This window comes from Marmota flaviventris, chromosome 8, assembly GCF_047511675.1.
Source record: "Marmota flaviventris isolate mMarFla1 chromosome 8, mMarFla1.hap1, whole genome shotgun sequence".
NCBI lineage: Eukaryota > Metazoa > Chordata > Mammalia > Rodentia > Sciuridae > Marmota > Marmota flaviventris.
The window spans coordinates 70,085,978-70,662,693 of NC_092505.1; the positions used below are offsets into that span (position 1 = coordinate 70,085,978).

Sequence of the window (576,716 nt, forward strand, 5' to 3'; positions counted from 1 at the left end):
TTCTGTGTCACCTGGGAGCTTGTTAGAAATACAGAATCTTAGGCCCCAGTTCAGACCCACTGGATCAGAATGTGCATTTTAGTAAGATGCCCTGGAGGTTTTTACACAATGTTGAAGAGGCACTGCCATCTAGTTGACACTTCCTGGCTCCCTGAGAGGGCCCGTCCACCAACTATGCTTAATTCAAACGGACAATGTCTGCTAGTGTTCTTGTGATGAACACTTTCCCTACAGCCCAAATCTAGGCACATGGCCAAATCAGATATGAATTCTCTTAATGGGAAAAATAAAGCAGAATATTTGACATTGAACTTTACTATCACTGTATTTAACTCCTATTTCATATCCATTTTTGCTTCCATGCATCTGAAAATGATGGAGAATTATTTTAAAACAGTCCACCTCTCCAACCCCTTTGCTTCAGTCCTGGGTAAGGCTATATGGTAGCTATTTATAAACTTCTCTGCCAAAATATTTCTTTTAAGAGCAAAACATTCCCTAGTAGACACTGTGGGAATCTGCCTCCTTCCCACCCTGCTTCTGAGATCAATCACTGCACCATTGGAGCTGGTCCATGCAGCAACCCGGCCTTACCCCCTCAGAGAATGCTACAGGCCCTGCCTTTCAATGCCCATTTCTTTCAGCTGCACATGCAGGACACCAGGCCAATTGCAACAGCAATTTCCGAACGTGACCTGCAATGCATACTTGCCAGAGAACAGCAACTTCATCAGGACTGACTTAATGAGAGGCAGAGACAGCTGCTGCTGCTAAAACCTCGGTTTCCTGATCCCAGACCTCTGGTTGCCGCATGTGATGCCATGGAGACCCTGTTTGGCAACAGCAATGCCCCCGAATTGTGAGCAGTACCTCTGGATGGTTTTGCAAAGAGAGATCAGTTCGTGTTCATTTTTGGTAATAATTTTCTATTTTTCCTATCTTCTATTCTAAAAAATTATATGTCTACTGTGTGAAACTTTCAGCAAGAATGACTATCATCAAGTACCCTTAATCAGGAGCTATACAGTTTCTGGGGTCCATGGAATAGCTCTGGAGACCACTGGGATTAAGGGAAGGGCCAGTAGTGGATGTGTTAACTGGGATTTGGTCATTTGCAAGTACTACAAAGCCAACTCAAATAGGCTCAAGTTAGCTTAGTCACTGGGGAAAAATGCTGGTGGCTCTCTGGTAAGAGAAAAAAGTTGCAGAACAGAACTTTAGGGACCATAATGGGGGTGTTAATGCTTCCAGAAACTTTCCTCCTTGTTTCTTATGTGTGTGTATCTATATTATACCATACTCACCCACACACCAGCGTGTTTATGTGTGCTAGATCACAATGAAATCTCACTATATGCTGATGTGCTGATGTCTTTTGTGCCACCAGAGAAGACACCTGCAAGTAGCTCTTTGCCTCATATTTCCTGTGCTATGACCTTAAGGGGTCAACAAGTATTGCCTAGGATCTGGTTTTAAGTTAGCAAGGTAAAAAAAAAAATCATTTTTAATTTTTATAGGATTGTGAAAGAGCATACAAGAACTGCTATAAGACAGGACCATTTGTAGCCTGCAGAGCATAAAATATTTACTTTCTGATCCTTTACAAGAAAATTATGTCTGAAAAATGTGTGACAGCCTTGCCCACCTCCTCCACCAATTCCAGCAGATATGTCCTGAGAAGGCGTGAGCATCCCAGAGACAGTGTGACAAGGGAGACTGAGCACTCTGGCCAGGCTTATGTCCTGTGACTCCTGGGTACTGGCTGCATGGGTGGATGACTTGCACAGGTTTATGTCCCTGAACTTAGAAGGTCCCTGTGCCTGGTCCCTCTGCTGTCGCCATCTTGGAATTCTTAGTAACACTTGAACAAGGGCCCTGCATTTGTCTTTTGCACTCAGCTCCAGATTTTCTGTAGCCAGTGCTGTGACTCTCTTCTTCAGATGGCTTGATCTCAACAAGTAAGGATCTTTATCTCTTCTGATGTTCAGTTTCCTCATCTGTGAAATAAAATTTCTCATGGTTGAAGAGTGAATGAGATTTTTATGTTAAGGGATGGCTCTGAGGGAGTGAGTTCTCTGCAGAGAAAGCTTCCCTCCTTCCGTAAACACCCAGGTGCTTCCTCTTTCCTGAGGAGATGGACTCGGGGTAACCACTGGGGAAAGAAGACTGTGAGCCAAAATTTGAAAAATTAAATGGCTAGGTAACCCAACTGGACAGTATTCTTATCCCATCACAGGTCATGAGCTGATCAGAAGAGAAGTTGAAGAGGAGGGAAGGGCTAGTTGGTTGTTTTGGCTTCTAGTGATTAAGAGTCTGTGGGAAAGGACCTTAAAAATCTCATTCTCTTGTTTGATTTGTGAGAATCCGGAGGCCCATAAATATCAAAAACCTTGCCCAAGGTCACAAAGCAGTGAGCCACGGAGCTCTCCTCCAACCCAGGACCTCTGGGGGTAAGTCCAGCAGGCTTTGGACTAATTGCATGCGTATTCACTCTCACCTTGAAAACTGCAAGTGGTCTGACTTAAGTATAAGGCTTGGGAATTAGTATCCATTTGTTGTGGAACAAATTGTCCTTCCTCCATTTGCTTTTGCTCCTCTCCTCTTCAAACTTCTTTCCTATACTTTCTTCAAACTTCTCCCTCACTCTTTCCTCTTCCGCACTTCCAATTCAAAGAAATCAGGTTTTTATTTTCTTAGGAGGCTATGCAAGCATCAAGGATGCTGTGAGCCCTAATGAATAATCTCTCTGTGCAGAAGCCCATGGATCTGCTAAGAGCCAGATGCCCTAAATACACCCCAGCACTTAATGGAACCTGGATGGAAATTTCATTTTCTCCACATAATGACAAGGCTCTAAAGTGTTCAATGTTCTTTGAGTCTTGTTAAAGTGAAATAATTCTCTTCTTATTGACTCAAAGATTTTCTGCCTACCTATATACCTAAAGGCTTTTTTTGTAATTCTCACCAGGATTTTTTTATTTTTTAGATGCAAGATTGTATTCTATCCCACAGCAAGCTTTAATTCTGTGAGGACAATCTGTTTCTCCTGGCAACATTGAGGCTACTAGAGGAACAGGGGTCAGCTGGGAAGTTTGAAGAGAAGCCTTGGTAATCTGTTAAACAAAGCTGGGAATTCTCTGAAGAGTGTTTAGCAAAGATACTACAGTTTGAAGTGAATAGGAATGGTTTTGTTCACAGGCTCTGCCTTGCTGTTGGATTCAAAGAGTATTCAGGCCCAGAAAAGAACATCAGTGCCTTTCTTGAAAATTAAACACACATACAAGTCTTTCTTTCTCCCCGCACTGCTCAACTGTGGAAAAGTTCATCATGTCTGAAAATATGTATCTTTGCCTTTGATCCAAAGCAAGTGCTATATAGGAATAAAGATGTCATATTGTCTGTCTTTGATAAAATGAATTGCCAAGGATTTCGCTTCAGCAAGACCAACAAAAGACCCAAATGATCCTGTAGAGTGAGGTTTCAGTTTGGGCTGTGGATCAGAAGGCAGGGGTCCTGCATCCCGTTGATTCTCAGCTTTATTACTAGCCCACGTTTGTGACCTCAGGCGAGGCACTTAAGCTCTTTGTACCTTTTATTCCTCCATTTGAGAATCTGGGATAATACTTGCCGCCTACTTAACTTTCCAGGGATATGTGAGGATTAGCCAGTTAAAGTTTGCCAAATGCTTGGGAGTTGATGGAGGAAAAATCTATATGAATATGAAGTATTGTCGTCACTCCCCATCTTCCACCTCTCCTTTCACCCCTCTTCCACACTTCCTTCTTTAAAGGCTTGTTGTCCTGGGAGAATTGGGGAGACTACTAGAGGTATTGCTTCTGGCTGCTATAGTGGATGATGGCCACCTCTTACTGTTAAATGCTGTATTCAAAACCATTAGAGGATAGCTCCAAACCAAGCATCCTAGACTGGCCATAAGGCATACTTGGCAAGTTTTCCTTTGGGTTTACCTCTAACATCCCATAGAAAGGAGAAAACACCTATTTTAACATAAAGTAGTAAATGTAATTTGGAATATTTGCCCATTAGGGATTCAAAGTTAGTGAAGTATAAAAATAAAGTCAATTTAGAGCCCTTTTACAATCCTTACAGAAATTACCCTCTTAACCAATACAGTAATAGTATTTATATTCCATAAACACTGTTCCTCTGGTTGTTATTGTCACTTTTAAATTAAGTGTAGCATGACCTCATCAGATTACACTTCTTTTACAGTTAGGAGAATTGAGATGCCGAGATAGTAAGTGATTTGCTCAACATAACTTAGCTAAAAAACAACAATAACAAAATCAAAGCCAGGGTTGGATCCAAGATTCTTTATCTTCTAGTTCTAAGGTTAGTGAGTTTTCCCATTTCACCTTGCTGCTATTATGATGGCAGATGGAATGATATTAAAAGTCCAGCCCTGTTGCTTTGGCATCTTTATCTTTACTTCATAGACCATCTAGATTTGTATAATGTAGCTAATCTGGTGTGAGAAGCTCTTAGAAAGCCTAGAACAGAACGCCTTCTCCAAGATCACTCCCCTTGTGCTGTGATAAAATGGTATAATGCCAAATGCTCAGAATTGCCTAATGAAAGCTGGAAAGTCAAGGACCCAGAATTATTAGAACAGCTTTTGCTTCTCAGTATTGCTGCTGTCTAATTCTACCCAAGCTGTTTCTCTGCTATAGCTAGAACTGGCTAAGCGGCCCATCTATCAGGAGTATTTAGTAGGCCCAAATGCAGAAATGGAAAACCGTTTTCATCTTGAGGGGTCTAGTGAATGGTGTAGGTTGCCAACCAGATCCCTCTTTCAGGATCAAAGAAAGCCCTTATTCACTCAAGTTCTGCAGAGTTCCAGTCTGATTCCCTTCCCACGAATTGGCAACAACCAGAGAATCGCCTCTGACAAGGTCATCCTCTCCCACTGCTAGCAGGATACTCGACTGGAAGGGAAATGGTTCACCTCTGACACCTCTGCCTCAAGGCAGGACATGTCTGAAAGACATTTTATCTCCAGAACTCCTCATAAGCTGGGTTGAGGTCTTTATTATAATTGCAGTACAGTTTACTTTCTTCCTAGGCCCAACCCTTTTCTTTCAGCTCTTATGGTTCTTGTTCCCAGGAGTGTACTCCTAATAAATGTACTGCACACAAATCCAAGAATATCAAGGTCTGTTCCTAGGAAACTTGACCTGCTACATATGGTACCAGAAGTGGCCCTAGAAAGCAGACTTCAGCCAATTGGAAATGCTGAATTCCATTGCTGCTGCAAGATGAAGCATCAGTAGCCCTTGGCATGTACTAGCAAAGCAATAGTTAATATTTTACTTGTGGTGAAAGAGCATGGGATACCAGTGGAAGGGAATGCACCAGCAAGTACATTATTTCTTGTATCACAGAGTTTTGTGGTTAATGCAATTATAAGGGCTTTGAAATTGGATGGTCATTGCCATTCATGCATTAGAAAAAGTTTAGGGACCATCTATGCATGAGAGAAAATCAAAGAAAAGCTGAAGCAACTACCACCAATGTAAGAAAAGTGTGAAAGCCAGAAGCTTCCTTGGAAGTGAAGGCTTTCATCTTCTGCAGCAGGAAGACTGAAAAATCTGCGAATCAGAACCACTGGTTAAGTATAAGAGTAGCAGAGCACCGTGGAGGATTAAACTTCAACTTGATAGACTGGCTATACCACCAAGTTCATGGCCTTGTTTGGGAAAAAGTAGGACTCTGAGGTTTAGGATTAGAAATCTAAATCCTCAGATTCCCCTGGGATCTCTAGATCTCATTCCCTCTTGCTAAAACTCAGACTTCTTCCTTATTTGAAGATGTAAGACAACATGCACCCCTCAAATCTACCCCTGTTAATCACCAGAATAACTAAGGGCCAAGCCACAACCAACTGGGAACATGCTTGGATTTCAAAGCAAGGAAAACTGATATACAGCAAAGAGCTGAATTACCTAACCAACATTAACTGGCCAAATCCAGTAGGATATAAATGAACTGGATTTTTGGAAGTGCTAGATTAAGGAGATAGAAGACAAAGTAGGATAAAGGATAGTTTAATATTGGAGCACTTGCCCTTGATACAGGATTTTAAGTCCTGGAAAGAACCTCAAGAAATATATCAACATTATTAGGACAAATGATGGAGGAAGAAATCAAAAAGTTCAGGATAATAAGCACACTGAAGTGGCTATATTATGCAACACCAGAAAGCCTTTTAGCTGATTATATTCTGTGAGAGAGTTCAGAGGACATTCTATTTACCAAAGCAAAATGGGATGTGCTGGGGACACCAGCATTAAAATCTCAGTGGTGACTGACCTCTAGACCAGGTCTGATTTTGGAAGATGCTGTTGTAGAACTGGCTCTCAGATAGCAAAGCATTGATGAACTCCCGAAAAAAATAAATAGAGAGCAGGTGGTAGCCCTTAACTATCAAAAGCAAGGTGAGATCAATTACAGTACAGAGTGCCAGGTTGTGGGAGGCTGGTATGATTCACATTGTGAGATAGTAGAAGGCAGCTTTTCCAGGGTCAAAATAAAATGAACAGGCAATAGGTTGCTTCTCAATCTATAAAAAAAAAAAATAATAATAAAAACAAAGGCTGAGTGAGGGCTGCTATTCCAATAAAATGTCACAATCCCTTGTGGATTTTCTAGATCTAATCCTTTTCTTAACCCACAGCCCATTCATTGAAGAAAGGGCTGGGTTTCATGAGAAGGAGACTCTGCAAAATCATGGCCAACATTTATTCTAATGATTCTCCCAATCCTTCTCCAAAAAGACCTACAGTTATCTATTTAGTGACTATATACCACGGAAAAGGGAACACTTTTAGCATTTTAAGAACTATGTGTTGACATTAATACTTGGGGACTTAAAATATTATAAGAATATACACTCACTCCTGATTAAAAGGAGATGATAAGGACTAGTCAATAAACAGAACCTAGCTAAAAATTGGCTCAGAGTATATCAATTGGGTATGTTGACCCAACCAGTGGTTATTCCCCAGTCCCTGAATGCCTAATTGGAATGAGGAGTTAACAGAACCTCTATATTGGTGTCTTGGCCTGTGGAGTAAAAACTACCATGATGAGAAAGACCAAATGAAAGCCTTCCCCTACCCTGAACGAGATTCTAAATAAAATACAACATCACATCCTGGAGAAAATAACAAAGATTAGAGCCAATTTGAAGATCTAAAGGATACAGGGTTGGTACCTACTACTCTGTAATTGACCTATCTGGTACCTACAAAATCCAGATGGACCCTATGGTTTGACAGTGGACTACCTGTCCTCAACCAAATAGTAGCCCCAGTTATTGCTGCTATCAACATGTGATAACTTTGTGAGAGCAGATTAGCATGGTGTCAAATACATGGCGGGAAATAATAAGAAATACACATATTGTTCTCTGTCTCTAGTCTCCATCACAGATCCTTTAAAAGTCTTGTAATTTCCTAAGAAATAATGCTGCTAGAGAAAATATTTTGTTTTAACATTTGGTCTTGACTATGGTTCTTGTCATGGAGCTCCCATACCTTGGGATTTTTTGGGTGATTGGAATATCTTTTGATCTAATGAGAAGACTCTTGGTGGGCTCCTGGATGATGTCAAGATGAAAGTTGGTTGCTAGGGGAACCAACCAAGATTAGAGGTCCCAGAGGGTGGTGTGCTGAGAGAGGACATGGAAACTCTGCCCCTCTTTTCCCATATCTTTCCCTGTGTATGTCTTTCATTTGCTTCTGGCTGTTCATCTGCATCCTTTGTAACATCCTTTATAGTAAAGTGGTAAGCATGTGTAAGTGTTTCCCTGAGTTCTGTGAACTGCTCTGGCAAATTAATCAAACCTAAAGAGGAGGACATGGGAGTCCCCATTTGTAACTGTGGAGTGGAGGGGAGGCATAGGCAAGACAAACTGGGGCTTGCACCTAACATCTAAAGTGAGAGGCTGTCTTCTGTGACTGAGTTCTCAACCTAAGGGTTCTGTGTTGACTGTTGAGAGAGAGCATAGGAAAATCATATTTATTTATTTATTTTCTATATATTGCCCATGGCCTGCAGCCATTGATCTGCACTGGGACGATCAACACCATGTACTTATTATCTTGCTTAAGAACTATGTTGATTTTCTCCCTGTATCATAATATAGTGACCAGACCATGTGAGCATTCTGGGAACTACTCATTTGTTCTCTTTAGGCAAGAAGTGACAAACATTTTGGATGCTTTAAGACCCGTGTAGTCCAGAAGATGGAAGATATATCTAATGAAGGGAGGGTCAGGAACCTACTATATCAAGGAAATTTGGGGGTCCAGTGGTTGTTTGGGAATGCTAAGACATTGTCTTTAAGGTAAAAGATAAAAAAATGTGTATTGCCTCTCCCACCACTGAGGAGGAAGCACGTGTGAGTCAGGCCTTGGTAAACAGTGTTCTGACCAAAAGTTTACTGCTATGTTCAAAACTGAAACAATAACCATTTTATTCATAGTTTCCATGGGGCAGGAATCCAGGAAAGTCTCATCTAGAAGACTCTGGTTTGGGTCTCTTGTGTCCCTACAGTCAGACAGTGGTTGGACTTGGTGGAAAGTGGAGGGGGACATCCAGGGGAAGGAAGGGAAGGAGCAACTAAGAGCTGTCCAGAAACCAATCACACCCCCCTCTCTCCTTATAGTCTCAGAATCTTTCCAGATACTCTCCCTGTAGACTAGGTTGGGCTTCTTCACAGCATGATGACCAGGTTCCAAAAGCAAACATTCCCCAGAAGGGCGGGTAGAAATTGCATATTCTTTTCTAGTTGAGTCTCTAAAATCACGTAGCATTTCTGTCACACTTCATTGGTTGGAGTTGTCACAACCTCAACTTAGATTCAAGGATAGGAGACCTAGAGGTCAGCTTTTAATGGAAGGAGCGTCAAAAAAATTGGTGACCATGTTTTAAAACTGCCTCAATGTGATAAATGGGAATCCACTCAATTCTAGAAAACTCTGGGCATGAGTCTTGGCTCTATCACTTTCCTGCTTGTCTGATTATGATCTGCAAACCCATTTTGCTTTAGTTTCCTCAAAAACAACACAAACGTGAAGGATAATGGTGCTTTTGTCAAGGAAGAGAATCAAAATGGAGTAGCATTTGTTCAGGGCACTTAAAATGGAGTCATGGTGTATTATTACAGGATGTATCTCTGCAGCTGTACCTTTGAACTGGGCTGCATTCATGACACCCCCCACCCCACATGCCCATCCCCCACCCTATCTAGAGCTGACATTTATACTAGATCAAACTACAGTTTCTCAAAACATTACTTGTCAATCTCTGCTGACCTTCTGAATGACAGACCCCTTCCCTCAAACTATCCCATCAACTAAGACTACAGCAGATCCCTTTCTTATAAGACCACTTAATTTTTGTCATCAACAATCACAATACCTGACTAATAAGTGATGCAATCTCTAACCCACTCCCCACACTTACACTTTAGAGCTATAAATACAGTCACCATTTTGTAAAACCTGGGAGCACATTTCCCATTCTGCTTAACCTTTGTATTCCCTAACTAATGTAATTGTCTTTGTTCTGGTCTAGATTGGTTTCATTCTCAGTCAATACTTTTTAGTCAAACCCCTTGGGATGAAAGGAATAAAGACTCACTCATGTGACCAAAGGTTGCTGGGGGAAAAAAACTAACTAAAAGCAGGAACTGCTGCGGCCAGCAACTAGAAGCAAATCCTCCGGACCACAGTGACAGGGGCCATGGACTCTCCAGCGCTGTGGAATCCACCCAACTTGGATATTCTCTCTCTTTCATTTTTCCCCTCCTATACCCCACCCAGCCTTCTACTATCTCTACATCTTATCCTTATCATCTCCACTGATTCATTGTTTTTACTTTAGCTATTATGGTGGGCACTCCAGCACTCCTCTACCTTAAGACATGTCAACATGAGCTTTACCTTGGTCTTTTTCTCTAGGAATTTCTTGGTTCAAATTCCCAGGAAAGGGATACTTGGCTTGCCTCAAAGTGGATTGTCTGCATTTAGGTCACATCTTTTTCTTGTTCACTTAGCAACTACTCTTGTGTGAAGAAAACTCAGCTTCTAGCAATTTGAGCTGGAAAGTAAAGGCAGGTAAGCCAGCATGGGCGTTTATCCATCAGTGTGGACGTTGACCTCTGAAGGATTGTGGTGTAGATCAATTAAAACAATAAAAGTAAAAAGTATTGCAAAACCCAAAGTGTCTTTAAAAGATGTGCTGTTGTATTTGAAACATACATTCAAACATATCCACAGATTCATTTTTTTTAAGAATCACTACATCAAGTTAATTATCTTTGGTAATTAATCTAGCAAACTGGTATTCATGTTTTATTTCCATAAATACTACTTACAATCTTATTCCTTTAGCATCCAACCACAGGCTAGCTATGTCAGGACTTTCAAGGCTCAAAACTGAATCGAGTTTAAAGCAATTAGGCATTCAAATGAACAGTAGACTGATATATAGAATTTAGCATTATATTTCCTTGGATTCTTTTCACGAGGGGGGGGACTCAGAAATTATTCTTTGTTCAATAATAAATGCTTGGAAATGCATCTGTTTCTAACTACATGTGGTATCTACTCAAATTTGTATTGGAAAATTACACTGTAAATGCTTTGTAGGTTTTTCCCCCACTCATTTTCAATCTCTCACCGTATCTCACTTCTTAATCAATTCATATTTTCTCAACACCAACTGCATTGCCACCAAGCTATCAAATAATATTTTTTTTTAGAACTCAAAATGAAAAGGGAAAACCTAGCCTACCAAACAAGTAAACAAGAATGAAGCTTCAGAACCTTTTGTATCTGTACCAGGAGGCTAAAGCATCTGTCTCTCTGCCACACTGGTGGCTGTATTCAGATAGGCACCCGACATATTGATGGAAATTTTTTAATTCAAGATTTTTAAGAATCTAAAATGAATTTCCTTTCCCGTGTCTTCAGGAAAGCCTGCAAATACCAAATCCAATTATGAGAGAGATTTAATTTCCCTTTGGGTCTATGGCACAGCACAACAATTATGCGTGGATGTTGTTTTTTGTTTTTTGGGTTTTTTTTTTTTTTTAAATCATAACATAGAATTCTCTCGGTTCATACCAGATAAAGTCCCCAGGAAAGGATGCCACGGTTGGCATCATCTGCTGACATTCATGCATGATTCAGCACCTCCAGACAACGATGTGGTAGAGACTGTTTTTCCATTACAAGCCAGACTCTTGTTTCTTGCTAGAAACGGAAAGGATCAGAATTCCCAGCTTTTACAGATGGCTGTCTCCTGTAACACCCAACACCCAGAAGCAATCCAGAGACCCTTGTGGGTATTTCTCTACATACTTTTCAGTATATAGATTGCAGAGATGGTAGGTCCAGGGGATTGACGAATTTTCACTTGTCCTCTGGCTGTTGACATAGCTTCTGTGTTTATAGGCATGATTAGGCTGAGAATTCCTGGGTCAACCACCCACAGATTGTATAAAAAATAATCAATCTTATTTGACTGTCTTAACATTTTGGCTATTTTGGTTGTTAAGGCAACCAGATCTGATGAAATGTTCACTCATCAATTTGATGTTCAGCAATTGTCTGTCATGATTCTGAAGTTGGAGGGGGAAAAAAATAAAAATCGACTGTCAAAACAGTCAATCCAAAACAGTCAACTCAAACTTGAATTTCTCCCTGACACCAGAGAGCAGGGCTTCTCCTCCTCCCACCCCCTATTTTCTCCTTCCTCCTCCTCTCCTTGGATCTGTCCCTCCCACATTTTCTTTCCTCCAGTGATGTTGATGAGCAGCAAAGAAAGGAGGTGTTTTAGGTTTGCAATGGCTTACATTTTCCTAAAAGGGCTCCCTTTCTATTGCTTTGATGTTGACAATTTTTTTGCTATTGAGCCATCCTCAATGGATGAATACACCGTACTGATAGAAAATGTTTATCTTAATGGAGAATTTAGGCAGAAACAACCTTTGCTTTCTCTTTCAATATACATTTCACTTTTCAGGGAGCACAGTTCCAAAGCCAGCGAGAGGCGGCTGGCTTGCACAATCCCTTCCTGTCCCTGAGCCTGCTCCAACCTGCTTGGAACAGAAGAGTTCCGAGCCTGGCCCTGGTGTGGGATGTGGCTGCCTTTCCAAGTTGGGAAATGTGTTAGTAATTACTTTTTACTGCTGTCAGCACTTGAGTTTCCAGACTATTCCTCCCAGCCTGTGATTCTCCACCCAGCTTCCTACCTCATCCTGACTGCTAATTTAACCCTGGCTCCCTTCCTCCAGAAACATTTGACCTTGCACAAGAACTTGGCATTGACTTCCCCCCCTCCCACTTCCCCAGAAGAGAAGCACTGGACTAGGATAATTAGCAGGAGCCAGCAGCACTGCCAGGCCGCCTGCCTGTGCACACGGGGCTCCAGCTGGTACAACAGTGGCCCCCTTTTCTGGGCAAAAGGGCAGTGGCCACCAGTTGCCAGGAGACCTTTTCCAATGTTTTGCTTCAAGATGGTGTTACCAGGGACATGGACTCAGCCAATTAACTATTTCAGTTAAAAAAAAAAAAAATGTATAGAAAGAAAAAAATGTAGAAGTGATGGAGTGTCCTTAATTCACATATTCCAGCTTTGGTTGGAAAGAGCTCTGTTGATTTCTTTCTTTCTTACTTTTTTTTTTTTTTTTTTTAATGAAGAAAGGGTATTCTGTGTTAATTGAGAATCTGGAAAGGGTTATAGGAAACTAGAAGTTATTTAACCTGCTTAAGAGAACAAAACTTTGCAATCACTTAATAAATGCCCATTTCTTCCTTCTGTTGATAAGCTGATTACATACCTCTTTCATCTTCTCATTAATTAAACTGCCAAGGACAAATACTAGATATAGCCTCATAATTGAAATACCATCATATTGATACTTGAAAATAACACTTCTTTAGTTCTTTAAAAAATAGTCCACAACGTTGTATTTTCACGAATGCAGTCTCCTCCCTTATTACTCTGAGTTGGGGGTCACAGTGAGTGTATGTTCTTGGAATTTATAGACTTTAACCATCTCTGTAAAATGCCCTTGGGTTATAAGGATTTGACGCATATCTTGAAATTAGTTGGGTAGAGATGGTAATAGGAACATTGACTCAAGTCATTTGTAGTACACATTCAATACTCCCCCATCTATGAAGGATATACATATTACAAAATTTTGGGTTCCATTCTATTCATCTATTTATTGGGCAAAAGAAAGAAAGAGACTTATAGGACTACTGTATGGGTCAAAATAATGAGGCCTCTATGTACTGGGAGATGCATCTCCAGAAATGGGATTTCCCCATATTTTTTCCATGTCTTAGACAAATGAAAACTGGGACTGTTTTTCTCCAAGTCCCATTTTGGATGGCTTGCTTCTTAATTAAACATTAATGTTCCATAATGAAGTACACTGCATGTGGCTGGGAAGAATGGAGGTAGGGCAGAACTTGGCTCTGGAGCTAAAGCCCTGGTTTGAATACTGGTTTTAGATTTATTAACTGTGGGACTGTCAAAGTAGAATTTTTTAATAAGTTAAAAACTTGACCATCACACAAATATACAAAGATTTTATATTAAAATTATGACCATAAAACTGGTTCCAGAATTGGACCAACTAGGTTTATATCTATAGATAGATTAGGTAGGTAGGTGAGTAGGTGGATAGATATGTCTTAAAAACTGTATTTTCTACTGGACAGAAACCATTTGCATTTTTATCAGACACAAATTTGCAAATTAAGCATAACCGCACAGAATTTGATCCTAATTAATGATAAACAATTAAGTCAAAGGTACATTCCCGTGGGGTTGGAGTTGTGGCTCAGTGCTGGCGCATTTGCCTTGCATGTATAAGGCCCTGGGTTTGATCCTCAGCACCACATTAAATAAATAAATAAATAAATAAACCAAAGATATTGTGTCCACCTACAACTAAAAAATAATTTTAAAAAAGGTACATTCTCCTAGAGAATCAATAATCCATAAGCTCTGATATGATATTGAAAGGACACATAGACATACTTTTCTCATTATCAAGTTTGGAGTAATTTTTTTTAACAGGATTTAGGGCCAATCACTTGTCTCTCTGAACTTCACTACTTGATCTGAAAAATGAGAATAACAATGCCCATTTAGAGATCACTTTAAGATTTATATGAAATTATATACCTTAAGCAATTCCCATAATATCTTACTAACTGTGATTTCCTTCTCTTCCCATAGACCCTTTATTCCATATTTCCTGACATGTTTTGCCAGTCAAATTTCTTTCAATCAGTGTTTCCACATATTACCAGACTAATGATAATTGATGGTTATGATGATGACCCTGAGCTTCTTCATAGCCTTCTGCATCATTATAAATAAAAAACAATGCCTTCAGCATAGCATTAATGTTAAGTGTTAATATATTTTACTTCTTAAAAATTCCATGGACATGCACTTAGTTAAAACAAAATATCCAATTAACCAAAACCATATTTTCCAGATTATTAAACATAAAAAAAATTCTAGCAAGTTTTTTTTTTTTTAACCTGGAACACCAACTTGAATTCAGAAAAGCCTGTGTTAAATGGTAGATTTGAAGAAATGCCCTCTAGGTCTTCTTTCTATTCTAAGATTTTATAATAAGTAGAAAAGGATACCTAAGAAAAAATAATATGCAAAAAGGAGAAATAGCATGTATTTTAATCCTTTGGAAAAACAAATTACAACTGTATATTAAAAATAATGACTATGGTGATATTATTTTATTTCTTTAAAATATGTAATTATAAACAATTTCAGATATATAGAAAATAAATAAATCATGCTCTAATTGTCTATTTGTTAATACCATACTGTCTTAATTATTATAGCTTTATAATACACCTACAGATATGGGGTAATTATAATTACTTATATATAGAAAACAATAAAACACTCAGGTATGCACCACCCAGATTTAACACATCTTAACACTTTGCCACATCTCCTTGAGATTTTTTGTTATTAAAGAAAGAATATAAGATAAAACCAAACCTCTCTTCCCCACCCTCCACTCCTTCCCCAACCCCATCCCAAGGGTAACCCTATTGTGAGTTTGATCATACCCTTATGGCAATCTTACATGCCTGTAACAATATTATAGCATGATTTGGTGAGATTTTCAGCTTTAATCAAGTGGTATCATATGGAATATATCTGATCCAACTTACATTTTTCAATTAGCATTCTGTTTTTCAACTTTGTATTTGTAGATATATCATCTACTTTACCTTATATTCCACAATGTAATTGTCCCACAATTTATTGAACCATTTCTTTATTATGTTATTATCACCAATGTTTTTTGTAACAACTCTGCAAAAACTATATATACACAAAGGATTTCATGGATTATAGGGACTATACATGGTGTTCTTTAGTAGAAATTGCCAAATTATTCTCCAAAGATACTATACTGATTTATAAACCTATTAGCATTCATATTTTCATGTGATTATAGCCCTGTGGTTTGCCTTTGCAATGAACTGACTGTTCCTAATCTGAGTCCATTTTCCTATTAAGTTGTTACTTTTTTACATATTGATTTGCAAATATACTGTAGATATATATTCTTTTGATGGTTATTTGCACTAAAATATTTTCTCCTAGTGTTAAGGCTGTAATTTTGCTTAGCTTATGTAATAGGTATTCTTTTAATCTGAATGCAGTTGATTTTCCTCTCTTTAAAGGTAGAAAACAGTGGCTCTAGAGCCAGAATACCTGGGTTCAGCACCTCTTCTACTTAACAGCAGGTTAGGGAACTTAGTAGACTCTCCAGGCTTCAGTCTTTTATGAAGACTATAATAATAACTGCCTTATAGTTTTCATGAGGATTTCATAAGCTAGTATGTGTAGTAGGTGTTATATACTCAGAATATCATAATATATACGATAACTCAAATACTGACTTATTATGTTACTTTATGACTAATACTTTTTTGTCTCATTAAATAAATATTTCTCTTCCCTGATATAAAATATTCTTTAAATTTTTCTGTTAAAAGTTTCAAATTCTTGGGGCTGGGGCTATAGCTCAGTGGTGAAGCACTTGCCTGGCATGTCTGAGACACTGGGTTCGATCCTCAGCACCTCATAAATATAAAGATATGGTGTGTCCCTCTACAACTAAAAAAAAAATTTTAAAGTTTCAAGTTCTTATTTCTGTATAGATCCAACTGTAGTTTATCTCTAAGTTTGGTATGTGTAGGAAGTCTATTTTTTTTCACATGGATGGCCACTTTTTAGCCATTTATTGATAGCTCATCTTTTTCTTATGATGTATCTTTATCATGAATTCAGTGGGTTCTTGATTCTGCTCCAATGGTCTACTAGTCAATACCATACTGCCTACATTACTAGATCTTTTAATACACCTACAGATATGGTAATTAAATACTTAAAATCTTTGATTCTGTATGGATCCATATGGGATTTATTTCTAAGTGTGGTGGGTGTAGGAAGTCTATTTTTTTCTCAGATGGATAGCCACTTTTTAGCAGTATTTATTGTCAGAGTATCTTTTCCTAACAATGTACCTCCATCAAGAATTCAGTGAGTTATCAATTCTTCTCCAATGGTTGACTTGTCTATACCATACTGCTTTAATCAAGACATATTTATAATACATATGCAGATAGGATAATATGAGTCTTACCTCTTTTACTCTTCTTCAAAATTGTTTGATCTTTCCCTGGCCTTTTGCTTTCACAAATGAATTTGAGGATCATGTGGTTAAGTTCTGTGAAAAAACTACACAAGTTCAGTTTGGATTTGGGGAAGTTTCAATTGTGTACTAGATATTAGGCAATATGCTAATGTGAAAAGAGCCCTGCACTAAGATTTGAAGACTTGAGTTATAATATTTAACTCTTTGTGTTCTCTTAGACAAGTCCATTCATGATTCTGGGCTTCAGCTTCCCTGTCAGTAGAAGAGGCTGGACCACGACTGTACAACAACATGCCTAAAACAGCACTACTCACAGAAAGATCCCTGGAAGAGCTGACTCAGCATCACCTGGAAGCTCATCAAAACTGAAAATTAGAATCTGAATCTCTGAGGATGGAACCCAGGAATCTGTTTAACAAGCTCCTCAGGAGAATCATATGCATACATTATTAAGGTTAATTTCCTGGCCACAGTACACTGATAGTTGGTCAAACATCATTCTAGATGTTTCTGTGAGGAAATTTTTTTTTTTGTTTTGCTGAGATTAACATTTGTATGGGTAGACTTTGACTAAAGCAGATTACCCTCCATAATGTGGTTAGACCTCATCCAGGCAGTTAAAGTCCTTAACATAATAAAGGATAACTTCCCTGGGGAAGAGTGAACGCTGGCAGCAGCCTGCCTATAGACTTAAACTGCAATCGTCCCTGGGTCTCCAGCCTACCCTGAAGATTTTGGACTTGCCAGTCTCCAAAATCACATAAGTCAATTTCAGTTCCTTAAAATCTCTCTCTCTCATTTGCTCACTCTTTCTTATTCTTTAGAGAGAAAGAGATACACATTCTATTATTTCAGGTTCTCTAAAGAACCCTGACTAATACACAGGGTAAACTTTGTGAAGCTCATCTTCCAATATGCCTGGCATAACATCCTCATGTATGACTTGCCAAAGTCACCCACTTTGTAGAATAGCCATGTCTAAAATCTAGGTCACAGGAGGCTCAGTTGGAAGAGTTTTCTTGCTTAGGAAAACACACTATAAAGAAAATGAACTGTTTATGTTGAGTGGTATGTGAAGGAGAGCAGAAATTTTATTTTCACAATGATTTAATTTAAGTATTCATTTTAAATAAGGAGTTCACCTGGTAATTCATTTATAAATTTCTATACACTTGACAGCAAAAGTGTCGGCAGGGGACTGAAATGTTAGAACTAAATACCCAGTTAAAATGGAATCATAAATGAAAATAAAGAATCACTGAAATAAAAATGTTAAGATAAAATAAGCTTCTTTTAGCAAAATATTTGATTTCCCTATATAATTTAAGTTTGTTTTGTTTTGTTTTGTCTTCAATGCTGGTAATGGAACCTAGGACCTCTCGCATATAAGGCAAGCATGCTACCACTGAGCTATACCTCCAGCCTAAGAAGCTATTTTTTTACAAAGTGGGCCATAGCTATATGTGTAGATATAAGTTCTGTGTTCCATTCACCTGGGCCCAAAAGTATTTTGTGGGAGAAATTAGGTCTTAGGAGTATAAGAGGTCTCACTGTACTAGTCAGAGTTCAAAGCCAATAGGATATATATAGAGAGAGAAAGATAAGAGGATATTATATATATACCATGGGAATTAGCTTATGCACCTTAGAGACTAAGGAGTCCCATGATATACCATCTGCAAGCTGGAGAACCAGGCAAGAAAGTGGTATAACTGAGTCTGAAGGCAAGAAGGAGGTGGGTGCTGGTATAAGTCCTGGAGTCTAAAGCTCAACCATCTGAGGGCAGAAGGTGAAAGAATGTTCCAGCTCAAGAAAGGGAAAGAATTTTCCCTTCCCCTGCCATTGTGTTCCATTCAGGCCCTCAAAAGATTGGATGATATCCACACTGGTGAGGGTGGTTCTTCTTTATTTAATGTACTAGTTTAGGTGCTAATTTCTTCAGGAAACACCCTCAAAGACACACCGAGAAATAATGCTTTATCAGTTATCTGGGCATCCAATAGTCTAATCAGGTAAAATTAACCACCATGCTCATATTCTAATAGGAAGGGAGAATGAGCGTTTGTAGCTCCAGGCTTCATGCACTCCCCAACCTTGTATCCAGATGTAAGGAAAATAGCATGTGAAATATAGGCTTAAGGCATAGAAAAATTTTCCATCATGTAAATATTTTGAGATAGTAGAATACACTGTATGTGATCTGAATCTAAATTCCCACTCAAACACCCAAGGACCTTCATGGCCCCTACTAGGTCTAACACTTTATGTTCCTAAGTAAAACTACTCCTATCAGAGGGATTGTGCTGGCTTCAACTCAATAATGGATGAGACCTCAGTGAGTAACTGGTGGATTTAGAAAAAGGAAAATAAAAAGGAGCATCTTTCTAATCGGCAGATCCATTTTCTCACTGTGTGAAGCACAAAACACACAAAACCATCGCTACTTGTAACAACTAGGAGAGTTTGCAGAGCGAAAGCTAATCCTCTCATGTGGAATATAAGCTTGGACACACAGACATCCATAACCTTTTATCTTGACTGAAAATTCTTCCGTGTTTTTAAATGGCTCTGGGTCGTCTGAGGCTGAACACAGGCCTTAGGAGAAATTTAGCAGCTCCTGTGGCACTGGCTCTCCTGCCAGGCTTGGGAGTCTGCACTCAGTCAATGGGGGAGGCACAGGGAACATGGCATGAATATTTATAAGTGAAAATACATTAGGAGAGCTTAAAGAACCTCTATCCCCAGCCCTCCATGAGACAAAAGAAATGTCCAAGGGAGACAGCTGTCTAGAATTTTTTAAGCTTCTGATATTTTTAAATCTATTATTTTTAAATGGCACCCCTTCTCCCAGCATCTGAACGGAGCATTTCAAATATACATTGCCCCATCCCTTGCCTTTATCAGTTGTCCTCTTAGGGACCCTGTTGAGAAACTTTCTTTGCGTTTATCAGACCTAACTCTCCAAAGGGAAGCTAATAAAACTGGCATGTTTCAGAAATGCATATGCTGTCATTAAAATAGCTGTCCGTTCTCCCAGAGCGCCTCCCATAAAAGCATTTTAATTCTCTAACCAAAATGTAGTTCAGCCTTTATTCCGTAAAGCCAATTTGTTTATGTTTCCAAGTTCAATCACAATCTATTTGTAAAACCTATTTAGAATCAGAGTCACATAGCCAGAAATGATCATGCTCTAATTTCCTTATTAAAGAGATTCTTGTTGCAGCTGGCAGCTTGATTTGACTGCTCCCAAGGTCTGGAGCGACATGTTCTTAACCTCATTTCCCGATTTTGTTCTTCATTTCTTTTGGATTTTTTTTTCCTGGCTCCCCAACCTACAAATATCAAACTAGAGAAGAGCAACTCCTGACATTGCTGCTAAGATGGGGGTGAAAGAAGAGACTGCCACCTTTTTACCTGTCAAGAACAGAACAAAACTGGGCTACTCATAATATGTGCAAGAAAAGAAAGAAATGTTCACAAAATACACCATGACAAGAGAGATGCTTTAGGATTTGTGTGAAAGGTTGATTATTTCAAAGGACTTGGAGGGATGATGTTTTCTGGATAATTGGATCAGAATTAAAGCAGAAAGCCAAGGCAACATTCAAGAAAACTTTCTTGTTTCATATCCTTTTCCTAGCAAATTTTTCTTTATAAAACAGGTTAGTCGATCTTTCTGACATAGCAAGATATGTCTTTTCAAGATAATTTAAAAGTTCTCTAACGATACAGGGCCTTGAAGTATTTCCGTGTCTGCATCAGTTGGTGGAATCTTACTCATCCTTTCAGTCTGGATCAAATGATATTTTATGAAGCTTTGCCCGGCGTCTCACCATTTTCCAGATATAACACAACCATTTGTTTTCTATAGTATTATAGATTTCACTACTCCAAGCAAAAGATGCTATGAAAACTGCAAAGATGTTCCTATTTTGCTTTAATGGTGGTGAAAGTAATGTTATAAGGGTCATTCCTCAAATAGATTTTCAATTGCCCCAGACCTTGGCTACTGTCTTCCTCAAATTAAACCACATTGAGAAATAACACAGTCTACTAACAAGTCAGGGTCAAATAAATACGTAACATTTGTCCCTCAGCAGTGAACTTGTTCTCTAAGAGTCTGGGGTACAGATGATTAGGGAAAATGACACATTTCAGATCTCAAAAATTGTGCTTTCATTTGAATTGGGCAATTCTACCCCTCCTTAAAGACATATATAATGGCTTCCGTGATCATCCAAACTAGTACAACCTCTTCACTCATCCCTCCAAATCTCTTTGGGATTCCTCATGTATCCTTTCCCTCACTTTTTATTCATCCCTCTATTCAAATGCCACCCACTCCACAAATACCTTCAAAATACATATTGCTAATTGCTCACCCAATATTTATTTCTTTGCCCCTTTTTTTCCTTACTAATTTATTCAAGGTATATGTGTCCAACTTAAAACAGCCTTCCGAACTTCCATCAATCACAAATGGTCATACAACCCGGTATTGGCCAAGAGATGAAAAAGGAATTTACTGGACAGAACTTAGCAGAAAAATTTTTTTCAGACACAATTCATTTGGCATGCTCTTTGAAACCTTAATCTTGCTCTTTGACTTTTCCCTTCTGGTCTAGGACCTAGACTTAGCATTTGGAAGGATAGCAAACATTTTACAATGTTATGGACTGCATGCTGAGGATGTTGGAACCTGGGTCCTTGGAAGCTTGACTGATTTGCCTCACCAGTCTTAGTCTGCCTAACTCTGATTTTCCATGGCATGAGAATAGTAAACTCCTTTTCTATTCAAGGCACCCTTTGACCCTTTGCTGAATTCTGTTTTGTTGGGTTTTATTGCTTTTGGCTGTAGATCAACCATTACTGATACACCCTTCTTAACCAAATAGAGAGGCTCATAGTAAATTTGCCTGGGCTCTTCCCTGACCAAACATAACTCCAACAACTCACCATCTATTATTAGGGTTCTCCAGAAAAATATATAATGTTTTAAAAGGAACTGGCTTATGCAATTATGGAGGCTGACAAGTCCCAAGATATGCTGTCAAAAACTGTAGACCTAGGAGAGTATGTATTTCCAGGCCAAGTCTGAAGGCCTGAGAACTATAAGAGCTGATGGAACAAGTTCCAGTCTAAAACAGGAAAATGATAGACATTCCAGCTCAAGCAATCTCTTGGTATTTGTTCTATGTGGGTCTTCAGTGGATTGGTTGAAGCCTGCCCCCATTAGGGAGGATGATCTGCAATGATCAATCTACTAGGTCAAGTGTTATCTCATCCAGAAACATCCTCAGAGACCTTCCCAGAATGATGATGTAGCATGTTGCTACAGTCCACGAAGACCTAAAATTAACCATCACAACCACCCTGCCACCTTCCCTTACATTAATCTTGACAGGCATTGTCAGAGAAACTGGCAATCTACATAAATGAAATTCCTAGAGATTATCAAAGCCCTCTTATTTTAAACTATTTTTAGGATTGCCAGATAAAATATTTTCATATGCTAAATCTACCAACCCTACCATTTTGTTTGGAAACTGTCTAAAATGTTTTACATGTGTTCCAGATATCTTGAACATTTTGTAATTTTAATATTTTCTGCATGTTCCTGTGATTACCACATTGTGTTTCTATACAGTGCTCTTTATTGATACTTACTGATGTGTTTTCCCTATATTAAATCATTCCAATCTGCTAAGTTTGGGGAGTGTATATATATAATATGTATGTACATATACCAGCTGGCACTGCTTGACTGTTAGAATGCCTGTCCACAGCATCCTGACCCGTCTATTCAATTTACTCACTCTAATCTGTTTTTAATGTGGCTGTGTTAGAATTTTGTCTAAAAAGTAAAGATAAATTATCCTAAATAATTATTTGACAGACTAATTCATCAGTTAAAATGATGGACATTGTGATATATATTTTGACTCCTAGGAAAAAAACATTTCTGGCTTCCTGGTTCTTGATTATATTTGGCTGTAATACCCATACATTCAAATGATCTCTCTTGGAGAGAGGTGCTGCTCCATGATGCTGTCTCTTTAAATATATAAAATATCCTGTTTGTGTGTTCGCATGTGTGCACATCTTCACACACACGTACGTGGACAAACACACATTCAATAGTTATTTGATAGATTTTATACCCTTAAATTTTTATCTATCCGAGTGTTGCCTGTACTAGTATTTAAGCTCCTGGATGACAGGGAAACATTTTACCGAATTCACTTGACACCTGAGCATTACCTATCAGTGGAGCTTAACCAGTTCTTTCTGTTAAATCCCTATGTGTTATTTTTCAAGCAAGGACCCAAGGTTTGGAAGTACAGGCATAGCCAGGGAAATAGTTAGTTAGAAATACAAATCAAAAAGCCCTCCTCAGACCTACTGTATCAAAATCTGCATTTTCATAAGATCCCCAAGTGATGTTCCTACACCCATGGACGTTTGGGAAACACAGGTTTACAGCAATGGTTTTCAAGCTTTATAGTGTCCCTCAGAATCATCTGGAAGGTTTGTTAAAACTCAGATTGCTGAGTCTACTCCCAGAATTTCTGATTCAGCAGATCTGTGGTGGAGTCTGGGAATTTGCCTTTCTAAGAGGTTCCCAGATGGTGCCAATACTGCTGGTCTTTGGACCACACTTTTGAGAACAGCTCTTAAAAAAAAAAAAAAAAAAAGAAAAAGAAAAAAAGGAAGATAGCAGAATTGGTAAAAAAAAAAATCAGTGCCTTGATAACCAGAGGTGTGGAAATTTAGTTTTACTCTTCAAACTGTGTGACCTTGAGAAGGTTTTTTTTGTTCCATCTTTTTTTTTTCTCTCTCTCATAGGTAAATAGACCATGTGAGATTTGAGCTGAGCACATCGCCAGTCTTCTCAGGATCTGTTTACATGTCTACTCTCCCTCTTGCACCATCAGCTCCTTGAAACGAAGAACCATATTTTAATTATCTTTTTATCCCTGATGAGACCATAGAAGTCTCTTGGTTGAATGGGTGAATAAAAGAGCAAATAAAGAAATGAGTCCAAGACATGAGGTAACAGTTGTGGAAGCATTTTTAAAATGAAAGCTATTTTTTATTATCATACATACTTCATACCTAGTTCTTTAAAGTTGCTGATAAACTATAGTACTTTTGTTTCAAGGACACTGAAAACAACATTAGCAAAAACTAACATGCATATGGTGATAATAATGGACTAGATGCAGCGAGTAATAATAGTTGATGAAGAAGACATTCATGGAAGCATTCATGGAAGTTGTGACATCAGGAGGCATGCCTTGGTGTACCTGGGTAAATTAGGGATGGAGCAACGAAACTAGACTCAAGTGCAATCATAAATTCTAGCAAACTGGCAGTCACCCTTCTGCTTAAGGGTGGTGCTGCTGTTTGATTCAGTCAGGGGACACTGGGACAGAGAATTTTGCAGTCTTAAGCTTAGCAATTTAAGCTGAGCAGTAACAGGAGGGACAGGGGAAGTACACATTTACCTGCATCCCTGCCCCCGTCTGCACTGGGCTCTTGGTTCCTTACATGAATTCAAGGTGCCATTCCAAGGTCAAAGCCAGACCCAAGCTCTCTCTTATTCCCCAGATCCTGCTACTTCCAGGGGACTCAATCCGCCCTAGAATCCTTTGTTCCCAGGGGACCAGGTGCACATGGCAGGACCCTAGGAAAGTTTCCAACTTCTTTGACATCTTGGAGAGCTTCCTTGTAGGCCAGAGACTTACCATGTCTAATGGAGATAAAAGCAAGCAGCAAACGTTGCTGCCCATACTGAGAGAACACAGCGTGCAGAGGCATGATTTGATCAACAGCTCTATAGGTACGAATATGAGCAGCTGAATGTGATCAGGAACTGGCAATATCATGTTATTAAGAGGGAGTAGATGCCCTTGGTACTTGTGAACTCAAATCTGTTTCCTTAAGAAGTTTTGATTTTCCCTGTCTTGTGCATCTGTCACCTACTTGCTTGCATTGATTCTTTTCTTTTAAAGAAAAAAAAATCAACCTAGACCTAGGCTACAATTTGGGGGAGAGGGGTTAATTAATGCTTGGAAAGTGGTTTGAGTTTCTGGGGCAAAAGGTGTTAGCTGCCACTGAGTCTTACAACACAATTTTCCTAGTGTTTGTTAAGATTCTAAAGTGAAATAAAATTCAATTGGATTTGAAACACTACTGATGGGTGTTTACTTAATAAATTAAAGAAAATAGCACATTAGAATCACTTAAGTACATGAATGTATTTGTATTATTAAACTATATCCTAACATATCTGCAGAAGTTGTTGAAAAGGTTATAAAGCCCAGTAAAGTGGCTATCAGCTTCCTACCAAAAGATAATTGTAATGCCGGTTATGAGTTCCTGAGAAGTATTCCAATTAAATTACCAGGAATCAGTACCTGGTGTTTTAGGTAATCTACGTGGGAAAGTTGAGTATAGACACTGTTTGAATTTGCATTTCAGATCAGCAAAACTAAGGAACAGAACATTTCAGCAGAGCCAAATGTGGGTGTAGCAGACATAAACATCTATGTACTTATGTATGCAAATGAGTATAAACATTTGATAGGCTTCAAATTATTTTGAATGGCTTTTCCTTCTCTCTGATGACACTGAAATGTCACAATCTCGAAGCCCAAAGCTTCTCTGAGAGATGCTTAAGCACTTCCTCGCTGCATACTTATTCTAACAGGCTCAGTTAGCTGATTTCTAAACCTACAGCACATTATAAGCAAGAAATTAGATAATGATGTGAGACTGCTGTGGACAGATGCCCCGATCCCATAGAGAGTGACGTAGAAATGTCTGCCAGGTATTGTGTTCGGCAGTTAATTCAGTCATAATGTTCACCCACAGACAATGCCTGTCCAGTTCAGGCAGTGGCTGGTGAGCCTCCTAGCCAACACTCATGAGGCACATCCTTGCCATCTGCCTGGGTTCTGTTTAAGATAACACCCTAGATTTGCAACCTGTTAGTAAACTTACTGTATAAGGACACACCCCGCCACATCATAGACTCAGTGGTACATGTTATGAATGCTCAAGAGCACTGACAAATTATTGAACAACCATTTTTCAAGTACCTGTTGGGTATGGCTCTGTGTCCTGCGGTTAGTGTTGATCTGATATGTGGGCTCTAGGTTCAAATCCTTGCTCCCCAGCCCACAGCTACTTAGATAACCCTCAACCAGTTCCTCATTCTTTCCAAGTCTCGGTTTCTCATCTGTAAAATGTGAATTATAATAGGCCCTAAGGGATTGCTAAAAGGATCACATGAGATAACATGAAAGTATTTAGCACATACATAAGGAGTGATCCAGCAAATGCTTAGAGGTAGAGGAAGCCTTGGCAGTCAACTAATCCTCGTACCTCTATTTATGTATTTATTTGGTACTGGAGATTGTACCCAGGAGTGCTTTACCACTGAGTTACATCCCCAGTGCTTTTTTTTTTTTTTTTTTGAGTCAGAGTCTCTTAAGCTGCTGAGGCTGACTTTGAACTTACGATCTTCCTGCCTCAATCTCCCCTAGAATTACAGGCATGTGCCACCATGCCATGCATCACACCTTATTTTAAAAATGAGGAAAATGAGTGCCAGAGTGGTTAAGTGTAAAAGCCAACTATTGGCAGAACAGGAAATTTGGTAAAAAGAAAAACAACAATGGCATACCTAGTCCATACCAGGAATATCACACCTACTATCATTTTTGATCCTCAAAAAGTTATGTGAGGTATTATTTTCTCTGTTTTATGGGAGAAGATAGCTCAGAAAGGTCCAGAAACTGTATTCAGCCACACAGAATATGCTAGAACTGGGATGCAAACCTGGGTCTGCTTGACTCCTAAATCTATGTCCATTCCTTTCTACCATTCTGTCTCCACGTGGGAGGGAGGACTTCTGTTTCTTATGTAACTTGCTTTATATTGGGTATAAAAAAGACTTAAGACAAATCAGAACATGCCAGCACTATATTATTACAGGAGAGATTTAATTGTACCATAGAAGTACCCATGGGCTATTCACATTTTAGTTGAAATCCCAATATTAAAATGATTCTTTCCAGCAAAGGCAGAGAAATATGGTTCTTTTCAAAACCATAATGTGGCAGAGAATGCTAATAGAGGAGAGAGACACAGACAGGGCATGAAGGGCAGAGCTATGAGCAGACAGAGTCAAAGTGTCATGTAAACAAACCCAGAGAGAGGCATTTCTTGGCAATTAGAAGCAGGTATTTTGCAGAAAGTATTAGGGGAGCCAATCTCCATAGAAATCAGCAGACAAAAGACTGTATTTAAAGAGAAATATGAGAAATTACATCAGCAGAGAGGGAGGATAATCTTCAGGTAGTGACAAAACCCTGTAAGCAGCCACCACCATTCCAGTGGAGGCTGCTGCTAACAAAAACAGTGTAAGATCCACAGCAAGCATCAGCAGAATCTGTTAGCAGAGAAGTCCTGCCCCGTTAGTCATAAAAGAACTAGAAGTTTTCACTGGCCCACATCTACCATGTTTTCTTTGGGCTTGTAGTTTATCACATGGGATTTGAATTCAGACCACTGGGTTGGAAACCCAGCTTCACCAATTGCCAATGGTATGACCTTAGGCAAGTTACCTAATCTATGTACTTCAATTTCTTCATTTGTAAAGTGGGTCAAAAAATTGTATTCACTCTATGGGATTATTGGAAGAATTAAATTAGTTCGTGCTGGATGTCAGTTGAAATAATTCCTGGCACCTGGAGAAAACTCAATAACTCTTAGTTATTATGACCTCATAGAATTGCTTAGACAATAAGATAGTATTCACCTGCAGCATATGGTAAAGACTCAGTAAATGGGTGACATTTATTTTATATTTGATATATTTATCCTGTGCAGTCTGATAGATGTTTATTCATCAAGTACTAGGTTAACCCATCCAAGCAAAGTTGCAGATACACACTTGACCTTGCAACTAAGATTCTAGTATACAGAATAGGCAACTGGGCAAGTGCCAACTCACCCCACCTATCTTAAAATATGCTGTTTTAAAAGGAGATTTCTATCACATGCCTCCAATACAATCCACTAATCTGAGATTATGGTGGTGTTTCTTTTTCTGATGATACTGATAATTGAAGAACACCAAAAACAACCCCAAATTCAGGCTTTTCTTCTGAGAAATCATATGACTTAAAGGCTATCACAGTACTCATATGATACCTGTGAGCATTTCCAAAATTCTCCCACTGAAATTAAGCACTGACCTACAGCTTCTTGGGAGAAAGGATCCTAAGAATATCAACAAAAGATACTTCATCCTACAGAATCATAATTGATCCTAAGGAGCAACCCCCCCCCACCCACCCAAAAAAGAAAGAAAATAAAAAGAAAGTTTAGTATGGTAAAAAATATCAGGAAAATAGACTGACCATCTCTGCACCAGTCAGGTTTAGAATGACTTTCTTCCACAGGCCACCCGTCTGACTGGTAATTTATAAGGTCTGCAACAAGTATGAAAGCAGCCACCAGGAAAAACTCATTAACCAAAATGTTATTCCCTCTGCTGCCTGACTAGAGATGGAGGATAGAGAAACAATGAGATCCCCTGAGAACGTAGAATAGGGGGTGCTCCTGGGAAAGTCCAGGAGAAGAGTCAAGGTAAAATGGCGCCACCTTAATGGTAGAAGTACTGAAATGATCAAGAGGCAAAAGAAGATTTGACACTCAGGTCCATGATAAACAAAGCCATATGCAACTGGTTGGGTGACAACCTGTAGAAAGTCCCACCATCTCTTCAAAACGACGGAATTGTCAATCCAGAAGCTAAGCATTTATGATACTAAATAATCCAGTCTTAAAATGTCCACTGTGAGTCTTGTTTGCTTATTTATTTTAAAGAAGCAGCTTTGTGTTTTCGGGCTTGTTTAAATACGTATGCAATTGCTCTGGCTATTTTGTGTGACACAGTCAATACAATTGAACCAAATTAAAGAGGAAGTGTCCTTGGTCAAACAACTTGTAGGATTTGAGTTGTGCACTTCTCTTAGAGTCTTTATCACAGAGGTAGGTAGAGATAGCAGTGTGGCCAGCCAGTCAGTCAGGCTAGCTCTTAAGTCCCTACAGAAGAGTCCGCAAAGTATAGTCTAGCTCCAGTGAAAACTTAATTTAAAGCGCTACCAGATGACCAGCCTAGAGCCATTCAACATGTCCCAAATACAGAGAACCTGGGGGCTGTGCGATTTTGGTTTGACTATCAGCCCCTTTGATTCTTCCAGGCAGGAAAAGTTAAAGTGAAATCTATGCATACCCTTCTTTTGACATAATGAAGTACTTCATAAACTGAAAATCTCAGGACCCAATTATAAAAGCCAAATTGCTATTTTACTCACTAAGATAAATAGCTATGGGTCTCATCGATCTTGCCCTTTGTAATTTACCTTATCTCATAGATTCCTCTCAATAGGAAAGTATTTGTTCAATTTAGGAATTTGTTGCTTGCAAGTATCAGAAGCTCAATTTAACCCAAGAAAATAGGGAGGAATGGGGGTTGAGGGAATTAATGTAAGGTCACAGCACAGTTGTACTGCAATCTAGGAGAAGCTCAACAATCAGGCTTCAGGACAAGCAAAATTGACTCTGGGACCTGTCAGTCTCTCCTTCCACTCCTACTACCCTGGTCTGAGCAGCCTCCATTTGAAGGCGGAACCAACTGATTAGAACAGAAATGCCCAGTTGTTAAGGCAAAGGGCAAATTGCTAGGTAAGCAAAGCATTACCCCCCCCCCCCCCAAAATTTGAGCACCATATTATTATGACTGTTTGTCACATAAGGAAACAGAGGCACAGAGAAGTTAGGAGGGTTTAGTCACATAGCTAGCAAGTGACTCTAAGGCATTAAGAGAGCACAGGTGTCAGATTCAGAAAGATTCAGACAGATTTTACTTTAAATCCTATAGCTCACTCACTGTTGGATCATGAGCGGAGTATTGATCTTTTTAGTTCAATTTCCTCACCATCAAAAAAGGGTCATGTCAAAGGTTTGTTTTTAGGATTAAATGAAATATGATAATTCATTTAACCTATTTAATTTAGTACCTGGAATATCATGGCACACACAAAATGTCTAAAGACGATGTCTTAACCTGCATTAAATTTAACCATTGAATGACACGTGGTCTTTTGTTTTTCTTTCTCCAAGTCTTTGGGCAGCCACTCCCAAAGACCATGAGCTCCTTGGGAACCATGTCTAGTTTCTCTTGCATCCTACCCTGGGCTGGCTGAGCACATTGGCATTCTTTTCAAATCCTTGTGGAGTTCAGCTGATTCAATCAATTCCCATGTCACTTCTCTTCCCAGCAAATTCCCTAGAAGCATGCACCATCTTTATGTCTCATTGTCTTTCTCAGGCTACCTCCTCTAGGGCACCAACCTGTGTTTTTTTCTTTTTTCCCTCCTCTCTTTCGTTCCCGCAGCACCACCTGGAGGCCAGTGGCTTCGGTTTCCCAGTGAAGATGAATTCATCACAGCAGAGAAGATACCCCTTTCAAGGAGAGCAGTTCAACTGCATATGACCCCAAATGAAGAGAAGGAATTCTGAATTCCACTTCTCGTGTATGTTATCCTGGGATTTCCTTGTTGGAGGTCAGAGATGGGAGGGTGGACAGAAAATCTTTATGCTAAATCAGAAAACTGGGTAGTTTAAAGCAGAAGACTAATTCCAAAGCAAGTATTAGAATTATGAGTAAAAGTCAAGTAGAGAGTAGATAATTACTTATCTACACATGTCCTAACATCTGTCATCTCACAGTCCTCCTTAAGTCATATTCTGTCAGGATATCTACAAAGTGCTCAAAAACCTCCTAGACAAGTTGCTAACTCTGAAGGGAGATCTACCATAGGATAATGATGGGAAAGGAAAGGGAAGGGAACACATATTTGACAAATACTATTATGTGCCTGCATTGAACTAGGCACTTTGCATAGAGTATTTCATTTCCCTCAGCAAGCTTGCAATCCCTCAGCAAATTGTAATATTATTCCAGTTTCATGATGAGAATCACCCAAATTAACTGCCTTAGATCACGCACTTAATAAGGTAAAAGGGGCTACTGGAACAGTGAACATACCAGGTCACTCTTGCTTCCAAAAATTGCTTCATGCTTCGGGCAGTGCAGTTTGGCTACCACTGACTAAGAGATAATAACAGTCACCAAGGTAAGTGGCTAAGGAAAAAGGAAAGGCGTTATTTAGAAACCAAACCACTAGGTTGACCATCACTGCAACAGAAACATTGCATCACTGCTTTGAAGCCATTGAAAGACCATTCTGACAATTGCAAAATAATTAGCACAAGGGCCTTCAGATTAGATGGAATTGGATTGTATAAGTACCTGGGCAAGGTACTTAACCATGGTAAGTCTCAGTTTCCTCAGTTTGTTAAAAATAATAATCTTAGTTCCTGCCTCATAGAACCACTGCAAAGATTAAATGCAATAACTTGCATAAAGTGCTCCTTGCTTAGGAGGGAGCCTGACTCACAGTAAGCTAACTGCAGAAATGTTAGCTTTCATCAATAGTGGATAATGTTAAAGAACTGGGAATTTTCTAAATCACTGGAATTGCTGTAAGGATGATAAATACACATACTTCCTTAATAAAGAGACGTGATTCATATACAAATAGCAGCACACATTTGCATGTAGACAATAATGTGATAATATCCTTAAATACAGTTTGTTCTTCTAATAGGAACATAAGAACACACTGCCTCCCGTTGATTCTAAACACCGCCCCTTACTTGTTTACATTGTTAAATTGCTTAGCAACCTCCCTCCTAGGCTTGAGTAGAGACATAAAATTTTCAATCAAGAACAGGACAAAATACCACAAACCTTAAATAAATATACTATCATATTAAAGATTAACACAAAATTTCATTTATTTTCAAATATCTTCTCATGATTTTGACTTCCTGCAAATTTAAATATTTTTCCCCTATCCCTCATGAGAGGTGAAGGTTGAGTACAGCTGGCTGTTTTGATGAAAGGCTGCAGGGATTCCAGGAAGGGATGGGTCTCTGGTCTTTTTCCAGAACTCATCTCATCACTAGTGTTAAACTTTCTCTTTCAATCCTTTCTCACACTGGACCAGCTCAACAACCATAGATGGGGTAAAGGTGAAAGTGATCATCAGTCCCTGTAAAAAAAGAATAGAAACATTTGTGTTTTATCTTTTCAAAGGACCTGGGCCCAGTCTTTGTCTCAGCTGCTCTGTCACATAGAGTCATTTATGAGCCTACAATAAGTAGTGCCTGAAATTCCATCAGCCATGAATATCCACCTGCCAAGAATAATAGTCTCAGATTTCTGGTAGATTTCCCTACCCTCCACATTATCATCCTATTTGCCTCATTTGTAACCTTCCCCAGATTCTGTCTTACCCCTGGCAATTCATTTTAAGTTCTATTTTCAAACAAGGTAGAAAAATATATAGAAAGCAAATGTTCGATTTAACGATTGACTTGAAAGACCTCAATCTTGGTTTCCATTGAATTTCTGAAGGCAGGTCACTTGGATGCCTATAGCAAAGACTCCAGAAGCGCTCTCCATCCTTTCCATAGTGCATTCTCTTTCTCTCCTTTTTGTTCTCCTCAAGAGTTGACTTGGAACAGGAGGCCCAAGCCTCAAGGTTTGCCTCATCTCCAAGTTTCTTGCCTTATTAGTTTTTGACCTTGAATATTTCACTACACCATTCTGAGCACATGTTTTTCTGTTGGCACAAGGAAGTAGATGCACTAGGTAAATGTCAAAGTCTGGTTCAGCTCCAAAATTTTCGATTCTGTATATTTCCAAGAGGGACTTTCACTTCTGGCTACAATGTAGAAAATCACCATAGGCTAATACCCAGATTAAGGCACAAAGAAAAAAGAGGTAAGTTACAAACATCAGCAAAGACAAGAGAATTAGATAATTACAAATTCTTAAGTAAGCATATAATCACCAGCTGTTTGCTTCCCAAGGGGCATTTGCCTACTGTAGGTACAAGCTAAAGATTAGTTTTGGGCCAAGCAGAATGACTCAAAAAGAAACCAGTAAAATTTTTGATTAATGTACAGGACTAATATACTGAATAAGAAATAGAAGAGTATAAAATGCAAGGCTTATTCTCACATGTTTTGGTGTAGTGAAGAAGGCTTAAAGGGGCTAAACCAGACAGATAAATAAAATACCCTATTGTCTATAATGCTCAAAAGACAGGTCCCTATAGAAATATGAATGTGTAATAAATGCACAACAGTTCCTCTCCTCAAAACATTTGCCAGATTTTGAAACTTTGTGGAGTGGACATCTGTGATGTAAGCTTAAAACTTCTAAAAAGCAGAACTTTCAGAGCTAAGGAAACAGGTTTCCCATCAAAAGCCCAAAAGTGACTTCTGCAAAGTATAGGGACAAAGCTGAGGTGAACTGAGATGCACTAAAACCTGCAATCCACACTCATACTTAGCACAGTATTTGCCTTTCTGGCCACCAGAGAAAAGGAGAAACCTTTGCTACAAAAGATTTCACTGGAGCATTTGGGGATTTTGTTGTTTATTTGTTTCTTTGGGGTTGGTTTTAAAACCCAATGTCTATAATACAACACAAAATTTACAAAAAGAATTGAAGACTTATATTGAACAGAAAAAAATCAAATCATAGAAGTAGGCTCATAGATATTTTAAACATGAAAAGTAGTAGAAAATGACTTTAAAATAATTAATTAAATAACTTATTTAAAATAATTATTTAATTTATTTAATTAATTCAAAATAATTAAAATAATTTGTCTACAGCAGAATGAATTTTGTACATTAAAGGAAAAGGGGGAACTAAATAGGTATTAAATATTAAGAGTTGTGAAAGAAAATTGAAATGGTTCAAAAGAATTAAATGGGCATTTTGTAATTGAAAAAATACAATATCTAAACTTAGGAACTCACTGGGTGAGTTTAACTCATAGATAAGATCAGCTTTGTAAAATGCCCCAACCAAAACACAATAGTGCAATAAAAAAGATGGAAAGAACAAAATGAAATACAACAGACAAGGTATGTATTCAAAAGACCTAATACATGTACAATTGACATCTCAGAAGGAGAGGAGGGGATGTGGGAAGAAGAATTGTTGAAGAGATAACAACTGAAATTTTTCTAAAACTGTTAAAGATGACAAGACACAAGAATAAATAACACCAGGAAGGAAAATGACAATGAAGAATACTTTTAGGCACATCAGATTCAAAGTGCTGACAATGAAAGACAAAGAAAAAAATATGAAAAGAACCACTGAGGGGAAAGGGAGGCATATTACATCTAAAGTAACAACAAGGCTAACAGTCGACTTGTCAACAGGAACTTTGAAGCCAGAAGATAATGGTATAACATCTTCGAAGAGCTAGAATAAAAATATTGAATCTTATACCACTTTCTCAAGCACAGGACAAGTCGATTACACTGCTACACAGAGCTATTGTCTTTGTAGAATCCACACTCTAGAGAGGTCTTCCCCCTGCAGTCACCCACACTACCTCTTAGATCAGCTTCTTTAGCTCAGGTATGTGATTTAATGAGGTGGTGCAGGTCTGCTCTGCATAAGACTGTACCTTACTACCCCACCCCATCCCACTTCCTTACCTACCTGTCTCCTTTGCAGAAATCTGTCTCTAACGTTCTTTTGTTATAATTATGTATGCATTCCTTGTACACCTTCCCCATTACAATGTAAGACCATAAGGACAGGGATTTTAGCCTTTGATCACTATTCTAACCCCAAGCATCTACCCAACTATTTTGCATATAGTAAGTTCTAAAAACATATTTATTAAATGAAAGAATTTAAAAGTTAGTCACCATTTTTATTTACTTATCTGATCATTTCTTTCACTTTCTCCTTTAGTAAGCATTAGAGATTTGAGCCATATCAAAACTCAAAACACTGCTCAATCTAGTCACCTCTTCCTCAAGGGATTCTCCCCTAAATTTTCTGATCTATGTCAATTCCTCCTATTTTGCCTTCTCTTAGCATTTATCTCTGCAGTGTGATTCTTTAAGTCTGTCTTTTCCACTAGATCCATTTCTGCAGAGACCTCATCTATTTTTGCTTTCCTCTATTCCCAAAAGTAATACAATCGTTGGCACCTAAAACACACTCCGCAAATAACGAATGAATGAATGAATGAATGGATGATCAGAATAGGCTCCCCATTTGTTTTGTCTAGAGAAGAACTAATTTTGTACGTTACTTGTCCCTTCTGGCTGTGCTGTTTACTGTTTGCTTATGATTGATAAGCTTTGGCATTGTGTATGCCATTTTCTCAGTGACACTGAGCTGTTTGACTTAAGCTAAGATAGGAGCTGGTTGGTATTCATAAGTGTTTCTCATTAGTTTGTGTTCAGAGAAAAGGTTAAAAGAGGAGTAGGTTGCCAATTAGCAAATACCCACTTAATATTGCTCAGATCTGTGAAAATTTCCAATTAATATTACATATTAAAATTTAACAATAAGGAGGATTCTGGAGATTGATCTAGCAAGAAAAAGAATAAAATGGAGATAGACTCATTCTTCATCAGAATGGGAAGATTATGGCAATTGTGATGAAGATGCCAGCACCCATTTATAGAACTTTGAATTATGATACCATTTGAACAAAACCAGAAGTATGGGTGAGGAGGGAGGATATTGGCAAATGTGGGAATATATGTGGGTGTGCTTTTATGTGTGCCTATTTGTGGTTAGTTGAAATTAGCAGGCCCAACCCCTGTCTCTGCTGCATATTAGTTGTGCAAGCTCGAGCAGGTCGATTAATGCCCCTGAGCTTCTGTTTCTACATACCAGCTGGTATGAAGATCAAATAAAATAACAGATATGAACATTCTACATTCTTTGGAAATACTGAGAACAAATGTGTGTGTATGTGTGTGTGTGTGTGTGTGTGTGTGTGTGTATGATGTTATAGGATCAATGTAACGATCTGTCTCTTTGGATATTGCAATTTTTTTTTTCATTTTCCCAGGTGAAAGGTTAGTCCTGAGGGAAAGTCATATTGTATCACCTCATTATCAATTCATTTATGGCAATTTGATCCAACAAATATATTAAACTCCCTGCAATGTGCCAGACTCCATAAGGCCATGGAAAATAAAATTATGAACTAAATATGATCTAGCCTCACAGAGTTCACACTTGAGAGGAGGAAGCATATGGGCATAAAAATAATTTAAAAATTCAAGGCAGAATATGCAGAGTGCTATTAGTGGAATTTATAAAACTACATACTAGGAAATCACACTCAATAATTTATTCAATAAATATTTATTGAATACCAACTATGAACAGGCACTATTCTAGAACCCACAGATAGTAGAAAGACAAGGACCTCTATTTGTGGGGCTGACACCCTGAAGTGTGAAAGTAGAGCCTACACTGATATTTTCCTCGATAAGCAAAGCAATTCTAGTTAATTGCTATGTTGCAATAAGATAAGGCAACAACAAGTTTTGGAGGGGCAGAAGGTCTTTCATATTTGAGCTGAGACAAGAATGATGAGAACGAGGCAGATTTAAGACTTTCTGAGAGAGGATGTTTAGCACAGAGCCAATAGCAAGAGCTCAGATTGGGAGGTGAGCAAGCTGGTGGGCTTGAGGATCACAAAGAAGGGGTTCTGTGAAAAATGTGCTATGAAAAAAAAAAGTGAGAAAATGATGCTGCAGGGAGAGAAGCAAGGGCAAGTTGGAGCCAGATGGTATGCTATGGTGAAGAATTGGGGATTTTAAGGGAGCTGCCGTGAGAAGCCATGGAAGGTTTTATGTAAGGAGAAGAGATAGGCTCTGACTTTTCATTTTAAAAGAACAGTCTGGTTTCTACATGGCAAGTGAGGACCGCAGTGGGGAGAAGGTGGAGCCAGAAAACGTGGACAAGATGGTATTTTCAGAATCCAGGTGAAGGATAATGAGTGGCGGCTGATAACTGTGTGAGAGGCAGTGGGACATTGAGAAAGGGACAGATGCAGGGTGTTTTGGAGGTAAGCCAGCAAAAATTGGAAGAGGAGGAGAAAGTTTGTTTCTAAATAAAGAATGCTTTCGTTTCTATCTTTAGTTCAAAAGCCTTTTATGTCAAATGATAGAGCAGTTAATAAATTAATTCTAAAAATATATCTAATGTACATTTAGGCTACATGTTCAAATTCTTTAGGTCTTTAACATTTTTTCTATTATAAAAATAGTAGATGTTTATTAAAGAAAGTTGTCAAATAAAGGAGAGCAACAATTTAAGAATGTAAGTCTATAATACAAAAGAAGCTATATGCATTTGTAAGAAGAGAATGCCCATTTATCCCAAAGAAATATGATTTGATCTTGTGTTGGGGGTGGTGCTGTATCAGGTTTTGCCTCTTTTTCCGTAGCATCTTTCAAAACCTGAAAACAATTTAACAATGTTAACACAAATGCTAGCTGTGGACGTTTTTCATATATCAGAGGTGATTTCCATCATTGGGGCAAACGGGCCTGGGAATGCCCAGATGTCCTAGTATGTCAGGAGCTGATAGAGGGCACATCCATCTCACCAAGACCTTAAGTATTATGCAGAGTCCCTGCTGCAAATTCATTTCCATCCGTGTTTCGACAGGGAAGGAGGGGGACTACAGCTATTTACAGCAACAATTGCCTGAGCAGGGACTGAGTAATGCAGTACCTTGAGGAAGCTAGGTTGGAAATCTTTGTCAAAAGGCAATCAAGTCTATAGTTGGAACCGGCCACTGTGAGCCCCTAATCTGCAGGGGAGCCCTCATGCTGTTTTTAATTCATTTGCCTTTTTTGCCCCCCTCTGCATAAAGACTGAAGATGTCATTGAGGTAAGATGGGCAGGAGTGAGTCCTTAGGGGGCACGCCCAGGGATAGAGCCCTGCAGAGAGCAGAGGGGCTGCACACTGCTGGTATGGATCCTCCCAATGCCCACCCCCGCGCCGATCCCTTCAGAGGCTGGTGAAGTCGGGGCGAGCTGGTAAGGCTGCAATGTGGCACGCACCAGCTCCTCGCAGCATCCTCTCCCCTGCCGCGCGCAGTAATGGATCTCTGCGTCCTAAAAGAGGAAGATAATGCCGGGTTTAGCTTATAAATAGATGGTTGTATGCTCTCCCTGCGAAGCATTGATTGAGACAGCCAAGCTGACTATTGATCTAATTTTAACTTACATTTTAGCCCGCATCCTCCCCGCCTTGCTGTCGCAGCTCGGCGGAGCGCAGGACACGCTGTCTCGTGCGACCGCCAGAGGGCGGACCACTTGTCTTTCTGGCTCCCTACCCGTCTGGCCTCTGTTTACACAGACTTACAATACTGGCCTTTATTGGGTTCGAAAAAATAGAAGTTTGATTTTCCTGAGCCCAGGATGACCTCATCACTCATGAAAGTCAGAGAAACGCGGAGAATTGGATGACAGGCAGCTGGGAAATAAAACTTGCATTTCACCTCCTCCCACTCCACCACCTACATGGAGCCTGGGGATGGGCTTCTTATCTAAAACCCACGCTGCCGGAGCCAGGAAGTGGGGGAGGGCGGTAGGAGTGGAATGTTAAGATCTTCTTGGTACCCTGGGTTTCTGTTTAGAAGATTAATATCACCTACTCTCTGCCTACGAAGGCTCTCTACTAAGCTGTCACCAAATGCCAGCACACCAAGTCTCCAGGAAAGAGTAGCATTGCTTTAAAATATTATTAGTTATTCCTAAACTCAATTTATCTTGTCAAAGTTTGTATAATGGTCATCAGCAATTTTATACTACTGGCTTGTAAATTTCAGATCTTCTTATAACATCAAATGAATAATTTCAGGTAATTGAATTCTGACACCTTTTTGCTTACTACCACGGAGCACAGGATAGCCTACCTGTCAAGAGGAGACAGAAGATACTGCCCCAGAAATTCCCCAACCCTAGAGCTCAGGATTTGAACTTCCTTCTGAGGTTGAATAAAACATACTAGTAGGAGCTCCTGTTTATCAAGAACCCCATTGTGTCAAGCATTGTATTGTTTTATATTTTTTACCTCATTGTGGATCCAGAAGACAATATATGAGATTCTATTATTATCTCCATTTTCCAGTTGGAGAAACTGAGGCCAAATTCTTTACCTAAAGATGAGAATTAGAAAGGGGCAGAGCCAAGACTCAAACCTCAGTAGTGAGTGACCCAAAGCCGTTGCTATAGACCACCCTGTCAAATGTCTTAAAGACAATCCTACCCCCGGCAAGATCTTCAACTCTCTCCACATCCAAATAAAGACGAGATGGCTATTTTCAAATGAGGCCTGCTTGGGCCTAAACCAAAAATCTCTTCATAGGGAGATCTAGTACAAAAGTGAAAAACTTAAAAAGAGCATATCATCTGCAATGTTGCTTCTGCTAATACCTTTTTAGTATGGAAATGAAATTATCAGATGGGAACTTTCAGTAAAGGGCTGTTACCTGACCACTCAGTCAACAAATTCTTGCTCACAGTGGCCTGGCCATTGTAGTGGGCACTGTAGCCCTGCAGCAAGAAAGGCAGGGAATCTTTGGAGGGGAAGAGGTTATAAATACGTGAACCACTAAACACATAATTCTTGATGATCATAAAGGGGGAGGAGTGAATCAAGAGAGGCTTGAGGAAATGACATTCAAACAGAGAGCCTCAGGGTGAGTAGGAGTGAGGCAGATCTAGATGGGAGCCCGATGTGGGGAGGCGTGGAGGAGGAAATGACCCTGGGAAAATAGTGAGTGGGAGAAGAGGCTGCAGAGTTCATGTGGGATTTTGTATACCAAAGCGAAGATGAACATATTCAGTGCAATAGGAGACCCCTTAGAGATTTGAGCATGAGACAAAGTGATCCAATTCATGTTTTAGAAAAATTGCTTTGTCTGCTGTGGGGAAATGGGATGGCAGGCAGAGCGAGGAGGGGGTGTGGAGAGACTGTCAGGAAGTTACTTCGGTAGCTCAGTAAATGATGATGGGGGCTGGACAAGGCTTGGCATGTTGGAGATAGGGAGAAGTGGACCGACTCTTCAGGGTTTGGTGATGGATTGGACAGGATGACTGACAGACAGATAGGGCTCAAGCTGTCTCCTGGGCTCTGGTTTGAGGCATTGGATTGAGTGAGACCACCATTTACTAATCAGAACATGAAAAGGAGAGAAAATTTGGCAACCTTCTCATTTGAAGAGTGAAGGCTGCTGACCACCCAGATAGAAAGGAGAATTGAACAGCAAGTGTTGAGTGATTTGTCATTTCTTCAATGCAGTTACTCTCTTGCAGCTGCTGTTGTCATTGTGTTTTTGTTGTTGTTGTTGTTGTCATTGCCTCCACAGTCAGAAAGGCTAGCATTAGTATTGCTGTGAGTACAAGAGAATAAGAGCGAGATGTGGTAGCGCATGCTTGAAATCCCAGCATCTCGGAAGGCTGAGACAGGAGGATTGAGAATTCAAAGCCAGTCTCAGCCAAAGTGAGATGCTAAGCAACTCCACAAGACCCTGCCTCTAAATAAAATACAAAAATAAAATAAAATAAATAGGGCTGGAGATGTGGCTCAGTGGTTGAGTGCCCCTGAGTTCAATTCCCAGTACCCCCAAAAAAATAAAAATTAAAAAAAGAGAATAAGAAAACAATGAATCAGTGGTATGTATATGTGCTTTTGTGATAAAACCTGGAGTCTGTGGGCTCCTAAGGAACCTGAAGAAACCAAGCAGCAGCAGACAGAAACCAATCAGCTTCTTCTATAGGACTCACAGGGCCAGGCAGCATCTCTGAGTTTACAGTGCCCCATACAAGGAGAATCAGAATGTTAGAGCTGGGAAAGGTCTCCTTACAAAAACTAAAGACCCAGAGGGATGAAGTAATTGGCCCAAGGTCACATAGCATTCTTGTAAGTGAACAGGGGGGAAAGCAATGTTTCTGTTCTTTCCTATGCTGCTTTGCCTCTCAAGGGCTGGGGCTTTCTCTCTTAGGCAGGAAAACTTCATGAGGAGAGGCTGCAGAGCTGCTACTCCGCCAGGAAAATGTACTGTCACCCAAACACTTTGAGAAATGCAAGTCTGTAGACATTACATTCACCCCTGCATGCTGCAGCTCTCCAGATTAGAACCCTGCCCCTTCCTGAGCATAGGTTGGCAATTGTCCAGGAGGCACGGAGTTCATCCAGCCCCTGGCAACAGATCATTCTTTCCCTAGGCAGAGAGGTGGACAGATTATTTCCTTCCCTCACCAGGATGCACGCTTTCCATTGTGGGAATTTCCCCGTTATAAAGAAAGAGTTGATCACACACTGTGCGCCCGCCTCCTTCCCTCCAGAACACTAAGTTTATAAAGCAATAAAGACTAGCTGATCCTTTCCTTCCTCCTCACTCTATTTCTTGCCTTCCTTTGTTTGAGCATGTTAGAATTGGACTGGAACTGCAGCTCAGCATCCGTCCTGATATATGTAGAAACATGAGATGCAAACAATTGTCCTGCCACTTTGCCATATGAAGAGTGTCATAAAACTAAATTTTGCCACTATCAAGGAAAGTGAGAAAGACAAGAATGGTTTGTCCATTTTATCTATCACATCCTTTTGAAATAAGGTTTCCTACAACTATGGCTGGTGAGGGTTATGGATCTTAGTCATTAGGTATAAACAATCCTGTTTGCTCGAATTCACTAATTTCTTTTGATCTCTTCAAGTGGTAAATGCTACTGTGCTTCTACATGGTTCTTCTTCTGAAGCATTTCTAGTTCTAGAATATCATCATCTCTTCCTTCCATTGTAAGGATGGTAGTAGTAACAGCAGTGGTTCTCTAAGGAAAGACATTCTATACTACAATTTACAGAAAAGCATCTGATGGCATTTCTCAGCGGAGACTGATATTTTTGCAACAGAGAATAGTCATGTGACCTTTTTAAAACAAGTAACTGGGTAAAAACAATGGCATAGGGAGATAGTTAGGAATCATTTCTGGAGTATAGAATTTATTCACTGAGGACTATCCACAATTTAATCAAATTACCTAAATGCTAAAAGCTACTTCAACATTCAGCCATATATGCTTTTAAAATTCTCACATTGACTAAAGGAGCTTTCATTTTTTTATCTACATTTTCTGTATTTTCAATGGTTTCTACAATGCAAATATATAAACTTGATCAAGAGGGGAAAAAAAGCAAAATCACTTTTTAAAAATTCCATCCCACATTGAAAAGACAAATCAAAATTCAGAGGATAACTGGGTAAAGGTTGAGAGTACTTCTTAATATTAATCCCTAACAAAAGTAATTTGGTACAAAATACCTGTAAAAGCAGTGCAGTCATTTAAAGAAAAAAATAGGAAGAGTTTAAAAAAGTTGCCTTGAAATTAAAAAAAAAAAATTATTATTTGATACCAGAGAGTAACAGGAATTTGTCATTCATGCACCAAGTGACACACTAAAATGGCACTGCTTTGAGGCATTTCTTCAGTGGAGAAAGGCATGGCTGCCCCTGAACATAAGCATTATGCTGGAGGGTGTCTCCCTGGGATCCGCATCCAGTTTGTAAATATGACATGCAATGAGTAACTAACCTAATTAGATTCATGGACTTAATGAGCAGACAGTGGCCCAAAGTGCTCACCAACAAGCAAGATGTAAAGATTAAGGAAGGAAAGGGACAACTTAGCACCGTAAAAGATGGCAGACCTTTCACAACCAGTCGACGGGCCAGAGATGGCAATTTCCTTCTGAAAATTGTAAGGAAATGAATTATTAAGAACAATTATCTGAATAAACAAACAGAAGCATGTTTCTGCTTTTCATGCTGCTTATCTAGCCTTAGCAAGCTGTTCATTCATAAGAAATATTTATTTAACAACAAAGATTTTATGAGGTCCTTTTCTTTTCCTGGCCATCTTGATAGAGTTTGACAGGCTGTGGCATGAACATGGTGCTTTCCATCTCTCTCTGGTGGACACAAATAGCTTGACTTTCGTGGTGGTTGTTATTTTGGGGGAGATCTGAACTTGGCTTCTTGATGCTAATGAGAGAAAGAAGACTGAGAATGAAAATGTCCATGTTATTTTTTTTCTCCAACTTCTGCTGTGAATATGAAATATTATTCTGTTATTGGAGCATACATACCCTTTTCCACTCTTTAGTCATTTAAATCATTTCCTCCCCTATTGTCCCTTCAGTTTGGAGCTGTGGTTTCCCTTACTTTTCCTGCAGAAACCCATGTGCACCCAATCCCCTGGTGCAGAGAGAGAAGATGGGCTGCAGATTGTTTGTTTTCCTCTACACCTTGCTGAGGCTTCACCAGCCTTTGTCCCACTTTGAAAGCACACTGGAATGTGGAGGAGTGAGGTGACCTGAGCACAAGGATAATCCTACGTTCATTTCCATTATTACCCCATTTGCAAACTTCAGAACTTTATCTGTTATAACAAATTGTTTGTGGCAAACTCCACAACTAACTGGGACAGTATGTCACAACACTGTGCTCGAGAATTAGACATGTAATGTACTTCCATTTCCAAGATGAAGTGAGGGACTTTGCCACAGAGGGCCCCTGGACTGACCAAGAATAATATTTCATATTCACAGCAGAAGTTGCTCCATGAGTAGCTGGTTAATCTGTAGGACGGAAAATAAACTCTTTAAGATTCAAGGCAAATTAAAAGAAATACAATATGCAGGAAGACTGAAACAACCCAGATTATGATGACACATATCAACACATAAATACTACATTGACCAAGGCATTGACCCTTTTGGTGACTCAGTTTCCTCTTTTTCAAAATAGAACAATTAATGATGTTCTCCTCATAGAATTGCTATCAGCACTACACTCTAACCAGCTGAGCTAACTGGCCACAGCCTAGGATGGCTAATACCTGTAAAATGCTGTGGATGCTGCCTGCCTGCCACCTAGAAAGCTCTGTAAGTGCTAACTCATTATTACTACTGTCATTATGTAGACACAGCCATCTCAATGTTAAACCCAGAATAAGCTCCACCACTGTTAGTGTTGCTAATTTTACTAGCTCTAAATTCACCCTAACTATAACGTAATAATGAAAGGGAGAGGGATTTGCAGCCTTTCTTTTAGTTAGTTCAATCCGTTGTTGAGGCAGAATGGAAGTATAGATAAATAGAAAATTAGCCTTTAAACATGGTTGATTTCTAGTGGAAGTGCAAATTGGCACACACCTTCTAAAGGCTGTTAACAACCTTAAAACACAAATACCCTATTCCCCAGCAATTCCTCAACTGTGAAATTTATCTTATGGGAACAATCAGGGATGTGTGAAAAGACATATGTGTTAGATTCTTCTTCAAACTTATTTCTAATACTGAAAAAATTGGAAGAGACTTAATGTTCAACAATAAGCTACAAGTTAAAATACACACATTTGTATGATGCCATGCATCACAAACATTAAGTAGAAGATTACAGATTGACGTGGACCGATGTTCACAATATATAGCCCAGGGAAAATAACAGGTTACAAAACCGTATATCATAAAAATACTATAAATGTAGCAGTCGGGTCAGGATATATCAATGCAAGCATTCCTTTTTAAATGAAGCTTGTAACATTCTGAAAACTTCTTTGAACCTTCCAATTTACCCATAGCATACATCTTATTTTTTGTCCTATTCTTAGTTAAACCATAGTCTAGTCCATTGATTTTTTTGTAATGCAATCTAGTTATTAAAGTCTTCTGCTCTTTCTGTTGAATAGTCTGTCAAAATGCAGTATTATTAGCTGTCACTGTTCGTAGTTCCAAGCTTTCCTCCTCTGATCTGACACTGTCTACTCCACCTTCACTAACTCCCACCACAGCAGGGAGGAGAGGGGAATCTCTTTTGTGCCGGAGAGCATGAGTAGAAGGGAGGTGACCAAGACCTGATCTGATGCCACTTTATTTCCATGGCTCCTACTGCTACAGCTCAGTGCAGCTGTCTGCACGGTTTCCCAAGGCCATATTTGGCTTCCCTCACAGAGCACTCCTTTCTCCTACCATGGAAGCTGTGTGTCTCTTTGACATCCACCCAGGCTGCTGTACACCCCCTACTTCTACCTTAATCTCTGCGCTCCCAGTAAATTTGTAGCCCGTATCTTTGGAATCAGGAAGAACTGAAGAAGGGATTCTACTTCCTCCTGTCTTCTAGGCAAACTGCAGGATCTCTTCAAGTTCCACTGACATAAAGTATTCCTTTGAGCCTTCTGAAATCACCTGTGGAGCAGGAACCCTCAATCTTAAAAAGACACAATCTCAAACAGCTGTCTTGCCCCCTGGGGTGGGGATGGGAGTGGTGGGGATAGGATGGGATGGTGAAAGAACCATGGAGTAGAGGAAGATACTTTGTCATCCTTGAGTTATTGTAGAGGGCCATCTCCAGAATCCCTGAGGACACCTTCCATTTAAAAAAAAAAAAAAAAAAAAAAAAAGCAAATCAACTTTAAGTGTATTTACATCAGATAAAATGCACCTGATAAACGTACAGTTGATGAGCATTAATAAATGCCTACAAGGATCTAATCACCACAAGACACAGAACACTTTCATCTGTCCAAAAAGCTCCTCTTGGCCCTCTGAAGTCACTAACTGCTCCCCTGACTAGGCACCACTGATCTGCTTTCTGTCCCTTGAGATACAGTGCACATTTGCTAGCATTTTGTTTAAGTGGCATAACAGCATTACCGTCTTGTGTCTGGCTAAGCATAATGTCTCTGAGAGATTCATCCCTGCTGTTGCTGTATCTTCTTTCCTTTCATTGTTACGTATTATGCCCCACACACACATATTGATACATCACAATTTGCTCATTCCATCATTGCTGATGGTTATTGGGGTTATCTTTTTTTTTTTTTTTTTTTTTTTTTAGGAAGAGCTAATTCTTATGAAGAAAGTTACTATAAAAGTCCATGTGCAAGTCTCTATGTGAATTATTCTCTAATGTCTCTTGGGTAATTACATAGGAATAGAATGCCTATGTCATATGGTAGTGTGCATCTAACTATAAAACTACCAAACTGTTTTCCAGAGTAATTGTGCCATTTTTTATCCCCACTGAAAGTGTACAAAAATTCTAGTTCCTCCATATTCTTGGCAACAGTGGTTTTCATCTATCCATAATTTTAGTCTCTTTAATGGGCTTATAGTATCCCACTGTGGTTTTAACTTGCATTCTCCGGATGGCTAATGAGGTTGAATATATTTTCATGAGCTTATAAGCTATTTATGTCTTTACTGCTAAGGTATCTGTTAGAATCTCTTGTTTATTTTTTCAAATTATTATTACCTTTTAGAATAGTTTTTATTTGCAGAAAAATTGCAAAGATTATGCAGGTTCCTATATACCACATACCCAGTTTCCCATTTGTCACAACTAATAAGCCAAGGTTGATACATTATTATTAAGCACAGTTCATACAAGTTCTGATTTTCTTTTTTTTTTAACTTATGTCATTTCCACATACCCTCCCATGATCCCATCCAGGATGTCACATCAAGTAGAGTCATTACATCTCCTTAGGCTTCTTCAGATCATGTCAGATTCGAAGACTTCTCCAGCTTTTGATGACCTTAACAGTTTTGAAGAGTACTGGTTGGGCCTTTTATAGAATGTACCTCAATTGGAGTTTGTTTGATACCTTTCCAATAACTACGGTTGTGGTTTTGTGGAGGAAGACCATGGAGGTAAATTGCCATTCTCATTACATCATGTCAAGGGTACATGCTATCAAAATGACTTATCACCGTTGATGCTGACTTGATTAAAGGGCTACGGTTCTTTGTAAGAGTGGTTCTTCTCCACTCTAAAATTTCTTTTCTTCTTTTCCATACTATATTCTTTGGAAGGAAATCATTATACACAGCCACACTTAAAGATATGAAATAATATCTCCTTAAGGCAGATTATCTGAACAAATGGTTTTAATGCTTCTGTACGGTGATTTGTCTATTTGCCCATTGATTTATTCATTCAATCATTTTTTGATATTGTTATGAACAGTATACACTCAGCATTTATTTTATACTTCACTATTGGTTATAAACCAATACTCATTATCTATTTTGTTGCTCAAATTATTCCTGCTTTGGCCATCAGAAGTTCTTTTTAGTTAGCTCCTATGTCCATATGGTATATCTTCACCATATGTTTTTTGAACACTTCCTTACATTCTGGAACTACAAGATGAACCAGGCTCATCTATAATATTCCTTGCATCCTCTCTAGAACCAGCTGTTTCTCTCAGGAATCCTGGTTTCTTTCACTGGAGAATGTTATGAGAAACCAAGATATAGGCTCTGAGTGTACATACTGACTCTAGAGTGTCTGCTGTCTATTTTTAAAATAAGGTGTCTGTTATGGTTCAATTATAAGAGGCATTTTGGGGTTTTAGTTTTTAATTCTCAATACAGGTTCTCTATCAGATACACAAATATAGAGAATTAGTTTTGGTTATTTGGGTGAGGCTAATCAGGAATCATAGAAGCCTTTTAAAACTGGTCTTTACATTGGCCTCCTGGTGCTCAGACTATTATTTTGGTGTGCAGTTTTGCCTTGATGTTCACTAATCTTAGAGAAGAGGAACGTGCATTTGCTGTTTCTCCACAGATGAGCAACAGTGTGGGAAGGATGGCTGTGAGGTGCTTAGAGAAACACTGAATTCAACAGTGAGTCCACAAAGGGCGCAAGCATGAAGCTCAGACTCCAATAAAATTTGAAACAAACAGAGCATGATTATTTTATATGACACTGAAAAAACCCAATGTCAAATATGACTTCTGTGTTTACACTGAAAGCAGGAAAGTGGCTCTTGTTTGGTGATAGGCGTATAGCCACCACCATCCAGAGCAGGAGGGATGTCGATATTAAAGCCCTGCAGTTTTAAGTCCCTTCTGATGATTGAAATGTTAGTGGCATTTTCTCAAAATATAGCAGTAAGCCAAAATATTCATGTTCACACCAGCTGAATATCTAATATCTGTAGGCAAAGAATTATGGAAGAAAAATGATGAAAATGTAATTCTCTTTTCTCTATGAACTTACTGTTTGTTTGGTACAATGATTTCTGAATTGTTAATTGTATACCCATATTAATGAATTTTTTGTGTTGACATATCCAATATATATACTGAATATTTATAAACCATGCAAACACGCTTTATATTTCACATAAACATACAGGAACATAAAAATTTTAATAGAATGAGATAAGGAAGAATATAAATAACTGTTCTAATATTTTCTCTCTACAATCCAGTGGATGATCCTGTTCACTGCTTGGGCTATTTGCACCCTTATAGGGGCTACTTCTCTATGGGAATAAAAGAAAAGGTGTGTGTGTGTGTGTGTGTGTGTGTGTGTGTGAGTGACAAAGAGACAGAATAAAAAGTGTTTTAAAATGGAGACTGGAAATAATGCATCTAAATAAAAATGAAGTCAGTTTATTTATTTTGTTGTGTTTTGTTTTTTAAGAGTCATCAACTTAAGACTCCAAATCTTAGGAAACTCCCAAGACCTGAATTCTTCCAAGGTCATTTATGTCATTCATGGGTATTGTGTATCTGCCACCTTATTTCAAGGTGAGTCAAGATCCTCCAAGTTCCCAAGTGTTCCTCATTGTACTGTCTCATTTTGAGAACCACTGATCTAATGTGCATTAGAGCATTGCTATGTCCTGGATTTTTGTGTTTCCCCCAAATTTAAACCTAATACCCAGTGAAATAGTATCAAGAAGGAGGTTTTGGGGGGTGATTGCATCATGAGATCTCTGTCTTCATGAATGGAATTAGTACCCTTCTAAGACAGCCTGAAGGAGCTTGATTACCCTTTCCACTCTGTGAGGACACAGTAGAAGGCAATATCTTTGAAGGAGAGAACAGGCCTTCACCAGATACCAAATCTGTTAGCAACTTGATCTTGGACTTCCCAGCCTCCAAAGCTGTGAGCAATAAATTTCTGCTGTTTGTAAATTACCCAGTCTAAGGTATTTGTTATAATACCCCCTAATGGACTAAGACAAACACCCTGGGAGATTCTGATGCAATTGACCTGGGGTGGGCTCTGGGCACTTGTGTTTATTTAAAAGCTCCCTAGGAAATTTAGGCCTGTAGCCAAAGTTGTGATAATTCTTCTAAATTTGCAGCTTTCCCTGTGAAGGTAACAGACCTCAGTCGATACTGGACTGGTTGTAGCTATAACCTCCCAAATTATCAAACTAATTGCAGAACTAGGTCCTTCTCTTCCCCGAATATAAATTCCACCTGTGCATTCATAAAGAACTTTGAAAGGATCCTATGGTCTAACATTCAGACAATAATGCACCAGAGAAGATGCCCTTGTCTCCATCTTTCAACTTCCGTGTCTCCTACAATTAGCCATCGATAACTACAACAACAACATGAAACAGGGCGTAACCTAATTGTAGAAAGTAAATTCAGTTATGATGAAAATCAGAATGAATTAGAATAAGTTAATTAGTAATATCAATTGACTATAATTATTCTGCAAGTTCACCTGTAAGAAAAATTATCAAGTGAGATGAAAACAAGTTGGTTTAGGAATTACCTTTTAAAAAACTGATCATGGTTGTCCATACACCTCCAACAAAAGTCCTTCATAGTATAAACAAGAATTACTATTTATACTATGCCTCTGTTCTAAGTCAATCTACTGTGTTATCAAAGAAAATGCCTTTTTCCCCACCATTTTCTCTTTTACTAAGGCAGGCAATCTTTTGGAACAGACATGTTTCAAATTCAGACTTTTCCAGATTTTAGAAAGTAATATAATGCATAAATAGTACATTACATAACCCCTAAGCAGAGTCTTGGGCAGATCCCACAGTCAAACTCATTAATATCTCTAAGTGAATATTTGAATATAGATGATATGCAGAAAAGTTATACATAACCTTATGTCAAGCCAGTTAGTTTTTGCCACCAAATAAGTGGCACAAAATAGGATTGTTAAAAAAGGAAGCTTGTTTTCCAGAGATTTGGGAAGTGTAAAATTGTAGGTAAGAACCGATCAAATGGAGTTATGCCTAGAATAATTTTCATTAAGATGATTAAAACTAAAGGGAGCTGAGTGTGGTGGCACACACCTGCAATCCCAGCAATGTGGGAGTCTGAGGCAGGAGGATTGCAATTTTGAAGCCAGCCTTAACCTCAGCAACTTAGTGAGGCCCTAAGCAACTCAGTGAGACTGTCTCAAAATAAAAAATAAAAAAAGAACTGGAGATGTGGCACATTGAGTTCAATCCCTAGTACCAAAAAAACAAACAACAAAAAGAAACTCTCAAGGGAGCTTTGGGTCACCTATAAATTAATCAAAATACCTTTATTTCCTTGAAAGATAGTGATTTGAGGCAGTTCCTTCATTAATATTTGTGGAAGCTTATGCAAAAATGGGAATGGAATTCTATTAGCATATGCTAACGAACTGTTCAATAACTGTGATCTCTCTGCCTACCTTTTAAAGTATACCTTATACTGCAAGAAATCTTAAATATGTCTGTATTTCATTATTTTTATATATGACTGGATATCTTTGATGAATGAGTAATAAAACAAAGGCCTATGTAATTCATCATTCCTAAACTTGGATAACCTTAAATATAGAAAAAATACAAATAATTTGTTATAATTAAGTTGACACATATTTGATAGTAAATGGCTAATGGGTTAAAATTTTGAATATATATTCATGAAAAAATAAAAAAGTTAATGTAAAATATTGACAGAGCAAAACTTTTTCATGGTTTTAAAAACTTATTTTCTTCTAACATGTTGAAAATTTTCTATTAAAATTATAAAGAATAATAAAACAAAATTTAAATAAAAATATATATGAAACAAAAATGTATTATTTGATTTCAAAAATGTAATTATCTGTTATTGAATGTATTAATAATAAAATATTCACAATTCTAACATCTGATGTCCATCTAGTTGCCAATGTAAAGAATCAGCATCATTATTCCTGCAAGTTATGTCTAGACCTACATTTATGCACATATACATTTTTATTGGTTATTAGAAGCATTTAACATTGCACAGTATTTATTAGCCACCATGTGCAAATGCCATGAATGCCACATGATTTACAAGCCTTTCTGGACCATAAATTAGAACACAGAATGAAGCAGGGAAGAGGACATTCAGTTCTAATGCAGAGAATTCTTTTCTGTACACAGATCTGTTGCATTTTTGTTATCTGGGAGAAAGGATTTGGTGAGTTAATTAATTTTCATTTTCTCCTACTGAAGTGCTTCTAAGGCTTAGATCTTTTCATTCTCCAAGGTCCTGTCCCTAGTATTCAGATACAGACTTTTGTTTATAAGACCTGGAGAGAATATTTCCCTGGGGCTTGAATAGTGCTCAAAGGAAAAGCAGTTTCAGTGACCAATAATCCGGTGACAAACTGAGTATAAGATCCTGACTATCAGAGGCACCAGCGCATCCTCTAAGAACCATGTAGGTTTTTGATATGCAGAGCATTCTAAAGCAAAGGTGTAACAATGGTAAAAGTGGAGATATTAATATATGTAGGCCAATCCAAGCAAATATCTGCTATTTTGTTTAAGAAAAAAAAATTCTAAGAAGGAAGCATCTGAGCCAACTATCTAATGTTCAAATAATTTTTTCCCCTGGATGTTTGCTATAGCATGGGTATTGTTTGAGCATGTCTCCCAAAGGCTCATGTGTTAGAAGCTTTGTGCCTACTATGATGACAATAAGAGATGCTGGGACTTTTAAGATGTGCAGCCTCCTGGGAAATCAGGGAGTGAGTAGTTCTCATAGACCCCAGTTAGTTCTCTGGAGAGGATTGTTATAAAATAGTGAGATTGGCCACTCTGCAATCTGTCTGATCTCATTTTGCCATGAGTTCTTTTCCTCTTCCATACCCATCTGCCATTGTGATACCATCCACTATGAGGTCCTCACCAAAGATGAGCTGATAGCACCATGCCCTTGAGCCCCCAAAACTGCTATATACACTTCTTTTCTTTATACATTACCCACCCTCAGGTATCTTGTTTTACCAATGGAGAACTGACTAATGCATTGCTTGATATTAATGGTTGGCAAACCATTGCTCATAGTCAATTCAGTTTACTGACTATTTTTGTACATAGTTTTTTTTTTATTTTATTTTATTTATTTATTTATTTTGGTGTAGATGGACACAACACAATGCCTTTATTTTTATGTGTGCTGAGGATGGAACCCGGATCCCCCACCCCCACCCCCCGTGCTAGGCAACTGCTCTATCGCTGAGCCACAATCCCAGCCTCTGTAAATAAAGTTTTATTGGAACATGGTCATTTATTAAATTTTGCATTGTCCATGCCTGCTTTCACACTAAAATGGCAGACCTGAGTAGCTGCAAAGGCTAAAATTTATTCTCTGGCCCTTTACTGAGAAAGTTGCCAATCCCTGCTCTATTTCATGACTGGCTGACATCTTACACAATAATGGAGGGTCATTTCTTCACTTCTAGCCTGAGGTGAGATAGAAAACCCTGTCAGTGCCATGTCTACAAGTGACTTCACTTGGAAAGGGTTTTTTTGTTTGTTTGTTTGGTTGGTTTGGTTTGGTTTTAATTAGAGCATTATATTTATACAGAACATCTGGATTCCTTTTGACTTAATTTTACATACAAGGAATTTGATTTCAATCCCCATTTTCCCTTCCCTTTCCTCTTCTCCTCCCTCCCCCTTTTCTCCCTCTTCTACTGATCTTCCTTCCACACCTTTATTTATTTATTTTTTATTGGTACTTTCTACATATAGATTCCCTTTGCTGCATTTGTGTATGTATATAGCATGATTCTGTGAGATTCATTCCAGATTTCTTTCCCTGCCCTTCCTCCCTCCCTCCCTCTCATTCTCTTTCTACTCCACTGATCTTCCCTCTGTCTTTATTATATCTGATCCCTTCCCCTACTGCCTTCCTTCCCTTATTTTGCTTTAGCTTCCACATAGGAGAGAAAACATTTGACCCTTGATTTCTCCGAGTCTGGATTATTTCACTTAGCATGATTTCATATGAGAAGTTTTAAATACCCACTCTTAAAGTTAAATAACTCTTTTTAGGTAATCCTCTTGATTTTAACCTTCTCTTTCTTATCTGAAACCAAAACTTAAATTTTCACACATGACTAATTGCTAAACAGGCTCACAACTTAGGAATACATATGCAAAAGCCTAAGATGTTGATCACATATTGTTCAGAAATGTAGAAGCAATTCAAACTTATTCCTTAACCAGAGGCCCTTAAACCATTTAGAGTAGTGAGATGCACCTATTTAACTCATGGGATTTGAACTATTTCCATTATTTAACCCCCACCACCACCCAAATTTCAAACTGTTGATCTTTGGAAATGCTTTGGGCATTCTATGACAAGGGCTTTCAAAATGAAATGCAAATTAAGTTTTAATGAAGTGCAACTGTTGAATAGCCATGAAGTAATCAGGACATTTTCTGTTCTTTATACTTGATGTAGGAGAGCTTTGTTTACTTTATTATCTTCCATGTACATGTTTCTCAACAAAAATGCAGAGACTGCAGAGAATGGTTATAAGAGCTATAAAGTAAATGCCTGCACCTCCAGGTAGCTATCCTAACTAAAGGACACTCTGATGACCAGAGAACTCTGTTGCCCAAAGCAAGTCAAAAGTGTGTTTGTCTTTGGGAAAACAGGTGGTGCTGTCTAGTGGAAAGATGGTCATGACTGGTCTTGATTGCTGGTTCAGCCACCCACAGTTTTGGAAATTGAGAAAATTCAGTACTCTTCCTGAGCCTAATCTACAAAGCAAAGATTGAGTGTGCCTTGCAGAGTTACTATGAGGATATCAAATAACAGACCTGCAATGTATGGCATTTGATAAATGATAATGTTCATGGCTTTATTTTCATTTCCAGGGCTCAGTGTGGCAACATATTCCAGGAGTAGGAGTGTCAGAGAGTGGAGTGAAATGAGACAGATCACAGGCATCCTGGAATAATCAATGAGGCCACCAACTCTGAATCACCCCATTTCCTCTTCTTCTCTGTATAGAAAGTCAAGGCTTCATGACAGATCACAGACACCCCTGGAGAAAATTCAGACCCCAAGGCAGTGAGGACCCAAACCACAGGGAATTTGCAGGCTTGCAGCACCCTGGCTGGGGCCTAGCTCTAGTAAAAAAAAAAAAAGTCCGTTTTCTCTAGCGCCACAGAAACAGACAATTTAAGATTAGAGCCAAAGCTTTATAGGGTTTGTCTTCTGCTTCCCCATGAGCTGATGGGCCTTTAGGCTACTCCTGAAGATAGGTCCACATCCTGTTGGTCTTTCTCTAGAAGATCAGTATGCAACTCAAGGCCACAGATGCCATGCTCCTCCAGAGGCCAGATCAGGGGATGAGGCACAGGAAGCACAGAAGACAACCCCAGTTCCCCAACAAGGCTAGCACTCAGTGGGAGGAGAAGAGGTGACTGCCTGCACCTTGTGACTTGTACAGAAGAGAAGTAGAAAGGGGACTTGAGGAGAGGATGTTGGTTTTCTAGGGCTGCGATAACAAAGTCACCAACTAGATGGCGTAAACAGCAGGGAGGCAAAACGTCCCATCCTAGAGGCTGGAAGTCCAAAATCAAGGTGTCAGCGGATCATGCTCATCTGAAACCTGTAGGGGCAAACCCTTCCTCGCCTCTTTGAGTGTCTGCCATTTGTACGCATCCCTCCCTTCTCTGCCTCTGACATCACACAGCTCGCTCCCTGGGTGTCTCCCATCAGCTTCCCTTAGTGTGTCAGCCTCTGTGTCACTTCTCTTCTAAGGACATGAGTCATACTGGACCGGGCACCCTCCACACTGGTCTGACCTCAACTTAATTTGATTACAATTATTTCCAAATACGGTCATATTCACAGGTTCTGGAGTTTAGGATTTCAACATGTATCTTGTTGGGACACAATTTAAATCCAAACAGGGAGTGAAAGATGGAGCGGCAGTGGGTCCTGAGAGGCCTTTTCTTCCAGGTCCCCCCAACCACGTACTCCTCCCTGCAGTAATTCCCTTCATACTTCACAGCTTCAACCTCCAGGCAGTTTTTCCCAATGTGACAACCTGCATTACAATCCCCTGTGAGATCCCAGTCACAGTGTAAGTTCCTGGGGGGTGGGGGAGATATCTGAAACTTCAGAGTCTGCTGGGTTTTTTGCTTTCTCTCTCTCTCTCTCTCTCTCTCTCTCTCTCTCTCTCTCTGTCAGTCTTGGAATCATGGCCCTCAGTAACAACCCCAGAGGTTTGTGCTATTCCCAGCCATTTTCACCATGCAGTGAGTAGATTCCAGATCCCTTTGGAGTTAAGGATGGAAAAAATTAAAGGAGTATGAAATATGATATATCAAGAGCTTTGTAATGTTTTGAACAACCAATAAAATAAAAATTAAAAAATTAAAGGAAAAAGAGCTTCATGGGACTTGATGTAGTAGAAAGAGAAAAAGGGTTAAAAGAAAGAGATGGAAATCTTAGGTGGGAAAAAAAACCTTCCCAGTGTTTTGCCAGCACTTGGCCCTGGTCACCAGTTTTTATAATTAGAAGTCAAGGGAAAGATCCTTTAACTGGGTAACTTCAAATTGGACTGCAGCATTGCATCCGTCCCATACCAACTACTAAGTCGGGGCCATTGGTCCAGTAGGCCAGTACCTGTGTTCTCCACGCCTCCAAATCTCAAGCTGGTCCCCACAGTTAGAAAGCCATTCCCTGAGTAGGCTTTATTTCTTGCTGATGTGAAATGTGAAAGTGGTTAGGAATGAGTAATGGGGCCCGCTCTGCTCTACCTTGTAATACACAGCGTAAACAACAGACACCCGGGGTATCTCACTAGGAATGGACCTTGTTTAGCCCCACTCCAGTGGAAGGGTTGCTGCTGCTTAGCTTCTTTACACACTCTGGGCTCTACAAATTTTATGGCAAAGAATGGGTGACAGGCAGCCATGGGATAAAGGGTGGTCTACCCAGCTGATACCACTCCCTTGTGACAGCTGGAACTCAATGAAAACAATAAACAGGAAAACAGGGAGTGATTGAATGGGTACAACGAAATGAATTAGCCATAATTCACTAAGTGCCCAACAAGTCATAATAATTCAGATTCAGATCCTTGATGTCTTTCCCATGCATCCTGCTAGAAAGACCTTGACCTTCCAAAGTCTTGAAGGAGATCCTGGGTCTCTCTTCTTCAATTTCTTTTCAATATCGCTTAAGATTTTAGCATCTTAGAAAGCAGATGGCTGTTTGGTAGAGAAGAAATATACAGGTATGTATTCAAGAAATGAGTTGTTGGTCTTGAGCAAAGTAGAAAAGAGAGGCTGTCCCAGGGAAGAAGTGAGGAAAGGAGGAGGTTCCGTGCTCCCAGGAAGAAGATTAATATTAAAATTCCAGGTATCATATTTCATACATTTGATTCAAGCAGATTATGAACTCCCATTTTTACCCCGTATACATATTGCAGATTCACATCAGTTCCACATCCATTGATTTACATACTGCCATACTAGTGTCTGTTGTATTCTGCTGCCCTTCCTATCCTCTACTATCCCCTCCCCTCCCATCTTCTCTCTCTACCCCATCTACTGTAATTCATTTCTCTCTCTTGTTTTTTTTCCCCTTTCCCCTCACTTCCGCTTATATGTAAGTTTGTATAACAATGAGGGTCTCCTTCCTTTACCATGCAATTTCCCTTCTCTCTCTCTTTCCCTCCCCCCTCTCGACCCTGTTTAATGGTGATCTTCTTCTCATGCTCTTCCTCCCTATTCTGTTCTTAGTTGCTCTCCTTATATCAAAGATGACATTTGGCATTTGTTTTTTAGGGATTGGCTAGCTTCACTTAGCATAATCTGCTCTAGTGCCATCCATTTCCCTGAAAATTCCATGATTTTGTCATTTTTTAGTGCGGAGTAATACTCCATTGTGTATAAATGCCACATTTTTTTTATCCATTCATCTATTGAAGGGCATCTAGGTTGGTTCCACGGTCTAGCTATTGTGAATTGTGCTGCTATGAACATCAATGTAGCAGTATCCCTATATGATATGTCAAGAGCTTTGTACTGTTTTGAACAACTAATAACAAAAAAAAGAAAAAGAAAAGTGATGACCTAGAAAATGCTAGATGCAAACTAAAATAGTCAGATTGCAACCAAACATTTAGAAATAAAAACTGAAATTATGCTTTATAACACTATAGTGTTATTGATTAATATGAGGGAAAGTCCTTCCAGGACTCTGATAAATAAAAACATAAAATTGACAGTGAGATTCTAACACTTATATAGATTCTTCCCTTACAAGACAGACTTTCTAAAATATTTCTGTTAATAATATTTTCCCTCCCCTGATTTTATCATAACACAATGTTTACACATATCAAGTAGCACATTGTACCCCAGGAATATGTACAATTGGTATGTGTCAACCATAAATAAGGTAAATTTTTAAAAAATTTAACACAATGCAGACTGATAACCTCTTTGGATTAGACAATTTTTTTTCCCTGTACAACTCAGAAGTATCATCATCAAGGGACAGTAAATTTTTGTTATTTTCCAAGGACTTATGGGAAATTTTAAAAGATGTCTTGAGTGAAAAATATATTTCAATGCATTATTTTATTTTTCATTTTAAGATTCTGTTAGGGAAAGATAAAAATAAAATTTCCAGGATTTAAGTAGGATTGTAAAAACCTGAGAATGTGCATGGTTGTAGCTCAGTTATCTGTTTCTCAAAGTGGTACTGCAATAAATATTTAAATAAACACTAAAAAAATAAAATAAAATTCCAGGTAAACAGACAAAGGAGCCCCACTGAGGAAATGGGAGGAGGAAAAACAATCCATGACCCCGTGTGTGTTCACAGAGTGTGTTTGAGTGAGGGTGAGTGCAGGAAGGTATGTATAGCTCCAAATATCAACTGTTTTAACTTTTCTCAAAACCTAAAATTTCCATGATTAAACAGGCTTCTCTGATTTAAGGTATTTTCTCTCAGAGACTCCTGCACAGATGCAAATATTTGCACAGTGAATTAACTAGGAAAGTTAACTAACTGGCACTATCCCCATGGTTTGTGAGATTCTCCTTTGATACAAAGAGGCAGCAAGGCTCTCGAGGGAAGCAATTTCTTCTATGAAGGAGGGAACATTTTTAAAAAAAATCTTTCTGCCTGGCAGGCTTCTGGATCCCTGGAAGGGGTCAGTAGAGGGGAGGACCACAGACACTGCTGCAGCTTTGTGGTCACAACAGTACTGGGCCATCCAGTGAGGCAGTTGTCCCAAACAGTAAAGAGGGACGCACCCAAGATAACTTTGACAAATTGGTAAAAGGCCTACATTCTGTTTAGTTTGAGGATTCATTTCTAAATAGCATACTTTATGTTTTAAGGACTTTGTGTTTTTTTTTTTTTTTGTTTTTTTTTTTACAACCTGGAACCTGTTTTCTTGAAAGAGCAATATGCCAAAGATGACATTCTTTGAGACATCAAGGTTGATGGGCAGACCTTGCCCGAAAAGAGTCATATCCCTTTGTTGGGCCCTTGATTTTAGAATCTCTGAGACAGGCACGGCCCTGGGGCTCAAGGGTTTCCTTTGTTTATGGAGTTTAATTCTTTTCTCCTTATTCTGTCTTCCCTATTGATGTTGCCTGGCCTTGGGACTCATGTACCTTCTGCACAGACTACCCTTAGATGACTGGCTCTCTGTATCCTTTCTAATAAGACTTTGTTTAACCCCAGATTTTATTACCATGCAGTTTGAATCCTCCTTTTATGAGAATGAAGCCAAGAACAAAAGAACTATTTTATAAGGCTAACATGAAATACACAGGATAATTAAATACAACACAATTGTATTTAATTTTGCAGATCTCTGCTTTAGGATAATTAGAGATTTTTTTCCCCCTTGTTTTCCTTTTGAAAGAAGGCAACAGGAAACAGTGGGAAAACCATGAACTTTGGACCCAGGCAGACATGGATTTCAACCAACCCCACTTCATGCTTGAAGTGCGGATGGACAAGTTGTGCATTTCCCTAAGCCACACCCTTGGCTTAGGTAGAAATCACTGTATGGAAGAGTTGATGTAAGAATTAAACATAATTCTTAAATCCTAAGTCTGCTTTTTGTACTAAATAAGTTCATGTATATCAGGTAATTAGCCAAATATCAGACGTTCAGCAAAAACTCTATAAATGCCATGCATTTCTATTAGTGTTTAGAATAAACGTTTTAAGTTATAAGGAAGAAAGTTAGAGATGCAAAAAGTTATTAAGCTAGTGAGGGAATAGAGAGCAAGCATTGAGCAGGGAGGAATAAAGTATTCTTTCTCACTTTGAGTTAATGTTCTGATTTTCATAACTCTGTGCACCAGTAAGGAAAGAAAGATGAGGGTCACTGGGAGCAGGAAAGATGCAGCAGGGAGGAAAATGACAATGGAGAGATTTTCAGGCAGCCACACTGTAGAAGTATTCGTAATAGCTTGAAAATGGGAGATGCCATTATCATAAAAGCATCTAAACAAGGAAATGGAGTTGTCATTGTCTTAAAGTCATTTAGTCAATGACATTTATATTTTTGTCTGATTACAAAAGTAATACATGCCCATACAGAAAACTTGGAATATACAAAAAAAAAGCCCACAAAGACTAAAATGAAAATAATGTGTACCACAGAGAGGATCATTTATTATCTAGGGTTCATCCTTGTGGCCTTATCTTATGTTTATAAATTTTTTCTGCAAATTTGGGCTTATTTTATAAAAAAAAAATAGCATACCTTCTTTGTCACTTAATTATGTATCACGAGCATTGTCCCATGTTATTAAATAATCTTCTAGTATTTTTTTTCAAAATGTGTTATTAAATACTTCAAACATATAAAAACAGAGAGGGACAAGAATAATGAACCTCATATGCCTATCCCCCAGGTCCAACAGTTTTCAACTCATGGCCAGTTTTCATCTATACACTGTCCACTGTTTCTGCACTGCTCCTTAGATTATCTTGAGGTGAATCCCAGATACCAAGGAATTTCATCTACAAATATTTCAGTATGCATGTGTGATTCTCTGAAAAGGCTCAGAAACGATGACTAACCTAGTAGCAAAGAATACCTTTCATGCCAAGATTATGGACTCTATGTCATTTTCCACTGTAAGAATATAGGGCTTCTTGAATAAATTTCCAACATGATCAAGATGAGCCTGGAACATCTTATGACAGAAAACAAAAGTATGAAAACACTAGGGTCACATCCAAAGAATTCAGGAAGTTGCCCATTGGGCAAAGATGTGGTCTAAAATACTGAAAAAGATAACTTCAGTGAGTTGGAAAGTATCAAATATGTATAAATCTGAATTCATAATGAGTCAAACTACTCATGTGTCACTTCAAAGGAACAAAATTATTATATTGATAACAAAGAAACACCAGGAAGTATTCATGTGAGCTTTCCTTTATAAATTGTATCTTAAAAATAAACAGTAACTAATATTAGAAACTTCCTCTTTATTTAATATGCCACCCTATAAAACTAGAAAAAAAAAATGGCAGGATTAGAACACATTTGCAGCCCTTGTGATTTGATGACTGTACATCACCAAAGAACAAATAAACAAGAACAAACAGAAGATAACAAACTCCCAGTATCTTTTTGCTCATAATTATTCATCTCCTCTCCTTTGCTGCGATTTCTGCATTGGAAATGCCAAGTTGGCTTTGAACTTGGTCATGAGACTACCTTTGATTAACAGAATATGAGCAAACCTGACATATGCTACTTCCAAAGAAAAGCTTTAAATGCACGTTGTAGTTGTAGTTTGGATGTGCTCTCCTTCAGCGTCTGTCCACAGCCATGAAAACTGCATGTAGGGGCTATTTCCTCACTTTTGAGTCTCATAATGAGAAGACAGAAAAGACCTGAACATATCCCATAGCCTGGAACAGAGCCAGAGCTCAGTGCCAACTTGTGAGCAAGAAATAGTATTGGTTGTGGTTGGCCACCAAGACTTGAAAAGCTCAGTAATGAGTAATCTTGCCAAAATATCAAACCTTATCTGGATAAGTCTCCATAAATACCAACTGTAGGAAATAGAAGGGACAGAGGAACGTGTTAAATGACACCACAAGGATTCACTCAGCAAAACCCAAAGGAACAGAAACTATGGGACAGACATCCCAGTTTCTTTGGAAAAAAAAAAAAATAACAAGAATAGAGAAAGAGATGAAGGAGAAAACTATAGATGAAGGGATCATAAACGACATTCAACCAGTCATATCATATATCACAATTTTAATTTATTCATGTTACTTTGATGAATACTTTAATTTATTCCAACATTAACAAGTAATGCTATAACCAATATCAAATTACTATATATATCATCGCACAGATCCATGGTTCTTCCCCTAGTAGAAATTCCTAGAAATTAAATTCCTTGATGTAAACTTTGCGTACTTTTAAAGCTTGGTACAATATAATCTTTTCCTTGATTCAATAAATATTTATCTATTATTATCTACCATGTGATTCTGTTAGATATTTTGGGATAAACAGAAAAGTGAGTCTCTCTCCATGGCAATTCAGTTAAGAGGTTTTCAAATGGTATCGTATTAGTAGATTGGAGTGCACTGGAATCGTTGGAAGGAAGAAGAAAGTTCTATGTGTTGAGGTGATCCAGAAAGGCTTCATGGAAAAGGTGGAGTCTGAGTCCATGCGTAAAGAAAGACCCTCAGAATTAGAGAGGAGGGTGTAGGCCACTCCAGATTGTAGGACATATACAGGCCAAATTGGAACCATAGGAGAGTGATTTGGATAGTTCAGGATTCTTCTTTTTTAATCTTAGTCCTCAATATTAATTGAGATACTTCACATGAAAAACCTGTGTTTCTAACTAATCTTACTAAAAGGAAAACTTGACATACCAATACAATCTTTCATGCCACCCAGTGACTAGAGTTGAAAATTACCTCTGCCATTTAAATGGGACATACCCTCTCCAGAGTGCTGAGGTCTCATTTTTTTTAATTTTTAAATTATTTTTTAATTATTTTATTATTATTATTATTATTATTATTATTATTATTATTATTATTTTGGTACTGGGAATTGAGCTCAGAGGTGCTTTGCTACTGAACTACATCATCCTTGGCGCTTTTCTTTTTTATTTTTATTTTTCATTTTGAGAAAGGGTCTCACCAAGTTGCTGGGGTTCTTGCTATAAGTTGCTAAGGCTGGTCTGGAACTTAGTCCTCCTGCCTGAGTCTCTGAGCCTCTGAGATCATAGGCGTACACCACTGGGATGGGCGTATCTTAGGCTTTATTTGCCTGGTCACTGTAAACTTGGGACTTGGTACACAGCTGGAGGAAAGTCACATTACAAGAAAATAAGGAAGTTCATGTCTCCAAGACTGAACTGGTGTTGGACGAAGCTGGTGTCTGGAAGTGATCACACATGGAAATAATATGTGGTGGTGCTGAGAAAGTAAAACTGGGATTAGAATATAAGCAGTCTTCCATATCAGATGCAGAATTTCCCTTAAATCCTTTCAAGAGAGACTGCCCCAGGACCTACTATGTCCCTTCTCCAGCCGCACCATCTAAAGGGTTATGTCCACCTGCCCTAGAACTCTGCTCACCTTATAGACCATACTTATACTCAGGACTTCAGAGTCTCCTCTTCTGAAAAATTAAAGCATTGCTCAAACATTTCCAGTTCTTCTTCTACTTGATAGTTCTATTAGCAAATCTCAGGAAGTCAGGGTTGTAAATGATGATGGTCACTAAATTCAAGAATCAGTTAATTTTTTTTTTTTATCTTGTACCTATGTATATGATTCAAAGAAGGGAAGTTGGGGCAGAAGTAAAGTGTTCATTTAGTTGAGAGAACACAGTGAGATGACCACAACAGGGAACATTTTAAGAACCAGGTGTACCAGAAGTTGGTAAGAGAATGCTAACTATGAAATATGGTGGTGGAACAAAGGGAATTTTCAGCCAGGAGATGGAAGGAAGATGGGGGGGTACTGTGAAATTAAAAGAGAAGGCAGAGTAGTTATTCGTAGCTATTCTTTTGTCATAACTCTGAAATATGTGTGCTTGAAGAATGAATAGAAAGCAATTGATTTGAAATAGAAAAAGCATTAAAGCTTGAAAATACAGAAACATGAGAAAGGATTATGAATTAAATGTTCAGAATGGTTTCTAGTGCTTTCTTTGGTTCCTATAAGTCACCTTAGCAAAATATTTTAATGAAACAGTTTGAAACAAAACGGTCACTGGACTTTTTGGAAGAAAGTAACTGTACTGATTCAAAGCAAACCATATAAGTAAAAATTACGAAATTTATTATAGGGCTCCTTGGGGCAGCTCTTGCCTCAGAGTGAGTGCTGATTTCATTCCTCAGAGGGTATCATGTTGTCAACCCCAGAGCACCCTACCTGTCTCAGGTCTGATGCAAAACTCTAGATGGGTCATGTGACCAAAGGACAGCCAGAAGTGGTCATTACCCAGCCCGGCTGGTGCTGGAGGATAGGTGCACCTGCAGGGTAGAGCTGTAAGATGGATCTGGGGAGCACTAAGAGAACCCACTATACTATCCAGTCATCTTCAACCTGGAGACACATACCACAAGGATGAAATAACATGCTTTTGTCAAAAATCAAAATCAAAAGACTCTGAGGAAGTTTAATGAAGAGAAAAGAATCCTGTGGATGGAGGTAGTATAGCTGGAGAAAGCTTTCTGTTCTACCAAGGTTATGAGAATTGGGGCACATCTCTCAGTCCCTCTAAGTTTGGTTCCTCATTCATAAAACGTGGAGAGTCATAGCAGAAAATAAGATATGCACATGTGATACACAAGTGAACCATGTGGTCATCTTTTTTTATATTAAAAGAAAAGGTCTGGGATGCCATCCACTGGGGTGAATGCTAAGTTGTCCCTTAGTGAGGGCAATGTGGACAGCAACAGCAGAGCAACAACATGGCGGAGAGCAGGTTTTGAAGGCAGATGTTTTGGGGCTCTAGGCAAGTCATCTAACTCACCTGCCTCAATTTCCTCATCCAAAAAATGGGAGTAGGTAGAAAACTAGCTTCTACTGGGCACGGTGGTGCATGCCTGTGTTCCCAGCAGCTTGTGAGGCTGAGGCAGGAGAATCGCAAGTTCAAAGCAGCCGCAGCAAAAGCGAGGCGCTAAGCAACTCAGTGAGACCCTGTCTCTAAATAAAATACAAAATAGGGCTGGGGATGTGGCTCAGTGGTCAAGTGCCCCTGAGTCCAATCCCCAGTACCCACCTCCCCCCCCCCAAAAAAAAAAGCTACCTTCTACGATTGTTTTAAAAATTAAATGAGCTAATATGTAAAAAAATAACTTATGACAGTGCCCAGCATGTAGCAGGAACAATGCAACTGTTAGATATTTATATTCTTTTATTTTGCTTATCCCTGATTTATAATTTCTCTACAATGATTATACATTAATTTTACAAAAAGACAAATATGTAAAACCAAAAAAAAGATGTCTCATAACATATGAACTGTTAATAAATGGCAGGCATTTTAATTAACTTCTATTCTAAGTGGAAATAAGCTAGTTAAAGTGGCTAAAGCAACATGTCAGAGAACAATGGCCAGAAGCTTTCTACTGCTGCATTCAGAAGCATAAAGGTTCTTAGGATTGAGGCTCATATATTTGCATGAGTTTTTGCTATTATTTTTCTCTCTCCACTTACATGGCAGTGGGAACCTGAAGTCCTGCCTTGCCTATTGTTTTGTTCACAGCCAAATCTGCAAATGCAACATTGATATTTCAGCCTTCAGTGGTGGGGGTAATATTGCAGAGTCATCCAATCTGTGCAGTGCTTTTCTTTTTCTTTCTTTTTTTTTAAGAGTATAAGAAGGTAGCAGCTGCTGCCCCAGTCACCAGACAAACGAATGCAAAATGGTCGAATCAGCAGCAGCTCCTGTCAGACTCTCAGCCCTGTGGACAATAAACCTTTCCTGAGAGCAGACACCTCTGTTACAGCTGTGTACTGTCATGGCCACCTGAACTCAGCACGTTCTCCACCCAGCAGGTGTCTCTTGCCTAGGGTGTGAGTTCAGAACGGCCAATTGCAGTTTTATCAAGAATATTCAGCTGGTTAAACAAGGCCAATATTGAAGAAATTTATTATTGGAACTGTTCGCTTCCCTGTGAAGTTTCCTCTTACTCCACAGGAGGAATGTGGAAATGGCCGCGCCCCCTCCCCATCTACACACACACACACACACACACACACACACACACACTGCTCTAAGTCAAATTGTCATCAAAGAGTCAGTAGGATATCTCTTAAAATGGGCTGCTGCAATCACACTTTCAATCCAGCCACTACACTTGGCAGGTAATTGCAAGCCGGGGGCAAGCCACAAATACCATTAAATACAGACATTATCGTTCCTGACGCCCACAAGCGCCATCGTAATAATGAACTACCAGTATGCTCAGATCCCCTGATCACAGTGACTACACATTTCACAAGAACTTTGAAAGTCCAGACTAATGGAGGAATTCTCCAGGCTATAAGATTTCTTTGGACACTAGATGAATTCTGAGAGATAAAGTTAATTGAGGTAAAACAAAAATGGTAATGGATTTGCTCTAAATTTAGAGAGCAGGAAGGTTTTTCTTTTTTAGTTCAGCTGTTTCCCTCCAAGATATCTTTCTGTCTTCTTCCAGGGAGTCTATTAGCATGGCTCTCTAGACCTAATTGGCAAATGGAAATAAATAAATCATGGGCACCCACCCAAGCATTCTGAAGGAATTTATAGCTAGCATTGTGTATATATTGATCAAAACAGGCATCCTGCCACAGTCTATGAGGTCCCTGGCAGACAGATCTTGGAAAACTGAGCAAAATTATAATACCATAAACCTTAGAGTCACTAAACATTTCAGCACATTTCACAAATAAAGCATTACGATTTCTATAAGAGGAAATTATTCCTGATAGAGCCACCAGACTGTTTGGAGGTGGTAGGCGTGAAAATATGAGGCTCCAGGAAACCCACTTTATTTCCATTTTTGAAAAACCTTCCACAAGATTTGGTCTCAAAGGTAATTTTAAATATTGTCAACCTGAGTAGGGGTGGGAACCCACTGGGGAAAATGGTCATAAAAATATGATGATTTTTAAGAAAGTCAAAATTTAGGGGCAAATAAGTGCTTTTCTAGATAAAGAACCATGAGTAGCAGAGTCTCCAGGAAAAAAAAAGCCACTTAACCTAGTTTATAAATGATAGGAAGAAGGAGTACAGAAGAAGGAATACCTTCAGGGTAGCAAAGACATTTGATGTCTCTAAGTATTTGAATGATATACCTCAGGAACAGTTGAGTCTGTATGGGACACATGACATTCGATCATCAGGATGGAAAAGACAGAGGAATACATTTAAGAAAAAAGGAAAATTGCTTACCAAATTGCAGACTCTGAAATGATTTGTCCAAATAATAAAATACATAGAGCCTTTTATATGCAAAGTACAGGTGTGAAAATTCTGGAAGGGACAAAATTTATAAGGAATCCTAAAGATGTGCAGCTGATGTGTTGCTGAAGTCAAAATGAAAAATAAGTTCTGGGTATCATTAGAATGACCAAAAAAAAAAAAATCTTCAACCTTTGCAGAAAATCATGCTGTGTGCACATCTGGAAAACTGCTTCATCCCTGGGCATGAGCACTGAACTGAATAGGGAGCATGGATGGGGAGGACAGAAGGCCCGATTCACACAGAAGGAGAGACATATCTTGAACATCAGGTTAAGAGGAAATCCAACACTTGCTCAATGAAATTTCACGCAGTGATGAAAGGACCCATATGGCCTTCATCTCTATCCTTCCCTTCTTGGGAAAACTTAAAAACATAAATATTTCACATTTCCAATGTATATTTTCTTACTTCCAGTTTATTCTTTCATCATTTAATCAAACATCTGCACTCATTGTTTTGAAATAACTCTTTCTGTGGGGGATGAATGAATTCCTAATTCCAGGTCCCATAGAAATTTTTTTTTCTTTTCATTTACCTGTTCTTTCTCCATCAGCTACTCCCTTCTTGAAATTCTCTCCTCCCATGGTTCTTTTGTTGCCACCTAACCCTGGGTTTCCTTCTGGCGTGGAATAGTTCTTGCGACTCCCCTGGTTGCTCTTCCTCTACCTGATCCCTTCAGTGAGGGTACTCTTGCCTCTTGTTCTCCATGCCCACCCATGATCCTAACCATGTTGATAACTTCCTACCCCACCCCATCCTCTGATCATTCCCACAGTCCTCCTCTCTCCCCACCATCCTTCCCGGGCTCTAGATCCATATTTTCTGTTGTAAGCTGGACAAGCCGGCTGACTGTTCCTCACAAGTGTAAAGATAACATACCTGAAATCAACCAAAAGTTTCTTCCTGCATCTCCCACTCACTCCCCTTTAGTCTCTGTCCCAATACCACATGCTGAGCCTTGGATAAATGAGAAAGGGGAACCAGAGTGGACAAGAGCTCTCAGGGAAGATGTTAGTCCTCACACCCCCTCTGCTGGGGGTCTTTGTGGAGTGCACAGACTGAGCAACTGTTTGTGGTAGGAGATTCTACGCCTCCTTATCCCTCAAGGCTGAAAACTCAGGGTTATCACTTTCAAACCTATTCAGGCTTCCTGTTATATTTTATCTCGGAAGAGTCTGCACTATGTTTCCTAATGGAAATATCAATAGAAAGACTGCTTTTGCCTGGCCTGCTGACCCTCAGTTCATAGAGTGTATAACAGCAAAGCTGCATTGCTTTATTGTACATTGTGGCTGGGGTAGGAGGCAGAGTGATGACCCTTTAGGCTAGATATCCTTATCCTACTTTGGAGACTACTAGTAATAAAGCCCAAACTTCACAGCACAACATACAAGACCTTTCATCACTGGCAACAAAGGCCTTTCCGCCCTGTGTTTCATCCCTCCTCCCTGACTCTATGGAGGGACAGTACCTGGTGTCCCTTACCTGGGTACACATGGCCCATGCCTTTGGACATTTGCATGTGCCATGGTTCTCTAGAATGTCCTTACCCCTTCCTTCTAGCGTTCTGTCTTTTCTCGGCTCAAAGATTAGTTATTCAGTCATGTTTCCTCCAATCTTTCCCCACCTCCTTCCCCCAGCTGCCACCCAGGAAAGAAATAATTGCTACCTTCTCCCATGAGTCCACAGCTCCTCCTGCAAAAAGCACAGCGCTCTCGTGGTGGTCGGCAGTCTTCTTTACCTGACTCCCCCCACCAAATTAGATTTTACTCCCTCTGAAACAGAAGTCACGTCTTCCTCATCTTTGTATACTAAAGACTTAGGGCTATTTGACATATTGTGGGTGCCTTGTGAAGGCTGAATGAGTGAATAGATATGAATAAATGGGCTTAATTAAAGGTCTCCTCAAATATGCTAGGCTGCTCCAGGAAGCCTATGTCCAAGAAGAGCTCTTGCTGGTGGAAAGAATTCAAAAACTGACTACGTGAGTAGTCTAGGCCTGCTGTAGCACACAGGAACAACCCATGCATGCCAACAAGACCCTTCCGACCTCAAAATGCATTTATCTCCTCCTCCCCCACCCTCCACCAGTAAGACACCTTCAGTATCAGAGGCCTATGTGGTGAAGAACTCAGGTGTCCTGCCAATGCCAGGTGAGTGACCCCCTTTGGAAGCAGGTCCTGCCGCCCTGTTCAAGGCTGAGATGACTTCAAGGTCTGGAATATCTTAACTGCAAATTGGTCAGAGAACCTGAGCCGAAACCATCCAACTAAGAACAGCTTGTGTTCTCGATCCTCAGAAACCCTGTGAGATAATGAATGTTAGTTCCTTTAAGACACTAAAGTTTGGAGTCATTTGTTAGACAGCAAAAAATAAATAAAAATAAAAATAACTAATACATGCATTGACTTTCTTTGATTTGAACCAACTCCCAGAATATTAGAAATAGGCCCTCCTTCCTTCTGCAAACCTCTGGAAAAGATAACTTAAATGCAAAAAGAACAAAAAAAGGAAATAATATTTTCTACAGCAGGAAGTAAATTTATGGAACTCATTAACCCACAAAGTGTGATAGATTGAACATATTTCTAGGCTTAAGAAAGACTTGGCTATATTTATGGATGATATTCATTTATGCACTCATTCATAAATCACTCTAAAGCACCTATTCTGTGTCAATCATTATGCCTGATGATGGTACACTACTTGGTCATTAAGGAAAATGGCTTATGCTTAAAGGAGGTATCAGGTGTCCTCTAAGGATGTAATGACAAGCATCATGCCCTTCTTCAAACCACACCAAAGTGGCCCCTCTGGGAGAAGAACCAGGCTGTGAAGTGAAGACTTCAAGAGTATTCATTATGTCCTCCAATTTAGGTTTTTGAGTTGATCACTGGCTGACTTCTAAATAATAAACCTATCACTTTTTATCTCTACGGCATCCAGTGAAGCTCTTTGAATAAGTGTGCCCGCTCCATTATGTGCTCCAGACACAGAGAAACGTGCAGATTGCAGAACATCACTAAAGCTGAAAACCTGCTGGAGTCTCACCATGCTTTTCCCATCCAGAAATTTTTAGATACTTTAACAGGAAACTTGGAGCACAGATGGAGAACGGATTTAATCTAAGTTAAGCACAGAAAAAGAGCGAGGGGGAGGGGACCTGGAAACCTTCAAAGATCAAAAAGCATATGAGACACTCTAAGGACTCAGACTGTATAAATCCTTGAAGCTACGAGTGTTTTCATATACCACTATTAGGGAACCTACAATTAAAGTGGTGGAGGGTTTTCTTAAACACACACACCCCCTCATAGGGAGATCAATCTCCTCTCATTAAAAAAAAAAAATGTGGTAGGTATACTGAGCCCTTTCTGAACCCTAGGAAGACACAGCATGACTCTTGGAAAAGCAGCCCCCCTCAAGTCAAGTCAGTCTAACCTGCAGAAAGATATAATTTGCCGCACCTCTGAGAGCTTGCAGACAACAACACCTCCCTAGGAGCCTGCCGCTTCTCCTACAAACCCCAAACAAAGATGTATAGGAAAGCCCTGCCAGAGAGCAGGGGAAATGTGTTTTCTTAGCTGAAGCCAAGGAGGGGATTTGTGTGACACTCCTGTCATCCCTTAACTAAGAACACAAGCACACCGCACACCTGCAGCCTCTCTGGAATCAAGCCTTCATAATGTCATTCAGCCAGCTTTCCTAACGGGAAGGGTACAAGTGGAAGCTTTACGTTTTAGCCCAGCCATTGCCATCGTCAACACTGTTCCCAGGACTAACTCACAATTAAAGTGATTGAATAATTAGGCTCACTGTCATCTAAAAAAATAGTCCGAACCAGGTAATATTTTAATAAAAGAGAGTGTGATATGGGTCAGACCAGATCATTTCCTTAACAAGGTAGTCCTCAAAGGGGACCACCGCATTGGCCTTATACAAGAAATAAAAATTCTCAGTTATATCTATGTATTTCAACACAGCATATTGTATATAATAAGTATATACCATTTATTTGTCAATTAAAGCTAACAAACAAATGAAACTTTTCAGGTATGGGGAGGCAGCCAGCGCCCCGTTAAGGGGTTCTTCTCCCTGCCAAGGAGGGTGTAAGCCACCTGAGAAATTAAAGTCTAGATTAGTGAAGATAATTAGTAAAGAACAAAATAAGATAATTTAGTTTTTTCACCACTGTGACCAAAAGACCCAACAAGAAACAATTTTAGAGGAGGAAAAGTTTATTTGGTGCTCATGATTTCAGAGGTCTGAGTCCTAGGTTGTGGGGCTGACCCTCAGAGCCCAAGGGCAGGACCTCAAGGTAGAAGGGTAGGACAGAGGAAAGCAGCACAGGACATGACTATCAGAAAGCAAAGAGGCGAGAGTTCCACTCACCATGGACACTTCTCTTCTGACCCACCTCCTCCCACCACACCCTGTCTACCTGTGGTTACCACTCAGTTAATCCCCATCACTGAATTAATGCACTGATTAGGTTAAGGCTCTTGTAACCCAATCGTTTCACCTCTAAACTTTCTTACATTGTTTCACTCATGAGCTTTTGGGGGACACCTCATATCAAAACCATATGTTCATGATCATTGGCAATATAAAATATACAGTCAAAAGATTATATTTGTTCATAGGTTCTTCTCCTCATTTTGAGCCTTTGAGGACAGAAATTGTGATTAGTGAAGACAATTAGTGAAGAACAAAAGGCAAAGTCAGAATGAGGTTTAAAGGAGTGCCTGATAGGTCCAGTCCACACAGGAGCTGGAGCTAGACAATTAGAAAATGGCTCCCGTGGTTTATTTAAGGGGGTACATCAAAGGCAGGGCTATGGTTTCAAGGGTGAAGTCTTGCTTCATGACATTTTGCAGTTCACAGTTTGATTGGCATCTTGTCAGGTCACACCCATCTCAGAGGGACTGTGTGGCTAGATGATTATAGCAGGTCACCCCATCTCCAGTGCTGTGTGGGACCAGGCAGAAGGGAATTGGGCTGACAGTATGTCTTCACAGTCAACCAGAGGAAATGCCCACTGGAAGTTCCCAGACACCAAATTATCCTATTCACTAGGTTGTGATGCACAATATAGTCCACACACAGCCCACGGACGGCTCTTAACACTAAGGCCCCCACTCCAGACCTCCTGAATCAGAAACTCTGGGTTGGACCTAGCCATCTGCATTTTAACAAGTCTTCCAGGTGATTCTGATGTATGCTGAACTTTGAGAACAATTGCCTTAGAGATTAGAGTCATGAATGGTCCTATTCCATTGGCTAGTTATAGAAAAACATGAATCATAGAGAACTTGGTTATTTTCAAAGGTTATAAAGTAATTATGATTCTACACTCTCAGATGAAAATGTATGGCTTTCAGATGAAAATGTATGGCTTACCTAACTTATTTCAGGAAACATGGTTAAAACCTCTGAGAGTATCTACCATTAAATATTAGAGTAAAGAGGTGACGTTTGTTCACCCTGTATCCACTAATCTCAAACACTCTAGGGGGGACTTTATAGCTGAGTCTAGTTTATCACATTTCATGTTAGATTGATGCTTTCCCAGAGGTGAGGGGCAGGAGGCAGTGCTGCTTGCATATTGATAATAGGTAACTGTGTTTGGGCTGTGAAAGTACTCCAAGGGCCAGGTAGCGGCAAGTGGTTATCCAGCAGCAAACTGGCACATACAGTTAGCACAGAAAACGCTAGATTCAGGACAAAGACATGTGGAGGACCATGATATTATGCCATCAACCCCTCCTGTCACTCAGTTTTTTGCTTGGGAAATGGAAGCTTCCTTCAGAGTGAAGAGGAGGAGGACCCATTGCCTCCACTTACACAAAATAGCCTCTCAGTTCAAGGCTTTCATAGCTATTAAGATAATTTTAGCACAGTGCTTCTGATTTACAAATGCGAAGAACTAAATAACTGTATGTTTAGTCTTATTATAAGCAATAGGAAGCAAAAATGTCAGAGCATGAAAAAACTGCAGATCAAATACCTCATTGTTCTCCTCAACATGCTTATTCCACTCCACCGTTGTCATTAATCTCAGGGAGCTGACCTATAATTTCTTTAATCATAACCACTCAATTATAGCCCTGAAGGTAAGATTTTTTATCTCTTAATGTTCAGTGAAAGACATTTCTACAATCACATTTCTCAATGGTGGTCCATGCTAGATTACAAATAAATAGTAGAAAATGAATTAAAAAATGTAGTTTTGTGATCTTTTGCCTTGCCACACAACTTACTACATAATTGTCATTGTGTTTTTCTCTGTGTTATTTTTTCTAAGAGAAGATTCCAGAATATTTCATAGGGGTAATTATTACAAATATACGGAGTTTTGTTTTGTTCTGTTTTTGTTTTTTGTTTGTTTGTTTGTTTGTTTTGAAGTTCTATAAGTTTGCAAAGGTGGGAGAGGACACCAGACTATTTAAGAAGCTTCTAGAGAAACTTTCAAGCCCTGGTTTTAAAAAAGATTCTCAACCATATCAAATTATTATCATCTCAATATTCTTGGAGCAGACCTGAAAAACAAAGCAGTTTTGAAAACTCTTGGCTTGTCTGCCTCAACAACATTATGATTTCTGTTAATGTTGGAGCAATAATGTGCAAAACTTAAATGAATCCTCTACTTTAGCTTCCATGTCTAGAGTGATAGACCAGAAGTCTGATAATTTCCAAAAGTCTCTCTTTCTGTCCCACTCTCAGTGGGGTAATATTCTGTTTTTTCACTAATGCAATAGCTATTCTAAGCCCCCATTTTCTTCACACCTGCCTTCTTCTATCTCAAGGACTAAAAACTTAAGATTGTTTGCTTTCTCAGTTCTCTTTCAGATAGGGATAGTCAAGTGACACATTCTAGCTAATGAGCTAAAAATGACTCCTGGAAAATATTTTTCTCTAGTGGCATAAAAGATATAAAAGCCTTTTTTGCTTCTTCCTATTACTTCTTGCTTAAAATTCTTGTGTTGGGACATTATGCCCATTGTGTGGCAACTGTGTGACCTATATCTGATACTCAAGGACAAAAAGTGATGGCATTGAGGATGATGAAGTGAAAGGATGGAAAGAATCTCTAGTCCTGTCACTGAGTCACTAGATCAAACTCAGCAATACCTACCTTCAACTCATCCTTATATAAAATAATCTAATGTCTTTATAGATTAAGATGTTACTGGATAGGTCTCTATTACATGCAGCCCAAGTCATTTATAATTTTAATAGATACCATAGGTCAGAAAGTATGTCTTAGCTTTTTGTTTAGAATATATCAGGGCTGGGAGAGTAGCTCCATGCTAGAGCACTTGCTTAAAATGCACAAGGTCCTGGGTTCAATTCCCAGTACACTAAAAAGGGGGGGGGGGGTAGGAGGAAGGGAGGAAGGAGAGAAGAAAGAAGAAAGGAAGAAAGGAAGGAATAGAGAGAATATTAATGTACCATGGTAATCCCTGAGTCATCAGTTTCCTTTAGAAGAGGTTCTCTAGCTGGCCCAGTGGCATATACCTATAATCCCAGTGACTTGGGAGACTGAGGCAAGAGGATCTCAAGTTTTGGGCCAGCCTCAGAAACTTAGCAAGACCTTCAATAATTTAGCAAGATTCTGTCTCATAATAAAAAAGGACTAGGGATGTAGCTAAGTGGTAAAGCACTCCTGCTTTCAGTTTCTAGTGTCTCCCTTTCAAAAAAAAGAACAGGCTTCCTACATGTTCCTTTTTTTTCCATTCTGGTTGTTTTCTTGTGTAATATGTGTATCAAAGTCTGTTTGGGCCTAAGAATCTTTTTATAAGGAAGTTTAGTATCGATTTTTATTTTAGAGACATTATAGACAATAAATTAGGAATCATAGGCTCAGAAGTATTAAATAAAAATGTCAAAAGTCTCTTTAATCAAGACCAGAGTCAGGAGGAGTCTTGTAATTTGTCTTAGGGCAGTGACTCCATTCCTTTCTCCCCACCCAAACCCTCCTCTCCCACATTCCTATAAAACTTAATTTCTTTTATTTATGAAACTCTTTATACATTGTCTTTCAATATAGATATTTGTATGTAAGAAAAGTATCTTCATAATCATTGGCAATATAATGAATATACAGTCAAAAGATTATATTCGTTCATAGGCTCTTCTCCTCATTTTGAGCCTCTGAGGACAGAAATTGTGGACCTGAGAAATTATTTCTGTACACTGAGGTATCAACACACCGAGTACCCAGTACTTGATGAGAGACTTCAGTTCCTCTTAAGAAAAGTGTATGTTTATAGCTGTCATGGTTTTAATATGGGGTGTCCCCCAAAAGCTCATGAGTGAAACAATGTAAGAAAGTTTAGAGGTGAAATGATTGGGTCACGAGAGCCTTAACCTAATCAGTACATTAACCCAGTGATAGGGATTAACTGAGTGGTAACCACAGGTGGGAGGAGAAGGTGGGTCAGAAGGGATGGGTCCATGATGAGTGGAGCCCTTGCCACTCTGCTTTCTGATAGTCATGTCCTGTGTTCCTTTCCTCTGCCACATCCTTCCACCGTGAGGTCCTGCCTCCCCTTGGGCCCAGAGCTGTGGGCCCCACTACCTAGGACTTAGACCTCTGAAGCCATGACCATCAAACAAACTTTTCCTCCTCTAAAATTGTTCTTGTTGGGTCTTTTGGTCACAGTGGTGAAAAAATTAATAAAACAATAGCCATTATTCTGTTAGAATTTTTAGGAAAAAAACTTTATTAAAATAAAGATTGATAAGACCTTTAATATTATAAGTATGAAATAAAACTTTAGTGGATGACAAAGGTAAAAAGTTGGGAATAAAATATTTTACAAAATTGAGTTATTTTCTCACCATTAAAAATGATAGATATAGAATAAGTTAAGACAAAAGCAGAGATTTTGTAGAATTCTTGGTACACTAAGGACGTCTTACAGATGTAAATTGTTATCAGTCATAAAAATACCAGTGATGAGAGCATCAGCATACTATTTAATCTAAATCCTAATTCAAAAAAAAAGAACTCAGAGCTGAGGTTGTGGCTCAGCGGTAAAGTGCTCTCCTAGCATGTGCAAGGTCCTAGGTTCAATCCTCAGCACCACATATAAATAAATAAAATAAAGGTATTGTGTCCAACTACAACTAAAAAATAAATATATTTTTAAAAAGGAACTAATATAAAAACTCTCTCTCTTTCTATCTCTTTCTCTCTCTCTCTCTCTCTCTCTCTCACACACACACACACACACACATACACACACACACACACACATACACTTATAAAAATAACTGGGTCTCAACAAGATAAAGTCTCAAAATATATCTTATCTCATTTTAAAAGAAACTACTGGTATCATTTTAGGTAGGTAAACATAAGAAAAGAGGAATAAAACAATACCTTCAACTTGAAGACTGGTACTTTTTTAAAAACCATCTAGCTCTTGTTCTAACTGTCTAAAATAAAAATGATTTAGGAGCAAGAAGGTTTGAAACAATCTTTAAGTCAAGTAGTATATAAAAGCAATTATAGGGGGGTAACACATTCTATACTGTATGGGGAAAAGTATATAAAAATGTCAAAATAGTAGCAATAAAAAGACTATAAACTTCATCTTCATGACCAGTCAGAAAATGAAAGATCATTGTACAGGCTGGGCTTTGAAAAAGTTAGAGTGCTCTATGAGTTAAAGACATTGTAAGTCATTACTACTTCCCAGAAAGGATAAGGGGGAAAAGTATACACAACATAAAAGTGGTTGTTTTAGAACCTTCTATTTCTTTCTACATGGGCTTCCATGGGGGGAAATAAAAGCAGATAGGGTTTGTTCTCACATTTCTCAGTGTGGGCAAGCTCAGCTCAGCGAGGTGTCTTCATACCTCCTCATCTTCCTTACCCTGTTCTCTGTACTTACCCTTGGTCCTGAACTCCCTGCCTCTGCCTGGTGCCAAAGCTCCTCGCTGTAGACCCACCTGTACCTGCCTCACAGAGCACACCTGCATGCCACCACCTTCTCTTTCCCTGTCTTTCCCTGCAGGCATTCACTTGCCCTGATTCCATTCTCTGAGTCTTGCTAGATAACGTGAAAACTGGACAAATTAGATATGCTTCTTGTTAATCTTAGCAAAATGTGTTTTCCAACCTAAAAGATATTTTGTTTTAATGCCTTATGCCAAAAAAGTGAATGGCATAGACGTTTCTACCAAGGCCAGTAGAGGAAACTATAGGCCTTCAGACTTTCAAACCCTGTTGCCCAGATTCCTAAAACCTCTCTAAATCAACCAAATCAGTCTCATCAGTAGTTCTTCCAGAAAACACTTGACCTTAGCGTCTGAGATCTCATGGCTTAAAGATGCTGTCATGCATAAAATCTTACTTAAAAGTTTGATGAGGTTGAGTCTGCAGGCTTAAGTAGAAAGTTTACTTATGTGATTGCCTTTGTTTTCTGTTGCTGCACAACAAATTGCCACAAACTTAACAAGTTAAAAGAATGTCCATCTTTTAGCTCACAACTCTATAGGTCAGAATTCTGGGTGGCCCAGCTGAATTGTCTGCTCGGGATCCCACGAGGCCAAAATCAAGTGTCAGTTGAACTAAGCTCTTATTTGGAGTCTCTGGGGAAGAATTGCTTCCAAACTCTTCAGATTGTTGGCAGAATTCAGTTCCTTGTGGTTACAAGACTGAACTCTCAATTTCTTTGGAGCTTGTCCCTGGGGGACCACCATCAAGAGGCCACTCCCAGGTCCTTTCCTGGTGGCTCCTCGCCTCTCAACCACAGAGAGCCTCCGTCACATTCACTGTCTCCCATGCTTTATCTTCACTGACTTCCTCTTCTGCTACCAACCACAGAAAATTCCCTGCATTTAAAGGGCAGAGTCCATCAGGATAACTTCCTGAGCTTAAGATCAACTGTCTAGTAACCTTGGTTACATCTGGAAAATCTCTTTTGCGGTTTAAGATAACATAACTTCATGAATAACATTAACACCAGGGCAAAGTTCATAGGGACATCTCAGAATTCTGCTTACCACAGTGACCTTACAGAAATTTCCTTCTAACACTCATGGTAGTCTCACTTTTTGCCTTTAATTATGGGTGATTTATGTACATGTCTTAGCTATGTCTAATAGAAGAATAACTCTCTAAGAGCAGAGAAGATGTTTTCTTTCTCAATAAATTTCTTTGGAATACAGCTGAGACAAATGAAAAAAGTAAAATATAAAGAAGGTGCTGAATTAATTATGTCAAATCAGGCAGCAAAGATATGACTTGCAATTTAGCTAGGGGGTTCAGAATTCTGACTACAGAAATATTACAGAGTTGAAGATTTGGTTAAGGACAAAACTTGAAAGGCACACGAGAGACACATGACCCATTGAGTTATGAAACTAAAGTTTTTTTTTTTTTTTTTCCCATCTGCAATCTACAAGCTAGGAGTCTACTGAGGATGAAGAACTAAAACCAGATTCTAAAAGGGAGCTTGGAGATTGATACCCTGGGACTCAGGTAGAAGGACAATCCTTTAAGTTGCACCTAGGTACTAGTCCCAAGCCACATTCCTTACCCTAACCTGAGCTAGCAACCTTCTCATGGCCTCAGTTGTTTTTGTTTTTGTTTTTTGTTTGTTTGTTTTTTGTGGTGCCAGGGATTGAACCCAGGGCCTTGTGCATGCAAGGCAAGCACTTACCAACTGAGCTATATCCCCAGCTCAATGGCCCCCCAGTTTTAACAAAATAACTGTGATGCATTCTTTTTTTTTAATGTTTCCTTAATTATTTTTTACAATGATGATGATAAGAATCATCATTGATTGAACAATATTTTTATTAGGTGTCTTGCATGTGTTTTTTAAAAATTTTTTTTTAATATTTATTTTTTAGGTGTAGATGAACACAACACAATACCTTTATTTTTATGTGGTGCTAAGGATCAAACTGGGGCCCTGCCCGTGGTAGGCGAGCGCTCCACCATTGAGCCACAATCCCAGCCCCTACACTGCATTCTTAATGGTAAGCAGCTCCCCTTAGTTGGATAACTTAGTGTGCAACTCCAGAAAAGTGCAAGTTTATAGAGTCCATCTTTTTTTGTAAGCTGTTTTCTAGTTATTGTGTTGCTTCATGTACGCTTTATCTATGCTAAAATGTTTAAAATAGATGAGAGAATCTGCTTTATCAAATGTATATGTCCGATTTGTTAAATTGATAAGAGTTTCATAATGATTGCAAATATCTCTCATGTTAGATTTATCCATTTAAAATATTAGGTGTTGGGTTTATTAAATTGGTAATTATGGCTTGGAAAGTCTAGTGAATAAAGTTTCTAAATAGTGTTAATGATTAAGGGATTTCGCCCATCAAGTTTATAAGCTAATTGAGCATTAATTAAATAACAAATGAAGTGTTTAAAATTGTAATACAAAATTATTAGATTTGCAAATATAGTAACAAGATTTGTGAGTTCAAAGCAAAGGCTTATAAAACTAGGTTATAAACTTTATATCTTTCATCAGTTGACATAAGGAACTATAAATATTATCTTCTGTGCAAAAAGAAACCACAGCACCTCTTGGACACTAAAAACTCAATTAACGTCATTAACCACAGAAGAGCAGCGCGACTGTAGCAGAACTCAATCCCAACAGCTGCCACTTGCATGTAGCTGCATGTCAGTTCTATGGTATGTGCTAAGTTTTTTTCATTCGTTCACTTGAAGATAAGAAATAATATAACTAACCTATCTTGCTCATTGAGTGTTGAACTGAACCTCCAATCTTTTCAAAATCTAAAGATATGATTTCACAAACGGGTCAGAATCCTTCTGTCCCAAGTAACAGAAAACTGACGTCAAACTGTTTTAATAATAATGGTAGCAATAAGAAATGGATTTAGTGACTCAAGTAAGTGAAGAAGTCCAGAGACAGAGGAGGCATATCACTTGGATTTTCCTTTAAAAAAGACCCAATTTGCCCTGCGGTGAGGAGTGCAGGCAGCTAACAGCCACCAGCCACTGGGCATTCTGGGTCCCCCCGCAGTGCTGAGTGGGAACACAGTGTTGAGCTTTCTGGACAGCTCTGGCCATAAAATGCAGGGGGGCTGTAGTGACCAGGCATTTCTGTCCCATGTGAGGCTCCTTCACCTAGCAATCAGTTCTGGAGCTCCTGTTGTGGTTGGCTGAGACTATAAAACCCACATGATGGCCTGAGCTCTCCCTGGCCAGTCCTGTTTCCTCCCACTTTTGGTTCTTGGATGACAGACCTCCATCAAGGTCTGAAGGCTTTCACTGATTGTGCGCTTCTGTGCATCCATCTCCTCATCTGTTCGCCAGGAGACCTGAATAGGCAGGTGGTCAGGGCTTGGTCCAGCAGTTTAAGGATGCCCAACACCCACTTTCCTTCTGTGTTTCCACTCAGACTTCCCCAGTGGCAGGAATGCCCTAAAGTTTTCAGTCTTTGTGACAGGAACATGGTCACAGGAATAATTGGGGCTATCGCTTCCTCATTCACAACCAATGGAAGAAGGCAGCATCGTTTTTATAGCATTCATGACAGAGGGAATAACTCATCTCTGGACACTCCCCATCAGTCCTCTTCTCTCTGTGGGATAAATCATAATGGCCATCCTGACCACCGCATCTGGGAACTGTCACTAGAGATGCAGTGGTGATGAATTCCAAACAATCTGCCTGTGTCCATCAAAAAGGGGACAAAGAGAATGAAACCTGGGGAACCAACCACTACATTCCCAGGAGAAGCCTACTTTAAAGTCATTTCTTTTAAGAATATGAAAAATTCATATTACTCAAGACAGTAAAATTTTGAAAATATCATTCTTATTGTAGTCACTTGTCTGTAAATCGGCCTAATGTGAGAACATGGAAGATGCTGCCTTGGGATTTGAATCAACTGAAAGAAAACAGAAAGAATTTGGTAATAGTGCCAAAGGATCATCCCACCATTAATTGTAAAATTAAGGACCTGCATAGGCGATGTTCATGTATAAAATAAGTATTGTATGATTCAAGTCCCAGTCATTAGTTATCCTTGTCTACCACTATTCTGTTTTCTTTTGTAGTAACCAATATGCCTCAGTTTATTCCTCAAGACTGTTTTATGTGATTTCACTATTTCCAACTATTTTATTAAAATGGGTCACTTATTAGTTAAGGTTCTTAGTTCCAGATTGAAAGGCTAAGCATTGCTGAGCAACTTCCAACTATACCATTAATGTAGTCCCATGAAGACACTTCTGCTACTAACAATGTGTACAGAGACTGGCATAAACTGCCAATAATGTAGGTGGCAGAGTCCAGAAGTCACTGTTGGAACTAAGCCACTCAATTGCTAGAAGCTGGATGCCCCATTGCCTCTGTCCCCAGACTTGCCAGATTCTGTAGATACCTTCTTGCAGTTACAGGTTCCAAACCCCAACAGGGGCCAGTACCTTTTTGAGGCAGAGCCTACACTCTGAGCTAATGACTGTCTTATCAGTTTCAGCTTCGGGAGTAGAAGGTGAGCTTAGCTTCACAAGGTAGAAGTTTCCAGATGCTGGAGGCTTTTTCTTTTTTTTTTTTTTTTTTTTTTTTTTTTTTGACCCTCTCCTCAAAAGGACCTTCTGAGAGTTTTTCTTAGTACCTAAATTCCTCTTTATGTGTGTGTGTGTGGCGGGGGGGCGGGGGGGCGTGCGCAAGTGCATGTGTGCTGGAGATTAAAACCAGGACCTTGTGCATGCTAAGCACACACTTCACCACTGAGCTACACCCCCAGCCCTTAGTACCTAACTTCCATAAGAAAAGAATACCCTGGTGCTCAAGGGCCAAGCATCAGTCACAACTGTCAAAGATCCCTCTCAGTTTGGATTTCTTTGAGGAAGTTGGTTCCCATATTAATAACAGCATTTATATTCCTTTTAGGTTCTGTTAGAAAGACAAAAATGTATTGCCTTTATTAATGCTAAGCCCATAGACTTTATACAAAATAGTTGCCACTATTATCTCACTATGCCTATAAACATTTATCTTAGAAAGATTAAATTCAACTCAGTAAATGTTTATTCAGTGTATAATAAATGCAAGGCCTTGTGCTGGGCACCAGGGGATGGCAAATTTGTCTTAAATTGTCACCAGGATGACTCCTTAGTTTTTATTTTAATTCCTACATCATAGAAGAATTGGGTATTAACTATTCATGATCTACTTTTATATTTCACTGTCAATTTTCCATTATTTCCAATTCTATAGAAGAGCTCCAAAGTCTTCACAATACATTTTTAGAGCTTAATCTTTGCTACAGTTTCTCTTTTGTTCATATTATGAATATAATTTAGGCATCCAAGGCAATATATATTTGAATAGAAAATGCGACTGTTAAAGATGTTAATTATTCATATACTAAAGTTATTACATTGTTATTGTGACAAAGCAGTGTTAAAAATTCACAAATGTATATATGTGTTTGAAAGGGTATGCTGTTTATTCTTGTTTTGGTGTGAACATGGTATTTAGTAGGCATCAACAGCAAAGGAGCCTTCTGAGAAAACACCTATCAGAGTTCAGCTTCAATGCTGGAGCTTGGCACACTCTATATACTATTTGAACTGGATTAAAAAGTAAAGGTCAGGGCTCATCTTTGAATTGAGTTTTGAATTGACTTACATCACCTTCTTTATGAACTATTCCAATGTTCCCAAACTGAGTCTATAAAGGTTTCCATGTGAAGCTCCAGTCTATTAATTTCTCCATCTAAAACCATGTCTTTATCATGCTTGATCACAGTTCTCACTTATATTCCAATAGGGGCACATAGCTGGGGATAAGTTAGTAGTAGCTATTAATTTAACTGAATCAAAACCTCAGTCTCTGCCTGGGCTTAAGCCCACTGCCTATATCATTTTGAGCAATAGTATTACCTTTATGTGTCTTAGTTTCTATCTCTAAAAGAAACTAATAGTAATACCTCTGATAAATGACTGCTTGTAAGGATGCTGACATATTTAAAAGTGCTTGCAAGGCACAACCTGCAAGGCCACTCTTATGTATTTATCTGAGAGAAATGAAGAAATATGCCACCCAGAACCTATGCCCAATTTTTATGAACTTTATCTATTATTGCCCCCAAACTAGAAATAATCCAAATGTCCATTAATTGTTGAGTTGACAAACAAAATGTGATAAGTTCACACTGTGAAATACTATACACCAATGCAAAGGAATAAGTCAGTGATACACAATAACATGAACAGACATGATGGAAACTGATACATACAGTTAAAGCCACCAGGTTCAAAAAATTACATGCTTTATGACTTCACTTATGTGCTATTCTGGAAAAAGCATCATTATGACAAAAACGAATTCTGTGGTTGCCAGAGCCTATGGGTGGGGGCAGAAAAGTGACCACAAAGGGACACAAGTGAACTTTATGGAATAATGAAAATGTTCTATATTTTGATTGAGTGCTGGTTACATGATTTATAATTTTATTGAAACTCATAGAACTGTGTTTTAAAAGGGTGAATTTTACTGTCTGCAAATTATACCTCAATAATCTGAATTTTTAAAAAAATCACCTGTGATCCAATTAAATATTGATTATTTTTTGAAATAATGTGCCTATCACTAAGTGAGCACTTAATGTCGCTTACTGTTGTTATTGTTACCATTGACTAACATTGGCAATAGCAAAGAAAAACTAAAAAATCAGGGACAGTTCCATTTCCATTAATGTTCCAAAAGTCAGAGTAAGTCCCATTTATTATAAAACATAAGTTAGGATTTAGTCTATTTAAGAGTCCAGAATTTTTGTTGCTTCTGTAGATTCAATATTTTAATTCAGTAAGGTAAAAGGTCTGATGTAGTGTTGCTAAACACCCGCGATCGTTACAATAGCAATCTTGTTGACCAGATGAGGGTTGGAGACTGGAAGAGTTATGTGAAAAGCCAACTCTGAGGGAGGTCACAGTGGCAAAGCCTTCCAGAAGTCATAAGGGTCCTTTCCCACTTGTCAGATTTGTGCATCTAGAACTCAACTTTTATCAGTGTACTCTGAGGTAATCAGGTTATAGGAGACTGATTTACATGAACTAATATCAGAGGGCACTGATGTATCAACCTCACTTACAGCGTCTCACCCAACCGAACCATAGGTGTCACTTGGATCAGCACAGTTCTGAGTGCTGGTCTGGTCAGCATGTTCTCTTTGTTGACAGATATAAGGGGGAAAGCTGAAACTAATCAGCTTTCTGGGTAGGCAGGAGCTCAAAACAGGGAAGAGCAGTTGGTCCTAAAAGATATATTATCCAGGTCATGGTAGAAACCCCATAAATCCTTGTTTCTGTAACTCACCAGATTCAGAGACTGTTGAAGGAACAGTGCAGGACAAAAACTGGTAGACTCTTATTGGCAGCAGGACCCCGTGTTCCCCACTGCTCAGGTCTGATACAGTACCATTGAGAGAATCACCTTTCTTTTTTACACTTTCATCTTTTCCACCCTCCCTGGGATTTTGCCTTGATTGAATTCATGTTCCCAAGTCACCTCCATCACATTTACAAATAATCTCATTCTTCCGTGGGTTGTTTTTGCTGATTTAACAGTCAAAGGAAATTTTGGTTAACCATTGCCCCACAGCAAACCACACTAAAACTTAGTGGTGCAAAACAACAGTTATTTTATTATGGACTCTCACAATTTGGGAAATGTGATGAGGCTTGGATGGTTTTTCACTCAGAGAGCATCACAGCAGGTACAGTCAGATGATGACTGGTGCTTGGATGTTCTGAATGTTTGCTCCTCCCATGTTTGCCACATGGACTGGGGATATTCAAAAAGCTGGAGTTTGGAACTTCTGAGGACCCTTAGGCATGTTTGTTTGTCTCTGTGTGTGTTTGTCTCTCTCAGCACAGCAACATCAGGGTAGGTGGACATCGAACAGATGGCTCGGGGTTCCAAAGGCTCATGTCCTAATGAGAGCGAGTCAGGCAGACCCAGCTCTGAAGCACCAGAGTCACTGTCACCATACCCTGTTAGCCAAGACAAACGTAAAGGTCCACCTGGCTTCAAGGGGAGGGGACATAGGCTCTGCCTCTTGACAGGCAATAGCAAAGAAAAACTAAAAACTTCATTCTTTTCTATTTCCAAAATAGAAACCCTGTGGCAAGGTTTTGGAGAAGCATTGGGAGCTGGAATTATCATTGCAGACAGTTTTGAAAAATACATTCTGCCACATATTAGCCGAATGCCCATTTTTTCAGGAGTGTTGAATACCAAATGTATGACCCCTTTTCCACAGCTCCTCTCCCATGGGCCTGGAAGGTGCATTGTAAAGGCATAGAGGTTGCAACTAAATAGAGGAAAATATGAAGATGATAATATTGATGTTTCCCCCAAAACATGGAGATGTTTTGGGATCTCTGGCTCTGATGTGAATAGACAAATGTGTTTCAAATAATAGTGATTAAAAGAATGCCCTGTAAACATTCCTTTCAAACAATGACTTGAATCTGACTCCAGGGTTTACATGTATGTTACGAGGTGAATATTCTTGTTTTTGCATGATGAGAGCTTTCTAGGCAAATTTTACTGGGACAAGGTTAAAAGACCAGCCTTGGAAGTGAAATAATGATTGAATAGAAAGCAGATTTACTTACTCCCCGGAGGAGTGTGTTTAGCTTTCAAGTAAGGGATGAGACCCAAAGCTTTGGAGATCGTCAGTGTCCCACAGGTTGTAGATTCAGAAAGCTTGTCTTCTCTTTCCCCTGAGGACATTTATTCATATTTCAAAGAGTAACAACCCAGGATCCTTCTGCTTCTCTTCCCAAGGAAAATTTGCTTGCATTAGGAGATTAAATTTATTTCCAACCTCAGAAAAGCTCTCAGGTCCACGTACTCAGGGGTGCTAGACCACAGCAGAGACCCAATTACACATAGGATAGCACCCCAGCTCCCACCACATCCCCACCAGGAGAGGAAGCAGGACAGAAGGGAGTAGAGGAGATTGTTGCTGTGAGCAATAATTATCTCCTAGTCCAAGAAATCTCATGTCTACATGAATATAGAAATCAAAAGCTTATCAACATGAAAACAGTATAAAATAATCTTAAATGTCCTTATTTCAGCATATTATTTCTCAATTCTATTTTTCTTAGTAATAAACTCAGTATCACATTGGTTTCACTCACAGAAAAAGTTAGAAATCCTTGGCTTTTTTAAAAAAAAAAAGTGTACCACTCAGTGGTTTACAGTATATTCACATTTTTGCAGCTATCACCACAATCAATTTTCTTACATTTTCATTACCCCCCCCCAAAAAAAAAAAAAACTCAATACCCATTAGCAGTCACTCATCATTTCTCCCCACCCCAATCCCAGCTAGAGGCAACCACTAACCTACTTTGCTTCTCTATAGATTCTCCTGTGCCAGACCTGTCATATAAATCAAATCATTCAATATGTGATCTTTATCACTTCTTGGCCTTTTGGCTAAGATCAAACACAATATGTGATCTCTTGTGACTGGTTTCTTTTACTTAACATAATGTTTTCAAGGTGTGTTCAAGCTGTACTTCATTCTTTTCTATTTCCAAAAAAAAATCTATTCTAGGAAGGCACCACATTTTGTTGATCCATTCATCAACTCATGAACATTCGGATTGTTTCTGCCTTTTAGCTATCATGAATCATGCTGTTATAAACATTCCATGCAAAATTTTCTGTGGATGGATGTGTTTAGTTCTCTTACATATCCCTAGGAGTAGAATTTTGCTGGGTCATGTGGTATCTCTGTTTAACCTCTTCAGAAACTGCCAGATTATTTTCCAAAATGCTTTTAGCATTTGCATTTCCACTAGCAGTGTTTATAAGTGCTCTGATTTCTCTACATTCTCATCAGTACTTATGTCTCTTTGATGCTAGCCATCTTAATAGTGTGAGGTGGTAATTATTGTTTTTTTTAATTCAAACTGTTTATTTCTCACTTATTTGTATGCATTTTCCAACTTTTGTACAAAGTCCCTCACCTAAATTATCTTTTTTCATTAGCTTATGGATAAAAATATTTTCTGTAAAAGTCGAACGGTTGAACAAGTTACCCAAGCCAAGTAGCTAACAAATGACACATCCAGATCTTCGAATTCAAATTCCTATACAATTCCTACTCTACCCAAATAGTCTGATCACTTGGATGTCTCTTTCGGATTCTAGACGTGTGAAGAGGGATGGCCTAATGACTGGTCTCTAGGTCCATCTTCACATTTTACCATTTGAGAATCAGCTACACGATTTTACCATATTCTTCCTTTCTACCCACCTTCAGGCGAGCGTGATGCAGACCTGCCTGTCAGGTGCTTATCCTGCACGAAATGATTGTCAACCTTTTGTTTCCATCTTCACCTCCCACTGAAGGAAGAGTTGCCCTCAGTTTTTGAACACCCAGGAAAGGACCTGTTATGTCATTACATAGAGTTATAATCTGACCTAATTTCTAAGAATTCATCTGCTGGTATAAATCCAAGATTGGCTTTGCTTCATACAGTAACTGGCTTAAATCTTTGCCAGCTTTCTCAGAGCTTCAACTTTATTAGATTCCTCTCCTTTGCATGCTACGAAAATGGTTTCTTGTGAAAGACACCCTCCCCCCACTCCTCCCACTCCTGCCAGCCTCGATGCCCCCTGTGCCTGGGGATTGGGAACATTTTTCAGCCACTGTTCAGGCCACCTCCAGGCAGGGATGCTCCTGATGACTTGGTCTCTGGCACTTCCCTGCACCAGTCTACACTGCTCTGATCCTATCTTCTGCTGGGCTTCAAAGGACCTTCTCCTCTGCTCCCAGGATGGTGATCCCAAGATGTATGCTTTCACATGTTCCAAGTTATCCATTTTAGTGTCTCTAAAGAAAGACTTCAGGCAAGGTATTGTAGAGATTAACCTGGAAGCTGCTCACTACAGTTCTAAAGATGGCACCGATGACTTCCTTCCAAAGGGATCAGAATAAGCTCCCCCGAAATATGCTGCTGTGGCAAAAGCATTATTTTGAACTGAAGACAATCGAAAATCAACAGATGTTGGATGAGTTCTGTCTTCCCCTTGTCTACATAAAAGCAGCACATATATTCCCCCTTGAGAAAGTTGTCCCCCAACCCTAACCAAGAAAAGTCACTTTTATGGTAGAAAATGGTTGACACCAAGATGAAGTTGCATTAATGAATCTTACCAAAATAGCCCTATCTTCTGTCAGCTCCCCAAAAATTTCCTAGTCACTTTTCTGCTGTTTGTTGTCCCTTGAAGTCCAAACTCCTTCTTCTTTGGTCAAGAAGGCATTATAATTCCCAAGTCTGATGCTTCTTTGAGTTTTACTTCCTATGCATGTAAAATGTTAATAAAAATCATGTGTCTTTTCTCCTGTTAATTTATTTTGCTAAATTAATTTATAGGCCCCCAGTTTCTAATCCTAAGAAAGTAAAGGAAAAGGTTTTTTTTGGTTTTTTTTCTCCCTAAAACTCCACTGATGCCAACTTTGTGTCCAAAAGTGGAAAATAGCCTTTCAACTTACCCACTTCTGGGTACTCTCCCAAGAAACTAAACAAGGTCTTTGATACCTGTCGTTTATCTGGAAGTCTTAATCCAAGGGGGCATGACCGTGGGTCCTACAGTCCTCTTGGCTGGCCCTATTATGGGACAGAAAAGTAGAAATGCTTTACTTCCCCCAAGAAGATGGACACCCCCCATAGGGATCATGGGCTCCTATTTCATGTCAATATAGTAGAAGATTAAAATAAATGGAGGCAGAAATTTTGTATCTGTCTCTTCCATGGTGCCTTTTTAGTGTCAGTTGAATTGAATTCCATTAGTCTACAAAGATCTAATTTAAAGACAATGAGACTCTCTGGTCTGCTTAATTCAGTTTGCATCTCACCATTTACAGGAACTATTTGTATTAGAGCTCACAGTTCAGAAATGGAGTGTTTTATCGTACTGATGTCAACAGGCAAGTGTCCATCATTACTTCTCCCCCATGTGAGCCTGTACCTGAGATGCATGTGAAGCATGGAAGAAAATCCAAAGACTGAAAACTCTGCATGTACCCACTAAGTGTTCTCTAATCTTTACGACTAAGCCACTGAGCTTTTGTGAGCCGCACTTTGACCAGGTTTCCAGGGAAGGTGTAGATGGGAACTACAGAAAAGCGGTGATTTAAGGCAGGGATTTTCCTCATACCTATCAGTGGCAGATCAGTAGCAACAATCACCTGATAACCCCCAGTGTAGGGCCCAGGGCTGGCACAAGAGGCTGCTCAGACATCAAAGAGAAGACCCCATGAGTAAATGAAAATGTACTAAATTGGCAAGGTCCACTCTCTCTTGCTTCTATGCTAAAATGTTAGCTTCCCTCCAGCAAATTATCATCATACAGGGGGGAAGGCCAGTTAAGTACCAATCTAAGGGAACAGCGCTGGTTCCTGAATAAATGTCCTCTCCTCTTGGCAACACTTAGTCTTTTGCCTCTTGACTCCATTCTTCTCACCCGCTGAGACTGGAGGATACTCAAACCAGATAATGTAATATGACTGCCTAGATTACAGTCCCATCACAGAGGGGTGTTCATGCTGGTGAACCCATACAGCAAATATAAGTGCACTTTAATTGGTCTCCGTTGTTTAAATTCACAATTACTTTTGATTAGAGTATGTTTACAGCAAAAGAAGAGTCTAAGTGATCCCACAAAGGAAGACATTTATTATTCACACGTGTTTGAAAAATTAAATATACTCTCAGAATTATTCACAAACACACATTCTAGCAATGCTAGTTATTCCCAAAATGGTACTCAGCAGTTAAAATATAAAGACAAGAAAGGAAACATTGGCATCATAGCTTTATTTCAATGACTTGAGAATTTTCTCATAGGTAACATTTATGCATATTTCCAGTTAGAGTAGTTTAAGTCACTCATTAACAGCTATAAAAAGAAAATTAAAAAGAAGGAAGGAATAGAAGACTTCCCCCCACCCCCCCACCTAGGGTACCTTAGAGAGACTATATCACTCTTAAGAATCAAGCTTGGGAAGGAAACAGTTCTTATTCCTTTATTTATTTATTTACTTATTTGTTTATTTTTAAATATATATATATATATATATTTTTTAATTGGACACAATACCTTTATTTTATTTATTTTTATGTGTGCTGAGGATTGAACCCAGGGCCTCACATGTGCTAGGGGAGCGCTATACCACAGAGCGACAACCCAGCCCTTGTTCTTTTATTTGTTTATTAATTTATTCAAAACACATATTTGTTGAATTCTCGTGCATTATTGCTAGAAGTGAAAATTGGTATGACCACTTTGGAAAAGGTGTTTTTCCATGACTGCTGAAAATGTATGAAACTTATAATCCATCAATTTTTGTCTTAGACATGCAAATACATGTGCACAAAAAATACATTGTTAAAGAAATTAATTGGAATACCATTGGCTGGTTGACTTCCACATCTTGGGTTTGTATATTAGCAAATGGAAGCCCAACTTCATGAATACAGTGAAATAGAATTTAAGCAAAACCAATCAGAAACCACCAATCTAGCCTCTGAGAAGGGACTGTCCTCTTTAACCCATCACATGTATTTTCTTTTTCTTACTTTGGGAAGCACATTATCAGCATTATCCCTCCGCGCCTCCTCAGTGCAGTCTAGTACTACCTGATTCATGGATAGCAGTCTGCTCAAGTAAACTCTCTGAAATTTTAATGTATCCAATGTTATCTCTTAACAACATGTATAAGAAAGTTTATGGAAGCTCTGTTCACAGTAGCCCCAAATTAGAAACCTAAATGCCCCCAAACAATGGACTGGATAAATTATAGTATATTTATGTTATAGAATACTATCAAGCCAGAAAATAAACTGGCCACAGTGACATACTCCAAAATAATTGGATAAATATTACAAACAAAATGCTATTTAAATGAAACAAACACAAAATAATGAAATTGTATTATTTTATTTATATAAAGTCCCAAAACAGGCACAACTAACTCATGGTGTTAGAAGTCAGGAAGGGAGAGTGGATGCAATTGGAAAAAACACGAGGGCTTCTGGGGTTTTGTAAAATTTTGTTCTTTGATCTGGGTGCTGGTTATATAAGTTCATTCACTATCAGAAAATCGGTTTAACTGTACAAGTATGACCATATTTTTCTGTATTGCATAGTGCTCAATTTTAAAAATTGCATAAAAAACAATTTGTTGTATGCTGTACACTGAGCAATAGAAGAGAATATTGTTCTAAGAGTTTTTGCTCTGTAGGAACTCACAGCCTTGAGAGGGAGATAGACAGTTAAAAATATAATTTCAAAGAATATTGAGTGATGGGGAGATCGTGTGGAAGTTCCAAAGCAGAGGTGTTGAAGTAGGCAATAGGAGTAGGGAAGGAGCCAGGATAGATTCTAAGAGAGGTGAGGTCCATTTAATGCTGAAATGATAACTAGGAATTAGATCGTCTAACAAAGAGGAGGGCAGAGTAGCTATACAGGGGAAAGTGTCCAGGACCCCACTGAAAATAACATATACAGAGGAGCCTGTTAGGTCTCCGGGAGTTGAAATGTCTGACTGTGTCCCTCTTGATGATGAAATCTCAAAAGTTTCTGCCTAAGAATTGAGGTCACCTATGTCAATTCAACTTACCTGTTTATTCCAGGAAATTCTTTTGTCCAGGAAATCAGTCAGTTGCTGAGTCACAAAATATGGTCTCCTTCTAGACTGAAGTTCTTTGTTTCCAAGTCAATTTATTTTGAAAGAGACAATGAGGTGAGAGGCACAGACAAGGAGATTTTTGTTTGCAATAAGAGTGGGAACTTCCTATTTCAAAGGTTTTTAGAAATGCTAATCTCTCAAGAGCTCAGTCAATTTGAAAGGTCACATTGGAGACTACGTGGAAAATGGCACCATATTTGAACGTTCTTCTCTTTTCCTGCTAAGAGACTGCCTTTCTTCTTATCACTAAGCACTCCACCATGTTTACACAGAAATATGCACTTCAGAAATTGAGCTTTGTTGGGTTTCTTAACCCTGGTCTGCTTAAGCCTTTCTAAAGAAAAAGGGCTCTTCATTGTGGGCATCTCAGGAACTTGCAGTAATTTGTGTCACTCTGCAGTCTGATTTATAGTTGAATCAGCTGACCTCTTATACAGGTGACCTTAGCTTGCTCTCTACCCACAGGTTCAGTTTCAAAAGATTGTTTGATGAGCAGCTCCTTGTGTGGGACCAGTAACCACACTACCCACTTAAGGGAGTTTGACCAGGAACCTAGAAATTAAGGTTTTAATATTCTTAAGAAAAAGAAAATACTTAAAATATTAATTGGTTTTTTAAATAATCATATGCCGCAGTCTGGCTGGGCACAATCAGGAGCCACTTGTCAAAAGAAACTAACTTTATTTTTAGAACCACACACCAAACCACACAGCTCCTCAGGAAAAACCCTCAGAGCCCAACTGCCACCAGGCTTTCCACAAGCCTCTCTCTCCCACACAAGCTTCTCTCCACCTCCCACAATCCTCCTGCTCTTGAGGCCGATTGGCTGGGTCTCATGGGCGGAGCCAAAAAAGTCCCCCAATGAGCAGCTCCGTGGTCTGAAAGGGCAGGGAAACAGCCCAATGAGCATCACAGCAGAGGAGCCAATCAGCTAGATGTTGCTGGGGCTGCTGTGAGCCAATCATCAGCCGGCAGCTGGAAGTTTGCTCCGGCCCCTTGGCTGTGGCTCTCAACAATCATATATTAGACTTCTGTGCTCCAACACATAAGGTTTCTCTCTTGGGAGTTTGCAGAGAGTCATGCCCTTTCATTCCTTCTCTCAGTGACTAAATTCAATAAACTAGAATATTCGACAAAATCATTTGATTCTTCTTTACATGCATCTTCCTTCCTTAAAAACGTCTCGGGGTACTTAGGTAAATTAAGTCTCTGGGGTGACCACTTTGGTATCCCACAGTTCTTCAAAGTAATTGTACAGATTTGACTTCAATATGTCCTTGGGTCAATGCTCTATATTAAAAAAGAGCAAACTAGACACCAAGAAGGAGATATGTGAAATCACTTCTCTAGAGGAAAAGTCATAAACTGGAGTCTTAGGATAAGACAGAGGGAGCAAAAGCTTATTTTTGTCAGTGAAAATCTAGCCCAATATTGCTTAGGATGGCATTGACATGTGCAACAGACAGAGCTCAAAAGAAATACAGATCTGAGAGTTGTGGCACTCAAGAAGAGAAGCATTATCAGGATCACACCGGGGTAGTAGGTGTCCATGGAGCCCCAGCAAATCAGCTGGAAGCTCCATAGGATCCAGGCCTCGATTGGTGCTGAGAGGGTTCTCGCACTCAGACATAGCAATCGTGACAGAAAGCAAGACTCTGCTTCACGTGCACCAGTGGGATTTCAGGAGGCAGAGGTCCCACCAGCTCACCAAATCTGTGAATGAAACTGCATAGAACCAAAAACAAAAGAAACATCTTGAAAGAAGCCATAAAGAAATCTTACCAATAGAGGAACAAGGATTTAAAAAAGTACAAAAGCCTTCTGATCAGTCACTAGGAAAGTAGAAAAAGGGGAGTAAAAATTTTAGGATGTTGAAAGGAAAATGCTACCAACCTGGAATTGTTTATTCAGTAAAACTATCTTCAGAAGTGAAGGAGAAATGAAGACCTCAGACAAACAAAAACTGAGAGAATTCATTACCTGCTCTACAAGAAATGCTAAAAAAAAATTCTTCAGACAGAAAGAAACATACAGATCAGAAATTTGGCTCTTTAGAAAGAAAGAAAGAACATCAGAAGGAAAAGATGAAAGTAAAATAAAATCTTTTATCTTTCTTATTCTTAATTGATCTAAGAGATAGCTTATTAAAATAATAACAGTACCAATATCCAGGCAGCCCTCTGCATCTCTGGATTCAACCAGCCAGGGATGGAAAAATAGAAGGGCAAAATTTCTTCTGTACTAAACATGTACAGACTTTTTTGCCTTGTCATTATCCCCCCCAACACACACACACACAAAATACAATATAACACACATGCTTTTATCTTGTATCTGGTATAAGTATTCTAGAGATTATTTTAAGTATATGAGAGGATTGTACCGCTTATATGCAAATATGATGCCCTTTTGTATAAGGGGCTTGAGCATTTGCAGATTTTTATATTCACAGGGAGTACTAGAACCAATTCTCCATGGATATCAAGGGACAACTGTCTTAGGTGATTATAGCATAACAGTAAGTTAAATCAATGACAGTAATGTTATAAAGGGACAAAGGAAAGAAACTGATATTTTGTTGGAAGGTCCTTGTCCTACCCATGAAGTGATCTAGTGCTACTTGAGAATAGACACAGATTAATTGTAAATGTATATTGTAAACTCAAGAAACGACACGAACTGATAGTGTTATTGGTACACTGAGAGGATAAAAATGGAATAATATAAAATGTTCAATTAAAACCAAAGAAGAGGGCTGGGGTTGTAGCTCAATAGTAGAGTACTTGCTTAGCATGTGTGAGGCCCTGGGTTCAATCCCCAGCATCACATTAAAAAAAAAAAAAAAAAAAAAAAAAACCTAACTAAACAAAATAAAGGTTTTGTGTCCATCTACAACTAAAAATATTTTTTAAAAAGGAAGAAGAAGAGGAGGAGGAGGCGGAGGAGGAGGAGGAGATGTAGCTCATTGGTACAGCACTTGCCTAGCATCCACAAAGCCCTGGATTTGATCCCCAGTACTATCAAAACAAAAGAAAACAAACCAATAATCAAGAAGGGGGGAAAAAACAAAAAAAAAAAAAAAAAGGAAAGAAAAGAAAAGGCAGGGTGGGGGAAGGAAGAAAAATAAAGAATAAGGGCAACAGAAAACAGTTTCAAATATGGTAGATATTAATCCAATAATATCAATAAACTAATATCTAAATGTAATTATCTAAATGCAGCATATAAAAGATAGGGACTGTTAAATAATCTCTTTTTATTTTAAAGCTGCAAGAACATATTGTGGCAAAAATCCCACTTTAAATATTAAAAAAAGGATAAAGATAGATACACCATGCTAACACAAATTCAAAGAAAACTGGAGAGCTATATTAATCTCAAACAAAGCAAACTTTAGAACAAAATATATCAGTACTCATTTGTTATTATTTTACAAAGAAGAAAAATACCAGAGGAAATGGATAAAATAATTAGGAGTTGCTGCCTCAGAAATTGGATGACGAGACAGATACCATGTACTTTTCATTATCACACATTTGTGCAACTGAATTCACAATACTGTGTGAGTGTGTGTATAAGTTCCATATAATAATATATAAAGTAAGTTACATTCATATAATTTATCTTCAAAAGATTAAAATAGAAAATCATATGATTTTTCGCTAGGTGCAAAAAAAATGTACATGATAAAATTCAACATGTTTTCATGACAAAAACTCTTAGCAAAATAAGAAGAAAAATTTCTAAACCTGTAGCAGGAACTCAGCAAAGAGGAGGAGGGGAAACTGTAGCAGAAATAACATTCTTAAAAATAAAATGTTAGAAACATTTTTTTGTCATCAGAAAGATGCTAAGGGTTTCTATGACAGATTTTATTAAACATTATGCTGGAGGTCCTAAACAGTGCAGAAAGAAAAAAGAAAGGCACAAAATTTATAATGATCAGAAAGAAAATTGTCACTATGTACAGGCAATATGACTTTCTCCAAATGAAATCTAAGAGAATCTGCACAAAATATCCTAAAGCCAATAAGAAAATTCAACAAGATTGCAGGACATAAAAATCCATCTACTAAAATTGATTTCATTCTTATGGGCCAGCAACAAACAAGCATTGTGATTTAATGACACCATTTACACAAGTAGAAAAACTATAGATTTAGGAAGAAAGCTGACACAAGATGTTCAAGATCTTCATCAAGACATAAAAGAAATCACTTAAATGAATAGAGAATGAACCAAATTTATAAACAGAAAGTCATATGGTCAATATCTACCAGTAGGAAGGTGACCAAACAATGTGATTTATTTAAAAGTTGAATATATAACCGTTAAACAAAATATAGCTACATGCATCAACATGGATAAAACTCATAAAGGCAACATTGAATATAAAAGGCATGTAACAGAACACACATGGAAACATATATACAGTAAATCCAGGATTGAACTCGGGAGTGTGTCTGAGCCACATCCAGCCCTTTTAAATTTTTGAGACAGGGTCTTGCTAAGTTGCCCATCCTGGTTTTGAACTTAACTTGGGATCCTTCTATCAAGTAGCATGGGATTATAGACATGTGCCATGGGGTCTGGTCAATTGTATTTTTAAATATGCAAAACCATATTGTCTATTAATAAAAATATATATGCAGTAAAAACATAAACATCAAATATTGTATCGTTGTTACCTGTGGAATGGAAATAGCGCAGTATTTTCTAAACTTTGCACATCGTAATAATGACCTGGGGAGTTTAAAATGTACTAAAGGCTGCCTTCCCAGACTTTCTAATTGAAAGACAGCTAGGCAATAGGAGTTTTCAATTTCTCTAGGTGATTATAATATGCAGCAAAGCCTGGGATCCACTAGGTAGAGTATGAGTTCAAGACAGGGAGTAAAAGGTAGCTTCACTTCTATTGCGAGATTTCTATTTCTTAAAATAAGTACTGAATCAATTTTTTTTAATGTTAAGTTTTGATGATGCTAGTGAAGGTATATGGGTATTCGTATTATATTCTACATTTTCCAGCTTTCTTGAATTTTCCGAAAGGGAGGGAGGAAGGAAAAAATAAGGAGGTGAGCAGATTCTGTTCCCCCAGTCACCATACCAGTGCTCCCCAGCTGTTCAGAAGATCCAGTTAGGTTCCTTTTTCCTCCTCCTGCTTGTTTACCAACTTTGTAGCCACTTAACTGGAGTGTGAAAGTGGTAAGAAAAAGGCCCTTCAATGCCGACCTTGTTAACTGACCTTGGTGCTACAGTGATAGCAGACTCCCAGCTCAGTGAGTAAGCAGTAGCCACAAAGCGTTTACACATTTGTAACAGATTAGTAGAATTATATCTGGGTTCCTATCATGACTTTATTCATTGCAAACTAATGTGAGCAAGGTACTATAACACAGTTCAATATTGTCATACAAAATCACACATATAGAGCAAAATACACGCTAACACTTGTGTAGCTATCTCAACATTGATTCTTGGGCACTTAGACATTTACTAAAATAGACCATCTTAATTAAATGAAACAGCTCATCTTGACAACAGATAGAAATCAGTGGAATTAAAAGATGAAGCGAAACAGTTTGAGAGTCATAGCAGCTGTTTCTTGGTGAGTATCAAGGTGCAAGTGTTGATTTATGTAGGGATATGGAAAGAAAAAATAATCTCCATAAACACCAAGTCTCCTGGGTAGGAAAAACATGAGCTGTGCCCCGACTCATTTGCACTTAAAAGGAGACCAACACAGTTGGAATGAACAGTAGATCTCAACCCTGGCTACAAGTTAAGATCCTCTGGAAAGATTTTTTTTAATGTCAGGGTACCCCATAAATTCATTGCATCTGACTATGGGGGATATAAGCTCACAGATGGGACCAAGCACTACAGACATTAAACAAACAGGGCATTTAGAATTATCTAATTTAGTGATTTCCAAAATAATTACTTTTAAATTATTGGAGACTTTCCTTCAAACCTAATGAAAGCAAACCAATTGGGCTGTGCTGGCTTAACCACAGTAGAGAGGGGGGGAGCGAATCTGGTCTGGGCCTGCTCACACAGGGTATTCTCCTTTCCCTTCTCCAAGCCCACATGGCTTTGGAGTCTTTGGAGCCAGATTTGATAAATTTTCATCAAAAGTTTCAAATATGTCACTTGAAAAATTAGGAAGTAAAGACCCAGATGCTGCTCACTGATGCCCAAGAGTGGATTAATAGCCTTTTTTAGATATCTACAAAGAAAGGAAAAAAACACAGTGATGAGTGCAGGCCCAAGAAAGATTATCAAATGTCTTATCAAGAGCTGTGCGGTGGGGGGTCATCTGTCCACACTGGTGTGAATACAAAGGCAGTGGAAGGGACCAGAGAAATGACAGAACTCCATTGACACCTGACGCTCTGTCCATCCGGTGCTCTTTGAACCTATTTCCCCAGGAGAGGAACACTAAGGCTACTGGCTTATTTTGTTTTGTCTTTTAAAGATATTGACTTAAGCTGTTTATTTCTGTTGCTGTTTAATGATTCATTTATGATAATTAATGTATTAATTCTTTGTACTTGTACCCTCAAGCAATTCTATGAAGGGTATAATTTTAAAAATTCAACAAATATAAATAACAAGCCTTAACTGCCCAAGCAGTATTATTTAAGTGCTATTTCATGAATTATAATATTCCAATTCCATTAACATAAAAGGATTAACTTCTAAGGGATTGTTGTCTTCTGATCCTATTTCATGTTAATTACTCCTGCAATGCTAATAACATCAGTTTGCACAGCATCTTTCTTTCATTGAATTTTCATTCATAGTGAAATTGAGAGTGTAAAAAAGAGAGGTAGGAGTACTCAAGTTCAATTAAATCCAGCAACTATTTATGGAATGCCTCCTCTGTGCTCTACAGAGAGACAGGTGCAAAGATGTAGGAGTCTCAGTCAGTGGTCCAAGGCACAGTAATGGGCTTTATGAGATCATAGCTCCATTGAATGCCTATAATATACCAAGTTCATATGCACTGTCTTTATTTTTATGACAATGGTGCAAGGTGGGAATCAGGATCTCTATTTCATAGATGAGGAAAGATTAAAAAGAGTCAGAAGACTTGCCCACAGGCATCCAGCTATTATTTGGCAAACCCAGAATTTCACCCCAGGTGTGACTTGCTGGGGGATTCTGCCTTTTCTTAATGGAATATCTAAGCAGAAGACTCCAAATAAAATGGCAAAACACTTAATGCTCGTCTTTGGTCTCCCTGCCAGCAATACCTTAGGTGATCCTTTTTCTCTGCTAGAGCTCTTTCCCTCCCCTACCTTTTTCTGGTAACTTGCTGTTCTCTAATTCCAAGCAAAACATAGAAACAGTCCATGTAGCCATGCTCTCTCCATTAAGTCGCTGTATTCTAGACCAAAGCTGTGCCGTAGAACTTGTAGCAGGGAGAAAAGTGCTTGCTCTCTCTCTCTCTGCTCTGGGTGATATGGTAGCCACAGGTTCCTGGAGCTGTTGACACTCTTGAAGTGTGACTGGTGTGATAGAAAAATTAAGTTGTTTATCTTATTTTAATTAATTTTAGTTTAAATACACACATGGGGCCAGCGTCCTTTGTACCAGACATCATCGCTCTAAAACATTCTCAACTCTATTTAAACTTTCTTTCTCCATCTTTCATTTTTTCACAGACTGTTCTACCAGGACCCAGAATCACTTACTGCCTCTAATAGATTGATGACAATTAATTTGTATGTGAACCTCCTGGAAAAGATGGTTGTATTTGAACAGAGGCCTTCTGGACATGAAAATTTACATTTTCAGATGCCATGACAGGCCACTAAGGGAGATGTTTTTTGATGAAAAGGGCCTTTAAATCTCATTAATTTCATAACATGTGAACAGCCAGATGTTTGTCCTACATAATGTTTTTTGTCATATTCATCCTTTGTAGTAAGCAATTTGTATCACATACCTTCAAAAAAAAAATCCTGAAGGGTTTTAAAGTCACAAAACTGAAGGCTTTCAGAGTATGAAATTGAGGAGGAACAAAGTGTGTAGCTAAGACACAAAGGCAGACAATAAGAGCTGACCTCGCCCAATCAAAGGATTCTGAGATAAGAAAAAAGAAGATGCAAAGGACTAAAGGAAAGGTGCATCAGGGATCAAAACAGAAGCCAAAGTCTAGGCACCAAGTAAGACAAACTCCAAGTCATGCCCCAAGTGGAAGGGGACCAGCTTCAAAGGGTCTATAAAATGTGGCAAGGTCTCCAAGCTGATTTTTGAGCATCCACGGTGTGAGAATGCCTTTGCCATCTGGAAGGTCACCTGGCCTTGTCTAATCTTAAAGCAGCCTGATAGGAAGATCTAGGAGGATTTGATTTGTTCTTCATGTGCACAAATTTAGCACTGATCTCTGAATGTGCCATCTGCTGTTGGCCTTTAACTTCAGGAAACTGACATGGTAGGGGGAAGAAGCAGAAACCTACAGAAAATAACTGAGCAGAATCCTTAAACAAATGCCTCCAAATTATTACTTAAAAACCACTTGGGGAAAATAGTTCTGTAGATATCATCAGTGTTTATTCTCAGAAATGTTTTAATTCTTTTATTCAAGATCTGCAAACCTTCACTCTGGGTTCTTGTATAAAAGCACCCTGTGGCTCAACTCTTACTGAAATTAGAGGGTTGTCCTCAGAGAAAAGCACTTAAAAGTTTACATTTCTATTCATCAGATATGGTCTTCGGTACCTGGAGCCTCTCCCTTCAGGTACACAAAGCATTATAGCTTTAAATCAGCAGATGTGAAGGACCATGATTTTGTAATGAAAATAACAGTAATTTAGGTAAGTAAAATAAAACATCCTTTTAGGAGGATTCGCAACTATTAATTTTCCATCTTTCGAAGATTTCATTCTGCAGGGTTTTCGGCAACTGATGCATGCTCTGGATGTAAGATTGGAAATGAGAGGACTGGTGATCTCTCTGAGAGTCTGTTTTTCAAAGGACCCTTACAGTGCCACCAAAAGGGTGACTGCTGAGCAAACTGCTCAACTCTTCATGTTTCTCTCTGCATACATATTAAAAAGAGCTTATTCTCCCTAACAGAGCCTTTCTGATTTGACAGAACAGTGTAAGATATATTCACTCAAGTGAGAAAAAAGGAAATTAAGGTCTGTTTGTATTTCCTTTAGGCCATAAGCTTCTTAAGCAGAGACTGTCACATTTTTCCTTCTTAGTGAACTGTAACGATAGCATAATATTCTGCATCTAATTAGTCATTTCATTAATTTTATTAGAGCCACAATGGTGACCACTGGCCTAATTCAAAGGAATGGCCCCTGGCTTCTCGTCTTAGAGATAATCCCTTGTTGTAGGAGGCAGGAATGCACTTCACAGAAGACAGTGCTCTTGGGGCACCTGCACTGCCATCTCTGCTACACATTTCTCATTTCCTGCAGGGTCAATCCAGCTCAGCTCTCCATGGGGACCATCAGCAAAGCAGGTGCCCACTAAAGAAGCAGAGCATGGAGGGTAAAAGGTTCCACCCCATTGTGATTTGTGACTTCAGGATAATGAGTGTCCGATTGATCAGTGAATTGGTTTTTTAAATCCTAAAATAATATATAAAATATATTTACTATATACTTAAATATATTAAATATATTTTAAATATATAAAATAAATATATAAATATATAAAAATAAATGGTTTTTTAAATCCTGAATATACAAATGTATATGCATATGTCTGTATTCACATGTACATGTGTGTCTATACACACATACTCTTTTAATCAAAAGACATTACTCTCAAAAAAGATGATTGTTTAAGAAACTTTACTAAAAATAATCTCCTTAATGCTAAATATTTTAATTAACTCCCCACCCCAACAGTTTTTAGCTCATTTTTTAAGTTCCTCCAAGAATGTTCTTGATGAGCTGTGGCTAGCACCCAGGGGAGTGCCCCTGTTGTGTGTATGTCCACCACCATCCCAAAGCTGAGAGCAGAAGGATATTTCATTTTCACACCTCAGAGAGTTTATTTTGCTGTTTTCAGAAGCCAGTTCCTGCCCCCAGTTTTCTCATAACAATTCATTATAAGAAGGTGACTTAACAAGGAAAAAATGGCTAAGCAGAAAGATTTGGTTGTGCTCATGTTTGCATGGCTTTATATTCACTGTTTAATTTTTCCAGTGCAAAGTACAATTAACATTTGTGTCTGTCTGGCTGTGAAGAAATAGAGATTACGGTTATTACTGAAAATGAATCATTTTGGTGTCTCCTCACATCCTGGCAGCCTAATCCTTCCAAGTTCATCTAAGGTTTCCCCTCTCTGTGACAACCTCATCCACCATGAATTTCTTCCTGTCCTGGTGTTTTATTACATATAAGTAAGTACGGGCTCACCTGAGGCTTTATACATTTTTGTCAAAAGAAAAAAAAAAAAAAACTCACTGAGGATGGGAACTGAATTATATGCAGTATTTCTTTGGAAGATCATCCAGCATCTAAAATAGTGCAAGATAGGTAGGAGGCCCTCCATAAATATTTGCTGAGACTGGAATTAATATTAAATTGAAACTAGAAGTGAATGTTGAGCTCAAACCAATGAATAACAATGGTGGCCATTAATCATCTTATACGGCTTATATGAGGTGTCCCCAAAAGCTCACATATAAGACAATGCAAGAAAGTTTATAGGTGGAATGATTAGGTTATGACAGTTTTAACCTAATCAGTGCATTAAACCCCTAATGGGAATTAATTGGTTGGTAACTGCAGGTAGTAGGGGAATGACAGAAGGAGGTGGGTCACTGTGGATGTACATTTGAAGTTTATATTTTGTCCCTGGTGAGTGGAACTCTTTCACTTCCTGATTGCTGTGTCCTGAGCTGCTTTACTCTTCCACACCCTTCTACCATGATATTCTGCCTCACCTTGGGCCCATAGCTCTGGAGTTGGCCATCTAGGACTGAGACCTCTGAAATCATGAGCCAAGTAAACTTTTCCTCCTCTGCATTGTTCTTGTCAGGTCTTTTGGTCATAGAGATGAAAAAGCTGATGAAAGCAACTAAGAATTCAAATAATTTCACAAGTCTTGCCTTACACTGAGACTCCATTTATCTGACTTTGGCACTTTTTATTCAACCAATATTTTTCAAATAGGTATTTACCCAAACCCAAATGTCCGGACTTAGAAAGAAATTCTATCGTGTATTTCTAGATCACTTAAACAGTAGATATTTTGTTTTGTTTTTAATAAAAAAGACCAAATTTTTCCCACTTGGAAACAATGAGTTGCTTCTCCAGGTCACAAATCCATTTGTAAATGTAGAAAGTAAAATGATGACTGCCATTTCAGAAGAGGAACTCATCATTTGTCTGTGCTCTATTATTTTTTTGCACATCAAAATTCAATTTATTGCTTTTTTTTCTTTTTTCTTTCTTTATTTGTTCTAATTAGTTATACATAACAGTAGGATGCATTTTGACACAGACATAAATGGAGTGTAACTTCTCATTTGTCTGGTTGTACATGATGTAGAGTTACACAAGTCATGTAATCATATATGATCATAGGGTAATAATATCCAATTCATTCTACTATTCTGTGCTCTATTTTTAATGGCGATTCCTGGTTGTTGAGTCAGTAATAGTCTCCTGGTACCATCTTGTGCCTTCTGCACTGCAACCAAGAGAGACTCTCAAGTCACAATCTTCATTAGCCCCACATACACTGAGCTACGGGAGGACAAGAATGTATCCCTGCATTTCAGCTCAGCATTATTTCACACACTTTATCTTAGTTATCACAAAAATTTAAACCTTTGTAGAGATGAGATCTCTTTTGAATGAGAAATTTAGTCCATTGACTCAAAGAATTTAAAATAGGTGGTATCATGGAGCTGAACAACCGTCTTTCTGCTATCAATTCTCACTCTACCAGCACCCATACCACTTACCCTGTTTCTGTGTATCCTTTCAGAGATCATTTATGCCTAAAAAGCAAAAAGTGTCTAGATAGTCTTATCCCCATTTATTTAAAAAGAACAAAAAGGAGTCATTGTGCTACAATTTAGTTTGTGCCATTACAGAAGGAATATGAATCCAATTCTGTCAGATATCAGAGATCAAGGTTTCTCCATTCTTACAAAATTGCTTTCCTAAAGTAGGGAGCAGTCAGTAAAAGCATCTTAGATCTTGGCCCATGTTATTACCCAACAAGCCCATCTGGCCCAGTGATGCTGAGTCCTAAAGGGTGGAGGATTGATGATGAGTGAGGAGAGGTGAGAAGAAATCAGTTGAAACTTGCTGGTTTTGAGGTTTGTAATGGATGTGGTAAAGGTGGAAGAAGGAAAAGATCCAATACCCAACAGCTCACATTTCAATTTCCTGCCTTTTTTTTTTTTTTTTAAGCCAGATCAAAATCTGTTTCTTCCAGTCAGGCGTAGCTTGTGTTACAGGTGGAAGGTGTCTGGGGTGAGTACTGAGGGCCTGGCCCAGGTTGTTCCTAGGGAGTGGAGGGCAGGGGGGATAGAAGAAAAAGACTCAACTCTTTACCAGACACCTGTGGACAAGGTGCCCAAAAAGAACTGTTTAAAATGCACATGGATCCCAGTGGCTGAGGAGGCTGGAGGATCACAAGTTCAAAGCCAGCCTTATCAATTTAGCATAGTACTATCTCAAAATTTTAAAAAAATAAAATAATTTTTTTAAAAAACTGGGGATATGACTCATTGTTTAAGTGCCCCTGGATTCCATCTCTGGGACAAAAAAAAAAATGTAAATGGAACCATATCACTGTCTTAAAACCAGCGTAACTCCCCATAAAACTCCTCCCTAGAGCAGCACCCAAGGCCCTTCTGAGTCTAAACTTGATTTCTTTCCAGACTCTTGACTCCTGGCCTCTGACACAGCTAAATCTCCACTCATGAAATTAAAGTTGATTTCTTGCCTCGTAATGTTCTTTCATTCTCTTTCCCTGATTAACTCCCATTTATTCTTCAAGACACAGATCATGCCTAAGTTTGTCCAGAAAGCTTTTTCAGACACCCCTATTCTGGATGAGTGAGGTACCCTTCCTAGATGCACCTATGGCAACTTTGCCTACCTATGTATGCCACCTGTCACATTATATTGTCATTTTCCATTTTCTCCACCAGTCTTAGCATTTAGAATATGATTTTTTTAATAGTTTTTTTCCCTTAATCCATTTAGAGGGATATAACAAATTACCAAGAACTGAGTGGCTTATAAACAACAAAAATGTATACCTCACAGTTCTAGAGACTGGGAAGTCCAAGATCAAGATGCCAGCAGACTCTTCCTGACGGTGCCCATGCTCCATGTCCTCACATGGTGGGAGGGGCAAAGGGGCTCTCTGGGGCCTCTTTTATAAGGCTGTACTCCCATTCATGGGGGCTGCACCCTTATGACCTAAGCACCCCCAAAAGGCGCCACCTCCTAACCCTTCATGCTGGGGATTAGGTTTCCACCTATGAACTTTGGGGGACACAAATGTGCTATGTGTGGCAGTTTTATGGTGGTTAAGAGCATGAGCACTGAAATAAGATTTCCCGGGTTAGTATTTCATGCCTGCCATTCATGGGCTTTGAGACTTTGGATAAAGTTGTTTACCCTCTCTTTCTTTTGTTCTACTCACCTGTAACATTAAATGAAGGAGTACTCACACAAATTTTTTGGATAATTAAGTGACAGAGTACAATTTAATGCTGCGCATAGCTCAGAGAGTACTTAGCTTGCTCATTCATCCCTTTACTTTTTATCGTTTTTTCTTTGCTTTCTAGAATGTAAGCTCTAGGAGAACATGGACTGTTCCTTGTTCACTAGTGTACCTGCAGCACCAGGAACAACACCCATGATTCTCCAGGGGCCCAAATCATATTTATGCAATGTCTGCCGAATGGATGCATCAATGAAAACAGGGCGCGTTAGTCTGGTGTGTTCAAGCTACCACATATCAGACAGCTTTCTGCAGAAGCGGAAGAACCCCATCTTCCGAACATGGTCCTAAAGCAACAGGTATTGGGACCTTGTCCTTCCCATTGTCAGCCACAATCTCTTGCATGAGAATGAGACCCTTGGCAATATCCGCTCTGCAGTTTGGTGACAGTGATAAATATGAGTACAAATATCAGCAATTGCCATCTTTCTTTCAGAGGTGCGTACACACGGGCTTGCTGTGAACAAAGGCAGTCATAACAACTACTTCAAAACAAATCACGCAAAGCAACTTCTTAGTTATCACTCCTATCTCCACAGATATTGGAATCCAAATCTTTGTAGAGTTTATAACCTCAACCAGAAATCCATATTTTGTAGTCACTGACATCATCATATAACAAATAGGAACTTGACATTTTCAATATGAGAAATTTATTGTGACTACATTTTTTCTCTACAAGGAAAATTTTAAAGCATCTTAAGTAAGGAGAGCCAAAAAAAAAAAAAAAAGATTGTTTTAGCTCAAGGGCTATTTTTATAAATGGGGCTTAGGGGACATTGTTAAATTCATCCAAGTTTGAACTTATTTTTACTCAATCTAACTGACAGTCTAGAGGGTAGGAAAGAGCATTGGGCAGGAAATAGGGAGACCAGGTTGTAATACTATTCATCTTGTCCCTATTTGGCTGTGTGACCTTGAACAATGACTCCATTTCTCACTAAAGATAGAGGAGGGTTGTAGCAAAATGGTCCCCAAACTCTTCTGGTATTTGCAGCCTATGTTCCTATAACAACTCTGTAATGGATGAACCAACCAGGGGATGACTCCTTGACTTGACTTCATGCAAAATATAATAAGGAATGAATAAGAGGGAGCCTTTGCACTTGAAAAGCTTACTATCGCAGAAAGTTTTAAGAACATAGGGAGAAGTAGACCAGACTTTGAAAGCAAAGCAGTTTTTTTTGTTCCTTTGCTTTGATTTTTTAAAATTACATTAATTTATTTTAAAGAGTTGAAAAAAAAAACTACGCTAAAGAAAATATGAAATTTGTTTTTTCTGGGGAAGCGAACAGGAAGTAGCTGTTGGTGGTAAGATGGACTGGAAGCCGTTGAAAAGCACTGATCCAATGCCTATCAGCCATGAGACACTAAGTCAGTCCCTCAGTCTCTCTCAGCCTGTTCCTCAGCATCTTCATCTATGTTATGGAGCTGATAAACACTCTTCCTACCTACCTCCCCCACTTTTGGAGAAGATAGATTTTTTTTCCAGAGTTCATGGAAATGCTTCAGAATAGTAAAATCTGCAGCTGTGGATTTAATAATTCTACCATCCATATGATGTTTCACAGATAAATATTACTATAGGTGACATCAAGCCTAGAAACTCAGTCTTGCTCACTCTTGTGCTTCCTTCCTACAGAGTTCTGGTGATTCACAGAGAACCAGGGTGTGGGTCTGATAGGAGAGGTAGGGGCACTGCTCCATGTGGACATCTGCTGGACCTCTACTTTGTCTTCAGATGCAGACCCACACAGGTTGTCCATGACGTGTCACTTCTAACTGGCACCTGCTGGCCCCATGACTTTCCCCGCTGTGTCTGTGCCTCTTGGAGGCACAGGCATATTCTGTGAGGCAATTTAAGGTCCCTCTTCCTATATTCGCTATGAAGTCCCTCTCAGAGGTCAACCAGCTTTTCTCATCTGTCACTTGGTTCTCAGATCGTGTCCTGGGTCAGCTAGTTACTGACAGGAAGGGAACAACAGGAAGGAAACATCTGCCATCTGCTTTCTGGCCTCCTTACCCAGCCTGGGGAAATCCCTTCCAACCTCAGAGGACTTGGTTCCCTTATAATTCCCTCTCACATTTTTATTCCCGAGAATTTTATTTTTCCTCAAGGCTCTCATCACTCCCCCTGAGGCTGTAGGTTCAGCGTGCTCGTGATCTGGCTTCCCCGCCTCCACAGCAGCAGCCTCCCCAGAGATAACGAGCAGGAATTGCCTAGCTACCTGAAGGGATGCAGCAGAAGAGGGAAACACTGACAGAGGGAGGTAGAAAGCTCAGTTAATATTTTATAACAGTTAATATTTTAAAATCCTGCTATTTCCACTAACAATAAGAATGGATGTGTGAAAATAGATCTGGATTCGTTGAGTTTGAAACCGTCCACCAAGCAAAAAAGAAAAAAAGATTTCAGATAATGAGAAAAGAAAAAGGAAAATACATGGACTCTGTAACATAGTTGTTTTTGGATTCATAGCAAGCAACATAGTTTTGTCACCTGACTCTCCCGCCACTGGGAGGCTGAAGGGTGGGAAGCTCTTCAGGTATCCCCTGGGCCAGCATCCTGGGTGCCAGCATTCAGTGCATTGCTCCAGTGGCTGATGAGCAAGCAGCCACCCTCCTCCTCTCTACTCTCGCCTTCCGGGCCCTGCCGTTCCTGCTAACCTGTCAGGCTGCATTTTCAATTACTGTCTTTAAAAAATGTCCAGGTGGACCTATTAAATCAATGAATGCAATGAGCTGAACACAAGGCAATGGCAATTCTGTGGCCTCCCTTGGGATAATTGGGGAGACCATGGGGTGTTGAAAATCCAAGCCTGAAAATCATTGCTTTGAAGAAAGGGAGGACAACAGCCGAGCCATTTCTTCCATTAAAATGCATGAAATTTAAATAATGTCCCTGTTTTTCTCAGTGCCCATCAATCTTGATTTTTTTAATGCTCTGGAAAGTCTAAATATTTATTAACTTCAATTTACAGAATTTACTATAGCCATAGTCAGCCAAGGCACATATGCATTTTTAAAATATATGACACTTTTAAAATAAAAAGCACTTCAAAATAATTAGTAAATATTTGTGTTATTTTAAAGCCATAAGGTCCTATTTCACACAATAAAGTGACCCAAAAAAGTGGTTCTTGTGTTTAGGCTGATAATCAACAGGTTTACATTGGTTTGATTGGCTACATACAGCTGGCATTATTTCATGCAGAAAAACACAGTTGTTCATCTAGGGAATCGCCAGCTGGACCAATTTAACTAGCCAGTGTTGTTAGAAAGTCTGCATTAGCCTCACCCCAGGTTTCCTGGCCTGGCTGTGCTTCAAGGTCAGAAAGCCGTTTTTGTCCTATTTCAGAAGGAGGTAAAATCCCAGCTCAGGCTCCTGTCACTTGGGAGGGGTCACCTGGGTACCACCTTGTAGGGTGGCTAGAGGAGGCATCAGGAATTGGGCTGGGTGGGGTTGGCCATGATCTTAACAGAGCTCCCCCTTCACTTTTAATATACGGACAATGGAAGCTTCATCCTGTTTCTTCCCACAGATTCCTGGGTAGACCCTCTGGAACTGCCTCTTTCTTTGTGTTCATTAGTGGAAATTTCCCACAAAAACTGCAAGTGACTACACAGTTGTTCTATCTTTCATCCTGGCCTCCTCCATCATTGTGCTTTGTTGCTCAACTAACATAATTTTCAGAGATTGGCAAAAAGACCAACAAAGGAGCATAATTTGAAATTCTGCCATCCAGACAAAACCACTTTTCCTAGGGAATATAGGCCTCTGCTGATTTATGCAATCATCTGGTTTTCAAAGGTCTTGAGCAAATCATATGTCATATACATTGAAATGCTGTGGATTTGCTTCTGCTGCTTTGGATCACCATTCACCGTATCACCGTTCCCTTTTCATATGATTTAAGGGGGAAGAAAAGACAAGATCTTTAAAGCTATTCCACCACCCATGACGAGCACAACTTTGTAGAAGGAATGATGTATTTTTCCTCTTAACCCTTCAAACAGACAGCTAGCCTCTGTCCTTATCACTACTTTCCAGTCACAATTAGAACGAAGTAAAGGGGAATGACACAAACAACAAGGAATTAGCGTAGCTGACACTCAGGGATCACAGCAGGTAACAGGAGCAGGTGGAGACAGCCCTGGGGAGGCTGCTGTGGGGCCAACTTGCACTGCCACTGTTGACCCTTGCACTGGCTACTCTGTTCCACCTGGGATAGGAAGGTGTCTATAAAATTTAATGATAAATTAAATTTTATTTAATACCATAAAATTAAATTATGTGCCTGAGGTTGCAATTTGCATAAAACAACTTTGTATCTGTTGTGTATTCCCTAACCTTGGGAACAGCTGTATGATTAGAAAGCGTTTTTTAAAACAGACATAAACTCATAGTATGAATACTACTTTGTAAACTGGTTTGTTTTTGTTTTGGGCTCGTGCATCTTTATATCCATGAATGCGACATAATTGTTGAATTGTTGATGAGTACAGAATATCCCATTGCATAAATTATAGCCATTTAAAGGTTTCCAATTAGTGCATCTTTGGGATGTTGTCCCTTTGGGCTACAGTGAATGCCTTTGGCCCCCAAAGGCCTGTTCTTCAACCCACCTCTGGTTTGAGCCACAGCTACAAAGGATAATGTCATGAGCATCAGACTCGCCTGGTGTGGACAGCCCATCTCAATCCAGCATGGGGGCTTTTCCAATGCTAAAGGCTGAAAAGAGAGAGAGTCATCCCCCACCCCAGGCAACCTTTGACCATTGGAAAACAGAACTGAATGAATAAATGCTGCAGTCTTCCTGTTCTTCCAGAAGGAAACTCCAGGAGGCCTTGGAGTGATTCTCAGGAGGGAGAACCCCAGCAGCCCTTGACTGTTTGCCATCAGCATCAGCCTCTTATATCTGCTTTTCCTTCTTAACTATTTTCTCCCTCCCACTCCCTGGGATCATCTTGGAAATAAATTGCTTCTATCCAGGCAAGGCTGGCTCTTTCAGGCTCTGAGCCAAAATAGAGACTATGACAAATAAGGACACAGAGGCTATCCTTCAAAGCACATCTCTGCACATACCTAGTATTTCCTTAGGATAAATCCCTAGAAGGTACATGGCTGAGTCAAAAGGTGTGGACTTTTATGACAAGCCCCAACAAGTGCTCTGTTTGGCAGAGCTCCTAACTGTAGGGAGATCGATTTGACTTGATTTGCTTTTTCCTATTCAATCCCAGAGCTATCATGAGCCGTCTCCTCCATCAGGAAGCAAAGCTGCTTGGGTACTAACTGCCTGTAGTCTTTTAAGCCACCATTTCAAGAGGCCCCAGAAATCCCTGCTTTTTGCTATTCTAAAATCATGATGAATGGAATAATTGGAATGCATACCCACTATCTCCCAAGGAGACATCTTACTTTATTGCCTGGTAGTTATTAAGAAGGAGTAATAATTTTGCTGCTGAAAAAACTACTTATGGGGAAAGTAAGAAACAAGAAAAACATTCACTCGTGATTTAAACCGCTAGGAAATAAAACCAACCTCCAGATAAAATGTCTGTTTCTCAAACAGCTCAATCTTTATATCACTAGTAGCTCTGGAACTCTTAATTATAGGTAGTAAAGTCTCTAGGTTTTATTTTTTACTCAGCCTCGCTGGCAAGAAACATAAGTAACTACCCAGAGGAGTACCAAAAGAAGTCTATAATACACAGGTGATTTGGTGGGATGGCAGCCTGATCTCATTCCAGTGGGGACTGGCCAAATTTGAATTCGCCACAGCTTTTCCACAAGGGGGACTGGTGAGCATATGCTTGCACGTATGATTTATGTAAGCATGTATGTGATTATTTTTAAAAATATGCTAACTATTCATAAATCCTAACCATTTAAAAAGGCAGTGTGCCTTTCTGACATCTCCTTCCAGGAAGTCTATTTTTAAACGGTATAGAAAACCTTTCTCCTGGCAAACACTTGCAGTTTCTGCCCTCTTGGGTGGCTTCCCTTAAAAAGAAAGAAAAAAATAAAATAAAATAAGCCTTCCTTGGCTGTTTGCCATCAACATCAGTAACTGTAGCATAGGCATTCTGACTGCTGTTTATTCTGTCATAATTACTATCACCCAACTTGCATGATTACAGTGTTGATAATTTTGTTGATTATAAATAGCACTAATGCTGTAATACATTAGCAAAGACTGGCAGCATTATGAAACCATGGTCCATACACATATGGATAGTTGTACCTTTGAGGATTCCAATTTAAACATTCCCCAGATATTGTTATCCTCACATGGCCTCTTGTTCCACTCACTCCGACAGAGGCTTTGTTTAAACATTACCACCACCATCTCCCTTCTCACTGTCTCTGTGGCCCTCTCTGACGCCCTTCATGCCGTTTAGGCTGTGCTTTGTATTCAGAAGAGAATCCCTTGATGGTATATGGACCCAGTAATGTCCTACTTTCTTGAATTTGCTAAAAGCAAAGGCATTGGATTGTGAAAGCCCACTAGAGCCATTTCTATTTCTATTTTCACAGTGATATATCTTCCTTTTGGCAAGAGTCCTATTGAGTGAATTCTTGTAGTGTTGGATTCTTCTTTCAAAAAAAAATGTATTTTGTTTATGGAGGAACGAAGACAAAGGGTACAATGAGGCCTGCTTTCGAAACACTCCCATATCACAGAAGAAATCTACATTTACTGTGTAATTGTAGCTTTCAGAATTTATTGCAGGCACCTCAGTGGAGAGAATTCCCCTGCAGAACAATGCATTTCGGCCCTCCCCAAAATACACTCCCTCTCTGAGGAATGATGTTTCTACTTAAAATGATGTGTATTGAATAAAGCTGACATACTTCCTGTTTTTTAGCTGTCTGCCAGATTCTTGAGAACATTTTTTTTTTGGTTAGCATAAACCTTTGTTTATTGATCCAGAACTAGAAAAATATTTAATGCAGTAGTAACACTTAGTAACAAAGGAAAAATGTTATTGGCAGTTCTGTGGTTCATGACAAGAACATATGGGTCTGTAGATGTGTATAAAAATTTATTTGATTCATCTTATAGTGTTTGTTTAAAAAAAACTGAAAAATATGAATGAATATCCTGACCATGGAGATGGCAGGGTGATATTTATGGTGTCATTTTCGGTTCACATTTGTATACAGCAACCCACAGCCTGAAGTTTTCTAGGATAATCAAAATTCTTTATTGTTTGATCATTTTTTCTTGATTTGATGATATAAAACAAATGTCATCATAGGTAAGGATGAAAAGGATAATTGTAAAACATGATAAAAAGACACAATCTGAGACAGCCTGCTTCCAAATTTTATTTCAAAATATATATTTGTTATACTAGAAATATTTTTAGAGCAAATCAATTTCTTGGTTTTCCTCTAAATTTATTTCAAGTTAAATCTATGTTCTAATCTCAACGTTCTGAGGCTATATGTAGACACTAAATGCATGCAGATTATGAAGCATGTTCATTAAACTAGCTGTCTTGTATAGATCCAACTTGAAAGAAACAAAAGGGTGGGGATATAGCTCAGTGGTAGAGTTCCTGCCTAGCATGCATGAGACCCAGGATTTGAGACCTAGTACTGCAAAAAGGGGAAGAAGAAAAAAAGCTGACCTTTTGGTATTGTAATTTTATCTTAAAGGGTTAAAAAATATTAAGCCCCATTATGTGGCTTATTTGTAGCATGAATGAATCTTAGCAAATAAAGTCAATTCTCCCACTTTACTTAACCCTTGGGAATACAAACCCTCCTAGATTACTACTAAACATTTTTGAATAGCAACAAACTTTAGATTCTTGCACTAATTCTTACAAATGTCAAACAGAAATATTCTGATTTTATTTTCTTATAACTGTTTTAACTATGTAACAGCTTTTTATGAGGCCCAGGTATTGGAATGAAAAGTAAAGCATTTGCAATGATTCAAGCGGCTGTATTCAGAGTTCATGTGGAAGTATACCAGGCCACTGCAATGGGTTGAGTTTAATTCCATGTTTGTTCTGATTGAAAATCTCATAACTTGACATAGGGACAAATTACAGTCATCCATTGGTATGCATGGAGGATTGGTTCTGGGATCTCCCGTGGATACCCAACTCTGCAGATACTCAAATATTTTATGAAAAATGGTGTAGTATTTGCATATAACCTACACATATCCTCTAGTATATAAAGTATATAGTATACTTTACACCATCTGTAGATTACTTATAATACTTAATACAATGTAAATGCTTTATAAATACTTGTTATAGTCTATTGCTTAGGAAATAACAGTAAAATGATTTGTACAGGTTCAGCACAGCTGCAATTTTTAAAAAACATTTTTGATCCTCACTTGATTGAATCCTTGGATTCATAATCCAAAGCTATGGAGAACTGGGTTGTATGTTCAAATATTTCTAGAATACTCATATGTCCCCAGACAGAACGGGTCAAAAGTCTTCCATGAGAGTCACAGTGTTTACTTTTTTTTTTTTTAATCCAAGCTCTGAGTGGAGCTTGTCTTCCAATCTGTATGATCATGAAGAGATTTGATTATAAATTTAAACCTCTCGGAAGGCACAGCCAGACCTGAAAACAGACAGGTCAGGCTGGTTTACTGGTTGGATTCAGTCCTCTGGTGGCTCAGACATAACTTAAGCATGGTTAAACTTTAGAATGCGCTGCCAGGAGGACTGTGAAATATTCATGACTAAAGATCCCTAAAATGAGGAGCGACAACCACTTGGCTCATGTGGTTTATGAAGGCAAAGGTTTGGACCGCATTAGTGATTTCTAAATGACAGTTCACATCCCATGCCAGAATGCCTCCCACCATTCCCCAGCAAAATGAGAAGAACACAAGCAATAAGTATGTTTTTCCATACGTTAAATTTATTCCATTTTAATTATATATTTTATCTTTAATACAACTTCCTCTCTAACACCACATTCTTGCTAATAGCTGCAAATTAATTTTCACATGCCTTAGCCTGGAAAAGTTAAAAAAAAAGTTACCAGCCTTGTATCAATCCGAATTTCTTTTTTTTAAAGTTTTAATGGGCCTTGAAATCCAAAATTCTAGGAACCACTGGTCTAGATAATCTTCATTCAGCAAATGTCCATTCAGCTACCTGTTCTTAGGTCAATAAAGGAAAGATAACTTTTTCCAGCAAGATGATAAAAGTAATAAAATCAACTAAAATTCATTGTACATGACACCAATGCTGAGCACTTTACATACGCCTATCATTTTAATTTATTCTTGTAGCAATCCTAAGACAAAGACACCCAAGTAAAAGTCGGAAGAGTGGGATTAGCACCAGCTCTCTTCTGGCAGAGGATCCCATAACAATCCTGTTTTCTTCACTCTCCTAAGAAAATAAGCTTAATGGTGTTTCCAGGGAGGTGGCAAAGAACCAGAAAAACACTTTAATCTTCTAAATGCATTGTTTTCTCATGAAACCAAAGCTGGAGTAGGGGATGGCTGGTGCGAGGTGACAAAAACAAAGTGAATGTGAGAGGCACCAGTGGGATTTTTCTGATGTACAGAACACCTCCAATCAGTCAGTATTCAGAGTTAATCAGAAACCATTTGTCCAGAAGGCCCAGTCTTCCTAGCTCAACAATCCAATCATACCCCACTGCGTTTCACATGTATCTGTTTTCTGCTCCCTGATTTGTGCAAGCAATTCTGTATGTGCCAAATAATTAAATGGGGTGTGAATAGGAATTAGCATCTATCTAGTGGTGATGGCTAATTATAGAATGGAAAAAAATATTTTGCTTTTGATTGAGCCACTTTAACCTTAATTTTGAATTCAAAACCAAGGGTAAGTCTATGGCTATATACCAAGGCTATTTGGAATTATAGTCTTTAAGTCAATGAGGCCTGAACTAGGTAAGTGAAGTCATCATTTTAATGCTGTTTTTCACAGGCAGCATGAGATGCCTTTCTGGAGATTACAATCATTTTTGTTCTTTTTCTAAAAAAAAAATAATAGGGAGATCAGAAAGTCATTTTTGGCTTGGACACTATAAGGAGATAAAATAACCTTTAAATTATCAGAATTAATTCTTCCTCTCTAGGAGATGAATAGGGTATAGGGGACTGAATTGTGACTCCCTCGAAATTATCATGTTGAAGCACGAACCCCCAATGTGTATTTGGAGATGGGACTTTGGGAGACAATTAGATTTAAAAGAGGGTAGGATCCTCACATTGGGATAGTGTCCTATGGTGCTCTTATAAGAACAGGAAAAGACACCAGAGCACTCTCTTGCTCACATTCTCTCTCTCTCTCTCTCCCTCCCCCCTCCTCTCTCTCTCCAATGATCTTTACTCTAGGTTATATCAGGAAAGGTGTCCTCACCCTGAGCCCAACATTGCTATCACCCTTGCCTTGGGCTTTGCAGCTTCTAGAACTGTGAGAAAATAAATCTGTGTTGTGTACACCACCCTACCTATGGCAATTTGTTTTGGAGGCTCGAGATGACTAATATACCTGTCCTTTGACCTCTGAGCAGATAACTCAATTGCAACGGGACACAGTTACAACCAGCACTTTTTGTTTGGGGTTTGAAAAAGAAAAGTAACCAAATCCCAAGATACCTGAGCCTTTGGGGAGGGGAGGGGAGAAAGGTCTGCCTCTACACAGGAACAAGTACCTGGACAGATTCAGACCTAATGCATAGACAGCTGCAATTCCAGCAAGTCAAGCAAGCAGTGTCACCTCTGGCCATCCTTGACCCTGAGAAAGTACCTGGTCTGTCTCAAAAAGATGGAGTCCATGTCAGTGACTATTCAGTCTGGTGTGAACGGGTCAGCCTGAGAGTCAGCTTTCAACAGAGCTGGCAGGTTACTGCAAAAAGCAGTAGCAGTAGAGATAGTAGTGGGCTTCCAGGGACCTCTACAGTTAGATGTGGCTGACTCTTCTCCTGTCTTGTGTAGCCTGAAGCTTGGAACAATTCAGCAGTAGAGGAGAAAGCAGAAGGGAGATAAGAGATTTAATGTCCATTTACTATGGTGAGTCCTAAACTGGTTTGTGTTTTTTAATTTGAGAAATGTAGATACATACCCATATTTATACCTTAGTTTGTTGAGTTGTTATGATAGAAATAAAGAACTGTGGATTCTTTTTATATAAAAATTATCAACTCTAACCTCCGGAAGTTCCCATAGAGAGGCAATATTGTGTAGTACTTAAGAACACAGGCCTTTATTGTTACATTATGTGCATGTACTAACATGTTACAACAAATCCCACCATTATGTACAACTATAATGCACCAAGAAAAATATAGAGAAAAAAGAACACAGGCCTGGTAACTGCCACCTGGTTGGCCCTGCCAATTTACCGACAGTGTAACATTAAGCAAACTCCTCTATCTCCATATGCTTTTTCTGTCCATTGGATGTAAAGATAATTTGCCTTCCTTCAGGAGTAGTTGTTTATTAGGCATAAAATATTTAGAACTGTGCTGTGCACAAACTAGTTTTTTTAAAAAATTATTATCCATTCCAATCCTAGTTTGTTATAGAACAGGTTTCTAAGACTCAGAAGTAAATTCCTTAAGGTCACAAAATAACATAATATTATTACAAATAAGAAGCATGTTAGGGTCACCAACAGACCCAGTTTTCCTAGGACTATCCCTGCTTTAGCAATAACGTCCTACATGCAGAGAAAACTGGGATGGTTGGTCACCCTGCAGGGATAAGGATAAAGTCACATGAAGTAGAATCAACTGAATGAGATCATCACCATGGAATAGATGTTCTTTTTGCAAAACAGCAATGCTACTACTAAAGATAGGACTCCAAATGTAGGCACCAAGGGTGTGAGACTCTGTTGGGTTGGTGTAACTTCTTAAAGCAAAGATTCTCTAGTAACATATTGGTTTGACGGCCAGGAATTTTCCAGACATGCTTCCAGCCCTTTGGGGAAATTCCATCAGTGCAGATGTGGTCTGTGTGAACCCGGTCTCATAAGCTGAAGGTCTGTCCTGATATTTACAAAATGAAATTCTGAATAATTATCTAAGATTGCTTTTGTAGAGCATTTCTCTCAAAGGAGCCCAGTGTTCTTGGCAGTCATTATTTAATTAATCCTCACACTGCCTCTGTGTGACACGGAGCAGGCAGGTGTAATTATCTCTGTTTTGCAGATTCCCAGCCTTGGAGTTATGCCTGGTTATAAGGTGCCTTGGAAAGAGATGTTCCACTCTGATAATGGGTTGGATCTGATTCCAGTGAATTTTAAGCTTGGCATGACTCTAGGGACCCCTAAAAGAACATTATAAATGATGTACTCCATACCGACAGTCCATCTCTCTTTGTTGTCTCATGGTGTATTTGGTCACCACGTTGAATAGCTGGAGCCCAATAGACAGGAAACTCAGCCATCACACTGATCATTAGGTCAGGCCTCCGGAGGTGAAACCAATGCTCCTTCCATTCCTTTTACTAAAAATGTGTATGCTATGGCTTTTTGTAAGCTGCAAAGATCTTTACTGATTGATTAAATAATGGATTAATAAATGAGAAATGCCATAAAACTCAGCCCACATCCTGCCCTCAAGAGCTGTAAATCCAAGCAGGAAGGGGATAAATGAGAGAATAGAAATCGATTCTCCATCAGAAGATATGGGCTGACGGAGATGGTAATGACAAAACAAGAATAACCTAAAGGCATTGAATTTTTAGGGCACACCAAGCGCCCCATTCTAAGTACTTTATATGTATCAACTCATTGAATCATCTGTCACCAGTAAAGCAGGAATTCATTTTTCAGATAAGGAAATTGAGGAACACAGAAGTTAAATAATTTGCTACTGGTTACAGAAAAAGTATTGGTTATCCATATGATTTGAACCCAGGCACTCCAGCTTCAGAGAACTTGGACTTACCAACTATGCTGCAGGAAAGGCAGAAATAAAACACTAATGATCCAGCAAAAATCTTCACGTCTGTATTCCCAAAGGAAATGAAATCAGTATCTTTAAAAGACATCTGAACTCCCCATGTTCTTTGCAGCAGTATTCACAATAGCTAAGATATGGAAACGATGAATGGGTAAAGAGATTATGGTGTATGTATACAATGGAATATATTCAGCACATCCTCTCATTTGAGACAATATGGATGAACTGAGGCTAAGTGAAATAAGCAAGACACAAAAAGAAAAATACTACATGGTCTCGCTTCTATGTGGAATAAGAAAATCAAACTCACGGTGGCAAAGAGTAAGATGGTATTGTTCAGGTGCTGGTGAAAGGGTACAAAGTTTCAGTTAGGCAAAATGAGCAAGTGCTCGAGATCTAACATGACAATTATAGTAACACTGTACTGTTTGCTTGCAATGTGCTTAGAGTAGATCTGTAATGTTCTCATCTCACATGCGGGTACACACGCATGCACACACAACCCACACACACAGGCCACATCACAGGCAACTATGAATATGAAGCTATGAATATGTTCATTAGTTTGATTGTGGTAATCATTTCACAATGTGTACATTTATCAAAACATCATATTGTACAACTTAAATATATACAATTAGTATTTGCCAATTATATCTCAATAAGGTTGAAACAATGAAACACTTAAGAAAATAATTTCCTCTTTATTAAATGAAACTCATATCCTGCCTCAATGATAAACCCATCAGTCTCTTTCCCTTGTTGGATCTTCATCTGCACTGATTGGCAGCTATGGTGAAGCAAAAGTTTCTTCTATCTAAAGCCAAGAGGAGCAGTAAGATGGGGCACAGTAGCAGGTTTGGCAGGTTTGGAGAGCTTTCTGGGTTTAACTAGTGTTTCAGCATAACATTCAGGCTAATTGGAAATCAACATAATTTTTCTCCATCCAGTGCCTCCCAATCTATAATGGTTTGCTCACAGAGACATGGGCATATCATTTATTGAGACCATGGCTATGGTACTTTGGTTTGTCATGCATTTCAGGGGGAGGGTGGAGTAGGGGAAAATCCAGAGATGAGGAAAGACTGTGGAGGTACTCAGATCAAAAGAACTTTTCATTTTGGAACATTTTGCAAATAGTTTCAAAGGACTAGAGCTGTCATCATTGGGTCCAAGCCAACTCCAGGCTCATGTCACCCCTTCTAGCATATGTAGACATGGACACAGGGCTTCGTGGGTATAGTGCATTTACAGATAATGATTAGTACAATGACAAAAGCTAGTTTCATGGCAATCCTAAAATATTACAGGGTGGTCGCATTGGTGGGATCTTAAATCAAGCCCCATATGCAGTTCTAATCAGTGGATACTTTTGTGAAACCTCTGAAGTTGCTTCCACCCTGCCTGAATGAGAATAATTCAGCACATTTTTATTTCAGTTTTACCTCCAAAACACAAGCCAACTTAGAATGGCATCTCACTTGCCAAATTGGACATTACCCTTAGGCAATTAAAAAATTTTGAGCGTCATCAACCCCCAATCTTATTTAAGCTGCTTTCACCTGCCTCAGGTTCCTTAGTGACTCTCCCACCTGCAGCCTCCATCCTGTCTCCCAGTTGCCAGGAAGCTTGAAGAAGGATATACGCAAGCAGTAAAAATGCCAATCTTGCCCTCACTGCAAATCTCTCTTGAGACATAGGGCTCCTCCCTCCCTGACAAAGAACTCTTCTCTGGGCAGACTCCCAAACCTCATTCATAGAACCCAGTGCCTCCCAAGCTCTGCCCACATCCTCGCTGAGTCTAGGAATTCCTCTGGGATCTGAGGACCTTGTCTTTCCTGAGGCCTGGGGATAACCATTCTTTCAGCCCAAATTTACACACCTTAGGCACTGTTGGAGTGGCTGGACACAGTCCTTGCCTCTTATGAGCAGAAAGGACATGGGTGAAGTCTTATTTTGTTTTATGCCTTCTATAGTATACCACAGTCAAATTTTTAATTTATAAGAAACAGAAATTTATTTGGCTCATGGTTCTGGAAGCTGGGAAGTACAAGATAAAGAGATTAAAATTGGTGAAGGCCTTTGTGTCCTTGCAAAGGTACCACCTGGGTAGAAGAGAGGCAGATGGGGGATGGGGGCTGAGCTCTTTCTGTTACAACGAACCCACACCTGAGAAGGGTATTAATCCATCCATGAGATCAGAGTCCTCCTACCTCATCACCTCAGAAAGGTCTACCTCTCAACACCATTGGGTTGGGATTCAGACTCCAGCACATGAACTTTGGGGAACACATTCAAATGGCAATAAATGAGTAAACAATATTCAATGAAGACTACTGTGGAAAATATCAAGCAAGGCAAGAAGTTAGAGAGTGGTGGAGGTCCTGGAGTGGGAGAGAGGTTTGTCCCATTCCTAAGTTGCCAGCTGGGGTCCTATCTCCTGAGAAGAAAGATCACCCTCTCTTCCCTCCTGCAGAACCTGTTTTTCAGAACTAACCTACTAAAAAACGAAAATGCCAAGCTCCTTGTTAGAGGATTATTACGAATTTCAAGATATGGACACCAGAGCCTTAATCAGGTCAGCGGATTCCTCCTTTGAAGGACATGCCTTAGTGCCCACTGGTGGGCTCAGCCCATCCATCAAGATGTCCTACTGCTGCCGAGGACGGTGGCTCACGCCTGTAATCCCAGTGGCTTCAGAAGCTGAGACAGGAGGATCTAGAGTTCAAAGCCAGCCTCAGCAAAAGCAAGGTGCTAAGCAAATCAGTGAGACCCTAAGCAACTCAGTGAGACTCTGTCTCTTAATAAAAATACAAAATCTGGCTGGGGATGTGGCTTAGTGGTCAAATGCCCCTGAGTTCAATCCCTAGCACCCCTCCAAAAAAAAAAGATGTCCCACTGCTTTATTTACAACCCAAGCACCCCAAGACTATATGGCTAAGGCTTTCTTAGCCCCTTGAACTCTGTTTCTTTTCTTTCTTTTTTTTTTTTAGTTATACACAGACATAATATCTTTATTTTGTTTATTTATTTTTATGTGGTGCTGAGGATCGAATCCAGTGCCTCACATGTGCAAGGCAAGCGCTCTGCCACTGAGCCACAACCCCAGCCCTTGAACCCTGTTTCTGAGCCCCTCTTGCTGTCCTCCTCCCCACTCACAGCTTCCCAGACCTCTAGCAGCCAGGCCCACTCCCCATCACTCATCCCCCATAGGAGAAGGTCCATGGGTCTGGAGTCCGGAATTGCACCCCCCTCCCATCAGCTCTTCTCCATCTTGGACTATAAATCTACAGACAGAGGTTGAATCCTCTCTTTACCAAGTCCTGAGGTGAATAATCACATTCACCTCACTCCATCCTCACCTGTTGCTTCCCAGTCTTGTGCCCAGCAACAGGATTAGATCAAAGGACAAAAGTGGTGCTAGTGTTTGGTCTTGTGTTCAGAACCTGGGCATATTCTTCTAAGCACCACTGAAGGAGCATGCTCAGAGCATTGCCCACAGTGAGAATATGGCTGCAGGGAAATAGCCAGCCTGTGTTTTCAAGAAATACCACTAACTGGCTCACTAAAACGCAGCTGTCGCTGAGACTTGGTAGGAATACCTAGGGGGCTCTTTAAGCCACAAGCAAAGGCATTTCGGCACCCAGGTTTAAACGCTGCCTTCATCCCAGCTCCTCTCTTGCTGCTGCGTGAGACGGAGGGGAGGGAATAACTGAATATGTGTTTGTAGAATCAGCTTCTGTGACAAGAGAGATAACAAATGTGCCTCAGAAAGGAAGAGGGCTTGCAAATAGGAAGCAGCATCATAATTTTTTTCTGTGACTGGAGCAAGGAGCTGTGTCACATGGTGCAGGTCGGGCTTGGTAAGCTTCTTTAGCGCGTGGGAATGAGGACAGTTGATAAGGACTTGTGCCTGGGACTCATAATTGTATATCTAGGAAGAAGAGAATTGATACCCTTTCTAGTTTAGTAATGAAAGGGATTTAAAATGTGCTTTCAGAACTGTGTGGACTTTTAAAAACTTTTTTTTCTAAGGCAGTAGGAAAGGATACAGATTAACCTGGACCTGTCTTCCCATCACATAAAAAATATGGGAAAAAATGATTCTTAATTTTGAGAGTTGATGTGACTTAAACATGAAGATAATCTGAGATGATGGCCTATTATTAAAAGAGAAGGTTAAAGAATGCAACTTAAAATGAAGTTACCCAAGACATGATTTTACTAATAAGATCCATATGAGAGCCAGTGAGAAAGTTTAAGCTCCATACTGTAGTATCGATTCCTCCAAACCAAAGAAGATGCTGGGTGTGATGTCAGACATGTCCCAACAGGAGTGCAGGGAGTGGCTGCAGCACTCCTGGCCTGGGTTCCTATTGCTGGCTGCCCGAGACACCCTTGTATGTTCTTTCCTTCTCTGAATCCTCCTGTTCCTGTTCTATTCTGCTCTGTTCTGCTTTGCTTTTGTTTCCTGTATCTTGACTACTTCTGCCTATGCTGTCCTTGACCTTGAGTCTCTCTCAGTGTCCAGTGTCATCTATCTAGCTTTAGACTCCTTTTTGAATGATGACAATTTTCCAGGATTCTGCCCTGGTCTGTATTCACTTTGACAGGGTCATCGGCAGCCTCCAGATCCATCCCACTGTAGAGCCGAGCATACCAGGCAGCTTCGCCTCAGACTCCTACCCATGCCTTGATGGCAAACCACCCCATCCCTCAGCTCCTACTAGACCCTGCTTCTGGTGATTTAATTTAAAAAATAAAAAATTGAGGCATATCTGTAATCTAGAGACTGCAGAGGCTAAGGTAGGAGGATTACACCCTACCTTAGCCTCTCTGGGTAACTTGGCAAGACTGTCTCAAAAAAAAAAAAAAAAAAAAAAAAATATATATATATATATATATATATATATATATATATTTATATGGCTGTGTATGTTGTTCAGTGGTAAATCACCATTGAGTTCAATTCCAGTACCACAAAATAAATAAAATTAAATAAAAATTAAAAGATACCTCAGGGCTGGGCCTGTAGCTCAGTGGTAGAGTGCTTGCCTCGTATGTGTGAGGCATTGAGTTCAATCCTCAGCACCACATAAAAATAAATAAATAAAGATTGTGTCTCTCTACAACTAAAACAATAAAATAAAAATTTCCTCAAATCTTTGTGCTTATTCTGTTATTACTTATCCAGTGTGATACATGAAAATAACATATAATCAAATTCTGAATCAAAGTTTTATAGGCTCTTATAAGATACATTAATTTGAAATGAGCCTATTTTGTGTAAAATATTTTATATTACTTCCATGTTTTACTCAGTAACACATTTGTTTGTTTAGCTTCTTCATGTTTGTTCAACACTGTTTGCTTCTTATAAGTACCTTAGTGAGGTCTGAGTAGAACAAATTAAAAAATGCCAGCATGTGCAATTTAATGAACCTATTTTTTTATTTTTTAAGTACTCTGTAAAAATTATTTTAAGAAGATATCCATACAAGTACTACATGTGTTAACACCTAGAGCTATTGTTGCTGTAATAATTAAGTCAATAAGTACATTTAAAATTAGGTCATAGTCAACACTGAGCAGCAGGTGAAACGCTGTCTTCGTATCTGGCATAAGATTATCCACTTTACATTTCACCCTGATAGTAAAATTAAAAGATACATGTTTCTAAGAAAGAAGTCCATCAGATTTAACAGTCATTCTCAGCCCTAATTGTATGTTAGAATCACCTGGGGAACTTTAACAACTATGTGCCCAGATTTCATCTAAGACTAATAATAACCTTTTGTATCTGCAGGTTCTGTATCTCAGATTAAACCAACAGATGCAAACTTTTTTAATCGCATCTATATTGAACATGTATAAACCTTATTTCCTTGTCTTTATTCCCTAAACAATACAGCATAACAACACTTCACGTAACATTTACATTGTATTAGGTATTACGTGTAATCTAGATAGAGAAGATTTAAAGTACACAGTAGGATATGTTGAAGTTCTATGAAAATACTACGCATTTTATATAAGGGACATGAGTTTCCAAATATTGTGGTCTCCTGGGGAGAGGAGAAAAATTCTGGAATCAATCCTCTGTAGATAACAAGGAATGACTATAATTCATGTTCTCTAGGCCTGTTTCTCAAAGTGTGGTCCTTGGACCAGAAACATCAGCATCACCTCAGAACTTGTTAGAAATGAGAATTTTCATGCTCACCTCAGGCCTTCTGAACCATCACTGTGGGGCTGGGTTGGGGAAGAGGCCAGGCTGTCTGAGTTTACCAAGCTCTTCAGGTGATTCTGAGGCAAGGTCTGAGGACCACTGCTCTAAGTCCCTGCATTTGTATTTGTTAAGAACTTTGAAAGCTAAAATATGCATCCAGAATTGAGAGTCATGAAGATAGTACTGCTGTATGACTTCAAGGGCATAAAAACGGGGAAAAAATGCTGGGCAGAAAAACTCCCAGCTATGGCAGTTGTCTCCTATGTCCCAAATGTGCCTCTGTGAAGGAAACCATTCCACATAACTAGCTGAAGTCATGCCTAATGCCTGGGCTGGATGTGGCCATCTCCTCTGATTGCCCATGGTGATGAGAAAAACTAGTCAGAAGATTCAGGACTCACCTGTAGGATGGATATAGCAAGTTCCACCTATTGAGAGTATGTTAGATCAGATAGATGAATATGAGATTTCATGTAATATTTTATATGAACCTTTACCTATGAGATTTCGTTTGAATAAATATCCCAAGAGATTGTCCTGAAGAACACTCAGATGCTCAAATAATTACAACAAAGTACAAATGCTTCCACTTCATCAAGCATTCAGATTGAATACAATAAATCATTTTCGACAATTATTTCAAAACTCATTGCCTCAAGAATGAGTCTTTAAGAGGCTGATAAGAGGCATGTGGAAAAATACAGATTCGAGTCAATTTTATAAATCAAGTTGTCTACAATTAATTCCCCTTGCTACATTCTTGGTAATTAAATGTATTAAAAATAAAATACATATTTAATTTTCCCTATAGTTTAGTTGTTAAAGTAAGTGATAGCTCAGTTTGAGAGTTCTAAAAATAAATGAGGGAATGAACACATGTGTGTGTGTGCGTGTGTGTGTGTGTGTAAATCTATGTGTAGCTCCTTAGAAGTAAATAGAAATTTCTTTCAAAATTATACATTTTTTTAAGCTTACCCTATACATTAGGGATATATAACTTTTTACTCAAATCATTTCTTTCACATAGAGAGGAGACTCTATATTTATACCCAGTACAATACATTTCAAGAATTATTTAAAATAGAATTATTCCAGAAAAGAGTAAGAAGGAAAAAAAAAAGTACTTGGTGCAACGTCAGCTCACTGCAGTAAAAGCCTCCTAAATTGAAACTTTCTCGTTAGTTCTTATTGCATGTGGATGAGATTTTATTTAGTGCCATTTAAATTTCTTTGTGTGTCTGGAAAAGATATTATTTGATACTTGAATCCTCTCAACTGTTCCCCTCTTCAGTCCTCTCCAGCCGATGACTGATCACCTCCAATGACATGATACCGCCCCTCCTGACACTGAAGATGCATTCTATTTTTGTTCTGAGGGTTAGAAAATGACTTTTTCATATTGACCCTTTATCTGTCTTTTCACTGCCCGTATCTGTCTCACTCCTCACCCCTGGCCATGTGGACCATGTCTAATCCCTCTGCAAGCATACTAACCCTGCACATACTTGAGAATTGCTGCCAAGATGAAATCATTCTGAGACAAATGTGAAGTTTTCCATATGGGGCCTCAGAAACAAGCTACTTAAGTACAAGATTAGAGCAAGATGACTCAGCCCACATTATTTTAGCTCCAATTTATAGAAGAGGAAGTTGAGGCTGAAAAACATAAACTAGCTCAGAGTTTGACCATGCCAATCCTTGATGGGATTAAGGTTTGAGCCTCATCCCAAATCCTGTTCTCTTCCTACCCCTCCTGATGCCACCCTGTCATCTGATAAATTCTTTTAGAAGTCCACTTTACTATCCAGTGTTTTGTCCTTCTGTGCCAGTACTCTCTATATGGTGAATAGATTACCTATCTGTATTCTCTAGTATTCATTACTAAGATGTTTAATTCTGTCTAGAATTTTCTATAATTCTAACAAATGCCTCAAAATTCTGCATTTATCTGTTTCTTTAATTAAACATGTTTTTTTTCTAACCAGTTTCTCTGCTTCCAATTTTCCTTTCCTCCAAATCTGTTTATGAAATCCTTCTATTCCCCTTATGCTGCATATCGAAATGAGTCTCCTCACCCCTGAGTTGACTGCACAGGGCTCAGGGCTGCAGGACCTCACCCATCTGTCTCCCTCTGCCTGTCTAGCAGGGCCACGCACAGGCAGCCAGGCTGAGTGGCACACCCTTCTCCAAGCCCATGCCAAGTTCTGCTGCTCTGCACTAGCCACATACTTTCTGCTGTCCTGTAAAACTGCAGAACTTTAGCAGTTCCTTATGTGACAAGATTTAAAGAATAAAGCATGAGTCAACCAAGACAGCAATGGCCTGAAAGGCAAGTGTGTTGTATCAAGGACCATTATTTACATTTTTCCTTGAATTCATTCTTTTGAGTAGATTAGCTTTGTTTGCTTGCTTTTGAGTCTCTTCCAAACTTTTTTTTTTTTTCCAAAAGACAATCTTCAAACAATTGACTCATCTGGTTCTGCATATGAGTATAAACCCTGAGAGAAACACATTTTGATTTCTGGTTCATCCTCTTGGAGGGATAGCACCAGCAAAAGAGCCCTGACTTGTACTAATTTGTTCCAGGTTGAGCCTCATGGCTGCCACTGGGAGGAAAAAAACATCTCCTGACTGTGATTCTTATGAACTTTCTGTTCTATTTTTGAGCCAAATGGTGATGTTGAGGAGAATAATTGAGGGAAGTAATAATATCTATTGTTGACTAAGAGCTTACTGTATGCCAGGCCCCATTTTAAGGTCTGTATGTGTACCATCTGAGTCAATTCCCTCTACAATCCTATGAAATGGGTACAGTCTTCATGGAAAAACTGAGATTCAGGGAGGTTGAATTATCTGAGGTCACAGAGCTTGAAACCATGTAGTCTGAACTGCAATGAAATGTTGCCTCCCCAGACTCCAGGGCTTATGAACAGTGACTTAGGGTCCATCAGGTCACAAAATTTTCCATTAGTGTGAGATCTAACTTCAGAGCTGAAAGACTCTGCCTTCCACTTTTACGTGCACAGAAGCAAATTACCTGATAGTGCTCAGATGTTGCTGATTATTCTAGATTTGAGTGTACATTAGAACTAGCTGGTATGGTATTTCAGTTGCTTTTGCAAAACAGAGATGCCAAATTCCAGAGATTTTCATTAAATTGGTCTGCAGGGAGGTTCCCATACCAGTGTTTTTAAATGCTCTGGATCCCAATGAGCAATCACTGTGGGGTTCAGGTTGCCACTAATCAGTGGACTTACCCTCATTGAAGAGGAGCCCACAAATCTACTCCTGAGTGAGAGAGGCCACCAGGATGCTCTGCCCTCACACCAGACACATTTCACAAATAGGAATCACATGTGCAGTTTGGGGCGTCCAGAAGGAATAAAAAGAAGCCTGCAGGGGCAGCATACAACCTCCAGTGTCCGAGCCCCTGACTCCCTCAAGACCCTAGGAAGGGCCCAACAGGCAGGTGTAATCAGAATTTCCCAGGGGACATTCAGAGCAGATCCCTCAGCAAGCTCAGCTGCTAAATTTGTCCTCGAGAATGATTAATCTGTTTAAGCAAATTCCTAGAGCATAATTAAGATGCTCTAATCAAGGAAGAAGATTATTATGCATCAGCCTTAGGCACTGATTTGGTGGAAGGAGCTCGTGACCAAAAGGCCTCAATAACCTCATGGGAACAGTGAAGGTGACAGGATGGGCTTACCCAGGGAAGCAGGAGAAAGTGAGATGCGGGGGTCAGGAATCTTAGAGGAAGAGAAGACTGTGAAGGCAACAGATGATGCAGCTGGGGTGTCAGGAGCAGTGAGCCCTCAGGTCCCATCTCTAGCTTTGAAGGTCCCCATGACTAAAGGCACCAGAAACAAGTGCTTATGGAAGTGGATGTTCTTCCAGAAAAAAAAAAAAAAACAGATCAAGGGCAGCAAGACTTGGCTCCTTGGGACCCTAGAGGGTTCTGAGACTGGAAAGGAGGGTCAGCATCCCTTGTGGAGTAGAAAGGGAGGTTGTGGGTGCCAGAGCTGAACTCCAATGATAGGCTGGGATGTTTCTGTCTCTACTCTGGCCAAACACACCTCTTCTCTTGGGAGTAGACAAAGATGTCCAGATCACATCTCTGGGCTCTAGTGACAGGAATAAACCCTCTTTCAAATAACCCCCAAATCTGAGCATTGCAATGGCATTTGCCTCATTCCCATTTTGGCTGAGTGCTGCTGCATACTATTCTTGAAGGAACAGGCTGACCTCCCCCTGGCTGGTCCCCAGTCTCAAACTACACTGACAGGTGATCCTCCCTTGCTGCACTCCCTCCCCTGCAGGCGGAAGGGTAACCTACAGACCCCAGGTTCTGGCTTGGGTGGGAGAGCAGGAAGCCGAGGGGATGTGTGCAGTGTTGCACACCTCAACTGTCTCATGTGCCATCGGCCCTGCCACCCCATCTCTAGACCCTACTGCCATCATGATGTGTCACTCTGAACTTCTCAGCAACACTGATGTGATCTTGCTGGTTCCCCTCTTCAAACCAGATGCCCAGGTCAGGCCCCAGTCACTGACGAAAACGTACAGCTCTCGGTTGCCTCTCTAATTTCCTTCTTAACCCACATGAGGCCGATTAAATTAAGCACTCTTGAAGCTCTGACTCTCAAAACAGAAATGGCTTATAGGACTGCGTGGGTGGAACAGAAAAGATGGTGGAGAATTCATCCCTCCCTTCCTCTGTCCTGGCAATGGGAACCACTCACCCATAGGCCTCAGATGGCATGTAGGGTGCCCGAGGTTCAAATAAGGGTGAGTGAGATGGGGACATGATAGGTCCAGAGGCATGTGTGGGACACAGAGGTGGCACTGCTGTGGGCTATTGACTCCTCTTTCACCTGCTCAGCAGCTCAGCTCCTGATTGGTGATTGCCCCTCTCCTGTGACACATGGAAATGGTTTCTGGATTTAGGGGCCAGGTTAAGCAGAGGGAAGCGGAGTCAAGAGAGTGGGGATGATGTCGACAAGCTAGAGATGAATTTTCAGCTGGCATGGAGACACAGTACAGCACTCTGGAGAAGAACCAGATCTTTCTCTGGAGGCACAGCCCACATACTGTATGCCCTCCACGGCCGCAAAAGCCTCTCCCTAATATCCTAGCCTTTGTCCCTGCTGGAGTTAATCTCTGTTTTCCAATTCAAGGACCCTTTGAGTAGCTTACACAGTCATGACTCCCATTAAAGTGTTTTCTATGGTTTGTTGACTAATATCGAAGACAGATTCCAACTCCCTAAAGAGTACAGCTATGGAACAATGTCAACAGCATTAATGCTCCACAAACACAAGATATGTTTAACTCAAATATTTAAATACAAATGCTCTGTTTTGGTACAGAGTACACATGAAAATGCTTTGCTGCTTGTCACTGCTGAGAGCTGGTGAGAGATATCAACAGCATTAAATAACACAAACATTTTTCCCTGGGAAAAATCCCTTGGGGTCCTGTGTACTGACCCCGATTATTTTTTAAATGGGCTGTGTGTTGACTCTGGTCTCTCCCTCTCTCTTTCTTCCTCCAGCTTGTCTCCTAATATGAATATCTCCAATCCTGACAAGCTTGAAATGTGCTGTTGTCACTGGGCGGACACCAGATGGGCATGCTGGTGGCAGCGCCTATGTGTGGTGGGGTCAGGGGCATACAGCTCTGCCCTGTCCTTCAGGGTGGCAGCACAGCCCCTCTGTTTTGATGGGGCTCAGGACACACTATCCCAAAATACAGCAACTGTGAATGTGGCATCGAGAATATTTTAAGCTGAAGGAATGTGAGAAAATCTCAGAAGCAGGAAGGTCACTCTCACTTTCTCTGCCCTTCTTCCTGAAGACGAAAAACCTAGGAAGGATTTCCTGGCCTTTCCCTGAACCAGGTCCTAAGACCCTCATCTGAAACCAGTCCTCCCTGTGCCTGAGGAGGAGGAAGATTCTCACCTCTGAAGGTGAAGGGTCAGAGAGAAGAATCTGAACCTTCAGGCTTTGCCAAGTGCTCCCCACCCCGCCCTAGCATCTGCTATTAGATCATGGCATTTCTGTGACCTTTCATTTCTCCATGACAGTCTTCATCAAACCGAACATAAAAACACAGATTTATCCATTTATTCAGATCTTCATTAACTTATTCAGGCTCTCAGGTCATTTAGTAATCATACTAAACAAATCCATATGCTTTTCTCTTCATAATCTGTCATTTGTTTTTAGGGGCCTGAGCCTGGGACCTAGAAAAAGTACTATAAAAGATTCTTTTTTTTTCCTCCCCTACAATATAAAAAATGTAATTATTTCAAAAATGTTTCTTTTGATGCCCCAGCTTTATTGATGCTTTAAAAACAGGTTGAGCTGGGCGTGGTGGCGCGCACCTATTAATCCCAGAGGTTTGGAGGCTAACACAGGAGGATCACGAGTTCAAAGCCAGTTTCCTCAATAGCAAGGCACTAAGCAACTCAATGAGACCCTGTATCTAAGTAAAATACAAAATAAGGCTGGGGATGTGGCTCAGTGGTGCCTCAGGTGTGCCCCTGAGTTCAATCCCTGGTACCCAACCCACACCCCCCAAAAAAGAATGTTTTTTTCTGGTAATCTGGTGCCTCAAATAAGAGTCAAAAGGATACGTCTTAGATCTTCCAGACAAGAGCATCTTCCCCACATCATCAAACCAGGACAGATAGGCCCACACGGAGGTGTCTGTTGCAAACCCTTGCAGAAGCTAAGGAGGAAGGAGAGTATTAAATAGCAAAATAATCGGTGCTTTTCTTATAAAAATTCAGAGTAATTATAATTTCTAATTTAGTGTTACTGAAGATCATAGTTTTATAATAAAAATATAATTAAATAAAAATCATTTGGATTTCAGTACTGCCAGCTGAAATGTTGTACAAAAAGAGCTTAAATTGTTTAAGAAAATATAATTATCAAATTTCTTAACTTGCAAGCTTGTTTGGAAATTCATCCATGCTTTCTGCCCCCCCTACCATGTGTGTGTGTGTGTGTGTGTGTGTGTGTGTGTGTGTTTGTGTGTGAGAGACAGAGAGAGAGAGAGAGAGAGAGGAGAGAGAGAGAGAGAGAGAGAGTGATGGTTTTTCTGCTTCCTGCAGAAGAAAAACAGGGGTTGCCTTACCTCCGACAGTGAAAGAGGTGTTGGTTTGCAATATACCTTCTAATTCCATGGATCCAAAATAGTTTCAGATGGCTTGTCCTAATTACAGGCTAATTAGTGCCATCCTCCGGGAGGCCTTCCTGGCTCCCTCAGGCAAGGGGAGCAGCTCCCTCCACTGTATTCCCAAGGCATTGAAATCATTATCATTTTACATTGTAATGATCGGTTTTCTTGTCCTCCCAACCTCCTAACACACTGCGATTCTGTTGAAAGCAGAAATGAGGCCCTTTCACCTGGTATCTCCCATATATACCCCTGCCACCCAGATTCCACTAAGTTCTATTTGCTGAGTAAATGGATAAATGAATCAGAGTGAGTGTGAAAGTATATCCCCTCTCGTGATAGATCTGTGTTGCTCAGAATTTTTTTTCAGGCACTAATGAATGTCATATTGCTAGTGAACCTGATATGAAGTGGGTGTCACAACCGAGTCAACATCTCTAAGTCATTTTTTCCAAACCTTAAACACTGGCGTGGTGTAGGTAAACACACAAAGCCCAACCACCTCCTCCTTGAATAGCATCGGGGCTTTCTAGTGGTTATACTCTTCAAAATATTATTGTACATCTGGAGCAAAGCTAGAGCCCCTATATAACTGTGGTAGCTGTCCTCTCTGGAGGTGAACTTTTTTCTTTTTTTTTAAATTTATATATGACAGTGGAATGCACTGCAATTCTTATTACACATATAGAGCACAATTTTTCATATCTCTGGTTGTATACATAGTATATTCATACCAATTCAGGTCTTCATACCTGTATTTTGGATAATAATGATCATCATGTTCCACCATCATTAATAACCCCATGCCCCTCCCTTCCCCTCCAACCCCTCCACTCTATCTAGAGTTCATCCATTCCTCCCATGCTCCCTCTCCCTGAACTTTCTTCTTCATTTCAGGTAAGACAGTGTTTACCACTCTTATATGTATTTGGGTGAATTCAGGAAAAGGAAAAGTTTACCAACGATTTACTTTTCCCTTAAAAATAGAAAAATTAGCCTTGTTGAATCCCTACAGAGAAAAACTGTTTTTCTCCCTACTACGTTTACATGCTTTATTAAACAGAAAAATGTCAACGAGAAAATTAACCTCAGTTTTGAGCTACTATATGACTCCTCTTTGGTGATGTTTGAGAAGTAGACACTTGAAGGAGGTTTTCTAATCTTTTGTCTAATTAATACTTCACTTTTTAGAGGGTTTTAAGATTACAGAAAAAAATGTGCAAAGTACAAGGAATATCCACAGATCCCATTTCCCTTTTGACCTTCTCCACCCCTACAGTTCTCCCTGCCATCAGCACCCTGCCTGAGTGTGGTACGTTTGCTACAATCGATGACCCCAAATTTAAGCATTATTATTTACTAAACTTCATAATTTACATAACAGTTTACTTGTTGTGGTGCACATTTTATTAATAATGTCATACATCCACCATTACAGTATCATACAGAATAGTTTCATTGCCCTAAAAATCTGCTGTACTTCACCTATTTACTAACTCCACCTTTATGTATATCTATAAAGCACCAATTAAAAATACATAAATAAGTGAAAGGTATACCAGTAGAGGAGAAGAAAGGGGATGGGGGAAGGAGTAGGAGAGAGAAATGCAGGGTACTGTGGACTGAAATGGAGTAAATTAAATTCTATGCATGTATGATTGTGTCAGAATGAACCCACCTATGATGTACAACCATAATGCACCAATAAAAGCAAAAACAAAACATTTTAATGGAGTAGTGAATGATATCATAGAAATTTGGCAGCATCTGCTGAGGATAATCTGAGAGGAACAGTAAAGTCTTGACAACCCTTCTTTCAGAAAGCAAAATTGCCTGGTTCTGGTGATACCAGTTGTTATTGGCTTCTCTGCCTGCAAAAAATGTCACAGTAATTCCAACGGAGTTGTTTACACAAGTGGGAAAATCTGACTCCTTGATAACATGTTTCAATCGCAAATGACTCTAATGACACTCAAAGGCCTTCCAGTAAGAGAAATTTCCTCCAAACTCAGGGAGAAGTTATCTGGGAACAATGCCCTTCTTCAGTGAGGTTATTTATGTTCATTGGACTAATGGGTTTTTGTCCAGTAATACATTTAAATTGCTTTCCATTTTACAGTTATGCTTCAATATCACATTTCAGAATGTCGCTTCATTCCTCAGTATAGCCAGCAATTTCCTCAAGTATGCAATAAGAGCATTGTCCTTTCGAAGTCATTTGAAATAGACCTGGTCTCAGCCTTCTCAGGGGAATATTCTTTGGCAGATAATCATAGCCAAGTGGAATTTACAAATGAACTGAAGCCCTCTAGGACTTGCTTTCTCTTGCCAGTTCCCTGGGGACCTTCTTGCAGGGCGACAGAGCACCTGTTGATCTGGGAAGAAGCCAGATGTTCAGCCTCTGCTAGTGCATGAGAAATAGTCCTCCAAGTCTGGTTAAGAAGGGCAAGGAAGCTGAGAGGAGACACGGTGGTCTTCACAAGATTCATAAATGGAGTCACGCTTATCTTTTATGGATAACAGAGAGAAAGGAAGCTCTGTAGACATGAACACAACTAGGTTTATATAATGAATGAGCAACAATTGCTCAGTAAAATGGCAGCTCGTGGGGAACTGGGAAAAAATATTCTTTTAAAAATGGAAAGGTAAACCAGGCGCTGTGGTGCATGCCAGTAATCCCAGCAGTTTAGGAGGCTGAGGCAGGAGCATTGCGAGTTCAAAGCCAGCCTCTGCAAAACAAGTTGCTAAGCAACTCAGTGAGACACAGTCTCTAAATAAAATACAAAATAGAGCTGGGTGGTCAAGTGCCCCTGAGTTCAATCCCTGGTACACCCCTGTCCCCTCTTTGCCCCCCAAGAAAGGAGAAGGTGAATCAGGTTGCTGACTGAATTCAAAGCACAGATAATTCTATGTAAACGTTTTGGAAAAATCAGTGCAACACAAATACTTTAAAATATTAGCTTTATATTTTGTTAAAAAAAACAGGTAAGTTTATGTTAAGCAAAATAAGCCAAACTCAGAAGGTGGAGGATTGTATGTTTTCTCTCATAGGTGGAAGCTAGAGAGGAGAAAGGGAAAGAAAGGGGCTAAGGGGAATCTCATGAAAAATCAAAGGGGTTCAATGCGATAGAGGAAAAGGACCAGGAAGTGGGAGGAGGGGAGAGGGAGGGACGTGCTGTCCATTTGACAGTGGCCAAATTATAGTAATATTGGGTGCATGTATGGATATATAACAACAAATCCCACCATTATGTACTGCACCAATTAAGAAAAATGAAGGTTAAAAAACAAAACAGAGGTAAGGAGGGTGAGAAAAAAATGCATTTCTCAGCTTTTTTTTTTTTTCCCCTGGGTGGGGCGGCCTATGTTCTAAGCTATTGTACAGATGCCTGAAGCCACGAATAGTACTGAATCCTATGTGTACTACATTTTTTCTACACGTATGTACCTAAGATAGTTTGTTAGTTATTAACAATAATTAATAAAGTAGAACAATTATAACAATATTCTCTAATGAAGAATATTTGAAGATTGTTTATTTCTGGAATTTTCCAATTAATATTTTCAGATCTCAATTAACCTTGTATAACTGAAACCGCAAAAGCTGAAGCCACAGATAAGGGAAGACTACTACTGACTGGGGACGCCGCAGCAGGTTCATTGTTTACATGAAAATGAATTTCCTTTCTGCCCGATTTTCCACCTCAGAACTGTATATGTATATTGTAAGTTTAAGATGCAAAATGGTCCAAGGAAAGTTAATTTGAAGTTAAAAATTCAAACTTTTACCCTCAAAATAAAATTGACAGGGGAAAAAAATAAAAGGTTCTATGAAGCATGAATTGTGTAGCTCATTTGTAGCAGTTTAATCTTGGGAACCTCAGCTGTTCCACATCTTCTAAAGTGCTCCTCCGCAGGGCAAGGCAAGGCAAATGTCAGGGAAGGACATCCGATGTTCCGTGACTGGGTGGGTGTCTTGTAGGGCCCCACCTGCTGTGGAATCTTGCCACTTGATTGGTCCTGCCTTGCGTTTGAATGCAGCAAAGCCCTGCTGTTCCCCAGGACAGATTATTCATCAGCTAATTTATGACTTGGTTCATCTTGCTACCATCAATTAGTGATGCTGCTCTGCAGTAGGCCTAAATGCTGGCACAGCTGTCAGTGGTGGTGGCGGTGGGCTAGAATGTCACACAAAGGCAACTCAGAAAAGGAAAAGTGCACACCCAGACCAGAAAACCATTTGTTTTTTAAAAGAAGGCATATGGAATATTGGATGTGTGGGTAGGAGTGAAAGAGGAACCCAAAAAAAGGAATTCACATGGATAGATGCCCATATACAGAAGAAAAAAAAATCTTGATCCCAGTCCAATTTCAAAGTGTCCTATGGAGGAATGTAGCATACGTCAGAGTGAACTGCTATGCATTCTCATTAGAATCCCAATGACCAGATCAGGTGGGCTTGTGCAGTGTTTAAACAGTCATTTTACCTGTTGCTTCAATCTCAGCTCTCTGCATGTGTGAGACCCTCAGGAAATTGCTTTGCCAATTGTCACCCACTCATTTAAAGTCAGATCTTTGGGAAGAGGGGAAAGAAACTGAAATGAGACCTTAGGGCCACACAGATTCTATTGACTGAGTCTTTGGGGGGCCACGGACAGGTGCCTGATGAACTTCAAATCATATCCTTTAAATTTCTAAAACTTTTATGAATTCATGCATAAATTACAGTGCAGTTTGCATACCAAAGAGAGATGATCTTTCTTCTTAAAGCAGATGTTTCTCGAATTAAACACACACACACATACACAAAGAAAAACTTTAGTTATCAATCCCTGAAGAGATTTTGATTAAACCATAGTGAGGTGAAAGATTAAAAAGTAGATATTAAGTCTTAGCTCTCCTCAAGGGTAATTCCACAGAGTCCTGTACGAATAGGTATTTTTTTTTTTTTTGGAGTGAAGTCCTTTTCTAAAGGTGAGCATTAACAAGGAAGGCTTGCAAAGCCCACAGGCCCAATTTAGACCCCAAATGAAACGGGGCAGCTCATGTCAACAGGGAGACTTCACAGCAGTTCCTTTTAGCTTCAGGAATGCCTAGAAGGACAAAGGAACTCACCCAACCATAAAACCTTTCCAGTCTTCTCTGGAGAAAAAGGTGAAAAAGAAAAGCAAATCTAAAATAGTCTTATTGGGGGATGGGGGTGCTGTTGCTAAAAAGAAGTTTAATGATTGAAATAAATTTTAGCAACATGCGAGAGTTGGGAATACATGAAGGAAAAAGGGCAGTGCAAAGGGAGGGGGAAACAGAAGTCAGGGAATCAAACCATCTGCCCACAGAATTACCTCTTTGATTCCAAGGCCTAATGTTTAAGCTGTACTTTTTGACCTTATGTTTCAAATATTCCTAGGCCACACCAGGCTGCAGCTTGGGAACTAGTTAACCCCAGTGACTTCAGTCTGGAACCAACAGAACTGAGATGATTTATGTCCTGGGGTGCACATAAAGGAAACCACCTGTATCATGGATCTCCCCCCAAGAATCTTATCATGTATTTATCAGATTTGGATCTCTGTGGCCTTATCTTAGCAGCTCCTCCTTTCCTTGTGCCAAGATCTCTTCTGTGAGAGCTTTAAAAATAAAAGTAGAACAGCAACGCATACCCACTTTTTAAAGTCTTCAAAATGCAAATTATCGAATTTCTTATGAGCTCATATGTCACTTCTTCCAGAGGGCCTTTGATTCCCACCCCCAACCTCATCTGCATTGCATTTCAGTAGCCTCTAACCCCTTCTAAACACCCCCAGGAGTGAGTCTTGTGGTATTTACACAGAGTAGGCATCCAGTGCAGCTTTGCTGAAGGGAACTTGACTCATTCTCATTCTGGGAGCATGACACAGCGATCTGTCTCTCAGCTGTGGGCAACAGAGAACTCTTCTGCAGCCAGACCACATGGGCTCACATGATTCTCCAGGTGCTTCAAAACAGAGTAGTGGAACAAAGCACTGTTTTTAAGCAACTTTATTCTAACAATACAGTTTTCATTTTTGATTGACATACAATACAGGTCTTAATGCAGGTGAGGCTAGCATCAATGTGTGAAATACTTCATATTTTATTTATAAAAGGCTTTAGATATTCAAGGATTCGTGTGCAGAACATTGCTCTGAATATATTTTTGACACCCTGCTAAATACTCAATCCAAGATAAAGTATGGGAGATTTTATTTTATAAAACAATGACCAAATTTTTCCAGAATCTATTTCAAGGATTGTATAATATCTTGAATTAGAGGGAAAAATTCTATCAATATTTTCTTTTTAAAGTATATGGAAAATCACTACCTATTTTTGTATCTACCACTAGATTTCTATTGTATTTTTCAGTTCTTTCATATGCTTATTTCTGAAAGATGGTGATTATACTTATTTAATTGGTCATTCATAAGCACCACTAATATCAATAGAAAACATCAGGAAAAAATTATACTTGAGCATATTTCTTGGGCATATTTCATGCTGGCTTTAAAGCCATCTTGACTTGAACATAAAATGTCTAGACCTATTTATATAAACTTAGCTTTTCTGCCTTCATCCTCCCCCATCCTCCAAGACACTTTCAATCCTCACATTTTTCTGACTCTCCTATCTGGAATGCTGCAACAAAACACCTTTTGTACAATTCTTTAAGGGTAAATGATCTCCAAGTAGGGATAGTGTTCAACTGTCATTTTACTTCCATTTTATGCTTTCATTTCTGGCCTGTTGACATAGGATGTCCAATGAATTCTTCTGTCTTCCAGAACATCTAAAATTTTGTCTCTACCCCTTCTATAGATTTTCTCTTGCAAGTGTAGGGGACACAGAAAATATAGTAGGAAGAGGATTGGGGAGGGGGTTTGTATAGAGACATACTGTTAACATACAATTTAAGTTTTGATGTGGGCCTTAAGTTATTGTCTATAGAAAAAATATAGAAAATGAGACACACTTCATATCCCTGCAATGATACATCTTAAGAAATAGCTCCCTTTGATCAAGAAAGTTGTTCTTTAGGAAACTGTAGATCATGAAGGTGAATTCAGAGACACTCAAACTGAGCAGTGTACTCTTATTTCCAAGTGACCTTCACTTCAGCACTTCTCTTCTTGGGTTCATGAACAATATTTTTTGGATTTGTGAAGAGGCAATATATGAAAAATAAAAACTTGTGCATACTTAGAATCACTTTTGCAGGCTCTACTGAAATAAGCATAGATGAAATCTTTCTAGAATATGCATATCTCCTGGGGTTTCAGTAGAGCACGGAGAAAATGGGTATAATTCGGATAAAACAGGAATTGGGAAAATGCTGGTATTTCAAACTGGGTGATGGAAACTTGGATTTGATATACTAAAACTCTTTATTTTTACATATATTTGAAAATTTCTCTAATTCTAAAAAGATAAAAAGGTTAAAATTGATTAATAAGCTTGTCTTTTCTAGTATAAATTTTCAGTATCTATGGAATAGTTCTATTTTAGCTCACTTACTATTGGTACGAACTCTATTTTTCCTTTTTCCCTTCCAAGAGATTTCATGTTCTGTTCAAAGGGAAGGGTATAATCTTATAATACATGTAGAACCATATATAATCATGTATAGTCATTTCATAACAGAAATTACCCTTAATATGGACCCCCCACACAAATTTTATAGTAATGAAAAGGGTGCTTATTATGTAAAAGCATGAGCTGATGTGAATTTCAACTGTTGAGTTTCCACATCATAAGTCTCCTGAAAAATCTTACTCCTAAAGCACCAGGCCCATTCAAAATTATTTTGAAAAGGTGGTTGTACTCAGTATCTATTTTGAATATGCATAAGAAACATGCTAATCTTATAGTTGGAATAAAAATACAATTATAATCAGCATTTAATTACGAGCCCCAGGCCAACATTTTCCCTATATTCTCTCTTCAGATCAATAAAAGTAAAATGAAGTTACCATCATTTAGATTGAGTGTAGTCGTGGGAAGCTAAACACCAATGGTACATGAGTGGATCCAGAACTTGAAACGCAGCCTGTCCAAATGCAAAGCCCATTTGATAACACACTGTATGTTTGTGTGCATGTATAGTTTCCAAAGGATTAAAAAAATATCATCATCACAAAAAGACCCGAGAATACTGTATTCAGCAAATTTGAGGTCTGAGTTTACATAAATAGGTTATGGTCTTAATGACATCATATCCTTAGTTTAATTATACTTCATATGTCTCTTCCTAGAGAGGTGCCCCAAAGGCTCTTGTCCCAAGTGGAAGATTGAAGCCTTTTCTTCTTCTGCTGGACTCCACTATACACATTAGGGGAAAGACAACCAATGATGCTCACACAATGGTGAATTCTCAAGCAAATAGTGTAGGTAGGGGGAGACGATTATGAGATATCCTAAAGAGATAAAATAATCTCTCACTTTTATTATTGTTCCTAATGTTTTTAGTGGGTATGGTACATGGAAGGAATACACTCTATGGTCGGTAGTGTAAACATAAAAAGAAATGTATTTGAATATCTTTTAAAATATTTCAAATTTTTATTAAATATTTTTATTCAGTTTTAAGATCACAGTTAAAGTACTTTAGCATGTTATACACATGACTTACATGTGCAATTTTTAGAAATATCAAATTAGGTATAAGATTTTGAAGAAAGAAATTATATAAATGTGTATATTGACTTTTACTACACATACATCTAAGAAAGCAATAATTCTGTTGTACCATTAAGTGGAAATCATTTATTACATGGCATGTTTACACCAACTCTAAAGAGAACCAAGCCAATTTCTGAAAGCAAAAAAATGAGCGATTCAGTCATGCTGAAACTGTCAACAGACTTAAGACCTGGTGGTCAAATGAAAGTATGGTTAATTTATGACATGTAAGTAAGCAATTCAAACCTATGAGAAAAGTTCATAATCTGGTATGTGGAATCTCAGGCAGTTTTTATTCTTTTTGACAAATTCCTGAGAGGAAGAGATGTGGTTAGTACTAAAGAAATGCAGGGGTGGGGGTGGGGGGGGGAAGAAATATGCTGCTGAGCAAGTTACTGAGCTGTAGATGGCAAACCTTCCCTACCCTCAGTTCTGCCGCTTTTAGAGCCGAGGCACTAATGTGAGGTGTCAGGGGACATGAGCTCATTCCTCTAGTGGGTCAAAAAGAGTCAGTGATAATTCATGAAGCATGCTTGTCTCTGTTTTAGGTAAGAGCTTGTGAGGTAAGATTTGCATTGCGGGCAGAAGGGTTTGGAGGCATTCAATTAGATCCTTGCTACTCAGTAACCAGTTCTGGCCCAAGTTGTCAGGAAATCTTTGGAAGGAGTAATAATGTTCGAGATAAGTTCTGTGCATAAAAATCAGTTTGAGGGCATCATCATTTTTGACCACTGACTGCCAAAAAACCAAAAACAATCAAAACCAAAACCAAAAAGACATCCAAAACCCAGTGGCCAAAGAACTTTTAACTAAAAGGTTCTGTCTCTCAATGTATGTTGGTATAAATCATACCAACACAGATGAAATTTGGCCAGAAGAAACTTTTTTTTTTTACAAAAGGAAAATGTATACATATTTGAAGAAAATGGTAGCACAGGAAGATGGGAGATGTCTACAGAAATCAAATATGTCTGTTTTGTTATTCACTCTTCTGCTGCTTCTTTGTTCAGAAATGTAAGATAATGTCCTTAGCAAAAAGGACAAAAGTCATCTAATATGTGATATAATAAACTTAGCTATCACTATCAATTTTTTAAAGCAAAACAGCCCATCAAACCCTGAATACTTCACCAGACACATCTGGTAAGATGAACTGAATAACTGCTTCTTTTTTTAGTATATGTTATGCTGTTAGTCAATATAAATATGACAATTTTTTAAAAATCCTAAAACTCAAAAAAAAATGAACTACAAATCTAATTCTTTGGGAATGCCTGCATAAACAAAGCAACATCTAATTAGCAATTAGTATATTTTGCATAAGGTGCAAAACAAAGAGCTATGTGGGGAAAAGCTAAATTTTCACTTTCACCTAGCAGTCACTCTGAATACTTTATAGGTCAAATGTAATAGCATTTGCTTCTACTGCCCATTTTCAGCAATACATTGTTCTCTCTGGAGAAGGCGGTTTGTGAAGTCAAAACACTGCAGTGGAAAATAGTGGCACTGAAGGTAGAAGCAAAAAAAAAAAAGACAAACTTTTGAAACAGGACTTACTGAAATTAACTTTTAAAGCCGAGGTAGCCCATTAGGATTGGCCTTACATGAGGGCTCTGTGGAGTAGTGCAATCAGAGGTGAATCTCCTCAACAGCATCATATACACCCCAATATTCCCTTCACAAATGATGGCTTCAGGCCTCCAGATTTCCTTCCTTGTCCCCGATGCTGCGGTTGGTGCTTCTCTTTTGTCAAATGGATGCTGTCCTCCAGCTTCTAGCTGCTGGTCTTCAGAACACTTAGCTTCATACAGTAGTTTAGCAGGCAGCATGGTCCCACTGCTTCACATTAACGCCAAATGCCAAGCTTGGAACAGAGCTAGTAGGTACTCCTTACCCCACCCACCCTATAAACAAAACGTCACTCAGTTTTCAGCTAATTCCTGTTCCATAGCAATTCATAATTTGTTAAAGATTTGACATAGGTACAAACACTTCCATACATTGAGCCAAAGACAGCAGAGTGCAAACACATTTTTATGACTTAGAGTAGCATCTGACTTAATAAGAAAAGGACAGGGAGAAGACGTCGAATTCTAAACAACCAGACCAGTTCAGATGCGCCTTTTTTCCCCATAGTGTTCCAACTATTTTTCTCTCCACTAATTATAATGTCAGGAACCAGAATAACAATGATAGGATGGGAATTACTTCGGCATGGCATTGGGGCATCATCTTGATAGAATTAAATTATTTCTGGCATTTGTGGGAAATGGGCTGTCATAATTACAATAGTATAATTTTATCTTCAAAAAAGGATTTACTGAAGAGTTTTGATCTAAAATCTGGGAATTGACCTAATTTGGGGACAAGAACCTGTACTTCCAATGTGGCTGTGGGACATTTTCCTTTTCCTGATCTCGAATACAGTACCCAAACAAATAAAAACTTCAAGGATGTCTTACAGTATTTTTTTTCTTTCACTCAGCTTCTTAGGGCTGCAGTTTCAGTTACTATAATATACTCTACACACTTCAAAATTACATAGGAAATACCAGAATAACTAAATAAATAAAAAGCTAGAGAAAACTGGAACAGTACTACGTCTCCATCTGAGACGAAATATTCCACTTCCAGCATTGCAGAGAAGGGCTAGGACAATTTTTTTTTTCCAAAAGATTTATATACAGGTTTGAATCCAGAAATTAAGGTTAAAAGCATAAATATTGATAATTTCAACTAAATTCAGAATGGTTTCAGAAAGATATGATACAACGATTTAGAATAAAACAAAGCAGAAGAGCATCATATTTTGGTTTGCTTGAGATATACATAAGGTGCAACAACTTTTTTCTTGAGGATGCTGTGGGACAGATGTTAGTGTAGATGGTGTTTGCTGGCAGATTAAAGTACATACCATAGCAATATGATTTTCCAAAATAAAGAAGAATGAGAAAATGAAGTGAAAATGATAATGCGGGGGGCACTACATACTGGTCTGAAATACTTGTGCTGACAAATGTTACCTGAAAATACCAACACCCCTCTCCAACAGATTAAGGGCATGAGAAGCACTACCACTGGAATCAAAACCTCTCAGAAAAACAAGGCAAGTGCCTAAAGAACTATAAAGCTTTGCAGGATTTCTGCTACTCTCAGTGCCTAACCGCTTAAAAATTAAGCATTTCTACAAAAAGGTTTGTTTTAAAGTATCTGAAAACAGTCATATCCAGGAAGTTGTCTCCCCTCCCCCACCCCTGCCTAAGGGAAAAGCCACTGAGGTTTTAGGAAAAGCAGATCAAGTAAGATATTAATCACATAGAAAAAAGTAATCTTCTGTTTTGCTTCTTTTTAAAAAAAGGTCCCATGAATATACAGCAATCTCTTAAGGAACTCTAGTGAAATGTAATCGGAGGACTGAAGGAGGGTGCTCTGGCAAGACTAGATCTATTCTAATGTGTTCTACAGAGTGACAAGTTAGTACCATTGTCAAGATGCATGTTCTGCACCACACAACTTTTGTTGTTGGTTTCGTCATTTTATTTTTTGGATTTCAGCTAATTATAATTTTTAAATCACTGCTAGCAAGTGGTCCAAAACTCCAACAGCCACCAACATCAGGACCCAGCAATTTTCAAACATTCACTTTTTGTTTTGAAATTTAGAAAATATTAATAAAACTGTATCATAGTAAAAACAGTATGCTAAAATCTGGGATTATTCCCTTGATGTTTCTAGGTGAATGGGGGTAAGCTATAACCACGGATAAATCTTCTACTAATTCCTGCCTCCTCCATCTCCACAATGAAGATGCAATTTTGAGAACATCATTGCAATGCTCTGCTGCCCTCTTTCCTGCTTTGAAGAAAAAAAAAGAGAGAGAGTACAAACCCTCTTCAGTTTTTCCAATCCTGTTAGTTTATGTTGTACATATTTTCCAGCACCGAAACTGAAGTAATATCTACAACCATGAGAAGCTAAACCTAGTCAATATTAATAGAGTCATTTTTATATGGCTATTAGGTCAAATTACAATTAGAAAAAAAAGTCATCATTACAATTCAGTCAAGTATAAATAAGAAAGCTAGATAAAACCATGTAAACTGTCACCATTTAGAGATCTAACTCAAAAGCTTCAAATTCGAACTAGAACTATCAAAACTCCACCAGTTTGAAAACCTTTAAAAATTATTGCTGGAATCCAATAATCAAAATTTGGTAGTTTGTGCTGTGATGCAAAAGTGGGGAAATACTTTGTGCTATGGAACAAATACCCTGTAAAATCTGTAGCCTCAGACTAATTTTGATTTATCACTTTGCATCTGTTGCTAGGAAACAAGACACTGTGAACGTCAGGTGGTTAAGTCAATATGTTCAATGTTCTAAGCCAGTTAATCCACTTGGCACTGGCATATGTAATGGTTGGTTTTATGTTTAAAAGCAACAAAACACAAAAAGGAAACAGAACTTGCAGGTGGATCTATGACTGAGAGGCCCACCTCAGGTATACCTCCCCTATCATGTACTCAATACCTCTTGAACAGCAAGCTTGAAATGACTCTAAAAACCTGCAGTGCCAATTAGGTTGTGCATAGCAATTACAACATGTCCAGTCTGTCTGTGATAGATGTGAAAGGTCTGTAGCTCCAAGTCCACATGAAGTGAATGTCTTCAATGTGTTTAGAACAGTGAAGTAATACTAAGGTCACTTTTGAATAATATTTTTGTCTTTTTTTGTTTGTTTGTTTGTATGAACGATTCATTGGTCACTTAGACCCCTGTGTAAAAATAAAAGAATCCTCAAGGCATGAAAACATCAGTAATCTGTAATCTGCAGGACTCTTCCCCTGTCTGGGAAAATATTTGCCACAATTTGCCCCAAGCAAATTCTTCTTGGTCACTCAAGGTTAAGAAAAAAATTCAGATTGTAAGAATTGTAATTTTCTCTCTCTCTCTCTCACTCTCTCTCTCACTCTCTTTTTGCCAGCAAACTATCACTCTGGTGGCAAATATAAAAGTGCAGAATATATGGACCACGAGGCCGAGCATACACCGCTAACAATGGTACATCTGCCTGCCCATGCTGCTTGGGAGTCTCTGGAACAGGCTTTTTAATATTTATTCTACAATATAAATGTAGGTATAACCTATTATATAAACCATCTTAGAACTTAAATCTCCATGTACAAAAAAGACTAAGAATATCTAATAATAACTAGTGCAGTGCGTCAGTTTTTTTTTTTGTTTGTTTGTTTGTTTTTTGTTTTGTTTTGAAAGAATAACTAGGTAATATATGAAACTAGTTTCACACTCTCTGGTTGGTAAAAGAGATGCTGGATGAGCTACAGTAAAGGCAGTCTTTTACCAAGTCACCACCTATTACTGTCAAAAGCCTTCAATGGAAAGCAAAGCTCCAGGATCATTCTGTTTCTGTTCAGTATCAGATAACATCACCCTTAAAGATTCTGGGTTCCAAAAGAACAAACTGGCCCAGGATGCTAACTTCTGCTTCAAGTGAGTCTGGGCCGTGTAGGGCAACAAGCACTTGTTTGCAGTCTATATTTTCCACCACATGGACTCACTAGCATCCCTTGGTAAAGACAAGGCTAGGGTAGTAGGTAAAGCACAATGTTTTACAATTAAAGGGCGCTTCACTGGTCAGCGCAAGAAATAAGTACAGGAGCCTGTGGCATTTCTTTTGGCTGTCCATCATGGGTGAGCGGAGTCGACCTCTGACCTCTGTAAAACAAGAAGGAAAAAAATTACTTATTCAGGGTATATTATCTGTGAAAGGAGAGGATGATGAATAATAAAAACTTTCCAGTATCTCAATAGCTGCTATTCTTACTTATGTCATTTAATTAAAACCAATTTTGTCCTTAGAATTTTCTCTTCCTTTCTTTCCCTCTTTCTTTTCTCCTTATAGTCCTAAAATTTCTTATCTCAATTTCCCTTTGGCCCCAAATAACTAACTACTTCCATTTTGTAGAGATGACACTGAAACTCCCACAAATTTGAGGCAACTCACTAAGAGGCGGTAATTTTTCATTCAAGGACTGATGTTCTGGGATAACACTCTTTCTCTTGATCCATAGATAGTAAAAGTGACACATTCCTGTAGTAATCGGCAACCTCCAGGCTCATTTCTTAAGATCCATTGTAATACACTCAATTTAAAACTGAAGGCCAATAAAAGCAATGACTTTAGAAAAGGAAGAGAGATGGACTATGACTTTAAAAAAAAAAAAAGGAACAAAATAAATAATGAATGAAGAAAAAGGAGAAACCTCTTATATAAAAGAAGCCTCTCAAGTACATGGAGAGAGAGAAGTACAAGGGAAGGAAGCAAGTACTGATTCTGGATTTTGGCTGTAAGAAAATCCAGCCTACCTGGACCCAAATTGATATATGTAGGGAGAACTCCATACAAAACTAGAAAATTCATAGAAATTTTCATCATTTTGATTGGAACTGTGTAGAAAATAGCTGATTTTCATTCATCGTTCGTATAATTAGTAGTTAAAAAATACAAATTATTTCATGGTTATGAGAAAACTATTCAAAATTCCTGGCAATTTCTACAGGGCCTCTCATTTTACGATAGGATTAGGGCCTCCTGACATTTGCCCACAGGCCTATCAAGCCCAGACAATGCAAACTCCTGGCTCTGTCTCCTATACCAGTCTGTGGTACGTGACCCTGCATGGAAGATAGGTGGGGAAGCAGCAATGTTTTCACTGGTTTGACCTTTCAGTATAGTACTCTCCTTCAGAGTATGTAGAACAAAAGGGGCTATTTTAAGAATCAGGTAATATTTGCTCCATAACTGTATCCAGGTTTCACTTGATGTACAAAAAAGGAAAACAATTAGATAAATCACAACATTTGGGGCTTTCTGAATCCAACGATTTCTGAATAGTACAAGATATTTAGGATTTCAGAAAAACAAAACATGTGTTAGAATCAAACCTCTGGATTAATCTGTTCATTCAAGTATGGCTGCTGTAAGCACCAACTGTTCAATATGTTCAGCTTTTTCTGCAAGAAAGATGAAACTAAAATGCTATTGTTTACCTTTAAGATCATGTAATAACAAACATTTCAGAAGTGTTTTAGTAAGCACCGGAAAAGGAAAAAAGTGAAAGATGAAAAGTACAATGTAAAGAAAAAAGGGCAAGAAGGAGAGAGGTTGGGGTGAAGCTCAGCTCAATCAACGGAAAAAGGAAAGGAGTCAGGATTGGAGCAGCGCTGCAGCTAACGGATGGCATCTAGGACATGACTGAAGTCTGCTCACGCCACATGCTAGAGGAAATGGAGCACAGGATCTGGAGTTCAAGACCTCACTGCAAATCATGACTCAGCTGTGAATCAGCTCTGTGCTCTTGACAAGTTCATTAACCATCTGCACTAACATTAAAATTGGACTAATAAGATAGTCCTGGGAGGGCTGGTTTAAGAATGATATTTAATGAGCTTTCTTCCTTGAAAACACCTAATAAATAAATAATCTCTCAACAAAGGTTTGCCCAACCCCCTATTTCCTGTATTTTATAAAATTGGTCTAATGTGGGTTTCAAAACTTAACATTAGATTTTTCCTGGCAAGCGTACAGGTAATGTATTTCTACACCTAGTTCTGTGGGCTACCCACCCTGTGAATTAGGAATCCAGGTTAAGTAATAATTAAATAATTAAGTAATAATTAAATGGTGTGCAACTCAGCTACAATTACATTAAGCCTAGACAATAGAAGATTGGCTGGTTGGTCTGTTTTAGCAAAAAAAAGGGCCAAAGTTACAACTGGGATTTCCTAGGATGATCTTTCTAGATATTAAGAACTCTAACCATTTGTTAGGTTGATGGTAAATTTCTAGTAATCATTTTTATCCTTTTTAATGGGAAGTTAACAACAAAAATAACCTTTACCTCTGTTTTCATCATTATATCTATGCCTGCTACCTAACTTTGTCAGTTAGACTTCAAGAACTACCTCATTTGTTCATTCACCCATTGGTGTAAGAGAAGCTGTCTAAGCAAGCAGGAGCATGAAGAATAAAACCGATGCTTTCCATTCAAAATATACTGAAACGAGACAGAAGCATCAACAAATAATTGCAACCCAATGTGGCAGCTGTTCTCAGGCAGGAAGTACACAGAGTGAGCGGCAGCATGGAAGATGCAGCAGGAGCAGCAGGCAGGCTGAGAGAAGAGGACCAGGCGTGGGAGGTGGAAGGAGCAGCAGCCGTTCACCTGAGAGGAGGATGTACAAAGGCAAGAACTTGGCTAATCTGGAAAGGAGCAAGAGTGTGTGTTAATGCAGGGCAGGGTGTAGAGGCACTAGAGAGATGAGAATGGAAAGGCTTGTTTCTGCTTTCTACTTTTAAAAACTGGGAATCATGGAAGGCTGGTTAGCAGAGTGATGGTGTGATCACAGTCATGTTTGGAGAGAACTTAGGGAGCAATGAGGGTGACTGGGTGATGACATTTTCTGAGCCCTAAATTATGACACTCCTTTGAATTCTTATTCTACCTACCTACTTCCATAATTCACAGGGACACTTAGCAACATTCAGGCAGGCATTTAAAATTCTCTTTGCATGTCATGCGTTGTCTTCTATACTCAACTGTAAAATTCCACAAGTGGAGAAGTGCCTCTCTCAGAGACCCAAGCACAATGTCTGTCAGCAGTCTCTTGCTAATGGGAATTTGCAGTGTACACATGAAAGGATATCTGACGTCTTGGAATATCTAGAGCTACTTGTGAACAAGCACTAGACCTAGAACATGACAGGTAAAAGGCAAGAAGCAAACCAAGTTCACAGAGGGGCCTATGGGTTTACCTGAAAATGCGAAAGGAGCCTGAGGTCCTACAGGCAGCTACCCAGGGTGTGCTGGGTTTCAAGCACTTTTTACGAAAATAACTTCTGATTACCCACAGATAAAATTCAGTATGAAATACCAGAATTTACAAAAGCCTTTTTTTTTTTTTTTTGCCTTCCCAAAGGACCTATTAAGTAGCAGAATACTCAATTATACACTTAGAAGTTAGTACACTTCCTGTGGGCCTTCACTGAGTTCAAAGGGTTTTCACAACTATGATTTCCTCTGATCCTTAGAACTTTTGCAATTCTTTGGGGATATATCATTATGCTCAATGTAAAATAAAAAAACTGAAATGCAGAGAATAAATTACTTTGTAGTAGATCACAGAGAGTTGAAGAAAATTCCAGGTCTCCTGCCTGCCATGAGTCAGTTGCCAAAACACTCATTCCCCTAAACCGTACTGTTGTGATGGCTGGCCACCACTGCTGCGAGCACCTTCTTCCGTAGGGGTGTCCCCACATGAGCACTGTTGTCATTCCACACAGTATCTCAATGAAATGAGTGCTTCCCACCCTCATTTTATAAAAGAAAACATTGAGTGAAGACAGGTTAATGATCTTGCTCAAGATCTCTGTTTTCAGAGACTGAGGACTAAAGCTCTGTCTGTGATCTCACACTTAAAGGTTAGATGATACTGCTTCCCTGCTCTCAGGTTTTTATGGAAATCCAGATTAGCCACAGGACAATATATTCAAAATGAAATACTTAGCTGGCTATATTTTCTTACATTTTCCCCACACTGTAAACTAGCACATAAACTTTTGTAACACCTCACATAAACAATAATGCTCCTGAACTACTCTGAACTCCACTACATAATAAAAATTGCCACAAATCACTTGAGAAAGGTTGATCTGGTTTCCATATTTTTTCCTCCATCTAAGTCACACCACTGACCTGTGCACATTCTCCATGGCTGCCACTTCGGCCAGTGCAGCGAGGCTGAAGAAGGCAGACACAGCAGGCATCTCTGGAGTGCTGCTCCGTGTCTCCTCAGCCTCAGTGTTGTGTGAGCACTCATCACTGCAGTCTGTCTCAGTTGCTTTAGGGAGACTCCTCTGCAGTTGCTCCTTTGGTTTGTCATCTGTAACAAAAGCGAAATCCATCATAAGAGGATCATTCTGCTCTCCAGAGAAGGAACACTAAGGAAATGTGCCAGAGAATGAAAAGAGCTGGGTTTCTTTACTATTCACTTTGGCTATTCATTGCATATTATGAGTTTCACAGAATCTCTTCTTCCACAGTGACAAAGCACTTTTATTATAAAACTCAGTTGCACCCTGAAATTATGGACAGTGAAGCTGAGCTGAAGACAAGCTGTTTTATTCTAAGTCAAAGAATGGGTCAGTCTTAGAGGAAGGAGGAAAATGAACCTTGGCCAAAATAAAACCCAAGGGACTTCAGCCACTGGACCCTTAAAACCCAAGCTGACTAAACATTTCTCATGAATTTTCATGAAGCCGTAGGGTGACCTACCATGGCAACTTGGACATTTGATGTTCTGTGATATTAACACTTAGGATAGGCTAACCAGATAGGCTAACTATCAGATTAATGAATCCTAATGAGATCCCATGTTGTTGTTTTGTTCTGAAGACCTACTGGAGGGAACATAAGAGGTCCTCTAGTATTTATGAAGAGGTAGATGAAATACTATGCTAATACACCTGCTAGAAATGAGAATATTTTCTTTATTATGTAGACATTACAGAGGAAGAGGAATTTTCATCATGAGTTTTAAAAGATTTTAAATATAGAAAATAAGTAATAAAAGATGTGAATGTCATATATTAGGGTATAAAGCTGGTATGGTGTTTTGCTACCTAAAAGGGAGTGTTTTCTAGAATCCTTATTTCTTCCTACAAGTGAAAATTAACAACCTATAAAATGAAAGTCTCAGAACAGAACATAGATTGAAAAGGGGAGAAGAGAGGGATCAGCTGGACTAAACATCAAGACATCAAAATTTATATCCTCATCCCACTTCTACTCAGTTGAATGTTTTCAGCACAAAATTCCACCTCTTCAAAGAGTTGAATTCAATTCAGCGTCTCTAACATGCTTTATGGTTCTAACAGTCAATTTGTGCAAAATTAAAAAAAAAAAAAGGTACCCCAAAATTAACTTTGTCTTCCAATTCTAACTCAGCAAACAGTTTGTTTCTATGAACACCTAGATTGATCCAAATCAAGTAAAATGAAATTCTGGAGATGTCAAAAACCAAAAATCACTAATGTCCAAATGATACAGCATCCCCAAGAACTTTTGGGGAGATGCTATTATTCACTGTTCTATCCCTTTGCACTGGGTCCCTCAGGTAATTCTATTGCCATGGAGGCCACCAGGACCAATAAAGACAGACTCAAGTCCTGACTGAAAATGGGGCATTTTTACTATTTAGGTAGATAAGACAAGAAATTCGTGCATTCTCAGGCTTCCTTTCAGCTCTACAGAAAATAAGGATGTATTCCAAGGTACCTAATCCACTGGTTTGAATGCCTGATAATCTAGTTTGCAGTGACATGAATACCAGACCATGAAATAACACAGATTCATCTAGTACCTTTAAAAGTCTAGGCTATTCTGGAGTTTACTTCATCAAGACTGTTTTTGTGCATGCTTAAAAAAAAAAAAAAAAAGAGGAAGGAGCTAACAGTCCTAAATTTACCTTTCTTTTCTAGGAATTCAAATATGCTCTTGGAAAATAGGTATGATTTTTAAAGTGTGGAATAAGACATGTTTGAAAGTCTATATAAAGCTAGAGAACAGTCCATTTTTCAATGAGAAGCCACCATTGGCTTATAGTCATTTGCTGGCCAATGAGACTCTGGACATCTCTGCCTAGAGCTCCCTCTTCTTACCCAAAGTACCTCCTGCTGGTGATACCCGGCCGTCTGCTGTCCTGACAAGGTGTGTGATCTTGGTTTTCCTGGCTTTTCTCTTTTGGCTGCCCACCAAAGGTTCTTGCATTGTTGTTGGCTCTGGAGTGTTGGGAATGGATGAAACATTTTTAACCTTATAAGCAGGCTCTGTGGTGTTTTTGTCTTCTGAAAATATGGCTGAAACAAGACAAACCATATATAGTTACACACAAAACACAAGATATTGACATTATTCTTGGAAGGAAACATTTCTAAATTTCAGACCTATCTGAATAGGGAATTTATAGTCAGAGTTTTCAGACTATTGATGGAAAAATTTTAAAACAAACATTTCTATAATGTTTACTACTTATGTGTACTTCTTCTGATAAATAATGGGCAGAGTATGAAGATACCTTCTCTTTTAACATTTTCTAAGTCTTTGAATCTTGCAGGTTGGTAGGGAGGATAACGTATATAAATCTGTACCTCAATAGACCCCAAGTCCTAGCTATGATCAAGGTCCCATGCTTCATAATTTTACATTGATGGTTGGGACATTTGCTTCTAAGCACCAGGCTGGACTGAGAAAAGAATCTGTGAGAACTGACCTCCTTTTATACACATTGACTCTCATTAAGGACAGGACAAACACTTGTGAAGTGAGTACACATAAAACCCTCCCATTCACCGAGTTCTAGGACAAGGTGAGTGAGGTAATTTAATTAAGTCTCACATGCTGACAGAGAGACTAGTTGTAGGTACACTCACGGTAAAACTAATAAATAATTTAATAGTACACTCTTGTATCCTGAGTCACTATATCAAGAGTAAAGAACACACTTGCAATTAAAGCCTTTATCTCTGGCTTAAATTTGATGAGAATACTTGTGTTTTATATACTTGTTTCCTTTGGAGTTGATCATTCTCATCCCTTTAATTCAAAAGTAAAAAAGAATATGCAGATATGAGTTCAGTTCATTTATGAGTATATACATGTAGACAAGTGCTATGATTGAGATTTCTTTTTTTTTCCATTCCTGCGGCCAAAGCATTTTTAGGCAGGGAAAACAGGTCTGGCCCCCACCCCCCTACTTTGTAACCATCCAATCTCTTAAAACAGACATAGAAATTATTTTTTGAAAGAGGGGACTATGGATCATAAAATCAAGGTCTGACAAAACAAACTTAAAGCAAAGGAAACCTGATGAATAATCGAAGATATTTATGTCAGAAGGTGGATCTAAAGGTAGACATAGAATAAAGCAATGCATAAAACATAAAAACGAAGAACAGCTAAAATAACAGGAAAATGGAGCAAGATTAGCTTAGGGTGTGGAAAAACACACTTGTTGGTGTACAGGCCTCCTATAAGATTTTTAATTTAGCTCTCTAATGGGCTTAGGAGATGGGAAAACAGGCTATGAATTAATAAGTCCTTTGTCCCGGAAATCATGATGAAACCTTGTCTTTGAAAGATGCCTAAAAGGAACGAAGTTGATTCTAGGCTTCACATTCTAAAACAAATGGGAAGTAATTTCAACTTCATTAAAATAAAGTACAGACACAGAAATTACACCATGATTTGTGGCTTGGCATTATGTCAGTATCTCAGTATTGCTTAACAGATGCTGTGTGGGGATAGGCTTAAGATAACAATTATTTAAAAAAAGAAAAAAAAACTAAACCAAACAACAACTGAAAAACACCAATTATTTGGCAATGTTCCCAATCTCTTCGGATTACAGAAGAAGTCTTATTCACCTCTGTAGTGTGATCACTACATTATAGATGGCCATTCCAAAAGAATATTAATCTATTCCCTTTTTCTAATTCCTCTTCCTAGAGAAGTCAAACACTTGCAGAAAGAAGGGCGTGGCCAGGTTCCAAAGATGAAAGGTACAGTACATTGGAAGAACTGTTTATGGAAAGAAGGTACAAGGAGATAAAAGAAATAGTTACCAGAAAAAGGACAAACAAGCTGGAAGAGATGATCAGATTTCCACATCGACAGGGGTATTGGAAATAACTGTCAAACAGAGACATGGATTCCACTGTTGACTTTGTAATTCACTAACTCTGGGACCACAGGTCTCAGTTTCTTCATGTAAAAACAGAGGGTGGACTAGATTAGCTCTAATCTAGAGATTCAGACCTAAAATAATCCTTTTGCCACAGGGTCTACAGTTAGAGTTTTGGGTAGGAAAAAAACAAGCCCTCATTCAGTTCAGAGTCCCAAAGTTGAGGAACAATAGCACTCCCTTGCATAGCACTGTTTTCTTTTCTACTGGTGACTTCTTCAAATGATTTCAATTCTTTTAAATGGTTGTTCCTTTTCTAATTTGTTCTAGATAAATTGGTAAAATCACTGTAAGAAGCCAAGGGCATGGGGGCAAAAGGACTACAAATGGGGATCTACTGTTAGTTCAATGTTTAACAGTAAAAAAATCCCAAACATATGGCCGTGGGAAATTTCAAAATCCCAGCATCCACTCAGCAGAAAAGGAGCTAGAGGGTCCAAGACCAGCCAGCCAGCCAAAGGACATCAGCAACACTCAAGTTATAACACACAGGCATATTGGGAGACAGTAAAAGAGTGCATCTGGTTGCAGGGCAAGGGAAAAGGGCAAAAAATATTACACTGGAAGTTCTCATAAGTACCACCCCCAACGAAAGCAGGTAACGCTGCTTACCCAGAAGTCTCCTCCAAACTTACTAACAGACCTAGAAGGAATCATGACCCCTGTAGATCACTGAAAAAAGTACAGAATATGACCTTGCTAGAGTTATACCAAGGACCGCCCCTCAAGGTTAGCCCTCACAGAGAACCTTTTCCTAAGAGAAAACTGGGGAAGGAAAGTAAGGTTGAGTCTAAAAAGTACTCTTCTGGGACAGAAGATTTGACAGTGGCAGAGCAAACAAAAGGCTGGGTGGTGTGGGATGTGAAATGAAAAGGCTCAGAGGAACCTATGTCCTGCTCTCCCTCTCCCCTCAACACACCCCAGGAACTAATGGGAATGTGAGAAAAGAAAGGGCTTTGTCGTCTAAAAGCAAATTAGTCATTTCTCTTTTGGCTTTTAATTGAACATACAACACTACCCAAGCACTAAGAACAAGTCCACTGGGCTAGATTTTATATTCAAGAATAACCATAACACACTTTAAGTGCATCATCTGAGAGTGATAACATGAGCTTACTCCTGGAGCCACATTAGGAATGTGGCAATAAGAGGCTGTCTTGTTTTCCAAACTCTACTCCCCAAATGTTGAGAAAATGTTCGGGGAAAAGCAGTACTGCATGTGGATTGTACCCCAAGAGGCTACTGGAATCATGAATTCACTTTGCAACTGGAGGATTCAATTTGAATTATTATAGCCAGATCTGAAATCTCATTGCCTTTGGTTGGTCTCCCATGCACTAATACAGCAATCAGATTCTGAATAGAACAAAGGAAGAAGAATCAAATGAATGAGACTTATTTAAGGTTCTGGGAGACTTTGCTTAAGTTATATAGCAACTATTTCAAAGCTGAGAAAGGAGATCAAGTTAGAATGGAAACTGAGGATTGTGTTTGAAAATCTAACTATAAACCAGAGTCTCTCTCCTGCCTGTGATTACATTTACATACTGAAAATAAACTAATCTGATGGAGATTCCAAGTCTGAGGTTTCTGGGTGTTTTTTGGGGGGGGAGGAGGGATAATATACCTTTTATATTTACATCTGAACCAAACAAGGACTAAAAAGTCCATAGATATGTCTGAACAATTGAAACTGTAGTAGTCAAAGGGGCTTCAATGGCATGAATCCAAGTTTCTTCCCTTTTGCTTGTATTGGTCATGCTTCAATTCCCTGCCATGTGTTTAGGATTAATAAAACCTTCCTTAATTCAATGGGGCTGCTATGAAGATGAAATTTTAAAAACATACGTGAAAGTCCTTTGTAAACTATGAAGATGTATTAATTATATTATTATTGCAATTAGAAACATCATGGACATGTAACAGCGTGTTCTCACAGAAACAAATATGGCAGCAAGGTAGGTCTTCTTTATGAGAAAATTGTACCTTTAATTCTAGGTTATAGGCAATATATTTAGTTGTCATATAAAAGTTTTGAGAAGTGATTTAGCCATTTTTTAGTTTTAAAAGCATAGGAGGAAAAACACAATAAATTATAAGTTTAGCATTTAACCCTCAGATGTACAACTAAGGATCTAAAGATTTCAGATATTTTGGGAAAGAACAGTGTTGCAAAAGCAATTCTACACAGGATGTTGTAAAAAAAGTACAAGTGAACTTCAAGTCATCCACTTTAACAGAAGTCAGGGACAGCTGAATAGCTGGACAGCCTCAGGTGAATCAAGGCTTTTATTATAGACACTAGCTACAAACAACTCCTAACTTTTGTGCCAAATGGCTTATATATGTTAAAATTATCCTGGATTATGGCTTCATTTTCTGTCCCTAAGTATTTACGCCTTCCAAAGCAAAGCTGTAATAAGCAGAGATCTGGCCATAGGTGAGAGAGAGGATGAAGTAAAGGGCTTAGATAATTCAAAAGCACATAGTCACCACCTGAACCAGTAAAGGCTGGGAGTGGTATGAAAATAAATAACCAAGAAAGGTCACTTTAAATTACTAGTAATTTTCTGATGCTCAAATTGATTCCCTTTTTTCCTGGCCATTTGAAATGAACTTGTACTCTACAATAAATAAACAGCATGCATTTTTCAGTGCATCCTCTTCAAAGCTGTGTTCCATATACATTAATAATATCTATAATTAAATATCACCAATAATAATTCTATTTCTACTAACCTCTGAGGACTACCTGTAAGATTCAAAATTGATTTACTTTTCTATCTCTGAAAGGCAGAAAATTAGGGCTGCAGAATATGGTGCTTCTAGCATCACATTATCCACAAAAGATACCAAAGTAACAAAATCATCAAATGTTAAGGGGAAAATGAAATTTGTGATTTCTGAATTACTACATCCTATCATTCACCCAATCCCTCAACACATGAGAACCACATATGTACATAGGACAAATGTGGACAGTAAATCCTAAACAATCTGTCCTACTGAAAAATGCTGATTAGTGGCAGATCTGATAACCTACCTAATTCCCTATGTTAAGTGTTCTTTCTGCCATACTGCACTAGTTGTGGCAACTCAGCAGCATTTTTAATGTATAAAAAAAGCTAAGCAAAACAAAACAAAAAAGGAAGTATTTAAAATGGTATCATTTGAAGGGAAGAGTAATGTGGTCTTAAATGCCTTTAGCTTTCTCTGATGACCTACCAGTGTCTTATATTTATAAAAAATGTGTGTAATATATTTTTATAATACAAAAGAGCTAATAATTCAATTTGGGGATGTTAGGACTGAAGGCTGGGAACAGCACAATTCATATTTTGTTCTGCCTGCACTTAGGCAGAAATAATACTTCACAGAGGTTGTGAATGTGAAATAATGGGTCAGAAAACATTCATATTGATGTCATTTTCTGTAAAAGTAAAATGATGCAAAAGCAGACGTGGCATGTATGAATTATGTCCATTAAACCAAAAAAGTTTTTGATAAATGTAACTCAAACTAGAACTGGCACTGGGGGGTTGGTAACTGGGAATTTAACTTCCACTGAGTTATACCCTCCTTTCTTAAAAAAAAAATATTTTAAGACAAGCTCTCACTAGGTTGCTAAGGATGACCTTGAACTCAGAATCCTGCTTCAGCATCCCAAGTCCCAGGGATTACAGGCATGTGCCACCATACCTTGCTAAACATGAATATCTTTTACAAATACCTTAAAAATATGAGTATTTCTGAAAAGTGACTAGGGTCAAATGTACATATTGATTTTTTTCTCCTTTTCAGTAAAGGAAAAACTATATTTTGTAGACAGGTTCCTTTTCTGGACATAAGTAAATCAAAGAGGTCCAAACTGGATGATTGCTAAGATTCCTTCTAGTTTTCAAATGAAGTAAACACTACACAAAAGTATTCAGGTCTTTAAAATTACCTATGATGAGAAAAGGGGAATCAATGGAAGAAGGGCAGGATGGCTCCTTAACTCACATAAATTAACACTCACCAGAGTGAGTCATTAATGTCATAAACAAAACTCAAATCTCTGGTTAATGTCATTCAAAGGTGTCAAATTCTCCTTTCATAAATTAAACACCACAATATATTCTGTCTGACTCTTTGCAGGAGACCTCAAAATGTAATTATTAACACAAATTCTAATGCTATTGGTTGAACCTATATAAATGATGACTTTTTTAAGTCTATAAAAAATTATTCAATTTTCAACTTAGACTATCTGAAATTAAACACTGTGTTCATTCTTTTACCTTCTGTAGGGTGAATGGCATCCAAGTAGAGTTGCTTGTTTGACCATTTATCCCCACTTCCTAAAAACAATGATAGAAAAACAATGTGAAACTGTATTCCTAATATGGATATAAATACTATAAAAATAAGGTTATGTACAAAGTAACTTAAATATGAAACATCATAAAAATAAAATGGAATTTTATTTCAATTATTTTGTTCTCAAATTGTATTTGCCAACTAAACTAATGAAGCTATGGCTGGAGGCTACACAGGAAATGGATAAACAAAATTTGTCTTTTGTGAAATACACTGTTGGGTAATTTCTTTGACTTTAATACAGAAAATTTGAAGATCAGTAAAGGGTATGACAATTTTACCTGAAAAATAAAGTTTCTTCACTGGAAGCAAATGAAAAGAATATATACATAAATACACAAAACAAACAAACAAAAAAGAGGCTGAGTAGAGGTGAAAGCCCACATTTAGTAAGAGGATGTTACACACAGGCACACACAGGCGCATTCGCCTACACAGAAGACAGCTGCTAGTGAGAGCCTCACTCAGGAAGCACAGAGTGCTTCACATCTGGCCATGCAAGTAGGATGCGAGTGTGCATCAAATGAGTCGGTTTATGGTTTGACACTGACATGCAGGCAGACACTGAAGCCCGACTTGTGGCTATACTGAGCCAGATGGGAAGATTTATCTTTTATGTGAAGAAGGAGTCCTGAACTCCAAGAAAGAGATCTTGAGATGAGTCCTGAAGAGGTTCAAGGGCCCATCAAGATCATAACAATGAGATAGATGTTCAGAGGAGAGGAGGGGTGGGGTACATTAAGTCTCTAGGGCCCTCTGGAAATAACAGTTATGTGACTGTAGGAGTTGGGAGAAGAGTTCAGCCAACATTGAAGTACACAGAGGAGGAAAAGAGGCAAGTTAGAACTTAGGAGTGGAGAAAAATGTCCATGGCAATCCCCAACAGTGGGACTTTGACATGAATATGAAGATTTCAGGAAGCAGAAAAATGTGGTTATGGTGTGAAGGGCTGCCAGACATGGGGGGCGGGGAAGAGCCAAAGAAATAAATAGACACGAGGTCAAAAAGACTAAATTACAAAAGGTACCAAATGTAGATGAGAAGAATCAATTTTAAAATTCATATGGAACTCTGTACAAAAAGACAAATATGGATTTGAGTAGGAATCCAAGGGATGGAAGTTTATAATTAGCTGCAGAGTCTAGAAAGAAAAAAAAATGCCCAGTCAGGAGCTGATGACACTGAAGCAAGCACAGGGGAGAAAAAGGTAAAGGAGGTGCACGCGGAAGCTTTACTCAAGATGAGCTGGCAATGGAGGCGATCAAGAAACCTTAATGGAGGATGGAAGGCACCAATACCTTTTTCTGGAACATTAGGCTTCTCCTTTTTGTGCTTATATTTGCTGACAATTTTGTGGAATAAGTTCTTTTTCTGAGACTGGAAAGGACCTACAGACAATATCAATATGAATATATTTTAAATTTGCAATGCTTTACAAAACAATATTGTGTGTTTTAAAACAATTACACCCTCCTCCCTCCTGTGGAAAGAGTAAATCCAGTTGCAAGAAACATCATCTTGCATCTCCACTCATCTTGGGACTCTGCCCTTTTCTTTAGGCTTGTGTAAAACCCAGTGAGATTTTCCTTGGAAAGTATTGGGCAGAAGCCTCCATTAGGGCTGGAACTTTCTAGGCAGAAACTGCAGATTAAGTGGGTGGAAACGGATTGCAACCAGTACCAGAAGCATGGTGATGGTCTATTACAGAGCAAAGGTTCCAATTTAGATGCCAATGCCATGAAGGAAAGGATGGCATGTGGATTTCATCGCCTAAGAGAACTGACTTTCACAAGGACAGCACCTTCAGGATGACAGCTGACCTGAGAGCATTAGGTAGCTTTCTGGTCTTTTTGGAGGCTACTCTAGGAAGAAAAAAGTGATTTAAAAACAGAAAGATATTTGGAAAACCAACAAAACAAAACTTTTTTTTTTTTTTTTTCCTGGAATGGAAGGGGAGAAATCTCAGAATCCATCTTAGTTGTCTCAAATGAAAACGGAATCGAGGCTTTCCAATTAATTAGAAATACCAACGACAGCAATGATCTCCCCAAAGTAGGCACTTTCTATACTTTGAGGATACTCCTGTATGCATAAATTTACGTAACTCCTATTTCCTCATCTGTACATGGAAATCAACCGCAGTGCCTAACTCACATGGTTGGTGTGAGGATAAAGTGAGCAGTGTCACAAGCAGCTCCTGCTGCATCTCCCCACCTACCAGCCTCTGTGATGTGCTTTCCTTCTGGCAGGAGGTGAACTAACTATGTGCCTGCCTAGTCACTTCTACCCTCCCTCTCTAGTGGGTCATTCCATCAGTATACAAACATATGTTATTTGTCCCAAATTAAAAAAAAAAAAAAGTTCTCCCAAACTTCCCTCATGTCCACTGCAGGTTTCCACCTGCAGTGAAATTCCCCTCAGAGGACTGCCTTTGCTGTCTCTAAGTTCTCTCCTTCTGTTTTGTCTTAAACTCACTATAACCAGGCTTTCACCCAGCCACTCATGAAAACCTGCTGCATGAAGGCCAACAGCTGAGGCTCATGGTGCTCATGCATCTTCCAATCTAGCTATTCCCTCCAGGTCCACCTTCTGCCTTCAGTGCTTCCTTCACCTGGATTCCAGGACACAGCTGTTTTGCTTTCTCTCTTCCCTCATTCTTTCCCTCTTTGTCTCTTCTGCATCTTCCTTTCCCCAGATGTCTTAAGTTTGGAAAGCCCTGGACTCTAGAGTGGTCCTTGTCCTCTTCCCTATTGATTCTCCTTCCTTTGGTGATTACTTCTGGTCTCAGGGCTTTAAATACCAGCTCACAGATGCATCACCCCAGCATGTTGCTGTGTATTTGAAAAGCCAACCACCTTACAAATTTCCATTGTATCTGTAAGCTCACATCCTGCTTCACTTCTCTCTAGCACAGTGGCCTCCTTGGCTACTCCCTGCACATACAAAGTCTCTCTCCTGCTAGCAGGATCTTTATGTTGGCTGTCAGCTCTGCCTAGAAAATGTTCTTCCAACTTCTTCACCACCTTCAAGGTTTTGCTCAAGCATCTCCAGACCACCCATTGCAAAACTGCAACCCCACCCCATTCCCATCCCTTGTGATCTGCCTTTCCTTCACAAAATTATCATTAAGCTGATTAAAAACAAAAAAGTTCTACTGAAATATACTTCTCATATAAAACAGTTCACTCACTTAATGTATATAATTCAATGTTTTTGATATTCAGAGATACTTGCAAACATCCCCAAATTTTAGAATATTTCATCACCTCAAAAATAAACCACACATCTTTTAGTTATCACTTCTCCTGTACTTGCAATTCCCCTTTCCCTAAGCAATCACTAATATTCTCTGTTATAGAAACTTCATATAAACTGAACCACACAATAAAGTCCTTTTTGATTGGCTTTAGGATTTAGCAGAATGTTTTATGGGCTTATCCATGCTATATGTGGTCAGTATAAGAAGAATAGTATTTCATTGTATGGATATAATACATCTTGTTTATCCATGTAGCAGGTGATGGATATTTATATCAATTGTTTATTTTTGTGAATATTGCTGTTATAAACATTCATGTACAAGTTTTTGTGTAGATGTATGTGTTTGTTTCTCTTGGGCATACACCTAGAAGTAGAATTACAGGGTCAATGTTTAACCTTTTAAAGAACTGCCAAGAAGCAGCTGCATCATTTTATATTTCCACTTGCAGTATATAAATAAGGGTTTCAATTTTTCCACATTTACTATTATCTGTCTTTTTGAGTATGGTCATTCTAAGGTTGTGGAAATGATACCTTTCTCACTGTGCAGATTAGTTTGGGGGAATGTTTCTATCTAACATTAAGTCCTACAATCTATGAACATGGGATATTTTCCCATTTATATTATCTTTCTTTCTACAATGTTTTATAGTTTTCATTATATTGCACTTCTTTTGTTAAATTTATTCCTAAGTACTTTATTGTTTTTGGTGCTATTGTAAATGGAGTTGTTTTTCTTATTTCATTTTTGGGTTGTTCATTGGAAGTATATGAAAATATAATTTTGTATCCTGTAACCCTACTAAACTCATTTGGGTATTTTAGTGGATTTCTTAGGATTTTCTATATTCAAGTTCATGTCAGTAAGTTTTATTTCTTTCTTTTCAGTCTTGATGGTTTTTGTTTCTTCTTATCTAACTACTGCTTAGAACACAGTACCATGTTGATAGAAGTGGTGAGAGTGGACATACTTGTCCTGTTTCTGAATGTCAGGAACAAGGAAAGTGTCTGATTTTTTACCATTAAGTATAATGTTATCTGGGCTGGGGATGTGGCTCAAGCGGTAGTGTGCTCGCCTGGCATGCGTGCGGCCCGGGTTCCATCCTCAGCACCACATACAAACAAAGATGTTGTGTCCACTGAAAACTAAAAAATAAATATTAAAATTCTCTCTTTCTCTCTCTCTCTCAAAAAAAAGTATAATATTATCTATGTGTTGTTTGTAGATGCCCTATCAGGGTGAGGGAAATCCTTTCTGTTCCAAGTTTGCAGTCTTTATTATGAAAAAGTACTAAATTTTTCTCTGTTGAGATGATCATGTAATTTTGGCTTTCAGTCTGTTGATATAATAATGTTACATGATCTGATTTTGTTTTGTTAAACCAACCTTACAGTCCTTGGATAAAATCTCACATAACCACAGTGTGTAATTCTTTTGATATTTTGCTAGTTTGATTTCTTAGCATTTAGTTAAGGAATTTTTGTGCTCCTTATTACCCAGGATATTGGCCTGTAGTTTTCATTTCTTTGTCTAATTTGACATTGGAATGAGTCCCAAAGTAAACTGGGGAGTGTTCACTCTTCTTTTTTTTTTGGATTCATTTGTGAAGATCTGGTACTAATTCTTTCTTTAGAAGTTTGGTACAATCTGGTGGTAAAGCCATCTGAACCTGGACTTTTTTTTTTTTTTTTTGGGTACTCTTGAGGCATATTTCAAACCCCTTAAGCTAATTCAATCTCTTTAATAGTTATAGGTCTGTTCAGATTGTCTGTATCTTAAGTTGGTTTCAGTAGTTTGTGTCTTTCTTGGAATTGTTTGTTTTATCTAGGTTATCTAATTGACTGATATAAAATTGTTCATAGTCTTCTAATGCTTCTCCTTTCTGTAAAACTGATAGTAATGTCCTCTATTCCATTTCTAATTTGAATATTCTCCTTTTTTGCTGGTTACAATTGAGCTAAATGCTTCTTAACTTTGTTTTCTTTTTTTACAAAAAACTAATTTTTGGTCATTGATCTTCTATTTTTCTATTCTTTATTTATTCCATTTAACTTTGTTAATTTCCTCTCTAATCTTTATTATTCCCTTCCTTTTGCTTTTTTGTTTAAAAAAATATTTTTAGTTGTAGACGAACACAATAACTTTATTTATTTTTATGTGGTGCTGAGGATCAAACCCAGTGCCTCACACGTGCTAGGCAAGACCTCTACCCCTGAGCCACAACCCTAGTCCCTTCATTCTGCTTTCTTTGAGTTTAAGTTTGTTCTTGTTTTTCCAATGTCTTTATGTGAAAGGCAGGGTAGATTATTGATCTGACATCTTCTTTCTTAGCTTAGGCATTTAGAGCTCTCTAAACATTACTGTAGCTACATCCCCTCAAGTTTTGATATGTGTTTTTCATTTCTACTCACCTCAAAGTTCCTTATGATTTACCTTTTGAATTCTTCTTTGACATACTGGTAATCTAGGAGTGTGTTGTTTAGCTTTGATGCATTTATGAGTTTCCCAAGTTTTCTCTTACTATTGATTTTTAAATTTATTCCACTGTGGTCCAACAATATGTGTTGTATTATTTTAATCCTTTTAAATATATCAGTTTGCAAAGCATATTCTTGAAATTATTCCATGTTTACTTGAGAAATATGTTCACTCTGCTATTGTTGGATAGTGTTTCATATGTGTCTGTTAGTTCTGGATAGTTTATAGTCTGCTCAAGTCTTTTCTTCCCTTGTTGGTCTTTGGCCTAGCTGCTTTGTCAACCTATTCTTTTTTCCAAACCACTTCTCACCTCTACACTCATAATAACTTTGCTTACTTTGGGCTCATTTATGGTCTGAAAACCCCAATAAAATTTAACCTCCACAGCAGCAGTGTTCTTTGCTTTCATTCACAGATATAACCTAAGTGCCTAAAATAGTGCTTAGTGCATGACAGGTTCTCAGTAAATATTTGTTTCACAAGAAGTAAATAAAGTTCTGAGAGCAATGCTTGGCGCAAAGTGTGCAAGAAATGACATCTGTTGCTGTTATTACTGACACCATAAATCTGTGTAAGTGTTTTTTTGATGAACACACCAAGACATCCCTCTAAATAACCCATAGAAACACTTCTGAATTGTCTGTTGCTGGTTTGAAATGGAAATAGAAAAGGCACTCGTTTGCTTCTTTGAGAAAAAGTGAGCAATAAAAGAAAATAAATTGAAGGTAGTATGAAAAAAATGTCACATATACACGCTATATTATAGATGTTCTATATAATCTGTTTGCAATCATTGCCTCCTATATTTCATAAAACCCAGGAAACTGCAGGCTGGTGCACCTGACTGATATGTTGGCAAACACAGAAAACAAAAGCAGAAAGACAGTTCTGAAACTCCTCAGGATCACAAAGACCCTAGTAGATTTACCTGGAGGAAAATAATTAATAATGATAATATATTGGTACACAGCGAGGATGAGATCAGAAAAAGTGGTTCACAGAAGCAAACTGATGTATAGACAGGGTTAGGAAAGAAGAAAGGGGATATCTTTTCAGATCCAGCTATACTTAGAGAAATCTAAAAAGTGCACAAGTTAAGGACAAAGCTAAAAAAGAACTTAGCAATATTACCAAGGCGGGGGGCGGGGGGGAGACTATCCAGAGTGCTTTTTGTACATAAATGAGCTTATAGAGACTTACATTTTAAAATTCCTGCTCCAAGCCACCCACACAAACATAGCTATAAAATACTCTAAAGCAAATGACAATTTCTTCAAAGAAAGTGACAAACTTGAAAAGAAAGTAATATATAATATCTAATGATATTTACTGAAAAGCAGCAATTTTGAAGTCAAGAAGTGAACAATTTAATTTCTGCTCACCAGCATGGTATGTATGTTTGAAATGTTGTCTAAAGAAAATTAAGTAAAAAATTCATAACAAATAGCAAATACAAGGAAATTTACTACCATCTTTTAAAATGTAATATAAATTTAGATTAACACAGAAGTGTCCATGGAGGACAGGGAAAGGTGAAAGTGAAAAGGAGAGAAAAGAGTTTTTGAAAGAATCATTCAGAAAACAAAGAATTGCAAGCTTCCACTCCATCTCTTTCCCTACCAAAGTGCTTGAGAGAATATTTAGATCAACTTCAGTGTCCTCGTGATAAAATCACTCACTGCTGGTATGCAAACTGGCTTAGGTCTGTCTCTGAGTGCCTGGGCAGGATGGCCTATATTCTCCTTTGCCCTCCAACATAATAGCTGGGTAGAAAATAGGGCCTAAAACAAGCCAAGGGGGTGACAGGGTGCCATAGACATGTCAATAATAACCTTTCCAAGACATATTGTTCAAAGCTTGCTGAAAATGGACATTTTGGGGGGGGGTAAGACTGTATAGTGACATAGAAGCCTTTCCATTGTTAACCTGGTATGGTAATTTTTTAAGGTCAGCAGGAAAGGTAAATTAAGTGAACCCGCTTTTTAGAACTGTTGTCATAAACAAATGTCAGGCATAATTCTAATGGTGGTAGCTTTCCCCCAGATTTTATAGTTTCATGTTTTCAACCTACAAAAAGAGCAAGGGTTTTGTCGAAGATCAGGGTGCCATTTCTATCTTGAACACATAATGAGAAACTAATGAAATAATAAATTCCTTTGAAATCATTTATATTAAAGTGCATCCAGCTGCTAAGCATGTGGATCTGTTGACGTGCATAAGTTCTCAGAAGTGTATAAGCCACAATGAAGTTAAAATTCATTAAGGCAGAAAAGCTACCTTCTTGGGCTGGATGTGCACGCTTTGTTAAGTATCTCAAGATTACAAGAGTAAACATATTACAAATGTGTTGTCACCATGTTTCTGAAAAAGTGTGATGGCAATGAAGATTCTCAAAACAATTCTAGAACAAAATGAAGAACTGTTCCTAACCGAACAGCTATAACTTCCTAGTTGGAAAGGCTGGCTGAACTATTAGCCAATCTTAGTTCTCTCAGACGAAAAGCATCCCCTCATTGACTCAATCCCAAACAGGGAACATTCTGTTTTCAACTTTTGATTTGTGAAACTGCTTCTTTTATTACCACTGTGATTAAAAAAAAAAAAAATTCAATCTTAAAATAAGTGTGATTGAAGGGGCTTGAGTTGTGGCTCAGCGGTAGAGTGCTCACCTAGTTTGTGTGAGGCCCTGGGTTTGATCCTCAGCACCAAATAAAAACAAAATAAAGCTATTATTTCCGACTACAACTAAAACAAATTTTTTTTTTTTTTTTAAAAAACAAGTGTGACTGAAAAAAAAATAAAAAGAAACCATAGTATATTTGTTAAAGGTCAATGAACTACATAAGAATAGAAGGAATAAAAGAGGAAAAGTTAAGTCAAAGGTCAAGATGGGGCATTATCAAACACCCTAAATGGACCTCAATTTCCTTTTTCCTCCAAGACCCTACTTTGTTGAAAATTACAATTTTGCACAGAACTTTGACTTCTGATGCTTTTGGAAACAAGGCTTCATGCATCAGGAATATACATAAAGTAACGTGTCAAACAAATCTCTTATGAAGTTACAATTAAACTTAGGGTCATCATTTAAAATTTTCATTTTAAAACAAATAATTACAAGAGAACGATGTCAGATTGAAAACAATGTCAAACTGGGCTACTTTAACTGAACTGCAGTATGTTAGGTCAATAATAATTTACTGGATAATTTTGTTCTTAGAAGTGAAGGGAAATTCTAGTTCTCAACGTAACACAGCACAAACCCAGTTGGAGGAAGATGGCACTTTGTTATTTTCATCCCTTTCTTGGCAAAAGTTTTTACTTTTGCCAAGATCTATTATATAGACATAAGGGACAGGGCACAAACAATGCAAAGACAATGGTAATGGATAAGAAACTATTGAGAAAAACAAATATGAACAAGACCACCAATGGGAAGATAGAGGAATAAACCCACATAAGTATAATGATTCTGAGATACACAACTGCATAAATGCATAAATAATAATTTCTTCTAAAAATTAAATTTCAGAAAAATTCTGTACATTTGATAAGCCAAAGTTATCTAAAAATCTACTAAGTATAAACCATGAAAAAATATAATGAATGTTCAATGACAGTATATGAGAAAATAAAACTGGACCAATGGCAAATTTTTAGGGGAAAATGAGTTTCCTAAGCATACAAATCCTTCTAATGATTCCATACACAGTGCTTGATTTGGATGATTCATTATGCAAAGGTGTAAAGGGTCTAGAGTTGAAGAAAACAATCTCATCTATCCCCTAAAGATCAGGCAATTACGGCACAGCTGGTATGATAATTTCATTAATAACTTGTAGTGTAGTACATTGGTGTTGCTAATGCCAAATTACTATCAGTCACAAATACTATTTCTTTAGTTTGTTAAATAAAGAATATATTATTTAATTTCTGCTTTGTTTTAATTGCATTTTACTTCATGAAACAGAATGCAGAGCAAAATCTAAAGTCTTGGAAGACTTCCTATATGTTATTATTTATATACCGGATAAGAACCAGTGACTTTGTGGCTTGAGAGGCATACTGAGAGAGACAAGATGATACTGTATGAAGTAGCATTTTCTGAAATGCTATGTCACATCAAAAGAAATACTATTAATCTCAGCTGAGAGAAGAAAATCACATAATGGACAACTAAGACCCAAGAGAAGGTTTCATGAAAATAGATTCTAACTTCAGGGCTTTATAGCTTTACAAAAATAAATCTAATGTTACCTTCCCTGATAGATAATTTGGCCAACTTCAGAGCAATAAAATGAATGTCTTGAACTACAAGGAGGGGGATAAGGAAAGCATCCTGTACATCAATCAATTAGGCTCCGTTTTACTGGCTTGTCAAGTATTTATCAGCAACCTTAAATCCAAGAATTATGGGAGCTCAAGGTAGCTGGTATCTTTGGGCTAACAGACTACTTTGCCTATTCCTAAATCTCTCCAGAGCATAAAGACTGCGATTTCATTTGGTAGTCCATTTCAGTGCTCAGCTACTACCTGTCAATGTCTACTTTATTTCTTTTCCTATCCATTTTGGAAGACCTTGATACAATGCTATTTTATTTTCCCAGATGAGCAAACCAATTGATGCAACAATACTTCTTTTTCCAGTACTTTATTCACTAGTCTTACTTTTATTAACCATAGAGAAAAACAGCTAATCCTAAAAATGACTTTTGTGTATCTCCTTTCCTTTAATCCCAAAGGGGGAATTTTCACCAGTCATTCAATGATGTCCCGAAATACAGATCTCAAAGCAACCCTCTGTGTGGCAATTCGTAAGAATGATTAGGTCTTGAGAGAGAACAGTTTAGTTATTTTTAGAAGACATCATAATTTTCCCTCATCCATATATCTTAAAGATCCCCTCAAAAAATCCACAAAAGGAAGGAATTAATCTGATTTAACACAAAGCAGGAAACAGACAGCCACTTCTGCAAGACAATTACAAAAACTCTTCTATCAAATCTTGCTCAGAATTTGATCCTGAAAGCAGCTGTAGCTCAGCCACACCAATTCTTCCATTTATTTTCTGTCCCTAAAGGACAGCTCACTGGAGGCATACTTTCTCCACCAATCTTCAGACCTAAAGTCAAGGTGGAAGACAAGGTTCTCAATGACAGCAATATTATAATTTTGGATAGAGGACAATCTCCCTTGTGCTTGGAATGTCCTGAGCAGAGAAGGATGTTTGGCATCTCAGCATCATCCCACAAATGTCAATAGGAGTCTCAGGTATTGAGACCACTGAAAATGCCCCACATTCTTTAAAATCCTTTTTTGAATGGTCATGCTAAGATCTGCCAAGTCATGCTGATAATTGTAAGAGATTTACGGACACAGGGAGAAGCCGAGGGGTTGGGTTATGTAGCTCCATGATAAAACACTTGCTTAACATGTACCAGGCTCTGGGTTAAATTCCCAGCACCACACACACAAAAATAATAATAATAATAATAAAATACAGTAGCCAGATAGGGAGAAGCCAATTCTTGAAAATAAATATGTTAAACAAAGCATTTTTATAAATTTAACAAAACCAGTAAAATATATATCACTGCAGTATTGCAGGTACTTTTATTTTCATTTGGTCCATACTGCCAGTGAAGAATAGCTTCTGCTAATTAGGAAAATATAATGATTTTATAGTCCAGAGCCCAACCTGTTGTAGACTCAAGAAGACAAGAATTGGTTTGATTCAGCGGTTTCTGGAAAGTTTTACATTCCAAATTAGAGTTTTGGAGAGCAGAAAGTTGAAGACTGTATAAAACACATCTGGAAAAGCTGGATACACCTTTAAGGGCAATGTACAGACTAAGATGCCAAAGGACAGAGGTGAAGAAGAATGAGGGAGGGAAAAAAGGGAGGCAGGGACCAAGATAATCTTGAAAAGCAAGCAGAAATTGTGACTCCCGACTGCCTTAATTCTAAATACAATTATTGTACTTATCTAAAGGGAACTGCAGAAGCTTAGCCAAGGGGCTGGTTGAGAGTCTGACTACACTGCAGGGAGGTACAGGTGAAGGCTAACCTTTGCTGGTTTTAGACGGTTCTGAGGGCCCATTTCCAGTCTTCTTCTTTTTTCTTGGGACTGGTACACATTTCCGGTCAAATGTAATAGGACTATATTGAGGGAGACTGTTGAATTTCTTTTCAAATTCTTCATCCAGCTTTACTGAGCTATGAAAATTGGGGAGAGGAATCAATCAGCACATGACCAAATATTTAAACAGAAAATGATACAAGACAAAGTTTTAAGATATTGCATTTGAAAACAGGGTCCCTAGGAATTGAGGCATTTTAAATAAATTTTGTGCAAAGGAAAAAAAAATCCACATTTTCTGACATGCTTGAATTTACCAAGTTTTCTTTGTAAACTCATATGACAAGATGCATCCTTACCTTAGAAAAGTAGAAACATTATTTAAAATGTTAGAATATGTTTGAAGTGGGGAATTTGTCATACTCTCCATTGACATGAGAATTTCTCATAAAGTTCAGTACAAAGCATACCTTATTCAGTTTTTCATTCTAAAGATTCATATATATGCATATGTATTGACACACTTATTAGTTTTATATATATATAGTTTTATGCTTAAGACATGTATACACACACATACATACAAAGCACATGAAATTTGAATATCAGAAAAAAAATATGGAGATCATATTAAGATGAAAAAAACACAATGAGAAAAGTAAAGCCAGTTTTCAATGAAGTGGTGAGAGGCAACACCGCTTTAACTTATAGCACATATGACTAAAACGTCCACCGGCAAGGCTGGGGAATCCCTGGAATGGCTTTGACTGTCTCCAAGGTCCCCATGGAGCAATGGGCTGCCTATCTGTTGGATCCTAGGTTGGCTGGTGGATATCATTCATGAGACTTATTAACTAAGGCACTCTCGAGACAGATGGGGAAAGCTACAGAACTGCTATGCCTGGTAGATGGGAAATGAAAGGTGTATGGAAAGAGAGTAGCTTTGGTAATGTGTTTGGCTTCCAGCTATGAGATGCACTTGAGATATTCCCACCTAAAACTGTTCTCAGTTTTAGAGGAAGGTATGAGAGTTGTGAAGCAGAGGTAAGAAGGTCAGATGATCAACACAAATGTTAAAAGAAAATGGCCATTACTAAGTGGAGCAGTAGGAGGGTAATGGGTAGGACATACTCCTACCAATAAAATCATCTTTTCTCATCAATTAGGGAAAAAAAAAAAAGCTCATGCTGATAGAAAGTTTGCTATTAATCAGATATTATCAGAATGTTTTTTTCTTTAAGTCATGAGTTTGTCAGACATCTGAATATCCACAAAAGACAACTGTGAAAATGCAGGACATAACTTGCATGGTTTCTTGGGACTGTTTACATTTTTAAAGAGAACAATGATAATCATCTATGTTTTTTTCTGGGAGACCTTTATAAAATTAGAACTGTAAATATTAAACTGAATTTTTCTTGGCTGTAACTAACTAAACAAGTAGTACATTATCTGAGATTAAAAAGATAGTGTTCACCTACAAATCTCAAAGGAGACTGACAGGAACCATCATTTCTCATTGCTTAGGCACTATACTGGCATGTTACAAACAAGGTAATACCAAACAGTTGGATCCTGACAGGTGAAAAAGTAGTTAAGGAGGAAAGAGCACTAAATTGTAGGGTTGATTTAAACCACCAGAAAACCACTCTCAAATATATACAGGTGGCTTTCTCAGAAATGATGAAAATACTCATTTCTTTGGGGACAGATTTTTAAACACTGTTTCAAACTTATTCGGTTTCTCACCAGACTGGAGAACATCTCTTTCTCTCAAATTAGTTTCTAATAGAAGTATCAGAGTCAGTTCTACTGGGGAGCCTTGATGCTGGCTTTTTCACCTAGCACTTCTGTAACGAGACCTGCTTCCCTCTTGTTGTTTAGACTCAGAAGGCACTGGCAGCTATTCTAGAAGATACAAAACAGTGATCTAAAAGCTCAATGATCACTTTTTCGGAAATTCTGCATTGAAAGTATCATTTGATAATGACAAATGGGAGGAAATTCATGTCATTACTTAAGCATAATGTAAGCAAAACTAATTTGAAGTACTTTGGATTTTTAGAATATTAGAAATGAAATATATACAATTATAAATATATTATTTCAATATAAATAATCTTGAGGAGCCAGCACCATGAGAAATAATTTCCATCCTCCCACTTTATGATGACCTAGAGTCTTAGAATTAACCAGACTTTAAAGCACTGTAATTTCTGAGGAAAAATATTACATTATTCCACAAATAGAAATGCAAATATTATGAATAAAACAAATAAAATACACCAAATGCATAAAATTTGCATACTTTTAAGCACTTATGAAAAAACAGAGAATTATTTCCATTCAATGTATTCTTTTCAAATTGTGCTAATGAGAAATCTCAAAGGATTTTCAAAACAGTACAACCAAATATGCAGATACTTTCCTCACCAATACAAAGCACTGAATCTTACATATTATTAACAAAATGCTTTATAATAAGATTGTTATTGAAAGACTTTGGCATAAATTAAGTATGAAACAATTCTTCATGATTTTATCTTGATGTATACCACTGCTTGTTTACTACTACATTTCAATGCACAGTTAATGCCCTGAATGTCCTTTGTACCATGAGAATATTCAACCTAATTTTTTCCACTTTTGTGTGCTAGGAATGGAACACCAGGCCTCCTGCAAGCTAGGCAAGTGTTCTACCACTGAGCCACATCCCCAGCTTCTCAATCTAATATTTCGATCTTAGAGCAACAGAAGATGGTTTGAACTAATCAAGGTTAGAGGTACAGAAGCATAAGTTTATTTACCTCACATTTTCCAGCTATCATATTTTATACACATATATGCGTACATTTAGAAATATTAAGTGAATATAAATATAGTACTATAAATAGAGTACATAAAATGGGCAAAATGTAAATATATTAACAATATCCATCCAAAGTTTCAGATATGAGAAAGGGTCCTAATGATATTAAAGGATTTATAATACCACCACTGCTTATATGGTGGACCTTGATTTACACTCAGACTCAAGTGTAAAACCTACATAAGTTCTATTGTGCCTAAAAGTGAATGGGGGTATCACACACATGAATGTATTAACAGCAGGAATTGTGTAATACACTTGATTTTTGTTTTCTAGGGAGCTTACTAAGTCTAAGTGACAACTGATTCATTCGTCCAACTACACGGGGATCTGTGCAGTGCAGGTGGACTGAGCACTTACCCAAGGAGAGAGTCTTCCTTGGGCTTTGTCTTCTTGAACTTCTTGCTCCCACTAGTCCCACTCTGGTTAAAGGTCCAGCTTTCTTCACTCCAACACCCTTCATGATCAGAGGAGTTCCCTTTTCCTGAGCTTCGTTTACCTAAGGGTATTCAAGAAGAAAGCATGTGCTCAATACACTGGGATTGGGAGAAATCATCTTAGTTGTTTCACAGGTGAACTCTTGATTTCTTAGGTGTTATTTGTTTGATACTATCTGTAACTTACAGAGATGATTCACACTGGACTTTAATAATGAAACATGCAAAGAAGGTAACTAATGTAACTTCTAGAATACGTTGTCTTAACAGATTACCACAGGATTCAAGAGACAGACCTAAGTTTTCCATTTGATAACCAGCTTAAAGCAAGCAAGCCCTTTGCTGATACACACTTCTGATTTCCTCAAGATTCACTGAAAGGACATCCCAGGAGAACTATGTATTCCCAAGTAATCTTCATTCAAAGCTTACTGACCTAGTGGAATATAGTGTGGCAAGAGATAAGTACCCTAAGAAGATGCTATATTTTAAGATAGGTAAATTTACATGGAATAAAGGTATACACAACAATTAAGTTTCTGGGTGCTGTCATGTTTTAAAAAAAATTTCAATTACATTTTCAAGATCCTGATGAATATATCTGCTTCATTTAGAAAATTTCATCTGTTTTAACCAAATCAAAAGCTCCACTATACTGATTTATCAAAATAATGAGCCAGCCCATACCAGTAAAATGAAAGGGTTTAGGCATTTTGAATATTTACATATCAAGAACTATTTACAGGTATGTACTCTTCTGAATGGTGCTGGCAAACATTTAAGTAAAAAAATAATATGACCCACATACCACAGAGAACCCTCTGGATGTAAGAAGCTATCTGGATGTCATATTGTCCTTTATGGAGATGCTTTTCAATGGGTCTAAAACAGACCTTCCACTTGGTTTTCATGTTCCTTTTAGGTTTGTAGCAGTTACTTACCTCTGTCAACATTAGCTCTCAGAGAGGTGAGCATGCCCTCAGACACCAGGGTTTTATAAAGAGCACCTTTGCAAGACCTCTCAGATTTCCTGGAACCACAGGTCTCTATTTTTCTGTGACAGTCATTATCCTCAGGCTTAGCCTGGCCCGACAGGCTGGTTGGTAGTGCATCCTCTGTGGGAGTCAATGGTTCTGCTTTTATACCCTCTGGCACCTCACCAGAAATGTTCTTGCTGGCAGAAATACTAATGAAATCTGGAGGTCTTGACTCTTTGGTGATGTCTGAGGATTTCTCCTTTGACATTTTCTTCTCTCTTGATTTCACTTTTTTCTTTGGTGGCTTGGCATCCAAAATGCTTCCCTTGCCACTTGAGGATGTGCGAACCTTCTTTCGTGGGGTTTCTCCAAGTTTGTCAACACCCCAGTCTCCTTTTGCAACAGCTTCAATGGTATATATGACACTCTCAATGTCAGATTCTGAAGACTGCCTCTTTTTGCACGTCTTTTTGGGTGTGGATTTATCATTTCCATGTCGATCCATTTTGCTTTTCTTCTTTTTCTTTTTTAGCTTTTCTGGTTTGGTTAGAGCAGTAGGGTCCTCAATGATCATAATTCCATGAGGATGGCACATGTGATCCTTTCTGTTGGGAACATCACTTATTATTATCTTGCTACTGGCAGAGTATGAAAAATCAGGGAAGTGACTGTATTTTTGATCTTCCTCTAATTCTTCCTTTCTAATTTCTTTGGGGTCTTCCATTTTTATAGCCATTACATTATCCATTTGTAGCTCCTCAAAATTTCTAAATTCCTTAGAATCTCTTATATTCTCCTTGGATGATTTTTCAAATTCTCCTTCCTTTTGTAACCCAGCTTCATCTGTTTTCTCTATCTTTATTTCTCTTTCCTCTTTTCCCTTCTCCAATTCTTTAATTCTTCCACCATCTGATTCTTTTGCTTTTATTAGCTTTGTTTCATCCATTTTCACTCCTTCTGATGCCAGGCACATCTAAACAGTTAAAACAAAAATGGAGAACAACACAAAATATCCTCATTATTCCATAATCAAAATTAGCTGCTAACTTTTCACTTCTATCCCTCTTTAAAAAATAATCACTACAAACTTTATTAGTCAGTGCAGTTCTGCCAAAGTAACTTAAATGATTTAAATGAAAGTTCTGTAGGCAATGTGATACAATCATTAAACTCTAGACTAACATATATCTGAATCATCATTTCCAGCTTCATCAGAAGCTTTTTGTATGAAAATAACATTTGGTAGGAGGAGAATGGGACTTGGACTTAAAAGACTCAAGTTTGATTCTTAGTTTGGCTGCTCATTAACTTTGTGGCATGGGATGAGTCACTTCACTCCAAACTTCCCTGTAACCTTTGTAAAATGGAAATGATCCTATTCCAGAGGATCTTGTGAGGTCTATGTGAGACAAGTACTTTCAGGGTTTAATTATCCCAAAACTCCCTTCAGATGTTTGCCTTCCTAGCATCCTTAAAGGGAAAAGGAGAATGGCAGGAGCGTCTACCAATCCAGTTGAAATTAGAAATGGCACAATGATCACTGAACCACTGCAAAAAGTTCCAATAGAAGAATAAAACATTATAGGTCCCCAAATGCTGAAGAAAACTCACTTAAAACCACAAAAGCTCTGAAAACAAAGGGGATTTCTGTTCATGTGATTTGTTTTAAATTCATTTGGTAGAAATTTCAATCTGATCTGAACTTACTCGGCTATAAATTCTGCCCTAAACCAACATGAAAACGTTTAATGTCTTAAACAGTTTATCTCACTAATGACAATTCATATGTTTTGCTATCAGAATATTCATTCACTTCAATATGCACTGTGGAAATTACATAGAGTAAGATGTATCTACTGTATCATTTTCCTAGAATCTGAAAAATTCTGAATGCGAAACACATCTGGTCCCAAACTAGTTAAATTTTTAATTCTCCAACATAACTCACAACATTTCACACTTAAGACATTTAAGGGGAAAATTGCCAACTTCCTCTCCAGCTCATAGGTACCCTGAAACTTCAATTACAGTCTATTTTCTAGAGGAGTAAATGAAACTTATTGTAAAATTAACTTTCAATATCTGGATTTTCATTCCTAAATACCTAAGTGCAAGCTCCGAAATGCCATGGCCAAGTAGGATGCTTAAAAAATCAATCAGGTCAGGTTTCTGCCTTTGAGGAATTTATCAAGAGGCTGATAGTGCCGATTTGGTCAAGGGCAGCATAGGATGTCTTAGCCATAACTAATTTTATTTACTTTGCATTAGCAACTTAGAGGGGAAAGAGTATTGAGGTTTGCTGAGTCAGTACAAAATCAAGTACATGAGTAGGAAACCAATCCATTTAAAAAAACCCCAAATGGCAAGTTTTCATTTTCATTAAATTCATTTTTTAAATGGATAATACACTGAGTTAAATATCAGATGCTCTTTTGTCTCATTTTTTTTTCATTTTTGTACTTTCAATGCATCTCAAACCTTTCCGGGAGAATAATGTTATGATTAGTGAGACTTGGAAAATACTGGAGAATGGGGGAGAGGCAGATACTGCATTTAGGAAAAAAAAAAAAGAAACATCACAAGAGTGCAGATCACTCATAGGAAAGATCTGAAATATCAAGGAGCTATCTATTTCAGAAACTCATGTAAGGTAACTTTTAGTGACTACAAAGACTGAGAATTTTCATTTATTAAACCTAATCAGAAATAACACAAAAAGCAGAATGTTAATTCTGAAAAACCAACATATTTAATTTTCCCTGCATATTTTACTCTTATGAGAGAATTTGATTTTGAATAAATTTTAAAGTAATTTTAATTTTCCTTTTTTGCCTATCCTAGCCTATCATGAATAACTATTCCAGGTGGTCTAATAAGAATATACTAGTTTTAGAAAGAAGGCCAGAAAGGCACCCTTAAGGTAAATTTTATGATTTTTCAACCAGCCCCCCTGGTGGCCTTTAATAGATCATTTCAGGGCCCTTCTCTCATCTAGGTCCTAGTTTTTACAGTGGTATGCAGACAGTTTGCATTTGCACAGGTTCAACTTAGCAAACCTAATAATACGTTGCAAACTCTATTCTCTGCTTCAATATATTTCAAAATGATTCTCCTCATCATCCCTGATAGAATTCTACAGCTAAGAATGTAATGGAAAACATGCAGACATTCACTCTGGGGACATATTCGTGGAAATAGCATAATATTTCTTGGGTAGGTAATTATACCAAACACTAGTCATGCTTTACTTCCTCGTTTCAGGCTCTTGAAAATTTTTTCACAAATACAGTATGTTAATCCTAAACTATAAGAGAGAACAATTATAGTGCTGGAGACAGAAATACAAAAGAAAAACAAATACCTCTGAATTACAAACCACAAATCACAAATTTATATCACTATCTAAAAGCCAAATCAGACTCTAGAGTTGGGTGTCATTCCAGAGGCTGTCTAACATAACCTTCCCCAAGAAGGAATTCCCACTACTAAAAGACTTCCCAAGAGTTAGTGAACCAACTTCCGTACAAAGACATTAAGTCTATTACTCTATTAGAGAGCAGTTCTGTTTAAATTCTTTTTAAAATATGAGCAAAATTTTGACTATCCTATTAGTCTTAATTGCTGAAATGAGAGCAGCCTTTACTAAAAAGAATTGGGTTCCTGACCAACCACCATATTACCTAACTAAAGCCACCCAATAAGCTAAGGAATGGAGTTTGAACCCACAGGAGGAAATACCAGGTGAAAAATGTGATACTGGTGCGACTTTCATGGGGCTCCTGTGAGGTGAAAGTGAACAAATGTGGGAAAACCACAACCTGCACGTGTTACAAAGCTTTACCAGGGTTGAGGACAATGGACACTTCATTTTAGCAATGTCTTTCATAAATTATGTTCTAGTCTTGTCATAATATATCAGATGAGAAATAAAACCATTTGTTAGTTGGTAGGGACATTTTCAATGGGGTGCAGAGATGAATTCTTCTTTTAAAAACATATCACAGGACTGGGGATGTGGCTCAAGCGGTAATGTGCTCGCCTGGCATGCACGGGGTGCTGGGTTCAATCCTCAGCACCACATTAAAAAAAATAAAGATGTTGTGTCCACTGAAAACTGAAAAATAAATAGTAAAAAATTCTCTCTCTCTCTTTAAAAAAAATATCATACTTCTGGCCTGTATTGAACTTGTGGTCAGTTAAAATCCCAGATTTATTTACCCACATAATATGCTGGTTGGTTTCTCATGTATATTTTGTACCTAGAGGCAAGACATTTTTCTTTTTTTAACAGTACTGGGGATTGACCCAGATGTGCTCTAACCACTGAGATACATCCCCAGACTTTTATCAATTACTTTTCTTTTGACACAGGATCTTATTAAATTGCCCAGACTGACCTCAAACTTGCCATCCTCCTTCCTTAGCCTCCCAAGTAGCTGGGATTATAGGTTTGTATCTCTGCACCCAGATAGAACTGCATTTTTTTTTTTTTTTTAAATATCTGTGTCTTTGTCTAAATCTTGGGCAACAATGTTGAGTAGGGTATGGATCAGGACAGAGCCTTCTGGTACTTCTAGATCCCTTTCATTGGGTACTTCTTAAATATTAATAATCTTCAGAATCTAAGAATGCTTAATAATCCAGTCTAAATTTCTTCCATTTTGTTCACATGGACGTTGTATCTGTCAAGTCTTGCTGAAATCTAGATAGAGTATGCCAACAGCATTCTCTAAGTCTGCTTTATAACTATAACCATACCAAATAGAAAATAAGGTTGCCCTGTTTCTAGTCAGAGTCTAACTAGGCAAACAGAAACAACTTAAAAGCCTACCTAGCAGAGGGACTTTAATGTAGGGAACAGGTTGCTAGACAGGTCATGAATAACTAAAATGACTAAACAGCAAGCTTGAGGCAACCCAGGGATTAGCACCAGCAGGAAGCCAGAGTGAGACAAACAGGATAAAGGTGTTATTGAAGCCAAAGGCCAGGTGCCCAGTGGAAGGCAGAAGCACACTAACTCTGACATCTCTTCACCCCTTCCCTATACACCCTCATCTCTCCCATCCGGACCCCCTACCAGTGTTTCCCAGTGGATTCCAGGAAGAGTGGAAGCTGGGGACACAGGAACAGAAGAAAGGCAGTTTGTAGCCATTTGGGATATAAAGGTAGCAAGCAATACAAACAGCCTAAGGGACAGCACGTGTGACAATGGCCTTTGTAAGGGAAACTTTGATAATTCCCAGTTTTCATCTTCTTTTCTGTGAGTTCAAACATTATTCAAATAATTTCCAATATTTCTAGAAATTAATAGCCTACATTTGAGGAATTATTCTTACTTTTGTTGAAAATTAGAATGAAATTTATCTCTATTTGTTCTCATTAAGTTCTATTTCTACAACTTGTTGAAGGTTACCAAAAGTGAGATAAATTTCATTTGTGAGGTCTTGCAGTATCCTACAATCTTTTTTTTTCCTGCTGTAGGAAATCTGAATTAGCATGCCAAGATCATGTTATTCCAACTTTTTCTAACTAACTTAATACGCACTTGCCTTTTTTCACGTATATTTTCTCAATGAACATTTCTATCCCCTCCCCACACTGGTGGCAAAACACTTATTAATATATTGTTTTGCCTTTTTCTTCTTCTAATCTAGACACAGCCAATTTCCTTCTAAACTTTAGTTCTAAACAGTTAAAAACAGTCATAAGTTTGCTTTGTTTCTTTCTTAGTTTTTGCCATATACATTTCATGCAAGATTCACGACCTTTTTTTCCTACTAATTGATACTATTCTTTTGTATTCCTCCTTGGTTACTTATTAAACAAAGTTCGTATTCTTCTACAAATACATTCATTAGTATTTGTAGATTTAAAAAAATTTGAAAACCTCTTCCTCATTTTTTCTTTTGCTGAAAAAAAAAATATATATATATATACACATACATACACATACATACATACATACACCACAAGTGTGTGTGTGGCAGGGAATAACAAACAGACAAGAGACAGACTCTTAGGGATCTTGGGCCTTGTTTCATGGTAGAACCTATTTGTATGTGCAGTTCCTGAATTTTTTCTTAAGTCTAAAGAATATATTTGACTCTCTACGGCATTGTTTGTTCAAGCATCTTCTTATAAGCACTTTAGTTTCCTATCCATTACTTCAAAAATCACTAAAGATAAACTCCCCAATTTGTTTTTTATTCTTTTCCCCCCTCACCATAATAGGCATCTGCATATGACATAAACAGAACCTGGGAATATGGATGGATGTAATAACTCTAGCCTTTGCTCTTGCAGCTGGACAAATTCAGTGTTGAGAAGCAGTGTCAAAAGGCAGAGATTCTGAAGCCAGGTTGTCTAGGATACTTACTAGTGGGCTTTGCCACCGACAGCCTATGTTCATTGAAGGGGCCATTGCCAAGTAAGATTATTCATAGGATTTAACTAAGTTTTTCTGTGCCTCAGTTTTCTACTCTATAAAATGTGGATGTTAATATTTCTTGCCTTAGGAATACTGTGAAGTCCAATGAGTTGCACAGATATAGAACTTACAATAGTACCTAGTCTATACTTTCTCTATAGAAAGAAAAAAACAGTATTGTGATAATCAGCCCTCTGGGGCTTATGACATAGAATAAATGCTAGAAAAAAGTTAATACTATTATTAGTAGTAATAGTAATATTCACATTAACATCAATCAATAGCATGTGATTGCCTTTTGTAGATTAATTATATTGTTCTGATTTTTCATTCCAGGGTTGAATGATTCTGAAGTGGCTGAAAAGAAACATCAAATTAAATTAGGCTAGGAAGACCTCAAATCAGTATCTTTCACCAAGCAACTCTAAAACACAAGTGGGTTTCATTTCTACTTTTGAGTTTATCTACTTATGTTCACTTTGGGTGCATACATCCATACTTTAGCGAACATAAGAATATACATACATACTACATTACACACACATGCCTAGATGTGCACACAGTTACACAATGGACATATAAGAACACAAACTGATGTTTACTCAAGGTAACAAAAATGCATTATGGGGGGCTGGGGTTGTGGCTCAGTGGTAGAGCACTTGCCTAGCATGTATAAGACCACATATAAATAAAATAAAAATAAAGGTCCTTTGACAACTAAAAAATGTTTTTTTTTAAAAAAATGCATTATGGGAAACACACAACTAATGGCTATTATTAATTTAGTCTAGTAGAGGGTTGTTATTAATCCGGTCTTGAAATAGTACATGATATAGTAAATTACATTTATTGTTCTAGTATTATTTTAAATTAAACAATAATCTTCTTTAAAGTGAGAACAAAAAATCATCTAGACATCCTCCAGAGATGGAATCCCCATGACTACATTTAAAGAAGTTAAATGCTAATGCTTTAGATCAAAAGACGGGCATAAATATTTGATTCTTAGTGTATATTCCCTCAGGAACTACTCTGTTTTTTATAACAGAGGGCATAAAATGTATTCTGTTCACCTTTGTATTCTCCAAGAAGGCATTCCACAGATAATTGTGTTAAATTGAATGATTCATTAGTTCTTAGGTAACTGATGAATCTAAAATGCATTCTGATTCAAACCTGGAGAGGTTACTTTAAAAGTCTATGAAAAACAATGCTAATTATGACCATGCTACTGCTAGGCTTAGATAGGCAATCACAGTGTCCTTAGTTACACCTCCCAAGAGCACCAGTGAAAATTAATCACAAATATTTTAAATTTTACCTCTGCCAACAGAAACCACACTGAGATTCCTCCCTGTTTTGTATAGTCAGAAAGGCCTGATGGTGATATGCTGCAAGAAATGTGATTCATTCCCAAAAGAAAAATAAAAACTGATAATGTTGATACCAAGATCCCAAGGGTATATGCTGAACCCAGGATAAAAAAAGTTAATTCTCTTCAAAGTGATTATGAAGGAAAAACGCAATAGAAATGCTGAAAGGTGAGATAAAGCATGCTATGGAGGGATTCTGTTTTATGTTCCTGGATTCAGGGAGGCTGCCAGTTTTAGTTAAGGAAGACCACACTGTAGGTATGAGCTTTGTTATTGGGTACTAGCTTTAAAGGAATAATAAACCTCTGCTACCACCAAGCTTATCTCTTTAAATCAGGGACACTCTAAATGTATTCTTTTCTAAACATGTTAAGATATTGATTCATTTCTTCAGTGTGTCCTGCTTGAAAAGACTTTGTGAAATGATAATTCATGTATACTAGGATAAGAATACCACAGCAGAAGCCATGTAACTGGTATGAAGAGATGGTAACTAGTTCCAAAAGGTACCATATTATTTTACTCTTAATTATACTTTCTTTCGTTTTCTATTATGAAGGAGTCAGCTAAATTTAAAAAAAAGGCAGTGTGAAAACAGACCTGTGGACATTAATCAGGAAGTTTCTATTTCAAAACCTCTGCTTTTTAGTACAAAACAAATGTTTTACAGCCAAGGTATGTTTACAATCATTTTGTACTGACTTATTATCTGCCAAAACAGGTAGATATAACCCTAGGATGACATTTAGCAGTGTTTTCCAAGAAGTGTACTTTTCTTATAATTAAATAAAACCATAAAAATACATACTGGTTGACAGTTTCTAAGAAAAAACAATAGCACTGCTGCTAAGAAAATTAGATTCTCTTTATCATAAAAGATAACTGGTTACAGAACACTGGTCTAAGCTTCCCTTGACACTGGAGTCTGGGCATATTAAATAGTATTCTATTTGGTTTGCTAAAACAGTTCACCCAGGTGAGATTTCAGATGGGTTGGTGGTGGCTGTTGTTCACAAGGCCTTCTCTCTGCTAAAATCTCCCCTGAAGATGTTAAAGGTAGTCATTACACACATTTTGTATCTTAGTTCTTCCAAACTTAAGTTTGTCCAATTGGGAATGCAATGAAAAGTTCAAGGAGTTTTCTAAAAAAAAACTCACAACTTCGCATAAAATGATAAGAAACATCACATTCAAATAAAAGGCCTTCTTAAATGAAGTTTTAAGTATGAAATAATATCAGCAGGTTTATGTTCTGGGCTTGAGGTCTGTTAAGTGATAAAAACGTGGATAATATAAGAAAATTTGAATGGAGTCATATTTCAATCAAATACAACCAATAACTGGCAGTGATGAAATGAGACTGGGGGAATCACAGTCAAGTAAGATTATTGATGGGATATCATTCCTTGCCTTCTTTCATGGCTCCCTTCCTCCCTTTGGTACTGGGGATCTAACCGAGGGCCTCACAAATTCTAGATAAGTGCTCTGCTGTTGAGCTACATCCCCAGCACTTTTATTTTGAGACAGCATCTCATTTAGTTGCCCAGACTTGCCAAAACCTTTTGATCCTCCTTGCCCCAGACTCCATAGTAGCTGGAGGAATGTACACTATTGCACATCCAGCAACAGTGGCTTTTTAAAAATGAGTCATAATTTTCTATGATTAAAAATTATAATAGTAATAATATTATAACATTTTTACAGATGCTAGAAGTAGTTCCTCTTTACCTATCCATTTGATTTTAAGTGGCTTTAGTGAGAAGAGGTTGCCCTCTGAAAATGTCTTCATCCTTTTTCAATAACTTTTCCAGTTCCCTTGAACCCACCAGACCTATAATTTTTCTTTTTCACATATGATTATATCTGGAAGAATCCAGCATTCGCTTTCTTCAGCTTCACCTATACATGTAACTAGGGTAATAAACTGAGATAAAAGAGTATGACATAGACAGCAGGTACACAGACCTAACTTCATGACTGTCTTTTTTTAACCTGTCTTTCTTCTGTGCTCACAGGAACATGCGTATTTGCTTTCCAAACTCAACTACTTAGCTAGCAACTTCCTCTCTTCTCGACTCCTTGTGTATGAGAATTCCTCAACTGTCTCTTCCCCCTCAACATCTTTCATCTCTTCCTTTCTATCACAAAGCATCTTACCCTTTGTTTGCAAACATCTGGGCTTCCTGAAGTAGGGTTCCAAATCAGGGTCAAAATTCTTGAAGCTATCCTTTTATCACACACTCAGGGTCAAAGTTGGAGTCAATTCTTTTTTTCCTTTGCCTCTCACTTGTATTCAATCATGAAATCTATTTGAAAACCCTGAAACCTTCCTCTGACCTGTTTCTGCCTAACATTCCCAGTACCTGCTCCTACAAGATCTGATACCCACAGAGGTTTCCACTCCATTTCATGTACAGTTGCCAGGAGTATCTCTTCATGTCCTGCTTTTCTCACTCTCTACACCTGTCAAATCTTCAATGATTCCTTATTATTTTTCAAGAACAAAGTTCTTTGCTGTGCACTAAATATCCTCCCAATCTGACTGGAAGCTACACTCTACCTTCATCTTTCATAAATCTTCTAATGCAGACCTCTACTCTTGCCTATATGATTTACTTATTGCCATCTAACTATCTCCTTTGCTTGCTTTATATCTCTTTGCTTTTATCTCCCCCATCTCTATATTTAATTATGCATGAGTAACAATCTCCACTTTATATGGTCAGGTATAAAAGAGGGAATAGGCAAGTATTAAGTAAATGATGTCAATGATTGCTGGCCTCAAGAGTCAAAGCTCATCAGAAAAGGGAGAGGACAGTGTCATTTGAAGAGCAAATACCAAAGAGGGCAGCACTAATCAGCTCTGACCAATTATTCTCACAGAAGAAGGCTGACCCAGTGTCTGCAGATCCTCTAAATTTTTAGAAGCAGCCAGAAAGCTGCATTTATTTGAAATATAATTTTAAAATACTAGTCACTAATTGAAATGTGAAATATGATACAGGTCAACAAAATGTGTGCCAAATAAAGTATATCTGCCAAATGGAGGTGGCCCAAAGGTTGCTACTTTCAATTTCTGGTTGTTTCTAAATGACTCCTTTATCAAGAACCACCTTAATGCTCTTTTATGTTCTCTTCCTTGTGCTTGGTCCCTAGAACATTTCTGCCAATACTAATTTCTACCTTTTTTTAGTTTCACACATCATGTATCACTCTTAAGTAGTTTCATCATTTCACTACATGATTCGGTGTAAAATATAATTCATTCTTACTCTGTAACTTTTAAAATATTATCTCTCTGCACCTAGAGAGTAAGCTCCTCCAGGACAGGAGTTGTATACCAAACTTTCCTATAACGCTCAGCATCTTCCCAAAGCACACTCACGAATAAGCATTTATTTAAGGGTATAAGATATATCTTGGCAACTTCAAAAGTACAGACATTTTCCAAAAAGGAAATATAAGCTCCATTTCTTTGACAGCAGTCTTGAACATCTGTCATCTTTTTCAGCTATACACATATGTGTAGGAGTAAGCTGTCTTCCATGAGACTTCTATAATATGCACATGCCTATAAGAAGCAACATGCACAGTCTTCTTTAAATATTCATCAAAACAAGGCAACAGAACATCCCAGTGTGTCAGAGCATGGCAATGGAGACAGACTGTTTGGGTTCCTATCTGGACTCTTTAACACTGCCCATGTGACCTTAAACAAGTTACCTAACTTCTCTGTCATTTGGTTATGTCAAAAGAATGACAATATTACGCGCCTCAGAGGATAGTTCTGAGAATCAGTACATGTAAAGTTCTTAAAATAATGCCTAAACACAAGTAGATATTCAATGTCAGTTGTTATCATTTTAGGTTAGAAAATAAAATTCATTTGCTGAAAAAAATCCTACCAAAAAATTTAATCTAAAGTACATTTAAAATCATTCAGAAGTATTATGAGTAAAACTAGTAACAGTCTTTTCAGGTTTACACTCAGTCCCTACTCTATACTCCATACTCTGAACACCAGCACTATACTATGTCTGGAGATAAAGTGCTCCTATACCACTAATCTTATATGCTTTACAGATTTTGGCTCTTACTGTACTAAAATATGTGTTTACATACATTTGCAGGTAACTTCAGAGCCATACTGTTATTGGCATGGAATAGACTGTTATTGTCTGTTCGAATAAACTATCCCACTTATTAATTAGACAAGGGTGGTCTTTAAGAATATAATTTTCTTTACTGAAATGTATAGGTAAAGTTATCTCTGAATTTCTTCAGACTGTCTTCCAACTAAAGCAACTGTAATACAAAAAGACCACATTAGGGAAGAGGCTTTGCTGCTCTTTATATGATCTGTTCAAATTCATCTCCAAACAAATGGAAACCAATATATTATAGTATTTGCACAATTCAAGTTAACTGATTAACTGAACACCACAAACCTCCTGGGGGTTCAAACAAAAAGGACTGTATTTTTCCTAATTTGTTGACCTCAGCAGAAATCTCTTAAAAATAAATAAAATAAATTCTAGAATTTTCAGCTATTAAAAGTCTACCCATCAAAATGCCAATCATGTGCCCAAATCAGGTTCTTCCCTAGGGCATCATCTCTTGGCTGCAGTGCCATGGGAACATGGGGAGGGGTGAGTCCTTATAGCATCAGAACCAAGAGCACAGGCCTATCCAAGTCTCTTTGTGCCTTTTGCTGATTTCATCCAATTTTCTTTTTCCTGCTAGGTAGGTACAGATCACAGCACTAAGTACACATCTAAAACATTTTTTGCTGCTTGCCAAGGAGAAGACAGTTAACAACAACTCTGGCTTTAGAAGATCTGCTCACGAGAATGTGGTTGGGGAAGGGTGAGCATCAGCCGGCAGGTGAGTGCTTAGTTTTAAGCTGATTTCTGGCCTTTCACAAGGTCTGAAGCCTCTGGTTTAGTCATAGAAGACAGCAAGATAAAACTAACTGCCCATGGTTATGTCTTTCTTTTGTTGGTCCCTGCTAACTCTACAAAAGAGTCCATGACTTTCTCAGGGGAATGCCATAGGAAAGGGTGATATACAAACATATTTAACAGGGGGACATGCCAATTATCATAAGTAATGTGGCTGCAGGGCTGGAAGAACCCTTCCTGTGTCCTACAGTTGGTGGAAGAATCAGGGGAGCTTAGGGATGCTGGCCAAGTTGTGGCAAGAGTACTCAGGGGGTTGAGTCACAAGCTTTTTACCAGTAGTAGAAAAAACACCTGTCCGTCATCTCATTAAGCTCAACACAAACCAGCTGAATGCCACTCCTGCCACAGGGTGTGCATCAGAGTACCCCCAGCAAAGGCATCTCCATTATATTTTTCCCTCTTGTGGAAGACTGTTCCAGATCTGTTCTCTATGAATCCCACCCCATTGTGTTGAGAGCCACAGTTTCGGTATGACGCCTGGCATTTGCCAGGGGAATGTTTAAAAGGTGAAGTGAACCATTGACATGATGATTTCAGTTAAGCTATATATAATTGCTGTGATGCTGGATTGATTGAATTGTATATTTGACCTTTACTGTTGGGCAATGAGGCAGCTCTTGCCCGCTGCTTTGGAGTTCTCACGGGGATTCCTGGAGGGTTCGGGAAAGGTCCAGAGGAGGGATTTCCGGTTGGTGTGGTGTGTGCCTGGAGGAGCCGCGTGGGTGGCACTGGAGAGAGGTTCCCGGGGAGTGTGTGTGGAGTGTGCTGGTGGAGTTTGGAAATAAAGTTTGTTCCTGCTTGAGTGGCTCGTGATTTGTGCCCAGCCAGACTGTGGCACCATTGGCCTCCAGTGGCCTCTTGTCTGATCAAACCAATCTATTTTCTATGTACTCACTTGACCCTTGGGAAACACATCTTTACAATGCTAAAACTAAGAATGTAGCAGGCCATTCCAAGTTTCTCACTGCTGCCAACTTCCTTTGGTCTCTTTTTGCCTGGCGGATGCCATAGCAAATTTATGTCTAAAACATTTCTTGCTTTTTGTAAAGAACGAGAAGATACTTCTTGAATGTTCCTCCCTCAATCTTTAATAGTGGTTCTCCTGGATCCCCTACAGGTCCCTTGATGGGGCAGGGGTAAAGAACAGAAGTTACTTCTATGCTTTCCTCCCAAGGAAAGAAAAAAGCAAGATATGCTCCAGATGACCACAACACCCATGATGTCTCCTCACCTAGGATGACTTAGGGGTTGTAGTGGGGATGAGAGGCCTCTCAAAGTGTAAGGGATACTAACTGGATTATAAACCCCATGAGACAGGTCCTGTCCAAATCGGAAGGTATTTCTTGATGAATTTCCCCTTGGAATATATAAATTTCAAGCTGTCTCCTCAGATTCCAGGTAATAGCATGAGGTCTACTCAACAGGAAAAATCCACTTCAATATCTTATTATACTTACTTTTTTTGTTAAGAGGCACCAGAATAATTAAATATTCTATTTTGCTAAAAAAAAATGGGATAAAAATTAAGGATACATTTATCTACTAGTGATTATTTGACAATGCTGATTAATCCATTGTACATATATCTATGTTTAATCAGAAGGTGGAAAGGCTTTAGAATGTCATTCTAAAATGTACTTTTGGTATTGTGGCATCATATTCATGAGGTGCAAATAATAATGTGAAAAGAATTTCTTGGTAAATTATTTTTTAGCAACCCTGTTTCATCAAAAGCATATATTTTTACTCAAATATTATAAAAACCTAAGTCTGAGTATAAGCTGATTTGCTATAATTGGAATAGGCTTATTTCCGTCATTTTACCCCTTTAAAATATGATTCCAGCATTCAAACATCTGTTAAACCATAGCATCTGCTTCATATTTGGGACGCATCCCTACAAATTAGAAGAATGTTCTTTTTAATGAGCTCTGATTTAATAAGGAATCTTTTTTTTTAATGACTGGAAGAAAATGAGAAGACAAATTCATTTAGCACTGCTCACAGCTAAGTATCCCAAAGGATCACACATTTCTAACAACAACAAAAAAAACAGGTTTGTAAAAATAAATATTGCATGTTGAAAGATAGTTTTATAAATTAGTGTTAATACTTAAGTAAACATGTTATGTTTATATGTATGTGCATGCACACACATAGACAAATTACATAATCAGAAAAATCAGAGGACCCATACACACATTATCATTAAAGGAAAATAGTTACTTCCTTCAAATGTCTAGTCCTAACAAATTTTGCAGTTTAGAAAATTCATGACCTCTGTCTCTTCGTTTACTAAGATTTGTTTAGAAGTCCAACTCCATAGGATCTTTGTTGGATCTTCACTGTTTCAGTTGTGTGTGAGGCAGTAGTTTACAGTGACTCATGTAGTTCTTTTTAGAACAATTCCCTGCTGTCTCCCTAAGTTTTTCTCTGAGTTTTCCAGCCATTCGAAGCCCTCCATTTGAGTCTGAATTTGTCTTACACAAGCAGCACGTCAGCTCAGTGTCAGACAACAATGGGCTGGTTTGTTCCACTGTTTATATACACTACTATCTCAGGCCTTTGTATTTTTATATTTCTAATATGAATCTGGCTAGGCTTTAAAAACCTGATTTAAAGATATTTAAAACTTCCAAATGTTTATGATACAAACTACCATAAAATTTAGAAATTTTAGGAAATCTTATGTCATCTCATTAAGCTCAATACATTACAAAGAATATATAAAAGAACTGTATCACCAAAGAGCTCAGAGGAAACTCACTGGAAAAAAAAAGCGAGAGAGAATGGGTTTGGCAGAAAAGCTTTTTCATCATTCATTCACTCTGTACTTCGTAATTCATTGCAGGGAAAACTATGTCTATAGTGTCCTGGTGCTGAGAACATTCCTTTCACACGTTCCCTTGAGGCAAAGTGGTCACAGCCTGGCAGAGCAAGCTACTGTGCATGCCCAACAACAACTGCTTCTGGCACCTTCCCACCTGACCCATCACCTACCAAGGGAGGGCTCTGTCTCTTGCAGGCTTTATAAAAGCACATTTTTTTTTTTAAATACTTTCTCAGTGGAATGAGAACATTTTATATCCATGTCACATCAAAAAGTACAAGTGTTAGATGTTATAAAAATATAATGTTAGACTATGCCAGTGAATCCTTCACTTAAAAAAAATTAAAACATCAACCTGGTTTAAAAGTAATGCCTTCTAGAAATTTATAGATGGTTGAAGAGAATAGAGGAGAGAAAAGTAGTAATCCAGTATGTTAGTCAGCTTTTTCTCAAAGTGACTAAAATACTTGACAAGAACAATTTGGGGGAGGACAAATTTATTTTGGCTCACAGTTCTAGGGTTTAGTCCATGGTCAGCCACTGCTCTACGCCCAAGGTGAGGCAGAACAACATGCCTTCCACTGAAGGGCATGGTGGGGAAGCAGAGCTCCTCATGGTAGCCAAAAATTAGAGAGAAGGAAGCAGGTAAAGGACAAGGAAGATGAACCCTTCTAAGACACAACCCCCGTGACCCACCTGTTCCAATCATACCCCACCCGTCTATAATTACGACCCAGTAAGTCCATTCCACTAACAAGGCCCATTCCTCTTATAATCTAATAATTTCACCTCTGAGCATTCCTGCATTAACTCAGGAGCTTTTGCAGGACATCTCACATCCAAACCATAACACATGGGCTATTCTGTGCTCCACTGGACTTACTTAACTAAAGAGACAAAAAAAACCTTATTTTAAAATATTACCTTTGAAAATAGATTTTGTGATATCTCTGCATAACCTTTCTTAAGCTTAATGACTTCTAGTACTGAAATTCCTTTTTCATAAATTAAAGGTTAACTCTCATTGTTGAAAACTAGATATAACACATTTTATGGTCAAAGGTGAGATGTACAGTTTATGGAACAGTTATAATTATTTTGTGATTTCCACCTCTGCAGATCTTATCTCAATATATTCACAATAACTTGCCTCTGCCAGTTGAAAGAGTGCAGACTTCCCACAGCGTTTTACAGGCTCAGCACCACCCAACTGCGAAGTGTTTGAGGAGATCTATATCGAAAACAATTGACATAAAGAACATTAATTATGATACCAGAATCTTTGCCTTCCATCTATACACATATAAGAAATTTCCATCGTTTATGGGAATATTATTGCTCCCAAGTACCAAATAACTTTGAACACATCATGTTTGGGATGATCATTTTAAGAACTATTTTACTACTGTCATGTATAACTAATTAGAACAAATTGGGGGGAAAAGGAACTATTTTGGCAGCTCCAAAGTAAAAATAAATGGGGCTGGGGTTATAATTCAGTGGTAGAGCACCTGCCTAGCGTGTGTGAGGCACTGGGTTTGATTCTCAGCACCACATATAAATAAATAAAATAAAGGTCCATCAACAATTAAAAAATAAAAACAAACAAACAAAACAGGTGTCTCTATAGTGCCCATTTAATGACAAGAGTATTATCTTGCACATTCCAGGTTTGAACTCTAGAAACTTAAAAAAGATAAGCATTTCCATTTCTGTTTCTTTGATAAGTTTCCAAATTCATCAATAGGCCAAAAATAAAAGAGATTTAGAGTTATTTTGCATTTCAAGCAATTGGTTAATTTTTAAGAAAATATTTGGGATCTTTGTGGAAAGACAGCATCAAGTGAATCAACAGATTTTTTTGAGAATACATGCTAGGCAATAAATATGGTAGGCAATATGACAGGAGCTGAGGAAGCTAAAAGTTTTTTTTATAAACACTGACCCTGGCCATATTGCAAGTACACTCAAAGACTGATAATCAAGGACAGGAATCCAAGTTGTACAGACCTACGCTATGTTGTGGTACAGTGATATACATAACATTACATTGACTGCATATTTTTCTGGCAATTTGGTTAAATGGTGTCTGGGCACAGATAAAAAATGAATTAGCACTGCCTTATTTTCATATGAAAACTTCATTTTCAATTTCTAGTCTCAGTAAGAGCTGAGAAAGATATACACATTCTTCTCCTGGAGAAGTTCTATCATGGTTAGCTATGGTCTACACTTCCAGGTTCTTTGTGATTCTGAATTCTTTCCCAGTTCAGACAAAGTTGTTCCTCAATTGTTCAGGAAAAAATCCTGCCTGATGAATATATCCTTACAGGTGACACCCAGGACTCACAGGAGATTCTAGAAGTCCTAGAAGGACTAAGTGCTCACTGCTTGAGCAATTTCTCCCCAAGAAATCCTGCTGAGTAGAGCCTTTGTAGAAGATATATTTAAACACCTACAAAGCCCATCATAAAAGGTAAAGTTTAAGAAAGTCATGAGGACACTTTCTTCCACCAGGTGCAATAGGTTTTAACAGAGGCCTCCCATATTTACTTTGATCATTTGCTTTCCTTTAGAAGATGACTTATGGGGTTCAATCTTTCTGAAGTTTGGAATATTTTCCTCTAGCCAAATTTTTACTAATAAATGTCACTTCTACTTTTTTTTATATAAGCTACATTCAATTACTTATCATTAGACTGAGAGAAAACAAACTCATTAATTACCACTGACTCTTAGTGACTTTAGGAATGAGGTAGTGAACATAAACGACAGTTCTTTGAATTAAGTTTGTAGAAGTAAAGGGAGATGGCCTTCGTTACTTTCTGCTTTCTTTGAATTAAGGTTATAGAACTGAAGGGAGATGGCCTTCGTTACCTTCTGCTTTGTGGATTTAATTCAAATAATGAAAACTTTTAAGCCTCATTTACTTTACCTTCAATATGTAAACAACACCTGCCCTGTATTACATGAGACAATAAGATTTCATGTTAGTGAGCAGCACAGTGCTGAGGTCATAATTATGCTCTCAATATGAGATACAATTATTAGTACTAATGAGTTATTATGAACACTGGTAAACATAAACCCTTTTAGTACAATTCCAAAAGTTGGTTACAAACTGAAATCGAGCAGAGTTAAAAAACTGTAAAGCCTGAGGATACTACTTATATTAGATTTAGTCATTTGTAGAATAGTATACTTGCTGCTCAATTAAGAATTGCTGAAGGACAGGACAGAGCTGCACTACACAGCCCAAGCTGTTTTTCTAGTTCTTCCACTGGCTCCCTCTGCTGTCGCTTTTGTTGCATAGGTCTCTGCTCCAGGGCTGTGTTTGTTTACTATCACATATCTTGTGCCTAATGCAGAGCACAGCTCTGTGAAGAACTACAGACTACACAGATGCATTATCAGGTCTCCTTCCATTAAAGCACAGCTTCTTGACTTGAGTGGAGGACTGAAATGGATCTTTGCCTTCCAAAAGGAGCTCCCTATGTTAATGAGAACAGCTTTTCTCATTGCCTCTGGGAGAATTTTTACCTATTTATAGGTATAGGGCTGGGGTGAGATTTTATGCTTAAGGTTGCTAGAAACCTGATTTCCAAAATGGCATGTGGGGGAGGTCCAACACTTCCAGAATCTCCTAACAATAAAATTTTTGTGGAACGACTCAGTGGTATCACACAAAGATGTATTTCCTAAAAATGTCTTTTAACTTCTTAATTGGGGTGGTAGGTTAGTGGAAAACTGGACAGATATTAATTTTGATGGCTGAATCCTTATCTGAATTTCTCTGTAGCACCTGGGATTCTATTACTACAGTAGGGTCCTACTTCTCAGGTCACTCTCCTTTGCTAGCTCTTCCTTCTACAGTGTTCTTTAAATGTTGTTTTCCCCTCAGGGCTTTGTATCAGAGCTCTCTTTTTATGTCACACATGTCCTCTCAGGACTCTCATCTACACTAGTAGTTTTGATCTTAGGCACTGCTTGCACAGTGCTGATTTCTTGTATTGCCACTGTTCACCTCTGCTAATAATCTCCTACTTAAGAGACATGTATCCTTTCAGGTAAGAACAACATAGTTAATGTTAGTTTTTCAATGACTGTCCAGCAATGGAGGAAGTTCACATTTTATGGTAGATGGCATCACTAGAGGGTAATACTGCATAGTTTGTTCATGGCCATGCTTTTTACTTTCCTCAAATTGGATGGTGCTTGCCAGTCTATTAACTCCATTTTAGTCTCTATTTTGACTATTATGTGATAGTCAGATAAACAGTACTCATCCATAAAGGTTGGCAAAATGGTGGGTGAAAGAGTACATGAGGTAAGGCAAAGAGCTAAGAAAAATTACCACTCTAGACATTAAATTACTAATTTTATGTTTGCCTAAGGTAGACAAATGCACCAAGGAAACAGGTGGTAATGATCAGAATAAAAGTAGGTAATGGTGGAATTTTTTGCAAGCACAAGGGGTATCATAAACATTGTAGCCTTGGAGAAAAATGACTAATAATTGTTGAATGAATTAAAAAAATCAAAGAACAATTGTACAATATGAGGACAACTGGTCTTCCTTATCTTTAAAGGAGTATTAACAGTTCCAATAAAATACATAATATGTCCACTAATTAGTTGCAGTGTAAGTATATGATGTTTTTATGAAGTGTACTATTCCATAACATATTTGGAATTCATGGAAATAAAATGTTTTAAATTTGGACTTAATGTTTATATCCAATTGTGACAAAACCTTAAATTTTTTGAGATTATGCTTGTACTTTTATCGACAGTATCTTCTAAGGAAAGTTTTAATGTCCAGATCTAAATTAGCTCTAAACCATCTAAATAAGCTCTAAACCATCTAAATTAGCTCTCCGTGTCTTTAAAGTAAATATGTAATTTTTCAATGTAAATATCTACTATACCACAGAGAAGAGAAGAGAATGCGAATTGGTCATGGCTTTTAGACCTGGTAAATAATGGAAAACAATAGCTCCCTCTCTGGCATTGTGTTTGGTCATCAGTCTTCAGTAAACCAGATCTAAAAAGTGACTGATGTGTCATTCTACCTGTAAACAACAAAAGATGCAGACAGGGAACTCATTCTGACCAACTTAATGAATCAGAGCCTGGAAACACAGAGTAATAGCAAATTGGATGAGCTGAGATGAATCTGGATGAAATAAGGATGTCAATATGGAATGAGAGACGGGCAGAAATGGGATGGGATGCAAGTCTCTGCATTCTGTTATTTCTTTCTAGATCCAATAAAGTAGATATATTATTTTCTTCCCTTTAATGTAAACATTCATAAGGAATATATAAACAAAATGTGCTTTATTGAGTTTCCTGGTTCCATATAGGTTTACTCCGATAGGCTTTAAAACTATGGTTAAGGAAAAAAAAAATCCTTCTTTATGTGAAATAAAACACACACACACACACACACACACACACACACACACACACAAAACTATTTCAACCCAAAGAAGTGCCCAGGGCTTATTTGTTTTTTAAAAAGTAGGTTTCTTGGACAAATATATTACACAATAAATGACCCATTTCTAAGAGATCGTATAGAGAAATCTCTCCAAGAGTTTGTATATGAAATTAGCAGGAATGGTTTCAAAGGATTTTGGATGCTTGGTTTTAAAATAACATTAAAAAATAAGTACATTAAAAAGATCTAAATGAGGGGCTGGGGTTGTGGCTCAGCAGTAGAGCGCTGGCCTTGCACATGCGAAGTCTTGGGTTCGATCCTCAGTACCACATAAAATTTTTTTTTTTAAAGACCTAATTGATTCTTAAGCTATATGAACATTCATTTCTAACTAAGTAATAATCTACCAAATCCCTCTGAAAAGGGATGGGTATAAAATGGTCCACTGGACAATTTTCAATTACTTACCAATCCCTTCCTCTTTTCCATCCCTTCCCCAATGAGGCCATACAGATATAGTAGAGTGTCAAAACAATCATAATTTAGTAATTTGGGGATTAAAAAAAGATAACTAGAGATAAGTGTCTTAAATTGTGGTTTCCTAAAAGAAAACCTGATGGCATACTCTCAGGCCCACACTTCCACTGATAAATCAAAAATTCTGGGAGTGAGGTTCACCTATCCTTCTAGGTGACACTGATATACTTTAAAGTTTGTAAAGTTTTGCTACAAAATAATTAGAACAAGAATTTCATGAGATTTTTCTGTTTGTCAAAGGTGATGGTGTATCATGAGATATAAGAGCTTTAGGTATATCATCATAGTAATTATAGCCCATTTTGTTTCTACTGTAATATACATGCTCATGGCAGATTTTAGTAGATAATTTTATTAGTTCACCTAGCTTTTTTTTGGCGGGCGGATTACTGGGGATTGAACTTGAGCACTTGAGCACTGAGCCACACTCCCAGTCCTATTTTGTATTTTATTTAGAGACAGGGTCTCACTGAGTGCCTCTCCATTGCTGAGGTTGGCTTTGAGCTGAGATCCTCCTGTCTCAGCCTCCCAAGGCCCTGGGAATACAGGTGTGTGCCACCACGCCCAGCTAGTTAGTTCTTTTTAACTTTAAATAAACCAGCCCAGTATTGGGCTGACAGAAGGTCAGATCAAGATTGAAACTTAAGCTTAAGCTTCTCTTTGTCATAAGAGGAAAATGACTAGACATATATCCTTACAGTATCATGAACTTCTCTTACATGACACATATAACATTTAAAACTAACAGAAGATGCCATAATTTATTTAATTTGCTTAGAAATTGAAAGGGCTTATATCATCAACCTATGCAAAATATAACTAGGAAAAGTAATACCCTTAGAGTTGAGAATAGGGAATTGCATTGAATTCTAGAACATAATAGAAAACACTTTTTTACATTATCCATATAATTTTGGGTTTTCCATCATGCATGCCTTCCTATGTTACAAATCATTGAAACAGCTCCTAATAAGTTTTCAAATAAACAATATTATTAAGCTTCTTCAAATCCTACATACTCTTCTTGTCAAAAACCAAAAGCCCTCAGAGGCAAGTGCTCTTGAGCAGTGGGACAACTCTCCTGTCAAATAAGTTCTTTTCTTCCTTAGAAAATAAACTTAATAAAATTAAGAGTCAAGGAACGAATCCTCGAGTCTTCTGAAGAGTGTGCTAAGCAGCAAAGACGAATTACTTTAAGAGAGGTACAGGATCTCTTTCTGCACAATCACAGGATAGTGCCTGTATAATATCAAAGTAGGCCCTTGGAACTGCTGCAGGGCTTCAGGGGCTCCTAATGAATCTAATGATGGAATATCTTTTAAATAACATCTAATCATGCTGTGGACACCAACCAAGACAGCTCAGATATCTCACATTGACATTTTACATTAAGTTGAATACTCTTGGTAGTTAATGCATATGCAAATATCAGGTGTGTCAAAGTTGAGCCACTATACCTTTCTAATATTCATGCTGCAGAATAGAGAATTTAATCAAACAGAATACATGGCAAATTCTGTTTTCAAGAAAATGTTTCTGAAAAGTTGGATGGGAACAGCTCAGTTATCAATATTAAAAATAACCTTAGTCAACATGCCAAAATTCTTTCTTAACTCTTTAAAAACTTATTAGGAACAGACAAATGGGTATTGACAACCAGAGAAAAAGATGTGCTATTAAACAAAACCATTTTCCCATACACCGAAAACAGCAGCCTAATTATCAGAATGGAAAATTATAATAAAATCTTAATTTATTCAGATTCATCAAGCAAATTGTTCTTTATGAAATGATAACATTATGTATTTTTGTCACCAGTTGTAAACAATAGCCCTCAGCAACTAAAGTGAATACTGTGGCAAAGAAGGCTAACACATAAGCAGCCTACTGCTGACACAAAGTCACAGTGGTTAATACAAGCATCCCAAGAGGAAGTAGCATTTTGGCGGGAAAGAGGGTAGATGAAAGCTTAGAGTAATTTTTTTCTCTTTTTTCCAAAGGAAGATGCTAGATTTTCTCCTGCCAAAAGGATATCATTTTACATTTCATTTATGCAGTCCTCTTTATTCAAATGAATCACAGTAATTCAATACATTAATATTAAACAGAACAGTCCTGCTTCTCATTCTCTCAATCCTATTAAAAATTGCTTACTTTCTGATATGCATTTTTTGTTGGAATAAAAAGGCAAAAGGAGAAAGACCTAAAGCAGGCAGCATCTTATTTTCATAAACCATATGAGATTTATTATTTGTCACACAGTGCTCAACAGGATCGAGCATATGGTTGAGGCCAGGGTTCTGTGGCAAAATCAAGCATATCAGATCTGCTTCCTCAGAATATCAACAAGAAAGTACTCTCTAGCATGTGCTCTGTCTGGCTGACAAACTGAAGAAACCTGAGATCCTGTAAGAGCTAACCTGATCAAAGTCAGGGATTAAACACTAATAAAAACACTGGCTGCAGCTACATCACACCGAAAGCTAAGTACTGATGATTTAACAGGTCATATTCACCACTGCATCTGCTTTGAGAACGTTATTCATGAATTATAGCACCTAATTTCACTACTGGAAACATTTAACAAATTGGAATCTTCTGGCCTTCATGTTGACAGCAGTTTTTCTAAGCTTTTAAAATAAATTAAAAACAAGGTAAAATAAAATAAATGGATTACTGGTAAGTACCTATTCTGAATGAGCTTAATGAATGTTTATAAAATGGGTATAAAATATGGAACTGACTCAACTATGATTATACCAAAGGCAGCAAAGAGCCATAAATATTCTGTGTATTACATTAATAATGGCAACAGCCATGCTTAAAGTTGACTATACATTATTAAAATTCCATTTCAGTAGTTTCTGAGATAAATATATTTTCTGAGGGCAATAAACATTTTTTTTAAAAAAAGAAAGCTTTACCTCTGCAAACTGAAACAAGGCTGATGCTTGACACTGTTTTGTAGGAGCATCAGGGTGGGATGTACTTGAAGATATCTGAAAGGAAACAAGTTGTTTTTAATGTACAAGGACATTTTCCCATATCAGACTGTTAGATTTTGTCATATATTTCTACTGCAGACACTTATAAAGATTAAGACATGAATCATCACTTTCAATCCCTTTTAGAAGAACAGTATAAATGATAACAGAAGACAAAGGCCATGTTTCTAAAAACAAATGGTTGGAAAGAACCAAATGACAAAAGAGTTTGGCTTAGTTGCCATGTCCCTTGTAAAGGTATCAGGTATGTATCAAACAGCAGTTAAGGAGACCTACTAAAATGAATTTTTATATTTCTATGATTTTCAAAGAATATATTATTAAAAGCTGGAGACTGCAAGGAAAGCCAGTCACTTTCTCTCACCCCTACATTATTACCTGCAAGCTGCTTTCTGCAGAGAAGCAGCTGTAAACCTGTTGGAGCACATGGATGTGGGTCAGGGTATCTGGGATTGAATCTTAGCTGTTACTCACCAGCTACATGACCCAAGGCAGTTCAGCTAAACTTGTTTTTCCCAACTGTAAATTAATGATGGTGATAATTTCTTTTTTAATGACTACTGATTATGGTGAGAAAAATGTAAGCCATAAAATACACAGCCTGGCACCGCATCACAACTTAGAAGTTGCTCACTAAATATGAAAAGCATTTTCTTTCTTTCAGAACACCTGCATCCTTCCACGCAACACAAACAAAACATGCTTTTGTGTCTAACAATAGATAGAAGATTCTGTCACACAACACTTGATGTTTAATGGAAAACTTTTGTTTCCATTGGGTAATCGTGGAAGCCTCTCTCAAACTTTGCTGAAAGCCATGTAGAAATACTTTCAAGGATATTTTGAGAGCAAGACAGTTACTAATTTTTGTCCCAATGTGAATAAAGCTTCTCTTCTGCTACAAAACAGGTTGAAAGTGAGTCACAAGAGCAGAAACCTTGGATATTGTAACTTCAGCCCATTCCCAGTCCCGCTGAAGCTTGCTTTCTTTATTAGTAACCGTGTTCACCAATTCCATGGAAAGATCCTTACTAAGCAATGAATGCAGCTCAACCACAAAGTAACTTCTAGAAAACTTAGGAAAATGGGTAAAATATAGTACCACAGTGATATTTAGGGATGAGAAACGATTAAGAGAAAGATTGAAATTAGTGGTTTTATCAATTGTTGAAGACATTAGGAAAATTTCAATTCTACTGTATTTTTGAATCAAATAAGAATTTTTAGAATAAATCTCAATAAGAATGAAAAAACAAATAAACCAGATCCTCTTCAACACTCTAAATATAAACCAACCATCGTGAATGGATAAAATTAAATCAAATGTTTTGAAGACATCGAAGGGTAAAATTTTAGAACTTTTTCTTGTTCAAACATTACTGTGTTTGTTCAAACCACAAACACAGAAATCTCCAATGAATACCATGGGTAAGTGTGGTAGACTGCAAATATGAATCCACAGGATTTTCCTGAAGTCTTGGAAATTACAACCTCAGTAGGTCTTACTTCAGATATTACTTTCCATCTCTATTAACCCTCTACAAAACTTAGAAAAAAATAAACAGTTTATATAAAAGGAAAAGCCTAACCTACAATACATTTCTTCAAGAATTAAATCGGTCAGTGAAAAAAGAAACTGAATCAGTGCTATAATCCACCTTGTTTTCTGAAAAGCATTTCATGAGTTCCAAGCAAAAGGATATTTTTAAAAATTAATGTTGCAATAAGAAAAGATTTTAATTAATGACACAAATAGTAATGCCTAAAATGCCTGAAAAAATATTTGACCAGGGACCTTTCAAATAGAAGCAATACTATCAGAAATCTCACTGGAATCTTAAGTATGCTGGAGAGATGATAAAAATGTTCATACGTTAATGTGTCCAAAATTTCATGGGAATTTTTAGAGATTTCACAAGATCTTTAGGGTTCAGGGATCATTCGCTAAGAATCTCTGCTCTCAAAGTTGGGCCCAACTTCATCCAACACATCTACAACTACAATTGAAAGAGACTACATAAAAACTAGGTTATGTTAGCAATTGGGGTGGGGTAACCAGAGCTGAACTCAAGGGCACTCAACCACTGAACATATCCCTAGTCCTATTTTATATTTTATTTAGAGACAGGGTCTCACTGAGTTGCTTAGTGCCTCACCATTGCTGAGGTGAGGCACTGGCTTTAAACTTGAAATACTCCTATTTCAGCCTCCCTAGCCACTGGGATTACAGGCATGCACCACTGCACCTGTGTGTTACATTAACTCTTACGGAAACAATGTGCAAAACAATTGGAATTCATGGAAGAGCTCACAGAGGCAGAAAAGTGACAGATAAGGAGTCTTTGCAGCAAATATGTCTAACATTCTAGTGATACCAGGAAGGCATTCAGGAATACTCAGCCTGCTGTGACAGTGTCAAAAATACTTTTTTGAACTACAATATGTTCTCCATGTATAAAACTATGGCAGGATGGGCAAATGCCAGGAAGGATGAGATAGAGAATGTCTAAGGAACGACAATTCAAATGATCAAGGGAAGATCAGGTGGTTTAAAGTTTGGGGTAGGGGGATCAATTGGAACTGATATAGGGTTCTAGGCTAAATAAAGATATTTTAGGAAGCATTTTTAACCTATAAGCTTGCTATCAAGGATAATGTATTTTTTAACATCATCTCTTTGAACTAGTGTCAAAAGGCATTTTAAGAGAACAGGCCCAACTCATAAAATAACACGCTGAAAACTACCAACCTTGTGCTACAGTTTCAAGTAAGAGAAACTTAAGACTTAAGACAGCGTTGGGGGCAGGTTTGGGAGGGATTAGGCAAAAGCCATGAGTTGATTCAGCCTTCCAATTTATCAAATCAGCGACTTACGTTTAATTACTAATTATATTCATAAGTTTAAAATCCATGAATACAATTTAGTAATAAGGTTTAAGTGTAATAATACTTAGTTGTGACTTTAAAAAAGAAAACTTATATAAAACTCATAATTATTCCTTAACTAAGAGCTCTGGAGTTCCAAATATCTTTTAGCAGATTTGGTTCAATTTTCCCATTTATGGTTAACTGACTTCATTAATTCGATTCACTGTCATCTGTACAAGTTGAAACTTATTTACAATTTCCTTATTAATTAAGTATAAACTGCAGCATATTACCTCAGCAAACTGAAACAATGGTGACTTCTGACGCAATTCAGGGGATTCTGAAACATCAGGCCTGCAAGTACCAGAGGACATCTGAAACAAAGAAAGACAGCATGAAGTTTACAGGAATGATACGAGGAGGCAGATGCCACTTAAAATATTCCTATGCTGAGGAAAGAACAATTTTATTCCCCCAATTTAAGGTAACACTGTAATAAAAGTGCAGTTATTATGTACAGTTTTACACAAGTAGCCATTCCACTGCTAAATAAAACCAGAAATAGTAAGAGAGAGACAGCACTTCACCCAAGAAAATATTTAAAAAGATGTCCCTTTGATCACTTGGTTTTCTGCCACCAAACCCAAAGAATCTACTTCTTTCATGTTCTGTGTTTCCTCAGTATTTTCTATCACTTGACTACATGAAAACATAAATGAGATCTGACAATGTAACTCTTCTGGAAAAAAAAGCTAAAGTTAAATTCTTGTTTTCTCAGGGTTTCATGTATTTACAACACAAAACCTAATCTTAAGAAGATTAGAATTTAAATCAGAGAAAGTTCTCTTATGATATATATTTTCTTTCCTATAATTTACTATGTTAGGTAAACATCTAACACTTAGATATCTTTATTTCTTTTCTATGTTACTGATAAGTATTCAAAACACTACTCTAAACAATTCTATTAATCAAATATTCATCTCAGAATATACACTTCCTGCTGGGTATGGTGGCACATACCTGTAATCCTAGCTACTCAATAGGATCACAAGTTCTTAAGCCAGCCTCAGCAATTTAGTGAGACCCTGTATTAAAAAGTAAAGTAAAATAAAATAAAACAGGCTGGGATGTAGCTCAGTGGTTAAGTGCCCCTGGATTTAATCCTCAGTACCAAACAATAAAGATTTCCTTTCTCTCTCAAAGAATTAACTCATTTCTGAATTTGAGTCACACAATTGCTTAGGTAATCAGCTGCCATATGAATTACAAAATGTTAGGACAGAAAGGATTTAATTATTCCTCTGATCTAAGCCCCTCTTCTCATTTTAAAGATGAACTGAGAACCAAAAATGGAAGTGACACTGGTCTTCCCCAGCACTTAATAATCCCCCTTTAGCAGTTATCACAAGACATCAATATTTGTTTATTGTATATCTCCTCCCAGGAGTTCTGTCTACTGCATTTTCCCCAACACTATGCACAACATAGATATTCAACAAGTATTTAATGAATGAACTTATGAAAGTTGACAAGAGCTCTTCTAAATCCCAGATTGATGTGTTGTCTCCCTACTTTCCTGAACGATGAAGTCAGGTTGTGTAGGGAAAATAGTTACTTTTCATGTTAAAGGAAAAAATACAAAAAAGTTACTGTCCATTTGATCTCTTTGCTTTTTGCTACCAAAACCAAATAAAATCTACTTCTTTCACATATTTTTCATGGTTTGTTTTCTGACTACAAAATAATCCAAATTTATTGTAAAACTCTGAAAAAAGGAAAACAAAAAAGAAAAGATTCCTACCCAATGTTACTTTCCAAATATAAATACTGTTAAAATTCCATATATATTCTTCAAGTTGAGGATGTAGGTAATGTTTACATAAAATAGGATATTATACTACAGTTAGAATGTTCTTTTATAATCTTAATAATAATTTTCCTGAATTCTAAATCTTTTTCAGTTTAATTTTAATAGTTGCAATAGTGATCAATTAGATGCTTGAACTCTATGGAAATAGTTGCCAGCTAACTAGATTATGATCCTAAAAAAAAATGTTTCTTGCTGAATCTCATCATTAAACATTTGGGGAGATGTGTTTCTTTAACAGTATCATAGGCCATTAAGCAGGAGCAAACATTTGAAAATTTATTTGTCACTTTGGGATTTTTTAAAGAATAATGGTCACCTTCTCCCAAGCACCATGGAGAAGGTACAGAATCTTTATTTAATCTGCCACCCAAGGTTTGGCTATAAAGCCTGACCTGCTTATTGCCACTTGATTATTTGGCATGTTGTGCCAAATGTCCAACCAAAGAAACACAAACTCCACTAAAAAGAAAGCCAATAAATTCTGAAATTAGTATCCACAAAAGTTTGGGAATATTTGATCAAAATGTCTCTTCACAATTTAGGAATTAAAAAATATCAACACTTTCCTGGCTCAGTAAGAAATCATATGTGTTTGGATCCTGAATAATAATCAAAATGTGTTTTAAAACCAAGCTTGTAATTTAATGAAAAGCATAAAGTATCTTCATAAAACTTTACTAAACTAGGTTATGCATGTGACAGAAATCTAGAAAAGGTACTTGGAATGAAATGTCATTTACAGCAACTACACACATAAAGCCTATATAACATATTATACGCACGGGTTGCTTAACACCAGGGTTTTGTTCTGAGAACTGCATCATTCAGACTATGTCACTGTATACACATCACAACACAGAATAAGATGGCTTCACTATCATTAGGCAATAGAATTGTATGGGGTCACCATTTGTATATGCAATCCATCGCTGACTGCAATGTCATAACATCATTATACAGTGTGTGACTGCATTCTTGTTTCAAATTCTATGAAGCATGAGAAACAGTTACCATTTACGCAGAAATAAATTGTCCTATGGCTTACAGTTCATATTAACAGTAAGTAGAAAATTTAACTTTCTTTTAAGTGTCATTTATAGATTGCATTTGCTTATATAATAAATCAAGCCAAAGTTTAAAAGTTAAATGATATCCTTTGAAAATCTTCAGGATGGATGGTCTTAAATAAATAAAATTTCCTATTTGAATGGAAGATTTAAATGCAAGTAATTATCAAGGTATCTGTAACCCCACACATGAAAGAAGTCTATGCATGTTCATGCTCACCATGCATTAGATAGAGCAGATGCACAATGAGTATCTGGTTGCCCGACTTGATTTTTGGCGTGTGTGTGAATATGAAGAATCTCAGGGACTGAAACAGATAGTACAACAAAAGCTGTCCAATGGGTAACTGAGCAGGAATAGAATCACTAAAACTGTGCACTTTAATCTAGTAAATCATGCACTCTTAAAATCGAGCTATTTTTACCATAAAACATTGTGAATTTAACATGTATCTTCAATATAGTATAAAGGAAACGGAACAAAATTTAAACAGAACAAAATTTAGGAGTCAAGAGAATGGGATCCTCCTAAGCTATGTTACCTGACCTGTGTACCTGACCTGTGTACCTGACTTGTTTACTTGACTCTAGTCCATAGAAGAATAGAAGCAGCAAATCAGAAGGGACCAAGAGTAGAGACGAGAAAAAAGGAGAAGGTTGTAAAAGGAAGAAACAATGTCAGCAGCAGGAGGAGACAGAGAGATAAGACAGAGAAACTGAAGCACAGTAGTTTATCTAAAACAAATTATGGCAAATAGCCCTAAAATTTATGCTGAAGGCATCCATTCAATGCAGTAATTTATATGTTTAGCTATGATTCTAAAATTACAAAATATATCTTTATTGAAAAGGCAGAAATTTCTATCTAAAATCTCAAAATGTAAAAATGGTTTAATGGAAATTGCAATATGTAGGATTCATTCTTGAGCACTTCATAAATAAGGTGTACAATAAAGGTGTGTTTATCTGTGCATATAGTAATAATATGTGCTTGATAAACAATACGGAATCCTATGTATAAGAAAAGGATAGAATATTTCCACAAAGGGCTTCTATTTGGATAACAGCATTAGTCAAAGAGTACCAGACCTTATGAAATGTATAAAATATTGTGTTGTACTATGTTGCCTTGCTGTTTGCATTTAAAATACTTTAAACTATCCATTTTTGCTAAGTGGGGCACACTTTTTATGGAAAAAACACCAATTCTTCAACATCCATTCCTATGCTAGAAAAGGCTTACTTCCTAAATGTAACAGAATATACAGAGTTAAAGAAGAGGAAAGAAAATATACTAAATGAGCAGTGGTTTAATAAAATAAGTGTGTGGGGTGGGGGTGGGGAGGACAGAGAAGCTGTCTCTAGAAATAATCCCTGAAATAATCCATAGAACCACTAGGTGATGCTATATGCCCAAAAATAAAACAGCTAAAGGAATTTTTGTTAATCACATAACTTCCCTTAAATTCAATCCTTCCTTTGATTTAGCTATAATTCTCAATAACCAAGGAAGGAAAATGATTAGTATAATTAAGAATTATGAGGTAGCAGTATCTTTTCCACAAGAGCAATTTAGATAGTGAAAATTATAGGCAAAGAAAAGTGATCCAGCTTCCCAATATGAAAAAAAGATCAAGCCAGTTATACACTGTAAGTGGCTTGGGAAGTAAGAATTATCTAGGGCCCATTCCTACTTTGCAGGGCACAAGACCACAGTGTCACAATGCTTGGTACTGTGGCAAACACAAGTCAATTAAAAAGGCATGTACGTATTGTAGCTCAGCCATATAGTCCTCCTCTTGCCAACTCAAACGTTTATTTATTACTCACTCATTGAATAAATATACAAAGATGACTGCTTTTAAGAAGTTTAAATTCCACTTGATTCCAGCATATGCTGGGGAATAAAATAAGGACTATGGAACTGTGCTAAAGAGTTGTCCTTGAATTGTCAGGTGGAATCTTTTATACCTAAACTGTCTTTTCTCCTGAAAGACACTCCCTGTTCTTGCCCAAGCCGTCTCTCAAATTCCCTCCTGCAGCTTTAACTCACTTGATTCAAGTGCAAGGGTCAGCTGCATTATATAAATGCATAATGACGAAATATCACGGGGCTATGGGAAAACAAACAGCCTTTACAGTTGGAAGGAGTTAAGTAGTATCTCACATACATCTAGAAGGAAAGCCAGAATTTCTCTCACAAGAAGCATACATATAATGTAGTAATAGCTAGGAAAATATGGAAGTAAATATGCACTGTGTTTTGAAACAGTGATATCTCAGAGTGGTTAAAGAGTAAGATGCCATGGAAATATAGAGGGAAAGGAATCAGACTGACTGACAAAAACTGGAATTACTGTGTTGTGTTAAGAAGTATGAAAATTAGGCTAAATGAAATGGGAGACTTGCAAAACTTTAAGTGGGAGAACAGCATGAGGAGAGATGTGTAGGTAGGTAATTATGTCAGTGGTGTGCAGGATGACCTTGGCTGGGGAATGAGTAAAAATAAACTTTTCCTCTTTAAGTTATTCTTGTCAGTAAAGACTTACTTAGTCTACCATTTTGAGCCAGAAATCACTTTTCTTTATGTTTGTCTTGCTCAACATATCAATTTTTTAAATTAATAAATTATGTAAAAACATACGTTGTTTCTAAAAAATTATCTCTAATAGTTTATGCATTCCTTATACTACAGGTATAAAAAATATATAACAAATTATAGTAAATTATAAAGAAAATGTGTGAAAAATACAAGAAACTATAAATCAAAATTCACCACTTTTATTTATTAGACACAAAGTTACCACAGCTGAGACTATAAAAGCCACCTGAGCTTAGTAAAGAGGCACTAAAAAAATGTTGACCTAGTAAAACCACAAATTGATTATGAAAGATTAATATGAGGAAAAAGAGAAAATTCAAACATTACTATTATTTGCCTACTGATCTCTTAAGAAATTGAAATTTCTCTCTAAAAACTCTAAGAGCATTAAGATAGGTCAAGCCAAACAAACAAACAAAAAAAACCACAATCTTTTAATTTGGGACTTCATTGTTTCAGTTAAAGTAAAAGTAAATCTATTACCTATATTAATTTTATACTTTAAAAAGTCTGTTAAGAACTTTTCCTATGTGAGTAGGTCTCAGTTCAATGAACAAAAGAAAATTTCCACCCTTTAAGAATAATATTTTAGAATAGGATTTTACATGGTACTTAAAAAGCCATATGATTAAACCATTCCTGTGGCAGAATTTTTGTAAATGTCAAATTTCACAGTTATTTTTCTAAATGTCAAAAATAGGAAACTTTTGAATCTCTCATCTGGGGTAAGGTTCTATATTCCCGCTAAATTTCTTAGAAAATTTTAAGTATACATTTACTATGTTTAGCTAATGTTTATCTGGCTGCATATATAAGTCCCTAAAGTTCTATTATATAATCGAATTATATAATTAAGACTTTGCACAGAAATCGAAAGACTAAGGGAAGTCTACTGATATCTATGAAGTAAACTCTCAAACTAATGATATTTACAAAGATACCAGATTACATTTTTTTACTGCTTTATTGTTCTAATCTGTCAAGATTATTTTCACTAATAACCCACATATCTCTGAGGTGAGGGTAGGGAATATGAAGACAGAGCTGTGTTGTTTAAGATCTACTTTTCCCCTTAGTTTGATAAGTCATTTAACTTTGCTTCTTTTAGCTTGAGAATTCTCAAAATGTTTCCACATCAGAGATAAAAGATCTACCACTGCATTACTTAAAGTGCTTTTTTTGATATTCTATGCTTTAAAAGGGAATAGGAGAACTTCTCTCACTGAAAAGACCCCACGAGGCACAACTTTAAGCAAAGGGTTTGGGTGAAGTATCCCTTTCTTTGACTATCATCCAGAAATTCTACAAATGTTGATTTATACTTGCACTAAAAAGTAAGAAAGAATGTTAAAAGATGTTGGGAATAAAAACTACCATCCTCATATAATCTGTTAGGAGAGATGATGCTGACTTCCCAATGCAAAGCACTCTTGGAAATCACGAGTGCAGCTGTGTTGAAAGGTCAAGTGTGTGTTGTTATTCCAACACTCATCTCTAGAACATGCTTGGGATACACTATACCTAAATGAGAGTTTACCTGATTTGCCATTAGGTAATACCATGTGGAGGCAAGTGAAATGATGCCTGACAATGTCACTGTGTTAGGAAGTACAAACATGCTGAATAATGGGTTTGCAAAGGTACCAAGTAGCACAAATGTTTCCCCCCCCAGTTAAAGAATACAACAAATATATACATTTTTAATATACTAAATTGAACAGAATCAAAATAATTTAAACTGAACAGACAGTCAACAACTGTGGATCCCAAATATAAACTATAAATAACAATAGTCTCATATAAGCAGCCTATACAGTTGAATTGGCTTTCACTATAATCTACATAGCATTCTCAAAATTAAAAAAAAAATAAGTTAAAAGTATAGATCTGTGATAAAATTGAGGCGACTGGCTATTTTGCCCTATATAGATATTCTGGATGAGGACTGAAAATTTTTATCTCAAGAACCCAAGAGTTTTAAAATAACATGACCAGCAGGTTAATCTGACTGGCTTCTGTTAAGAGTGTCTGGAAAATAAAAGATTCTACAAATGCAAACTATGTGTGGTTAACTGTTACTATGTGCCCATCAAAATCACACCCATAAATGACTAGCAAGAGAAGTCCAATAACTAGACTGTGAAACCAAGCTCACAAGGGTCCGTCCTTTTCCTTCTTAAAAATGAAACAATTCTGGAAAGCCATGTTGTCAGATTTTTAAAATAGATAATTCAGGTACTAGAGAGAAGGATAAATTCATATTTTTAACAATCATTTTTCTACTAGGAAGTCCAAATGAGAACATCAAAACAGCAGAAAAGTTTTGAAGAGAGTAAATGAATTGTAAGACACAATGTACATACACATGACATAGTCACAGCAAAGGCCAACTAACTGTACATTGCATTTTTTACTTTTAGATTCACAGACCCACAAAATCTCCACTAGACTTGTGTTTGTGTCCTTTTGGTTTATTAACACCACTTCTGTTACTCTCAAATCACCAGATGCACAGACAGATCGTAGTGAAAACAATTATAAGTAAAGTTTGCTCATGAGCTGTAAGCAGTGAACTGCAGAAATAACAATGTGAACTGAATACAAATGTCTGTGTTCCTAAGCCCCAGCATGAGCAGGGTGGAAAGGAATGAGGGACTGGCTTACCTCTGGTGTGCCAAGAGCATGTTCTCCAGCTAACAGCAGCATGCTCAGGCCTCCCATTTGAGTAGGATCTAAATAAGTCAAAAACAAACAAACAATCACCTTCCAAGCAGGACCCGTATATAATACAGAAGGAATCAATGAGAATATTAATAAATACAGAAATGCAACAGAACCACATAACTTTTATAAATAACTTTCAAAACTCTTTAACAATAACCTGGCATATATTTTCTTAGTGCTCGCACTTTTGTGAGTCTTTTAAATACCACAACTGCCCCACCATTCCAGCATAGTTATTTTCTTCAGTAGCCCAGCTACTTAGAACATGAATTATCTGTGAACCCAAGGCTTCTTTCTGTGCATGAAAATTATTTTTTTTAAAAACAAAAGAGTACTTATTCTCATATCTCATTTGAATCTAATGTATGATATGTCAAGATCATTGTATTGTCATGAGCAACTAATAAAAAAGAAATAAACACATCCAACCATTTCCTCAAAAAAAAAAAAAAAAAAAAGAGTACTTATGCTTGTCTTCCAAGATTTTTATTCTCAAATTGTTATTTCTGCCAGATGAAAGCAGGACTAATAAAAAGAACCAGGCTATCAGAACTAGAGAACAGAGATATTTTCAAAATGGACCTTCAAAATCTAGTGAGCTTTTTTCAAATTATTTCTTTTTAAAACTTTCAAGATAAATTTAAAATAACTGATGTACAAATTCTTAGAAGTAGTTAGTCTCTTTCTCAAAATAACATCAAGATTAAAAATTAATCTTTTTATTGTTACCAGTGATTTTTGACCCAACAGATAGTAAGAAACATATATTTTTAAAGGTTCTCTTAAATGAATTAAGATTTGGTACTGCAACAAAAGAACACATGTAAAAATGCCTAGCTTACTTTCTCTCCTAGTACACACAGGTTCTCAATAAATGTATATTTTATTTTAGGAATCTCTCTCTACAATTAAAGATAAGGATCAGTCAAAATGTTGTCTGAAGACATTCAGTTGTTTCTTTATGGTTCAAGGTATGCCCTTTATTCACACCTGTTTTGAGAACTCATGGAGTAAGTCTGATCATATACACAATTTGTTTAAAATTGCAAGCAGGTTACAAGGTACGTATGAGGTCACCAAAGGATCAAGTGTTCAAGAAAATATGTCATTGTTGAAAGACAGCCTTATAGAAGACAGAGAAACAGAATACATAAGCAATCATGAGCTTTGCCTCAAGTGTAGTTTAAAGATTCCAATTTTAATCAAACACTAAGTTTACATACTATTGTGATTGCTAAGACAGACAATAAAGCTAATTAAAATTAAAAAAAAAAAGAAGGGTGAAATGAATTTTGCAGAAAGTAAAAGTTTAGTTGGTTACTTTGAGAGTGAAATACTTTTGCAGCTGTCATCCTGGAGACCAGTAGGATTGGATGATAGCTTTCTAAAGATAAAAATGTGTTAGTTCAAATTACAAAGTAAAATGGGAACATGATTACATGATAATTTATATACCAATGATAAGTTATAAGTTATATACCAATATGACTTCACAAGAAGTTAGCTATATGCATACTGAGACAGAGCAAGAAATTACCTTCATCCTTTATATCATTTACATTTATATAGTTCAGAACTATTAAAATGCATTTGCATAAATAGCACACTTTCCTTTTATCAAGAGGGTTTGTACTGCATTAATTTCTAAATAACTTCCCCTTCCTGGAAAACATATACATGTGACAAATAAACCGAAAAATGTCAAGTGAAAAGCCAGAGCAAACAAAACAAAATGAAAGAGATTCACTGCTAAGGAAAAGTTACACTAGCCTTTAAATTCCCTCAATATCCCCTAATTCAGATAGCCAAGAAGCATGTTTTAATTAAAGGCAATTTAATTCACTTCATCTTATTGGAAACATCAGACTAATGTTACCCATTAAATGGAAGCTGAATAGAACTCTTGCCATGGATTTTCAATATCCAACACACGCAATTAATTACATATACAACGAGATGAATGCCAGGAAGTGTCTTTCTGCTTTCTTGTACTTTGTCATAAAGAAAACTGCTTTATGCTGGGTTGTGCACACCTGTAATCCCAGTGGCTTGAGAGGCTGAGGCAGGAGAATCGCAAGTTCAAAGCCAATCTCAGCAAGTTAACGAGGCCCTGTCTCAGGCCCTGTCTCAAAATGAAAATAAAAAGGGCTAGGGATAAGGCTCAGTGGTTAAGTGCCCCTGGGTTCAATCCCTGGTACCAAAAACACTGTCGTAAAAAGCTAAGAAGTAAAAATCTTGGTTGAAGTTTATGTTCTACTTCCATTTTATAGGTAAAAGACTGGTAGATTAATAGTGTTAACAACACTAAAAAAGGTTTCTCATAGTTTTATATAATTTGAAATAATTATTTGATTGCAAAGAATAACTGAATGTTGTTAAAAAAAAAAAAGTCCAACATGCACTAACCTTGTTTTAGAAGTGAGAGAAAAAGCAATGTATGCTAAATGATAATCAAAGACATTTAAATTAGAAGCCAGTCATCTACATAAGACTTTTTCATCTTGATAAGAAAATGTTTTAGAAACGCTCCAAATGATATAATATGGGAAGTTCAGAAAATCACCAAGACTATCCACAAGACTATCCATTAACAAGTGAGTTGCAGTTAAAATTGTACAAAGTGAAAGCTAAAACAAGAGCAGATCTCTGTTTTGACTCTTTGGGACATAATATAGCTTAGCGGTTAAATTCATGCTTAGAATACCCCTGTTCCTGGGTTTAATCCCCATAAAAAGGGGGGTGGGGGAAATATGAAACCAACCATCATTTTGAGAGCTGACTTAAAAGTCATACTATAGACACATATAGAACAATCATCTGGAGACTGTTTCCCCAGAATTGCCATTGTGTTAAGCTTAATTTTTAGCATTTATATAAATTGCGTATTGAACTCTTAAATCTGGTAAGGTCTGTTGGCTATTTAAAAACAAAAATGTGTCATCCCAGTATTGCCCAACTTCCTTCCAACCTTTCCATATTGCAAATGGTTCAGTACACTGATTTTGAAGAGAATGTGTTTGATGAAATAGGAACTCTGTGCTCAACACCAACTTCACTGCTTCTACCCTGCCCAATCTCTGAACTTCATCTTGGCAAATTCTTCTTTTGACTACTGCATTGCAATGACCAGGGTAGATAGAGGCATTTAAATGCTTTATTTCATGGTAATAAATGCTTCAGGATTCCTTACCACCCCAGAAAGTATTAAAGGTTCCATAACAAATGGGACCACCTGGAATTTTAAATTTGCACGGCTCATAGAGGAACTGGGAAGTGGGGGATGGGGGTAGAGGTTTAGGATGGAAACTGTAAGACACAGCTTTTAGATACACCTCAGATATGTGATGGAGTTGTTCATATTTTTGCCCTCGATGTTTCAGATACAGAGATGATATACATAATTGTAGCTTTCTTACTGGGATACCTTTGTAGTGTGTATATGTATTGAAATATTTTAAATATTAAAAAATTCCCTAAGCTCCTAACTATCTCCACATCTTCATCTACTTTTCTATATAGTAATGACAGGAATTCACACATATGTATAACTTGGTCTCTCCATCTCCTTTCTTTAGTTATATATATATATATATATATATATATATATATATATATATATATATATATTCTTTGTATATCATCTTCTAGTGCTTTAAGATATGCCATTTATTTGTGATTGCTTCATATTGGTCATAAATTTTACTACCCCAAACTGTGTACTATTAGTTAAAAATATTAATGAAATGTATTGACCTATTACTAAAGAAGATGTAGAAACAACATCTAAACTCACCAGCCATTCCAAAGTTCAGCTGAGGCATTTCTTCAGTCTTTGCCTTCTTGGGGCTTGGCAAGTCTCTTGAAGAGTCAGATGGAAAGGCCCAAAGTTTCTTCCGTGGATTGACTGTGGGAGTTGGCGATTTCACAGGCTTGTTCGTAGCAGGACACCATTTGTAGCCAGGATTTGCTTTCATAAATGCATCTTTATACTATGAATAAAAATCAGCAAATTTTAATTTGACAAACAGATTGAAGAAAGTTCAAATAGCTTTCACCCTATTTCCCCCAGTTAGATAACGAATGAGGAAACCACTTTCAGTGACTTTAGCTTTCCTCATAGAGAAATAATAATCTTACCACAGGGCTCTACGGACAAAGTCCATTGTGGGATAAGAGCACAGAAGGTACATACTTTGTGTCTTTTAATCCCCATTTTCTTCAGCTACAAAAGCCTGTCTGATATTGGTGGGGACAGGAAGTTGTTTATAACTGAAAGAACCAACGTTCTGGAGACAAAAAATATAGGGTTCAAACTCTGATATTTCCACTTCAGGCTATGGTAACCAAGGAGAAAAAAAAAATGGCCTCTCTAGGTCTCAACCTTAGATTGCATCAACAGAGAATACCACCACCAATGCCTAGGGTTATTGTCAAAAATGGTCTATTTCAAAGCAACTTTGGGTACACATCACAGAGTGTGAGTTTACATCAGTGTCAGGAGTCAAGATTCTTCCCATAGCTTTATTTAACCTGCTAACTATGGTTAAAAAAAAAAATTACATTTGTGTTTTGATGTACTTCGTAAGATAAATGCAGGTAAACTCACAGCAAAATACTTCATTGTGGGATAAAGGAGCCAAGATCAAGAGCAGGAGAAGGGGAACAGAGTAGGACAACTGACATTAACTTTTCAGTTATTTGAAGACCAGGGGCCATAAGGAGGGAAAAGCACTAGATGCACGGTCTGATGGTCTGAATTCAAATCACCCTCTACTTCAGCCACCGTCATTAAGCAAGTTATGTAACCTTTCTCAATTTCAATTCCTCCATCAATAAAGTGTCAGTGTACCTGCCAACATTTTGTAATGCACACACATGACTGAATATATGAACGAGCTCTGAGAGCTCTGATGTGTGATGTTGCAATTAATCTATCATTAACTTTATATTTTACTTGAAAATTTCAACATCCACTAACATCTTTCTTTCTCCTTTGTATTTCTGTGGCTTGCTACTGTAACCCTTTCTCTCAACTCTGATATCTCGTTCTCCTTTCACTAAAATGAAATACCATATTGATATTCATTGTATGTTACCAAAAGTTATATTATCTGTTAAAAAAAAGATATTTTCCTTGTATTCTTCAACTGTTACATGTAAATACTATTGGATATTTTATTAAATTAATACAATTTTTTCAATCTCATAAGCTTACCTTTTAAAACGGTCACTCTGTGCATACGATTAACTAATTTAGTATGTTTCAAATAGTTTTTAATTTAACCCAAACTAAAAAAAATTTGCCACTTAACGCTGGTCTAAGAAAGAACATGTAGTCTAAATTAACTTTTCCCCACCATTTCATTTTAAATCATATAAATGAAAACTAAATCATGGATAATAATGCAATTTTAATACACAAGGGTCTAATATTATATCTCAAGGTTATCTTAACTCAAATTTTCTCAAAATTTTACCTATAAATTGTAAATTTACCTATCAATGGATATAAAAACTCACAAGATACTCACTTTTCTTATAAAAGTAATTAAAATAATACACAGGACTAGAATTTTTATTATATTCCAGAATGTAATTAGGGGTACCAAATGTGATATAGGAGATACACTACCACAGTCCATGCAAGTGGATGAGGGATTTGCATATTAAGCTAAGGCAGACAAATAGCCTTGGCTGCTGTCTATAGGCAGAAAGTGACAAATGATAGGGTGAAGTGAAAATGGAAGTAGCAGACACATGCATCATTACTGTGTCCTACTAGAAGGCACACGGGCTGTTTGTCAGATGAACAGTCATTTGAACAAAGGTCACTATTTTATAAACTGACAAAAGACTTTCAAATTTATTAACATATTTGTCATGAGAAATGAATTATCTCTTTTTGGGGGAGAAGTTCAAAATTTTTAAGAAAGTCACAATAGTAAGATGCTGGATGATGTCATCGGCATGCAAATTGCCTGTTTTTTAGGTAGGTGTCCTCTCTTCTTCTCTCCACGTTCATTTGTTGAATAAAGTCTTTTTCAGTAAGACATCACATCTTTTACTAAAATTATTTAATAATGTGCTTCAGTGAAAATCAATACTGTTGTCTTTTAAAATGAATTATTGACAGCATCAACTATTTTTAGAGCATAGTTGGTGATTCTAATGAAGGCCAGCTTAAACTAATTTACAATGGGGAGCTGATGCTCAAGATAACAGAAAGCAGTGAGAAGCATTACACCACAATCATGTCCCTTATCCTGTATACACTCTACCCACCCTCACTGCAAATACTTTGTGAGCTTTAATTAAGGGAGACTTATCAGACACCAATAGAAAAAGGTATGAATTGAGTTCTTGTCTTCATATTGCTTATATTTTTCAATTAATTACACAACAAATATTTCTTTTTACACATGGCCCATTAGCCTCACCCTGACTCAGGCACACAAAATGGTTTTGTAAAGGTTTGTAAAGGGGAAGCTACACATTAGTGGAAGAATTGACAAAGGTCAAGAGACTATGGAATATGAAGAGTTTTATAGAAAATGGGAACTGAGAATTTACTAAGTGGGCCAATACCTTGGAACTGTATCATAATGTTAATCTTACAGATTCTTAAATATAATATAGATGATCAATACCATGACAACATGTATTCAATTGTGCATGCACATATATGAGTGTATATATATGTGTTTTGGGTGCTAAGGAATGAACCTATGGCCTCATACAAGCTAAGCATACAATCTACCAGCCCCTTGATCCAGTATATATTGAGCAGAAGAGTTAAAAATGTGGGAGACAGGAAAAGAGTACCACAAAATTCTTGTTCTTAATTAGAAAGTTTAAAAATTGGATGGAGAAGCCATAAATTCATGTGAAAATAAAGTAGTATATGAGCATCAAGTGAGGGTAGAGGCAAAAAGAGCCTTAAGGTATAAGAATGTCCTTGGAACTAGGCACCTCATCAATCACTTGCTTCAGCTATAAGAAACAACAGAAATGCTTAATCATTTGTTGTGATAAGGTTATTTAGGAAGGGATTACAGAGAAGGCTGGATAAAGGAGAAATGGGAGGAGATTTTGTATACAGTTTGAAGCAAACAGCAAGTAAACTTATTACCATGCTTTTCAACCATGTGGGCAAAATCCATCATCAAAGGACTGAAAGGGTCAAAGAGATAGGCCTTGCTTATCCAGATATCCAGGGCCAAACTGTTCATGCTAGAGGTGAGAGAGAAATTCATTCATCCTCCAAGAACATCAATCACAGGCTAATTTGTTCTAAATATTTCAGTGAAAAATTCTTGTAGGTAACTAAATTCTCGCTATAACACTGACTTTCTAATTTCTACCAATTAAAATGAAAATTTACCTCAAAGGCTCCAGTTTCTTTATGCAAATTTCCAGACAATTAAATGATCTAAACGTACTTTACAAATATAGTTTCTGACTTATATAAGTTACTTGGTAATGCTAACTCCCTTCTCTTGTACCTCAACTACTACTGTATTTCATTAGCAATAATTACAAATTTGTATATCAGTTATTGATTCTTCTGTTATTCATTACTGGCATTAAAGACATATCTTTTGTCACAGCGTTTTCTGTCCTACATTTGAAAATGGCATTATTATATAACAATATTATATCCAGCTAGGCGCGGTGGCACATGCCTCTAATCCCAGCAGCTCAGGAGGCTGAGGCAGGAGGATAGCGCCAGCCTCATCAAAAGCAAGGCGCTAAGCAACTCAATGAGACCCTGTCTCTAAATAAAATACAAAATTTTATTTAGGGCTGGGGGTGTGAATCAGTAGTTGAGTGCCCCTGAGTTCAATCCCCAGTACCAAAAAAAAAAAAAAAAAAAAAAAGAATATTATGTCAATCTTTAAAAAATGTGGATTCAATATTATTTTTCCAGATCAAATACACAAATGTAAATTTGATCTATGAAGCAACCTAAAATGAAAGAAATATTCACCTATTGTTCTCCAGTTGTTTATTTTTAACTGGTGGAATTCTATTTAAATGTCCACTAATATTTCTAGTTGTTATTACAGTCTAGATCTTCTCAACAGAGTGAATGAGAAAATAACAACCCTGTAAGATTTAATAATAAGGGATGCTGAGAATGTCTGTATAATAAAGATGACAACTCTGGTGCAAATATGAAAAAAAAATCTACCAGAATTTTAAGAGATTACACAGGAAACTGATTTTTTAAAAAGTTATTATACATATTTTATTTCATACATACTCTACAGCAGGCTAACTGAACATCAGCATAGTAAGTTCTAAGACAGCTGTATCTCTTTCCATCAGCAGGCAGAAATCACATTATGCAAGGGGAAAAAGGAAAGAGTGATATTTGAGAAGTGTCACTAAGCAAGTGCAGACTTAGTCTGAGGATCTTTCCATCACAAAAAATTGAACATTATAATTAGGATAATATGACTCAATTCACTGTGTGATGTGAATTATCCTTGATAGCTGTTTCTAATAGGAAGAAAATTAATTAGACTTTCACATGACAGAACACTGAATTAAGTTTATGGTTTTGGCTGGATAAAAATATTTTAAGTTATACAGTAGCCTGAAAAACTTTAATGATAAAGCTATTCCCATAGAAATTATACACATAAAACAGTGGCTTCAATATCATGATCAGAGAATTGTTTGGTTGATCTATGGTGGAGAAGTCAAAGGAAAAACTGAAATCAAGGGCGTTATCTACAGGTGCTTGAATTGTGTAAGGGTGAGGATTAATGTTAAGACAGTGGTTTCTTTTTATATGTAAATTTTATTCACTAATTTGGATAATTAGGAGAAAAGTCAGTATATGCTAATTTTAAAAATCATAATTTAAGAAGTCTTCTACAATTTTAATTTTGTTACTTCTTAAAAAGTAGATAAGGATTTGGGTGAGAAAACATTAGCTAGAAAAGATACTTTAAAAGATTAGAAAGAAGTGTTAATTCATGTTGGATTGTCAAAATGCTTACATTTTCTTTAAAAATATGTTCACTTTGGTTTAATACTTTCCTTAAATACTTTAAAATTACTCCTTACGGAAAAATCTACATCAAGAATTTGCACATTTTTCAAATGGTACAAAAGTTAACTTTTACTCATATCCCTTTGAATGCTCACAAGTTCCAAAGTAATCAGGAATTACTGTAGTAACATCAGAAATCATATTTGAGCATTGGGTCTCACAATCAATCTTAACAATTAACAACCGGAACGAGATACCAAGAGGAGTATGAGAGACTCAGTATAAACTCTCAATATTCCTCACTAGTTCCAGGGTCTTTATAAAGTCCTAGCAATTAGATTTGATTTGAATATTTAAATATTATTATTCACTAGCAAACAGATGACCAACAGATGATTATCTTGTTAGAGGCTATTAATCACAATGGACCATTTCTGCCAAGTTGGACAAATGATTTATCTAGTTTTGTTGCTGCTTGTTGATTCTGCTTCAAAGTCTCAAATTTGCCTTTTAGTAGCCTTTCATTGTAACAATTCATAATTAAAACAGTGACTTATCAGTAGGGTGAAGAAATATCAAATAAAAACAAACATTAACTGCTCATTAGTTTTAACTCTTAAAACTAACATTTTTATAGAGTACTAAACTTTACATAATGTGTGCCTAAATGTTTCTTCACTTGTACCTTACATCCAACCCTATGAGGGCAGCAGGCATCTTACAGAAATTTTATAGATGTGGAAATCCAAAGAGATCTAAGTTAAAGAGAGTTAATTATTAGAATCCCAGCCTCACTACTACTAACTTTGCTTGCTTGGAAAAGTTAACTTTCCTTAGTGATCTCATCTTTATCTTCTGGAAAATAATAATCCATTTTTGGGATTGTTCTGAGGATTAGCAAAATGGACCTTGTCATGGACATGCTAAAGCAATATTTGAACGTTTTATAAATTTTACAAATTTATACCAAAGATATATCTACATATTATTATTATTTGCAATGCTGGGGATCAATCCAGGACCTCTTGCATAACTAGACAAGCACAGTACTACTGAGCTATGCCCCTAACCCCTGGATATATTTTTTTAAATTCAGCTAAGAAAAGTCCTGGTGTCTGGAATACAAGAATGCAAAAGTTTAAGAAAACAGGAGTGTTGCAAAATATGGAGCACAAACATGTTTTTTACCATCTACTTCCCCTCTAGAGTTGTGGGGTCCTGATTAAGCCACACTCAGAAAGCTCCACAATGAGTCATTGGATTAGAGGTGGTCAGAGAAAAAAGCTGACAAATGAGAGTGGATTCAAAAGAGAAAAACTCAAAGAAAAGTGAAGAGAAAATTCAAAAAAATCAAAAGAGTTGAGAATCATTTACTACATAAATAAAAATTTGAATGTAACTCAATTATTCACAAAGGCTCACCAATAATTCCCACTGGGAAATAAAGGATAGAAATTATTCAAAAAAATTCAAAAGATGTTCTGAAAAGGAAGCAAACCAAATTTTAACTAAAGTTTTCAGGGTAAATATACAAAATAAAAATGTAGTTTTTAAAAGAACACTAAAGTTTCATCTATCTGGAAATCACTTATGTGTAGCATTTGCTTCTCAAGGATGCTGGATGAATGAGGTGCCACTCTAACAGTACGTCAAGTGCTGCAGCACGCTGGCAAGAATACAAATTCTATCTGCTAAGCATGATGCATAACAGTTAAGAAAGGCCTCCACACTTTAATTCATGAGAAATATGGTGTAACAACTTTGAAGTGGATTTCATTTTTGATGAAGCCAAAACAAGGGAATGAATGGTCTGTATAAAATTATCCTAGTTGCAAAGAAATAACCAAAAATACTTTAATCTTGTCTTGAAGAAATATGGAGAAAGAAGTCATTGAAATCTCCATAGAGTTTTGCAGTGGTAATAATCTTTTATCCAGTACTGAAAACAGATACCAATATTTACAAAGGGCAAGTATGATTCACCTTCAAATTTCATTCTGTTGCATTTAATTCCATAGCTGTTTTATCTGCATACAACTGAACTTACAAACTTTTCAACTTGATCTCTTGTGATTCTCTTATTTACCTTTACATCATTATTTCCTATGACTATCATACACATAACCCAGGCTCTAGGTAAAATAAACTTCCTAGTTCCTGAAACTGATCTTAAGTTCCCACATCTACTCTGAGCCTTGTCTTTCTTTTTGAATCCTATCATCAAAACCAAGAATATAAAGCCTTTCCTGATATACTTCCACCTCTCTAGCATAGGCAGATTCTTCCCATAAGATGCAAAATATTTTATTGTTACCATTCTAGCCACACTTAAATCCATTTAGCTTTCAGGCATTTAAACTGGGTAGGATAAATATACCATTGTTCACCCAACATATGACTAGCCAAAATACTAACTCCTATGAGTGTTAGATTTCTTTTTCGAAGGAGAGAGATCATTTTACATGTTTGTGCTTGCTTAAAATTGTGAGCAAGGAATGAACAAATCAATCAATAAATGCATGCATTCTACTGCATACCCCTGGTCCTCTGGTCCTCTGGTCCTAAAAGGCAGGGAGCTCCATCAAGGTCATTTTAATTGTCTAAATTTTCCAGATTTGCCCCTCCTCTTTGTACTGAATTCTAGCTAAAGGTCAAGATTATGATCCTATAAATCCATTAAATATAATAATAAATTTAGGTGACAATCAGAAGGTTCCAGGAATATCCTAGGCAAAAATGCAGAGATTTGTATTCCTCTATATAAAGATGCTAAAAGGAAAGGTAAAATTGCTTCTGCACCTCCTAATATGCAGTTACACATTCAAAAATCAAAACCTGTTAACATGCACAACACTGCACCATCACTGCACACTATTGAATTCAAGAATGCAATACAGGTTATCTCTGTAGGACAGTACTTTTAAGATTTCTTACAATCAGTTATTGCTTAGATTAGATTCATCAGAGAATATAAAACCCTCATTCAACCAGATTTTTCTAACAATGCAAATTAGTACTGGGCAATAATTCAAGAAAATGACAACAAATTATGGAATGGGTGCTTCATCTAACCAAATGTACTAACATAAGGTTGATAATCAGGAGTAAGGGAAGAGTCAGATAAAATTTTCATGAACTAGCAGGTAAGAAAGGAATCACTCTAAATTTGTATTAATTATTATTCGCTCTTATTTTTAAAACATGCTTCTTTTAAAACTACAGAGAGAAAGGAATAAATTACATAACAATGTTTTGGGTAACTATACAACACATACACACAAAACAGTGATCCCATAAGATTATACTGCCTAGTGACATTGTAAATGTCTTAAGTACACTATAATGTTTGCACGATGACCAAATTGCCTAATGGCACATTTCTTAGAATGCATACCTGTCATTAAGTGATGCATGACTGTTTTTTTCACTCAACTAATAATGACAGGATAGCTATTGGTTAAGCTATCACAAACATACACTATGTTGAAAGAATATGTGTTGCACCTAATAAAGAATATTTTAAACTGGGGTATAAAATTAAAAGGTTACATATCTAAAATATAGCTTGAAAAGTGAGGGGGAGGTATTTGATGAACACAGAACATATTTATTATTGGCCTCTATAACTAGCAACCACCACCAAAACCTGGTACACAATAGCCACTTAAATAAGTATTTGTTGATTGAAATGGCATTCCAATTAAGGCTACAATATTAAAATAAAAAGCACCAGCACAATTACACATACTTTAATGTAACTGTGAAATCATTTAGTAAATAGGTAGAAACAAGTAAGAACCATGACTAGAGTCTAGTTGTGCCACAAATTTGAAAATAGCTAAATCATCTACACTTTGTGGGAGAAATGAGGCAAACTTTCATAAATGCAACTATAAACATGGCAAGTTGTAATGTTGGACATTATGGGCTCCATTTTTAGACTGTAGGGGGCCACCTTAAAAGATTCCATTATACAACCACAATGGCAAACACTGTCAGAATCTAATTAAGCAATTAGTAAGGGATTTCCTGTACAAAAATAATACCTCATTTTCTTAAAAGTGGCCACCTGTTGGGTTTGTAAATTAGCAGCATTTAAGAAAAGGCAAACAATATACTGGGGATATGCTGCATATTACCCAAAAACAGCAATCCAAAACAAACTCAAGTGTTTAATTATAGGAAGCTTTATGCAGCTCCCTGTGAGGCTTCAAATAATTGTTTATTTTACCATATAAGCATGACTATGAAAGAATGTAAGGCTATTTAATGAAAAAGTTTTACTGTTAATTACTGTTATGCTAGTACAAATCTAATGAAACATTTAAAATAATGTAGGTTCCTGCAATTAATTTTAAATTTTCCAGATGGCCAACGTACTTAAAATTCTATCTTTAACAATAGTCAATTCCGGACACCTTGTGTGATCATTAATTACACAGCAACTATGCTAATCCTTTACTCTGGATTAAAATTTTCCTAAACATTTCACAAGAAATCTTTACGTTGCATGTTTCCTTATTAAAAAACTCAATAAAACCAGAGTAAAACGAAGTATTATTTTTTCCCACATACTGATTGTCTAATAAAATATCTTGAAACTACATACTTTATCCCCTACTGGTTCATTTTTTCACAGACATAAACCAAATGTTTGGGCAACAGGGGTTTTCATGAATCAAGATTTTTCTCAAGTTGCAACTCTGAAGAAATACGGTTAAAATTATTCCTTTCAGGTTTAACCACAGGAATATGGTTTTGCTTATCTCTTACTTGGGACCAATCCCCTCATAATATATTTAAATGTGTAATTATCTTAAACTAATTTCAGATTAATGGAGAAACAGAATCTTAATATATAATTTGGAAGAAATTTACTAACTGCTATCATTTTGAAATTGATTAATGTTCCACCTCTCTGAATCACTTTCCTGAGTGGAAATGTTTCTCACCAAGGACTGCCTCCACAGTGTTTACACACACGAACACATCACAGTACATCCTGTTCTACTGCCATTCATGCCTATATTGGTTTTAAATATTCATGTGGTGCTACCTTTGTAGCAGAAACAAGTTAAAGCATAGCTCCTGAAAACTGTGTTTATTACAAAATCAAAAAAATGTTATAGCTGAAAGGCATACAACTCTGTCCAACTTCCTCACTCAAGTTAACATTAAGAAGAAGAAGAAACTGCTGCTGCTAAGACCCTGAGATTGACTTATATATATGATCACAAAGCATTTAGCATATGAAGACTCTTTCACATGATACAATTAGAATAAGCTAAGACTGTCATCTTTACCATGGACATTCTCCAAAAGCAGAAGCTGAGTTCCTAGAAAAAAATTAAAAGAAAATCACAAGACATAATTAATAAATCACCATTCATAATAAATCAATCCCTTATGTCAATCAATGGAGTATTGACCATGAGAAAAAACTTGGTAATAACTTGCTTTCAATACCTCCACCAGCATTTCCTAGATGGGCCTGGGACACAGGAACATAAGGAAAACAGTTCTTCTATTTTCCCTTAGCACCTGAGATTAAGGATTGATTTTTCTCATTGCTAGACCTTCTGTAGGTACTTGGTATTTCCTGAATGGGAATGGATGCTCAAAGCCATCATGACTCCTTGTCATTGTAACCTACCTCCTTGGCCATGTCTGTATATTTCTGCTTTTCCTTTGGATCAAGAACAGCCCACCAGTCAGCTAGTATCTTGGTAGCACCTCGGTTATCAAGCCTGGGGTGTTCCTGACGGACAAGGGGGCGATGGCGTTTGCAAAACAAAAGAAATGCATTCATTGGTCTACGGGCTCGCTGTTCTGGCGAATCATCATCTTCAGTCTCACCAACATCTTGCTCTAGGCCATCAGCCCCAAGAAGTTGAACCTATTACCAATCAAAACAAAAATTTAACATATCTCAATTACGATTTAACAATCCATTTCTGTTTGTAATTTTTTTTCTTACCTCTATTTTTTCTTCTTCTATTTAAATACAAAACAAATTGAAAGAAGTAATGATTTTTTAAAATCATCAATCACTACTGGTACTTGGAAACTAGCTTATGATGTATCCTGCTTAGTGTTTATAGCAATTGTGTATGTCCTTATTATAGTAATATATTACATTATTATAACTGCTTAGATTTTAATGTTATATCCATATGCAAATATGCCACAATCCCATATGTGTGTGTGTGTGTGTGTACACATAATACACAAATTCAAACAATAATAATGAAAGGGAGATTAGGATAGTGTAACAAGTGAATGGGAAAGGAGGAAAGGAAAGGAAAAGTACTAGAGAATGAGATTAATAAAAGTATGTTATGTGCATGTATGAATATGGCATAATAAATCCCACTATTATGCATAGTTATGATGCCCCCCCAACAAATTAAATTCAAAACTAATTACTTACACTTTTTCTGTTTCATTAAACAGAGGGATTTCAGAACAAAAATTTTCTTATTTACATTTATAATCATAGTGCCTAACTTCCTGTCTGGTATAACATTAATAATTAATTGCTAATGAATGAATAAATTTAGCTTTTGTTTTATTTGTCTCAAAAGTTAACAATGTACATAAAAATATATCAGTGTTAGCTCTTTCTCCTCTTTAGAAAGCACTTATCTTCAGTTAATAATATGAGAATGTTTAATATGAAAACATGTAATAAAAAGCTAATACAGTTCACTCAATGTTCTTGCAAACATCACAAGTGGGGCTTCCTAATGTAAAAATACCAAAATAAACATTTAACATGATTACTTGAAAGAAAAACTAATAGGTAAATCTTTAAGCCTATAAGTATCAAGCTATCTTGTCTAGTGAAATGTTATGATATGAATAAACTCCTTAACCATCAGATTCAAATCCTCCCTTTTCATAAGCATTCTGTTTAGTCACTGTTTAAGGTCTTCTGGGTCTGTAATCGCATTTCCACTGCCCTAGTACCACTTTGGTCTGTGGCCTAGTCTTGCTTTTAATCTCTATGACACTTCTTACATTTGGCTGCCAGATTAAAATTCTTAAACACATCTCTGATCACAGAAACTCAAAATATATAGAATTATAAAATACCTTCTAAGGGTAAAATATGATTCTACAATGTTTCTTGGAAAGAATGAAACCATGAACAGAAATCCAGAATTCTTACTAAGACCATTTTTTAAAATTTCTTGTTCTATAGTTAAAAGCAAGAAGGATAAAGGCAGCCATTAGACCACCTTATGCAGTAAGGCAATAGTTCTTAAACTTGAGTGTGATTTGGAATCCCTGAAGACTTTGTTAAAACAGATTGCTAGGTCCTATTCTCTTGAGTTTCTGGTGTTGTAGGTCTGGAGAGGGTCTTAACAATTTGTATTTTTAACAAGTTCCCAGGGGATGCTGCTGCTGCTGGTCTGAGGATCACACTTTGAGAACCACAACTACAACAGTGGGGTCCTATACAATGTTTACTGGGAAATTAGTATAGTCAGATACTGTAGAAAAATCACTTACTTAATCATTTGGTATTTTTTTAAAGTCTTAAGTATTACAAATGCAGTTAATTAACCATCGATTATCTTTAAACACAAAATAATACAGAAAAATCTAGCAGCCATAGCTATCTTACTATTGGGAATAAAGGATTCGGATTTATCTCCCTCATTATGTATACACTTATTAACAATGGTTTGCATTTTCAAGGACTATTTGGCATTGTAAAAGTTGATGAAATAATTGTGGCTTTCCCTTAGGAAAGAATAACTTTTGATTCAGTTACTAAATTGTAAAACTCAAGCTAAAAGCTGGAAAAAGGAACTCACCATTTTAGGAGGGGAGAAATTTAAGCACAATTAAAAAATGATGTGATGACTGCAACAAGGAGCCAGTAAGATAATCAGTGGATGACTAACAGCACAAGAAAGTCTCCTAGCAAAGGAGTTGTCTGAGCTACATTTTGAAAGATAATCAAAATGGGTCAGGTAATCAATGGGGGAAATACAGGGAATTAGAAGCAATGAAGGCTTGAAGGTTTATTTTTAACATCAATATGCAGTTCCATAGCCTTGGTATAAAAAAGATGAAAACAAGATTTGTGAAATAAGGCTATAGAAAATATGGGCCACTTCATAAAGAAAATGTTTTGCCATGTTAAGAAATGGGCATTTAATCCTGTGAACCAGTGGTTTCAGACTAAATAGATGAGTGAAAAAAAAAAATTGGGGGGTTTGTCATGAATCATCAACTTTTGATTTGTGCCAAGTACAGGCATCAAAAAAAATTTTTTAATTAACATCTAATGTTCAAATTATTTAACTGAATTAACTGAAAAGTGAGTGAATAAATAAAACATATGAATAAATGACAAAATACAGATAAAAAACTCTGTGGAATTTCTTTTACCAAGGGCCCATTAAAACCTTGTAAGACATTGACACCAGTACCTACAGTTGGATGCAATGGACAGCCAAGTGTGGTATTTTAAGTAGAGGAAAGACATTATTAGATTGTAATAATTAAAGAGTTAATTCCCATCAATGGCATACAGTATGCATGTGAAGAGTAAAACTTGAAGAAACCAAACTACAGATCCCCTAAAAGTTTATTTCAGTTGTCTAGGGAAAAAAACAAAGGTAAAAACCCATGCTGTAGTACCAGGAATGGACATGTAACACCAGAGAAATGAGATAGAGCCAAGAGCAGTTGGTATCTCATTGGATTTGAAAATTCAAAATCAAGTGTTTCTAGCTTGTGTGGCAAGTTTCTTGATATATAGAACACTTTTCTCAAGAGATCCTCAAGGGAGGAGAAAGAACAGGACTAGCAAGGCTACATTTTAAATGGCTACACAGTGTGCTATATGAAGACCCAAGACTATGAGATAACCATCTGGGGACCAATATAGAGAGGAAAGCAAGACTAAGGGTGTGGATGAGATCATTGAACACAGTGAAAAGAGAAAAAGATTTAATGCATCCAACACTATTTACTGAGAACCTGCTATGGTATGGTTCCAAGTAATGCAAACAGAGCAGTGAGCACACAAGCCCATGTCCTTATGAAGCAGAGAAGCAGCACAACAGCCTCAAGTTCAAAAAGGATCCTTTTGGCTGCTCTGTTGAGAACAGACTACAGAAGGGCAAGAGCCAAGGCAGAAAAAGAGGGAAGGGACAATAATCTCTGCTAGAAGTGGTGATGGCTTGCATTGATGTGGTTGTGGAGAATTGTAGACAATTTCCTGGAATAGGGATGCTCTATGTTTTGAACGTCCTCTTCCAAAACTCATGTTGAAATTAAAATGTCATTGTAACAGTATTAATAGGTAGGACCTATAAGATGTGAGTAGGTCATGAGGGCAGTTGAACAGATTGTCATGGAAGTGGATTACTACAGGAATTTTTCTGTTTCACATGTATGCTTCCTCTCCACAAGACCCTCTCCACACCGTGAGGCAGCTAGAAAGTTCTCACCAGATACAGCTCCTGGATCTGGGATTCCAAGTCTCCAGAACTTGTGAGCCAAATAAGCTTTTCTTTGTTTATAATTAACCCAGTCTGTGATGTTCTACTAAAGCAGCAGCAGATGGACTAAAACAAGGAAAACTAAAACCAGTTCTCTGAAACAGGAAAGGGGAAGGAAAAGAGTAAGTAATGAGATGTGTATATAGGGGCGCAGAGAAAGCTGAAGAAGTAAATTCTGGTGGCTTCTACCATCTCTGTGGAAAAGTCACAGTAAGAGAGACTATACAGGGTATCTCCAAAGTTGAAGCCTGAGAAACAGGAGAAATTTTTCTAATTCCTGCTGAGAGAGAGAATTGACCAAAGTCAAGGAAAAAAGGCTAAATGAATATCAAAGCCCTGAAAAATATTAAAAACATATATTTATAAAATTTGTAGTGACACAAAATATGTATTCATTTATTCTTCCATTTCAGTATACTTCTATGCATGCCAGGCAGCATGCTCAGTTCTAGGGAGGGAGGCAAGGCCTCTACTCTTATTGAGCTCCTCCTCTATTCTAAAGAGACACATGTAAACAAGTGCCCAGGTAAACACATGGAAAATAGTATTAAGTGCTATGAAGGAAATCCTTTGACTTGGAATGTGTTATATGGGAAGGATACTTGGAGATGATTAGGTATTATTTTTTTCAGGGAGGCAGTTTTTGTGTGAGACCTAAATAATGATGAAAAGCCATTTATGCCAAGACCTGAAAAGGGTGTGTGACTTTTGGTGGGGGTCGGGGGTGCCAGGGATTGAAGCCAGGGGTGCTTAACAACTGAAACTTTTAAATGTTATTTGGAGACAGGCCCTCTCTAGGTTGCTGAGGCTAGTTTTGAATTTCCAATTCTCCTACTTCAGCCTCCTGAGCCACTGGGAGAATGTGTGACTTTCTAAAATTACCTGCATGGCTGTGTGAATTTCTCCACAAGAGCCAACAGCTCAGGTATGAGGCCAGAGAAAGGGACTTGGAGGACTAGGTGAACAGAGGGGCTTAGTGGGACAAATAGAGTCAGATGCTATGAAGGTCAGAGCACCAAAGACCAAGAAAGCAGCTCCAAGAGCTCTATGGAGGCAGAACTGAGCTGGAAGCAAAAAGAAAGAAAAAAAAGAAGAAGAAGAAGAAGAAGAAGAAGAAGCCGTCAGAGGGAATTCACACTGTTGTGCCTCTGGTGAACACATCAAGTTTTAAGAACATTCCCCTCTCACTGCATTTCAATATTACTTAGAAATGAAATACTATTTAATAACTGAAAAAGATACATTTCCGTTAGGAGGAATAGATACTGTAAGGGCAATCAATAAAAATGTCAGTTGAATGAACACATGAGATTTAAATTATATAGATTCTTAGAAAAACATCTTCTTTATCACACAAGTGCACTCAAGTTTCTAGATTACTGTCAGTATTCAAACTTACTTGAAACTTCTGGAGTGAATGGAAGACTTACCTTGTCAATATCCTCCTCTTCGTCTTCCTCTTCTTCCTCTTCTGAAAAGTCAAGAAGTTTCTTTGCTAGCAATGGATGCCACTGAAGACACTTGCGTTTTGGTCGTTTTCCAGCTCCTTCTCCTTCTGCTGAATGATCTTTATTTCTATTACTGCCTTTCATTACTGTGACCTGTAGTGAGAAAAGAGAGACACAGAGAAAAATCAAAGTAAATTTGATTAAAATTAGTTTATTTTGCTCCCTTACTTTTATGGGCTCATAATTTTAATGACTAAACTATCTACCAGCTCAGGCATTTAGTGGATTCAGTGAGAATCTTAAGTACATAATCAAGTTTTCATTTTAGTGGGTTAAATTGAGCTAATAAAATTGGTCTTTTATGAAATCTACTTCCTTCCACTCCATAACTTCACTTAAAACCCAAATAAGCTTTAGGACAATTTGACCAGTTAGCTTCATCTGTTCATATTTACTCAGGGTAGTGTTTCTAAGTTTCCCATCAGAGGGATAACGAAAGGTGCCTCCTATGGAGCCAAGGGACCTGCAGACCTGACCTTCCAGTCATTCTCTCCTAAGAACAATTTACATAGCTTTTACATTCTATACTACGATAAATCTGTGCCTATGCTACTATGAAATAAAATGAATAATTTTTAAGAATCAAATGGTTTGGATCTGAAATCAAACTATTTTAAGATGACACATTTCTCAGAAAGGATCTATGGGCTTGCTGCCTTCAAGGACTCACATCATGAATGCACTAAATGGGAACTCAGCAGGAACACCCTCTGTGCCCATCTACAGCAAAACAAAGCAAAAGTTCCCTCACACCTTTCCTTATACATGTGTTGGCAACATGGGCAAAAAGTTTCACTCTTGGGGCTTTTGATTGTTTGTTTGTTTGTTTGTTTGTTTAAATGGATGATTGGCTCAAATAGCTAAAAAATAACCAGGCTATGAATATGACAAAGTCTTTTAGAAACCATAAATTCTAAATTACTTTTGAAAGACTTCTAATTACTCTTGATAATAAAAGTAAAACAGATTCATATTATGTGGATGATAATAGCATAAATGAGGTTTGCTCTCTCCATTACGCCCAGCCCTACAGTCCAGAGGTAACTACATTTTAGTTTCTTATGTTTTCTCTCAGCTTTTCTGTCTCATTCATTTATTCATTTGATGTAAAATAAATATAAAAATTATTGTTTACTTATATTCATGCAAAAATTCAAACAATACTAAAATGGTTCAAGACATATGCTGATAATTACAAACACAAAGGTAGTTGCTACTATTATTATGTGGTAGCCTTTTTGCTCAATGCACACATGTACTGGTCCAATGCCTACAAAGGAATATCAGTTATACTTTTAACACCATGCTAAAACTGAAACTGGGGTCCATGAACATACATATCAAGAGTCATCCAGTTCTCAATCCTTCTAAACAACACAGAATAGGCAAATTTATTAATGTTTCTTATTTTCCTGGATTTGGAGCCATGCTTAGGTCTTCCTCCCTTCAAAACCCAAAAATATACACTCAGTGATTTCTCCTAAAATTTGCATGACTTCATCTTAAATATGTGATCAATCTGGAAATTGTAAAGGAGTAAGAATCCAGCTTTCCCACCCACCTCCCAAATAGCTAAAACTGCACCAACACCTTTTTCCCACAGAATTTAGCTTTCTACCATTCCTTTGGACTGCTGCTTTTATCCTATATTAAATTACCATATGTATATGAATTTATTTGTGAATTCTTTTCTGTTAATAATTTATCTCCCTCTAACTACATGCCTAGCCTTCTACTAAATTTCATGTCCTTAGAAACTACATCATTCTATACCTTCTTAAAATGGACAAATAATAGCTAACATTATCATTAATAGCAAATTTTTAAAATTGTATCTATCATGCTCTTTTTATCTTTTAAGTCAATACAGGTTGATCATTTACAATTTTAATAACCAGGTAATATTCCAAAATAAGAATGTATCACAATAACTTCAATCAGTTCACACTGATGAACATTCAGATTATTTCTTTTCAGGACTGCAAAAAAATAGTTGTTCTAATAAAATCATTTTTAAAAACATTAATAAAAATTCTCATTAACTATTAAAAACTGTGGCAAGAAGGCACAGAAGGGGAATTAGTGAGAGGAAGAGAATAAAAGAGAAAGCTATGTTCCTCTGGCTTTCTTAGCAAAAAACTTACACTGAATATCTGAAGCAATTGTATGACTCTTGAGGCTGCCTTAAGTGTACAAGTTACTGAAAACTCTAAGTGGAACTAGTTAGTCTGGTCTGTTCTTAATAAATGAATAAAGATTTCTTATGAATTGATAGATTGTTTAACGATTCCTATTCTACCTACAAATAAAAACTTGGCAAAGGCAACCCAATTTCCAAAAATATCAATGCTTGCTATGTAGGGAGAAGAGGAAATGGTTATTTCTGTTGTTTATAATCACTTCAGGATAAGCCGTTGAGTGGTAATTAAACCCATATTGGGGGTCCAATATTTTATGATAACATATTTTTTAAATAAGTAAAAGAATCAATGGAAACTTAAGTCAGGCAATTAAATGGGTAAGTGATGGTCTGAGCCTAGAGAAAGATATATTTTTAGCCCAGAGATTTTGAATTAAATTATGTTTAATTAATTTTATATGCATTATGCTACTTAATTTACATACACACAAATATACATTTTCCCCCTGGTATAGTGGAGGATAATTTATTCCAGGATGCCTCTCAGATACCAAAATCTCAGGATGCCTAAGTCCTTTATAAAATGGTATGACATTTACACAAAACCTACTGTTTTGATTTGGATCTTAAATGTCCCCCAAAGTCTCACATGTTGAAAGTTTGGTTCTGGTTGATGGTGATGTTGGGGAGTTGGGGAAACTCTAGGAGGTGAGACCTAGTAGAAGGAAGATTGGTCATTGAGGGCATGTCCTCAAATTTTTATTTTGAGGCAAGGTCTTGCTAAGTTGCCCAGGCTGGTCTCAAACTTGTGATTCTCATGCCTCAGCCTCTTCTCTCCTGCCACCATCCCCGGCTTTCCATATATTTTAAGGTCATCTCTAAATTACTTATAATATCTAATGATATTTGGTAGGGTCTCATGACAAGGTGAAGAATTCTTTAGGTGATCAGTATAGAATGCAATATTTTTCTTCTGAGTATTTTTGATCCAAGCCTGTCTCAATATGACAATATAAAAAATCTTACAACACAAAGAGCACACTGTATGTGCATGCCTTTGTGATTCTGAAGAAACAAAATCTTGAGAATCAAATCAATAAGCAGTATATGTGGTTTTGAGTTCACATTCACTCCCATCTTGCAATCCCCTGCTTTCATTCTTCCCTTATGGTCCACATAACACTTTGGCTACAAGGTCTTTTCTGATACTCCAGAAATTAATCATTCCTTACTCAGGAATACAGAAGAAAGACTTTGTATTGCTACTGACCTTACCACATTTTCCCCTGAATTATAATCATTTGGGCATATCCTACCACTATTGCTAGGTCTTTTTCTTGTTGGTTCAAGACTTTAGCCTTCTATGTTCAGCAGCATCCTGGCTGAACATTAAAACCAGTTAGTTGTGAGGACAATCTCAAACAACCATACCAAACTCCAGTGCTAAACACTGACTATGAGTCACTAATATGTATACTAGGATGGCTTTAAAATTAACTACCATCTCTCTCATTTCCCTGAATTCAGATAGAGCTAAGTTGAAAAATAAAAAAGGATGAAAACCATATAAAATTCTGATAATGTGGATCAAGATGATATGTGTTGTATGAGAAATACCAGTCACCTGGACTTGGGTACCAATGAGGTTGGCAATCCCTAGCACAGTATCAGGAACAAGTAGGTCCATTTTTAACATGAACTTTCAATGAATAAATAAGTGTATTTGACATAGTACATCTCAGATGAAATGATAAAGAAAATGTAATCTACGAAATACTTTCAACTATAAACTAGACTTAAATAACATAGTGATCTATTCCAACTATTTTTAATTTTCTCCTGTAGAAAGAAAGTCAACAGACTGGGCGGGGGAGGGAGGGTAGTGATGTTCCTGATAATAATTCAAAAGTAGTGAGAAAGCAAGAGGAGAATGGAAGTTGAAAAAGTGGGAAACAAAAGGATAAAGAACACAATTTTGTGACAAGATTATCAGTCATCTTATTTCAACAATAAGGAGAAAAATTATTAATTTTACAAGTGACAGAGGAATGATCTTATAATTATTTTGTCACTTAAAACCCCATATATTTATTTTAAAGTACGTCTTCTCATTCTCAGACAAGAATAAATTAAGCTAACAATGTATATTCAATAAATGAAACAAATAATGGATTTCATTCAAAAGGAGTCATTCTTCCATTCTACCCTGCAGCTCCAGAAAAACTGGAATCAGGTTATTAAATATCAATGGACTCTGTACTTAAAAGACTCAATAATATAAAATTCTGCTGCTGAGACTATCAAATGATGATATGAAAGCCCCTGTCTAAAATACTGCCTATTAATTTATCTTACAGAACCAAAGCAACCAGTATGTGCCTCTTTTCTATGCCAGAATGAGTGTCCCTAATAGATATTCATTGTACTGAATTTAATATCAATCTGATAAATTGGGATAAACTTCACTTAACTATATTTACAAATGTAGTAAGCACATTCATTAAGACCTTTCTCATGGTCAAATTCGATAAGAAATTTAAAGAAAAAAAGATTGTAAGAAAAAAACAGTACGAAGCAAATACCACAGTTAATACAAGAAAGGAAAAAAAATAAAGAGGATATTAGAGCCAGAAAGGCCTCAGAATCTTCTCCCTACCACAGTCATATGATGCTGATCTTTCCTGATGTTAGAACTGAGTAGCAGTTATTTCTGTCAGAACAAACACGATGGCCAGCATAGGGCCTAAAAGGCTCTCTTACACAAATGTACCCCACTTTTAGAAGGAGCATAGTAGGGTCAACAGGCAGTATCGGCCTACTTACACACATGCCAAGATATGGGTAAGAAAGAGAGCATTGTCTCCCATTTATTTACTGAGAAAGAAAGACAGAGAGTTTCCTTTCTTTTGTCTGAGTGACAAACAAAGACAGTGCCTTGGCACAGTAATAAATTTTGTGAATAAGATCCTCTTAGTCTTTCTATCATCTTGTCTTACAATTAAAGACAAGATACACACCTGTCAATCAGTACACTTCAGACTCATCTGCAGTTTCACTTTCCACAGTTTTAGTTACCTGTGATGCACTACAGTCTGAAAATATTACATGAATAGTTCCAGAAACAAACAGTTATTAAGTTTTAAGTTGCAAGCCATTCTGGGTAACATGATGCAATCTCATGTCATTCCACTCCAGCCCACTCAGGATGTGAATCCTTTCTTTCTCCAGAATATCCACATAGTTCTACCTGCTCATTAGATACCTAGCAGCTACCTCAGTCACCAGATTGCTCAGTACTGCAGTGCCTGGACTCAAATAACCCTTACTTTATTTAATAATGGCCCCATAAAGTATAAAAGTAGTGATGCTGGCAATTCAAATATGTCAAGAATATGCCAAAGAGAGGCTATTAAGTGAAAAGATGAACATTCTCAACTTACAAAGAAAAGCGAGAAATTTTGTAAAGATAGCTAAAACCACAAATAACACCATCAAATTGTGAATAAGGAAAAAGAAATTCTAACATTTGCTGCTGCACTTCAAACTGAAAGTTAAAGCTTCAGTGTATGACAAATATTTAAGTTGGAAAAGGCAATCAATTTGTAGGTGGAAGGCATGAACAAAAAAACATGTTCCACCAAACATATCTGTAATCCCAGTGACTCAGGAAGCTGAGGCAAGAGGATTGGGAGTTCAAAGCCAGCAAGATGCTAAGCAACTCAGTGAGACCCTGTCTATAAATCAAATACAAAATAGGGCTGGGGATGTGGCTTAGTGGTCAAGTGCCCGAGTTCAATCCCCAGTACCCAGAAAGTATTAAGCTTAAGGGTGACTTCAGAAAGGGTTCCCCTGAATTATTCACTGAAGTCTTGTGACATATCTTCTCTAGGGATAGACAAGGAGGGATTACTGTACTTGACCTTGTCAGGTCAAACAGTATATTACCAATTACTCCAATAGGTGTGGCCTTCTAGAGAGGGCAAATGCCATGGTTTCCTTTTCTGTCCCAGTGCCTAATCCTGAGTCTGGCACATAGCAGTCCTTGAAAAGGGTACTAACACTTAACCACATATAACTTCCTAGAATGACATGCTCCTAATATTTTTTTTAGATATTAATACACAACTTATATTAAATATTCAAAATGCTACAATTAACTGCTACATACATGATATTCATTATGCCACTTAATCCTTACAAGAACTCCCTGAGACAGATACTACTATGAATCTCAGTTGAAGAAATTTCTAGGGTCACAGAGTTAGCAAGTTGAGGAGCTGGGCCTGGAACAGGAAGCCTACCTTGAGAACTCAAATGCTTATCTAGGAAAATAAGCTCTAACATAAGCTTTGCAAATTGTTAATTCTCTGAGCATTTCCTGTAGGAGAAATCGCTCATGGACCATGGAAATAACACGAAAGCACTCAGAGGCTAATAGGGGACATGTTCAGGAGTTCATGGCACAAAGGCAAGTACCTATCTCTAATAACTCCAAGCAACAATTAAATTAGATGAAAACTCTATGAAGACAAAATCCTGACAAGTGCTGATCATTGTTGTTTATTGTAATTCTAACGACAATCCTAAACTGTAGACAGATTAAGTAAAAAATTCTCATTCAGTACAGTAATATTTTCATTTTAAAAGCAATTCAGTCACTATTCAAGCAAACAGTGTCTTTAAATGTGCTCCTTACCTTATTAAAAGGCATTTGCTCTTCAGTTAAAACTTCAACTGTCAAGATGTTATCTACCTGCTTTTCATGACTACTAATAAGGCACCCACTATTCAAAGAAGGGCTTAGCTGTACTGGCAGTCCTGGTCCCTCTGCCCATATCTCATAAAGTAACATGCATTTTTAAGATCTCTTAATATGAGCACTCCATGATACTTAGCCTTGGGACAGCTTAACATGGTTCTCAAAATAAAAATGCTGCTCTAAGCTAAAGATAGACAACCACCTTAAAAGAGATAAAGGCACCACAAGAGGGGGCTTAGGGAAGAAAAGCGAGAATTCAGTAACAGGAATGCTCCCGTCCAAAAAGATTCTCAGATAATCTTTTAGAGGTGTTTACATTCTTAAATACCCATTCCTCATCAGGCCTAGCAAAAAGTGATTGCCTTTTATAGTTTATAAATTAACAAAGGTTTTTATTACATGCATTTATTTTACCTGGTTAGGACTAGAATTATCTCATTGACAAGAAGCTGAAGCACAAGAAAATAAGCTTACAGAAGTCAACTACTCCTTTATTACCACTGCATGCAACACTTGTATCTATCACCTGGTGGCAAAGCACAGTGGAATTGTGTCCAGCCTTAACTCCCTGTCACCTCACCTCCTACTTCTGCCCTCCCACCAGGCTGGTGTCTGTCCTGCTCCCCATACCTGCCCAGGTGCTTCCGCACTGTCCTTTCTCTGCTCTTCCAGGTCTGCACCCTGTACTCCACACACTCCTTCTCGCTTTCTATTCAAGGCCTCTAAATATCCATTCCTAACAGGCTAAATTGGTCCCAGTTCATGTTGCTGTCCTTCCTAAGAGCATTCTTCTGACCAACCACAACACCTAATGGCTGGGCTATATTGACACCTAATTGTATGACAATTATCATTTCCCTGTACAATGCATGTATTATAATGTCATGTGAATTCTTTTTATTTTTTTTTTTTTTTTTTTTTTTTTTAATTTTTTATTGTTGGCTGTTCAAAACATTACATAGTTCTTGATATATCATATTTCACAATTTGATTCAAGTGGGTTATGAGCTCCCATTTTTACCCCATATACAGATTGCAGAATCCCGTCAGTTACACATCCATTGATTTACATATTGCCATACTAGTGTCTGTTGTATTCTGCTGTCTTTCCTATCCTCTACTATCCCCCCTCCCCTCCCCTCCCCTCCCCTCCCCTCTTCTCTCTCTGCCCCCTTTACTGACATTCGTTTGTCCCCCTTGTATTATTTTTCCCCTTCCCCTCACTTCCTCTTGTATGTACTTTTGTATACCTCTGAGGGTCTCCTTCCATTTCCATGCATTTTCCCTTCTCTCTCCCTTTCCCTCCCACCTCTCATCCCTGTTTAATGTTAATCTTCTTCTCATGCTCTTCGACCCTACTCTGTTCTTAGCTACTCTCCTTATATCAAAGAAGACATTTGACATTTGTTTTTTAGGGATTGGCTAGCTTCACTTAGCATAATCTGCTCTAATGCCATCCATTTCCCTGTAAATTCTATGATTTTGTCATTTTTTAATGCAGAGTAATACTCCATTGTGTATAAATGCCACATTTTTTTTATCCATTCATCCATTGAAGGGCATCTAGGTTGGTTCCACAGTCTAGCTATTGTGAATTGTGCTGCTATGAACATCGATGTAGCAGTGTCCCTGTAGCATGCTCTTTTTAGGTCTTTAGGGAATAGACCGAGAAGGGGAATAGCTGGGTCAAATGGTGGCTCCATTCCCAGCTTTCCAAGAAATCTCCATACTGCTTTCCAAATTGGCTGCACCAATTTGCAGTCCCACCAGCAATGTACAAGTGTACCCTTTTCCCCACATCCTCGCCAGCACTTGTTGTTGTTTGACTTCATAATGGCTGCCAATCTAACTGGAGTGAGATGGTATCTTAGGGTGGTTTTGATTTGCATTTCTCTGACTGCTAGAGATGGTGAGCATTTTTTCATGTACTTGTTGATTGACTGTATGTCCTCCTCTGAGAAGTGTCTGTTCAGGTCCTTGGCCCATTTGTTGATTGGGTTGTTTGTTCTCTTATTGTCTAATTTTTTGAGCTCTTTGTATACTCTGGATATTAGGGCTCTATCTGAAGTGTGAGGAGTAAAGATTTGTTCCCAGGATGTAGGCTCTCTATTTACCTCTCTTATTGTATCTTTTGCTGAGAAAAAACTTTTTAGTTTGAGTAAGTCCCATTTGTTGATTCTAGTTATTAACTTTTGTGCTATGGGTGTCCTATTGAGGAATTTGGAGCCCGACCCCACCGACTGTAGATCGTAGCCAACTTTTTCTTCTATCAGACGGCGCGTCTCTGATTTGATATCAAGCTCCTTGATCCATTTTGAATTAACTTTTGTGCATGGCGAGAGAAAGGGATTCAGTTTCATTTTGTTGCATATGGATTTCCAGTTTTCCCAGCACCATTTGTTGAAGATGCTATCCTTCCTCCAATGCATGCTTTTAGACCCTTTATCAAATATAAGATAGTTGTAGTTTTGTGGATTGGTTTCTGTGTCCTCTATTCTGTACCATTGGTCCACCCGCCTGTTTTGGTACCAGTACCATGCTGTTTTTGTTACTATTGCTCTGTAATATAGTTTGAAGTCTGGTATCGCTATACCGCCTGATTCACACTTCCTGCTTAGCATTGTTTTTGCTATTCTGGGTCTTTTATTTTTCCATATGAATTTCATGATTGCTTTCTCTATTTCTACAAGAAATGCCGTTGGGATTTTGATTGGCATTGCATTAAACCTATAGAGAACTTTTGGTAATATCGCCATTTTGATGATGTTAGTTCTGCCTATCCATGAACAGGGTATATTTTTCCATCTTCTAAGATCTTCTTCTATTTCTCTCTTTAGGGTTCTGTAGTTTTCATTGTATAAGTCTTTCACCTCTTTTGTTAGGTTGATTCCCAAGTATTTTATTTTTTTTGAAGATATTGTGAATGGAGTGGTTGTCCTCATTTCCATTTCAGAGGATTTGTCGCTGATATACAGGAATGCCTTTGATTTATGCGTGTTGATTTTATATCCTGCCACTTTGCTGAATTCATTTATTAGCTCTAATAGTTTCTTTGTAGACCCTTTTGGGTCTGCTAGGTATAGAATCATGTCATCTGCAAATAGTGATAATTTAAGTTCTTCTTTTCCTATTTTGATGCCTTTAATTTCTTTCGTCTGTCTAATTGCTCTGGCCAGTGTTTCGAGAACTATGTTGAACAGAAGTGGTGAGAGAGGGCATCCCTGTCTTGTTCCAGATTTTAGAGGGAATGCCTTCAATTTTTCTCCATTCAAAATGATGCTAGCCTGAGGCTTAGCATAGATTGCTTTTACAATATTGAGGTATGTTCCTGTTATCCCTAGTTTTTCTAGAGTTTTGAACATAAAGGGATGCTGTACTTTGTCGAATGCTTTTTCCGCATCTATCGAGATGATCATATGGTTCTTATTTTTAAGTCTATTGATGTGGTGAATAACATTTATTGATTTCCTTATATTGAACCAGCCTTGCATCCCAGGGATGAATCCTACTTGATCATGGTGCACAATTTTTTTGATGTGCCTTTGTATCCGAGTGGCCAGAATTTTATTGAGGATTTTTGCATCTAGGTTCATTAGAGATATTGGTCTGTAGTTTTCTTTCTTTGAAGTGTCTTTGTCTGGTTTAGGTATCAGGGTGATGTTGGCCTCGTAGAATGAATTTGGAAGTTCTCCCTCTTTTTCTATTTCCCGAAGTAGCTTGAAAAGTATTGGTATTAGTTCCTCTTTAAAGGTTTTGTAAAACTCTGCTGTATACCCATCCGGTCCTGGGCTTTTCTTAGTTGGTAGTCTTTTGATGGTTTCTTCTATTTCCTCAATTGATATTGGTCTGTTTAGGTTGTCTATATCCTCCTGACTCAATCTGGGCAGATCATATGACTTAAGAAATTTATCTATGCCTTCACTATCTTCTAATTTATTGGAGTATAAGGATTCAAAATAATTTTTGATTATCTTCTGTATTTCTGAAGTGTCTGTTGTGATATTGCCTCTATCATCCCGTATGTTAGTGATTTGAGTTCTCTCTCTTCTTCTCTTCGCTAGCATGGCTAAGGGTCTGTCGATTTTGTTTATTTTTTCAAAGAACCAACTTTTAGTTTTGTCAATTTTTTCAATTGTTTCTTTTGTTTCGATTTCATTGATTTCAGCTCTGATTTTAATTATTTCTTGCCTTCTACTTCTTTTGCTGTTGTTTTGCTCTTCTTTTTCTAGGATTTTGAGATGAAGTATGAGATCATTTATTTGTTGGTTTTTTCTTTTTTTAAGGAATGAACTCCAAGCAATGAATTTTCCTCTTAGAACTGCTTTCAATGTGTCCCATAGATTCCGATATGTTGTGTCTGTGTTTTCATTAATCTCTAAGAATTTTTTAATTTCCTCCTTGATGTCTTCTATAACCCATTGATCATTCAGTAACCTATTGTTCATTCTCCAAGTGATATATTCTTTTTCCTTCCTTCTTTTATCATTGATTTTCAGTTCCATTCCATTATGATCAGATAGGATGCATGGTATTATCTCTACTCCTTTGCATTGTCTAAGAGTTGCCCTGTGACATAATATATGATCTATTTTTGAGAAGGATCCATGTGCTGCTGAGAAAAAAGTGTAACTGTTTGATGTTGGGTGGTATATTCTATATATGTCAATTAAATCTAGGTTATTAATTGTGTTATTGAGTTCTATAGTTTCCTTATTCAACTTTTGTTTGGAAGATCTGTCCAGTGGTGAGAGAGGTGTGTTGAAGTCTCCCATGATTATTGTATGGTGGTCTATTAGACTCTTGAACTTGAGAAGAGTTTGTTTGATGAACATAGCTGCACCATTGTTTGGGGCATATATATTTATGATTGTTATGTCTTGTTGGTGTATGGTTCCCTTGAGCAGTATGTAGTGTCCCTCTTTATCCCTTTTGATTAACTTTGGCTTAAAATCTATTTTATTTGATATGAGTATGGATACTCCTGCTTGTTTCCGAAGTCCATATGAGTGATATGATTTTTCCCAACCTTTCACCTTCAGCCTATGTATGTCTTTTCCTATCAAATGCGTCTCCTGTAGGCAGCATATTGTTGGGTCTTGTTTTGTGATCCATTCTACTAGCCTGTGTCTCTTAATTGGTGAGTTTAAGCCATTAACATTTAGGGTTATTATTGAGATATGGGTTGTTCTTCCAGCCATATTTGTTTATTTATGTTACTAAACATGGTTTGTTTTCCACTTTGATTATTTTCCCCCCTTTAGTGTCCTACCTCCCACTGTTGGTTTTCATTGTTATTTTCCATTTCCTCTTCCTGTAATGTTTTGCCAAGGATGTTTTGAAGAGATGGTTTTCTAGCTGCAAATTCTTTTAACTTTTGTTTATCGTGGAAGGTTTTAATTTCATCTTCCATCCTGAAGCTTAATTTCGCTGGAAACACAATTCTTGGTTGGAACCCATTTTCTTTCAGTGTTTGAAATATGTTATTCCAGGATCTTCTAGCTTTCAGAGTCTGTGTTGAAAGATCAGCTGTTATCCTGATTGGCTTACCCCTAAATGTGATCTGCTTCCTTTCTCTTGTAGCTTTTAAAATTCTCTCCTTGTTCTGTATGTTGGGCATCTTCATTATAATGTGTCTAGGTGTGGGTCTCTTATGATTTTGCACATTCGGCGTCCTGTAGGCTTCTAGGATTTGGGGTTCTGTCTCATTCTTCAACTCTGGGAAGTTTTCTCGAATTATTTCATTGAATAGATTGCTCATTCCTTTGGTTTGAAACTCTGTTCCTTCCTGTATCCCAATGACTCTTAAATTTGGTCTCTTGATGTTATCCCATATTTCTTGGATGTTCTGCTCATGGTTTCTTAACAGTCTTGCTGAGCTGTCTATGTTCTTTTCAAGTTGATATACTTTATCTTCATTGTCTGATGTTCTGTCTTCTAAGTGTTCTACTCTGCTGGTAGTATTCTCAATTGAGTTTTTAAGTTGGCTTATTGCTTCCTGCATTTCTAGGATTTCTGTTTGTTTGTTTTTTATAACCTCTATTTCCCTGTATAGTTGATCTTTTGCTTCTTGGATTTGTTTATGTAATTCATTGTTGAAGTGATCTTTCATTGTCTGATTTTGCTGTCTGATGTCTTCCTTGAGACTCCAGATCATCTGAAGCATGTATATCCTGAATTCTTTATCTGACATTCCATCAGCTGCAGCTATTACCTCTTCTAAAGTTGAGTTGACCTGCAATGCTTGTGGTCCTTTCTTTCCTTGTCTCTTCATACTGTTCGCGTTCCTTTCTTCTTGGTGAAACTGTTGTGCTATTGAATTTTCCCCCTATATATTTATATTGGTCTTGTATAGTTGCAAAGTCTCCCTCGCAGGCACGGGCGGCGGCTCTGCCCCTCCGCCAATTGGGGCAATGTGCCTACCACGCCGGCAGGCCGCTGGGCCTGCTCTGCCAGTCGGTAGCAGGTCCGCCGTCCTTGCAGGCGCGGGCGGCGGCTCTGTCCCTCTGCAGGCCGCTAGGCTTGTTCTGTCGGTGGTCGCAGTTCTGCCTACTTTGCAGGCGCAGGCAGCGGCACTGCCCCTCTGCAGGCCTCTGGGGCTGTACTGCCAGTGGGTCGCAGGTCCGCCTACTTTGCAGGCGTGTGGGGGGGGGCGGCTCTACCCTTCCTCAGGCCACTGGGCCTGTTCTGTCTCTCGGTTGCAGGTCTGACCTGTTCTGATGGTGGTCTCAGTTCCGACTACCTTGCAGGCGCGGGGGGGAGGGGGCGGCTCTGCCTCCCAGCAGGCCGCTGCTCCTCTTCTGCCGGTGGGTCGCAGGCCCGCCTACCTTGCAGGAGTGATTGGAAGCTCTGTCCCGCCGCGGGCCACTGGGCCTTTTCTGTCGGTGGTCACCCTTCCCCTACCTGGCAGGCGAGGGGGGTGGGGGGCGGCTCTGCCCCTCAGCAGGCCGCTGGGCCTGCTCTGTGTTTGGTCCCAGTTCCCTCTACTATGCCGGCGCAGGGGGAGGGGGCGGCTCAGCCTCTCAGCAGGCGGCTGCTCCTCTTCTGCCAGTGGGTCGCAGGCCCGCCTACCTTGCAGGAGTGATTGGAAGCTCTGTCCCGCCCTGGGCCACTGGGCCTTTTCTGTCGGTGGTCACCCTTCCCCTACCTGGCAGGCGAGGGGGGTGGGGGGCGGCTCTGCCCCTCAGCAGGCCGCTGGGCCTGCTCTGTCTTTGGTCCCAGTTCCCTCTACTATGCCGGCGCAGGGGGAGGGGGCGGCTCAACCTCTCAGCAGGCGACTGCTCCTCTTCTGCCGGTGGGTCGCAGGCCCGCCTACCTTGCAGGAGTGATTGGAAGCTCTGTCCCGCCCTGGGCCACTGGGCCTTTTCTGTCGGTGGTCACCCTTCCCCTACCTGGCAGGCGAGGGGGGTGGGGGGCGGCTCTGCCCCTCAGCAGGCCGCTGGGCCTGCTCTGTCTTCGGTCCCAGTTCCCTCTACTATGCCGGCGCAGGGGGAGGGGGCGGCTCAGCCTCTCAGCAGGCGACTGCTCCTCTTCTGCCGGTGGGTCGCAGGCCCGCCTACCTTGCAGGAGTGATTGGAAGCTCTGTCCCGCCCTGGGCCACTGGGCCTTTTCTGTCGGTGGTCACCCTTCCCCTACCTGGCAGGCGAGGGGGGTGGGGGGCGGCTCTGCCCCTCAGCAGGCCGCTGGGCCTGCTCTGTCTTTGTTCCCAGTTCCCTCTACTATGCTGGCGCAGGGGGAGGGGGCGGCTCAGCCTCTCAGCAGGCGACTGCTCCTCTTCTGCCGGTGGGTCGCAGGCCCGCCTACCTTGCAGGAGTGATTGGAAGCTCTGTCCCGCCCTGGGCCACTGGGCCTTTTCTGTCGGTGGTCACCCTTCCCCTACCTGGCAGGCGAGGGGGGTGGGGGGCGGCTCTGCCCCTCAGCAGGCCGCTGGGCCTGCTCTGTCTTTGGTCCCAGTTCCCTCTACTATGCTGGCGCAGGGGGAGGGGGCGGCTCAGCCTCTCAGCAGGCGGCTGCTCCTCTTCTGCCAGTGGGTCGCAGGCCCGCCTACCTTGCAGGAGTGATTGGAAGCTCTGTCCCGACGCGGGCCACTGGGCCTTTTCTGTCGGTGGTCACCCTTCCCCTACCTGGCAGGCGAGGGGGGTGGGGGGCGGCTCTGCCCCTCAGCAGGCCGCTGGGCCTGCTCTGTCTTTGGTCCCAGTTCCCTCTACTATGCCGGCACAGGGGGAGGGGGCGGCTCAGCCTCTCAGCAGGTGACTGCTCCTCTTCTGCCGGTGGGTCGCAGGCCCGCCTAACTTGCAGGAGTGATTGGAAGCTCTGTCCCGACGCGGGCCACTGGGCCTTTTCTGTCGGTGGTCACCCTTCCCCTACCTGGCAGGCGAGGGGGGTGGGGGGCGGCTCTGCCCCTCAGCAGGCCGCTGGGCCTGCTCTGTCTTCGGTCCCAGTTCCCTCTACTATGCCGGCGCAGGGGGAGGGGGCGGCTCAGCCTCTCAGCAGGCGACTGCTCCTCTTCTGCCGGTGGGTCGCAGGCCCGCCTACCTTGCAGGAGTGATTGGAAGCTCTGTCCCGCCCTGGGCCACTGGGCCTTTTCTGTCGGTGGTCACCCTTCCCCTACCTGGCAGGCGAGGGGGGTGGGGGGCGGCTCTGCCCCTCAGCAGGCCGCTGGGCCTGCTCTGTCTTTGGTCCCAGTTCCCTCTACTATGCTGGCGCAGGGGGAGGGGGCGGCTCAGCCTCTCAGCAGGCGGCTGCTCCTCTTCTGCCAGTGGGTCGCAGGCCCGCCTACCTTGCAGGAGTGATTGGAAGCTCTGTCCCGACGCGGGCCACTGGGCCTTTTCTGTCGGTGGTCACCCTTCCCCTACCTGGCAGGCGAGGGGGGTGGGGGGCGGCTCTGCCCCTCAGCAGGCCGCTGGGCCTGCTCTGTCTTTGGTCCCAGTTCCCTCTACTATGCCGGCACAGGGGGAGGGGGCGGCTCAGCCTCTCAGCAGGCGACTGCTCCTCTTCTGCCGGTGGGTCGCAGGCCCGCCTAACTTGCAGGAGTGATTGGAAGCTCTGTCCCGCCCTGGGCCACTGGGCCTTTTCTGTCGGTGGTCACCCTTCCCCTACCTGGCAGGCGAGGGGGGTGGGGGGCGGCTCTGCCCCTCAGCAGGCCGCTGGGCCTGCTCTGTCTTTGGTCCCAGTTCCCTCTACTATCTGAATTCTTTTTAGAAACCCTTGAGGGTAAAAAACTCACCAGATACTGTCCTTGGATCTGTCAGATCCAAGATCTGGACAAGGAGGAGATGCCTGGTAAACATGTGGAATGTGAACATAGGAATAATATTTCTCTGCTTTCTTATTATGCTTTTATGTTATTTTGCTAGAAGGCAGAAGAGATAAAAGGTTTTAAAAGAAAATATGCAGCGAAGGAAAAATAATAAGCCAGGAAGGGTTGTTTGAGAGGGGAGGGGAAAGAGAAAAAAAATAGCAAGTTGACAAGGCAATGGAACAGATATAATAAAAATCAAAGTCACTTCCACATGGGTATTAATACAGTCTAAAAACATGTTTCAGTAGCTTTATTCCCTTCTCTTGTTATTTGTCAATGACTTTCATTTGATTCTCAAAATAAAGGACCTCAGTACCTCACTAGCTGTCTTTTCCTTTAATAACTGGTCTACCTCAACTCTGAACCTATCCAACTACTTTTCTTCTCCAGGTCAATTCCTTAGGCTTCTGGATGCTCCTGTGCTCTGACACTACCACGAAAGTTTCCAATCCCAGGCTGATCTTAAGGGCTTGTCGGTGATCCTTTTATTTGTCTTATTCAGTTCCGTATCCAATCATACAATGCCCATTATAAATTGCTTCTCCTCAATTCTATTAATGATGATGACTATGAATAATAATGATAGCTAGCCACTTACAATGCTTATAATGTAACAGAAACTAAAAACTTAATTAGTTATCAACTGTCTAAGCTCACAATAAGACTGAGACCTAGATACTATTATTATCCTCTTTTTGAAGATGAGAAAACTGAGACCGATCTAACATATATTTTGCCTCTTCTAGTTTAAATTAACAAAGGCTTTTACTATACACATTCATCACATGGCTAGAACACAGCTGTGGCAAGAACTGGAAGCATGAGAACACAAGCTCATGAAGTCTCATTGAGTACATATTTACTGATCACTTGGTCAGCTATGCATAAGGTTTATAAATCAAACCACTAGCATATAATTGTTACAGTCAATATTTGTAACAGGTCGGACTTCAGAGTCCGATTCTTAACCATTGTACAATATTGCTTCATAATAACAATAAAATTCATTGATAATTTGCTACATGCTAAGCAATTTTCATGACTTAATTTCTTTAATCTTTAAATCTCGGAAAAAGATAATATAATGATCACATTTTAAGCACAAAACAACTGAGAATGACAAAGTTTGAGCCACACAGCCAAGGCCACCGTGCCATTATGACTCCAAGGTCTTCAGACCTGGAGCCTGAGCTCTCAATCACTGTTTCATACTGTCCCTCCAACCACAATCCTAATCATTCTAGACAATGTCTTTCCCCCTGGTTAACAGGAAGGTGTTAGCCTTCTTGAATGCTACCACATTCCTATCCTGCCTACAAATTTCAAAACTTGCTTCTTTTTTGCTTGGATCTTCTTCAAAGCAGAGATTTGAGATCAACTTCTCTCACCCCCATTGGTGCTTTTACTCTTCCTTTTCTGTTACCGTGAGTCATCACTCTTTAAATTTCTTTGATGAACTATCAATAATTCCTTCTCTTTCCATCCACACATATCTCAAGTCTAAAGTCCTGTCTGAAATCTCTACCCTCCTCTAGTTGGTATACTTTCTTTGCAGAAACTCATCTCCAACAGACCAGAAGACTACCTAACCTAAAGCCAGGCAGCTAGCACCCACGAAGAATAGGCATGTCTGGTATTATTGTTTGTTCATAGCTCCTGCGTTGAACTTCACTGACATGGTTCCTAATTTGGGCTCTAACTCTTATGATTAATTTCCTAAAGAGCACATGTAATTTGTTCCAACTATACTATACCACAGGCTCTGGCTTCTCTTGCTTCATTATGATTCATACTTACATCTTTACTTTCTAGTCTCACAGAGAAAATATGCTATCTGTACTAGGCCCCTGCCACATCCCCAGGAAGTTATACCAGAGCCTGGAGAGCAAGAGACATTCCAACCTTCACATGAACATTCAGAAAGTGTGCGTATCATGCATATCATATATGCTTTTCCTGCACACATACACACACAAATACATATAAAAGTATATTTTCTGCTTTCTCTCCACAAACTCAATTAGAATTGGCTACTTGCCTCAACATGAGATCTCTCACCAAGATCTCTACTTCCTACATGCACTGCTGCTAGGCTGACTCAGCAGTCTGGTCTTAGCTAATAGCTGTGCTGACTTCAGTTCTCCATAACACCAATATCTGCTCATGTCTTCCAGCATGCAACCTCAACATACTAAGGAAAGAGTCCAAACTCTTTCTTTCAAATGTAGTTCCTGATAATTTTTATGGCTGGTGTTTCTTCTTTGAATTCTTAACCTAAAAGCTCTATTCACACTGAGCCACAAGTCAGTGCCCAGAGCTTGCCACTCACTTTGGCCTCTGGGCATCTGTTCTGCTGACACCTTCTGTGAAACTTTCATTCCCCGCTTCAAGGTTTACCACGGATCTTACTTCAAGCCTTTACTGGCTCTTTCTAATCTGAGGAGATGCTTTTTCTTCTTCTCCACAGCACCCTATACTTAACAGGTGACAATGAAATGGACCATTTCCTTCTTTACATCACACTCCAAGGCAACAGAGAACAGGGCTGTGAATGATCACCATGGTGTTTCTAGGGCCTGACACAGAGGTAGGCACACAGTAGGTAAACACATGTTCAGTGAATGAATTCCAGGACTGTTCCCTGCAATCTACTCCTATTGTCCTTCCTTTCTAACCTACCCATTTCCAGGCCTTGCTGTGACCCTCGATTTTCAAAACTTCCTAGCATCTACTCAAATAGCATACTGAAACTGCCAACTAAAACACCTGGTGATTTTACTCATTTAGAAATAGTTTTTATGCAGCAAACGTGATGAAATAAAGAATTTTTAATGAATAACTTTGTGTAAGATAAATAATTATCCACTCCCCCTTTTCCTGTACTATCACTGAGCACTGATTATTTCATCTTCTGTGTTCTACTTTACATGTAGCCCTTTTTGTTCTACAAGTGATCACTTCCATTGTCCAAAAAATGATATATTAAATTCATAGTCAAAGTTTGAAAGAATCATTTTCCTTTTTATGGCCTCTTTGTTTTTAAGCTTAAAATAATAACAAAAATGGAAATTTTGCATCATCCTGATCTCCAATTATAAAAACAAAAGAAGCAATGGTTCAGTCAAGAATCAATAATCTATATCACTCAGTTGGAATCTTTTTCCTAAGCTACTGTTTTTCACTCACTCTAAAAAGGTGCCAATTAAAACTTAGTTCACTTTATAAAGCATAATTTCTCATCCTTAATGGATGCAAAACAAAATATTTTTCAAAAAAGTTAAAAAAATTATTTCTTTAGTAATATAATATTTATTGAAGTAACAGCTTCTACAGAGCCCACCCACTTTATACATTGATATAGTAGAATTAACTCATTTTTTACCAGTTTTCAAATTACATGAAGATAAAGTGTTGCTTATCTTTTCATTACCCAAGGCTTAAAGTATTTGACTGTAATATTTTTATTTACTGAATAGTGTTTGAAAATGCATAAATTTAATAACTAAATATCAGCTTGTACATCTGCCAAGGAAATTAGAATACACAATGTGCTATAATCCATTTATAATTCTACGTAACTAAATTTAAGCAGAAAACCATTTGTTGTGGTGAAATTTTTTTCTTAATTATATTTCAATTTCACGATTCAATACACAATCACACAAACTGTAAGTGATCACTAATGATTACAGTCTTAACAGCCCCTCTTAGAATTAACAATTTCTTTCAGGTTTTATATTCTTTTCAGGTACTTGGACTGAAGTAGTCTAACTCCAAAGCCACGTACTGAAAATTTGTTTTCATTTACTGAATTTATTAAATTCATGGCATTTCTTTTCAAAAGATTCTTCCATTCACAAAATTACCCAAACCACAGTTCCTACTTATATTTTGTTTGCCCTTTTCTCTTTTTAAAAAGTATCAAAGAAAGACTAAAAATAGCAATAAGTTTTAATTATAATCCCAAATTCCTTTCTTCCACTTTCCTTTCAGTACAAAGGATAAGAATGTTCTAAAGCTGTATTTACAAGATACGTATTCACCTGAAGCGTCTTGGAGTACATATTTTTTTTTTACAGTCCAATTTACATAAATCTACTCCCTCTGCTGGCTAAATATTTATCTTCTAGAGTCCTATTTAAATATAAAGGTAATGCTTTCTAGTATAAAGGAAATAAAGCTCTTCTATAAAACAATTATAAGCCATATAAGCCCAGAAAAAAGCTCTTAAGAAGCTCTTCGGCATCATTCAGGCATGGTGTTAGCTGATTTTAGGAAGAAGCAATCATCAAAAGTATTGAGTTAACGCCAGGAATTTTCAATTTAATATCATTCTTCCCCTAAGCAAGATTCTTAACTCTACTATGACCATTTCTCATTATTCAGTTCTTTTCTACCTGGAGTTTTCCCAGTACTTTGACCAAGTCTTTCCATATTTATATAATAGTATTATTCTGAGGTGACCAGAGGAGAGAGGCTCTCATTTAGACATTTGATTTGTCAAGGTCACAAGAATTAAGAATTGGTGGCGGAATATGTAATCAACAATTGGGATTGCAGTACTACCAAGAGCTCACACACTGATTTTTCACTTCACTTTCTATTTCAAAGATGGCTTATAATATAGTAATTTTTCTGACATATCTAATATTTGAGTACATTTCATTAAGTTCCAAATATATTTTATTAATACCCCAGACTACTTTAATTGCACTTTCCAATTATGTACTATTTTATAACCTACAAAGCCTTTATTGTATACGTTTATTTATATAATGTTATACTATCCTAAGATGTGGGCATAATTATGCCCATTTTACAGCTCAATGTGAGGAATCTCTGGGATATTTATGTAATCTTTCCAATGTCATTAAGTGTCCCAACAAGGGATACAGCCTAAAAGTTCTGAACTTTAAAACCTAAAACAAAGGTAATTTCTTCTATATAATTGTGCCAGTGACTATAATTTTTAATCAATATATTTACTTTGAGAGGAAAAATAACTCCATTTTATAAGCCTTCTTGTCTCTCAGTGTATCTGTTACAGGATTTTCAAATTTCTGTTCATATTTCAAAATAATAGTTGATATAGATTTAGCCATAATAAATACACTGGGGAAGGAAAGGAATCAGGGAACAGATATCACACGTATCTGTAAGTCTATGTACTTTTCTTCACTTTGCATTTTGTAAATATTGATGTCGCTACTCTCCAAAGTGGTTATGACTGACAGCCCATGAGTGCTACTTCTTTCAAAACAAATATGCTTTATTGATGGAGAGCTCATGCATCTCCTTTTAATTTCTCTGAATCAGGAGTGGAACAAACAACACGAGTGCACGATATTTTAACTAGATTCGGCATTCTACATTAAATACAATAGGGAGGTTCCTGTTTAGCAGTTATGAAAGCTTGTCATTTCCATAGTATGGAAGGACACTCCAGTCCACAAACTGGCCACATAATCCCAAAGCAGCATACAACTTCCTATGTTTATTGTAAATATTTTTAAGTATAAGCTAAAATTCAAAATACATTTTGTACAAAAAAAAAGTCTTCACATTTTGCTGGATTTTAAAATATGTAATAATATATTGTTGAAGAATAAAAGTGAGTTTGGATAAAAATTTGAAGAACTAACTGGAGCATAAATATAAATACACTTAACCATCTGATTCTAGGGGAAAAAATAAATAAAACCTGTCATTGTCTGCTGTGTATTCAAAAACCACACTCTAGCAGCAAATGTCAGACATATTTTGTATCATATCATAGTTTTTGTGTTTTTTTTTTCAAACTGGAAGGTAAGTAAGGCTCATGGGGGAGTCAAAGGAGGATGCTGCTTGCTGACGCTTTCCCAGCTGTTCAGCTTTGATGACTGTCAAATCTGTACTTGAGAGGCAAGCAAATTCCTTCTATAGCTCTTACACAGCTCCTCTAGGGAGACCTCCTGATCCCAAATCAACCTTTTGAGGATCTATTAGTGGACTTACATTAAGAGAGATGACACTTGTTGTGAACAGTGAATGAACCAATAAAGAACTAGTTAGTGAGAGAAAACCTACATATTGATGAAAACATTTGGGAACCAGGACAGCATGTATAACAAACGTAGCCCAAATCATTCATACACACATACACACACACACACAAACACAGACATTCTCCATTCTCGGCACCTGCAGGACCCAGATAACTTGGCAGTTCTAAAAGCCAATGGAGAATTCAGATAATTCTCTTTATTTCCTGTGAAGACCCCCATTTGTTAACCCTTTAACAATGGCTACACTTGCCAACACAGATGAAGGCACTTCCAGGGTAAACCCAGGTTCCAGGAGCTTCCTGACACTGCTAATCTTTGCCCATCTCAACTGACTTCTTTCAGTTTAAGCATCAGCAAAACTAACCCTCTGAAAAGAACTGTTCATTTCCTTGCTATTATTTAACCCTGGGGTAAGTTCTGCTTACCAAGGTTTGAGATAAAGAGAGGGGAGTCAGGTGGCTAGCATTTCTGAAATCTCAGGATGGACTTCAGAAGAATTGAGGAGGCATTTATGGCAAAGTAATGCATAAGGGAGAACAGAATTCAAATGCCAATTTGAAATAGAGACAATTCAGGAAAATATGTAAAGTGTAATAATATTTTGTGCTTCTCATATTCATTTGCTCTTGCTCACAGAGTTCTTATTTCATAGAAGGAAAGAACTATGGGATCCACACAAGTACCAGACTGAGAGTAAGATTCTAGTGTCCAGTCCTGATTTTCACTTTCCAAGGAGAAAAAAGGTGCAATGTTAGGTCTCTTCAGGGTCAAAATTAGCATATGAAGGGAAAAAAAAAACTAGGGAAGGTCTTTAAGTTTCATTACCATTACTTCATGCTATGGTTTTACTTCACTATCTTCAGCTGGGACCAGGCTGTGCTGTAGAATTCCCTCCTTCCCTATACACAAAAGACCTGCATGTCCATCTATCCCCTCCACCAGGAAGAGAAAGACACACACAAAACAATCAGCCTCACAGCCTCTAATATAGCTTTACACAGATGAAAGCTTTCTTATCAGTGCAAATGGATCTTTCAGAGAAATTATAACAGTTATTTTGTATATCTATCCCACAAAAGTTTTTTTTTTTTTTAGTTTAACACTAGATTCTATATTTTGAAATTGGCAACAATACTTATCTTTGTACACCTTCATTAAGTTAATTACTGATATTTTAAACACTTTTCCTGTGTGTTTTTTAGATTTTGCATTAAGGAAAAAATAACTTTTCCAATTAATAAGACTTCCCAAATTGCCCCAGCTATTTGGGAAGCCAAGACAGGATTCACTTGAACTCAAGAGTTTGAGGCCAACCTGGATTAACAAGACACTATCTATTAAAAAAACAAAAACAAACAAACAAACAAAAAAAAACAAAAAAAAACACCCAATATCTATTTAGAAGATACAGAAAAGTATTATATAGAACTTAATGTAAGACTTATGATGAAGATGTTAATTAACAGTTAGATTAGTATTAAGTCACCTTTCACATATGTTCAAAATCACTCCAGGGTTTTGAAGCAAAACTCTGCCTATGTCTCTGAAAAACGTGAACACCACAATGTGCAGCTCACTCAGGTAATAACTATGGTCACATCTGGGCTTTCAAGTACTGGGCCTCCTCACATCAATCCAAACCATTCATGTGCCAAAAAAGGAACTAGCTGGAACACTGAGAGCTCCTTCATGATAGAAAGATTAATGGGGAATTACCAAGTGCCTCTGCACATGAATAGTAGACAAAGTCTGTCCTTGACCCCTGAAAGTGCTAAATGATTGATACTGCCAAGTCCACACAACTACTGTCACTGCTCCTTAAAAACTTTTCTATGGAAAAATCACTAGAGGTTTATGTTAGAAATTCAGTCATAACCAATTGAACATTATACCTAATATTAGAATTTATAAAGTCAAAAAAATCCCACGTAATTTTTTTTAGAAACTCCTATCTTTTTCAGAGATTTTTAACATTTTCAACATTAAACTACACTTTTATTGGAACAAGGGTAAACTTATAAACTCAAAATAGAATTTTCATGTGCAACAAAGAAAGGAGAAGAGTGGTGGGAGATAGGCTCTTTTTTCCTTTCTTTTCTTGAGTTAATCATACACCAGGTAGTACTCTCTTTACAATCATTAATTGATTTAATTCTCAAAGCAACACTATAAAGCAGGAACCAGGACTGGCCACGTGTTACAGATAAGGCAGCTGAGACAGAGAGGAAATTCTCCAGTAACACCAGTCAGGAAAGCTGACACACTAGAGGGCCGAAATCACACTCAGGTGGCCGAGGCGCAGTGCCACACTGCTGTTTAATACTTGTCCACGGGGGGGGGGGGGCTTTAGAAGCATTTTGGGGAACTGTAAATTTTGCAATCTGTGTCATACCTTTTAAAATACAGGATTAAACAAAAAAGGTTTCCATTAAGTCCTTTAAAGATCAAGGAGCTCAGAGGTAAAATTGCATGGTAATTACCTTTGTCATATTTTATGTGACTTTCAAGTGACGTACACCATGTATGGCTGAAGTGACTCAGTAGAGTTTAAATTCACTTTAATTAGCATTATGAGCTTGAACTACAATTAAATCACAGCCTTAACCTGGCTGTTTATAAGGACTGCATTATTAAATAATCCTTAAGTTCACTTAACAGACAAAAATCTAGATACTTTATTGAGTGATTTTTTTTCACTCCTTGGCTTATAAATAAAATTAAAGTATACTATACATACCATATAAAAAGTTATGCAAATACAGAAAATTAGTATAAAAATAAAATGTTTCACTATTAAGACTTATTTAGTGTTCCCCAAACATCCTGGAGTTCATTTTGTACTGACTTTCCAATGATTCTGAGATTCACCTTGGAGGCATGCATCACTGCTACCAAACAGCTATATGGAACTCTAAATTCCAGTTTTCTTCTACTACAAATCTCATAGTACTGGGTACAATGAAGAAACGTGTACTGGAGAAAGGGGAAAAGGAGGTAGAAGTAGTAATTCAAAAACATAAAGGACCTCAGGCACAACCACTACCTAGCTATTGGAATTCCTAACTATGGTTCTCAAGACCTGTTTGTAATGCGCTCTGCCCTGCAAAGATACTGAGTCAGAAATTAGTGGTTAGCACTATGGAAATTCCTCAGAAAATCTGGAGTGGAACCACCATTTGACCCAGCTATCCCACTCCTCAGTTTGTACCCAAAGGACTTGAAATCAGTACAATGACACAGCCACATCCATGTTTATATAGCAGCTCATTTCACAACAACTATGGAACTAAACTAGATGCGCTTCCAAGATGAATGGATAAAGAAAATGTGGTACATACACACAACAGAATATTACTCAGTCTTAAAGAAGAATGAAATTATGGCATTTGCAGGTAAATGAATGAAGCTAGAGAATATCATAACAAGTAAAATAAGCCAAAACCAAAAAAACAAAGGCCAAATGTTTTCTCTGTAAGTGGATTCTGATCCATTTGGGGCAGGGGGATGAAGGAACTTTGGATTGTGCAAAGGGATGTGAAGGGGACGGGAGGGTTTGTGGGAATGAGAAGGACATTATTACCCTACACACATGCATGATTGATACTACCAGAGTGACTGAACCACATACAACCAGAGGATAAGCAGTTGTGATCCATTTGTGTACAATATGTCAAAATGCATTCTACTGTCATATATAATTAATTAGGACAAATTTAAAAAGAAATTAATTAGTGGTTAGCTACTTAACACTAAAAAAATTTAATTCCTATAAAAAATTTTAAAAAAATGGGAAAATGAAACATAATTATCTAATCTTATATTATAAATTGGAAACTACTATTGCTCAAATACTGGCCAGTCAAAATCTTTCTCTTGTGGTTATTTCTAGACTTTGGCTTCTATAAAACATATTTGGGTTCACAAATAAAACTGTACAAAGTTAGAATTGAAACTTAAAAATCATCCAAACCCCACCAATTTAAAGATCTGTAAAACTGACCCAACAAGAGGGTGAGAACTAAACATTTTGTTCTCTGGGTAAAAAAGTTGGGGGCTCTTCTGGGCAAATAGTTATTCTATATATATGTCTGTACACATACACGTTTATGTCTTACCAAATTATAAATCAGAGATTATTTTGAATTTATAAAGACACAAATAGGTAAAGTGCTACTTTTAAAAGTTAAAATCACAGGTTTATTTACAATAATATGACAGAAAGGACTCTGTTTCTTCACTTTCAGCTTCTGAAATGAACTGGATCAATATAGGGAAAGCTTCTAAAGGGCAATTTAATTCTATTATCCTAATGAAAGAAGTCACAGCAGAATGAAGCAGACAAAAAATGATCTATTTGAGGACAATTTACCGTTCCCAAGGTTCCTTGCTACAAAGACAGAATTCTATCTTTTAAAAAAAGAGACAATAATAACCAAACAAAACCCCAAAACTATGCTTAAAAAATGTAGATGGGGAAAAAACCCGCACTGAGAATTTTAACTAGAAATCAATAAAGGAAAAAAAAATCACAAAGGTTGAATGAAGGAGTGTGTGGTTATAGGGACTCTGCAGACACCAAACATTAGCCCAATGCTTTAGGACACAGAGAGAACATCTGTAAGGCATTACTTATGGCACATAATAAGCAATCAGAAAAGTGGAAATCAGGGTCCATTACTCATGGCAGGATAACCTGCATTATCCTCTTACAGATGCATCACTGGTGAGAGCTGATGAAGAAAAAATGAAAGGTAAGAAAGGGAATGGTCTATCTTTTACATGTAATTTTCAGCAAACTTTGATGAGTTTCAATTCTGGTTGAGTTTTCCCCCTTCTTTCCTTCCTTCAATTTCATTTAGAAAGATAATCCTGGTTAGGTTGTTATATGTGACTCTGCAACTACTCTCATGTTGCCCCAAATTACCACCCCCAACATTCCTTACAGAAAGCAACTGATTAAATACCCTCAGGTTAAGTGGATCAAGGTAGCTTTATGTTGGTTTCAAGAACAAGAACCTGTCAAGCTGACAAATCAGTGTCTTTACTCTGTTGGATATTTTTCTCTATCCATTTCCTTAAAACTTGCTTCTTGATTCTGGCAGTCTTCTGTCAGTCACCTGACACCCTGATTCTTAAAGCTTATGAATTTGTATTTCCCATTCTCCAGTTTCTCTACAGATTACACTAGTGACCACTGCTACTTATTTGAGAGAAGTCATCTGGAAGCCCTTTGTACTGACCCATACCACAAGAATTAAAACTCTGGTTTTCATGAGTCAACTTTACAGTCAAAAATACCTAATTCAGTTGGACAACTCATGTTGTAAAAAGGAACTCCACTTGTGTGGTGCTACTTTTTCCCCCTTTGTCTCTAATCAGAAAAAAAGATGAAAGACAGGAAGTGGCCTATCAACAAGCAGTTCTCCTTTGAAGACAAATAACAAAGAACCCACAGTTAAAAGTATATTTGTAATTGCAAAGTTACTCTTCTTGAACAAATTCCGAATACAGTATCTGTCTTTGATCTTAGAAAAAGAATTTTTCTCACTGTTCATGCTGACACTGATGGTTCAGTTAGGCACCCTACTCCAAATTATGGGACAAATATTCCCAGAAAGTCAATCATGTGAGTTACTACTTTGCAGTTTGTCAGGCTAGATGGATGCTTCTGCCTGCTATGGTGACATAAAAGCTTGCCACAGTAATACCTGGGAGACCCTTCCTTGTGTGTAATGTCAGACACACAGTATTGGACAGTCATTCAGCATTTCCTTGGATAGGAACTATTATCTCAGTAAAAATAACGCAACGATGAGAAAAATAATGAGAACTCAAAACCTCAACAGAGTTTAAGTTTTACATTGAAAAACGCAATCTGTTCTTAACTGTTCAAATTTGTTGTTAACAGTAAAAGTCCAATGATGATATGCTGTTCCAATAATGAAATAAGCTTATTTTAAAATAAGAATATCAACAGCATCCCCAAGGTTCATTTGAACTATTAGATAAGTTAAATACCACCACATTTTGTAAATTATTAAAACTTTTTTTTTTTTTTACCTGCGTGTAGTATACTATTTAAAAATTTCCTAACACAGTTTGCTATGGGATATTTTAATTCAAGGAGAAAAAGACCATACATTGACATAGTAAAAGAATGAGCAGATTTTTGATAACTAATAGTCCTTCAATTCAGTCAGTAGAGAAAAACAGTAAGGATAACTGTAATCCCTTTTGAAAATTCCCATTGCCACAGTAGAATCTTTCTGGATAAACATAAGAGTATATCTTCTATGGAAAAGAACCAAGCTGATGCACAAGAGATATTGGAAAACTAATGGTACTTGCTCTCCTAAAATAGAGGTTTGTCTGAATGTTACACCAAAACCAAATTTAAATTCTGAGAATCATCCATAAAGTCAGTACTCAATTTGTTCTTGACTACCGTGGGATAATACTAACCACACCTAAGTGTGAGTGAAGAGCTTATGCACAGAGCTCTAAGAAGAAAAATTAAAGAGTGATTATCAGAAAAAAAAGTAATGTGTATGTCAGTGGATCTGACTGCATCAAGGAAAATTGTGATCACAAACCCTAATTAAATAAATAAATCCTGAAATTTATCTTCTCTAGAAAAATAGCTGTTTTCTTTTCCCTGAAAAAGAAACTCTTCCTTTCATCCCTATTAAATGACAGTGATCTTACAGATACACAGGAAGACATGAGGCAGTGTCTAAAATGTGCAATCACACCACATCACAACCAGAATCCCACCATCTTTGTGAAATATAAATGGAACAGTAAAATAGAAAGAAAACTCTTAACAAGAAAGGGCACAGGAATTTGATGGCAAAATTAAATAAAAATATTTTTTACTAAATGCATTATGGTAACATTTATACCACAATTATAATTAAAAAGAAAAAGAAATCAAACTGTAAAAATGCACTTATGCCTAGGAAAAAACACTGGAAGGATAAATACCAAAATGGATATGGGAGGAATGTGCACTGAAGCTGATACCTAGTTTGTCTTCATATTTTTTAGTGTTATTCTTATATGACATGTATTGTAAGGAAAAAAGAAAGCCAGTAAGTTATTCTGACATCAAATACTTTAAATGTAATTTAACAGAGGACAAAGTATCAGGCTTCTGAAGTACCAAATCAATATGCTGCAATAGAAAGTCATTCACTAGATCCTTTCTGAGACGTATGACATCTTTTAACACTTGCTCAAAATTAACTGCTTCAATATATAATTACTGCAACTACAGCAAATGGGCCTTTTTGTCTGTAATTCAATTACTTTGGAAGGTTTTATAGTTTATTAAGAAGTGAAGCATTTACCTGACTACATATATAGAAACAAAAGACTCTCAACATATCATATCCTAATTAAAAGTGAATTTAAAAATTTTGTTGCCTGTATTTATACAGAGCACAGCTGATTAGCCCAATGTCCCATGATCTAGAGAGAGAGAGAGTAAAAGCACTGCTCTGTCTCATTTTCAGGTGACTTAAGTGACTTCCATATAATGATTAGAGGCCCAGAGTTAGTATGCTAGAGTGCACTCCCTTGGTGTGCATTATATTTACATAGCTACTGTGACACTATCACCCTGGATAGAAAAATTTTGTTTGCAGGTTTGCCTTCCACACTTAATAGAAGCACATTTGCTACAAAGAATGCATTCATTAAGTGATGAATAAATGAACTCTTTTAGAAACAACTGAACTTGGGAACAGATGTCAAGAAATCATAGTGAATCATTTGTAAACTTAATAGCACAGAGGGATAAAGTAGTAAATATTCCTTCCTTAAAAAAGGTTTCCATCAACTCAAGTCTTCTCTCCTTCCTCCATGCTCACTCCCCAATTCTTATTTTTAACACCTTCATGAATGTATTCAACATCCACCTTTAGAAAAAGAGGAAGGAAATTGGTTTTACATGTAGTACACTTAGAAGGCTTGGTTCTTCCTAACTATAAATTATCCTTTGCATCTCATTACACTGCACTGCAGTTCTAAAGAATGCTGAGTTAAGTTTTCTTGTTATATGTCATGTTTGATTGCAATGTTAGCATTATCAGCAGCTGTCTGAACATGCTCTGAGTGCAGCTATAGGTGCGACCTCCTCCATGATCTGGACCGATTTCTGGCTGGCAGGTAGTAGATCTGGAAATTTATATATATCTTCCCCAATTGGTAGTTTAACCCAATAAGCAACTGAATAAAACTAGCCTCATTTACTTTAATAAAGTAATGTGTAGAAATTTCCAGAATTTCTACTGGATTACAGCACCAAATTGAGGGTATATGGCATGTACCCTCAGAGTACAAACAGTGGAAATTTCCAATTACTTATCTGATGTGTTTAGCTTACAATAATATACAGTACTGTAAATCAGCATTTCTCAATGAGGATGCTTTTGGCTTTGGGGAGGGGCTAAATTTTACTGGCAAGGCTGTCATTTCCTCCCAATTTAACATATATCTAGGCTCCCTCCCCATCCTCTGGCCCATCCATAATCCCCCATCCCTGTGACAATAATGTCTCACAAATTTCTAAACACTCCCTGGAGGGTAGTGGGATCTTTAGTTGAGAATCATTGCTCCAAATAAACCTACTAATATAAAACATACTATTTTAAAAATATTAAATGTCTCCTGCTGGGTGCAGTGGTGCACGCCTGTAATCCCAATGGCTCAGGAGGCTGAGGCAGAAGGATAATGAGTTCAAAGCCCACCCTCAGCAACAGTGAGGCACTAAGCAACTCTAAGACGCTGTTGCTAAATAAAATACAAAACAGGGCTGGGGATGTGCCTCAGTGGTTGAGTGCCCCTGAGTTCAATCCCTAGTATGACCCCAAAAATAAATTAAATAAAAGTAAATAAAAAGACTCCTTAAAAAAGTTCATAGGGCTTTTCCCCCTCAGTGGCCATTTTTAACTAAACTTTCGCCAGCCATTTTCAGTTAACATGCAAGGCTCACCTACTATGTACCTGAAAAGGAGTCCTTAATCAGCTTGAATATTTTCGGTGTAACTTCTGATTGTTTATAATCATGATGTTGTAAACTTACTATGTGTTATACTTCTTTCTATTTGTGTTGATTAATTATGAACTATTCAAATTGGTTTGATCCTATTAAAACAGATTTCTAAAGCATTATTTACCAGTACTGCCCTCATTATTCAGGTATCATGTTAAATTACAGGAAATGAGTGAATTGCTACTCCTCTGTGCTTGGCTACCACAGGACAACACATATTGTTGAGAGCCATAGCCGAAGGGGCCCCAGCAAACTTCCAGCTGCTAGCAAACTTCCAGCTGCCAGCTGATGATTGGCTCACAGCGGCCCCAGCAAACTTCTAGCTGCCAACTGATTGGCAAACTTCTAGCTGCCAACTGATTGGCTCCTCTGCAGTGATGCTCATTGGGCTGTTTGCCCGCCCTTTCAGACCACGGAGCTGCTCACTGGGGGACTTTTTTTGGCTCCGCCCATGCGACCCAGCCAATCAGCCTCAAGAGCAGGAGGAGTGGGGGAGGTTGAGAGGCTTGTGGGAAGCAGGTGGTGGCAGTTGGGCTCTGAGGGTTTTTCCTGAGGAGCTGTGTGGTGTGGTGTGTGTGTTCTAAAAATAAAGTTCGTTTCTTTTGACAAGTGGCTCCTGAATTGTGCCCAGCCAGACTGCAGCAACATATAAAGATTCACACTCTAAAACCCAGAGGGAAATATAATTTTGCAAACTTATGGCCTCTGGTCAGCAGAGCAATGCAAAGCTGATGAGTCATTTCTAAAACATGAAGCTCCATTATAAAGCCTGAGAAGAGCAAAAGATTATCTGGATTGTAAATCTTCATTTTTTTTTTTTTTAATAATAAGAACTTCATTATCACTTAGCATGAAAGTTGAAACTTGAATGTTTCCCTTATCCACATATGCAGGCCTTAAGGACCTGTAAAAAACTGAAGAGGTTTTTTAAAAGCTGGTACAGCAAGACCTAGTAATTCAGCAGAATCACAAATGAAGTCTTCTAAATATTACATAAATAGTGACTTTAGTGGTTTCTGACTGAAAACTGCCCTCTTTCTGCTCCTTCTTCCAACAGTGTTACTGTGAGGTACAGAAAGTCCTAATGCCTTCATGATTTGGCTCTGTTGCCAGTTTCTAGCCAATCAACATTGTCATTTGCCTTGGAAACTACTTCACCCTTGCTTTTGGCATGTCTACAACCACGTATACTCCTTGGCCTTTTTTTAGAAATCTTGGACTTGGGCTGGGGTGTAGGTTAGTAGTAGAGCATTTACTTGCCTAGTACATGTGAGGTACTGGGTTCAATTCTCAGCACTGAAAATAAATAAATAAATATTCGTCAATAGCTAATAAAAAATATTTTTAAAAAATACAAAGAGAGAGAGAGAGAGAAATGGTTTGTAGTTCCAACTTAGAAGTAGCTCTAGTTGAAACAGGGAAGCCGGATGTGTTCATTTATGCCCCCCTGTGCTCTGCAAACAGCTTTTTCAGAACTTCCTAAGAACCAAATAGCCCCATGTTACGCATAGGTATGGTTTGGCTTCTTCAATTCTCTGTCATCCAAAAAGAGGACTCCTTAGTCAGTGGCTGACTGCCTTCTGGCCACATTAATTTTTAAGCGCTAAGCAGGAAGCGTCTGAAATCTTGAATTGTTTCTGCTCTACACTTGTTCTTCCTGGGCTATCTGATCCGTGGGTCTTAGACTGCACTTTCTTCTGAAGCTGTTAATTGCTACAAGACTTTCTGCTTTAAAATGCCAGTTCTGATTCTTCCCAGGTTGTCATAGGCTGAGCCAATTAGATGGGTGAGAAGTAATACAATAAATTAATGCTCACTTAAAAACAAAGTTTGGAGGAAGAAAAAATTTTACTAATTATTCAGAGAGACATTTTTGAAATTATAGTATCAAGGTGAGAGGGATTTTATAGAGATCCCACAAGAAAAATTCAGAGGAAAGGAAAGCCTGGACTGTAACTAACATTTCCTGGTTTTCATTTGTTTGCTCATTTTCCCCCTTTTTTTATTAAGAAACAATGTTAAGGCAAATAACCAAGCAGCCTAACAGAAGCCTGTTGTCTCTGGGAACTTTCCAACGCTGCTGGCCATCCATCATGCCTTTCTAGAAGAGGCTACAATTTATTCATCTTTATGTGGCTATTAGTGTACCTGGCCACGAGTGTAAATGTTATATTAAGTAAATGTCTCTGCAGTTGGAGAACCATTCAGCTTTCACATTCAGAGCAGCATGTCCTGGACAACACTGAAAAAAAGATGGAACCCGAGTCCATGAAACTCTATGTGCTTGAATTTGGAGTAATACACATCAAAATTACTGTTATGTAAGTTCCATATCCAAACTTATGTAGTGTTTGTTTCACTTTACAAATAAGATATAAGCTGTGTTAAGCATAAATGTAATAAATTATCTATATTATTAACTTTACAACTTGCAATCTGACATTTAGTAAGAAAATTTGATGGCAATGATACCATCTTAAGGAACTACATTAATATATAGACTTTTTAAAAAAAAATGAAGTCAAATATGGTTTTGAAAGAAATCCCAGATCACCTGTTTAGCTCCGTTTTGTCTATTCCTAGTTCTTTATGTGATACGGTGTAAGGATTAACAGCATAAACATTTTCTTTTTTTTTTTTTAATTAAAAAACCTGTATCCACAGATTACTGGGTTATTTGATCACTGTTACCTTGAGTGAGTAAACTAACCTCTCTGTGTCTTGGTTTCTTCAACTGTAAGAAGGGGAATAAAAAGTGTCTATAAGAAAATTTTTGTACACATACACATTACTTAGAAGAGTGATCTGCATATAGTAATGTCTACAAAGGTTTGCTATTATTACCATTATAATTAATAAACAAACATTCAAATAAACATGAAATATATGACACCTAATAATTACTAACCATTAATCTCATGTAACCAAAAATGTGACAAATTCATTCAACATTATTTAAATTTATTATAACCAGCTGCTATACCAGGTTGACTTTTGCAGCTTTGAATCCTTTATTTTTGTCAGTAAATATTACAAATAAATAAATACCCCTGCATATCAAAAATCTGTGGGTAAAGAAAAGATAGGGGGTTAAGGTGCTAAGTAAAAACAGTGGAGACTGATTAAAATGAAACAATTTGTTGTAACCAAAAATTCTATGAAAATACATTGTTGGCTGGGTTCGCTGACACATGCCTATAATCCCATCAGCTATGGAGGCTGAGTCAGAAGGATCACAAGTTCAAAGACAATCTTATCAAAAAGCAAGACAATAAGCAACTCAGTGAGACCCTATCTCTAAATAAAATATAAAACAGGGCTGGGGATGTGGTTCAGTGGTTGAGTGCCCCTGACTTCAATCCCTGGTATCAAAAAAAAAAAAAAAGAAGAAGAAGAAGAAAGAAAAGATAAGACATTATTGACAAGTCATGACCAATGGAAAAAAGGGCAGACTGCATAGGATATGATTTTTTTCAAAATGCATAACAGATGTGCTTACAGACAACGAGAAAAGTCATGGAACAATGACTGTTACATTGTGTTCAACATTACCTGAGAATTAAGGGTTTTTCTTCCTCTTGGTACTTTTATTTTCTAATTTTTCTCTAACAATTAAATATCAAAACAGGAAACATCTGGGTAGACTACCTTCCATAAATGATAAGTTCTTTTAAATATTAACAGGCTAAACAGAGTAACAAAATCATTCATAAACTTGTACACACTATTAAGAATAAGATCATTAGCTTGTTAATAACTAACTTCCTGGAAAATAACTCAAATACTAAGAAATTTTTCATAGGATCAGGCCAGAATCTTGGAATTTTAACTTTAAAACAGGAACTTTGGGGCTGGGGATGTGGCTCAAGCGGTAGCGCGCTCGCCTGGCATGCGTGCGGCCCGGGTTCGATCCTCAGCACCACATACAAACAAAGATGTTGTGTCCGCCGAGAACTAAAAAAAAAATAAATATTAAATAAAAAATTCTCTCTCTCTCTTTCTATCTCTCTCACTCTCTCTTTAAAAAAAAAAAAAAACAGGAACTTTGGAACAATATGGAAAATATATCTGTATCTTTGCAACAAGCACAATGTCCTACACCTATGAGAAGCAAAGAGATTTTCTAATTAATAGTTATTTCGACCACTTTTTTTCTATATGTTCCATGTGTTTTATAAACTTAAAAAATTTTAAATGGTTACCAAAGATACAAGTTACCAATGTCAATGGTAACCAGTCAGGAATGTAGAAATGTTCCCTGTCAGGAATGTAGAAATGTTCCCTATAATAAGTGGATAATACAACAAAATAACTGATGAAAACCTGAGTCCAGACATTCATGAACAACCAAACTTTCTGTGGGGAAAAACAAAACCTTGTTTCCATTGTGCTTTCTAGTCAAGAATGCTGCAGGCTGATTCTAAACACAATTAGAAGGTGCCATCTAGTGGATGTTTCAAAAAGTTCCTCCCTTCACCTACACTTAAACTTTGATGAACTACTGTTTTAAAAAACTACTCTATATAACATTTCCTCACCAATTACTGATTTAAGCTGGCAGAAAAATACATTTAAAACACAACGGCATCCACCTCTGATTGGTAATATTGATTTTAAATTTGAAGTTGAACTATGCAACCATAACAAAAGCATAAGGAAGGGCTGCATTATCTCCAAAGAGGTCCAGGACTTATAATGCCCTCTAAACAAGTTCACAAGAAGATCCAATTAACAAAATGCTCTTATTCACTTCAGTCAATAACAAAAGATTAGCATCACATGAAGAAGGTAACTGTAGTTACTGCTGCCTCCTGCTACATAAAAACAATCCACTTGTTCAGAGTAAGCTACATCTGATATTTGGAAATCAGTAGTTTTAGGCAAAGCTATGAAAGGGCCCCATGTCCCTAGTGTGCACAGCTGCAAAGGCCCTCTTCTCCCATGGGTGACACAGCACAAGTCATGACCAATTAAGATGAGTCAATGAACATAATATAAATATATAACCAGTACAAAAACTAAAAGCTAAGATACCCAACCAAATACTTGACTATTATTCTGTAATAATTCAGGTAAAAGTTTACATTAAGATTTAACTAGATGAAATCCATAGCTGCCTACATTATCCTAGTTACAGACTTGTTATTGGAATGGGGGGAGTTGTCTTGAGAGCAGATTCTATAATTATTCATTAAAGCTTCTAATTTTCTAGTCTCAAACTTCCACACTGTAAAATAGAAATTATCAATTTATTTGAAGAGCACTCATTGATGAAAAGTTTTTACTTTGAAAAGAGTTATCTGTAGCCTGTCATAACTAGCTTCCTTATGAAAACTATGCGTTTGGTCTGCTATTCCTCCTATCATAACTAATTTATAGGGTAATTTCTTTTTAAGGAACTATTTCTCTAAAATAAAACCCTTCATTTATAGAACTGATAGGGACCACAAATCCAGCTCTCAAGTATCATCTTGTTGCCCAATTTATAAGTGAAGAAAATGAGACCCATAGGAATTAAGGGTTAGCTCAAGTTCAGCAAACAAATTATTGGTAGGGTTAGGATACAGGTCCCTTTTAGTTTCTTTCTTTCTTAGGTATTGGGGATTGAACCCAGGGGCACTTAACCACTGAGCCACATCCCAGCACCCCCCCACTTTTCTCTCTCTCTATATATATACATATATACACTCACACACACACACACACACACACACACATACATATATACATGTATATACATACACAAGAATTATTTATATATATATATATATATATATATATATATATTTTTTTTTTTTTTTTTTTTTAAAGAGATAAGGGTCTTGTGAGTTGCTTAGGGCCTTGCTAAGTTACTAAGGATGCCTTTGAATTCACAATCCTCCTGCCTCAGCTTCCTGAGCTGTCAGTTTCATCTTTATAAGTTCCATTTGGGCACTGCTGCCTTGGTGTGTCTGAAAGGCAAATAAGGGTGTTGAAACCAAGATCCTCCTCGATTGTTAGAGGAAAAAAGGTGGAAAGGGACAAAGCAGCTCCTTTGGAGCTACCTTGATCAGTGGTTTTGATGGGAGACTGAGAGACCAGAAGGGAACAAACCTATCAGTTACTCAAGTGGCTGTGTTGGTAAGGGGTCATGAGGAGCTATTTCTGCTTTCTAGCATCACGGTCCTGGAGCTTGCTGTAGCTGAGGCAGCACTATAGACTCAACAGGTGCTTGAAAGGTGATGGCCAATAAACAGAACTTCACAGGCTCACCCTCAGTGTTTGAGAAGAAAAGTTCCGATCTCCCTCTAAACTGTCTTCTTTTACCTGTTGTCATCCCTGAGAGTAAAACGGAGCCATACCACACATATTCTTTCAGTTCTGAACCAATTCTAATCTCCAGGATCTGAAAATTTATCTGGGTCTTCTGACCAGATTTGGGGCAGCTGAAGCTTGTGTTTAATTTTTAAGTTATGGCTATAATGTCCTTTTTGTTTGGGGGGAGGGGTGTTGCAACGTTTTACTAATCACAGGACAATATTTTGACCCAGTGAATGTGTACGTAAGTGAAAGTCTGCAAACTTGAATGCATATACTAATTCCACGCAGGAGAATGCCTTGGCTAAATCACCTACTTCTAAATCTCATCTGGCCCTGGAGAGAGCCCCTCCAAATCTAAATTATTCTAAGACTGCATTAAAACACTCTACAACAGGTCTCAGCTCTACAAAACTTATCAGGCCTTTCCCCAACACTACTTCCTTAGCACTGGCTTTAACAAAAGTCTTAGAAGTGTTGTGATAGGCCCAAATCTAAAAGGGGTTCTTTGTAGATCATATGTGAATTGCTTTTGAGAAAGTCTCTATAGACATCTTACTTTGGCTCCTCCTCTATACAAACTGCTGTGCAAGCCTAAGAAAAGCAGCTTTGAAACGTCCAAGTACACAGATTTTGTACTGCTGCCATCAGCCTGCAGCCGCTGCCAGAGTAAAGGGGTGAGTCAAAGCAATCTGCCCATCCTGCTCCTCAATGTTGCCCCCTTACTTGGCAGCTATACACTGGGATTCATCATCCAGCTGCTTGTCCAGAAGCTCAGAGTCAGTTCTCGAACAAAGTTTCGGTCAAAAACTTTCAGAGTAATATACAAGTTTAAAAAAAAAAAAAATCAGTAGAATGGAGATCTTTCTTACCTCAAATGTGAAAAACTAAAAGGGTACTGAGGCAATGACTTGGGAATTATGGGCTGTACCTGTCAGAACATTCAGATATACCTTTCTGGATCAATGCATTATAGACACTTAACTAAAAATTAACATAAAAAGTTTCTGATATTAGTCAACAGCCAGAGAATATTCAAAGATATTTACATGTAAATTCCTCTTTTTCAGGCTTATCTGACACTTATTTTTCCAACTTTTAAGAGATTAAAAGCTGGAAAAATACAGGCTCTATTCCACCCCCCCCCCTTGAAAAGTAAGAGTATCACTAATGGTCTAAGCCAAATTACAGCATATGTAAATCTGAATGCCGTTTTTTCCCCAAAGGAGAGTGGGAAAAAAACAAACTTTACATTTGGTGGTCATACCACTCTGTAAACAAAGACAATTCATACCTATCCATCAACATAAATGAAATACTTGAAGATTCTCACTAGAGACAGCTCCACTGTTATACAAGCTTTCTTTGAGACTTTTGCATGATAATAAACTTTCAAAGGTAGAAAAGATGCATGTGTAGACACTAAAATGTATTTCCACAAATAAGCTGCTTCATTAAAAAAATTCTACATGTTATGCTAATTTTCAAGACTTTATAGTAGAAAAATCTTATCCAGTATAGGAGAAATTTCTAAGAAAAAATTTGAAATACGTCTTATTAATAATCTGTTCTCTCTTAACAACAGCAATTTATTAAATAGGGAAGCTGGGGGCTGGGGTTGTGGCTCAGCAGTAGAGTGCGCTCGCCTCACACATGTGAGGTCCTGGGTTCAATACTCAGCACCACATAAAAATAAATAAATAAAATAAAGGTACTGTGTCCAACTACAACTAAAAAATACATACTAAAAGAAATTTTTAAAGGGAAGCTGATTATTATAAGACAGACAAACTTTTAATCAGTATTCTTTTCATTCTCCAACAGCCTGAAATTTTTTAACTTTTGTCTGTTTTGAATTTTGTAAGGAAATGTATAATATGATTCCTGTGGGTTGTTTTTTTGGGGAGTGAAGTAGGTAGGTGAGTACTAAAGCAAAAATGCTGGAATTTTAAGAATGTAAAACAAAGCTTTATTAGGAACATTTTAAATGGCCATTTTGTCAGAAAATGGTTATATACAGAATAAGAAAACTTACTATCATACTCCAAGAAAAACGCTGCTATAATCAAATTTCACTGTCACTATATCTATACAATAGATTATATATAAACATATATATGTATTTAAATAAACAAAATTAAGGTTTTTACTACCATGCAACTACTCCTATGATTTCTAGTACTCGGAGTGTTTTCTCTAGTACTTGTTCTCTCTTCTTCCTCATCAATCTGCTAAAAGCTTATTCAATATGAAACTAGTACTTTTTGTCTTTTCTTCTTCATCAATCTGATTATTCAATATGAAACTTTTATCTTATTAACCTCATTTAACTTGATTAAGAACACTACCTTCTACCCATTTTGAAGTCTCCAATGATTTGAATGTATTCCTCAAGGTTCAGACTTAATTCCCAGTGCAAGTGTGAGATGTGGGACCTTGAACAAGTGGTTAGGACATGGGGGCTCTGCCCTCATCATACTGTCAACACTGCAGGAGCAGGTTCCTTATCTCAAGAGTGGCTCAGTTGTAGAGAGGCCAGTTCCAGCCCACTCTTGCTCTCTATAGCCCACATGCTCTTTCATCTCTCCATCTTCCACGATGGGATGATGCAACAAAAAGGCCCTTGCCAGATACCAGCACCTTGAAATTGAACTTCCCAGCCTCCAAATCTGTGAGAAATTTCTTTCTTTAGAAATTACCTAATCTGTGGTATTATGTTACAGCAATACAAAATGGACCAACACTCCTACTTTACTCTTGATTTAAAATCACAGAATTATATAGTTAGAATAAACTTTAGAGATTATACAAGTTAATTCTTTAATTGGAAAAGAAATTCAGGTGAAAATTCAGAAATTTGCTCAAGACCCTAGAATTCATTAAAGGTGAAAATCTGCTACTACTACAAACTGATTCACACAGTTAATTTTTCATTTTCATTGATCATTGAGAAAGTCAAAGTATCATTTCTAAAGACAACTGAAGTTCAATACTTTGTTTTAAAAGCAAATCATTGATGCTTTTCACAAAGTGTTAAAGTTTTAGTTCATAAAAAGTCACTTTAAAATGACTGATATGTGGGGCTGAGGTTGTGGCTCAGTGGTAGGTAGCGTGCTTGCCTAGCATGTGTGACACACTGGGTTCAATCTTCAGCATCACATAAAAAAATAAATAAAATAAAGATATTGTGCCCAATAAATAAATATTAGAAATAAATAAATAAATGTATTCAGCATCCACTGTCATGTCAGACATGGGAGGAGGGTGGCAAAATAATATGAGAACTGAAAAGGAATTGAAATCTGTGAGAAAATTTATCATAAGTTCCTAATACTCTCATAGAGAGGTCCGATTAATTTGGCACACTGTACTCTAACTTACCCACATTAATCTTTCTATAGCTATCAAAGATAAAGAATAACAAGATGTTGAAGATACAAGATCAACATGAAAAAGATTTCAGAAAATAGAACCTTAAAATTGACCTGCATTTCTAAATATCATATTTATTATTTTAGTGCACTATTCTCATTGTAAATATTTAGTTCTGCTGGGAACTTAACACTCTTGTGTTCCCAAAATATTTATAGCACTGGTCTCTCAGGGACCCTGACAATTGGTTTGCAGTCCTATATGGATCTAATAAAATGTGTGAATACTTTTATACTGCCGCTTTCAATTTTACAGTTCCTAAAAGTCTTTTGGGACATCATTCTTAATATGCTCCTGGCCTTGTCCATTTCATTCTCTGAACTGATTTTCTTTGGTGAACTAAAACATTCATCGCTGTTCACCAAACAAAAAACACACATAAAAATTATAATTTTTTTTCTCATCTAGTCAATAATATTGAGATGTATTCCTTGACAAGTCAATCTTGAGATGAAGATGCAATGCTTTCCTTTGAGGATGAAAAAATCATTCAAGGAATATTGAGCTTTGTCATTTTAGCTGTTATTAACAACCTCAATGGTGTCTAGGCTCAAATCTCTTCAAATTTCAACACAAGAATACACTGTATATGGATTTCAAGACTTCAAGCCATGGACAGAAGCTCTTATTATAGCTACCAACATCTAATCTGAATGCTTATTTTGATTTCTTATACTACCCCAAATCAAATAACTACAGACACTCAGCTGAGTCAATGAACACATTTCAGACAGCTGCTTCTTGTTTATAAACCTAAGAACTATTTTTTTTTTTTGCCAAAGAAAATACAGGTTTCACAAAGAGAAATAAAAATTAAGAACAAAAAATTTTTTTCAAAAAATGTTTTAAGGATAAAACAAATAATCTAAAACTAACATACCTCTCAATTAACCACACTTTGAGGGAAACTGCTTTTTAGAAAGAAGTGACAAATTATGAAAAAAATCTATCATCAATTAAGAAAATGAAACAAATAAAATAAGTCTCCCAAAACACACTGTACAGGGAATAGAAAAATGAAAATTGAGAAGTTGCCAGTGTTGGTCATGGGTACCTAATTCTTTACATCTCCAACTCCTTGTATGGAGTATACATTTTTTTAAATTTCAAAATAAGTATCATTAAAGTAATGGTGCCAAGATCATAATCCCATTAAAAATAAGCATCAGTTTCTTACTGAGTAAAGTGTACTAAACACTTTTATATTGGCAATAAAGATATTAAATTTAAAAGTTTTCTACCTAACTTTCAATAAAGAAGAGTAACCCAAACTCATCTTATTAAACATTCCCATTAATTCCATAATTGTTATTCTTGGAACTGACGGGACATTAATTTTCTTCCCTATCCACAGTTTCAGTTACCCTAGGTCAACCAGTGTCCAAAACTATTAAATGGAAAATTCCAGAAATAAGCAGTTCATAAATTTTTGCACATCATTCCAAGTAGTATGATGAAATGTCACACTACCTTGCATGTGCCCTTGGCATGTGCCCTTTGTCCAATATCCAATATATCCACATTGTACACACTACCTGCCCATTAGTCCCTTAGTAGCCGTCTCAGTTATCAGATCAACTGTTTCAACAGTATAGTGCTTTTGTTCCAGCAACCCTTGTTTTACTCAATAATGATTCCAAAACCCAAGAGCAGCAATGCTGGTGTTTTAGTCAGCTTTTCTTCTATTTGACCAAAATATCTGACAAGAACAACTTAGAGGAGAAAACGTTTATTTTGGGCTCACAGTTTTAAAGGTTTAGTCCATTGTAGTTCAACTCCATAGCCTGAGGTGAAACAGAACATCATGGTCAAAGGGAATGGCAAAGGAGAGCAGCTAAAGACACAGCAACCAGGTAGGAGACAGTGGGCTCCACTCAACAGGAACAAAATATAAACCCCCAAAGACATGCCCTCAGTGATCTATCTCTTTCAACTACACCCTACCTGCCTATAGTTACCAGCCAGTTAATCCATACCAATGGAATAATCCACTGATTAGGTCATTATTCTCATAATCTAATCATTTTACCTCTGAAAATTCTTGTATTTCCTCACACATAAGCTTCTGGGGGTCACTTCACATCTAGACCATAACTGTTGGCAATTTGGATTTACTTTGATATACCCAAAAAAGTCAAAAAGTGCTTTGAGTGATAATAAGGTGAAAGTTCTCAACCTAAAAATGGAGAGAAAAAAAACTGTATCCTGAGGTTACCAGGATCTACAGTAAGAACAAATGTTCTACCATTAAATAGTGGGGGAAAAAAAAGAAATTTATGCTTTTCTTGCTGTTACCCCTCAAACTGCAAAGCTTAAAAATTAAACTTATAGGTATATATGTCTATGAAAAAGCAAAATATATATAAGGTTTGGTACTATCCTTAGTTTCAGCATCTGCTGGGGGTCTTCAAACATACCCCCCCAAGAGTAATAAGAGGGGTACACTACTGCATACAAAATTACTAGTCGATGAAAAATAAAATCTTACTGTATGTTTTAAAACTGGTACAAAATATATTAACTCAAATATTGTTAATTGTCATTTTCTCTGAATTAGAAAGCATTCTCTTAAATGCTGTGATTAACAGTTAAATCTAATTAGGTAATACATAACATCTGACTCAAACTCAAGTTCAAGTATACTAATACAGTGCATGCATGTATATAAAAACAAATATGAATCTAATCCTAATTTGTACTCCTTTAACAATTCCCAAGGAAGTAACAGATGACAAATAAGGAATAAAAAATTCATCTTTCTCTATTTCCATACTTCATGAGTCACAGCAGGAGGAGAAACTTACCCATCAGATAGGCCTGACTATGAATTCTGACCACTACTAGTTGTCTAATTTGGGGGTCTCTGGTCATTGATCTGTCAACGTACACAAGTACCTACTTCACAGTATGTTAAGAATGGAAATATAATAAATATAGAAAACGCCCTTTAGAGTACCTCACTCCTGATGCCCAAAATATTTACCTTGAAAAGAGGTTTGCTTGCTTTTTCAAGTCCTTGAAAAAAAAACTGCACCCCACAAAGACAACTGTAATAACTTCAATCATCAATTAGATAATCTCCATTCCAAACTTAGCTCTATCAGGTTTACTTATTATTCCTTGAATCTTGTATTCCCTTAACTCAAAGTCTTCAATGTTCATTTAGTCTATTCATAGATTTCAATTTCTTCGATTGATATTCTACATTTTTTTGTTCCTTCTCACATCACCCACACATAAACTCTCAAAATTTAGCTCCAAATTTCCTTTCCCTTTGTTATACCTGAAGACTTACGTTTTTTCAAATGTAATTCCCAATAGCATAAGTCATAGACTGCCCTTATCACCCTCTTCTATTACTGTATCAAATGATGTTAAATCTGTGGCAAAGCCTACTACTACTCCAGGCACATCCATATCATCATCAGTAACCTCTTAAATATAGTGAGTCTGAAACACAAAGATCCCACTGAAGATCACAGATATAAATTCTGTGAGTTAAACTTATCCACAGATCATTCTTTCCATAACTACATAACCTGTGAATGCAGGAGAGGGATGGAGAAGGTTTGGGTGTCCTTTAGTGATCTTTGAATTCCTCACATAGCTATAAAGGAAGAAAGAAGAAAGAATAGTCCCATTGGTGATTTCACCAACTTCCGTAAATATAAAGAATAAAATCCAGAACATCTGGATAAAAATTATCCTGGAAGCCATTTAAAAGCAAATAATTTAAACTTGGATGATTTAACCAAGGTCTCCTGCACAATTTCAAATTTTTGAAAGTAAAAGAAAAATACTAAAATCAATCCTTGATTAAACTCCGATAACTTCAGAAGAAAGGTTGCCTCCATGAGCTTTAATCCCCAGCAACAGCTGGCTAAGATGGCTCCTTTCAATGAAAATCAGACCCTGCCTGTCCTGGCACTAAGATCTAGAAGTTCTCTTGACTTTGAGTTCCAGAGCACCAGCTTCCCTAGGTCCAGTGTGGTTCTTGGCAGGTAGTGGGTTATGAGTGATAAGAATGCAAACCCCCTGTCTGCTGGGCAACTGAATGCTTACAAACACTGCCAGATGCCTTATTATAACACATCTACCTGCAGGTGCAGTAAAATGGTTAAGTAACAGCAAATAACTATAAATGGATGGACACTGCAGCCAACATCCCTCCAATCTCAAAACAGAGTAAAAACATTGTTAGCCTAAAGGCAACGATGCCATCATTCAAAGGAGACACAGCCAGCTAGCACAGGGCAAAGAGGTAAAGAGTCCTCTGGGTAAACACAAAGGAAACATATACATTTGGAATAAGAAATGTGGCAGGAAACAGTTTGGCATACACAGAGAAGAAAACCCTATTTAGTGATCTTTAATAACACTCTGATGTCTTGGTCAGCCTCCTCGACTGCTGTACCAATTCCTCAAAACAAATAGCAACAGCAAGGTATGTCCACTCTACTTTCTTTTATTTTTATTTTTTAAAGAGAGCGAGAGAGAGAGAGAGAGAATTTTTTTTTAATATTTATTTTTTAGTTTTCGGCGGACACAACATCTTTGTTTGTATGTGGTGCTGAGGATTGAACCCGGGCTGCACGCATGCCAGGCGAGCGCGCTACCGCTTGAGCCACATCCCCAGCCCTACTTTCTTTTCTATTGCTTTTATACAAACCACTCCATAATTTATTATTCAGAATAAACACAACCTAGTTTGCCTCTTCTATTTCTTCAAAAGTACAGACCGATTTAACTTTTAACTGCTTTCTTATCCCTAATATGAATTCTCAGACAAAATCAATGTTTGTTCCAGCAACACCTAAATTTGAACAAAGTAGAAATTTTGTAACAAAATGCTTATTAAATAATACAGATTACTCTCTTTTGGTATAATTATTTGAATAATTATATAAGGATCAACTTTGAGCTTACTTTTACATTCATTACAAACTTAGTTGTATAACACATGTAAAACATGAATAAAAATTAAATGCAAAGTTCAAAATGTATTCCTAATTATGCGTTTTAAAAAATCTTTTACAAATTAAGCACATTCAGTACAGAACTTGTAACAAATGCTTTCTAGTTTCCTCAAAAAGCATGTTTTATATCCCATATTTATAAATTTTTCTACTGCATTTAGGGATGGTCCAACTTGTTTTATTAACACTATAGTTTATTTTTAATATTTGCTAAGACTTTAATCAGAGAATATATGGTTCTCTTTCAGAAGACATTAAATTAAGAATATTAAATGAGTGTTGTAAGCTTGGTGAAGCATTTTTAATCCTGACTAAATGAATAAAATACTAAGTGAATTAATACTATTAAAGAAACCTTTATTACTGATAATTTAAAATATTAATGTGAACATTTAGTAGGTCAAGCCTTTTACATTAATCAAAGACACAATGTAAGAATGGTTAAACATTCTCCTATCAGTGAAGTTTCCATGTCACAAAATTTCTCCCATGTTTCCCTTATAAGCATAAAAGGATGTTTCTCTTTCCTTGCATTCCTGAAGAACAAAAAATCATCTGTTCTTCTTGAGATAGGATGGCACTAACTGCTTCTTTAGAGAGCTGAACACTTGGCACAATGTTTTCTTAGAATTTCGTCAAGTAAGCAGTTAGGAGGGCTGAATAATCACAGACAGTCTGGCTTCTTTTTCCTCATAGCTGTGGAGCCCCAGTGGATCCCAATGTTCTAGGGTAAGGAGGCTACAAGGGGGAGGTCAACAACTAAGCTTTTAGTAGTAAGTACTTTAATGTTGTTGTTTTTTTTAATCAAAGATGATTTAAAATTTTTTTAATTCCAAATTTGATTTTGAATCAAGTGAATGTTATTAAAACAAATCCTTCACTAATAAGAGCTCTCCATCTTTTTTATTTTTTTTTAGTTGTGAAAGTCTTCTCCTGCCTTTTTCTCTTTTTAGCCATAAATTTGTCACACCCAGAGAATTTTCACAAAGCAGATCAATAACACTGTGATGAGATTAGATTATTTGGTGTCCCTTAAGTGAGAAAGAACCTACCTGACCTTGGCTAATAATCAAATACACAGCTCTCTGGCCAGGACCCTCAGGAGTGATGGGGGCCCTGTTTATAATCTCCAAAGTTAAAAGGCTACTCTGCCCCTGTCCTTTGTAATCTGATCTCTAGCACCTTCTCCCTTCAATGCAGAGTTCAGAGGTGCTCACAAAATAATGCCTGTACAAGAAATTTAGAAAATAAGTAATGTGAGAATCTGAGGAGTCAAAAAACTTCCCCGAAGTGGTTGTAGTGCTAATCAGTCTTAGGTTAGAAAGGAGTCCCTGCAGGGACAAAGGGAAGACAGCTTGGTGTGAAAGTGGGAAAGAGAGAAATTCAGGTCCTCACTCAACTTAGCAGAGGAACCAGAAAGGAACAGACCAGATGGACAGACCCACTGACTTCAAGGAAAGGCCGAACAGAAAAAAAATCAATGCTAACTCAAAGATTACAACTGGAGTATGAGAAAAGCTATGGGGCTAAGAGGTACAGCAAATAACAAAGCACCAAAAGGTGCCCTGATCTTAGCTTTAGGGATAGGGGAACAGAAGGAAAGGTGAGGGCAGAACTCAAGTTCTCACACTGAACAATGTCTGGGTTACCTGATGAAAGCCAAAGGCACTCATTATACTTTCTCAAAGAAAGATAAATGCATTCTTTCTCTAGAATAAATCAACTCCAAATAATAAAGAAAGGAAGGAAAGTTTAATGTGTGGGCTGCTTGCTAGGGTTATCAGAGACAATAATAGGCAGGTCACTGTGACTACAATCATGGGCCTAAAGCCAGTGATGTAAATAAATTCGAGCTCTGGTTATGGTGCCCAGAAAAATAGTAAGAATTTTTTTTTTTTCATTTCAATTAGATGATAGAATACAAAATGTTGGGAGACCAAAAAAAATCTTATAGATCACAGGTCTACCACTATCACTTTTCAAAAAAAAAAAAAGGGCAGAATGAAACTTAAGAAGAAATGATTTACTTATGGATTTAACAAAGCCATTTACTAGCAGAACTATTTTCAATTGTCCTGATTTTTGCCCAGTGCCATTAGGGAAATTATCGTCGCTGAACAGAAGAAAGGCATTTCGGTGTTTGCTGCATTTACCTCTGTTTACATTCAACAAACATTTATTAAATATTTAAATACTAGGCAAGAGGCTAGATTCTAGTATCCTCCCTGGAAAACCTTAGAAAAGAGCATAGTGAAGAGTGACAATAAACAAAATAGTGAGATCAGTCAACTAAAATTATGGGCCAACAAATATGAGGCTAGGAGGAACTTCTGATATAAAATTAGAATGAAGTATACAAGTATAATCTCATACCAAAAGAATTTTTGGCTTAAGAAAAAAAAAAGTGGGTGAAGGACAGAAAAGGGGCAAGAATAGCAAACACAGCTTGAGTCATATACTCAAGTTTTTAGAACTTTTGCAATGCAGAACAAAACATGGGTGGATCAAATCACTGTAGCTTGTTAACAGTTCTCTGTGGGTCATTCCCTCTCTATCTCAGTTGAAATTTTAAGGGGGAAAAATAAATTCATAAAAGATGTACTTATTTCTCTGCCCCAACTGTCTTTGGAAGTCAGGAACAGCTGACAATTTTAATTTATCATAAGAGAACATTATATAATCATGATATGGTTTCTGAAGGAAAAAAGTAGCAAACATGTCCAACTCTTTTATTAGCTAGATTTGAAAACAGGTGAGAATGACAACGGAAAAATGGAGAGAAATAAGAGCAGCTGCTGCAAAGAATAAAAGTATCTTTAAAAACCAAGGCTCATCAGGGTTATTGTTAAGATGGTACCATAGGCAACCTTAAAAATCATTCCTATTTTTAAGAGAATTAAACAACAGCAGATGGGGTAGAGAGGGAAGATGAGAGGGAAGGGGAGGGGGGATAGTAGGGGATAGGAAAGGTACCAGAATACAACAGTCACTAATATGGTATTATGTAAAAAGGTGGATGTGTAACCGATGTGATTCTGCAACTTGTATTTGGGGTAAAAAATGGGAGTTCATAACCCACTTGAATCAAATGTATGGAAGATGATATGTCATGAGCTTTGTAATGTTTTGAACAACCAATTTAAAAATAAATAAATAAAAGGTATATTTTATTGAAAAAAAAATCATTCCTATTTTTAAATTCTGCATGGGTATAATAATATTCACAGAAAAAGATGTGGTACATATATAAAATAGAAATACAACAATTTTCAAGAAATACAGGAAAAAGAGGGAACACTTACATTGTAAAAGGGAGTATAAACTTTAACAAGTTCTATGGAAATGCATTTGGCATTATCTTGTGGAGTGTTAAATTGAGCATACCCTTTGACTTAGCAATTCTGCTTCTGAATGTATATCCTACAGAAATAATAGAGAGGCCATATACAGGACTCCTAAAGAATTTTCTTTCTACCACTGTATTTCTAGTAACATACACACATACACAAACACACACCCACACACATGAAAACAGTCTAAATAGTCACTAAAGGGAAATATAGTGTGGAATTTTCATACAATACTTCAATCATAAATAAATTACAAGTATAAGCAGGGAAAACTCTTACAAACATGTTGAGTAGAAGAAAATAGGTACTACAAAAGAAGATAGTATTATCTATAAAAAATTCTAAAACAAGCAAAATTTAACATAGGGAGTAAATATGTGGAAAACTATAAAGAAAAATGTGGAATTTATTAAAAAATTCAACATTCAGGAGTAATGATGTGATAAAGTGAGGTGTTGGAATCTGGTCTTGGCACTCAGGGAGCTACAGATACTAGTGATGTTCTATTCCCTAAACTAGTGGTAGATACTCAGTTCCTCAAAGTTATTCTTTGTACCTTATTTAATATTCTTTATTCATTTAGCATTTTCTAAATACTATGGGATTACTTCTATGTTTAAACAACTATCAGAAATAATCCTGCATTTAACAAACTATTTTAAAGGTATTTCTAAGTACCTAGTATGTACTCATCTCTTCTTTAGTTCATGCAGCTCTTTGAGGAAAATATTTTTATTCTTAGTTTACATAGGAAAACTGAGACTCCTGTTGTTAAGTAGATTGCCCACCCCATGTTACACAGCTAGCAGTGCTGGGATCCAATCCACTGGGAACGCTGATAACCCAGCTTTGAAAACATGATGCATCTACCAGGTAGGACTGCTAAAATGACTGAAGAAATAAATTTCCAACATGAAAATTAAACAGACTTATTATACTGCTGTTTATGATTTTAATTCATTTTAGCATTTAAAATGATCAGTTTGTATTAATTTTATGTTGTAGTACTTTGTTACTGCTTCACAATCATAATTCACCCTTACATTCTCTAAATTTTAAAACTAGCAACAGATACCAATTACATTTATGGAAAGTGACAACTTCACTGTATTTCTTCTCAAAACTTAAATTTCTCTAAGACTGCAAACTTAAGGAAAGTTAGGTATTGGCAGGCTAAAACTTAGCAGTCTCATTTCACTACAGTCCCCCATCTCACAGGCAAGCAAACAGGCTTGCCAAAAGAAATTATTCATTTCCACCCTCCCTCTCCTCATCTCTCAACCATACTTCAAAACCTAATTTTAAACTCATGTAGGAAACCTGATTAACACCACCTGGCTTTCTCTACTCCATTAACCGTGGGCTCTTTCAGCAGACATACAATACAACTCATTTATACAATTATTTGTCATCTTTTAGATTTTTCGTTGTTGTTTTTATTTGTATATGTATTTTCCCTGTAAGAATAACTGAAAAGAATTCACAAGTTTGTTAGTTCTGCGCTGTACCCTCACTCATTCTTCCCTCCAGGTACCACCAACTTTGCTCTATGAACAGCAGTTACTGTATAAATGCTGATGGACTTACTACAGTGGAACAATTCGCCTCTGGTATTTCTCAATATCCCAGTGAATCCTCCACATCTACAACATGCTGGAGATGATACCAGGTACTGCTAGAGGCTTGGGGTCTTCCTGAGGGTGCCTGGGACGAGAAAAACACAGAGAGAGACCAGAGACAGTCAGGAGAAAGACAGAGAGAGGTAACATGGAAACATCCAGAGGACAGAAGTAAAGAGCTGAGAGAAACTGGAGAGTCAGGACTTACAATATAGAGATTAAGCAGCCAAAGGAACTCAGAGACAGAGAAGTAGTCGACAATCTTAACTCGGGTTTTGATTTTGAAACTACATTTTTGGTATCAGTTACTCATGTAATAGGTACCCTCATGTTACTAAATGATGTAATTTACCATTTCAAAGTGATTGCTAAGGTTTCTTTTGAACTTTTATCCATTAAAATTAATCTTTACCAGACTTCACCTCTGAACATTATCTGTATTAACACATATAATCCTCAAAGCAACCCAGTTGTAAACAAGGTTTACACCCCCACTATCCCCCAACCCCCACCTTTTAGGAAATGGAAGTCAGGGAGGTTATGTGACCTGCCCAAGGTCACAAGCAAATAAATGTTAATGGGGGCCCCAAATCTCCAGATTCCAAAATGTTTCCTGATATCCTATGGTGTCTCTATTAAAAATGGTTATTATATAAACCTGAATTTTTTATAAAATAAAAGTCAAACTTTTATTCAGGATGAAATTTTTCTATCTTATGGGACAATGAAATTCCACTATTCAGGTTACTCACCAAGAATATTTTACTATATTTTAATTAATTAATTTACTTAATTACTTATTGTGTGGTGCTGGGGATTGAATCCAGGGACTTGTGCATGCTAGGCAAGTGCTCTATCACTGAGTTAACATTCCCAGCCCCTCACTAATAGTATTTTTTAAATATATCAGATATACTAAATCAGAATAAAAATATATCAGAATGACAGAAAATTTAGAACAGAAAGGAAGTGAACAGTCACTAGGCAAAATTTTTTTAATACATTTTTTTTAGTTGTTGATGTACCTTGTTTTTTATTTATTTATATGAGGTACTGAGGATTGAACCAGTGCCTCACACATGCTAGGCAAGTGCTCTGCCACTGAGCCACAACCCCAGCCCCACTAGGCAAAACTTTCACCTTTGAAAAGGAAGCTACAGTTAGTTCATTTGCTTTTACAATTTCATAATTTCAAAGTCTTAATGATTGGGCACATTTTAGCTGACCCGAACAATGAAAAGATGTTCTGCATTGCAATAAATTCTTAATGTCAATGATGGTGGAATGTGATGGACATTATTATCCAAAGTACATGTATGAAGACACGAATTGGTGTGAATATATTTTGTATACAACCAGAGATATGAAAAATTGTGCTCTATATGTGTAATATGAATTGTAATGCATTCCACTGTCATATATAAATTTTTAAAAATTAATTTAAAAAAAAAAGTCAATTACCAGTAAAGGACTGGTCTCAAAGTTATTTCTCATGTCTCACCTAATGTTTACACTGCAATCCCATTTCAAGGTACTCTATAAAGTAGAATGATTTAATGCATCACTCTTCTAAGCATTAGTATTTTCTCTTGAGGGTTACTTATACTCCTCTAAATAATCATGTACTTTTAGAAGCAATCAGTGTAATTGCCAGGAAAGCTCCTTTGATACAAGTGCAGAACATGTTATTGTATTTCACAGCAAGATAAGACAACAAGAATACAAAGAAATTTCTGTTCAATCGTGCATCGATATATTTTCCATCATGTTCAGCAATTTTTAAACCAGAAATTTTCAAATAAGGCCTAAAGTACAGTACTGCTCTGCCCTCTAGTGACAGGCTAGGCTTTGCTAACTACATTTTTGTTTTTACTTCACTTTTGGGCAATAGTTAAGATTATTTTAAAAACTACAGGATGGCCGCTTTTTCATCTGTTGAGTAGTGAAAAGGGAGTCCTGGTCAACTTTTAAGACATGATTTATAGTTTGAACACAATGCAAGAAAGATATAAAGGACAACTGTTCCTTTGTATTGGGATGGCCCATCTAAGTATTGAAAATTTGAAAAAAATCAAAATATAATGTCTCTGAGGCTGGGACTGTGGCTCAGTGGTAGAGCACTTGCATGGCAAGTGTGAGCACTGGGTTCGATCCTCAGCACAACATATAAATAAATATCTGTCCATCAACAGCTAAAAAAAAATTTTTTTAAACAAAAATAATCATTTTTTTTTTTTTTTTTTTTTGGTATGAGGGAATGAATCCAGGGTACTTTACCACTGACTGAGCCACATCCCCAGATCTTTTATTTTTTATTTTACTAGAGGGTCATGGTTGCTTAGGGCCTCACTAAGCTGCTGAGGTGGGCCTCAGACTTGGGATCCTCCCTAGTCACTGGGATGATATGCATGTCTCACCACAACGAGGTCTATCCTTACATTTTTATGCACTTTTTTGGAAAGGCAAAATATTCCATTTAGTTTCTGTTAAGAACTTTACAAATTTTATAGCCTTATAAATCCAAAATTGGTCAATTCCATTATTTTGGAGTATGACTTATCAAGATGAGTGTTATAGTGAATACCATGTATTGGTGAACAATTATCTACTAATAGTAATAGAGTAAAAAAATGTTAAATACAAAACTATACTGAATGTAATTTACCCTTAATTGTTCAAAAGGAACTTAAGGATTTTACTGAGGGTCAATATCATCATTAAGAAATCCGTTATTGCTTTACCAACATGCATGGAAACATGAATCAAGGATGCCAGTTAAGACAGTTGTTATACTGTGAAATCACTCTAGTACTTTGACAGAAGGGAACTTCTTTGTCATAGTAAAATGTCCCTCCCTGCTATCCCTCTCCTGTAAGGAATGGATGCATTTTCTAGAACAGCATTTCTACTCTCATTTACTCAGTGTACCACTTCTGTCTACACACTTATGTTAAATATAAGCAATGTATTTGTACACATGAATATAAAAGGGTATCTGAAGATAACTTATAGGCAGTATGATGTGTGGTTAAGAGAACAAACCCTGTAACCAGACTGCTAAGAGTTTGAATTCCAAGTCTGCCACTTATTAGCAGTATAACCTTAGGCAGATTGTGTCTTGGTTACCTCAGCTTAAAACAATGGGAATAACAAGAGGCACCTACAAATAGTAATGTTTTATCCCTTGGTAGGTGTCTGGGTTATACTGGTATATGCATTTATTAAAATTAAAAGATGTGCCTTTAAGAATTGTACACTTTTGCTAAATGTAAATTTCACACCAAGGGATAAATACATATGCTGAAGAATTTAGGAGGCGGTATAATCGTGCCTATAACTCATTTTAAACTACATCAAAACTTCAGTTAAACTGATAAGACATAGAGGGATAGATATGTCATAAAATAAATGTGGTAAAACCTTAATGGCCAAATCTAGGAAGATCATATATGAGTAACCTAACAAAATGTCGAGGGAGCATACACTTACTTCTCATCAGGTCCATGCAAAGATTAAATATATGTAACAGTATCAAATATAAAGACCGCATGACTTACTCAATGGCATACAGCAATATGCTGATTTAAAGAAATGAAAGGCAGGGCTGGAGTTGAAGCTCAGTGGAAAAGCACTTGCGTGGCATGTGTGGGGCACTGGGTTTGATTCTCAGCACCATATATAAATAAATAAAATATATAATATAAATAAATTAAAATAATAAATAAAGGTCCTTTAACAAATTTATACATTTGTTGATGAGCATTTTATATATATATATAATGTCATATATATAATGTCACATATAATATATATACACACACGCATATATGTGTGTGTGTGTATATATATATTGTGTATATCTATTGTGTGTATATATACACACACACACACACACACACACACACACACACTCATTATATATATAAAAGAAAGAAATGAAAGGCAGTAATCTATTCTTCCCAAGTTGGCAGAAAAGGGAAAGAAGTAATCAGATACTGAGTTTTCACCCTGAGGTGAATGTTTCAGCTCAAATTTGAAATATATTATCAAACTGCATGGGCCATGTAAAAAATATAGTCTTTGAAAGTCAGAACTGAATCTGAATCCAAATTCTTTTAATTAGTCAAGAAGCACAGACATTTTATGTAATGTTCTGAGCTTCAGTTATCTCCTATTTTATAATAGGAATATTGGGTCATTCACCTAAGGTCATTATGAAGATTAGGAGGAAAAAAATACACTCACAGACATATGTAGAAACTAGCACATAAAATGCAAAAAACAGTGGCAGTTTTCATCATTTTATTTATCATTTCTACCTAAGGATGAGTCCTGCATATCTGAGACCATTTTCTGCAGATGGAAACAAAACTGGCTACATATCTGGTTCTTAGTCTAGAAATTGCACATGCAGGTAGCCCAAATACTCCGTAGAGTTTTCTAAATGATCATCATTTAAAAGCAGGCTTTCCATAAAGTATCACTAAACTTGGTGTAAAAGAAGAGTTGGCAGTTACAGGGAACTCATTATTCATTTCTCTGAATGCCAATTATAATAAATATAAGTCCTGTGGGTGAGGAATTTAGGAAACATGCTTGCTGATGACATTTTAAAGAAAGTAACTTCAGTGCATTTGAGGAAATGATATCAGCACCTGGGTAAACTTTTATTTGAAATAGTCTAAGGTAGCATACTTTAAGAAAAAAAATAGTAAAACTATATTTATAGAAAATTAGTTCTGCACTCCCAGGAAGTGGATCTGTAAATCATGATATATTACTCCCTGAAGACAGTAACTCGACATACAGTTCCAACTAAAGGCAGACTTAAGAACTTGGCACTGAGAAGGGGCATCTTTTTTTTTTTTTCTTTTTTTAAAGAGAGAGAGAATTTTTTTTAATGTTTATTTTTTAGTTTTCGGCAGACACAACATCTTTGTTTGTATGTGGTGCTGAGGATCGAACCCGGGCGGCACGCATGCCAGGCGAGCGCGCTACTGCTTGAGCCACATCCCCAGCCCGAGAAGGGGCATCTTGAAAACATTTCACAGCAGGGCATCTGCCTTGACCACTCTATGAAAACCACTTTTTCCAAAGGTATATTTACCTGTGGATAGCTAACCCAAAGCCTCTGTTTTTGGCATTTAGATGTTTCTCAACCTTACTTATGGTGAAACTCTTCCCTATCTTCCACAGCACCAAAGGTGGGCTTTTCCCACCACAGATCTGATTATTTTTCTTTCCTTCAAATACTCCTTAACAAATAGGCAAGTGTTGTCAAAAGTTCTATTCTTAGGTGTATTATCTGCTTTCACCAATTTTCAAAGTCTAAACTTTCCCTCAAGTGGTCTCCATCTTAAGCCAAATTCAACTCAAATTTAAAATCTAATCACATGAATATGATCTCTGCATATCAACTCCAGCCAACCCCAAACTTCACCCCTACCCCACCCCCAGCAAATCAGCTTCTGCCACAATCTCTTTATGTCTGCTAGCAGTAGCAACAGTCTTCTGAACACAACTAAATAAAAGATATACCTTTGGCTTTTCAACAACTTTCACTGAGTCCTTCCCTCTTGCTATCCCTCTTCACCAACACCCAAAATAAGTTCGTCTTTTGCCAAGTTCCATACATAAATAGTTTTTAAATTGGCTTAGGTGACAGACACCTGCAATTCGTATTTGAGAAACAACAGTAAAAGCTAAATTCACAATGAAGAAATACACACAAACACAGAATAAAGAGCAACAGGCATTAGTATTTTAGAAAATCTTGAAGAAAAATCACTGAAGAAATCCTTATTAAATTTTAAGTATCCATTCATTACAACCCTGCACATCATAAAATAACTTATTTGATTTTGTGAGTTGAATTCCTTCATCCAATGTAGATTAAGATTCATCCACAGCATAATCTTCATAGTAGTCCCATTTACAGCTGTCAACACCCTATCAGAACAACAAATTTCTTCTTACCTAGGATAATGCTAAAACCCTGTATACTATCTTTCCAATACCTTCCACTTTCCCACCCATTTGTATCATCTGCTCAAAGATTTTCAGTGGTTTATCTGCCTTTCACAGGGTAGGGATGAGATAAAACTAACCAGGACAGTCAAAGGTTTCTTATATCTGCCTTTCTTCAGTTTTTCATTTTAACTTTACCTGTCTCCAAAGGAGACAGATCAAAGGAGCCTTTTTCACCTGTCCAGACTTTTTCTATATTTCCTTCTGTAATAGTCTTCCTTGATATATCTAAGTAGGACTTTGGAAATTCCTCAGTATTTCCCCCCGACCCAGCTGGTGCTGGGGATAAAACCCAGGGTCTTAAAGCATTACCTTAAAACAAGCACTTAACCCCCACCTGCTCTTTCTCAGAACTCAAAACTGAACAGCTCAGTTAGGTTTAGTCTTAAGTTCTACTGACTACATAGCTTAATATTCTAAATGATCACCCTATAGCCTAAAAGGAAAAAAAAAAGTGATCCATTTAAATCTGTCTTTCATTAAGAAATTACTTTAAGTTTCTGAAAGCCTATCCTTATCAATTTCTAGGAAGCAACAGTGAGCATTATGCAGTTCACAATCTAGAGGCAAATAAGGACATTTACAAGCAATAGGAAGTAAAAGTTTAAAACCTTAAAATCTTTTCAGAGGTAACTCTAAACTCCAATGTATAAAATATTCTATTACAATGAAAATAATAAAAAATTTTATCTTGATAAGTAAAAATTCACAAAAAGAGGTGGGACTGGGACATCTTTACTATCTATAAGATATAATATTCTTATTAGAAAGATCTATTTTCTCTACAACTATCGTTAGTTAACAGAAACAACAATCAAACCTGAAAATTTCATCATTCAAATGCTTACTTTAGCAAATGAAGTGAAAGATCATCTGTATGCTTCCATCCTTCAAACAAATAGCCTGAAAAAATACTGCTATAGAAAGTTGTTACTTATGGGGAATGACAGTGACTGCTGATTTCAAAACTCTTCTTTATCGATTCTTTTATATATATATATATATATACACACACACACACACACACACACACACACACACACACACACCTATTTGGTTCCTCTAACAATGCTGAAAACCTAATTGGTATTCACAAACTATATTGAGAAAAGGAGTAGTTTCAGGTGCATGTCCATCTGAGCGGTGCTAGATGGATAGATAGTATGTACTACTCTGCACATACACCTCATGTGCATGTATCTGCACATATTTTGAAGGTTTTATTTTCTCTTATTTGGCAATTCTTCATAGTAATTAATGTAACACAATTTATTAGGACAATGCTCACCATATAAGTGGTATTTTGAAGGTTTTATTTTCTCTTATTTGGCAATTCTTCATAGTAATTAATGTAACACAATTTATTAGGACAATGCTCACCATATAAGTGGTAGCTAAGCTCTATTCAAGAAACCAACTGCTCTATATCCGGCTGGATCTCAAGAAACCTGTGGAGTTTAAGTGCCTATGGTAATGTTCAGTGTCTTAAAAGACCACCTAACATGAAATACGCTGCCATGAGGAGACACTTGATAACAAATGTCCTTACAGTAAATGTTAAGGAACAGTGAAATAATCATGTAAGCCACCTGTTTTATAAGAATAACAATACAGTCCTAGCAGAGGTAAAACAACTAAAAATTAAACTAAACTAAGGTTACAGAAATCAATGCAAAGCTAAAACACAATATTCCTATTGAATATCTTCACAAATCAATTTAAATACAGAGAAAGCATAAAAATATTCCCCCAGAATAAATTACCAAAAAGTGGACTTCAGTCAGCTATTTGGTACATATTAACTGAGTCCAGGTACCATCCTACATATCTTAAAGCCCAGTGTGAACCAATTTGCCTATTTTAAATCTCACAACTTTCCATGCGCTCAACAGGTCCACTAATCAAGTTAGAGAAGCACTTGTTAGAAGGCTAACAAGTCTTAATAAACACCTGTGATTAAGTGTATACAACAAATGAGCCAACAGGCACCCAGAACTGTTTTGCTATTCATTTAAGTTCTCAGGCCCACTAAAATTTGATTATGGGAGTAACCACAAACTAAAAGACCTTTAATTTTAGAGAACATTCTTCTTCTTAAACTCAGTCTGGGAAAAAATAATTACCTGCATTAAACCAGGGGATGCTTATTAACACTAAGTTCAATGGAAAGTGGGATTAATGAAATAAAAATTCTTATAATACTAAGTCACCTAATGCTTACTGAGCAACCTCCATGTGCCAGACACTGTAAGTTTGGGGAATATACAAAATAAACTTTCTAGTGTAAATTTAAGTCCCTTAGCATTTGGAACCAGTCCTATGAAAGAACTACAACTATACACTTCTATGTATATACACTGATTTGTGAATATACAGCATAACCAGTATATCAGTACATAAATTATAATGCATGGAAATACTTAGAAACATTAAAAGCAATTCCCCTTAAAGTTTGGATCAGAAATGTCCCCCAAAAGCCCACAGGTTAAAGGCTTGGTTCTCCAGATAGACTAGTGGGAAATAGTAGAAACCTTAATAGGTGGGTAGGTGGGGTCTTAAAAGAGGAGAGAGGTCTCTGGATCATTGGGGAGTGTGCCCTCATTATGGTCTTTTATCTCTTTCTTTCACTTCCCAGTCATGAGGTAAGCAGTTTTCCTCTATCATGTGGCACTACCACCATTCAGTACCCCACTAGATGCCTGAGAGCAATGGTTCATCCTAATCATGGACCAGAACTTTTAGAAGGTTACAACGAAAATAAATCTCTTCTCTGTAAGTTGATTATCTCAGGTACTGGTTACAGAGACAGAAAGCAAGTTGGCACAGCTCCTATATCATCCATGTATTTTCCTAGAAAAGCACACTTTAATGTAATAGAGGTAAGAGGGACTATAGAATTCAATGCAAATACACTTAAATTTATCAAACACCTTTCAAAGTACCAGTAAGTACATGGAGAGAAGTCATGCCTAAATATATTTATATTGTCCTTCACTAGTAAATTTCACAATCTAGTAGATTGATCCCATTGTTGAGAAGAAATATACTGCCAAAATTCATTAGGTATGTTTTAAAATTTTAATCATTTCAGAAATAACTTTCAGGGAAACTAAAATCAAAGTGTTCTAAAAGAGTTAAACTATCTTAACCAATTAAACAGACATCTACAAAATTAGATCACTGCTCAATAGCTTGTCCTGTAGTCAAAAAACAGAGGTGAACTGTTAAATTTTACAAATTAATTTAGAATTATTTGTACACAGAAGTGTTTAAGGATTGAGCATGTAGCTCAGTGGTAGTGCACTTGCCTAATATTCTTGAGGCCCTGGTTTTAATCACTAACCCTGTCTACCACCCACCCACCAAATAGTTTAAGTCTCAAAGGTTTGTTTCCTTTTGATTTTATATACATTTTGTTTTGGACAGATATCAAATAATCAGAAATTGAAATTAATCCAGTTAACAGAGAGCACACAAAACACAACCAACCAACGATCAAGCAAATAAAGTTAATCTTGAGCCTATGTCAACACCCACTATTTGCTTACGACTAATCCCAAGTACTCATCAACTAATTAACTTAAAATATACTCTTACAGTAGAAAAAGGTACTAAAGTTCAATGAACTGTGCTTATCGACTATTCTTCAGAAATTCAAACTATTATGTAACTTAAGAACTGACATTAGAGGAAAGAAGGGAGAAAAAAAAGAAAGGAAGGTAGGGCAATAAGGCAGCTATATCAGATTTAGGGTTCCTTGACTTCTGCTAGAATTACTTCAAATACATTTTTTTTAATCCTTGTTTTCTGTTTACCAAAATCTTAAATATATGTCATTTCCCTATTTGGATTCTCAATTATTTCACATAGTAAAAGAATACTGCTTTGGATCATGTGAATTGCCTTGATTAAGATGGTAAATAGAAACAGGTATAATCCCCCAAAAGTAACTCTCTTATTCATCAACCAAATTTTCAAATGCAATTTTTTCATAAAGAGCAATGAAGACACATGGAAGTCAATTTTTACAATGATGTAATTCCTCCATTATACAAATCATTTCTGATTTTGAAGTTCTTAGACTTGATTCCTTCACTTGTAAGAATCTCATTTTCATGCACAGCAACTTCAAAGTGGAAGAAATATGAATTCAGTAATTTCAAATGTCTCCCACCTCAAAGGCACCAAAGACAATTTTAGAATCTTAGAAGACTATAGCAAACCATATTTCTTGTTTATATATTATGTATTGTAGAACATACTTTTTAAATATCTCCATTTCATTCTTTGGTAGAGGAAAAACAAATACCTGTTTGGGTGAAATTGTGCTGCCCCCCTACCCAAAAAAATTCGTAGGTAGATTAAAGCCCCTATCCCCAATGTGATGAGATGGGGAGGACCAATGAAGAGATTAAAGATTAAGTGAGGTCATAGGGTGGGACTCTAACAGAACTTACTAATTTTGAGAAGCAGAAGAGACATCAGAGCTTGATCACTCTTGTGAACATACTGAGGAAAGGCCATGTGAGGACACAGCAGGAAGGCAGCTATGTAGAAGCCAGGAACAAAACCAAACCAGAGACCACATTTACAGGCACCGTATTCGTGGCCTTGTAGCCTCCAGAACCATGAGAAAATAAGTGTTGATAAAACCACCCAGATGGTGATATTTTGTTATAGCAGCCTGTGCTAGTTATCACAACCTATAAAGATGAGGAGCTTACATTTTTAGCAAGTTTTACTCTACTAATAAACAAGCTGAACCAGGAACTGATAGTAACACAGACGATCCATTCATAAAAGGAGTCTGGAACAATGTGAAGAAAAACCTCAACACATATACACACACACCCCTCATTAACTTTTATATACATGTATTATTTTAAATTAAGTTAATTAAACTGTCATTTTAGAAAGATTATAAGATTTTGAATCATTGCTCTGAATGGGTAAGAACTATACTACAACTGTACTGGAAATTGAGGTGGCTATATTCTTTATCACTGAGAGAAAGGGTGGATCTTGTTAAAGAATATGAGCCACTCTGTGATCTAATAATTCACTTCTGCCAGTGAGAATTTAGATGTCCCAAGGACAGACAGATATATGTTCTCTTATCTTTAATATAAATGAGGTCAACATCAAGTTCAAAACATTCTCAAAACTTGGATAATATTGAGACAAGATACAAAAGTAAGAGGTGGTGCTGCTAAAATTTTCTTCACCATGTAGAACAAATATTATTTGGTTTCAAAAGGAATCAGCTTTTCTGTGTTAAGATTTTTTCTTACTGTTCTCTAGTGAAGGCTTAATTAATTTGGACTCCTTAAAGAACTTCTCTATTGACATTGCCTCCTTATACTCTCAGAATCAGGTATAACATTCTTGAACTTTTATCACATTCGTTTCCTTTCTTTTTTAAAATGACACATAAAAATTGTACATATTCATGGGATACATGTGAGTTTCAAAACATGCATACATTATGTGATCTTCAAGTCAGAGACAGCATCTCTAACTCCTCAAACATTTAAAGTTTCTTTGTGGTAAAAAAAAAAAAAAATTAAACTACCATTTCCTGAGGCCATTTATGTGCCAAGCACTATATCTGAAATTTGACACAACTGCCTTATCTTAATTCTCACATTCTACAAGGTAAAGATTGTGATACCCATATGAAAACAAAGAGACAAAGTTTCAGAAGGATCAAATCATCACCCGAATTCTTCCAATTAAAAAGTGCTTGGGTTGGGGTTGTGGCTCAGCGGTAAAATGCTTGCCTAGCACGTATGAGGCCCTGGGTTAAATCCTCAGCACCACATAAAAATAAAAGGTATTGTGCCCAACTGCACCTAAGAAATAAATATTTTTTTTAAAAAGTGCCAAAATTTCTCTGAATCCAAAAAGCATGTTTTACTATACTGTCTTACCTTCTAACCTATATGTATATATACATTTAAAAAACAACAAAAAAAGACATCTTTCTGACCATGTTCCTCTCGCTCAAGCTTAGGGAACTTTAAACTATCAATTATTAATAACCTTCTGGATTTCTACACAAATGTAATCTACACAAGTCTGGTAATAGTGTCTTTTAATACCTTTAGGATTAATCAAATAAATATTAACTGAGGAATTCCATATGTCTAGCAATTTTCTACAAGTCTTGGGAGATAATAATGCAAAGCCACTGTATAGTGAATATGACCTTAGGTAGAGTATGTTAGAAAACTCCCAGGATACAATTAAGCTCCCTACAATGTCTGCATTCTTTATCTCTAAAATGATTCTTGAAATTGAACTTAAGTAGACAAAGGCATGTGGCCACCATTATATTGGGTAAAATTATATTACTAACGAAAAAAGTAAAATACTTATTTCTTCATTGCCTTTTTATATCAAATTAGATAGTATCTGTCAAAGTTCTGTAACCTATTATAATTCATTGCCTATGCATAATAACTATCATATTTCCCCTTCTCTAATTCTGTATCCAAACTGCCATGGGTCTAGTATGCATTAGTTCTCATTTTATTTTCAAAATTACTCATTAAACAATAATGTAAAGCCTAAAACATATACTAGAATTTATTACTAAATAATGAAAAAAGTTCTAACATTCCCAAAACATTAAGACACTCAAACTGTATCAACTCATCTTCTTGTCATCAATGGTAACCCACATAACAATAACAAGAATACTCAAGTAATTCTAGATTTAAACAAATCAATTTATTGAAGGACTTCTTACAATCTTTAACATATCAAGTGCACTCTGTCTCTCTAAAAAGGCAGTAGATGCTATTTTCAGTTATTATAGTTAAAACAAGCATTATCCCTCCCTATTTGCCTTTCCCTACCTCTCCCTTCCTACAAGATCACTGGCACCCTAAAACACAGGCTTGGACAAGTGACCTGCTTTGGACAATGAAATATGAGAAGTAGTGACGTGTCATTTCCAAGCAGCTGTTTTAAGAGCCATAGCTCCACTGTCACTTTTATTTCTTCTACCACAAGACCTATGCATCACCAAAACATTGCTCCTTCAGCTTTGCTCCAGGAATGAAGAAGACACAGAACATAGAAGCAGCAGACTCATGAGAGACATGAACAAAAATAAGAAACTTTTACTACTATATACCACACTAAAATTGAGGGACTCTTAATAATAAATTTAACTTTGCTTAAGCAAAAGTAGATCTGTTTCCCAGATCTACTGAACCCTGGCATTTTTTTGCCAAGTAACATCTTCTAGTTTCTACATTACTCGTTTTTGTATGACATCTTTTTCTTAATTAACACAGTATCTAAGATATGAGTGCAAGTATATATACACTAGAAGTAGTCTTCATCTTCAATTAAACTTTCTTCTTAAATTCTATCAGCAATTTGAATTTCTGTCAATTTCTCCTCTTAAGTCAATAACACTGTTTCATTGTGATAATCAGATTTACGTTCAGAAATCACTGATGAAACAGCTTGATAATCAAGACCATCATACTACTAACTTAGTTTTCTGGGTAGGTCAGATTATGTATTCTGCCTTACTTTTTATATGTGTATTCATATTTAACAAATACAGAATACTGTTGACAATTTCAATTTTCCTTAAACCTCCCTATACATAATTTTCTTTTGGATTAGCAACTGAGAACATATGATATTTCAGTATCAATTTTTGGATATTCCATGTCAATTCTGCTGATTTCATAATTAATTATATTCTCACTGGCATTCTTAAATTCAGAATATTTTTTCTAGCAAGTATTCCTAAAGGATAGCACATTAAAGAGGAAAAATAGTAACACCAATTTTCTTATTGGCATTGAGATTTTCTTGGTGTTTCAATACTTACCAATACACACACACTCACCAAGAAAAAAAAGAAAGAAAGAAAAACATTCTTTGGTGTTTTCCTATATTAAATACATATTTAACCTAACTTGCACACATTTTTACTGTGTGTCCAATCCTAAACAATGACATTCAGAAAAAAATGACTCAGAGGCCTTCTATTTATGCTCATGGCATAAAAGCAACATTCAGTCATATACTGAAGGAAAGTAGATGCAAATATTAAATTTAATAAGCTAATAAAAATAAAAAATAATAAAAAACGTTAAAACAGAAAATGTTCCAGATTAATTTTCAATTGTAAAGTTAAAAAGTAAAGATTCTTTCCTGAAAACTGCAACTGAACAATATTTACTACATTTGTTCATTTTAATTTACACCAAGCTCTTTAGTCTTATAAATCATCAGTTTACAATACAGTACACATGTATGAGTAAAGCAATCGAACATTTGATTCCTAGACTGGGAAAAATCTGTGTAATTAACCATTACTAAAACTAAAACATTCATACCATATTTTAAAACAGACAAAAAAATTTTCCTAGAGCAACAGCTTTAAAAGTAACTTATAAATAAAAGGATGAGTTTTAGAGTTTGATATAACTTGTCACATATATATATAATATATATATATATTTGAACTTTATTAGTTTTCATATTTTAAGATGTTTCGTGATACAATTATATGCATCTCTGTTATTTTTAATAGGTAAGAAAAACTCCCAACTCTTTTGATACTGATTCACTTTTTGATTAAAACAACGATGATACAAGGAACTATTTTTTAAGAAACTGACAAATTACATATATATAAATAAAATTATATATATATACTTATATATATTTATCATATATATAATTTTAGTTGTGTAACTCAGGACTTTTAATTAACTTCCACTAATAACACATTGTTATAAAGAAACATATGAAGAGATTCTGAATTTTTTTTAGTTTCATAATTTGAAAAGATCTAACTTACTTGATGATGAAGATTAAAATGTCACTGTAAAAATAATAATAAAAATGACGAGAAAAAATACACAACTGTCACACTTCTTGATTAGTATGGAAAGTGAATCCATCAGATGGGGTAAGGCTGAAACCAGCTCTAATAGCACATAGTTCTTGACCACCTCACTGCTTCCAGGCAAGCAAGTAAGATGCACCTTCAGTGCAGCTCTTACCAGTCAAGTCAGGACTTTCCATTGTGATTACAATGGAACATCAGAACTTCCAGCGTCTGTGATGTAGCAGGATTCTGTGAAAGAGCCATAGGAAAGTGGTTACAACAGGAGTCAAGAAGGCCTTGCAAACAAACTTGACATTAATTTTCCTTCAGCAAAACAGTCTCCTAATAAAATGAATTAACAATCCAAACCAGGCAAAAACATCCCTATGCCAACACGATTTAAAGGAGTTCCCCAGTGTTCACCATGGATTTTAATTTTACAAAAAGACAACTCGCTAAAATTACTTAATACAAATTCTGAGTGTGAGGTTACATAAACTGAGAATTACAGGCAATGGCTTCTTCAGCTTTGGTCTAAAATCAAGTGTATAATTACAGGAAAACTCCCTAAAAAAATATATGGTTAAGTGACAGCCTGACTAAATTCGAGTTATTTTAAATGACTGGCCCAACTCAACTAGATAGTTTAATTAATCTTTTTTTAATTTTTTTTTTTAGTTGTTGATGGACCTTTGTTTTATTTATTTATATGCAGTGCTGAAAATCGAACCCAGTGCCTCACACATGCCAGGCAAGTGCACTACAGCTGAGCCCCAGTCCCAAAATATTATAATTAATCTTTTAAGCATTTGAAAGAAAATGAATGAAGCAAGACAATAAAAGCAAACAAACAAAAAAAGCAGCTAGGGTGAGTGGGGACACAGATAAAAACTGTACCAAACCAATTATTTTCTAAGTATAAAGAACTAAGAAAATATAGAAAAGATGATAAAAATCAGCAAAAAGAATATACATACCAATTAAATGGAACATTTTACATTAGTAAAATTGTAAATAAAGATTATATGTTTTATCATTTCAGTTTCTTTGTGAGATAACACTAAGTTTATAGTTTGCTTGTCCACATTTAACCAAAAAGGAAATTTTCTTTCCCCAAGCAGATTATGACACTACATTTCTTCTGTAAGCTATACACTATAGAAATTGGACATAACTTTCTGGCATACACTAACAATACTATGAGTCATTTATGGCTTAGCTAAAGTTTTTTATTTTAATCAGTCACTATAATATGAAAGAAATGGCTTTTCACATGTGTAATAATTCAAGAGTAATTTTATCTAGAATTAAGATGATTCAGTTGTCACTAATGCAATTAACAAAACAGCAACAGGAAAAAATAGAACATTAAATGGTCTCATGTCACTTCACACAAGATACTACTCATTCATTCCCATATTTTGAAAACAAGTGTATGGATAAAAAAAAATAAACCCAAAGATTAACATGAATATTTGTAAATTAAATGCCTGATTTTAAAACTTTTTCTGAAAGCACAAAATTTTTAAAAAACTGATGAAATTAATGGTATGAAAGTCTATAATTACCGTAAAATATACAACTAGTGTTATTTTAAAAATAACTTAAAGAAAAACCTCACAAACTAATTTCCCAGTCATATACTTTTTCCTTCATACAAATTCATAAAAGCAATATACACAACCCTTAAATAAATAAGTAAAAACCATTAAGTAAATAACTATACATGTCAAATAAAGAAATTCTTATAAACTAAAGTATTAATGTAATCTGTATAGCCAAAATTGGGAGGAAAAAGGTTCATCGCTTTTGGGGGAAGGGGGGTGGTTTGCTGGAAATTGAACCCAAGAGTTCTACCACTGAGCTACATCTCTATCTCTTTTATTATTATTTTTTTAATTTTTAATTTTTGAGACAGAGTCTCACTAAGCTACTCAGGCTGGCCTCCAACTTGTGACACTGCATCAGCCTCTTGAGTAGCTGGGTTTAAAGGTGTGAGCCACCATGCCCAGCTCCAGAATTAATTTTAACAGTGTAGGTTTAATTCTTCTTTGGGTTTAAATATTTGTTTATACTTTAGTGTAAGAAGTGAACATATGATATGCTATATGAGAAATAAAATGCTAATTCTTCTTCCATAAGAAATTATTTTAGGAGCTCAAAGATAAACTTCAGGTGCCCTGATAAATTTATTTCTATAATGGGAAATTTTATTTTGATCACTGTTCTATAATTTATTATGTATGATACTATATTATTATATATGATACAATATTATTATGTATAATATCTATGGGTAAAGCAGAAGAGGATGAAAGAGGAAACTGACTATTCTGTGGCTAATATGGGTTGTTAAACTCTCAAGGAAATAAAAATCATCATGGTAAACCTAAAAGCCAGTGAATCAGCCACAGAGGAGAGGTCAATTTCCAGGCTGAATGTCCTACCTGAGTCAGCCTAACTTAAGAAGACTCGAGATTTTATAGGCTATTACAAAATGCCCACAAGAAAAGCAATTATAGTGTGGCCTGTTCTGCATTTAAATTACAAGTATTTCATTTTTGATTTGACAGAATTGGGTTGTTTTGTGAGATGTCAGAAGGTCAGATGAGCAAATGCCCAAAGCATGAATACAATGGTGACTTGAATAAGCCCTTTGATCAAAACCTGGGTGAATTTGTCCGAGCCACCTGGTGCCTGTCTATGTTCTCCAGGTCCCATGTTGGCATCTTCTTAATTGTCACTCCCCCACAGAGAGCCTTCAAACTCTGATTCCTCCTGATTAGGACCCACTATAACTCACTAAAAACCTCCCCTTCCCTTTTGAAGGTCTCTGCTTTCCACCCATGATAGTCCTGGCAGACCCTGACCACGCTCAAGATTCCCTCTTAGAAACTTCATCATGGCAGGTGAACAGTCTTCTATTAAATACCTATTATTTGCCTCTTAACACAAATAAGGCATCTAACTTGCATCTGAAAGACCAACCTTAAAGATGTGGTCCAAGCAACCACTGAAATATCCCAAAGCAACTGGCTTTCTGGCACAGCTCACACACTGCCCCCTTGGGACACAGTGTTTTGAATAACTTATTATACTAAAAAAGGTGAGGTGCCACTTCTTACAATGAGGCAGACTTCCAATTAGTGTTAATGTCCAATGTAGCATTCAAAGGCACATCACAGCAAAATTCCCTTCTATGCCAAAATTGTATGTTTTATACCCTGATGTCACTACTACCTAGTCAGTACAGAAGGGACTCCAAGGTGACCATGTGCCTGCTTATATGGAAGCATATTTAATTCCCATGAATGACTGCTTTTCTGATGTTTTCATCAATTCTCTGGGTAACAGACTAAGCTTTAACTAACTCATTTTCATACATACCCCTAATTCAATCAAGCTAAATGAAAGTCATTCTGGACTGCAATTATTTGCTAAGGAACAATTACATTCAAATGAAAAAAAGAAATCAGCTGGCATGACACAGTCCATGGTACAGATGCCTTTCCATTTATGGCACAAGAACAGCAAGAAGGGGGGGAAAAAAAGCCAAAATGCTAGAAAAGTAAATAATTTTTTCTTCATCCTCCTGAAAACAGAATACTTTTGCTTTTACACCTGAAAAAATCAAAATGGAGAACCAGAGAAAGCACATTTTTAGATTACTACTTTCAATTATGTTTATTATTTGAAAGGAGCTGCATTTCTAAACTGAGTCAGTAAGACCTCAGAAAGTCAAAACAAATCCAGGTCACAATCTAAGAGTTCTAGTAACTGCATATGAACTAAATTATCCACAGGCTCCCTCCATACAATAGGTTTGCCAATCTCCACCTTACAATGGGGCTTTCTTACATTTTTTTTCTGTTTTAAAGCTTATTATTGTTATTCTTATGTTATATTGTGAATTTTTATGTTTTTCTCAACTCCTTTATGTATCTACTACATGTTTATAAATGAACTTAACTAAAAACTCCAAGTTACTGTCAGATGATATAATACCATCATGTTTGCAAGTTAAAAACTTCTTGTTAATTTAACAAAAGCTTTCCCTGTCCTGTGTGTGCATAAGGTTTTCCCATCCACTACTCTATGCAATCTTAATTTTCTCAATAGTGGCATCAGATACATTGTACAATACTATGGTACTGAAAAATGGTGTTGTCATCTTAGCTGTTTTACAGTTTTAGTCAAAGAATGCCATGCCTCAGGTCACTGTGGTCCAACACTGGCTAGAACTAAAAATTACAAACAACCTTATTTCCAACTAAATCATTTGCTGAAATAAAATATCATCATAGAAATAAAGATAACTCCCAGGGACAAGTGTGTGTGTGTGTGTGTGTGTGTGTGTGTGTGTATGTGTGTGTTCACGCGCGCAAGAGAAAGACAACATAATGTAAGAATAAATAAAAAGTAATCCACCTGTCTTTTATGGTTGAAGCCTAAGCCACAACTATTTCTGTCCAAGAACCAATATTTAACTGAAATTTCAAATGTCAGCTATACTGAGAAGGTAAATCTTTTAAAGGACAATGCAAATCTAAATTACCTCCTTGACATCTTTCCACGCCCACCTTCATTTCCTCATGACCCAAAGCTTTTCAGTTAAGAAACATTAAAGATAATAATAAAGATAAGCAGTCTTAGGAATTCCCACCATATCCAGCAAAGTAGCTACTAAGTATTTACAAATTTGTCCATTTGTTAGGTAGCAAAGACAGAAAACTCTAGCATTCATTAATAACACGGGTCTCCTAAAATAGCAAGAAGATTTAATAATCTACTTCCCTCTAGTACTCAATATTGTATCAATTATAAAATTATATTTTTAAAACTACATACCACCTACTATAGACCAACCAATGTGAATGATTCAACCTTTCACTATTTCAGAAAGTAAGGACCTATTATGTGATAGCACAACACTGCAAAAGGTATCATTAACAGCACAGCTGCTTTCTTGAGCTGATGTTCCAGTTCAGTAATCACATACAACGCACGTACAGAATAAATATTAAAATAGTAAGCGAAAATTTTTTTTTAGTTAGAATGCATAAGGATAATGTTACACCGATAAATTAAGCTGGAACATGAAGCACGATGACCTCAGTATACACAGAGTTAGAAGCACTGGCCCAGGATAGGCAAAACTTCAATACTGGAAGACAGACTTGCTGAGACCTAAGAGGCAGATCTGGCTATAGCACTAATTTCACATCGAAAAGCGGAATATGAAATATGGGCAAATGAGAAAACTATATGATTTGTCCTCCCTTTTTTTTTTTCTTTTGTCCATGATCAATAGAGTAAGATCATAGCACAGTGCTGTGCTAAGCCTACTAGCCTTGATATAACACCCTGCAATTGTGGATCAATTCCTGAGCCTCTATCCCAAACAACAATCCCCACATCTTTAAGGATTGCCTTAAGAATTATTAAGACATTATAATGTAAAGTACTTGGCATATATTAAGTGCTCAATAAATATTAAGTAATCGTCTCATCAGAGTTAAAATTAGACAGTAAAAAACATTTGGTAGTTTTATTGTGAACACACTGGAGTTGGCTTGAAAATTAAATGCTCAATGAATTGTGTTTGAAATTGGTGTTTCACTATAGATTTTATTTTAATTTAGGTGGTATTCTATATATGCTTAATTCTGACAGTCTGAGCAACTACTTTTTGTTGAGAGCCACAGCCAAAGCGGCCCCAGCAAACTTCCAGCTGATTGGCTCCTCTGCTGTGATGCTCATTGGGCTGTTTCCCCGCCCTTTCAGACCACAGAGCTGCTCATTGGGGGACTCTTTTTACTCCTACCAATTTCAATGTGCATTAGCTGATTTGACAATATGGACATTTTATTATAATGATCACTTGTCCTAAGACTGTTGCTTCAAGAACCATGGCAGAACAATGAATTTCTGCAGTTTCCATAAGTAGAGATAGAAAATGAATAGGCATTAGTCTAGTCAGATAGCTTGGCAGAGAGGCACTAAATGTTTCTTTATACTCCCATGAACTGTGTAAATGTGACTTTGACCTTCTCAGGCAGGGAAAACTGCACATTTAAAGGCAAAGAAAAGGGCTGGGGTTGTGGCTCAGTGGTAAAGTACTTGCCCAGCACATGTGAGGCACTGAGTTCGTCCTCAGCACCACATAAAAATAAACAATAGAATAAAGGTATTGTGTCCATCTACAACTAAAAAAAAATTAAAATAATAAAGGCAGAGAAAGTATCACTTCCAGAAGGAGTACAAAAGCATGCTTGCCAGCAGCCACATCGGGAATAGTAACAGGGAACACCCAGGTACTTTAGGAAGACTCATAAGCTCTATCAAGCCACCAAGCACTAAACTGGAAAATAAAGAGGATAACTAGGGGACACCCCCCTCAGAGATTACATTAGCTCAAGCAAGCCTAATACATGTACTCTAGGAATTAGTTTGAACCTTCAGAAGGATTCCTGCAAGTGAAACTCAATAGACAATCCTCAAGACCACTTTGTCTTACAAAGTAAGAAAGGGTTCCCGTGGCTGCTTTTGCAACATCAATAATTCACAACATACAGAAAATCAAATTCTTACCAAAAAAAAAAAAAAAAATACCCAAAGTCATGATAAAAAAAAAAAAATACCCAAAGTCATGATAAAAGAGGTCAATAATAAGAATTTACGTAATTGTAAACAGAAAATATTCTGTTCCAAGAAGTAAAGGGCATTGATCTTTCCTTTCTACTCTGTTTTAATACAAATTACACAAAGTAAGTCTAAAGGAACAAACTTAAAAATTCAATTTAAAATTTTGTGATATTATTTAATAAAAGTACATTTCTATTAAAATCTATATTTGGGGAGGGAGGGTACTAGGGTGCTTTACCACTGAACTATATCCCCAGTCCTTTTTATTTTCTATTTTAAATCAGAGTTTCACTAAATTGCTGAGGCTGGCTATAAACTATCTTCCTGATGCCTCAGCCTCACAAACTGCTGGGATTATAGATGTGCACCACTGTATGTGGCACCAAAAAAAAAATTTCCAGTAACAAAAAACTCTACTTACCAGATAGGATCCTGTTCCTGTTCCTTTCAGATGTGTCTAATATGTATGTGTGTGTTTATATAAATGTATATATTTTTTTAATTTTAGTTGTAGATGGACACAATACCTTCATTTAATTTACTTATTTATTTTTATGTGGTGCTGAGAATCAAACCCAGGGCTTCACATGTGCTAGGCAAGTGCTCTATCACTGATTTACAACCCCCAGCCCCGTAAGCATATTTTTGGCATGAAGTCACAAAGCAGTCTGCTTACAAGTGACTGACTGTGATGTGTCAATATGCTTCCTTTTTATTTATTCAAAAAGCAATTATATTTCTGGGACCAATAAGATCACATAGTAATTAGTTATTTTAAATCAGAAAACTACACGAAACTTTCCTTAGGGGTTACAGGGAAGTTCAATCACATTTCCATGGCTAAAACCAAGTAAGGCCTAGGGAAGCTGGACAGAAGGTATTCCAGCTGATTTTTAACCAAGTTGAGACAATACCCCAGGTCTTCACAATGCTTCCCCCATTACTCCATACTGGTGCCCACAGGGTCTGATGTTATTTCCTATGAAACTGTAGAATCACAGAATGTTGAGGGCACATGAGAGTAAGGGGCCTCTTACTCCAGCCCTTTTGATGGCATAGCAAGATAGTGGCAGGAACAGGCTAGAACCAGGCCTCCTGCCTTTGTACTAATTCCACAATGCATTTCTGGATTATCATCAGTTTGATCTAGAATTTGCTGTCCATAACCAGCAGGAGGCTCCAAACCATACTGTATACTCCACTCTTCCAGTGGCCCATCACAGCAGCAATATTCAGCTAGAAAAGACCCATTAAAAAGACCCTAACATTTCACACCCAGAGTTCAGAGAATGTTTCCTGAACATTTCCTGGAATGCTTTGTCTTTGCCAAACTGAAGGCAGAGAAAGACAGCACTTAGCTCTAGAAATGCACATGTCAAATACATATGTTTCTAAATATTCTAAGCAACACCTTCAAATAAAGAGTCAATGCCAACCTTGTGTGTGTGTGTGTGTGTGTACACACACAAAGGGTATAGAGGAATACTCTATACTTTCAATTTGACTGTGAACCTAGATGTGCTATTAAAAATAGTCTATTAGTTTTAAAAATATCTGATGTCAATTTACTTCACTTAGCAATGAGAATTATGTACGACTAGAGAATGACAAGCCAATACTAGTTGAGAATATAGGAACACTAATTCTCCCTTAAATGTACACCCCTCAAGAGAAACACCTAGTACCAATTTAAATTATGTCCTACATTGAAACGAAGCACATGCCATATAATAACCACCTCTGTACAGTTCAAATGCCCCACCAGTAATTAATCCTCAAGAAAATGCCAATGGGGGCTGGGGCTGTAGCTCAGTACAGCGCTTGCCTCGCAAATGTGCAGCACTGGGTTCGATCCTCAGCACCACATAAAAATAAATAAATAAAGCTATTGTGTCCTTCAAAACTAAAATTTTTTTTTTAAACAATGCCAATGGGGCTGGGGTTATGGCTCAGTGGTAGAGAGCTTGCCTAGCATGTGTAAGGCACTGGGTTCCATTCTCAGCATCACATATAAACGAATAAATAAATAAAGGTCCATCAATAACTAATAAATTTTTTTAAAAAGCCAATGGCTTTACTTGCCACTGCTCCTAAGTCAATATTTAATACAAAACATTTAGTTTAAATTAAATCAACTAAAAATATGAAAAGAAAATAGTCTTCTAAATATTTCCATAAATAGGTATAGACTTATCCTTTGCCACTAAATCCAGTGCATTGACACACAGAAATCAATGTTATACAACCCCAGGGCCACCAATTATAAGGACTACATGGCAAAAGGCAAAAGGCTTATCCTGAAGCACCCCTAGAATAACCTGTAATAGCCATGGTTTTCAGTCCTACACACTTTGAAATCTGAACTTCTTAAAATTAGCAAAATCAGACTTTGCCACCTTTCTAGTTGAAAAAGAAACTTGCTGTTAGAAGCCTTATTTAAATAGGAGAATAACTAGCTACAAAAACATATTTTCTATACTGGTTCCTCTTAAGCAGAAATTAGCAGACATTTAATGTTTTTGCCTACTTAGCATACCTTTCCCATTATGCACTTTGATTTTTGGAAAAATACTTCACACACCTGGAATATACATATCTTTTGGGAAAAGAGTCCAGTACCTTGAATGGGACTGACCTAATTCTACCTAAGTTTCAGAGATGAATTATCACCCAGGATTGTCCAATCAGCTCTTATTCCATCTTCCTAGACACTGACGCTGGATGAAGACTAGATATGAAACCTGAATCCTGGCACAGATCACAAAATAAACAACAGAGATGTTATGCTACATTACTATCAGTACTTACATAGTTTTATATATAAGTATACTATATTACTATAAGTAACTATAAAGTACCTAAAGTGAGAGAGAATGGTTTACAATTTTGTTGAAATAAGAGAAAAAGTACTGGACCACATACATACATCCTGAAAAGAAATGAAAGGAAGAACTGATTTATTTTCCTCTACTTTGAATCCTATTTCAACAAATTTATTCAAAATTTCTGGTACATCATGATATTCAGTAAGCCAAGATTTGTTTAGACTTTAAATCTCTTCTCCTGTTTCAGCAACTTATCCTTCAATTTACATTTCTTATAAAGAAAAGTTTCAGGTTTCAATACAAACATGGAAAAATTGGCAAATGTTAATTTGACTTCTAAAACTAATTTTAAGGACATTTCCAATATCTTGATTATGTATCGTGGTATATGTCATTAACAGTGACACATAATTTATTCTCCATGCAAACTTATGGCCTGAAATGATTTTCTCTTAGACTTAAAAGGAGGGAAAACAAAACAAAATGAAAACATCGAGTAGTTGGGAATACAGTGTCTTGCTTTGGAAAGTTATATATACTTCTGGAAAAACAACCAATTTTTGAGAGATTAAAATAAAGTAAAATATATTAATATTAAAATCATTCTGAATATACTTCTTAAATGAAATCTTTACAGCTTAAAATGCATTTATAGTATTTTACTTTTACAGATGATTATAGTCACAAGGAACCAAAGAGTTGGTTATCATACAGTATATATGATAATAATATTCTTTACCAAATCCCTCATATCAGCTTGCTTGACCCAGGCCTCTTTTTCATAAAAGTTGAAATGCATATGAATGAATGATGAGGTCACATATGAACATCCACACATAACCAAAACTCTAATTTCAAACCACTGAGCTCTGTGGTGACTAGGATTCCAGACAGACGGTGTCTCTATAATTTAATAACAACAACACAAATACTTGTTATTTTCAAATATGAAATACATCAACAATTTTTATAGTATTCTAGAAATGTCAAAGGATGCTTTGGCAACATATCTATAACTGAACTCTGATTACTGCACTTTGGAGGTGAACCGTAAGTAATAGGAATAATCATACACATTAGATCCCAGGTCTAATATGTGGTTCACAGCCTTCAACTAATTCAATCAGCACCAAGAGTCTCGTATAATAAATTCTAAGGGATCCTCAAAATATAATCTAAAATATAGACTTGAAATTCAGACTAGTACTTGTGTAGAGTAAGATCTGTACCATAGTTCAAGACCACAGTTAACAAAATAACCAGTTATTTAACTAATTAGATCCCATATCTCACTCCCATTATGCTTCCTCCCTCCAGAGCAACCACTTTAATGTGCTGAGTATATGTGCTGATTTTACATAAAACTGAAAATGGTACATCAGATAACAGCATATGCCCTCCACCTGTTAAAGGGGAATTCTAAACTGGGTGCAGTCGCATGCCTATAATCCCAGCAGCTCAGGAGGCTGAGGCAGAAGGATCATGAGTTCAAAGCCAGCCTCAGCAAAAGCGAGGCACTAAGCAACTCAGTGAGACCCTGTCTCTAAATAAAATACAAAACAGGGCTGGGGATATGGCTCAGTGATCTAATGCCCCTGAGCTCAATCCCTGGTTCCAAAAATGGTTGTCGGGGAGACTCTAGGTTTCTCTTTTGAAGTTCCAGTAAAAATGCATGCTAACAGACATTACACTTATGTTTAAAATTTCCAACTGTGGAGTAACAAGAATAGGTAGCATGTAAGCACACCCACAGATGTATAAGTAAGCACTGTTACCTTATCTTTTATCTGATTATGTCACTGAAAGGTAGCATACGTAATCTAAACTTAGTCTCATCAAGTGGAATGAATAAAAGTGCAAGAGCTGAGAATTAGGGATGTATATCTTAACTGAATGAAATGCATGTAAAATGGCATAGTGCAATATGAGTCAGCATTGTGAAGTACCCCAAAATAAAATGGACTTAGCAGAAATATACTAACAAAAAAAGAAAAAACCCACTCTACCTGGTTCTGTTTACTGCATCAAGGTAAGAACATAAAAAACTCAAAGTGCCTCTAGAACAGACTATTGAGAGATTAGGAGAGGAGCTAAGCAATTCTGCTGGGGGCAGAATGGTTAAAGAAAATAAAAATGTAACTCTGGAAAAGAAGAAGTTCTATTTTCACATCCCTTCAGTGTCTCATAAAGAGGAGACATCAGACATAAATTTGTATGGTTATTTCAGAGTTTAAAACTGAAATCAATGAGCAGATGTTTCTAGGAGGCAGTTTAGAAGGTTCAATATAAGAAAACATCAGATCTGTACAAAAGTGAAGGGAGTTCCCTTCATAGATAGAGATAATCAAGTGAAAACCTAAGAAGCTATTATATGGAATCCATACAGGGCACAGAGGCCTTCCAGTCTAAGATCCAAGCATTTCAAGATTCTCAAGAGTCTTTAGAAAACTAAGAAAGCTGAATGTCTCTGTACTAAAGATTATGGTGTACTAATGTCCCAAAAAATCAGAATTCACAGTTAGTGTTAGTCAAACTGTTTAAAGAATTGGAAATGAGCACATGCTAGTTTCTAATTAAAAGATAGTACAAAACTTTTCATATCATCAAAAGATTTAATATTAGTACCATTCAATTATCACATTAAGTTTGTGCTCATATTGTTGCACTAAAGTGAAACTGGAGTAATAAGAAATTCAAAATAAATTTCATTATCACCTATTTTCACAGAACTGTTCTTTGGAATTCAGAGCACTTTACAAACATTTGGATCTAACAAAAATTATTACAGTAACTAATAAGAGGGTTTTTATTCTATTTTATATGTTAAGAAAACAAAACCACCACCAATAACTTATAATTATACTCATCAACCATACAAATCAGAAAAAAAAAAAATCCCTAGAGTACAAATTATTAGGTAGGTAAATCATTCAGCCACTAGGCTTCTCTATGTACATGAGGGTCATTAAAAAAAAAATAGTCAAGTGTTTTATTAATATCCCCAAACTACTCATTATAAGAGAGCAAAAGGATTTCAGAAAACATTTGATGAAGGATTTTATTTATACCTTATTGAAGATCATGAGTATCTTGGTGGAATTAATATATTTTACAATTGAATTTCTGAAAAATTCTGCCTTTTTCCCCCTAACAGTACATATTCCCTTTCAATTAAAATTCCACTATAAAGATAACCACTTTGATACATGGTTGACTCTTTTGGTCAGCGCACATTTTTATTGTGTAAACCCTTCTTTCCGTGAAAATCATCCCAAACATCTGACTTAAAAGCAAAAAACAAAACTACTACAATTCTAATTTTAAAATTGTATTTCCCCTATAAAATTAATTTCAAGTTAATCACCTAAGACATTTCCAATAACTGAAAGGCACTAATACACAGGAACAATCATTTCTAAGATTACATTGAAGGCTCCTATCAGGATCTGGAATTGAAATCTGTTATCCAGTTCTTTTCTTTTCTCTTCTTTCCTTTCTTCCTTCTTTTATTTATTTAGTAGTTGTAGATGAACAGCATGCCTTTATTTTGTTTCTTTTTTTTTAATGTGGTGCTAAGGATCAAACCCAGTGCCTCACAACATGCTAGGCAAGGCACTCTGCCACTGAGCTACAGATCCAACCCTGTTAACTAGTTCTTGATTCCCACTATTACTAGAAGGAACTGGATTCTTATTAAAATCAGAATTTTAATTCACTTTTTAATACCTTTTCCTCCCATAAATGAAATTTTCTCAAAATAATATCTGTAAAAATAATATGGTAAGTTTTTAAGTACAGTAAATTTAAAATAGCTACTATTTATATTTTCCTATGGTTAAAAGTAAAAAAAAAATTTTACATTTCTTACAAACAAGTCAGAAAAACAGCAAGTAAGAGAAGTCAAAGAGTCTTTGATAGCTAAGGATAACTGAGCTGGAATTAAAGTGTCACCAGGTTGTTACGGATAATCCATAAATAGCAAAAAAGAAAGCATACACTGGTAATATTTATATGTAGTGTAGCCTCTACAAAAGAGACAATGTCTATAAAAATAAGAGACTGCCAAAATTTGCCATAAGTTATTACTTTTTTCTTAGTTTTTTTTTTTTTTCCAAGTTGTTGATGGACCTTTGTTTATTTATTTATATGTGGTGCTGAGGATTGAACTCAGTGCCTCACACATGCTAGGCAAGTTCTCTACCACTGAGCCACAACCCCAGTCCTTTTCTTAGTGTTTTTTAAAGCTAACCCTATGCAAGGAAAATGGTTTCCCAAACATGCAAGCTAAAACTCATACTATATAAAATATATAAATAAAATGCTTAGTTAAAATCTTCTAAACCAGGGCATTTATTTTAAATTTTGGTTTGTTTTCCTAACACTTCACTTTCTCCCACCACAGAGATCTGCTACATTTTAATCTGAACATATTCACTATTTTCATCCAATGCATGCCTAGGGCACATTGTGAGGTATATTTATTTGATTAACCAAGTTTGATGTGCTGAGTGAAATGGGGGACAAGCCCAAATTGAATTCGAGGGCTTGGAGGCCTGGGCAAAATGACAAGGTGATATTACACTCCTGTGATGGAAAAGCTGTGTGTCCTGGAGGTTAGGAGCAAGGAAGCCACTAAAAGGTTTGTTCTAGTCAGCAAAGATTCGGTTTGGAATCTTTTACATGACATGTGTTATACAGAATGAACCAGAAAAAAACCTGAGCAGATAGCAGGATTTGTGAGTCATGAAAACACACAAGTTAAATCTATGGTAAAGAGATGTTACCCGAGGTCTTCATCTAAGAAGAATATGGAAAACATGGGCGCAAGGACTGCAATAGCAGGGAAACATCACAGCTTACCTCAGCTCCTTTATAAAAGAAGGTAAGGGATCATCACCCTTGCCCATGATGGATGCTGCTGAGCAGTTCTATGAACTGGTGTGACCTGTGGTCAGGACATGCTAATCCCTAAGTTCCCTTTCCCTGTAGCACACAACTACCTATATCACATGTGGTTCTAGGGTTGGGGATATAGCTCAGTTGGGAGAGTGCTCGCCTTGCAAGGCTCTGGGTTCAATCACCAGCACCACCAAAAAAGAAAAAAAAAAATTGTATCCTTTGTTGTTCTTCCACAATTCTTCCATTTACAATCTCTTACCTTTCAAAAGATGTTTACCCTGAAGCACATTTCACTAGCTGAATTATGTTCCCTTAGCCAGGTCACATTCTATTTTCTGATAGAACTGGTTTAAAAGTGAAAGATAAGCGCTGCCTGCCTTGACCGGCAACACAAATGCAAGCTTATCAAGACAGGTCAAATCCTAATAATCTAACATCATATTCCCCATTTCTACCACAAAAACCTAAGTGGTTTCAGCTCAAAATAATCAGCAACAAAACAAGCAATGTCAGCAACCAGAGTTCCTCACTCTTCAACTCGGCTCGAGAACCAGGCAATATGAAGAAGAGAAATGTTCAAGTATGAACAGTAGTTGTATTTACTGAGACATTTGTTTAATCAGAACTTTTAGGAACCTTAAAAAGTTGCCAGAATGCCACTTCCTTTTTAATCACTCTCAACCTGAATTATAAAACACAATCACAGAAACTACTTTAAAATGCTAATGTCCAGAGAGGTATGGTGACTTGCACCTATAATCCTAGCTGAGGCAGGAGGATCACAAGTTTGAGGCCAATCTGGATAATGTAGTGAGCCTCTGTCACAAAAATAATTTCTAAAAAGGCTGGGAATGTAGATCAAAGATGGAATGTCCCTGGATTCAATCCCCAGTATGTGGGGTGGGGTGGGGGGGATAAAAATAAAAATTAAAAAATACAGATCCCCAAGTCTTCCCTATCCTAAACCAATTAAACCAAAATAATCTCAAGGGTTAGTCTCAGGCATGCACAGAAATAAAAGTTCCCCCGGTGATTTTTAAGGTGCAGCCAAGCTTGAGATGAACTATGAATATGCAAGGACTGAACTGATTTTTAAAAACTGCTAAAAAGTGGCAGTGCTGTTGTCTGATGATCTAAGATGAAGAACACAAGGTTAAAATGATCACAGGTAATACTGAATGGACCAGTGAGGTTTATTCCTTTTTATGGCAAGACCCTCTATTCTGACAGGCATCTTACCAATTAATGCCATATATATCAATCAATCTGTATAAAAAAGGTGCTGGAAGAAAGTTTCACTACAAGCAATGCAGAACTGTCTTCACATTCAGGGGGCAGCAAGTAGTCATAATTGTAGTGTCATGCTCTTTCCTATATCTTCTGTCATATTTTACAGCTAAAAACAAGTTTTATAACACAGCTGACTAATATGGAAGCATTTTGCAGAATTTCTTGCATCCTCTAACTGCATCTGGAAGTATGCCATGATCACTGTTACTTAGGTGTGTTTTCAGGAAGAAAAAACAATGTGCCTCAATGCCCCAAAATGACGTTGATTATTGTCTTTCACTTATTATTGAGTGGTGTGAATGAGAGGTAGAGAAGGGCTATTGTCTCCGTGAGGCTGCCTAATGGCTTAAAATTTTACATCAATGGCTTAAAAATAAATATCGTTTCACAATTCCAATATCATTTACACAGTTAGTAACAGCTCAGGACCGTCATCTCTCGTGATTCTTTTTGGTTGCTCTTTATACCAATAATTAGCCCTTATATACAAGTAGAAGTAAGTGAGCACTTAATATATTCATAGATTCTGGGCAGTTTTCAAGTGATCAGGTAGGGAAGTTTTGTGTTTTTACTTTATTTTGCTTTGTTTTTTTCTTCCTCATTGACAATTAATTTGCATTTTAGCTTCCTTTTGTGAAAAGGAGGTGCTAAAGGACAAAGCTACTGAACAACTGGGAAACACCTAAAACAAATATCCTCAGTTCTGCAAGCTGAGTATAAAGAGATACAAATCTTATCAGGGAAAAAGAAAAATCTTTAGCTATCCTAGAAACTGCAGGCTTCCCGGAGCTCTGATCAAACATTTAAAAAGTAAACACTTCACAATTATAAAGAAATCAAAATACTTCTTTCTTTCAAGTAGGAAAGGTCAAGGAAGTAAAAAATGCTGGTTTTGAGGAACAATAGTTTCCCTTCTAGAATTGCTCTAGACAAAAAGACACTTCCTTCAAGTACTAATATATGTGATGAGTTTCTAATTCTTCATCTTTGTAAAATACCATTTTACTGATAAAGAAATACAAGCTCTAGGGCTGGGGATGTGGCTCATGCGGTAGCACGCTCGCCTGACATGCGTGCGGCCCGGGTTCGATCCTCAGCATCACATACAAAGATGTTGTGTCCGCCGAAAACTAAGAAATAAATATTAAAAAAATTCTTTCTCTCTCTCTCTAAAAAAAAAGAAAAGAAAAACAAGCTCTAAAGTCTTCAGAACAAAATAGCATAAACTATACATTTAGACCTAAGAAATACTAACATTTTAAGGGTTAAAATCCTAAAATCAGCCAGGAGAGGTGGTGCCTGCCAGTAATCTCAGCAGCTTAGAAGGCTGAGACAGAAGGATTGTGAGTTCAAAGTTAGTCTCAGCAGCAGAGAGACTCTAAGCAACTCAGTGAGACTGACCCTGTCACTAAATAAAATACAAAATAGGGCTCAGTGGTTTAATGCCCCTGAGTTCAATCCCTGGTTCCCCCAAAAAATCCTAAAATCATCTTTTGTTTTTTTCTTGTTTTGCAACTGTTAGGCATGCACTGAACTACAGCCCTTTTTTAAATTTTGAGACAGGATCTCTAGGTAAGTTGCCCAGGCTGGCCTCCAGCTTGTGATACTTCAACCTCAGCCTCCTGAGTATCTAGGATTACAAGGTGTGTGCTGTGTCCAGCTAGATGCCACAACTTTTTGGTTTTGGTTCAGTTTCAAAATGTGCCCTAATGTCCTGTGAAGCTTATATTATGTCAACTGAGATAACTGGAGAATTCTTTATACTAGATAGAAATAATAAACTCAAGGAACTTTTTAAAAAAGGAAGTTTCCTAATATAAAAATTGTACATGTAGGAAAGAGATTTAAAAATATACTTATTTAAGCTGTCTCAATAACTTCTTTACTAAGAGATTTCAAAATATTAGTTTCTTACTTTGACATGAGTTGAGATATATTATAAAGAATTCCAATAAAAGGAAAAGGAAGAATTACTTATTAATATATTTTATTTGTACATGCACACAATTTTCATTTGTAATCAGTTACTATCTAATTCACTATATTTAATCATTAACAATTTCACTCAAAAATATGGAATCTTTTATATCAATCTACACTGTTTAAAACTATTTAGAGTAAGCATTATATCTTTGATATAATTTTTTAAAATATGGAGCCCTCCAGTGGTCAAATATTTATACAGTACTATGATAAATTTTGATAGTCTAATTGGGTACCACTTCTTTATGAAGTTTTTAACCAACATCTAAAGAAAAATGTTTCGATTAATTTTGTTCATAAACAACCATACATAATTAGATTCCAGAAATTATAAAATGATTTGACATTTTCCAATGCCATAGAGCCCTTATTTATTGCTATAGTAAGAAAAAAAAACTCACCAAAAATATACTCAGTACTAAAATAAGCATTACAAGAAAAAAGATATTTTCCAGATACCAAAGAACTAATTCATCTAAAGAATACCTCACATTAAATAAGAACATTCATGTGCTTTTTTTCACAACAAATAAAGTAACTGTCATATGTTCTACTTATGCATTGCTTTGTAAATAGTGTCCTCTTCAAAATAAGCCATACTATATCACTATCAACAGTAAGATACTGCTATAGCTTCAATTTGGAGTGTCCCCCAAAAGCCCATGTGCTAAAAGCTTGGTCCTCAGCTTGGCGCTATTGGAAACTTTTTAAGATGAGTGAGAGGTTTTTCAGGTCATTGGGAGTGTGTGTTCAAGGGGACTATAGAACCTCAGCCACCTGTTGCTCTTTCTTTCACTTTCCCACAAGGAGAGTGAGTAGCTTTGCTTCACCAAGCTATGCTGCCAAAGGCTCAGAAGCAACAGGGTCAGCCATTTGGGACTGAAACCTCTAAAACAAAACACTGAGCCAAAATAAACCTTTCCTCTTTATAGTTGATTATCTCAGGTACCTGTTATAATGACAGAGAGCTAACACAGGTTTAGTCTACTTAGAAAAAAAAAATTAGCCTATTTAACCTTAAAGAGAATAGAAGAGGCTAATGGCATTCAATCACGACATTTAAAATATGCACACATCACACATGAAATACATTTTCTTCCTCAATGATGATGTGCTAGATAGTAATTGAAATAAATTCATTATGGGCCACAATTGTGGCTTAAAGGCTTTATCAACATTCTTGCCTCAAACTCTTAATTGCTCTCATCATTTGGTATCTAAATAATAACCAACAAAGCTTATAAATAAACTAACAATTACAAGATGAATCTGAAGACTTCACCTCTTCAGTCAAGAGATCAGTGGCCATCTCTTCTCCATAGAGACATATTAAATATTCCTCTGCATTTGGGAAACAACCAGAAACTAATTTCCACTGTCCAGGGGACCATCAATAAAGCACATGCTAATCAAACAGGTATTATTTGGGGCTCCTACTAGGTTCTAGAAGCTTACACTGGTAGCATTTCTTTTAGTTGTCAGAGTTATCATATAAGATGGTAACCAGCCTCCAACATGGTCCCCAATGATTTCCAACTCCTAGTAGTCTCTTCCACACTGAATAAGGCTGACCCATGTAAATAGTAAGACACTGCAGAAAAGATAGAGAATTCTGAGGCTAGGTCATTAGGTCATAAAAGACATTGTGACTTCCTCTTTAACCTCTCTTGTACTGCTTGTTCTAGGGGGTGCCACCTATGTATCATGAGGATATGCAAGAAACCTTAAATAAAGGTTCACATGGGTGAAGATACTCATGAACCCTCCTACAAGCCAGGCACAATCTCTGCAAGCCAAACACAGAAAGAAATGTGAGTGAACTATCTTAATGTAAACCCCAGTCAAGGCTTCAAAGCTTGAATGAATGTAGCTTAAGCAGACATCTTGACTACAACCCCATGATACACCTTGAGCCAGAATGACCCAGCTAAAAACCACTCCCAAATTCTTGGCCCACAAAATCTGTGAGATAATAAATGTTTACTCTAAGTTTCATGGTAATTTTTCACACTTCAAAAAATAACTATAATAGTTTCCCCTTGTCAATGGGGGAATATGTCCCAAGACCCCCCCCACAATGGATGCTTGAAACCACAAATAGTACTGAAACCTATTTATACTATAATTTTTCCTATACATACATACATAGGTACAATAACATTTAATTTATGAATGAGATTAACTGGTAGAACAATTATAACAATATACTGAGATTAACTGGTAGAATAATATACTATAAAGAAGTTATATGAATATGGTTTCTCTCAAAGTAACTTATTATATTTTCACCTTTTAATATTAAAGAAGCATTTTCAGCATCTCTTTCTCATATCTGAATGGCCAGCATCACTACTCTTGCTCTTACATTATTAAGTAAAATAAGACTTGAACACAAACACGGCAATGCCATTAGAGCAAATCCGATAATCTAAATGTCTACTAGGTGACTAATGGCCAGGTTGTATATACAGGGTGGATACGCAGGACATAGGAAGGATTCCTATCCTGGGCTGGGCAAAATAGAACAGTGTAAGATTTCATCATGTTACTCAGAGTGCTCAACTTAAAGCCTGTGAATTATTTATTTCTGAAACTTTCCATTAAATATTTTCAGGTTGCAGTTGATCGCAGGTAACAGAAATCATGGAAAATGAAAATGTGAATGGGGTCTCCATTTTACAGAGGAACTTAAGACTAAGAAGAGGGCTTTTTTTAAAAAAAAAAAAACTTTTCCAACTATGTTATTAATTATCTGGTCATTTTACCAAAACATTTAGCCTATAATATTCCAGATTTTCAGATCACCCATATAGAACATGTTTTTTTCTAGCTTTGTTTGTTAAATACATTAATGATCCTAAACTTTAAAAAAATAAATAAATTCTTTACAGAAAACAAAAATATCAATTATATAATTGTAGCCTATTTTACCAATAGTCATATCTCAGTCTGTGTTCCAAGTCTATAATATGATCAAAACTTATTTATAAGTAAGTGAAAAATACCTTTTTCTTATAACCAGTCTTTAGACCTGAAGAAGCAGTGCTGATAGGCACAGTAAATAGAATATGACTTAATTTATCAAAAAATACTGTTGTACATGGTGGACAAAAAGCACTTACTATATGCCAGTAGCTATCTTAAATGCTTTATATTAACTATGTAATCCTCAAAACAATGTCAAGAGCAATGTTTTATTATCCCCATTTTACAGACATATAGAAGTAAGATTAAACTTTTGAGGCCACACTGATAATCAACACCAGAGCTACAACTGAACACTCAGACTTCTGAACTATAAGCATATGTTGGCTCTCATAATCTATAATCTACTTATTAAGTACTATAGTAGTCAAAGACCACATGCTTTGGAATTAATATATTTGAGTTTTAAAGCACAATTCCAACTTTTCTACCTGGATGATTTTACAACTCTAAATCTCTTTCACTCATCTATAAAATTGGGGTTATTTAAAAAATAGGTTTCATTTTTATGAATACTGAATGAACATATGAATAAAAACCACACTGTACAATGTACAATCTATAATCAGTAGTTATGTTTTACATAAAAACCAATGAAACTTAAGCTTCAGGGACGACCTTCACTTTCACATCCCCTTCCGAACACTGTACCTAATTTCATATTCTTGACATTTCTTTAAAAGGGCCCCTAAATGTTACGACCTTCAGGCCCTATAAAACCTAAATCTTTACTTCTACTCTTTCCATTATTTCAACAGTAAAGCAAGTCCAGTAGGTCCCAGTTTTGGTTAAGAGGAAATAAGCACACTTTATCTTGTCTGTTCCACTGTGAGTAGCAATAAAATCTGATTATTAAATTCAGCTAAAAGTAGCTGGGAAATAGGACAACAACAAAATCTGAAGCTTTCCTCTATTCTCTATGTGCTGGGTCTCAAGTCTTTCTGTGGTGTCAGGAGGAGGTAGCAACACCAGACCCTACAGGAAAAGAACACAAAATCTCAAGGAGAAGAACCTTTTTTCTTTGATTAGTGGAACACTCGTCCCAAGAGGGTAGGGAAAACCCTATTGCTTTTTTTTTTTTCCTCCTTCTCTTTTTTTATCATTGGAACTGTATGAAAAATTATGCTAATGAAAGATCTGAGTTTTCCAACCAGAGACCCATAAATAAAGTATTTAGGGATGACAAAGAGGAAAGGAACTCAGTAAAGTGATTACTTCAAGTTATTTATGAACTCTTGGTATCATTCCAAATTATTCAAGTGTGGGTCCGATCCAAAATACTTGTATTGAATGAAAAACTGAAGGACAGGATGGTCAGATTCCCAAACTGGCCACTGGGTGGCAAGTGTGACAAATCCAAAAACCAATAAAAAGATGTGGAAAATTGAACCAAATGACAGAAACCACAATGCATAGAGGGCTGGTTAGAACACGCATCCTAAATTTGGTTGAGTCAACTGCATACTAAAATTAAAATACAATATTTTCCATAGCATATAAAAAAGACCAAATCTCACATAGTAATAAAATGTCCAAAATAAAGTTCAAAATTAATCAACATATGAAGAAATAGGAAAAAAAATCTCAACTTATATAGAAAAAAAGTTAATAGACACCAATCTGAAACAACACAGATGTCAGAATTACCTGAGAAAGATTTTAAGGAACCTTTATAAAATGATCTAACACATAAGGGCTAACACTCCTGAAAAGGATGGAAAGATAGAAGGTATTTATGAGGTAAAAAATGGTATAGCTACTCTGAAAAAGTTTGGAAGTTTGGATACTTCTTGTATAAGCATGTACTTACTACAAAAATATATAATCACATTCCTAGATATTAACTTTGAAGAAATCAAAACTTATGCTCACACAAAAATATAAATGTTATATAAATATATACAAAAATATAAATGTTATAGTGGCTTTGTTCATATAAATTATTATAAACTGGAAATAACCCAATAGGGAAACTGATAAGCTATAGTGTATATGTATGGGTATGTGTAACAGACTACTGTTCAGCACGCACGTGCACACACACACACACACAAAAAAAATGGACTACTGATACAAGCAGTACTATAGAAACTAAATCTCAGGTATTATAAGATTACATACCATATAATTCCATTCATAAGACATACTCCAAAAGACAAAACTATCTTTGATAATGAAGAACACATAGTAGTTGCCATGGGGTAGGATCTAGTTATAAATGAATACCACTTAACACATTTATTATTAAAGTTTTACATGAAATCTATACATTTTTTAATTCTTAGAACAACAAAAACAAAAAAAACCAATCTTACTGATTAATCTACAGCTAATCTAAAAACTAAAATTTCTTAAAAGCCCAAAGTGGAAGGGGGGGCAGTGTAATAATGCTAGTATAATTATGAATAAAAGATAAAAGATGAGTTACATAAGTTGACTGACTGAAAGGCATTTGGTCCACTGCATGAAAGCCCAGTGGAATCAACTGAACTGCAACAGGCCTGAAAATGATTTATAAAGGTGTAATCCTATCCCAAATGCTTCCTTTTCTACTGTATATACAAAACCAAGACCAAAATAGCACATGGAAAGAAAATCAAAGAATACTGTGTCACTCAATGCCTGTCACCAGGCAGCAACTCGTGTCTTCAAACTGAATGATATCTAAATTACCTGAGATGAGAATCTCTCTGCCTTTGAAAGATCCATTCCAATGTTAATAATTCCACTTGGAATTCTAAACTGTATTCTCTATAACACAATCTACGCAGTGTTTTTTGTTTTTTGTTTTTTTTTTTCCTGCCACACTGAAAAGAAGGTGAGGGAATTCCACTTCTGTAAAAATGGAACAAATATATGTACTCCTATCCTTCTCATGAAATATAATTAAAAATGCTAGCAATCATACATAAAATGACCTCCAAAAGACTGGAAGGAAGAACAAAGCAGACCTACTAGGGAATTCAGGGCCAAGCAACAACACTGGTGAATTTCTTGGAGTTTCTTTTTACCTCATATATTCCAGACTTGAAATAAAGAAGCTGGCCATCCAGTAATACCAACAGGGCACAGACAATAAAGTCCCAACAAAAACTAGCTCTCTCTAGCTAAAGGACCAGGAAAAGGACCACAAAGCAAGACAGAAAACTGATGCAAATAACTGCTCTATATAACTGAAACATCACAGAAAAAAAAACTATGGGCCTATATCTACCATTGCCTTCTAAAATCCAGTACTAGACTTCCACTCTTGACAGGTTTTAAAAATGGGTCACAATTCCCACACTGGGTGGTGTAACACCAAAGAACCTTGGGCTTTTATCAACCACCACTCACACAATCAATGGAAATCATCTGTGAATATACAACTTCCAGCCACCTTCCCAACAATGATGTTTCCCTCTCTCCCTACCTGGGTTGGATCACAGTAGACCTAGTATACAATTTCAGAATGTTTTTGACCACTGCCCAACAATAATATAACCAACTCATATTTCCCACCCCTAACCCAGTGTGTCAGTGTTGAGATCCACAGTCTCGCAACACAATATCCAAAATATCCAGATTTCTATTGAAAGTCATTCTCATACCAAAAGGAGGAATATCTCCATTTGAATGAAAAATACAAACAAAAGATGACAAAATAAAGATGAAAAGAGATGCTAGAATTATCTGACAAAAATTTTAAAGCAGTAACCATAAAAATGCTTCATGAACAACTGTGAACCAGGCTGAAACAAATGAAAAAATAAAATGTCTCAGCAAAGAAACAGAAAATATAAAGAAGAACCACATCAAAATTTTTGAACAAAAAAACCCACAATAACCAAAATATAAAACTTAATGGACGGGTTCAACAGTAGAACAGACTGACAGAGGGTGGGGGGCACGGGGTATCAGTAAAACAAGAGAAATTATCCAATCTGAACGAAAGAAAATATATTGAAAAAATAAACACAGCCTCAGTGGACCTACAGAACAATAAGAAAAGATCTGAAATCCATGCCATTGTAATGATGTGGAGGGCTAAAAAAGTATTCCAAATAATAGCTGAAAACTTCCCAAACATACACACATACAAACACACCAAGAAACATCACAAACTTCTGAAAATTAATCATCTCCCCTTTTTCCCCAATACTGAAAACAACAAGAAAGAAAAAGACAGTTTACTTATATAGGAATAACAATTCAAACAGCATATCTCATTAGAAACCATAGAGGCCAAAAATAGTGGTACAGTGTTTAAGTACTCAAAGAAAGCAACCACAAGCCTAGAATTCTTTGCCCAGAAAAACTATCCTGCAGGCGTGAAAAGTAAATAAAGATCTTCTCAGAGGAAGAGGAACTGAAGAGAATTTTCAGCAGCAGACCCACCCTACAAAAGTAGCTAAACAAAGACAATAAACAAAAAGAAAATTAAAAAAAAAAAAAAAGAAACTGAGAATATCAAGAAAAACATGGTAAACAAAAACATGGGTAAATACATTTTCTTTCTTCAAGTTTTCTAAATTTTGTATTTGATGTTTAAAACAAATTATAAAATTGTCTATAATAACATTATCTAATGTGGTTCCAAGTGTATGTAGAAGAATTTAAAACAATGTATTACAAATGAAGAAAGTAACAGGATGTAAAGAAACGGAAGGCAGGGCTGGGGTTGCGGCTCAGTGGTAGAATGCTGTGTGAGGCACTGGGTTGGTTCCCCAGCACCAATATAAATAAATAAATAAATATCCATTGATAATCAAAAAATTTTTTTAAAAAATAAAGGAAAGGTAACCATACTAATTAATTAGCAGTGGTTTAAAAAAATGGTCTAAGTATGTGCTCTATAAGAAACATATCAGATGTAACATCAGTAGGTTGAAAATAAAAGAATAGAAAGGCTATCATACAAATAATAAAAATATAGCAAGAATACTGTACCAATCAAGTCCACATTTCAGAAAAAATGAAAATTATCAGAAGCTTGGGGCTGGGGATGTGGCTCAAGCGGTAGCGCACTCGCCTGGCATGCATGCGGCCCAGGTTCGATCCTCAGCACCACAAACAAAAAACAAAGATCTTATGTCCACCGAAAACTAAAAAATAAATATTAAAATTCTCTCTCTCTCTCTCTCTTTAAAAAAAAAAAGAAAATTATCAGAAGCAAAGAGGGACATTACATCATAATAATAGGACAATACCATCTAGAAGATATACCAAACCTAATGGAAGGAAAACCAGGAGAATAAAAGAAGGAAAATGAGAGGGAGAAGGGGAAGGAAAGAGTAAGTAGTAGGGACTCAAATTGAGCAAATTATATTCTATGCATGTATGATTATGTCAAAATGAACCCCAATATTATGTATAAGGAGAATGTAAGAACACAAGGCAGGAAAAAGGAAGATATATCAATCCTAAATATGTATACACCAATAACGGAGCTACAAAATATGCAAAGTAAGAATGTACAGAACCAAAAGTAGTGACAGACAAATTCATTACTGTGTTGGGAAACATCAATCCTTCTCTCAGCAACTAATAGAACAATTAAATAGAATATCAGAAAGGATATAAGAACTCAACAATATTATCTATCAACAGAACTTAACTGACATTTAAAGAACACATGACCCAACAACAGCAAAACACACATTCTTTTTCAAGTGCCCATTTCAACTGCCCAAAGAATACATACCAAGACGACTATATGCTAGGCTATTAAACAAGTTATTCAATAAATTTTAAAGAACTAAAATCCTACAGGGTGTTCTCTGATCACTACAGAATAAAATTAGAAATCAATAACAGAAAGGTAATAGAAAATTCCTAGACATTTAGAAACTAAATAACACACAAATAATCCATGAGTCAAAAGCCTCAAGGAAGATTTTTAAAACACAATGAATTGAATGAAATGAAAATATAGCAAGAATTTGTAGGACATACATCAAAATTTGTAGGACACAGCTAAGACAGTGCTCAGAGGGGAATTTGTAGCACTAAATACTCTTCTTTTTTAAAGAGGAAATCTTGCAAATCAGTAATTTAAATTCCTATATCAAGAATCTGGAAACAGATCAAACTAAACCCAAAGCAAGCACAAGTTATGAAAATACTAAAGATATAATTTTGGTATTACTTAACTACCAAAACCAGACAAAGATGGAACAAAAAAAAGGAAGCACACACCAGTCTCCTTCATAAACAAACACACACAAAATTTTCTAACAAGGGTTGGGGATGCTCTCAGTGGTAGAGCCTACTGTGTGTGAGGCCTTGCTATATCCAGTACTGTAAAAACAAACAAAACCTAATAAAATACAAGCAAATAGAATTCAGGAAGACACAAAAATAATCCCACAATATAACCAAGGATTTATTTCAGGAATGCAAGGCTGATTCAGTATTCAAAAATCAATGAATGTAACCCAATGTAATAGGCTAAAGAAGAAAATTCATATGATCATATCAACTGATTCAGAAAAAAAAATATTAGATACAATTCAATATTTAAAAATTTCAGCAAGTTAGGAATCAAGCGGACTTCTTCAACTCAATAAACAACATCTTAAACTAACCTAACACTGTAACAGTAAAATACTGAATGTTTTTTCCCTGAAATTATGAAAAGGACAACTCTCGTTACTCTTACTCATGCATAAGTCATGGAAAGGAAATAAAAGGTATACAGATCTGAAGGAAGAAACAAAACTATCACTATTTACAGATGACATGATTGTCTACATTAAAATCTCAAGGAATCTACTAGAAAAAAGTCAGTTGAGACAAGTTAAACATACAAAATTTAACTACTTTTATATGCATATAATGGACATGAACATCAGTATTAGAATGCTTTACTAGCAATGAGTATGAAGACATGAAAATGAAAAATGCAATATGATTTACACATATATGTATATATACGTATATATGACAGCGGAATGTATTACAAATCTTATTACACATTTAGAGCACAATTTTTCATATCTCTGGTTGTAAACAAAGTATATTCCCACCAATTCATGTCTTCAAACATATACTTTGTATAATAATGATCATCACATTCCACCATACAATAATGTTTTATATTAAAATGTTAATCTAACAAAACATGTCCAGGGCATGTATGCTAAAAACTATAAAATGCTAATAAATAAAATCAAAGAGGATCTACATAAGAAACATACTGTGTTCATTAACTGGAAAACAAAACACAGTGAAGATGTCAATTGTCCCAAAATTAATATACAAATTTAATACAGTTTCTATTTTAAAAGAGAACTCAGCATGATTCTTATAGATACAATAGATATTGGCAAAATTATTCTAATTTTATGTGGAAAAGCAAAGGAATTAGAATACCTAAAACAATTTTGAAAAAATAATATAATGTGAGAAATTGGTTTACAAGATTTCAAGACTTATATAGTTATAGTAATTAAGAATGAGTTCTATTAGTAGAGGATCAGACATATAGCTCAAGGGAACAGAACAGAGAACCCAGAAATAGATCCACACCAATATATCTATATTAGTATTAGACAAAGGTATAAAAGTAATTAAATGGACTAGGATAGACTTTTCAAACATATGGTGCTAGAGCTAACAAGACATTCATGGGCAAAAAGAAAGGAACCTTGACATGAGACATCTCGTAAAAATCAATTCAAAACAGATCATGGACTTAAATGCAAAATACAAAACTACAAAAATCTTCAAGATTCTCAGAATCTAAGAGTTATTTAAATGTGAGCTGGACTTAACACCAAATTCATAGGATCCATACAAGATAAGGCTAATAAAATGGACTTAATCAAATTCAAAACTTTTCCTCTGCCCAAAACCCTATATAGATGATGAAAAAGACAAGCTATAGAGAAAATTCATGAAAACCACATATCAACAAAGTACTAGTATCTACATAAGAACTACTTACATGGTAGATATTATTAGTGAAATAAACAATTTGATGGGCAAAATACATGAACAGAAAATTGAACAAGGGATACATATGGATGGCAAAAACAAATAGAAAGATGTTCAATATTATTATCCATCACAGAAATGCAAATTCAAACTACAATATGATAACTGTACACCTACTGAAACAGTTTTTTTTTTTTTAAATGATACCACCAAATGTTGGTGAGGATACACAGAAACTGGATCATTCATATATTACAGATAGGAATGAAAACAATACAGCCACTTTGGAAAACCATGTAACAGGAGTTTTTTTGGGTTTTTTTGTTTGTTTGTATTTTTAAGAGAGAGAGAGAGAATTTTTTAATATTTATTTTTTAGTTTTCGGCGAACACAACATCTTTGTTTGTATGTGGTGCTGAGGATCGAACCCGGGCTGCAAGCATGCCAGGCGAGCGTGCTACCGCTTGAGCCACATCCCCAGCCCTTGTTTTGTTTTTTGTTTGTGTTGTTGTTTTTCTTTTTTTAGGTGGGGGGGACCCAAACATGCAACTATCATTTGATCTTGCAATTGCAGTCCTGGACATTTATCACAGAGGCATGGAGACTTATTCACACGAAATCATGGACACGAATGCTCAAAGCAGTTTTATTCGTGATAGCTCCAAGCTGGCAATAATCCCAGCTGACTGTAAACTAGTGAATGGTTAAACAAACTGGGATCTCCAGACCACTACTCAGCTTTTTTTTTTTTTTTTTTCCTTTAAGGAAAAAAAAACAACAACAACAACTAACTACTGAGGGCTGGGGATGTAGCTCTGTAATAGAGCACATGCCCCGCATACAGAAGCCCTGGGTTTGATCCCCAACAACACATCTCACCCCACCCCACCCAAAAAAAAAAAAACATGAAAAAGAACCTACTGATACGTGCAACATATATGAACCCTCCAGAGAATTGTTCTGAAAAAAAAAGAAAAAGGCCAATTTTAAAAAAACACCTACTATATGACTATTTGTAAAATATAAAAAATATTTTTGACATAACAAAAATCATAGAAATGGAGATGAGATCAGTGCTTGCAAGGTGTTACAAAGGAGGTGGGAGCAAAAGAGAAATAAATGGATGTAGCAATAAAACAGGAAACATAACGGTGGTGATGGAAATATTCTGCATCTTAACTGTACATAGGTGAATATCATAGTTACTAGACTGTCATTTTATAAGAAATCCAAATAAAGGGCACATGGGATCGCTGTGTATTATTTCAGATATCTAAATATGAATCTATAATTATCTCAAAATAAAAAGTTGAAAAATGTATAGAACAATACTGTGAAAAAAATATAACAAAAAGCAGTTGAGTAGTGTGTGTTTCCCCTTTATGCTCCCATCTCATGGGTGTGGGCTATCTCCTTTTCAGGGGATTTGGTCAGGGTTATAAAGTTATACTATTACTCTACATTTCTCCAAGGGAATGGGGACTGGGGACTTCAGTTACCATATGCCAATGATTACCAAATTTGTATTTCAAGCCCACTCCTCTTTTCCAAAGTCCAGATATATTTTACTTTTAATTGAGTATCTCAACCTAGGTAACTCACAAGCACTTCCACACTGCAATTTTAGACATGTTTTTTTTTTTTTTTTCCTCTGCTGTCCCCAGATTGGCTTCTCTTGGGGCTTTTCCTGTTTCAGGAGTTGTCATTTGCTATGGTCTGAATGTTTGCATCCCTCCAAAATTCATGGTTGAAATCCTAACTTTCAAAGTGATGGTTTTAGGAGAGAGGTTTAGCCATCATGGGTAGAGCCCTCATGAATGGGATTAGTGCCTTTGCAAAGGAGGACCCAAAGCTGCCTTGACCTTTTCTACCATGTAAGGACACAGTGAGAAAGTGCAATCTATGAACCAGGAAATGGGTTCTCAGACATGGTACCTACCTTGATCCTATACAACCTAGACTCTAGATAATGAGAAATAAATTCCAGTTGTTTAAGCTAGTGTGAGATTTAGTCTGACTTATTCTCACTCTCATGTCACCAATCTTATATGAACAGTTGGTAAGTTCTCTTCTTCCCATCCCTTGCACTGCCTCTTGGCTGAAGCAGCACTGTAATCACCTCCTGAATGATTTCTGTAGCCCCACTGCACCCCTTCAAAAGCATTCCTCCTGTAGTAACCAGACTCAGTGTTACAGAATGCAAATTCAAATACAAGTCTAGCTTATAACTTTTCATTGTTACCCTGTGCTTCCCACAGTCCTAATCAAAGCATACAAAATCCCATATATTCTTGTTTCTATTTGTGTCATGCCACCATGCGTGCTTATTCCTAAACTCTGGCCATAATAAGGCTTAGTTTCTCCAAGGCACTCTGGAGACTTCAGGACCTTCACACTTTTATCACTCCCAGCCCAAACTATCTAACATCTACCATTCCTATCCATCACCTCCTCTAAAACAGTTTTCCTGAGCCCTCAAATCAAGGGAGGTCCTTGTTAAATAATGAAAGGAATGCCTACCCAACTTTGAATACACTCAAACTAAAGTGTTTTAATAAAAAATTACTAAACAACTATAAATTTGAAAGATTACAACCAAGGTAAAAACCAATATTTTTCAATGTATAAGTCATATATATTTGATTTGGTACTTTATTTTAACTTAGGCCCACTTGATAGGCACTTAACATCTATTTGCTATGGAATTTTCTTAATATGAAGTATAAAAAGCAAGATTCTAGTAAGAGGCTTTGTCATTCATAGTCAAACTAGAACTATTATTTATTATGAGCAACCAGTACAACTATTTTCCTCACAATTATTTGTCATTTCAGATATACATACCCTAAGTTTCTTAGAGACTTATAAGTTCAAAAAAAAAAACACACACATTTTGTTGACCCTGAAGTTTAGCTACCCAGTATTCTTCCAAAGTTTGATAAGCTCCACTGAGTCTTTTAATAACAATGAAAACAATAACAAAAACACATAAGATATTAGAACGTATCTCATAAAAAAGGTCTGAAGCTTTAGAAGACATGTCTATAGCACCATCTAAATAGTAATTTAGAGAAGTTTGCATTTTAAATCTCTACATCTGAGTATTTTTCTACTCTTTATTGACACAGATACATACTCAACATGGCCACATCACCATAATGTTAAGTCTTTACATTTAAAATTCTACAAAGTATTTATATGAATCTGTGCTTCCTAGATTAGTAGGGTTTTTAGTACAACTAAGAATTAATTAATTCAACTATATTAATTCATATCTCTGTCTCTGCATATTAGTTTTCAACTCTGTGGTTCTATATGGTTCATATATATGTGCTTCTTGGTTCTATATACATTCAATCTTCATTTCCTGTTTTAAAAAATCTATTTAAAAGCCTCATTATGAAACATTAAAATAATGGAGGGATCATAGGAATATATTTCAATATTTAAGAGGAAACCCCACTAAAAATAAAAACAATGAAGTAATGTGAAATATGCTATAAAATACAAGGTAAATATGTGGAAATATTTATTGGGGCACAGGAGGAAAAGGATGCTCTAAAAATGCTGCTTCACAAGGTGTTACTGCTGATATTACACCATCCTTGGATTAACAAAACTAGGGGATTCCAAACTGTGAGAGAGAACACATACAATCAAACCTGTGTTAACTAAAGGCTGGAGGAGTAGCCTATTCTGACTTAATAAATTTACTTATAAACCTTTTTGTTTTAACAACTGCTATTGAAAACCTTTCTAAAATGTATTGAGGTATGCATCTTGCATTAGTAAAGTACAATATAGTGAACATAATTAAATCTCTCACTGTTGATTATGGTCTGATCAGATATTAAGGCCTTGTTGTGAGCATCCATTTTCACTGGAACTTAATGAAAATGTGGACATTGGGATTGTTTGGGTTAGATATTATACAGACTGGCCCCAGGCTATTTATTCATTGGAACTTTTCTTTTTTTCTCTTCTTTTTTACTACATAGCTTAAAATCAATTTTTAAAAGGGAGAAAAGGAGCTTATTTTCCTATAAGTCAAGAGCAGGAAAAATAAACCTGGTTATCTGAGCTCTTACTATATCATTGGAGCTTTTCTAAAGTAATAGGTATTCTTGAAAAATCTGTTCCATTTTCAGCACTATTACAGCAATGAGTGCCCAAGGGCAAAGCTTAGGAAAAGTAAAATCCAATTCCTACGTGAAGAAGAGGAGCACTGAAGAAAGCTGGGCAATATCTGGGTATTTACTAAATATATCTTATATACTAAGTATGTTTTATGTACCAAGTACTCTACTAAACACCATGGCTACAGCAAGTATTTCTTGCCTGTGCCTCAGTTTCAACATATGCAAAATTAGGAGACTAAACACAGTGGCCTCTCCACATACAAAAGCTCTCCATGCTGTGATTCACTAAGAGCAAAGTGATGTTACTCTACCATTCACTAAGTTGTGTGTGAGCACGCGCATACACACGCACATGTAAGCGGTCAGAAAGCAACTCAGAGAGAAGGAAAAGTATGGAGGAATATTTAACTCTCCAAGAAGTTAAAATGCCAAATCCCTAAGAAAATTATATTCTGCAGCTAACTGAGGAATGTTAATTAGTTATTTTACTCCTCTTTTTATTGCTTTGGGCAGAACATTAAATGAGTAACAAATTCATGGCTGGGCTATATGTTAAAATGCTGTGGGGTTAAATATTAAATATCCAAATGAGGAAAGTGAAGAATTCATAAAGGTTTTCTATTTCCTTTCAGTTTTCTCTGAAATCTTCCACTAAATGACGATTGTATGGGCACTAGTGCTAGCATTCCACATTACTGAAATGTGTGATCTTAGTCAAGTCACTGGCTTGTCAACAATACATTTCCTTCCATTTCTGTCATCATCAAGAATGTTACGATAAATGCAACACATTTTGTTTTAAAATAGCCCAGAAGAATGCTATGGATATGCTGCATTTTGTCTCTGGAAAGGCATTGGATCAAGTACTGAACATAGTCAAATGAATTTTTAACTCTGAATATCACATTTTGAGTAATGAAACAAAAGAAACACTGGAAAGATGAGTTAAATTCACAAGATTAAATTTGACTGTGGATCCAAATGAATCCACAGAACAATCTTAACATTGCTGCTGACATCCAGTTTGTATATATCATTCTCCCTGTATGGAATAACTGATTCATTGGTTTCTCTCATTATGTTTCACAAGTATAAATGTAAATACTGGAACTACACTGAAAAAGAAAAATCTACAAGCATGGAGAGGCCTGATTTAAGAACAGTTCCTGAGGAAAACAACTAAGATCTTTAGCTGGTTTCAAGCTCCACATAAGTCAACACTATGACAAGACTGCCAAAAAAGCTAACATAATCTCAGCCACTAAAAACAGAAGTGTAATGTCCAGAACAAGGTGTTATTAGAGCTTTACTGTATTCTCTGCGTCCTCTACATTTTGTGCTGGATGCTACAGAGCCAGAATGATGGGTTAAATCCCAAGATCACCTTATTTAAGAGTAATGCTGACAAACGAGAAATTCCAGGAAGAGGAATGACCACAATGTTGTAGAACCTTGACAAGAAACAATTTCTGAAGACTGAGAGAACCAGGACTATTTAACCTGGAAAAGCTAGGTCTTAGGGAAGATGAGGAGATCTAAGAGGACACATTCCAAAGCAGATTTGGTGTTGATACAAATAGTACACAAAACTGGATCAGCACTGGGAATGCTGAGGTAATGCAACTGTGGTTAACCCTGGCTGTGTTAGAAATACCTATGAATAATTTTAAAACTTTCAATGCCCTAGCCCTGCCCACAACCAACTAGACTGAATTTCTGGGTAAGGGCCTGAGCAATGGTAGTCACTGAAAGCTCCCCTGGGATTTCTAATATGCAGCTCACTTGAGGATGACAAAGGTAAATAGAATCGGGGTGGCTACCTATCCATGTTTGGTGTATGAGGCTTACTTCCCAGATCCTCTTCTGCTCTGGAACCTTTTGTTGATTTTAATTTAATTTTTCTTCTGTGATTCTGGGGAACCTAAGTCTTGGGCATGCTGGGCAAGTACTCTACTATAGAACTGACCTCAGCCCTTTTGTACAATCATGAAAGATTAGCTACTTTTTGCAAATATTTGAGAAGAAATGAAGTTTAGATTTCATTTAAAGATTTCATTTACTCTCCTAAAGGGAAGATTTAAGTTGGGCTATAATACTTAGCATATTCTTGAATAAGAGGTTTCAAAGATTAAGTACTACTACTTTGTAGAACAGTATAGCATCTTCATATGTAAACCTATAAATTAGTTTCAAAATTTGATAAAATAAATTTAAAACTTGGTAACATTCAAGTTTTCATTTCTTCCACGATAAAATAATTACAATCAAGCAAAAAACTATTTTGTAGTTTGAATGAACTTTAACACCAGTAGTAGTTTATTCTACGTACATAATAAAATGCTATATTTTCCTGCTTTAAATATCTTCTAAAACTTTTTATAATAGAATAAACTGAATTTTTAGTAATCAGTTTACAGTTCTCCGTGCTTCCTTCAGTACTGGTTGTACTCTTGCTCTTGATCCTTTTCTCTGACTACTGAATAAAAACATTTCTACAGGTTTCCTAATCTCCTTGGAAAAGATACATCAGTGTGTGTTCAAAAGCCTTCTGACCTTAATATAGGTTAGGCATCAACAGTAGTGGGTTAAACTTGTAAATTTTAGTGACCCCTCCAGATTTTTCCACTTACATGTAACACACCCTCTAAACTTTAAAACTTTCACTTTAGATTATGGTAAAAAACACCAACCATTTCCTTTTATTTTTATCATATGTCAGTGTAAAAAACTCCTAATGAATCTGAAGCTTCTTCTGGGCTACTTGAAATCTCTCTCATTAATCTTTGTCATGTGGCTCATAAATAATGAGAGAGGTATTAAAGATCATCATCTTGTTTACAGACAGCCACCACCAAAAGAGCCTGGAACTGGAATAATACCGGGGATCTGACCAGACAGTCAGACTGAGAGCATGTCAGGAGCCCTGATGTGTGGACGAAGCACACATTTAATTTTTTTTTTTTTAACCACTAAGCTGGTTAACTGCACTCCGATTCAAATAATGATTGCCTTTTCCATATCAAAACACTAGAAAGAATTACGACCTTATAGCCATTTGAGCAGCTGCTGGACAGGCAGATAGCTCCACAGCCAACAGTCACCTTTCCATTTTTCAAGCACATACCTCTCATAGAAATGTTTTCAGTGCAGCAGTCTACAGAGCTGGTTATAACACCGGCACGATGTGACAACAAAATTCATGATGATTTTGCTTTTTCAGCCTGCCCCTTTCTTTTTTAAAAAATTCTTTTCTTGACCTTCATCCCCCAAAGAAAACCAAGCCAACAATACTTCACGAAACCTGCCTCAGTCTAAGGAATATAACGTTTTCAGTGAAAGCAAACCAGCTTTATAGAACAGCTTTCAGAGAAGCAGGAAGCTGATCTGAGCAGCAGAGAGCAGGGATGGGGCGGAGCAGAAAGGAACTGAGCTGGGGGAAAAGCGAAGCACAGACAGTCCTGGCCGCTTCTAGTTACTTATTGACACTTTTCTCTTAATAGCACAGATTTATGAACAGGGTGAGCATCCGTCCTGCCATACCTTTTCTTTCTTTTACGAATTTCTGTCAGTTGGTAAACTATCACACAGGGGAAAGTAAGGCCTTACAGCCCCGCCAGAGCCCAGTTGCAGGGAAATGATGTAAGCTTCCCACCTCCCACCAGCCCCCGCTCTGCCAATCCACCTCTACTCTGACCTGTTCATATCCCCTCCCTCCCCCAGGGCCACTGTCCTGGGGCTGAGGGGCCCCAGGCTAGCCTAGCTGTGTCCTACTGTGCAGCACAAAGTATTTGCCAGGGAGTAAGAAATATTTTTGTTTTCAGAAAGTCTTCAATGAGAAAGTAAATGCCTTTCTATTTAAAAAAAAAAAAAAAATGCCGAATGTCCAAAAGCTAGTCAGTCCCCAGGACAAATAACACTAACTAGTTTTGAGGTGAGGAATGTAATTTACCAAAAGCCAGCAAAAGGTGTGATGTAGCAAGGGGTGTAATACTGGGTATTAGAAGAGAAGAGTTCTACTATTTTAATACCACCTCTGTGATCTACTAGCTTAATCTCTCTGGTTTTGTTTTCTGTAAAATGAAAGAAACATAAATTATATGATATCTCATACATTTGGTGATATAAACTGCTACCCAAAATTTGTTTTAAAAAAGTGAGGAGCCAGACTGTGGTCAATTGTTTGTTGTTTATTCAGCAACCTTTTAAAGATTTGCTTCGCCAAGTAGGACAAGAAATATAGTGAAAAAAATTTAGAGGAAGTTCAAGTGCTAATTCTGATCTGGAAAATTTGTAGAGAATTAGGATTATGGAAATTCATGCTCAGGAATGACAACTGATAAACAGATGTATGGAAGCAATTAAGACCTATGACATTACCCTACACAGCATAAACTATTTGCCTTGGCCAGCAGTGATATAAATTTAAAGGACTCACCAAGAATTTTAATTTTTTTTTTTTTTTAATTAAGAGCCCATCATTTACTGTTTGCTAGCAAATCCTCTCCAAACAGATATACAAACTCCTGGAAATACTTTTCCAAGGTTATGCAGAGGGTAAATAATTCCCAGATCAACTTTTCTAAGCACCCTTTCCTAAACCCCCCTCCCAACCTCAGAATGTCCCCTGCAGAGTCTGTTAACTTTTCTCACCTCCCTTTTTCTTTTATTTATTTATTTATTTATTTAAATTGGTTGTTCAAAACATTACAAAACTCTTGACATATCATATTTCATACATTAGATTCAAGTGGGTTATGAACTCCCATTTTTACCCCAAATACCGATTGCAGAATTGTCACCTCCCTTTTTCAAACATCCTTTTCCCCCACTTTATAAATTCTGGGCACACAACTTACCCATCACAAATCTCACTCTGGGGCATATCTTGGAGTAGGGGTGGGGAAACCTCAGGGCTGTACACAAGGGGACAATTAGAATACCAGTCAGTCCAAAGTGAATGGCCCTAACCCAATCACTCTTCTGCAATTCAGATAGCTTTTGCCAATTCTTTGCTTAGAGTAAAACCGGGGGAGGGCCTGAATGAATTGTCAGCTGATGAATCATTAAAGATAATTTAAATGATGGATCACTAGGATTTTGAATGTAATCCAGGAGTCCAAATAAACAAGTGACACTGCTAACTTATACTTCCATTCTCTTCAACTTATGTAAACAAAATTCCACAGTGTATACATTTAAAAAGGATGAAAATATACTGAATAATAGTAATCAATTGATGATGAGCTAATTGGAAAAATAAAATATGCATTAATAAACAGATTTTGAATAAAACTGTTTTTATCTCTAATTTACTTACCAAAATTTGTGTCTTAAAGCATATTATTTTGATCAACTATATACTAATCATTACTCAATGATCCCTTTCTTAAAAATCAGAAGCTAGTATGGTGGCACATGTCTGTAATCCCAGTGATCTGAGAGAATGAGGCAGGAGGATCTTAATTCCAGGCCAGCATTGAACACTTACCAAGACCCCTCTCAAAAATAAAAATGGCCAGGAATGTAGTTCAATGGTAGAGCATTCCTAGGTTCAATCCCCAGTACCACAAAAAAAAAAAAAAAAAAAAATCACTTAGAACCCCATGACCATAGAAAATTAAAGTTTTAATCACAAAAGAATGATAAAGTGAGTAATAAAAGACTTTTAAACATAATACACAAGGATCAAATCTGCTGAGAAAAGTGTATTACAGTAAAAGTTCAAGGAGAAAAAAAACACTAAGATTTCAGATTGCCACAGAAGAATTTATAAATGCATAATGGGAGGTAGTATTTTAAAAATCATAGTTTTAGACTAAAATGAATATATTTAAGAAGAAAATATTTTTTAAAAAATCTAACGTTTACAAAAACAATTATACCTTTAGCAAAGAATTTAAACATAATGAAAAAACTTAAATGTCAATTAAGAATTATAGGTGAGAACCCATGATTTCCAAATTCTTGAACTCCCAAACACATAGAATAAAGCTTTCAATTTCCAGAAGTAGCAAATAAAATTCAAGTAACATCAGAGGAGAGAAGAAAGTGTTTTAAAATATACATTACCTCTACTGTTTATAATGCCCATATGGTAAACTAGGCACATTATTCTCTTCCATGAATTATTATGTAGTTACCATTATTATGGTTTCACTTGATCATTATGTGATTACCTCTATACACCTCTACATTATTTGTGGGTTACTGACTGTCAATCTGAACCTGAAATATATTTAAGTGAATTGCCTGCAGTTACACTTCTAGATTCAAATCCAGACACACACACAACTCCAGAATGGCTGCTCTTGACTAAAAACATGATGCCTCCCAGGAACTGCAGAACAGAGTAGGAATGCTGCTGCCACTCCCTGCTGTAGTGTCTGCAGCTAACAGCTGCTTCAGTGGGGCAAGGTCATATACTAGGAAACTTTGCTGAACCCTACATCGGGAGACTTGCATCCTAGTTTTGACGGTTTCTCTGCCTTTGTGAGCTTGAGTAAGTTATTTAACTTTCTAAGCCTCAATTTCCTGATCTATAAAAAGTAATAATGGTCCTATTAGGGATCAAAAGAGAGTATCCTCATTCCAAGCTAGATGCCAATTTGAATTTCCTAAATAATAACTAATTTTTTAAGTTCTTACTATGTCTAGTCTTAATTCATTTAACTCTCCCAACAATCCTATGGCATAGTAGATACTCCGATTTTTATTAATGTTTTATCAATGAAGAAAGACTTTGTCCAAGAGAGGGAAAGCAGTTTGCCTAAGGTTATGAAGCTAAGGGGGTGAAAGAGCTAGCATTTAGGCTAAATGGTGTGACTTCAGGCTGATAGTCATTAGAACTACTGATTGTCTGGAAATAATAACATTATCTTTATTCTCACCATCATCATCATCAACACCAACCTTTTCTATAGTTCACCTGAAGGGCCTTGGGTCTAGAAAGCACTCAGTAGTGAGACATAGAAAGAATCTGAGACTAAAAGGAATTGAAGGCTTCAGAGAAAAAGTCAAGGAGGCTGTTCCCCAGAAGAAAATAATGTACAGCAGAATAAAGAGATAAACACAGGCCTGAAACTCAGAATATGAAAAAGTAATCAGCTAAGACACAGGGAACAAAAATCGGAAACATCCCAACAAAGAAAAAGTATACTTATGAAATTTTATAAGGTGCCTAAAAGAATTTTTTAAAAGGAAAAAAAAAAATCAATGTGTGATAATTTGAGGTCTTGCCTACTTAATAATTTCTCTCCAACTGAGGAAGCAGAGGATATGATCATTTTAATCAGCCATCACTGATGATCTGATCCAGGCAAAATGAAAACCATTTGCCTCTGAAAGTATCAGAGCCCAGTAAAACATCCCTCTCAACTATCTTTTGCAAATCTCAAATCATGTACTCATGTAAAATTATTTCTGGGTTCCTTTGAACAACTGTGTTTGGGTTTTTAATCTACATTATTTTCTTCTACAGCTGCTGCTGCTGCTTCTTTTAATCAGGGATTCAACCTAGGTGCACTTAACCACTGAGCTACACTCCCTGCCCTTTTTCTTTATTTTTAATTTTGAGGCAGGGTCTCACTAAGTTGTTGAGGCTGGCCTTGAACTTAGTATCCTCCTGCCTTGTGCCTGGGGTTACAGGTGTTTACCACCACAACCAGCCCTCTATATTATAGCTTCTATCTAAATCTAAAGCTTGTTTTTTTTTTTTTTTTTTCCACTTAAAGGAATTGGGGGAAATCACATTTTGCCCATTTCTCTCCAGCAGAGGTAGACTGTATCCTACATGCTTCCAAATACTTTGCAGATACGAGTTAGAGGCACTGGTGTATCTCATTTGTGACTATAGATCTGTTTTCTCCATTATCCTGTATCCATTCCACAAAAGTACTCCCAGGTTTTGTTCATCTTTACAACTCCAGTACACTGCATTACTATCATTAAATAGTAAAAGAAAGATTATTTTCTGACTTCATCAAATTTTCTTTTGTCACGTAACTTACTCTAGAAGACAATCTCCTCAGACAGTGATAATCTTAGATCAACAAAAATGATGAGAATTTAGTGAACTAGTGATTACTCCACTGACAATTGGTTGGGAAATAAAAAGGAAGGCCCCTGGGTCCATGTTTCAGAGTCCTCTTCAGTGATATTGGTTTTCAGACAAAAGATATGCTTTAGGGTTGTGAGCTCTTAAAATTTATTAACTAGCTTGGGGGCCTTTGGTTATTTATCCAGTAAAGTGGCTAGCACAAGGTTAGTGTCCAACACACTTTCATATTGGTTGATTAATTGACTGCTGCTATTACAACTGTCATAGGCCAAAAGCAGACTCTCCATGAAGTGCCCACAAAGGTGTTAAAAGATTGAGAAAAACACCAAGAAGAATCTAAGATCATACAATTAGCTTTTTAGAATTATATATACAATTACATATAGTCAGATAATTAGTATTTATTTTTTAGTTTTAGTTCAACACAATGCCTTTATTTTATTTATTTACTTTTATGTGGTTCTGAGGATCAAACCCAGGGCCCTGCACGTGCAAGGCTAGCACTCTACCACCGAGCCACAACCCTAACCCTAGTCAGATAATTTTTAAAAATCTAAATAATTACACTGCTACTTTTTTTAAACAGCATTCTTGAAAAATGCAGGGCCAAGGGAACTTTTTACCTTAATCTCAAGGGGGGGGGGGGGGGGGCGGGAGAGACTCCCTATAAGTGAAGTGGTAATTTAGAAATTGCTGGCCCTTAAGGTATGTGTAAGAAAGATCAGGACCAATGATCACCTGATATTCCTCAAAGTTCCCAAATGTGATTACTATCTTGTAAACCTAAACATATCTACTTGAAAAAATTATCTTGGGGTTCCTAAATTGCATGTATCTCCTTTATCAATAAAACCTGAGCTTGTGTGTACCAGTAAACACAGCTAAATAAATAAATACAAAAAAGAAACTTTAATTTTAAACTTTAGGTTGCAGGCAAAGATTTAATTCTAAATGTGACAAATTTCCTCTAAGATTTCCTTGCATTACTGGGCTCCAAGAAACATTAAGTTTGAGCATTCTGTTCAACACTAATGTTGCTATCACATTAAAATTCAGTTTAAGATTTTTTTAAAATCAACAATTTCACAAAGAACAGATGATGATTTTAGTACACCTTTTTTTAAAAAACAAAAACATTAAGAAAAATGAACCATGTGTATATTTCAGTCTGACAGGGTTTCAAGTTTTGCCAAATTTATAAAAGTTATACTACTCTAAGGACTATTAACTTCTTGATGAGATTAACCTCTAATGCAAGGGTACATGCATAGCTAACTACAAACTAAATTACATATATAGTAGAAAAAATCAGAAAATAACAACATTTTTGTACCATGATGATTAAGAAAGCTAACCAGCAGGAATCAACTGACAAATTACAGATTATCCTCACCACACATTATCAAATATTTTTCCTTTACTTCCATGAAATCTTACTAAGAGTATTTCAATCATTTATGTTACTCCACCACAAGAAAACATTTCTATTATACTTTTTACAATAAACAGAATATTATAATTAAGAGTGGGATTTAGGTTTTCCATTTAAGTAGGCAGCATTACTAACAGGTGTAACATCTGCTTATTTTTTTAGCTCCTTACAAAATAAATAAATTATATTTAGTAGAAACATATTTTTCCAAATCAGATTAGATGTCATTTATTCACATGTTCTTTTCATCTGATAATTTTTCCTGAAGAAAAGGCTTGTTTTTACTCTAACATCCTTTCAAGAGGTTTCATGCTTGAAAGTCACAATTTGAAAATGTTTTAGCAAGCCCCTTCTAACTGCAGAGACATCTAAAGATGACCTATTTACATTAAAATGTTTGCTGACCTTATGTCAGCAAACATTTTACAAAAACTTTTACTTCAGAAATAAAAAATCACTGAGGTAATTATTAATTATTCCTATTTTACAGAGAAAAACACCAAAATCTAGGAAGGTAGAGCATTTTGCCTGCGTAAGCTAAAAAGCCAAAATTTGAGCTGGATTTTCTCATTCAAAATCAAGTGTTTTTAATACTAATCAGTTTATAAAATGTGTTTCTCAATGCAGTATAGGCATATAAAATCTGCAAGAAAATTTAACATGGTTCTACAAAACTACCTCCTTTCCTTCTTACCCAGCTTTTAAGCAGCTTATTGACTATTTCTGCACTGTAACTCTTCATAAGCTTCTTTTAATGTGCTTGCACTGCTCCCCTAAATTTTCAAAGCATGATTTTGGATCCATTTCTCTCTTTGATTATTTTTATGAGTTTCTTCACTGTCCTATGTAAAATAAAGAATGTCAAGGGACTCACTAAAAAATTAAGCTTTTACTTTCAGGTGTGTGTTAATACTAAAAAGTAAAAAAAGACTTTTTTAGAACATAAAAGCACCAATGAGATAGGATATCTACCTTGAAAAGTAAGGATATGCTTCTGTACTTAATCTATAATTGTATCCTTAAGTATCTGGGGTTCAGAAAAACTATCTGGAATGACATTAACCTTTAGGAAACTAGCTGATTCCCAAAAGTGGGCAATACCTGGAAGCTGAGAATATTCTGAACTTTATTAGGGAAGTAAGGTCATGAAAGGTCAGTAATGAAGTCTCTGTCAGTACTGGAGCAAGGAAAGCTGTGACCTCCATTGGGACCACACACAACCTCCAGACTCCAAGTCAGCATAATTCCTACTCCCTGTCCCTACCCAACTGCAGGGTACAGGGTGACTGGCATGGCTTTAGCCAATGGAGTAAATAATGAGTCAATAAGCTGCTAGGTGTGAGTCCGAGGCAAGCAGCCCAACATGGTCACTCAAGAAAAGGGATCCATCTGTCTTTGCAGGTAGGAGGTGAACTTAGTGGTCCTTAAAAATAATTTAAAGAAATAGAGAGGGACTGGTAAAATAAGAGAGGCAGATACTCAGAAAATTGAAGTAAAACAGGTGCACATACACACTTTTAAAAGAAATTATTTTATTTGTAAAATCTTTATATTTAAGCTGATGCAACCTACTGACAAAGATCCCATGGAATGGTTATTTATGAAAATGTTTTCAGAGATGTTTGTAAAGATTCATTTTAAAGAAATACTTGACATTTAAATGTTATACATGTGAAGCCATATACTTCTGGGAAAAATGAAAGATCAAGATCTGTACAAAGGAGGAAAGGACCATATCAGATCCCAAAATGATGAAAAGTAATAAAGACAAGACGTAAAGGAACTAGCCAAAATTCAGAGAGCATGAAGGAAATCTTTAGTCATCTGTGAAGATTACACTTTAAAATTAAAAGTTTTATTTTGCTAGATCTTGCTCTTTCTCTAAATACAATTGTGTAACTTCTCTGTGATTAAGAAGGCCAAAGTTCTCAAAACAGGCACAAAGAAATTCTGATATTTTTGCACCTAAACAATAGTCAGATTCAACTACTCAGATCTTGCCAGAGAAAATGAAGAGTGTAGTTCTACTCCTGAAATTTTGAAAAAGAACTGCTACATGGCACTGATCACAAATCAAGTTGAGGCTTTAGGCTTTTATACTTTCACTGATTTTTTTTGGTACTGGGAATTGAACCCAGAGGCACTTAACCACTGAGCCACATCCCAAACCCTTTTCTTTTTTATTTTGAGACAGGGTCAGGGTCTTGCTAACTTACATAGGGCCTCCTTAAGTTGCTGGTGTTGGCTTTGAACTTGTGATCCTCTTGTCTGAGCCTCCCCAATTGCTGGGACACCACACCCAGCCTGAACTATTTGAAACAGTGCCAACTGGAATTATTTGATCACTTAAAATAGTGCAGCTGGAGTATATGAATCAGTGGTCCTTTTGTTTTGTTTTGTTTTGTTTTTTTGGGGGGGTTGTTTTCTTTTCCCCAAAATAGTTACCTGGAGGACCAAATGACTTGATTAAAAAGGCAATCTGGAAACAAAGGAAGACTACCAGATTAGGAGGCAGAAAAACTAAAAAATAATTCAGAATTAGGATTAAACTACTTCGACTTCAGTTATTGTCTATTTTCTTTGGTCTAACAGCTTTGTTTTCTCAGTTCTTTTATTAAAATGTAGGATGGCTGGGGATGGTAGCACACACCTATAATCCTAGCAACTTTCAAGGCTGAGCAGGAGGATCACAAGTTTGAGGCCAGCCTGTGTAGCTTAGCAAGGCCCTAAAAAACTTAGTGAGACAGTTTCAAAACGTTAAAAATAAAATAAGAAGGACTGGGGATGCAGTCCAGTGATAAAGTGTCCTGGGTTCAATCTGCAGTACCAAAAATGAATGAATGAATGGATAGATGGTAAAGAACCAAACACATTTCTTATCTATCCTAAGAACTAACAAGATAGTCAAAGAGTAGATGTTCTGTGAGTATATTTACTCACAGAAAATAACTAACAATCTCAAATAATAAAAAATTGAAATAGCCCCTTTTTTTATCTGCTAAAGAAAAACTTGCATTAAAAACAGCATAAAATGATGACTACAGGTTCTAATATGATGTCAAAAGGCCAGATAAAAAATTCACCCGATAGATTAAATGACAGAAATGAAAACAAGTGAAACAGAGCCTCCTCATTCTGATGTTCTTTGAAAACATTATTTATGTTTCACCTAACTTGGTATTTAATTTCTTATATTATGATTATTTACTAGTAATTATTACATGTGATTTCTATTAAAATAAACAAATATTATCTACAATCACATTGTTATTATTGACATTCTAGACTCCCGGTGTTTTTGTTTTTTAATCCCAAACCCTGATACGATAAATCATTTTATATGTTCAATTTTACTCAATTATTTTTTATCACTTGCATTAATATTAATGGCTGAATATATATTATATATGTGTTACATATAATCAATGGCTTTGTGTGTGTGTGTGTGTGTTGGTGGTAGTAAGGATAGAACTCAAGGGTACTCCACCACCGTACTACATCCCCAGTCCTTTTTTAAGTTTTACTTTGAGACAAGGTCTCACTAGGTTGCTGAGACTGACCTTGAATTTGCAATCCTCCTGCTTCAGGCTCCCAAGCAGCTCCCAAGGTAAGGGCCACCATGCATGGCTCAGGGGTTTTTCCAACCAGAATTGGGAAACTCAAGTACAGAGAAGTTAAGCATCTTGAACAAAGCTGGGATAAGCTGGGATTTGAACCTAAAATATGTGATTTCAGTGCTCATGCTAGTAATCAAATTGTTTGAGTGTAATATATGCCACATCCCTCTGACCTTCCTCCCACCTACATCTCATTCTAACACTTTAGCATCTGGCTTATCTCCAACATGAAATGGCTGCTAATCCAGACTGGCTTCTTTACTGATCATCCTACTCTCTATCTTTCCATTCCCCCATCCCATGCACCAAGCCCCTTCCCTTATTTTATGATCATTGTTGTTCACAGGGCTCTGTCAGTTTGTATACCTATCAGTGTCAGCACTCATGTACCCATCTCTGGCTTCTCAAGGCCCACCTTTTAAGACCTGGCTCATGTCTCCTCCCCTCCAAAAAGTCATATGTGACAAATAAGAATCTTAATTCATTCATTCATTCATTCATTTATTCAAATTACTCAACAATTACTTATTTAACGCCTACTATGCTTTAAGCATTTGAATAAAAAAGGCAGCAAAGCAGACAAGGGCTCTGCCTTCCAGGAGAACAGGAGTAAAAAAAAAAAAAAATGCAAGCATCATTCCTGTCAGTTAAAACCATTACAAAAACAAGATAATTTCTGTACAATTTTTTTGGCTGGCTTTTTGCCAAACTCAGTTAAAACAATGAATTGCTGAAAAGCAGGGATTGGCACACATAATAGGCACATTTCAGTGATGAGTATATTAAAACATGTATAAGTGAAGCAAAAGGGAGGGAAGGGGAGGGAGGATGGGAGCATAGGATACAGGATGGGAGGAGGAAAAGGAGGAAGGGAGGACACCCTCAAACCATTGAGAAATGCTAACTCTTACAGCAAGAACCTTAAGCCTGCAAATGGGTGTTAGTCTGGCCTGCCTAGTGAAGGAAAAAACGAATTAAGTGATTTCAGGCAATGCGTTCATCTCCAGCTAAGCTATGCTCCCCACTATTTTCTCTCCTCTTATCCAAGCCCCCATTCACAGTGATGCTCCCTTCATGGTGCCTATGAGCATCTGCCCCCCAACAGGTTTTGTTTTATAACAATGACCCAAAATGTAATAACTAACAACAGCCAGAAAACTGAAAAACTTTGTAATACATTCATAACTAATTCTTTAGGATTTCTAAAGTTCTTAAAAGCTCCCCCAAACTAATTCATTTCTCTTTTAAAACATTAGTTTAGGGCTGGGGGTATGGCTCACTGGTAGAGTGCTTGCCTAGCACATGTGAAGCACTGGGTTCAATCCTCAGCACCACATAAAAAATAAATAAATAAATAAATACTGTTAGCTTAATTTTTTTAAATATTCAGAACAAGTGAATATATTTTTAAATAAAGTAAAGTAGCAAAACTCTTCGAAAGTATGCTTATATTCTCACTTGCTTATATCACCACAATATTCACATACCATCATCAAGGCCACCGTTTCTCAAACTTGCTTAGCCTTGATAACAACAACTTCACAAACAACTCTGTGGACCGCAGCATTAAATGAAAATGGCCTTAAAAATAAAACATTAGCTTTTGGTACATAAAATTTAGTAGTACCATAAACACAAATGCAAACTTTGTGCTGAAAATACAATAGCAATGCTCTAAATCTATAAATCTAACCAGGCCACCCAGAAAACACTAACATTATTTCTTTTATATTTATCATCTAAATGAAATATATTTTTTAAATTTTCATGAAGAACCAGCTGGGCAGGCATGGTGGCACACACCTGTAATACCAGGGACTCAGGAGGCTGAGGCAGGAGGATCATGAGTTCAAAGCCAGCCTCAGCAATGGTGAGGCACTAAGCAACTCAGTGAGACCCTGTCTCTAAATAAAATACAAAATAGGGCTGGGGATGTGGCTCAGTGGTTGAGTGCCCCTGAGTTCAATCTCTGGTACCAAAAAAAAAAAGAAAAGAAAAGAAAGAAAGAACCAGTCGGCCCCTAAGAATATGTCCATTTACTTGAGTCAAGTTTAAGAAATCCAGATTTACACAAAAAAAAGTATCTCCCAAGAAAGAAATGAATGTATACCTATGGAACCAAATAGTTGTCCATGTAGTTCGTGAAATTCACTGTATGAATTCATTGTATGAATTGTATGGTATAAACATGTGTATGTACAACAAACTGCATATAATAAAAGTTCGTCCTTGAGTAGTATTCAAATAAGAGGAAATTTAAGAATTTAAAAGAAATATAAGATTGTTAATTTTTTTTATTTTTAAGGTTTTTTTGCTCATTAGCTACAGCTGTGTTATAGACAAGTTAGTTGATACAATAGCAGATTACTATCAAGAAAACCATGTGGGGTTAATTACCTTGGCCAAATAATCATTGCCTATTTATTTATTAACTTAGAGTTTACATCAAACTTTTAAAAAGAGAATAATAAACATTGAATGAGAATCTTTAGTAATGTGCTTTTAAGAGCATCAGAAAAATGTATGAAACCTGATTTTTTATTGCTTGTTTATAAAAATATATAAAGATTGTAAAGGAAGTGTGACCCTATAGAACAGTATTTAGAGCAGAGTAAATGTAAAGTTTCTGGAACCTCTTAGTTTAGGAATCACTATCCTCTTTTGTGAAATAAATAAAACTAAATTATCTTGTTTTCTTGCATTTTCCTACTGTTTTAATAATATAACTAAAATACATTTATAGTTTTAGTTTTATTCCTCTTTCATTCATTTTATATATATATATATATATATATATATATATATATATATATATATATATATATATGAATAGTAATGCAATACACACACACACACACACACAAACACAAGTTTCCTATACTGGAAATATTTGTTATTATTTCAAATGTCTCATGCCAATTTAGCATCATTAGTAATCATAATTTTTAATATAACATTTTCTAAAGAAAATAACCAAAGACAACAACACAGGACAGTATTTTTGGATCACTGAGTTAGTGATAATTTCCTTTACAGGAAAGACAGGCTTCTTATAAATATCAGAACTACAAAAAAAAAATTGAATAATTTTACTTGAGAAGCTAAATCTTCATTAGCTTCCAAAGTTATTTTTTCCCACACTGGGTACAAAGATATAGCCTATACATCTCAGCATAAAAATTCAGACTACTTCCAACATCTATCTCTAGTATTATCTTATGTCCAAATAAACTTTCAAAACATTTGTCATCAGCAACTATCACCTTTTTCTCCCTTCTCTCTCTCCTCAGTCCACTGCAATATGGCTCCCCCGCCCCCTACTTCTCCAAAATCTCTCCACTACCACCACAATCGCCTCCACATTGCTAGCTATTTCCTTCACTTGCATCACTGACTAAACATTCCCCCTGTTTCCCTTTGGCCCTCTGGCCAGTACTCAACCTCTGTACTGATTCATGCCACTCCATCTGATCTCTAGGCCTTGTTCTTATACTATCCCTGCATCTCTGTATCCCAAAGCCCAATAATTCTTAAATTTCAACTGAAACATAGCTTACTCACAGAAGCCCTCCCCTAAAAATTTTAGCCAATTTTTTTACTGCTTCATTCTTCTGCCTTTAAGTTATGAATTTGAATTGAAATAATTACATACTTAATTATTTGATGCAGACTACCCTCATTAGATTACAAGGTAAAGGTTTATGACCCCCTGGTACTTACCACATTGCTTTCCATACATGAATACTGGAATGAATGAATTTCACAAACTAAATGGACAACTATTAACTTTGGTTCTATAAGGTATGTAAAACTGAAGAAAAATAGTTATTTCAATAATTTGATTTAGATGTTAAAAACAAACCAACTGCAATTCAGTTGGAGAGAGTATGTACAATTTATTCTGAATATTAAAATGATTAGCCTTTTATGTTTTTAAACAAAATGCCCTATAGAAAAAATTGTCCCCCAAAATAAGAACTAATTTGCAGAATCATTAATCCATTCACGCTCAACAGAAATTAGACAATAATAAAGAAAGCCAAACATACTGGAATAAATTTTTTTAATTTTTAAAATTTTTTGCAGTATTGGGAATTGAAGCCTGAGGCACATGCATGCTAGGCAAGCACTCTACCACTTAGCTACAACGCCAGCCTCTGGAATAAATGTTTCTTAAACCTGTATTAGCATTTAAAAACTACTCCCAGTGACTCAATTTGTTCTTAAAATGATAAATAAAGCATTAATTACTCCAAAATCTAGACACCTTGCACTGCTGGTAATAAGGTAAATCATTCATGCTCCATTTCCTCATTCATAATATAATGGTTGAGTAGCTGGTTCATGAGATTCTTTCCAATCCTTTTGAAAGTTTTACAGCAAGAAACCTAACACTTTTACATCCTAGCTAATCAAAAAGGTGGCTTCTGAGACTATTAACTATTCAAATTACAAAAATAATATAATCAAAAATATATATATAATAATATAATAATACAATCAAAAAAAGAAAAAAATTATCTGTTTGGCCAAAATTTGTTTTTATTAATACTCAACAGGTCCTATTTAGGCAGGCTTTGAAATTTCACATTAATTTTAATTTTGATCATACTTACAATACTGTATAGTTGCTTTGCTATGTAAGTCATATAACTAGGATAACTGCCTTGAGAAGAATCAAATGATAAGAAAAATAGAAAAAAATATTAAAGCATTCTCTAAAGAACAGCAATGCACAGTGTTTACAGTGAAGCAAAGAGCACAATACATGACTACAGTCCTTATCTACACCATTCTATCAGTCCTAACGGCAACAATGATTTTAAGTTATCAGAAAACAAAAAATGTTACATTTGTTAAATTCTATTCTGCTTCCAGTCAAGATTAAAAGCAAACAAGAAACCACATAAACAACAGGGAGAAAGTACTCATTGTTGTTGAAATTTATGCCTACAACTATATTGAAATTAGTATTAATTGTTTGGCATTTGAGCAGTTTATGGGTTTCAAAGAAGATCACTGAACTGGCAGAAGAGGACAATCTTACAATCACAAAGACATAATTTCAACACTTTCATTAAAAAATCACTACTTAAGAACAGTTTATAAGCACTGTCTGACTACTGGAAACAAAATGAGGCTAAAAAAAAACTATAGTTTTTATTTTAAAAAAGAGTTGCCACACATGGTGTGTGTACTGAAAATTTTTAAAAGATAAAAACTGCACACACTTTTTCCCACAAATATTTTCAAAAAATACTGCAATTTTTCTCTACATTTACTACCTATAGGAAGTAGGTAGTAAATTAACCAGGTAAATATGAATATTATTAAGCAGAAAGTTTGGTAAGATACCTGATCTCTTAAGCTAAAAATAGTAACATTTTCTGCCTTAATCTTTGGGGGGGGAAATATTTTTTGATTCATCTTATAGATTACACTGTAAAGGTGATCTAAATTTGATGGATTTTTTAATAACAGCACTAATTACAGTAAAGCATAATCCTTTTCTTAAAACAAACAAACAAACAAAAAAGATGTTAACTATTCCTTAGAGGACATAGACACTATATTATTGAGAATAAGATTTAATAAATTCTACAAATTCTGCTCTGCTGCTGACAAATTATATTCTCTATGTATAGTTCTGATCCTTTTCTTAAATTCCTGTAAGTGAAGTAAAAGAAACAGCTAATTCAAGGCATTAAATATCCAGGATGGATGCAATGGATAAAAATTGAATATCATCAGCTCATGCCCAACAGCAGAGGAGACCAATTAGCAAACCACTAATTATAATCTGGCATACAATTCTATTCTCAAAGCTACTTTTTAAAAAATCTCCACTTAATTCCACGATTATCAGCTATCTAGTATATGCAAAGCTGTTAGTTACTCCAGATAAATAGAAGGATGAATAAATATGAAACCTTCCTCAGACTTGGTAAGAGAAAGGTACAAATAAAAGATCACGGAAGGTGAATTTATAAGTTTAAGAATCATGAAAGAGACTGGCCTATATCACCAAAAAGACTTTAAGGGAAAGCCATTCCTTTCCTAGGAATCTGGGGGGGGGGGGGGGGCGGCAGGGCATCTTAAATTTCTCTTTTATTCACCCCATACTCTCACAAAGAATGTGGTAGAAACAGCAGCAGCAGCAGCAGCAGTAGTAATAGTAATGTAAGTATATATAAATAAGTGCAATAAGTGAAAATATAATTGAAAGCTATTTTAAGGTAAAATGACCAGCTTATTTGAAAAAACTAGAAACTTGGTTTACTGCTCTAGTGAAATATAGAGCCTGTATTTAAGCAAAACTCATTCAAGAATTTATTTGTGAATAACAAAAGGCTTCTTGTGTAATTACAGGACTTGTATCATAAAATTGACTCATTAAAAATATTGATTGCCTAAATTTTAACACTATATGATCATTTTTCCTGATACTATACCTATTCATCTTTCATATTTGGGGTAAATATTTAATTACTAAGAATTAAACCAAAGTTTAATTAATATATTTTATTAATTGAATTCCCCAGGGTAATCTTTCTTTTTAATCTAGCTGTAAAGTAAAAAACAAATTTTCACATGAGTTGCTAGCATAAGAAAACAGCATTGAGCACATAAAGAAGTAAAAGGACAGGAATACAGGAGAAGAATAGTGAAAATAACTTTTTATATTACCCCCCCCCCAAAATAAAAACAACCCTACGGTTTTAAGACTCACTTTCTGCCCAAAATGCTAACTCATTAGAAGCAATGTTTTTTTAAGAATCAGACAGACAACAAAAACCAAAATTGGTAGCCAAAACTCTATGTGTTTTTTCATTTAAACAAAAAGGAAGCACCACGCATAATCAATTTTTGTGATATTAATCTTTCCCAATTTACTGTATCTGAAATTAGACTATAGCTGATGTCAAGTGATTAAAATGATCTAGACGCAATTAAATGCCTATACAATGCTATAAGTAACTCAATTTTTTGGCTGTTATGTTGATTTAAAATGAGCTTCTAAAGTATAATACAAAGTTATGGTGGGACAGTTATCTACTGCCATAAATTTATAATTATGTAATTAACAAAAAATACTTCAGGGCTTGCCAACTTGTGTTCCTAAAACTATATTTTAAAAAAATGATAGAAAATGACAGTTACACTAAAGATACTCAATCCACAATAGATATTTTCTTAATGTCCCAGGGTACTAAGGATACTACTCAGAGATGGACAGAAGAAGGCAACCCTATCTGACTTAATGCCAGAACACAAACTGGGGGAAAACAATCCACATAAACAATGAGGATTAAACTCTTTCAACTTTCCTCTCTGGTAATAAAAGAGGCACACTAAACATAGGTTAAGTGTCTAAGTAAAAAGAAGCATAAAGAAATCTGTTGGGATGGGAGGGACTGCAGAGCATCCATCAACATTTGTTTGAAAAGACTTGCCAGGCTCTCAGGAGTTACACTTAAATAATGTGACCCTTTCCCAACAGGACAATACTGAGACAGATTAGACCCTTCAAGGAGTGATTCATCCTCAGGCGCATGGTGAGAGGGGATCTAATATAAAGCTCCAACCCTGTATGTTTGCTTAAGCATCTGGGCAGCTCTTTCTGTGCCCTATAACTAGCTACTGGGTGTAAGGTATCTAGAGTCTCAGGACAAGTGACTATAGGAGGTTTCAGACTGAGCGAAAAAATACACAACTGTTCCAAGCAGATTCTCAAAACAGCACCCACTATTCTCTTCAAGTCTGATTAGTATACAAATTTCAGTGTATAATCTTCCCAAGTCCTTTACAAGACCTGTCATTTGACTTTGATTCTGGAAAAAAAAAAAAAAAAACTCTAAATGAAACAATGAAAAGCAGATTTTAAAAGAAAATCACCTCATCTCAAAAACTACAGAAGAAAAAAATCTGAAAGTAAGAAAGGACAATCTATGCATTCTACACAGGCAACTCTTCTCAGCATGTATGTATGATCCCTCTCACAGCAATAAGAGAGCTGGAGTATAAAATGAGAAGGGCCTTTGGGCACAGAATTATTACATCGGTTATAAAATCATCGGGGGCAAAAGGCAGTATTTAACCACCACCTGTCTCAATATCTCAAAAGTCTCAAAATTAACCCACCCCAATTAGGTAGCTGCCTCTTGCAAATTCCTTCGTCCACTCTTTCAAATCCACCATTCTCTTGCATTTCACGAGAGGGGGAAAATATCAAGGAGGGGACAAACCCACTCTCTCCAAGGTCCAGAAGAAGGACGGGACTCAACCTCATCTGCTCACTATGAACCTCTGGGCTGGCTTCTTAGGAGGAGGAAGCGCCTCCCTGAGCCAACTGTGCTGTGCTTCTCCCTCCTTCCTGCAGATGGAGTCAGGCAAGAAAAGAGCCCACTCCAGGGCCAAGAGCCCCCTCTGCTCTCTAAGCAGACAGACAGGAAAATGAAGCCACAGAAAGCCCCGTGCTTCTGGAAAATGAGAAGGCAAATGCAGATGCTGCTGATTTTTAAACATTGTAAAATTCTAACCTGGCCACCAGTGTATGATATTTTTTATGCACAAAAAACCTAATTAGACATAGGTTTCTAATAACTTTACCCATTGACGAAGTTGAAACCCCACCCTCTTCCAGAGTCAAGTCTCTGTCCCCACAGCTTAGAAGGCAGGGTGGTAAAATGTCCTCTCCTGAATGAATTTATATTCAAGTTGCTTTCCGTCTGTAGCTCCTCGCTGTTGCCTGGAAACAGGAAACCCTTCCCACCTACATGCTTCCTGACTACTCCCCCCATGTCTCCTTCTCAGTGCAGTAAATGTACCTGGCCATGCTTCTAGATACTGTTTTATCTTAAAGAAGAGCTGATTCTTTAAAATAGAGCAATGGCAGAAATTTTGCCATTTAACTGTTTCGGAAGAACACTGACCATTCAGACAGATTAGTACAAAAAACTTGAATTTTGTTTAGGCAGTAGAACAAAACACACACACTTTACCAAAAGCATTTACAAATGCTGAATGTTAGATACAAATTCATTAAAATGAAAGTGTCAAGTAAAAACAGAAGTTACTCTCTGGATTTTTTTTTTTTTTTACCTACTTCTTTACCTTACCGATACTTCTTTGAACACCCTCCTTTCTTGGAGTGTAAGAGAACAGTCTCTCTTCTAGCCCCCTATGTTTGAACCACCATAGTTATCAAGGTGCCTCTTACATCAACACCCACCTCACATCATCTGCTAAGCCTTTATGGCTAGGAGTATAATCACTTAGTCTTCAGTCATTTGATCTTTTTTCCTTTCCACTCCCTGTGCTTCCACTAAACTTCATGCGTTAATTTTCATTTAAGGTTATTACAGCAATAAAACCAACTACATTTTATTATCAACTACTTAGAGGAAACCACATACCAAGAAGTATGAAAGTCATTTATACATCTTATCTCACTATTCTTAATTTATTTATTCTTTGTGCTTAATAATCATTATTATTCCACTTTACAGATGAAGATACTGAGATTTATAGAGTTTAAATAACTTGCCCTAGGTCATGCACCCTTGATTTAAGCCTCCAATTCTCCTCCTAGGAAGAACAGCAGAACAACTTCACTTTCCAATCCTTCTTTCTATTCCTACCTTTTTCTCCACAGAACTTTGGAAGTGTTCGTTAGACAAATTTAAAACCAAAATGGGGGTTCACCTCTAGCTGGGTGAATCACATTATGCTCCACACTCACAAAATCAGTACAATACACTGATCCACCACCACCTCCTCTCTTCAGAGCAGGTAGGTATGCCAGGGATCTGTTTTTAATTAATGAGAATTATGGTAACAAATTTCATATGCCTCTCAGAGGAGCAGTAAAAAAACATAAATATCTACTTGTGATTGGATGTTTAAAAGAGCTTTGGGAGAAAGAAGCTCTAAGTTTTGGTCACTTCCTTATAGCCAACAAGCCCCTGACACTAAAACAAAAGTCACAAAGGGGGGAAAAAAAAAAAAAACCTAGAGAGACAGCCATAATTCTTGGAATGGTGATTGATACCTAGAGAATACTGAAATTTACTGAACTTACAATTTCATCCAGTTAATGGTCCCTTGGTTATGAAGAATTATGAATCCTTTTAAATTCTGACTTTTTCATTCATACACACACACACACAAAAAAAAAAAAAAAAAAAAACCCACTGATAAAGACCATTAATGCAAAACTGGAAACTGGAAATTATCCCAAAGTCAGAGAACTACTGAATTCAAAAAATTGAAATTATCAATTATTGAGTATTTTCAAATAACATATTATCTGGTTAAAAAGAAATGACTGTTATTCATTCAGCAAAATGTAGGTAGTGTTTTGATTCTTAAATATATCCAAGAAAATCATAAAACAGTGGCAACAAAATCATAAAATAGTCATAATTTAGACAGGACCAGATTTGGTTATGGTGTTAAAATTTATGAAACACCTCAACTTCAGCATTTCACTGGTATTATCTATGTCTCGTTTTTCCCACATCTCCAAAGATAACAACAGTAACCCAGACTACCAACAGGTTGTTGTAAAAACCAAATAAGAATATGAATAGTGCTGTATACAACATTTGGTGTCTTTACGTTGTTTTTATTCTTTTCATGAACTTTTTTTTCCCTTAGTTCACATCACAATTTATTTTATTCCCATCATATTTTAAATTATGAAACAGAAGAAAGTTTTGCAGTCAGCACGCTTATCATTTTCTGGCATAAATACCTCATTTATCCACATTTGAGAAAACTTGCTATCTAATGTTTAGTAACAACTTTTTGAAATACTATTTAACTCGAACACTACATGCCTATTAATAATGTTTAAATTAGATGGCATTAGCCAATAAAATTAGTGTAATGACCAGTATGATATTAGCACATATTATTGAGAAGACATGTTTTTATTTGTTTGTAAAGGGTCTAGATCTCCTTTGTTACCTACCTGGCTCCAAACCCCTGTGCTCAAGTGATCTTCCTACCTCAGTCTGCCAAGTAGCTGGGACTACAGGCACATACCATGGCACCTTAGCAAATAGAGATTTTTATTTAAGTTCTTATGTAAAGCCAAAAACTTAAAAGAAATGGCACATGATGTGGTACTGTAATAAAAGTTAATATTCTAACTAACATTATCCTTGGTCAAGGAAGGTGGCAATTTTGGTAGAGACTGAGATATTCATAGCTGGTAGGTTTTTCAAATATGAAAATCTAGAAATATCAGTGCGAAATTTAATTCACCAAAACATCTTACAAGAAAAAAGTGATAAAATCAAGCAAACCCTGGATAATCAAAATGTCCATGAACACCGACAACAGAATGAAAGAATATAAAATAAATCTTAACTGATATCATTCGATAGCATTTTCTAAATTTAGTAATGGCTCACAATTTGACATACAACTAAATGTTGTATAAAGAGGTAATGAAGAGAAAAACTAAAAAGGAGGACAATGAAGGATTTTACTATTTTTAATTGAAATTATACAACTAGAAAAACAGAAGAAAATTTATGAGAAACAAAATCTACCAAATTCATTCAGACAAAAATGTATGGGATATGAACTTATTCAAGTAATGACCTTGACTATGATACTAGAGTTTAAGGACAGAAACAGTTTTGTTTACTTGCCAGCTTCTTTGTGGGTTTGTGTGATTCTGTGTTTCTAATACACCTTCCATTTTATCCTGTTTTGAAGTCTGAAACAACTGTAATAAACAGTTGTCAGATACTTCGGTGTTGAACTTAACTGGACACTTGGACAATGGCAACTATTGTACCACCTCACTAACCCAGAAAAGTACACTTCAGTTGGCATATACTGCCCTCTACAGCCTTGAGTCATTCCTTCTGAAAAATAATTCTGATTTTTGAAATATGGAAAGACAACACAGAACTAGGGATTCAGAGATATTCTTCAACACTGAGTTTTATCTCCAAATTACATTAATAATAGTGACTTAAAAGTAGGATTTTAAATATTGCCAGATACTTATTCCCCATTTTATTCATTAAGCTCATACTGAAGAATTTCCTTCATTTCACTTCAAATAATTCCTAAGTCTTTATTACTATATATAACACCAAGCCAGGTATCGGTAGTACCAAAACATACAGAACATAATCTTTTCCTTCATAATTTCTGAAGGATCACCTAAATCATTAAAGATATACACTCCCTTGAAATTATGTTTCTTGACAGATCAATCTTAAGCTGTTACATTGCAAAGAAGTGTGAAATAACCAGTACTCAAATTGATTTAACATGTTAATCTTGGAGTAAGGGGGTACTGGGTTTAAATCTGAAATCCTTTATGAAGTATGTGATTCTGGACTAGTTACTTAACCTTTCTGGGTCTCAATTTTCTCATTTATAAAATGGAGATATTTATAAGTCTCATGAATAGTTTTTCATAGGAATAAGTAATATAATACTTGAAATATTCTTAACCACATTTATTGCATATATAGTGAGTATCTAATAAATGATAGCTGTTATTTTTATTATTTTATTTTTATTTTCCCAAACAAAAATGGAGACACACAGTATGGGGGTGGGAGGGTATACTTATAAAGACAATTAGATAGGTTTTAAATTAGGACTGTCCTAGAAGAGCAAAACTGTGTGTTTCCTGTAAAAACTACTGAAAATAGTTAACAAAACTATGATTATGTTTAGTATATATTTGGTTTCACTTTTAAAACCTACATAGTTTTCACATTTCAATATTTGTACCTAAAGAAATTGTGAGTTTAAGAGACACCACATGATTTGACTAAATCTCCAACAATACTTCTTAATCTGCATTAAACATATTCAATTCTTTTTTTAATGTTGTTTAGATTTAATCTATGTAGATATTAAAGCATCATACTTTTTAATTTTTTTTTAGTTGTAGTTGGATGTGGTGCTGAAGATCAAACCCAGTACACCTCATGCATGCTAGGCAAGCACTCTACCACAGAGCCACATCCCCAGCCCCCAAAAGCATCATACTTTTGAAACATTCAGAAACATCTGGATTAATGTGAGTTACTTATTGTGAATATGATACATTCCCAGAAGGATGTAAGACTGAATATTCTCATTGTTTTCACTTGGTTAATCTGTTTATTAGTAAGTTACGATAACATCTAAAATATTTTATTGTTTACGAACTTACTTAAAATTTTTAAATATGTCAAAAAACAAATGTGTTGATACAGTGGTAGTAAACTAAGAGCACGTTTCTTTTAAAGACAAAATTAACAAAAAGAGTGGCTCATTTAATCACTTCAGGGAGGTTTCTTTGGTTGTTTCACATTCTTTAAAGTAAGCCTTTTAATATGAGAGGTAAATCAGTACATGTAAAGAAAAAGATCAGTTTTCCTAATCATACTTCAGGATATAATTTTTTACTTGAATGGTTGACAATTTAAAATGCTACTTTTAAAATCAGTCTGTTTGTATGTTTGTATATTAAACACTGAAATGGTTATGCCATATTGATGTTAATTTTAACCTTTTTCTCAAAGAATTTGTAAACATACTAATAATCAGAAGGTTACAAAGAAAGGAAACAACATGTTGAGAGTTTACTTGTAATTATAAAGCATTTAGATATAAATGCTAACTAATATGTAATTACTTTTTTTTAACATTGATGGACCTTTATTTTATTCATTTATTTATATGCAGTGCTGAGAATTGAACCCAGTGCCTCACACATGCTAGGCAAGTGCTTTACCACTGAGCCACAAATTCCTCATCCATTTCAGGCATTTTTGGCTTCCTAAAGAATAATAATTCTGATAAAATAGTCCTTTCTTTAATAGATACCAACTATCTCAAAACAAGGTATTAAACAGAAAAATGGATTTCCAATTACTTGCTCAATTTTAAAAAAAAAAACTGTTATAAATTCACTAAGAATTTCTAAGAACTAAAGAAAGGATCTGAATATTGCAGTTTGAAAAGTTTAGATATGGTTAGCAGTACATTGTGGAAGTAACTGTACCATCCTTAGAATCTGGAAGAAGAGAGTATACTTTCTGATATCTTCAGTCTCTTAGTCTAACATGATATAATTTCCCATAACTTTTATTTACCTTTTCATATTAAGTCATTAAGTGATTTCTTCATAAAATAAGCACACTATCATTTAAGAAAAAGTAAATGCCCTGCACAATGGCAAACAAGAGAATATGCACCTACGGTATGGAACTCAGCTAATGAATTACAACACGAATACATGCGCACACACGCTCAAAATACATATAAACTCATGTGGACCAAACACTAGCAGGAAAAAGTAGATAGAAAAGAAATTACTCTAAGAAATACAAAGGTAGGTCAAACACATTTCTTCAAAATGGTGTTAATTTGGTTAAGTTTGAGAAGCCAGTAGAACCAGTGATCAAAGTTTTGCTTTCACAATGAATTTCAACAACTAGAGCAACAAGATCGGTTGCTTTCAATGGAATAAGATACAAAGACAGTGTCAAGAACATATTAGGATTGTTGTAAAGAAATTTCTGATTTAAATCAGATAATATATGTGAGAAAAATAGTAGTACAGTTCTTGGCTCATAATGTTTAAAGAGTCTAATACTATAATTATGGAATTTCATCCTTAAAATAACAAGAGTGGCATTTTTGCCACATTTTGCTGGAAAATTGAAGATCAAACAGAGGCAGCAAGTAAACAGCCATAACATAGCTAAGCAGCAGTGAAATAAGATCTGAATATAGCTCTGTGATAGTTAGAATTTATATACTTGTATCAGATATATATTTTACATGTATTTCAAAATCCCCTGGCTGGATATAAAAAGAACCTTGAGCTCTAGAAAATTTGAAAACCAAGAATCCTATTTATTGAGCAGACAGAATGAGTAGAGTTATAGCAGGACACCACTGAAAGAACACCACTGAATGTTGAGAGCCACAGCCAGAAGGGGCCCCAGCAAACTTCCAGCTGCCAGCAAACTTCCAGCTGCCAGCTGATGATTGGCTCACAGCGGCCCCAGCAACTTCTAGCTGCCAACTGATTGGCTCCTCTGCAGTGATGCTCATTGGGCTGTTTCCCCGCCCTTTCAGACCATGGAGCTGCTCACTGGGGGACTTTTTTGGCTCCGTCCACACGACCCAGCCAATTGGCCTCAAGAGCAGGAGGAGTGGGGGAGGTTGAGAGGCTTGTGGGAAGCGGGTGGTGGCAGTTGGGCTCTGAAGGTTTTTCCTGAGGAGCTGTTTTGTTTGGAGTGTGTGGTTCTAAAAATAAAGTTCGTTTCTTTTGATAAGTGGCTCCTGAATTGTGCCCAGCCAGACTGCGGCAACTGAAGAGTAAATTAGAACCTGGACCAAGAATTTCTCCAGAATTCAAAAGAAAGGATAAAGAAACAAAAGGTAAAGAAAGAAAAGGTGAGACACAGAAGAGAGATATATTTTCCATTCGCCTATTTACAAGGCCAAGATCTGAGAAGACAGAGACTGGAGAAGAGGCAATATTGGAAAACAACTATTCAAGAAACATGATTCACATTGAAAGGAACCAAAGTGCCAACTGGGATATGTTAAAAACAAAAACACTTGAGACAAATCAAAGGAAATTTTTTGAGTAAAAAAAGAAAAACAGAAAAAATATCCAAAATGTTCAGGAATAAAGAGACAGAAAGACACCAAACTTCCCCTTTTTAAAGACAGGGGAAATATTCTGTCCTTATCAACCCAGGGGGTTCAAGAGACAGAATGGAGGAAACCAAGAGCATGCTCCAGTTCAGTATTGTTTACAAAGAAACCACAGACACCTAGAAGTCCAGGCATTGTTAGATAAACACGTTTCAATATGTATGTTAAAAATGAAAGTAACCACAAAACAAGAAAGAAATGTATGTTATTTAAGCCAACAGAGCAAACAAACAGCAAAACAAAAAAAATCTGATCATTCAAACAAAAGTCTGCCATATGAAAATGGAAAAAAATGGTAATAAAAAACATCAGCTGATAAGTCACAATAAACATAAATACACCTATTCAGAATCATGTTCAGATTTATATCCATAAAAGACACACATAAAACAAAACAGCATATAAAGGTTTAAGATTCAGGGATGTGAAACTAAAGAAAACAGAAAGAGAAAGTAGGTGTAGCAATACTGGCAACAGACAACAAGGTAATCAAGGAGAAAATCCTTACAAGGGATAAAGAAACATTTATATTGCCAAAAAGAATAATCTTCCATGAGTGAATGACAGTCATTGATTCTTTTTAGATTTGAAATATATAAAGTGAAGAAAAACAAAGACAAAACACATAACAAATCATAATCAGATTGGGAGATAGTTAAATGCCTCTCTCAGAAAATGGTACATTAAAAGAAAAATAAGTTAATATTATGAAGGACAAGCATAACATTTTCAAATTAATGCAATAGACCTAATAGTAGCCTAAAAGATACACAGCATTTTGGACCCACATAAAAGAAATTGTATTTTTTCAAAAATATGAAATATTCAGAGATTGATCATATTAACAAATTCCTAAATAGTGCTAACCTAAACATGGTTATATAAAAAATTGATAATAAAATGATAGCAAAAAATTTTAATGGGGATTTTTTAAAAATATTTTTAATTGCAGATGGACACAATACCTTTATTTTATTTATTTATTTTTATGTGGTGCTGAGGATCAAACCCAGTGCCTCCCACAAGCTAGGCAAGCACTCTAGCATTGAGCTGCAGCCCCAGCAATTTAGTGGGGATTTTAAAGAACATTTCAAAGTTTAATTTGAAATTTAAAAAATCCACATTTTGATGTACTCAAATTTCAAATTGAATAAACATACTACCTAAGAAAACCTGGAAGATTCCATCAAAATGCTCAGGAAACAGTACATCCAGTGACATTTTAAAGAACAATTTTTAAAAGTTTGAAAACAGATGTATCATTTTACTCAGCAATAAAGAGAATAAAATCATGGCATTTGCAGGTAAATGGATGCAGTTGGAGAAGATAATGCTAAGTGAAGTTAGCCAATCACAAGAAAAACAAATGCCAAATGTTTTCTGTGATATAAGGAGGCTGATTCATAGTAGGGTAGGGAGGGGGAGCATGGGAGGAATAGACGAACTCTAGATAGGGAAGAGGAGTGGGAGGGAAAGGGAGCGGGCAGGGGTTAGCAAGGATGGTAGAATGTGTTAGACATTATCCAAAGTACATGTATGAAGACATGAATTGGTGTCAACATACTTCATATATACAACCAAAGATATGAAAAACTGTGCTGTATATGTATAATAAGAATTGTAATGCATCCCGCTGTCATTTATTTTTTTAAAAAATCAATAAAAAAAGAAAAAAGATGTAACATTTTATAATAAGCACTAGAAAAAAGATAAAAGAATTTAATACACAAAAAACAAAAACTAGAGACACAGAAGAATAGACATTAGAAGAGAACATTAAGAACAACTTTTAAAATTTAAAGCCCACACAAAGATAGTTTACTAACAAAATGTAAATTATTAGAACGGACCAAAGAACAAACAGAAAACTCTACAATACAATAATTGGGGGGGGGGGGATTAAAGCACTTACTAAAGTTCCACAACTTCAAAAGAAGCCATGAGTCCTAAGGCAGATTTATGAAGTCCTATCAAACAGATTAATTTGCACTTTATACAAACTGTTCCATAGCAGACTATAGAAAACTTTTTAAATGATGCTCATTAAACCTATGCTAGAACCAGAACCAGTAAGAACAGCAAAGAAAAAATAACCGTGCAATCACACATCAATTTTAGATGTCAAATTTCTAAGAAAAATTTTAAAAAAGAATAAAAGAGTGCATAAAAAGAATCATCAAAAAGAAAACAGTGAGCCAAGTGTGGTAGCCCATACCTGTATCTCAGCGGCTCAAGAGGCTGAGGAAGGAGGATCACAAGTTCAAAACCAGCCTCAGCAATTTAGCAAGGCCTTGAGCAACTCAGTGAGACCCTTCCTCTAAACAAAATACAAAAAGGGCTGGGCGTGTGGCTCAGTGGTTAAACACCCTTGGGTTCAATCCCTGGTACAAAAAAAAAAAAAATTGAGTGATATTTAACCTCAGAAAATCCGTCAATGGAATTCACTACATTAAAAGGGCAAAAGAAGAAAATGATATGGTTATGTCAACAAACTTATTTTACCATGCATTCATGATAAAAAATCTCTTAGCTAAGAAGAGAATTTTCTTAACTTGGTAAAGGGGACCTAGGAGAAACACATAGGAAACATGCTGCATAGTGGTGAAATAAATATTAGATGATGAAAATACCTAAAAGTACGTACAAATAAGTATGTATTCCATTACTGTATCTCAAGAACTAGAGATTCTGAAAGCAAAAACAAAAAAAGTTGGGGCTAAGGTTGTGGCTCAGTGGTAGAATGCTCACCTAGCATGCATGAGGCACTGGGTTTGATTCTCAGCACCACATAAATATATATATATACACACACACACACATATACATATATATTAACATTAAATAGGATGCCACAACTGTCATTAGTTATAGATTTTATTTTCTATAAGGAAAAAAACAAAGAGAATAAAATGACAAACTGGTAAAACTAATACAAGTTCATAAGGTAGCCAGTTATGTGATTAAAAAAAAATCAAAAGTTTTACACACCAGCAATAATTGGTGAGAAATAATAAGTACAAAAAAAATTCCTTCATTATGGCAATAAAAACTACAGTACTCTGAAATAAACTCAAGAAGAAATGTGTAAGATTTACAGGAGAAAAAGACTAACATTTCCTGAAGAATAGAAGAGAAAGTTTGAATAAATAAAATGAATGTTCCTGGACGGAAAATCAATATTTTGTAACCGACATCAATTTACATGCAATTCAGACAAAAATTCAAAAGTAAGACTTAGAATCAAGAGGTAATTCTGAATTCATTTGGAAGAATACTCAAAAATAGCCAAAACAATTTTGAAAAAGAGTAATTAAGAAAAGAATTTGCTGGGGCTGGGGTTGTGGCTCAGCAACAGAGTGCTTGCCTAGCACAGGTGAGGCCCTGGGTTCGATCCTCAGCACCATATAAAAATAAATAAATAAAATAAAAGTATTGTATCCAACTACAACTAAAAAAATTTTTTTTTAAAAATTTTAAAAAGAAAAAAATCTGCTCTATCAGATAAAGAGAGCTATAAAGCTATAATATACATAATATATATTTATATAATATGTAAAGCTATAATAGCTATAAAGCTATTAGTCAATCTTGCATTTCCATAGTAAAAGAAAAATAGGTTGACAGAACACAAGATATACATCTAAAACTCAACTCAAAGACATCTGTACATGGTAAATACATTTCAAAGTAGAGAAAGCACACACTGGTCCACAGAAGGAGCTGTAACAACCACTGCCCCTTTGTGTGAAGGGTGGGAAGATAAGTGTATCTCTACCTGACATTAACAGTAAATACAGACAGGTAAAAAAAACCTAAGACTCAAACTATATCAATGACACTAATAGTTTTTAGTTGTAGATGGACACAATATCTTTATTTATTTATTTTTTGTGGGGCTAATGATCAAACACAGTGCCTCATGCATGTGAGGCAAGTGCTCTTCACTGAGTTACAGCCCCAGCCCAGGGAAGGCCTTCTTTAAGTACAGAAAGGACAAAAAGGAAAATATTGATGAAGTTTACTACATGCACACTGGCAACAATCCTCATGAGAAATGACTATAAACAAAGCTAAACTGAGAAATATTTGCTCTACAAACATATACACAGACATAGACACATGTAGACAAAGAAATAATATAGACTCTATATGAAAAGTTCATTCAAAAACAACACCCCCAAAAAAAGGAAGATAGGAAAGCTCAATAGCTCCAGAGTATAATGGGCAAGTAATTTCAATGGGAAAAAAATGATCAATAAACAAATGAGAGAGTTCAATCTCACTAGTTAACATAAAACTCAAGTTAGTGCAAGATATATTTTCGCACATCACATCAGACGAATTTAAGACATTTAATAACACCAACTTTTATAAAGGTATAGGAAAATAATGCCTATTCTCTGCTGTTTTCTGTAAAAAGATGTACATAAGTGAAGGCACTGAACACACACTTAACTAATAAGTACCCAGGCTGGTGTGAGTGGGGCTGCAAAACATCAAGATTGGAAATGAAGCGAAAAAAATTACTTTATTAATTTAACATTCATTCACAAACACTTGCTGTTTAACAGGTCAGCCCCTGCAATAAGCACTGAACATAATGAGCAAATGAAACAGAGGTCCTTGTTTTCATGAAACTTCCTTTTTAGAGGCTATAAACATGTAAACAATCAAATGATCAAACTACTTAAATTAAAATATTTCTAGAAATTAGTAAACACTAGGGAAAATAATAGGACTGTTTTTGTTCTGAAATGTACTGGTCTTTGACAAAGGAAAATAAGAATAGATTTATTACCTATAAAATAAGCAATAATTTTTTAAATTTTATAAAATTTTGTTTATCCTCTAATAGTTTACCTATATGGGGTATGTATAACAATATCTAACCTTCTGAAATGTCTAGTTACAAATTTCTAAAAAGCCAAATCCAGAAATGATTAGCAGAAAACATAGGTTTAATAAAAGAAATACAGACTCTATATTGAGATATTTATATATACACTGTGGCACAGTGAGGGTAATGCCTTCTGCCTAGTCCAATGGGACAGAGCTAAAGTCACTCAGGGCTTCAGAGGTATGAAACAAGTCCCATGGGTCTTGAGAAGGCAGGGAAGGAAAGAGCCCCTGAGGCCACAGATATACTGTCTGAAAATGCCCCTCCATTACCAACCTCCCACGTCTCTCTGCTCCCCAGCACACACAAACCCCTGCCCAGAGTTCCTCCCACACAGCAGGGAGGAGAAGATACACAGCCTAAGGCTGCAGGTCTAAGGACTCTTCTGAACCAAACAGCCTTACCTGGACAATGAAGTAACTCTCAGGATTCAGGTCAAAAAGAAACCTAAGTTTGTCTACTCCCTAAATATATGCATAATACCCAACATATCAATTTCCCCCATATTTTGGAGGGAAAAAAAGGCTAGACTGCTATAGTCTACAGTTCAATTTGGAAAGGACAGATAATCTCAAATATGGGGACTTTGAAAATTACAGTCTATATGAGTAAAATATCCTATAGTCTGAAACACGTTAATTCATTTCTTTTCAAGTTACATATAGTCATTTGTAAAGGTGAACAGTATGCTTCCTGGTATGGAACTTTCTTCTATTTTCATTCTAAAATTTGAAGTGTAAAAAACACAGATTTTTTAGTCTGTTTAAGCAAGAAGCAATTTTCAAAATTAAAAAGCCTTCTTTCTTCATGTTTTACTTTATTCTTAATATTTCCTAAAAATATACTCATAAGTACATTTTACATGGAAAAGAAAGATGAGGAGGGAATCTCATGAAACTCAAAGGGAGATCAGCAGAGGAAAGGAAAGGGGCCAGGGTGAGGGAGGAGGGGAGGAGAAAGAGGAAACACTGGGGAAAGATACTGGCCAAATTATATTGTTATATTGTGTACCTGTATGAATATGTAACAACAAATTCTACATTATGTACAACTCTAATGCAACAATAAAAAAATGGGAAAATCCAGGATGCAAAAAATAAAGACATAAATAAAAATAAAACATCAATTTTTTTTAATTTAAAACTCTATTCCATTTAGTCCAAGGTAAACAAAAAATATAAAGTGTTTTATTCAAGGATTATTTGTACTATATAGGACAATTACATATTTTAAAAAATAGTTCATTAAATAAATTCTGCATTTGTCTAAAGCAATGATTCAGACTCTAAAGAACTATTATTCTTTTAAGACACCACATCTGCCCTCTATAAAACACATGTTTAAGGCATGAACATTTGAGTAAAGTGAAACTTCCCTTAAAACAAGTGTGTTTATTTGAACACACAATTTCAGAACCAAATCAACAAGTGTTTTACGGGTTCACACTCATAAGGAATCTCATGTGTGTTTATTTGAATGTAATCACATTGAAATAAACACAGCTGCGTTTATTTCAACGTGTGAGAATCCAGATCTACACATCTTTGTGCAAGAATGAAACCATGGCATAGTGCATGGAAATGTGAATAGGAAACAGCACAAAGCACAATCATTTTCTTCAAACACATCATTGAAAATTAAATCTATGGCTAAAAGATATTTCAGGAAAGGGCACAATTCAACGTATTCCATAATGCAATCAAGAACAACAACTTGCATTGTCAAGTCTTAAACTTTTCCTTTGCATTTTTAAAAAAGGGTAATAAAGTATAAAAAATTAATTTGGAAAAGAAATAAGGAAAGTGCAAAGAATATCTACCACATGAACAAAACCTACTACAAAAACTGCATATTTCATAGTACATATTTATAGTATACTATAGAAACTTTTTGAAAAAATAATTACTTGATTAAATTGAGGTTTTCCATTTTTATCTCCCTGCTCCCATTAATCTTCATTCCTTCCTCCTCAAGAAGCTAACCATTGCCATGAATTTGAATAAACAATATATAGTGTTGTTTGTGATGTTTTCTAAGACATACACAAAAGATATAGAAAAAAATCATTCTCCAGCTCTCTTGTTTTCTATCACTGTTGTTCTTGAGATTGATACACAAATTCATTTACTTTATCTGATGAATATTTATTCTATCATGTGACTATATCATAATTTACTGTTTCCCTACTGATGCTATTTCCAGTTTTCCATTACAAAACAAGTCCTTATAAAATTTCCCATTATGAAACAATTCTAATATGAATATTCATAGATAGATAGATAGATAGATAGATATGGATATCCTTGTGCAGATAATGGAGAACTTCTGTAGGATATACAACTAGATATGGAATTGCTACATTTTTCAACTCTTGCTAGATATTGATGAAGTGCTCCCCTAAGTGGTTGTTATCAATTTATACTTCAATTTGGAATTGGGTTTGAATAACTCATTGTGCTCCAAGCACCAGTTTTTTAAAAGCAAAATTTAATTTACCGCACATCTTATAACATCCAAGATACAGACTATGCTAACTTTCATGTTCTTGTTTGACCATGTAGGTTAGTACCACAGTAGTTCTGAACCAGAAGTTATTTTGCCCCTGAAGACATGAAGACATGTATCAATATCTAGGGACATTTTTTATTATCTTAACTAGAGAAGTGGCACTAGCACCCAGCAGTTAGAGCCAGGAAAGCTACTAAATATTCTATAATTCAAAAAATAACCCCCAGTAACAAAAGATTATTTAAACTAAAAAGTCAATAATACCCTGGTAGTATGATCCAGTCTCTTTCTGCTTCTAATTTGGTCTTCCCTCTCAATTAGGTTACTATATTTTTGTCTTCCTCAGTGGTTTCAGGATAACAGACCACCCAGCTCTAGCAAAATTCACTTTCTACCATGTTATCCTTTGAAGAATATGAGTATCCACCTGCTTGTTCTAGCATAAGCTGGAAACACAAGTTCACTTTCCCTCCTTAGCCAAATACAAATGCCAGAAACTTTTGGCCTACAAAGTCATTTTTTTTTTTTTAAGAGAGAGAGAGAGAAGAGAGAATTTTTTAACATTTATTTTTCAGTTTTCGGTGGACACAACATCTTTATTTTATTTTTATGTGGTGCTGAGGATCGAACCCAGCGCTCTGCGCATGCCAGGCAAGCACGTTACCGCTTGAGCCACATCCCCAGCCCAAAGTCATTCTTTAGGCAGAAATTAAAGCAGTAACTTTTAAAAGCATTTTCCAACATCACAAACAGCTGGATTCAGAATAAGGACAATGAGCTACAATACCTAAAGACATTCTATATCCCCCTTACTCGGAGCATTTATAACATACCTTTCTCAAGTAACTGACTACACGTATCTAAACTGAAACAATTGGAAATACAACTGAGTCTCATGGCTTATCAAAAAGATATCTTACTCTCAATTCCTAGTTGACTTAGTATCTCAGCTGACATTTTTTTCCATTTCTTTTATTTATATTTCTAAGCCAACAGCATAGTAAGAACAAGAAATAAAGATTTTTAAAGCTAAACCATTTAATTACTTCTTCCAGAAAAAAGAAAAGAGGAGATAAAAGGTCAAGATACTCTAGGAAGAACTGGAAAAACAAATTTGCTTCCACCTGAGAGGTTTTTAATATTTTTTCATTTTTCCTGTTATTTTCCCTACACTGCTAGCAATTAAAAATATATACTTTTCCTCAATTTAATATGCAAAATGTAACTTCAGTATTCATTTGCAGGCCATGTGAGTCATTCAAGATAAAAATACTTGAACAAATTGACTGACACTGACGGACTCATCATTTCCATCCTTGGTAATGGTATTAGCAGCCACAGTGGCCTTCGGGGACTGCCTCTAGAATGAAACCTTCTAAATCTACATATCCAAACTTTAGTTTTAGTTGAGCATTTCCAGCGACTGGCTTGACCTCATCATATGGGCTATCACTATCCTCCTGCCTCAGCCTTCCAAGTAGCTAGGATTGCAGGTGTACATACCACACCTAGTAACATGGTATATTCAAGAGCCTTATTTATAGATTTCTAGATGTGATGTTTTAATATGTGATGTTTTAATATCTGATGTCTAAAGACACGATTTCCTAGGATATGACTGCCTGCAGGGTCTCTGCATATATCCATGCAAGTTGTGCAATGCACAAACCTAGGGGGCACTGCTAAACCCAAACTGCAAGGTCTTTGCACACTCTTGAACACCTTCCACCTCAGAAGTTCCACTCATGCGTAAAAGAACCTCTAGCCCCATAGGAAGCCAACATCTTTAATGGCTTCCTCTCCTTCAGTCTCCAAATTCCTATACTGCCTCTTCTGTAATATCTTTTTGATCTGTTTATTCTTTTCCAGTTTAATTGCCACAACTGAGAGCAAGTCCTAGTTTATCCCACACACTGCTTCTAGATTTCTCTCCATCCCGTTTATCCCTAGCTTCTCTTCCTAAAATTCATCATACACATCTATGGTCATATTAATCTTTCTAGAGTGTAGTTCTGATCACGCCACTTCCCAGATTAAAAGTCTTCACTTGCTTGGCATCTAAGGATATCCATGAATTGACCTCAAAGTAATGCTGAACATTTGACTTTTCTTCCAGAATTCTCTTTGATAAGCCAAATCAAAGCCAAACAGAATAAACAACTTTCTTACACACAAACATTTATACTGACATGCCACAATGCCTTTTCTCAGGTTACTCCTTCTGCCTATAAAGCCTGTCATATCAGTTATTACAACGCCAGACCTTATCCTATTTCAAGGCAAAATCAAAATACATGATACAGGCTAGGATACAGCACTTGCTTAGCATGTGTGAGAGGCACTGGGTTCAATTCTCAGCACCACATATAAATAAATAAAATAAAGGTCCATCAATAGCTTAAAAAAAAAAAAACATGATAACTTCTGTTTTCCCCTAGTCAGAAGCAAATCCCTCCTCTGAATTGTCTCTTGTTCACTTATGCTCATATGCTCATCTTGTTATTGCTGTGATTGTTCTGACCATGGAAGACAGTACAGCAAATGGTTAGGAAGACAGACACTAGGATGAGGCTGCCTCCTCTTAGTTCCATAACTTCCCTGGACCTCAGTGTACTGAGCACTGTATGCTCTGCCCAGATATCCTTTCCCTACCAGCATACCCATTACTTAGCTGCTGTGAGTCCTAGACGCTACAGCTGCACAAACCCTTTGCCCAGAGATCTTGGTAGATTATGCCTTTCCCTCACTGTCTGTCCCCCATCACAACTCCTCACATCCAATGCATGACTAACAGGGAGTATCAAGGTGGCCCTCTTTGTCAATGGCAACTCTATGGTAACTCTAAGGTGTCATTCACACCCTAAAGTTCCCTGAAGAATCTTATAGTGGCTAGATTTCAGCAAACCCACATCTTACCTCACTTCCTCTAAATCCAGTGTTTCTTAAATTATAGCATCAATCAAAATCATCTGGTGGATTTTATTACACCATATATTGCTGCCCAGCCACTGAGTTTCTAATTCAGGATCCTGAAGTGGGACCTGTGAATATGTATTTCTAACAGGTGATGCTGACATTGCTAGTGCAAAGTCCTCTGCCTTCCCCCGCTGCTCCTTAGAGCTCTGTCTCAATAAACAACTTGCACAAGAATCTACACCTCAGGCTTTGCTTGTAGAAGACCTGACCTAAGGCACACAGTTTCCTAATATATAAATGGGGTGTATTAGTACTTAAATGATTACTGTGGAGATAAAGCCAGATAATAGACACAATATGCTTAGAATGGTGTCTGACCCTTGACTTTTAGTTTGACTGTTTTGCTTAATACAATGCTCAAGTTTTATCCATTTTCCTGCAAATGACATAATCTCGTTGTTCTTTATGAATAAATAAAACTCCATTGTGTGTGTGTGTGTATATATATATATATATATATATATATATATATATATATATATATATACCATATTTTCTTCATCCATTCATCTGTTGACAGACAAGTAGCCTGGTTCCATAATTTGACTTTGTGAATTATGCTGCTTTGTGAATCATACACAGGTAAAAAGATATCTCTAGAGTATGCCGACTTTAATTCTTTGGGATAAATACCAAGGAGTTGTACAGCTGGGTCATATCAAGGATTGTGTTTTCTCTCATATGTGAAAAAAAGGCAGGGGTGGGGCAGCAGCACTCATGAAAACAGAAAGGAGACCAGTAGAGTAGAGGCAAGGAAATCAGGGGAAAAGGGAAGTGGGGAAGGAAAGGAGAGATACTGGAAAATAATATCAACCAAATTATACTGTTATATTGTGTACATGTGTAATTATGTAACAAATGTTTAATTATAATGTACCCCTTAAAAATATGGGAACAAAAGAATAGTGCCTGACCATAAACTGACTATAAATATTACCTACTATTATCAGTTCCCTCAGTACAACAAAAATGTCTTAAGTGTATCTATCCCTTACCCAATTTCCTGCCTTCTTTACTAACTAACCCCAATATTGACCATGGAAATCAATATACTCGTCTTAAGGTACTGTAGATTGCACTACATATAGTAACTAAAACTTGGCCTCCCCCAAAAAAGAGTTTTTGTATCTACCTCCTGAAGATTCTGAAGGAAAAGAGAGGTAAAAGTACTCAGTCATCATTGCTATAGGCAATCCTTAAGAAAGAATTCAAGAAATGGGACCGAAAGCCAGGAATGACTCATCAGTGGGGTTTCTCGAGGGTGAGTACGAGGGAAAAAAGTGTCAAATGTATTATCCTAGAAAGTATGTTAAAGAAATTAAATATTGGATCCCATACATGTAAAAAAGATCTAACTAGAAAACAAATTGCCAGCAAAAACAATGAATCGAGAATGTGAATAAAGTGTCCTGACCACAGCTCTATTACTTGACTTGATAAACTAGCTGCAATGAGAGAAACAGGAATTTTTCGGTGTTTTGGTGAATGATTTGTCCAGCTAATGTTAGACTTTAGCTGAAGAAAGTACATTAAGATATCTAGCTATTTTGCATAGCTACTTTGTTGATGAAGCCCATACTTCTCAAAACAAAATAATCATGTCTTGTCCACTCACACCATCCCTTCGGAATATGGGCTGGTTTAACAAGGAAAAGCCACAAAATGAAAAAGGTAAATATGCCTAGGACATCAATTTTATTAATGGCAAATCATCTAAGTTCATTTTTCATAAGACTTGAAGATACACCAGTATGTGTTTTTGTCAATACTCAAATTGTATACTGATGTATACATTTCACCATATATGGCGTTTACCTTAATTTTTTAAAAAAGTATATATTATAGAATTGGATATAACATACAAATAAACTTTTAAGATAAAACAAATCTGAGTTTCTGATAGCAAAACATGAGCTATATCCCTTGACTTCATTAAGACTGAGTTTACTTCCTTCTCCCATTTAAGTATTTCAGTAGAAAAATTTGAGAAGCAAAACACTTAAGAAATCCAAAGAGTCCCAATTCTAGCTTCTAAGTTTATTTGAGAGAGCTCCAGAATCTCTAACATGACTCATAAAAGTTTTCCAACTTCTTCTTTGGGTTTTTTTATGTAATTAAGTCTTCTTTGGAAACTTAAATGGGTGACCCTGGTAGGATTATCACTTATGACTATGCCTTAACACACATTTCCTAAAGAAATCTCTTACACACACACACACACACACACACATCACAAACATGATAGCCCTAGTGGGACTGCCCCAGTGGTTCTTTTAATTAAAGGAATAAGTGCAGAACTTACCAGACACCTAGACACACACCTATACAGCTGTATAACACTTAGCATTTATGTGTAATACTCCCTGGTAGGGAGAAGGCTCTGAAAATTTGTTCAGCAAAATGGCTCTGGCTCAAGGTCAGTATCTACATAGTATTTAATTCAAAAAAAAAAATGCACTGAAATTATGAACCCAAAAAGGATCATTTATAGATAATAGTAAGTATGCATACCTCTTCAATAACTATCTACTGAATCACACAGTTAAACAGTGGATTCTATTAACCAATATTTTCTACAACAGAGAGAAAACGTCCTAATGTCTTGGAGGAACAGCAGCAAAGTTATAATATCAAAGCATGTGAACCAACAAAGCTAAGCAGGCCTATGAGCCACTCAGGTCAGTACTTGATCTTGTTGTGGAAGGACTGTGGAAGGATGTGGCTTTTTTCAACCCTAATATCAATCTCACAAAATTATGGATAAACTCCAATCCTTCTACTTGCAATAATATCCCATTATTTTTCTATTATAAACAAATTCATTTAAATTTTTTAAAATTTGTATTTTCTATTACTTTCTCTGCAGACAATAGTTAATTACACTTCTGCCTAATGTTTAAGATAAGTTATTCATGGAAGGGGAAGGAATATTTGTCTAGAAATATTTTAAGACCTTAAGAAATTACTACTAATTCAAATTCTTGTGAATTTGACCCTTTGCTTCTTTATCCATGACTTCAAAGACTGAAACAAGGGATGCCTTCAGCATTCAAGAAAAGTGCCTCCTTCTATGACACCTACCCATCCCAAAGGTGTTAAGATGCCCTTGTTTGGGATTTCCTTAACTCTAGGTCAGTACCTACATACTATGTAATTCAAAAAAATCAAAGACACATACCTTTGTGTATGTGTCTTTCTAAGTACTTAGAAATAAGGTACTTAGAAAACATGAACATTGCCTTCTTAAACATGGGTAAGATAGTATTTTTGGTTGTGTTTTTGCTTTTTGAAGAATAATTCCACAGCAGTGATGTGATTGCAGCAATGTCTTCTTAAAACGTTAAAGGCACTCTCCAAGCTTTTTCTGGGGTCTTTAATGAAGAACCCAACTTGGGTACATTATTTTGCCCTTTGTATGTTACTTTCCCTTTGCTAAAGTGCCCTTGGAAATCCACAAAAATTCTTTGTGAGTTGTGTACATATAAAACTTTAAAACAAGGGGAAAACACATTCCAACTATTCTGGATTATTTATCCAAATCCTTTTCTTATGCCTCTTACTCAAAACTGTTAGACTACATGCAAGTAGAAAGGGTAAGACAGGAGGTGGGAAACTGAACAACTGAAGCATTGGTCCAGCATAAACAAAGCTAGTGTTATACTTATATTTTTTTAAAAAGCACAGATTTACATATTAATATAAAGTCATTCTCAGTCATTTGCACAGATTTAATTTTTTCAAAAAATATTCTTTATATGGTAAAGAGCTTTAGACAACATAGAAAAAGCAAAAATGACATTATAATAATTGCTGTGGATAAAAATGCCTCAGAATTGCTCCATTAGTACACTCCACACTACTAGTTAGTCTTCCCATAGGTTTATTTCCATCATCTCCTTTGCCTTTTTTTTATTTTTTAATTGGCACGCAATATTCGTATATAATCTATAAAGATCAAATCAGGATAATTAGTATTTTCATTTCTTCTATCATTTATCTATATTCTTTTTTTGTTGTTGTTAATCACTTAAGATTTTAGAGGAAAAATTACCCTTAACAAGTTTAAAATACATACAAACCATAAGGCATAACCATACCTCCAGAGTCATTCATAGTAACCACTTAGCTACAGCATTAAGAAAAAAAAAAAAAGGAAAAAAATCACAAACAAACCTAAAATAATACCACCTTTCACCATTGTCAGAATTTTTAGAGAATGAGCTGTCTCTTGGTATCCACAGAAGATTAGTTCCAGGAACCTCCTGAAGATACCAACACCCACAGATGCTCAAATCCCTTATATAAAATGGTACAGTATTTTCATATAACCTGCACATATCTTCCATATACTTTAAATCATCTCTAGATCACTTATAATGCTTAATATACTGCTTTGCTTAGGGAATAATGGCAAGGAAAGTGTACACATACAATACAAATTTATTTTTTCTGAATATTTTCTATTTGCACTTAATTGAATTTATGGATGTGGAACTCAAGGATATGGAGGGTTGACTCAGGAATTAAAAATCTAATGAAAGACCTAGGATATAGCTTAGAGGAAGAGGGCTTGACCATGAGGCCTTGGGTTCAATCCCTACACTGCCAATTTTTTTTTTAATCTCATGAAACTAAATAAAATAAACAATTTGAAGAATTAATAGATTATGTATAAACCTGAACTCAGTAAATAACCATAACTTTGGCTTAAAACTAACACTGTGTTCATAAAACAAGTAAATATCAATCTGTTCACAACAAAGTCTCTTTGGATACCAGATCCTTTAAGATGGACCATGTAATGCAAAGAAATATAAGAGAAAAGGACAGATTTGGTTTTCACAAATAATAGCCAGAGAAGGTTTTAAAATTTAAGAATGACTAATGTCCCAAATCTGTAATCTATATTTCCTCAACCTGTTTTATTCTTTGATCCTCAGCTTCTCTTCTACAGGAAAGGAACATTCCTCCACATATCCAGCTCTCCTGTGTTCAAACTCAAAGTCCCATTTCATCTACTTTACCTTTTCCGCAGGCTTATTTGGGTCCTATCAGCATTTGCTGCATATCAGAATCAACTGCAAGATGTGAAAAATATACACCCTTGGATCGCACTCTAAAACTAAATTATTCAGGAATACACCAGGAGGTAGGAGTTGAGAATCAAGCTAGACTTTAGCTCCCCATTTACCTACTGATCCACCTTTTCACTTTAGTGTAAGGTGCAGTATCTTCTATTGACGATTTGAATTCTCCTGCTGCCTACCGTTATCTAGTTCTCACCTCAGCTGCTAAAATGAACTTCTCATTTTAAGCCCCAAAGACTCTCCTCCTATATGCTGCTCTCACAAACACAAACCTCTTCCACCCTGTCTGTTCTTTAGCCCACAATATTAAAAAGTACAGGCCCTTAGCCATAATTTCTAGGGAGCAAGGGAGAAAGTGGCAAATTGGTTACTGACTTAGATTCTCCAGTAGAAATAATCAGAATTCAAACTTTGAAGCATAGAAACAGCTACATAGATATTTTATTTCCCAATTAGAATGGGAAATAATAGAATTAAGTTTAAATAAGGTGATTTAAAATATCATACTGCCTGGTACATGATGCTCAATAACCAATAAGTTACTAATACAAAAGAATTTATAAAGTGTTTGAATTTACATCATTCATTTAAATGCAATGAGTAACTACCAACTTTTCACTACTGACTAGTCAGTACAAATTCAGCCAGTTTAGCAGATCCTGAGAACCTGATGTCACTCTATGATTCAACAATAAAATTTCTGAAATCAGTTTTTTTCTTTATGAAGTCAAATGAAGTACAGCAGTTAAAGTGGTGGGCAAAATTAGAATTTTGCTACCTCAGCAAAAATGACTAAAGATGGCTTAGATCTATAAATCCCTATAAAATAGGCACTGCAATGTCCTTAGAGGTGGCATATCTTCCTGTCTCTCATGGTTGTTGAGACTGGCTGAAATGTCTATTCTTCGGACCTAAACAAGGAAAATAGGAAGAAACCACATAGGAATTCACCATCTTATTTCAAGAGGGGAAGAAAGCTGGGATGAGACGTATTATTTTAATTTTTCCAAATATTTTTACTGATTTAGACATTTTTTAAAACACAATTTTACTTTCAACAATGACTTTTAAACAAGTCACCTGATTTCACACTTTTTCTTCTTTAACAGTAGAGTAAAACTTACTGTACCAAATCCTAATCCCTGTTTTCCTTTTTATAATGGAAGCTGGTAGGAGTACTTATTTTTATTTACTTCATACTCCCAAGGCTTAATATCATGATCTCCAAGTAAATGGCAAGACCTCAATAAATGTTCACTCAGTCAATACTCAGTATTTCACTACATAATCGTCACACTCTTTTTAGTCCAAAAACTGGTTTAAAACCTTCCACCACATAAGCATTGCATGGTATAATTCTGTTCCCACACCAACTTATAGGCAAACAGAGCAGCAATGTGTTCACCAGTGGCATATGGATATGCATTTGTCTTCTAATGCACTGCAAGCCACAAGCCTGGAATTCCCAGCACTCAAGCATTGTCAGTGTATTTCTGAAGTCTACTTGCCTGCTTTGTTTAGAGAGCTTCAGGACTAACAGTAAACACATCTTATGAGTGGTGCTGAAGACAGTGAATCAGATAACAAAACCAATGATAGCAGGACAGAATCTTCACACACAGAAGATTAAATTTTCTAAGTCCAAACTTGCAACACTGTAGTAAATTTTCTCAAGAGTAATATTTAGACTATAATGCACAAATCAATAATAAATCAATAACTAATGTGTTAACTTATTTTTTTCAGACCTCAAAAATGTTTGCTACACTGCCACAAAGGAATGATGTGCATTGATTTGGATTATTCAATTTTAACATATATTCATGAGTATTACCTGCAACTTAATCTTGCACCAAAGACAGTTGAGTAATAAGTGATTTTCAAGTAATAGGATAATTAAAAAAAAAAAAGTTCACATAATGATTGCACCCCCCCTTTAAAAAAAAAAAAAAAACTCTTGTGATGATTATGCAGTGAAACACAGTATAATGTTTTTTGTGATCCCCCATTCAAAAGTTTACGTCTCAATATGTCAAGAGTTATTTCCACTGCTTATCTAACTCAAAGAGAAGTTGAGACTACGTTGAAGAGTAATCCCTTAACACACCAATGTCTCTCACAGCTGCAACAAACCCAGCAATTATTTACTGGGTTATCTTTCATGCCATGCATTCTGCATAGAAAACTTAAATGTTCTCCAATTAAAGTAAACTTGGAGACGTTAGTCCACACGTAGAAAAATAAAAAGAGTGTGTGTCTGTGTGTGTGTGTGTGTGTGTGCACGCGCACTTGTGAAGAATATCAAATCATTTGAATTTTACAGTACAATTTGTCAATGTATTGGAGATCCTTCCCCTTCTGGCTCTTAACACAGAGTCATAGAAAATTACTCCTTGCAGGATGTTCCTAATCATTCAGGATGGCCTTTTGCTCTTCATAGATGAGAAAACTGAGGTCTACTGAAATAAAAGTGTCTGGCACAAGTTATTCACATTAGTAATACAAAAGCCACAGCTAGAATCTATCAATTTTCTGAACAATATACCCTTACACATAATCATATTAATGGAGTTTATGATGTTGGGAAAAAACAGGAGCATGCATGTTACATTTTTATATTATCTCAGTGTAATACATTTATGCTAGAAAGGAAGACAAAAGCTGAAATTGTTTTTCTGAAGAAAACTAACAAAAATGTATTGTACTAAAAAAAGCTTAAACAGCATTACTATTCTTTTTCTTTAAATTAAAAAAAACTCACTGAAATCCTTTTTTGGAAATCACTTTATAAGACTGATGATCTTAAGAATTATCACTGGACTATATTACTAATCCACAATGCAGCATCAAATAAGTAACATATTGATATGTGGTTATTTCTATTACCTCCTTCTCTGCTGGTATGTGTAACACAGAATATACAGCAAAAGGCCCAAAAGAACTATAATAAAAATATATTTACAGTATATAAAAATTGAACTCTACTGTACATTACCTAAACACTGACATAACACTTTACTTTTGTTGTCTGTTTTACTTTCATAATGTTTATAAGGCCTCTTGGGAAAATGTCTGAGATAGTGCTAAATTCTCAAAAAATGTTATTCCAGTAAATTCAATTTGATGTTTTCATTTTCTCAAAAAAAAAAAAAAAAAAAAAGTTCTTACAGCAAAAGGAAGTATTTAAAACCATTCCATTGAGCTATAGTTTAAGTACTGAAGTATTTAAGCATGCTGTCAATTCATTTTCTAAAATATCACTTGACTCCAAATATGCTTCTAGAGTCTCTATGGCCACCTGAGAGGAACTGCCAATTACTTCCAGCTCTGATGCTGTAACAGTCTCCTCACCTGAGGCTCCTGCCACCCATCATGCCCTGTTCCAATGTCATCAGCACAGACAACTAAGTCTGCCTTAGTGATTCTTCATGGCCTGGCAATTATATCCCCTAGGACCCGACCCTCATCCAACCTAAAAGCCACATTTCTCTTGCATTCACCCTTTCTTCAGCTGAACTGGATTACTGCTGGAGCCTCTAAACTCCCCTATGCTTCACAATCTCTGGCATGCCCTTGTTTGCAGGTTTCCTCTCACCAGGATCACCTTTTCCCTTTAGTCATTCATCCCAACAAATATTTATTGATAGCCTATTCAGTACCACTGTGAAAATCATAAAATCAAGGTAACCTCTCCCATGCTCAGGGAAGTATGCCCAAATTCTATTCAATCCTCAAGGCCCATTTCAAGATTCCATGTGGATTTCTTTAATAATGTAGTCAAACACTACTGGATCCCAAAACTGACCTCCTTTACCAGACTGTCTGTACTTCTCTTGAATGAGTAATCACTTTACTCAGGAATCAATATAGGTGTAGAACATCTGCTATACCCAGACATGTGCTAGATTCTTCCCCTCTGTTATCTCCTCAAGGACTCCTAAGAGTACCTGCTCTCCCATTCTGTTGTATATGCTCTTGGTGCACAGAGATATACCTTACTTACCCTTATTCACTCTAACATTCACAGTGCCTAGAAAACAATAAATGCTCAATGAAAATATGCTGAAAGAATAATCTATAAATGAATATATGAAGGATGGGAAAGAAAGCATTCATTTGCATAATAATTTTTGAAAAGAAAATGTTAGCTCAGTCCTCCTTTCCTTTATAAATTATTTAAAATTTAAATGTACCGGGCTGAGGCTGTAACTCAACGGCAGAGCGCTTGCCTAGCACATGTGAGGCACTGGGTTCAATCCTTTGCACCACATAAAAATAAAGGAATTTTCTCCAACTACATCTACAAAAATTTTTTTAATTTTTTTTTAAATGAACCCTTCCTCCCATTCATTATCTTTTAAAAAGGGAATTAAGAACAGCATACTTGCTTAAGACACTTCTTGGTCCAAAAGGCATACCTGCTAGCTTACTTGACCATTATCCCGAATATTAAAAAAAAAAAGAGAGAGAGAGAGAGAAATAGTACTTTAGCTACAAGTAATGTATGTGGTTTGTCCCTAATTCTGCCAACTACAGAGTACCAGGCACCCTCTTCCAAGCATAACAATGAATGCCCAAAATGCTTCCACATAGTACAACTTCTATACCACCTTTCATACTGAACAGGAATGTCTCCGAAAGGGTTGAAAACACTCAACAGTACAGAAAAAGACACACAGGTCTCAAGTGTATGGGACTTCCCCAAGGTCAGCATCATGCTTTACCATTTTTGCAGACACTGTTTTTCCCAATTAAAGGTACACTTATAAAGGCAGCACTTTTAACCAGATTATTACTATTACTATAGTCCTACAGACTAGAACAGAACCTAGCTCACAGAAGGCTCAATAAACGTCTGTTGAATAAATGCTATCATTCTTTTAAATAATGTTCTCCTTGTTTTGTTTTATATATATATAATGCGTGTGTGTGTGTATAATATATATATATATATATATATATATATATTATACACACACACACACATACTCCCCATTATCAGTACCCTGCCAAAACTACTTGTTTCCTGAATCTATTTTTTAATTCATAAATGATTACAAATAAGATCATATATTATGCACATGAAAAGATAAATCAATACAAACAGAAACACTGAACTCATCTAACAAGTGTCTTTTTACAAAAAAAGTATTACACATATATATACATATACACATATATTTGCAACTGCTAAGTGCCTATATACAAAGCAAGAGTTTCTTACATAGATTATATCTTATAATTTACAAAATGATTACAAAAGGCAACCATTATTTTCTTGTTTATAGAAAAGAACAGAATACAAAAAGGTTAAGTGTCTTGCCCAAATACACACAGCTAGGAGGTGGCATAGATGACACTGAAATAGGAGTTGTCTGACACATGATTATATTCTAAACCACACTGCCTCTCAGGTAGATATTTAAAAGACCAACTTAATTAGGTTTCTGAAGTGTGGCTGGACCCAGAACCCTGTTTTAAATCTTGAGGGAAAAAAGCGAAGCAAATGAGAAAAACAACCAATTGTTTCAGAAATTGGAAATTAAAGACTCTAGGCATATGAGTCCCTAAATAAGTGAGAAAAGGAAGTGGCTTCGGATTCGGATGTAGTCCCATCCTACGTGATCCAGGTTACCCCTTCTATTAGAGGTTCCATTTCAAAATCTGTGAAAGAAAAGAACAAGACAGAAAAGACAAGGGAAGGGAAAGGTAGGGAGGTTGGATAAATTATGTCTACTAATACCTGTCATGATCTTCAATAAAGCAAGATATTTACAGTGTACAGAAGAATACCTGATGTGCAAATGGATAATAAATATGTATTTAATGTCATGTTTTGTTAATTTCTTAAAGGGAAGGACAAATATAAAACAAAGAAAACTAACTGGGATAGGTTTCATGGAAATCTAAAAAATATCTTAAAATTATGTCAAAAGAGCCTACAAAACTCTCAGTTCTGCCTTGTATGTCATTCATTCACAAATGCCCATTTTCTTAATAGGTACTGAACTAGGTGCTGTCAAGTCATGTAAGATATAATCATTATCTATATGTATGATAAAGCTCAATAATTTAGTTTACTAAGCAAATATTTAGTGAATGGTCACCAATATCAACTTCGGAACTACAAAAACAATCCCTGAAACTACGTTAAAGATACTGTTTAAGAATCATCATAAATTTTTTCCAATTTTTCTTATATTTCTTCATTGCAACTTGTGCTATTATCCTGACTGTAACTAAGGATTCAGAGCTATAAATCTTCACTAATAAAAAGTAAATTGATAATGTGAGCTTTATTTCATATCTGGGGCAATACTCTTTTTAGTATTACCTCATAATACAAAACAACTGACTTAAATGATTATTAATTGAATAATTTGGGTTTTTAAAAGAACCAAGCATTAATTAAACTTTCAAACTATGTTGAACATTATAAAGTTTACCTAAAATACTTACTACTTAGAAGTCAAAATAAATAAACTAGCAGAGCTGTTGTATTAATAGAACATAACAAAAACTGGGTAAAAAGTTACTCAGCAAATCAATGTAATTACTTTTTCTTCTAAAAATACATTGTGGGATAAATAAACCATATATCACTTTCAGGTACACGGTTATCATATTTTAATGAAATAAGATTTCCAAATACCATGATCAAGTATCTAAATCATACATTTAAAATTAACATGGCAAACTACATATAAGAGGATGTGAGGATAAAGGGGAAAAAAAACAAGAGAGAGAAATGAATTACAGTAGATGGGGTAGAGAGAGAAGATGGGAGGGAGGGGAGGGGAGGGGGAATAGAAAGGGGATAGGAAAGGCAGCAGAATACAGCAGACACTAGTATGGCAGTATGTATAAACGTGGATGTGTAACCAATGTGAATCTGCAATCTGTATATGTGGTAAAAATGGGAATTATAACCCACTTGAATCAAATGTATGAAATATGATATGTCAAGAGCATTGTAATGTTTTGAACAACCAATAAAAAAATAATAAATAAATAAATTAAATAAAATTAACATGGCATATTTTTAAAAAATGCTTTCCTTGAATTAACATTATAATTACTACTGGCTTATAACAGTAAATTTTTTTGTTGTTATTTAACTCAGAAGTCCCAACCTTTTCCATAAACTAAAAAGGAAGTAAGAAAAAAATTTTTTTTAAATTTATGATATAACTTTCTTATAAAAGTTACCTCTGGGGGCTAGGGTTGTAGCTTAGTGGTAGAGCACTTGCCTAGGATGTGTGAGGCCCTGGGTTCCATTCTCAGCACTACATAAAAATAAATAAGTAAAACAAAGGTATTATGTCCATCTACAACTAAAAAAAAAAAAAAGGTTACCTCTGTCTAGCCTAAATCAAGATGATGTATCCCATGTATTCCTTGATTATTTAATCATGTGGCCCTGTGTATCTTGGAATCTTAAAAGTCTGGGTTTAAAGGGCTGGGGTTGTGGCTGCTCAGCAGTAGAGTGCTCACCTAGCACGTGTGAGGACCTGGGTTCGATCCTCAGCACTATATAAAAATAAGCAAATAAATAAAACAAAGGTATTGTGTCCAACTACAATGGAAAAATAATTTTTTTTAATTCTGAGTTTAATGTAGCCAGAAGCAAGAACTTGAATTAGCCTATTCTGACAACGGGCTTTAAAAACTAAGGTCCTTAAGGTACCCTTTATTAAAATATCCTAAAATTATAACACTAGTAAAAATAAAACAATTAATAATGCATGTGGTCAAAAGTGAATAGGAAAGAAGTAATATCTTGGCAAAGTGTGAACAGTTGTGGAATCTAAGCATGGATGCTCAGAGGCTCCCAGGTCTTTAGAACTGATCATCAAAGGGCATAGAAGAGTGTGCTGATTCAAACAATCACTATCTGTCAGACTCCTGTGAGCTAGAAAGCTGGTGAGAAAGCTCTGGGCAGGTTAGGTATTACAGAGCAAGAAAACTGATCATTAGCCAGAGGGACTTAAATCAAAGTAAAGGGTTCAGGATTACCTTGAGGTTTCATGTGTAACATTCCTACTAAAAAAAATTAGCACCTTTGAGCTACTATCCACAAGCAGAGTCCTTTTTCACAAACCAACAACATTTTACTGTCCTTTCCACCAATCTGTAAGGAGTTTCAAATCTTTGTTTGGAGTCCTGTGTTTTTACAACCATGTCATATTTGATCCTGAGTCAAACAAAAGCCCCAGCGAAACTATGGTTATAAAAACTTAAAGCATCATCACTAGGTACTGAGCAAGACCCAAACTAGACCAGGGGAGCACACAGACTACACCAGCCATAATAAGAGATTTCCTGCTCAATATCCAACCAATTGCCACTCCTTAAAGAATAAAAGGGTAATTATTGTTCATTAAGAAAATAATTACACGGACTAGCACAAAGATAGAGGCAATATTGCTACCTTTCCAAATATGCAAGGAATTAAACCTGTACAGACCTTAGCCTCTTAAACAACCACGCTAGAGTCAGACACGCAGCATTCTGAAACTTCTGCTTCTAACTAAACATAAGGTACTGATCCACTATCACTATTCTCCCTCAAAAATTAAAATTTTTATTTCCATTTAGCTGCCACATAAGATTTATAAAAGGTTCATGTTCCCCTTCTCTTAACTAAAATACTCACAGAGCATACGTTCTTCATCACAGGTTGCCAATTTTTAGTATGTTAAAAATCCCATCAAGATGTACTTATATATGATGTGACAATTAACTTTTAATGACAGATGAAAGAGGTAGATGCTTAAAGTCATTTTGCATTCTATTATAGCACCCATCTAATATAAGAAATTTCCTTTATAAAGGTCAGAAAATTTTCTTCTTTTAATCAGACTAAAAGACAGACTAACTTTAAAAGTATATAAAATCTGTTGGCCCAAAAGATGTGTAACAGAATGTAGAACCTTTTATCAGTACTGCACTGCAGAAGTATTGTCTCCATTACTTTTTTTATTAATTTGTTTATAATATTAGACAATGATTTTCATAAATAGCCTTTTCTCTCTGTACTGAGGTTTGAACCTAAGAGTTCTCTGCCACTGACCTACATTTTCAGTCCCTTTATTTTCTATTTTGTGTTTTGAAACAAGGTCTTGCTAAGTTGCCCAGGCTGGTCTCAAATTTGTGATCCTCCTGCCTCAGTCTTCCAAGTAGCTAGGACTGTAGGTATACATATCACACCTAGCAAATAACTAAAATTTTATTCAAGAACTATATTTACAGATCTCTATGTGATATTTTAATATCTGAGGTCTAAAGACATGATTTCCTAGGGTCTCTGCATATATTCATGCAAGCTGTGCAATGCACAAACCTAGGGATAGGTCTGTATTTTATTACAATTTCATACCAGAAGGCAGTGAAGTGTCTTGTTATAAGAAAAAAAAATAACCAATTATGACAATTTTTCTCAAGAAAGGGTGCCTATTTTCTAATTTATACAAAGGAGTGGAAATTGTGGCTGCTACCCAGACTTATTCTCTAGGAGTTTATGGTTGAGTGTGGCCATTCCCCAGGCAAGCTCCCAGGAACCTAACTGTGATAAGGATTCCTCAGGTTTCCTCCCTGAACTGCAAAGCTGAAGTTATTTTCTGCCAAATGAAACTTATAAAAATACCAACCTAGGAATATCATCTGGGCTCTTAATTCACTAATATTTAGTCCATATACATTTGAGGGGATTCAGTCACAGTGGCAAGGTATGTGGTCACTATATTTCACTACAGTAGTTTCCTAATAAGGCCACCATGAGGCACCACAGTACAGAGATCAGTTAAACCACTCTTTCACAACTAAATCTGTTATGGTTTTACAAACTTCTTTTCTCCTGATCAGCTTTGAGAGGTTTATTCTTTCACGGATAGAACAAATCTAACAGCCCAGGAATAACTTTCCAAAGCTCTTTTGCTTAAGATTAGGATGAGCTACTGTGGGGCTGGGATGACTTTTCTAAAATCAAACTGTAATAAAGTTAGGGCATTTGATAAACTGGTATGCCATTTAACAATGTGTTATTGTTTTGCAAATCCCTGTTGTTTTCACAAGACACAGGGAGCTACACCCAAGCCATGTTTCCACTCAGTGTTAGCTACCAAAATCACCATATACCACCTACCACTAAGTCAACTAAAATAAAATGATTTCAAAGTAATGTGTATAACATATTATAGTTTCACTCTAACAATACATTACAGTTCTTAATTTTTTTTACCATTTATAAACAATAATGACAAAAAATACATATTACTGCTGTATGGATGTACTATAAATTGGCTAAAAATGTTTTCCACATCATTTGGGAGCTAGCAAATTCCTATAGCAAGCAAAACACCAAGAAGTCTTACATCTTAGACTTAGCTCTGCCACTCGAACAGCCAGGGGCCAGTTCCTTACTCTGTGCCTTGTTTTCTTCAAATTTAAAATAACAGATTGTATTAGTCTAAAATCATCTGAAATGTGCCTTGTAGAGCTAAAATTCTACTACTCTCTTTAGGTTTAAGTTATCTGAATCCAAAATTACTATCTTTTTCTTACAGTAGTATATGTTTCTTTTAAATCACAGATACTTCATCTCTATATAATACCAACTTTAACTTTAGAATTTTTTTTTATTGGTTGTTCAAAACATTACAAAGCTCATGACATATCATCTTTCATACATTTGATTCAAGTGGGTTATGAACTCCCATTTTTACCCCAAATACAAATTGCAGAATCACATCGGTTACACATTCACATTTTTATATAATGCCATATTAGTGACTGTTGTATTCTGCTACCTTTCCTATCCCCTACTATCCCCTTAACTTTAGAATTTTACTAAATTCTTGGAGTGATTCAAGAAACAAGTAACTGAGGAACAACTGTATATATGACAATCTGTTTGATGATGTAGGAACACAAATTAAGAAAAGGAAATTTTATCCTGTGTTCGAAAGCCACACTTTAAACCCATGACATTACAATTCAGTGGAAGTCCAGAGAGGTCCATGCATTACAGAGTGGTATGAATGCCTGTGGGAAGCACCAGAGGCAGGTAAAGGAGTGAGTGATTATGCAGGTGGTCTCAGTAGACTAAAGGAACTGGGATGGATGCCAGCTCCAACATTTACCAGAAGAATGACTGGGCAAGCTGGCAAGCCTCTGAGAGAGTTCCCACATCTAAAATGGAGACAATAATTCCTACTTCACAGGGTTGTTGGGAGGTGCTTCTTAGTTTACATCATCGCTTAGAAACTGAAGGTCCAACAGGTGGGTGTGGTGATGCAGGCCTGTAATTCCAGCTACTTGGAAACTGAGGCAAGAGGTTCACAAGTTTGAGGCCAGTCTGGACAACTCAGTGAGACCCTCTCTTAAAATAAAAAGGCTGGGGGTGTAGCTCAGTGTCAGAGAGCTTGCCTAGCATGTGTGAAGCCCTGGGATCAGATGTGGGGGGAAGGGTAGGGATTGAGGGTAGGAAATTACTCTATTTTTAATTATCCTCATGACTTTTATATTCACAGTCCACTTCAAATGAAAAGCAAAAAAAAATAAAAAATAAAAAAGTTAATGGCTTCTAATCACTTCCACCATTACATGCCTTATTCAATAAGCATATGATGCTCTGGTTTTATCAAACTGAAATTCTTCAACAAACCTCTTCATTAGTCATTAATACTACACTATGTCCCAAAGGCAGTATAAATATCAAATACAAAGTATAAAAATTAAATTGAAGAAAAGAGAATCTACAGAAATAAACATTCTAATTTAACTGCTTCTGTGTCAACCCTGAAACATTTAAATTTTAAAAGTTCTGGAGTTTTAATGTGAACAATCTTTTATCACTCTCTCAGAGTAAAATAATTAGTAGGCCTCTTTTCTTGTGGAGAATTTGGAGATAAGATTCTAACAAATAAAACCTCTAAATTATGTAAAATATTAATTGGATAATTGGTCCTGAAATAACTATTAGAAATGTCTTCTCTTTTATAGTTGGCAGAGCTACACTAGATTCTCTAACATTTTCCAACTGACCCATGAAACCTCTCCTGCTACAAAGTGCCAAATTAAAATGTATGTTAAATTCAAAAAGAAAAAAATACTTCGGCACTTGTTTGCATTTCTTTGGAAACACTAGGTGATATCCAATTGTGAACTAAATGTGTTCTGGAACTAAGAGTATTACAAATAACTAGATATCAAATCATATTTTCCAATTGTTTTTCATCCAGATGTACAGATTCCCTACATGATCTTTGAACACTTATTTAAATGCCCAAATAGATTTAAGTACATCAGAAATTAAAGACCAATTTTTTCACTGATAGTTTGTAGTCCAAAAGACACAAACTAAAACCACCAAATTTTCTAAACCATCACTGTTTCAGGTATTACAAAAACCTAGCAGGTTGAAAACAAGTAAAAGAAAGAAAAAAGCAAATTTTACCTGAAAAAAGATAAATTCTATATGGCACATGGGGAAGTACAGAAGAAATGGCCAAAATAAGTATGTTCTGATCTTAGAGGAGCCAATGCAAATTCAATGACCTGGGTCAAGCCACTTAACTTTGGGCAAGACTGTTGCAACTACTTAAAAATAAATGTCTAAGTTTATTAGCTAAGTTAAGCTATTTAACTTTATCTGTAAAAAGAGAATGATGATATCCTACTATGTACCTCATAGCACAGTTAGAAAAGCGCAAATAAAATAATGTCAGTGAAATCATAATGTAAACTCTAAGCTGAAATAACAAGAGTATGATATAACCACTGCTCAGCAATAATAAGGATGAGAGCCTTGTAATAAAGATCTGATGACTTCATGACCAACAGGACGAGAGCAAAGATGTCCAGGCCTTTACTTAGAGATCATACCAAAGACTAAGATGGCTTTCAAAAGAAATTAAATTTTTTTATTCAACTATAGAGAAGCTTGGGCAGATTAGACCATCTTTATAAGAACAAAGGGAACTTCCTATATTTACTATAGAGTGTCAAAAAAGCAACTAGAATATAATAACTTATTAACTGTACAGATAGGAAACTGCTTTAAATAACATGTCTAAGTGAGATAAAAGGAGGTGCCTGTCTTGACCAGTGTGGCAGAGCCAAAGAAGGACGCCTCCATGTGGCGTCCTTCTTTGGCTCCATGTGGCCAAAGCTGCTTCTCAGGGAGAAAATGTTTTTCTTCCCAACTCTGATGATGTTCAGTAAAACAAAAGACAAGTTTATTTTATGAGTAAGAATATTCCAAAAGGAGGAGAGGAAATGTAATATACCTTATTTTACTTGTAAATAAATTCAGTCCCAATTTTAACCGTGTTGGTTGGAATGATTTATGACATACCCCAGTATCAATGATAGGGAAGAAGGAATAGGAAAACACAAGTTCTGGTCACTAGAGTACCCTCTACATGGGCTAACACTGCAAGGCTTAAAAACATATCAGCCTATTGTACCACAGACCATAGTTCATTTAGAAAAAGACTCATTTACTAATCTCTGATCCTGACTTTGATTCATTCCTGCAGGCTCAGGGCCTCCAATATAAATATAAAACAGAGATGCAATTCAACAAAAATTAAGCAGATACCTACCACACTACATCCTAGGACAGGGGATACAAAAATGAGTAAAATCCAGATCTCACTGCTTGAGATGAGATAACCAACCAAAACCATTGTTCCTCAGAGATGTTCTTGCTAACAATCTGACCTGCCATGGGCTGATCTCTCCACCTACCTACTGTCAGTCTATCTCCATACAGTGTCCTGCTTTAAGGGACCTCCTGGAACTTACCTTCTCATGCCACGGACCTATGGCCTTTGCCAGATCCCTCGTGCTGACCTACAACACACCATCCACACTCCTATGAAGCCAACTTATATTTACTGAGTCCCTACTTTGCAGCAGGCACTTTTCTAGGCAAAAGAGAAACAGCAATAAATAAATGTTATCCCTACCAGTATTTGCCAGATTGCTGATGCTGACCTAAACTGTTCTTTCCCCTACCAACCACCCTAATTTTGCATATTCATTTAATAGTATTTATTAAGTTCCTATTATGTTCTAGATGATGGGGATACTGCAGCAAACAAAGAAAGTCCCTGATCTCATGGAACTAACCTAGTCATGGTGTGACACTGCCCAATTTGGAACTTACCTAGACATGGTATAATACCGACCAATTTTTACCAGCAGTCTCCAAAGTAGGGTTCTCAAAACCCAAAACATGAACAACATAGTCCACTCAGAGTAGGTGTAAGAAAATATTAGAATTTTCCTTTACATTCAATTTATCTTATCTTTTAGAATTTGTAATATACTTAATATTTTGTGTATAACTACATAAATAATCCAGCATACATAATTTGTAAATGAACATATACATATCAAGGATACATTCTCTTATTGAAGAGAATAATAGCATTTTAAAAGTCTGGAGGCTAATGGATTGAATAATCACATATTTAGGCCAAGTGGGGTTAGCCTAGGGGCTCCAGTAGGTCCATTTTCTCTCTGACAGAGTTAAGTAACCATTTTGTAAGGATGCTTAGACATTTAGTTGTAAAACTGAAGTTCAAAATTTGGGTTCATCCCCATTTCCCCTCCTAAATCTCCTACTACCCTATACTCACGGGTATATTTCATGGGTATCATGACACCTTTACTTTCTATTTAACATCTGGTCTAGGTGTGTCTTTAATATTCTAGAAACATCCTAAGACCAGAGCCATTGTCTTTTTATTCTACAAGCCCCAGAACTCTTAACCAACTCTTAACAGATTATCCAAATGCAGTAAATACATGTTGCATAAAATACAGACAATTTAATATATGGGACCCAGAATTACCAAGAAGATATGACAGACAACTGATTACTTAAAGAGAACTGGGAATAGTAAAACTTCAATCTGTAACACCAATACCCATTGTTAACTAAAGAACAGTTAGAAATAAATATGAAGCATTCTGAAATTATAATGTCAATAAAAAATGCATTGTTCCATTTTGAAAAACTAAATAAAAACTTTTTAGGAAAATATCTACTTAATAAAAACATACACAGATCATCTAATTCTTAAAATCTATACGTTAGACTTACAAGACATCTGGCTATGTTTGAAATATATATAAGTAATGGCATAAGATCACATGTAAGGAAATTAAAGGGAAAAAAAAAAAAAAACGTGCTGGGCCAAGTTATGCAACAATCCCAACAATTGTAATCCCAACAACTTGGGAGGCTGTGGCAGGAGAACTGCAAGTCTGAGGCCAGCCTCAGCAAATTAACAAGGCCCTCAACAACTTAGTGAGACCCTATCTCAAAATAAAAAAACAAAAAGGCCTGTTGTGACTCAGTGGTAAAGTTCCCCTGAGTTCAATCCCCAGTTACTGCTCCCCTCCCCACTGCAAAAAAGAAAAACACTAACAACCAATTCATTATCATTGTTCTTCATGCAATAAAGTCCCTGTGTGTGTGAGGTATATACACTCTGTGCTTCTGTGTGGTTCCATTCCTCAAAAACTTTCAAGCTTCAAAAAATTTATATAGAGTTACATTATTTATAGAGATTGCATGTAAAAAATTATCAACATAAAACACAATCCCGGTCTTATAACATATCTGAACATGTCCTTTGGGTCTAACCTTGCATAGCACCAAATGAGATGAGAATGCACGTCCACATATGAAACCTGTAGAGAAGTTCACTATTACCATGAGGACTGGTAAATAATGATAGCCAAATGAGCGGAATTCCATGATGCCAAACATCCCCAAGACAAATTATTCACTGCTTTAACGTAAACATTAGGGCCAGGCACCAGCCCTCTGGAACCACAAGGCTCTAAGCAACTCTGTGATACCCTGTCTCTAAATAAAACACAAAATAGGGCTGGGGATGCGGCTTAGTGGTTGAGTGCTCCTGAGTTCAATCCCCCAAAAATGTAAATAATTAGGGTCATTATCCATGCTGTGAGTTTATGAAGAAATATTTTCCAAGACCTGCTTCTTTATGATTTAACTTATGAATGCATTTGTTTGTTAATAAAGTACCCAGGGGTAGCAAGTGAAATGCCAAGCACAAAAAATTTGTAAGCAAATTTTTAATTTAAACTGGGTTGATATCCAGAAGTGACCAATCAAAAGAAGGCCACAAATAAAATGGTGAAAATTCTGAGGTAGAATAAACACAAAAGTCCCAAGGAGTCAACCTCAACTGAAAGGAGTTTCAGGCTGAAACCATCCTGGAAAACCTAAAAACTGCCCAATGGAAGCACTGAGCATAATTTATCTAAAATTTCTCATGGATAAAAAGCATTTTTTAACACATTTTCACCTCTTTAGAAATCAATGCTAATACTTACACTACAGGTCTTATTAATATATTCCTGATTAATATAATTTATATAAGTATTAACTACAGTAGTATATATTTGTACTGGCATGTTTTCAGGTCCCTTTATATTTAGTTCAAATTACCATTCTATTAAGTATGCTTTTACCATTATTTAGTATATGTGGAATCCTCTGAGATGTTATACAGTCGAAAACTTTTTCCCCCTTCAGTTCAATCATGTTGTCATTACAGATTGTGACATTAGTAAAAATAAAAAGGAAGTCTATAATATCTGACTAGAATTCAAGTTTATATAAATTTAAAGCTTTATTTAAAAAGTAAGTGGCCTTGAGCTGGGGTTGTGGCTCAGCCATAGAGCACTCGCCTAGCACATGCCCGGCCCCGGGTTCGATCCTCAGCACCACATAAAAATGAATGAATGGAATAAAGATATTGGGTTCAACTACAACTGAAATATAAAAAATTTTAAAAAGCCGGTGGCCTTATAAATATATAAGAAGCCAAAAAGATGCACTAATATTTAAATAAAAGTGGTTTTTAAAAATCCATTCGAGTGCTCTAGCCAAATTAGTTTTACAATCTTAATGAGAATAATAGTAAAGAGCACCACAGCAATAAACTCCCCCCATGTTTCAAGGTCCAGCTCTTACACTGGAATTGGCCAGTTTTCCACTGGTATTTACTCAGTACTACTCTGCACCATGTTTTCTACAAATTAGCACAGATTAACTTATATGATAGATATTTACATCAACTGGCTTTCCCAGCCAGTAAAACATGTTTGCTTTGAGGACAAGGGTTGTTTCGTATTATCTCTAGATCCTCAAGTCTAGGTCAAGCATCAACAGGTGTAGGTATGTGATCTATGAACGCTCAATTGAATTGATACTGGTTTTTGCTATCTGACTCTCACCAGCACTTAATCAAATTATTTAATTTGGAAAATGTTCGAACATGTCTTAAGAAAACAAGGAGAAAAAAATGTGTAAAATGCCATAAAAGTTAAACTAATTCAAGTTACCAACTTATCTGAATGAAAACACGGCAAAATTGTTTACTATGGGGAGAGGAGGAGGTAAGGCAACAATTGGAAACCTAAAACCTTTGGAAAAGTATTATTTGGCTAAAATAATACAAAAAAAGCAGAGTATGATAATAAGATCATCACTGGAAAATGCCACTTTGCTAAAATAAATACTATTTACATATTTCATAGATCAGGGAAAAAGAAAACCCAATTAAAGGTTAAAAAAAAAAAGACTGACAAACTTTTAATCTTCTATATCTGAATTAGACTATGACTTTGCTGAATTTGCAAAGATAAAATAATTTCAGATGAATAGGGCCCACAGTACCATAAGGCAATGTTACTTTGTATTTTCTAATTGATGTGCTACCTCCATACAAATGTATAATTTATAAAATTCATTCTACTTATCACAATAAAAACAACCTTCTTAGGTAAATAAATCAAAAGTACATACCCTTAAACACACTTCCAAAACAGATGAGGTAGAACTTTTGACCAACCTTATATCTAATTCATGTTTGTTCATCAGATACAGCAAATAAAGGCTGTGAAGTGAATCTACTTATTTATTTTTCCACTAATATTGAACTTCCTTTCCAAGCAAATGCCAGAAAACTATTTTATAACACTATTTATACTATATTGTTAACTCCTCTTATAAAATATTTCACTGATTAAGTATTAAAAACTACCAGAGCACAGACATAAGCTGTTTAGCTTTGAAAACTCAATTTCTCAGGACAGAACAAATGATTTCTATTGATGCACTAGGGGAATTAATAAATGTTAAAAATAATATTTGCTATCAACATTTCTATACTAGATAAAACAACCAAAAATATAAGTTGACTACATGTCAATTTGTAAACTAAGGGTTGACCTCGCAGATGAAAAATTACAACAGGCCCTGGGTCAGAGATGTTTTCAACCAATTCCCTCAAAAGTGATAAATGTTTACAGAGTTCCAACATTATCACCTCAAAATGAAGATTTTTCTTTAGAGAGGGAGAAAAAGTGGGGGTAATTCTTGGCTAAAAGTTGTCCCAAACATTTCATTTCTAACTTCTTGGAATGAGGTCCTAATGGCAAGTAAACATAGAAAAAGCCCTAGGAGATTATAGCACTGCAGACAGGCCATCTAAGCCTGGTAAAATCACTAACTAGCTGTGCAACTTCAGACAAGTTATTTAATCTGAGACTTAGTTTTCTTATCATCAAAATAGGTTACTTCTCATCTAAAAATTGCAAAAAATAAAATTTGTACAGCAAAGGAGGCCGTTGGACCAAATTATCTTTCTCCCTTCCCGATAATGTAAAATATTACTTGGGAAACTGTTCTAAAAATCACATTCAACTTTCTCCTAAGTATAAATCAAAATCTAGAGTCATTCTATCACCCTAAGAAATAAAAATGATTGAATAAGGCATTTAGTTCACTTTATTTTACAAAAACAACAGATGTTTTTATTTCACATAGACCTGTTAAAGGTTCCTCATAATCTCTTCCTAATTGACACTTATATGTAGGGAAGTTTATAAGTCTCAAAATCACGTATCAATAATTTTATTATACACGACTAGTGTTAAATAATTAAAAACAACACAAAAACTACAAATCTTTAAAATCAAAGTTATAAAAAATGAAGTTCAACCCTATATTCTCAACTTACAGTATTTACAGGTAATATCGCAAATGTACATTACTGAATACAACAAGCTGAGGGCTGGGAGTAAAAGAAGAGATGAAAAGGTAGAGAAAGAAGGGAGGGGAGTATAGAAGGAAAGGAGGAGGAAATGAAAATTTCAGCAACTCAAAAAAATAACAAAAGTTTGACAGCTGTATATAGAGATTTATTTTCTCACTTTGTTCTATGCCCCACTATATTCCCTTTGCAGTCAATGAGAATGTTACACTTGGATAAGTTTTGAGAAGTACACCAAAAGTTGAAAAACAACCCAGCATTTTTTAATATTAAAAGAATCAACATCCAGGTGCCACTGCACATACCAGGTAATCCCAGGAGCTCGTGAGGCTGAGGCAGGATTGTAAGTTCAAAGTCAGCTTCAGCAACTTAGTGAGGCCTTCAACAACTTAATGGGACCCGGTCTCAAAATAAAAAATAAAAAGGGATAGGGATGTGGCTCAGTAGTGAAGTGCCACTGGGTTCAATTCCCAGTACCCAAAAAACAAAAAAGGAATCAATAATATTAAAAGACTCCCTCTGAATTATTCCATCTGTGACTTTCCTACACCAAGGAATGTAATTATGTATGTCAAGAAACAATAAATCATATCAATAAACAATTCTTTAGCATTAACAGTTCCACTCTCCATCAAATGAAGACTGATTTAAGTTTTACTATAAGGATAAACCAGATACACCTATTATTTTATTCCTAGAGAGGCATTTAGAGTCTTCCTTATATGACATGCTTTTTATTTTCCTATACTGGTTTTATAGGAATTAAAAGTAAAAGGCAAATTCGTAACATTTTCTAATTTACTACTGAAAACAAAGGAATCTAAAATCTCTATAAAACAATAAAACCTGAGAACATTTTTATCTGAGAATAGACCAAACCATTTTCTATTTTTTTTCTGATAAATTGAAAGAAACTCATAAAAGTGGAAACACAATAAAGGAAATAGAGCCCTTTCATGAAACTTGAATAGTAAATAAATAACTAAAATTTGTTCAGCACTGAACACTGAAGAAATATTAACATAGAAGTTTCAAATATTATATGGATTTATGTGTTTATTTAATAAAACAAAAATTACATCAACACAAGAATCACAATGTCAAAATAGAATGTAAAAGGCTAACTTAAATATAAATTAAGCAGCCTGTGTATGTTTAAGCTTTCCTTGTCCAGGAAAGTACAAATAACACTAACTACTATATTTTGCTTACCTGACTTTCTACCGTCTTATGCCTTACACTCTTATATTTGGAGACACAGACACAGTCGATGGAATTATATATAATGTTAAAAATGTTTCCATGATTTGCCAGCTTGCAATGAACTCAAAATGTTCAGATGATCAATGATCAAAATTAGCAGAAGGAATTTCATTAAGTTAAATGGGTAGGAATATCAGATAATTTCACTTTGTGAACTAAGTAAATTAATGTATTAGGATCATAATCCCTTACCTAAAACCCTCAAGTCCAGATATGTTTCAAGATTCAGATTTTTGTTAAATTTTTAATGTTTAAGTGGTGCAAATAGTACATATCACGTAACATTTCTAACTAGATCATTATGAGGCATAATACCTCATAATGAATCAGTCAGTATTACAACTTACACAGTAAAACGTGAACATCCTAAATGGATTTGAAAATGATTTTAAAAACTCCTATGACAGTTTGGGTTAGGTTTTACTATCAAATAAATTTTAATGCCAAACTTTTGAAAGAAAAAGAAACTTGAAAAAAAGTTTTTTGTAAGTGTTAGAAAAAGGGTTGTAAATCTGTTTTCAATACCACTATACATCAAAGTACAAAAACGTTTTCAAAACACGGTCTATTAACTTACTAGAGATCATGAAAGTATGGCAAATTAAAATTCAGCGAAGAAGAAACATGTTCTTGGCAACTGTAATCTTAAAGGTGGGGAAATACAAAAGTTACTTAATTTTGATTTATTCATATAAATTAAAATTTCTACATGAATGTGTAGAAATGTGTATTTGATAAAAATGTGTATTTGATAAAACCATACTATACCTGTAGTCTTCTGTGTCTTCTTTGCATTTGATCACATTTCATTTTCTCTAGCTTTCCTTTTTCACATTGTTTGAGATTTCAGGGTTAATGCATTTCCCATTCATTTTCTCCTCAGCCTGCCCCTCTTTTTTATTTAAGTGCCTATGTTGTGCAATGTCATTTATTAAGCATTACACATGTAACGTTTCTCAATCTTCACACCTTAACACAAGGTAAGTTCTACTGGTTATGAAGAATGCTTCCAAGTAATTAGGACAGTTAAAGTTACAGTTTATAAAGAATTTTATAGGTATATATGAGAATATTCAAAATTTTTATTTATTTTATCATCCTGGCTTGTATTCTGATTTCCTTTCTTGATAGGAAAAGGAATGGTTTAATCACACTATGAACTACCTATAAAACCTACAGCATAATTTATCTATATCTATAACCAGGGAAATCATAATGCCCCATGTATACGCATTCGTCACATATGTCTTGTTGAAAACTGATGCTCTAAAACATCCTAAATATGTGTCAAAGTCGCCTGAGAAATGCTCAGTGTTGTCAACTAATGACCTTGAAATATGAAGAGATTTTTCCTGTCCTACTCTAAGCCTTTTTACAGAGATGGAAGTCATTCCTCAAACCTGAAGGATCACTGAATTCACCATGCTTCAGCTTTTCTCTTCTTTTCTCTTGGTTTGTCTTATTATTTCCTTTCCTAATTACCTCTCCAGTAACTCATATCAAGTTAAAATGCACCAGTGTCTCATGATACAAAGTTGAGAATGACTGGAGAGTAAAGAAAAACTAAAAGGTACAGCTTCAAAAAATTTCAAACAGTGGGGGGTGGAGTGAGGTAAAATATAACTATAGAAACAGATACTATAGAGTGCTGAATATGCATAAGGGTCATTACACGCATTACTGTCTTGTATAGTTCTCATACTATTGCATGGTAAATATTAATATACCCATTTTAGAGCTAGCTCAGTAGAGCACTTGCCTAGCATGTGTGAGATCCTGGGTTAAATCCCCAATACCACATAAAACTAAATAAACAAAATAAAGGTATTTTTCCATCTACAACTAAAAACCAAAATTCCATTTTACCTATACAATAAATAATGGGAGTTCAAGAGTCATGAAATGACATTCTCTAAGTCCCTCAGCTAGTAAGCAACAACAGCACCTAGGGCTCTTTGCCTGCAAACCCTCTGCTCCCTGCACTACACCTATGGGAACATCTACAGAGAAGTATGAGGGGCTCAGTGTTAACAACCAGGCTGACTGAAATACAGAAAGGTGAAGCTGAACGAAGACTTCAGCAGTCAACCAACACCAGAGCATATACAACTCAATCTTTAGCTATCCATCCCTTACAGGGGAGCCTCTCAAAGGTATGGCAAAGGACCTCCCACCGACTTCAGAATCACCTGCTGCACTATCATTTAAATTCCTGGACCCCACCCCAGAATCACTGAATCAGATCACCTAGGGATGGGGCCTTTCATTTTTAGCAAGCACTCTAGGTTGGCGTTTTTCAAACTGTAAGTTATAAAACCAATTTAATGGATACATTCAATATTTTTTATTTAATAAAAGATTTTGGAATGGACTCAATTTATAAAGATTAGATAGGAATAAGAAATATCCAGAGGCCACTGCACTTTGTACTGTTTCAGGAAACTTTTGTGGGTTGGGATATAAAAGATATTTCCTACACCAATCATTTCAGTATAAACATTTGAGAAATACAGTGTTTTAAACAATCTTTATCCTCATTTCTCCTTTTAATTGTTATTGGTCTTTAATCCTTTTACAAAAAAATACAACTTATATGTCCTTTTTAGGATCACAGTTATTCTATTTCAAAAGCTTCTGTTGTATTGCCTGAACTTTTTACCTGAGGACCATGCTTAAAACAAGTGGTTTAATTATTTAACCAACATTTTATAATATTTTAAATTTTTCTAAGGTTTCATAAGATCCAACTCACTCATTAAATTTTTGATATTTTGTACACTATCTCCTCACTGTGTAAAGTTATTTCACTACTTGGATTCTCAATCAGACTCACATAACTTAACTTTATATTCTAGTAGATGTGTCAATGCTTCATGGTATTTAATCCTTTAAGTCCTTCACTCCCTCATTTTCTCCTATATATATATACTTTTAGATAGAATTCTTGGTTGACACTTAATTCAATTTTTACCATACCCTTTTTTTTTGAAAGAAAAAAAATCAAAACAAAAACAAATAAGGATTTTCCATGTATATCCTTTTCCATGTGTATCTCTCTTTTTTTTTTTGTAGCAGTTTTTAAATGACATATAGTAAGGCTGGGCATGGTGGCACATGCCTGTAATCTTAGCAACTCAGGAGGCTGAGGTAAGAAGATTGATTAAAAGTTCAGGGCCAGCCTCAGCAATAGCAAGATTCAGTCTCAAATTTAAAAATAAAAAGGGCCGGGGATGTAGCTCAGTAGTGAAGCATCTAAACTCGATCATCAGTTTAAAAAAAAAAAAATTGTACAGTACACTGGCATTTCAAGAAACTGTAATTGGCTTCTGAAGGATAATATGATCACCTGTGAATGCTGAGTGAAGTTACACTCAAAACTTTCCTCAGATATAACTTGAAATATCACAATTTGACACAGTATGTGATGACTGCCCTTGAGGTAGTACAAACTTACTGATTGAATTTGGTCACAGACTCTTCATGCTGGAAGAACTTCCAGTCAGTCTTAGCCTTGGTCTTACTGCCTTCTGAGTAGTGTTTCTCAAAGTGTAGCCTAAGGACTGCCTACATCTGATTTACTCCAGGGCATGTGATAAAAGTGAAGCAGTGAAATTATAATGTTCTTGCTGAAGTTAGGTTTGTTTTCATTTAATGATGAGAGCAAAGAATCTGACTTAAAAATTTAGGGGAGATACCACTCAGACATATTTTCAAAGGTATCCTAGATGGTGAAATGTTAAAAAATGAGGTGGACTTCAAAGCACAAGTTCAAGTGTCTTTTGTTTAAGATAAAGCACCTACTTAAGTTTAAATCTTAAATTATAGGTATTCCACATTGGTGGTGATACAATATGTCAAAATTAATTGCTTTAATTAATTTGAATATCACAACTAAACATTCTCTGCACTTTTGTGAAACACTAATAATCATCTCAGGGATTTCCTTTAGTGCAGCAAAAATTGGCAATCTGTAATAGGACTACTTTCAAAAAGTTTTTTAAACAGGGTTGAGCTGTGAAACCTTTATTACTTCTATTAAAGATTTCTACTGTAAAAATTACTGATATTCATGGAATGATCCACTTAGAAACATGGCTGTTTTTTTTATCCATGTTCTTATAAAATACATGAAAACATACAATGTTAGTATGCTAGGTTAATAGCAACTGATTAGAAATTGTAATTTTATTGAAAAATATAGCTTTGTTATTTTAGATACTGAGCTACATATCATTTTCAAACCTGTTGTTCATTCATAAAAAGCAAAGCTATCTCACAAACTTTTATATGACACTTTTTAAAAATTTAGATGCAAAGATCAAGATGATTTTTTTTATGTCTCAAGATTACAAATATTTTAAAATATCTTAATCTCTAATAGAAGATTCTTCCAAAAACCACCCCAGTACCTCCAAAGTTATAATACTAGGAAATATCAAAGACAGGCCACCTTTTCAATAGCTGGCATTAAATGTGAAATGCCAACTAAGGCTTCAGTTTCAAAACTCAATAGAGATATACAGAATAATAAAATGAAAGTTTGGAAATTCTTGCCAAAAGAAAAGCAAAAAACTTCTTTAAATTCTTATTTTGATAAGTAAGCCTCACAACTAATTTTTTTTTTAGATGCAAATAACTGATTTGGCAGGGTGACTTTTGAAGATCACTATTTCCAAGTTTTATATTATCTCAAGCTACTTCACTGATTTCAAAGACCAAGATTATTCTTGAAAATACTGTTTTAATGAAGCAGTCATTTGATGTCTCAAAGAAATTCAAGAGTTCATCAGATTGCTTTTATTGTGGAACTGATTCCCATGTTAGTTTTTTAATTGGTCAAATATACTTCCATAGAGAATGAAGAAACATTAAAAGTTTGCTGCAATGAACAAAATAATGTGCCTCACATGTATAAAGTGGTGTTCTTTAGTAATCAGGAGTGCCTTTTGAATACTATTGCCCCAGGTTCAAAAATGAAAAACTTCTCTTCAAAACAAGTTTGAAAAAAATCAGACACTGAAATCCATACTCTGATGTATAACTAAATTCTCATTCCAACCACTCCAACTCCTGTTATATATGTGACATATTATAATATCTCCAATGAACTACTGAATGAATTACCTAATTATGAGCAGTAATGTAATATTCACATTCCACAAAAAAATACTGGATACAGAACTTATATAGATTACCTAAAGTCCTCAGTAACCTCACAGTATATTTTGTTACTAAATGGAGACTACCACAAAGGTCTGGTCTTCAAACTCAATTCCTCTTAATACTAAGACAACATTTTATTAATGTACTAAATCTCCCAGCAAGCCAGGAAACAAAATATAGACAAGGTCCCTGAATTTTCCCTGTCATGGAAAACTGAATTCAAGTCCATTTTCATTCACAAAATATAATCTCAAAATTCACTATGATAATATCATAAAGCACCACAGCTGATCTATAGAATTTAGTACAACTAATTTTCTTAAAATATTAGCAATTCAAGAGTACCTGGGGTGTTTCTTTACAATACATAGATAAACTTTCAAGTTGCAGTTGCAATTCACTATGCTGCTTTCAAACACTTTACAAACCCTGTTTTCACCTATAAAGTTATCACTGACAAACTTTTCGACATTTACTGTCCCACACATATTTTGTAGATGTTTCTGTTTGGGAAGCATACATCTGAAAAAGGCACTTAACAAGAGATCTCAAAGTCACTGTTTATTTTATATACAGGCCACTGAAATGTTTCTAATTACTCAAAAAACATAAATTTTTAAGAAAATTATTATCAATTTTGAGTCAAATCTATACACTAAAGTACTAGATTTACTACACTCCTCAACCCAAAAGTAACTGTTACAAACACCACAGGTTACTCAAGAAAAGAACCTGGAAAACAGCAAGCCAATGTCAGTTACTATAATTAAAAAGAGGCCTAAATGATTCTTCCTTGGGTTTTTAATAATTACAGTAATCCATTGTAAGCTTTCTAAAGTACTAACAAATTTACTAGGCCTTCAACTCTGTAAAATTTCATTATCTATTAAAATGCCTATTGAATAAGTTTTCAAATGACACTTATTGGAGATTAACAAGTAATGAACATTTAAACAATCTTGGAATAATAATAATAACCTGCAGCTGAACTCTAGTGATGAAGAATCATGAATTGGCTTCTTCAGGGAGAAACTCAGGAAGATAAGCTTTTTGGGGTGTTAAAGCTCCAATAAAGCATCTTCCTATGTTAACAATAAGAATCCTTGTGGTTACTAATAGCCACCCAGCTCTCCTGTATAAAGAGTTTGCATACTTACCCAGGAAGGTAAATGGAAAGTACACAGGGAGGAAGATGAACTGCAGTAAAGCCTTTGTCATATGATAGTGACCTATAACGTATTGAATAAAGGTACATGGTCAGTATGGTAAAGCTTTACAATAGTAGAGTCCCAAGTCCTGTAATATCTATGAAGGAAGAACACCAAAACCCCTGGAGTCCAGCTCCCACCAACTCCTCCCCTTTCTCCTCCCTCCCCCACCATAAGCTGTAAAGGTAAGGAAGGGAAAGCAACTCCCTGTATTAAAAGGGCAGAGGGTAGGGGGGTAGCCCGGCTGGCATTCCAGGGTGTCTTCAGCACCCTTGCTTCCTACTCCCCGTCTGTACAAAGCGGAAAGTTGATCCATTCTGTAAATGCAAAATCCACACTGCGATCATTCATCAACTTGCACAAGTGATCACCGCCCCCAGGACAAATACACCAGTAACCAAATCATAGCGATCGATGGGCAGCCCAAGCCTTGCTGTGCCCAGAAGCCAGCTGGAGGTGCCACCGCGGCGGCAATGAGTCCAGGTATAGCGCAGCCCCCAGCCCTGCAGACCTGGGCGGCCACAGCCATCTCCCAAAAGCCCGGCCCGGGTCAAAATCCTGAGATTATAGAGATCGGAACCAACCGGAGAAAACACATTCGCCAGAGCCCAGAGCTCCAAGCGCAGGGCCACCAGGTCTGCGAGGTCGGGGTGGGGAAGCTAGGAAACGCGGAGGGAGGAAGGGAGCAAGAGATCCCACCCTGGCTTTGTTGCTGGTCAACATCAAGTTTGCATCTTAGTACAAAATGTCGATCTTAAAGGCTGACAAGACAGAGGCAGAGGGAGAAAGAGAAAGGCAATAGAGTCCATCTTGCTTTGGGGAAGAGGGGGGAGGAAAAAAATGAAGTGCAAATCCCACACTCCAGGCGTAAAAGTCTGCTAAACACCTTTCCACAACGTAGGAGCAACGAGTGGGGTGTCCCCGTGCCCGTGCCCGCTCGAACTGGCGGCGGTCTGAGCAGAAAAACGCCTCCCTCTCCTCCTCTTCCTCCTCCTTCCCCTCCTCCTCCTCCCGTTCCTCCTCCTCCTCCTCCTCCTCCTCCTCCTCCTTCTCCTCCCGCGGGCCCCGGCGAAGATCCCGCCGCCACAGCCTCAGCCTCCGCTGCCCCCCAGGGAGGCACCGCCGCCGCCCGGCCCGACGCTGCCATTCCGGGCTTGGACCGTGCGGCGCGCGTGGGGCCGGGCGCCGAGTAGCCGCGCGGGGACGTCCGCGCCGGGGACCCCACGCGCCCCCTGGCCGCCTGCTGGCTACAAAAGTCGCGCGAGCGGAGGTGGCGGCGGCGCGCAGGAGAGGGGGCGCGCGTGGGGCCCCCACGCCGCGAGTGGGAACCCCAAGGGATGGAGAAGAGCGCCCCTCCCCGCGCGGGGAAAGTACCCAGTCCCAGTCACCAAGCCCCGGGAATGGCAGCCCGGCGTCCACGGCTGGGAGACGAGAACTGGACGTGTCATTAGCAGGACAGGCAATGGTTTCAAAGCCCCAGGCCAATGACCATTAGCCGAGGCAGAGCTCGCTCCGTCCCCATCCCCCACAACCTCCACCCACCTCCCCCTTCGGCCCCCCCCCACCTCCACCCCACCTCGCGAAACTTTTCAACAAGATCCACCTGGACTAATTTGACCTCAGACAGTTAAAATATTGACTAGACCCTTTGCACTAGAAAGGAAAGGGAATGCACGCTTTATTTTCCTTTCTACAGAAAAGAAAGCAAAAAATAGCTTCTGTCTCTCCCTCTCCCCCCCCCCCTCTGTCGTACATGTTGTGTCTTAGCTTTTTGCATCGTTTCGTTTTACCTTCCTCATTTAGCAGAAATGATCGCGGATATAAAGCACATAAACGTGTTCCAGATTCTTGGATTCAGGATCCTCGTAAATTACCGGACTCGGGTTCGGTCTCAGTTACGTTAAGTTTCATACAATACCAAAAAATAAATAAAAAATAATACATTTCTGAGGGTGAGTGAGCGAGACGAGGTGGAGGAGGAAAAGAAACCTCGAGTCTGATTTCTGTAATTTACTAGCGACCCGGATCTCAGCAAATAACAGTGTAACACGAGTGTGGCTCAAGAGAGCTGGGGAGCTCTTTCTAGAGGCATCGACCCCATCCCCGGATAAAGGACCTGTAAGTTTTCTGTCATCGCGACCGTGCAATGCCATAACTTACCTTCAGAAACGAGACTTTAAACAGCCAAGGCCTTCCTCCTCCCCTCCACCACCACCCCCAGCCTCGCTCTCTCCACCTTAAACTTATTGACACAACATAATCCCACATTCAAGCAAAATCCTGACACAGCCTCCCTCCTCCTCTTCCCCCTCCTCTCTTCCCTCCCGTCCTCTCTCCCTCTCTCTCTCTCTTCCCCTCCCTCCCCCCCTTCCCTCCCTCTTTTCTCTCCCCTTCTCCCTCGCCCTCTTCCCCCTCTCCCCTGTTCTTCCTCCAGGCTACTCTGGCACTAAAACAGCACTTTCTCTACTCGCCGCGCATTTGGTTAGGGGTGGGGGGTGAGAGGGCACCGATCCGCGGGGCCGGAACACCCAAATCCCAACTCTCCAGATGAACGAGCAACTGGGCTGCTGTTCCCGGTCACCAACGCACACGAAACGTTCCATAAATCCACTGAGAGCTGGCTCCCCGTACCTTCTCCCCTGCCCCTGCTCCCCAGGCCCCACCTCCCCGGCAGCCGAGCCCAGGCTGGGCTCCACGTACTTTCGCCGAGATGAAGTTTGGGCTCCCCGGGCGGCCACGAGCCGCCCGCCGGCGTGAGGGCTCTGTTGTTGTTTTCCTCCGGCTGCTCAGCCCGCGCCCCGGCTCCCGTGCCCCCCTCGGGCGACGCTGCCTGTGTGCCGAGAGGTGCTGGTTGCAAACGCAGCCTGGCACCGGCTGGCCTACTACTCCCCAGCCCGGCCCCCAGCCTCCCGCTCGCAGGGCACTGCCTCCGCGCCCCCCGCCCCCGGGCCCGCCGGCGCGGCCGCTGCGACCCTCGCCCCCGACCTCTCGCGACCCAAAGTTTTGGCGGAGGGGGAAAGTGCCCTGGGAACGGGCCGGCCGGCGGCGGCTCAGGACGCGCGGGGCTCCCTCCGTCTTCCTCAAGTCCACCCTACCGGCTGCTGCCGCCGCCGCCGCCGCCGCTGCTCCTGCCGCGGAGTCCTTGGGGCTGCAGCCCGGCTGCTCGCAAGTGAGTAGGAAAACAGAAAGTGCGGGGAGAGCGCCCGGGAAGGGCTGGGGATGGGGGGCGCCTACCTCGCGGGCTCGCCGGGCGTGAGGGCGTGTGTGTGGCTCGCCCTCAGCGGCCAGTCAGGGTTTCTCTATGGGAAAGTGGAGAAGAGCTCGCGGAGCCGCTCTGCCTCCGCTTCACTGTACACTGCTCCACATACAGTACATGCAACCCAGAGAGACTGAAAACACTCATTTTATATAAGGCAGCCTGCCATTGGCCCACTCCATGACGGACAGACCACGCAGCCAAACAGAAGGCCCGTTACACCCAAACACACGCACACATACACACATTTTACAGAGACACACAAAGATCATCACATTTTCTATTTTCTAATGTTCGGGACCTGTAGACAGTAGGAGAGGACAGGTAGAGAGGCCCAGTAGAGTGAGGTAAATGGAAGAAACCCTGTCTGCACCAAGTTGCCAGGCTTGAAACTGCTGTCCTTTTGACTTGGGAGGGTTATGGTAATAAACTACAACTCCACTGGATATGGAAGTGAGGGGTTTATTTGATCGCTGCCGTGTGGTGCCCCATGAAAGTGGCGTGCATTGTGTTATGATTTGCCTCCTGACCTGGCTAACAAGTGGCCAAGAAGGGCTTTATCAGCTTGGATTTCTCTTATAATGGGCTAGCTATCACAGGCCAAAATAGTGCAAGATAAGTTTATTAGGACTATAATGCACTGAGGTTGTTAATGCCTCATTTGTAGGTAATTTCATAAAAATCAATACAACAGCACACAGAAACAAAGATAAACATTTTGCTAAAATAGCCAATCTACTTTTAGCTAGTCAGAGGACAGCAAACACCTGTGTGGACATCCAAACTGTGCTATAATGTAGAATAAGTAATGGAAGATTGGCCATTGACCCCTTTGCCTTAAAAATAGACCTTTAGATTCAAAGTATTCAAGACTTATGTTTTTATAGTGTACATATATGTAAATATATGATTTTTGTTTCATGTATTTCCCATCGTATGTGAATATTATGGAATATTATGTGTTCAGTGACTTGGAGATGGTGAACCTGAGAGCTGGTCTTGATTTTTTTTTTTTTTTTTTTTTTTATTCCACTGTGATGCACCTTTGGCAGATTGTATTTAAGTCTGAAACAAGTCAACAGGTTCTGGGAAAAAGCAAGAGCTGGAAATTAAGAGGAATAAATCCTAGACTTAACTCTTAAACTAGTTGAGTGATCTTAAGGAAGTTATTTAGTCTGAAATGATCTGTTTTTAAGATTAAAGTAAGAAGCTCTTCCCAGGTTCCTTTCATTAAATGTTTATTCAGCATCTACTATATGCCAGGCATTGTCCTAGGCCATAGATGTTTTCCTAAGGTTCCTCTAATTTGAGAATCTGTGTGTTATTCTTAGACAAACATTTTAAGGATTAAATAAGCAATATGATTGTATAGCCTACATGCATAGCTTTAAAACTTATAAGAAACCTGAATAAGAAGTTATTTCAAGTCCCTCTTTATTCCTTGATGCCATCTTAAGTGTTTTCTCTCATTCATAAAGTTATCAAATCAGTATGTGTATGTGTATTTGTATAAGAGTGGGAAAGAGAAACAGAAAAAAACTTGAGTCTATGAAGTTTAGAAAGCTAAGGGGTATTTACAAATGGGATCTCTTATTTTTTTAAAGGAAAGTCATTTTTAAAGGGAAAAGTATATAAAGTCACAGTATTTTACAGTGATTAATTAAAAGTCCTATTAATGATCCTCTGCATTTAGTTGACAAAGGAACCATGTGTTCTGAGTTCAGTGCTAAGTATTGTTATCTCTATTTTACCCTAAAGAGAAATGATGCAGGGACAAATTAGATAGACTGCTTGATATTACACAGAATGCCAATGAAAAAGGAACTTTAACCTAGGACTTTTAATACCCAGCACAGGTTTTGAATAACTTTACAGCCCTTTCATGGACAACAGACAGATGGAGGAAAACTTTCTTAGGAATTCACCGTGGCTTTCTGAAGAGGAATCCAACAGGAATTGCTTTATTTAATTGCTGGATAAAGTGTGAATGATTTGCATGTCTGTTTGTTTATTTATTTATTTTATGAAAAATAAAGACCAGCCCACTCCCCATGCTCACCCCCAACTTCCATCGGAAGAAAACGTACTTTATATTTTTTTGGTTGCAAAGATATTTTTGTTGAATTACACTTAGCTTAGCGGAATTATTTAGAGCTATAGTCTTCAAACTTTCAGATCATGCATTTCTATCAGTAAAATGAGTATAGAGCTTCTATATATTTATGTATACGTTAAAAATTGTTCCAATGCATGGATATATTACTTATTGTTATAAAGCATATACACAAAAACAAAATTAGAAAGCATGCAATAGAAGAAAATAAAATTAGAGTTTTAATGCCTTCCATAGTCTGAGTATAGACTCCCATGTTATAGTCTTAGCACATGCCCCATGGTTTTGCATTCTACCTTGGAGACCTCTGATAGTACAAGGTGCTTGCTGACCAGGACTGATGCCTAAGAGCATAAGAAAGTACACTGAGGTTAACTCCTTCCATAACCCCTTCCAAGTCATTAATCTGCTTCTAGAAAACTGGTGAGTCCAGAGACTTTAGAACTGGGAAAATTAAACTTAAAACATATATATACATATTGCACATTAGTGGTACATTTGTATTGAGTATCATGTTGCATTATAGGCTTATTCAATATTCTTTAGCATAACATATATTAAGTGGGTTCTGTGTCACTGGTGAATGCCAAAAGCACATAGATAGGGCCTCAAGACTAAGGAAAAGAGGCTACAGCTGACTTTAATGTACTGTTTTACCATTCTGTAAATACTTTAAAATTTTTGAAAATAAATATCAAGAATTATAAATTCCAATGGTGCTCAAAAATTTAAAATATGACCAGGAAAACATCATTGCTTTCACAAAATTTGCTAAATGTTTATAAAGTAGGGTTATGAAAATAGAAACAACTACAGGTTATCTGGGTAAAATGACGTAAAAAAGGATTGACATTTTTTCTTTCTTGTGTTCACATTTGGTAATCAATCATAGATTGACCTCACATCATTAGCATATTCCTCTTTCTTGTGACCTTAATTGTCCATTTACTTAATCTTATTTTATGTAAGTGCTTTCTTGTAAGCCACACAAAATAATTTGGGGGAAGTGATTTTAAATATGTGTGTATGTGTGTAGATACGAGTGTGTATATCATTTAAACATATGTCTAAAACAATATTTCCTTGTTTCTATATTACTTCTTTATACAATTCTAGTTCAAATTCAGGCTTTGCCACTTCCTAGCCTTATGAAAATTTCTGAGTCTAAGACTCATTTTCCTTGTTTGTAAAATGGGATGATAATAATAATAAATTAAATTATATATATATAATGTTGAATGAAGCCTAAACATACTAAATATTTGGTCAGTGTTGTTTTTATTTATCTTTCACCCATACTAGTCGATGACAGCCCTTGCAGAAAGTTTTGCAAGACTTAACTATCATATGGATGGAGTTTATGGAACCTGTTGCAATTTACTTGCCCAGAATTTGAAATTGCCTTTTAGTCTACACTCTATCAACTCTAACATCTCTGCATATAATAGTAATATCAGCCTCATCCCAGGATAAAACAAACAGCTTATTTGGTAGGCATTATTAAACACCCCCCCCCAAAATCAAACTTTAAATAATTCATTTTTCGAAACAAGCCTGATTTTATGCCTTGCAACTGTAGAGGATTATAGTGACTTACAAAACAGTTTATGACTTGTACTCAACCTTTCCATGCTTCACTTTTTTCTCTATATATAAGAAAAAAAATGGGGAAAAAATCTACTTCTCTCCTACAAAGGGACTAAAAATTGGAATTTAGACAGTTTTTTAGACTCAACACCAGTGCAGAGATTCATAATCTTGAAGAGAACCAGCTTCTACTAAGTCCCAGCAGAGTTGGTAAGGGAAAAAAAAAAAAAAGGAAAATGCCCTGATTTCCTAGGGGGATGTTCATCACAGTGTTTTTGGAATTCCTACTCTTCTGAGATCTTCTGCAGGATTTTATCTATTGTGCTCTTAAAGTATTCAAATACCTTGCCTTGTTTCACATTTTTGATATGTTAACAGAAATCCTTAAGTGATGGCAAACACCTGGAAGAAAATGATTCAACATTTTGTTTTCCAACTGTAGCTAGAACAATACCTTGCCAAATAACAGTAACAGTAACTAGACAAAGATTTGTAAAATGAACAAAACAAGCAAAAACAAACTAACAAAAAGACCATAAATTTTAAGAAAGCTCAGAGAGAAATGTTAGAAAAGGTTGGGGGTCCCAGATAAATGCTTAACAGGAATTTACATTACAGTCAACATAGGTTGTGTTTGCATATTGTTTAAATTTTCTAAAGCATTTTTACATTTAAAGTAGCCTAGAATAGTCACTAAAATCCACTTAAGGTAGGTAAGACAGATAGTGGGAACTTCTTTTTAAAGATGAAAAAATTGAAGCAGGAAAAGGTTAAATGATTCCCTCAGTATCTTTCAGCTAGTTGCATAGCTAGGTTAATACAAAGTTTCTAGAAAGTTCTACAAACTTCCTGCTTTCCCTCCCCCACTCCTTGGCGGAAGGAAGAGGAGAGTACCAGGGACTCACTTAAGGGTCATGCCATAAAAGTAGGTCTCTAAGTGGGGTGATTTTATTCTAGTGGATTTGATCATCAGCTTTAATGTGAGCAGGGAGGTTCTTTTAGTTACTATCCCATTAGAAGCTTCAACAACATCCCCAACAAGGAACTTCAGTTATGAAATACCATCTCCTGGGAACTCTCTTCTTTCTTAGACAGTTCATTTCATTGTCTGACAGGTTTTTTGTTTTTTTTCTTTTGATGCCAGAGATTGAATTCGGGGACACACTTAACCGCTGAGCCACATCCCCACTCTTTTATTTTTATTTTATTTATTTATTTTGAGAGGGGTCTCACCTAGTTGCTTGGACCTCACTAAGTTGCTGAGGCTGGCTTTGAACTTGTCACCACACCTGGCTGACAATTTTGATCCTCAAGTTCTTCCCAATACTTGACATAATCTTTTTCCTTTTAAGTTTTAAGTTTCACCTAAAGGTTTTTGTTTTTATTTTTTCTGCTCCCTTGGGACCACATGGAACAATCTAATCTCTCCCCTGTGGTACTTGAGACCTGTGCAGACAGGCTATCAAGACCATCCCTAGGGCACCATCCTTAATTTCTTGGTCTCCTCTCACAAGACCTGATTATTGTCCCATGTCTTTGCTAATGTACTTCTTCTAGTGTGATATGCAGAGCAGGTGGGGGCTGAGGCAGTATGTGGTACAGCCTGACCATGACTCCTTGATACAATATTTCTGTTAATACAGCTTAACAGAAATTTTTTCTTTCTTTCTTTTTCTGTCATTCTGCCAAAAATCACTCTGCTCCCAGATACTTTTCTATCTTTTTTTTTCCTTCCCAGTATGGTCCTTTAAGCCATGTCTCTCCTCCATTCTTTGTTCTTGTTGTTGTTTGTGCTGCTAGGGATTGAACCCAGGTCCTTGTGCATGTGAGGCAAGCACTCTACCAACCGAGCTATATCCCCAGCCCTGTCTCCCCTCCATTCTATTCCATTCTGTATCATATAATTTATTTGGGAAAAATTCAGACTTAAGTTTTTATAACCCTAATGTTGTACAGTGATTAAGAACTTAGGCCTTGTAGTTATACTAACACATACTAACTTTGTTAACTTCTACAAATTTTATAATCTCTCTTTGCTTTAAATTCTTGTTTATAAAGAGATAATAATGTACCTCATGGTTTTTGTAAGGATTAAATAATATACGTACTACACTTAAAAATGGTGTTTGTCATGATATAAGGACTCAATAAATGTTCGTTTTCTTTTAGTCCTCAATTCCATTTTGCCAGTATCATTTTGTATACTGATTAGTTAAATCAACACACTTTCTATTGAACTCACCGTCTGATTCATTCACAAATTTCATGCCTTCTTTACATTTCTCTAAGTAAAATTTGTGAAAGTATTGTCCAAGGTAGAGCCCAAAGCACAGGCCTCTGGATAGGTTAACATTGATACATTAATCAGCACTCCCCCAGCCACAATTGTTGAACCTGTTATAGAGCCACCTACTTTTGCCTAAACTTCTGTTAATTAAACCTAAATAAATTTTAAACATATAATGTAATGTCGTTATCGCCTAAGAGCTTTTTATTGCCTCAGATTCTTTTATAAGAAAGAAAACATGGCAGATTCAGTTGGAATCCCTTCCTGTTCCAATCCTCCTCCAGTTCTCCCTAGAAGTGATCATTGTTTCATATTTCATTCTCATCCTATCCATATTTTTTTGTAGCCTACTTTTTAAAAAATGCCTGAAATGGCTTTATCAAAGGACTTTATGAAATTTGAAATTTGCATTTAATATCACTATCAGAGTGGAGTTCTTGGGTAATGGGGACATAACAACTCTGGCTAATTAAAATTAATACATAAAATTATGGCAGGATGTGGGATCTCTTAGAAAAAGCTAGAGAACTCAGTCTCAGAAAATCCAAGGTCACTGTCACCTTCAGGTATTGTTACCGTTTTGATATGAGATGTCCACCAAAAACTCATGTATGAGACCATGCAAGAAATCTCAGAGGTGAACTGATTGTGTTATGAGAGCCTTCACCTAAGCAGGGCTATAATCCATATGAATGGATTAATTGGGTGTGAGGGTAGGTAAACAGGGTGTGACTGGAGGAATTGAGTCACTGGAGGGTATGCCGTCAGGTACAAATTTTGTCCCTGCTGAGGGGAGGAGCTGGGAGCAGTCTCTCTGCTTCCTAGTGACCTTGTACTGGGTTTCCTTCCTCTGCCACACCCTTCCACCAAGATGTTCTGCCTCACTGTAGCACAGAGCAATGGAGTCAGCCATCTAGGGACTGAGACATCTGAAATCTTGAGAGAGCCAAATAAACTTTTATTATTATTATTATTATTATTATTGGTTGTTCAAAACATTACAAAGCTCTTGACATATTTCATACATTTGATTCAAGTGGGTTATGAACTCCCATTTTTACCCCATATACAGACTGCAGAATCACATCAGTTACACATCCACGTTTTTACATATTGCCATACTAGTGACTGTTGTATTCTGCTACCTTTCCTATCCTCTACTGTCCCCCCTCCCCTCCCCTCCCTTCTTCTCTCTCTACCCCATCTACTGTAATTCATTTCTCTCCCTTATTTTTTTTCCCTTTCCCCTCACATCCTCTTAAATGTAATTTTGTATAACAATGAGGGTCTCCTTCCATTTCCATGCAATTTCCCTTCTCTCTCCCTTTCCCTCCCACCTCTCGTCCCTGTTTAGTGTTAATCTTTTTCTCATGCTCTTCCTCCCTGCTCTGTTCTTAGTTGCTCTCCTTATATCAAAGAAGACATTTGGCATTTGGAATGGATTAAAAAAATGTGGCATTTATACACAATGGAGTATTACTCGGCACTAAAAAATGACAAAATCATGGCATTTGCAGGGAAATGGATGGCATTAGAGCAGATTATGCTAAGTGAGGCTAGCCAATCCAAAAACCAAATAAACTTTTCCTCCTCCAAAATTTTTCTTATCAGGTCTTTCGGTTATAGTGGGTAAAAAAAAAAAAAAAACTAAAACAGAAATTTAGATAATTTTAGGTTAAGAGTTCTTCATTGTGATGAATTTGTTTCAAATCTTTCCCATCCTTCTTCATACCACTAATATGAGTCCAACTGGCTTCACCAATGTTTTGTTCTTACCTTTCTACCAGGGTAGATGAGAACATTTTGCTTGACATGTCCACCAAGACTGAAGTTAGATGGGGAGGAGAGACAGAGGTGGAAGAGACAGGGGATTGAGTTAGCACATAACTATTTAGATGGATGCAATGTATTGGTAACATTTTGACTCTTGGTGAATTCACAGGTGTGCATTTCATAACTCTCAAAAATGTTACATTATTATTTTGCATGTATCAAACATATTTGAAAACAAAAGTGAACTTCAAGAAAACAACAGAAAAAAAGGTTGCATGCAAAAGAAGGCTTTTCGATTCCTAATTGTAAAAGTAGAATACTGAGAGAAGAAGGTAAATAGATATTGGCCAAGTGAAAATGGGGAATCTGTAACATTTTGGGCAGCCACAGTGCAGCTGAGGTATCAGTTTATCAACCCTGTAATAAAAGAAAAAGCGGTTTGGGGTATTCTTAGTTACCCCATACTGCAGATTACTTATGCTTTTTTAAAGTATGGGCAGGTCTTTCCTTTACTTGCCTATTTAATTTGATTTAATTGAGTTTCAAGGGCCGTAAAGCCACTCAGATAAGCTTAAGAAAAAAAAGGGGGTAGGGGGTGGGGAATTAATTGTACCATAGCTGGAGTCTCTCATAGAACTCAAGGGCATTAAAAATAACTAAGCATAGAAACAAAAGCACATCCCCTCAGTGTCACCAGGTGAAGGGCAAGGATTCACCTCTTATGGAAGGTGCCTTTCTGGTGTTTGGAGGCAGAAACCTTGCTGAAAAGTGAGCATGGGAATGGAAGGATAAAATAAATATTATTCTCCATAGCACTTTCTAGAATCTTATCTAGGCTCTATGTCTCATATGCTACCATAAATTTTGCAGGATCTATCTTTTCCCCCCCAGCCCCAAGAAATTTTGGTAGAATAAACAACTGAAAGTTTACGGCCTGAACCTTATACCTGCAACTATTCAGAAATAAGCCATTTCCTTTTATGTTTATTCCTTGTATTCCTTTACTGGTTCCAGAAAGGATTTCCGTTGATGTTCAGCAATTCAATCATAACTGCATGTTTTCTCAAGACTCACAGGTATTACTCAACGGGCCTAGGAAATCTGAACTCATTTATAGTGTCTTGGTGGTCTCAAAAAAATAATTTTTTAGACTTATTTTTTTATTTCTTGTTACGTTCCGCAGCAAACTCTCAAACAAGCTGAAGAAAAAGGAAGATTTATTAGAATCACTACACAGGTAAGGTTACAGCAAGGGACAACCAACAGAAAGCTATAACTGGACTCCCCCCCAAATGAAGTAAGATTATCAGGGCTGGAAGATAGGCGAGGGCCAGGAACATTTTTCCACAGTGCAGTTACAATACAGGAAGTACAGCTGGCTAGAGAGGCAGCTTTTTCCTGCAGTAGGATGGGATAGGCAAGAGACACACAATTGAGAAGTTAAAGACAATGATGTTTTGAGATAAAGGAGCTGAAACTAAAGGGGAAGAGTGTTGTTAAATGTGATTTTGTATATATTTACTCCTAGACCCCTCCCCTACCGTGTATGAGTTAATAATAAAAAGCAAATATATTGAATCCTGACTACCAGAAAGGACAGCTTTAAAAAGAACAGGACAGTGCTCAAAGGAGGCATTAAATACTATTTCTGAAATGAGGCTGAAGTTTCATTACAATAGAAGAACTTCAGTTCTTTTTTTTTTTTTCTTTTAGAACTTCAGTTCTTAAAAGTACCTAGCTATTTTGAAAGAGATATTTTCTGTTACTCCACACTTTTTCTCACAGTGCAGTCTTCTTCCTTTAAAAACAAAACTTCCTAATCTTTTGCTACAGTTTTCCCCTCTAAATATCAGATTGATTGTTGTGGCTTTGGTAAGGTGTTATTAGAGAGAAGGATAAATAAAATGAGTGATTTGGCCTGTCACAATATATATAGGAAAGGAAGAAAGGAAAGACAGAGGGATGTGACCAGACTTGGTCACAGTGGTAAAGCGTCCTTGGGTTCAATCCCCAGTTTAAAAAAAAAAAAAAAAAAGATAACTCTGCGCCTCTTGAAGCCTTTTCAGCAGACAGAGGGCTGAAGGTCCTTCTACCCTCTAAGACCCCATGTATTCTAGACATAACCAAGTTCATGGTCAAGGCCTCCTCTGGCTATTCTCTAACATACATTAGACAACATGTGTTTTTCCCTCGTAATTTGTGGGTAGGCTCCCATTCTTCCTCCCCTCCACTCATACTTTTTCTGTTTAGAGGAAATAGCAGGCTGCAGAAAAACCCTTACTTTTTGTCCCCTACCCTCTATAGGCATCCCTTCTTAAATGGGAGGCTGACTGTTTTTAGAGCCCTCTTGGATTGAAATTGCCTCAAGCAGTACAAAGGAAGAAAGCTACCCGCTCAGAACACATCTCCAAGTGATGCTTGTAGAAGAGCTGGTCTAAAGCCTTGATGCTCATCTGAGAAACCAGTGGCTTTTCAATCCTGAGTGAAGTAAAGGACTCTTTCTTCTTTCTGGCACCCAGTAAAACTCAAAACTATTTCCCTGGTGAGGATGGAAGAAATAACTGAGCTCTGGGAGCCTCTAAGTTTCATGGGTCACTCATTCATTACTTTGTTCAACGTTTATTAAGTGCCGTCTCTGTGCCAGCTACTATGGTTATTGCAAGAGACACCAAACAGATGTGGTCCCTGTGCTAATGGACCTTGTGGTCTAGCAGCACAGACAGCTGTAATATACAACAGAACACAAAATGTTCCTCAGAATCAGGGATGGAGGCAAAGCAAGCCAACTCGCAATGCTGGAGGAATATAAAAGCAGAAAAGCAAACTTCAGGGTCTGAGGGTGTTAAAGGTTTAGTTTTAAGGGGGGAAGAGAGCATTTTCTTAGTTGGCTAAGGAAAAATGCTGGATTATGGGATCTTTAGATCCTTAGGTTGGTTTTATATTCTAAGTAAAAGAAAATGCCACTCTGGGACATGTCTTTTTCATGATTTGTGTGGTCACTATTATTCTTTTTTCAACTCTGCGTAGAGTGAGTGATTGGGAGAGATTATGTTACTTGCCTCAAAAATTTCGGCAGGAGGTTAAATGTATTAGAGGTTTCAGCAAAAAAAAAAAAAAAGAAAGAAAAAGAAGCATAAGTATTAGTGGTTATAAGAAGATATGTTAGGAAATACTACACACTGGAGGTTTCAGGTGGCAGCTACATGGAACAAAAAAAAGTTTATATGCTGCAATAAGAATGACTATTTTCATAGTTAAAGCATGTCTGGCAAGAATGACAGACACTGTATATTGATGTAGATTTTAGTTTTTATTTATATTTTGGAGAGATAATTACATTTTGATTTTGTGTCATTTCTTACAGAATAGACTTGTTATTCCACAGGGATCACATATCCTCAGTAAGCTTTGCAATTTGTATTGCTGTTTGCTTTCTCTGTGCATGTTCATGGGGTATGTATGAACTAAGTCTCCCAATGGAGGTGGAATTGCATAGAATTTAAGAGCTGATGCTTCTGGAGTCAGAAAGTTCTGAATTCAGACACTGGCTCTGCTATTTAGTAAGTAGTTAAATGACCTTGAACAAGCTTCTTAACCCTGTCAAGCCTTAGCTTCAGTTTCCTAACTGTAAAATGGGGATGATCATCATTCCTATTTCTAAGGGTTATTGTGAGAATTAGACAAGATCATGCTTATGCAAATAGTTCTTGACAATAAATGTTAGCTCTTATATGTGGATTGTTATACAGAGTGATGTTTAGTGTCCACTGATATGGAGCTTTGAACAATAAATAAAAATGTTATAAATAAAAATGTTATTGTCTGAGTAAGGTAATTAAAATTCTGAAGAGGTTTGGGAAGGCCATTCTTTAAAGATTGCTAAAATTTAATTCGGTGGCACAATAATTTCAGCGATTGGGGCAAATAAAATATTTCCTTCTCTTTTCTTTACAAGAGACTGTGGTGTTCTCGAGTATTTGGGTAACATTGGAGAATTCCAGCGTATTTATGTACTTCTGACTTGACTCATTTAACTTTCTTAATATGTGTCTGCAGTAGATCAAGAACTCAATTTTAGATCCAACTCCCCTTTGCATCCTTCGGGCTCCACAGTATTATGATAGCATTTTTCAAAGCGTGGTTCATCAGAATCACCCAGGTACCTATTAAAAATTCAGATTCCTGGCATTAATACATGAAGAAGTCTCTAAATTTTAAGTAAATACTCAACCTGACTAATTTTTATTTTATGTGATGCTGGGGATTGAACCCAGGACCTCGTAGATGTTAAGTACATAGTGTACCCCAGAGCTACATCCCCAGCTCCACAACCAGACTGATTTTTATCAACACCTAATCTTATGCATGAGTAGGCCACATTAATAATGGTGTTCCACAAATAAGCTATACTCCCTAAGATCTCTGACAGGTTGTGCTTATAATTTAAATAGTAGCTTGTGTGAAATATTTATGTAACATACCTTCACAGGGCATAAAACTTCCCATGCCTTATCCACAATTTCCAAATCACTTGATTAATAATGATTTACTTTTTCTTTAAAGTCTTCAGATACAATTCTCTTTCCTACTCATTGTGGTAACAACTAAACTGTTAACTTGTCTTTGTTATCAAGGAGTACAAAGGACTGGAGGGAAAGCTAAAATGAATGGCTGTATGATTGGGATTCACAGAAACCCCTCTGGTTAAAGCAAATTTCTCTGTGTTTGAACTTGTTAAAGCTGGCTTTTCTGTCCCTAGTCCCTTTGTCCCTAAAGTCTCATACATCCCTAACATATATCCCCATGGCATCCCAACCTATATATCCCTGGCCCTTTTCATCCTGACAGACTCTTCCATACCCATTTTGATCTGCAATTGCTATCTGGTTCTGCTTGTAGAATTTTATTACCAGTGAAGGTGGTAAAACTTATATTTCCACGTTCTAGTTTGTAAATAGAGAAGAATATATGTGGAGAAGTGTCAACGTGAGTTGGAGGGTAAGGGAGAGAAAGAGAAAGGTGCCAATAAATTCAGGGAAGAAATCTCTACCTTTATATTGCTTGACCCATTGGTAGTTACAGCACAAGAGACAGGTGAATCACAGAGGCAGAACTGATGCTTGCTGCCCCAGTATGTTGAATCTATAAGTGTTTAGCTTGTTATGCCATTTCTATAGCCCAAGCAAGATGACAAAATTTGATATTTGAAGTTCTATGCTTGAGGATTGATTGGTGTATAAAAAACAATGCTGATTTCCTTTTGATTAAAAATATTTTGGGGCTGTGGATATAGCTCAGTTGGTAGAGTGCTTGACTCACATGCACAAGGCCCTGGGTTCAATCCTCAGAACCAAAAAAAAAAAATTGGCTGGGCATGGTGGCACACACCTCTAATCTCAGCCACTTGGGAGGCCAAGGCAGGAGGATTGCAAGTTCAAAGCCAGCCTCAGCAACTTAGTGAGGCCCTAGGCAACTCAGTGAGACCCTGTCTCAAAATAAAAAATAAAAGGGGGCTGGGGTTGTGATTAAGTAGCCCTGGTTTCAATCCCCAGTACCCAAAAAAAAAAAAAAAAGTATACACACACACACTTATGTTTTAAGAGACCCTTCTGAATAGAATTAATACTCCTTTTTAAAAGTATTTTTGTTTATTTGTTTTTGAGTGCCTTTATTTTATTTGTATATGGTGCTAAGGATCAAACCCAGTGCATCACATATGTGGGCAAGTGCTCTGCCACTGAGCTACAGAAGTTAACAGTCTTTATGTGGTAAATGTGGAGGTCACGATTTGGGAAAGCAAAGAGTCTCTTTAGCATCAATGAACAAGTGTCTCACAAAACATACCTGTCCAGTAAGCAACTTTAATAACATGGGACCCATATGCTAAGGTGGCTTCCACCACTACTCTCTGCATCACAGAGGTGGCTCCAAATAAACTGTCAGAACACTGGTTATACTTGTGGGCTTTGTCGTCAGACTGATAGGGTTTTTGAATTCTGTCTCCACCCCTCACCAATTGCATGTACCTGGACAAACTACCTAGCCTCAAATTCATCAACTGAAGTAAACATGATGGTAATGTTGTCCCTAGTATGTAGTATCACCCAATGTGTTCTTCTCTTTTGCCATCTTATGCTTCTGTTGTCACAATATTTTTGTGTATCTTGTCTAGGTCTTTTTCATATGTAATCATATAACATCTCAAGATGTCCCTAATACCCTATTCCTCATTTTATCAAATTTGTTTATTAATTCAATGAGTCTTTCCTAAGTACCTACTAGGTGTGGGCACTGTTCCTCATTCTTAAAGCAACAACAACCAAAAAATCCTCACCATCATGGACCATACATTTTAGTTGAGAGGAGAAACACAATAGGCAATAAACAGGGTAAATAAGTTAATTCCATAGTATGCTAGGTGTGATTAGTATTATGGGGAAAAAAATAAAGCAGGATTATAGAGATAGGGTGTAGGACTGGAAGTGTTATTTTAAAGAGATGATCAGGATAGGCCTCCCTGAGATGTTTAAACAGAGAGGAGATGGGAAATGCCTTTTTGGTGAAATTTTACAGAGCTCAGTAGACTTGGGCAATTTTAGGTAAAAGTGAGAGGCTGGAATGCCTAAAATAAGAGATAAGTTATTGCTTAATTTCCCAAATGAAACAAAAAAGCAGCAGAAGGAAGATTGGTAGTGCTTGCCCATGAAGTGGCAATAACCATTTTCTGTTTTTCTCTTTCTGACTTCACTGTCCTCTATTGTTTAAAGGTCACAGAATCGTCATCTCTCACCCCCTTAGTATCACATCTCAGAACCTTAGATGATGGATAATGTTATCAGTAAAAGATGAGAACTTGACCATACTTATGCTATATCTCTATGTATTTCATTGCAGAGTTTATATAACAAAATTGTATGTCTTATATACCATAAAGTTAAAATGCTTTGCAAGGAGACACCTACAATTTAATTATAAATCTATAATAAGATTTAATCTTAGGCAATTTTTATTGAAACAGTAGAAAAAAAGGGACTGGGGATGTAGCTCATGGTAGAGTGCTTGTCTAGCATGCACAAGACCCTGGGTTCAGTCCCAACCCCACCAAAAAAAAGGTACACAAAATTGTCAAGCTTGACAAAGTAGGAAGGGCACTACAATGGGATTCAGAATAAGAGTCTGCCCCAACCCTGTCACTAACTGTCATTTGACATTCCTGTACCAACCACTTTCCCATTTCTGAATCAGAAAGGTAAGAGATGTCTCTTCCACCTCTATTTCCATGAGTTTTTTAAAACCTCCAAGAAAATTTTTCTTGAAATTAGAGCAGGTATAACGTGTAGGACTATAATCTCTTGACATCTGTTTTGTGGAAAACTGTAATTAAGATGATTTGTCCATTTTTGGATGGGAACAAAAATAGAGTAGTGGTAATCTTCCACAAATTATTTGTACTTTATCTTTTCATGCTGTAAATGAAGGAGAGAATATATTCTTGCCACATATTGCTCACCAGCAATTTTGCCATACGTAGAACTCCAAGGCCTTACCATAATGTATTAGCTATCAAATACTTAAAATATTCCAGTATTTATGAATTTAGAGTCTTACAGGTAATCCTGATCTGCCTTAGAGTTTCAAAGCCTTTTTAGCCATTCTTATTTTTATATCAGTTAATTCTATCAGTAATGTGTTATAACTAACATATTATAATCTTCATTTTATTTGAGAAAAAAATTGAAATGTTAACAAGATTCACTTAATAAATCAATGCCACTCCACACTGTAAACCTAAACCTTTAATCTTCTAAACCAGGGCTGCCGGGATGTAGCTCAGTGGTAAAGCATTTACCTATCATGTGTGAGGCCCTGGATTCAATCTCCAGTACTGGAGGGAAAAAAGATGTTAAACCAGGGTTGCAAACTACTGCCTCCACACTAAATCTGCATTACCTTCCCCCTTTCTTTTCCTTCTCATGTTTTCATATAGTTTTAGCATTTTTTAATAATTGAAGAAAATCAAAAGAATAATACTATTTTGTGGTATATGAAAATTATATTAGCTAGGCATGATGGCACATACCTTGTAATCCCAGCTACTCAGGAGGCAAAAGAATCACAAGTTTGAGGGCAGCCTGAGCCACTTAGTGAGACCCTGTCTCAAAATAAAAAATGGAAAGGATCTAGGATGTAGCTTAGTGGTAGAGTGCCCCTAGATTCAACCTGAGAACTGCAAAAATTAATTAATTTTAAAAATTCATATTTCAGTGTTCGTAGGTACAGACTTACTGGAACATGGACACATTCATTGTTTATATATTATCTGCTCATCTACATTTGACTACTTTCTTAAAAAATGACTAAATTGAGTAGTTGTGACACATTGTGTAACTCCAAAATATTTACTATTTGTCCCTCTGCAGGGAAAAAAAAAAAAGTTGCTGATATCTGTTCTCAACTATATGGATCTCTTTTAAGAATCTAGGAGGAACACACCTAGACTCCTTGCCTACCTTATGTTACATATGTTTGTACATGGTACCATTTTGTAAGAAAATTACATGTCTTCTCTACATTTCCCTCTTTATGGAGTGGTTACTCATTTTTAACTGACATTTCCACTTTTTTATTCATCCATTCACTCCACAAGCCCTTATGATCCACCTACCTGGGAACAAGTGACTAATAGAATTCAACCTTATAAGTTACTTTTTACAGACAAATAATTGACCAGTACTGCATAGTTGTTGGAAGTGCCATCACAGGGTTATCACTAGAAAGGGAACATAAAGGAAAGGTCCTCGACTTGGCTGAGGCGCTGGCGAAGGCTTTCTCACAAGGAAGACACTTGAGCCAAGGACAAGAAGAGGAAGGTTCAACATGTACAACCAGAGGAATGTGCTTCATTTGTGTACTATATGTCAAAATGCATTCTACTGTAAAATTAATAAATTAATTAATTTTAAAAAAGACTACAGTGAACCAGGGCACAGTGATGCCCAGTTACATGGGAGGTTGAGGTAGGAAGATATAAGTTTGAAGCCAAACTGGGAAACTTAGTGAGATCTTGTCTCAAAATTAAAAAATTAAAAAGGGATGGGATGTAGCTCAGTGACAGAATGCCCCTGGATTCAACCCCCAGTACACAAAAACAAAACATAAACAAATAAATTACAATGAGATATTACTGCACACCTATCAGAATGGCTAAAATAAAAAAAAATAGTGACAACACCAAATACTGGTGAGGAAATGAGAAACTAGTTTCTTTTTCCATCTTTCTTTTACATGTAAAATGGTATACATAGCGTGGCAGTTTCTTATAGAATTAAATATGTGATCACCACATGATCAAGCAATTGTATTTCTGGGCATGTATTCCAGAGATATGGAAATTTATGCTCCCATTAAAACTTGGACATGAATGTTGATAGAAGCTTATTTTCTTTTTTTTAATAAGTTAACGTTTATTTTATTTATTTATTTTACGTGGTGCTGAGGATCAAACCCAGCACCTCGCACGTGCTAGGTGAGCGCTCTACTGCTGAGCCACAATCACAGCCCCAGATGCTTTATTGTCAATAGTTAAAAGGTGAAAACAACCCAGATGTCCTTCAATGGATAAATGAATAAAGAAACTATCATATATCCATCCCACAGAATGCTACTCAGCAATAAAACAGTATAGCTATTGCTGTATGCAACAGCTTGAATAAATTTCTGGAGAAGTTTACTGAGTGAAAAAAGGTGAAATTCTAAAGGCTTCATACTGTATTTTTCTACTTGTACAACATTTTTGAAATGACAAAATATAGACATTGAGAACTGATTAGTGATTGCCAGGGGTTCAGGATAGATGGTGGGGGATGGGAGATGAGCAGGAAGTAGGTATGATAAGGTAATCCAGTGTTGGAACTGCCCTAATCCTGACTGTGGAATTCATGCACATATGAGAAAAATTTATAGACCTAAACACACACACACACAGTACAAAACAAGAAATTCAAATAAGACTGGAAAATTGTAGCAATATCAATATCCTGGTTGTGATACTGTACTTTATTATTGTTGGGGAAATCATGTAAATAGTACATGGGATCTCTCTGTATTATTTCTTAACTGCGTGTGAATCTACAGTTATTTCAAAATAAAATATTTAAATGAATAAATAAAAGAAGAGGAGGGTTCAGATTGCAGGGAGAGGGGACCTGTGTTCCATGTTAGACCAATGTGTTCCAAGGCCTGTATCAGTCAGGTTCAGTTAAGAAAACAGAAACCAGGGCTGGGGATGTGGCTCAAGCGGTAGTGCGCTCACCTGGCATGTGTGCTGCCCGGGTTCCATCCTCAGCACCACATACAAACAAAGATGTTGTGTCCGCCGAGAACTAAAAAATAAATATTAAAAAAATTCTCTCTCTCTCTCTCTCTCTCTCTCTCTCTCTCTCTCTCCCACTCTCTCTTTAAAAAAAAGAAAACAGAAACCAATGTAGTCATTTTAAGAAGGAAAAGATTTAGCCAGACCAGGTAGCTCATGCCTGTAATCCCAGCTATTTTGGAGGCTGAGACAGGAGGATCACAAGTTTGAGGCCAGCTTAGCAAGATCCTCCCCAACTTAGTGAGATCCTGTTTCAAAATAAAGAATGAAAATGATTGGAGAGATAACTCAATGGAAGAAGGCCCCTGGGTTTAATCCTCAGTACTTGATGAGGAAAAAAAGAAGTAGAAGAAGATGAAAAGCCTTTAAGGAAGTTATAGGTAAATAGGAAAAGATCATGGAAAGGACAGAATGAGCTATAGATGGCTACCAAGAATGATTCCCAGGTCGGGCACAATGTCACACAGAAACTCAGCAGGCAGAGGAAGAAGGATCAGAAGTTCAAGGCCAGCCTCAGCAATTTAGGGAGACCCTGTCTGAAAAGCCTGGGAATGCAGCTCAGTGATAGAGCACCTCTGGGTTCAATCTCCCATACAAGAAAGAAAAAGAATGATTCCCAGAAGACTATATTCTTATCCCATTGAGGTCACCACTAGAATTCCTCATTCCAAGAACATCTTGCCATCCACCAATGAGGAATCAGGGGGGCATTCCCTAAGGCAGCTGCCACTGCCACTGCCTCTGAACATTCAGGAAGCCAGAAAATGGACACAGGAAGTCTGCTATAGAAAAGGGTCTGTACAAAATTGCCTGTCAGTAGAAAAACAGCCAGGAAAGCAAGGAGATGGCCTCAGCCCTATTTTCAATTTCTAAACCTTAGCAGAGTACATCTATTTTGTGCATCCAGAACTGTTGCTCCTTTTCTGTAAAAGAAAATAGGAAAGATAAGCCTTTAGTTTCCCAGTCTCTGCAGCACAGGAAGGCACCCTAGAAGTAAGGTATAGTGGAGGTTGAGCAAGCTAAGCCTCAGAATCTGCCACGGGTTCGGAATCCATGTCATGGTCCGTTCAAACAATTGCAGGTAGTATGGAATGCCTAGAGCAGTAGCCCATAAATATTCAGGTGTGGATCCTTTTTTAACCTCAAAATGTTGAATCCCTGAGGCGTGTGACAGTAGTTATATTTTACCACCCTGTAATTGGGAAATATATTACAAATAGTTACACGTGAGTAAAATTTTATTTTATTAATCACAATAGCAAATACATACATTTGTAAAACAGTGGTTATAACAATGGCTCACGTGTACTGTGCGCATTACATATATTAACTCATTTGATAACGCATATATAATCAATCTCTATCATTCGTTCAGTCAATAAATAGTATTTGGACCACTTATGGATTCCAGAACTTTTCTGAAAGCTTGGGAACCCAAGTGTTTTAGATTCACACTTAGGGAACTACTGATCTGTAAGAGCTCAGGGTATGAGCTAAGAGGCTCTTAAAAGAGCCTGTAAAGGAAGACAGACTCTAAAAGAAGGCTAATTTCTTTTGATATTAACTATGATATAATGGGGAGTCAATGAATTTTGTGCAAAAGAAGGACAAAAACAGACTTCTATTTTAGAAATACCATTCTGGAGAAAGCTGGCTAATAAATTGGAGGAATGGAATTAAGGGCAAGAAGAAAATGTAGGAGGCTATTTCAGTAGTCTCAATGGGAAAATATGGGATCTAATAAGACATAGGTTTTGTGGGTGGAAAGAAACGGATAATTAGATGTACAATCGATTATTTGTTGTAACATGAGTGACTTAAGAGGAAAAAAGCTGTGCTTGGTAATCATGTAAACATGGAATAATTATTTCAAGTTCTTAAGTAAAATATATGTGTATATGTACAGATAGATACAGATATAGTTTATATTAGTAGAGTGAAATGAACTTGTCAGGATAGGCTAATGACACTAAATCTCCAGTGGCTTAATATAATAAAGGTGTTTCTTCTTCATATCACAGTCCAGTGCAGAGTAGGGGTGGGGTCTATATGTGTTCCTGTGATGATGAGGAGGGAGGCACTCTCTATTCCATTGGGTTACTCAAATATCCAAGTTGTTTCCTGTCATTGGCTCCACCATCTCCTGAGACCACTGGATTCTCTACATTAATCTAAGATGAAATTAAAGAACTGAATTGAAAATAGGAGGATCTTATGGTCCAGGCTTAGAAGAAGTATACACTATTTGTACACACAACACACATTTCATTGATCAGAATTCAGTGTTGTGACTGGGCGTGGTGGCACATGCCTGTTTTTCTAACTAAGGAGGATGAGGCAGGAAGATCACAAGTTCAAATCCAGTGTCAACAACTTAGTGAAACCCTATCTCAAAAATGAAAAAGGACTGGGAGCCTAGCTCAGTGGTAAAATGGCCCTTGGTTCAATTCACTGTACAAAAAAAAAAAAATGATGTATGTGGCATACATCATTGGGTTTGTCATGAAAAAGATAATCTAGTTGTATGCCTAGGAAAAAGAAGACATGAGTTTCAGGATCATCTACCCCATCTCTGCCATAAGCACGTGGTAGATCAGAAGATAGAACTCATAGAATTTGGAAATAGGATTGCATTGAGTTTAATTAGACAGTGTTCAGATTTGATTGTTGCAACAATGAAATGCGCACCATTTGATCACATTACTGAAGAAATTTTGTGTTCGTATAGTATGGGCATTGGGCAGAGATAGAAAGGAGCAATAATACATTTGTTGAGTCTATGTGTTATCTGCTGAAATGTATGAATTGAAGGTAAAGGGATTATAACTAACTCCAATACTGTCCATAGGTTTGGGATTCTCTGCCCATTCATTCATTTACAGTTTACCAAGGTTCTGCTGCTTTCCAGGCACTTGAAAGTCCACCCATCTGCTGGAATAGAACCAATTTATCCTCTCTACCTGGCAGATATATCCCTAGAGTAGAGATGGATCTACCAGGTCCTCATAGCTTGAAGGCTTTAGCTTTTATAATATTCCACTACAGTTTGCTCTGATTCTGTACTAACCAAGTACCTTCTAATTCTCTCTCAACTGGCTTTGATTGTAGGGAGTAACTACATAGACCTCAGCACAAGTGTCCTCATCCCTGTGACTTGAATATCATCCTCCTTATTCTCTTCTTCCTCCTTTGTTGTCATTACCATTGTTGTGCTCATCATTAGAGCACCATTCACTAGGTACTAAAATTTGTGTTAAGTATTTTATGTTTCTTTTAACCAACATGACAGTTTTTTTCATTTTACAGATGCAAATACTGAATCTTAGAGAAATTCGGTAATTTACTGTCACAGGAAAGATGAGCCTGGTTCAGAACCCAATTCTCCTTACTTCATAGTGTAAGTTCTGCCTACCATTATAAAGGACTAAATCTGCATCTGATTTATAGATCAATACCTGAAGAACTTAAAAAGCATAAATTTGCTTCCTTGAATTGACCGAATCTGAATACCTTGACAAAATCAAGTTTCTAGTCATACAATACTCTGAGTCAGGGAAATTCCTCAAAGGTCATCAGACACTAGAGGTCTTGGTCAGGTCAGCTGGTTGACTACCTGCCTCTGACATACCTATTTCTGAATATAACTTCAGCATTGATAACCTGGTGGTTTTACAAAATAATATGTTTTCTAGAGAGAACTCATAATATATTTGTATTTTATAATGAGAAAAACCACTCTCATCAATAAAACAGAAAAATTTAGTTGTAAAATTTAGTGAGGTTACCAGAGAAAAACTGTATTTGATTCCTTCAATAAGAACCATACTGCAAAGTCACAATTATTGAGCAAAGCATAATCAAAAAATATATTTTTAAATTAAAAGGTATTGATAGGAATAAACCGAAGTAAATGTATTTTCTTCTAATGACAGTTTTATTTTCCCTGAGTGGGAATCTAAAATTGCTTCAATTGCTTCTAAGTCAGTAAGTAGAAAAAGTACTTGACTGGTGATAACACTCACAACAAATGTTTAACCAGCATGCAAAGAATGCAGAGGATGATGAGGACAAGAAGAAGAGTTCTGCATATGTTCCCCAAAACACATCACTCCATACTGATTTTTTTCAACCAGAGTACAACAGGGTAAGCACCTACTTCATTTTAATCATTCATTTTAGTTCATATCCTTATGTAAAACTAACCCTTGTCCAATGGATCATTCTTTTGATTTTATAATATTTCTCTTTGCATGTTATTGATCATTCCTGTTGGTTCTTAACTTCTAAATCATAGATATAGTAAAAATGTAGGTCAAAATATGTCTTTACGATGTCATTGTAGAAACACTAGAAGACACATAAAAGAATAATGTGCATTTCTTAAACAGTATATAATAGAATAATGGTGGCAGTTGCTCATTTCTGCTTTGAGGAGAAGTGTCATAGTAGATATTTGGGTGGCAGTAATGTTCTTCTGGTGGATTATATCAACTTGAAAGTCTACCCTTCTCAAGTAAGTTTCAATAAAACCAAGTTTTATCAAAAATACACATATGCTTGGGAGGCTGAGGCAGGAGGACCATGAGTTCAAAGCCAGCCTCAGCAAAAACGAGACGCTAAGCAACTCAGTGAGACTCTGTCTCTAAATAAAATACAAAATAGGACTGGGGATGTGGCTCAGTGGTTGAGTGCCCTGAGTTTAATCCCCAGTACCACCACCACCACCCTGCAAAAAAGTACACATATGATAATTATCCAGCTCAACACCTGTATCCATGGAGTGAACAGCAACCAGGGCTGCCCAGCAAGGCTAGATAACTCATCCATCTATGGGTGCTTTAATGTGGCAACTACAAATTCTACTCCAAGGCAGTGGAGGAAAATTGCCTAGGAGTGAAGAAACCTGACTCTACCATGGCTCAGCTCTGTGACTCTTGGAATTCACCTCAACTTCTAAAGGTTCAAATCTGTAATCCATAAAATGAAGGAGTTAGACTAGATGAACAAGATCCTTCCAGATTTAAAATAATACCAGTACTGCTCCATTGTGTGTGTGTGTGTGTGTGTGTGTGTGTGTGTGTTGCAGTGGGGGGCGAGAGGAGGCGTCCTTTTAAAAATGAGTTAGAAGCATCATATATGAAGTGACAGTTAGAAAATATTTGCAGTGTATATGTTTGCAGTACTCATATAGTAATAATGAACATTGGTAATAAAAGCATTTGCATTTCTTTCAGAACCTGTGAACTAGTTTGAACCTGAGTCTGCATCCATGTTCCATCAGGCTGGCAACAGATTCAGCATTATTCAAACTCCTGTCTCTGAACTTTTTATGCAAAAGTGCCAGAAATTGCAAAGCTCCGATGAACCCATTCTGGTTACCCCAAAGCCAACCCTACTTTCCATTGGAACCTCTGCTGGCTCACAAAGACCTTTTGTCTCAGGAGTTCTGTGATTCGGTGGCACTTACAAGGCAAGGATAGTTATGTCTGTGCCTGGGACCCAACCAGGCCCCACACCCCAATTCAGGACCGCTGACACCAAAGTTCTTTTCCCCTTCTACTCCTAAATTCTACCCAGCCTAGAGCACAGCCCTCCTTTTTCCCCCTTTGCAACCATTAGATCTTTATTTTCTCCTCTCCTTCTCTGGGATACCATGTATAAACTCTTTAGTGAGTTTATATTTTTATTCAAAGTAGGAAAAGAATTTGCTTCTTGTAACTTCTACTTGACCATGCAAATTTCTTTGAAGAAAGGAACTGTAAAATCTTGAGGCTAACGTCTGAGACTGAGGACAAGGAAAAATGTGCAGGGCAAAACACAAATCAATATTTGCATAAGTCATTCTGTCACAATATCAAGTCATTGAAAATATAATCATGTTTAGAGGGGAAAGCATTTGTATTTATTTTATTATATTATTAAATAAAGGCTTTATTGAGATATAATTTCTATACTGTACAATTAACCTATTTAATGTGCATGTTTTTATTTTAATAGTGAGTTTGAATAAAGGCAAATTTAATTAGAGGGGATAGCTAGAGAAATTTATGGGTGTTTTAAAGAGAACTTCTAAATACCTTCAAAAGCTTGAGAGGTTAATGAAGCTGACATTTTTTTAAATATAAAATTTTAATAAAATATTGTATTTTTAAAGATGTTATGGGGCATATAATAACATGATTTTATACAGTAATGTTAATTGAAAAATGCATCTGCAAATTTGTAGATAGAGTATGACAACACCTGTAAGAAAATATAAAGAGCTAAAAATATGGGACAACTCTACTATCATGTGTAACTAAAAATAACAAATTGAAAAAATTTTAAAAATAAATTAAATATTCAAATACACATACATATAAAATATTTTGAAATGGGAAGAATAAATGGCTAAGTATTAATGGTCCAATTTAAGGTAACTATTCCATTTTCCATTTTTATAGCCTTCTTCATTCCTCAATTAGTGTGTGCAGTTTTGGAATGAGAAAGGGAACTTTATTTATGAAACTGTGAACTCTTCTCTTTTTCTAGAGACACATGAGCCCTCCTCATCAGGCCTGACATAGGTCATTAAGGGAGATCATAAATGATGATAAACTGCATTTGTACATTGCTGTATAGTTTACAGGTTACATCTAAGAATATTGTTTCATTTCATATAGCAGAGATGGAGATTTTACTGAGGAGATTATTGAAAGTTGGGGAGCCAATGAAAGCAGAAGGGTATCCAAAATGACCTCTGCATGTAAGCAGTTCTCTCTGGTGGAAAGAACTGTCACCTGAGATGATGTCAGAGTCAGGCAGGTGGGTCTGAGAAGAGCACAGAGCAATTCCATGAGGCTATCACCTGAGAAGGAAAGCAGAAAGGAGAAGAGCTTCCAGGCATAGCATTTCCTGCATGATATTTTAATGCCTTTGTATAGTGTCATCAACTTAGGCCAGGTGGGCAGTTGTCCATAAAAATATTATTCAAAAGAGAATGAAGAGGACAGAGAAGCAAGGAATCCCATTTAAGAGTGAGTGAATGAGTGTGAGAGAAGGAATGAGACTAGAATAGCCTTATGCCAGGAACATTCATAAATCAACAATTTGTAAATCTTCAAACAAACACCTTGCTTTTGAGTAAAGTCTATGTCATATAATTTTTAAGAGAAATGGAGTTTGTTTTATATAATGAGTAGATTATATTTATAGCAATAAATAACATGAGGTGAATGAAAACAATATAACCTGCATATTACATTAAGATTATAAATACTTTCATCAGCATCAGTCTAGCAAATGGACCTTCAACATTATGTCAACTCAGCATCCAAATCTCTTGCTCGTAACGTGAGTAACCTTGGCATTAGACGCTGAAAATACCAGCAACTCACTTAGCAAGCCTCTCTTGCAGCTAAGAATTTATAACATAAATTCAACCAATCAGAATCACTCACTCTGGATTGAGTCAAAGTCAGCATGAGAAGAAACAAAGACCACTCAGAATCCATTCAAGTGGGGTGATTGCTGATATAGTAGTATCCAGGTAATGAGGTCAATTTTTAAAATTAAAAATTAAGCTCCTTTTCTGAGTAGTTTAGCCAAAGTGGCAGTATGTTGTTTTCAACAAGAATTTTGATCCATTCTGTATTTTCAAAGTCTTGAGGGTAATTATTTTGTGTCTGAATAGGAAATGTACAGCAAACTCCCAGGAAGTTGGGAAAGATCCAAAAGTCTCCTGGGTAATACTAATACATACCATGAAGGTGTGTTTTACACCTGAGTAGAGTATTCCAAAACCTTCTTAATCCTCATGCAACTCAATCTAAGGACTCTGGATAGTGAATGCTAGTTGAGAGGTCAAAATGTAAGAGGGCCATATTTTATGATAAACAAGCATATGAAAATGTATTGGAAAACAGAGAATGGATAGGAAGGGACATGTGGAAAGGTTACCATTTGCATAGTCCACTGAAATTGTTATCATGTATTTTACAAACATCACACACACACACACACACACACACACACACATCCCTTACACCTTCAGCAATGACAGTATCTCAAATTCAAGACTATTAACATGCCTTCCATTTATAAGCTAGGAAAATTTATTTTGGAAGAAAGATTCACTCATATTGAGAAGAATGATCTCTTTAATAAAAATCATAAATAATAAAAGACCTCTAAAGTCTAGGCCATTATAGATATCATATGCTTTATCAGGTTATAATAAAACAAATAAGGCAAAGCCATATTTATTATTAATTTTTAAGTAGAAGACTCAGTACCTCCAAATCCCCATACCTCCAAAAAATGATGGTATTTTCAAAGATTTTATATAATAATCTGATATATTATTACTTAGAAAAATAAGCCATACCCTATCTCATGTGATACACCAAAGCTGAAATAAAAAAAATAGATATGATTAGATAGAAAAAAAGATAGAATAGACGTGACTCTGATGTCAGGATGGGGAAAACCCCTATTAACATAAAAACAATTCTAGAAATACTAGAAAAAAAATTGATTACAGGGCTGGGGTTGCAGCTCAGTGGTAGAGCACTTGCCTAGTACCTGTGAGGCACTGGGTTTGATCCTCAGCATCATATAAAAATAAATAAAAAATAAAGTTATTATGTCTATATCCATCTACAACTAAAAAATTTTTAAAAATTGATTACATATGAATACATAATAAATAATACATTTGATGGTATCAGACTATACCACAAACCTATCATACAACTCAAATGAAAATAAGACCATTTTCAAAATATATGAAAAGTTGGTTAATAGCCATAATACAAAAGACATTTTAAAAATTGAATTGAATATGTATTGATCTCAAGTTTTCAAAATCAGGAGGGAGACCAGTAGAATAGAGGAAGGGGACCAGGGAGAGTTAAAGGGAAGGTACTAGGTTATGAAATCAAGCAAATTATATTTCTATATTGTGTACATCTACAAATATGTAGCAACAAATTCCACTCTTATGTGTAATTATAACATACTAACAAAACATTGGGAAAATTAAAAAAGCAGGTGCATAGAAGTAGATATTCAATATCAAAAATACAGAGACCAATAAATATGAAACATACAAAACAGTTACTAAAAATAAAAGAAATACAAATGTAAGTAAATAGTATTTTCAATAACTAAATTGCCATTTTTCCCCCAAACCATTTTGCTATTGAATATGCACTGAAATGTTACTCCCATGTTGGAATACAAATCAGTGCATAGTTTTTGGAAGGAAATTTGGCAATAGTTCCTAAGAAACTATAGAAATATTTGTGTACTTTGATCTAGTGTATCCTCCCACAATTTTCTTTTAAAGAAACAATGAGAGATGTTCATAAATATTTGTAAGAATGTTTATCTTAATACTACTTTGGTTGCAAAAATTTTAAAACATCATAAATGTCTAAATAGTTTGATAAACTATTGATGGTTCTCAACATAATGGAGTATTATACAATGAATAAAAACATATTATTCAAAGAATATTTAATGAGAATGCTCACATCATTTCATTAAATTGAAAAAACAGGATGAAAAATGGACATAGTTTTTTTTATCTTAGTTTTTACAATGTTCACAGTAAGTGAACATTGTGTTAGAAATAATTACATAAAAATATTAATAGTTTTATCTTAGTAGGATTTTGAATAATTTTTATTTTTAATACTTTTGTATGTTCTTCAAATAATTCTACAATTAATTATACTATTTGAAAAACCAAATCTTGTTATTAAAAAAGCTATTCTTCAATTATTTTTCCCACATGAAATAACACATTTAATAGCATGATCTGCTTTCAACTATACTAAGGAAGTAGGAACAAATATTCATTTAGTTCATCTTAAGAACTTTAGAATTAGATAGAACGGGTGTTAATTATCCCAGTTAGAAGAGGAAGAAATTGGAGATTAAAGACTGAATGACTTGCCTGTGTTTGGCTAGTTCAACAAGCATGTTTTATTTTTTTGAGCATACAGTAATTAAATATGAATTGGATTAGGCATTTAGGCATTAGGTATAAAAGATTAAAAATTGTTCCCAAGTGTTTGCAATCTTATGGTAGATGACAGTATTTAAAAATTTGATATTTTCAATTAGTTGGATAAATGCTGGTAGAAGTATAAAGTAGGAATTACCCAGAAAATATTAGTTTGAATTACTTCACAATGACAGCATGCAACTATTTTTTACCTACAAAAAATGGTATTTTCATATGATTCATTCAAATATATCTTAATCAAAACAGTTATGGTGGTGAGGTGAATATTAATGAAGAAGGAGATTACCAGGAGAAGATATATTCATCTAAATTGAGATACAAAAAATAAATAATAAATTGAACAAAAAATTTTAATATAAAAAATTATTTCCCAGTGGCTCAAGAGGCTGAGACAGGAGGATCACAAGTTCAAAGCCAGCCTCAGCAATGGTGAGATACTAAGCAATCAGTGACACCCTGTCTCTAAGTAAAATACAAACTAGGGCAGGGGATACGGCTCAGTAGTTGAGTGCCCCTGAGTTCAATCCCCAGTACTCAAAAAAAAAAAAAAAAAAAGAATTATTAACTACAACAGGGGATCTGACTAATGAGGGATTTGCTAGTAAGAAGTACTAAGTACTCTAAAGAATATAGAAATAGCAGAGCTGGGGGTGTAGCTTAGTGTTGGAGTGCTTGCCTAGAATGCACGAGGCCCTGGGTTTGATCTCCAGCACAGAAAAAAAAAAAGAAAAAAGGAATATAGCAATAGCAGATATGAGTAGATATGAGTCAACAACTACCCAACCCTAGCATTTCGTTAAAACAACCCAGGAAGAGCTCTTATCCTATCTGCCCCCAGTCTGAGACTGTTGAAAAGGTTATATGCATGACTCACTAAACAGAGAGGTTACTGTGGTGGAAGTCCTGAAAATATGCCCTGGGGTGCAGGGAAAAGTTGTTCACAAACAAGTGTCACACTGAAGCCACTCTGTTACGAAACAACCTAGGCCACTGCTAGGGAAATCTGCTGACTGCTCCATGCTGCTGACTCCCCAGCATTGGACAAGCAACCTGAACCACAGGAGCCAGGTGCTGAAGGATCTACCAACAGGTCAGGAGGTGAGCGCCCAAGAAGTCGTGTGGACTGGTAAGAAGCTGCACATGCTGAAGAAGCTAGCTGCACTAGCATACCAGGAACAAGAATGAAAATCTCTTCCTCCTGCAGTATCTTTCCACTACCCTTGTTGACAGAATTTAGCATTGTGTTAACTGGTAAATAGTCTATTTAAAAGGCCAGCTGCATTGTTATACAGCTGGCAATGAAGGGTGAATTCAGAGTTCACCCTGAGGCAATAACTTGAGTTGATAAGTGGTACAGCATGGAAAGAGTGTTCCAGCCAGTGGAATAATATGAGAGAAGACATGTAAAAAGAATTTCCATGAGTGGATTAGATACCCAGACTGACAGTTCCACTGTAAGACTAAAAAACACACATTTAACTTTGTGATTAAATGGATCAATGAGATGACATGAAAGTAAGGAACACTTAGATGCCAGAACTAAGTGAAAGCGTGAATTTGAATACTGAAGAGTGTTTCATTTGGGTGGCATTTGCCAAATATTTTGAATATTTAATTTGAACTTTTATTTCAGGATCTTGTGGCATATAGGGGACCAAAGATTAATTTCAGAGGGAATTGGAATTGGGAAATCTCATTTTGAAACCTTATTACATTTTATTATGATATAGCATACTCAGTATGAAAGTAAACTAGACACTGGGGGCAAATCCATACACTTATTCAGGGTTACAGTGAAATTAATCCATCTACTCCTCATTTCCTAAGGGAATACCAAGGATAATTGCAGGGTTTATCCTTTAGTGCTCATCAAAGGTAGGAAAATCCTCCACTCAGAATTCACAAACCACAAGCCAACCCATAGGGGATTACCTGAATTTGCATCACCAACATGGTCTGAAAAACTTAAAGGTGAAATTAAGTTTAATGTGATGTCATGTTGGCTGTGTGCTTGTAAGGTTTGCAGAAAGTTAACATAAACCCTCTCAGGAAAAAAAAAAAAAAAAAGATGCCTTCAATCCAGGTTCCAAAAAAATCCTACAGATAATGGCCAAGAATTACTAAGCCACCATCACCATCAAAAAAATCACAAAATACACAAGGAAACTGTCCACAATGAGCAAGAATCAGCAGAAACAATAAACAAACAAAGGCTTTAGATATTTGAGTTATCAATTCAAATAATTTGGTATATTTGATATAGGTTTAAAGAAATGAAAGACTAATAAATGGCCTAAGTGGTTTGAAAATGAATCATACAGAATCTTTAGAATTGGAAATTCTAATACTTGAAAACTCTAATACTTGAAAATACTTGATAATTCAATCAGTTGATTTTAAAACAGACTAGATACTTCAGAAGTCAGAAGGAATGACCTGGGCTGGGCATGGTGGCACACACATGTAATTCCTGTGTCTCAAGAGGCTGAAGCAATAGGATCATGAGTTGGAGCACAGTCTCAGCAATTTAATGAGAATCTGTCTTAAAATTAAAAATGAAAAGGGCTGGGAATGTAGCTCATTGGTAGAGCACCCATGGGTTTAATCTCTTGTATCTCCCTCCACACACAAAAAAGAAGTAAACTGGAAAATAGAACTGAAAATGATAGAGAAATTAGTACAGAGAGATTAAAAAGCAAAAAATATAAAGAGACATTGAAAGAAAAGATTTCACGTATATTAATTTGAAATCCCAGTAAAAAGTGAGCAGTAGAACAGGACAAGGACAATAGATAAAGAGTTAATAGTAGTTGTTTATAACTACACAATTCACAATAGCCAAACTATGGAACCAGCCTAGGTGTCAATCAATGGATGAATGAATAAAGAAAATGTGGTATATATACACAATGTAGTTTTATTTGGCCACAGAGAAAAATAGTATTATATAATTTGCAGGAAAATGATGGAACTAGAGACTATCATGTTAAGAGAAATAAGTCAAACTTAGAAAGTCAAGGGTCATATTCAGATGCTAGGGAGAAAAAAGAAAGGTGGGTGGATCTTCTAAAACTCAAAGGGATATCAGTGGAGAAAATCAACCAAGGGAGACAGAGAGGGAGGAAGGAGGAAGTATTGAGGAGTGATGTGGCCAAACTATATTGTTAAATTGTGTGCACATACGAATATGTAACAACAAATCCCATATATATATGTGTGTGTGTGTGTGTGTGTGTGTGTGTGTATATATATATATATATATATATATATATATATATATATATATATATATATATATATTGCACCAATAAAAAATGGGGAGGGAGGAGAGTTAATGGTAGAGAACTAATAGAGACTTGGTCATGATAACTCAAAACAGGACTGGTGGCATATGATAGTTGTTAAATGGATAAATATGGTAGTTGCTGAATGAAGGAAACTAGATTGATATTAGATGAACATTCACAAAAATCACTGCTCTTTGTTCAGTTCTCCATACTGAGAAATGCATTATTTTTATAAAATAAAAATATGCTTTTGTTATTCCTCAAATTAAACTTTCAGTGGTCTTCTGTTATTTTTCTTATACATTTGAATGTTCTCTAGTGGCTTATAAGTTTTTTTATACTGTGATTCAGTCTGATTTGTCCAGCCTTATTTTTCACATCATTCTTCAATATATTGCAGCTATCCTAGACATAATCCTTTTACTAATTTAATTATTTTGCTTCATCTTGCCATATTTTCTCATATTGCCCTCTTTTGTCCAAATTCTTCTTGCTTTTTTTTAAGGCCCTGTTCAAAGATGATGTCATATGCAGTTTTTCTTGTCTCACTCCCAGGATAATTAATAGCCTCTTCTGTTCTCTCATAGCATTGATTCATCCCTCTAATCTCTTGTAACATGTGTCCCAATTAATCAGGTTTAGATATTGAGTGGCTTGCTCCCTAACAAATAGAAGCTCTTTGAGGACAGCAACTATCCTATTCATTTTGTACCCTAAACTTCTAGCATAATGTTTTGAATATTGTCAATAGTCAGAAAATGTTACAGGATAAATCACAGTCTAAAATTACAGTCTCATTTACTGAATAATTTTATCAAGGAAGATTCTGTTCTATAGTCTGGGAAAACATGACCAATCTGGATCACCTAATATACAAGTATGAGTCTTTTTTTCAGAGAGACAGCAATCCAAGTATAAGTTTACCTTGGAAAAGATTGTCATTTTCATGAAAGAAACCACAAACAGGGCATGTTGGTGCACGACTGTAATACCAGCAGCATGGGAGGCTGAAGCATGAGGGTTGCAAGTTTAGCAATACCCTGTCTCATAAAATAATGAAATAAAATATGAAAAGGGTTGGGGACAAAGCTCGGGAGGTGCTGAGTAAATAGCACAAGTTTACTGTTAATTTTGCAGGTCAAATACATGACATTAGGTGTCAGTTTGCAAATAGATAATTAATTGGATATACTAAGATGGAGACATTATAACAGCATTAAAGTCTACCAACAGACTAGACATTCTGCTGCATGATAGGCTTAAAAAAGTCATATACTTATTAATATTCCTTTTTCTTAAAACATAAATATTTCAAGAAATAAACAGAAGGCAAGCAAATATGTAGGTCAGATTAAGGAGCCAAAAGAAAAGTTAAATTTACAGCACATGGAAGCAATGTAAATAATCATCTCAATTATTCCATTTAACTATCAGTTGATGTTTGAAAATATAAACTAAATTAAATATTTTAAGGAAACACACTTACCATGTTTGCATAAGTTCCAAATATACCTGCAGATAACAAGGATTTTTTCTTCTTATCATGATAAATTATTATAAATCTAACAAGAGTGTAGTTTTCCATCTTTTATTCACACAAAGAAAACTGAAGGACAATATGTTCTTCCCACAAGTAATACTGGTTCATTACAGAAGTTATCGTATACGACGGACACTCACTCCTGTCATGTTGAGAATCATTGTAATAGAACATGTTTGTGATGCCAATCATTTATGTTCCCTTACGTGGCTTTCTTGAAGACTTTTACCTTCCTCAACATTAAGAGGGATAGACCTTTAGTCACATATTCCATTAGCAGCAATAGTGCATTAGATGCTTGAATCAGGAATTCATCCCACTGACTGGGTTAATGGCCACAAAAACTAGGTGTATAAACTCATACAGCACCTGGACTCACCCAGAAGGGCATTAATTATAGGTGCTGTGTGTTTGATAATAAAGTAAGGAGCACTGAGATGAGAGGTCATTTGGTTTTGGGACGAGGGAAAGATAAAGAAATAATTGGCAGTGGCCACTGATAGCCTTCCAGTTCTCAGTCCATTTCAGGTATGAGGCTCAGCAATTCTTCCTGCCCTTGCACCCTGAAATTCCTTAGACTTGGTTTTTGCTTAAGTTTTCTCCCGATTATATGTGTATGTGTGTGTTTATGTGTTTTTTTTTTTTTAAACAATCAAATGGTTCTTGAACATCAGGACAGAGATTTAAAAAATAAAATAGTAAATGCATATATTTTAATTTACAAAGATCTGATTAATCTGGGAAATAAAAATACAGTTTATCTATTTAAAAAAACTGTCAACTTACCAAAGTAGCCAAATATCTTCAGTATGTTTATTGAGGTTAAGAAATAAGGATTTGGAGTTTACAATATTCGTTACTTCAGATCATCATTCAGAGTGGCCTTTTCAAGGAGTTGACATTTTCTGTGAAGGGCCAGGTGTGACTATTTTAGGCTCTGTGGTCCATTGGTCTCTTCAACTTCTCAACTCTGTCCTTGGGTGTGAAAGCACTGTGAAAGGCATCCATAGACAATACGTCAGTGAGCAAGTTGAGGTCCCATAAAACAAGCTGTGGGCCAAATTTGGACTGAACAGTATAAACCTTTGGGTCTAACCAACTTCAAGTGTCAGTATTAGTTCTTCCAGTAATTCCCAGAGACATTGGAAATATATTTAGTATTTTTTAGACTCATGTTTCCTAATCTATAAGAGGAGAGTGTGATTATAACTCTAATTGGCTTGTAGAATTTGATGAGGAATATTTAATTAATTAGCTAAAATGAAATGAACTATATTCAAGTACTAAGTACAATACCTGGCACAACAAATATTATTTGTATCTGACTTTGTTATAGGTACTGGAGAGAGATCGAGGAAAGAAAATAACCCAGAAAACTAGTCATAAATGATATGGTTATTTGTCAGAAGTAGATGGAATACCATATATACTCTATACATTTCTCTGACCAATTACCTATTAAATAGGAAGCTTTTAAAAATTTAAAACACTGATAAATTAAATTAACCGCCAGGAGCTATAAATAGCCCTGTTACAAGAGGAAAAAAATAAATCATACTGTAATTGCTCAGAAATGTAATTTAACATACTGTTATAGATAAAAGATGTGTTTAATATGTTAGGAAAATATGTTGTTTGCTTCTTCATAAACATAAAAAAACTATAGTTCCAACCTGTCAGTTTAAATGTATCCAGTCCTGAATGAAGAATTGTCTGACAGAGTCTAGTTGGCTTTAGTCAAGCATCTAATAAAGTCTTGATTGGAGAGACTAAAGATATAAAAGAACCAGAAAGCCATTTGCCACCCTCCTTTTTTTTTTTTTTTTAGTTCTTCCAGAAACAGGTCAAGGGTCGAATGACAGAGAGAGAGGCTTAGATCATTGTTCTCTTAACAGTCTGAAGTTATCTTCCAGATTGAAGATAAGTAGATTATAAAGGAGTTATCCCATACACTGTGGTAAAAAACCTCTCAAGTCCGAAATCCTTATTCTATGTGTTCCCAAATCATGGAGTCCTTGAAACATCAGAATATTTGTATGGCGGCACCTTGGTTAGGAGTTTAAGCCCCTCTGTGAATGATGGTATTCTTTTTCATCTTTGCATTATGGGGTTAGAAATGGAATGGAGAAGAGGTGTGGGGGAGCTGTAAAAGGAGGAAGAATATTTCACTCTCAAAGAGGAAAATTTATTTGAAAGATTTTATTTAGAATGGGAGCTGTGGACAGTTGCACTGTGTGGTGAGTCAGAGGTATACTGCAACAGTCCTACATCACCCACCTGATGCATGAACCTGTTAACCGTTCAGAAATGCTCTGCAAGGCTTTGCTGCTTGCTTCTCTGTCTTATATCTGGAAACACAAATTGCTCTCAAAGGAGGTCTCTGACGAACTACACTGCAGCCCACTGTACATAATCAGCAGCAGTTTGTTTGACCTGAACATATAAAAATGAAGATTCCTGGGCCTCACCACAAACATACTAAATGAGAAGCTGGTGGGGAGGGACAGAGTCTAAGAACCTGCATTTTTTATAGACTCCCCAGTTAATTGTCAAGCAAAGATGAGGTACAAACTGCATTCCTTTCCAGAACCACTTTTCTCACTAACTGTTGCCCACAAATGGTGCTTAATTCTTATCATCATTAAGGGTCACTGAGTCCAAAGTGTTGCTGCATCAAGAAACTGCCCTGAACTGGACAAATTTTCTCAGCCAAAAGATGTTAATAGTGAAGGAGTTGATCTAAAGAGTCTCCTTAAGTCAAGATGGGCTAAGTTGGGTAGGATTAAGCAAATGTAGGGGTAGGAATGTAGCTTAGTGGTAGAGCACTTGCCACTTATCTATTATGAAAAGCCCTGGGTTTGATTCCCAGCACCCTCAGGGCTCAGTGGTCTTAAGCTGTCAGAGTTCTCTATGCCATAAATGGGGAGTTTTTGTTTCTTTGTTTTTCAACATTTTGAATTGGTATATTATAGCTGTACCTAAGAGTGGAGTTTGTTGTTACATGTTCATAAATGCACAAAATATAACAAATAATTTGGCCAGTATCTTTCTCCAGTATTTTCCCACCCCCTCCTCCATCCTCCTGGTCCCTTTTCTCTATTCTACTGATCTCCCTTGCATTTTCATGAGATCCTACTACCCCCAAAACCTTGCCATCTTTCTTTTCCTTTTTATTCTCTAACTTCCACATATGAAAGAAAACATATGACCCTTGACTTTAACATAATGTTCTCAAGTTCCAATTCATTTTCCTGAAATGACATAATTTCAGTTTTCTTTGTGACTGAATAAAACCCTATTGTATATATATACCACATTTTCCTTTACCATTAATTTATTGGTGGACACCTAGTCTGGTTCCATAGTTTGGCTATTGTGAACTGTGTGGCTATAAACGTAAACATGGGTATGCATATATCATTATTTAATTCTTCAGGCTAAATACTGAGGAGTAGTATAGGGGGGTCATGTGGTGGTTCCATTCCTAGTCTTTTGAGGAACCTCTTTACTGATTTCCATAGTGGTTGTACTAATTTCCAATCCACAGGTGATTTTTATATGCATAAGAGCAGTATTTTCTCAGCCTATTTTTCACTATTGCCCCCATTTTAGACATTTTTTTTCCCTAATTGCCCTCCATGAAATTTTAGTACCACAAATATATTTTAGTAATATATAAATATATTAAATAATGTATATATATTAAATAATGATACATACATATATATATCAGTAATATATATTAAATAATGTGTATATATTAAATAATGATACATACATGTATGTATATATGTATGTATGTATGTATTTATGTGCATAGCCATTTGGAGAATGACAATTACACTTCCTTCTCCACCAAGAACCAATTTGATCCTACCTGGTTGAAAAAGTATGCTTTAAAACAGTGGTTCTCAATCTTGGCAGCAAGTTAGAATGAAATAAGGGAATGTTGGGCATAGTGGTACATGTCTGTGATCCCAGAGTCTTGGGAGGCTGAGGCAAAAGGATCACAAGTTCCAGACTAGCCTCAACAATTTAGTGAGGCCCTAACCAATTTAGTGAGACTCTGCCTTAAAATAAAAATAAAAAGGGCTGGAGATAATGGCTCAGTGGTAAAGTGCCCCTGGGTTCAATCCTCAGGACAAAAAAAAAAAAAAAAAAAGAATGAAATAAGACTTTAAAGAGTGCTCATGTCTGGCGTATATTCCTAGCCTAGTTAAATCAGAACCTCAAGCCAGGCACAGTGGTGCACACCTGTAATCTCAGTGATTGAGGAAGCTGAATTGCAAATTTGAGAGCAGCCTTGGAAACTTAGAGAACCTCAGCAATTTAGCAAGACCCTGTCTCAAAATAGGGATGTGGCTAATCAGTAAGTGTCCCTGAGTTCAATCCCCAGTACCAAACCAAAACAGAACAAAACAACCTTTAGGGATGTTTGTGTGTGTGTGGGAAGGGGGGTTACTTATTTGGCAGTACTGGGAATTGAAGCCAGGGTGTCATGCATGTTAGGCAAACACTACCTCTGAGCAACATTCCGCCCTAGGGGTGGTCTTTTTAAAGATCTTTAGATGATTCTGATATGCCGCCAAAGTTGAGAAACACTTCTTCTTTGAAGTTTGAGATCCTCTTACAGGAGATTAAAATCTGGTTGGCAAGCAGGACCTACAAACATGAACATAAACAATGCACAAATGAGTAGAACAGCAAGTGCTATAGGAGTTCAGGAAAAGAAGAAACTAATACAGGGTGTTCTGATTAGGAGAAGGCTTTATGAACAGGGTACAGAAACCGAACAGGATTTGGGAAAGAGAATGGAAGAAAAATTTCAAATGTGGAAATAACATGTCTAAAGATATGAAAGGAATATAGGGGAGTGTAATGGATTGAATGGTGGCGTCCTCAAAAAACAATGTCCTGAAAACTTCAGAGGTTTCAGGTGACCTTATTTGGAAAAAAGGATCATTGTGGGTACAATTCAGCTATAGATCTTGAGAGGAGTATCATGGATTAGGGTGGGCCTAAATCCAAGGTCAAACATCCTTAGAAAAGCAAAGAAAACCATGTTAAGACAGAGGCAGAGAGTTGGGGGATGTGTCTATAAGGACAGCCAGCTATTACCAGAAGCTGGCAGTAGTAGAAAATTGATTCTCCTTGACCTTCAGAGAGAACACAGCCCTGCTGATACCGCTATTCCAGACATGCTGCATTCAGAACTGTAAGATAACAAATATATATTGTTTTAAGCCAATATATATGGGAGCAGGTGCACCATGACACATGCCTATAATCCCAGAGACTCCAGAAGCTGAGGCAGGGAGCTCAAAAGTTCAAGGCCAGTCTCAGCAACATGGTGAGGCTCCAAGTAACTTAGCGAGACTCTGTCTCAAAATAGAAAATAAAAAGAGCTGGGGATGTAACTCAGTGGCAGAGTGTCCCTGAGTTCAATCCCTAATACCAAAAAAAAAAAAGAAAAAGAAAAAGAAAAATAAAGCTGGGGATGTAGCTCAATGGTGGAGTACTTTCCTAGTATGTGTGAGGTTCTAAGTTCAATCCCAGCACTGAAAAAAAGAAAAAAGAAAGAAAGAAACTAATATGGGATTCAATGTGAAAAATAAAATTGGAAGTATAGGGTAAGTCCAAGAAAGCCATTGTAGCACAGTGTATTACTCAGGTTCCCAGACAGACAAGACCAGTGAGATATACAGAGAGATCTATAAGAAGGGATTTATTATGGAAATTATTCATTTGATTATGTAGGCTAAATTTTCCCACCATCTGCTGTCTGCAAGCTGGAGACCCCTGGGAGCCAATGGTGTATCTCTTAGTCCAAGGCCAAAGGCCTGAGAATCTGGAGCGCTCCAATATCCGAGGGCAGAAGAGGAATGTCCTAGCTCCATACCACACAAGAGAGCAATTTTATCCTTTTTTTCTGCCTTTTTGTATCAATGGATTGGATGATGGCTTGGTAAGGATGAGTCTTCTTTACTTAGTCTACAGATTCAAGTGCTAATCTATTCCAGACACCCTCACAGACATTCTGTTTTTACCCGCTATCTAAGTAGACTTTAACCTCGTCAAGTGGATACCTAAAATTATCCATCACACACTGTATACTACCCCTGTTAGAACAGCTAGAGGTCTGGGGAATAGAAAGTGTAACCTGGTAAAATCAATGCAACTGGAAGATTAATCTAGTAACTAATGCTGTATAACCTACAGGAAGTAATTAGAGTTAGGGAAGCCATCTGCAAGTACAATACGATTAACTAAGGGAAGTAAAGAAAATCTGTATTAGATGGTTTTAGACAGGAAAATTTAAAAATGGGTTCATGCAATAACGTTCAAAAGAAGAACAAGGAAGGCCTTGGTACCTGATCTGCAGGGCCAAGTTAGAAGGAGAATATGTCCATAATGATATCAAGATTTGAGCTTGAGCAAATGATTTTGTGCTGCGTCTACAATCAAATTTTGCCATAGCTTTTACTAATTTATTTTAAAATTTAATTTATTTTGGAAAAAAATTAAAATATTTTTATATACCATTTACGCATTTCGAGCATGCAATTCAATGATTTTTAAGAACTTTACAGAGTGATGCAACATTTGCTTTCTTTCATGGACTGTACCGTTAGTGTCATACCCATCCATCCCTGTAAGTCAGTTGTAGAATACTTTTGCACCCCAAATAAGATTCTTCATGCTCACAGTTAGTCCCATTTTATACCTTCAACCCCAGGCAACCACTGATTTACTTTCTTTCTCCATAAATTTGTCATATAAATATACAAGTTTATATATGTATATTTATATATTTGTACACACACATATGAATCATTCAACATGGGTCTTTTGAATCTTGTTTATTGTACTTCACATGTTTTTTTTTAGGTTCACCCACCATGTGGCATGTGTCAGTGATCTGATCCTTTTTATTTTTACGTGGTATTCCATTGTATTAATAGACACATCTCGCCTATACTTTCACAAATAGATGGGCATTTGAGTTGTTTTCAGTGTTTGCTGATATCAACCTTCTGATGCAAGTCTTCATGTCTTCTTTATGTTTTCTTCTAGTTTTCATTTATCTTGGTTGAATAACTAGGGGTAGAATTACTGGGTTGTGTGGTAACTTTGGTGTCCACTTTTTGAGAAACTGACAATTTTTTTTCTCAAAGTTGCCAATTTACATTCTATCAGCAATGGATGGTAGCTCTTATTTCTCCATATCCTCATCAGCATTTGTTATTCTATGTCTTCTGGCCATTCTATTCTAGTGGATATGAAATAATATTTCATTGTGGTTTTTTACTTCCATTAGCCTAATGAACAATGAAGTTGAGCCTCTTTTCAAGTATCTAACACAATTATCACCAGCAGAGCAGCTATTTATATATCTTCTTTGGTGAAATGACTGTTTATGTCATTTGCACATGTTTTGATTGTTGTTTTATTTTTTAAATTTTTAAAATTTAAGATGGACACAATATATTTATTTGTTTTATTTATTTTTATGTGGTGCTGAGGATCAAACATAGTGCCTCACATGTGCGAGGCAAGCACTCTACCACTGAGCTATAGCCCCAGCCCCTTGATTATTGTTTTCTTTTTCTTTACTTTTGTTATTTTCATTGAGTCATATGAGTTTTCTTTATATTCTGGACACAGATCCTTTACTTTGATATGAGGCTTGCAAACATTTTCCCCCAGTCTGTTTTCATTTTCTTCCTTTCTTCTTTCCTTTTTTTGTCTTTCCTTTCCTGCAGTAGGGATAGAACCCAGGGCCTAGTGCATGCAGGCAAGTGCTCTACATTGAGCTACTTACCTAGTCCTCTTTCTTTTAAGACAGGATCTTACTAAATTGATCAGTCTAGCTTTGAACTTTGTTACCATACCCAGCTATATTTTTATTTTCTTAATGATGTATTTTGAATTGTAAAAGTTTTAACTTTTGATAAAGTCTAATTTATCATCATTTGCTTTCTTTCATGGGCTATACTGTTTGTGTCATATCCAAGAAATCTTTGTCTAACCCAAGGTCTTGAAGATTTTATCCTATGTTTTCTTCTAAAATTTTTATATTTTTAGCTCTTACATTTAAATCTATATTTCATATGGAGTTAATTTTTATATGTGGCTTGAGGTGATGGTCTAAGTTTATCTTTTTTATATATGGTTTTCTGGTTTTCCCAATACCATTTGTTGAACAGAATCCTACCTGAATAAATGACATTGGCATATTTGCCAAAACTAGGTTGAATAAAAGTATAAGGATTTATTTCAGGACTCTCAATTCTGTTCCATTGATCTATGTCTGTTTTTGTGCCAGACTCACACTATATTGATAACCGTAGCTTTATGGTAGGATTTTAAATCAGGGAGTGAAAGTCTTCTAAAATTGTTGTTTTTAAAAAAATTGTTTTGGCTGTCTTGGGTGCTTTTTATTTCCATATAAATGTTTGTATCTTCTTGTCAATTTCTTCAAAAAGTATAATTAATTTAATCCATAGTTCAATTTATAGATAATGGTCATATTAACAAATATTGAGTCTTTTAGTCTATGAACATGAAATGTCTATTTATTAAGATCTTCTACAGTTTCCTCAAAATTTTATAAATTTTGGTGTACAATAGCATTGTATTCTTAATTTCATCAATTAGTTGTTCATTACTTATATAGTCCAGTTTATTATCCCACTTATTGTTTAACAAATAAATACATTTACAATTAATGGATTGATGTTTGAGCAAGAGGAAAAGTCTTTAACAAAGGAGAGAGATGAAGGTAAGCTTAAAGGTAAATTTATATGACATTAGTTTGTTATTTAACTTCAACATTTGTGGAGCTACGTGATGTGTAGTTTATGATGGGGTTAATTTTTCAGAATAAATTTTATTGTGCATATTTAAGGTGTACAAAATGATTTTATCAAAATCATATAGACAATAAAAGGATTACTGTACTGATACAAATTAACATATCCAGCATCTCACATAGTTACCTCTTTCTTTTGTGGCAGGAGCAACTAAAATCTACTCATCTAACAGAAATACCAAATACAGTTCAATTTTATTGTCTATAGTCCTCATGCTATACTTTAGATCTCTAGACTTATTGGTCCTTAGATCTCTACTTTGTATCTTCTGACTTACCTCTTCCTATTTCCTGGCCCACCTATTGCCCCTGATCACTTCTATTTTTTCTCTGTGTACATTGGACTTTTAAAAAATTCTAAGCTGGGTGTGGTGGTGCATGCCTGTAATCCCAGTGACTCAGGAGGCTGAGGCAGGAGGATTGTGAGTTCAAAGCCAGCCTCAGCAGCTTCGGCACTTACTAACTCAGCGAGACCCTGTCTACATAAAATATAAAAAAGGGTGGGGGGGCTTGGGTTGTGGCCCAGTGGTTGAGCGCCTCTGGGTTCAATCCCCAGTACAAAAAAAAAAATTATATTTTCTTAGTCTCTTTTTTGTTGCTCTAATAGAATGCATTAGTATGGGTAATTTATAAATGATAATAGTTTACAGGCCAGGAGGCTGGAAAGTTCAATATATGATGGCATTATTGTTCAGTATTTGGTGAGGTCTTCTTGCATCCTTATAACACAACAGAAGTGAGAAAGCATGTGTGAGAAAGAGAGGGCAAGAGGAAGCTCAACTCTTTTTTATTTTTTAATATTTTTTTAGTTGTAGATGGAAACATACTTTTATTTTATTTTTTATTTTTATTTTTTATGTAAATGCCAGGGATTGAACCTAATGCACTGAGCCACAACCCCAGCCCCATGGAGGCTCAACTCTTAAAAGACACACTTTCAAGTTAACTAGCCCAGTTCCATTGCAACAGTATTTAATCACCTTTTAAAGGTCCCACCTCTTAATATGGTCACAATGGCAATTAAATTTCATCATGCATATTTTTGTTTTGTTTTATTTGTATTTTGTACAGAGGATTAAACACTTTACCACTGCACTACATACCCAGCCCTTTTTAAATCTATTTTGAAACAGAGTCTCCCTAAGTTACAAGGCTGGCCTCAAACTTGTGAACCTGCTGCCTCACTCTCTTGGTCCCCCTGCCCCCATCTCTGAGATTACAGGCATGTCTCACCATGCCCAGCTTCAACACAAGTTTGGAATGAGACAAATTCAAAACATAGCACATATATTAGTGGGATCATACAATATTTTTCTTTCTGTGTCTGGTTTATTTCACTTAACATAATGTTCTCTTGGGATGGAATTTATAATGCCTACCTCATAGAGTGATTGTAAGGTTAAAATAGAATAGGATGTGTAAAGTTCCTAGTATAAATATAAACCTTACATGCTGTAGGGCCGCTATTCAGAAGGGAGGCATTTTGCTCAGGAGTGAACTCGGTTTAGCGCTCCCTGTTCTCTTGTCAATCTGGGCTTTGTGGGATTGTGAGGACTGTCTCTCATAACTAGTAAGGTTCTCCTAACTACTTATTATTACTTTTTAAAAATTTGGCTCTTTCCTGCTACTTCTTTCCTTTCCATTCTCTCTGCTTAAGTCAGTTTGAATGCAAATTATTAATAATTGAATTCATTTCATGCCAAATTGTTTAGAAAACATTTTTGACAGAATTTAGTAAATTGATGCATTTTCTATTGTGCTTTTTAAATTATCATAACTGGAACAGCATTGATTTTTTTTTTCCTTCATGCCCCTTTCGGAATGAGAAGGAAATCTTGTGTATTTGTTCCTTCCTGTATTCATTCATTATGCACCATTTCTTGAGAGCCTACTATGTCCCAGGTCCTAAGCTAGTTAGGAGTTGACTCTGCACAAGCAAAGAAACAGAATAAGTATTTTCTGAATACAAAGACCTGTGCTTTCCAGAGTAGAAGGAACACACCCAGTGGTCTCAGAAGACATTGCTCATATCAGGATAAATAAAGTCTATGTGAAAGTCTGCTGCCTCATTAAGTTCTCTTTGGGTTAGAGATTCTTTGAAAAAGTTAACACCATCTGGCTAATGTTTCTGTTCAAAAGCACCTTTGAGTGGTGTACAAAAGTATAAAATCAAGTCATGGCATGTTTTACCAGACCTCTGTTTTGAACTTTGAACTTAAGTATTAGCCTAAGGTCTTCCCCTAATTAAACTGTGTGACCATGGGCAAGTCACCTCACCTCCCTGCACTGATGGGTCAAGCTGTCAGGCTATAAATCTCTGAGGACTTTTCTAACTACAGATTCGGTTTTCCAGCCCTTCTTAAGTCTTTAGCCTATGAGTTTGTGGGTGATTAAGAAGGCAGGGAGGTGACAAAGAAGGAGGAAGTGTCTTTAGATGGATTCAATTTTCAGTACATGGGACATTTAAGTTATAAGTGACTTAAGAAATAATTTGTGAGTGAATATGAGATAAGGAAATAGACTTGCATGACCCTATCCTTTTCCTTCACTTTCAGTCTTGAGAATTAATTGAATTCTGGTTGGCATTTCCATGCCTCTAGTTTGTTTTACAAGGTAGGTTCCCACATGGGGAAATCTGTGGTTGTACAATTTGCAGATGGCATGTTGGATAAATCTATCTAATTCAGGAATTCAGCATCTGGATGCCCATTTTCTCTCCTCATCTAAACCACATCCTGTAACCTGGTCTTTATCAATGATGATGATGGTGAAGGTGATGATGTTGATAATAAAGGTGCTATGCTATTTTCCATTTGCCTAATGTCCTTTGATTTAAAACTCAAGTGAGGAAAATAGTGTTATTTGTGGGGCTTCCACAAATTTCAACACATACCTTCACTTCTTTTCTGCTAGTAAGGAAAATAGCAGAAGGGGCCTAAAGTTGGTTGAGAAATATTCTGCAGAGCCTCTGCAGAAATAGATCACCAGGCACACAACCTTGGAAAAGGAAGTCAAGTTAGAGGAGCCTGGCAAATATGAACTGGATAACTGCTTCATTTGGTACTTTAAAATTAGTAGCTCCTACCAGGCATGCAATTCCAGAGACTAGGGAGGCTGAGGCAGAATTATTGCAAGTTTAGAGCCAGCCTTAGCAGCTTAGCTAGGCCTTTAAGCAACTTGAGACCCAGTCTCAAAATTAAAAACAAAAAGGATTGGGGATGTGGCTCAGTGGTTAAAAGTCCTGGATTCAATCCCTAATACAAAAAAAAAAAAAAAAAAAAAAGTAGCTCACCTGCAACACAATTGAAGTATTTTTAGAATCATTCACAACATTCAGGATTTTGTGATCAGGTATTTTCGGCCACTACCCTAAGATCTGAACAATGTTTTGTAGTTTATCCTCAATTGATACTTGTAATTACTATATTCTGATTCATAGACTTCAATAAGAGGAGGAAACTTTGTATTTTATAGCTCCATAAGTCAGTCATTTACTTCCATATTTAAAACAAAAATTGGAAAGGGAAATTCTATATCCTAATTTAGTAAGTATCTGGAAATATCTGTTTCAAATTATGCTTACAGGAAAACATTATTGATTATGAACATATGGTAGCCAACCTATAGTTGTCTCATTTTGCCATCTTCCTTGGTGAGGAATCCCAAATGTGAACCTCTGGCTCCAGCTCTCTTGAGGCTCTGGACACATCGTCCTTATTTCCCTGCCCCCAGTACTAAGAATAGGCCTCATGCATGCTAGGCAGGTGCTCTGCCACTGAACTACATCTTCAGTTTATTTTTGTTATTTTGAAAGAGAGTGTCTCTTGGTTGCCCAGGCTTGTCCTGAACTTGTGATTCTCCTGACTCGGCCTCCCAAGTAGATAGGATTTCAGGCAAGCGTCAGCGTGCCCAGCTATGGACCCCACATTCGAAAACTGCCTGCTGGAATCCTCCAGGTTAACAGCCCACATGGAATTCAACAGATCCAAATTCCAAACACAAAATCTCTTTCTGTTACAATTTAATACCTCAGTTAAAAACAACATCAGTCCAGTGAGTCATCAGGTTTCATTGTTGCCACCCCTACTCCTCCATCTTTCTCTGGTATGCAGCCCTGAGAGCCCCTCTCAGCGTGTCCCAGAACTGTATCATTTCTTTGTTCTGTCGGTGCCCTTGTACTAGCTCTGATTATATCTCACCTTGGCTCAAAGGAGAGCCTCCTGTCCACCTCCTCCAGGCTATCCTGAACATTGTGAGGAGCTTTCCAGAGCTAACTTGCTAAAATAGAAATTTAGTCACGTCACTCTAGTAATCAAACATATTTAGTCTCCTTGATACCTAGTCTCCAGGATACAGTTTAAAGTTGCTGGATAGGACATTTAGAGAGGCTTTTTTTTTTTTTGTACCAGGGATTGAACCCAGGGAGCTTAACCACCAAGCCATATCCCCAGCCCAATAATAATAATAATAATAATAATAATAATAATAATAATAATAATAAACAATAAAATAATAATAATAATAATAATTATTATTATTATTATTATAGACAGGGTCTCACTGAGTTGCTTAGGGCCTTGCTAAGTTGCTGCGACTGTGTTTGAACTTGTGATCCTCCTGCCTCAGCCTTCCCCAGTTGCTGGGATTACTGCCATACCTGATTTAAAAACGCTTTACTCTGGTTACTGTTTATCTTTTCAGACATATTCCTTGTAACCCTACACTGTTTCTCCAGGGATGTTTGCTGCTAGTGACTACTATGTGCCTTCTCCATCTCCATGCATTTGGGCTTGTAGTTATTCCCACGAAGGTTGTCATTCCCCCAAGAGCTCCACCACCTTTGTGTGGCCTTCCTGAAGTACCACCTCTTGCAGCAGTCTTCTTTTGTAAAATGTGGAATCCTATTTCACCCTTGTGCAATTGATACTTTTAGCGCCCTGCCTTTCCCCTAGGCATATCTTCCCATGCACACATTTGGACTTCAGCTGTGAGCAATCACCTGAGGACTTTCCTCTTGAACCTGGAACCAGGGCAGACCACAAATGTTGGGAGTATTCATCCAGCAGGACTAGCCCTCAACCAATGAAGGAAGCAAACTGGAGGATTAAAAACCCCAGTGTCCTTGTTCCCCTGCTGCTTAACCAAGGCATCTTTTGTAGGGTCCCTGGAGTTCCCCAGGGACTGAGGCCCAGTTGCTCACAACAGGAATCTGCTTCTTGATGCTCTTTTATTATCAGCTACTCTGTTTCCTTGTCTAACTTCCCTCCTAACAAAATCTGTGATCAGCCCCAAATAAACCACTTAAAATCATATTCTTGTTTCAGATTCAGCTTCTGGGGGAATCCAATCTAATACACCGAGTCTGCGCCTTTTTAATGATTAGAAATTCACTTAGCTTGAGAAATATTCACTGGAAAAATTCCTTCAGGTTAAGAACAGCATCTTCCTTGATATGTTCCCTTTAAAATCTAGCACAATCTCTTACTTGAAGTAGATGCTCCATATTTAAAGACCGAATGAAAATGTTTCAATGAAGAGGAAAATCTGCATCAGGGTATCTAAAAGAAAGAGTTAAAATTTTCAAGTTTTCACAGTAACTCTGTAGCAGAGCAATGACCACATATGCATTATGAGCTCTGCCCTAATTCACAGAATGCATTATCTATAGCTTTCATTCCCTACTTTTCAAGTTACCTAGTATTGAGAGTCGTATTTCTATGTACCTGTCTTCTTTCACACCCTGGCCTCTAAGCTCACTGAAGACAGGCCTTTTATTTATGCTTCTTTATAATAAAAACCCCTTGCCTGGTTCTTGCTCACAGTATGTGCTAAACTACAAAAATATTTTTCAATAAAGCCAAGAGTTATAAAGCACCTGAGAGTGCTTTAAAATGTTTTTTAAACATAGTTTATTTTTCAATAATCATCTGTATTACTAGTCATTTTTATGCCCACTATAAAAAGATAAACCAGCAGAGTTCAATCATATCGCTTATACAAATTTTAGGTTGAGAGCACCCAAATTAATGGAGTTCAACTGTACTTATGAAATTACTTGAACAATTATTGAAATTAGGATCAATTAGGGTCTGTGGAGAGTGTGTGATGCAAATTAACAGCCTCTAAATATCCTAATTGTGTAGTCTTCATCCTTCAGCTTCCTTTTCCGCCACCGCCTCTCCTGCAGCATTTATTCACATTGAGCTCCCACTCTTCCCCGCAAAGAGGCAATCTACAGATCTTGTAACTTTTCCTGCAGCCAAAAAATCTAATTCACTGTATCAGACACAGCTGTGTGTGCTCCCTAGGCTGCTGTAGACATAACCCTTTAAAAGTTAGCTTAGTTAAAGGAAACAAAATAACACAAAACAATAGGAGGGAAAAAAAATCAGGATTGTATTGGCCTGGACCCACTCATATCAGTTTTATAAAGCAACTCTTTCTGTGCTTTGTATTTCAGTTTTATTTGAATCATCAACAAGTCTGGCTAGGTCAGAATTTCACTTGGGCCTTCTCCCTTAGGAAATAGCTTTTGTTTCCTCTGCCAGTGGCCTGGGCAGCCAAGAAGGGACAAATTAAGGGTCAGTCTGTACACATAAGTAGGGACCTTTACTTCCCAGATGATCCAAATGTCTGCATGATTTTATGTGAGGAGATAAAAGTCAGTTGAATGCTTTGGAATAGCTTGTGCATATGGCTATGGCTAGAAGACTTGTGGATTATAGCTGTGGTTCAGATGCATTTACTCCGCTAAAAGAAGTGCAGATGTATATTAAAAAAAATTCTGCATAAAACTATACTCATAGGATTATAGTTCTGGCATTCATTTTTAATGTAAAATAAATTCTGGATTAAATACATTTGAATCCTACAAGATTTTTCAGATTATTATTAAAGAACAAGAGAACACATTGTTGGTAAGGGAGGTGTAATACATTTGAAATACATTGTTTTTTTTTGAAAAATAGCTGACAAATATGGCAAATAGGAATAGGGTGTTCAGGCAGAAGAGATTTGCCACCAGGGAGAGATCTGTAATCCAGGTCTGACATTGTTACCTTCAGGATCTACAGCATAACTTGCTGCCTGATGCAACATGAAAATGCAGAATTCCTTGTTCAAAACTTAGTTAAGAATTTTTTTTTTTTAACAGAGTAGAGGATTAACCCCAATGGAGGTAGGGAGAGGGCAGTATACCTGTATAGGTCCTTCACACCTAAAGCCAGGCCTGGTGACCTCCATTTAGTGATATTCTCCTCTACAAGGCCTCATTCCCGGTGGCTCTTGACTAAATTAAGTATCCTTGGATACAAATTAGATATCTAAATTTCTGTCAGGCACAGTGGCAGATACCTGAAATCCCAGTGACTCCAGAGGCTGAGGTAGGAGGATCACAAATTCAAGGCCAGCCTCAGCAACTTAGCAAGACATTTTCTCAAATGAAAAAATAAAAAGGATTGGAAGATGTAGCTCAGTGGTAAAGTGCCCTTGGCATCCTTGGGTTTAATTCTGGGAGGAAGGAAGGAAGGGAGGGAGGGAGGGAGGGAGGGAGGGGGAGGGGAGGGAAGGGGAGGGGAAGGAGGAAGGGAAATCTAGATTGAGCCTTGCTATGGTTTGGTTGTGTCCTCTAAATTCACATGCTGAAGCCTCCATTTCTCAATGTGGTAGTGTTGGCAGATGGTGCCTAGTAGGAGGTATTTGGATCATGGAGATGAAGGCTTCTTGAATAGAGAAATGCCTTTCTCTTGTGAGTTCTTGTTCTCATGGAATTGGATTAGTTATTAACTCCATGAGACTATAGGTATGTGCCTCCAGACCTGGCTAGTGCATACTGTTGTTAAGAGGAGGCTGACTTTCATGTGTTGCTTCTTGCATATGTTCCAGCTTGCCCTTTTGGCTTCCCCACCTCCAGAACTGTGAAGCAAAATAATATCCAGTCTCAGGTATTATGTTATAGCAACAGAAAACCGATTAAGACAAGTCTATAAAGGTTTTATCTAAACATGATTTTGTGGTTTCTTTAGATACTAGAATACCTACCCACACCACAGTGGGAAACACCAGAGATTGTTGGGTGAAGGGCTAACTGTGAATAAAACTTAAATAATTAATCCCGGAAGGACATTCTTGGATTCCTTCCCACTTGAGTGTCAGGCCTTGAAAGCCAAGGCCCCAGTCAGAATTTTGAGGTTTCATCTACCTGCACAGTAGCTGGGAATGGGGGGAGAAAAGACAGTGCTCCCATCTTCTTATTTCTCTGTGGCCTTTGAATCACCTCAGTCCCTGATCTCTCTTCCTGGCTGAAACTGAATCTATAGCTCTTTTTATTTCAAGGCCTGCCTCTTCATAGGTCTCAGCAGTCTCCAGGAGGCCTCTGTCCTCCTCCCCAGGGCCCCTCTATCCATGGAGGAAAGAGACTAGATCTGCAGGAGTTACTTGGTCTTCATTCGTTCTGCCCCAAATCTCCTCCGTTCCTTATCTTGGAGGCCCAGCTGTATCCTTGAGTTTGTCCTTGACTTGTATAGTATTCTCTCTGGGAATAGAGTGAGGAGATAGAGCAACTTAGGTTTCCTCTTGAAGTGAGAATAAAGATGTTGAGGGTATGTGACCCACCTCTGCAAAGAGATTCAGTACTAAAGCACAAGTAATTTGAGAACAGCATTGTATTAGTATATTAGTAATCCTGAAAAGTTCCAAGAGGAGTTCTAGAAGAGCATCTCCAGATTTCATTAGAATTCTTTGCACACTGACATCATATTTCTTATAAGCCCTGAAAACACATGTTATGTGAATTAGAATTTTTTGTAAATTTTAAAATTAATATGTTTAGAAAGTATTAGCTATATGGTTATTAGTAAGCACCTATGATAAACTCAGGCCTTCAACTGAATTTTAAACTCCAAGCAAAGCAAACTTCCAAACATATTGTGACTCTTGTTATCATAAGTTATGAAAATGGCATTCTTCAGACAAATTAAATTTTAATGTCTATTAAATGGGAGTAATTCTATCTGTCCTATATTTCAGAAGGAAAATACCAGTTTTTGGAGAATATTTTTTAATGTGGATTTAATAAGAAGTGGGTATTCAACTACTGTTATAAATATATTAAAGTATTATTTTAGTTTTTAGAATCCATGACCTCTTAAGGTCATTTTTTTTTCAATAAGCCAGAATTTAGTAATAGATTTTTCCATCAAGTTGTGTTTTCATAGAATCTAAGTTATTATTTAACTGCTATTTCTACTTGGAAATTGGTAAGACATATGAGTATATATTATATATGATGAAGGGGACATTTATCAAAATTACCCATTTTATAGTTGTATCTCTATACCAAACACAATTTTCAATCAGTCATTAATAGAATAAAAATACTGGTCTGCTTCAGAGACTTTGTGGATTTTACTTAATGTAGTTAAACCTATGTATGTTTTTTAGCTTCGATGAATGATAATTAACTTACAATTAGCTGGGCATATTTAAAATGTACATTTTGGTACATTTTGACATATTTAAACACAGTTGAAAGCATTGCCATCATCAAAGTACTGAACATATCCATTACTTTCAAAAGTTTCTTTGTGCCTATTTGTAATCCCTTCCCCCAACCCCTTCCCATCATTCCTAGGCAACCACTGATCTGCTTTCAGTCACTTATTGATTAGTTAATATTATCTAATCTTCTTTCTTTCCTTCTTCTTTCTTATTTTTGGTTCATTTCACTCACCATAATTACTTTGAGATTCCTTCCTGTTGTCCCATCTTTTCATGAGCTATTTCATTGTTAATGTTAGATAATATTCCATTGTATAGATAAACCAACCCCCCCACTTTCCATTCACCATCAAGTAATTTATATTTCTTTATTCTTCTCTTCTTTGAGCCAAATGGCATCTTTACTTCACCAGAGCCTCCAAGATGGTCTCCTGATGTCACAGGAGTCCTACTGTCAGCACATCTGGATCCAAATCCCAGCCATATCTCTCATGACCATGCGAATGCAGCTCTCTAGTTTGTTCTCAGGGATACAGCTTCCTTGTCTGAGTATAGCAGTATGTACCCCTTAGGACGCTGTGAAAATTAAATACACGAAATTCATAGAACAAAACTTGACACACAGCAAATGCTATGTGGTTGTTGTTTGTTATTATTAATTACTATTATGAATTCCACATGACATGTTTAGTACAACTTCTAGTCCAGAATAAACCTCAACAAATATTAGTTATTATTAATTTTACTAATAATACTATAGCCGGTCACAAATCTTCACATCTTTCCTTTCCTTGTCTTTCTTATGATTTCAGTCTCTTCACTATCCTTGTCACTGTGACAAGGATTCCTGTGTTACTTCACCAGGTAGAGTGGAGGAAAGCAGTTCCCAGAGCATGATCCTAGCAGGGCCAGCAATATTAGCCCTGACTTGGGCGCTTGTTAGGAAAGCAGAGGCTCAGGCCCCGCCCCACACCTACTGATTGAGAGACTTTGGGGGAAGGTCCTGTGGTTTGTGGTCTCACCCTAAGGATCCTTGCAGGAGACCCTGGTAAAGCTAAAGTTTAAGAACTAGTGTAGTAGGGTAATCACCAGGCAGGGGCGGGAGTTAACGCAGGCTCAGTTCACATAGACTTTCTTGTTAGGGAAAGCACATTGTTGACTAATTGAGCTTAATATCAACTAAAACCCCTAAGTCTTTTTCACACATGTTGCTGCTAATCCCCATATTCCCCATCTAGCACTTGTACAGGATTCTTTTTGGACTGAAGTATAAGTCTTTACATTTATCCCTATTAAACTTAATCTTGTTAGATTCGGCCCATCGCTTCAGTCATGTTTGGGGAAATTTTAGTTCAGCTGGAATGAACCATGACAAAAAGGCAGGGCCTAGAGACCACGAAGGAATGCTGCAAGGACAACGTCCTTTATACATGAGCAAAATACTGGCCAATCAGATGTTGACGACGGCAGGCTCCTATAAACATGCAAGACCCCAGGGAGTGGAGTAATTTGATTTTGGTTTAATTCAACTAACCCCTTTTGAGTGGGTACCAAGTTCCTGGTTGTGAACAAGGTGTAGGAGAGGTGCTAAGTAGCCCACTTTGAGATGTAGATCTAAGTAGACATGAAGGGGGTTTTGTTTTTGTTACTCTGTGTGTATGTGGGTGTTTTGTTTTTAGCAAACTCATGAAGTCCAATGTTCAGATGCTTGCCAAGTCTCCTAATGAAAAGGACTAATATATTTTTTGAGTGCCGGGTCCTTTGCTCTATGCTTTGTTTACGCTTTCATATTTAATTTTTAAACCAATTCAAAGATACAGGAATAATTACCCACTTAAAGTTGAGGAAACTTAGAATGAGAGGTTAATGCCTTTCCTCAAGGTCACACGGATAGTTAACAGTAGAGCCAGAGGAAATCCCAGATTTGCATGGGTTTAAAGAACTCACTGTATATAGGCTTTCTCCCTGAGATCAAGAAAATTAATCTCTTTAAATATCAAAACCACCAGTGGCTTCAAATCCAACCATAAACTATTAATGCTCTTGGGCTAATTTATAATGGGTAAGTTTACAATCCTAAAAACACTAAAATAGCATTAGATGACCCAATTCACATAAGCAGGGCCTCTGTGGTAACAGTCCTAATTTTTTTAAAAACTTACATTTGGTTTTATTTTTATTTGCCTCTTTTAAAATTCCAGCCACATATTTTAATCAATGTCATAATAATTTTACTACAAATTTTTAACCTCTAGCAAGCAAATCTTTGAAAAGGTTATAATTTCCTCCTCTAGGGGGCGAAACTAGCCAATTCTATTCTCTTGGGTAATATTTACTGTATTTTACTGTAATATTAAATGTGCATTTTTATAAGGTATCTTGTAGTATAATGGAAATACCCTGGACTTGGAGTATTAAGGTTTAAACTTGGTTCTACTTACTAGCTGTATCACCCTGGGCAAAAAAAAAAAAAAAAAAAAAAAAAAAAAGGATGTGTGTAAACCTTGGTTTTTAGATCCCTAAAATGGGGATAATGATATTCACGGAGTTATGAGAACTGAGAGAATATCTCTGAAGGTGCTCGGTGGTCTCTTCCATATTTTACAAATGTAAAGTGTTGTTATATTTTTTATAGTTATCTGTTTTATAAGCTGCCAAAATGTGAATACTTCTGCCACCTAATACATCTACCTAATTCATAGAGCAGAATTCAAAATTTCTTAGCTCCTCCGAAATTCAAAATTTCTTAGCTCCTCAGATTTGTCTGAGAAAAATGTGACAGTTAGAAAGTAAGTCCCATCTAGAGACAGAGATTTGGAATCTTCTGTCAAGACATCTCAGTTGTAGACAAATGAGAATATTGGGAAAAATGAGTAGAGAACCAAAGACAGAAATCTGGGAAATACCAGGATAAAAGTGGAGCCCAGGACAAAATTGGAGCCTATAAAGCCATTATTTCACAGTCTCTTTTTAGCAGTAGCATTTTCTGTAGAATTACTTAGTTACAGCGTGATAGAACCAATGTTGAAATTCTAGATGGCTTGTTAATTTGCATTTCAAGCATAAATTCTCTTTAACCATCACTAACTTTGTCAATACTACTAGTGTCACCATTGTAAAAAGACCCACACTAGGTACCTTTATGCCTGAAGGTCCATGCTTTGGTTTATACAAAGTGAGTTAAACTGATAACAAGTCTCCTTCTATAAGGCTTTATAATATATCTTGGGTGGGCTTTATAATGTAATATAGGCTGACTTCCTGTGAATAGAGAAGGAATAGAGACATGCCCTTGAATGTCTACCTTTGAATCCTTGCTTTATCTCTTAATTCAATTTCCTTATCTTTAAAATAGAGATAATTGTACCTACCTGATAGAGAGGCCATGAGAATTCAATGCTGTGTTATGGGTAGAGTGTTTGGTATAATGGGCAGTCAATATTAGGTATTATCTGAGCTAAGTACTCTATACTCTTAAATCTTTCATCTCTCTCTTGTCCTCAGACTCTGCAAATAAATGAGCTTCCTTTGATCCTACTGAATAATCTGAATCGCCTGGAAGTCGTTGTCAGTCACCTACTCAGCTCCATTAACTTCTGGCAGTTGCAAAGTCTTCAAGCAATTCATTTTTTTTAATACTTTTGTTTTATTTATTTTATTTTTATGTGATGCTGAGGAGCAAACCCAGTGCCTCACAAGTGCTGGGCAAATGCTCTGAGCTATAACCCCAGCCCCAGTGAATTTATTTTGCAAATAAAGAAACTTCTGAAGTCCACAGAATTTAAGTGTCCTACTCAACGCTAGAAAGCCAGTTAGTGAATTTTTTTGGATAGTGAAGATTTTCACCTAGACTAAAACCTGGGCTCCACACTCAAAGTATGCCACTTTACCCCCTCCACAGTCTCTCCCAGCCTCCCTGGTCACTTTAATCTCCTCTTATACTTGCCAATGAGACTGATCATCTGGTCTGCTGCCAATTTAGACTGCCCAGCTTCAGCTAAGTCTTCATGGTTAATCTTGTTAATTCATCTCCTTTTTCCCCCTAGCATGTAACTATTTATTTAGTAGGGAGTAGTGGTGATGGAAACTGCTGTCTTTTTGTTTTGTTTTGTTTTGCAAACAAAATCTTATTTGTGTCAAAAAACTAAACCCATAATATCTTCCCTGGTTAGATGGGGGTGGGATTGCCCACTGGGCTCAGCTCCGATCCTTGTCTCCCATCCCCTCTAAAATGGTCCCTTAGGGAGTTCCACTGAACCTTCAGGGCATCTCTTAGCAACATGATTTAAAAGTTACTACCTAACACTTGTACTTAACAATGGTTATTCTTGGGAACACTCAACTGTCAGGAGAGGAGCAGGACACTTTCCTATTAAAAAATATAGAAATGCTAAACAGGATTCCACAAATATAATATACTTTAAATATTTACACCTAATATTTTAAATTCAGATACAAAATTGATAACAGCACATATGGCCTCATTTTGACATCACATGCGAAGTTTAACAAGGAGGCCCTTCCACCTCCTTATTCAGCTTTCCATTGACCCTGATTGTTCTTAACTTGGCCAGTACTGCACTCTTTCAGTTCCAACCCAACTCTTTCACTCCATTATTTAATAATTGTCCAGTAGGTGTTAAATTTCATTCTAGGTACTTGGGGACACAAGATGAAGCTATAATCTTCACCCTTCAAGTGAGTAGCAGATTAATAAAGGAGACAGTTCCAAAGGTGGGCCCTATGAATCCTGCCTTCTGGTATTCTTGCATTTGAGTAGTCTCTGTGTCAACAGCAGGGAAGCGATGCAATTTCAGTTTTAAAGCCTTCCCCACCCCCTTTAGAAGGACTGTGAAATTCTTATTCCTTCCTCATGGAATGTAGGCTGTAAACTGCTGTATAAGAAGTTGGGGACTGGAGATGTGACTGAGTGGTAGAGCGCTTGCCTAGCATATATGAGGCCCTGGGTTCAATCACCAACACTGTTAAACAAAACAAAACAAAACAAAAATGTTAGGCCATATGGAGAGATTATGGGGAGAGATTATGGGGAAAGAAAGAAGCTCAGCTTTCCCAGAATCCCAGCTTGAACCCAGCCCTCCTACTATCTTACTTCCCACTATCTTAGCCATAGACCCAGACATCTGACTGAACTGACTTGGAAATTCTGAGTCCTGACTGTGGCCCCAGCTGACATCAAATGGAGCAAAAGAACCACACAGTCAATCATGATCAAACCACAGAATTTAAAGATAATAAATAAATTATTATTTAAGGTATTATGGTTTGGTGTGGTTTGTTTCATAGAAATAGATAACTGAAACAGATGGGTTTAAAAAAAAAAGATTCCAGTGCCATATTAGGACTGCGGTCCTTGAACTATTTACAAACTGAAATGGTAGAACTGAGGAAGTGTTAAATATGTAGTTTTTTTTGTTAGGGATGAGGAATTTGCCTGGATTTAGACTTACTGGTATTATGAGCTGGATCTTGAAGAATGAGCAAAATTTTATTAGGCCAAGAAACCAGCATATATGAAGAAACCTGAAAGAACACATTATCATGGAGAATTATGTAGCTGGATGTGTTGGGAGGTGATTCATCACTAAGGTGTATTAGAACAATATAAAAAGGCATATTTTTGGGGGGGAGGGGAATCAGGCTAATATTAACCTTCAGGCCATAGAGAACCATCCATGAAATGAGTCATTAGCATATCTGCTTTCTCAGGCCCCTTGGCCATTTAACACCTCTGATACTTCCTCTTTCCTGTGCTCTTCTTCTGTAACTCTATCCAGGTTCTCCTTCTGCCTGTGTAGAAGATGCTCCCTTTTTGGCTTTATGGGCTCCACTTTTGTCCTGGGCTCCACTTTCGTCCTGGTATTTCCAGATTTCTGTCTTTGGTTCTCTACTCATTTTCCCCAATATTCTCATTTGTCTACAACTGAGATGTCTTGACAGAAGATTACAAATCTCTGTCTCTAGATGGGACTTACTTTCTAACTGCCACATTTTTCTCAGACAAGTCTAAAGTACATTTCAGTCTTTTCGCCTTCTCCACTTTCCCCCTAGAAAATTCAGTCCTTTCATTTCCCCAATTTCTTTCTGTTACTCAGGCTTACAATGTCAGAATCACATCTCACTTCCCAACGTTCTCACATACCTAATCTATCAGTCAAGTTCAATTGTTCTTCCTTGACACTGTCTTCTACATTTTTCTTTTTCATTTTTTTCTTTATAATTTCCTTAAAATCTGTATTGATTTTGCTACACTTCTGCTGAATTATTTCTTTTCAAGGCCACAGGCTCTGTAGCCAAAAAACTGGTCCCTTTATAATCTGGTCCATATCTATCTTGTTTTTGAACACTCTACTCCCAAAATTCATTGTTTTATAGTATAGTTAATAATGGGCTTTCACGTTATATCCAGTTAGTACCCTACCCCTAACACTGGGTTTTCTGTGTATAAAACTCTCTTTTTATTTTGCCAGATTAGGAAGTAAGTTTAACTAAACGAGGATGATATTCTTGGTAAGAAAAAGAGGAAAAACAAGATGGAACATGTTTGCTTTTTCTTGGAAATTGGAGAAAGATAACCAAGGAATAAAAGATACCTCAGTGCTGAGAATCAGATACTCTTCATGGGTTGACTACAAAGAATCACTTGGACCAATCACCATGGGGTACACCTATAATCCTTGCTACTCAGGAGACTGAGGCAGGAGGATCTTAAGTTTGAGCCCAACCTGAACATCTTAATGAGACCCTATCTCAAAGATCATGGTTCAATCTCCAGTACGACAAACTACAACAATACAAAGCCCCATAATCAATAGACTCTTAAAATTAAGATATATACTCATTCTAAAATTAAAATGTGTGAGTGTGTGTATGTATGTGTGTATATGTGTGTGTGTGTGTGTGTGTATATATATATATATATATATATATATATATATATATATATATATATATATATATATATATTTGGTTTTGGATGAACCATTATTTTTACTTATTTATTTTTATGTGGCACTGAGAATCAAACCCAGTGCATCAAACATGTTGGGCAAGCACTCTACAACTGAGCTACATCTCCAGTCTTTTTATTCATTTTATAGTAATAATTTAAATCAAATACATTTGGGCACAGTAGAGATTTGACAAGAAAAGTAATTGTATTAGAATAGGCATCAGAAAAATAGTAAGTCATCATATACCATAATAACTAGAAAATATATTTTTTTAACATTTATTTTGTTATTCTTAGATATACATGACAGTAGAACATATTTTGGCATATTATACACACATTCTCCAGTTCTCTTAAAAAATTATTTTGAGACAAGTTCTCATGAGTTACTCAGGCTGGCCTCAAACTTGCAATCTTCCACCATCAGCTTCCCCAGCGACTGGTATTACAGGCACATGACACCATGCCCAGCTTGTTTACTGTGTTTTGAACAGAGGCCTCACTCATTAACAATCACAATTCTTTGTGTGCAAGTTCAAGTGACATTCATTGTTAGTATTAAATATTGGATTGGTGTTCAGGAAGCACATTAGTGACTTCAGGATGCCTCCTCTCCCATCTCTTTTCTTTCCCATACTACTGATGTGAGGATACTATTGTGCTATTGGCACTTGGGTCAAATTGCTACTTATGGCTCTGAAGGACATATGAAAGGGTCAATAGCTATGAAATGTCAATGTCAACCTGTTTATAGCTCCTCAATTGTCCAAGTTACTGTTGTAGGTAATAAATACAGAAAGAGGTTTGAATACCACTGGGTCTATGGTGTGTTAAAGAAACACCTAATAGATTTGCACTACTTTCTTCTGTTCCTGCTTAACCACTATCCTGTTCACTTTTCTCTCTTATTCATATCTATATTCTGTGTATGTAATATAACATCTGGTACTTGGTAAGTAGTTATCTTAGCAGAAAAGAGGGTTGTTAAGGCCCATATGACTCATCTTAAAGTAAGGCCCACTGGAAATTATCACTCTTTGCCACTCCAGTTCTTGCAGTTACCATGCTTGTCAATAACTTCACAGACATGGAGAATACACAAGGAGGCTGAGCAGCTTAGTTCTCAGCTTGAATGGATTAAGGAATATCTAGAAACCTGGTAACACATTCTTTTTGGGTGTGTCTTTGAGAGAATTTCTGAGTGGACTAGGAGAAGATCAAACCTTAATGTGGATGAGAACTATCCATCAGTCAGGACCCAGAAAGCACAAAAACAGAGAAAAGACAAATATATTAATTTCTGGAAGCTGAGATACACCCTTCCTTTCCTGTCTTTAGATACCAATATTCCAGGATCCCTGGAATGGGACTTCTCAACCTCCAAAATTTGTGTGAGCCAGTTCCCTTAATAAATCTCCTCTCATATATCCATACCTTTTTGGTTATATCTCGCTGGAGAACCCTAATACAGAACGCAATGTTGTATTGTCTGTTTTTGTTGTTACATAATTCATTTCTTCTTTTAAGGGCTGAAAGGGAAATGTAAGGAGCCAACAATCCAACCTAGGAGACTAGGCCAGACCACAGCTCCTCCATGTCCCAGACTAGCTAGCTGGGAGATGAAGCACAGTGACCAAAAAAAAAAAAAAAAAAAAAAAAAATTGAGAGGATAACTTTGTAAATCAGTGTCAAGACTCACTAAATTGCAACTAGCCTAAAAAATAGCTGGGATCTCCTTCAAGATTAAGGACCAATGTTGCTGCCCTTGTGTTTTCAGGAGAGTATGGAAATGAAGGGTCCTGGTGACAGAAGGTGGGGTTGTTAGAGTGGTGATGGCAGCCAGAGAAGCAATCCTTATGACCTCTGTGGAGCAGAGAAAACAGCTGGACAGCTGAGACTTTCATCAGCTATGTCTCTGCCCAGCTGTACAGATGGGCACTTAAATTATATAATAAATCACAGGCATTCCAATGTACCCATCAAGCCCTGTCAGTCATGTTGCTTAAAACCTTTAGAATTCCACGATCCTTGAAAGTGTAAACCACAACTGGTCCAGTTTGTTTTTTAATATGATATTTTGCCTATTATTGTAAAAAAAAAACAAATCTTTTCACAGGGAGAGATTGTGTATGTGTGTGTGTGTGTGTGTGTGTATATTTATTTATTTATTTATTTTTTCTCTTTTGGTACTGGCTGTTGAACCCAGGGGCACTTAACCACTGAGCCACATCCCAGCCCTTTTTTTATATTTTTATTTTGACACAGGGTCTCACTAAGTTGCTTAGGGCCTCACTAAGTTGCTGAGGCTGGCTTTAAACTAGTCATTTTCCTGCCTCAGCCTCCTGAACTGCTGGGATTACAGGTATGCGCTGCTATGCCCGGCATTGCAGTACTATATTAAACTCCATGTTATACCTCCATTTCTTCCTCTGCTGAAGATCTTGCTTGGCTTCTTAGGGAACAAGTCTCCAACTTTATGAATCAGAACTGTTGCTATCTAGTCCCAGTGTCTCTTCTAGGGTAAAATTGAAATTGAGCTTTGTAAAATCAAAAGGAGTAGTATTTTTATTTCTTATGATTATAAAGGATTTAACTTCATCAGTATTCCATCGGTCTTGTATCATTCTTGATGACTCAATAGCAACGTGTCTACAAATTATTCAAGCCCTTTCCATGACTCATGTCATGTATTATTGCAAAGTAAATTTTTCCCTCTCCTGGGAGAAAAAAGGCCGATTTTTCTTATGAAAAAGGATAGACATTTGGAAACTTTTAAGAAAAAGATTTTGCTAATAATATAAATGATTGTTAACATTTTTAAAGTGAATTAAAAGCTTGTCACTAAGAGAGAACTAAGATCCAGAAGACTTCCATTTGGTGCAACGTGAGCACCAGTAGAGTAGGAATTTTACTATAAATTCTCTAGGAATGCTGGCGTGGAGGTACATGTAGCAGGTAAAGGGAGGCTGGTCTGCATAGGTTTGGAATTTCTTTGACATGAATATATTTAAGGAGCTGTGTTAGTGTGTTTCTTCGCTATAACAAAATACCACATCCTAGTGGCCCTGGAGGCTGAGGCACAAGGATTGCAAGTTCAAAGCCAGCCTCAGCAAAAGTGAGGCATTAAGCACTCCAGTAAGACCCTGTCTCTAAATAAAATATAAAATAGAGCTGGGATGTGGCTCAGTAGTCCAGTGTCCCTGAGTTCAATCCCCAGTACCTCTCCCCCGACAAAAAAATAACACAGACTGTTCTGGAAGTTGGGAAGACAAGATAAAGATCAAGGCATCATCAGGTTTAAAAGTTGGTGAGGGCTGCTCTGTGCTTCCTAGATGGTGTCTTACTGCTGCATCCTCTAGTGGGGAGAACAACTATGCTCTCACAGGGCAGAAAGCAGAAGGGCAAGTGCACCAAATGTTTTATGAAACCTCTTTTATAAGGGCCTTAATCCCATTTAGGTTGGAGAAGCCCTCATGACCTAATAATTTTTAATATTTTGGGAAGTTAAAAATATGATTTATATCATTTATATGTATATAACTAGAAAGGTTTGTCTTACAAATTTAGATATGAAAGTGAGTACATCGCTCTTTTTTGGGGGGGTACTGGGGATTGAACCCAGGGGTGCTTTACCACTGAGCTACATATCCAGTCCTTTTTACTCTTTATTTTGAGACAGGGTCTCACTAAGTTGCTGAGGGTCTTGCCAAGTTGTTGAGGCTGATCTCAAATTTATGATCCTCCTGTCTCAGCCTCACAAATGGCTAGAATTACAGGCATGTGTCACCATGTGTGGCTTGCACATATTCTTATTTATTTGTGAATAAGATAAGAAGTGCCCTATTATTAGGAAGTTTTTTTGTATCCACTAGCTAGTTTTCTCCTCTCTTTTGGCCAATTTCCCAAAAATACTGGCATATACTTACTCAGTACAGAGGATGAAGTGATGGGTAGGGCCATTCCCAAACCCAGTGCTAGGTACTAAGAGATCTAGAATGACTAATCAACTCAGAATTGCTACTGTCTTTGGCTGGTTCTTAGTGTTAGAGTTAAATACTGTGCCCAAAGTCCAACAGATACTTGTTTACTTTGTCCATTGCCCTTGATGGTTTGGATGCCTGTCAACCCATCACTGGGGCTCTGAACTTGGGCTTTGAAATTATAACTCTTAATTTGCACCCAGGTATTTTGTTATTGTTCGCCACAGCAAAACCTTGCGTGCATCACTGTGTTACCATGGCTAGCCTTAGTCACACTGTTGAGACCATTCCACAAGTGTAGCCTTGGATACCTACCACCCAAGACCATCCTTTTCTTCAAGGTCATTTCAGGGGCCTCCTCAGCTATAGTTTCAACTCTTGAGTCTTGGGCAGGACCACCCTGCCCATCCTTCTGTGACTACCTAACTTTGAGTCTCAAGGAGTAAGGTCAGTGAATGGATCCCTTTGCCACAGAAGCCTGGACTCCTTTTGTAAATCAATTCACCTTTTTCTTTTTTCCATTTTGGTTCTGGGTATTGAACCCGGAGGCACTTTACAACTGAACTACATCGTTAATTCTTTTTATTATTATTATTTTAAATTTTGAGATAGGGTCTCATTAAGTTGCTAAGGCTGACCATGAACCTGTGATCTTCCTACCTCACTCTTTGGGACTACAAGCATGTTCCACCATGCTCAGCAAATCAATCCAGCTCCTTCTAAGTTCTTTTTATGAAATAATGAGGCAGATTGTGTTAAAACACTTTTTAAAAGTTATTTTTACACCCTTCTTTTAAAACCATTTATATAGCTAGAGGTATAGCTCAGTGGTTGAGCACTTGTCTCGTACACATGAGGCCTTGTGTTCAATTCCTAGCAACACACACACACACACACACACACACACACACAATCAAATAACAAAAGAAACTCAAAAACTTAGTTTCTTAGAACTTATCTATGTAGGAATTTCCTTTCAAATAATTCTCTAAACTGGAAAATTTTTTGCAAGTAATTTGGAGTATGCAATTAGACATAAGATTGAATGGTGTAATTTCTAAGAGCTTCCCTGCCCCCACCAAGTGCATATCATTGCTGCTCAATCAATCATAATAGATACCCTGACTATACAAATATCATACCAATATATCATACCAATAAATGCCATAGCCTTTACCTAAAGCTAAAGATGTCTGATTTCTCTTCACTTGCAAGTTCTATTCACCAATTAGGATAGACTCCAAAATGTATCTAATATCTAATATGTCCTCAATTATCTCAACATATCATTGGTATCTTAATGTATACTTCAGTATATCTTGGTACTTTCATATATACCTACCAAATACATCTCAATTTTTTTTCATCTCATTAGCCACCCCTAGTTCCTACCTCATTATCTCTCACCTGGACAACAGGAGTGGCTTCTCTACCAGTTCCCTGCTGCTATTCTTGCCAAGATTTCCTTGCCATAGGGAGAGATAAAAATGTAAGTTAGATCATGTCACACACACTCCAACTGAACCCCACGAGGGCTTTTCCTGATTTTCATTTCTCAAAAACTAAAAGCCCTTTCCCAACTCTGGTTTTCTGTAGTTCTTCATACAGTATCATTCTCAACCTTTTAGAAGACAGATCTCATATTGTGTGAGAGAAGTCTTCCCTGACTTCATTTCTAAGTTGCCACCTGCTGTTTTATCATTTGCTTTATTTCCTTCATGGAATTGTCCTTTTGGTGGGGTTTTAAGAAGGAGTAAGATTAATTGTTGTTAGTCTGCAATATTTATCTGGTCATTGTAACCATACTTTTTGTTGTTGGAACGAAAATCGTCACCATGTTCTATATAGTTTTAAAACCTTTTATAATGTTAAGTCATAAACATTTCTTAGGTTATTAAATATTCATATGGAACATGATTTTTTAATACTTCATCATATTGAGGTGTAATATAATTTAGGTAACCAGAACTCTATTGTTAGAAATTTAGATTTCTCTTTGTCTCTTACAAAAGAGTTGGAGAAGACCAAGGTCATTATTACAGCCCTTAGAAGAAAGGAATGTGAGCTTTTGAAATTAAGAGTATGGTATAATCTTTCATGGATGGAAAAGGTAAGTTAAAAGGTATTCACAAAGTCAGAGATACCTAGAATTTGTGTTGTCCTTGAGGCTCAAAAGAACTAAATTATGATTAAATAAAAGAAATGCAACATGGTAAACATTACGAAGCTCATTACACTGTAGTTTCTCACATAACATGGTAAAAAGTGTTAGAAAAGTAGTTTTGGTGGTAAAGCCAACAGGTTGGGTTTTTGAGATGTTGGATTTGAGGTATCTGTAGAACATCCAAGGGGAGCTATAGAGTAATAAGTTTGATTTCATAGTTGTGGCTCAGGAGGAAGTTCTGGTCTAGAGAAAAATATTGGGAGACATCAGCATACACCAGATGATAATTGAGACCAATGAAACCAGAAGCAAAAGTCCAGGAAGAGTTCATAGAATGAGAAGAGAAAACAAATGGACAAAATGGTAAAGAACAGAAACATTTGCAGGATAGACAGAGGAAAATGGACTTTGAAAGGTAAAGAGCAAGTCCAGGGAGCTAGGAGCAAAGCCAGGAAAGAGATTCTCCAGCCTTGATTAGCTTAAGTCTGCTTACCAGGCTTATAACACTGGTTACTTTTCTTCCTCTTTACTTCTTATTTATATCTCCCCAAACTGTGCTCACCCAGAGCATAACTTTTCCATACAGAGCATCCTCTTCTTCAATAAAAGACATACATGTTATTACATTCCCCAGGAGGAATATCCAATAAGCTCTTTGAACTCATTGAATGAGTAGGTGGAGATCTCTAGGGCGTGATTGGAAACATGCAGGGAGAACTGCTTCTGTGTCCTAAATAGTTCTCTGGCTGACCTGTAGCAATGCCTGGCATAGTGGGCACTCAGTAAACCCTTGTGAGTAAATGGATCCATGAATATTGAATGACTAAGTATCTTATTAAAATGCAAATATTCTGAAAGGATGACAAATAAATCGTTGACCCCTATTTAACAACTGAGTAGGCTGGGGATTTGTTATCAAAACTCTTTCCATTGATGCTGTGCCCATTGACTCACAGGGCCAGTTATTGTGGTAGTTTTATAGGCCTATAATGGAGGCTACCTGAGAAGGATATATCTAGCACATTAGTAGATTTATAAATATCTATACAAACCATCTGTATTTGTCTGCTAAGCTTCAATAACAAGTTACCACAAACTGTGGCTTAGAATAACAGAAAGTTATTGTCTTATAATTGTGGAGGATGCAGTCTAAATGTCAGCAGGTCATGCTCTCACTGAAGTCTCTTGGGAGGGACATTCCTTGCCATTTCCTAGCTTCTGGTGGTTGCTGGGAATCAATGGTGCTCCTGGTCTTGCAGATGCAGCACTCCAGTCTCTGCCTTCATCCTCACATGGTGTTCTTTCCTCTGTGTCTGTTCGTAACACAGTGTGACTCCATTTTAACTTAACTAATAAAATCTGCAAATACTCTATCTCCAAGTAACATTGCATTCTGAGATTCTGGGTGGACACGAATTTCTGGGGACTCTGTTCACCCCAGCTCATCATCTACTATAGTTAAATTATGGCTAGACACTTAGCTAACGACTGGGGAAAAGCTGGTGGAGGAGACAAGTAATTCTTATATAATTTGGAGCATTAACACGTATGTGTGTATTGTGTGTGTGTGTGTGTGTGTGTGTGTGTGTTTCTCTCTACCAGGTAGCATAAAGCCACTTTGCACCTATTGAATATGAGAGGTAGCCTGGGACACTACACAATAGGAAAGAAAAAGTGACAAGGATGTTAATTTACTCTTAAAATTTTTCTGAGTGAATATTATGGGCTAAGCTTTGGGTAGAGGACTGGAAAAAGAGTGGTAAATGAAAGAAGTATTATTCATGTTTAGGCAACATACAGTTTAGGAGATGAAGATAAGCAATAAAGAAGTATAGAATAAATATACCTGAAGTGTAAAAACTGAGAAAGTGTAATGAGATTTATAAGACAGCTTGTGCATCAGAATAACTGAAAACCTACTCAGAGTGGTCAGGAAGAAACATTTATGCTATAACTTGAAGGAGGATTAGTTTGTCAGCTCTGCTACTAAGCAGAGACTCCAAAATTCAGCAATTAGGATGCAGGTCTTCATATCCTATATCCACCTTAGCTGTTGTGTTGTACTTGTAGATAGAAGCCCAGGCATTTTTCCTCCTCATTTCCCTATACACCCACACACACACCCACACCCACACATACACCATTTGTTCTGAATTGAAAGTTGCATGTATTTTGACACTTCAGTCCTACAAATCTCATCATATAATCATATATCACCAAATAAAAAGAATGGGTTTTTTTGTTTGTTTGTTTGCACAACCAGGTACAACTATCATACTCAGGTAAATTGAAATTAATACAGTACTATTATCTAAGTACAGTTCATAATTTAAATTTGCTAAATTGTCTCAATACTATCCCTTTTAGATATTTTCTTTCTATCTGATCCAGAATCCAATTAAGAAACAAGAATTGTTTAGTTGACTAGCCTTTTTAGTCTCCTTTTACCTATAACAGTTCTCCAAACTTTTTTCTTTTGTGATATTGTCATTTTTAGAGACTCCAAGTCATTGCTTTGTAGAATGTCCAACACAGATCCATTCATGTACTTACTGGATTTGTAGTGTAGTTTTTGATATTTTGTTTGAATGTTCATTTGGAAATTTGCAACTAACTGAAATTGCTAGCATCCTGTACTGTTGCAGTTCAAAATATCCTAAGCCAATCCCTTGGGGGTGTGAACAGCCTTTCATTAAATGGGACTTGGAAATACATTTTTAAAAAGTAGAAATAAGTTTCTTTGCTGCAGGACTTTCAAGAGCCTTTATATACTAACAGACATTATGAATTTTTAAAAGCATTATAGAGTACAGTCATCCTTTGGTATCCACAGGGGATTAGTTCCAGACCCTTACAGATATCAGAATCCACATATTTTCAGAGGAATACAGAGGGCTGACTGTATACATTTTCCCAAACTTGGTTGATCACAGAATACTTTGTTTGAGGACCATGTTAGTTATCCATTGATAATAAATTACTCAAAATTTATGGGTTTAAAAGTAACGTTTATTCTCTTATATAGTTTCTGAGTACCAGGAATCTGGAAGTGGTTTAGCTATGTGGTTCTGGATCATAATCTCTCCTCAGATTGTAGCCAAGACGTTGGCTGGGGCTGCAGTCACGTGAAGGTTTGACTCAGGGTGAAAGATCTGTTTTTGAGATGGCGTATTCACATGGCTGTAGGCAGGAGGCCTCAGTTCCTTACCTCATAGACCTCTCCATATGGCTGCTTGAATGTTCTCATGATATGGCAGCTGCTTTACCCCAGAATGAACTATTTAAGAGAGGGCAGGTGAAAACTGCAAGGCCTTGTGACCTAGCCTCAGAAGTCACACTCCATATCCTCTACCAATGAGTCACTAAATCTGCTCAGTGCTCCAAAGGAGGAGGATTAAATTACATACCTCCCACACAGTTTTTTAGGTTCAAACTTACAGGGGTGGGAATGGGTGATGTGAAGGGGTGGAGGCAATACTAAAGAACCCAAGGGCACTTTACCACTGAGCAACATCCCTAACCCTTTTTATTTTTTGAGATAGGGTCTTGCTATATGGCCTAGGCTAGCCTCAAACTCCCCTTCTCTTGCATTAGCCTCTCAGGTAGCTGGGATCTTAGGCATGTGCCTGCCACTGCACCTGGATTTAGGCTCTAACTTTTGAAGAAAGTAGAATTATATGAACATAGTTTTTAAAAATACTATAAAGGACCATGTTAGGACTCAGAATTCTTCACAACACACTTAATTTTAAAATTTTTATTTTATTTATTTTTGGTACCAGGGATTGAACCAGGACACTTAACCACTGAGTCACATCCCCAGCCCTATTTTATTTTTTAATTTTGAGACAGGCTCTCACTAAATTGCTTAGGGCCTCATTAAGTTGCTGAGGTTGGCTTTGATCTTGCAATTCTCCTGCCTCAGCCTCCTGAATCACTGGGATTACTGGTGTGAACCATTGCATCTGGCTCATGACACTCAGGAAACATTATTTTTAATGTTGAAGGAACTCAGGGTAAGAAATTAGAAAGGGTGGGTTTGAGATCAAACTAATTACTTTCATCAACTTGGGCTTGTCTCTTAACTTTTTGAGCTTGAATTTAAACACAAGTAAAATGAAGATGATAATAGATACTTCTTGGGGTATATTTTGGTTGTGAAGGTAAAATGAACCAATGTACATAAATATGTGTTAACGAATATAATGGAACACACAGATACTAACACTTATAAAATCACATCAGTGCCAAGGCAGCACACACCTGTAATCCCAGAGACTCAGGAGGCTGAGGCAGGAGGATTCAAGTTCAAAGTCAGCAACTTAATGAAGCCGTAAACAACTTAGCGAGACTCTATCTCTAAATAAAACATAAAAGGGCTGGGGATGTGGCTTAGGGGTTAAGTGCCCCTGGGTTCAATCTCTGGTACCAAAAATAAATAAATAAATAAACAAATAAAATCATTGGCCAATATATGACCAGACAAATAATTGAGCACTAGATGTCTGACTTCATATTAAAAACTTCCTCTTCCTATATTGCAGGAGGCTGTCAGATGCATAGACGTGCTGCTTAAAAATGCTTTTGATGAATCTTATAATAACTCTCTAGGAATTTTAACCTGACATTTGTCCTCTTATTCAATTGCTTCCTTGTTAGATACATAGAACTTTGTCTCTGCAGGGTACTGAGTTACCTTGTCCACGAATAGTTGTTGTTTTTAAAGATCTTTATGAAGTTCCATAATTTTGCTAAACGATATGAAGGCTGTTTTTCTCCTGTGTCTCATAAGCTGGATCACAAACTGTCTGGTTCAGACAATGTTTGAAGCAATGGCAGCCTTAGCAGAATAAATACAATTTCCTATGGTGACCACATGGCAGGACCAAGCAGCTTTGGCTACATGAGTCTTGATGGGATATGCTTGTGCAAGATTAGTCTCCTTACTTTATAATCGTATCTCATTACAAAATGAACCACATAGACCTGACATAAAGAAAATGTTACTGCCAGCCAACTGCAGTTTTTAAATCCAGAGAGCTTAGAATACTTATAGGCATAATCTTGTTAATCTTTTTAACACAGTGAGGTGAGTCAAAGTATCATCATTCCTAGAGGGAAGTGTGACAAAATTTGGGGTTATTCTGACTCTCCCTGTGTTTTTCTAATACCTTACTCTGTGCAACTATTATTTGAATATTGAGTATGGTTCAGTCCTAGTACTTATATTAAAACAAAACAAAACATAGTATGGCTGAAATAGGACCAGGGTTCTTACTAGGAAGATCTATTGGTCAATACATTAATTAGGGCATCAAGTTTACACCCTGTGTCAACTGTAATCGTTTATTGCCTAACTAAACACTCCCTAATTTATTAGAGTCATTAGTGTCTATTAGCAAGAAAGAATGTGTCTGAATTTTACAAGAGCATGTTGTTAGCAGCTTTCTGTCTCTCAGCTGGGACCTGCATTACTTGATCTGCTCACTTTGTGCTTAGCATAGGACTGGTTGGTCCTTCCTTAAAAAATGATTATCTTTCCCCTTAGAATTACAAACAGTCATAGGTCCTTCTATTTTGTGCCTCAGCTCTCAAAGTTATAAAATGAGAGCACAGGTTTAAGTGATTTCTAAATTATCATGTGCATCTAAAATTCTGACTTAATGATTAACTGCTTTGATACAGAGACTAAGACAATGTTAGAAATAAATATATCAAATTCATCCACTAGAGACAATCAGTTACTTACATGATTTTGTAACTACATATAATCAGTTTGAGGATCAATAACTTCATATTATCAGTATACAGAACTGTTGCAAAAAAAAAAAAAAAAAAGGTTTAGGAATACAAAACAAGACTTCCAGAAAACTCCCCTGGCTACTTCAGTATTTGCTTTTGGAGAGGGACAGTGGAGTAGGGAGGGGAAGGGGAAGAGGGAGGAGACTTTTACTTTATGGTTCAGCAACAGATGTTCATAGTAGCAAGAAGTAGCCTGCATTCTAGACATCCTTCAGGAAATAGGCTATTAAATGACAATGGTTAAACCTGCCAGGGCAGATCCAAGTTTTTCTGGGCTTAAAGCTTATTCAAATGTAAAGGCCTGCTTTAAGAGAAAGAATGCAAAATTAAGGATGGGGCTGGGGCTCAGTGATAGAGAGCTCCTCTTGCTTATTTGAGGCACTGGGTTGGAAAAATAAATAAATAAAATAAAGCTATTGTGTTCATCTACAACTAAAAATAATTTTTAAAAAAAGAATACAAAATTAGGTATGTAGATGCATATATATTCAGAAGTGACTTCAGTTTGAAGTGAATATTTATTTTTGAATGCTCACAGCTTCTCAAACACCATTCAACACAGGGAAAGTGCCATGGAGGAGATTTGGAGAGACCACAATCTTAATCAATAATGTTTGAAATATCTTACTTTTGCAAATTTTACAAAAACCTATGGCCATGTGAACATGTTGCTAGCCCTCCCAGCGTCATTGGAAGAGGCCTATGAAAGTGAGAGACCCAGAGTGTGAGCTTTATTAGTTTCACCTTACATACCCCATTGTAAACATATCTAGAATATTCTATAGATAGTTAAATTGGAAGTTCATTTACATTTTAAAGAAAAGTAAAGATATTTTTAAAAAATTAGGTAAATCTATATAAAGAATCATGAAAATTCCAAAATATATTGTTCAATGAAAAACAAGACACAGGATCATATAGGTAGTATGAGCTCATTTATGTAAAAACCAAATAAGCCAACAAGCAGTGTATATGTGTGTGTGTGTACATACATATACACAGCATTTAATAGATATAAAATTCTCAACAGTGGTACCGTTAGTGTATGAAGAAGTGGAATATTATTCGAATTTTTAAAAATATTTATTCTTAAGTTTTAGGTGGACACAATATCTTTATTTTACATTTATGTGGTGCTGAGGACCGAACCCAGGTACCGTCGCCCTAGGCAAGCGCTCTACCACGGAGCCACAATCTCAGCCCCTATTATTAGAATTTTTAAAAAATATTTGTTTAGTTGTTGATGAATCTTTATTTTATTCATTTATTTGTACGTGGTGCTGAGAACCAAACCCAGTGCCTCACACACGCAAGGCAAGTGAGCCACAACCCTAGCCCCTTATTTGAATTTTACACCAGCAAATAACATATTCATGTGTTTCGTGTAGACTCCCTCATTAATAATAACTGTACATCCGTCCACAATCTCAGTTTCAAGCATCTCATTCTCACACCTTTATTGGCCATCTTTCCGATTTAATTTCTTGATAGCTTAACTCCAGCTATTTTGACCCACTAGGAGCTATCATCAAACTCCCACCATTTCAGTGTCCCTTACTTCTATCCTTATCCAGCTTCAATTGTGTGGTCCATTTTGATAATCATTTTACATACACCTTTATTGCCCTGCTACCTCTTATTTGGTCATGCTTGGAGAACTCCATCCCTCCTCTTACTCTGTTCCTGCAGCTACATAGCTGAATGTGACAGGAGAAAACTCATACAACTCATGCTGACTGCTCTCATTTTAAATTTCACCTAACCTCAGGAGGACTTCAGTGCCATCCTGGGATCCTACACTTTTTTTCCAAGTCCATTCACTCTCCTACACTCCTAGGGGACTGTTTCAACTTATCCTCTCTGATCAAACCTCCAAATAACTCCTCTTTTGTCCTTGTTCTCAGCTTCTTACTAAGCTTACTTACTTTCATTAAGAAAGTAGAAACAATCAGAGGGAAAAAACCAAAACTCCTGAAAACCTTGCTCCACCTTCTCTCCTTGTACCCACCTACCCCGTTTGCCTGTGCTCAGTTCCTTCTTGTTCTCTGCGATAAACAGCCATGGCCTCCATTCCGGCCAGCCCTCTATTTGTATACTAATCCTATCCTCTTCTCACAGTGCCTAGCAACAATCAAGGTGATGGAGCCCCAGGTGTAGGGACCACTGTATGCTTAGAGGACCCTTTAAAGTCAGAAACCATCAATAAAAAATATGGAAACTAAACAAATAGAAAGCTATCAAATGTGAATATGATCATGGAAAATGTTTTAGTATTCATTTGATGATTTTTTTTTTTTTAATGGAGGAAGGGGCCTATAATGGCAAAGTGCCTAGGGCTCATGCAAGGCATAATGCAGCCCTGATATTACTACTGCCTTCTCTTATCACTTTCTCCTTGTCTTTTAGGTCACTCCCAATCAACAGGCTTACTGCGGTTTTCTCCATCCAACCTAAATTCTGTCTTGACTTGACTTTCCTTCCAACTACCTACTCCCAATCCCTTTTCTGCCTTTTTTAATTCAACAATCAAACGCCTTTAAGAGATTTGTCTATACTTTTTGTCATCAATTCCTCTCTTTCCCATGTCTTTGACCTCAGGTTGTCCTGTCTGCCATGGCACTGAAACTGCTATGGTAAATTCCCAGTAACCCCCACAACACTAACTCCAGGGACCAGTTCTCCATTCTCCTCTTACTTCACTTCGCAGCAGCATTGTAAATACTCCATCATTTCTTGACTGAAACCACTTTTCACTTGGCTCCTATGTAAGGAAGACCACATAATTTATCACTGGAAGAAAGACATATTTGAGAGTGAAAGATGGGCGCTACTACTAATTACACTCAGACATCAGTGAGGCATCAGCTGGGGCTGTCTCAGGCAAGCTGGCCCAGACTCCCTTTTCTTCTAAGATGTTACACTGACCTGGTGTTTCCCCATCTCACTGCCTTTTCTTTCTCAGTCTCCTTTGCTGGGCCCTCCTTTCTCCACATCCTCTGAATACTGGCCCGCCCAGGGCTCAGTCCTTGGACCTCTTCTTGGTCCTCTTTTTTTCTACCTTTGGCTAAATTTTCTCTGGCATTATTAAAAATGTTTTTAATTCACATAACATTTGTATGTATTTATGGGTGTTTTAGTCAGCTTTTTTGTTGTGATGACCAAAAGACCTGACAAGAACAGTGTAGAGGAGGAAAAGTTTATTTTGGCTCACAGTTTCAGAGGTTCAGTCCCTGGTCAGCCAACTCCATAGTGCTGGGCCCAAGATGAGGCAGAAAGTCATTGCAGAAGAGTGTTGCAAAGGAAAGCAGCTCAGGACATGGCAACCAGGGAGCAGAGAGAGCTCTGTTCACCATTGACGAAATATAAGACTCAAAGGCATGCCTCCAGGGACCTATTTCCCCCAGTCACACTCTACCTGCCTGCAGCTACTGCTCAGTTAATCCACATCTATGGATTAGTCCACTGACCAGGCCACAACTCTCATTATCTAATCATTTCTCATCTGAGCATTCTTGGATTGTTTCACACATAAGCTTTTGGGGGATACCTCATATCTAAACCATAACAATGGGGTACAGCTTGATAATAGTATACCTGAAACACATAAAGATGAAATCAGAGTAGTTGGCTTTTCCATTTCCTCAAAAATTTGTCATTTCTCCTTGTTGGGAACCTTCAGACTCTTCTAACTTATTTTGAAATATTGTACCTCATTCTTCTCTGTCTCCTTCTCTATGTTCCTTAGGAACTGATTTCCAACTGCTGCACCCTGGCATGCTATACTGCTTGATGAAATGTTGAAATGCTTCCATTCAGGTTGTGAATGGCTGATCTCCACACCTCATCCTGGGACCCTCAAACCTACCCACAATCTTGTTTCTAAAAGGTTAACACCTGACCCTTTAGAACTGTGCTCTAGTACCTCTAATAAACTGACTGGCAAACATTTTAAATAGCAAATCTGCACTCATTCACAAGGCTTTAAATGAACTCCAAAATGTATCTCTATATCCAGTTACCTGTCCAGTATCTCTACTTGAATGTGTCTGGGTATATCAAATTTAAAATGCTCTGATTTTCTTGAGCATCTTTTCTGTACTATTTTTTCCTTCCACATATCTTCGTTGATGACTTGTCTGTTCAATTTTCCCCATTTATAAATAATCAGTTTTTTAAATTTAAAATAAATAAAATGCTCTGATTTTCTCTTCCAAACCATCTTTTCACAGTGTTTCCCAACTCAGGTAGCAGTAACTCTATCCTTTCAGTTGCTCAGGTTCTGAGTCTTAGGGATTTTTTTGTTTGTTTAAATTCTCTCATTCTTTCATAGTGAGATCAACCTTCAAGATACATAGGCCACCTTCTACTTCCTCCATTGCTACTTCTAACTATGGTCACTTCTCACCTGAAACATTTTGTCTTCCTAGTAGCTCCTGTCTTTCTACATTCACCCTTTCTCGGTTCCGTTCTTATTTTCTAACACAGCAGAAAGATCCTGGTAAAACCTAAGACAGTTCATGCCACAGCTCTGCTGAGAGGTCTCCTGTCTCACTGAGTATGAAGGCCAAGCCATTGCAGAGACCTCAAGGCACAATGCAACTGGTCCAAGCCATCCACCATCCACCCATTCCCTCTGACCCAGCTCCTACTGCTCCCCCCTGCCCCACCCTCACTACAGCCATGGAGGTCTCCCTGCTTTTCTGTTTTGGGACGGGTACAGTTTTGCTTCACAACCTGAGCAAGTGCTCTCTCTTCCTGCCTGCCCCATTTTTTGCTCCCTGCTACACAACAGCTGGCTCTTCACCTCCTTCAGGTCATCGATTAAAGGTTACCCTCTCAGAAAAGCCTTTTTCAACAAACTGATAAGCCCTGCTGCATTGCATGTTTTTGTCCACAGTACTTATAACTACCTGACCATAGATTTTACTTCTGTGGCATTTGCTAGCTTTGTTGCTGTAACTGCAGGACTTAGAACAGTGTCTAGTGTGTAGTGGATGCTCAGGAAATTAGCAGGTAAATGGATTTATAATTTTGAAAAGTCAAATATTATTTACTAATCTTTAATCGCTAAGAAAAGTTTTACTATTATTAAATTTTACTATTTATGAATTCATATGCTAAATGTAAAGTCTCCAAAAACAAAGTAGCTGATTATTCACAGCCCAGTCTAGAACTTTTGTGGAGAGTTAATAAAATGTAAATTTTGTGTATTTGGGGAAGCTTATGTACTAAAAGATATACTATGCAGATTTACATACCCACAGTCAGGGGCAAAGTCTGAAGCTACAGCATCAAGGCCAGGACACTATGTTCCAAGCCAGTCCCATAACAGAGCCCAACTCTTCCAGGCTCTGGTCACACTGCTGAATTCCACATGACACGGCAGCTATAAAGCTCTGGCTCCCAGACCCATCTCTCCCAAATCGCACTGAGGATTGCACCAGGAAAAGCAAGAAACCAGGCCCTCTATTCTTCAAGGAAGATTGGAAAGAGAGGAAAGTTATAAATGAACCAGAGCCGTGGCAATGCTGCCGGCTTTGCCTCTCTTCATCCTTCTTTCCCTATGATGCTTTGATGCTTCTCTTGAAATTCACTATTCGGCCTAATGTATCATGAAACCCTTTTTTGGGTCATCTATAATACTCTTGCATTGACATGTACCTATATTTTATTCTGTCCACTTAAGAACAGTTTAATTTGCCAAGTTAATCAAGAAAATACAATCATAAAACTGAAGAGGCATTAATAATTCCAGTGGGTTTTCTCCGGTGTTCTTGAACATTAGCCTCTGAGGAATCTCTCTAACATGCCCACACAGACAGGTACTCATATTATAAACCCCTGTACACCTTTGCAGCCCTGGAATTGACCATTACTCACTTAGACTTTCCAGGGAAACTTCCAAAAATATCATCTCTTATTTGCAAAAGGCTGGGAGTTGCCAGTTACAGTCCTCCCCACTGCAGAGAAATACAGAATCATCTTAAGTCTGGTTTCTTTACCCGCTAGAAAGGAGTTCAATTCAGTAACTCCCTCAGGATAATTATGAATCATAGGATTTAAAAAGAAGGAACTCAATTTTATATACAATCGTTATGTAATTTACTTAGGGCTATAATACTTAAGTTTTTCCTTTCCTTCTCAAAATATAAATAACAAATTTTAGTTTAAAAAAATGTAAATATCTTAATTTTGTAATAATTTTTCCTCTATTGCAGTAGAAAGGTGGGATGAAAAAGGGGCATGTTTATGAAGTTATTATAAAAGGATATACTTTTTAGTTATTAATCAACAAATTTATAGGGGCAGGTTGAAGTGGGAAATGAAACAGACATGTCTTATTTAAAAAAAAACACAACTGGAAAACAGGAATTGTTTTGAGTTATGATGACTCTTATTATTTAATTCACACACATATATAATATATATTAATACATAAAATACATTAATAATATCTATATATACACACAATTAACATATTCTCATTTTCAGATTGAATAGTACTAGTTTAGAATAATGAATGTACAGCATCTTTTTTAGGGGGCAGGGGGTTCCAAGGAATAAACCTACAGCCTTACAAATGCTAGGCAAGTGTGCTACCACTGAGCATGCCCAGATCTTTTTATTGTGTTTTTTTTTCCTTTTTATTATATTTTGAGACAGGGTCTCATCCAACTTACCATCCTCCTGCATTGGCCTCCCCAGTAGATGGGATTGTGGGTATGCACTACCATGCCCAGTTTACAGCATATTTTTGTTTAGGAAAAAATGATTTCATAACCAAATACGAAGATACAGGAAAAGAACTTTTTTATTCCTCAGGTTTCTTACCTGTGTTGCATATAAACTCACAGATGTTTGGATAGATGGTAACAGAATTTATAATTTTTTTATTGTATAGATTTAAAGTATGCAACATGATGTTTTAATGTACATATACATAGGAAATTATTATTTCAGTCAAGCAAAGTAACATATTTATCATGTCATATAATGAATGTGGTACTTTTATCACATTTTTGTATGTGATAAAAGTATGTGAAATCCATTTGCTTTGCAAATTTCCAGTAAATAATTCAGTATTATTAACTACAATTATTTACCTTATGGTTTACATTAGATCTCTAGACTTATCTATCCTACATAACATAATCTGTACCCATTGAGATCTGCATCTCTACATTTTTCCCCCATAAATACTTATGGATGGCTATATCATAGATGCTAATAAATCCAGTAAAATAAATTAGTAAAAAAAATTGTGTAAACTGATAGTAAAATAAATTATGTAAAATGGTAAGAGAAGTCAGTGATACTTTTTGTCACTGCATTGGTACTTTCTTTACTAATATAGGATTAGAGTAAACATGGTTTGGTAGCTGTAGCAGCATCAGAACTAAAATTTTACTGACCAAGCAAAGCAAAACAAAATAGACAATATTTGAGAAAATGGTTTCTTGGTATCTAATTCAGAAAATTTTATTCTGTGAGTGATTCCAAGAATCAATTTGGATATTTCTTTTATTACATTTCAAGGAATATTTCTCTTAATTGAAAGTTTTATGACCTACGTCATAAACATATATCTGAAATGCAGTGCAGTTCATGATGCAATTTCACATTGAGTACCTCATCTGTCAGCAGGGCGATAGAAATATACCTGTCTCAAAAAGGAGTCACCCAAAGAAAAAGGAAGCTATGGTGGGCCATGGAGATGATAAATGAGGGAGTTAGAATTTGAATCCAAAACATCTGGCTCCAAATATTGCTTATGTTTTGTTATCACTCCTACTTTTAGCTAATTATAATGGAAGTAACTACTGAGGTAATTCAAGCAAAAACAGTTTATTGGAGGGCCCAAATTGCTCAGATAATTGACTGCATATGGTTGATCGCTTTGCAAACTGAGACACAACCAGAGTATCACTGAGGAGAAAGAGTCCAAAACTATAACATTTCTTAAAAATGAGAATTTTAGGGCCCAACATGGTGGTGCACACACACCTGTACTCCCAGCTACACGGTAGTCCAAGGCAGGAGGATCTCAAATCGGAGGCCAGCCTGGGCAACTTGATGAGACCCTGTCTCAAAATATAATAAAAAGGATTGGGCATGTAGCTCAGTGGTAGGATGCTTGCCTAGTATGCCCCGGGTTTAATCCCCACTTCTGGGGCAGGGGAGAAAAAAATAATTTTATTTCTTAAATCTGTACTCAAAGCAATGTTTCTTGAGCCAAAAACTCCTGAAATGTTTTTATTCGAGAAGAGAATCTCTCCACTGAAATACAGACTTCATTAATCTTTCATAGCTTGCTATATACTTCACCTTACTTTCCTCAGAACTAAAGAATCTAAAGTTCTAGATTCTACTCCATAATGATGTACTATGGTATACTTTAATGCTAACAAATGATACTGTACCTAATATCTCCCAGGCTTCCTTTGTAATTAATTACCTGCCTTGAGTATATTCACATTACTAATATCTAAATAAGCAAACATATAAAATAGTCACAGTGTTGTCATATTAAATGCTGAGTGAACCCTTCCAGGGATGTAGATCTCTTATCAGAGGAAATCAGTTTGTTAAAGGGAGATCATTTTTCAGGGCAGGGGCATATGAGTGTATATATATGTATTTGTGCTCTGGAGGTGCTGTCAGATATTTTTCAATTACTTTTTGAATTTTGCATAAACATTCACCAAGTTAGTCCCCTTTTCACCAAAGAGTTAATATGACATAGAAATTTTATCCATGAAAAACTCTTACTTTAATAGGCTGGTTGCAACAGGCCCTCCTGGTCCCAGATGGTACAGAAAGCATATTTGCCCATTCATAAGCTTCTGGCAATAGGAAATTCTGCAACAAGGATGACTGGAAATGTTCAATAAAACAGAGCTGCTCTCCACATCTGGGAGGCTATTGCCTGGCGCAGAGCCTGACAGGTAATGAATGTTGGAAAACTGTTGAATGAATGAATATTCCACTAGCTGATTTGGAAGCCTTATTGCTGTGTTGCTCCGTTAATTATCTCTACTTCTCAATAACTTATGTCATCAACTAGAAAAGTTTGGAGATTCCCTTCCATAATAAATGTCAGAAGCACGTTAGTAATTATGATTTAGTTAAAAGCATTAATGAAAACAGAAAGCAAAGGTTGGGAAGCGATTAACAAAGTGACTGAATCTGGTAAGAACTCATCAAAAACAAACAGAAGAAGCTGCAACAGTGATGAGCTAGAACCGGAAGTCCTTGGACCTGTGGATATATAGGTTGGTTGCTTAGTTCAATTTTAGAATAACTCAACAGACTCATGGTGTCAGGCACTGGGGCAGAGTGTTAGGGTGTCCTTCTGCAAACTAGGACATAGAACATACTTATATTTAAATAGTATTTAATTTGTGTTTTTAAATAATATGCTCAGTATGTTTTTCTCCAACATTCAGCGAACTTTTAAATGCTTCTAAATTTTAAAGTAATGGGATAATGTGAAAAGTATAATGATTACATTTTATTCTTTCAGATTTTTTTTTTTTGTACTGGGAATTGAACCCAAGAGTGCTTTACCACTAAGCTACATCCCCAGTCCTTTTTATTTTTTATTTTGAGACTGGGTCTCACTAAGTTGCCATCCTTCTGCCTCAGCCTCCTGAGTCACTGGGAGTATAGGCATGTGCCACCATGCCCAGCTTCAGTTTTTTTGTTTTTGTTTTTTAACATTCTGCTGTGTACATCAAATGCACCCATTGCTTTAAATATAATAAGATATTACTTCAAAATGTAGCTAATGATCTATTTAAAAATAAAGGATTGTACATTTCCTAACTTTTTGATAACACTAAACAAAGTTTTTGTATTCAGTTTCCCAAAGAACTATAGTCTTAAATGGAAGAGGATATGGGGGAAAAAAATTACACAGACTAAGCCATAACAGAGACCATATAAGTAATAGAAGTAGTCTTCTGCACAGGAGAGAGACACTCTGAGGGATGTAGCAGAGGCTCAAGGAAAGAATTCACAGGTGCCATGCTGTCCAAACAGGGCTTGAGGGTAATGAATGGACATTTACCAACAGGACAGGTAGGATTCTAAGTAGAGGATGGGCATAGAGTAAGAACACTGTGTGATCTGAGGTCTGCAGCTTTTTAGTATTGCTTGAAGTTTTAATGACAGAGTTGTGAATGATAAGAAGTCAGGGGTACTATCATGAATATTTTGTTTGTCCTGTTGATGAATCAAATTTTATCTTGTAGAGTTCATGGGGAATCAGCAAATGATTTTACATAAAGGAAATAATTTGGTGGAAGTTGTTGAGAAAAGGCCCTTTTTTCCCTTTTTATTATTATAATTCTTATTGAGACATACTATGTACATCTTTGGGGGGTATACAACAATTCAATCCATGTACACAGTGTACAGTGATCAAATCGGAGTATTGAACACTTCCATCTCCTCAAACATTAACATTTCTACGTATTGGGCTGGGAACTTTCGTACTCTCTTGGTTATTTCAAAATATATCATAGATTGTTATAACCAAGTTACCCTACTATGCTATATAGGAAACTAGAACTAATTTCTCCTAATTGTGTGGTTTTTTAAAAATATTTTTTAGTTGTCAATGGACCTTTATTTTATTTATTGATACGCGGTGCTAAAAATCGAACCTAGGGCCTCCACTCATGCTAGGCAAGCGCTGTGTCACTGAGCCCCAATCCCAGTCCCCTAATTGTGTTTTGCTGCCCCTTATTTAACTTCTTTCCATCCCCCACCCATTTTCCATTCCAATCTATGAGATTTGTAGTAACTTTAGTTACTACAAATAAGTGAGAATATGTGTTATTTGTCTTTCTGTGTGGGGCTTATTTCACTTAGCAAAACGATCTCCATTATCATCCATGTTGCTGAAATGATAGGATTTCATTCTTTTCCTGTGAGTGAATAATATTCCACATTTTCATTATCTGATTGTTCACCTAAGGGCATCTGGATTGATTTCATATCTTGACTATGATGAATATTGCTTCAGTAAACATAGAAGTACAGATATTTCTTTGATATACAATTTCATTTCCTTTGGATATATATTTTGGTGTTGTTTTATAATTAGAAAAATGAGGGAGTGTGATTCTATCACTGCTTCTCAAGTCTTACTTTGAGTACATTCACTTGAGGTGATCTGAAGATACAATGCAGTGAAAAGCATAAGGACTCTGCATTAGACTGCTGGGTGTTAAATCCTAGTCCTTCTTCTTTACTGGGTGACTTTAGGGTAAGTTATTTCTGGTCTCCAATATTTCATTTTTTTCAGTGTATAAAGCAGGGCTAACAATGTCCACTTCACACTGAATCTGGAGGGTAAAATGATATAATGCTTTTAAAATATAAACTATGTTCCTTGTGGCATCTCAAGCATTCAACAGATGTTATTTATTATTTGCATAGCCCATGAGTATGTTTGTGTGTGTGTGTGTGTGTGTGGTACTAGGGATTTTTTTTTTTTTTTTTTTTTTTTGGTACGGGGGCATGCTCATTTCGTGTTGAGACAGGGTCTCCGTAAGTAGCTGAAGCTAGCCTTGAACTTGTGATCCTTCTGCATGAGCCTCTTCAGTCCCTGGGATTTCAGGTGTGGGACTGAAATCTGCTTTTTTTTAAAAGTAACTTTTTCTTTTTTTCTCAGATCTTAAATTCTTTATTAGCCCAGTAATTATTTCCCCAAGAAAGGTAAAGCTAGTTTGAGAGAACTGTCTAAATTTCGTGCTCCATCTTTGCCCTATGCTTACTCTTAGACTGTGAGCCTCATGATAATTAAAAAATAATTAAATGATAAAACTCCCTTTAGAGTGGGTAAGCTGAAGGAGGAAGGGAATGAGTCTCTGTTAGCCGGATCCAGCCGGCTACTGTGTAATAGGATAACTCTCACCTAGGTGCGCATCTCCATTTTATCTCACAAGATGCTTTGAAATTCTCGGTCACTATCATTACAATTGATTTTGAAGCAAGCGTGTGCGCGTACACACAGACACACACACACACACACACACACACACACACACAAAGCATTATTCCATTTTCCGTGTTGTCCATCAACCAGAAAATAGGACAACGTAACTTTTAAAGAGCCTGAAAATCAAGGCTATCGAAAATAGCGAACTTCTAGTTACCATTAACTGGCTGATCAAAAACAATCCACGCACATTGCAGCGTGTGTGTCTTTCGGTGGTGGTGGACCCTCGCCAAATACTCAGCTTGTGGTTCTCCCGGGTGCTTTTAGCGAGAGGAGTTACCAGTTTAGCACCGGCAGGGAGGAAATCGCCTCGGAATCTCTGGAGGTGGCCTCCTAGAAAGATCGCTGCGAGGGGAGGAGCCCTGATTGTCCTGGAAGAAAAGCATGGCCCCATCCGGGAAGTCACTGCTTGCCAGGAGGCTGGGTCTGGCAGCTCCGAGTCCTGGGGGTGGCAGACGCCGGGGCAGCGGGCCTCCTAGCTGGGGCCTGCGCGCCTGGGAGGGGGCTCAGTGTGCAAGTCAAAGACACACACAGCCAGTCGGATGTGCCTGGGCCCCGGCCTCGCCCTTCCGCGGGAGGGGTGGGAGCCGAACCCAGCCATGGTTCATCCCAGCTGGCGGGCGATTGCCCACCGGCGGGCGGGCTCCACTTCTGGGCGGGCAGCCCTGGGCCTCCGCGGGGCGCGGCAGCCCCTCCTCCCAGAGCCCGCGCTTCCGCCCGAGACCCGGCGGCCGCCGTGGCCGTGGCTACGCCGCGCCTTCCGCCCAGGAGCTGCCTCCTCTTGATCGCGCCCTTGCGCACCGCACCCACAGGCCGCGGGACCCCGGGGCACCCGTGCGCTGGAGCCTCCGCCATACGATCCGGACTCCCAGAGCTAGATGCTGGGAGGGGTCGGCTAGCCCAGCGCTCCGCTCCCGCTGGGAATGGGCTACTTGGACACCTGCGGCCGCCTTGTAACAGGGACTTTTCCAGCGATTGCAACCTTAGCGGGCTGGGAGGGAGAGGAGAGCAGCGGCGCTTCTTCCCACTCCCAGGCTCGCAGCTATAGCGGAGGCGCCGACCCCAAGTAAGGAAAGGGCGGGAGCCTCCGCGGGGACCTAGAGAAACCCGGATCTCCTATTGCCACCGGTACCCTGGGCGAGCCTACACTTAAACTGAGAGTGTACGGGGACGTTTCCGCCGTCTTCCCGAAGACCCTTCCGCCACTACGCCTGCTTGAGCAAGCCGTGTGGTCTGAAGCCCATTCTGCCACTTCTCCACCCTCCCTTCTTCCACTCACCTCTGTTTCTCTTACCTTTTTTTTCCCCAAAGCTCCAAAGCCAAGATGGACATGAGTGAACAAGTTAGGATACAGCAGAGAGTGTGTATTGAGAGGGTGGTGAAGAGGTGGGTGAAGATAATGAAAATAAAAATTAGAACTATTCGATTGTAAGCACCCCTCCCCCTTTCTCCCCAGCCTGCTAGCGATCTTAACTATATACAATTGGAGACAAATCTTAAATTTTCAGTTTTGGAGAAAATTTATATGTTCAGACATGAGTGGTAGTAGAGTAGCTAGGAGCTTCCTTCTCAGTATTTACTTTTCTTGAGCATATTCATTCTCCTGCTAAAGGAACCGAAGAAGTAACACTGGGAAGGCCATTTCTGGAAAGAGCTGAGACCAGATTCTCTGGGAGGGTGGCCTTTGTCACCTCATCAGCAAAGGTTACTGCTGGACTCTGCTCAAGGTGTAAGGGGGGGGGGGGCGGAGTAGCTGCTTTATGGGCTCAGGAAAACATCATCTATGAGCTAATGAATGTTCCCATCTCTGCTGAAGGCAAGTGTTATTCATAAAGGACGAGGCGGGTTGCTGAATCGGAGGGTGGAAAACATAAATTGAACCCTTGGGTGAATCACGTCCCTCCCCCCCACCGAAGCAGTATCAGATTCTTCCCGATCCAACATTCGCTTCAGTTACGAACAACAGCATTACAATAAGCCAGTCAGAGCTGACTGACTGGAAAAAAAAAAAAAAAGCGCTCTGAGAGTCTTCATGGGACTGCGCAGTCCTGGAATATTCTCTTACTCAAGAGGCCTCTTTCCAGTCGATTTTAACCCGGGTTTGGATTATTGTTTTCACAACCGATAGGGGGCAGAATATGCACTGTGATGCCCCGGCGACGTGCTGGAAGAGCGCCCTGCTGGCCCTGGGAATCCTAAATAGAACGTTTGGGGTGGAAGTCGGGATCTACTGCCGGCAACAGCTAAGCAGCCTTGGGCTTGGGACCCTGGGCACCTGGGGGCGGGGGGGGGGGGGTGTCCTCATTGCGGGTCAAGCCATCCGTGCACCAAGCAATGCCTGTAAACTTAGCTTACAGCATTAATAAATTCAGGTATATGCAAATACTATCATTATTTTGAAAGTATCATAGAATCTTTTGGAGTCCCCCTCCAAAAACATACATATATTATCCATCTACCAGGCTCTGAATGGTGGTGGTGGTGAAGATTGATTAAATATTATTGAATTTTAAAAAGGCTTCTCTCATTAGAAATTGGGAATTACTGATCCATAGAATCTTCTGATTACTGTGGTAAAGATTCCGAGGCATCTTCGTGTGGAAACTGGGAGGACTCAAGCCAGTTCTGCCAGGGTGTGTGTCTGCTAGTATAGAGTGTCCGCAGCGCAGTCCCATTCTGAGAGCGCGGAGCTGGGGCAGCTCGGATTGGTCCAAACGAAGAGATTCTTAAGGAGTTGCGTTTTCCTGAAAACCTACGTCTCTTGCTAAGCCAGAGAGCTGAGTTTTCGGAATTTTTGAACAGACTTCATATATCTTCTTAAACTTCACATTTCCTCAGAAACGAGCGTCTTTTTCGCTAAATTAAAAATACAGTTGTGGAGCACTTTTTTTTTTTTTTAAGGAAAGTAAAACCAAATGTAAAATATTAGAGACTGGCTATTACAATTATCTCTAAATAGCTTTAAAAAGTAATTTCTGTTAAATTATATAGTGAAAAAAAGGTATGTAATAGTAGCAAGATTATGCTCTTCCCCCATAAATCTCATGCACAATTAAAAACTCTGATTAATCCATGAAATACCTTTGGAAGGCAAAGATTAGTCTAATTACAGAATTGTCGCAACATGACACCAAGATGTTCTTTATTACAACGAGGAACAGAGCATATTGATGATATTCAATTTTTCCCAACATCATAATATATTCCAGAACATAGGCACAATATAGACTCTGCCCCAAATAATGATGAGTACTAATTAAGGTACTATGAAACTGTGGTCCAAGTGAGGAAGGAAAGGGGAATAAATCCAGGTGAGAAGATTTCAATATTGGTTTGAAAATCCTAACTAGAAGCCCAGCTGCTTCTAAGATAGACCTACAGCTGTTGAACATGGAACAGGCTCTCTGAGGGACATGAGAACACAGATTGTTCTTTTTACCTAAAGATAAAACAGACCAGCTATTAAGTTTGCCAAGGACCAGAACTACATGTATAAGCAATTGCATGTCATGTTTTGTTCCATGTTAATGGGGTGAAAGACCTATAGAGGAAGTTTATTTTAAAAAAAATTTGCTACAAGTTGGCAATAATAAGAAATATCAATAATGTCAACATTTAAAACAATGTATTACTTTATAATACCATTGGCTTTTTGCTAAAAAATGTGACTATCATTCCTTGTATCAGCTACTCAAGGCAGATATCATTAGCTTCATTTTATATATAAGGAAACTGAAGTTCAGAGCTTAAATTACTTTCCCCAATTTACACAGTTATTAAGTGGAAAGCCACTTTCTGATTCTAGACCCAGACTTTTTATACTGTCCTAAAACTGGAGTGTATCCCTATCCTGGGTCACAATAAAGGGACTTTCAGAGGTCTGATGACTGGGCAAAAATTAGCAAACTTATTTATATCATGACTCTAGTGGCCAGAAACTAAATTAAAAAAAACAAAACCCTACATGCCACAGAGGATCTCAATCTTGAATTTCTGTATCCCAGATGATTTATGGTGGCAATAATGGGGTAGGCAGGAGTGTACATTTGTTTGGAAGTTTAAAAAATCTAAACAAATAGAATGACTATTGCAGATAGATTAATTAAAATTCCATTGTTTTTGTTTTGCCTGGGATTATATAGGTGAAGAGTTATATGGTCAGTATGAAATAGGAAAATGAATTGACTGTTGCTTAATGCTTAGTTTATTTGCTAGACAATATCTTTAATTACATAAAATAAATGGAAAGGTTATAATAATAATAATAGCAAACATGAAGGGAGAGTTTGGATATGAAAAGGAATCACTGGTTAGGTAATGTCACTTAACAGGTTTCTAATTATTAAGGAGTTTTGCTGCAGTTTGGGGATTTTATGTTGTATTGCCACAAGTACAAGACATTGTTATGTGAGGAACACTAGTGTAAATTGGTCATACTTAAATTACAACACTATACATATGTAGTCATAAAGGAATGGAGAAGGAGGGGTATGTTGGATATTATTCAAATGGCAGCTCCCAGAGAACAGTTTCTCCAGTTCTTCCTTAGTATTCCCCTTTCTCTAGTCCAATGATTCTCAAATACTTTCACCTTAGGACCTTGCAAAGATTTTGTTTATTTGGTTTTATGTGGGTTGTATCTATTCAATACTATATTAGAAATCAAAATTGTAAAAATGTTAAACATATTTGGTACTTAATTTATATGATGGTAAGTCCATTATATATTAACACAAGTGACATATTTTTAATGAAAATAACCCTATCTCTCCTCATTTAAGAAAAATTGCATTTTACATTTTGCAAGTCTTTAGTATCTGGCATAAGGGAGGCATCTGGATTCTCCTATTTGCTTCTGCATTTCATGTATTGTGATATACTATATAGGTTGATGCATAAGAAGAAAATTAGGCCTCAAAGATATATATATATATATATATATATATATATATATATATATATATATATATATATATATTATATATTATTAAAAGGGGAGGAGTATTTAAATAGCTCTTTCAGATAATTATGGATATTCTTTTATTATTCCTCAATTCTTCAAGTGGTAATTTTTTAAAAAAGTTTTCTGCAATGTACAATTTAAATCCATTATCAATAAAGTTTACTTTGTTGTATTAAGACAAAATGTTCTATTGAATGGATGTTTTACCCGTGCATAATTTGTTACAGCATTCACTGGTCATTTGGAAGTTATTGGTTTAGAATTATGCAGCTCCTCCAAATGTTGTCTGTACATCATGTTATCAAAAATACTATTTTCATTAATTTATTTCATCAGGAAAAAATTTTAAAATTAGGATACTAATTTTTCAATATTCTAATTTTTGCATGTAAGTTAAAATTTTATTACTGGTAAAATACATTGTCAGTTGATTTCCTTGAAGTGACTGGTTCACTTTGTTTATTTCTGAGATAATATCTGTGAAATATTCAAGGCTGAATAATCCTAACTTGTCATTCAATTTTTTTAAATAAAAATGCTATTTTTCTTAAAAAAAATGACTAGTTCAGTTTGAAACTCAATCGTACCAGTGCTTTTCTTAGACAACTGTTGTAATTGTGTGGTGGCAGAAGCACTTTATGTATACTTCCCATGTCATCCCATAGAATATTAAAAAGATACCTTAGGAGTAAAGATTTAACAAGGTTAATGATTTTTACTGCTTTATCAATCACATTCTTGAGTGAAACTGGCTTTTTTTTTTTTTTTTTTGTTACTGCAAATGTGTGGTGATGAAAATTATAGTGACTATGCAGTGGCCCCTTCTCTTTTGGTGGTTTCATTTTCTCAAGATTTGCTTACCTCATGGTTTGAGTTACCTGAAATCAACTGTGATCTAAAAATTAACTCCAGAAATAAACACTTTATGAGTTTTAAAATGCATGCCAGTCTAAGTAGCATGATGAAAGTTTGTGCCATCCTGTTCTGTCCTACCCAGGTCATAAATCATCTTTTTTTTTTTTTCCCCAGTGGGTCTACATTGTATAAGTTACTCACCCATTTGTCACTTTGTAGCCATTTTGGTTGTCAAATCAACCACTGCAGTGTGGCAGTGCTTGTGATCAAGTAGCCTTTCTTGTGACGCTACTACATACACAAAGGCTTGATCCATTGTACAATGGAGTATTTTAAGGGAGAGACTCATTCACATAACTTTTATTACAGCATTTGTTATAATCATTCGGTATTATCATCAGTTACTATTCATCTTTTACTATGCCTAGTTTAAAATTAAACTTTTTCATATGTATCAAAAAATAGTTTATATAGGGTTTGGTGCTATCCACAGTTTTAGACATCCATGGGGGTCTTCAAATGTGTTTCCTGGATAAAGGGGAGACTACTGCACTATACAGTTTGATGCCACTGCTTTGCTTCAAATGAAAAACCAGTTTTACACACTACCCATGAAAACATTAACACAATGAGAAGAAGGCCAATGGCACCTTAGGCTTTTCATGAAAATAATTTTAATCTCATAGAATCCCTGAGTCTTGAGAGGTATCAGGGGTCTGGGGACGACGCTTTGAGAACCACTGCTCAAGTTTCTGAGAAAATATCTGCCAAATATTCAAGGTTGAATAATCCTAACTTGTCATTCAATCCTAACTTGCCATAGAACAGTGGTTATTTTTTATTTGGATCCTTCTCCTGTGCTCTGACAACAGCACATTGCCTTACTTTGTTAGTTATCTTTTTCTGTCTTCAAACCTAATGTCCCTTATTAGTAACCACTATCATTCATATAGTTGTTTCCAGACAATTGCTGAAGTGCCTGGTACTAGGCAAAATTAAAGTTTGTTGATGATTGATTGACCGACACATTGAAATCAGTGGGGTCATGCATAACCTTATGTTATCACATATCACATCCTCAGAGGATGTACTTTTTACTATGTTACTAAGTGAGGACAATGGTCTTTGGGGAAATACATTTATTCAGAGGAAGGAAAGGAACATTTGTCATCATATGTTATCATTTTTCCAAACAGCTAGCATCCTTGACAGACATTTTCATATGTGTTCTCTCTTATTTATTCCATTGCTAACACTCAGAACACAACTTCACATATGTCTGTAAGAATTTGAGTTTGGTCTGTAATGAATTTAAAACATTGTAATCATTAGAGCCACTAGAGGAATGTCTTCTAACAGTAAAGGGCTTGTCCAATTTGTATGGACAAGCTGAGAAGCACAGCTGAGCTTTGGGCAGTTCATTAGTTCCAGTCCTTTGGGTTATGCAAGACTTCTTAAATATGTGAGAAAGTCCTGTTGCCTGTAAGGTCACAGATTCATCTACCATAAATAGCAATATGCCTGTATTTTTCACCTTTCACATTCTCAGTCTTTATGATTAGAAATTGTATAGTGGCAGAATCATCTCTTAATCCAGAAAAGGAAAGTGAAATTGTACCATTGGTGATTGCTTGGAGCAGTACCTCACTTTTGGTGGGAGATATCACTTCTGTTTTTATAGACAGATTTGCTGAGAATAACTTAATATACATGTGATTTGGTAATAGTAAATAGAAGCCAAGAAAGTAATTAGGGATGCACAACTTATATTCTTTTAACATGATTAAAATTTAAAGTTGAGCTTGCTGAGTAGTGGGTGTATTCAACCCTATTCCCTTTGGAGCAACACGTGAAATGTCAGGATTTCACTATTAATCCTTCCCAAGAAGATATATGACCCATAAGTTAGCCTCTATTCATGCATGAAATAGTTCAACTGAGAATTTTGATTATTTTGCAATGCTGGGGTTAAACCCAGGGCTTCACTTGTGCTAGGCAATTGTTTTACTTGCTATTGAACTATACTCTCGGCTCAAGAATCTAAACTTAATTTATTCAAATTTAAATTTAGAAACAAATTCTCAAGTCAGTTATTAGAAAACTTATTTTGGGGAAAACTTGGGTGATGATAACTCACTTTTGCAACAGTAAATTTTATTAACTTAAAATATTGATCAAGTATTTCCAGAGAAAAATTAGGAACCAAATTGACCTGTGCTGCACATCTAAAATTCCCATTAGATTTAAATGGTTCAGGGCTGGGGATGTGGCTCAAGCGATAGCGTGCTTGCCTGGCATGTGTGCGGCCCGGGTTCGATCCTCAGCACCACATACAAACAAAGATGTTGTGTCCGCCGAAAACTAAAAAATAAATATTAAAATAAAGAAAAAAGATTTAAATGGTTCATTATGATATAAAGGATAAAATATCTCAATACATTTTTATGCTGATTATATGTTCAAGTGATAATTCTTGGATATATTAAGCTAAATAAAATATATTATTAAAGTTGATTCTATCGGCTTCCTTTACTTTTTTAAAAACTGTGTCTACTAGATAATTTAAAATTATATATGTGCCATTTATACTTATATTGAATAGAGCTGTTATAGTTACCTTTCTTCTATCTAAAGGGTAAAAGCCAAATGAAAAAATATTATATCTTAATTTCATACTCATTATGAGATACAGATTTGCTCAAAGCAACTGATTGATCTCCAAAACTTTATTAGGCACCTGTTCAGCACACTTCAAAAGCTTACTTGCTGAATCAGTATTGTTTTTATATTTCTGTATTTTGCATTGCTAAATGCATCCACCTTGCTTTCTATTTTTTATAGCCATTTTAGATTTCTAGCAAAATTGAACAGAAAGTACAGAGTGTTCCTATCTATCCCTTGTATCCTGCACCCAGACTCCCTCACTATCAGCCTCCACAGCAGCGTGGTACATTTGCTACAACTGAGGAACGTACATTGACATATTGTACCATTCAAATCCATTGGTTATATTAGGTTCCTTCTTGGTTTTGTAAATCCCAAGATTTAGACAAGAATAATTTTTTAAAGGAGTGAATTTTTAAAAATGCTTGTTACTTATGATATTGCTGCTTTTCCATTTAAAATGGAATTAGGATGTTTTAAAAAACAGGTATTCTGTGTTTAAAATCTCATATGGTCATAGAAAACTTGAAAAACAGAAAGTGTTTGTTAAAAAGTGAAGAAATTAACCATTGCCTTCTTACTAAGGAAAAAAGAGACAAAAAAAATCCCTCAACTAAAATTTTGCTTTTAGTATATTATGACACAATCATATGTAATATCATTTAGGTGCTGTTTAATCACTTGATAAAACCTGAACATTTTCCAATGTAATTACTTTTTAAACTGAATAGTGAACTGAATAGTATTCCATTATATTGATTATTTTACCAATGTTCTGTCTGATAATTCTTGTACTTAAATTTCTTTTACATCTTGATTATTTCCCTTGGACATAGAGAACTGTGTCCTAGGAGGTCACTGAGTCAGTGGTAAGACCATTAAGAATCAGGTATACCCTACCAAATCATCACCCCAAAAGTTTGTATGCAAGTGCCATTTTTTTTGCAACAGGTTTGCCCAACCTGATATTACACTTTCAAAAAAATTTATGAATTTTAGAGACAAAATTTGCTGTTTTGATTTGTGTTTTTTATTATAATGAGTTTCAACATTAAAAAACATGTTAATAGATAAGAATTCTTTTTTTTTTTTTTTTTTGAGTTGTCTGTTCATGACCTTTGCTCATTTTCTGCTGTATAGTTATTTATCTTATTACTAAGATATTTTTAGGTGTAAGAATATTAACCTTTACCTGCCATTAATACTGAAAATATTTTCTCCAAGTTTATGATATGCCTCTTAATTATGTCTATGATATTTTCAACAAATTCTTTTATTTTTTTTTGTTAACTCCCATATCATTCTTTTAATTTATTATTTCATCATCTACATTGTAATACAGTAAATAATCACTTCTAATTTAAAAAATTTTGGGAACCAGAGATTGAATCCAGGGGCACTTAACCTCTGAGCCACATCCTCAGGCCTTATTTTAGTTTTTATTTTAAGACAGGGTCTTGCTAAATTGCTTAGGGCCTCACTAAATTGCTGAGACTGGCTTTGAACTTGCCGTCTTCTTGCCACAGCCTCCTGAGCCACTGGGATCACAGGTGTGCTCCACCCCTCTGGCAGTCCCTTGTATTTCTAAATAAGCTTTATTTTAAAAATAATTCACTCAGTTTTTTTCCTGGAATTAATTTTGGTGTATTTATGAAAGAAAAGTTCAATTTTATTTTTTTCAAATAGTTATCCATTTTTAAAATACGATAGCTTTAACCAATACTAAATTCTTATCTATCCTAGTAGCCCTTTCTGCACCATTCATCTTTTTAGACATCATTTCCATGTAGTTTTAGTTATTATTCATTGTATGTTTTAATATCTACCAGTATACATTATTCTTTAATAATATTCTTTTTTAAAAAAAGTACAGGGCTGGGGTTGTGGCTCAGAAGTAGAGTGCTCGCCTAGCATGTGTGAGGCACTGGGTTCGATCCTCAGCACTACATAAAAATAAAATAAAGATTAAAAAAATACAAACTTTGGGGAAAAAATACAGGACACTAAAGAAAGAAATTAAAGAAGACCTTAGAAAATGGAAAGATCTCCCATGCTCTAGGAAAGGCAAAATTAATATGGTCAAATGACCATACAACCCAAAGCACTGTATAGATTCAATGCAATTCCAATTAAAATCCCATTGACATTCCTTATAAAAATAGAAAAAGCAATCATGAAGCAAAATGAAAATAAACCCTTATCTCTTGTCATGCACAAAACTCAACTCAAAGTGGATCAAAGACCTAGAATCTAGACCATATATCCTGCGCCTAATAGAGGAAAAAGTAGGCCCGAATCTTCATCACGTCGGATTAGGCCCCAACTTCCTTAACAAGACTCCTAAAACACAAGAAATAAAATCAAGAATCAATAAATGGGATGTATTCAAACTGAAAAGCTTCTCAGCAAAAGAAACAATGAATGAGTGAAGAGACAGACTACATTTTGGAGCAAATTTTTGCCACATGCACATCAGATAGAGCACTAATTTCCAGGATATATAAAGAACTAAAAAAACTTAAAACTAAAAGAAAAAAAACCCCAATAACCCATTCAATAAATGGGCTAAAGATCTGAATAGGTGCTTCACAGAAGAAATACAATTGATCAACAAATATATGAAAAAATGTTCAACATCTCTAGTAATTAGAGAAATGCAAATCAAAACTACTCTAAGATTTCATCTCACACTAGCCAGAATGGCAGTTATCAAGAATACAAACAACAATAAGCGTTGGCAAGGATGTGGGGGAAAAGGCACACTCATACATTGCTGGTGGGACTGCAAATTGGTGCAACCACTCTGGAAAGCACTATGGAGATTCCTTAGAAAACTTGAAATGGTACCACCATTTGACCTGGCTATCCCACTCCTTGGTCTATACCCAAATCACTTAAAATCAGCATACTATAGTAATGCAGCCATATAGCAGCCATAGCAGCTCAAATCATAATAGCTAAACTGTGGAAGCAACCAAGATGCCTTTCAGTAGATGAATGGATAAAGAAACTGTGGTATATATACATGATGGAATATTATTCAGCATTAAAAGAGAATAAAATTATGGTATTTGCAGGTAAATGGATGGAGCTGGAGAATATCATGCTAAGTGAAGTAAGCTAATCCTCAAAAACCAAAGGCCAGATGTTCTCTCTGATAAATGGATGCTGATCCATAATGCAGGGGGCGTTATGAAGGCACTTTGAATGGGCAAAGGGGAGGAGGGAAGAAGGTATGGGGACAGGAAAGATGGTGGAATGCAATGGACATTATTACACTAGGTACATGTATGACTGTACATGTAGTGCGACGCTACATTGTGGACAATCAGAGAAAAGTTGTGCTGCAGTTGTGAACAATGAATCAAAATGCATTCTGCTGTCATTTATACCTAATTAAAATAAATAAATTTATTTAAAAAATAATGACAAAATATGTAACCAATAGGAAAAGTACAGATGTGAGTACATTTAATGTAAAACTATTCTATATAATATATCCATAGACAGATTGCATAACTATGATCATGAATTAGTTTATAAGCAGAAAAAATCCAAATGCTTTAAATAAGAACAATTGTCCTAAATTTAAAAAACAATCTTGATTTGTAGTGGTCATTATTTTTGGTAGATTCCTTTAGGTGAATGTCAAAGTTATTTTTAAAAGTTTTCCCTTTCTCCCAAAATTATCACATTGAGATTTTAATTTGTACAATTTAAAAATTAATCTGTAGAGATCTGACATCTTTGAAATTGTTAAAGTGCTTTTGGGTATTAACATAAGAGAAGACTTTATGCATGTGTCCTTTCCAGTGATACTATATAATTAGCATTTTGTAAAATACTGGTGACATTTTATAATAATTCTACTTAAAAAAAATTTGTTTTGGGGAAAGTATGTGTTGACATTGTCTGATAGTAGGGAATGGATTTTGAATACAAAGAAAGAGGATACTCTATATATTGCTGATAGGACATCAAAGAAATGGGCAGATTGGTAATTTAGAAATGGGCTGTTTTTTAAAAAAAAATTATTATTTTTTCTTTTAAATATTTATTTATTTTTTTTTTAGTTATCGGCAGACACAACATCTTTGTTGGTATGTGGTGCTGAGGATCGAACCCGGGCCGCACGCATGCCAGACAAGCACGCTACCGCTTGAGCCACATCCCCAACCCCTATTTTTTCTTTTTAAATTGTAAATAGACCTTTATTTCATTTATTTACATGCGGTGCTGAGAATCAAACCCAGGGCTTCACTCATGCCAGGCAAGTGAGCAGTTGCTGAGCCCCAACCCCAGCCCCTAGAAAGGGGCTATTTTTTTTAATATTTATTTTTTAGTTGTAATTGGACACAATACCTTTTATGTTATTCATTTATTTTTTTATGTAGTGCTGAGGATCAAACTCAGGGCCTCGCACATGCTAGGTGAGCCACAACCCCAGCCCTAAATGAAGAAAAATAAATAAATAAAGGGACGAGGAAGATGGGGGAAAAAGAAGATAAGGAAAGTAAAAGCAAAAGTAATAAAATTAGATAAAAATCAGATTGTGAAATACATGTATAATAAATGAGAGAAAGAGAGGAAGAGAAAGAAACATTTTTTATGTAAACTGAAATACTCAATTTAAACACCAGAAAACTAGCATTGGGCCACTTTTAATTTGTATCTTAAATGTACAAATTGGTTTTAGAAAAAATTTAAAATCCACATACAGAGAGTATATATATTATTCATTATTTCAACATGGAAAATATTTTAGAGTTTGTTTTTCAAGCTTTATAATTTAATACCTTGTCTTACTGAAAAAGTTTTTAGCTTTTTGCTATAATGTTTAGTTTCTTGGAAAGGGAAAACTATTAAGGTAGAAATATTACTAATTTTTAGATATTACTAATATTTAGATATACAAGAAAAATAGCTTATGTTCCTTCATCACCACACGTTATGAAAGGGCAGGAAATGTGAAGTTTGGATATCAGGTTCCCCAGTGAGAAAGGCAATCACAGATTCCAACATTTCTCCCTGAAGGTGGCAGTATTTCAGTGACTAAAACAATGACAACAAACTGAACAACCATAGCAGAGTTCTAGAGTTCTATGAAAGTGTCTTTTTTTTTTTTTTTAAATGAGAAAGTTCCTTGAGCAAGCCTTCTGTTTCTTGGTTTGAATCATATACTGGAGAGATTTAAGCCACCTTCCTGCTAACAATGATTGCTTAGGGTAAGGACTCAACAGAGTAAAGCATTTTCTTTCCTTGAGTATTGGAAAAATTTGGCAGCACTGGAGAGAGAGAAAAAAAATTATTATTAAATTTAGAATTTAAGTAGCAAAGAGACAGGAAGCAGAATGATATGTCTCATGATTGTCGGCTACCATCTTCAGTGGACAATGGCTGTTAATCCATATGGTTACTGGTAAGAGACAAATGGAACTTCCCAAGTCTTTTGTAAATATAATGACTACATGAGCAAAATTATTTTTGTCGATAATTATTAACATGTTACCAAAAGAAGTAAGAGCATTTACAGATTGTGGAATGAGTATATTAATGATGAAAATAAATGAGTTTTATGCTTTTAAAAGGAGAAAGTATATATATCTATGTGTATATGTATTAATGAATCAACATATTGGAAAATAAATACATATAAGCAAAAAAAGTAACACAGATGAGCAAAACTTTTATCTAGTCGAATTGTCAACATAATTTAGTCTTATTGTGATATTTTAAATATCCAATAACCATTAACTGTGTAGATGTTCAAGGGTAATTCCTCTTTTATTTGGATTGGTTAAGGCCACATTGAACTCAAAATAAGATAGGTACACTAGCATTTACCTGTAATCCCAGTTAATCTAGAGGCTGAAGCAGGAGGACCACAAACTTGAGGCCAGCCTAGGCAATTTAGGGAGAACTTGGCTCAAAATAAAAAAAAAATAAAATAAATAAAAATGTTGGAGATGTAGCTCAGCGCCCCTGAGTTCAGCCCCAAGTACAGATAGTAAGTAAATCTGAAAATAGCTTGGCTGATTTGTAGTACTGTCTGCTGAAAATAACTGGATTATAATTCTTTCAAAGCAATTAGAAACTACAAAGCCCCAAGGGATGCTGGGAGTTGTAGTCCTCTGAAAGTTCATCAACAACAATTGAGAGGGACTGAGTCCTCTCAATTGAGTAGCAGTAGTGTGATATTTTATCCAGATTATAATCTGAAAAATCCTTTTAAAGATATTTCCCCTTCAGATTTTTGTATCAGTGAAGTGTCAAAATACACCTCAGTTGAATTGCAAACACTTTTTATATATAATTATATCTACGCCTTTCTCTCTTTTCCTCCTGGTATTTTAATTACGCATGTATTACATCTTTTGTAGTTGTTCCTTAGTTCTTGGACATTCTGTTCTGTTTTTTTTTTTTTTTTTTCCCATTCTTTTTTTTTCTCTCCTTTCAGTTCAACTATATAAATTATGCCAAATTATGTTGGCATTCTGTTTATGAGTACAGCCCTCAGAGTTTTTATTTCCTAGTTTTTAAAGACCATAATCTCTACATTCATAAACACCTTATGGATATTTTCTCATACGTCCCATGTTCTAATGAATTAATACCCTTTTTCTTACAATGTAGGTATTTCCTGGACTAGACCTTTTCCTCTTATTTTTTAGTGTATTCCATCGATGTTTATTAGATTCATAGCCACTTTTTCTCAGTAGAAACTTCTTTTTCAGTTCAATACTTTTAAGAGAAGTTTTAGGTTCACAGTATGATTAAGCAAAAATCACAGTGAGATCTCATAAATTTTCTATCCCCAAACATACACACGACCTCCCTGTCAACATCCCACAGTAGAGTGTCACATTCATTCATTGTTAAAGGATCATTCTGCAGAGCATGGAATTCTAGGTTTGTTTTTTTTTTCTCTCAACACTTTAAATATTTTACCCTATTCTTTTTTTTTTTTTTTTTTTTTGCTTGCATGGTTTCCAAGGAAAGGTCAGATAAATTCTTTTATTCTCAGTAGGTAATTTTTCTTTCTCTTTTGACTTTTTTTTCCCAAGATTATTCCTTTCTCTTGGATTATCTGAAGTTGGAACACAAAATGCTTGGGTATAGTTTAATTTTTACTTTTGGCATTTAGCATGTTTGGTGCTTTCTGAATTTTCTGGATCTGTGGTATGGTGTCTGCTATTAATTTAGGGAGAACTTTAATCATTATTGACTTAAATATTGCTTCTACCCCTTTCTCTCTTTTCCTCCTGGTATTCTAATTATGCATGTATTACATCTTTTGTAGTTGTTCCTTAGTTCTTGGACATTCTGTTCTGTTGTTGTTGTTTTTTTTCCCATTCTTTTTTTTTTTCTCTGCTTTTCAGTTTATAAGATTAATTCTATTGTCATATCCTCAGTCTCAGAGAGTCTTTCCTCAGCGGTGTTTAGTGTGTTAATGAACCAATCTGTTACAGTATTTTTGATATCCAGAATTTCTTTTTGACTCTTTCTTAGAATTTCTGTTTGTCTGCTGACATTGCTCATCCATTCTTGCATGCTTTCTGCTTTCTCTGTGAGAGCCCTTAGCATATTAATTATAGTTGTTTTAAATTCCTGTTGTGATATCTGCCATATTTGCTTATCTTTCTTACATGTGCTCTGTCTCTTCAAACTTTATTTTTGCCTTTTAGCATGCTTCATAACTTTTTTTTTTTTTCCCCTTGAAGTCTGTACTGGCATGCTAAGGAAAGAGACTCTAGTAAGTATTCCTTTAGCAGTATAGTGGTAAATTGTGGGGAAGGGATAGTATTCCATGATTAGATCTCAGTCTTTTGGTGAACCTAAGCCTTTGGACTGTGACCTTCACCAGTGATTCTCAGTTTTATTTCTCCCCTCTGGTTGGATAAGATGGCCAGAGGAGGCTGGTGTTGCATATTTCCCTTTCTCCATGTATGATAGGCTTTATAAAACCCTAGCAGGTTAGGCTCTGTAAAAATAGTTTCTCCTGAGGGAAGAACTTGTTTAGAAGAATAGCTGGTTCCTTTTGACATCTCCTTGCTGGAAGCAGGAGGTAACTTTTCTCCAATATTTACCTGGTAGAGTTCTTGGAGATAAAACTTACAAAAGTACGTGGGCTCCTCTGAGACTGGGTCCCTCTGAGTTTTTAACTCTCAGACTTGTCCTTACTGTGTCTCCAATAGTTCAGGTTCTCCTACTGTGCTACTGGATTAGGTTGAGGTTTTCCTACCTTGCTGTGGGGGTTTTTGTTCTGGTAAATTTTAATTCTCTGTATTTGCCTGTTTGCGCCTCTAATTTTGGGGTAAGTGGTTTCCTTGTGACCTCATTTCTCTTAAAGGTCTAAAAATAATTGTTGGTTTTTCAGGTTTGTTTGTTTGTTTTTTCAGTTCTTTGAGCTTTTCACTTGCTATTAGGAAGAGTGTTGTTAGGAAGTTCTTTACATGCCAAATCAAAAACTGAAAGTCTCCAGTTGTTTACTTTTAAACCATAGATATGAAGAGAAATTATGCAGAGAAATTAAAGCAGTATCTATATATTCACCTAATTTTTTGTACCTAATGCTTTGGAAGACTTCTGGAGAAATGTATTAACTAATTTTACATTCTCTTGAAATACAGGAGAATAAGGGGCTGGGGTTGTGGCTCAGCGGTAGAGCGCTTGCCTAGCCCGAGCGGGGCGCTGGGTTGGATCCTCAGCACCACATAAAAATAAAATAAAGGTATTGTGTCCAACTACAACTAGAACAAAGTATTTTTTTAAATAGGAGAATAATAATAAAAGAAATACAGTATAATTCTATATACATCTTGGTAGATCAGTCTCAATGTATGCAAAATTATAACTTTTTAAAATCTTTCATCATTTAGCTATGGTTTTTGTCTTAGTCTATGTGAGCTGCTAAAACAGAATACCATATACTGGGTAGTTTATAAAGAACAGAAATTTATTTTTTGCAGTTCCAGAAGCTGGGAAGCTCTAAGGGCCAGCAGGTTTGGTTGTCTGCTCACTGCTTTGAAGAGGGAACTTGGAAGGTATATTCTTTGGAGGGAAGGTAAGGTACATAGCAGAAGATGGAAGAGCAAAAAGGGAAGAGACTCCCCCCACCAAGTCTTTTATTATGCAATTATTAATTGCATTACCTGATTACCTCCAAAGGTCCCACCTTCCAACACAGGTGCATTGAAGATTGAATTTCCAACACACTTATTTTGGAGTTCACATTTAGACTACATAGCAGTTTTGGAGATATTGAGATATAAATGTAGACATTACCTCAAACAAAATACACCATTATCCTATTTGTACCCTGACTCTTCTCTAGCACCCTTACTGTTAGCAATGTGAAATTCAGTTTGGTGATAGAAGAAAGATTATAAGCACAAGTTGACTACATTTCTTCCTTTTTTTCTTTGAAGTGCCATGAAAATTTTCTTTTCAGCTGTTGAAATAACAAAATGTTCCTGAGCTATTAAATATTTCACCAGTGTAGTTGATTTTTCTACAGGGATTATCATTGCAGAAAGTCTAGAAAACATTTTTTTCTTTTTGAGATTCTTATTTGTGACAACTTTTATTTTTTACATTCAGTAAGCAATACATGATATTTTCCCCTTGGCTTCCCAGAAAAATAGATCCATAATACCTTGTAGGTATTGCTTCCACACTTTTATGAATAGAATAATTCATAAAACATAATGTTCAAGGATACTATGAACGTCTGCAGATGATTGAAAATAGACATCATGAAACCAATGTCATTGAAGATGAGCATCTTAAGGTCAACAGCTTTAAAAATCTCATGCCATTTTATCTAGTTATTCTACTTCAAACTAATTCCAATTGCAAAGTTACCCATCTTAAAGTTTTTTTTTTTTTTTTGATACTGGGGAATTGGTACTTAACACTAATCACTTAACATTGGGCACTTAACACTGAGCCACATCCCCAGTTATTTAAAACAATTCTTTTTTTTTTTTTAATTTTGAGACAGGGTCTTACTAAGTTGCTTAGGGCTTGCTAAATTGCTCAGGCTGGTTTTGAACTTGTGATCCTCCTGCCTCAGCCTCCCGAACCACGGGGATTACAAGCATGTGCCACTGTGTCCAGCTTTAGTGGCGTTTTTGTTTGTTTTTTATTTTTATTTTTTTTAGTAGTTGTGGAGGGACAGAATTTCCTTATTTGTTTATTTTTATGTGGTACAAAGGATCAAACCCAGTGCCTCACACATGCTAGGCAAGTTCTATGCCAATGAGCTATAGCCCCAGCCCCAGTTTTAGCGTTTTTTTAAACAGCAAAACAAATGACATTTGGAAAATACAATTTTTTAAATCTTTTTAGTACAAAGCTCTACAGACATTGGAATAACTTTGAAAATGTTTGTCTTCTCTTTTTTGATCCTTGATTAAGAGTAGTTTGACTCACCTATGAACGCCTGAATTTTTTTTAATATTTATTTTTTAGTTGTAGTTGGACACAATACCTTTGTTTTATTTACTTATTTTTATGTGGTGCTGAGGATGGAACCCAGGACCTCGCACATGCTAGACAAGAGCTCTACCGCTGAGCCACAACCCCAGCCCCATTTTTTATTTTTTATTTTATGGTACTGGGGTTTGAACTCAGGGACACTCTACTACTGAGTTACATCCAGCCCTTTTTATTTTTATTTGGAGACAGAATCTTGCTAAGCTGCTGAGGCTGGCCTTAAACTTGTAATCCTCTTGCCTCAGCCTCCGGAGTACCCAGGATTACAGGCTTGCGCCAACATGACTGGCTTTTACATCATTTGTGAAACATTATATTAATCAGATTATAGACTTTATTCATCTTATTGAATCTCATTAAACTGTAAACTGGTTGAAGTGAGAACTTTGTCTTTCTCATCTATTTATGTGTGTATTTTTTTAACATACTATGCACTATTAGATTCTTCAAGAGAAACACAGATGAGTAAGACAAAGTCCCTCAAATGAATTTCATTTACTATGGTTTAACTAAATAACACGAGTATCCCCGACATATGGTTTGAATTTCAGTTACTATGATATGTTACCAGCAACTAATTGCATAAAGTACAAACTTGTTGCTGGGCACAAGTGAACTACTGTATGTCACAGTATCCAGGAGTGACTGAAGACTGGGGCTGCTCTGCCAGATCCTGTCTTTGGAAGAACTTCTGCTTTTCCTTCTAGGTTTTTTTTTTTTTTTTTTTTAACTGTGTTAAACATAAATAATTACTATAAAATATACTCTCTTAGCTATATTTAAAGTATACAGTTCAGTGATATTTACTAGACTTCTATTTCTTTTATAAAAATTCTCTAGAACTTTTTCATGAAACTGAAACTCTATACCAATCTAACAAGTTCCTGTTTTCCCCTTTCCTTCAGCCCTGGGAGACCATCATTCAATTTTTTGTTTACATGATTTTGACTACTCTAGATATTTCATATAAAGAGAATCATACAGTATGGGTCTTTTTGTGACCCTCCAATTATGTTATGAACCTCATTTGTCATGTAGCCATCTACCTCACAGAGGGAGGGGTCAGGGGATGAGCTGTGTTTATGTACTATTTTAAGTATTGGTGGAAATTTACTTTTCTTAGTCTTTTAAACAAAACTTTATAAATAAAAATCCTCACATTTTCTTTCTCCAGCCCAATAGTTTATCTTATGTAATTAATTGTCAGTGCCCTGGAGCAAGGAATCACCAGGAATATACCTGTGGTTGAACAAGCTGTTTCTCATTGCAGAAGGGAAAGCACATATCATGGGAACTGGCATGTGTTTCAGCAGGAGGGTGTTCAAAAAAGACTTACTAGAAGATTTGGGTTTTGGATTGTGTGATTTTGAGAAAGAGCTAAGGAAGCAGAATTTGCTTTACATGATTGCTCTCAGGAAGTGAGGGCAGTTTTAAGGCTGAGTATCTCCATAAATTTTATCTGTAGAGAGGTCAGACAAGAACAAGCATGAAACTTGTTGGAAAAGAAGCAGGAGACATTCGTCTTAGCCAGGGGAGGGGGATGTTTGGCATCTTCTTTTGTGCTATTTTTAGACTTCACTATCATAAAATAATGGAGTAGATTTGTTCTGTCTCCCTTTATAATGGTCTCAGAATGTCCTTTGATGTTGATGACCTGTGAGATTGTTTATATACAACAGGGGAACATGTTCCTACCTCAAAGGAACATGGTGGGCATTAAATGAGATAAAATATCTAGAGTGCTGAGCAGATTAATTCTTCTAGAATGAGAACTCATGTTAGCAATAATTGAATCTCATTAGTTCTGTTGCATAGAGAGTTAGCGAGGGCCTTTTTTATTCATAGGAAACACTGACTGGGTAACACTTGTTGCCGGGGACTGTGATGAGGATGCAGTGATCAGCAAGTCACAGGTGGCATCTGCCCTGGCAGAACCTGCGGTATTGCATGGGTGTTAGACAGTGAAATAAGAGATTTAACACAAGGTGAAAAGTTCTATGAAAGGGGAACCGTCCCCAGGAGACAGCGATGTTTGTGATGGCATCTAACAGATAAATAGGAGTTATCTGGGGATGTGCTCTAGATAGAAAAACCCAGACAGAAGAGCAAGAGAGAACATGGCACAGCCTGTTCATTGGAAAAAGAAGCAAGTGAATTAAAAGACAACAGTAACATAAAAAAAAAACTACTCACTTTTTAAATATGCTCCATATGAAACAATTTCTTTTCCATGTTGTACACAATTTTGTGTGCCACTGCAATTGTGATTACTGCTCGTTAATTGATTAATGATGATACAATGCTTTGAACATACAAAGTGCAGCACATTTGCTAACAAAATGCTGATTAACATGATTGCTATTTCATTGTAGCCTCTGTTTACTATCTGCATTTGGAGTTCCAACTGTCTGCTTGCCTTCATGCACCAAGGACAGCTGCTTCATATTAGGGTTGATTTGGTGACTATTTTTGGCCTTTCCCTCCCTGAGTTGTGAATGAACTCAGGAATGACTATTAAAGGAAAGAAAAATGTTGTCTGAATTACTTCCAAGGTCTTTTCCTAACAAGTCATTCTGCAATGTCTGTTACTTTCCTAGTATTGGATACACTAATAACTAGCTAAAAAAGTACTGGGAGTCTGTGCTATGGGGGTATCTTGTGAAGCAAATATCCAATGGGTAATTTTGGTTATTTCAGTATATAAATTTTCTTGGTTGGCATCCACATAAACAAATAAACATAACTTTTATAGATTCCACTATTATCCCTAATACTACACATAATTTCCAGATAAATAGCTGACTAATGGGATTCTAAAAGCTTATATCTTTTTTCCCTTAATAAAAGACTTCAATGTTATAATTTTCTGTGATTATAATAAAATAGAGAAAACAATGCTGCTGAGTTTTAATTATTGTTGAATATCTGAATGTATTTAGTTTGTAAATAAAATGTCGAATTTTTAAAATTCTTATTGTTTTTGCAATAAATTACCAGGATAAGGTGACAGTATTCTATTAATTAAAATCCCTTAGGCCAATAGACATAATTTTATCAAAATCTTGGCTTTAATCCAGAATGAAGAAAGTTTCTGGTGAAATATTCTTCCTACTCTGGAGAAATCTGTTTTTGGTTGTCAAGTGACTCCTGTGTTCGACTGTCTGGCAAGGCAAGCCCATGGAAATGTCGCTTGCAAAGCTTGCAATAGTAGTTCTAGGCCTGGAAATGGTCAAGGACAATTTTCTGTTTCCAGTCTTAAATGCTTGCCACTATCATTTGGTTTAACATGTGGTCCTTATCATCAAAAACTTACTTGTGGTGGGGGGGAAAAGACAAATTCATAAATATGCTTACATTAAACTGAGCATATGTAGCAAGCACAGAAGACGACATAAATTCTTGATAAAAAAAGAAGCAGAGAATGGAGAGATTACTTTGAGCTGGATAGTTTTCATTCAGGTGGCTTTTGGAAAGGGCCTTGAACAGTAGGAAATAAATAGTTGAAATAGCAGAGATGGGGTGGGAAGAGGGAGAACATTCAAGGACTTGTCAATGGCATTGAGCAAGAATATGGGGAAACTGGAAATCGGTGCTCAGTCCATCAAGTCTGTCTGACTTATCTTTAGCTATAAAGTGATCTTTAGCTATAAAGTATTTACTATTGTTACTTCATTAATTTTTTTTTCTGGCTATTTTGTAGATCTTTGTTCCTTCCTTTATCTCTTGATGTCTTCCTTTGTAATCTGATGGTATTTCTGTGATGGTATGCTTTAATTCTCTTTTTCTTTTTGTGTATCTACTATAGTTTTTTTTTTTTTTTTTGCTTTGCGGTTATTATGAGACTTACATAAAATAAAGTAAAATTATAACAATCTATTTTAAGCACACAACTTCAATTCCTACAGAAGTTCTACACTTTTATTCCCCTCATACACTTAATATTTTTGATGATATAGTTGATATAATTTTATGTTGTATATTCATTTACAAGTTATTGTAACTGTAGTTATTTTTTAAAAATTATTTTTAGTTGTAGATGGATGTAATACCTCTATTTATTTGTTTTTATGCAGTGCTGAGGATCAAACCCAGTGCCTCTCATGTGCTAGGAAATTCCTTTACCACTGACTGAGCCATAACCCCAACCCCTTCAGTTATTTTTAATATTTTTGTTTTTAACTTTCATACAAGAGTTATAAGTGATTTATATACATTATAATATTAAAGTGCTTCAAATTTTACTGAATAATTACCCTTACCAGCAAGTTTTGTACTTTCATATGTGACTAATTAGAGTTTTTTTCAGTTACCTTGAAGAAATCCCTTTATCATTACTTGTAAGGAAGATCTAGTAACAATGAACTCCATCATTTTTGTTTGTCTGGAAAAGTCTTTATCTTTTCCTCATTTCCAAAGGATAGCTTTTTGAGTAAAGTGTTCTTCGCTGGCAAATGTTTTCTTTCTGCACTTTGAACATATTAGCTCACTCTCCTGTATTCTGCTGAGAAATCTGCCTGTCACCTCAAGAGGATTCCATTGTATGGGACAAATCTCTTTTCTCTTGCTCCTTTCAAAATTCTCTTTATTTTTAATTGTTGGCACTTTGATTTGAATGTATCTTAGTGAGGCTTTCTTTGGGTTGAAACTGTTTGGGCACTTTTGAGTTTCCTATGCCTAGATGTCCATGTCTCTCCTCAAATTTGGGATGTCTTCAGCCATTATTTTCTTAAACAAGCCTTCTGTCTCTTCTCTCTTTTCTCCTTCTAGAACTCTCATAATTCATGTTAGCTCTCTTGGTGTGTCAAATAAATTTCATGGTACATCATTTCTTTTCACTCCCCTTTCTCTTATCTCCTCTGAGTAATCTCAAATGACTCATTTTTGAGTTTGCTGATCCTTTCCTTTACTATATCAAGTCTGCTGTTGAAGTTCTATATTGCATTTTTAATTCAGTCCTTATATTCTTCAGCTCCCCAATTTATGGTTGGTTCTTTATTGTTTTCCATCTCTTTGTAAAACTTTTAATTTTGTTCTTGTAGTTTTTCCTAATCTTGTTATGTTACTCATCTGTGTCCTCTTGAGTCTCTTTCAAATAATTATTTGAATTCTTTGTCAGGAAATTCTTGGATCTCCATTTTTTTGAGATTACTGTAAGTTTATTGTTCCTTTGTAGTGTCATGTTTTCCTGAATCTTGTGGCATTTTGTATTTGTCTATACATTTGAAGAAGCAGTCACTTCTTCCAGACTTTATAAACTCTTTGGTAAGGGAAGACCTTCACTTGTGGAGTAGGGGTACAAGGAAGCATGATTTGGCACAAGGTCTAGTAGGGCACATAGCCATCTGTGGAAGCATGTTGTAGTCCTGGGTTCAGCAGGTGTCTTGTCAGTTTGGGCAGTGAGGGATGTGGGGTGTTCATGTGGTTGTGAGAACTTTTGGGACTCTCAGCAGTACTTCCAAGTCCAACAGCAAGGGACCAGGACAGACAGTAGTGGAGACTTGGGACAGCAATATGCATGCAGTTAGCTACAGGGGGGTAGGGACAAATGCAGGAACATGTATGGTAACAGGGGCCAGTTGCATGTGCACACAAAGCTCCTGGGCTGGGGTGGCATCATGCACATGTGTGATTGCCTGGGTAAGCTGTGGGCATTTGTGCAACAGCAGGGAAGCTGAAGTAAGATGAGCAGAGTAGTGGCTCATGCAACTGGAGTCTCTGAAGGCAAATAACTGCATGGCCCTTGTCCACAAAGGCTGCTGGGGTCCCCAGTGGAGCAGACTGCTGAAGTTCTTGACAACAAATACTGTGTGTTCTCAGTGGTAAAATCTGCAAGGAGTCTGTAGCAGCTTGTAGAGTTGTTAAGGTCCTCAGCAGTGAAGGTTGGTGGGGTCCTCTGTAGAGCAGACCATTAAGGATAATGGGTCACCCACTTCATGGCTGATACTCATAGCCCCTGACCTTCTTCTTTGTGCCTAACTTCCAATGTCTTAGTTATGACAGTCTCCCCACCTAAGGGGTCTAGGTGAAACCAAGGTGGGTCCTTCAGGAAGTACCTTGAAAGTGTGGGGAAGCTAGTCATCAACCAGGCTTTCATTTTCCCTGTGAGGAGAACTCATGGGCTGGGGAATTCTCTCTTAATACTAGGCAGTGTTGGGCAAGGGAATGGTGTGATACGGGATAAATGAAACTATTTTCCCTACTCATTTTGTGCCATATTTCTTGCGATTTTTGCTCCACTCTGGCTGCAGCTTCTTAACTGGACTATTGAGAACTTCCAGAGACATTTTTCTTCTTGAGATGTCTCACAGTTTTGTATGGGAAAGAACAAAGGCTGAGATATCCTACTTCATCTTGCCAATGTCATGTCCTACCTCTCATTAGAAAGGGTGGCTTCCATATTGTTGGGACTGTCTCAGTTTATACCTTCTGACCTAAGATAACCATGACAGGCTGAAGAATGTTCTTCAAAGATAACTATGTCTTGGGCTGGGGTTGTGGCTCAGTGGCAGAACACTTGCCTCATATGCATGAGGCACTGGGTTTGATCCTCAGCACCACATATAAATAAATAAATAAAATAAAATAAAATAAAATAAAATAAAGGTATTGTGTCCATCTACAACTAAAAAAAAAAAAAAGTCCATGTCTTAATCCTGAAACCTATGAATTTGTTACCTTACATGGTAAAAGGGGCTAAACAGATGTGTTTGGATCAAGGATGTTGAGCTAGGGAGATTATCTGGGACTATCTGAATAGGTTCAATGTCATCACAAAAATATTTATGAAAAAAGGCAGGAGGCTCAGAGTTGGTAGCAGGAAATGTGATAATGGAAGCACGAGATTGGAGTGATATGAGATAAAGCTGCAAGCCAAGATATTCAGGTGGCTTCTAGAAACTGCCAAAGACTGGGAAACAGATTCTTACTGAGGAGCCTCTAGAGTCAGCCCTGCAGACATCTTGGCTTTAGTCCAGTAAGACAGATTTTGAACTTCTGACCTTTGTAATTATAAGATAATTAATTTGTGTTGTATTAAGTCTCTAAATTTGTAGTAATAAGTTTACAATAGGTAACTAATACACTAATTATTTATGCTGAGTCCTGTATACTGTCAAAAGCAGCCTGGTTTGAGGGTAAATTATATGTTTATTCTCTATCCATAAACCAGAGGATCTTACAAATCCATGGTTCTGTTAAGAGTCACTTTAGGAAAAAAAATTTAGGTTCCTCTATTCTGATTACCAGGGTGTATCCCCAGGTCTGAAACTGGATCATGTAAACATCCACATAGGGAATTACCAGTTTACCAGATTAAATGGGGTGAAGGTAGAGAGGGAGCAAGTAGGAAGATGGAATGTTACACTGAATCCTTTACTTCAGCAGCTTGCAGTGTTCAAATCCATGGGGTCTTTTTATTTTGGGTACCAGGGACTGAACTCAGGGGCACTTTACTCCTGAGTTACATCCCTAGTCTTTTTTTTTTTTTTAAATTTGAGACAGGATATCGCTAAATTGCTGAGGCTGGCCTTGAGCTTGCAATCCTTCTGCCTTATGCCACCAAGATCCTGCTGGGATTACAGGCATGTGCCACCACACCAGACCAAAAGTATTTGAATGGACAGCTGGTCTTCTCCCCACCCAGCCTAGTTCTGAGGATTGGGCTAGGCAAATGCTGTATCACTGAGCTAGTCCTCAGCCCCCACTCCATGGGATCTTAACAAATAGTTTAAATTGGTTTAAAGCATTCCTTGTTCTGTTTGCTGGACTTTGAAATATACAGGAAATAAAGCTTACGGTGAAAGATTTTCCAGAGTGTAATTCCAAAATAGTTGGTAATATCTGTCTTTAAATTCATGTAAACTCTTAGGAAGTTCATTTTCCCAGCAGCATTTGTCAGTTCATTTTCCAGAAAGATATGAACAGATTATTTTCTTCTAAACAATCTCAATTATATCTACTATCTATTTTTAATTAAATGCAATGAGTTCTAATACCATAATTTTTCAAATCAAAAAGTCTCTTGAAATAGTTTAATCAGAAACAAAATGAAACAGAACAAAACAAAAACCATGTAGGTAATTTCTATAATTCCTATATTGCTTGAGGTATTAATCTCTACTCAATTGTTTTGTTTTTTTTAATTTTTGAAATGTTTTGATTTTTCAAGGGTTTCCCACAATTTTCTGAGACAGTCTTTGTAAAATTAATTTAAGATGGCAGCTCATTCATACATATTCTATAATGGTGTCTTGTCCCAGTTTATGATATAATAGAGAAATTCATCTCAGTGATAACTATGTAAAACAGTAAAATAATTCTATCTTGTCACAGACAGTACAAAAGCCACCTATTATATTCTGATTGTTTCTTGAACTTTTAGATTTGTTCAAATGACTATATGAGTGGTTAAATTATATACCTATTTTTCAGAAAGATATTAAAAGATTTTTTTTAATATTTTAAGAAAGACCTTATAAAATGAACCCTAAGAAAGTTACCATTTGAACTTATAAAGGAACAATCTTTAGCCTTATATATCAACTAGTTAAACAAAGATTTTATATCCTTTATATCCATTAGGTAAACCATAGAGAACAGTCAATGGCAAAAATAAAGAAAGTGAAGTAGAAACACATAAAAATCAGATCACAAAACAATTAACATAATTTAAAAAAATATTTAGTTTTTAGTTGTAGTGGGACACAATACTTGTATTTATTTATTTAGTTTTATGTGGTGCTGAGAATCGAACCCAGGGCCTCACACGAGCCAGGCAAGCGTTCTACCACTGAGTCACAACCCCAGCCTCAATTAACATAAATTGAAGTAGGACCCCAGTTATTCATGATAAAACTCAAAAAAAGTAAATAATTACAGAAACATACACTAGATTCCAAAGTTCAAACATGGAGTAATGTATTATTTTTTGGTAAAAGCTTTCTTTATAAATATTCAAAATTCAGGGGCTAGGGTTGTAGCTCAATGCCAGGGCACTTGCCTAGCATGTATGAGGATCTGGGTTTGATCTCAGCACCACATAAAAAATAAATAAATAAAATAAAGGCATGCTGTTCATCTACAACTACAAAAAAAAAAAAATTAAAAAATTCAAGACTCAGAAGGAAAAATATTAGATTAAAGAATCTGAAAATAAGATAAAATAATAGTAGGTGATGATTAGGAAAAAATCAAAAGTGTATGAAAATAAAATGGCATCAAAAAGTTAGTTTGAACAGTAACTAGTAAACTGAATCTCACTTATGAAGTAGAAGACTAAAAGTCAATCTGAATTTGTAAGTGAGCAGGAAATCGGCCAACATATAATTAGAACTATACTCTTATTTTAAGCATTTTTATCCTTCACTGTATTAAGTTATTTTTTGGGATGAGCAAACTTTCATGAAAAGAAACAAACATGAACAATTGAACAGAAATAACCTAGTCTGTCCTAATATTTGTTTTCAGCAATTTTCTGAAATCTCTTCCAAAGCTAAGATTTTGGGATTGCCAAACAGGATTTTCCACAGGTAAGAAGATATAATTAAATGATTTGATCAAATAATTTAATCTGACTTTTTATGAAGGCAAATGGTCTTCAAATAGAACTTAATGGCTTTGGAATTTTAGATACTTCACATAACTGAGGTCACTTATTAGTCTCTAATTTTAGATTTTGCAAAACATCCAACTGGTTCTTTTGGGTGTAGGCATATTTCTAAAATTTGTGAGTTGTATTTGTAACATTCCAGAGCAAAGAATTTATGACAATCAGAGCTACTCAACAGCCTGGGCAAAGTAATAAGTGGAGATGACTCAGAGGTCACATAAATACACAAATGCTCTGTGGGTGTATGTGAATGCTGTAAACTATAAAGTCACATGATACATGTGTTTTATATTCCATATATTTTGTTTATACTTGTACCATTATAATTAAGAGTAATTACATTTATGACACAATTGGACTTATGAGTACAGAGATACACTTTAATAAATTTCCTTAAACTATATCGTATTTTACATTTATATCAGTGGGTAACTGATTATTAACAGTCATATAAGATAAGCCTTCATTAACTAGGACTAGAAATCATATTAACTAGACGTTCCTCTAAACATACACGGGAAAATTTGTAGGAGGGAAAATACCTGCAAGTACAAGAAATGCAAATAAATAATTTAAAAATTTTTTTATTTTGGGGAGCTGGGGTTGTAGCTCAGTGATAGAGCGCTTGCCTAGCACGTGTGAAGCACTGGGTTCGATCCTCAGAACTACAGAAAAATAAACAAATCAAAAAATAAAGGTATTGGGTCCATCTACAAGTAAAAATATTAAATTGTTTTTAAATTTATTTTTTGGTACTGGGTGCTAGGCATTGAATTCAGGGGTGCTCTACCACTGAGATACCTCCTCAGCCCTTTTTATTTCTTTATTTTGAGATGGAGTCTCTGTAAGTTGCTGAGGCTAGCCTTGGATGTGTGATCCTCCTGCCTCAGCCTCTGGCGTTGCTGGGATTACTGGCATTCACCTCTATACTGGACAAGAAATGTAGGCAAATTTTGAACCATCGAATACAAACAGCAGAGAATTCCTGTTGAATTAATTCAATATAAGCATAGTTAATCTCCCAAAGCTCATAGCTCATACCTCCCTCAAAATATGAAAAGTGCATCTAAAGAGTAACTTTTTGGATATAATCAATAGAGAAAATCTTTCATCACACACACACACACACACACATACACACACACACAAACACACACACCCTTCACCTCTACAAGCTAAAATATAGTGAAGGCTTGTGTTTTATTTACTAAAGATGAAAACTGCTAGTTTTATACCTGGGAAGAATCTAAGAACATTCTGAGCTCTTTGTTTTATAGTTTGGAACCTGAGCCCCAAAAGGTAACTTCACACGCTTAAGTCCAGCAAACCTCTAGGTAGCAGAAAATGTCATATCACAGGTAAACAAGGCTAACCACTGAATGTTTTTGTTTGTTTGTAGTACTGGAGATTGACTTTAGGAGCCCTCTATCATTGAGCTATTCCTCAGCCCTCTTAAAAAAAATTAAAAAAAGGAATTATAGGCATGAGCCACCACACCCAGCCAGACTGTTCCTTTAATTAACATTAATGTGTGTTCGTGGGATATCTGACTCTGATCATTATAGATTTAGAGAGGTTTTATGGAATTATATGATGAAAATTACTCTAGGAGTCCAGAGGCTTCTATTTCTGTCCTGGCTTCCATACCTTGTGGCAAGATGTCTACTTACAATATCACTTACAGTTTCACATATCACATTTATAAAATAAGGATAATCATAATATAGCACTCTTCAAGTGATAAGTGATTAAATTTTATCAAGTATAACACATATAAGATACCATCATCATTACCTTCTGAGTTAATCTTCTTAGCTTATGTAGGTTAAGTGTGTTAGAATTTTTTGGTTTTTATCAGGATCACAGGGGAAAAATCTAATGAGTTTAAATCTTTTTAGCCTAGTGAATAAGGGAAGAGAACATACTCTAAATCTTTAGGTAAAAGCCTTCCAAGATTGACTTGTAAAAGAATATGCCCACCTATATGCTTGTAAGCAAGTTATTTTTCACAAGCAATAATTGAAATGTATACATCCTGATTTCCTCCTGTACATACACAGTTTATTTCTTTCAATAAAGGTTTGCAAAGCTCTTTTGCAATAATGATTTTCTCTCTCTCTCTCTTGAAGTAGCCACTCTCCCTTTAGTCCATTGAGGCTGCTTTGACAAAATACTATAGTCTGGGGGATTATAAACCAAAAAATTTATTTCCACTGTTCTGGATTCTGGGAAGCCCAAGATCAAGCCTGTAGATATGGTGTGTGGTGAGGCCTCTTCTCTGGCTCACAGATGTTTTTTCACTGTGTCCTCTAGTGGTGAAAGGGGGAAAGGCAGCTCTTTGGGTCTCTATCATTAGGGCACTAACCCCATTCACTGCCAAATGCTCCACCTCCTAAGGAAATCATATAAGCTTCAACATATGAGTCTGCTGGGAATATATTCAAGACATAGCACTTCTTAGTCCTTGATAATTGCTTACTATCCCAGGTCTTGCCCCTGACCTAGGGTGGTACTTTTCCTGGCTCATTCTCATATGTTTCCTTTTTCCGTAGCTGGGATTTCCTGATCCCTACCTGTAGATTCAGCTTTGCCTGAGGCTGAATCAATTAATCAATCCTGTTCTAACATAAAAGAACTTAATTATTCACTCTAGTAATTTATTATATCTGTGCTTGAGTTTTGGCATTCAGGCTCTGCTAGCTTCTACTCCAGGTCTAGTCTCTGAGAAGCTGGATCTTGTGGAAGCAGGTTTCTCCCCATAAGAATATTCTCTGAAAATTAATGTCAACATTTTTTTTAAAGGATGATTATTACATGATGAAAACACATTGAAGAAGTAGTTGAAAACCGAAATACTGAGGAACTTGGGAGAGAATTGGGTAGTGGCTCCCTTTTAGATATTTACTCTTCCACCAAACTTGATCCTAAGCCCTTCTTATATGTGCCATGTTGGAAATGAGCTCAGAACCTCAGTTCCATGACTGCATTGCTACCAGATATCCTTAATATTAACTGCCTATCAGCTTTTATATTTAAGTTAGATATGTTCTCAACTTTATCCAATGGTTGACATGCTCTATGACATCTTGCTGGATTTCTTTGTCTCTAAAGCACCACATATTGTCTATCACTATGTTGGAACAATACAGTTTTGTCATCATCAAGGCAATGGTGGTAGGTAGTAGTGCAGGTCGTTGGAGGTGCGATGGGCATAAGTGGATTGAGAGTCTTTTAAAAAATGATTTAGATAATTTCTTGGGAATCTGTACTGAGAAAAGACATTCAGGATACCATGATAGCAGAATAATAATCCACAATCTTATCATCTTAATTCTTTACTGGTATCTAGATAGACTGACAGATGGGGTAGTTTGACTAAATTCAGGAATCCATCTAACCTTTATCTTATATTGACATTTATAAATCAGTAAATTAACCTTTTGCTAAAAGTGATACTAAATAATAAATGTTTAATGTCTTAGTATGGGTTCCTTGGGAAGCAGACTCGGATGGAGATTTGTGCTCAGGAAATTTATTGAGACATTCTCTCTAGAACAAGCCCTAGGAGAGAGTGAGAAAAGCAATGTAAATGCCAGAAAGACAGCTCAGATCGCTGGGAGTCCTAGAGCTGGGACGGTCCTTCCGAGTTGTCTGGATTGAGGCAAAGAAGTCCAGCCTTTCTACCCACGCCTTGATTAGTCATTGCACGTGGGCTGAATCATCTGCCTTGCCCTGGGGACAACTGCTAGAGACACCTGAGCTGTGAAAAGTCTGCAATTAGTTTCCACTGAAGTTAGCAAAACGTGTACCTAGGCCATGAAGGGTGGGTCTGGATGGCTCTCCACAGCATGCACAGCCTGCCATAATACATGGACACGTGTAACATACACATCTAGATGTGCAAATCTGCATATACATGCATACTACACACAGTTATATTGCTGTTCATCATGGTAACTTGACCTCACCCAACAACTTGATCTTTTAATTTAAAGACGAAATTCCTCAAAAATGAAGTTTGTCCTATTTCAAGAAGAAATCCTTTTGGAAATATCAAGTTCAAATCAGACTATTTTATACTCAGCCTCAAAAAGTCATTTTAGAGTCTTAAAAATAGCATTCTCCCTACCTCCACATTCTTACTACCACCTCACAGCTACATCAAAAAGCTTTTATAATAAATTATCTGAAATGTTTCTAAAGGCATTTCTTTCACAGGGAGAACAATACCCTCATGTATAAAAATCTATATCTCATCTAATGGCTGAGGATTACACTGGCTAAAGGCATAATGAGGTCACTGTGTTAGGTTACTATAAGACATTTCTCTTTAGCCTTTTGGGCCTAAGTGTCAGAGTGGCTTTTCCTCTGTGTTAAAAATTCTATATTCTTCCTTACTTATAATAACAAATCCCATTAAAGTAGCACCCTGACCATAATCTCTAACCTTGGACTCAATTGTCTAGTCCTTTTTTATTCCCAGTTGACATTGTAAAAAAAAATTATTAAAAATAGATTTTTGATGATGCCAGATTGATACTAATTTCTACATTTTATTGAAAGGAACTTTTTACTGAATTAGTTGGATTAATTAGTTGGATATTAATTCGTTGGATAATTCTTCTTATGAAAATACAAAATTGTAGGTTTTATGATAAATTTTATCTTCTTGTAGCCACTAAAATTAACATTTTGGATGCAAACTATAATATATAATAAAAATTGTTTGAACTAATTAAAATGTGATTCCAGTTGTTTATTGAGAGCGGATTTTTTTTCCCCCAAAACATTGAATTTTTTTTTTCTCTGCTAGTTTGTCAGGGTCGGGGTCAGATTTCCCCACAATAACTTAAAGGTGTCTGAACCCAAATCCTAATTGCTTCCTTTAGACCCATTGTAATTTCATTCTCATCATTTGCCTTAGCATCAGTATCAATAACTAATTAGTATCTTTGGCATCAAAGAGGGGCATTAAAGATAAGGTAACATGTGGAAAGTTTTTTGAAGAATGTGAAACAATAGTCAATAGATAACATTTACTGATAGAGAGTGTCTTAAAAGCTTTAGAGTTTTTTTTTTTTTTAGGATTTAGAGTTTTAACAGTAGTGTGAGGCAAGGATTATTTATAGACTTTCGAATGAGAAAATTGAGGCCCAGAGAGGAATTGCTGAAGTTATATAGCTAGTGTGTTTGTGATTTCAGCAATCACAGATTGTGGCTCCATGGTTAATATTCTTGACCATTACACCACAGTTGTTTCTAATTAGTATTATGTTAGAAAGTTTATATTTGCCTCCCATTTTTGTATGTTAGAATATTTTCTCTTGATATGGATTCTTATTTCTAATTTTTTTGAAATATGAAGAAATGCTATGGAAAAAATAACATTGGCCAAAACACTATGATAAAAGTAGGAAGGCCAGACTTTAAATACAGTGACCTGTAAGGAGGCTTGGATCATCTCTCAGTCTCTCCTTACAAGAGTCCAGCAATTTTTGAGGTAAAGAGAGGGATGAGGTCAGAGCTGGAGGAATTGTTGACAGGTGCCACTTTCACTGCCAAGACAGGGGCCTTGTCCCTTCTATCTGAACCAAAGGGTGGGGAAAAGGAACAAAGGACCAATCACCAGTTACATTTGTTTGAAATAATAATATGAGACTAGTCAGTACTGATGGATGAAGTATTTACATCTATGACCTGACTCTTGCATTAGAAATGGCACCATGAATCTCAGAAAGAGTGAGTGTCCAAACCAAATAGTGAATTTAGTTTTGAGGTATACAAGGGATTTAGGCCCTGGAAAAATTGACTTCAATAAGAATTTAATATGCATTATTCATACCTATTTCTCTTGACTGCTCCTTCAGAAGGAAAAAAAGGGGCCAATTTTACATCTTTGTCTATTGGCCATTGGTGTTTTATCTTTTAACAAATAGTATTCTTAGAGCACTACATCCAAAAGTCATCTTTTCATCACTATCAAGGATTTTTTGGTGTCAGTCTAATATTTTGTATAGTAAATTATTTTTTTCCCCACTGATAAGAAGATTTTTATTCCATTTCTTCTCTGTTGATATCCTCTCTCACTTTTAATTCAGGCAGCTAATTTCTTTGAGTTTGCTTCCTTACGGGAAGAACATGACAAAGTTGGAAAGAAAAACCCAAATTGACTTGCTCCTTTTGGTCTAAAAATCCCTGTGGCTTCTTCCCATGACTCCCCAAAGGAAAACCCGTCTCTCTAAACCTGTACTGACAATGGACAGAGACTGAGGAAATGGACAGAGAGGTCATGGATGAGAAGAGATGGATGGGTCATAAAGGGTCAATCCAACTAAGAATGAGGATTATCTGGGAGAAGGAGCCCTGTATGAGGCATTGTGAGTGTCCAGGGCTTCTAGAGAGTATTTTGGTACTTTGCTAGTAACATTCACTTTGGAACCTAGTGAGGATTTCCCTTGGTTCAAGCTAGGACTTAATTTGCTGACTGATGAACGTATTCATACTTTTGCTGAAACCTAATCTGGTCCAACTTCATTGGGCAAATGACCCCTTTTCCTCCAAGTTTTCAGCTTCTATAGAAGAAGAGGGAGTCCTTGGAAACTTCCATCAGATTAGGGGAATGGGAAGTTGAACGAAAGAAGCTCAAGGTCCCCAAGACTCCACAAGTAGGGATGATATAAAATTGATACCCTTGTTTACTTCTTCATTTTAATCAAAGTAGATACATTACTCAATACTCCATGGCATTTGTTGCTTGTTTTTCCCTCTATCCTCTTCTTACTCTGGATACTTCTTTTTAGTTTTTGCTCCTTTTTCTCTGTACATTCTTTAAATGTTCCTTAGTCTCTTTTCTATACCTCTTTCCATTTTGCACATTTTAGTTGGGGGAGATGGTGGTGGTGGGAGATGGTGGTGTGGTGAGCCCTTTCACTCTCATAATAGTACCATTAATATTTCAAAAATTCTTTTATTTATTCTATTAGCCTAGACCAGTTCTAAGCTCCAGATCTATATATTAGAGTGTCCTATAAAAGTCTTCTTTGATGGATCACAGACATTTCACTACAATTGGACTCACCATATTTCTTCATTTCCAATTTACTTCTGCATCTTGAAGAATGTCACACCATACTTCCAGTCTTTCAGCTTGCACATTTAGCAATCACCCTTGCAGGTGTGATTTCTCATATCCAATTGACCTTCTAATTAATATTCATCTTTATTGATAGGATTCTAATCCTCATTTTTTCTTGAATTGATCACTGCCACAAACTCTGTACTAGAATGTCTGTCTTCATTATCCAGGGTTCTCAAAATGTAGCTATTTATGTTCCTCTCTATGTAGATTGTGGGACAAAATCTGGAATGTTAGCAAGTTCTTGAGGAATGACTCTGAGGTCAGAGGATCAGGTAGTATTGCTAAGGCCTAACTCTGGTAGACAACGAGGATTGATTTGATTAGAACTGAGCTGGCCTGGGAACTAAGGGTTTCAGCTTTTTTTTCCCTTTTTTTTGATTCCCAATTTATTATGTGGAATATGGGAGAACATGCAGGCCTCCTTCAGGTCTACACTCAATTTTGCAGCTTCTTTGGGCATCAATGGAAGTGTCAGAAGTGGAATTTTGTGCTACAATAACTTTGTGTAAGGAGAATATTTTGAAAGTACTAATAGGCTTAATTTTTTAAAAAAAATTGGTATATTTGGAAATATCTGTTTGCTTCAAGGGAAGCTTATTGTATAGCATTATATGTATTACCTCAAAAGTGTAAAGACAAAGCATTAGTATTAGCTTACAAAATTCAAAATAATACTTTAAGCAAGAAAATAGTTTAGAATATCATATCAAGGCTTATAGAAAAAGATTATAAAAATTCCTTAGAATATCAAAAAAATGGAGTTTACAGAATTGAGAATTTAGTGTTTACTGTATAGTACAAAAGAGATTTCCCTTAATTTGTGATCCATAACATGAAGTTTCTTCCCACAGTTTACTTTTCTCTGAGACACATATCTAGATCATAGTTCTCTGCCTTCCTGACATTTAGGTATATAAACTTGTTACTGAGTTCTGACCAGTGGAATTTGAGTGGAGAGTGATTTGTGTCACTGGAAGTTCATAGAAACTTTTTACACAGCATTCTGTAAGGACCAAGAGAAGATCAGAACTACACAGTGGAAGAAATCCTATCTGTGTATGACCAAACAGAAGGACATCTAACCAGGGACATTTGTATTGATGATAATGTGAACTAGACATAAACTTTTTTGTGTAAAGTCATAAATATAACAGGGTATATTTGTTACAGCAGCTAATGTTCTCTTAACTGTTATAAAGATATGATTCAGAGCAATTGAAACCTTCCTACTAGGTCCATGGGATTGTGAAAAAGAGGAAGAGAAGGAGAATGTAGAAGCAGAGAGTGAGACTGGCAGGGACCAGCTCCTGATAAATCCCCCTCCAGGCTTTGGTTTGGATGATAGAGGTCTGAGGTCTGTGTTAGAGAAGCTGAGGAAACACCAACTACCTATCATTTTTTGTTTATTCAAATATGGAACCCTGCACAGAGATGCCTCACAGGCTGCCCCGCATCAAGCTGGGAGTGACTACATCAATGTAACTCAAAGGCTCAGCAAGTTTAGGTAAGTTAAAGCAATTCCAGATTTCCAATTTCCCCCAGCCACTCTCAATTCCTCAGTTGTGTCTAGGATCTAGATATTTTCTCATGTCCTTGAAGTGGAACCCTGAATTTCCCATAGAAAGGCTTGAGAACTTGTGCAGGGTGTTATTGAGGAGGAGGGGGTGAATTGGCTTGAAATGAGGGCTTCAGGGTAGATAGCCTGAGCTGGGCCCCACAGGGGCCAGCTAGATGTGTGTGTGTGTGTATACTGTTACATTGGAGAGGTTTAAGATGATGAGACTGAATCATTCCAGGGATACTGATCCATTGCCACTAAGACCAACCAACTCTTGAGTATCACCAAGGTCCTCAACATTGGACCCAAAAGAGTATGTAGGCAATGGTGAATAAGATATTTTGCTGTGGAGACAGAGGCAGACGGTACAGTAAGGATCAGAGGACTTTTCTGCCTCTGCTGTCTGGAGATTATACCAGCCATGTACCTCCCTATGTTACATATTCTAGATGTCATTTTAGGAACTAGAAGGGGGAGGAACCGAAATCTGAAAGATATTAAACTGATTCACTCAAAGGAGATTTTAAAACTAGTTAGATAGGGAAACATAATTCTGGTAGACTGTTTAAAATGAGCAGAGATAGCTTAAATCAGAGGAGTAAAAAATCATAAAAATAACAAGTTAATTTAGTAAGGATGATAGTTCAAAAGGAAGGTCAGGCCTATTTTAGAGATTAAAGGCACCACATATTATTTGCATATTTGAGTGTCCCTTGGTGATTTGTCTGTCGTCGTCTTCTTCTTCTTCTTCTTCTTCTTCTTCTTCTTCTTCTTCTTCTTCTTCTTCTTCTTCTTTTTTCTTAAATAAAATCACCCTTTCTAAAAGAAAGACTTCCTTATACTTTCTTTTCCTCTTTTTCCAGTCTTGCCTCTCATCCAAAACCATCTTTCTGCTCAGGTGTGTTCACATCCTGTATTTTCTGGCATGGAAGAGAACAGCAGAAAGGTGTTTTTATTATATGCAGAGAACCCACACTGGACTTTGTTCCAGACTTCAATCCCCCTGAATTTTTTCCCTTACATTTTACCATTTCTAAAGACAGGAAAACTCTTCCAGTCAAAATAATCTTACAGTCTCCAGGCAAGGGAGTTTTGAAGTTGTGACAGTTGTCATTTCTTCAATATTTGAGAACTAAGCTGTGCATTGAGGTATCTCTTCATTTGTTTGTGAATTCTAGCAGATTTTTTTTTGCATTGATAATAAGTGGTTGAAATAAAATTTAAATTTGGATCTCTAATTTTTTTGCTTAGAATCTCTGCACAAAGGTATCTTTATATGGCATCACTGAAACAAAAATAAATTCTGTATAAGAGTGTGACATGTTGTATACCAGAAAATGGCATTAAAGTTTTGAACTTACCAAATCTCCTGTTATAAATTGCAATAAATCATAGACTTTCAGCCCTTAACCTTTCTTTCCTTCCTTCTTTTTATGGTAGTATTGAGGATTGAACCCAGGGTAAGTAAGCACTCTTCCACTACGCTACACCCCTAGACTTTTCAAAGCAGGGAACTGTTACTAACATTATTTTGCATTCTCATTGTATAATTATTCAGCTATTGAATATTGATGTGTCAAACGTTTCCAGCTAACTTTTAGAGAAGCTATTTGACCTGCAGTAATATGTAATTCAATCTTAGAAGAAACAAAACTATGAGTTTAACCAAATAGGAAATGCAGAGGAAAAAATCCTAATATAATTTGATATGGCTTGAAATTTACTGTCAATCTTAAAAAAGTCAAGACCACAGGCACTGGTACAAAGCTAAATATAACTGCCAAATGACCTACAGTGATTTAAAAGAATCTCTATGTATCCTGTATTTGTCAAGAGGGTTTAAATGCAAATTCTGATATAAATATTAAAAAAGCATTCAGGTTAATAGACAAATGATATCTTTAGTTAATTTTAAAAGCAGTGTGTATATTTAGTATAGTTTCTATTTTCTCCTTGACAACTCTTATAAATATAAATGATGTATCTTATCATCAATGGAATCTTAGACTCAAGAAAATGTGGACATTGCATTTCTTCCTCTCCTTCATGATCTTGTCTCTGCTTTGCAAATATTCCCACACATTCCCTTCCTCTTAGTATACAGTGCAGCTCCACTGAGCAGATTCTACCTCTGGAGATATACCATGCTTTCTCAACTTTTGAGGATGTACCTAATGCACATCCTCTGCTTGGCCTGCTCTTTCTTTTTTCCTACCCCCAAATGCAATTTTCCTGGCTCAGTCCTACTCCTACATCAAGACTCAGTTGACATCACTTTTCTAGAAAATCTTCCCTATGTACCAACTCCATATTGTACCTCGTGCTTATCTCTGGCACTGTACTTCCAGCACAATCTTATATTTTTACTTGCATAGATTCAAGAACACACAAACAAAAGCAAACATATTTTTCAGGCAGCATGGCCCCTACTTGGAAGCCAAATTCTTCATCTGGTGCTTTAGCTGTGGAAGCTATGATCTGTTTCCATGCTGCGGGTGTGTGATCACACTGCATGTGAGAGATTATGGGAGCTATTACAGTTTGTTGTATAGAATTGCAGGGCTCAGTTTGCAAAAGCAGGACTCATTCTAACCATTCGAAGCAGGATGAACTATAATACAAAGACTCAGGCTCATGCACATTCATTGGAATGTTAGAGGTCTAAGACTGAATCTTTCAGAAGTTTCAGAGGAAAGGACACTACCCCCATCCCCCCCCCCCACCTCCTCAGAGCAGGAAGATAGAATTAGGAGTCCACTACTGACCTGTTGAATTCAAGAGTACAATGCCATAGCTGCCACCCAGGAATCTGAAAGCCATTACCTCTACTGCACCTACTTGTAGACTCCCATACAGACTGATTTCAGGTACTGGACACTGTGGGAAAACCCAGTATCCAGGAGCAAGAAACAGCAAGGAAATGGGCTCTTCCTCACCTGTGAATTCAGTCGCATGCAAATACAACTAAATGATTGAAGCAACCTGTGCCCTAGAAACCTGGCAGTAAAGGCTTCTTGGTAAAGCAGTTGTAGCTCTTCAGTGGATGCAGGTCAGGAAGGCACTCTAGGAGGCTGAAGAGAATACTGATGCTACATCACTGCACTCACCAGAACCAGGCAAACTGTGAATTGTAAGTAAGGTTTGAACCTTCCGTGGTTGTATCTGATTATCCATTAAAGCCCACACACATTACTACAAATCCATGACATATTTTAAGACAATGGCCTTTTTGTCTTTTAGTAGGCTTTTCTTCATAATAGAAATTGTGCTGTACTCCTCTTGGGAATGTGGTACTCAATGCCGTGTCTGGCCAAATGAATAAATGAATATACAAATCAATAAATAAGTGAATGATAGAATGTGGTTTTTTTCTGTTTCTTTTTGAATTGACAAATCTCTTTGACTTTCTCTAATTCAGTGTTTTTTAATAAGGACAATTTTGCCCTTTCCCAGGGGACATTTCGCAACGCCTGGAGAAATTTTTGAGTGTCACTGTTTTGAGGATGGGTGAGTTTACTGTGGATGTCCATTTGGTACACCTTGGAGCATCTTCCTACAATATGCAGGATAGTTCTCTGCAAAAAAAGAATTATCCAGTGCAAGATGTCAAGACAGCTGATGTTGGGAAATCTGCTCTTAATTACTTCTTCTGCCCACTTGTGTCTGTCATGATGTTCTTTTGTCAGTAAATCAGAGTCTGGAGAATCTGGGATCAGAATGTAAGTCCTCATCAGTCTTGTTCCTCTTTGGTAGTTACACCTCCTTGTAGTCTCTCATTACATGTTAATCATTTTGTTCCCACATGTTATTAATAATGGACCTTGGGGACAGAGACTGGTGTACAGCCTTGTATGAGAACATTATTACAGGAAATTTTTGGAGTGTCACTCTTCAACTTTTATTTTTTATTTAATCTCATAGCTCTAGATTTGGAATTAAAATTTCATTCCATTTAGATAATGCCTCAAATAAAGGAGAGAAGTTATTCTAATATATTTTGAACCTTCTTGGGCAATACACCCATTTTGCTGAAGTAGGTGATTTTTTTTACTTATTTTTCCTTTTTAAAATATATGTCAACTGAATGGATAGTAAAATTAACTTCTTAGAAGAATCCAGAACTTATTTTAGTTTTTAAAAATTTATTTCATTTCAGAATTAAATACCCCAGGAAGTACAACTGTCATTAAATAATTATAATAATTAAATACTTATAAAAATTAAAATATTTAGTCATAAAATCAAATATTTTAGTGAATAGAACAGTAAGTCAATATAGGTCTTATTGCTAAAATAACATAAAACTCAGTTTATGTTTCTAACAAATCTTACTAAGCATCTACTATTCCCCTCTGCTGGCCACTGAGAATCCACTCGTGAGCAAGTTACACCCAGTTTCTATGCTCAGAGTGCTTACATTATTTAGTTAGGGCTTCCCTTAGTAGATAGTCACACAAGTAGAATTTAATTACTATGATGACAAGACCTATAATTGAAAATGGAAGGGTGGTATGAAAGTAAATAAGGAACCTAATACTATTTCTGAACTAATCAGGAGAGATTTCCTTAAGAAAATAGTAATTAAGCTCATACCTGAAAGATGAGTAAGAGTTAGCTCTGCACAGTGTGGAGGAAACAGCATTCCTGGCAGAGGCATATATAATATCCTGAGGCAAGAAAGACTTGTTTTGCTCAGGAAATGCAAAGACGGCTTTTGGATTGATAATTAGTATTGAGGAACCAGTGCATGATTTAAGCAGAGGAATTATTGGATCAGATTTACATTTTAAATTACTAATAACATTGCCATGTGAAAAATGGAATTGAGGAAAGGGAAAGTAAGTTAGAGAAAACTAGTTAGAAAGTAAATTGAGTAGTCCAGGTGAGAGATGATGATGACTTAAATTGTAAAGAAGATGGATTTAGGAAGCGGAAGCAGGGTCAAGTAGATCTGGTGATTTTTTTTTTTTTTTTTAACCAAAGGGAAACATTAAAAGAGAGAAAAGTGTTCAGAATGGCTCTGGTTGGAGCATCTGAGAAGATGTAGGTACTATTTACCATTGTAGGAACTCCAGAGGAGAAGCAATTTTTGATCAAAGTGGTTATAGATAATTAGTTTATTTTGGGACATCCTATTTTAATTGTTTAGTTTTTGGTGCTGGGGATTTAGCTCAGGGACACTTTACCACTGAGCTACATCACCACTCATTTTTATTCTTTAATTTGAGACAGGGTCTTCCTAAGTTGCTGAAGTTGACCTTGAACTTGTGATCCTCCTGTGTCAGCTTCCTGAGTCCCTAGGATTACAAGCATACACCATGGCCCCCAGCCTGTATTTCAGATTCTATAATATGTGGAGATATTTTAAAAAATTGGACCTATGTATCTGTAACTCAGAAGAATCATCTGGACTGGAGATAGGATTTTGAAAACCTTTGACTGTAGATGGTATTTGTCAATATGACTATAGATGGTGTTTGAGGATATGAGAGTAGATGAGATCACTTTGAGAGTGAATATGAAGAAAGATAGAAAAGGGCCCAAGGGTGAGTCCTGAGGAAAGTCACATGAAAAGGGTGGGTAAAAGAGAAATCCACAAGGGGTACCAATAATAAGGTACAGGAAAAAACAAGAGAAGCACAGAAACATGGAAAGATGGAAAACAAGAGAGTATTACTCAAAGGAAAGAGTGACATCCTGTGTACAAGAGATGCTAGAGGTCAAATAAGAGAGAAATGAAGATTTTCAGTGACTTGGAAACATGCAGATAATTGATGATTTAATGAGAGAATTTAGGTGGTAAAAACAGAAACTAGCTTGAAATGGGTAGAGATTTCAATAAGAGGAGGAAGTAGAAATAGGAGCTATAGGCTATGTATGTTGTCACTTATCTAATAGGTAAGATTTTTGTTGGAGATTTGTAATTTAGTAAATTTAATATTTTCTTGTATTAAGATAAGAGATACAATAATAAGTTTAGATGATAATGAAAAAGGAAGTCCAATAAAGCAGAAAACTTGAAATTATATAGGAGACAATGTATATTATTCAGAGTGGGAAATTCAGAGAATGAGAGATGAGATGGTATATAGAGCACATGTCAAAAAATTTCCTGGGATAGAAAATATTTATATTTAGTAATAGGAGGAGAGAGGGAAATAATGAGTATAAATTATAATATTTATTTAACTATGACTCTTCTCTAGAATGAATGATTTTAGTGATTTGGGATCATCTGCATATATATTTCCAGATATACATCCCCAGAGCTTGAATCTAGTGTCCATATTATTGGGACATTAAAATGTAAGAAAGCATTGTGGATGTCTTCCTACTAGTTGAATGTTTGATAGGTAAAATATCATAATTTTATTCAAAGAGGGTTGATGTACTGTCACTCCACTGTCATGGGGTTTGAGAGAAATAGACGGTCATGCTTCTCCATGTATATTATGTACACACCCAGTCCAACAATGTGATTTGGCTAAGGATCCCCAGGAAAACAACCAAAATAAAAGTTGTTGAGCAGACAACCATGAGAATCCTGATGTGCTGGGAGACTTTAGGACTGAAGAACACATTAGGGTCAATTTCTCACATGTGTTCTGGACAGCACAGGAGTAGAACAATTCACTGTGATAGTGGCAATGGCAATATGTCAGTAAGAATTGCATCTGGCTCCAAGAAACAAAGAATTCAATTATACTGGTTTAACCAGTGGGATTTATTTCTTACATAATAATAAGTACTGAGGTACAGGTTGCTGGTGTCCCAGTGGCTCACTGGTACCAGGTGGGCATCTTTGTGATTTGCTTGGTCTTTCCTTATATTTATGATGGAGGTACTCAAGTCCAAGATGTTACTTCTGCTCTTGAGGAAAACAAGAAGTAATTCAAAAGGACTTAACAGTTCACATGTCTCTTTTTATCAAAAAAGCAAGATTTCCCAGAACCCCCTCTAGCAGATTTTTGCTTACATAATATGAAAGGATAAAAGGAGGCTGAGGGGCTGGGGTTTTGTTTCAGCAGTAGAGTGTTTGCCTAGTGGAAGCAAGGCCCTGGGTTTGATCCTCAGTACCACATAAAAATAAATAAATAAAACAAAGGTATTGTGTCCAACTATAACTAAAAATAAATAAATAAAGAAAGAAAGAAAGAAGGAGACTGAGAAGGTATATATTTGAATATGAAGCTGGTGTAATTAGAAACATGGTGGAACAGTATATGGGAAATAGCTTTTGGATATTAAAATCAAGACTGTCACTTAATAATAGGGAGCTAAGGAGGGACTCTAAATAGGCCAAAGAGATAGTAGTTCTCAAGGAGAGTGAAATCACTGAACCAGAGAGTAATAGAAATGGAAAGCTGTGATTGGGGTTGTGGCTCAGTGGTAGCCCACTTGCCTGGCATGTGTGAGGCACTGGGTTCGGTTCTAAGCACTGCATATAAATAAAATAAAGGTTTATCAACAACTAAAAATCTTTTTTTAAAAAACAAGAAATGGAAAGCTGTGGCCAGGACCTAGGAAGATGAAGCAAGAGTCATTCTATAGGAAATGTACTAAAGAGATTGGAAACAACTGGAAGGCATTCACAAAGAAACATCAGATTAGTATTCTGTCTGCTTTACTCACCAACATATTTATTACCAAGAACTTAACATGTTTCCTGTTGTGTGGTAGACTCTCAATGATTTTCAGTGAATGAGTAAATGAATCAGCTAAGAACATGGTGAGGAAGGAAGTGATGGACAGAGTTGAAATGTCTCCCACCCCATATTGCAAACCATACATCTAATAAAGGGTCAATATGAAAAATATATGAGGAACTCAATAACAAGAAACAAACAACCCAATTAAAAAAATAGACATTTCTTAACAGATGTACAAAAGGTATATGAAAAAATATTCAATAGTCCTCAGCAAAATGCAAATTAAGTGAGAGATCACTTCATTACAGTAAGATATCACCTCACACCTATTAGAATGGCTATTGTCAAAGAAACAAAAGATAAGTGTGGGCAAGGGTGTGGTGACAAGGGAAGCCTTGTAGGCTATTGGTGGGAATGGAAATTAGTAAAGTCATTATAGAAAATAGTATGGAGGTTCTTCAAAAAATTAAAAATAAAACCACCCATTAGAACACTGTGATTCAAACTTACTTAGTAAATTTCAAATGTCTCACCACAAAGAAGTGAGGTGAGACAGTGTGGGCCAGTGAGGTATGAAAATGTTAAGCAGCTTGATTTAATCGTTCCACATTGTATTATCATTAAAAATCACATTATACCCCACAAATGTACACAATTATGATTTCTCATTTACAAATAATTTTTTTTAAAAGAACATGGTTAGAAAAATCCAAGATGATAAAAGTAGAAACCTGGTGATTCCTTGCTCAATTGGGGATTTATCTCATTGGAGGTGGGGCTGATTTGGCACATTATAATGGTTAATTTTCACAGACGTCTTCATGTCCTTTCAGTTGTATGTCCAGGAAAGGGTCCTATTTTAAAGACACACACAGAACAGAGGAGTTTGGGATGGAGATGAATTTCAGAGATTTGCCAAACTGGGATCTTTCTCTGCTTAGGGACTGAAAAAGAGCACACCGGGGAGAGGATCAGGAGTAGCCGAGCCTCATCATGTCCACACATGTCTTTCTTGTCCTTAAAGGATATTCTGCACTTTGAGTTAATGAGGAACCAGAATACTTGGCAGGGGAAATTTCACTCCTGATTAAAAATTCCATTTGTCTCTGAGCTGTTTTAGTAAAGTGAAAGAGAAATGAATCTGAGACTACCTAGTTCTTCCTCATTCAGATGAGTCAGAAAGAATTGAATATAATTTTTTTTCAGTCTTCTTTGGCTGCTGAGTCATATAGTATTCTCAAAGTTATAAATACATTGAAATTAATTTCACAATTGTGGAAGTTCAAAACTGAATTTTTTTTTCTAAGCAGAGAGAAGGAGAGCTATGTGAGCTACCTTGTCTCAGATTCAGTAATTTCCAAAAATGTGAAATTTTTGTATAATTATTTGTCAGTGTTTTTCTTGACTCTCATACATTTAATTATTGCAGATGACAGAGTTATAATCAGTGTTTCTGCAAGACAAGTGTATTCTAAGAGGCATTTTCAGCAAATTACAAAACAACCCATAACCTCCTATCTTTCCTTAGAAATTAAAAAAAAATTAATTTGTCTGGAACCACAGAGGGACCAGAATATTAGAGCAAGTAAAGAGAATGAAATTAGATTAAGACCCTTTTCATATATTTTCTCAAGGTAGACCATTCTGTTCTCAATTGAGAGATTATTAAAAAATAAGTAAGTGAAAACACCTATAGCTAAGGTTATTTTCTTCAGTGAATTTTGTCTTGTTCTATTCACTTGTTTTTGAAATTCAGATTAAGGAATATGCAGTTGTTGTCATTTAAACAAAATAAAACCTATGATTAAATATTATTCTGTATATGATTAGTTGTGTGGAAAAAATAGGAATTGGAGTTAAAGAGAGAGAGAGAGAAGTATGTGAGGAGAGTATCATAGAGAAAATGCCTAAAAACCAAAAAAGGAAGAGAGAGAGAGAGAGAGAGAGAGAGAGAGAGAGAGAGAGAGAATGAACACAAAGTATTTGAGAAATTTATTGGAGGACTAACCTAAAAAGTTAATCAGAGTGGAGATGTGGAGTTGCAGCCTGGCTGCTGGCCTGGGGAACAGAGCTTGGCGAATGGAGGAGGCAGTAAACATCACAAGAGGAAGTTGGAGCAGGAAGCCAGGGATGATCAGAAGCACAGTCAGGAAGAAGAGGGCAGGTCAGACAGAGGTTCAGGGGTGGGAAATGGATGGGGGTGGGGAGAAAATAGCACATGACCTTGGCTAGCAAGTCCACATGGGCTGCCATACCATGCTGAAAAAAACTGAGATGGAAGGAGGCAGTGGGGAGAAACACGGTGACAGATGGGAAAAGGAAAGGGCAAAAAGTTGGCAGAAACACACAAGTAGAAATAGTAACCTCATCAAAACCCAGGAAAAGTGATATGTTTTAAAGAAGGTGCAAAGGATGACAAGCTAAAAGTGATTCACAAGTTCTTACATTTTGAGTGTGTTAATACATTTCCTGTTAAACTCTGTTGTTCTCTTGATTGACAGGTTTTGTAGTAAATTATCATTGTCCTTTAAAGCTCATCTAAGCTACTTAAACATTATTCACTGCTCTTCAACTTTTTAGAAGTGTACCATCTGAGACTTCTACCAGAAGTATGTGCGTGGGGGGGTGGAATGGCTATTACTATTAACTATTTTTTAATCTATAGCTACAATAACCAGAACATCATAACTGGCAGTAGACAAGTAAATTAATCAAAATTTTATAGATCTCTAGTATATCTGTATATCATACATATACACTATATATATATATATATATATATATATATATATATATATATACACACATATATCCCCCACACATACATAAGTGTGTGTGTGTGTGTGTGTGTATATATATATATATATATATATATTAATTTATTAATTTATATATATATATATATATATATATATATTATTAGCACCTGATAAAAGGCTCAGATAATGAAAGACCAACGTGGCAAATTCTGGGGCTGAGAAAGGCCAGAGTTTCAAAGATAATGAAATAATAACTGTCTGATCTGGGGAAGGAGGCTTGTTTGGCAGCAGTAATGGTAGATTCCTAATTTTGATCAATGTACTATGCTATTTTATAAAATATTAGGGATTCTACTCAGAGGATGAGAGGTATAGTTAAACATGTCTTTGACTGCTAGATCAGTGCATTTTTCCTTACATGTAACTATTCCTTTAACTGTCAGGATCAAAGGATTGGCATAACCTAAAGAGCACAAGACCCATTATCTGGAACACTGGAATCTGGTCTGGACTGTCATAACCTGGGTAACTTTAGGCAAGTCACTTTTGCCTCTGGATCTTAGATTCCTTCTCAGCAAGCTGGACCAGATTTCTGGTCTTCAGTATTTTTTCTTCCTCGACATACTGGACATATAGCTTCAACCTTGTCTATTCAGTAGTAGTAGTAGTAGTAGTAGTAGTAGTAGTAGTAGTAGTGTAGTAGTAGTAGTAGTAGTAGTAGAATTATATATAACAGTAGCTGAGTCCTTACTATGCATTAGGTGCTGAGCTAAGCATGTTTCTAATTTTATCCCTACCACATATTTGTGCATTATAGTTTGTTATAGTCCACAGTTTGGAGACAAGAAAACTGGTTCAGAGAATTTAAGAAATTCAGCAAGGTCAATGGGTAGCACAACACCCATTAATTCAGGCCTATCCAATATTTAGGTGCTTGTTCTTAGTCTCCACATTATGCTGCTCCTCATTGTCACAATTCTGTAATGGGGAGGGACAAGGTCATGTCCCCCAACCCATGGACATATCATGATATTGGGGAGGGATTAATTTGAAGAGTCTGCCAGAAGAATTAAAAAATCTGGGTTGGAGTTCCTCCTATTTGCACATCACTGAACTAAGTAATCTTTAAGCTTCTTTTCATAGCTAATCTTTCATGAATTTGAGATTCTGCTGCTGAGAAAGGAGAAAATTTCTATTGCTACCACTTGTAATAGGTTGAATCTAGTAAATTCCATTGCTTTTTGTTGTTTTCTGATAGCCTGCATAAATTTACCAGTCATCAGTTCCTCTTTGTCTCCTTCAATAACTCATTGTCTTCAGAGCAGCCTCTGATCAGAAACTTCATTAAGTCAGCTCTGATTTGTCTTCTGATCATACCTCTGAAATAACATATTGAAAATGCTAGCTGGGTCACCAATGGTGCTCCTCTAATTGGGCTGCCATAGGCATGATTTCGTTAACATTGCTCTAACAACAAATAACCATGTCACTGATGGCTGTGATCCAATTACAGCCTGAAAACCAAGCAATTATTATCTTTATGTTTGGTAAATATAAGTTGACTGAGGGTCACTATCAGTGAGAGTGGTACGCACATTTTGAGTTTCTGATGTCTGAAAGATGTGTCGCACTTTCCATCAGGATATTGGACTGTGAGAACACCCCTTCCGAAACTATTAATTGAAAGAACATATCATTAGAATCAAACTATCACCTGGTCACATTTTTCATGCATTTCTTTCTCTATCCTAGAAGAGAGTGGGGGAGCAGGGAAGTATCTAAAAATAGGTGGAATCCTTCACTAAAGGAAAAAAAATTGGGAGACTCCTGTTGAGAGCTGTTCCTAGAAGATTGGGCAGATTCCTCAGAGCTAAATTTAAGTGGAGAGTAGATAAAGGATGATCACACGTTTGATTAAACTGCCCGAGGAGGCACTGCTGTTTTTATGTTTTCAGAGCACCTGGTGTGGTGTGCACCTCTTCCTGGTAGGGGTATCCTTACTGTAGGAAGGCTGCAATAGAACCTCAGCTGCTTCTCAGTCCTCTGGGGGTTTTCTTTTACTGTCTCTTTTTCTTTTTTCTACCCCACCTCTGCCTCTTGCTGGGATACATCTCCTCGTGCTCCATATCCTTGCTGAAGCTTTGAAGTCCCACTAGAGCCACACTCCTCTGCCTACATTTTCCTTGGGTCCCACCATTGCCCTGCTCCACCAACACCTTCTGCCACATATCTAACAGCTCGAAAAGGCTTGGAGATTCATGTTTCTCACACATAATTGTTTTCTAAATAGATTTGTTATGGTTTGCATCTTAAGTGTCCCCCAAAGACTCGTGTGTTGAAGGCTCATTCTCCAGCCTATGGTGTTATCGGAAGGAGGTGGAGACTTTAGGATGCAGGGCCAGTGAAAGGAAATCAGGTCATTGGAGTGTTCCTTGAAGGGGAAGTTGGGACCCAGCCCCTTACTCTCTCTTTTTGTTTCCTGGCTGCCATGAGGTGAGCAGCTTTGCTCCACTATGTGCTTCCCTCCATGAAGTACTGCCTCACCACAGGCCCAAAAGTCCTAGGGCCAAGTGACTATGAAATGTCTGAAACCATAAGCCAACATAAACCTTTTCTCCTTTAGGTTGATTATCTCAGGTCATTTGTCACAGCAGTAGAAATATGACTAACACAAGATTGTATTCCAAAAGATAAACTATGGAGCAAAATCTGCAATTTTTGCTCCTACCCTATTTCTTCTATTTCTTGCATTATTTATTGCATGCATACATTTGCACAAATTCTCTTTCTTGTATCTAGCCTTCAATTCTTCATCATGGTGAGAGACTTGGACCCTACTTTAGTCCTTATTCCCTGGATATTCTTAGCATCCACTGAAACCCTTGTCTCCTTTCTCACTCTCAAATCCCCCCACTTTAGCTTCCCATTTCTAGATTTCCTACCTTGGCCCCAAACTTAGTTCCTGTTCTGTGTCTCTTGATCTCCAAAGTATCTTCTACTAGAACCATCAATGTGTGAAGTGTTTACTCCACCATAAGATATAAGACAGAGCAAGGAGAGCTGGAAACCTGATCCAGCTGTCAGTACTACTGCTCTACAGTTACGTTCCCAGACAGACTTTGGCATGGGAAAGAACAGAAATTTGGCTTTGTAGTTTCCTTAATACCATTACCTCAGGTGCACTATTGTTCAGTCTTCTTTTTCAGGTTGGCAAGAACCCAACACTAATGCTATTTCTTTGTGATATGCATTACGAACTTTAAACCAAGGATCAACATTTGAAGTTTCAGAGCATAATTTGTTGATACACTGGGGACAATTTGCATTTTGGAAGAGTATATAGGACAATATAGGACAAATATGGACAAAGTTGAATATATGTGACTTCAAACATTAGCTTTTAGGAATAGCAAGTTTTTTCCCTACATGGGTCTTGATTATGTCCTATGAAAATACTGTTTTACATGAGGTATGTGGGTTTTTAAGTTCCAAATCTAAATAACAGGCCAACATCAGCAATTGGAAAGAACATCATTTAAAAGAATGTTCCTTCAGGATAGGACTGGTGTCTTTTCATCTCTATTTGTTCACACCTAGCTCAGCTAGTTCCTGGCATAGGGTCAGATTTCAATAAATGTTGTTGAATGTTGTTTTTAAATAAACAGAATGCTCTTGGTGACTATGTCTATTGAAGCAAGTATTCCTAACAGAACTAAATTATTTATCTTAAACTCAGCCTCTCTTCTTCTAAGTCCTTTTCTTTGTTGCTTATTTATACAGTGTGCAATTAAATGTTGGCGATGATGGAATATTGGTTGAATGCCCAGACCAAGAGGAAAGATTCACACCCTGTCTTATTCGAATATCACACTATCTTTGGATAAGGGAGTCAAGAGTTGGTTTGGAGCTTTTGTATTTAGTTTGTCACTTTGTTCATTATTTGTCCGGCATCCTTTCTGGTTGATAAAAGGAGGCACAGTCCCAGTGGGAGCTCTTTGAGGCAGGGCTTCTGTTCTGTTCATCTTTATGCCTCCTATTAACACTCCTTAACACCCTTTCATTTAGTTAGAGAGGCAAGGAAATGACCACTGTTTGTTAAGTGTCTACTAAATCAGGAACTGTTCTGGGCAGATTATACAAATGGTTCCATTTAATCATGCAGAAGTCTTAGGACATCAATTATTCTTAAGAGTTGAGAAAACGGACGAACACTAGGTTCAAGGAATTTGCCATATTCACATAGTTATGAGCTTCATCATTGTACACTCAGCCACTAGGAGAGTGCCCACATTATATATGTTGAGCAAGTAAGGGAACATATGCTACAGTCTGTTCTGAGATGAAAGTCCTAATTCTGAACACTACTTAGTGTTGTCTCCCCAATCAATATGCTTTATTTTAAAGCAACAACAATGATTTGAGATGTTTTGGTGAATGTACAATGTTTTTCATGTTTGACTTATACATAACAGACATTCGTCTAATTATATTTATAGACACTTTTTTCATAGACATCCAAGTGGAGAAGATGAGTGATCATTAGATCAAAATCTCAGAGGGTCCCAGGAGAGGCTGGATTAGAAGTCCTTTGAGTTGAGAGCCATTAAATCAAAGTATCAAATATTTTAAGGGAAGATTAGTGGCAGAGGAATCATCTAAGAAAACTGAGGAGGATCTGCAAGAGTGGGAGAGAACCAAAGACAGCATTGTTATGAAGACATGATCCTGTCAACTGTGGGGAGAATGGGAGAGAAGAAGATGGGCACAGGGACAGGGACTGTGGGCCTCCTATTCAAAAAGGACGGCAGGAAATTGGCAAGTGAAGAGGGGAAACAAGAACTAGGCAATCAGGTGGATGTTTTTGGAAAGCTGAATAGAGAATTATTTGAAAAGTGGTAAGATGGAATAAAGAAGAATACCTAAGGAAGATACTGTAAACCACTGGAAGAGCAACTGGGCAAGAGACACACCACTTCCTCTGAGGCAGGAGGTGAGAGGTAGGTGAATTGGAAAGTAAGGCATGGGAAAAGTGATTTGCTCATTTTATAAGCTCGGTTATAATTTTAACAAGTTATGTGAGATCTTGTTAGGGTAATGATAATAAATGGCTCAAAAGCAAAATCCTCCCTTTCCTCACAGGGAACTTAATGCATAAACAGGACAAACAGAGAAGCACAATTCATAATAGCTAAACTGTGGAATCAACCTAGATGCCCTTCAATAGATTAATGGATAAAAGAAATGTGGCATATATATACAAAGGAATATTACTCAGCAATAAAAGAGAATAAAATCATGGCATTTGCAGGTAAATGGTTGGAGTTAGAGAAGATAATGCTAAGTGAAGTTAGCCAATCCCCCCAAAATAAAATGCCGAATATTTTCTCTGATGTAAGGAGGTTGATTCATAGTGGGGTAGGGAGGGGGAGCATGGGAGGAATAGACGAACTCTAGATAAGACAGAGGGATGAGAGGGGAAGGGAGGGGTTAGAAATGATGGTGGAATATGATGGACATTATTATCCAAAGTATATGTATGAAGACACGAATTGGTGTGAATGTACTTTGTATGCAACCAGAGATATGAAAAAATTGTGCTCTATATGTGTAATAAGAATTGTAATGCATTCTACTGTCATGTATTTAAAAAAAAAAGAAAAAGAAAAGAAAGAGCTAAAGGAAAGATCCGACAAAAAGAAAAAAAGTTTGAGATCATGAGAAAATCATGTAGTCACCTTCTTTCCCTCTGGGTAAAAAACAGGTTAAAATGAACATGGTGGGGGGCTACGGTTGTAGCTCAGTGGGTGTGAGGCACTGGGTTCGATCCTCAGCACCACATAAAAGTAAATAAATAAAATAAAGACATTGTGCCCATCTACAACTAAAAAAAATTTTAAAGAAAAGAACGTGGTGGAAATTCCTGAAGAGAAAAATGAGATCCACATAAGGTTTGAAATAATAGCCGATCAGTACTATGCATGTCTAGAACGCTTGGTGGCTTTTATTTCCCATGCTCCCCATCCGCTCTTACTCCTGTGCTCTTGTTTGTTGTCCCTTCTTCCTGCCACATTGCCCTCGCCATCTCCTCCTTACCTTACCTCCTTACAGCAAGCCTCAACCCCCTTTCTTCTCTGACGCTGGGGGTACTTATTACCTGGCTCTCAGCTGCCCAACACATCTGCCATGCATCAGGGTTTTGGGGGACATGTTTTATCTATCCCATTCAATGCTGTGTATCTAAGTCAGGGAATGTCTTCTACTGTTCTCTTGTCCTCCACAACCTCTTGAAAAAAAATTTTACTAAATTAACATCATTCCCTTTTTACAGATGAGAGAATACACCTAGCTGAGATTAAATAATGGAATTTACAAATGTAGGATTTAGAATTGAAGTTCAAAATGCACCTCGTGTGATCCCCAAGCCTATGTTCTCTTCCTAAACTGTTTGTCCCTCTTGAAACTTAGTGGCAGAGGAAGGGGCCATGTGAAAGGAGAAAGGTAAAAACAGGTACTAATACACAAAGGCTCAGATGACCCCAGGAACATCAGCTGAGTCATTTTGTTTTCTCTTCTAGAAGGATTTGTGATGCCATTGTCCTGTCATGACTTCCATTCCCTGGTTACTCTCCCCTTGTGCTCAAGTAGGGATCTAGCTGTTCCTTAGGGCATCTATGAACATATACATAGAGATTACTGATGCCATTACCAGAATAATCATAGGTTACATTGTAAGCACAGTTATCTCATTCAGAACAAACCCATCTAATATATACCCTTGCTTTTATTAGGTATATTGCAAATTGACATATCTTAAAAGCAATTGTGTACACATCATATCTGTATATTTGTAAAGAGGGATCAAATAAAATGTATTTATAATTGAAAACAATGTGGTGTACAATTACGGTGACTCAGGCAACAGACCAAGTTGTGTCTTATCATATGTCTGCCCTAGTTTTTACTGTACCCAGGTGAGATTCTTTCTTTTTTTGGAACTGGATGGCTCTTAGCTACTTTCCAAAGCCCACCTTTCAAAATGTTAGCTAATAATAATTAAAAGTAGTACACTTACAAAGAACATTTGTAGTTTAACAAATGTAGGACCCCCAAAGGAATGACTATTGATAGATTTCATTCACTGATTTAAGCTGTGAAAGAAAATTTTAGTTTTTTGGTATGATATTTGGAGAAATTACAGTACATGGCAACCTTCTATTATGTCTAAAAATGAAGTCTACTCTGAATATATGGTTTATACAAAAATATGCCTTGTTGTATAGGAGTTATGGTCTTTTACTGTCAAGATTTAATTTAGTTAAAAAAAAATCCCTCCTTAGATCTTCCTTTTTTCTCTTGTATCAAACATACAGGACATGACAGCATTTGTCTTCTTTTGTGAAAATATAAGAATTACCTGGAAGCAAGGGAAGCCTTCTACTTATCTATTATCTGGTAGAGGTGACGCTGAGGTTGAAAGGAAAGCCCATTTTTTTTTTTTTGTAATTAATATTTTCCTTGTAATAACCTGGCCTTTTGATCTCCTTCATTTTTACAGTGCTAACTAATAGCCTTGACAACAGGTCCCTTTTTACTTTATGTCTTTGAAAGATTTGTCCTTAGAGTATGTCTCTTGTATCACAAATTTTATCTATAAAGGGTGTAGACAACTGACTTGGGGGCTCCCAAGCGGTTTCCCATTTCCTTTTGCCTCCCTTTATTCTCTGCTTGCAGTAATCTATAAAAATGGACACAAGAGAAGTCCTTATGGATTGCCTTTGAGAAAGCAAGACATTGATAGAAAGTGGATCATAGCAGTCCAAGGGGATGACTCGCCTGCACTTACTCAAACTTGGCAGATCGTGGGACCACAGGGAGCAAACTACAAAGGAATTCACAGCCACCACAACAATATGGGTTTGCTTGGAGCAACCAGGTTACATTTATTTGGTACCAAGCAAGGTGGAAAATAACCCTATAGTCGAGTTACTTCCTCTTTTGAGGAACCAAAAAGGCAGTAAATGTAGTTGAAAACAGAGAGACAGAGTGTGGTCAAGCTTGTAATTGGTCCAGTGAGTGAACAGTCTCTCTTGGGAATGATCTGTGGTTCCTCAGGAAAGATGACTGGCCTAGAAAGAAGCCACTGGATGAACTCTTCTAACTTGGTAGCACTAAGGAAAAACCTCCACTTTCCTCCATGAACAAAAGTTAGCTTGATCCATGTACCAAAGTCTGGGTAAATATAAATATTTGACCTTGCCTTTTTTAATCTTCTTGATGCCGTTTTTATGTTACTTTCCTTCAGAGTTTCAATTTGAGGAGAAACTGGTTTTTCCTCAAGATGACCAGTGGGCTCTGGATAACTGGGCATTTTCTCTGGTTCTGGAGAGATTTCAGAATCTTTGGACGCTGACATGTTCTTTGAAGTTTCTGATTGTATGTAATTATGAAGCAATTCTATGATTTCTTTACCTCTTTCTCCCTTCAGGACTTCTAAACAATGTATGCTGGGGCAAGAACTCTGGTTTTCCAGCTCAGAAACCTTCTTCTTTAAAGCATCAATGTCTTTTTTCATAGAGAGGATATCTTTGGTGGCTGTGTCTTGTTTGTCTTCATTAACAGTCATCCTGGTTTCTAGGACCTCCATCTGCTTCTGATAATGGTCAATCTTTTCCTGGATTTTTGATACTGCACTGACAATATCAGTCATTTGGCCGAGGAGTTCAATTTGGGAAATTTTAATTTCTTGCAGCATTACTGTAAGGTTCATTTCTTCATCCAAACTGACATCATGTTGATCACCACCACAGGAAGTCATTGTTGGATATCTAGTTGAATCTGGGCGCTGGATCTTACGTTTTTGGTAAACATTTTTAAGAGATTTTCTGATCTTGCAGAGATTTGAAGTCCACATATGTCCAGCAGCCGCTTTTGCCCTTTGGGTATGAAATCTGTACATCTTTCATTGCGAAATAAGATGCAAGGTATTGGGAAATGTGATCGCAGGAAGATGTAGTGTCAGAATGAAATGACCTTCTTTTGCTATTTGCTGGATTTCTTTCCTGGTAGCTGCATAGAAAGCTCTATTGAGAACAGCCAAGGCAACAATGGGTACTCTTAGTTGTTAGCTTCTTCGTAGGTGGCCCAACTGGAGAATTCTTTGAAATAATGGTCAGCTGCATGGAATCCTTCCAGGGGTAATAATTGGCCTGATGCTGATGTCACAATGTCTGCTGGCTTAGAACTTATTTAAGCATATTACAGTGGTTCTCAAGATTTTATCACAGAAAACTTTTTTTCACTTGTAAAAATTATTGAGGACCATAGAGTTTTTCTTAATGTAAGTCATAGCAATTGATATTAAACATTACAAATTAAAACCAAGAAAGCCTTAATTAAATAAAAAAAAAAGATTGCATACTAATCTACATGACATATTTTTTGTGAAAAATAATAGTTTTCTACAGAAAAAATGAGAAAAGTGACTTATTGCTTTACATATCTGTAAATGTTTAAAATGCCTGGATTTATAGAGGATATCTACAGTCTCCTACCTGTTTTTTCATTTGTGATATGTTTTGGTTAAGTGTATGAAAACAAAATGGCCTCTGGAGATATGTAAATTGAAAGGGGAAAGAGTATCTTACCAGTCTTTTCAGATAATCGAGGATATTATTCTTTGCTATTCCACCAAAATTCGACAAATAATAATTTGTTACTAGTTAGTCTCTCCAGAAAAGTCTGAGTGAGGGAAACTAAAAATATTGAAGAATGATATTGACCAAATCATATTGCCATATCCTGTATACATACAAATATGTAACATCCAACCCCACTATTATATGTAATTATCATGTATCAGTAAAAATATAGAAAAGAGTATAAAGTTAAATTTTAAATAGATTAACATTTTAATTATAATTAAAAGTAAATTATAAGCAAAAAGCAGTCTTTGAGTATTAGGAAGAGTTCAAGCTTTGGTAGCAGATATAGATTTTCCAAAATTCTAATTTTGGCTCAGAAGCTTCAATTTTATAAAGTGTGTTGTTTTCCTTGAAGTGATAGGTTCTCTACTTCAATTTTTTTTGTGCAAAATGCTTGCCAAATGCTGAAATCTGATTACTATTGTTCGTTGCCAGCTATTTTTTTTTCCAACCATAAATGGTGCTTCATGAAAAAATGGCTAGTTCAGTTTGTAACTGAAATAAGTACTTTTTCTCTGGATAGCCATTATACTTTGGGAAAGCAGCAAAAGTACTTTATTCATGATTCCCATTATATCATATGTACTATAAAAAAGATGTATTAAAGAATTGAGATTTAAGATCTTTTTTTTTTTTTAACTACTTAATCAAGAGCATCTTGAGTAAAAAATGTTTTCTTGTATTTTTTTTCTTTCTGTTTGAGTGGTGGAGAATACAATTTTTATTGGCCACTACCTTGGTTTTTGCCAAGGTATCGTCAATTTTATCCATTGTTGCTTTTGCAGTGGACTTTTCAAAATGCAAATTAAAAATACAAATAATATCCTGGTATTAGTTAAAAATAGTTTTGTCTGCTATATGTTACACTTTGAGAACCACTACCTTACAGATTTAAAATAACATCATACATTTCTCATGTGTCTTTTTATAGGTTTTTCTAAATAGCAGTTCTTAAAATCAAAACCTGTTGAAATACTAAATAATATTTCCCTAATTTTATATATTGAAGTAAAGGCTTAATTTTATTCTCTAAACATTAAGACTGAACATTTTGGAATTAAAATGACATGATACCCGGATGTCTCTCATGGAGTAGTACTTTTCTATTCAAGAGGATTTAATTTTTTTTTTTTTTTTGGATTGGTGCCAGTTCCAATCTTCTACTAAATGACTATTAATTCTCTTATTTGTGCCAAATTGCACGGTGAGTTTTGGCCCAGGTTTTGGTATGAACTCTGAACTTGGCCAAAAGTAATTTATGAATTTTGGCTCGTCAACACTATCTGGGATTTTATTTTACTCTCCTATCTTTGAATTGCTATTTAGTAACCTTTCCAAAATGTTCAGAAACCTTTCCAAAATCTTGCTGAGGAAAAATGTTCTGCAGGAATGGTACTCGGGGCCAGAGAAGTTCTCTTTCAGAGCTGTTCCATTTACCTGGGCCAAGACCATTGTATCCATCAGGCTCCACAGACACAGTGCTTAGGGCTTGTGAAGTTTCCAATAAAATGACTTGAGAGCAGAAAGAAATAAAAAAAAAAAAAAAAAAGCAGTGCTCAGAATACTAAAAGAAACCTGCAAGATTGAAACAATAAATATTTAATTAAATGTCTCTGAAATGTACTATATCATCTTCATTAATTGTTAAATTTAGTACTATTAATATTTCAGTACATTTGGAAGAGCTTTGTAGATTAGGTATTTTTACTTTATAAGAATTCCCAATTAAATTAGAGAGATTGCTTGTAGTAATTACTCCCTCCAGATTAATAACAGCCAGTCTTATTGGGCATCTACCAGACACTATTACATATATCGCCTTATTTAACTGAAGTTCAGAGAAGTCAAGTAACTCTCCTATGGGAATACATCTAAAAAATGGGCAGAGCCAGATCTTACCTTCTTACATTCTAGGTCTAGAATCCACATTTTTACTTCTTTTGCTACACAATTGTGATTAAAAAATATATTTGTCACAACCCAGGAAGAGATGGACATTTTTTTTTTAGTCTTAAAAGCACATTATGTATTTATAAAAGGCTTCATTTTATTGAAACTTTATTTGTTTAGCAATATAAGAAAACTAAAGCTTTAGCTGTTTATTTTATTTACCAGAACCATTTGATGCAGAAATTCATAAAATCTTTGGGAGCTGAATTAGTCTAATTCATAAGTTAGAATGCACATTAGAGCTTATTCTTGCCTTACTATAGTATAAACAACTGGAATAAAAAACAATCATTTAAAAATTCACAACCAAAATTATTCTGATTATTTTATAATACAAATTAATCTTGTAGGTTTGATACCAACACCAACCCTTCTGGGTTTCTAGCTGCAGGTCTTGCTAGTTGGTGTTCCTGAAGGGAGCCCAGCCCACTGGGATTTGTTAGTTAGAAGCTGTCGTGGGAGGATCTAAGCCGGGTGAAATTGCGAAGGCAGTCAAAAAGTGAATGAACAATGGGAAATAAGCTGACTTCCCCTCTTAGGGTCGCTGCCAGGGAGACATTTGGGAATAAAATACCATGCTAGATTGGAGCTTAGTGGGAGACTGCCTGAGGAAAAATGTTCTCCCAGAGCCCAGCTCACTGGAGAAAGATATTTGGAGCTAGAGAGGTTGGAGCATGAATCTGGCCCAAGACTGACTCTGCCTTCAGCATGCTGTTAACCTCACATGTGCCTGGAGAATAGGATAATAGCAGCACCTCATTGGCAGAGTGGTTCTGAAGATTAGAGTGTTCAGTATTTGTAAACCCCTTTCCTTCCCCTCTGTAACCACCCCCTCCTCACTTCCCTCCTGCAAATGAAAGAAGGAAATGGCTCAGAGTTCCAACTCGGCTCACTGTTGCCATCTCTTGCTGTGCTTTTCTCTCTCTTAACATGACCAAGACATGCAGCGTTGCTCACTGTTCAATATAATGATTGAGCATCTTGATTGGAGACACCCGGCTGCCGCTGACAAGGCCAAACAGGCACTCTGTCTCCTGGTTCAGCTTCTCAGCCGGCCAGGGTGTCAGGCAGACGGTGTGGAATAACCTCCACAGAGACAGCTCTAATAGTAAATAATATTTATTACTCGACACTGCTGTGTTTGGGTACACGAACTATAAATTAATTATGATAGAGTCCAGATTATCTGTATAAAAGGCACCCTAATTTACATTCCTTTTTAATATGTTTTCTTGAGTGGGAGAGAAAGAGTAGTTACAGGGATCCTGCCAGCAATTGGGCACTTTGGAATTGTCATGTTACACCTTAGTTATCTGCTATTCCTCGTGTGCCCTTCACGGTGGCAACTGTGAAAAGTTATTGAGTCTTTAATTTCCCCACCAAATTTGGGGAACAGGTTCATAAGAACCTACTGCCCCTATCCCAGCCCCTGCAACACCTGAATGTTATCTGTCACTTGCAGGATGGGATAAAAGATTAAAACAGGAAACAGGAAGTCCTTTCCAATTTGATCAGAGTAGCTGACCCAAGGAGATTAGAATGTATTAATTAGTTTAAATCTGCTATTACACAAGCAAAGTATTTGGGAAGGGTCCAAAGTTGAAGCCATCTTCTATTTTGTTTTCTTTCTTTTTTTCCCATGAGAAATATAGAGAATTGGATCAAAACCAGAGCTGTTTTACTGGACGAAGACCAGGAACTAGAGGAAAGCAGAGGCAGTATTTGTAAGGCGGGCAGGGTCTGAGGTAGCGAAGATAGGTGACCAGCTGAGGGAAGTGCTGTGGCCAGGGACACTGACAAGGCAACCTGGTTGGAGTGACACGTGGGTACATGAGAGGGTCGTGTTTGCTCTGTGGTGTCATGTCAACGAAGACTTGTTAAAATCATATGAAACCAAAAATCGGTGAACACTCTCAAAGAAACTAGGGAATGCTAACATAGTATTTGGTAATGACAATTTACTTTTCCACTATGACTAAAATTGTATGGTCTCTTTCTAGAATGCCCTGCCTCTATTTATATCCTTGGTAAACTTGACCCCATCTTCTACAGGGAGTATCATCCACACTGCTTTCCTTGTTCTGCTTGTTCAGATTCTCTTTGTTGTCTTACCAGTGCTCCCAACTGGTTCTTAGTCTCTACCTAGCAGTGACTTACATATCAGGTTGTCATTGTTGGTGAGCCTAACTCCCCTCTAACCTCTGAGTCTCTCCTCGAGTAGAAGACTTGCTTCAGTGCTTCCAATGTCACAAATCCCGACATAGGTTGGTGCTTAGTAAATCTTTCTCCAATGAATGAATGAATGCCCCCATGGATAATTGTCAAGATGTCTATTAGGTCTCTTCTGAGCCTATTTCTATGGGTGGTAGGAAATATATTGCTTTCCTCATGAGGGGAATAACTTTTCTCGCATCCTGGGGGATCATTTAACAATTTCAGGATAGGGATTTAATAATTACTTCCCCAATGACCTAAAGCAGTTAAGTATCAGAGGAGGTAATTTGAGAACAGGGAGATGAAGGTAATTATGCACCTGGAAACAGCTATGGCATGGATAATAGAGAGAGCCCAGAAATATTGGTAACAGGGCTGATGTTAATGCATTGATCCTAGAGGTGACTGATACATAGCATACTTCCCCCTGTGCAGCCTATTAAGTCTTTTAGGCCTTTAGAGAACCACAAGTAATCAGTATTTTCTCCTAGCCCCTGTGGAATTGCCTGGGAATACATTTGTCATATATTTAGGTACCCAGTTACTTATCTCTATATTTATGTCATCTTATACTCTGAACTCTAAATTTAAAATGATCTCTCTCGAGCTTATCTAAATGTACCCTTCACCATTTAGTTCCAGAGCCCTGGGGCACATTAGTATTTTATGTAATCTCTCCTCCCTGTCATCTTCCTCCTGTTCTTTCTGTTATGCTTGGCTCTCTCTGGTAATATATCATATGAGGTTGCCTGGTTTCTGTAATTCTCAACTTCACCTTTTGGTTTCCCTTCTCAAATATTTCCTGTAAACCTCTGCTCCCGTTAGCTTATGATTGACGCTCTTCTTACAGTCCTTTATAAGTCCTGATGTGCACAATTTATGTAGTAATAAAAATAAATGGCTGGGAAAAGGAAGAGAAAGTGAAAGAGAAGTGTTTTCACACAACCATTCACCTCTTTCCTTCAATGCTGTTGGTGAATCAATGTAGTGAAAAGGTCTATTTAAACGCCTGTGTTTCACTGAATTTTTATTGTTTAGCATACCTTTTTAGGGGAAACCAGTATATGATGAGTGCAGCACTGTCAACTTTGTCTTGTTTCGGAATTACATGGTTCTTAAATGACAAAAATTAAATGACACAGAAAAAATAGTAACCACATAGAAAATGGGGGCTTAAATGTAAATAAATCCATAAATTATTAAGTGTAAAAACATTACTCTTCTCCCCGTCTTTTTCTTCCAGGGATCTAACCCAAAGTCTTGTATATGCCAGGCAAGCATTTTTTTTTTTTTTTTAATTTTTTATTGTGGGTTGTTCAAAACATTACAAATTTCTTGACATATCATATTCCACACTTTGATTCAAGTGGGTTATGAACTCCCACCTTTACCCCATACCCAGATTGCAGAATCACATCAGTTACACATCCATTGATTTACAAATTGCCATACTAGTGTCTGTTGTGCTCCACTGCCTTTCCCATCCTCCACCCTCCCCCCTCCCCACCTCTCCCCTCCCCTCCCCTCCTCTCTCTCTACCTCCTCCACTGTATAACCCTGAGGGTCTCCTTCCATTACCATGCAATTTCCCTTCTCTCTCCCTTTCCCTCCCACCTCTCATCCCTGTTAAATGTTAATCTTCTTCTCCTGCTCTTCATCCCTACTCTGTTCTTAGTTACTCTCCTTGAGGGCTGGGATTGTGGCTCAGTGGCAGAGTGCTTGCCAGGCAAGCATTTTACCACTGAGCTATGTCCCCAGCCCTAATTTCCCCATTCTGGCTATGGAATACTGTGTAGTATTTTATCTGGCATGTTATTATGTTAATATGGATTTAATTTTAAGAGAACTTCTCTTCTAGTGTTTGGCTTTTCAGTGACCACCATACTTTACAGTACTTTGGGCTACAAAATCCAAGAAGCTACCTTCTTTTTATTCTGAAATTTAAAAGATTATAGTGTAAAACATTGTACTGACTTTTCTAAATAGCGTTCACCTTGACAAACTTCGATTATTGTGGAATTTTCCTTTCCAACTGAATTCGCACTAGTATCTCAGTGAAGTAAATGTATATTGATCCCGTGGCAGTGTTTTTCCTTCAGTTGTTGCTGTGTTCTCTATCGAGGGCATGACATTTTCCATCCCATTCCATCTATGCAATGAGAACAGCAATAATGCATGTGCTGATACTGAAGGGGCTCACAAGGATTAACATGAAAATGTTTATTACATCTAATTTTTATTTTTTAAAATTTGTATTTGTTCTTTTTTAGTTATACATGACAGTAGAATGTATTTTGACATATTACACATACATGGAGTATAACTGCCTATTCTTGTGGTTGTACATGATGTGGAGTTACACTGATCATGTGTTCATATATGAACATAGCAAAGTTATGTCTGATTCATTCTACTGTCTTTCCTATTCCCATCTCCCCTCCTTCCCTTCATTCTCCTTTCTCTAATCCAGTGAACTTTTATCCACCCTCTCCCTTATTTTGTGTTAGCATCTGCATATCAGAGAGAATATTCAGCCTTTGGTTTTGGGGATTGGCTTATTTTATGTAGCATGATAGTATCTAGTTCCATTTATTTACCAGCAAATGCCATAATTTCATTCTTCTTTATGGCTTAGTAATATTTCATTGTGTACATGTACCACATTTTCTTTATCCACTCATCTGTCAAAAGGCACATAGGTTCTTCTATAAACATTCATATTACATCTATTTTTAAATTTGTATTACACCTCTTCTATAGGAACTATAAACTGTTATTATTATGCATGGTTTCTGCTGTGTTATCTTGATGTTAGAATGCTCTCCTTTCTTTGTTTAAAGCTACCTGCATTTGGGGATGGGCTTATTGCTCAGTGGTAGAGCATCTGCCTACCATGTGTGAAGCACTGGGTTCGATAATCAGCACCACATAAAAATAAAATAAAACAAAATAAAAAGGTATTGTGTCCATCTGTAAATAATAATAATAATAACAACAACAACATAAACTACCTGAATCCTTTCTCCTATATGCCTTTGGGTTTGCCAAATGTGTTCTTTCTCCTTATGCATGCTGATTACCTACAAAATAGGTATATCCAAAGGCAGTCATAAATGAAGTTTTCTTCTTTTTTTTCTTCCTTCTGTACCTAGGCTTTTGCAACTATGATCTAAGGGGAAAAGTATTTATTTATTGTTTTAAATGTTTATTGAAGGCTGTCTCCTTAGGAATGTGTATTGCTACTGCAACTGTTTCTAGAAAGCTAAAAGCCCACTAGAATGTAAAAAGTGTCTAGGGATGTTTAACTGTAATATGGAGAATTTGTCTTTTCTTTCTTTCTTTTCTTTTTTTTTTTGGGGGGGGGATGTCCATCTCTTTCTGGAAATTTGAATCCTTTTCTTCTAGTCTTGAAGTAATTTAATAATCAAAAAAGAGAAATGTAGAACAACAAGACAGTTCTATTAAACACTTATTTCAATAATCTCAGCTTCAGTCTTAGGCATTAATGGCTATGATTCTCACTGGAACTTGTGAGAATTAATTACCACTTATTCTCGTGAGGTGCCCAAGTTTCTCCTTCATGATATGTTGTAAAATGATGTCAAGTTGGCTTAAACTTGGGCAATTTACATCTTAAGGTATGTAAAAATTTCTATCACAACCTCCATTGGATTTAACATTTCAATTCTTTAATGACACACTTTAAAAAAATTTTTGTTTTTAGTTGTAGTTGTACACAATACTTTTATTTTATTTATTTATTTTCATGTGGTGCTGAGGATTGAATCCAGCGCCTCGCATGTGCTAGGCGAGTACTCTACCGCTGAGCCACAACCCAGCCCTTAATGACACTCTTAAAAAAAAAAAAAAAAGAAAAGAAAAAGAACATTTTCCTGGAAATCACATTCTTTATTTTTAGAAAGCAGAGCTGAAGTAAAATGAATGCCCAGGCTCATTGTAATGATTAAGAAAGTGACATAGTTACATAAAAGAGAGGATCTGTATATTTTGGGCTCTGACGAAGAATCTGATGAAAGCTTTGCATACTTTCTCAGGAAACAGCATATACATACAAATTTGCGCATAATTTCAGAGGATTCATAGATCTCCCCTGAAGCCAGTTGTGGACACTGTAAATTATTCCCCAGGTTAAAATCCTGACAGTAAGAGAAGAGGAACAAGAATTATTCAGGCTCCTGTTATTAGTTTATGTGTGTTTTGCTTTTAAGGGGACTAGACCCTTTGGATGGTTTAGTTTAAGAGCTTAAAATATGTTAAGAGCTGAGTGAAGGCAGTTAATTTGAGGGACTCAAAGGAGGGAGACCTCCATGGAATACAGTGGCTCAGGAATGTTTCCAGGAATGAGATCTGGACAGATGAATGTAAGAAGAGTCTTTCAGGCTGCACACACCATGGAATCAGGGTTCTTATTTGGTTAGTTCTTCACTGTGCCTAGCATGGTACAAGCCACTGGTCACTAGGCTTTCAATAAATGTCTTATAGAGTGTCATGCCTCATTTCTAGTGATAAGCTTGAGACAAGAGAAAACAGGGCAGGAATTCTTTAGGTGACTGGGTGAATGTTGGTAGCCAGTCCAGACATCTCTGCTGATTAGTTGGGAACATGGCATAAATGTTTTTATAAAAGCCATGTAGCTGCAAAATTAAGTATCTTGATTTTATTGCTAAGGAATTAAGAAATAACAGAAGTGATACTGTTCAATACTTTATGATGAAATTTGGAAGGCTCTTAGGAATAGAGCTTGGTAATAGTGATTCCAAATATAGGAAGTGAACCTCTACACCTGAATCCCCTGTAGTAGTGAGGAGCTGACATTTTCACTCTGGTCCCTTCAGCTTGCAAGTTTTAGCCCAACCCTGAGCCTCATTTCCCAGAGTGGGGAAGGAAGGGAAAATTTTCTGGGACAACTATTTTTTTTTTTTTTTTTGGACCAGGGATTGAACTCAGTGGCACTTGACCACTGAGCTACATTCCCAGCCCTATTTTGTCTTTTATTTAGAGACAGGGTCTCATTGAGTTGCTTAGTGCCTCGCCTTTGAACTTGGGATCCTCCTGCCTTAGCCTCCCAAACTGCTGGGATTACAGGCATGTGCCACCATGCCTGGCTTGGGACAATTATTTTTAAATTTGACTTTTCCCTTCTGCTTTTGGACTTGCATTGTGAGTCTGTGTTATTATCCAACACAGAACCTGCTTCTTTCCTTCACCCCATTTCAGGCCTGCTCCTTCCTCTTTTTACCTGTACACAGGTGAGCTCTCTGCCTACTGAGTCATTACTGTGATACAGTGAGTTAGCTCATGGCTTCCCGTTATTCTGAGATGTAAATAGAACCATTGGCAATTGATTTGTTTTAATCCTGAGTGGCTGGGCGGTATTTTCTTTTTCCTCTGTGTAATTTACATATCTATACATATATTTGCTTATTTTATGCATTTAATTAAAGAGGTGATGCAGTTTTTCCCTTTTGAAAGCTTGACTTACTCACAGTAGGAGTATGACATTTAATTTCTTATTCCCTACTGATTGTTGGGAATAAAAAGATCCATGAAGTGAAGTGCTTAAGGCCCAACATGTCCCGAATACAGAGAATGGAGACTATCACAGTCCAGACACAGACCATGCATAAGCATGTATACAGGAAAGGATAGGTATGGTGGTGGTCCCTCCTTCTGAGACCCCAGAATTCCACAGGAGGGACAAGAGTTAGCATATTCCACCTGCTCTCTCTCCATTCTAGTAGAGAAGGAGGCATGCCTTTGCCTCTTGGTGAGTTTGGAATGCTGGAACTGGACATCCCCTTCCTCCTTCCCTTTGTCTCTGGGATTTATCTGCCTGCCAAGAGCACTCTTCATTCTAACCTCCATACTATTAGCTGGATCAGGTCAGAGGTGGAATGGGGCTGAAGTATGGTAATTCAGTTGACTTTTAAGGTTGGGTTATTAGGTAGACTATGTTTGCCACACTTATAGGCCACACCCTTCATAAAATGTTATTTTAGTTTCTGATTTGCAGTATTTTTCTGCCTATTTCAATTGTTAAAGAAAGTGGGAGAGAGAAAAGCAGCAAAATTTATTCTCTTTCTTATACAGCCAACAAAAGAGGCTCATTTTTAATCATTGCAATCTTTTAGTTGTAGGTAGTCACAATATCTTTATTTCATTTTTATGAAATGAGGATCGAACCCAGTGCCTCACACATACTAGGCGAGCCTTCTACCACTGAGAAACAACCCCAGCCCCTTGACTGGACATTTATAAACTTCTCCTTCTGTTGTATACATATGAAAAACCATATTGACCTGCCTTTTTAAAGAGGGCACTGTGAGTCCCAAGTTGAAATTATCAGGTATGGGTGCTTCTCTCAGTTTCTTAAAAATGTCTATGCCCTTGTGCTGAGAGCCATAGCCAAGTAGGAATGACGCATGGCAATTTCTTTGTCAGCCTACCCAATGATGCTTAGAGGGAGGACTCTCCATTGTGGAAATGGGCTTGCCTTGGACCCAGGTCATTTGCAGTGACATTGCATGAATGTTTGAGAAAGGTGACCCTGCTCAAGGACCAGGGTGGATCCGGGTTTAGGGAGGATCCTGCTGGATTAGGGTGGGTCCAGGTTTAGGGTGTATCCTGCTGGGAATAGGGCGTATCCTGCTGCCTCAGGGGCCCACCCGCTCCTTGAGTTCCTGTTGAGTTCTCACGGGATTCAGAGAGTATTTTGGGATGCAGAGCCCGGTGGAGGTGTGGATTTTCCTAGAACGTGCGTGTAGAGTGCGGGTGACAGTTCGGGAATAAAGAGTTGCTGTTTGAATCTACAAGGCTGTGTGGTGGCTTGGTTATTTTGTGCCCAGCCAGACTGCGGCACCCTTGTTCCTTTATCTGTGGTATAGAAATGATAGTACTTTACAGAGTTTTTAAGGAGATTGGATTAAATGAGAAAATGTGTAGGAGAAATAGTTCAGAGCACCACCACGAGGATCTGATAGTGTTTAATAAGTGCCTATGGTGGGCTGTGTCATAAAATGAGTATTCTTTATAAATCAGTGAATTTAGTAACCCAGCATTTTGCTCTCCAAGACAGACCAAGTGAAAAGGTGGGAAAAAGGAATCATTCATTACTGGTGACCTTACCGTTTTTTTTTTTTGTTGTTGTTGTTTTTTATTTGTATCTATTCTCTAAATTCCTATTTTTCTTTAAAATTCAACCAATGATATTTTTCATGCTGTAATATCTAGTTCTTGATGTTTTCATGTGATGGAATTTCCTTTTAAAACTGTTAATATTGCTTTAAGACAGAAGAAAAGCTAGAAGTTGGCTGACAGCTGTGTTTCTTGGTGGCATTCCCACTGTCCTGTGAAATCAGCTGACCCCAGTTCTAAGGTGAAAGTGAGAGCGTGGAAAAATGGCTCGTATTGCCTCAAACTCATCTAAATTGAGTTTGAGGGACAAAAGGCAAGAAGTAGAAATGTTACAAGGTAATCTCAAAAATTGACTCCCATCCTGAAGATAAAACAAACTTTTACTAAATTTCCTTTGATATTCTTATGCAATATCCAAATTGTCTAAGTGTGGTGAGTCATGGAGTTTGGAGATAGAGAGTAGAGGTTAGAGCTGCTTCTGTGACTCCTCATGTCTCTGACCCCACATTTGCTCCAGGACAGTCTGTTGGTTCTTCCTGGGGAGGTGCTCTGAAAGAAGGAAAGATGATGAAAAAACTCACTCCACAAATTCTCTAACAACTTCAACTCCTCCTTAGAACTGATGAATCTCAAAACTCTTCTTCCAGGGTTGTTTATTTTTAATTTTTTAAAAATATTAGTTACACATGACAGTGAAAGGATAAAAGAAGCTGAAGTTAAAATGTAAAGGACCAGGTATTATAAAGTTTCTGAACTGCACTCATAACCTGAAATTCCTGTGGCAGTTAAGACAATTCCCGGAACTGCCCATTAGATATGTGTCGAAATCCCCCCCTGACCACTTAGTTGCTTAACAACCTGGACCCTGTGCAGCTCGGCATGTAGGCACCTCAGGGCCCAAACCAATCAGTTTGAATGTATCCCCCTCCTTAGGACTGACCTATCACTCTCGCCCGACCTGTTCCCGTCAATGAATGTGCTAATCATGTCTGAGAGTTGTTGTTTGATTTTCCCGCGCCTCATGATGATTTGCTCTGATGTATGCAAAGCCCCCGCCCTCCCCAAAAAGTGTACTTAAGCACTGCTTAACCCCTGCTCGGGGCTCTTGGCCGCTCTCCCTTCTTGAGTGAGCACGGAGCCCCAGCGCGCTGGATCTTCAATAAACCCCCTTTTGCTGTTGCATGAGTCGGTCTCTTGGTGGTCTCTTCCTCCGTCGTTTGCCGGTCACTTACAACAGTACAATGATTTTGACATATCATACATTTGATTCAAATGGGGTATAATTTCTCATTATTCTGAGTGCATAGATTGCAGAATCACATTAGTTATACAGTCAAGTATATCCATACATCAATACTAGTGTCTATTTTATTCTGCTGCCCTTCCTATCCCCCCTTTCCCTCCCCTCCCACCACTTCTCTATACCCAATATAATGTGACACACCTCTTTTTTTTCCCCCTCACATCATCATACATGTATTTTGTATAACGATGAGGGTCTCCTTCCATCTTCTTGCAATTCCCCCTCTCCCTCTCTTCCCCTCCCACCTCTCTTTCCTATTTAGTGGTAATCTTCTTCTCATGCTCTTCCTCCCTATCCCATTTTGAGTCACCCCCCTTATATCAGAGAAGACATTTGGCCTTTGTTTATTAGGGATTGGGTTAAGTTTTACAGAGGGGAATACCCTTTCCTACTCTGTTTGCTTTTGCATTATTTACGGCAGTGAAAGGGTCATAGTGCTTCTCTGAGCAGTCTTATGAGATCTTGTCCAATCCTTTCCAATATAAGTGCATGACATTCTTGAGTCTGGTGTGGTGAGGTAGTATATAGAGCCTTGGGCTGAGCAATAGAAGGTTCTAGTTCTGCTCTGTAATTAACTGTGGAAGGAAATATACCTGACCTTCTGGGCTTCATGGTGATCTTTAGAAATATGGGGGAGCTTGACTCAATGGTATCTTACTTCCACTCCAATTCCAATGTTAGAAAAGGCTTACCATATTAATCAGAAGGTGAATTTAATTAATTATTTTTTTCTTTCTGAATTTAAAATCCTGCCATAGAATTACATGTTAAAAGTTTTGGGTTGAGTTTGTAGCTTGGAGGTAGAATGCTTGCCTGGCCTGAGTGAGGCAATGAGTTTGATTCTCAGCACCACATATAAATAAATAAATGAATAAAATAAAGCTCCATCAACAACTAAAAATAAAATTCTTTTCTACACTACTTTCATAGTGCAAACTCACTTTTATATGTTTATTAAGCTTTGCAGCTTTTTAAAAAACACTTGGTTACTATTCAATATTTGGTTATTAACAATTAAATTAATCATTGCCTATTTAATTGTGAATTATCACATGGAAAGCAAAATCATTCAGGAGTTGGACTCCTCATTTATTAATGTGTGCTTAAGTTGTTTGAAATACAGGTAATCTGAGTCCAGGAAGAGTCCAAGGTCATCTAATACTGCATTTCATTGATTCTGTTGTCTACATTTTTATATTTTAATATGTTTATATTTAAATGTTTTAATGAAATTGGAATTTTTAATCATAAATGGCATCTTAGTATTGTATCCATAAATGAATCAATGATACTTTTCTTTTTTCTCTTTTTAGTGGCACTGGGGATGAACCCAGGACCTTGTGCATGCTAGGCAAGCACTCTTATCACTGACTATCTTCTTAGCCCCTTTGATCACACTTTTCTTAATGACACTTAAAGTAAAATAACAGCATACTTGCATATAATGATATCTTACATTTGAAGTACAATACATGTTAATTCACTATAAACACCTAAATTCAAAACTATCTTCTCTTCTTACATAAATGCATTAAACATGTTAATTCTTATCTTAAACCAGTGTTTTGTGAACCTAATGTATCCTAACATAATTATTTTTAATATAAAAAGGTATATTATCCATTTTAATGCAGTAGAAGTTCTGATTTGGACTTAAAATGGGATTTAATACATCTGGACATGTTTGGAGAACCTGTGTATGTTTAGGAATTGTTAATGTATATAAACTGATTCATAGAGAAGAAAGTTTTGTTTTGGTGTCTGTGTCTAGACAGGCATATCTTTTGGGTTCTGTGGGAAGCAGACACTCAAATTTGGGAGTGCAATTTATTGGAAATAACAGTTGTGAAAGATAAAAGGCAGAGGAATTGTGTTGGGTAGAGAAAGCCTACAGATTTGACAAAGTCTCAGCCAACCCAATAAAGGGCTCTGGAGTAAGGATTATTCTCAAGTTTGAGTCCTCTACTGAACAGAAATGTCCAGGCCTTGATACCCATACCCTACCCAGGCTGTTTGGGGGATATCTACAAAAAGTAGCCCAGGACAGCACAGTGCCTGTCTTAGTGTTTCTTGTCCAAGGATTTATGTCTGAGTCATGTAATGAGAAGTGTCAACAACTGGGAAAGGTGTGAGGTCTTCCTTTACTTGCAAGTTAACCAGTTAGTCTAGCACAATTTAATGGATGCTGGTGGAAGACATGAGACTCCTAGGTCAGAGACAAAGACTTTATTACTCATGGCATAGTAGGCCACATGTTGAATCTCTTGCTCCAATTCCCACAGGAAGATGCAAAAAGGGCTAGGTGAAGCCCACAAACACAGTGAAATATGTTACAGGAGAGCTTAGGGAATCGGAAGCTTTTATAGAGGATAGAAAGTCTGCTGCATGACCTTTGCCCCAGAGGACAGTAAGAAAATCAGCCTTTTGTTCCAGAAGGAGACACTATATTTTCTAAGACCGTTGGTCAAACAGACATCCTTAAAGAGATAATCCAGGATGGAAGTAGCCAGCCATTCTTCTTACAAGAGGTACATAAATGTGACTGACTCATGGAGAATTGCCTTCTAACAAAATGCTCTAAACAGGCCGAAGGAAGTATTTTCATTAGTGGCTTTGGGACACAAGGAACAAAAAGCAGAGAGAGACAATGCTATCTCAGTTCCAAATAACTATTAACACATAGTAGAGAGAGGAACACTCTTCTCACTTCTTATAATGTTCAGGGACCTCAGTTCAGAGAGAATTACAGGGGAGGCAATGCAAGTAAGCAACTCAAATGGTACAAGCTGGAGGAGTATCAAAAAACAGCACTATTGGCATGAATATTAGCACTTTGACTTTTCTCCCTGTTTGTAGCAAATTGGTCCACAGTCTGAAAATGATGAGAAGGTTGTGCAAACTTTGGAGATGTGCTTAAAGCTAACTGGCAGGATGCAGATGCTGATTTTGTGTAATTTCTGTCTCACGTGGAGATAAGAAAGGAAATTTGAGATAAGACCAGTAATATTACCCTACCAGTAATATACTGGAGAGGCCTGTGTAAAGAAACCCAGATCACACCAGAAGTGCTTACTTAGTATTTCTAACAAGTTTTTTGATGTATGAATTACTATATTTAGTAACTCTGTCCAACCTAATTATATTTAAAAATATATATATTTATGTTTCTTTTCCCTCTAAATTTTCCCTTTTCCTGAACAACTTAAAGAATGAGTAAGCAAATAATTTCACTCTAGGTTAAAAAAAGTTCAAGTTTTATAATTAATGAAAGAATTTCTTACTCACAATTCAAAGTTCAGTTCATATCTACCTCTTCCTTGAAGCTGATCAAGTCCAGATTACAGTAGGTTATTCCTCCTTCAACTCTAAAAATGTTTTTTCACATACCACTGGAAATGATTAGCTAAAGTGCTTTGTTTGGAATTCTGGATCTGTGTCCCAACTCTTGTGCAAGGCAGCCATGAGCAATATGGTCCATGAATTTGGGATATGGAAGTTGCTGCATGCATTATTTATTTAATGACGCCACCTGACTAGCTCTTTAAAACTTTTCCATAAAAAGCAGCTTCCCCCTACCCGCCGAAGAAATACAATCTTATGAGACAAATGTTCCTTTTAGTCTGTTGCAGCTGCTATAATTAAATACCCGAGACTGGGTAGTTTACCAACAATAATAACTTATTTCTCATAGTTCTGGAGGCTGAGAAGTCCAAGATATAGACACTAGCTGATTCAGCATTTGGCCTATTTCCTGCTTCACAAAGTTACCTATTCCTGTGTCCTCTCATGCAGACAGAAGCATATGAGCTCCCTTGGGCCTATTTTTTAAGGGCATTCATCCAGAGCCCTGACGACCTAATCTCCTCCTAAAAGGCTTTGCATCCTTGTGGTATCACTTTGGGGGCTGATTTCAACACACCCCACCCCTCCCACCTGCCATGCTGATTTCAACATGAATTTGAGGGAAGGGCATTCAGACTGTAGCACTTTTCAAAACAATTTTGGGAAACAGTGCAAAATCTGAAACTCACTTGGAGATTCTCAGTGCACCTTGCCATCATAAAGACTATGAGAATTGTGCTTAAATAAGTAAATCTGCTTGAATAAATACAATCTAGTATCTTCAAAAAAATTTTTAAATACAGAACTCTTTTCTCTATAACATCTTAACAAGCTAGCCACACAGTACTCTGTGATGAGCTTTGTTTTAGTATCTTATGTAAAGAATTACTCTTGAATTATTCACCTTTTATATATGTTTTATATCTCTTTGCAGCTGTACTATAAACTTGCTGAGAACAGGGACTATGTCCTACATGTCTTACACCCATCACGGAATCTATGCTATCTACATGATTGGAGTGTAATATGTGTGCTTTGGATATCATAACTAAGTTGACCAGAGTAAGAATGGTGGTTACAGATGCTTCATAGATTCACTAGTATTTGTGTAGTATTTGCAATTATACAGTAAGAACTGCATGAAAATTTTAGAACAGGTAGGGATACCAAGTTAACACTCTGTCCTCAAAATAAAGGAGCCTAAGGGCTTTTGAAGCAACTCTAAGATGATGGGTTCATGTGGCAGCAGAAGAAAAAAAAGAATATAAAGATTGTGACAGCAGGTATTGACTTATCTGAGATGAGTTTTCTCCAAACCTCAATGCACAGTATGCCCGGATGCTTAGGAAGCAGTATGCATGGTGAAGTGCTTTTCTCTGGGCTAGACTAAGTTCAGGATTTAACTCTGCCCCTTGCTAGCTATATGAGCTCAAGTCAATCTCTTAATCCTTTTTATCTAGAAAATGGAATTTAAAAAGTGCCGATCTTATAGGGTTATTATGAACATTAAATAAGATATTTAAAGAATTTGACACAGTGCCCGTTCCACATGCTAGACAGAAATCAATGCATGTAATCTATTATTTTTGCTAGGGTGGATTAGGAAAAAAAAATGATCTTTGCACTTTTGAAAAGCAATGTGGTATAAATCTTTTTACCTTGATGTTTTCAGATGTCTCTTCTTTCTCAGTTTTTATACACTTGATATATGCTGTGTCTTGCATGTCAGTGTGATCCCTCAGCTTTGTACAATCAGTGAAAATCATGTTATAAGGTCTGTCCTCAGGGCAAAATCCAGGCCCTGCACTTTTTTAGACTTGCTGAGCCAGCACAGTATTTGCTAGTAATTAAATGCTTAGTAAATTCTTATTAAACATTACATTTAGAATATTATATTTTAATTAAAAATATATTAAATATTAAAAATAAGCAAATAACTTTCAAATGTGATGATGAATTACTGACTAGTCCTTTTAAGTACAACAGGGTATATCCGGCTAGATATTTGAATTGTTGCTTTGTATGTTTTCTTGTAACAGATGCATGCTTTATTTTTTTTATTTTTTATTTTTTTTTAGTTGTAGATGGACACAATGCCTTTGTTTATTTATTTTTATGAGGTGCTGAGGATTGAACCCAGTGCCTCATATGTGCTAGGCAAGCGCTCTACCACTGAGCCACAACCCCAGCCATAGAGCCTACTTTTATAGTTGCTTCTGATCCCAACCACAAGGCTTTAATTGCTTGTTTAAATTGCCATTGTCTCTTCTTTTTCCTTTCTGAAATTCATGATTTCCTCCAACAGCAACATTAATTCTTTTAACTTTAATACTGTCAGGATTAGAATTAATTATTTTAAAGACAGTTCCTCAATTATATGACTAAAAGTATCATAGATGACGGTGAGGAGGCTTCTTAAACATTTCTGGTGTGTTTCATTATTTCTGTTGGCTGCTTTGGCTTTACTCAGTGGACATGAAGCCTGGATTGAGCATACACATATGTTTCTTGTAAGCCCTGAGGTCTCTTTTGGAACTTGACTGGAGGACTGTCCCTTAGAACACGTTTATTCTTCCTCTAAAATCAAAATAGCATGAGAAAGAAATAACTTGGTAAACCTCCCGAATCCTTACAGTTTTAGAAACTTGCCAAGCCTCAAAATTTACAAGGAAAGTACTTTTATTTCACGGAGGAGGAGGAAGACCAGGAAAGTTAAGGAACTCACCCAGTCACATTGCTGGTAACTAGCTGAACTGGCATCTGAGCCTGCAGGTCAGTCTGATAGGAATTTGTAGTTTTTAATTTTCTTTCCTATTTTATTTATTTAGTTGTAGTTGGACACAATACTTTTATTTTTTGTGGTTGTTGTTTGTTTAATATTTTTTAGTTGTTGGTGGACCTTTATTTTATTTATTTGTATGTGATGCTGAGAATCAAACCCAGTGCCTCACGCATGCTAGGCAAGCGCTACCACTGAGCCACAACCCCAGTCCCCCTTTATTTTGTTTATTTATTTTTATGGACAGGTAGGAATACCAAGTTAACACTCTGTCCTCAAAATAAAGGAGCCTAAGAGCTTTTGAAGCAACTTTAAGATGATGGGTTCATGTGGCAGCAGAAGAGAAAAAAGAATATAAAGATTGTGACAGCAGGTATTGACTTATCTGAGATGAGTTTTCTCCAAACCTCAATGCGCAGTATGCCTGGATCAAACGCAGTGCTCTACCGCTAAGCCACAATCTCAGCCCCAGGAGCTTGTAGTTTTAACCTGTGCTGTATGCCATCTCTTACCCATAGCTTTTGACACGGTAGTTGCTGTTTCCATAGTGAAAATATGAATGAGTAGGCAGAGGAAGCCATTTGACCTATGCTGCCAGGACACTGCAATACCTCCCACTTTTCTTCATACATATTCTAATTCTCTGGGTATGTTTTAATATTGAAAAGAAACAAAATGTTTCACTGTTACATTAAAAAGTCATCATTTGTTCCATAGACTTCAGACTTGTTTTCTGGTTTTCACAGTCACTCAACACCTACCTGAAAACTCTCATTCATGTTGAGTCAGATGGTAAGATGTATAGGCAGTTCTACAGATTATGAATAGGAGACTTGGATGGCTACCATTACATACTTTTTTTTTTTTAGCCAGAATTTAAGGTTTAAATAAGTGGCTGCTGTGATTACCTACTGATTCCCACGTGAGGATCTAATGTTATATCACTGACTCATCTGAAGTTTATTAGTCATCAATAAAGAAACTAGAACATAATAAAAAAGAGGGGGGATTAATGATTTTATTTATCTTGCAAAGCATTTCAAAAACATGCATTTGTCATAAGTGGAAGCCTGTGCTTTTGTTCACTAATAGTTGGTTTCCATAAGTATTCTAAGCCTAAAATTGACTTTTAGTATGTTAAAAAGTTCCGAGAATGCTATCTTTCTCCAAAAAGCTCAGAAAATGATAATTTGCAAACATGAAGGCAGGGACTTTTACTTCTGGACTTCCCACCATAAGTAGATTCTATGTGAATTCCATATTTAAGAAATTTTCTTGGATCACTGGGTCTACAGGAAGAAAGGAAAATCTTCAGTATCCCAAAACATGACCAAGGAAACACAAAATATAATCTGTGAAGTGAACCAGAGCAACGAGAAGCAAGCCCTGGGAAAAGGCAGAGTCTGGCTATAAAGCTAACGCCAGGGTCAAGATAAGGAAACCAAAGCTTAGGGATGCAACAGGCTTGAGGTAATGACCCCAAACACTCCCAGATTAAGCTGGGGAATCTTAGAATGGGTGAGAGTGATCTTATGTCCGCAGTACTAGCTGACTCTTAGAAGAAACAAATTTAATTCTTCCTGGATGATAATGTATCCCCCCCACCCCGATTTTGGAGACCAGGGCTCATCAAGAAAGGTGAAAAGTGATAGACTTCTCATACTTAGGGTTGAGAACCTGAACAGTTCACTCCAGGGGTAAAGGTTAACTATAAATGATGCAGCCCCTTGTTGGCACTGAAACTAGTTTGAAATATCTCAACTTATAATATTGGATTAAGGTAAGTCCAGATTCAGGGTTCTTAACCATCAGGGAAGATAATATAAGCCAAAATTTAATTGTAAAATCATGTATATATACATATATATGAAATCTGTCACACCATTAAAAAGTCAGTAAGAGGATAAAATCAAAATCGAAGAGAAACAGCACATAATGGAAGAGGCCACAGGGGAGCCATTAAATGGAAGTAACAGACAGATTTTAAAGTAACTATGTGACTATGTTCAAGATATTCCAATAGAGAACTAAATAGATATTCTCTAACTGAACAAATTAACAATAACATGAAATTGAAATTCAATGGTGGATTTACCCTCAGATTAGACCCAGAAGAAGAGAAGATTACTGAATCAGGAAGTAGTTCAAAGAAAAAAAAAATTTTTAAGATAGAAAATAGATAAAATAGAATGAGAAGCTTAGGGGGTAGTATGGGATAGATCTAAAATTTAGATAATTAGATTTCCTGGAGGAGGGAGTAGAAAGAAAATAAGGCAGAAGTATATTTGAAATGAAATAAATTTATAACTTCCCCCAAAAGGATTAAAGACATCAAACCATAGATTCAAAGTGCTTTGTGAAATTCAAAGCAGTGTAAATAAAAGCAAAATCACACATAGGTACATTACAACAAAGCTGCTGAACTACAAAGAGAAATGCTTAAAAGCAGTGTGTGGTGGGGTGTCTTTGTAACCCCAAAGAAATCAAACTAGGATGGTCCATCAACACTCATGATATGTAGCTAAACCCATGGAGAGAAATTTTTAAATATATATATTAGAAAAGAATAAACCATCTAAAGAAATTAGGAAAAATAAAACCGTAAATAAATCCTGAAGAAAGTAGAGGAAGAGTAGAAATAATATAGAAAACAGAAATCAATGGTAGATTTTTAAAAATGGGGGTGGAGGGTGGGGTGGGCAGCAGGCGACAAGGGGACAGGAGGACAGACAGCAGGGTTAGGAAGCCAGCAAGCTGAGCAGTGAGTCAGTGAGAGAGGCCAGGTCCTAGGGCAGCTGAGGTTCCTCTGGACCACTCTGCAGAGAACACAGTGCTGCTAGTCTTCATCAGAGGGGTTGGGTGTGGCTCATTCATGGCCCTTTTACTGAAGGTGGATCAAGAAGTAAAGATCAAGTTGGATTCTTTCAGGGAGCAAATCACAACTGAGGCAGAAGATTTGGTGGCCAATTTTCACCCAAAGAAGTTGTTAGAACTTGATAGGTTTTTGAAGGAACCAATCACGAATATCTACAACCTAATTCAGATCCACTCAGACACACATTTCCCATCCCCAGACCCCACTCTTCTCACCAATAGTTAGGGTGAATTGGATGATCCCACTTGGAAATTAGTGTGAAGAGACCCTCCAAGGAATCAAGGTGTTTACAATGCTCAATGGGATGCTAACAGGCAACCAGCTGCTCATGGACACTGTGGAGAAAGTGAAACCTAAGATTCAGCTGCTGATAAAAAATGTAACACAGTCAGAATGTGGGTATGGCTGTTCATGCCCAGGATAGAAAATGGAAACAACTTTGGTTACCCATTCAGGAAAAGACAGCTGAGAACTAAAAACAGTTGAGAATGAAGCTGCATCTTATCTAGACTAGATTTCTAGATATAATAAGTCATACTGGTTTCTAAAGTAGTTAAAATATCCCCATGTGAAGGACTATCAGTTATATTGTCAGAGATTGATGAGAAAGAATATATATCACCCTTCAGCTCATTATATTAGAGCTGAGAAGTCAATATGTCACATGCCATAGGCCCATGTATTCAAGGATTAATCTGCAGCATTGTGCTATTGTGTGAGGTAGTGAAACCTTTAAGAGGTAAGGTCTAAGGGGAGGAAGTTAGTTCATTAGGGGTGTACCCTTGAAAGGGATGTTGATAGTCCAGCTACTTCATTTTCCTTTCTTTTACTTCTTGGAAGCCATGAGTTGAGGAGCTTCCTCAAGTGGCCAGGGGACCAGCTCCTCTCTTTATGACTTAAAGCTAGTGTTTCTTGCCTCTGGGGGACTTTGGATTCTCCCTGCCACAGTTGTTCTTGTGGTGACATAGAGTTTTTCATCTACATACATCCCACACTGAACCTGATCATGACAAGAAACAGTCTTCAGCCAAATCTCTAGCCCCTTCAGATGTTTTTATAACCAGAGGTTTTCACATACATGTATGTGTATGCATGTATATACATATGATCATGTGTGAACATGCCTTCCTATTTCATTATCTAATATTAACCCCCGCCCCCGCCCCCCATACACACACACACCTCTCAGGAAGTGGTAATTGTCTTAGTAATCACCTGCCCCAGTAAAAGTCCAGGGCTTAATCATCCTTCCAGTGTTGAAGCCTCTTGATGCTCAGGATAAGTTACAGTAGTACCAAGAGAAGGGAAGTGGAGAGATTGGGAAGGGACTCTTCCTCTGGACTTGAATCCTTCTTTTTTTTTTTTCAGTGCTGGGAATTGAACCCAGGACCTTGGGTATGCTAGGCATTGAACTACAATCCCAGCCTAGCAGATGTTTTTTGGTGCTATTGCAAAAACTTTTCCTAGGTCAGTTGTAAATTGGGATGGGGATATCTGCAGCTGTGAGGTCCAGATGCTGCAGTTCCATTTGGGTTTTTTATCTGGGAAATAGTACTCTTATTTATTGTATGGTGTTTTCAGGAAAATCAGTCATTTGTAAGTAAATCCATGTGACACGCATATACACTTGTGTCTGTGTGTGTGTTTGAAAATATACTGGGCAAGTCCAAATCATAGAAGAGTTGGTTCCTTTCTCTTGAATACTCTGGAGATATCACTGAGATATCACTTATGGTTGTAGCTTCCAATACTGAGAGTCAGTATCTACAATCAACCTGCCATTGAGTCTCAATGTCTATTTCTGACTTTTGTTCTTTTCTGTCACTGTTTTCCAACATCAAGTCATATTTTTACCTTGGCTACATCATTTTTGCATGGGGTAATTCCAGTATTCTGCAGCAAAGGAGTCAGGGTGCTGTCATCCCATGAACAGTGCTCAGTAACAAATCTGTTGCATTTTACACAGGCGTTGCCTCTACCCACCTTCCAGATCTCCTCCTGCTGAAACCATTCCCTCCTCCTCCCAAGCATTTTTTAGTTTTTCTTTTTGTTCGATTGTGCTACTCATCTACCATCCTTGGATTGTAATGTAAAATTCTTTTTATCATGTCAAGAAATTATTTAAAATACAGGTACTTTGATTTCTTTTTCTTAAAAAAGGGGACAGGGGATAGAATAGATAGAACCAAAATATGATACTTTGGAAAAAGTAATAAGGTTGATAAACACTTTATGAGATTTATCCAGAAAAAATAAAGCAGAAGCAATGCAGAAATATCCACTATTAGAAATGAAAAGGTGACATTTCTACTAGATTAAAAAGAGTTAATCTTTCCAAGATGACAATTCTCCCCAATATGACCTATTGGATCTATTAGTGCAATCCTAATGGAAACTCTGTTTTTTTATGTATAAATTGACAAGATGATTGTAAAATATATATAGCCAAGAGCCAAGAGCCAATAATAATTAACTTACTTAATGAAGAAGATAAGATACTCCATCTAATTTTAAGCTTATTATGAAATAATAATAATTATAATAATGTGGTGCTGGCATAATACACAGACTAATGTAACAGGAGAGTGCCCAGAAACAATCCCCACTTATAAGACTACTTGATTTATGATAAGAAGAAATTATAGAATAGTGGCAAAGGAAAGATTTTTTTCAATAAATGGTGCTGGGTCAACTATGTAACTATATACAACCAATGATACTTGATCCTTACCTGATACCCTTGCAAATATCAATTTCAGATGGATGTTGGAGGGGTTTTGGAAAATAATATAGAATATCTTCATGACTTTGAGGATAGTGATAGATTTTTTAAGCAGCACACATGAAAGCATTAAGCAGAAAGTAAAGGATTGATATAGAATATTTAAAATTAAGAACATCCATTTCTCAAAAGAACAGAGTGGAAGAACATATGAACAACACTATCATCAACAAAAAGCTCATGTTCAGAATGTATAAAGAGCTGTCATAATGGATAAGACATGAAAAAATGAAATGCATAACAAAATGAAATAAAATACAACAAAATTAACATAAAGAGAAATATGATAAAGATTAAAACAGAAAATAAAGAGAAAGATCAAGCATGCAATAGAAATGATCAACCATGTTAATTTCTGAAATACTAATAAAGTCAAAAAATTTTGGATGGATTTATAACATAATAATAATGATATAACCATGCTTTCTGTTCAGAATAAGGAAGATTATAAGGAAGTTTATTTCAATATATTGGGAACTTTGGAAAAATGAATTAATCCTTAAAAAGTTGATTTACCAAAATTGTCTCAGTGAAGGGAAGGGAGAGGGTATGGGAATAGGAAAGACAGTAGAGTGAATTGGGCATAACTTTTCTTTGCTCATATGTGAATATATGCCCCATGGAAACGCTACATCATTTACAACCACAAGAATGGGATCCTAATTAGGATAAGCTATACGACATGTTATAATATGTCAAAATACACTCTAATGTCATTTGTACCAAAAATAAATAAATAAATTTAAAAAAATGTCTCAAAAAGAAATTGAAAGCTTGAATAGTCTTGTAATTATCATCTTCACAAAGAGAAAACAACAAGTACAAAGAGTATTAGAATGGTGGAATGCAATGGACATCTTTACCCTAAGTACATGTATGAAGACATGAGTACGACTCTACTTTGTGTACAACCAGAGAAATGAAAAATTGTGCTCTATGTGTATGTGTGTACTATGAATTGCAATGCATTCTGCTGTCATGTATAACAAATTACAACAAATAAATACATTTAAATAAAAAAGAATATTAGAATAAACTTCTAGCTGAATGTTATCTTGAGGATAGTAAAAGAGGAAATAATTCCAACTCATGCTATTAGGCAAATTTGACTGGGATTTAAAAATATTAAACAATTTTTGTGGTAGATAAAACATGGATGTTAATTCTTTGATTTTGTGTATACATATAAAGAATTGGTTTTATTTCTCCTCTATAATTTTCATTGCATGTTACTTTTTTTAAACCAATAAAGTGTGGCAAAACTAGTTCTATGACAATTTTGGACCTTCTTTTTAAAAGGACTGGTGGGTAGAGCCTCAGTTTCCTGGAATCCAGAGCTGCTATGGAAGAAGCATGCTTTCTTTTGTATAGGCCTTGTGGTGAGCTTCTGAGACCGCATGGAGAAGAGCCCCACTGAGGTCCGAGTTATAGCCTTTCCCTCCAAGGCACATTTGATTGAATTTGCTTTGGACTTCAGCCCAGTCCATTCACTAGCTGAATACTACTCAGTGATCTCAGTTAACACCACATGAAATTGAACAATTTCCCAGGGAAGCCCTGCTGAAACTTCAACCCACAAAGCCAGGAAACAAAATACTTGTTGCTTTAAGCTTCTATGTTTGGGAGTACTTTGTTATGCAGCAATAAATAGCTGGAATAGTTTGTATGGGGGAGGAAATTTGCTGTCTAATATCATAGGCATGAACATAAATAGATACAAAAAAAATCCTATTATCAGCCAATAAAAGTAATAATGTTATCTATGTATGAAATCATGACCAAATAGGGTTTATTCCAGGTATGCAAGAAGTTTAATATTAGAAATTTTGTTTTTAGGATTCACAGCATTAAGAGATTAAGAGAGAAAAACATTTTTTTTCAATAAATGCAAATAAAGCATTTGACATTAGTCAATGCACATTCACTATAAAAACTCTCAGAGAAATAGGAATAGAGTTATTTTTTAATGTGAAAAAGAGCATCTACCAAAATGAAGAGCAGCTATCGTTCTTTTTTTTAGAGAGAGAGAGAGAGAGAGAGAGAGAGAGAGAATTTTAATATTTATTTTTTTAGTTATCGGCGGACACAACATCTTTGTTTGTATATGGTGCTGAGGATCAAACCCGGGCCCCACGCATGCCAGGTGAGCGCACTACCACTTGAGCCACATCCCCAGCCCTATCATTCTTAATGTTAAAGTATTTTAGCATTTCACTTAAATTAGGAAAGTTATTTGTCATCAGTATTTTTATTTAACATTGTACTGGTGACCCCATACCATGGCAACAAGTGAAAAAGAAATAAAAGGTATTAAAATATTACTTGTAATATCAACAAAACAGGTCAATTAGGTACAGAGAAACAAATCTAACAAAAAATAGACATGCCCTTTGGAAATAATTTAAAATTTTATTGAATTATATTGAAGAAGATATATGTAAATGAAGACAACAATTAACAGGCTCCATCTTGAAGATTTATATTTCCCCAAGTTAATTTTTAGAATTAATGAAATTCTAATAAAATTCTAACAGTGGTTTTAGTAACACTTAACAAGCTTATTCTAAAATTTTATGAAATGGCAAAATCTACAAAACTGAAAAGACACTTTTGAAGAAGAAAAATAAGGTGGGAGGACTCGCCAAGTAAGATCTCATGATGTATTATAAAGTACAGTAGTTAATACACTAAATATTTGCAAAAGATTAGGCATATTGATTAATGGAGATTAATAGAGAGCCTTTAAATATATAAAACATGTTATAATATCTATAATAATCTAGGAGTGCTAAATGTAGTAGAAATATTTCACTGGCAGTTCTAAACTAAAAAGCTACTTACGGTTTATGTATAATTGATGTCATTTATAACTTTAAAAAAATCACTCTGAAGGAATGGTATATTCTAAGAAATCTGATTCTCAAAGGCTGAAAATTCATGACAACTAGAGTTGTATTTGCACCTATTGTGTATTCGCACACTATTGTGTCATGCCTCCAATGGACAGTCTGTTCTCTCTGTTGCCTGATTAGTTCCTAATCATTTTAAAAAATCTATTTTAGATATTGAAATGTTCTGTGCTTAATTAAGTGTCTCTGGCCTAGCTTAAAGAACAGGCCATCAGTCTCTTCACTGTTCTATCTTTGTGGGTAATACAAATTACTAATGTATTTTTAGACTGCAGTCACACAATTTATTTATATGTTTTCCCCATTTGATTGAGTTCCTTGAAGAAAAGTACTGCCCTCTTTGCAGGCAGCCATTTCTGCTAGTCTCTCCTAGGTATTGGAGATACATAAATGACTGTGTACTGAGAAAGTGGTTGGATTCATAGAAAGGGTTGAAAGAAAAAGGAAAGAAGGGAAAGGTCATAACATCTTCTTTGCATGTTTGAAGTCATGGAGTTACAGCGCTGGAATGGACTCTGAGATCATCTATCAAACCTTCTTGTTTTACAGAAATAACAAAGCCCCCAGGAAGTCAGGTGGTTCACCTGTTTTTTTGGTAGTAGAAGGAGGCACTAAATTCTAGACTCCCAGACTCTTAGTCCAGTGTAATTTCCCCCTCAATATTGTTCTGGCCTTTGTAAAATAAAAGAATTCATTATCTCAGACCCAAGTATATTATCTGACCATGGCACACCACCAAAATGTTCTAATGTTCCAAAATGTTGGTATTAAGTTTGCTTAAGAGGTTATTTTGTATCATTACCTTCCTATGAGAAATCAGGTCCTCATGCGTATGGATTATGTGATTTAATACTAAATTATGTGTCATGAGCTAGTCTCTATGTTATTCATAAAACCCAAATAACACCAAATTATTCTAATTTATGTTAGAGAGGAAAGTATCTGTATGAACCACAGGCTAGACAAGTACCATTACTTTAATTTAAAACCTCAAGATTATTTAAATTTAAAGAATTAAACTTTTAAATACTTTGATGGTATGACTGCTATAATTATGTCATGTCAAAACCTCTCAAATATTTTGTTTCAACTATACACAATTAGCTAAAATGTTTTTATTTAATATTTGCTTTCATAGTTTTGTATCAGGCTTAATAATGCACCTAATTTGATTGAATTTTCTAAAGCCTGAAGTGTTTTGAATAAGCTTTGCTTTCAGTTACTATTAGGATTCTTTTCCTCTCATCAAAACTTGGTCTCATTTAGATTGCAAGAACTACACAGAATGAAACAAAATCCTTTTCCTGGCTTATAATGATGTCTCAATTGGTATCTGTGCCATTAAAATATCCAGTTAACTAAAGAAAAAAAATCAACTGAATATCATACATAGTCCCAAAGTTTTAGATGCTAGAGCTTTAGGTACTTCCAAATTATCAATGATTATTTCTATAAATACATTAGTAGTAGATAACTAAGAGAGGTATGTTCATTAAAATCCTCAAAAATGATGCTGTTTGAGTGTTGTGAATATGATTTGATTACATTCTAGTTCCACTGCATATATGCGCCTATGTGTATGTTAACCTCTTATGTTATTCTATTTTCTCGTGTATAAATGGGAAAAATAATTTTCCTATAGCTGACAACAGGGAGCAGTATTTGGAAGCAGGAAGGCTTGTGGTTTTGCTGCTGTACTCCGGTATCTTCTCCTTGCCAGGAACTTCCCTGAGGTTTTGCTTGGGGAAACTACTTTCACAATTCTGTATCCAATGCCCTGGCCATGGGGTAGATAACAGTCAAACTGGACCCATTGCCATGGTGTGACCTGGACAGGTCATCAGGGGTCTAGGTCAGGGTGGCGAGTGTCCTCCTCTTAGGGTGTTCCAGATAAAAGTGTTTAGAAGCTATGAAAATATGGCATGTCCCTGGCAATATGAAGAAACAGAAGATTATGGCATCAAGCAGTAATGTTCTAAAAATGTCAATTAATTAGATGAGAGAGAGAGAGAGAGAGAGAGAGAGAGAGAGAGAGAGAGAGAAGAAACAGGTAAACAACTTTGAACCCCTGTTCCTGGATCTGTCCCTAGCAGGGCCCTCATTCCTGTTGTTCTTTTTTCGATTCTGGGGCAAACAACAGGAAATACCTCTTTCACCCAAGTGGATTATTATTATTAGTAGTATTCCTTTTTACTCTTCTTTTTTTCTTAAAATAGAAAGCACAGGCCATTAATCTTGAACTTTAATTATACACTCTTACAGAAAGCATTTAGAACTATGAATTTTCATTTAAACACTGTACTCCATGAATTTTGATATGATATGTTTTCATTTTCATTTAATTTAAAATATTATCTAATTTCTCATGCCTTTTTTGGTTTTATTTCATTACTTGTTTAGAATGATGTTGTTTAATATCCACATATTTAGTAAATATTAAAAAAATTGACTTCAAATTTAATTCCATTGTTGTCAGAGAACATGCTGTCTGATTTCTATCTTTTTAATGTTATTGAGACTATGGCCCATTATGTGGCCTATCACTGTGAATGGTCCATGTATAGACAAATAGAATGTGCATTCTGCTCTTTTTAGGTGAAATGTTCTGAAAATGCCAATTAATTAGGTCCTCTTGATTGATAGAGTGGATCATTTGTACTATATTTTCAGTTTTCTGTCTACTTGTATCAATTACTGAGATAGTCATATTAAACTTGTGCTCAAATGAATATGAGTTATGTTTTGCAGATAATATAATTAGCTAGCTATTCTTTAAGGAAAAAAAAATATAACAATAAGAGGGTACTGGGGATTGAACTTAGGGGCACTCGACCACTGAGTCACATCCCCAGCCCTATTTTGTAATTTATTTAGAGACAGGGTCTCACTGAGTTGCTCAGGGCCTCGCTTTTGTTGAGGCTGGCTTTGAACTCTCAATTCTTCTGCCTTAGCCTCCTGAGCTGCTGGGATTACAGGCATGCAACACCACGCCTGGCTAAAAAGTCGGTGCTTTTTAAGAGACAGCCATGTAAGTATTTATACCTTACCTGGATGTGTGATGAACTGCAACATTCCTGAAGCATTTCAATCTTGCTTGATTAACTTATGGAGGTGTCACAAGACAAGAAAATACTGTTAACTAGACTTCTTCAGTGTCTTTCCCACTTATGAAGGGCTTGGAAGTCAAGCCAATCAGGAAGGGTGGGTAGTTTGGCTAGTTGGTTTCTTTTTCTAGGCAGCAATACTTCTGGTCTAGATCATCATCCCCAGACCACCTAGGAATGCAGCCAAGTGAGGGACTTCTAGCCACTCAGCAGAGTTAGGATTGCACTAAAATGCTTTCACAGAAGTTCACAGAGTTGATCTTTTTCAAAGCTTATCTCTTTATTAGCACATTTATAAACATAATTTTAAGCAGAAAATCCACAATAGTGCTAGCTCCTGTAGCCTTACAATAATTCTGCCAGGAGATAGATATTACCCTGTTGATTAGAGAGATAGACCCAGAAGAGCAGAGAGCATCTACACCAGTAGATGCTCATCCTTGGTCTTCTGAATGGTGTAAATGTAACAGAAGAAATACGTTGAAAAATTAGATAGCATTGGGAAGCATAGCTTTGTCTTGAATTCATGTGCATGCCGAGAAGTTTTTTTCTGTAATAAAAGTAAAATACTTTCAGAGTTTCTTAAGCTGTTACACCTCTGAAAAGTGTTGTGTAAAACATTGGCAATGGAGCTGACATATCTCATCCTGAACTATGCATACACAGATGTTATTTTAAAAGCAAGGATCCAGCAATTGCCCACAATGTGATCACATTTCTGACTGTATTGAGGAGTCAATGCTTGGGGGGAAATGTTGCATTTTAATTGATGATATAAACAGGAAGTTCTATTCCATAAAAGGGAAGACAAGGAACAAAGGTAATACGTCATTGCTTGACATTTAGCCCCAATGTCCCAGAGTGGTGATATCACTGACATGTTTTAGGTAGAGTTTCTCTGTGTGTTGTTTGTTTAGATTAGTTTGAATATTTGAAGAACATAGCCTGTGTTTTTTTTAACCATCTTAAGTAGTTCTTTACCATCATACTAGGCTTATGATTAATTGCTTTTATGTATAGCAGTATATTTTCCTCTGTTAGGCTGTTTTATTTAAACATCCTGTTTTCCATGTAACATATGCTTTTTCTAATGAATCATAATAGTTATGAATAAAAACAAATATATTATGTTTATTCATATATTTCATTGGAAACAATGGATGATCTTTGTTTATCACAAGACAAAATGAGTTCCAACCATCTAACTAAAAGATTGAGACAAGAAGTGAAGCGAATCACCTCTGACTAAATGCAGATGGTGATGTAATTTCCTTGCATGTTGATGTGCATGTCATTACTGAGTTATATTTTTATTTTATATACTTTTATGATTCATGTACATGTTGTGCAAGCAACTTTCCTAAGAGAGAAGTTGTTTCAGACCATGAGAGGATTACATGAAAGTTCCCCATTATGGTATCATATAGACAAGGGCTACCAAAGTGTGGTCTATGGCCCACCATGTCTTTATCACCTAGGAGCTTGTTATAAACTCAGAATCCTACTGACCCAGAATTGCTGTGTTGTCAAGGAACTCAGTCATTTGTTTTAGCATGTTTTCCTGGTAATTCAATGAATGCTGATGTTTGAGGACCACTGAGTTAAAGGTAATAGCATTTCATTTCCTCATGTATCTGAGCTGACTCGGTGTCTGTGTTGTAGTTCCATCTGGAATGTCCCCCAAAGACCCATGTGTGAAAGGTTGGTCCCCTGCTTGAAGCTACTGGGAGGTGGTGGGAATGTTAAGACATTGAACCTAGTGAGAGGTCATCTGGTCAGTGGGGACATGTCCTTAACTTTTTAAGAAACTGTCAAGCTTATTTTCAAAGTGGGTTTATCATTTTACAATCCCATAAGTAGTGTAAAAGTCTTCCATTTCTCTACATCTTCACTAACAGTTATTATCATCAGTTTTTTAAACTATAGCTATTCTAGTAGTTGTACAGTGATATCTTGTTGTGGTTTTATATTTTACTAACAACAATGAGCAATTTTTTTCATGTGTATATAGCTATTTGTCTTTCAAGATTTTTGTCCATTTTTATATTTGGTTGTATCTTATTAATTGTAAGAATTATTTTTTTAAAATATTTTTTTTTTTCCTTGTCAGTGGACTTTATGTATTTATATGTGATGCTGAGAATTGAATCCAGTGCCTCACACATACTAGGCTCTATCACTGAGCCACAACCCTAACCCCAATTGTAAGAATTCTTTATACATTCTGGGTATCTGTTCTTTTTTTTTTGGATATATGATATGCAAATACTGTTTCCTGGCCTGTGGGTAATTTCATTTTCTTAGCGGTATATTTTGAAGCACAGTAGTTTTTTAAATTTTGATAGATTTCAATTTACCAGCTACTTTCTTTTATAACTTTTTTTTACTATGTTAAAATCCAAAATCTATATTTATTTTATTTATTTATTTATTTTTATTGGTTATTCAGAACATTACAAAACTCTTGACATATCACGTTTCATACATTCGATTCAAGTGGGTTATGAACTCCCACTTTTACCCCAAATACAGATTGCAGAATCATATCGATTACACATCCACATTTTTACATAATGCCATATTAGTAACTGTTGTATTCTGCTACCTTTCCTATCCTCTACTATCCCCCCTCCCCTCCCCTCCCATCTTCTCTACCCCATCTGTTGTAATTTAATTCTTTCCCTTGTTTTTTTTCCCTTCCCCCTCACAACCTCTTATATGTAATTTTGTATAACAATGAGGGTCTCCTTCCATTTCCATGCAATTTCCCTTTTCTCTCCCTTTCCCTCCCACCTCATGTCTCTGTTTAATGTTAATCTTTTCCTCCTGCTCTTCCTCCCTGCTCTGTTCTTAGTTGCTCTCATTATATCAAAAAAGACATTTGGCATTTGTTTTTTAGGGATTGGCTAGCTTCACTTAGCATAATCTGCTCTAATGCCATCCATTTCCCTGCAAATTCCATGATTTATCATTTTTTAGTGCTGCGTAATACTCCATTGTGTATAAATGCCACATTTTTTTTATCCATTCATCTATTGAAGGGCATCTGGGTTGGTTCCACAGTCTAGCTATTGTGAATTGTGCTGCTATGAACATTGATATGGCAGTATCCCTGTAGTACGCTCTTTTAAGGTCTTCAGGGAATAGTCCGAGAAGGGCAATAGCTGGGTCAAATGGTGATTCCATTCCCAGCTTTCCCAGGAATCTCCATACTGCTTTCCAAATTGGCCGCACCAATTTGCAGTCCCACCAGCAATGTACAAGAGTACCCTTTTCCCCACATCCTCCCAGCACTTGTTGCTGTTTGACTTCATAATGCCTGCTAATCTTACTGGAGTGAGATGGTATCTTAGGGTAGTTTTGATTTGCATTCTTTTATAACTTTTAATTGTGGTATAATATCTAGGAGTTTTTTGCCTAACCAGGGTCACACAGTTTGTTTTTTTTTTTTTCAGGAGATTGATGATTTTAATTCTTCCACCAATATCTGTGATCTATTTTGAGTTATTTATGTGTTAACTAGCTGTACTGTCTGGCTTAATTAATGGTGTGAGTTAGGGGTTCATATTTGTGATTACAGATAGTTAATTTTTCTAGAACAATTTGTTGAAGAAAATATCTTTCATATGATGTTTCGGCAACTTTTTCAAAAAATAATCCACCATAAATGTAAGGATTCTTTCTGGATTTTCAATTCTGTTTCATTGTTCTCTATGGCCTATCTGCCAATACCACAGTGTCTTGATTGCTATAGCTTTGTAGCAAACTTTGAAATCAAATAGTATTGTTATGGGATAGACAGATGAGGATGCTGGGGACACAAAGAGAAAAATTCTATAAAATGGGCCTACTGAGCGGACTCTCACATGTTTTCTTTGCCAAAAAGAAATATACTTGCAGCCCTTCCTGGATTAAGTGGACAGGATAAGACACGTTCCTCAGAAAAATACCTGTTATCTGCAAGGAAATGTAG

At 36.8% G+C, this 576,716-nt stretch overlaps 2 protein-coding genes, 1 long non-coding RNA gene and 1 pseudogene across 10 annotated transcripts; 1 reads left to right on the forward strand and 3 right to left on the reverse strand.

Annotated features, from left to right (window-relative positions):
- Positions 1 to 37,126: 37,126 nt before the first annotated feature.
- LOC139706781 (uncharacterized) lies at positions 37,127 to 38,088 on the reverse strand. Its single transcript, XR_011708431.1, has 3 exons — positions 37,987 to 38,088; positions 37,821 to 37,874; positions 37,127 to 37,210 (listed from the first exon to the last, which is right to left on the reverse strand). It is a non-coding gene; the product is annotated as an uncharacterized lncRNA (long non-coding RNA).
- A 101,609-nt stretch (positions 38,089 to 139,697) lies between these two features.
- On the reverse strand, positions 139,698 to 402,779 carry Bbx (BBX high mobility group box domain containing). 8 transcript variants are annotated; one of them, XM_071615380.1, is made up of 19 exons: positions 402,651 to 402,779; positions 399,366 to 399,437; positions 295,897 to 295,970; positions 280,800 to 280,916; positions 229,784 to 229,954; positions 224,486 to 224,728; positions 213,625 to 213,820; positions 209,772 to 209,839; positions 201,859 to 201,939; positions 198,617 to 198,691; positions 190,863 to 190,943; positions 174,086 to 175,094; positions 173,068 to 173,206; positions 169,827 to 169,975; positions 159,318 to 159,407; positions 157,941 to 158,000; positions 151,580 to 151,777; positions 149,616 to 149,802; positions 139,698 to 145,575 (listed from the first exon to the last, which is right to left on the reverse strand). In XM_071615380.1, exons 5-19 carry the CDS (start codon positions 229,943 to 229,945, stop codon positions 145,488 to 145,490), a joined length of 2,826 nt encoding a protein of 941 aa, XP_071471481.1. In that variant the 5' UTR covers positions 229,946 to 229,954; positions 280,800 to 280,916; positions 295,897 to 295,970; positions 399,366 to 399,437; positions 402,651 to 402,779; the 3' UTR covers positions 139,698 to 145,487. The 8 variants fall into 8 exon arrangements, with proteins under 8 accessions (XP_071471481.1, XP_071471482.1, XP_027798977.2 ...); XM_071615381.1 differs by lacking the exon at positions 280,800 to 280,916 and having other exon boundaries at positions 151,589 to 151,777; XM_027943176.2 differs by lacking the exon at positions 280,800 to 280,916.
- A 137,822-nt stretch (positions 402,780 to 540,601) lies between these two features.
- Positions 540,602 to 541,585, reverse strand: Ccdc54 (coiled-coil domain containing 54). Its single transcript, XM_027943173.2, has one exon. The coding sequence runs from the start codon at positions 541,583 to 541,585 to the stop codon at positions 540,602 to 540,604; it is 984 nt and encodes a 327-aa protein (XP_027798974.2).
- Positions 541,586 to 563,945: 22,360 nt separating this feature from the next.
- Positions 563,946 to 564,667, forward strand: LOC114098965 (proteasome activator complex subunit 3 pseudogene; annotated as a pseudogene).
- Positions 564,668 to 576,716: the final 12,049 nt, after the last annotated feature.

Excerpts from the sequence above, each read along its gene's own strand:
- Bbx (XM_027943176.2), bottom strand. The coding sequence starts at position 229,945 with ATGAAAGGCAGTAATAGAAATAAAGATCATTCAGCAGAAGGAGAAGGA. Across the intron at positions 213,821-224,485 it reads ATACAGACATGGCCAAGGAG|TATAAAGATGCATTTATGAA; the intron begins GTAGGTTACAAT and ends TTTTATTCATAG. Across the intron at positions 175,095-190,862 it reads CACTCTTTCAACTGGCAGAG|ATGTGCCTGGCATCAGAAGG; the intron begins GCAAGTTATTGT and ends TTAACTGTTTAG.
- Ccdc54 (XM_027943173.2), bottom strand. The coding sequence starts at position 541,585 with ATGTACAGATTTCATACCCAAAGGGCAAAAGCGGCTGCTGGACATATG.